The sequence below is a fragment of the Acinonyx jubatus genome, chromosome C1 (assembly GCF_027475565.1).
Source record: "Acinonyx jubatus isolate Ajub_Pintada_27869175 chromosome C1, VMU_Ajub_asm_v1.0, whole genome shotgun sequence".
Taxonomy (NCBI): Eukaryota; Metazoa; Chordata; class Mammalia; order Carnivora; family Felidae; genus Acinonyx; species Acinonyx jubatus.
Window position 1 is genome coordinate 20,908,446 of NC_069381.1, and position 533,521 is coordinate 21,441,966.

The 533,521-nt window shown below is 43.2% G+C and overlaps 11 protein-coding genes, 4 long non-coding RNA genes, 10 other non-coding genes and 2 pseudogenes across 65 annotated transcripts; 15 read left to right on the forward strand and 12 right to left on the reverse strand.

Annotated features, from left to right (window-relative positions):
• Positions 1-1,068: 1,068 nt before the first annotated feature.
• On the reverse strand, positions 1,069-28,224 carry DNAJC8 (DnaJ heat shock protein family (Hsp40) member C8). Its single transcript, XM_015075055.3, has 9 exons — positions 28,103-28,224; positions 25,738-25,839; positions 14,709-14,765; positions 10,984-11,050; positions 10,367-10,461; positions 8,716-8,787; positions 3,908-3,999; positions 2,967-3,042; positions 1,069-1,899 (listed from the first exon to the last, which is right to left on the reverse strand). The coding sequence occupies exons 1-9, from the start codon at positions 28,178-28,180 to the stop codon at positions 1,777-1,779; spliced, it is 762 nt and encodes a 253-aa protein (XP_014930541.1). The 5' UTR covers positions 28,181-28,224; the 3' UTR covers positions 1,069-1,776.
• A 2,033-nt stretch (positions 28,225-30,257) lies between these two features.
• On the forward strand, positions 30,258-32,767 carry ATP5IF1 (ATP synthase inhibitory factor subunit 1). The gene is made up of 3 exons (XM_015075054.3): positions 30,258-30,417; positions 30,507-30,592; positions 32,495-32,767. The coding sequence occupies exons 1-3, from the start codon at positions 30,331-30,333 to the stop codon at positions 32,646-32,648; spliced, it is 327 nt and encodes a 108-aa protein (XP_014930540.1). The 5' UTR covers positions 30,258-30,330; the 3' UTR covers positions 32,649-32,767.
• Positions 32,768-34,583: 1,816 nt separating this feature from the next.
• Positions 34,584-46,539, reverse strand: LOC106977561 (homeobox protein OTX2-like; annotated as a pseudogene).
• A 5,841-nt stretch (positions 46,540-52,380) lies between these two features.
• SESN2 (sestrin 2) lies at positions 52,381-68,781 on the forward strand. Its single transcript, XM_027059917.2, has 10 exons — positions 52,381-52,515; positions 58,748-58,813; positions 60,416-60,613; positions 61,191-61,373; positions 61,488-61,700; positions 62,245-62,395; positions 62,919-63,037; positions 63,401-63,591; positions 66,555-66,699; positions 67,277-68,781. Exons 1-10 carry the CDS (start codon positions 52,420-52,422, stop codon positions 67,361-67,363), a joined length of 1,449 nt encoding a protein of 482 aa, XP_026915718.1. The 5' UTR covers positions 52,381-52,419; the 3' UTR covers positions 67,364-68,781.
• Positions 68,782-82,469: 13,688 nt separating this feature from the next.
• LOC113599458 (uncharacterized) lies at positions 82,470-99,995 on the reverse strand. Of its 4 annotated transcripts, XR_008293475.1 has the most exons (8): positions 98,054-99,995; positions 97,082-97,171; positions 90,750-91,264; positions 90,006-90,109; positions 85,513-85,631; positions 84,554-84,760; positions 83,313-83,481; positions 82,470-82,986 (listed from the first exon to the last, which is right to left on the reverse strand). It is a non-coding gene; the product is annotated as an uncharacterized LOC113599458 (long non-coding RNA). The 4 variants fall into 4 exon arrangements; XR_008293472.1 differs by having other exon boundaries at positions 82,470-83,481; positions 98,054-99,994; XR_008293476.1 differs by lacking the exons at positions 82,470-82,986; positions 83,313-83,481; positions 84,554-84,760; positions 85,513-85,631 and having other exon boundaries at positions 88,596-90,109; positions 99,079-99,991.
• Positions 99,996-100,054: 59 nt separating this feature from the next.
• LOC106977531 (mediator of RNA polymerase II transcription subunit 18) lies at positions 100,055-231,478 on the forward strand. Of its 15 annotated transcripts, none has more exons than XM_027059893.2 (17): positions 100,057-100,234; positions 100,816-100,958; positions 158,140-158,193; positions 180,193-180,210; positions 202,651-202,674; positions 204,102-204,275; positions 204,703-204,783; positions 208,459-208,623; positions 209,155-209,550; positions 213,965-214,565; positions 215,894-216,081; positions 217,179-217,332; positions 221,614-221,669; positions 223,012-223,073; positions 225,127-225,264; positions 225,944-226,020; positions 229,219-231,478. In XM_027059893.2, exons 2-17 carry the CDS (start codon positions 100,886-100,888, stop codon positions 229,232-229,234), a joined length of 2,277 nt encoding a protein of 758 aa, XP_026915694.1. In that variant the 5' UTR covers positions 100,057-100,234; positions 100,816-100,885; the 3' UTR covers positions 229,235-231,478. The 15 variants fall into 15 exon arrangements, with proteins under 15 accessions (XP_053065928.1, XP_026915694.1, XP_026915695.1 ...); XM_027059894.2 differs by having other exon boundaries at positions 100,057-100,221; XM_027059896.2 differs by lacking the exon at positions 100,057-100,234 and adding an exon at positions 100,241-100,534.
• Positions 231,479-231,704: 226 nt separating this feature from the next.
• Positions 231,705-235,235, reverse strand: LOC128313165 (FAU ubiquitin-like and ribosomal protein S30; annotated as a pseudogene).
• Positions 235,236-238,339: 3,104 nt separating this feature from the next.
• LOC113599457 (uncharacterized) lies at positions 238,340-241,273 on the forward strand. Its single transcript, XR_003420320.2, has 2 exons — positions 238,340-240,057; positions 240,879-241,273. It is a non-coding gene; the product is annotated as an uncharacterized LOC113599457 (long non-coding RNA).
• On the forward strand, positions 239,710-239,914 carry LOC128314173 (small nucleolar RNA SNORA73 family). Its single transcript, XR_008295689.1, has one exon. It is a non-coding gene; the product is annotated as a small nucleolar RNA SNORA73 family (small nucleolar RNA).
• Positions 240,597-240,801, forward strand: LOC113599663 (small nucleolar RNA SNORA73 family). Its single transcript, XR_003420578.1, has one exon. It is a non-coding gene; the product is annotated as a small nucleolar RNA SNORA73 family (small nucleolar RNA).
• A 7,727-nt stretch (positions 241,274-249,000) lies between the features above and the next one.
• Positions 249,001-263,971, forward strand: RCC1 (regulator of chromosome condensation 1). 10 transcript variants are annotated; one of them, XM_027059907.2, is made up of 12 exons: positions 249,001-249,134; positions 256,890-257,019; positions 257,871-257,949; positions 258,524-258,613; positions 259,504-259,691; positions 259,870-260,049; positions 260,878-260,974; positions 261,089-261,211; positions 261,703-261,858; positions 262,113-262,232; positions 262,553-262,705; positions 263,649-263,971. In XM_027059907.2, exons 3-12 carry the CDS (start codon positions 257,877-257,879, stop codon positions 263,822-263,824), a joined length of 1,356 nt encoding a protein of 451 aa, XP_026915708.1. In that variant the 5' UTR covers positions 249,001-249,134; positions 256,890-257,019; positions 257,871-257,876; the 3' UTR covers positions 263,825-263,971. The 10 variants fall into 10 exon arrangements, with proteins under 10 accessions (XP_026915708.1, XP_026915713.1, XP_014922462.1 ...); XM_027059912.2 differs by lacking the exon at positions 258,524-258,613; XM_015066976.3 differs by lacking the exon at positions 256,890-257,019.
• Positions 263,972-268,321: 4,350 nt separating this feature from the next.
• On the forward strand, positions 268,322-268,406 carry TRNAG-UCC (transfer RNA glycine (anticodon UCC)). The gene has a single exon. It is a non-coding gene; the product is annotated as a tRNA-Gly (tRNA).
• An 812-nt stretch (positions 268,407-269,218) lies between these two features.
• On the forward strand, positions 269,219-296,017 carry TRNAU1AP (tRNA selenocysteine 1 associated protein 1). Of its 5 annotated transcripts, none has more exons than XM_015066983.3 (10): positions 269,219-269,490; positions 269,909-270,100; positions 277,302-277,401; positions 278,021-278,073; positions 281,124-281,255; positions 282,280-282,399; positions 286,950-287,112; positions 287,531-287,564; positions 292,298-292,366; positions 295,127-296,017. In XM_015066983.3, exons 2-10 carry the CDS (start codon positions 270,015-270,017, stop codon positions 295,261-295,263), a joined length of 894 nt encoding a protein of 297 aa, XP_014922469.1. In that variant the 5' UTR covers positions 269,219-269,490; positions 269,909-270,014; the 3' UTR covers positions 295,264-296,017. The 5 variants fall into 5 exon arrangements, with proteins under 5 accessions (XP_014922469.1, XP_014922467.2, XP_053065986.1 ...); XM_015066981.3 differs by having other exon boundaries at positions 269,220-269,490; positions 270,003-270,100; XM_053210011.1 differs by lacking the exons at positions 292,298-292,366; positions 295,127-296,017 and adding an exon at positions 294,962-295,029 and having other exon boundaries at positions 269,223-269,490; positions 270,003-270,100.
• LOC113599699 (small nucleolar RNA U13) lies at positions 276,040-276,139 on the reverse strand. The gene has a single exon (XR_003420612.1). It is a non-coding gene; the product is annotated as a small nucleolar RNA U13 (small nucleolar RNA).
• Positions 296,018-296,395: 378 nt separating the features above from the next.
• LOC106970368 (uncharacterized) lies at positions 296,396-299,314 on the reverse strand. The gene is made up of 5 exons (XR_001429496.3): positions 299,000-299,314; positions 297,887-297,985; positions 297,520-297,597; positions 297,125-297,175; positions 296,396-296,523 (listed from the first exon to the last, which is right to left on the reverse strand). It is a non-coding gene; the product is annotated as an uncharacterized LOC106970368 (long non-coding RNA).
• LOC113599696 (small nucleolar RNA SNORD99) lies at positions 296,595-296,668 on the reverse strand. The gene has a single exon (XR_003420609.1). It is a non-coding gene; the product is annotated as a small nucleolar RNA SNORD99 (small nucleolar RNA).
• Positions 297,360-297,492, reverse strand: LOC113599690 (small nucleolar RNA SNORA61). Its single transcript, XR_003420603.2, has one exon. It is a non-coding gene; the product is annotated as a small nucleolar RNA SNORA61 (small nucleolar RNA).
• Positions 297,723-297,853, reverse strand: LOC113599688 (small nucleolar RNA SNORA44). The gene has a single exon (XR_003420602.2). It is a non-coding gene; the product is annotated as a small nucleolar RNA SNORA44 (small nucleolar RNA).
• On the reverse strand, positions 298,341-298,475 carry LOC113599678 (small nucleolar RNA SNORA16B/SNORA16A family). The gene has a single exon (XR_003420592.1). It is a non-coding gene; the product is annotated as a small nucleolar RNA SNORA16B/SNORA16A family (small nucleolar RNA).
• A 6,730-nt stretch (positions 299,315-306,044) lies between the features above and the next one.
• RAB42 (RAB42, member RAS oncogene family) lies at positions 306,045-307,629 on the forward strand. Its single transcript, XM_027059891.2, has 2 exons — positions 306,045-306,335; positions 306,938-307,629. The coding sequence occupies exons 1-2, from the start codon at positions 306,091-306,093 to the stop codon at positions 307,359-307,361; spliced, it is 669 nt and encodes a 222-aa protein (XP_026915692.1). The 5' UTR covers positions 306,045-306,090; the 3' UTR covers positions 307,362-307,629.
• A 6,113-nt stretch (positions 307,630-313,742) lies between these two features.
• Positions 313,743-345,397, reverse strand: TAF12 (TATA-box binding protein associated factor 12). Of its 2 annotated transcripts, XM_015066984.3 has the most exons (7): positions 345,239-345,367; positions 331,080-331,164; positions 330,111-330,362; positions 327,216-327,293; positions 321,481-321,595; positions 315,550-315,638; positions 313,743-314,068 (listed from the first exon to the last, which is right to left on the reverse strand). In XM_015066984.3, the coding sequence occupies exons 2-7, from the start codon at positions 331,149-331,151 to the stop codon at positions 314,033-314,035; spliced, it is 642 nt and encodes a 213-aa protein (XP_014922470.1). In that variant the 5' UTR covers positions 331,152-331,164; positions 345,239-345,367; the 3' UTR covers positions 313,743-314,032. The 2 variants fall into 2 exon arrangements, with proteins under 2 accessions (XP_014922470.1, XP_014922471.1); XM_015066985.3 differs by lacking the exon at positions 331,080-331,164 and having other exon boundaries at positions 345,239-345,397.
• A 2,538-nt stretch (positions 345,398-347,935) lies between these two features.
• LOC113599732 (U6 spliceosomal RNA) lies at positions 347,936-348,042 on the forward strand. The gene has a single exon (XR_003420632.1). It is a non-coding gene; the product is annotated as a U6 spliceosomal RNA (small nuclear RNA).
• A 2,444-nt stretch (positions 348,043-350,486) lies between these two features.
• LOC113599693 (U11 spliceosomal RNA) lies at positions 350,487-350,620 on the forward strand. The gene has a single exon (XR_003420606.1). It is a non-coding gene; the product is annotated as a U11 spliceosomal RNA (small nuclear RNA).
• Positions 350,621-363,364: 12,744 nt separating this feature from the next.
• On the reverse strand, positions 363,365-366,105 carry LOC128313173 (uncharacterized). Its single transcript, XR_008293489.1, has 2 exons — positions 365,804-366,105; positions 363,365-363,699 (listed from the first exon to the last, which is right to left on the reverse strand). It is a non-coding gene; the product is annotated as an uncharacterized LOC128313173 (long non-coding RNA).
• Positions 365,976-402,266, forward strand: GMEB1 (glucocorticoid modulatory element binding protein 1). Of its 9 annotated transcripts, none has more exons than XM_027059889.2 (11): positions 366,334-366,561; positions 367,886-367,998; positions 373,174-373,327; positions 380,653-380,765; positions 381,478-381,602; positions 382,892-382,995; positions 387,998-388,155; positions 390,731-390,862; positions 392,151-392,288; positions 396,069-396,191; positions 399,249-402,266. In XM_027059889.2, exons 3-11 carry the CDS (start codon positions 373,200-373,202, stop codon positions 399,947-399,949), a joined length of 1,722 nt encoding a protein of 573 aa, XP_026915690.1. In that variant the 5' UTR covers positions 366,334-366,561; positions 367,886-367,998; positions 373,174-373,199; the 3' UTR covers positions 399,950-402,266. The 9 variants fall into 9 exon arrangements, with proteins under 9 accessions (XP_026915691.1, XP_053066069.1, XP_026915690.1 ...); XM_053210083.1 differs by having other exon boundaries at positions 367,886-367,993; positions 373,172-373,327; XM_053210073.1 differs by lacking the exon at positions 366,334-366,561 and adding an exon at positions 366,727-367,199 and having other exon boundaries at positions 367,886-367,993; positions 373,172-373,327.
• Positions 402,267-415,815: 13,549 nt separating this feature from the next.
• On the forward strand, positions 415,816-449,381 carry YTHDF2 (YTH N6-methyladenosine RNA binding protein F2). 2 transcript variants are annotated; one of them, XM_027059887.2, is made up of 5 exons: positions 415,816-416,171; positions 416,679-416,703; positions 417,323-417,393; positions 420,377-421,963; positions 448,533-449,381. In XM_027059887.2, the coding sequence occupies exons 1-5, from the start codon at positions 416,145-416,147 to the stop codon at positions 448,554-448,556; spliced, it is 1,734 nt and encodes a 577-aa protein (XP_026915688.1). In that variant the 5' UTR covers positions 415,816-416,144; the 3' UTR covers positions 448,557-449,381. The 2 variants fall into 2 exon arrangements, with proteins under 2 accessions (XP_026915688.1, XP_026915687.1); XM_027059886.2 differs by having other exon boundaries at positions 415,817-416,171; positions 417,323-417,402.
• A 36,555-nt stretch (positions 449,382-485,936) lies between these two features.
• On the forward strand, positions 485,937-517,761 carry OPRD1 (opioid receptor delta 1). Its single transcript, XM_027059885.2, has 3 exons — positions 485,937-486,351; positions 514,352-514,701; positions 517,061-517,761. The coding sequence occupies exons 1-3, from the start codon at positions 486,125-486,127 to the stop codon at positions 517,600-517,602; spliced, it is 1,119 nt and encodes a 372-aa protein (XP_026915686.1). The 5' UTR covers positions 485,937-486,124; the 3' UTR covers positions 517,603-517,761.
• Positions 517,762-533,521: the final 15,760 nt, after the last annotated feature.

Sequence of the window (533,521 nt, forward strand, 5' to 3'; positions counted from 1 at the left end):
ACATGTATCACTCTGCAGCATGATGGAACATTTCTCCCTCTCTGCCTTGGCCCACTTTCAGCCAGAGCCACATCCACCCACATCCTGTGCACAGATTCGTCCGTGGTTTGGACTGCTCAGCCGCACTTGGAAGGGCAGCGAGACACCCAGGCTTTTGTCCCCTCCCACAGGGAAGTAAATCTAACGTGCGGTATCTCTTTATACTACAAGACAGTGTGCCTTTGTGTTTATTGTACCTCTTTCCTTGTCTATAAAACATTGCTCAGGCGTACCTGGCTGTTTCAGTCGGAAGAGGATGAGGCTCTTGATCTCAGGGTTTAGAGTTCAAGTCCCGTGTGGTATGCATAAATTACTCAAAATAGGGGCGCCTGGGTGGCTCAGTCGGTTAAGCGTCCAACTTTGGCTCAGGTCATGATCTCACAGTTTGTGGGTTCAAGCCCTGCGTCGGGCTCTGTGCTGACAGCTCGGACCCTGCAGCCTGCTTCAGATTCTGTGTCTCCCTCTCTCTCTGCCCTTCCCTCATTCACACTCTGTCTCTCTCTCTTTCCAAAATAAATAAACATTAAAAAATTCAAAAGAAATTACTTAAATAAAACTTAAATTTTCAAAATAAAATTTAAAAATAAAACACTGTGTGAAATCTAGTTAAAAGTCACCCAGTTTCTCCTATCTTCACATTTTAGGTGCCCTCTATTTCCCACCTCACATCCCTCCCAAGGGCTGATCCTGTCTCTCATAACCTGCAGGACGTTTGAGTATACACTGTAAGCTGGGTGCTTTCACACGTTATTTCACTCAATCCTTAAAATATCAGTATCTTCATTTTACACACAATACTGGCAACACCCTCTGAGGACTGTGGTAGCTACCTTATATGTGCCACGGCAAAGCCTCGTAAAGGCTGACACGGCTATTCTATATTCCCATTCTGTACATGAACAAACTAAGGTTCAGCAATTAAGTGGTAGGGAGCAGGTGAGGAGCAGGTCTGCCGAACTCCAAAGCATTTCAGAGTTGGGCCAACGGACCCACCCCTGGAATAATACCTAAGGAAGAGTACATCGATGGTTAGGGTATAAAAATTTATTACATATACAGAATATTACCACTAACGAATGCAGACAGGCTAGGACAGAATGGTGGTGGTGGGTGGAAGATGGCTAGCTCTTTGGAAAGTGAACAGGTTTGGGTGGCTCGGAGCCTCATGCCACACGGAAAGATCAGTCAGAAGGGAGAGCACATGCCACACACTGTCGGGAGGTCAGGGCATCGAGCGACTGTTCTGTGTGCCCACCGCCTTCCCTGTCTGATCTGGGGCTTCGAAGGACGCCACGCCCAGAAGCAAGCAACTGAAGCAGAGGGGATTCCTAAGGTGGCCCAGGCTTGTCTCTGAAGTCACGGCAACACCATTTTAAGCAATATGTTTAATTGGATGATTTCCACAAACTATACACGAGGTTTCTAACCATCACAATTCAGTGAAGTACAAAACATTAAGTTACGGGCTGTGGGAAGAGAAGGCGGCACCCATGGTGGCCCCTTCCAATCCTGGTTGGTCTAGGGGTGGGGGTGGGGTAAGGTTTCATTTTAAACTGAGCCCCTCATTTCAATGTACAAAAGAATTACTCTGATCGATATTAAATTGTATTGAAAACAAAATGGACTAAAAAGCAACTACTACTCTATGTTGGGGTGGAAATGGGAAGAGAGAATGAGTCCTTCGAAGCAGGAGGGGAGACAGTCAGGGGAAGGTTCTGTGGCCGTGACCCTAGGTGGTCACTCACGCTGCTCCATTTTTACTTTCGGTGGTCTCAGGAAGGTCCGATTTTTCTTCTCTTTCTTCCCCTTTGTATTTGCTTGGAAGTTCCGCCAGCTGTCCACACGACCATCTCGACTTTCCTAAGCACAAAAGAGGTTTGGGGCAAGGAAACTAGCTGACGAAAAGGGCCTGAACCTGCTCTGCCATCCCTGCAGCCCAGCCCTATTCAGCCCTCTGGAATAATCCAAAAATAGAACAGAGCAGAGCCTTTCTTCACGCTTCCATGAGCCTACGGAAAGTGGCATCCCACCCCCAGAAGGCACGATCAGCTATAGGCAGGAAGAGGAGGGCAAAATGTGTAATACTCATCACAACATTTGCTGGAGATCGCAGGGCTAGATACTTAGCATGTGCTATTTCTAACCCTCACAAAAAGCTGCCCATAGTATGTAAAGTGCCACCACCATTTCACATCTGAACACACCAAGGCTCAGGGGTTAGATCACTTTCTCAAAGCCGTATGGACAGCCAGCAGCAGAGCTGCTCTTTCCACTGAACCTTCCTTCTGCCCCGCAAAACTTGGATGGAGGCTCAAAGCCAGCACAAGGCCTAGCCAGTGATGCCGGGAGGGCCTCCAGGGTCTCTCTCCTGCGTATCAAGAGCCCTATTCATTTCCTCTCTCTGCATATATGCAGGGAGACAGAAACAAAGTCATCAACTCTGGTTAGCCAATCCCTAGCCTAAGAGCTAAATGTTACAGAAGAAAAGACATCAGATGTTGCTCAATTGAGGAAATCGGCTGAGCACCTGAAGAATGTAACTAGGGTGTTAAAGAGGAATCAAGTTTAAAAGCCAGGACATCAGGGTCACAAGAACCTCAGTTTTTGCTAGCAGACCTCTAAGAACGGGGCTACTCCATGATTACCCCTAAACTAAACGTGCAAAGCATTTTTCTTGAGCCCACTTGGCAGCAGTGCCTTCCATAATCTCTAGCCGTTCAGGGATCCTCCTTGCTCCCGCCAAGGCTACAGAGCATACAGGCAGCTGAGCTAGGACTCATCCTCCAAAGCTCCTGCTCTTCCCCACGAATTCCCTTTCCCTGACTGTCTGCCCCAGTCAGTTCTGGCAATGCCCCAGGAACCAAGTTTCCACACGGGGAAGTTTTCTTACTCTGGAATGAGAATCCCTGGCCACCTTGGAAACTTACCTCAAAGTTTTTCTGCCACTCCCTTTCTCGTTTGGCTTTTTCTTGAGCTTCAATCTCTTCTTCCCTTTGTCGCTTCCTAGGAAGAAAACCAGACCAGAGTATTGATATGATACCTAGACACTCTATTAACCATAAAAGTCATCTCCCCACAGAAACAAGTATATCAAGCAAATCAATTCCAAGCATATCAAGTAAACCTAATTGCAGATTAGAACATGGGCAAGAGCTACAGGGCAAGATACAAACATCCCTGTTACACAGACGGACATATATGGTTACCAAGGCCCAGCCAACAATAATCGTAAGTTACGGGCTCAGTCCAAAAGTTCCAGGCTCAGTCCGTGACAAAGCTATCTCAAGAACCCAGGTGACCCTACTTCAGTAGAACGACCATTATAATAGCAGAGGTTCTTACAAGAGGATCTCTGGACAAAACCCAATCCCAAAACAAGAACATTTCACACAGCCTCAACTACCAAAATGGAGTTACTGCTAAACACTAATAAACACTACAAAATACATAAATTCACCTCAAGATTTCTGAAAAGCCAGGGAAATCATACTTTGGGACAATAAGTATTTTGTAAGTGATTACACTGTTCAATAAATACTACATACTCACCAAAGCTGCAGCCACCAGTCACACAAACGGTTCTGGCCTCTGCCTATTTAACCCCAAGAAATCAGGAAGAAAACACATAGCACTCTTGATTAACAACTCCCTGAGGATAGGCCTATTCAATTTCCCAAAAGTCAGAGAGAATTTCTTACCCTAAAGATTCAAAAGTTTGGCTGTTTCAGATAACTATTTTAGACAGTCTCTTAAACGATACACTACATCATTCCTTGATTCGATAAACTCTTCATGAGGAAAATCCCCACAGACCAATTTTGGTTAATCTAGGTATTTAGATGGATTAAACGAATATTCTGATGTATACCTTTCGTGCATCTCTTTGGCTTCTCTCTCTTTCCTTTTAATTTCCAGCTCAGCAAAGAGTTTCATGGTCTGTTTATATACTGCTTGTTTGAACTACAAGAAAATTAAGAAAAAAAGAAAATAAAAACATTTTACCAGCAACTTGAATCAAGCACTTTTAGATGGCGTCAAGATAAAAGCAGATGTGAACCAGCAAGGAAGAAAGATTTCAGAGAGAACTACTTAATGATGCTCTCTCCTGAGAGATAAATAACATAACCACCCATGAAAATTTTCCACTTTCACCATGCAGATGATACACAGGAAACTTGCTCTGCTAAAAAGCACGAAAAAGAAAAAAATTCGACTTGTTTATCATAACCATGTTGGAGGGCCCTTTTCCTCCAAAGAACTCTGAAAAAATAACTTTCTTTCTTTTCACAAATACTTCATCATTACTCTGTGCTAGGCACCCAGCCAGGTACTATTAGTTGCCATCAAGCAGACCAGTCTCAGGAGTCTACTAACTATGGCAGGGCCACTGACGCTATCAGCTGTGTGTCCTCCACCACCCCATTATCTGTTCTCCTTCCACGTAAAGCCCCTTATCTTTAGGTATCTGGTCACCCACTGTAAAAGCCCATCTTTCCTAGGCTTCCTTGAAGCTGGTGTGGCCATGGAGCTTAGCCTCCAGCCAACAGAACGTAAGGAGAAACGATGCAGCAATTTCCCGGAATGTTCTCACAGGGAGTACGCTTATCCCTCCTTGCCACCTTCCTCTATTCTATTTGGTACTTGGGTGAGGTGATGACACACCCAGGACTGTGAGGATGGGGGCAACATCCTTGTTAGCAGAGCCAGAGAGGAGAATGAGTCCTTGGATAACACATGGTCCAGGGCTGCCATACCAGGAGCCATCTTCCCAAAGACTATATTATACACGACAGAAAACAAATCACGGTCTTGTTCAAACCACCATCGTTTTGGGTCTCAGTTGTACACAGCTAAACTTACATTCTACTTAATATGCAGACAGAAAAAAATGACACAACGTGAGACAGAAAACAGAACTCGATCTTTAAAATGTTTTTTCTTCAAAATATAAAGTATTTTAAATATACAAAGAAAAATAGAAAGTAACCCATCATGCAGATTTCATAGAACCTATATCCTAAAATCAGAGACACTGGAGCAAAGAGTAATGTGCAGAGAAAAAGGGAGGTAAAGGAATCCCAAAATCTGTCACTTCTTTTTAATACTGTTATCTGCCAGGCACTGCTCAATAAAAGCAATACTGACAACCCCAGTCCCTGATAAGGACAAACCTCAAATGAGTGAAGGAGTCAGTCAATCAGAATGAATATTTCAGTATCTTAAAAAGTCCAAACTTTCTTGGATGGACAGTTACTGATTTTGAATATTTTATATTCTTTTGCTTTTTCCAAATTTTTTATCATTAGTATGTGTTCTTATATAATCAGGAAAAAAACAAGACAACTTAAAAAAGTTATTAGGGTTCCTTGGGGCAGCTGGGTGGCTCAGTCGGTTAAGCGTCTGACTCTTGATTTCAGCTCAGGTCATAATCTCATGGCTCATGAGGTAAGAGCCCCAAGTTGGGCCCTGTGCTGACAGTGCAGAGCCTGATTGGGATTCTCTCTCTCTCCCTCTCTCTCTGCCCGCACCCCCCCAAAAATAAACATTTAAAAAAAAAAACAAAAAAAACATCCTCAGGGTGCCTGGGTAGCTCAGTTGGTTAAGCATCCGACTCTTGGTTTCCTTGGTTTCTGCTCAGGCCATGATGTCGCAGTTTGTAAGGTCGAGCCCTGCACTGGGCTCTGTCCTGGCAGAACAGAGCCTGCTTGGGATTCTCTCTCTCCCCTTCTCTCTCTGCCTCTCCCCCCTGCTTGTGCTCTCTCTCTCTCAAAATAAATAAATAAAACTTAAAAATAAAACAAAAAAAAAACCCTTGCTTTAAAAAAAAATCCTTTAAATAAATAAAATTTATTTTAGAAAATGTCAGCATTCTTTATTTTTTTTAATGTTTATTTATTTTCAAGAGAGAGAGCGCAAGTGGGGAAGGAGCAGAGAGAGAGGGAGACACAGAATCCAAAGTAGGCTCTAGGCTCTGAGCTGTCAGCACAGAGCCCGATGTGGGGCCCAAACTCACGAAATGCGAGATCACGAAATGAGCTGAAGTTAGACGCTTGACCAACTTGCCACCCAGGTACCCCTTCTAATTTTTTTTTTTTAATGTTTTATTTACTTTCTGAGAGGGAGAACGTAAGCAGGGTAGGAGCAGAGAGAGGGGGTACAAAGGATCTGAAGCAGGCTTTGTGCTGACAGGCTGACAGCAGCGAGCCTGATGTGGGGCTTGAACTCACCAACAATGAGATCATGACATGAGCTGAAATTGGATGCTCAACCAACTGAGCTACCCGGGTGCCCCGAAAATTAGGGTTCTTAACAACTTAAAGGACCAAGGAGTATTTTTAAGAGAGTCTTCAGAAAAGACCAAAGAGGGGCACCTGGGTGGCTCAGTTGGTTAAGCACTGGACTCTGGATTTTGGCTCAGGTCATGATCTCACAGTTGTGAGAGAGCCCTGAGTTGAGCTCCACAGAGGGTGTGGAGACTGCTTAAGATTCTCTCCCCCCACCCCCACCCCGCATGCAGGTTTCCTCTCTCTAAAAAAAAAAAAGAAAAGGGGGGGGTGGGCACCTGGGTGGCTCAGTTGGTTAAGCGTCCGACTTCAGCTCAGGTCACGATCTCACGGTCCGTGAGTTCGAGCCCCACATCGGGCTCTGGGCTGATGGCTTGGAGCCTGGAGCCTGCTTCCGATTCTGTGTCTCCCTCTCTCTCTGCCCCTCCCCCATTCATGCTCTGTCTCTCTCTGTCTCAAAAATAAATAAACGTTAAAAAAATTTTTTTTTTAATAAAAATAAATTAAAAAAAAGAAAAAAAGAAGGAGGAAAGGAAAGGAAAAAGAAAAAAAGAAAAGACCAAAGAGGATAACTGTAGAGAAACGAAGAGAAAGGAAGATTGAGGAAATGAAGAGAAAAAACTAAAATACAGGGACAGAGTACACCCAAAACAGATGGCTAGTGCAAAAGGTGACCGACTTAACAGTTCTCAAGCAGAAGATGGGGCCAGTCACTGTCAGGAAAATCACTGAAGCAAGAATTGTAAGCAAGTTTCCGTAGCAAGACATCTTCTCTTGTATAAATCTTTTTTTTTTTTTAAGTTTATTTATTTATTTTGAGAGAGAGAGAGAATGAGGTAGGGGCAGAGAGAGAGTGAGAGAATCCCAAGCAGGCTCTACACTGTCAGTACAGAGCCCCATGTGGGACTCAAACTCACGAACCGTGAGATCATGACCTGAGCCAAAATCAAGAGTCAGATGCTTAACCTACTGAGCCACCCAGAAGCCCCTATAAATCTTTAAAAACAAGATAAGTACATGGTGACTTACTTACTGACCTAAATTGAAGCAAGATTAAGATGACTTTGAATTTTTCAGGCTAGGAAGGCAATCAGACACAAATATCTAAGTAGAATCTCTCGCTCAACTAATCTCCACTACTGAACTCAATGGATGAAGCAATGCTGTTTCTCTGCAAATTATTACCTGAAGCACAATGAGCACTCATAGCTGGTGGAAAGCCGTTTACTAGCTGTTTAGAGTCACGTGTGGTTGCTCCCAAAGTGGTTTATGACATTTGCAATTACTACCATACTTATGAGATTTAAATATCACAGAAAAATTTTTTAATGTTTTTTTATTATTTTAAGAGAGAGAGAGACAGAGGTGAGTAGGGGATGGGCCGAGAGAGAGGGAGACACAGAATCTGAAGCAGGCTCCAGACTCTGAGCTTTCAACACAGAGCCCAATGCGGAGCTTGAACTCACGGATCACGAGATCATGACCTGAGCAAAAGTCCAATGCTTAACCAACTGAACCACCCCGGCGCCCCTACCACAGAAACTGATGAATGTGGTTATACAAATAAATGCTTGTGGTATCTTTTTAAACTCAGTGAAATGCTTTAGAAAGATTCAATAAAAATAAGTCCCTAAAAATATTGCTGTTGAATTAGGTACAGGAGAGACATCTGGAAAAGACTGAAAAATGAATCCTCTGGGTGGGCTTGCAGTTTTGAAGGCCTTAGCCTGCTGCGGCCTCTCTTACCCAGCAAAGCAATAAAGCTATTATTCTTCTTTATCCCGTCCAAAAAACCCAAAGTCCCAAAAATCAAAAAACAATAAATCATATATAGCTAGGATTTTCCTCTTGGTTTGTTTCACAAATACCTAAGTTTTCAACGTACTTCAAAAAACATTAAAAGTAGAAACTATATGTGTGAGCCCCACATCGGGCTCTCTGCTGACAGCTCAGAGCCTGGAGCCTGCTTCAGATTCTGTGTCTCCCTCTCTGCTCCTCCCCTGCTCGTGCACGCACATATGCATGCACGTTCTCTCTCTCTCTCTCTCTCTCTCTCTCTCTCTCTCTCAAAAACAAATAAAACATTTAAAAAAAAAAGTAGAAACTACGGATAATGCTTGGTATGTATGTTTTATACAGTGAAGTCAACTGCAAACTCCAATCAGCAGACACACACTCAAAGAAAAAGCCATAGTCCTATGGTTTAAAAAAAAAAAAAAAAAAAAAAAGTGAAGCTTAAAGAAAGGTAAATGGACATACATTTAAATACTTTAAATTAAAACCAAATGTTTCTAGCATGTATGCACCATTTTTTAGGCTTCCTTCTCTTTAACCCACCAATCAATGAGCTCAATCACTTGAGATAAGGTGGTTTTTCACATATTTCACTCACCAGCTCAGGATCATCCTCCTCCACATTTGTAGGTTTTCCTTCCTTCTTTAATTGCTTTTTTCGCTCTTTCACCTAAAAAAAAATTTTTCATCAGTTGAGAATATCCATTAAGCTGCACATATATAACATGTGCACTTTTCAATGGATATAGATACAATAAAAGGTTTGCATGGAAAAAAAAAAAAAAGAGCCTCTTCCCCTCCCCTCCAAAACAGCAATGCAGTTAAAGGAGAACTAGGAATCAGGGGTCCTTCCTCTAACCTCATCTAAAATCCAATCCACCAGGAAGGATGCAAGAGGACCAGCAAGGAAGTTGTCCCCAACTCATCCGATCCTAGGCCAGATCCACAGAACCTTTGATACATTGAACAGATTACCCATTAATCTTTTGTGGTTTGTAGTTATGTGTTTATAGCAAAGAAACTACATTTGTCAAGTTTTATAAGAAGCTACAGAATTTGTGGCATTAAGTGTAACTGTTTCCAGGTATTTCAAAAACTGCATTATTGATAATTCTCACTGTGAAACCCCCTTAAACCAGTAATTTTCAGACCACATGAACTGTTTGTTTGTTTGTGTTTGTTTTATCACCCTGGCCACCATTGAGAGCTAAAAAAAAATAAACATACCCATTCACATAAGAATGTCATTTCTCTATTAAATAACCATTTACTACTGCTCCAGCAAAAAGCCAGTGTCTTCCAAGCTCAGAATGGCCCTACTGCCACCTTGTGGCCAGAAAGCCTGAGGATGGCTCCTTTATAGGCCAAAATAAGAGGAAAAGTAAACATACCACAATGATTTAAGGAGAACTTGTCAGGTCCTTTCCTGATTTCTACCAAAATTTTGCCTACAGGTACCACTTCCAACACATGACCAGCAAGATAGACTTATGGCCATCTGTCTCTTTTTTACCCATTTTCTTCATCTAAATTGGACTCATTATTACTATTACTGGTTATACAGTTCTATTTCAGATTCCAAAGCTCTTCAAAGCAAAGGTCACACCCATATTCACTCCCAATTGAAACAGCTCTTACAAATGGCCTCACAATTCTTGCCCCAGCAAGTAAAAAATAAAAACAAAAACCTTTCTTACCTCAAGCAAGCCATCTTAACCATTCCCACCACTCAGGAGATTTAGGTAATGCAAAAAAATAAAGCCAGCTATAACTCAATTTATTTTAGTTGATCCTTCCCAACCCTGTTATTAATACAGATATACACCTCCTCCTATTAAAAAAAAAAAAAAATTACTCATATCCCCTTGCCAGTCTTTCCTCAAGCCCATGTTCCAACCCCTTCACTGAGACAAGAATAAAAATCCAGGGTCAAGGATCACCATGGCTGCTCCACTCTTCCACTCTCAGAAGTGGGTAACGTGACAACACGTGACGAGAGGGAAAGAAAAGCCCTCTCTCCACAGCATGCAGCTGGTAAGGGAAAGAGGTGGGAGCAGCCTCCGAGCCACTCCACACCCTGAGCTCTAAGGCACAACACTATTCATGAGCACCACAGCAAAGTTACAGAGACCACATAAATGGTCACAAATTGCACCAGTAGGTATTGCCAGGTTAACATTTACCCTCCTGCAAGGTGCCCAAGGCTTGCTAATACTTCCTGTAAACACAGCAGCACTATAAATACTTACAGTGTGTTCCACGTATTCTTTTCCTGCCTGAATTACATCCAGGGCCCTCTTCTTTTGTTCCTGATCCAGTAGCAACTTGTAAGCTTTGTCCACAGCTAATGCAAAACATTGAAATTAACTGTTTCTGCAAACACCCTCTGAAAGTCTGAACTATACTCAGGCAGCGTAAATGGACTTGTGCCATCTAAAAGCATTCCCTATTTTGTTAAATTATTTATTGTTGTTAAGCTAATTTTAAAACATACAACTACAGCAATGACTTTCCTTGAGAGCCTTGGAAAAAATTAAATATACCCTCAAGACTATATACACCACAACTAGATTTAATTCAGTGACAAAATACTTCCAATTATTTTTGTTGTTGTTCAAAGAAGAAAAACGATCCTATGCAGTAACAGTCTTTGTTGGCACATAAAAGTTTTAACAAGGCAAAGTTAAGATCTATTTCTTAAACAGCAACATTCTGCTTTGCAATGACAACTGTTCTACTGAAAACCACAGCTTCTTCATCACCAGAAGACAAAACTGTAACATTCCTTCCTTGATCCAGGACAAGGAACAGTTAGTCTCTAGCACTGATAAAAGTTTTAGTCAGGAGCAGGTAAATTTACAAATACCTTCAAAAGCCTTTTGTGCTCTGTCAGCATCATCTTGGTTTTTGTCAGGATGCACCAATATGGATAACTACAACAAGGGGAAAGTTAGGTTTGTCAATACGAGGAACATTTAGTAACTCTTCACCTGCATCATGCTTCCTTCCAACCAAAAGCTCTAAGGTATTATAGCAAAAAAGACTGTCAGCCAGAAACATTTTTTACAAATTAGTAAGTATCATAAAATGTGCAGAAACACTGGTCCTTAGAATTCAAGCACCAAAAGGTAAAATGCTGGGAAACATTTAGGATTTTAATCACAAAGTCGAGAAGAAATATAAGCCAAGCATTACAAGGATGCTGTGAGGATGAAGAAGACAGACTGAAAAGTACCCCGTTCCTATTATGTTCCTTATACTGATAAGCACTCAGAAGGCTAAAGCACGTATGAGACATCATCTCTTTCCTAAAAGAACTTTTAAAGTTGTGGTTCTCTAAGGAGGGGGGCGGGGGATAGGTTAAATAGGTGATGGGGACTGAGGAGTGTACTTGTGATGAGCACCGGCTGATGTACGGAATTGCTGAATCACTATACTGTATGCCTGAAACTAATATTACATTGTATGTTAACTAGAACTAAAATAAAAACTTAAAAAAAAAAAAAAACATTAAGTAGTAGTTCTTAGTTCTGGCTATGCTCCAACCCTGTAAAGCTTTTTAAAATATAGGTCTACTTGCTACTCTCAGACCCTCTGAATCAGTCTCTGACATCTGTACTTTTTTTTGAGAGAGATAGCACACGTGTGCACAGGAGCAGGGGAGGGGCAGAAAGAAAGGGAGAGAGAGAATCCCAAGTAGGCTCCTCACTGTCAGTGCAGAGCCCAACATGGGGCTCAATCCCACAAACCATAAGATTATGACCTGAGCCCACATCAAGATTCAGACATTTAACCGACTGAGACACCCAGGCACCCCTGGAATCTGTACTTTTTTAAGCCTCTACTGGATTAACCTCTACTCGGTAACAGGTGACAGTAAGGAATTAGTGTCAATTTTGTTAGGTCTGACAAGTAGTTATGCACGAAAATGTCCTTTTTTTTTTTCTTGGGGGGATACATGATGAAATATTGGGGGTAAAGTACCATGATATCTATAATTTACTTTACAACTCAGCCAAAAACATAGTTAATGAAGCAAACTGTTGCCTACAGATGGTGAGTATATGAGTACTCAGTGCTCTATTCTTTCTTTTTAAAATATAATTAAAATTTTTTATAACAGGGGCACACCTGGGTGGCTCAGTCAGTTAAGCTCAGGTCATCTCACGATTTGAGCCCCACATTGGGCTCTGTGCTGACAGCTCAGAGCACGGAGCCTGCTTCAGATTCTGTGTCTCCCTCTCCCTCTGCCCTTCCCCTGCTCACGCTCTGTCTCTTTTAGTCTCTCAAAAAGAAACATATAATAAAAAAGTTAAAGTGAAAAGCAAATATCTCCATAGGTGATTCTTTCAGACAGCCAGGGTTAAGAACCACTGACCTACTGTCATTGACAGACCAAAACCAACTAATTGGAACAGTGGGACTTTTTGGAGATAATGACAGCAAGTGGGAATGAAATGCTAAATCCAGCATTACTGGAGTCAGAATCCTGGGCTCTAATTCCAACTTTAATCACCTACCAGCTGTGAGACCTTGAGCAATTCACTTAACCTATCTCTGTTCCAGTTTCCTCCTCTGTAAATACAATACTAGGTACCTCTAGCTCATTGGAATAATGCAAGAAACAGCATAGTGTCTAACACACATTGATAGCACAGAAAGAGGATATACTGCATGCCAAGGAAAAGACATACTTCTCTAAGTGCATTGTTCGATTACCTCATTTAAATCCTCATAACAATCTTGCTGGGTAGACACATTACGGGCATTTTATAAATGAGGTAACAGGCACAGAAAGGTTGAAAGGGACTTGCCCAACTTCAAACTGCTCATAAGAGGTACAGCTGAGATTGAAACTCAAGTCATATAGCTCTAAGGCCCATACTCTTAACTATTAGATCATATTAATAACTAAAGAACTCTCACTGAGTTCTTCATACAGCTTACATAAAAAACTTTTGACTGTGGATTTGAATGCTTCCTTATTAAATTGGGAAAGACTGCTAATGCATTACATTAGGAAACTTGACATTTTAAGGGGATAAAAGCTGAATATAAGTGCAGAGTAGAACTTAAGAAGAAGAAGTTATAAGATAGGGTGGAGCGCCTGGGTGCCTCTGTTGGTTAAGCATCTGACTTTGGCTCAGGTCATGATCTCACAGTTCACAAGTTCAAGCCCTGTGTCAGGCTCTCTGCTGACAGCTCAGAGCCTGAAGCCTACTTCGGATTCTGTGTCTCCCTCTCTCTCTGCCCCTCCCCAACTCATGCTCTATCTCTCTCTCAAAAATAAATAAAACATAAACAAAAAAAATGTTTTAATGTTATATAATGGGAAATGACTTAGTAGGCAAAGATAAAAAACATCTTGGCTTAATAGTAAATCAGAACATGATTATGAGTCAGCAATGTGGGGGCAGTTACTGTATTGAGGAAGCAGGCATAATATTGGATATTAACAAGTATGGAAGGCAGGAGATGAGAATTATATTCTGCACTGGTCAGACCCTATTACAATATGAAGTACAAAGAGATATATAAAAGTTGGGGAAATTTTAAAAAACAAACCAACAAAAAAGACATTAGGTATACAGAAAATCCAATTTGCAAAGACAGATGGCAGGGAGTGTGTTTATTCAACTCCTAGAAAGAAAGGCTGGGGGTTACTCAGCTATCAAAATTGGAAGGGTTTTTTAAAAAGGCTACTATAAACCTTTGTAGCTCAAGGTTATTAAACAACAGACTGGACAATAAAGCACTATTTACATGAAACCAGGTATCTCTTGGGTGTTTAAGTTTGCACAAGATAAAATTATTGAGGAAGGGGGTCTTAAAAATAAAAAAACTGTTACAAATCATTTAACATGTTTTCTCCAGGAAGGCAAGGAATTTAATAAGCATGACTCCATGTAAGTTCCACTATTCTACCTTGTACTTCTCCTGCTTACTTAAGGGCCTGGAAAGGTTTTATTTTGGATATAAAATTCATTCTATTCAGAGGTCAAATTCATCCTATTCTTCCTTCTCCCTCACTCCCAACTGTATGCCTAAATTATGCTCCTGTAATAACCTTCAAAAGCCTGCTGAATGCAGTGGTCATTCAGCTCCATAGCTTACCAATAACTACTGCTGCAGGTGGGCTGTGTGAGTAAGAGGTAAGCCATGGTCAATAAATTATTTAAGATTTTATGTCACTATGAGGTTTGTTTTTAAAGAGTTACATAATCTTGGGGCGTCTGGGTGGCTCAATGGGTTGAGCGTCCAACTTCAGCTCAGGTCATGATCCAGCGGTTTGTGAGTTCGAGCCCCACGTCAGGCTCTGTGCTGACAGCTCAGAGCCTGGAGCCTGCTTCCGATTCTGTGTCTCCCTCTCTCTCTGACTCTCCCCCACTTGTGCTCTGTCTCTGTCTCTCTCAAAAATAAATAAAATGTAAAAAAAAAAAAAAAAAAAAAAATGTTACATAATCTTAAGCTTAAAAAAAAAATTAAATTTTGGCCCAATAGTCATAACAGCAAATCCTAAGAGAATCATGTGCTACTCCTATATTTCCAAAAGGTTCAGACTCCATCTATTACAGGGAAATAATACTGTACCTGTCGAAACCTCTTTTTTATTTCTTCATCGGTCACTTCAGGATCTATCTGAAGAACCTGGAAGAATCAAAATCAAAACTGTAAAAGAGATTAGAAGAATTTATGAATTTAACAGGTGCCCAATAATTATAAATGTTAAAATCAACATCTAGAGCAGTACTCAGTATTCTAGAACAGTACCTGGCACACAGTTCTAAAAAATGCTCAAGGTACATAAATGCGGGGCACCTGTCTGGCTTAGTTGGTAAAGCTCGTGACTCCTGGTCTTGGGGTTTTAAGTTTGAGTCCCACACTGGGTATGTGTAAAGATTACTTAAAAAATAAAAAAAGAAACATGGGGTGCCTGGGTGACTCAGTTGGTTAAGCATCTGACTCTTGGTTTCGGCTCAGGTCATGATCTCACAGTTTCATGAGTTCGAGTCCCCAATGGGCTCTGTGCTGACAGTGTAAAGCCTGCTTGGGATTCTCTCTCAGCCTCTCTCTTGGCTCCTCCCCCACTTGCATTGTCTCTGTCTCTCTCAAAATAAATAAACTTTAAAAAAGGAAGGAAAGAAGGAAGGAAGGAAGGGAGGGAGGGAGGGAGGGAGGGAGGGAGGGAGGAAGGAAAATGAGGGGCACCTGACTGACTCAGTCGGGAGAGTGTGCAACTCTTGATCTTGGAGTTGTAAATTCAAACCTCAGGTTGGGTGTAGAGATTACTTTAAAAAAATAAAATAAAATATTTTAAAAAAGGAAAAAAAGAAACATAAATGAGAAAACCAGTAACAGAATAACAGTTATACCATTTTAGTTTCTCAATATGTATTTCTCAATACAAAATACATTTATGTTTAACTCCATCAGAAAGACAATTTATCTTATATCCAGAGACAGGTTTCTGGACGATGTTGCATTTCTCCTTCATTCATTAAAAAAAGCACCCCCCTACACACCCCTACTTATCTTTGCAAATGTGGAGAAAGTACAAATACGCAATAAGAAAAATACGAGGCTGGATCCCTGATTTTCAATCCAGAAAGGCCCACGGGGCTCCCCTTTATATCTGTAATTCACATGGGCCAATGGTTCTCAGCCCAGAATGAACATCAGAATTGCCTGTGAAGACCTGTGAGCGAAGACCTGTGAGCCATGGGCCTACTATAGAAAAGTCTGGTTCCAACTCAGTAGAACTGAGGTACAGCCAAATGGAAGGATCAGCTGTATTTTTAGAGCAATTTGTTTTTTAAAGAATAAATTTAATCATTCTCCACGCCTAGGTAAGCTGGTGTTGACAGTCTTCACCATGGATCCTGAGCCCATCGCCACAAATATATATATTCACTCAGACATTTATAGAGTAGCTACTACCTGCTGAACACACTGCTATGTACCAGAAATGCAAAGATAAATAAGCAGGGGAAACGTATTTTTTAATTACCATATAATAAGTGCTTTGGGGGGAAGATTTCACAGTGTAGTCCATGGATTCAACACAGCATTACTATTTATTTACTTGATATTCAAGGCCAGAGGGCGACAGGAGTTTGTTAGAAATCCAGAAGAGAAAGCCTCACTTAAATGCAACAGAATCAGAATCAAAACTTAACAAGATCCCCAAGTAATCTGAATCATATTAAAGTCTGAGAAACACTGGTAAGAAATGATGTAGGTTAGAAAAAAGTGTGCTCAACGTTAGCAGAACTAAGGACGGGGCAGGTAGGGGGGTGGTGGGGAGATGGACAGCAAAGAGAAAAAAAATGAAAATAAACCTTGAAAAGAAAAACATATACCAGAATTTAAAAATGCAAAGTAACCTACCAAGCTTAGTCAGATGCTTGCAGTGTTTTTTTAAAAAAACCTGGCAACAAGTAATGTCAAGATTTATTGCAAGCTTTCAAAACATTCCAACAGCCCACCTATAGTAATAAAGTTAGTGGTAGGCAACGGAGCTGAATGACCACTGCATTCGGCAGACTTTGGAAGGTTATGACAAGAACACGCCCACTCTCCAATGCTAGGCATACAATACGGGTGAAGGAACAGAAGAACTTTAAAGCAACACATTTTCAAGATTCATTGTGTCCCCTCTACCTTCCCAAGGGAGAAAGGAATTGGGAAAAAGTCACTCAAGAAAAGTATGCAGCTATATAAGATTTATAGATAAAGGAAGGTAACTGTACATACACAAATATTCAGAAGAGAATTTTACCTTACCTTGGTTCTGGGGAAAAGAAACGTATTGGAGCAAACCAAAGTCCAACCAACCCCAGAAGGTGTACAAAATGAATGAGAAAGAATGGAAAACCTCCCACCCTCACATATAAAAAAAGCCTCCAATAAAGCTATAGCCTAGAACTAATGCCAAATGTAATTCATAAACCTTGACTGATTCCCAAATTAAATAAAATAGCTATAATTAAGATTTGGGGGACAACTGGGGCCACTTGAGTGTGGACTACATTAGATGATGTTATTGAATTAATGTTGTTTTTCCTAGGTGCAATAATGGTGTTGTGGTTATACGGCTATATGTTCTTATTCTGAGGAGATGCCTGGTTAATTATTTAAGCATGAAGCATCACAATGTCTACAGCTTACTTTCAGATAATCGGGCAAAAATGAATGTATGTATATATACACACACACCAGCCTTGTTTTTCCAAGAATAACTTAATCACATGTGTACTGATCACTGGCAACAAAAATTCACTGAGTGCCTTCAAAGCTAATCAACTCCTTTTCTATCCTTAATAGATGGAGGTACCATATGTGGCCATGAAATACAATGAATACAGTGGGCCTATACCTGCGGCCCAAACCTCTTTAAAGCCAGTTTCACACTCAGTACAAACTTATGGAGCACCTATGATTCCTACTGTGCTCACTACTATTTTCACGGAATTGAAGGTCCATCAGGGGAGGAACAGACAAGAAACAATTCTTACAAACGTGACAAATGCCATATTACCAACATGGCTCTTAGGAAGCACACAGATCTGTTCAGATTCTTGGAAGGTTTTTCTGAACTCCTACTGTGTCTCAGGCTTTGGGGATACTGCAATCAAAAATCCAGTCTTAGACCTCAAAGAGTTCATTAACCATCACACATGAACAAAAATGCCTGACACTGATACAAGTTTCTGAACTCAAATTGTAACAGCCTCCTTTGGAATCTTTCACTTGAAAAAGGAATCCAGTCTTAAGTCATATGTGAACTCTATGAGCTGATAATTATGTACAAGTTCCAGAGTTCTACTAAGATAAACACCTTTCCTTCCAAAGTACTTAATAAGAAACACAAAAAAATAAAGTTGGTAGAGCTCCTTGCCGGGGCCTTGAAGTTAAATCAAAAGAAGGAACATGAAAAGGACAGGACTGAGCAGGGGCACAGGTTCCTCTACGCTTATGGAAGAAGTAGAGAAGGGCCTTCAACTGAAGAGTAATTGCAGAATGCGTAAGATCCTTGCATAATAGCTGAAGGTTAGACGCATGGCCAAATAGGGAGCTAAAGAGAGGGCAGGAAGAGAAAAGAAAAATGCGCCCTGGATAATGATTCCCATAATAAGGTCCCTCAGATTCCCAGTCTTACTCCTCCCTTTTCTACCTGCTACTCAGTGAGATGGTGTCTAGGCAGACCACTCACATTTCAGTTGACACCTGGGATGACAGCTATCACTGCATTACTCTCCTTACTAGAAAAAGACCAGGGGTCCCTGGGTGGCTCAGTCTCTTGATTTCAGCTCAAATCATAATCTGGCGGTTTGTTAGATTGAGCCCCGCGTCCAACTCTGCACTGAGTGCGAAGTCTGCTTGGGATTCTCTCTCTCCCTCTCCTGCTTACCTCTGTAGAAAACTGATTCATTTAGATGTCTCAATAGCTGCTACGTGAAAAACAAAAGTCACTCATTTCCTATATCACCAGGAACACCTAATTCTGACTCAAGGTTCAAAAAGCAACTTCATAAGGAGACAATGACAATAACACCCACCCTATATAGTGGCCACCACATCTGTAGAAAATAGAAAAGACAAAAGTTCTAACGGATGGTCATCGAGTCCTGCCCATTCAAACACAATCTCTCATCTTCCCAAGTGTCAACCTCACCGTATCTTTGTGTAAATATATTCACACATACATTCACACACACTGTCAACTCTTGAACACAGGTTTGAACTGCACGGGTCAACTTACATATGAATTTTTTTTCAATAAATATAGTATACTACTATAAATGTATTTTCTCTTATGACTTGTTAATATTTTCTAGCTTACTTTACTGTAAAAATACAGTATGTAATACATATACAAAACGTGTTAATTGATGGTTTGGTCTCAGTAAGGCTTCTAGTCAATAGTAGTTTATTAGTAGTTAAATTTGGGGGTGAGTCAAAGTCATACACAGATTTTTAACTGCATGAGGGTTTGTATGACTGACTAATCCCTGCATTGTTTAACGGTCAATTGTGAGTGTGTATATACGTATATACACACATATACATATGCATAATGTGTACATATACTCCAACATTTTTTTTTAGTTTATTTTGAGAGAGAGAGAGAGAGATAGAGAGAGAGAGGGAGAAAATCTCAAGCAGGTTCCACGCCCCTACACAGGGCTCGAACCCATGAACCACAAGATCATGCCCTGAGCTAAAGTCAGACGCTTACCCAACTGAGCCACCAGAGCCCCTCAAACATACTTTATATAGTCAGGACAGGAACTATAGGGCAGTGACTTCAGAACCACATTAACTAGTAGGGTGTTAAAATTCTAGCCTTCATAGTAGTCCCAACAATCTGTCATTTCTTTTCAATCAGATAACCACAGGAAACACAAATTACCCTAACAAATAAATGGGTAAGTTATATGATCACATGTCCCCTTTTCATGGTACTCTGCACAATTTAAAAGTATGGTTAAATAGAGGGGCGCCTGGGTGGGTTAGTCAGTTGAGCGTCTGACTTCAGCTGTCAGACCATGATCTCCAGGCTCATGGGTTTGAGCCCCATGTCTGGTTCTGTGCTGATAGCTTAGAGCCTAGAGCCTGCTTCAGATTCTGTGTCTCCCTCTCTCAAAGATAAGTAAACATTAAAAAAAAAAAAAAAAAAAGTATGGTTAAATACAAAGAACATATCATCAAATTCTTTATCCTTCTCAAAAAAATTATCTTCTCCATTCCCTCCCCCAAATTGTATCAAGAATACTCTTGGGGAAAAACAATCAGGGGCTCCTGGCTGGCTCAATCGGAAGAGCATGCGACTTTTGATCTTAGGGTCATGAGTTCAAGTCCCTTAACTCATGACCCCAAGACCAAGGGTCACATGCTCTTCCAACTGACCCAACCAGATGCCCCTCAAAAGTACTCTTAAAGTTTTCTGTCTTACCCTTCCCTTTCTGAGCAATACAATCCAAACACATTAAGTGGAGCCAGGCAAAGTAGACACCTATCCTGGGTAGGACATCAAGATAGCCCAGTGCAGGGTCAGAGCCCATCTGGGATGAAGATGGTGGTGACCACACAGGAAGCAGTGGCCAGTCACACCATGGTGGAACACAAATGGGGTGAGAAGAGCATCCACATAGAAAGGTACCCTGACATGGAGGTACAAAGTGGGTTGAGAAGGGCATCTCAGTGGGCAGGCAGCCAGGCATAGGGTGTTAAAACCTAAGCAGGGTAAGACTGTGAACATGGGAGGGTAGCCAAGTGCAGGGTATCAGAGCCCAAGAGGGCTAAGGAAAGCATCCACATGAAAGCAGAGTTGAGGGGCGCCTGGGTGGTTCAGTTGGTTAAGCGTCTGACTCCGGCTCAGGTCATGATCTCACAGTATGTGAGTTCAAGCCCCACGTCAGGCTTTCTGCTGTCAGTACAGAACCTGCTTTGGATCCTCTGTCTCCCTCTTTCTCTGCCCCTACCCTGCAAACATGCATACCCTCTCTCTCAAAAATAAATAAACATTTTAAAATTTCTTTTAAAAAAAGGAAATAGAATGTAACTGAGGTATTTGAGAGTGGGCAAGGTAAGAAAAGTGTCTACAAGGGAAGTGGCTTGGCACAGAGTATAGGAGCCCAAACAAAAATATCTCCACAAAGGGATGGCCTAGCATGGGAAACTTGTACTTGGTGAGGTGGGCGCCCATGTAGGAGGGCATCCAACATAGGAAGGCAGTCCAACAAGAGGTGTCAGAACCCAAGCAGAATGTAGACAGCACTTGGATGGAAGTATGACAAGCACAGAAGTTGGAGCCTGATCAGGGTGAAGAGAGCCTCCATGCAAGGGTGGGGGGAGGGGGGTGGGGGGGTAGATGGAATGGAATTAGAGCCCAAGTAAGTTGAGGAGGATGTTTTCAGAGGAAGGTAGCCTGACGTAAGGGTCAAAGCCAGAGCAGGGTAGAAACGTGCCTGTTTGATGGGGAGGATGCGGGAGTCCAAAAGGGATGAAGAGAGGTCCCAGGGAGCCAGAGGTGGGTGAGGAATGCACCCACATGGAAGGGTAACCTGGCATGGGAGTTTTAAGCTCAGGTACGGTGAGGAATGGCAGCTGGGAGATCACATGTAAACAGGACGATCAATTAAGTAAATATACACATATTTAAAATAGTGGGAGCCTGATTTCTCACTATGAGAGAAGGGAACTACAAACATGTAAAGAAAAAAAAAAAAAAACTAGAATAAACCCTGTGGTGTTGGATTGAAATTGGATGTAAATACATGTACGTACACATGCAAACACACATATGCATGCATACACATACACTCACTTCTTAGCCCCATCTACCAATAGGGTCTGGAGTAGTGACATTCCCAACAGCAATGAATACACCTAGCACCCAAATCTTTATCTCTAAATACCATTCTTCACTAAAAGGAATCGGAGCTCCTCACTGAAATGACTTTAGGCTGGGTCAGGAAAAGTACAAGAGTGTCTTGTAATCAAAGAATGATGAAAACATATCGAAAGATAGGGCCTTGCTTGAAAGATAACCTACTGGCCCAATTTGGGACAACTTGAGCAACAAAATAAATAATATCAAAATACAACACACTGGATAAAATAGGAAACCCTAAGTCTATACTGACTAATAAATGAATAAACTGAAACTTTGATAAGAGAATGTTTACACTGTCTCAAAGTGCCTCCCCATAAAATACTTACTAATTACAAAAGGGAAGAAAAGTAACTTATGAACACAGCAGGCACCTCTCCAAGTGATCAAGTTAACATCATTAGAAATGGGATAAACCTGGGATATTGGAAATATCATGTACTTTATAAGTTGCCAAGAGAAGAATACAGTATCACTTCTGTGATATTCCTGCATTCCAACATTGCATAAACTGAATCCAACTGAAGAAATATCAAACAACCTCAAATTGAGAGAGATGCTACAATATAACTGGCCTGGGTACGCCTGGGTGGCTCAGTCAATTAAGCATCCAACTTTGGCTCAGGTCATGATCTCACAGATCGTGGGTTCAAGCCCCAACAGCTCAGAGCCTGGAGCCTGCTTCAGATTCTGTGTCCCCCTCTTTCTCCGCCCAACCCCTGCTTGTGCTCTGTCTCTGTCTTTCAAAAAAGAATAAACATTTAAAAAAAATTTTTTTTAATAAATAACTGGCCCGTAATCTTCAGAAATGGTAAGGTCGTCAAAGTCAAGGAAAGGCTGAGAAACTATTCCAGACTAAAGACTAAACAGACACAACAACTAAATATAACAGGTGATTCTTGACTGGATCCTTTTGCTGTAGAGGACATTATTGAGACAACTGGCAAATTTGAATGGGGTCTGAGAACTACATGGTAACAGTGTACCAATGTTTCTTTCTTGATTTTGATGGTTATATTGTGCTTCAGTAGGAAAGTGTCATTTGTAGGAAAAACACTGAAGTATTCTAGAGCAAAGAACATCATACTAACAACTTGGTATCAAACAGTCCAAGAAAGTCTTCATAATGTACTTGTAACCTTTCTACAAATCTGAAATTGTTTTAAAATGAAACAGTTCTTGGGGTGCCTGGGTGGCTTAGTCCTTAAGCATCCAACTTCATCTGGCTCAGCTCATGATCTCGTGGTTCCTGAGTTTGAGTCCTACATCAGGGTCTCTGTTGTCAGTACAAAGTCCACTTTGGATCCTCTGCTTCTCTCTCTGCCCCTCCCTTCCTCTCTCCGCCCCACCCCCCTCAAAAATAAACATTAAAAAAAAAGATAAATAAAATGAAACAATTCTTTAAAAATTACTCTTCAGGAGCACCTAGGTGGCTCAGTCAGTTAAGCATCATCTGACTCTTGATTTCAGTCCACGTCATGAGCTCACGGTTCATGAAATTAAGCCCCAAGTCAGACTCTGCACTGACAGTGAGGAACTTGCTTGGGATTCTCTCTCTCCCTCTCTCTCTGCCCCTCCCCACACACTCTGCACACACGCACACCCTCTCTCTCAAATCAATAAACTTAAAAAAATTTTTTTGTTACTCTTCAAAAAAACAGAAGCAATGGATGAGCCTTGAAAGCATTATGCTAAATGAAATAACTCAGACACAAAAGTACAAATACTATACAATTCGACCTATATGAGGCACTCAGAATAGGCAAATTGATAGATAGAAAATAGAATAGAAATCACCAGAGACTGGGAGTAGGAGGAATGGGGAGTTATTGTTTAATGGGTTTGGAGTTTCTGTTTAGAACGATGAAAAAGTTCTAGAGATGACAATGATGGGTGCACAACACTGAATGTACTTACTGCCCCTGAAATGTACACCTAAACACTGTTAAATGGTTAATTAGATGTTATGTATATTTTACCACAAAAAAAAAAAAGTTTACAGGTGCTCAATAAGTGTTATTTTTATAAGATGTAACAATATTCATGTCAAAGTTATTTATAATTGTGAATAACTAGAAACTAGTTTAAATATCCTATAATAAAGAAAAATACAGGAATTATTAAATAATTTTTTTAATTTTCAGAGACAGAGAATATGAACAGGGGAAAGGGGCACCAGGGGGAGAGAGACAGAATCCTAAGCAGGCTCCACACTCAGTATGGGGCCCGACGCGGGGCTTGACGCACGATCCTGAGATTACGAACTGAGCTGAAATCAAGAGTTAGATGCTCAACTAACTGAGCCACCCAAACATCCCAGTAAAGGAATTCTTTAAATAAAAACTGTGGAGACTTTTAAAAATGTGTACACCAGGGTGCCTGTGTGGCTCAGTCAGTTAAGCATCCGACTTCGGCTCAGGTCACGATCTCAGTTAGTGACTTCGAGCCCTGAGTTGGGCTGTCTGCTGTCAGCACAGAGCCCACTTCAGATCCTGTCCCCTTCTCTCTGCCCATTCCACCCTCAAAAATAAATAAACTTTAAAAAAACAGTAGAAGTTTCTTTTTAAAAAATGTATACACAGGGGCACCTGAGTGGCTCAGTCGGTTAAGTGTCTGACTCCCGCTCAGGTTGTGATCTCATGATCCATGGGTTCGAGCCCCACGTCGGGCTCTGTACTGACAGCTCAGAGCCTAGAGCCTGCTTCGGATTCTATGTCTCCCTCTCTCTCTGCCCCACCCCTGCTGATGCTCTGTCTCTGTCTCTCTCAAGAAATAAACAAACATTAAAATTAAAAAAAAAAAAATGTATACACATATTTTGTATAACAATATAGCATTTATTTTATTTATTTATTTCAATCTAATTTAGTTAACATATAGTGTAATAATGATTTCAGGAGTACAATTTAGTGATTCATCACTTACACATAATACCCAGTACTCATCCCGAGTGCCCTCCTTAACGCCCATCACCCATTTAGCCCATCCTCCCCACCCCTCCAGCAACCCTGTTTGTTTTCCATATTTGGGTCTCTTATGGCCTGCCTGCCCCTCTGTTTTTATCTTTTTTTGCTTCCCATTGTTCAACTGTTTTGTTTCTTAAATTCCACATATGAGGGAAATCATATGACATTTGTCTTTCTCTGATGGACTTATTTCACTTAGCATAATATAATCTAGTTCTGTCCACGTTGTTGCACAGTACAGCATTTAAAATAGCATGAAGTAGGGGGTGCATGGGTGGCTCAGTCGGTTAAGCATCCGACTTTGGCTCAGGTTATGATCTCCAGTTCATGAGTTCGAGCCCCGTGTCAGGCTTTGTGCTGACAGCTCAGAGCCTTGGGCCTGCTTCGGATTCTGTGTCTCCCTCTCTCTCTGCCCCTCCCCACCACTTGCACACACTCTCTCTCTCTCAAAAATAAAATTAAAAATTTTTTAAAAATAAAATAGCATGAAGTACATTATCCTCCTTGTTTCAAAACAGAACTTTTAAAACAGTTCAAGTATAAACAATTAAGATGGAGCTATTTCTCTTAGGTGGGATTATACTTGATTATTCTTGCTTTTATTATATTTCAAATCTTTGTAAGAAATATGACTTACTTTCATATTTAGGAAAAGTTTAAAATTATAAAACAAAGGAGACCCAGAAAGTATATTTGCTTGTCTATAACCCTGTGGTCATTTTTTGGTTGCTGGATATTTGATATGTTTTTTTAAGTTTACTTATTTTTGGAAGAGAGAGAGAGACAGCAGGGGAAGGGCAGAGACAGGGAGACAGAGAATACCAAGCAGGCCAACATGGCAACATGGGGCTCAAACTCAGGAACCATGAGATCATAACCTGAGCCAAAACCAAGTGAGTCAGATGCTTAACCAAGTGAGCCACCCAGGCACCCTGGGTTTTCCATATTTTTTACTGCAGTACAAAGAAAAGCTGTAACAAGCAAACTAAATCAAAGATCCTAAGTTTATCAAGGGTAGCTAGCCCTTCACATCTGAAAATAAAGCCCTGTATATTAGGGTTGGTAAAAGATGGAGAATATTTGACAGGTCACAGACCATCTCATTTTTCCTAACATGCTGCCTTCGCATGCTTTGCTCACAATAAAACCAGCCAATCTCAGTTCCAACTATAAGACAAAGGTGTATGTTCTGATGTAAGTCTGCCTGCAGCTATGAAAAGCTCCCATCACAAGGCCATAGCAACATCAAACAGCTCACCTCAAATGGGTTCAAATTGAAGTAGGAGGAACCAGGACGGGTCAATCTTTCAATCTGATTTTTGGATGTTAGAACTGAATCTCTCTTCTCTATTTGTTTGACCTAAAATGAAGGAAGATAAAAACTTCATTACTAAAGTTCAATAATAAACTCTGAATTGTCATTTTAACAAGCTACTGACATGTTGAGCAAAATCTGTCTACATGTGAACATTTGAAGAATAATTACAACAGGTATCATTCACTGAATTCTAACAATGTAAAAACTTTACATATATTTATTCCTCTCAACCATCCTATACAGTAGATACTACTATTATTCCCATTTTACAGATAGGAAAACTGAGGCTTAGAGAGGTTAACTGATCTGTTCCTGGCTACCCAACTTGTAAACTAGAATTTTAATTCCAACAGTCTGACTCCAAGATAAGAATCACAAATAAACATAAATAAGTCACAGCCACCACCTTCAAAGAGCTTCCACTTTATGACAGAAGATGTACTAGTGTTGTTCATACTTAATTTACAATTTTTTATTTAAGAAAAATACAATTACACTGAAATATACTATACACTAAAAACAGCATTAAAGAAGTATCTGGGAGGGACAAGTAATTCTGCCTACCTATCACGCAAATAGAGTTAGAAAAATCCCGGACCCAAAACACCACCAAGGAGAACAGGCACTAGGTAGTGCCAGGAAAACATCCTTGGTACCACTGTCAGAATTGGAATGCTAGTTGAAATGAATCAGGTTATGTTTATATGTTATATACCATCATTATTCCTATGGCCAAAAGGAGTTTGGAAATAATTTCGGTAGCATAAAAAGCCATTCCTTCTCAGTATCTTTCCTCTTCACTTTCTTGAAAATAGCATGTCACTCCTCACCCCATCTTCTTTCCTAGACTTCTGTTTCCTCGTAGCACATATCACTACCTGACACTATATTTTACATGTTTGTTTATTGCTTATCTTTCTCTATAGAATGCAAGCTCTAAGACAGGATTTTTCTATTGTTCACTACCATACCTCCAGCACCTAAACAGTACATTTGTACGTGTCAGGTGCTCAAGAAACACTGGTTGAATGATGACTGAAGGGTCCTCCTTTATGTACTTTCCCTCGTTCAATTCAGAGAAGCCAGAATTGTTTTTAGTTTATTTTTATTTCTAACTAAGAGATGGTAAGTGAAAGAATTTCCAGTGTAACTGATGAGTAGTCATTAGAGGTCAATAAACTTTGGTACCAGCATATCAACATTTTCACGTGAATTAGGCATTTCAAAAGGACAGACTATAAAGGATATGCTAATTCCGTTTTCAAATTTAATACTGTGGAGAATCTACTATGTAACAAGCACTGTTACAAATACCAAAGATAAAAAATGAATGTGACACGGTGCTGAACTCTGAGCAGCTCACAGCCTAGACAGGAGCAACTCCATTCCTCAAATCCATGCCATTCAGGTTTAACTCTTAGAAAGATGCTTCTTTCTGCTTTATATGTTATGACACCTTTTCTTATACCTTAACTCCTTTAACGTTCATAAAAACTCTTGTTTTAATATTAACTCTGGCTTTACAGAGGTAAAAACCTAAGATCTGCAAAATCAATGTCTTGAAAGAATTAAAACACAGTCCAACTGCCTTGCAAAAATCCAATCCAAGGTCCTCTGACTCCAAATGGCATGCTTTTCATTTATTCATTCATTTATTCAACAAATATTTACCAAGCAATTACTATGACGTACGTGCTGGAAATGCGACAATAAGTGAGGCTCACACCAAACTGACCCCCCAATCCTAACATGATACCAAGCTGATATCTGCTGTAAGACCCAGAACAAATTATTTCGCTTCCCTAAACCTCAGGTTTGTCATCTGTAAAACAAAGATAATGCCTCCCTGGCATGATGCATAGTGCCTGGCGCCCACGAATGGCAGAAATAACCAGTAATACAACTCATTACAAAGGACTAAGGGTAGACAGTGCTTCCGTTCAGAATAAAAATGAGGCCCAGCAAAGTTAAGTCGCCCCCAAGAAGGCCGGACTCTGCCAGCCCCTGCCAGCCTCGGACTCCGCGGACTTGGGGCCCTCTGCACGCGCCCAGGCACTTCGTTGGCCACAATCATCGTCTACCCGCGGACGTCGGACCCTGGCCCCTTTTTCGATGCCCAAGGGATTCCCCCAGCAGCTACGAGGCAGAGATGCGCACACACACCCCGAGCCCCCCTGCCTGCCCGAAGGCCAGACAGGAGGAACCGCCCAACGGTCCAGGCCAAGAAGACCACTGCCTTTGCCCGCTGGGAAAGTAGGACCGAGTGGGGTCGCCCCGGTGCCACTACTCCTCACTCGGTGTTCACCTCACTGTAGAAGGTCATAAATGCTTCCTCAGTGCTCCCTCCGCCAGCCGAAGCCCCGCTCTCTCCTGGAGCCGCCATTTCCCCGGCCCAGCAACCACGTGACTCTCCCGCGCAGGCGCAGCCTCCTGTGATTCTTACAGGCCCGCCTCCCTAGCTCCGCCCCCTTCCTTGTGACTCTTAAAGGGCTGGCTCCCAAGACAGAAACCTCTAACCTAAATACTTTTTAATTGAGGTGAGATACACATAACATATAATCAAAATGAACAGTTCAGTGCCTCTTTACACTCACAGTGTTGTGCAACCACCAACCTCTATCTACTCCCGAAACACTTTCATCACCCCAGAAGGATACTTAGCACCTATCAAGCAGTTCCTCCCCATTCCCTTTTCTATTCAACCCCTTACATCAACCAGTGTGTGTTCTGACTCTATGGATTTACCTATCCTGGACATCTTATATAAATGCAATCATACAATGTGTGACCTTTTGTATCTGCCTTCTTCACTTAGCATAATGTTCCCAAGATTCATCCAAGGTATAGCATGAGTCATTATTTCATTACTTTTTATGGCTGAATGATATTCTGCTGTGTAAATATACCAATTTATTTTCACTCATCAAGGGATAAACATTTGGATTGTTTCCATCTTCTAGCTATACTGAAATGGTGCTTCTATGAATATGTGTGTACATGTATTTGAATACTAGTTTTCAGTTTCAACGGGGGAGGGTACACACCTAGAAATGAAATTGCTGAGTCTTATGGTAATTCTGTATTTAACTTTTTGAGCAACTGCCAAGCTATTTCCCCCAGTGGCTGAACCCACCAGCAATGTACAAGCATTACTCTTCCTCCACATCCTCACCAACACTTGTTATTTTCCTTTTTTTTTTAAATTACAGCCATCATAGTACCTAGACTATCCTTTGCACAAGTTCAGTAAGACCCTCCGTTGGATGCCCAGCCTAGGACATAATCAAGAGACAACAGTATCTGAGAACTAGAAACAGAATTTCTGAAACTAGAATGGCACTTAAATATCATCTAGAAACACAACAAATTATTACCACTACGTAGTGATCTTATAAGTGATTATTATTTCTATCCTTCTGCTTTTGTATTTTTCCAAGTTTTATGCTATCAACATTTGAAAATGTGCCCTGCAGGTTATTTCCTCTCATTTAAGTCATACAAACCAGGGTTGGTATTTCTCCAACCAAAAGATGATCAATAAAACTGTTCCACAACTTCATGGAAAGTAATGAAGGTATTTTTATAATTACGAACAAGATAATCTGGCCCAACCCTCTCCTCTAAAAGGAGGAAAAAACTGAACTCAGAGAGAGAAAATGACTTCGGAAAAGGCTATAACTACTACGGTCTTGTTCACACTTGTTAGATGGCTTTAGGAAGGTCAAGGCAAAGCCTTCCCTAGACTCCTACTTATGGTCTTTTCCACTTCATTACTTCACATTACCAAAAGTCCAGCTATCAAGCCTATTTGATTGCATATTAATGCATTTTACAAATATTAAATTCAGTGCCTACTTGATCCGGACCTGATAACTTTAAATGGTGAAAAGTGCAAAGACAGAGAGAGAAAGAACAAAACAGAGCTATAAAAAAATGACTAATGAGGTCAGGGAAGGTTTCTGAGAAGGTGACATTTAAGCTGCAACTTGAGTGAAATGTCAATACAAGAAAAGAACACTGGCACCTCTTAAGAGACTACATATATATATATACACACATATACATATACTTATAAAAATTTTTTCCCCACAACCCTAAGTCGGAGCATCCTGGACATAGCCCCCCAACGCCTACATTAGCCATCTTTTTGATGCCAGTAGCCCAGGAAAGGGAAGGCTTTCTTTGTATGTTTAATAACTTCAGGATTGAAATCGCGGTATGGGGTGGATGCCACAACTCAGTCTGATAGGTCCAAGAGCTCAAAATCCGACTTCTGACTGAGTTCCTCCTCCATTATTATTCTTGTCCTTTGGCCCCAAAGCCCTTGCCAGAGATTGGCTAAGAATAGGCCCGCCTCTCGCTCAGGATTCGCCGCGAACTGCAGGAACCCCTCCCCCTCCACCTCATTATTTGCTACTCCTAGGTAAGTCCCGCCTCTCCATGGAAAAGATTGGCTGCGTGGCTCCCAGCGTCGTTAGTGCCTGCTGAGAGTCTGCGCCGCCAGGGACTTGGAGAGGTGCGGTTCTGACAACAATGGCTGTCACGGCGTTTGCTGCGCGAGTGCGGCTAGGCGTGTTAGGCGTTAGGGCCATGCAGGCCCGAGGCTTCAGCTCCGAACGGGTACGCTGGCAGGAGTATCCGTTGTCCCATCCCTGAGCGCGGATCCCATCTCTTCGCACCTTTACCGATGTTCTCGTCTCTCTCCGCAGTCAGAGGACTCCCGCGCGGGTTCGATCCGGGAGGCCGGTGGGGCCTTCGGAAAGAGAGAACAAGCTGAAGAGGAACGATACTTCCGGTGAGGCCCACGGAACCCCGAATCCAGTCCGAGATCTCTCAGAGCCTTCGGATCCTACTTAGACTTCCAGTCCCCCTACCCTTCCCTCCCTGGTGTCCTAGGGGCGCCCATCCCCCAATGGAACTCGCAGGACCTGTACTTAGTTACCCCTCACACTTGAGGTCACGACTGTCGCCACTTATAGGACGCTCCCCTGCCAAATAGTCCAGAGGCCCTTTTGGGGGCCTAATGCCATTTCCATCCGCGTGTCTCCAGAATTCTCAAACCGTGGCTCAACTCTTCCTGAATCATTTACCATGCCCACCCAGGGAATTCTCCCCTGGTCGTGCGAAGTGGCTTCCAGATTCTTCCAAGAGTGTCTAGATCCCACTGCCCAATATTTGCAGACCTTCTGAGCCTGCTTTCCGTGGCCCTCACCCACTCCTTAACCCTTCTAAATTCATTTTTCTCCTCCACATGGATGAACTCCCTGACTCTTCAGACCCTCAGCCATTTCTAGACCCTCATGCGTCTCCATTTCGGCCAGAGTGAGTGGGTCACAGGAGCTGGTGGCAGCTGCTTTTGGTTGGAATCCTCCTCCCGCACTTCTTGGAGACTTTTGCCCTGCCTAGCCCAGCCCAGCCCAGCCCAGCCCAGCCCAGCCCAGCCCAGCGTCTGGGCTGGATAGATTTCTCCCCTGCATAAGAGTGGAGAACAGGCTGAACCTAGCAAGTCTTTCCCACCCCTTAGTTATCCTTTTCTGACTTCTACCCCCAGTGGGGAGCAGCTTGGAACTAATCTTCTGTTTGTCCTTTGGTCTATCTTTTCACTTCTGCCCTTTCTTACTCAATCTTAAGAATTATCACCATGGGCGCACTTGGGTGGCTCAGTTAAGCATCAGACTCTTGGTTTTTGGCTCAGGTCATGATCCCCCAGTTTGTGGGTTCAAGCCTGGCATCCGGCTGAGCACTGACAGTGTGGAGCCTGCTTGGGATCCTATCTCTCTCTCTCTCTCTCAAAATAAATAAACTTAGAAAAAAAATTATCACCGGGGCACCTGGGTGGCTCAGTCGGTTAAGCGTCCAACTTCGGCTCAGGTCATGATCTCACAGCTTGTAAGTTTAAGCCCGGCGTCGGGCTCTGTGCTGACAGCTCGGAGCTTGGAGCCTGCTTCAATTCTGTATCTCCCTCTCTCTCTCTCTCTCTCTGTCCTTACCCTGCTTGTGCTCTCTGTGTCTCATAAATGAATAAATGTTAAAAAAAAATTTATCACCATGCCAAACCAGAGAGCCAAGGCAGAGCCCTTAGGGACCATCTAATTGGGCCTCCACATTTTACGTGAAGGAAAACCGAGGCCCAAATGTAGCCAAAGCAACATTTGAATGTCCCTTCTTGAGACCTAAATTGAACTGCCAATACTTTTTTTTCTTTACCCTTCATTTTGGCCTTTTCAGTGAGCCATGCATTTCCCTATGCAAAGAAAGCCCCCTAGATAAATTGAGATAGGACATGGGTATTTGTCCTTTAACAATACCCCTTTGTCCATACATCCCTCCTTTTGCTCTTTTTTTCCACAAAAAAGGGATTCTGGTCTCTGGGTGGTTCCTGTCGTAAGGTGTTGGGGACTTAATGTCACACCACTCTGGAGTTTTCTAAAGAGAAATCTGAAAGGAATAACTCACAAACGATGGAATTTCAGGCACTGGCATCAGAATAATGGAATCATTTGGTCATCTCCTAAAGATGGATATATCCCGAGATGGAGTATTCTATCACTGGTGGGGTTTAGGATAGAAGAGGGTGACCAGCCAGACTCCCATGGGATTGGGACTGCTGTTCTTTGCCTTGGGTATTGTGGGTTATGCTTAGAGATCTCTGCGGGATGAAGGATTGGGATTAAACACAGCCACTGTGTCCTTGTAGAGCGCGCACTAGAGAACAACTAGCAGCCTTGAAGAAACACCATGAAGATGAGATCAGTCATCATATAAAGGAGATTGAGCATCTGCAGAAAGAAATTGAGCGGCACAAGAAGAAGATTAAACATCTCAAACGTGATGAGGAGGAAGATGATTAAATGCACACAGTTCCCATAGAATGGCTATGTATTGTTGCTCACTTCTATGTAAACATAGTCCTGGTTTTATTAAATATCTGTGTGCTGCCAACAGATTACAATAAATTATCATCAGTGAATTGTGTCGAATGCCTTCTTCCACTGTCTGGAAAGGGGTAAGAGGGACATACTACTGGACTGCTAAAATGAATCAGACAGGGTACCTGCAATAGGGAACTCAGAGCACAGTGTGATAAGTGCTATGCAATTTATGGGGCAGGGGGCTGTGACACAAGGAAATTCCCTCTTCCTTTCTGGTACTAGTCAGAGGTGTTCAAAGAAAGCCTCTTGAAAAACAAACCCTAATCCAAAACCTGAGGTTAAGAGCAGCCTGGAAAACAGGAATGATAGGATATCATTCAAGGCACCATCAGTCCATTTTGCATTTATAAAATGATTAGAAAGGGGTACCTCGCTGGCTCAGTCGGTAGAATGTGCTATTCTTGATCTCAGGGTCATATGTTCAACCCCCATGTTGGGTGTAGAGCTTACTAAAAATAAAAATTAGAAGGCACCTGAGTGGGTCGGTTGGTTAAGCATCTGACTTCAGCTCAGGTCATGATCTCATGTGAGTTCGAGTCCTGCATCAGGTGAGTTCAAGCCCCGCTTCAGGTGAGCCCCACTTCTCTCTCTTTCCCTTCCTCCCTCCCCCTCTCTGCCCCTCACTCACTTGCACTGTCTCTCAAAAAAAAATGAAAATTAGAGAACTCTTCATATGAGCTAGTTACCTCTTGTTCTAATTAGCCTTGTACAAATTGAAAGAACTGGAATTAGAAATTATGTTTTGCCTACGGTCGCTCAGTATTGTGGAGTTGAGGTTTCCAAGTTAGTTAATAGCAGAGAAGCAGAATTATTTCTTAGGTTATATTTTGCTTTGCTGAGTGGGCTCTTGATTCAGATTTGACTGTAAGGCTTGTTTAAATTATACAAACGAGTGGTGCGACTCCTCCAGGCCAGAAGAATAACATTTGGGGCCAACATCAACACCTTTCCAATTCGCCAGTTTAATAGATCATTTGCCCCAGAATTGTGATGAGCCTTTTGTTGCAAGACTCTATTACAAAAAAGGCTTTAAAGCCATTGAATGGTAGGTTTGGACTAGTCATTGACCCTGCCCTTGAAGAAAAGATGTCTGTTTCCAAAACGCATGTCCATTGCTACTGCTGGTGAAAAGTTTATGGACACTCCTGAGATGTGAATGCTGAGATTCAAGTGGCCAGCAATAAAATTACCTCAAAGAAGCAATGCAAAAAATGATCATAAGTCACATGCCTTTTTTTTTAACTTTACAACACTACAAAATTTGAAAAGTTAAAATTAGTTGAGGAAAAAGTAACATCTTCCATTTTGCACTTTATGACCCTCTTCCCCAGCCCAGGCTTACAAAATCCCCTAAGTTCATAGATGATAGTGCTTTTGTGACTTCTGATCAATAATTGCCTTATTGGGAGTGATGTTCCATCTACACTCACTTAGTGAGTGTACCATCTGCTCTTGACATTTATTTTTATTTATTTTTGAGAGGGGGAGACAGAGAATCCCAAGCAGGCTCTGCGCCATCGGCTCAGAGCCCGACATGGGGTTCGAACCCACAAACCGTGAGATCATCACCTGAGCTAAAATTAAGAGTCAGATGCTTAACCAAATGAGCCACCCAGGTGCCTCCACATTTATTTCTATTTTAAATTAAAGTCACTCTAATGATTGGATAAAACAAGCAAAAAGTTGAAACTTTGCAGTGAAGATGAAAAGCAAGCTCGAATTCTTATAAAGATAAAATGAATAATTTTTGGAGCAGCTTAATTTAAAAGTACCTGAACTGTATGAAAATGGTAACTCATGGTCTTTTTTGTTGCAACGTATCTTTCGTTAATTTTTCTATCATGCTATAATAAAAGTAAGATAAATATTGTTTAAAATACATTTAAAAATACATTTTGAATACATTTATTTTTTTGTGCTAGAACCATTTTAATGTAATTATATATATCTGCCAAATCCAGGAAGAAAAAGTTTATGCATATATAACTTTTCCAGTTAACATCTGCAAGCATAAATGACAATGATCACAGTCTATAAATTCATCAGGGTCAGAGCAATTGACAAATGTCTCCATACTGCTAGACTTAGCAACAGTAAATTACAGATGAATTAATGTCCTGTTTCTCTTCTCTCACTCTCCTTGTCCAGAGATATTTTGTTGTAAAGTTTCAGTGCAGCTCACCTCCAGCCAAAGGCAATCTTTTTAGGTAAGTACTCAGTTGCTCTGAATTTGCTTATAATTATAACCTACTTAATCACAGAGGAACATCTGTAGAGGTGGAGTTCAAGGTTGCATACAATAACAGGAGATCCCAGTTTTGAAGTTTAGCACAGATTAAAAACCACAGATGCACCATTTATATAAGACACACACTGACTGTCTCCTAAACTACATATTGACTCCTTATGAACATTATTTTTAAAAAAGTAGTGCATCTGGGACAATCAGTCGCACAATTCACACAGCCCTGAAAAGTTTTTCAGTGCCAACTACCAATTGGTCATGAAACGTGAGTGAGGTTGAGACACTTCATTCCTAAGATTCAACCACGGATTGGCTAAAACATTGGAACCCCTCTGCTTAAGAAGGCTATGTCCTTCCCTCCTTTCCCTCACAATTTAGTTTTGTTTATTTTTGGTGGTGTTTGGTTGCACATGGCTAGAATGCTTTTGGTCACTTTGCAAATCAGGAAAACAAATGACCTAAAACTATGACAGGATCTTAAGTAGACTGGTTTGTCCATTTCAGGTTGCTGGTTGCTGGTGGCCCCTCTAAGGCCCTTCATTTTTCCTTCTATGCCTCCCGGAACATTGATTAGAAGATGAGTCTGAGCATCATCCCATCTAACTCTTTTAACCAATGCCTGGCTAAACCTGGAATGTCCAGCCCAGTATATTTAAAAATCGCCCACAAAAAGGTTCTACGGATCTTCACAAAACCTGGTATTTCCACGGGGATGTCTGATCTTTATATTCCAAGCAGTCAGCATTGAAGTTAAGCTTCCAGGAGGCAGTTTGGTCCTTATGATCCAAACAATCAGTGGTTGAGTTAAAATCCAAGCTTGAAGCTCCATATTCCTGGGTGGAAAGAGAAGCCAGGGACTGATTGAGATGGCTGTTGACCGCATTGGTACCAGGGGCTGAGCGTGGCCCCTGGTCCAGGAAGCTGGTGATGTATATAGGGGTCAAATAAGATCCACAGTCCATGTCCCCAAAGTAGGAAGCTGAGCCAGCATATCCTTGACTATAACCCGAAGCCTGAGTATAGGTCATGGGACAGGACCTCTGCACGCAGGAAGAGGAAGTGGACAAGGGATCTGACAGTGGGGAGATGGAAGCTGGGCTCCAGATAGACACGGGAGCACTGCTGCTGGAAATGGCCGGGACTGAGGTGCTAGAGGGGGGAGCGAATTGGCCACTCGTTCCACTCTCTGAACTCACCTCCCGAGCTGGAGAGGTCTTCTTTTTGGCAGGTGTCACTTTGTTTTGACCTCCATTCTGTTGCTGCTGCTGCTGCTGCTGCTCCTGTTGGCGGCACTTAGCTCTTCGATTCGTAAGCCATACCCGCGTAGCTCACCGAGGGGCGCAGCAAGAACATGCCCAAAGTGATCAGACTCAGTCCGTTGACTGCGTAAGGCGGTTGCTTAAGATCAGACATCATGCCAAGGTTGTTTGGAGGCGCAAAATCGGCCCAAATCGGGGGGGACCCAGCCAGAAGGTCTCGCTTCGCTGGGGGTGGACAGATTCAGGGTCCTTAGTGTGTGGGTTTGGAGCGTTTGAACTATGGGCAAAGCAAACAAACAAACAGAGATGCTGGTTTACTGCTTCACAGGCACAGCTTTTCCACGTTCCACCACTAACTTAGAAAGCTTAAATATACTTGTTTAAATATATCTTTGTTGGGGCGCCTGGGTGGCTCAGTCGGTTAAGTGGCCAACTTCAGCTCCGGTCATGATCTCACCTCTGACGAGTTCGAGCCCCACGTCAGGCTCTGTGCTGACAGCTCAGAGCCTGGAGCCTGCTTCAGATTTTGTGTCTCCCTCTCTCTCTGCCCCTCCCCTGCTTGTACCCTGTCTCTCTCTCTCTCTCTCTCTCAAAAATAAATAAATGTTAAAAAAATTAAATATATCTTTGTTAAAATCCTCAGATAATTTATATGATATGAACCAGTAACCATAGACACGTAGCACAGGTCATAAGATTCCCCAGAAGTACCCCAGATGTTTCTTAGAATTTGGAAAATACTCCAGCAGGGGTTCTTAAAGTGCTCGCAGGCCAGCATCAGCATCACCTGGGAGCTTGTAAGAAATGCAAGTTCTCAGGCCCCTTCACAGACCTGCTACACTGAGGGTAGGACCTAGAAATCTGTTCAACAAGCTTCCCAAGTGATTGTAATGTCCACTGAAGTTTGAGGGCCACTGTACAAGTAGCTTCTCATGATATTTGCTGGCATTCTTGGGCTTAGGACATTTTTATAAAGGCAGATTACTAAGTATAACTACATATATCGAATACAGATCTTCATATGAATCCTGTTTCAGGATAAAAATAAAGATATGTTAAAATTATTCTTGTACAAAACATGTTGACATTTTTAGAGCATAGCATTCCCTGGAATAAAATCACTTTTGTTTACAAGTAACAGAAAACCAACACAGGCTGGCTTAAGGAAGAGAAAAAAAGTGATTTTTTTTTTTTTTAAAAGAACAGGGGCTATTGTCTCAGAATCACAACAAACCTTAAACAAACGAAACTCAGGAAAGGCAAGGACCAGAGAAACTCAGAACTGCAGGAGCAGATCTATCGAAGCAGCTTCCTCACCATCTGTGTCAGTGCCTTTTTTTCTTTCTGAGATTTCTATGGAATTTTGTACAATGAAGTTCTTTAACAATAGCACAACAGTTTATATTTATGAGAACTTCACAATTATTTGTTCATTAAATCTTGTGATATTTCTGGGAAATAGACCCACGCCATTAGTTTACTTTTATAAGCAAAGTAACCAAAGCAGGGAATCGTGAAGTTTCTCCAAGCCACACAGCCAGGTTTCTGCTGAGCAAGGACTTTCCTTCAGAGCACCTGCTCCCACGAACTTAAGCTGTAGTCCCAGTGTAGTGGTTCAACTGCCTATTAAGTTAGTTCCCCCCTCAATGTGGGACAGGTTGGGGGAGTGCCTGGATATCTGGGAATGGTTGGTTAAGGTGAAGGCTCCTGAAAGTAAATGTAGAAGTGCCAGTGGTTGGCGTTGGCATTGACATTAACATCTGGGCTGTATCATGAATCCCATCAGTATGTCAGTGCCTGCCTATATGACACAAACACACGTTTGCAATAGAGTCTAGTTTGACATTTTCACATCAGTAAGTCTAAAGTTGTAATTCCCAACCTGGACAGCACATTGAAATACCTGAGAGCTTTAAAATTAAGTCAAAGTCTCAGAACCAATTAAATCCAAATATCTGAGATGGGGGTGTGAGCTTGGATATTTTCAAAATTCCCCTGTGGCCCAATATGTGGCCACAGTTAAGAACCACTGGTATAAGGGATCCTGCAGATCTGGTGGTATGGTTGGGCAGATTGTTCACTGGATAAGGACACCTAACTGAAGGGACCAAGGAAGACTAAAATTCAGCCCACACCCTGCTCACCAAGCAGTGTCCTCTCGGTTAGGGGTGGCATCTATTCTAAAAGAGTCACCTTTTAACTAATTCCCACAAAGAGGACCCTGGGTCATTCCACTATTCTTGAATGTGCATTGCTGTATATTCTACATATGCCATTTTCAGATTTTAAAACGTGTATTCAGGAGTGTCTGGGTGGCTCAGTCAGTTGAGCATCCAACTTCAGCTCAGGTCATGATCTCATGGGTTGTGAGTTCAAGCCCTGTCTCATTGTCTGTGCTGACAGCTCGGAGCCTGGAGCCTGCTTCAGATTCTGTGTCTCCCTCTCCTCCCCTCCCGTGCTCACACACACTCTCTCTCTCTCTTCCTCTCAAAAATAAATAAAACATTTAAAAAAAAGTACCCCTTTGAAAAATGTATTCATTAAAAATTATATTTAGCATCTGCTACATGGTGGACACTTGGCATACATGGGGTACACAACTACAAAATAATCACAGCTCCTGTCCTTTTTTTTTTTTTTTTTTTTTTTTTTTGGATAAGCTGTATGCCCAACATAGCACTCAATTCACTGACCTGGAGATCAAGTGCCACATGTTGTGCTGACTGAGCCAGGCAGACACCCCACAGCTCCTGTCTTTATGGAACCCACAGCCTGTTGGGAAGAACAAGTGGTTAAACAATATGAGAAGTGTTCTAATGGGAGTGTGTGCAGAATGCTGGAGGAATGACACTGGTCAGGACACTTTGACAAGACTCCAGACAGCCTCCCATATGCCACTGGCCCAGGCACCATTGAATCTGCCAGATCATATGACCCAAGTGGCAGAGCAGCCTGCATGGCAGCCTGGCCTTCTCTCTTGCTCTTATCCCCACGCATAAGTAGCAGCTTTTCAGGTTTTTCAATAAATGGGTTGGAGTAACACACTCAAATGGGGAATGTTGCCTCCAAACTCCAGAGTTCCACTAGGTGTTACGCCTCTTTCCTCATTGTAGGAGGGGACAGATGAAACAACTTATCCTTCATCTTAGAAGGGATAGCACAACATGCCACACATCATTGGATCCCTAGAGATTTCACAAAGATAGAAGGCCCCAGAATTTTTGTCAGATTTATTTTCCACCCTCTGACACACAGATGTCTTACCAATAAGTCTAGAGTAGTTGCTACTTCTTGCTCACTAGGGCCCATTAGCACGATGTCATCAATGTCATGGACCAGGGTGATGTCCTGTGGAAGGGAAAGGTGATCGTAATGGCCTGAATGTCTGTGTCCCCCAAAATTCATATGTTGAAATCAGACCCCCCTAATGTGATGGTATTAGGAGGTGGGGCCTTTGGGACATGATTAGGTCATGAGGATGGAGCCCTCATGAATGGGATTAGTGCCCTTATAAAAGTGACCCCAGATGTGAGCTCAAGCCCCACATTGGGCTCTGCACTGGGCATGAAGCCTATTAAAAAAAAAAAAAAACAAACTTACCGGATCTTTCACTCTCTGCCATGTGAGGATACTATGAGAAGTCTGCCAGTCAGCAACCCAGAAGAGGGATCTCATCAGAACCTATTCATGCTGGCAATCTGATCTTGGACTTCTAGCCCCCAGAACTGTGAGAAATAAATTTGTTTTTTATAAGCCACCCATTTATGGTACTTTGTTACAGCAGCCTGAATGGGCTAAGACAGTGATCACTTGCCCTGTGAACCAAATTTTGACATAGAGCTGAAGAATGGATATATTCCTGAGGCAGAACAGTGAGGGTATATTTCTGGTCTCAGAATTCTCCAGAGAAACAGAATCGACAGCATGTATAGGCTATATAGAAGTGATTCAGAGATTATGATGGCTGAGAAGTCCCATCATCTGCCATCTGCAAACTGGAGACCCAGAAAAGCCAGTGGTATATTCTAGTCCAAGATCAAAGACCTGAGAATCAAGAAAACCAACAGAGTAAGTTTTAGTGCAAGGGCAGAAGACCTATGTCCCACCTCAAGTAGTCAGGACAATGAGAAAAAATTCTCCTTTCCTCTGCCTTTTTGTTTTATTTGGGACCTCAGTGAATTAGATGGTATCCATCCACATGGGGAAGGGCAATCTGCTTGACTCAGTCTACTGAGTAAAAGCTAATCTCCTCTGTAAAATACCCTTACAGACTCACCTAGAAATAACATTTAGCCAAATATCTGGGTGCCCTATGGTCCAGTCCAATTGACCCGCTAAATTAGCCACCACACCAGCTGAAAGCAAACTGTTTCTTGTGGTCCTTATCGACAGGTATGAAGAGAAAAGCATTTGCCAGCTCCATAGCTCCATACCAGATACCAGGGAATGTGTTCATTTGTAACCCCATGTTCATCCTTTTCTTACCCCACATTGTAGGGAAAGTGACCTTAGAAGCAATTAGAAGAAGAAGAAGAAGAAGAAGAAGAAGAAGAAGAAGCAGAAGCAGCAGCAATTAGCCAAGCTCACTACATTTCTTAGTTTGACAAGAATGTTCAAAAGTATCATACATACTGTCACTAGATCATTGCTTCTTACAAGTAGTTGATTAAGAATATCTGATGGTGAGAGCACCTGGCTGGAGCACACAGCTCTTGATCTCAGGGTTGTGGGTTCAAGCCCCATGTTGAGTGTAGAGAATACTTAAAATCTTGGGGTGCCTGGGTGGTTCAGTCAGTTAAGTGTCCAACTCTTGATTTGGGCTCAGGTCATGATCTCACAGTTTGAGTTCAATCCCCACGTTGGGCTCCATGCTGTCAGTGTAGAGCCTGCTTGGGATTCTCTCTGTCTCCTTCTCTCTCTGCCTCTCTCCTGTTTGCATGCATGCACACACACTCTCTCTCTCTCAAAATAAATAAATGAACTTAAAAAAAATAACATAAAATATTTTAAAAAGTACTGATACTGGCATTTTTAATATCTTTATTGCGAGATCATACCATAGACTATCAGTGCTATCTTTACTACCAGAAATAGAGCCATTAGTGTCTTTTAAGTCTAATAAGAGTAGAAGAGCCAATTCCAGAGCCCCCAGAATCAATTCTGAAACTCCTCCTTACATTTCTGTTCTTCTAGAACCACTCTCAGTACCAAAATCTGTATCAGTCAGGGTTCTCCAAAGGAACAGAACCAATAGGATCAATTATGGAGGCTGGCAAGCCCCAGTGTCTGCAGTCGCAAGCTGGAGACCCGAGATGGTATAGTTTCAGTCCAAGTCCAAAGGCAGGAAAAACTGCTATTCCAGCTCAAGGCACCTAGGCAGGAGAAAATGCCCTCTTATTTGTGGGAAGATCAACTATTTTGTTTTATTCAGGCCCTCAACAATACTACTCTACCTATTCAATGTTAATCTTATCCAGAAACACCTTCACAGACACATCCAGAATAATGTTTCACCAAATGTCCAGCCACCCGGACAAGTTGAAACCTAAAATTAACCATCACACCTCCCTTGCTAAGCTATAATTGCCTGTGCGGCCTGTAGTGCTCTGCTTGTTTGGTGACTTCTCCAAGCTGTCTTTGCAATAACTGCATTCCTTGTCATGGTGGTCCCTGACATCTCTATTCCGTTATCTCAGCAATCAGCCAGTGACCTAACAAAGATTTCTCTTTCTTTTACTTTTTAAATGTTTATTTATTTTTGAGAGGAGGAGAAGGAGCAGAGAGAGGTGGGGACAGAGGATCTGAAGCAGGCTCTGTGCTGACAGCAGAGAGCCTGATGTGGGGCTTAAACCCATGAACCATGAGATCATGACCTGAGCCAAAGTCAGACGCTTAACTAAGCCATCCAGGTGCCCCAAGATTTCTTTTTTTTTTTAATGTTTATTTATTTATTTTGGGGGGGGAGGGGCATCAAGAGGGGAAGAGAGAATCCCAAGTAGGCTCTATGCTGTCAATGCAGAGCCCAACATGGGGCTCAATCCCACAAACTGTGAGAACGCAACCTGAGCCGAAATCAAGAGTTGGACACTTAACCAACTGAGCCACGCAGGTGCCCCAAAGATTTCTTTAAACACTGAAATTTAAACAGCCTCTTTCTTTGGTAAGCAGTCCCCTGATTATTGTATATGGCTTGTTAGATTCCAGCATTCCAAAAAAGTTTATTCTGACCATCTCTGCCAGCTTAGTGGCTGTTTCAGTGGACAGAACAATTCCTCTTGCTCCCAACTCTACCATTTTTGATCATTGAGATGCTTTTTAAAAATGGATAATTCTGGGGTACCTTGGTGGCTCAGGTTGTGATTTCATGGTTTGTGAGTTCAAGCCCCCCATCACGCTCTGTGCTAACAGTGTGGAGGAGCCTGCCTGGGACTCTCTCTCTCTCCCCCTCTCTCTGTCCCTCCCCTGCTCATGCTCTCTCTCTCAAAATAAATAGATAAACTTTTTTAAAAAATGGAAAAATCCTAACTTCTACCCTAGACATCATGAATTAGAATATTGAGGAAAGGTCCAGTAATCTGCATATTTTATTTCAAAGTTTATTTATTTATTTTGAGAGACAGCAAGCACATGAACAGGGGAGGGGCAGAGAGAGAGAGGGAGAGAGAGAATCCCAAGCAGGCTCCGTGCTGTCAGGGCTCAAACTCATGAAACGTGAGGATCATGACCTGAGCCAAAACCAAGAGACGCTTAACCAACCGAGCCACCTGGGCGCCCCCAGTAATCTGCATTTTAACACAGCTATTGATCTGGGCTATGACTCAGATCTAACAAGAGTCTACTTTGCAAATTTCCAATTCTTGGAAAACACTCAGACCCAGCTTGAGTCAGACAATCCCATTTAGTCTAAAAGGCCAAGGCCAGGAGAGTATGATTATGGCCCACTGTTGTGTGTATGGGATAGTTGCCATAGGTGGAATTGCGAGCCAGGCAGATATCTCAAGAGTTGTCTGCTTCAGTCATTAACTAAAAGACCCTGATGAAATCTACTCTGAATGTTTCTTTGTCAACTTAATCACTATGCTCTTATGCCTAGTGTATCTTCCTCCAGAAGATTCTGGCATTGTCAACAGTTTTCTTTTCTTTTTTTAATGTTTATTTTTGAGAGAGAGACAGAGACAGAGAGTGAGTGGGGAGGGGCAGAGAGAGGGAGATACAGAATCCGAAGCAGGCTCCAGGCTCTGAGCTGTCAGCACAGAGCCCGATGCAGGGCTTGAACTCATGAACCACAAGATCATGACCTGAGCCAAAGTCAGACGCTTAACCGACTGAGCCACCCAGGCACTCCTCTTTTTTTCTTTTTTAGAGAGAGAGAGAGCACAAGCAAGGGAGAGGGGCAGAGGGAGAGAGAGAGAGAAAGGGTGAGAGAGAGAATCTCAAGCAGGCTCTATCCTCAGGGTGGAGCTCAACACAGGGCTCAATCCCACAGCTTGGGATCATGACCTGAGCCAAAATCAAGAGTTGGACGCTCAACTGACTGAGCCACCCATGTGCCCCACCATCATTTTTCTGATTTCGGAAATGTTCCTCTGGTTGATGCCTCCAAGTTTCTCATTCCATTCTCCACATCTGTCACCCAAAAAACAAAAGTTATTTAGTTCTTGGGAGACAGATGTAATGAATTGAAAATCACCTGCTCTGTGAAACAATAAGATTCTTCTAGGAGTATACAAATTATTTACTGAATGTTTACTATGTTCCAGGCACTGTGCTAGGTGCCAAAATACAACAGAAAACCAGACAAGGTCCGCCTTCATGGAGTTGCCATAATGTAAGAAAGGCAAAAGTTAAACAAGTTCATACCTTAAGTGGAAGAAAAGTAAAGCAGGGTAAAGGGATATAAAATGGCTGAAATTTAATTATTTTATATAGTGCGATCAGATAAGTTTGTCACCTTATGGAGTCACCTGTGACCTGATAAGAGATAGGACTAAAGAAGAATATAAAAACAGGGGCACCTAGCTGGCTTAGTTGGTAGAGCCTGCAACTCTTGATCTCACAATGATTTCAAGCCCCATACTGGGCATGGAGATTACTTAAAAAAATAAATAGGGGTGCCTGGGTGGCTCAGTTGGTTGAGCATCTGACTTTGGCTCAGGTCATGATCTTACAGTTCATGGGTTCAAGCCCCGCATCAGGCTCTCTCCTGTCAGCACGGAGCCTGCTCCTGATCATCTGTCTCCCTCTCTCTCTGCTCCTCCCCCACTCATTCTCTCCCTCTCTCTCTCTCTCAAAAATAAACATTTAAAAAATGTTTAAAAAAATAAATAATTTATGAAAAAAATAACTTAAGCTATGAAGATACAGAGCAAAGCTGAAGTCTAACAGCAAAGGCAAAGGCTTTGAGACAATAGTGGTTTAACATGGTCAAAGCAGGGACCCCTGGGTGGCTCAGTCGGTTGAACATCCAACTTTGGCTCAGGTCATGATCTCACAGTTCGTGGGTTCGAGCCCTGCATCAGGCTCTGTGCTGACCTCTTGCTCAGAGCCTGGAGCCTGCTTCAGATTCTGTGTCTTCTTCTCTCTCTGCCCCTCCCCCATTCACGCTTTGTCTCACTCTGTTTCTCAAAAACAAATAAGTGTGAAAAAAAAAAACCAAACAAACAAACCATGGTCAAAGCAAAGTAGCCAGTACAGCTGGAGCAGATTAAGTGAGGGGAGTGAGAAACTGGTGATATTGCACATCTGGTAGCAAAATTTCCACCTCTGAACATAGCATTTGTTGTTGTTGTTGTTGTTGTTGTTGTTGTTGTTGTTTCTTACATTCCATTTGGTTTTATAAAAATGGGCTCACTTTGGCCTGGTCTTATTAAAAAAACCAAACACCCAAAGTTAATGGGCACAGAACTAAATGAGGTAGTTACAAGAGCCTGGAGAGTAAGACGAGAAACCCTGGCTCTAATTCCCACTCTGCCACTACCTTACACTTTGACCTTGAGCAAGGGTGTGTTTGAGCAAGAGTGAACAAGAATAGAAACAAGTGAAGGTGAAAGGGAAGGCATAGGGCTTTGAATACCATGTTAAAGAATCTTGACCTTGTCCAGAGGTTTCAAAGGCAGGTTCCTACAGAGGCTAGACCTCTAATGTGAGTCAAGTGGTCTATGTGTTATTATTATGGAAACTGAGAACTGGAGGAGACATGCCCAGCTACTTAGACCTGCTGATAGCACCAGGAATGCAGGCCCAGTGTTAACACATCTTACATGTTTTCGAAGATAATTCACAAATTGGGAGATTTTACATAAAATCTCCTACTTTTAATTTTTATTCTGAAATTTTAAAATTATTTTTAAATCTCCTAATTTTTATTTTTTTAATGTTTATTTATTTTGAGAGAGAGAGTGAGCACACGAGTGGCGAAGGGGGAAAGAGACAGGGAAAAAGAATGCCAAGCAGAGTCCACAGTCAGTGCAGAGCCTGATGTAGGACTCGAACTCATGAACCATGAGATCATGACCTGAGCGGAAATCAAGAGTCAGATGCTTAACCAACAGAGCCACCCAGTCGCAGCTCCCCTCTCTAAGGGATTTTTTTTTAGTTACAAACATAATACATCTTGTCATTATTAAAAAAAATTTAAAGAACTGTATAAAGAATCTTATAATTTCTCTATCCTGCCTCCACTCCAGAGGTAACTGGATGCTAACAGTTTGTTTCAAACTGTTTATCTTTCCAGACAATTGTTGCCTCTGTGTAATCATATGATATCTATGAGCTTATTCTATATATATCATTTGTAACTTGTTTTTTGTTTTAACATTAAAACCTGCGCACCTTTTCATTTCACACAGAGCTGCCTCCTTCTGTTTCTTTGCAGCAAGATGTTCCATTGTGTGGGTGAATCTGTTTCTTACTTTAACCAATCCCCTTTGATGGGTATTTTGAGCGCTTCCACTTTGACACTTTTGCAACAACAGAACACCTAATAGGAGGAATACCAGCTTAGGGCAGAAAGCCTGAAAAACATTACAAAACACAAAATGGGATAGATATCATTTCGTGTTATTTCTTTTTTACCTTTGTACTTCCCTGTATTTTCTAAATTTTCTCCAATAATATATGTCATTTATAACTTGGACGGGAAACACATAAACCAAAATCAAATGTTCATTAAAAAGAAGAAAAGGAAAAGGAAAGAAACGGAAAGCCAACAGAGTAGTCCCCGCCCCCTTCCGCGAAGGCGGAGCCAGGCGGAGGGAGGGGCGGGCAGGCAGGGCCTGCACCAATCAGAGCTCGGTTGATAGGTAGAGTCTGGAGATTTGGAGCTACTCCCCGCCCCACAAACCGCCTCCGGGCTTGATTTCCTAAACCAGCCTGGAAACCCGCCTGGGCCTAACCAGTGCGCAGTTGCGCAGCTGGTATTGGCTGCCATATAACCGCGCCCATCTTCCTGCTCATTGGCTGCCGCGGTTTACGAAAGAGGAGCCTGTTGCTGAGTGAAAAGAAGTGCTGTAGCTTTTTCTAGGGTGAGACGTTAGGACTGTAACCGTCTTGGGTGCCTTTGGGTCAAAAAAGCAATGATACTAACCTGCTAAGTGCCAGTCTCCGTGCTCCAAAATTCTAAATGTTAATGGTTAAACCTCCTTTCTTGAACACCGTCTGTCAGTCACAGGGTCAGATATGTTAAAATAAGAACAGTAACAAAATAAATAATAATTACAGTTTGTTGAGCGCTTGGTCCGCATCAAGGCTTGTTAAGGAATTTGTATGCATTAGCTCACGTCCCCACAGTAGCCCCTGTGGAGGTAAACTTGATTGCCCCATTTTACACAGCAGGAAACTGAGTTTCAGAGAAGTGACGTGACTTGCCTAGGTTCACACAGCTGGAAAGGGTTAGAACTGGAAACTTGAACTCCGATATCCTGAGTCCACGTCCAACTTATTTTGGGGACGGAATGGGTACAGACTCTTTCAGTAGGAAGAGATGGGACGGGATGGTGGCAAGATGCTGGAAACATTACTCCAAGCACAGGCCTCGGGGTGACTGAAAATGGACAATGGGATGTGTAGAGCTTCTAGGAGTGGAGAGAGGGAGGGGAAAGAGAACAGAGAAAAGCCAGTTGTTTTCCTGGAAATGTGAGGCTCCCGGGGCAGCCTACAATGATGCAAGTGACCCTGCAGTGGGGGCCTGAACTAAGGTTGTAGTCTCTGCTCTGTGACCAACTTTCTGTGGGCCCGCAGGCTTCCTGTCTGTAAGATGAGAGTAAGCCAAAACAGGGGGAAGTACATTCAGGTAGGGAGTCTTTGGGAGTATGGTCCATGCTGGCATCGGAGAATCCTCAGCAACCACACAATCTTTAGCTGTTGCCTGGACTCTTTTCGGGACCTTCAGGCGGTGACATGGGACTGGACAATCCTGTAAACTCAAAATGGTTTAGAGGTGGCCCTCAATCCACCCTTTCTTCCCTCCGTCCTTTCTGAACTGTAGCAGAGTCTTGCCTGCAGGGGGCGCTGAGGGCTCGCTCAGCCGACAAAACCAAACTGAAATTCTTAATGAATTATCCAAAAGAACCCAGCTGGTCAGTTTTTGTATTTTATTTACTAAGAGGGGTGAGGCTTTTGAAACCTGGACGTTTCTGTCCGCAGTATACAATTGACGAAACTGAATTATACGCCTTGCCCAAATCCCATACGGCGGCTCTGAAGGTTTAGAGCTCATTTCAGTTCCTTTGTTTTACAGATAAAGAAACAAAACCTAAAAGCTAAAAAAAAAAAAAAATCACTTTGGGTCACATGGCTAAAAGCTAGCATCCAGGTGCCTGACTCCTGGGCAGTGGTCTTAGGAGATAGTTGGCTTTGTTTCTTAGAGTCTATGGTTGTCCTACCCCTAAAGCACAACTCCAGGGCACAACTTCAATTTTGCTGTAAGGCTTGGCAGCTCACGACCTGTGAGCCAGAAGGTTCTTCCTGGGCACCTAGCACCTAGCACTCATTAAGCACCTACTTAATGAGTAATTAAATGGACGAATGTGTGAATAAGCCTTGGAGGGTGGGTCTGCTTTTGGTTTTATCAAATCGGTTAGAGTTAGGTTTCTTCCCTAAAAGCTCCCCCAAGGCAGGAATTGTATTCTGAGCTGGGAGGGGGTGTGCATGAAAATAATAAAAAGAGCACAGAAAAGTACCTCTGGGGTGATAAATCACAGCCCCAGATAATGGTCAGGGTACAAGGTTATTATAGCAGAGTGATTCCAGAATTTGGGATTAGAAAATTAATTCAGAAAGAATGAATACAGAACAGAAGAGAATCCCATTAGGGTTAAAATCTGTGAGAGGGTCTGAAGCTAAAGAAACCTCAAAAACATTTCAAATCCAATCTAGATGTATCTTCAGGGCTGGAATGTGATTGAAGAATTAAAAAAGCTTTGGCCAATCAGTGGCCTCAACATAGATGATGCAAGAGTCGAGTGAGTATGGCAACAGGAGGTGGAGATCTTTACCGAACCGAAAATACAAGGTGTGGGGGTGGGGAGGAATAAGCCCAGCCTGTGTCACCAGGCCATGCCGTGCTGGGCAAGAAGCTTCACTGCTGGATTTTTCAGAGCCCAGGATAGTGCTTGGTACACACTAAATGGTTAATAAATATTTACTAAATAAACGAGAGAGGGAAGAAGTGGGAGCCCTGACCAGCAGGTTTGAGCTGAGTGGAGCTGGTTCAACAATTCATCTTTCACTGGTTTCTTTTGCTTGGACTTCAACTGCCCTAGCCATCTTCAAATGACAACTTGGCTTTTCACGGAGACTGTCCTATAAAGAGGGATGTGCTGGCCCACCAATTACAGGCCACTTGACAATTATATTCCTCACTCCCAATTAATATATTATAATTCTACTCTACGCATTACTTCCTTATGCCAGACTGCTTCTTACAATTCATGTCCTTCTCTCATCCATGGTGTATGTAGTTTCTGCTTTGGAGTCATTCCTGCCTGGGTTTGAAATCCTTACTCAACACATTACTAAGCTATCTTGGCCAACAAACCTCTTGACCCTCAGTTACCTCATCTGCCAAATGGGGGCATAATCCATACCTCACCAGGTTGTAGTCAGAGTTACATGAAATAATAGACATATCCTGGACTATTGTTTGAGCTCAGTAAATGGCAGTAGCTGTGTCTCTCCTCAGCTTTCCTTCCTCAGAGACTGAGTCACAAAAGCTCATCAAATTGAGAATATTTGTATCTTTTGCTTTTTCTTTTCACAAAATTACTAACTTTGCAAGTGAAGCCTTGCGAATAATTTAGTCGTTTCCTTGAAGATCCTAAGGGATTATTTTACAGAGGAGGGTAACTCATATTTATTGATTCAAAAATGTTTGCTGAGGACCTACTACATGTTGGTGGGGGATACAAAGGCAATTAGACACTGCCTCAAAGGAGCTCTTCGACAGCCTGGTGCAGTCAAAAGAAGATACTGTATGACCTTGACATGAAATTTTACCTTCTGAGCTCAAGTTTCCTCACTTTGCAGAAGTGATCAATCACATATTCCATTGTTAGCTGAAAGGAATGGGTAAGATAAGCAGAGATGATAACAAGGCTGCATCACATTTAAAGATCAGTGGTATAAAGAGGTAGAAACAATGTGTTGAGGAGTGGAGGAGTGGAAGAGATTATTTTCAGCTGAGCTGAAAAAGCAACCCTTTCTGTAGGAAGTGGCATTTTTGAAGGCTTCATTCAGGCCACAAACACGCATGAAAGCATTGCATGTTGGGTAGGATTTCAGTGGGCAGAGATTTGCAGACAGAACCACTGGAAGAAAGGTTTGAAGGCCAAACAAGAAACATGGATGTGGTAGGTGATAAGACTGGAAAGGTAGAATGAGGCAGATCTTGGCAGATACTGTCAGTCTAGAGGTTTGACCTTTATTCTTAGTTGATGACATACCAGTAACATTTTTTTATCTAAACACTGACACTAACTACAGAGTAGATTTTAAAAATGAAAGCTGAGGGGCACCTGGGTGGCTCAGTTGGTTGAGTGCAGGACTCTTGATTTGGGGCAGGTCATGATCTCATGGTTTGTGAGATCGAACTCTGCATTGGGCTCCGCAAGCTGAGCGTGAAGCCTGCTTGGGATTCTTTCTCTCCCTCTCTCTCTGCCTCTCTCTCTCTCTCTCTCTCTCTCTCTCTCAAAATAAATAAACAAACAAACATTAAAAAAATAAAAATGAAACTGAATCTGACATATGGGAATTTACAGGGGAATTCAATTCAAAGAAAGATTCAGTCACCAAGGGCATATTATTGGCAGGACAGGTGGCACAAGGCAGAGACAAAGATTTCAAGACATGGGCCCTGCCCTCAAAGAGTTTATAATCAAAAAGGTCAGATAAGACATGCATGTAGTGGTGCCTGGGTGGCTCAGTCCTTAAACCTCCATCTCTAGATTTCAGCTCAGATCATGATCTCAGGGTTCGTGAGTTGGAGTCCTTCATGGGGCTCTTCACTGACAGCGTGGAGCCTGCTTGGGATTCTCTCTCTTCCTCTATCTCTGCCTGACCCTCTCCTCTTTCTCTGTCTCAAAAATAAATAAACATTAATAAAAAGACACGTACACAGAAAATTACAATACAAGGTAGAGTGGGGTAAGTGTTATAATAGAGCCCCGGTCCAAGTGCCTCCTTGGTTGCTCAGCAGAGGGTGAAATTCATTTCCTTCTTCCAAGAGGCTGGAGGCAGGAGACCAAATTAGAGAGTCATCCTTGGAGTGGTAAGCCTACTCTCATAAGGTCTCAGAGGGGACCTTGGAGGTCATCTAGTCCACCCTCGCTCCTGCTCCTGCCAGGATTCTCTATCCAGAGTAAACAATGACTTCAAGATGGAAACAAAAAATGGAGTTCTAAAGAAAAACTGTCAAGGAAGAGGCTGTGGGAAGGAACAGGAGATGAATTCACCTTTGAGGTGCTGAAGTGCTGGTAGAAGCAACTTATTCCCAAATGGAGCATTGCAGTCCAGGAAATGGATGAGATCAGAAAGAGTGTGTCTGGAGAGAGGAGGGATAAAAACAGAAACCGGGGAACACCCACGTTCCAGGGGGTGGAAGGAAAAAGAGGAGTCAGAGAAGGAGTGGCCAGAGAGAGAGATGTGAGAAGAGACCCAGTAGAACACCTTACCTCAAAGTTTCTAGGAAGGGAGTGGCCGGAATGGAAGACAGGACTGGAGGCCCCGAGGAAGCAGAAGAGAGGAAACTGCAGCAATAGGGACTGAGGTTAGACATGAGGTTACCAAGGACCTTTCAATGAATGAAGGCTTTTCCAGGGACCCCACAAATACGATGCATTCCCGTGCCTGGTACATTTTACGGTGGAGCTCTCCCGGAGGCCAGGGGGACAGGGCTCTGTTCTAATCTCCAAAGATTTGGGGTTTGGCTCTGTAATTAGCACCACCTCTCCTAAACGTAACCAGTCCCTGCAGGAACTGAAAAACTAAGGAACATACTTGGGAGGGACTTCACACCCGACTCCGGCCCAGCCCGGTGAAGTCCCGTTTCATCACACAGCTCTAATGACTCTCTTGGCAGTCACTCTCGTCTGAAATTGCCAACGATCTGATTAAACCCTTTTGCGAAAGTTTGCAGCATTCATCCCGGGTTGACTACAGCTCCCAGAGTTCCCCGGCGCTTCCCGGTGCCGATTGGCCGAGCAGTAGGCTCCAAGGGGAGGTGTCGTCCCCGCCTCCCCGGGAAACAGGCATCTGATTGGCCGCGGCGCGGGCTTTTGTGTCCCCGCCCTCCCCCGAGGACCGCAGCGGGCTGAGCGGCGCTGCTGGTAGCAGAGCCCGGCGAGCGCTGGCAGTTCCGCGGCGGGGATGCTGAGGAGCGCTGTGCTGGCGAGCAGCCGTGGCCACTGCGGACTTCCGAGGTACTCCGGGCCGTAAAAACCCCTGGGCCGCTGCCAATCCCAGGTTCCTGAGGCCATTCACCGCTCCTGAAGCCGGCCGGGGCGAGAGTCCAGCGGAGCAGCGGCTGTTCCCTGATTCTGGGCTTTCGGAGCGTTCTGGAACCCCGAGAGACATCCCGGAGCTCTAGAACCTCCCCAGCGGCCCCCAGTCCCAGCTTCCTGCGTGCGTCTGTACAAAACCCCCTCGGGTGCACCGGTCGCCGGCGAGCCGTGGCCGGATCCTGGCACACAGCATGATCGTTGCAGACTCCGAGTGCGGCGCGCAGCTGAAGGGCTACCTGCCATTCTCCCCGGGCGGCGGCGGCGGCGGCGGCCCCGGGGCCGGAGAGGTAAGCAGCGCTCGAGCGACGCCACTCTTCCCTTGAGCCCCGAGCCGCGGCCGGGCTTCGGGCTGTCCCGGGCTGAGTCTGTGCTTGCCCCCTCCCCCCGCCCCGGCTCGGGGAGGGGGAGTGGAGACGCGTAACCTAGGAATGGGGTTGCATCAACTGGCAGTCTCGGCCCCCTCCGCTCCCTCCCCCCGGGTTGTGGAACCTTCCCTGGCTCCCTAGGACTCCTGGCCAATGAGAGGGGAGCCTTCTCGAGGTTATCTCGGGTTTGGGCTCTCGACGGGAGAATCTTCAAGTCCAGGCAAATCCCGGCAGCCGCGGCTCGACCGACCACTCCTCCTCCCCGCCCCCTTCCGCAGATTCCCTTCCTCTGGGCTGGGGCTGGCGGGCGGAGGACTCTTTCTAGGATACGTCCCAGTGCCAGTCTCCCAGTCGGGGATTGGGGCACCTGGGACTTGCCAACGGAGGTGGACCTCGTCCCCCGCCCACACCTGCACCCCCGATAGGAAGCGGGGGAGAGCGGGCGCTCCAGGGCCTTGGCCAGCTGCCGGGTACGCGGCGGCGGCGGCCAAAGCTGGGGGAGAAGGGGAGAAATCCTGGACGCGGCTCCCGAAGGCGGGCGGCGATTAGCCTGCGCCCTGCTGACTGGTCTCGGGTCCCAGAAGTTTGCTTGGCCGGGACTCTTTGCGGCGAAGCTAGGAATAGCCTGGGCCTAACCTGACACACCTCCTGCTCCCTCCCCACACCCATCACCACCACCCCCGACGACAATGGACATCTAATCATTTCTTAAACCCCTACTAGATTCTGGTCTCCAGGTTTTGCCTTTTCTCCGAGTCCTCAGGACTAAACTAGCAAAATATGAGCTACACTGTAGCCCCATTTTCCAGGATGAGGAAATTGAGGCCCAGGAAGGGCTACGGAGAGACTTCCCTTCACTCACCGCCACCAAGTAGCTCATTCTTTGGCCTGGGTGCCTCTAGGATTCCCTAGTGTGCTTGCCACTACATAGTTTTGCTTGTTTTTATTTCCAGGCCTGGAGTGTGGTGCAAGTGTATTGCTGGGGCTGGGAGTCTTGACAAGTGCCAGTCCTGTGTGACCCTGGAGAAATCGTTGCCCTTCTCTGAGCAGCATGGTTTCTAGGGGTCCCACCTCCAGCAGTGGATGGTTTGCGTCCTGGGTCTTCTGTGGGCTTGTTTATCCTTCCCCACCAGAGTTTAGGAGCCCCAATGTGGAGGAATGAAACGCACGCCTGTCACTTCTCTGCTGAGTGGCTTTGGCCAAGTTACTTTACCCTCGGTCCATTTCTTTCTTGGAGGGTGGGAGCTGGATTTCTTGTTATTATTGAGAGCATCTAGCCACTAGAGGGGTGCTGGGTTCCAGTCCCAGCGTTCCCATTGCTGGCTGTGTGACCATAGCCAAGTGATCACAACTCTGATCTGCCACTTCTTCCCATGGAAATTTGATAGTATCCCTGAGGATTGTTGGGAGAAATGACAGAATACAAGCAAAGGCTGAAGCACAGTGCCTGGAACTGAGTCAGATATGCTTGGTATTGTTAGAATGTGGTCATTTCCCTTTCCCCAGAGTGTGTCACAATGGGGTGCCTGAACCTGTCCCTCCTGCCTGAGGTGAGAGCTGGCCCATCCCTCTCTGAGTGCCTGGGAAGTGGCCTGGGGAGAAGAGAGTGCCTCGGGTGGTCTGGGCAGGCTCTGAGGGAGTGGCCTTTAGATGGAAGCCACTGTCAGCAGCAGGAGAAAGATGTTGATATCTGAACGCTTTCCACACACTTTTTTTCTCTCTCTCAAGAAAAGAAGACCTTGAGAAGATGTCTACTTTAAGCAGAATCCTTAGAAGACAGCAGGGCGGCTGGACTTACAGAGCCTGGTGCCCTGGGCCCAAGGGAAGACCCACATGTACAGTCCCCTCGACTCTCGTCTTTTCACCACATGCCCTTAACCTAAAGGGGTCAAGGTCTACAGACTCTAGGACTTCACTCTAGGACTGGTAGTGTGTTTTCAGAGCCCTCTTGGGCTCTAGAATCACTTCCTCAAACATCACTTCCTCTGGGAAGCTTTCCCTCCCCCCACCCCCCATAAGTCCCTTCTGCATGCCCTCCTTCAGGCCTGCTTCTCTGTTGTTGGAGCTTTAATGCTATCCATAATGTAACAGTCCTGTAATCGGGCGTTTTGTGTGTCAACTTTGCTGGACTAGAGACACTCTGAGGTCACATCCCTAGCACTGTTCTTAGCACCTGAGAAGCGCTTGTAACTCTTGGCCCCTTGTTGGCTCAGCTGACACTTGAGAGCTGTGCATGCTTTGAAGCCAGATCTGAGCCCGTCTGGAACAGGATTCCAAAAGAGCCTCAATGAGCTGTCTCTGAAGAAGGAATAATAAGACCTATTTCCCTCAGGGTAGTTGTGAGAAATCAGCCAGACCAGATGTATAAAGCACTTAGCCTAGTGCCCAGCCCATGGCGCCACTCACACCAGCCTCCTTCCAAGGCTGGAGGGAAGAAGCTGCTTGAGCTCTTGGTCTCCCTCCCATGTGTAAACCCAGACAAGGATCCGAGTTCTGCAGGCAGCTGCCCATGGGGTGTTGTTGGGGGGCGAATCTCTTCCCTTCCCAGCTGGTAGAGTGACTTCATAGGTATCTGTAGCTGAGTCCTGGGGGTTGCAGGCTCTGGATAGAAGACCAAGAATAAGGCTGGGCCTACTCCAAGAGGCTGATGTGGGTGATGGACAGAACCCTTAGAAGCCAAAGTGAACTGAGCACACATCCTAGGCTGGCCACTCGTCAGCCGGTGCTTAACCTTTGGAACCTTGATCTTTCTTTGTGGGCAACGTAGAGACCTCCACCCACAAAACTGATGAAGATTATATAGTACCTGTGTGCAAATGCCTGAGCTACTATAAAAATTAACATTCAGTGAGTGCTTAAATTAGGAGCCAGGCATTGAGCTGGACGGGGTGATCCTCTTCACAATTTGCATGCCTGTTCAGGGGCCACCCAGAGGGACTTCAGTGTCACTGGGGTAACAGGGAGCCGGATCTAGTGTGTGCCCTCAAAGTAAGAAACAACACAATATGACAGGTGCTGTGACTGGGAAAAGTGGATCCCTCGGAATGTGGGCAGGGAGGAGAAGCTTCTGGTGAACCCCGGGTGCAAACCCTGACTTGACCTCTCTGAGCCTTATTCCGTGTCTGTAAAATGCGAACCCTCAGAGTAGTAGTAGATCCTACCCTAAATGCATGTAAAATGCTTAGCTGATGGTAATCAATGTTGTTACTACCATCCTTATTGATTTCCTACCCCAGGAAATAGGGGAGGGCTGATTTGGAGGCATCATCTCTTGGCAGGAGGACCCTGCCCTGTCTGCTTCCCCTGAAGTTCTGGGTATCAAGGTCAGAGAAACTTTCAGGGTATTGGAGCTCTGGACTGGAATCTACTTGGTCTTGCCTTCAGGACTTTGTATTTTCTGTTCCCTTTGGCTGGAATGCTGATCCCCTAGATCTTTATGGGCCCTGCTGCCTTCTCATCAACTCATTTAGATATTTGATATTTAGATAGCAACTCAAAGGTTCCCTCTTCAGTAGCTCTCCCTGTCTCCTTAAACTAATATATTGCATACTCCCACCCCATCATACACTCCCTCATTGATCTTTTTCATTTACTTTGTATAATCTGCGATTTGAAAGCCTGTTCACTGTTTGTCATTCTCCTTTAGATCATGAATTCTGTGAAGGCTGAGACTGTCTTTTCACCCCTGTTCTCTTGTTGCCTGCATTGTAGTCATCAGAAATATTTGTCGAGTGAACAGATTAACTCTGATTCCACCTGGAAAGCATTTAGCACAGTGCCTTATACTTGAGAAAATGATCAATAAATGGTGTGAACCAATGGCCTTCCACCCCAGCTGTAAATTATGCTGGGCCCCACCCAATTAAATTAGAATCGGAGGTGGGACCTTGACATTGGCATCTTTTTAAACGGGATTTTATACTGCTTGGGTTGAGAAGCCCTTGCTTGAAATTACAATGAGATTAACGGTAGCTGACTTTTATTAAGTGTTTAGTGCCATAGAGGTACTTCCTGAGGTAAGGGGTAAGGGCTGTAGAGGTATTATCTCATTAAATCCTCATGACTACCCAGTGAAAGTGGGTACTATTATCTCCATTATTTGGTGAGGAAACTGAGGCTCACACTGCTAGCAGATAGATAATAGGTGGTGGAGTTGTCATATGATCCCAGGCAGTTTGGGTCAAGAGCCCCTATCGTTTAACTGTACTCTATAATTATCATCATGGTGTCACCATCATCATAATTAGGAATGAAAATATTGGTGGGTCCAGACCTATCACCTAAAGGTATCAGTTCCTTCCCTTGACAGCTCCTGGGGCAGATTTTAGAGAGAGAAAGGGTTCCTAAGGCTGTTCCTCCCCAGGGGAGGCGGGGGGAAGCCCTCCAGGTCCCCCCACCTATGGTTTTCTATCTGCCCTCTGGTCCCCTGAGGGGGAGGCCCAGATTGTGGAGTCAGCAGTCCTTATCTCCTAGACCTAGCTGTTAGGCTTTTTTCCTTTGGTGAGGGAGGAGGGAGATTAAAAGTGAGTACTTGGAGATTGTGGTAATTTTCTGTACTGGACTTGGACCAGCCTCGCCTGGTATCTCCCAGAAGTGTGGGCTGAAAGGGCCCCTAGACATTAGCCCAACTACCTTTTTTGTCCAAGATTAAGGCCCAGAGAGTCTAAGTCACCTTCTCAGAGTCACACAGCAAGTTAGTAACAGAACTGGTACTCAGACCTGGGACTTCCAGATCCCACTGTTCTTTCTGTGTGGGCTTTCAGAGCCCCAGAGTTCTGCTTCCCTCAAGAGGCTTTTGACCATCTGAGGAGGAAGTTTCAATTATAATCTTTACTCCCTGGACACCTGGGGATTGATATTAAGTCCGGTTTCCAATGAGGAGGGAGAGTTAGGGGGACGCCCTCTCTGTCCAGTGAGGGCATGACTCTGGTTTGGGTAAACTGTTTCCAAGGCCGGTACCGAGAAGAGCCTCCCTCCCAGTTATCAAAACAAATGAGTAAATAAAACATCCTCTCTGAACCCCACCTCTCAGACTAGGAGCAGATTTAGTGAGTATATGACTCCTATGGTTTCTAAAGAGTCTCCAGTACATGAGGTCAGAATAGCTGCTACCGTCAGCTTTCTATGCCCTGCCTGGATTCCCTCCATGCCTCTCTGCTTTCTCTGTTTTCTTCCTTCACAGATTAGTATGAATGACCTGGCCCTGCCTTCCGCAGAATGTGATCTGGTATCAGGGAGACCTGAATCAGACAATTAGAAGACAATGGTTTCAGAACCAAAAGAACTAGGAATGGTGGGGTCACAGATAAGGGTCATCAGAAGGTTCCCAGACCTGGAAGACTCTTAGTTGTGCAAAAGGAGTGACCAGTGGGAGAGCAGGGGACCTAAACCACTAATTTATCTGGAAGGCTAATGGGAGCTGGAGTCAGGGTTTTAAGCCAGCTGATGAGATTTGCACTTAGGAAAATTTCCTTTGGCTGCGGAAGGTTCGCCCTCCTGGAAACCACCATGTCGTGGACTCGTTCAATGTGCTCCTAGTTCCAGAGGTATAGTTCAGGGAAAATGTTTTCTTTATTCGTTCCCTTTGTTAATTTGGTAGAGGATGGGTAGGAGAGGGCAGGGCCACAGAGGCAGGGAGACCATCGGCGAGGCTGTGGGTGGTGATCCAGACAAGGGATGGTTGTAGTCTATGAAGTGGTGATGGTGGGAAGGATGAGAAGGGAGCATTTGAGAATAACTGAGTCTGCATCATAGGGAATCTAAGGTACTTGGTAATCCGGCTTCAGGATGCAAATGAGGGGGTTTCTTGTATGGAATCTCCAAGGCTGCTAAAAAGGTGGCCTCCTAGAGATGTGCACCATGGTAGCTATATATCTCCATTCCCCACGCACCTCCCACCCAATACTGGGGCTCCTGGGTCCCTGCCCAGTTCCTGAAGAAGTCACCCTGTAGGGCGAGCCCTCTTTTTTGCTTACCCTTTCTCCACCTGCCAACAGGTGTGCATCTCCCACCTGAGTCCTCTGTGTAGGGTGCACCAAAAGGGTGGTTTGAAAAGCTCAGTGTGGCTTCTTGGGTAGGAAGAAAAAGATGGAGAGTGAACTATGCTCCTAGTCCTCTCTTTTACCTCCAACAGCCATGATGTATTTCCTTCTAGGAGCAGAGGGGAAGTCGGACTCGGCGAGGTCCCCGAGGGCCCAGCGCCTTCATCCCAGTGGAGGAGGTAAGTTTGGAAGGGGTTAGGAATTCTTGATCCCTGGGAAGAATGGACATGGGACCTTGTGTGTGGGGGTGGGGAGTAGGGGGGTATCTTTGCCCGGCTCTTGAAATAGCAGCTTTGAAACTACCCTTTCAGGTTCCTGACTCATTTAACCCACAAAGAACTCTATGGAGCATGCATATCACAACCCCATGTTGCTAGGAAGAAACAGGCTCAAAGAGATAAAGTGATAATGACACTGCTAGGTAATAAACTTTTGATTCCCAGAAAAAGGACTTTTTGCCGTAAGAAGCTAGAACTGTCTATGCTAACTGCTCTTCCTTGACTATACATATATTACTTTTTTTTCAACTTCAAAAGTATTATTTTGTTCCTTATAGAAAGCCTTTTTATGTTTCAGAAAGCTTTGGTCTCCCGTAATCCCATCTCCCAAAGAGATAATCACTGTTACTTAACCATTTATCACTGTTTTCTGGGCCTTTTTTTTTTCCATATAGAACCAAGGTCATACTTTACATCCTTTGGTGTGGGGGCAAGGTTATTGTCACGTTCCTTATTTTTTTCACTTACTACAACAGAGACTTCTTTAATCCACAGAGTCAGATCGCTCATTAATTTTTTTTATTTTTAAAAACTGATTTATTTATATTGAGAAAGAGAGCAGGTGCGCGAGCAGGTGGGGAGCAGAGAGAGGATCCAAGCAGGTTCCATCCACACTGCCAGTGCAGGGCCAGACGAGGGTCTCAAATTCACAGACCCTGAGATTATGACCTGAGCCGAAACCAAGAGTTGGACACTTAACTGACTGACCCACCCAGGTGCTCCTCATTCATTCATTTATTTAACAGATGTCTATTGAATGACTAAATGTCAGACCCTGTTGTAGGTGCTGAGGGTACAGCAGAGGCCAAGACAGACAAAAATCCTTGCCATCTTGTAGCTGACATTCTGGTGTGGGGCTGCTGGTGGCAGTGGGGTTATCCTCAAAACACTTGCACAGCAAAATGTAAAAATAAGTTTCCTCCTATTTCTTTGGTCTTCGGTGAACAAAACAAATGTTTTCTTTTGTCGTCCTCTTTGCTTTCCTAAGCTGGCAAATATCTAACCACCCCCCCTTCCCTCTCCACCCTTTGTAAATGGAAAGCAAACAGCCACCTGCTGATTATTTATGTCTAGCCCAGAATTTTAAACTCAAGTATTGTTCTTGTGTTTTCTTTTTTCATCTGTAAATAACCAGTCCTCTTTCATTTTTTTAAGTTTTATTTACGTAAGTAATCTCTACACTCCACGTGGGGCTTGAACCCCAACCCCAAGAGCTGCACTCTCCCCCCGACTGAGCCAGCCAGGTGCCCCAATAACCAGTCCTGAGAAAAGAAATAGGTTTTGTTGCTAATCTGGATTTCAGTCCACGTTCTGTCATTTACTAGATCTGTAACCTTGAGAAAGGAAATCACTTAGTGAATTATCTCTTCCTCCCCTGTGTTCCTTTTTTTGGACATGGTGGTCATTTTTAGTTTTCTCAGTCCCAACGCAGTGAATGTGTTGGGTCTCTTCGGTGTTGAGGGCAGGAGGGGAACCCACCCTCAGGTCACCTTTGCTTGGCAGGTCCTTCGGGAGGGAGCAGAGAGCCTGGAGCAACATCTGAGGCTGGAGGCATTGATGTCCTTGGGGCGAGTGGACAACCTGGCGGTGGTGATGGGCCTGCACCCTGACTACCTTAGCAGCTTTTGGCGTCTACACTACCTCCTGCTGCACACAGATGGGCCCCTGGCCAGCTCGTGGCGCCACTACATTGCCATCATGGTGAGCCTGTCTGAGCCCAACTCTTGTACGGGTGGCCACGTGGGGGGACTTGGTCTTTCGATTTCTTTGATGGGTGCTTCCTGAACTCATTTCATGGGACAGGAGAGAGGCAGCCCTGAGCAGAGGAAAGCCCTAGTTTTATCTGATTATCCACAAAATTTTGGATTTTGAAGACAGGCATTTTTATTTATTTATTTATTTTTTTTTATTCATTTATTTTGAAAGAGAGAGAAAGCACGAGTGGGGCAGGGTCTGAGAGACAGAGGAGAGAGCGAGAATCCTAAGTAGGTTCCGCACCAACAGTGCGGGGCTCGAGCCCACAAGCCGTGAGATCGTGACCTGAGCCAAAGTTGGATGCTCAACCAACTAAGCCACCCAGGTGCCCCGAAGAGAGGCATTTTTAGTGCCTGCTTTACGAACTAGCAAACTGAGGCACAAAGGAGTCAGGTGACCTGCCTAAGGTAGGACAGCAAACTAGTGGAACTGTGGTTAGAACCTAAGTTTCCCGCCTCTCAGGCAACAGTGAGGCCTGTGATGTCTCCATCCACAAGCAAGGTTCTGTCCACCCCCTCCATAGGCTGCCGCCCGCCACCAGTGTTCCTACCTGGTGGGGTCCCACATGGCTGAGTTTCTGCAGACTGGTGGTGACCCTGAGTGGCTGCTCGGTCTCCATCATGCCCCCGAGAAGCTGCGCAAGCTCAGCGAGATCAACAAGTTGCTGGCACACCGGCCGTGGCTCATCACCAAGGAGCACATCCAGGTGCGGTGGGCAGAGAGGCAGGTCCCAGAGGGAGCACGGGGGCTGGGCCGGGACATGTCAGGCAGTCAGCCCGGGGTCAGGCACTGAGCAAGTCTGGCCTCCTTTCCTCTCCAGGCCTTGCTGAAGACAGGCGAGCACAGCTGGTCTCTGGCGGAGCTCATCCAGGCCCTGGTCCTGCTCACCCACTGCCACTCGCTGGCCTCCTTTGTGTTTGGCTGCGGCATCCTCCCTGAGGGGGACCCAGAGGGCAGCCCTGCCCCCCAGGCACCTTCACCCCCCAGTGAGCAGAGCAGCCCCCCCAGCAGGGACCCAATGAACAACTCTGGGGTAAGTCGTGCGGCTGGGTCTTGCTGGGAGAGGAAGCTGGCATGGTCCTTGGATGGAAGCCACCACTTCCCTATCTCACACCGAGAGGCCTCAGAAAATTTAGTTGACTTTGAAACTCCCATTTTCTCATCTGTGACACGGGGCTAAAGATCTCTACTTCATGGCAGTTGTGAGGATTAAATGAAACAACCGTGTGGGGTCTCTCAGCATGCAGCCTCACAGACTTAAAGCCTCCCGGGTGTTAGCACTTTACAAATACAAAGCTTGCTTCTTATTTAGAAGGGGGCCTTGTGTGTTTTAATATGAAATTACAGATACTTTAACCATCCCTTTCCTGTGAGGGCAGTTGATGCTCAGAGAAGACATGTCTGTCCTGTAGCTTCTTAAACTTCACTTTGGGAAGCACAGAGCATGCGAGCTGCCCAGCACCGCAGCCGCCGCAGGAGGCCTTCGCCATCACTCAGGAAGGCCTGGCTTGTGGGAAAGGGGTGTGGAGTTTCCTGGGGCCGGGGAGTAAATGGTCACCACTGGGTCCCTCCTCCAGGGCTTCGAGGCTGCCCGAGACGTGGAAGCGTTGATGGAGCGCATGAGGCAGCTGCAGGAGAGCCTGTTACGGGATGAGGGAGCATCCCAGGAGGAGATGGAGAGCCGCTTTGAGCTGGAGAAGTCAGAGAGCCTTCTGGTGGCTCCCTCAGGTAGAGGACCATAGGCCTCCAGGTCCCAGGAGCTGCCCCCTTCTGACACCATCTCTCCTGGGGAGTAGGCAACTCTGCATAGCACCTCTTGTGTTTGGAGGCCACATCTCAACCACTCCTTCTAAGAAGAGGTTCTGAGAGTGGACTTTAGGGTCAGACCTGGGTTTGAATCGTGACCTGTCAGCCCTTCTGGCAGTGTGACCACTGAGAAGTCACACTTCCTGTCTCAGGGCCTCAGTCTCCTCCCATGCGAAGGATTGGTTTGTAGGGTAAATGGGACAACAGAAGCAAAGCTCTTAGCACAGAGTGAGTGGCTCCACAAATAACTACTGTTGTCAGGATCGCTAGTATTCTTACTGGGGGCCTTATCCCCCAGGTCCCTGGGCCTGACTCACCTCCTGCCGTAGCGAGGGGCTTTCTCTGGCCCTCCACTCTGCATTCACCGGCCACCTACTGATGAATCAGTAGATGCCCCCGTACTCCGTGCCTGGGCCTCACTTTGACCTCTTTCTGACGTACTTAGCTGACATCCTGGAGCCCTCTCCACACCCAGACATGCTGTGCTTTGTGGAGGACCCCACTTTTGGATATGAGGACTTTACCCGGCGAGGGGCTCAGGCACCCCCCACCTTCCGTGCCCAGGTAGGCTCTCCAAACTATTCTTGGCATTGCTCTGGATTTACAAATAAGCAAGGGGTAGATGGTGTGAGTGCTTAGAGAGTCGGGCACCTGCTCCTTCAAGATTTGATGAGGGAAATGGGAGACCCTAGATCATGACAGGACATGTCTGCGCCCTAAGCTCAGGGGATCCTGATCCTAGGGAGAAGGTCATCACCAAGGTGCATCTTCCTTGGCTTCTTAGGCCCAGACCAAGCAGCAGGTTAGATTTGTGGGGTGGGAAGGAGACATTATAGAGAGTGAAGTTGTGCTCCAGCAAATGGGGCCCCTATGGCCAGCCTTGGGCCCCAAAGATTCTACTCACTGACCCCTTCCCATGTTTCTCAGGATTATACCTGGGAAGACCATGGCTATTCACTGATCCAACGGCTCTACCCTGAGGGTGGGCAGCTGTTGGATGAGAAGTTCCAGGCAGCTTATAGCCTCACCTACAACACCATTGCCATGCACAGTGGAGTAGACACCTCCATGCTCCGGAGGGCCATCTGGAATTACATCCACTGTGTCTTTGGTATCAGGTGAGCAATATATTCCCTCATCCAGGCCTATGTGCACTACAAATCCTCAATCTGAGCTCACAGCTGTTTTCTTTTCTCTTTGTTTCTTTTCCCTTCTTCCTGCCTATACTATTTTTTCAAAGCAAATTTATTTCATTGCTGATTATAAAAGATAGTATGCTCACTGTTTGAACCTTATAAACAAAACTCTTTAATCCCACCCCCTAGAGATAACTATGGAGATATAGAGACAGTGTGTGTATTTCCATTCCAAGTAGGAGTTCTTCTCTTAGCAATAAATAAGGACAACATAAATGCCCATCAGTATGGGACTCTAAATAACGTTATATCCACCCAGTGAAAAAGTATGCAGGTATTACAAATTATAATGGTCTCTTTATATTGCTATGGGAAATTATTCAAAATGTATTGAGAAAAGAGAAAGCTGGTTACCAACCAGAATCTTTTTGTGCCCCCTCTTTTTTTTTTTTTTACTAAAAATATGTGCATGCATGGGAAGTGTGTGGAAGGTTATACACTAAAATGTTAATTAATAATGGTTGTCTCTGCATAGTATGTGATTAATTACATTTCATCTTGTTACCTAAGTATTTTCTGATTAAGAAAAAAAATTTAAGTTTGTTTATTTTGGGGGAGAGAGAAAGAGAGAGAGAGCACCGGAGGGGCAGAGAGAGGGAGAGGGAGAGAATTCCAAGTAGGCTCTGCACTGTCAGTGTAGAGCCCAATGTGGGGCTCAGACTCACGAACCATGAGATCATGACCTGAGCCGAAATCCAGAGTCAGATGCCTAACTGACTGAGCCACTCATGCGCCCCTCTGATTAAAAGTAGATTTTTTTTTTAATTGATAGAATCATGCTTGATATTTTTTCACTCAGTAATTTATTGTTAACTGCCTTCCTTGTCAGTATGAATGGGTCTTTTATTTATACTTTTTCACCACTGCATGGTATTTTGTTATGGATGTAGCATAATTCAATCATTTCCCTATTGTTGGATGTGTAGATAGGTTACAGTTTTTCACTATTGCAAATACCACGTGCACTGACTAGCCTTATACCTAAGTCCTTGCGGGTGAGCCGTAGGTATGAAATTACCTGTCAAGGATATACACAGATCAATTTTTTTTTAATGTGTATTTATTTTTGAGAGAGTGAGCAGGGGAGGGGCAGAGAAAGAGGCAGACAAGAAAGAGCCTCATGGGGGCTCAAACCCATAAATCACAAGATCATGACTTGAGCTGAAGTCTGACGCTTAACTGACTGAGCCACCCAGGTGCCCCCCATTTTTTTTTTAATCTCACTCTGATAACATTGTGGGAAATTCAAAGAATTAAGGGAAAAAAACCAATTTCCCCAAATTCAACTACTCCACAACCCACATTCACATCCTGTGACATTCTTTCTCCATTGTTTTTCTTCTTTCTAATATAGTTGCTTTTGTGTAATTGGAATTATAATGGTTATTATATTTTTTCAAATATGTGTTTGATGTTTATAAGGAGAAACAACTGGATTTAGAGTAAATTTAGAAAACAGAGATAACAAAAAGGAGAAAATAAAGATCATCCACGATCCCACCTGCTCTTATTATTGTCAAGTATTTCTTTTCTGTCTTCCCACCCACAAATAACCAAAACATATCATTCTACAAACATAAGATTTTCTTCCTACTCACTTCACTGATTTTACTCAATCAAATGTGTGCATATTTTAGTGAACACATGATCTTGCTTTTCTCATTTAATGGTTTATTCCAAGCATCACATCAACAACCAAAAAAAAATCCCCAAATTTTTAAAAAGGCACGTGTTCCCTGTAGAAAATGCATGTTGCTAGTTTAAATCATATTTGATTGAGTGGATTGAGTTGTACTTAATTGGGCATCCTCTTGCCGGTCATTGACAGACTTCCAGTTCAGGGGAGGTAGAGGAGAGACAGACATCTTTTTTTTTTTCTTTTTAAAAAAAAAAATTTTTTTTTAACATTTATTTATTTTTGAGACAGAGAGTGAGCATGAACAGGGGAGGGTCAGAGAGAGAGGGAGACACAGAATCTGAAACAGGCTTCAGGCTCTGAGCTGTCAGCACAGAGCCCGATGCAGGGCTCGAACTCATGGACAGTGAGATCATGACCTGAGCCGAAGTCGGCCGCTTAACCGACTGAGCCACCCAGGTGCCCTGAGACAGACATCTTTGAGTGTGGCACAGACTAATTCCTGTCCAGCTCCCACATCCGGGCTCCCCCATTCTCCAACAGGGTCCTTGCTCCTATACCTTTGTCTACTGAGTCTGTCCTCCGGTTCTCAACCAGTCTTCCCCATCCACACCAGTCTGTGATGACTAACTGGCTCCCTGGACTAGGGAGTGACAAAGTGGCTTCTAGACAGGTCACCAACTTGCTCTTTGACTTTGAACACGTTGATCGGCTTCTCCAGGCTTAGTTTGCCCATCTGTAAAAAAGAATACCATTTCTTTTTCGCTTTGCCTCTTCCTTCTCCAGGGAAAATATTTGTACAGGCCTCCTGCCCCTTCTTCCATGGCCTTTACCATAGTGACCTTGGAGCCAGGCAGAGATGGGTTTGAATTCCATTCCCAGGACAAGTGACTTCACTTGCCTGAATCTCCATTTCAGCTGTAAAATGGAGCTGATGAATCTGGCGTATTATATGTAATAGTTCTGTAGACAGCATATGTAGTAGTTTTGAGGATTCCGTGAGCACATGTTCATGCAGCTCATGGCTAATTCTCTGCAATCTTTGGAGAGGTCCCCTGCCAGTCTAGCAGTGGCCTGTGATGTGGGACATCAGCTACTTTTCTAAGAGGAACCAAACTTCTACCCGCTTCCTACATTCTGCCTTTTCTTGGCCACACGCTGTTCCTCCTTCTGAAGGGTGGGGTTAGGGGACAAGAGTCAACTTCTGGGAGCAGAGGATGGGTGATGCTGTTGGGGTCTTTCCATCCAGATATGATGACTATGACTACGGGGAGGTGAACCAGCTCCTGGAACGGAACCTCAAGGTCTATATCAAGACGGTGGCCTGCTACCCAGAGAAGACCACCCGAAGAATGTACAACCTCTTCTGGAGGCACTTCCGCCACTCAGAGAAGGTACAGCCCACGGGGGAAGGGGGAGTCAGCACCCAGCGAGGTATCCCAGATGGAGTCTTCTGCCAGTTGGGACACCTGGGTTCAAGTCCTACTCTAGTGTGTGATTTTCACATTTACTCACCTATAAAATAGGAACGTGCTTCACGGGGTCCTCAGTGGCAGCCAGGAGGACCTAGGTTCAAATCCTAACATTGTCACTCAGCATTGTGACCTTGGGCAAGTCACTTTGCCCCTCTGAGCTTGTTCTCTTTACAGTGAGAGCAAATGTGCCCACATTTCAAGGTCGCTGGTGGTGGTGGGGGGGGGGGGGGATGAAACGAGAAAACGAATGCCCGGGGGTGGCGCTTGTTTTTAGCTTTGGAGGATAGAGAGATCAGTGGGGATAAGGATAAATGTGCTAGAAATTCTTCAGCAGTCATTGTCCCCAACTGCTCTGAGCCTTCGGAAGGGTCAGGGCGTCTTTATGGGAGAGATGGATGAGGTGAGTGGTGACTGGTCAGGGGAAGTGGCAGTTTGGGGGGGATGGGGATGGAGAGGAGTGACACCAGTTGCCAACAAGCCCTTGTCTGTGCCCCAGGTCCACGTGAACTTGCTGCTCCTGGAGGCCCGCATGCAGGCTGCCCTTCTCTACGCCCTCCGTGCCATCACCCGCTACATGACCTGACTGCGAGCAGGATCTGGGCCCGGAGCAGCTGACCCTGGGGGCATCCTCCTCCCTGCAAGGACTTCTCTTTCTGGAGACAGACCCCGATCCTTTTCTGTCCCAGCCCCCCCTCCCCTACTCTGGAGGTGGGCTTGAGTGTGACTTGTAGCCCCTGAGCCGTACCCTCCTTTTTTCTTACCAGAACGGACAGGATCATTGCATTGACCTCAGCAGAGATCTCTGCAGAGATCTCAGCTCTGCCCTCGGGAGCTGGAAGAGGAGGACTAGCAGATCGCAAGGGACCATGCCCCTCTTCCTGCCCCTAACCCCAGAGGCGGAGGGCACCGGAAGGAAATGAGCTGAGCTCAGACTCGTGTGCCAGCAGGCTGGGCCGCAGGCATCACAAGTACTGTGGCATTCCTGGACTGGGAGGTCCCTGCCTGCCCCTGAAGGAGAGGGGCGGACACCTGCAGGGACTGACACTCCAAGCAGTTGTGCCCTTTCTCCTCCTCCTCCTCCCTCACTCCCAGATTTCATTACCTCCCACCTGCCATTCACCCATCAATGTGAAAGTCAGTGTCACAGCTGGTCTGTGTGTTCGGCTCCCCAGAAGCCTGTTCTGTTGGGCAGCCTGAAGGCCCCCTGTTCCCTAGTTGCCCTGATCCTAGTTTAGCACCTTTGACTTCCTTCACCCTCTGACTCTTTTTTTTCCCATGCCTGATGGTGTGAGGCCCCAGAAGAGAGATCAAGCACGTCAAAAAAGTAGATTGTCTCTAGAGAGCTTGGGGTGTCTGTGGGTCCCTCTGACTTCTGAAGAGGAGGGAGTATTATAAATTCTCTGTATTTTTGGTTCTTTATGGGTGAGGTTCTTGGGGGCCTCACTTCTCTAGCCACAGTCAATGCCTGAGGAGAAGGACAAGGAGAAATCTGTTCTGCCCGGGACTGTACCTGCCCTACAGAGGCCAGCACCCCACTCTCCTATCTCCCACGGCTGTGCCACAGACATTTCCCAACAAGTGAGCCTTCCTAGGTGGCTTAGGAGGAATGGGCTCAGGGGGAGAGTCAGGAGACCCCAGGGTCTTGTTTGGGTCCTGCCCAAACTGGTCAGGTGACCAGGACTATGTTGCCAAACATCTTTGACCTCCGTTTTTACAGTCGCAGTTGCAGACTGAAGGCTGAGACTGTATGTGATGTCTGAGTCTCCTCTGGGCTTCTCAGGCCAACCTGCCAGCAGCGAACTGCAAATCTTGCAGAATCTCAAAGGCCTCTAGGGACGCCCCGCCCTGGCAGTCAGTCTCTCCTGGCCACCTTCCAAGGACACCTCCCCCCCCACCCCACCCCCCATCCCAGTTTCTGTCCCCTCCTCGATTTACGTGGATTGCTCGGAGGCAGAAGCAGCCAAGGACCGATCCCAGGCACTTTCTGTAGCAAATAAGCTGTGAATTATGACGTCCTTTGCCTTTCTTCTGGCACGATGTGCCTGCTCTCTGACCAGTTTGGTGACTGAAGAAAGGCAAGGGTCATGATGCTGCTGCTTCTGACCCTCCTCTCTGAAGAGGGACAGAAGAGGAGCCCATTCAGCGTGCCACATTTCACACCCGTGCAGGCATGGGGAAGCGGCTGGCACCCCCTTCAGGCCTCAGGCCCTCTGTGCAATGAAGCTGAGCAGGAGGGAAGAGGCCCCAGCATTGGGGTTCGGCTTCTAGAAGGGACGTCATGACTCTGTAAATGTCCCCTGGGTGGGTCGGGAGGGGTATCTAGCGTTCAAATGCAGAAATCTTTGGCTTTGCTACCAGTTCTGTATGCTGAGAAATAAAAGTTCACCGAGGTTTTGTTTTGTACTTCTTGTTAATGGGCTGTTTTGCTATTTCCAAGGGTCATGGTTCATCTCAGCATAAGCAGGGAGCTGTGATTGCATCATGGGACTGACCTGCTCATCCCTACGCTGCCCGGCACTTGTGCCCAGTGACTGCAGGGTTGGGGGTGGTTGGCATTAAAAGTCTGTTCTGTCCCTTGGGTGCCCAGCCCTGCCTCCCATCTGTGGCTGGCCTGGCATTGTGGAATAATAATGGCCATGTTATTTTTCTCACTAACCCTGGCCTGGACTTGGAGGCCATTTTTCTGAATCCGCGAGAAAATTTAGACCCAGAGGTAAAGTGTACCTACCACATAGGTAGTCAATAGTGGATCTAGGATTCCAGCCAGAGTCTGGTCGACCCTAAGGCCTCAGCATTTCACCTTGCTGCTTTTCCCACTCTGGGTCTCCCCACTGTAGCAAGAGGGAGGTTGTGTGAGCATCTCTGGGGACCCCTTGTCCCCTGCCCAACCGTATGTTTATCTGCTTCTCCTCACTTCAGCACCAAGGAGACAGAAACAGATGTTAGTTAGATGTGACCTCCACATTGTGCCCGGGCCGTTTAGTCGCTGTGTGATCTTGGTCGTGCTTCTTAGCTTCTCTGGGCACCAGGAACTCTAGTAAGCTTATCAGGGAGAGCACATCATGACTAAGAACTAACACCTCTTCTGTTGGCCTCCCACTTCCTCTAAACACTGCTGTCATAAAATGAAAACTGGGTGTCCTCCAAGAAGCCTCTCCTGATTAATTCCGTGTTTCATTTTCCCTTGACCCTCTTCATTTTTGTGGCATTCTATATACTTGTCCTTCCTTCTAAGCCATCTAGGAGGGTAGTGAGAGAACAAATCAGATGTGGAATACGAAACTTGGATTCTGGTCTTGACTTGGTCACTTCTCATCCCCAGGTTGGGGGAGAGTTGATTAATTTCATTGGGCCTCAAGTTTTCTCTGCCCTAAAAACAGGCAAAACGTTTTCAGTTCTTTCTCAGGTAGCATTATTGAATGACTTTTGTCAAATGTTTTCAAATTTACTATCTCAAGCTTCACAACCCTGTGAGCAAGGAGTGGTGTTCCCATTTTACAGATGTGGAAAAGGAACCTCAAGTCAGAGTCTATGAAACACCAACCCAACAGTTACACCCAGGTTCGAATTCCAACTTTCATATTTAATATCTATCTCAACCACAAGCAAATTCAATTCTCAATACCTTATGGGAACAGGAAGGTTGTGTGGATCAGATAATGCATGCAAAATACCTAGCACAGTTCAGGTGCCTGGCAACCAGCCCTAGTGAGCCATTCAGTATTTAGATATCTGCCCAATATCACCCAACTTAGGATTTGAACCGTTGTCACTTTGATTCCAGATCATTGCTCTGTCCCCAAACTTCCGAGGCCCTCAATCTGCATTTTGAGAAACCCCACTCAAGTTGGGACACCTGGGTGGTTCAGTTGGCTAAGTGTCCAACTCTTGGTTTCTGCTCAGGTCATGATTTCATGGTTCGTGGGCTCAAGCTCCACGTTGGGCTCTGCGCTGACAGCATGGAGCTTGCTTGGGATTCTTTCCTTCTCTCTCTGCCCCTACCCCCCATTCTCTCTCTCTCTCTCAAAATAAATAAATAAACATTAAAAAAAAATTTTTAATCCTACTCAAGTTAATTTGCATGTGCAATTGAAAACTCAAAATAAACATTAAAAAAATTTTTTTTTAAATCCTACTCAAGTTAATTTGCATGTGCAATTGAAAACGCTGGTCTCCAGATTGGATCCAATGAATCTGTTTTAGACTTCTACATCCTGCAATCCAGGACCTGGGCACATCTACCCGGGTTGCAGTTTGTCCACGGTTGCCAATGGCTTGACTCATTGTTTGCCTTTGGAAGACTGAGAGAGTAGGTAGAGACGGGATCTGGGTGAGTCTCCTCCAGCAGGTTGCAAACATTCACCAGAGCCCTGGGACAAGGGGAATGAAGTGGTTCTTGAACTTTTTGTGCCTTGGAACCTCTGAGAGGACCAGTGTTTGGAGGGAGAGCTGAGAAATTTGCATCTTGAGCAACTCTCCTGGTGTCCCGCTGCAGAGGGCCGGATTTCATCTAACATAATGTGCATCTAGTGGGTACATTCACTGGACACAGAACAGTGGACAAGACAGGACTGGTTCCTGCCCTTTGGGGATTTATTGTCTAGTGGGAGAGACCGATCAGGAAGTCAGTACAACTAATTACTTAAATTATAAGTATGATCAGGACCTTAAAGGAGAACCAGGAGGTGCTACAGGAGCATTTACAAACTGGCAGCTGGGCTTTTTCTTCCGAGGAAATATGTTGGACCTTTGCAGAAACTAAAACACACCCAAGAAGAGCAGTTTCTTACCCACTGTACCTTCTTGGGAGCTGGGAGCTCCACGGAAGAGTTAGAAAACTCATCTGCATTCCTCCGTAATGGATGCCGTCTTGGGCAACCCACACTGCGGCCCTCATTTCATCCCGCCCCCCAACCCCATTGGGAGTGTAGGTAGCTGTGGGACCTCAGCAGAGTCCCTCTCTGGGAACTGCCCTGGACTGAAGGGAGCCACCTCTGGCTGTCGGTTATGCCCCCTCCAGCCATTCTAGTCTGCCTTCAAAACTAGCGGATGGGAGAGGTGGATACAAGGCCTGGCCACATGCCTCCATCAGCAATGGCTCTGAAGGACGGCCCACTTCTAGGGGTCCCTTTATGAGGCCGATGCTGCAGGCGTGCACAGCCCTGTCTCGCTGCCCTCTGCCCTATGGTTTTGGTCCCCAGTAAACCTCCTGTATGCAAATGTCTACCTCAGAGTCTGCTTACAGATGGTGAAAATAAAGAGCGGAGAGGGGAGACAATTTGCTCAAGGTCTCACAAACCTGAACCTTCAGATCCTCATCATAGTTTGTCACCACGCTGTGTCAGTCCTACAACTTCCTGTCTTGACCTTTTCTTCCCGAGGTTGGAGGCAATAGCTGCAGTGTGAAAGGGCCAGACTCGATATTCACCCCCATGGCTGGAGACCTTGGGCCAGTCACTTCCTGACTGGGGAGAAGGTTAAGTACCCTGTCTGAGTGTGCCATCTTCTCCCAAGTCGGCCTGGGTGTGATGGCCCTGCTCCCAAGAAAAGCCATGGCCCTGTTGGTGCTAGAAACAGAGTTCCCTTCCCCTCAAGTCTGAATCACCTCTGACCTCCCTGCTGGTACCTGCTGGGGGTGGGGGGTGGGGTCTTGAGCTTCTGTCCCAGTTCTGGGTATCTAAACTCACTCTTCAAGGAGGAGCGCCTTTGTTCATGCCCACATTATCGAGCACTCACTTTGTTCCAGACACTGCTGGATGCTGGCAGTACCTTCGTGAACAAGACAGGTGCAGTCCTGGCCCCCATGAGCCTCTAAGTGCGGTGGAAAAGACAAACATCACACAAAGACTTGTGACGAGTCCTGAGGGAATTAAAAACACAGGGAGCTATGAGAGAGCACAGCAGCGAATCCCCCACACTTGTGGCAGTTCCCAGAGAAGTAGCCTGGACCCGGCGGATTAGAAAGGACTGACCAAGGAGAGGAGGGGAGACGGGAGTGTGGCACAAAGATTTCTGGCAGAGGAAGCAGTCTGGGGGAAGAACCTGGGAGAGTACAAAGAAGGCAGCCTCGTAGGGACAGAGGACGCAGGGAGGACATGAGGAAGGGCAAGGCTAAGAAGGAAGCCAGGGGCTGATCTGTCACAGCCTTACAGGGCACGTTAAAATTTTGGATTTTATCCTGTGGGCCATGGGAAGTCTTCAAAGGAGATTTCGTTGTGTACTACAAAATGGATGCTATGAACCGAATGTTTGTGTCCCCCCTCAGATTCGTGTGTTGAAACCCTAACCCTCAATGTGATGATATTTGGAGATGGGGACTAGGGAGGTAATTAGGTCATGAGCCTGGGGCCTTCGTGATGGGATTAGTGCCCTAGTAAGAGACAAGAGAGAGCTTGCTCCCCACCCCAGTCTATGAGGGTATATGACCTGGCCAAGGGCTCTCATCAGGAACCAAACTGGCTGGTACTTTGATCTTTGGCTTCCCAGACTCCGGAAGCATGAGAAATAAATTTGTGCTGTTCAAGCCACTCCGTCTAAGGTTGAGCAGTTGCGCTAAGACCATAGATAGTATTTATTAGAAGAAGGAATAGAGACGGTAGTAGGATGTATTTCGGACCTTCCATGTGCCAGGCACTCCTGGCATGAACATCTTTCATCCTCACGACAGCCCTGTACAGTAGAGCCCATTAGCTCCATTTTACAGATGGGCATAACTGAACCTAGACTCAAAATTCCCCTCATCCGGAAAGATTTTTCTGGCTCCCCATCTCTACCCTGACTATACATCCTCCTTCTTTGATCAATCTTACCAAGTCCGTCTGTTTCTCCAAGGCATTTTTTTTTTCCTGTCTAGTAGTATCATCTTTCGTGTGACCCCATTTGATTGCAAGCCCCATGGAGGCAGAAGTTTTGGTCTAGCGTGTTCACGGCTTTATCTCTGGAGCCCAGCGCGAGACCTTACAGGTAGTAGTGGCCGAATAAAGAAAATATTTGGAATAATAGGTCTCTATCCACCTGGAGACCTCATCTAGTGCAGGGTCTGGGGCTGCAGTGGTCCAGAAACAAACAGCCTCCCCCTGTTGGGGTCTGCTCTGGCTGCCTCTGCCTGGCTGGTTGTTACATCGCCAGCTCAGACACCCTGCGTCAGTCTGATGTTGGGGAAAGAGCTTGGACTTTGGAACCGGACAGATGAGGCGCACATCTGAGTGCACGTCCATCTGGAACAAAGCAGAGTGGTATATATAAACAGAACCAAGTGCCTATATGAGATTCGATAACTTTAATTTCCTCATCTATGAAATGGGAACATTACTGCAGAAAATTATTGGTATTGGGATCCAATGAGGAAATGTTGATAGAGTTGCCCCGTTTAGTCCCTTCAGCGGAAGACAGGGATTGGTTCCATGCCATTCGCTTAACTAACAGCTTCAGTTTCCTCATCTGTGAGAGGGGAGTTGCGAAATGCAAGATAATATAGAATTCCGGGCCTGGAATGCTCTTCTCCAGACTTGTCTGGGGCTAGCTCCTTCTAAACCTTCCGTTCTCACCTTTAATATCACCTCATCAGACTTCTGACCTGATTCCTGTTTCTAAACCTTGCCCCACCCCACCCCCATCTCTTTTCTCGTCAGCACCTTTCATAATATTCTTTGTCACCCGTCTCCCTGTTCACTGCTTTATCCCCACTGTCTACCAGAGTACCTGAGTAAGTGCTTGGTAAATACAGGTTAATTGCATTAAATATTTATTGGCCACTTGGTTGTCAGTCAAGGACTATTCAAGGCAACCCTAACCACAAACCCAGGAAATAGCAAGGGCAGGGATTTCACCCATTTGACAGCTGTGGAAGCTGAGGTCTAGCAATATTAATATTTCCCGGGAATTTCCCAAGTAAATTAGTGGAGTTCTAGACCCTCTGAGCAGTGCTCTTTCCACCCACCCCTCCACTGCTTTCCAGGAAAAGGAGCACTAGAGACCCAGGTTCTAGTTCAGGTTCTGTTTTAACTTGTGGCTGTAAGATTTAGGTAAACTACTTCCCTTCCTGAGCCTTAGCTTCCCCAACTCTAAATGGGAAGAATAATCCTTGCCCTGAACGGTGGTTAAGGTGAGAATCAGCTGAGATAATGGGTTGAAAGCATTTAATAAACCAAAAGCACTATATTAATAGTGCTTCCAAAATCATGGAAGATTTTGTTATATTAATATGCAGAATCAACATTGACTTCAAAGATGAATCACCGTGGGCTGGAGAAGGCAGGGTAGTTTCCTAGAAGCAGTGGCATTTCGGCTAGGCCTTAAAGAGAGGTAAGATTTTGGAGAAGCAAAGCCCAGAGCCAAAGCCACAGACCAACCAAAGCAGGAACCTCCAGCCTCTCTGACTTTTACCGTCTTCCTCCTCTGGTAGATATTCTCCCTGAATATGCTCTTCCCTACCCTGATTTGTTTTTCCTTTCAAATAAAACTTATGGAAGTATAATTTGCATACAACGAAATGCACATTTTTTAATAAAATTTTTTATTTTATTTTATTTTTAATTTTTTTGTAACATTTACTTACTTTTTGAGAGAGAGAAAGACAGAGGTGTGAGCGGGGGAGGGGCAGAGAGACGGAGACACAGAATCCAAAGCAGGCTCCAGGCTCTGAGCTGTCAGCACAGAGCCCCACGCCGGGCTCGAACCCCACGCCGGGCTCGAACTCACTGTGAGATCATGACCTGAGCTGAAGCCAGACGCCCAACCGACTGAGCCACCCAGGAGACCAAATAAAATTTTTTTAATGTTTATTCTTGAGAGAGAGAGAAAGGCAGAGCACAAGCAGTGGGAGGGGCAGAGTGAGAGGGAGACACAGAATCTAAAGCAGGCTCCAGTCTCTGAGCTGTCAGCACAGAGCCCAATGTGGGGCTCGAACTCACAAGCCGAGAGATCATGACCTGAGCCAGTCAGAGGCTTAACCAGCTGAGTCACCCAGGCACCCCTAAAATGCACATGTTTCAAATGCATACAGTTCTGTGAGTTTTGACAAAAGCACACACCTATGCAACCATCGCCCAAATCAGATTCCTGTGTGGCCCTTTGCAGCAAATCTCCAACTCCCTTTCTTGTGTCCCCCAGACAACTACTCTCCACTTTCTGTCACTACAGAGTAGCTTTCTTAATCACTCATGCCTTCATTAGCAATTCACAAAGTTCTGCATGCAAACATTAAAACAAAAACATAAGTGGAACAAAATGTATTACTTCACGAGGCTTAAGAGAGTATTTTCCTTTGGGGCATTTGCCAACAGTCGCTAGATAAATTGACGACAGCTAATTGGTGACAAGAATTAATAATAATCATAATTTGCCCATTTAGAGAAAAGAGTTTGTTGATAAAAACTCTACCTACAGGAACGCCTGGGTGGTTCAGTAGGTTAAGCATCGGACTTCAGCTAGGGTCATGATCTCATGGTTTGTGAGTTCGAGCCCCGCGGCGGGCTCTGTGCTGACAGCTCGGAGCCTGGAGCCTGCTTCCGATTCTGTGTGTGTGTCTCTCTCTCTGCCCCTCTCTCACTTATGCTCTCTCTCTCTCTAAAAATAAATAAGCATTAAAAACTTTTTTTAAATAAATAAACATTTTAAAAATCCAAACAAAACAAAGCAAAAAAATAAATTCTACCTACAAAATTACAAGAGAACATGGATAACCTGATGGCTTCTGGAGAGATGATGACTTATATATAAAGCAGGGATTTTACTTTAAATATTGCTAAAGAGAAAGCATTTTAAAAGAAAGCATTGGAGATAAATAGTCATTATCCATTTTATTCTACATGCTTCCTTTTTTTATTTTTTTAAAAAAAGGTTTTTTCAACGTTTTTTTATTTATTTTTGGGACAGAGAGAGACACAGAGCATGAACGGGGGAGGGGCAGAGAGAGAGGGAGACACAGAATCGGAAACAGGCTCCAGGCTCTGAGCCATCAGCCCAGAGCCTGACGCGGGGCTCGAACTCACAGACCGCGAGATTGTGACCTGGCTGAAGTCGGACGCTTAACCGACTGCACTGCCCAGGCGCCCCTCTACGTGCCTCCTTTAATTTGATGATACACAAGTTAAGAATGATTCTGAAATTCCAAACAGACGTCGACTTAAGGAAGAAGTGAGGAAAATTAGGGGCACCTGGGTGGTTCAGTTGGTTGAGTGTGACTTTGGCTCAGGCCACGAGCTCATGTTTTATGAGTTTGGTTTGCGAGTTCGAGCCCCACATTGGGCTCTCTGCTGTCAGTGCAGAGCCTGCTAAGGATCCTCTGTCCCGATCTCTCTCTGCTCCCCCCCCTTCTCTCTCTCTCTCCCTCTCTCTCAAAAATAATAAAACATTAAAAAAAAAAGAAATGAGGAAACATGATAAGGTTCTCTTTTGGGGTCTCTTGTTGAATAGGAACATAATCATTATATCAAACAAAGAAATAGTAGATAAGCAGAAGTGTTTCCTCTAAATTTAGGATAGTTAATGCTAAACGTTAATACCTGGGCCATGTTATTGGGCTAAATTATAGCAACTCCTTTTTTTTTTAACACTTTTTAAGACAAAAAAAATCAACAAATTATATGAAAAAGAAAATTACATTGTCTTCTCATTGTTCTGATTATATCAAACAAGTTTTAAGTCATCTCCCAAAACATAGCCTTGTATGTGTCCAGACTATCTTCAACGGATTTATCTTGGCATTCCTTTTAGTTTTGCATTCAAGTACAGATTAGTTTAGCCTGTTCTATAATTTCACACAAGTGGAATTACACAGTATGTGCTTTTTATGCACGATTTATTTGGCTCAGCATAATGTCTTTAAAGTCCATTCATGAGTTTTTTATAACAGTAAGTCGTTCCTTCATTTAAAAATTTTAATTTAATTTTAATTTTTTTAATGTTCATTTTTGAGAGAGAGACAGGGAATGAACGGGGGAGGGGCAGAGAGAGAGAGGGAGACACAGAATCTGAAGCAGGCTCCAGGCTGAGCCCGACGGGGATCTTGAACTCACTAACCGTGAGATCATGACCTGAGTCGAAGTCAGATGCTTAATCGACTGAGCCACCCAGGCACCTCATTTTAAAAATTGTATTTTAGAGAGAGAGTGAGTGTGTGTGTGTGTGTGTGTGTGTGTGTGTGTGCAAGTGTATGTGCATGGGGGAGGGGCAGGAGAGGAGGGAGAGAACCCCAAGCATGCTCCATACCCAGCCCTGAGTCTGACGTGGGGCTTTATCTCACCACCATGAGATCATGACCTGAACCGAAATCAAGAGTCTCACGCTAAACTGAGCCACCCAGGCGCCCCTAGGTCATTTCTTTTTAGAGCTGAGTGCTATTTCACTGTATGAACATGCCACATTCCTCTTCACCAGTTAGTGAATATTTGGCTGTGCCAATTATTTGAATTAAGCTGCTATGAATACTCAGTCGTAAGTCTTTTTGTGGCATATATTTGTTTCTCTTGGGTAAATCCCTAGAAGTGGAATTGTTGTGTTGTGTGGTAAACGTATGTTTAACGTCACAAAGAATGCCAAACTGTTTTCTAAAGTGGTTCTACCATTTTACACTCTCCGCCACAATGTTCAAGAGTACCAGCTGTTCCACATCCTCTTCAACACTAGGTATAGTCAATCTCTTTTTTATTTTAGCCATTTTGATAGGTTTATCATAGCAACAGGATTGTTACAGTGAGTCTTATTGAGGTGTAATTTGCATACAATAAAATTTGCCTTTGTTAAGTGTATGACTCATTGAGTTTTGACCATGTGTGCAGTCATGTAACCATCACCGTCATGATATAAAATATTTAAAAAATTTTTTTAAATGTTTATTTATTTTGAGAGAGAGCACATGCCCAAGCAGGGGAGGGGCAGACAGAGAGAGAGAGAGAGAGAGAGAGAGAATCCCAAGCAGGTTCAGTGCTGTCAGTGCAGAGCTCAATCTCACACACCATGAGATCATGACCTGAGCCAAAATCAAGAGTTAGACGCTTAACCAACTGAGCCCCCCAGGCTTCCCATTTAATTTTTTTTTTTAATGTTTGATGATATAACATATTTTGTATTCAAAATTTCAGACCCCTTTAACATCATTTCCTTCCCCTCAACCCCCTCCCCTAGCAATCACTGCTCTGCTTTGTCACTATAGTTTCGACTTTTCTAGAATTTTCTATAAATAGAAGTATTCATTGTGTAATCTTTTGTGGTTGGCTTCTTTCAGTTAGCATATTGCTTTTGATGTTCATCATGTTTTTGTGTGTATTCATGTTGTATGAGTAGTTCATTCCTTTTTATTGCCAAGTAGAATTCTACTGTACAGCTATATCCTAATTTGTTTGTTCCTTCACCAGTTGATGGACATAGGAGTTTTTTGCAATTTGGGCTACTATGAATAAAGCTGTGACAGGTTTTCATTTCTCTTGGGTGAAAACATGGGGGTGAAATTGTTAAGATATGTGTCAAGTGCATATTTAATTTTATAAGAAACTGCTGAATCATTTTCCAAAATAGCTGTTTCATTTTGTAGCAACACTAAGAGTGCCCATGGCCCAGCCTCCTTGTCAGCCTTTGGTATTGTCAGCGCTTTGTAACTTCAGCCATTCTCATGGGTATGTAATAGTAGCTCATAATTTTTATTTTTATTTTAAGTTTTAGTTATTTAAGTAATCTCAGCACCCAGTGTGGGACTCAAACTCGAGACCACAAGATCAAGAGTCCCATGTTCTTCCAACTGAGCCAGCTAGGCAGCCCAGTAGCTCCTAACTTTTAATTTGTATTTCTGTGATGACTAATGACATTGAGCATCTTTTCATGTACTTATTGATTATATGTAGATCTTGCATATCTGTCTAATGTCTTTTTAATAAAACTTTGCTGATTTTGTTTATTGAGCTGTTTTTTTTCTTATTATTAAGTAAATACACGTTCTTTATATATTCTAGATATTCTGGATTTATATTTTGTCAGGTATATGAACTGTAAATATTTTTTCCCATGTTGTGGCTTGCCTTTTCATTCTCTAGAAGAGGAGAAGATTGTAATTTTGATGAAGTGCAATATATCAATTATTTTTCCTTTATGGTTCAGACCTTTTGTGCTTCATCTAGGAATCTTTGCCTAACCCAAGGTGACACTGATATTCTCCTATGGTTTTTTTCATCCAGAAATTTTGTCTTTAACCTTTAGATCTATGATTCATTTCGTGTTCATTTTTTGTATGCTATGAGGTTACTGTAGAGGTTCATTTTCTCCCCTCAAATATCATTATTCCAGCACTATTTGCTAAAGCCTATCTTTTCTCCATTTAATTTTTTTTCTTTGTTCTTTTTTTTTTTTTTTTTTTTTACCTCTGTTGAAAATCAATTGAGGGATGCCGGGGTGGCTCAGTCAGTTAAGTGTCCCACTTCGGCTCAGGTCATGAGCTCGAGGTCCGTGAGGTGGAGCCCCGTATTGGACTCTGTGCTGACAGCTCAGAGCATGGATCCTGCTTTGGATTCTGCGTCTCTGTCTCTCTCTGATCCTCCCCTGCTTACGCTCTGTCTCTCTGTCTGTCAAAAATAAATAAACATTTAAAAAATCAATCGAGGGGCGCCTGGGTGGCTCACTCCACTAAGCGTCCGACTTTGGCTCAGGTCATGATCTCGTGGTTCGTGGGTTCAAGCCCCACGTCAGTTCTGTGTTGACAGCTCGAAGCCTGGAGCCTGCTTTGAATTCTGTGCCTCCCTCTCTCTGTGCCCCGCCCCTGCTCGTGCTCAGTCTGTCTCTATCTCTCAAGAATAAATAAACATTAAAAAATTTTAAAAAATCAATTGAATAAACATATGTGAGTCTATTTCTGATTTTTTTCAATTTGTTCCATTGATTTATATGTCTACCCTGGCCCTGGTATTTAAATTTTTTAATGTATCATTCACTGTTTTATTACATGTATTTCCTGTAAGTAAACTCTATTTCTTTGTGGAAACATACAAGAAAAAAAAAAAAAAGATGTTTTCTGTTCATTATAGAAAAATCAGAAAATACAGATAAGTAGGGGCTCCTGGGTGGCTCATTCGGTTGAGTGTCCAACTCTTGATTTCAGCTCAGGTCATGTTCTCACGGTTTGTGGGTTTGAGCCCCACGTCAGGTTCTGCGCTGGCAGTATGGAGCCTGCATTGGAATTCTTTCTCTCTCTCCCTCTCACTCTGACCCTCCCCTTCTCGCATGCTTTCTCTCTCTCCCAAAATAAATAAATAAAAAACATTTAAAAAAGAAAGAAAATACAGATAAGCAGAAATAGTAAAATGAAAGTTGCTAATAATCCATGCCTGGAGAGTATTACTGTTATTTTTTTTGTAGAATTTATCTTCTAGATCTTTCTCCTGTGCTTAAATATGCTAACAAAATGGCAGTATATTAAACAGTCTGTTTTACAATCTGTTTTCCCCTCCACAGTATACTCCATAGTGGTTCTTTCCCTGGAATGATTTGCCCCACAGGACATTTGGCAAATTCTGGAGACACTTTTTGGCTGTCACAAACGGGTGGGTGCTACCAGCATCCAGTGGGTAGAGGCCAGGGACGCTGCTAACCATCCTACAGTGCACAAAACAGTCTCTTACACAAAGAATTTTCCAGCCAAGCTGTTAATAGCCCTGAGGTTGAAAAATCCTGAATTAAATAATGCACATGACATGTTCAATACAACACTTGGCACATATCAACTGCTTGGTAAATGAACAACAAATAACTTGGGGCGAAAAATGTTCCCAGGAGCAGGGATAGAAGTTCAGTGGATCCGGATCCCCACTGTCCTTTTCCCAAATATCTAGCCATAAGGCTGTTGTGAGGTGAGTGGTTTTACCACCAGAAATTCACAAAGGGTGAACAATATGTTCGAGACAGGAGACCTGCAGCCTTGGACCTTGGACTCCTCTGTGTAGGGAGGATGGGCAAACTCACACATTCACCTCCCCCACCAGGCTGCGTCTCCCTAGGCTGGAGTCCCAGCTGTTGTCTGGGTTAGTGCAAACAAAGACCTTTGGGCTGTCCCAGATCCAGGATTTACAACCCATGGGCTCCTCCCAGTTTACAGAAGTGCTGGGAAAACACATTCTAGGTCAGCAGGAATTAAGTGCACCCCCACCCCCACCCCGAGGTGGGGGGGGGTGTCACGTGGTCTGATGGCACAGGCAGGATGAACTGGAAAGGGACAAACCACAGTCCAGGGGAAAGTGCAGCCAAGGGAATTTGATTCAGTTCAACAGAGTCAAACATTTAGCAACATTCATTGTACTTCTATGTGTGCTAGGTGCTGTCCTTCTCCTATGTGGGAGGTCATTTGGAATAGTGCCAGGCACTGTCCCTCTCCTATGTGGGAGGCCACTAGGAATAGTAGTTAGGAGCATAGTCTATTTAGAAAAGGATGTTTGATCTCCAGGTGTGCCAGCACTAAGTATTTGCCCTTTATAAGGCATCTCATGACTCCAATACACATAGTATATGCTCACTAAATTATTTATGTGTGTATGTCAGTCCTCACAAAAACACTGTGAGGCAAGGGCTATTATTATCCCATTTTATAAAAGAATAAACCAAGGACCAAAGAGGCTTTGCCCAGTGTCCCAGGACTAATTAAATGGCAGGGGAACATTTTTTTTTTTTAATTTTTTTTTTAACATTTATTTATTTTTGAGACAGAGAGAGAGCATGAACAGGGGAGGGTCAGAGAAAGAGGGAGACACAGAATCTGAAACAGGCTCCAGGCTCTGAGCTGTCAGCACAGAGCCCAAAGCGGGGCTCAAACCCACGGACCGCGAGATCATGACCTGAACTGAAGTCGGACACTTAACCGACTGAGCCACCCAGGCGCCCCGGCAGGGGAAATTTTTAACAGACTTTTGGGAAATAGAAAGATGAATAAGATGTGGCCCTTGTTTTCAACAAACTTAGAGTCTCAGAGGGGAGGTGAAGATGGTACAAGTCTCATTCCAAGTAAAGAGACAATGAAAGAGGTGCTAATAAAGAACATTTCGGGGGGGTAGGGCAGATCGAAGGTTGGTTCCAGGTGGGGGCAAACAAGAAGGCTTCATGGAGGAAATAAATGGTAGTTAAACTGATGGTCTTTGAAGATGGGTAGGCTTGGAAGTAGACAGTCAGACTGTTCCTTCAGAGTAGGGTCCTTAGATGGGTGACCACTGGGTTGGGCCATAGGATGTGTGCCTATGGGGGCAGGGACAGATGATCTGGTTGAGAAAGTTAATAAATTAAAGCAAGACTGGTGGAAATGGCAGGGGTAATGTTCCAAATAGCTGAAACCAGAAGGGCATAGGTAGCCACTGATCAGAATGGATACTGAGTTTTAAACAGCCCCCATGGCCATGCAGGTAGGGACAAACGGAATACCAGGCTGAATATCCTAGAAAGGATGTCACCATTTACTTACCCAGACTCCTTTATATCTTTTGGGAACAGAATGCTCCTGTTTTGCTCTGGAGACCCACTTACCCTGCTCTCATTCTATATAGTTCTGGTTGACCTGACCTCACCTTTGTACCTCCAGATGTGGGTACAGGATCAGGTCTGGTCTAGCCAATTAGAATGCAACGGTGACTGGTACAGGATGGACATGTAACTGAAGTTGGGTCAATGAAGATTCTCCCCACCACCTGTGTTGGAACTCTCGAGGGAAAAAGAAGCTCTGTTTCGCCAAGGAAACTAGGAGAAAGGAAAATCAAATTTATAGACTGAAGAGAGAGTGAGACAGAGAGACAGTGAGTTAGAGAGAGAGAGAGAGAGAGAGAGAGAGAGAGAGAGAGAGAGAGACTAATACTTTATGATTGATTGTTTTTAAATCTCTGGATCCAGATATGCCTGAAGTTTTCACCCATCCTCTTTAGTTACATGAAATTGGCTTTTTTGTCACTTGCAACCAGAAGATTTCTGACTGATACAATTATGCAGGGTCTCAAATGTCATTGTAAGGAGTTCTCCATAGGCTCTAGAGACATGAAAAGGAGGGAAACAGCCAGGGAGAAGGGAAAGGAAGAAGTTTTGACAATTACTGAAGCAAGCTCCCTAGGGGGTGAAGAAGATTAAAGCAAGAGTGTGGGAAGGCAGAGGGAGTGCCTCCTGGAGAGAGGGGAAGAGGGCTCCTGACTTTTTGAGTTAAAGAGACAGAAGATTCAAGAAACTGGTCTCTGCCATCATCCATCTCCTTCTCTCGGAACCAACACTTAAATTCTTCTATGAGTCTGATGTTAAGTGTGCCAAGACAGGGGCGTCTGGGTGCCTCAGTCAGTTAAACATCCGACTTCAGCTCAGGTCATGATCTCGCAGTCCATGAGGTCGAGCCCCATGTCGGGCTCTGTGCTGACACCTCAGAACCTGGAGCCTGCTTCAGATTCTGTGTCTCCCTTTCTCTGCCCTTCCCCTGCTCATGCTCTGTCTCTCTGTCTGTCTCTCTCTCTCTCTCAAAAATAAACATTAAAAAAAATTTAAGTGTGCCAAGACAAACTTAGAATGGCTTCTGTAAGTTACAAAATTTAAAGCACTCACAAATGTCATTCAGCCATTAAAATCACGTTACAAATGAATATGTATTGTTATAGAAGACATATCTAGTATGTCATCAAATAATAAAGTCAAGTTACAAAATTATATATATATATGTGGATATATATATATACATATATATATAGTATAATCTTTTTTTGTTTGTTTAAAAATATATTCATATGTTTGTAAGGAACAGGCCTGAAAAACATTACAGCAGAATATGGTTACCTACCCCAAACCTCCTTTGTTTCTCTTCTTTGTACATTGAACCTCAAGTTTGTTCAGGTGTCCATATCCAGAGCTTAGCTGAAGACTTAACTCTTAAGTCCAACATGGAAATGCTAGTAATTGCTCTCAGGGCAGCCAAAACAGAATTATTATTCTGGCCAATGAGACAGAAAGGAGAGTCTGCTGGAGGGCTTCCAGGAAAGGTTTCTTACTAGTTAAAAAAAAAAAAAAAAAAAAACTTATGGAGAAGAATGTGGAAACTGGAATCCTCATACAGTGCTAGTGGGAATATAAAATGGTGCGGCCACTTTGGAAAACAATATGGCAGTTCCTAGAAGAAGTAAAATACAGAGTCACCATATGGCCCAGCAATTCTATTCTCAGGTATACACCTAAGAGAAGTGAAAACATCTGTCTACACAAAAACTTATCCACAAACGTTTGTGTAATTGACGTAATTTCATAATGTGTAATAACTAAAAAGTGGGAGCAACCCAAACGTCCATCAACTGATGAATGGATAAAGAAAATCCATGTAATGGAAGATTGTTCATTGTTAGAAAGGGATGAAGAACTGATACATTTTACAACATGAATCAACCTTGAAGACATTATACTAAGTGAAATAAGTCAGTCACAGAAGACCACGTATTGTGTGATTCCATTTACACAAAACATCCAGAACAGACAAATCTATGGGGACAGAAAATAGATTCGTTGTTGCTTAGAGTTGAGGGTGGCAAATATGTTGGGGGAAATGGAGAACGAAGGCTAACGGTTACTAAATTTCTTCCTGAGGTGAAAAAATGTTCTAAATTGATTGTGGTGATGATTACACAAATCTGTGGGTGTCTTTCAAGTCGTTGAGTTGTATATTTTACATGGGTGAATTGTATGCTATGTGAAATATATCTCAATAAAGCTTTTTATTGAGCTATCTTAAAAAGAGAGAGAGCTACTTACAGGAATAGGTATCCTTTATTCCACTACAATCTAAGGGAGCTAGATGTTACATCTGCATGCGGTACTTGGAACTATGGCAACCATCTTTCAAGTATGGAAGAGAGGGGAATGCCAACAAACTGAGAGTGGAAAAACAGAGCTAGAAAGAAATTTGGTCCTTGATAAAATCTTTGAGGTACTGAAATACACAATTCTAGAGCCATTCTACCTCAGGACTTAATAATACCAGAAGTCCTCTTAATTTCTCTCTTTTTTTTTTTAAATATATTTCTCTTTTGGGGGGAGAGCACAAGTGGGAGAGGAGCAGAAAGAGGAGGACAGAGGATCTGAAGTGGACTCTGTGCTGACACGCTTGAGAACAGCGAGCCGGATGTGGGGATCGAACTCAGGAACCACAAGATCATGACCTGAGCCGAAGTTGGACGCTCAACCACCTGAGCCACCCAGGTGCCCTCTTCTTAATTTCGCTTAAATCTGAGAGCTTTTTGTTTTTTAAATAGCTTATTGAGATGAAATTCACATAACATAAAATCAACCACTCTAAATGCCATAGTTCAGGGGCATTTAGTACATTCACAATGTTGTGCAAACATTCCTCTAATTCCAAAATATTTCCTAGTCACTTCAGAGTAAAACCCCTTCCTCATTAAGTAGTTTCTCCCATCTCCTCTTGCCCTAGCCCCTTAGAACCATCATTCTGCATTCTGAGTGTTTCATATAAATGGAATCATACAATATATGGCCTTTTTAATGTTTATTTACTATTGAGAGACAGAGAGACACAGAGCGTGAGCAGGAGAGGGGTAGAGAGACGGGGAGACACAGAATCTGAAGTAGGCTCCAGGCTCTGAGCTGTCAGCACAGAGCCTGACGCGAAGCTCGAACTCACGAACTGTGAGATCATGACCTGAGCCGAAGTCAGTCGCCTAAGCAACTGAGCCAACCATGTGCCCCATTGTGTGTGGCTTCTTTCACTTAGCATAACGTGTTTTGAGGTTCATCTATGTTGTAGCATGTGTCAATACTTCATGCATTTTTATGACTGAATAAAATGTTATTGGGGCGCCTGGGTGGCTCAGTCGGTTGAGTGTCTGACTTCAGCTCAGGTCATGATCTCACACTCCGTGGGTTCGAGCCCCACGTCGGGCTCTGTGCTGTCAGCTCAGAGCCTGGAGCCTGCTTCAGATTCTGTGTCTCCCTCTCTCTCTGTCCCTCCCCTGCTCATGCTCTGTCTCTCTCTGTCTCGAAAATAAATTAATAAAAACATTTAAAAAATGTTATTATATGTATATGCCACAATTTGTTTGTTCAGTCATCCATTGATGAGCATTTGAACTGTTTCTACCTGTTAGCTATTGTGACTAGTGCTGCTATGGACAGGTGTGTACGTGTTTAAGTGCTTGTTTTCAATTATTTTGGGTATATAGCTAGCAGTGGAATTTCAGGGGCATAGGGTATTTCTATGTTTAACTTTTTGGGGAACTGCCAAATTGTTTTCCTCAGAGGGTAGTCCCACTGGCAACGTATGAGGGTTTCCAACTTCTCTACATCCTCACCAACACTTATTTTCCTTTTTTTTTTTTAATGCTCACTAATTTATTTTAAGAGAGAGAGAGCCTGAGCCTCAGTGGGAGAGGGATAGAGAGAGAGGGAGAGAGAGAGGGAGAGAGAGAGAGGGAGAGAGAGAGAATCCCAAGCAGGCTCCATGCTGTCAGTGTAGAACCCAATGTGGGGTTTGATCCCACGACACTTGAAGGGGTACCTCCTTGTGGTTGTTTTTTTATTTCACTTGCAGCTAAAGATATTGAAATTGATGCAAGTGTTAATGGTGGTAGAATTAATGGTTATGTCAAGTATTTTCTTCATTTTGATTACCTATATTTTCTAAATTTTCTGTAATCATACTAATATTTATGAAGTCCTTACAATGTACCAGGCACTAAACGTAGACATTTATATGCATAATATCATTTGTTTCTCATAACACATCTATAAGTCAAGTAAAAGCTGAGTCAGACAGGAAACATAATCTATCCTAGGACACGGAGCTAATAAAAAATGGTGGAGGCATAATTTGAACACAGGGCCCAGGATTTTTAAAAAAAAATTTTTTTTACATTTATTTATTTTTGATGGACAGAGAGAGACAGAGCACAAGTGGGGGAGGGGCAGAGAGAGAAGGAGACACAGAATCCAAAGCAGGCTCCAGGCTCTGAGCTGTCAGCACACAGCCCAACGTGGGGCTCGAACTCACAAACTGTGAGATCATGACCTCAGCCGAAGTCGGAAGCTTAACCGACTGAGCCACCCAGGCGCCCCAACTCAGTTTTCTTATCTTAAAACGGAGCTATAGAATATCTACATTATTGGGTTGAGGGGTTAATGCACGTAAAATGCTTTAAAATAGTGCCTGACAGGGAGCCTGGGCGGCTCAGTCAGTTGAGCGTCTGACTCTTGGTTTCAGCTCAAGTCATGATCTCATAGTTCGTGGGATCAAGCCCACATCAGGCTCTATGCTGAGCATGGAGACTGTTTGAAGTTCTCTCTCTCTCTCCATCTACCCCTCCCCCCTCTCGAAAACAAAAAAAAATAATAATAATAAAATAAAATAGTGCCTGACATATAGCAAATGCTAAGTTTAGTTGTTATTACATTGTTATTATTCCAGAATTAAATAAGAAGGCCCTTAAACAACAGCAGTGTCTGGTAAGTATTCACTAAATGTTAGCTCTTAGTGTTATTTTTAACAACTTTATTGAGATATAGCTTACATACATAAATAACGTTACATAACTTGGTATAGTCACAGAGTTGTGCGATCATCACCATGATCAATTTTAGAACATTTTCATTACCCCCGCAAGAAACCCTATACCTCTTAGCCATCACCCCCCAATCCTGACGTCCCCCAGTGCTAGGCAACCACTGATATATTTTCTGTCCCTCTAGATTTGTGTATTTTGTTCATTTTATATAAATGGAACCACACAATAAGAAGTCCTTTTGTGACTGGCTTCTTTCATGTAGCATAATGTAGCATTATTTATTTTTATTTTATTTATTTATTTATGTATGTATGTATGTATGTATGTATTTATTTTCTTGAGTTTATTTATTTATGTTGAGAGAGAGAGGCAGAGAGAAAATCCCAAGTAGGCTCTGTGTTATCAGTGCAGAGCCTGACGTAGGGTTCAAACTCACAAACCCGTGAGATCATGACCTGAGCTGAAACCAAGCATCCTCTAGCTTAACCCACCGAGCCACCAGGCGCCCCTCTTCTCCTTCCTTCTTATAAAGATTCCTGTGCTGGGGCACCTGACTGTCTCAGTCGGTTAAGCATCTGACTTTGGCTCAGGTCATGATCTCCTGGTTTGTGAGTTTCAGCCCAGCATCAGGCTTTGTGCTGACAGCTTAGAGCCTGGAGCCTGCTTTGGATTCTGTGTCTCTGTCTCTCTCTCTGCCCCTCCCCCACTCATTCGCGCTTAAAGATTCCTGTGCTTACATTTAGGGCACACCCAGATAATCTTAACATCCTTAATTTAATCACTTCTACGAAGTCGCTTTTGCCATATAAGGTAACATTGACCAGTTCCAGATTAGGATCTGAATATTTTGGGGAACCAATTTTCAGTCTACCAGACTCCTTGATTCTAATATTAGGAAATAAATCCAGTAACCAATGGAATAGCAATGAAAAAACCTGGCTTGGAGTATATCTGGTTGCTATCTTACCACTTCTGCCTGAGTGCCTCTTCAATATAAATCCTTTCAGTTCAGAAGGGAAAATTTTGGTTTGGAGTAGAGGAAGAGGAAGACCTTGGCACAGGATCCTAATAACAATTTATGGAGAATTTCCTATGTTTCAAGAAATTTACATCTTTTATTTCTAAAAGATAATTTTGAAAAAATGGACATTTTATAGAATAAGGAAATTGAAATCCACCAAGAGTAAACCACCTGTCCAAGCTCACAAGGACAATAAACAGCAGAGCTAGGATCTGAACTCAGGTCTGCCTAACGGGGACACCAAAAGCCCAGGGCCTGGCTATCAATTTCAAACTGCCTCTTGAGAAATAGGAGCTCCCCAGCCTCTAATACGTTTCCCTCTTCCTGACATTGACCCTGGTTGGTTATTAGGTCAGAATAACAACAAGGAGATGTTGTATACAACTCAGGCACCCCAGTTCAATCATCTGTGACGCCTCAGGGGCTAGAGTTCACAGTCTGTGCTTGGCACCCCCTGTCAGGGCTTTGACAGGCAATGTGTTTGTTAGACAGGATGTCCTTTCGAGGCTCAACCAAACAGCCCTAGCCTGTCTGAGCTGACCAGCAGAACAGGCCCCCAGGCTGAGTCACCACCCAGATGTTTCACAACCTGTTTGTGCATTGAAGCAGCAGGAACAAGGAAGGTCACTCTGGGTGGCTAGTGTCTTCTTTAGCTCCTGGACAGAAAGGTGGCTCCCAGTACCATGTATAAGGAGATCTTGGCTCACCCTATGCCTGACCAATATTCAGCCAGAGGTTTCTTCGATTTTTCTAGGCTCTCTCTTTGACCAGAGAGAACCAAGGGAAGTTTCAACAAGCCTCAGTTCCTCATCTGTAAAATGGGAAATGTATGCATTTTTTTTAAGATTTCATTTTTTATGTAATCTCTACACCCAATGTGGAGCTTAAACTCAAGAGTTGCACACTCCTCCAACTGAGCCAGCCAGGAGCCCCGAAAATGTATAAATATTTAAATTATTGTACATTCAACATGCACCATATAATTTAATATTTACAGCAAACCAGTGAAGTAGATGCTATTATTTCATTTCACAAATGCAGATGCTGAACATTAGAGATGTTCTATCACACAGCTAGCTAGTGAAAGGTCAAGAACTGACCAAAAAAAAAAAAAAAAAAAAAAAAAACTGACCACAAGTCTGTACAACTAAAGAGCTTGGGTTCAGAAGGAAATAGCAAGAGGAAAGTCTAGCCAGTTTTTGGGCTTCCCATTCTATGCTGAGTCATTTAGGCAAGTCCTTTCTGCTCCTTGGACCTTGATTTCCCCATGTGCTCTATCAGGTTGGGGGGAGGGAGCTGAACTGGGCCTGAAAGCTCACTTTTAAGTCTATGGGCCTAAGGTGAGAAGTTCTTTCCCTAAGTCACCCCTTTGGTATGGTCTCCATTGCCTGCCCAGCCCATTTTTGCCTCTTTTGGGGGAAGAATAGACAACAGTGATGAATTCTTCTAACCTGGAGATCTCTCAGAAAGTCTCAGCTCTTGCTTAGTTTTTTCATGACTTCCATTGAGCCATGTCCATATCCGTAGAACTGGGACGGCCACTATACCAGCAACCCAGTCACCGCACATACCACCCTGCGAGATGTGTCATGTACATTTCCTTTTATCTTCATAATGGCTGGAGGAGACGATGTCACTGCTTGAGGTCACCCAGCTTACAAAGGTGGAGTTGGCATCTCAGCCTAGGTGACGTGGGTCTGCTTCTTTGTCCTTTGCCACACTGCCCTTCTTCCTATCTCTTACTACTGATGGTGGGAGAATGGACTGAAACGAATTAAAAGCACTTGGTGAACTGGGGATTGCTATGCTTATGTGCACATTAAGGGCTACCATTAGTTCTCTTTTTCTCACTGTAGTAGGAGCTGGGATCTGAGGCCTCAACCATTCTTGCATCTGCAGATAGCACGAAGGTGGGATCTTCTATGGGTTTTTGGTGCATAGTTGCCAATGGAGATAATTCCATTCACTATAAACAAACAAATGGCAGCAATTAACAAGCAGGAAGGACAACGATATTGAGAATTAGCTCCCTGGTTGCTGGTCCTTATGAAGGACCCTGTGCTCACTTCCTCCTTTGGCAGAGCTTTTCTCTGCCATGATGATTGTTGCCATTGCCACATTCTCACTCTTGCACCCAAGGAAATGGGAAGAAAGAACCCTAAGAGCAAGCAGAAAAGCCAGTCAAACACAATTCTTTATCACTTCTTTCCACTAAAATGTAGGCTCTGTCAGGGGAGGGATTGAGGCTGTCCTGTTTGTTCTTTTTTTTTTTTTTTTTTTTTTGGGAGCAAAAAAAAAGGTGATTTTATTAAAGCACGGGGTCAGGACCCATGGGTAGAAAGCACTGCCTGTTCTGCTTATTCTTATATTCCAAGAGCCCAGAACAATGCTTGGCCTACAACAGGCACACAGTTAAGTGTTGACTGAACGATATGTCACAGTGTGCTTGCTATGTCCATACAGGGACATACCAACTTTCCTTAAAATTTTCTTTACATTAGTTCTCTTTTTAATGCTTATGCCCTGCCCCCTCAGCCAGGCTACTTAAAGGCAGTGTCTGAAAACACCTATTACATGCTAAGCACCAGTACCATAATATCTCTATGGGTATATATCATCTATATTCTATCTATCATCTATCTTCATAGCAATATTTTCAAGTAGGTAATCTTCTTGTTTTACAGGTTAAGAAAGACTCAGAGTGCTCCCCTGCTAGAACCTCCAAACAAGCTCTCAAGAAAGACTCAGAGAGAGGTGCCTGGCTAGCTCAGTTGGTACAGCATATGACTCTTGATCTCAGGGTTGTGAGCTCAAGTCTCATGTTGGGTGTGGAGCCTACTTAAGAAGGAAAGAAAGGGAAAGAAAAAGAAAGAAAGAAGGAAAGAAAGAGAAAGAAAGAAAGAAAGAAGGAAAGAAAGAAGGAAAGAAAGAAAGAAAGAAAGAAAGAAAAAGAAAGAAGCAAAGAAAGAAAGGAAAGAAAGAGAAAGAAAGAAAGAAAAAGAAAGAAAGAAAGAAGGAAAGAAAGAAAGGAAGGAAGGAAGGAAGAAAACAGATTCAGAGAAATCAAGTACCAGCTCAAGGCCACACACCAGTACATACCTGGGTCCAGATGTGACCTGCGTTTGCTTGTTTGTTAATCCATGTTTAACAGAGTACAAATCCCACAATGATATTGGGAATAGTTAAAATTTTAATTGATACTTGTCACCTGCCAAGTGTATCAGTCAATCCTTATAACAACCTTAGAGGAAATTACTAGTATTCTCTCCACTGGAGAGATGAGGGCATGAGGTTTGCAGAGGCAAAGTAACTTGCCCAAGTTTACATGGCTTAGACAGTGATAAACTTTAAATGAAAAAAAAAAAAATTTAGGGGCACCTGGGTGGCTCAGTTGCTTAAGCGTCCGACTTCTGCTCAGGTCATGATCTCGTGGTTCGTGAGTTTGAGCCCCATGTCAGGCTCTGTGCTGACAGCTGGGAGCCTGGAGCCCGCTTCTGATTCTGTGTCTCCCTCTCTCTCTGCCCCTCCCCCGCACATGCTCTGTCTCTCTCTGTCTTTCAAAAATAAATAAATAAACATTAAGAAAAAAATTTTAAGTAAATTCTACCTCCAACGTGGATCTTGAACGCACAACTCTAAGATCAAGAGTCATATGTTCTACCAACTGAGCTAGCCAGGCACCCTGACAGTGAGAGAATTTTAACCCAAACAGCCTGACTCCAGGGCCCATCTTAAACCCTAAGCAAGAGTGTGTTAACCCACACCTTTCTGCTTCTCCATGGAGTCTCCTTGGGCTCCTTTCTACCCTCTGGGCTGGACCCAGAGTCTCCTCCAGGAAATGTTTGAGTTGATAATGCAGATAATAGCATATGACTCTCTGACCCAAGGAAGGGGTTAATGATGATGAAATCTTAGGGGACCAAAAGCAAACTCTCTTCCTTCTAAAGACAGCACATGGCAGACTAACAATGCTTCCAGCTCTGAGACTGGAAGACCACCACCTGCTCCAGAAGGCTGGTATGAGGAGTAAATGAGGGATCCAGACTCACAAAAAGTGCTTCCAACAGAGCCTGGTATGGTACCCAGTAAGCATGCACTAGAAGGGAGCTGTCAAAGGGCCTCCAACTAGGGAATTCGAGACCCAGTGGGTTAATTATCCTCAGGCAGAAACCACACTGACTTCCCCAGACAGACCTGAGAGGGGAGAAACCCAAACAGACAGTTACAGTTCAGCTAAAATAGGGCTAATCTTTAATCTTTTATGGATACATGTAACACATTAACTATTATAGCCTATCCCCTCGAGGCACCTCAACACCTGGTCAACCAGAGGCGGGGGGTTAGGTTGGCTGGGCTAAGTGGAAAGGAGCAGGTAAATAGGCCAATTGCCCTTCTGCAACAGACTTTCTTAGGTCCTTGCCTTGAGATTAAGAGGATGAAATGGCTGATGCTGCCTGTCATACAAGGGGTGGGGTAGGGAGATGAACTCTTGAGTCAGCAGCCAGTGAATATTACCGGGCACAAAATAATCTGGGATGTTTTACCGGACTCTCAGCAAACCAAACTCCTTAAGAGCAAGAATTGTATCATTTATTATTTGTCATTGGGTGTTTGCTGTTGGTAGTTACTATTAATAATGATGCCGTTGTTTCCATAATATGAAAAAAAAATACAAAGGTAAAGAATTACTAAGGCTAGATGTCTCTGTGAATTTTGAAGTCATAAAGGTTCAACTACCATATTTTTTCAACTTGAAGATGTACTTTGTGTCCATGTTTATCAGGCTTTGTCTTATAATAGTACTTGTAGATGGAACTGTTTCTCAATTGCCTGAAATTGTTATTACATAAAAGCTGTGACTTAGAGTGAATAGTGTCTAAGAATCAAGGTGATAGAATAGATCAATCTCCCATTCAAGGCAAGAATTCCTCCTACCATAATCTCTGCCTCAATACTTCTACTGAAAGGGAGTTTACTTCTCATCCAGACAGTCATTTTCACTCCTAGACACCAGCACTGGGGTCCCTATATGTGTTCTTCATATAAAGCTGAAATCTGTCTCCCTATAATTTCCACCCAGCATTTCTAATCCTGTCCTTTGGAACTACACAAAAGAAGTCAAATTTTTCTTAGAATCAGAGAATCTTAGGATAGTAAGCAAAATCTCTGGAGGCAGACAGATCTGAGTTTTAATACTGACTCTACCAGTTATTAGCAAGCAACTTAACTTCTCCCTCATCTGTCAAGTGGGTTAAAGTGCTATGAGACTGAAATGAGATTAATATGTATAAAGTCTCTGATACCTGATGCTCAATAAATGTCAGATACTTCCTTCCTCTTCTCCACCCTCTCATTGCTGATTTCATCATAATTTCATATACTTGAAGACAGATGTTATATTCCACCCTTCTCAAGTCCTTTCCAAATTAAACATTCCCCAGTTCCTAAACCATTCCCCTAATAGTAACTCTGATTCATTACATACCTACAACATACAGTATGTGTCATGTCAAGGCCTAACAAGTTAAATAATTTGCCTGAGGCCACATAAGCAGTGTCTGGGATTCAAGCCTAGATCTGTCTGGCTCTAAAGCTACATCTTCAAATCTAGATCCTATAGTAGTGCTGTACAACTGCAATAAAATGCTAGCCACATATGTAATTCAAGGTAATCTAGTAGTTATATTTTAAAAAGTAATAAAAAAGGGAGAAATTAAACTTAATGATATATTGTATTAAATTCCAAATACCCCAAATATCATTTCAACACGTGATCAATTTAAAAAGTATTATGCAGGATTCCTGGGGGGGTTCAGTCGGTTAAGCATCTGACTCTTGGTTTCAGCTCAGGTTGTGATCCCACGGCTCATGAGTTCAAGCCCCACATCAGGCTCCACTCTGACAGCGTAGAGCCTGCTTGGGATTCTCTCTCTCCCTCTCTCTCTCTCTCTCTGTCTCTCCCCTGCTTGCTCTCTCTCTCAAAATAAATAAACAAACTTAAAAAAATTTAAAGTATGACACGACTTCACATTCTTTTTATCATAGTAAGTCTTCATAACCGCATGTATATCTTACAGCCATAGCAGATCTCAATTTGAACTAGCCAGATTTCAAGTGGTTAGTAACCACACGTGGTTTGTGGCTGCCACACTGGATAGCACATACTAGAGCAAAATTGCAGTGTCCCTGGCCTGGAATCTAAGGACTTAGGTTTCCCACCCCCAAATCCAGTGCTGGCTAAATATAGGAGACCAAGAAAATCATTTAATAATCCTTCTGCTAACCTCTGTTTTCTACTAATCATTCTGCCAACAAAAACAATATTTATCAAGTGCCTGCACTGTGCCAGGCATTATTCCAGGAGCTGGGGATACTGCAGTGAACAAAACAAAGGCCCTGCTTTCACGGAGCTTGCTTATGACTTTAATGGGGTGGGATGGATAAACAATTCAGTAAGTAAGCAGTATGTTGCCTAGTCAAACGTGCTATGAAGAAAAATAGAGCAGGAAATGAGGGAGGCACACTTCCTATAATTGCAAAAGACTTAAGATGAGAGTTATCTTTAACATGTTCAAGTAAGAGCAATGAGAAGAACGTGGCTAGAGCTGGGCTGGGGGGGGGGGGCAGGCACAGATGGGGATGGTGGGAATATGGTCAAAAAGGTAACATGTGATGGGGGCAGATCATGTAGGCATAAGGAGGACTTTGGATTTTGCTCTGAATGGAGGGATAACATGACTGATGAGGATGCTGGGGTTAATTAGGTTGAAAAGCAATGGGTATACCTTTTCCACAGGACTACACATATAGGAATCATCCAATAAATGTCAGGTCATTCCTGGGGAAATATTAGCTTGTAACACTAAGAGTGAGGGTCTAGCATTGCATATAATGGTGGTGTAGATCTATCTTAATTCCCATCAGGCCACTCTTGAGAGCTGATGAAGAAACTGTGTATAGGTACATGTGTCTGGAAATTCATACTGATGGTCTGCTGTCCCAATGAAGACTGCTTAAAAACTGGTCCTAACTAACTCTTTGAGCCCAGTCTGGTGACTGGCTGGGAAGCATTGATGTATAAACTTTTCTCCTCCTTTGCTGGCACTAACTGTAGTAACTGGGGAAATTCACTGTGGAGAAAGAGCCCAGGAATTCAGAAGGAAGCATGATAAAGAGACAAGCTTGGTGTCAGAAAGAACTGAACTTGTGAATGAGTTCTGCCATTTGCTGGCATTTGGCTTTGGGTAAGTCACCTTACCTCTCTAAACCTCTTTTTCCTCTTCTGTAACATCGAGATGGTAATATGTACATTTTAGCAGTATTTGGCATATCTACACACATATAGTGACAAGTTATTGGTGTAGAGCAACAGTTCAATAATTGGTAGTAATTGTGATGTTTTCAACAAAATTTTTGAACACCTAGTACACACAAAGCACATTATTATGAACTGAATGTTGTGTCTCCCCCCAAATTCGTACGTTGAACCCCTACCCTCCAATGTAACAGTACTAGGAGGTGGGGCCTTTGGGAGGTGATTAGGATTAGATGGGGTCATGATGGAAATGCCCCCATGAATAGAATTGGTGGTCTCATAAAAAGTCCTCTTATAAAAGTCCTGAGAAGTTTGCTTTACTCTGCTCTTCACCATGTGAGGATACAGGAAGTCAGCAACAGCAGCCCAGAAGTGGGATCTCACAGAACCCAACCCTGCTGGTACCCTAATGTCATACTTCTAGACTCCAGAACTGTGAAGAATAAATTTCTATTGTTTATAACTCACCCATTTGATGGCATTTTGGTATAGCAGCTCCAGCTAAGACACACATTATGTGAAGAAAATGATGATTCTTCCCTTCAGGATGTTCATAATCTGTACCAGGGAGATGAAACATGCACAAAATATATTCAATAAGACAGAATGTGCTTGCACAAATGAGATACAAGATATAAAACCAATAACAGTTACAACCATTTATTGATTGCTTACAATAAGCCAGCCACTGCGCTAAGTGTTTCATGAACATCTCATTTTATTTTTGCAAATTCCACCTTAAAAAGTACTATTTTTATCTCTGTTTCACAAGAAAGGAAGCTGAGGCCCAGAGAGGGGAAGTGAGTTGCCCAAGGTAGCACAGCTGGGTAGTGGCAGAGGACAGAAGTGAGGCCCATCCTAGGCTCCAGGCCTCACAGCCTCATCAGAAAAATCCACCCCTGTAACTCCTAGACTTTGTCCAAGTTTTACCATTTTGTTCACAGATTTCCTGTCCATCTTTTTCTTTTTTAATTTAACCCTACCTTGAAATGCCAGCTAAAATTTGGATAAATACTATGGTGCCTCAAAGGACCCATAATTCACTGGACTTTCCAAAGTTGGTGTCTGTATATGAAAAAAAGAGGGCCAGCAATTTTGCAACCTCCTCCAGTCATTAGAACGCTGAGAGCTTGTCATTCTGCCCAACATTGTGAATCACCAGGCAGATCAGGAGGCACATCCTAAGCCCTGGGGTATATGCAGCCTTAATAACCATCAGAGTCCTGTGCAAGGTCCAGTTTCTTAGCCATCTTGTCTTCCTGTTCTACACTCTTTCAGGGTGATCTCAATTATTCTCATGCCTTCAGCTACCATCTATGAGGCTCTGACTCTGAAATGACCACCTCCAGCCCAGCTCTCTCTCTTCTAACTCTGGCTGGGCACTAACACTTGTGTGTTTCATAAACACCTCATGCTCAATGTATCTACATATGAACTCACCTTTCCTGCCTCACCCACACTGCTTTGTGTTTCCTAGCTCAGAAAAAAAGCACTACCGTGGCCACCCAAGGTAGAAATCTAGACACCTGTGACTCCTTCTATCTTTAGCTCTGGTTAGTCATCAAATCATTCTGTATTTTTAAGATCTCTTTTTTCTTGCAATTATTTCTCAGCTGGAGTTGCGTCAAAGCTCCTCACTGGTCTTCTTTCTCCAAACTCTCCTTTCTCAAGCTTTTCTCCACATTGCAGCCAGGGTGATCTTCTTATTTTGTATTATTTATTTTGAGAGAGTGAGTGGAAGGAGCAGACAAAGGGAGAGAGAGAGAATTCCAAGCAGGCTCCTCAGTGCAGAGACTGATGCACGCTCGAACTCAAGAACTGTGAGATCATGACCTGAGCCAAATTCCGACACTTAACCAAATGAGCCACTCAGGGGTCCCCCGGGTGATCTTTTTAAAGCTCACAAATGTTCTTTAGACCGGCATGCAAATTCTTCTGGATTTGGGGCCTTACTCCTTCCCTGGACTCGTTTATTTTGGCCCCTAACCTCAGATTCTATATCCTAATTCTACTTAACTCTGTGTCCTTTTGTACATGCTGTTCCCCTCACCTGAAACTCCCTTTCCTCCCTTCTTTATCTAACACCTATTGATCCTTCAGGTTACTCTGGGCTTTGATGACCTTTTCCAGGAATCCTTCATTGATGCCCCCACGATGGATCAAGTGTCCTGCTTGCTTCCAAAGCAGCTGAGCTGTTGATACCTCATTTTTCTATTGAATCAAATCACATGGTACAGGCTCCTTAGTTTGACCCTCTGATTCCCACAACTTGCCTATAAACTCTTTTGAGGGTACAGATGGAGTCAACAGCTAACAGAAAGTCTGGAACAGTCTAGACTTTCAAGAAATGTTCAATTAAAAAAAATGAATGGGAGGTGGTGTAGGTAACAGCAGGGGAACTAGAGCTAGAAGTGCAAGTACAGTACAGTAATTAAGAGAGAGGGCTCTGAAGTCAACCATCTTACGTTTGTATCGCAGTCTCTCCACTCCTTTGTATGCTAACAACTCGTTGCCTGGGTTTCCCCATCAGTGAAATTACAGTAATGATTGTACGTGGCTCATAGGGCTGCTGTGACGGTCAAATATTAAATTTTGATATTCTGTTCAGTATTGTTTGCATTAAATTTGTAAAATATTGCATTAAAATATTATTTATCTTAGCCACTGTCTTTCTTTCTTTTTTGGCACCAACATTTTTATTTACCCACTTTCCTGCTCTCTTTCAACATCATAAACATTAATGAAACATTACAAACCAAATTAATCTTTTTGATCCAAGGTTTTGTTAGGAAACATTATGTTTCAAAGAGGTGGCAAATCTATGCCTACTTTTATGATTCTCTGGCCCCTCTCAACCTCTGGCTGTCACTTCTCTTGTCCTATTTCGGCTGTCCTTAACAGCCACTGAATTTCTGGTGTCCCTTTGATTCTTTCATTCCAGGAGAGTGCCTCATCCACTTCACTCTAGTCCTCACTTTGTCCGCACCTTATACACTCAACACAAATCAACGTTCAACAAACATTCGTTGAATTTACTTATCTCCCTATATTTTCAACTTGAAGTAAAATATATACAGTAAAGTGAACAAATATTAAGTGTTTTGCTAAGCTCCCCAATTGTTCAGAACATTATACTTCGCAGTAAAGGGTGTCTTTTCACCCTCTCTCCTCTGCTTTCTGCAGCTCCCTTTCCCAGGCTCTCTTTTGCCCGTCAAGAGATTTCCTAAGGCAAAACTTTCCAGGTCGTCGAACTTGAAAAAATATTTTCCTACAGGGTGGCCTATGACATCAACGACACCGGTAAATCCCAGAGGAACGTTCCAAAAGAAGCCGCCATCTCCCATACCGCAGCAAGGCATCTTGCGCATGCGCTTCTGCTTGCGAGCCAGAAAAGAGGAGCTTTTTAACCCTTCTCGGCACCCTTACGTCGGTGTGGAGATTTACGTGACGACCGCCTCTTGCCGGAAATGGAAAGACGAAGAAGAGGTGTTGCAACACCCAGAGGGCTTTAACTTTAGGGCTGGGGGCTAATTGTCGTTTAAAAGCTCCGACGTGCTGGGGTGAATATATTACCCATTTTGCGAGTAGAGACTACAGCGCGCTCGGAGGTGTGTTTCTAGTGTAAGTGGGCACGTGTCTTTGATGCTGACTTAAGGGACCTAAACCATCCTCTTAAAAACACTTTCCGCCTCGCTGGCTTTGAAAGGCGTTTTCAGGGAGGCGGAACGCCTAGATTTTAGTCTGATCCAAGCTCTGCCACCGACTTCCTGTGTCCTTGGGCCCCTCTCCAAAGACACAATATTTTCATCTGTAAATTAAAGAGTAGACAAAGTCTCTCAAGTCACTTTTCGGGTCTGAATGTTATCGCATGCCCGAGTCACAAAGTCTTGGAGGTGAAATACAGTTGGCCCCATTTTATAGGTAAGACATTGAGTTCCAGGGTGAAAGGATTGATGACTTCTTCAAGATTGCACAGAAAACTTTTAGAGATTTCAGACTTTGAGACTAGAAGATTATGCTGTAACTCCATGACCAAGTCTCCTGTGTATATTTCTGTATCATCAGTTCCTGAAACGGGCCTATACCAGCTACTCAAAAAGTTTGAATGGGTAAATGAATCTTTTGATGTCAAGGCCAATGACTGGAGCAGATCTGTTGTCTCTCCATCCTTCTGATGTATTAACAATGTAACTCTTCTTCAGGTGTTTCTTGTGCTTTACTTGACTGGGGCCTCCGAAATCAGTTCTGTTGTTTTCAACTTAATCGGAGACCATGGAGGCACCTCCAGTCACCATGATGCCTGTCACTGGAGGCACCATTAATATGATGGAGTACCTGCTGCAAGGTAAGTGAACAAGGCAACTTGGATGGCCTGTTTTCCTCTTTCTGTTCAGCATCTGTGGAGGTGAGAGGCTGTTAAAGGCAGCCTGCATAATTTCTGGCACCCAGTAGACAACAACTTTTTAAAGTTTAAATGTTGGGGCTCCCGGGTGGCTCAGTCGGTTAAGCGTCCGACTTCAGCTCAGGTCACGATCTCGCGGTCCGTGAGTTTGAGCCCCGCGTCGGGCTCTGGGCTGACGGCTCGGAGCCTGGAGGCTGCTTCCGATTCTGTGTCTCCCTCTCTCTCTGCCCCTCCCCCATTCATGCTTTGTCTCTCTCTGTCTCAAAAATAAATAAACGTAAAAAAAAAATTATTTAAAAAAAAATAAAGTTTAAATGTTAATTATGGTCACAAACACCTAACATTAAATTAAGTGTACAGTTCAGTAGTGTTAAGTGTATTCGCATTGTTGTATAGCTGATCTCTAGAATTGTTTTATCTTGCAGAACTTAAACTCCGTACCAATTAAACACTAATTGCTCCTTTCCCCTCCCCTCAGCCCTTGGTAACCACCTTTCTACTTTGTTTCTGATTTTGACTACTTTAGATACATCATATGAGTGGAATCATACAGTGTCTTTTTGACTGGCTTATTTCACTTGGCATTAATGTCCTTAAGGTTTATCCCTATTGTAGCGTGTGACAGGATTCCCCTTTTTAAGGCCGAATAACATTTTATTGTGTGTAAATACGTTTTCTTTACCCATGCATCTGTCATTTGGGTTGCTTTCACCTCTTGGTTATCGCGAATAATGCTACAGCAAACATGGGTGTGCAAATCTCTCTTCAAGATCCTGCTTTGAATTCTCAATATGTGCACAGAAGTGGGATTATTGGATCATATGGTGATTCCCTGATACTATTATTAGCTCCGTCTTATAGATCAGGAAATAGGTAAAGTAGTTTTCCCAGATGAGAAAACTCCAGAGAGGGTAGTGATTTTCAGGAGGTCATATAATGTTTAGTGGAAGAGTTTAGTCTTTAATTCAGATTATTCTTGTAATAACTTAGTATGAACAACATAAGGTTATTCTCATTCCTCAGGCTACCTCTCATTCAGTCCTTCCCAACTCAGTCAGTGCCACTGTCATTCACCAGTTACAAGAACGAAACATTTAGGAGTCAGTCTCTGGTTTTCACTTTACTCCCATAGCTAACCCATCTCTAAGTCTTACTCATTTTACTTCCAAAGTATATTTAAATTTTTTTAATGTTTATTTATTTGTTTTGAGAGAGAGAAAGAGAGCACAAGCAGGGGAGGGGCAGAGACAGAGGGAGAGAGAGTCCCAAGCAGACTCCGCACTGTCAGTTCAGAGCCCAATGCAGGGCTTCAACCCACAAACTGTGAGATCATGACCTGAGCCAAGATCAAGAGTCAGACATTTAACTGACTGAGCCACCCAGACGCCCCCCAAAATATATTGTAAATATGTATTTTCTGTACCTGTAGGACCACATCCTGGCTTATCATCGCTCTTCTGACCTACTTTCATAACCTTTTACTCACTACATTGCTTCCACTTTTGATTATCTGTCTCTTTCCAAGTAACAGATAGTCCATCTTTTTAAAAAATTGTCTTATTGGGGCACGTGGGTGGCTTATTCAGTTAAACATCTGATTCTTGATCTCAGCCTGGGTCTTTTTTTTTTTGGATTAAAAAAATGTTTATTTATTTTTGAGAGAGAGTGGGGGAGGGGCATAGAGCGAGGGAGAGAGAGAGAGAAGAGAGAGAGAGAATCTCAAGCAGACTCTGCACACTGCCACATTTTGCCATATTTGCCTTTTTTTTCTTTGCTATTTTTTTTCCTTTTTTATCCTTTTTTAAGATTTTATTTTTAATCTCTACACCCAACATGGGGCTCAAATTTAACACTGAGATCAAGAGTCGCATGCTTTACTGAATATGCCAGCTAGGCACCCCTTTTTTGCTATTCTTAAAGAAAATCTCTGACGTTATAACATTTTACCCCTAAACTCTTCAGTCTGCATCTCTAAAAAACAAGGATATTTTTCTTTAAAAAAAAATGTGTATTTATTTTTGAGAGAGGGAGTACACATGCAAGTGGGAGAGGAGCAGAGAGAGGGAGACAGGGTCCAAAGCAGATTCCACACTGACAGCGGAGAGCCAGATGCAGGGCTCAAACTCACAAACCGTGAGATCATAACCTGAGCCAAAGTCGGACGCTTAACCAACTGAGCCACCCCAGATGCCCCAAAGGATAATTTTCTTCATAGCCCTAATGCCATTATTATTATCTTAAGAAAATTAATAATATATTTCAATATCATCTAACATCTAGTCCATATTCAAAAGTTTCCCCCCAGTTGTCCCCAAAATGTGTTTTGGAACCAGGATGCAATCAAGTTTTATGCATTAGATTTGATAATTGTGTCTCTTAAGTCTCTTTTAATTTGGATCAGTCTCCCCTCATTCACACTTTTTTTCTTCATGACCGTGTCTTGTTGAAGAGTCCATACCAGTTTTCCTGGAATGATTCTTTTATAGTATAAATTGGTCAGGTCTTTCCCTGTTTTGTTGAAAATAAAGTGTGGAGCTCATAGCTGCCCTGGTGACCTTAGGGTAAAATACCACCCTCACCAGAGACTGTGTGTAAGGCCTACACACTGTGGCCCAGGCCACATCCCCCTTTCACTGCATCCCCCTTTCATCTTCCTTCTCACTCACTGCACTTCAGGCACACTGATACCTTTTCATTTTCTTGAATTCCCCAGCTCCTTTCCTGCCTCTCTGCCATAGAGCTTAATGATCTCTCTGCCTCAGTAGTTTTCTCCAGCTCTTCAAATAACCATCTCATTTTCATCCTCAGGTCTCAGCTCTGTTATAGCCCCTTAGGGAGACCTTCTCTGACTCCCACCCCTCAGGTCTTTTCTCCACCCCCACCAATTGCTCTCTATCCCACCCCCCTTTTATTTCCTTGTATTTCTCTTCACATACTTATTTATTTTTGGTTTCCCCCACTAAATTCTAATCTCCATGAGGACATAGACCTCTACTTCTTAGCATAGTGCCTGGAATTCAAGTATAGGTTGAGGGGGCACCTGGGTGGCTCAGTCATTTGAGGGTCTGACTTCTCCTCAGGTCATGATCTCCAGTTCATGAGTTCGAGCCCCACATCGGGCCCACTGCTGTCAGCTTGTGGCCTACTTCGGATCCTCTCTCCCTCCCTCTCTTCCTCTCCCCCACTCTCTCTCTCTCAAAAATAAATAAACATTATTAAAAAAAAAAAAAAGAAGAAGTATAGGTTGAATGAACTTAAACACTTAAAAAGCTCTAATGTTTGAGGAATGAACAAACACGTCTGATACTGTCCCGAATATAGGGTACAATGTATTGAATGTAGGACCTGTTCCCTGCTCCCATGATCTTCCATCCTGTATTTAATCTGTTATTGCTTTTCTTACAACACTGTCCATTGCCAAAAATTCATTCCTTTGAGTCCCATTATCAGTGTTTACCACGGTAACAGTATATACTCTTACTTTAACAGATTTATTCAATAAACATTTGAATATGTTCCTAGCAGTGGAGGAAGAAAGATGAATAAAGTATCAATGCACAGGGGAGTCTGGGTGGCTCAGTCAGTTACGTGTCCAATTTCGGCTCAGGTCAAGATCTCATGGTTCATGGGTTCGAGCCCTGCGACGGGCTCTGTGCTGACAGCTGGGAGCCTGGAGCCTGCTTCTGATTCTGTGTCTCCCTCTCTCCCTGCCCCTCCCCTGCTCATGCTCTGTTTCTTTCTGTCTCTCAAAAATAAAAAATGTAAAAAAAAAAAAAAATTTAAAAATTAAAAAAAACTATCAATACACAATTGATATATTGAAAGATGACAAAAGAATCGAAGTAATAATGCTAAAAGAAACTAAAGCAGGGAGGTGGAAAGTGATTGGAGGGAGACCTGCAGTCTTCATTTAGGGTGATTAGAAAAGATGTCTCTGATAAAGTGATACTTGAGCAAAGACTGAAAGAAAGTGATGGGATGAGGCATGCAAATACTGGTGAGAAAAAAGTTCTACATGTAGGGAATAAGGGAAGGGGCTCTGAAGAGCAATACTTTATCAAATACTTGGCATTTTCAGGGAGTAGCAGGAAGATCACTGTGGCTGGAGAGAGTGATGTAGGGGGATAGTGAAAGAAATAATGCTGGACTGGTAGAGACCACAATGTATAGGGCCTTGTAGATGATAGTAAAGACTTTGGGATTTATTTGAATGACACAGGAAGCCATTGGAGGGTTCTGAGCAGAAGAGTGTCATTATCTGCCTTCTATTCTAAAAAGAACATTTAGCTGTTGTGTGGAGAAGAAGCAAGCAAGGGTAGAAGTAGCTATTGGAAAAAACAGGCAAGATATGAAGGAAACTTGGACCAGATGGAAATGAATGAGGGAGTGAGAAGTGGTTGGATTCTGCATGTATTTTAAACATATGGATTGGATGTAGGTGTGGGGGAAAGTAAGGACTCCAGATGATTCTGTGGTTTGGAGCCTGGGCAACTGGAGGCAGAGAGTTTCCATTGATTATGATGGAGAAGACTGCAGAAGGAATAGGATTCTGGAGGAAATCCCACAGCTGGATACTGAACATATGAAGGTGAAGATGTCTGTTAGGTATCAAAGTGGAGAAGGTGAGTAGACAGTTGGATATATGAGTCTGTGGTTCATGAGATATAAATATGGGAGTCCTCAGGCCATAGATGATATTTAAAGCCATAGCATTAAATTAGGTCACCTAGGGAGGAAGAGATTGTTGATAAAGAGGACCAGGATTGAGTCCTAGGATCCTCTAGTAATTAGGAAAGATGAGAAAGACCCAGCAAAGTAGACTTAAAAGGAATGGTCAGTGAATTAGGTGAAGAACTAAGAGATGTGTCCCAGAGGCCAAGAGAAGATAGATTTTAAAGTGGGTATAATCTAATAATCTTACCAAAATGCTGCTAGGAGGATGAATAAGAGAACAAAGATTAGTGTATTTCTATGGAGCATTTGGTTGTCTTACTTCAATATAGTATGTAAAAAAGAAGTGTTATAATCTATAGATGGAAAACTTGTGTTTGCTGGAAATAGAAGATAATTTTTTTAAATAAATGGCAACAAAAGAGTGTTGTTATTATTCTAGATAGATGCTCTTGCTGTTAAAGACTCTGAGCCCAAAGCCTGCTGGAGATTAGCATTTAGAGAAGGCCTAAGGACTTTCTAGTACCAGATAAGACAATGCAAAACACTGAAAGGGAATTAACTTTATCATAATGTTGTCCAATACTTTGGCAGTATAATCCCTCAAAAATCTCATATATTGGACCAGTACTTTGCAGAACACTGCAGTAAACTGTTTTGGTTTTTCATTGAAGTTTTTTCAATCTTTTACTAATCCCAGTACCCTAAATTAAAGATGGGACTCAACAATGCTCTTTCCTTCTTCAGGAAGCGTTTTAGATCACAGTTTGGAAAGCCTCATCCACCGCCTTCGTGGTTTGTGCGACAACATGGAACCTGAGACTTTCCTTGACCATGAGATGGTATTCCTCCTTAAGGGCCAGCAGGCCAGTCCGTTTGTTCTAAGGGCCCGGCGTTCTATGGATAGGGGAGGGGCACCCTGGCATCTGCGCTACCTGGGACAGCCAGAAATGGGAGACAAGAACCGCCATGCCCTGGTGCGAAATTGTGTGGACATTGCAACATCTGAGAACCTCACTGACTTCTTAATGGAAATGGGCTTCCGCATGGACCATGAGTTTGTCGCCAAGGGTCACTTATTTCGTAAGGGTATCATGAAGATTATGGTGTACAAGATCTTCCGCATCCTGGTGCCAGGAAACACAGACAGCACTGAGGCCTTGTCACTTTCTTATCTCGTGGAACTAAGTGTTGTTGCACCAGCTGGGCAGGACATGGTCTCTGATGACATGAGGAACTTTGCTGAGCAGCTGAAACCTCTGGTTCACCTAGAGAAAATAGACCCCAAAAGGCTCATGTGACTAAGACAGTCTGTCTGCTACTGGGGCCTGCCCTCACCTGTTACAAAAAAGAAAATGTAGTAAATTCCCCTTTTCACTACTGCCAGCCAGGCATTCTTCCCTCAGAAAGGAGGACAGTGAGAACTTAGTTGGTTCTTTCAACAGTTTTCCTCATGTGGCAAACTTGTGACAGGCTTTCCAGATTAAAGGCTCAGGATAACCTGAAGAATCGATCCAATTCCTCTGTATAAAGATGGAAAACCAGAATAAATTAGCTTTTAGAAAGAAAAATCTTTTGAATTTCTTTTTGCTATTTGTGTATCAGATTTGTAAAGTAGAGGCTGTGAGCTTGTATTAGTTGGTAATAAAGCCTATGAAGAAAAACATCTGTGATTTTGATTCTTTGTTACCCTGCTGATTTGGGGTAGATTAACTACCAGTTGGAACAGCAATAACAAAAAAAAGGCAGTTTTTAGTTTTATTATTTTTTTATTTTTATTTTTTTAATGTTCTTTTTTAAGTTTATTTATTTTGAGAGAGAACAAGTGTGAGAGGAGGAAGGACAAGGAGAGGGAGAGAGAGAATCAGAAGAAGCTCCATATACCATCAGCGTGGAACCCAATGTGGGACTTGATCTTGTGAATTGTGAGATCATGACCTAAACTGAAATCAAGAGTCCGCCAGTTAACCAACTGAGCCTCTCAGGCGCCTGGCAGTTTTTAGTTTTAAGTTTGATAGAGGTGAGGGGTGCCTGGGGGTGCCAGTTGGCTAAGCGTCTGACTCTCGGTTCCAGCTCAGGTCATGATCTCACGGTTTTGTGAGTTCAGGCCTTGCATCAGGCTCTGTGCTGGTGGTGCAGAGCCTGCTTGGGGTTTTCTCTCTTCTCCCTCTCTCTCTGCCCCTCCCCTGCCCACACTATTTCTGTCTCTCTCTAAATAAATAAACAGGGGCACCTGGGTGGCTCAGTCAGTTAAGTGTCCCAACTTTGGCTCAGGTCATGATCTCACAGTTTATTAGTTTGAGCCCTGTGTGAGGCTTTGTGCTGACAGCTCAGAGCCTGGAGCCTGCTTTGAATTCTGTGTCTCCTTCTCTCTCTGCCCCTCCCCTGCTCATGTTCTGTCTCTCTCTGTCTCTCAAAATAAATAGGTAAACAAACAAATAAACTTAAAAAAAATGTTAAATTTTTTTGATAGAGGTGGTAGTTTTTACCTTTAACCAAAGTGGCACATTTATTGAAAAAATTTTAAATACAAACAAAAATAAGAAAATAACCTATAATCCTATTATTCAAAGAGATAACCTATTTCTATTCTGGTATATATCCTTCTAGTCTTTTATAAATTTATATATATGAGATATATTTTTTAATGTTTATTTTGAGAGAGAGGAAAAAAAAGCATGAGTGGGGGAGGGGCAGACAGGGAGGGAGAGAGAGAATCCCAAGCAAGGTCCAGGCTCAGCACGGAGCCTGAAATAGGGCTTGATCTCATAACCTGAACCAAAATCAAGAGTTGGATGCTTAACTGACTGAACCACCCTGGCACCCCAAGGTATATTTATTTTATAAAATTACTCTGGGGCACCTGGGTGGCTCAGTCAATTAAACGTCCGACTTCAGCTCAGGTCATGAACTCACAGTTCATGAGTTCAGTTCCCTCATCGGGCTTATTGCTGTCATCACAGAGCCCACTTCAGATCCTCTGTCTCCCTCTCTCTATGCCCTTCATGTGCACTCTCTATGTGCACTCTCTCAAAAATAAACATTAAAAAATACATATATACTGGTTTATACCCTCCTTTTTCTGTTTATCATTACCATCTTTCCTGGACATTAGACTATAGTGTCCTTCTGTAAAAAACAAAAAACTTCATTTAAACAGGGAAACCGAGGTAGAGATTAGTCAGCTTTCTCTGGGCTATACAGCTATTAATTAGTTGGTGTGTAAATATTGATATTTATAATTGCTATCTGTATCCCTTACGGATTTTCCATAACTTAATTGATTCCCATACTTTGGGATTTTTAGTTTGATCCCAATTTTTGGCTTTTATAAATAATCCTGTAATGCTAGTGTTTTTCATTGTTGACATCATCATTGACATCTCTGACTATTCTTAAGGATAAATCCTAGGGAACTGTTGAGTCAAAGAGTATGCACTATTTTAAGACTTCTGCCATGCATTGCCAAATGCCTTCCAGAAATGTCCCAGTTTTCACTCCCACCAGCGGTAGATGAGGTTCCCAAAAATGTTGCCAAAACTGGGTGTGACTGTGAAAACTTGTTTTCCCCATTTGATGATAAATGGTAACTAGTTTTAGTTTTCTTTTTAAAATAGTCATCAGTGAGATTAAAATTTTTTATGTTTACTGGACATTTTTTTCTTACATGACTTGCCTTTTCATTGATTGTTCATCTTATCTAGTCATTTATAAAGAGCTTTTATAAAAATTTTCCCCATTTATCATTTGTATTTAATTTTTTCTTTTTTTAAGTCACAGTTCTTAGTGGGATAAATGTGTTGCTCATTTTAATACTTGTAGAGTTTTTTTTTTAATACACTGGAGAGAGTTTGACTTGCTAAAAATTGTAGGTTATTCAAAATGTTCATTTTTTTCTGGAACCTTCACTTAGATCACACCACAGTTGAGATACATGGGACAAATCATAATTCTCTTTGGATCTCAGTTACTTGAAATATCATATGAATATTCTGTTAGGATGCTTTAGACTACAAGTAACAGAAAACCTATCCAAAGCTACCTTAAACAGTAAGGATGGCATTATCTCATGAAATGATAAGTTCTAAGATGGGGCAGCTTCCAAGTTGGGTAGCTAGTTATTTCTCTGGCTCTGGAATCCTGTTCTTGGCTTTCCCCTGAATGTTTTCAAGATAGTTTCCCCCACCCCCTCAGTTACAGATTGCAAAAGTGGGTAAATCCTGTTCCTTTCTTCACAGCATATTAGCATAATGATTCAGGCAAGTCCCTTTTCTTGTTTTGTACTCTTCCCCTTTATTCCTAAACTCTATTTTCCTTCCCTCTATCCTATAGGCACCCATTCTGATATTTTTGATGTATGTCTGTGATGCTTGTCTTGCAATATGTAGAGTTATGTGACCATATTCAATTCACACAAACGATACTGTGCTATAAACATTTTTTTATTTTTAAAAATTAATATTGCTTTTGTGATATGCTCTTGTTGCTATATATAAACCTACCTCATAACTTCCAGCTTGCATATTCTTTTTTTTTTTTTAAGTTTATTTATTTTGAGAGAGACAGGGAGAGAGAATGCATGTGCAGGACAGGGGCAGAAAGAGAGGGAGAGAGGATCTTTTTTCTTTTCTAATCCTTATTTATTTTTGAGAGAGAGACAGAGACAGAGACAGAGCATGAGCAGGGGAGGGGCAGAGAGAGAGGGAGGCAGAGAATCTGAAGCAGGCTCCAGGCTCTTAGCTGACAGCACAGAGCCTGACTGGCTCGAACTCACAGACAGTGAGATCATGACCTGAGCCGAAATTGGAGGCTTAACTGACTAAGCCACCCAGGTGCCCCAAGGGAAAGAGAATCTTAAGCAGGCTCTGCACTCCCAATGTGGGGCTCGATACAGGGCTCAGTCCCATGAACTGATATTATGACCTGAGCTGAAATCAAGAGTGAGACACTGAACCAACTGAGCCACCCAGGTGCCCCTGGCAGGTGCTTTAAATGTTTTAACTCACGTGTTTCTCACAATAACCCTCTGAGGTAGACCTTGTAACTCCCATTTTATAGATGAGAGTGAGATACAGGGAATTTACTCAAATTTTCTTCTTCCTTTGTTCAAAGTCGGAATTAATAAATGGTGGAACCTGAATTTCAACTCAGCGTAGCTCCAGAATCCAGGCACATAACTGTGCATGCACTGTATTTTACTCCTTCAGTCCCTTGAGGATGGGAATCTAGATTGTCATTCACTCTCTTATTACCATATAAAGTGCTAAAATAAGCAAATTTGTAAATTGATGTGGAATATTCCTCTGAACCATATACCTATGAGCATGCTCAAGTTTTCCAAATATTCCAGATATCTTTTCAGAATGGCTGTGCTATTTGACATTGCTATCACCAGTGCACAAGAACTCATATCCGCATCCTCTTTGTACTTTGTGCTAGTTTGAAGGATGTCAAGTGGCAGCTTTTGGTTGTCTTGATTTGCCTTTCTCTGGTCATAATCTGAGCTTTTTTTAAGCCTTTTTTTTAATACACCTTTTTGTATATGAAATTATACAGACTTCTTAGTTTGTGAAACTAAAGTATCTATACCCTTTGCATATTTTTGTATTCGGTTTCCTATCCTGTTAGTTGGTAGGAGTTAACGGGTATATTCTAGGCATTCCTTGTTTGTTTTAAACATTGCAGATCCTTCTCCTGGTCTGTCAGTCACCTTCCTGTTAAGCTTTTCTGTGATGTGATGTTGTTAATTCAGCAGATGTCCTAAATTTTGACCTTAGGATTTGGAATCTTCTTTAGGAAGCCTTTATTTACCCAGAGGTAACAGTTTTTCCTTTATTAGTTTTATAGTTTTCATTTCTTACATTTAGGTCTTTCATCTCGAGTCCACATTTAACATAGTTTCATGTAAAAGTCCAGAATTTTTTTTCTCCATACAGTGAGCAATCTTTCGAATGCGTTGTGGTACCACATTTATCACATACTAAGTTCCCATGTATGTGCATTCTTTCTAAACTCTGCATTCTATTCCGTTGGTCTGTTCCTTCCTTTCAGTACCAGCAACACGATGTTTTTATTACTGAGGCTTTGTGGTGGAGCCAGTTCTACCAGTAGGGCAGGTAACCTATTTTTATTTCCCTCTCAAAATCGACTTAGCTTCCATACTCATTGTAGAATAAGTTTCAGTTTCTCACCATTATTGCTAGAATTTTTATTGGAACTTCATTGAGTATATATGGATCAATCTGGGGGGAGAACTGACCTCTTTGCATGGAACACTCCACTTCTTTCAGATCCTGCTAAAATGTCAAAAAAAAAAAAAAAAAAAAAGCCTTCCCTGACCATCCTAAGCAGCACACTCATTCCCATCACTCTCTGTTTATCTTATTTAATTTTTTTCATAGCATCTATTACTAACCAACTTCAGATTATTTATTTACTGCTTCTCTTCTAGAATGTAAGATTCATGAGGAATGTCCCAATATCTGACCTTTGGTAGTCACTCTGAATGTTTGTTAAAAAATGAATAAAATCTTTATACTGCTGAGGTTATCCCAATTATGACATTTATTCAGGTTTTCTTATGTCCCCAAATAGAGGTGAAAAAAATTTTTTTGATATTTATTTATTTTAAAGAGAGAGTGAGCGAGCAGGAGAGGGGCAAAGAGAGAGGAGGAGAGAGAATCCCAAGTGCATGCCACATTGACAGCACAGAGCCTGATGCAGGGCTCGAATTCATGAACCATAAGATCATGACCTGAGCTGAAGTTGCACGCTCAACCAACTGAGCCACCCAGCTGCCCCAAGTTGGAAAAAAAAAATTAATAAACTTCTTAGGCATTGCTTTTAGGCTAATTTCTGTAGACCATAAGTCAGCAAACTGCACTTGTATAGGTCAGCCTGCTGTCTGGTTTTGTAAATAAAGTTTTATTGGAATATCCACATTTATTTAAATATTTCTATGACCGCTTTTGTACTACAATGCCAGAGTTTAGTGGCCACAACAGAGATCACATAAAGCAGAAATTATTTACTGTCTAGCCCTTTACAGAAAGTTTGTCGATCCTTGCTATAGACTATAGTTTAGTTGCTATTGTAGATTGTGTTATCTTTTTATTACATTTTAAGGTGAATATTCCTGTTATAGAAGACTATTGGGTTTTGTAAAATGATTTCTATTCTTACAAACTTGATCAATAACACTTTTATAGTTCTGATAATTTGCCTGATGATTATGTTGTGTTTTCCATATAGACTATCATATCATTGGCAAGAGTGGCAAGCAGAGAGAGTACATACCTCTTTCACGTTTTTCTTGTCTAAAGGAATTGGCCAGACTCTCCAATACTCTAGCTAACACTACTGGTAATAATGCACACCCACGACTTAGTCCTGATCTTGATGCTATTGCTTCAGGTATGATGGAAAATCATGTCATTATCAACAATAGCCAAACTATGGAAAGAGCCCAAATGTCCATCGACTGATGAATGGGTAAAGAAGATGTGGTATATATATGGAGTATTACTCAGCCATCAAAAAATGCCATCTTGCCATTTGCAATCATGCGGATGGAGCTAGAGTGCAATTATGTCAAGTGGAATAAGCAAGAGAAAGACAAATACCATATGATTTCACTCATAAGTGGAATTTAAGAAACAAAACAGATGAGCATATGGGAAGGAAAAAAATAAAAGAGTGAGAAGGAAGCAAACCATAAGAGAGTCTAATAATTGAGAACAAACTAAGGGTTAATGGAGGGGGGGTTGCTAAACGGGTGATGGGTATTACGGAGAGCACTTGTCATGATGAGCACTGGGTGTTACATGTAACTGATGAATCACTACATTCTCCCGAAACCAAGATTACACTGTATGTTGACTAACTAGAATTTAGTAAACATTTGGAAGAAAAAAATCATGTGATTTTTACCCTTTGGTCAATTCAGGTGGTGAATTATATTGACAGACTTTCTGCTATTGGGCCATCCTTGCACTCCTGGCATCACTCCATTGCATCATGATATTATCTTTTAAAAACCCTGTTGGGTTTGAGTACCTGTTATTTTGTTTAGGATATTTCAATTGTGGACTACCTTAATTGTCATCCAGAGATCTATGCAAAGTGACTACTCCCTATTTTTCCAACCTCTCTGCTAGAACTACAAGCTAAGCACTATGCTCAGTGCTGGGTTACAGCAATGGCTAAGATACAGTTCCTGTCTTTAATAGCTCCCATTATAATGGCAGAAACAGACATTTATACAGTTTGTATAGTCATAAAAGGTATGTGAACAAAGGTCTCCTTCCCCAAATGAATGGCCAAGCAGGTCTGCTTCCTTTTCCTTATACACCTCAACACACTTGTGTATGTATTATCTTTCTTTTCTTTTTTTTTTAAATAAGTTTATTTATTTATTTTGAGAGAGAGAGGGAGAGAGCACAAGTGGGAGAGGGGCAGAAAGAGAGAGAGAGAGAGAGAGAGAGAGAGAGAGAGAGAGAGAACCCCAAGCAGGCTCCACACTGTCAACACAGAGGTCAATGCAGGGCTTGAACCCACGAACCATGAGATCATGACCTGAGCTGAAATCGTCAGACACTCAACCGACTGAGCCATCCAGGTGCCCCTGTATTATCTTTCTTAACACCTTTTCCTCTGCCTTTCCCACTCATCTCTGTGTGACTTTTACATAATCAAAAAGGATCAAACAATGGAAAGCATGTAACAGTGGTTAAGAGCTCAGGCTTGAGAGACAAATAGGTTCCAATTCTAGCCGTGCCATTTACGAGCCATGTGACCTTGCACATACTGCAGCACCTCCCAGAGAATCCATTTCCTCATCTGTGAAACTGAGGATACCTTCATTGCATAGAGGATCCGATGAACTAACCTGTATAAAGGTTTTCGACACAGGTGACAGTTACCAGAATTTTCCCTTTCTGTCCTGCAATCATTCCCAGACCACAAGAAGGGCACAAAGTCTCTTTTTTTCCTGACTTCTGATATTTTATGGCAGCTAAGTGGCATCATTTGTTTCACTTTTCATTGTGTTCTCTGTATAGTTATCCTTTATAGACCTTGGCTTCTCATACTACCGTTTAATAGCCGTGTGTGTCTTAGACAAGTTATTTAAATTCTCAGAATGTCTGTATTCTTATCTGTAAGTAGGCATATAATAATACCTCTTCACAGAATTGTCATATGAATTAAATGACCAATATGTATAAAGACCTAGCAGAGTGCTGCTTGGCATTTAAGTGCTTAATACTTGATAGCTGTTTTCAGTTTCAGTCTTATTAATATGCTTTTTACAGGGAAGGATTGTGTTTTATAGTATAGCATAATGGTTAAGACTCTGGAGTCTTGAGTTCAAATGTGAACTCCACCACAAGTATGTTGCTCAAGCTGGGTAGACCTCTCTAGGCCTTAGTTTTCTTATCCGCAAAATGGGAATAATGAAAGAACCCAGTTTCTAGAGGCTATTGTAGGGATTAAATGAAATAATCCACTCACCAAGCATTTAGTGCAGTGCCTGGCATAAATATTATTTATTGACCAATTATTATGTGCCAGGTAATGTGCTACATGCTTTATTTAGCAATGTTCTATTTTATTTCTGTGAACTCCATAACCCCTGCCTCCCTTAGTACTACTCATATAATAACCTTCCAAATATTTATCGAATAAGTGAGTGAGTGGATTAGTGAATGCTGAGTTGTACGCCACAAGAATCTTGCTTCTGTGAGCTGGTCTGTCCCAGGTTAACACTCCTCATTCCTTTATGATGAGTTAGTGTGTAAGCCATGAGATTCAGCATCTGTAAAAAGCAGGAGGAGATTATGGAAAGGGGGAGGTTTGAGACCCTGGCTTTTTTTTTTTTTTTTTTTTTTTTTTACTCTAGAGAAATCATTCATGCTTTAATGCTTGAACTTATTTCTCAGAACTGGTAAAATGAATTTTAAAACATTGCTGTAGACAAAAGTAAAATTTACAACATTCAATGTCATGGAGAACATAGAGAAAGGAACACCTTTTTGAAGATATAAATCCGATGCAACTGTCCTTGAGGCATTTACCCTAAGGAAATAATTACGGGTGTGCACAAAGGTGTAGTTTAAGGCTGGTCATCTTGGTGATGTGTATGGCAGCAAACAGTGGAAATAATCTAGATGTCACATAAAAGGAGATGGGATAATTAAATGAAACTTTATTCATAAATGAGATATCTTGCAGCCCTTCAAAAAAATTTGTAGTAATGAGTTTAATGATATGGAAAAATATTCCAGATAGTTAACTTATTAACTTTGTCACTTTAGGCAAATTACTTGTCTGCCTCAGTCTCCTTATCAGTAAATGGGAATATTAATATTGCCTTCCTTATGGCTTAAATTAGTTATATGTAAGAATACTTGGATTGTACCTGTCCCATAGTAAACATTTATAGATATAAGCTGTAATTATTTCTATGTGAAGTAAAATTTAAAAACAATGTGTATGGTATGCTATTACTTACAAAACATATATATCGGGAAAATGGTATGAAATACTTCAAAATGTTAACAGTTATTGCTTGCTGTTAGAAATAATGCTGTACTTTTTAGTGTTTTGCCTTTTTTTAATGATAAATGTAAACCTAAAAATAATAATACTTTTCAAAGAAAACCGAACAGGAAAAGATCATTTCTTCAGTAGGGGAGTGAGAGTGACTGGCATTTTCCACCCTGTCTGTGCCCTTCTCGTTAGCTGGTGTGTCTGGTGTTTAAAAGATAGTCTCCCCTCTTCTCAAAGGAGAGATGGACCCACAGTCCAGAATGCCCTTAGACAGTGGCAAGTTCTTAGCATAGTGGGGCTGACAGTATAGAACCAACACTGAACTCTAGAGGGGAACAGGATATGAGTCATCACACTGTTATTTTGTCAAGTTGACTATAATTGTTTCCATGTTTTCCTTGGAGGTGTGACTGTGAAGTGATGAGACTAATTAAAAAAAAAAAAAAAAAAAAAAACCACAAGTATACCAGAAGATGAACATCTAAATAAGTGGCTCAGCTCCCTTCAAAGGTCTCATTTGGAGAAACTACACAGTTACTTACAAATTTTTGCTATTGTTCATATAATTTTTTTGGATTTTTTGTGGGGCGAAGGGGGAAGTCAAAGCAATTGACCTCAAAATTGGTTTGGGTGAAATGTTTTTCCAGCTCCTAATTTATTAAAATTGTGATACTGGGTTCTTTTCTTTCTTCCTTTCTTTCTTCCTTCCTTTCTTCCTTCCTTCCTTCCTTCCTTCCTTCCTTCCTTCCTTCCTTCCTTCCTTCCTTCCTTCCTTCCTTCCTTTCTATCTTAGAGAGAGAAAGCACAAGCAGGAGAGAGGGGCAGAGAGAGAGGGAGAGAGAATCTTAAGCAGATGCCATGCTCAGTGCAGAGCCCTACTCGGGGCTCCATCCTACAACCTTAGTATCATGACCTAGTCAAAATCAAGAGTTGGATGCTCAACTGACTGAGCCACCCAGATGCCCCAATACTAAGTGCTTTTTTAAGACGCAGTGAAATGGGTAATATTCAAGTGTTTCTAGTGGCATTATAAATTAATAAAAACCTACTGGAAAGCAATTTGGAAGTAAATATCAAGAACCATCAATCCTCATACCCTTTGATCCAACAGTCCCACTTCTGATAACCCAGGCTGAGAGAATAAGCAAAATCACAGAGTAAGCTATATATATTATAATAATTTAAAAAAAAGACTTGAGGGGCGCCTGAGTGGCACTGTCGATTAAGCATCAGACTTTGGCCCAAGTCATGATCTCAGAGCTCCTGGGTTCAAGCCCCATGTCGGCCTCTGTGCTGTCAGTGTGGAGCCCCCTTTGGATCCTCATCTCTCCCTTTCTCTCTGCCCCTCCCCTACTTGCTCACACACACACACTCTCTCTCTCTCTTTCAAAAAAAAAAAAAAAAACCAGGGGCACCTGAGCAGCTCAGTCTGTAAAGCGACTGACCTCGGCTCAGGTCATGATCTCACAGTTTGTGAGTTCAAGCCCCACATCGGGCTCTGTGCTGACAGCTCAGAGCCTGGAGCCTGCTTCAGATTCTGTTGCCCCCTCTCTCTGCCCCTCCCATGCTCATGCACTGTCTCTCTCTGTCTCTCAGTAATAAATAAAAGTTAAAAAATTTTTTAAAAAACCAAAAACTTGAAACAATCTAAATGTTTAGCAAAAGAGAAGCAATTAAGTAATTCTGGCATATCCATTTGATGAAATATTATGCAGCCTTTAAAATTATTATTATGAAGAGGGCACCTGGGTGGCTCAGTCAGTTGAGTGTCCCACTTTAGCTCAGGTCATGATCTCACAGTTCATGAGTTGAAGCCCCCCATTGGACTCTGTGCTGACAGCTTAGCAACTGGAGCCTGCTTCAGATTCTGTTGCCCCCTCTCTCTGCCCCTCCCATGCTCATGCACTGTCTCTCTCTCAAAAATAAAAAAACATTAAAAATTTTTTAAAATTATTCTTATGAGGATTCTGTAGCCATTTTATGCTTATTATAGAATATTAAATAATGTTTAAATAATATTTTTAAGTTAGACTTGCACATTACACATTATATATGTACATTATTACTATTACTATTTTTAAAACTGTGTATTAAGGAAAGATAAACAAAACACACCAAAATGATAATGGTTGTATTAAAGAACCCCTAGGCTTGTGGGTAGTTTTCTTTTTTGTTTTAATCTAAATGGACTTTATTGCTGTTATCTCTAAAATATTAATTTATTTTAAAAGGATATAATCTATGTGAGATCCATATAAGAAAATCAGTCCTACTTCATTTTCTTCTGTACCCTATTTATTCACTTCTAATTATTTCATTAAAATTTTTTTTAATCTTTATTTACTTTTGAGAGAGAGAGAGACAGAATGCGAGCAGGGGAGGGGCAGAGAGAGAGGGAGACACAGAATCTGAAGCAGGTTCCAGGCTCCACGTTGTCAACACAGAGCCCGATGTGGGGCTCGAACTCACAGACCGCAAGATCATGACCTGAGATGAAGTCAGATGTTTAACCAACTGAGCCACCCGGGTGCCCTCTGATTATTTCAAAACTTGAATTTATCTTTATAGAAGATGAAGATTTGCCACCAGTGAGGATGTGTCATAGACCCTGTAGATGTTTCTGAATTGGGCACCCCAATCACGGTTTGGAAAGTGGAAACATCTCTGGAATAAGTGTGCTGCCTCCGAGGTGATGACAACTTTGAAGTAAACAATATTCATTTGTCAGTATAAGGTGTGTCCTGTTTTTAAGAAATGACTCAAAATGCTGTGGTGGGCCCCAGACTGGCTATAGATTGGGGCCACTTCTGAAATTCAGTCTTTATTAGATGTGCCTGAAGAGGTAGGTGGTCTACAGGTAATAGTCATCATTACCATTTATGAAGCACTTACTATGTTCTAGGCACTGTGCTCAAAACAAAAACTGCCGTGTTTTAAACTCTTACAACAATCTTTTGAGATAGATATCATTGTCTTCATTTTACTGGTGAGAAAACAAGGCTCATGGAGAAACACGCCACAGTCACAGCCGTGAGAGGCAGAACTGGATTTTTTTTTTTTGTAATATTTATTTAGTTTTTTGAGACAGAGAGAGACAGAGCATGAATGGGGGAGGGTCAGAGAGAGAGGGAGACACAGAATCTGAAATAGGCTCCAGGCTCTGAGCTGTTGGCACAGAGCCCGACGCAGGGCTCAAACTCACAGACCGTGAGATCATGACCTGAGCCGAAGTCGGACGCTCAACCGACTGAGCCACCCAGGGGCCCCCAGAACTGGATTTTAACCTAGGCTGCCTTCAGACATAGCTTTTCAAGACTCAGTGCTGCACCGTAGTGCTCCCACCGTTTGCATAAGTTTTTTCGGCTGGCTTATAATGATGGGCAGGAAGGGAAAAGCTTGCATGGGGAAGACAGCTTGATGTCCACTGCCCAGGAGGTCCTCAAGTGGGCTCTTGTATCTGAGTTCTGTAGAGAGGAACTACAAATTAAAACTGTTTTCCTATTTCCTTTTTTTTTTTTTTTTTTTTTTTTTTTTGCTGTTTATTTATTTTTGAGAGAGAGAGAGAGAACACATTTGTGAACACTAGTGGAGAAGGGGCAGAGAGGAAGGGAGACAGAGGATTTCAAGTGGGCTCTGTGCTGACAGCAGCAAGCCAGATGCAGGACTCGAACTCACAGAGTGAGTCAGATGGTGACCTGGGCCGAAGTCAGATGCTTAACCAACTGAGCCACCCAGTAGCTCCTGTTTTCCTATTTCATTCCAAGTCTCCAGCAGTGCTACTCTGGGGCCCAGGTGACAGAATGTGGAAAGGTAGAGGAGAATGGTCTCTTCCACCATTTTTGAAGTATATTCCATTTTGTTACAGTGTGAATTTTGAGGAATTGCTCCATTATTTTGAGGTGGACACAAACTGGCAAGGTCATCAGGGTTAGTGAAGTCCCAACCCTGGCCAAGAATCCTAAGAGGCTTCTTGGACAGTGGACACTGGTGGCCAAAGTAGGAGCAGGTGGGTGTGATGGACACTCCTTGTCTATATCTAGATTTTTAGGAGATAACTCCAAGGACTCTATCATTTAGCCAGATAAGATAGCAGTTGGGAGCATGGGAATGATTTATTCCTTGAGGCCCAAGGAAGTGCAGGTGATAAGAACTTACAGTCAGTCCTACTCTAAACAAAAAGAGTTTGGGCGGCACTTGCCAACCCCTTAAGGACATGAATCACCTGAAATGCAAATACTGAAGGAATGCAAATAAATGGCACTTGAAGAAACAAAAAAATAAAATGAATAATCCAATAAAGAGAATATAAAAGTAACATTAGGTGGATAAAGTGTTTCAAAAATAGCATTGGCTGGGGCACCTGAGTGGCTCAGTTGGTTAAGCATCCGACTCTTGATTTCAGCTCAGGACATGATCTCACGGTTTGGTTCCTGAGATCAAGCTCCCCATAGGGCTCTGCACTGATGGCGTGAGGCTGCTTGGAATTCTCTCTCCCTCTCTGTCCCTTTCCTGCTCGTGCTCTCTTTCTCTCTCAAAATAAATAAATAGACTTAAAAAAAAAAAAAAAGCATTGGCTAAACCTGATGATTATCCAAATCTTCCCAACCCACCCTATTAGAATCTTTGGGATGCAGGGGCACCTGGGTAGCGCAGTAGGTTAAGCGTCCAACTCTTGATCTCAGCTCAGGTCTTGATCTCTGAGTCATGAGTTTAAGCCCTGTGTTGGGCTCCACACTGATCAGTTTCAGGTGTACAATATAGTGATCCAACACTTCCGTACATCATCCAGTACTCATCACAAGTGTACTCCTTAATCTCCATCACCTCTTTAACCTCTCCCTCCACCCCTCTGGTAACCATCAGTTTGTTTTCAATAATTAACTGTTTCTTGATTTGTCTCTGTCTCTTTTTCTCCCCCTTTGTTTGTTTTGTTTTTTAAATTCCATATATGAGTGAAATCATATGATATTTGTCTTTCTCTAACTTACCTTACTCTCTTTAAAGTTGTATGATATTCTATAGATGCACCGTTTCATCATATCTCTATTGACGGATATTTATTTTTCAGTTTTTTTTTTGAAATACCAATAGCAGATACCCTAGTAATACATTGTCAAACACATGTGCTAGTATTTCTGTAAGATAAAGACTGAGAAGTGGAATCACTCTATCATACTCATATGGTAGGTGTCTAATAGGAATTTCCAGAGTGAAAGAAGCATGTGAATGATTAATCAGGATCCAGATTTAGGTAGGCAATATTTAATTATGGAAAGAAAGCACACTAGACTGGAAGACAGAAGACCTAAAATCCTGATGGTGGCTCTACCATTTATCTTGAGAAATTTTGTTTGTTTTTTATTTATTCAAAAATATTTACTGGATTCTGCCTACTCTGTGCCAGGCCCAATGTTAGAGACAAGGAATACAAAGATGAATAAGACATAGAAATTTACAGGGGTGCCTGGGTGGCTCAGTCAGTTGGATGTCTGACTCTTGGTTTCGGCTTGGGGGTCACGATTTCATGATTTGTGGGTTCGAGCCCCATGTCGGGCTCTGCGCTTGACAGTGCAGGGTCTGCTTGGGATTTTGTCTCCCTCTCTCTTTGCCCCTGCTCATGCTCTCTCTCTCTCAAAATAAATAAATAAGCTTAAAAAAATTTTTTTTAATTTACAGTGACTGGTGTGGTGGGGAGATGGACATGTGAACAGATGCCACTTGCTCACATGTGGCCTTGGGAAGTTGCTTAATTTCCTGAACATCTGTTGTTGTTGTTGTTGTTGTTGTTGTTGTTGTTGTTGTTGTTGCTGTTTTTCTGTAAAATGGGTAATGGTCCCTATACCGTAAGGTTGTCATTCAATGAAATAGTGTAGGAGAAGGTGCACATCACAGTGCCTGGCACACAGTGTGCACTCAGCAAATGGAAGCTATTGTTACTGTTTTAGTAACAGGCTAAACTATAATAAGTAAGTTCTTATAGTTGCTATGAGAGAAGTTCTACCTCTTTCTCTGAACTCATTTCTACAGTACTGGATGAATTGTCGAGGCAAAAATATACCCTATACAAAGTGGCACTTGGTAAATATTAGTCTCTTTTCTTGCCTTTTTTTTTGTTCAGACGGAGGGTAAATAAGCAGATGGAACTGCAAACATCGTCTGTTTGAACACAGCCGTGATCTTTCCAATCCGTGTGTCACAGAACCAATTCTGGCCACTTCTTTAGCCATACAGGTTTCACCTCTGGTCACATCTGAGCATCTGGAACGAGGCTGCACACTTCCCTGCCCACAGACAGAATGTCCGCATAGCTCAGGGCTGGTGGCCACCTCCTGCAGAGGATTTCTTTTCTCCCAGTTTGCTAAGCAAACAGCTTGTACCCATACCGAATGGGATCACTTTTTTTGCTTGACACTGATTTTTGTGAAATAGATTTTTTTTTCTCACACTGATATAAAATAAGAATTAAAGGAAGTGTATCTGGATACCAAAAATTCTGAACTTTAGTTACTGATTAAATTTAAAGATAAGTCCTGAGGCAAATTTAAGCTGAATTAAATGATAGAAAAGAATCATTTATAAATATTTTGGGTAAGTTCTCTGTTTTAGGGATTAACTAGTGTCTAATTACTAGACACATTGTTTTTTGTTTGTTTATTTGTTGTTTCTTCCAGTTTCTCTACTTCCCTGGAAGTTTTAAAAAGCACTGACATTTATTTCCCCTTCCTGGATGTGTATTTGGCCTTGCAGATCATCCCACATCCCCCTGGGTTTTTATAAGCTGATTATCCTGGCAGAGATAGTGCAGTGCAGTGGTCTAGAGCCCAAATTTCAGAGTCAGGTGGACCTAGGTTTGAACTCGAGCTCTTTTATCTACATGCTCTGGGACCTTTCCTGGCACAAAGTAGGCACTCAGTACCTAGCTGTTGAATCATATTTAGTTGAGCTAAACATCTATTCAGGCATTAGCACAGGAGCTGTGTCACTAGATAGCTGTCATTCCAAAATTGACAGCCGACCCTGACACAGACATGCTTAAATGGTTTGTAAGCCATGATTTCAACTTCCTGCATTGCAGACATCTCAATTAATATTCCATTCCCCTCACCTGACCATTCGAAGGAAAGGACAAGCTAATAGAAATATCTAACTTAGCAGCTAAGAGGATGAGCTTTGGTCTAGATAGATCCAGGCTTACAATCCGGGCTCTAGCACTGCCTAGTGGGTCAGTTACTTAATCTCTGAGAACATCAGTTTTCTCATCTGTGAAGAGGGGATAATCATAACACCTATCTCATCAAGTTACGGTGAGGATAGTGCTTTCCATATAGTACCTCTTCTTTTCCTGGAATAGTCTCTCCTCATGTTGTACTCCTGCTTTTTCAGCTTGACTGTCACTTCTTCCAGAAAGCCTTACCTGCCGCCCATAGTAGGCTGGGTTCACTGTTACACTCTCCCTAAAGTACCTGCCAATTACTCTCTATAATTACTTCAACTACTCACTTCCTTTCTGGATTGTGAACTCCAATAGGATAGGGATGGTGTCTGTCTCATTAATTCCTGTGTGTCCAGTGCCTAACAGTCCCTTGGTACACAATATTTTGGATAGACGATATTTGGTTAAAAAAAATTTTTTTTTAATTTATTTATTTTTGAGAGAGAGAGGACAGAGTGAGAGGAGGGGAGGGGTAGAGAGGGAAGGAGAGGCACAATCGGAAGCAGGTTCCAGGCTCTGAGCTGTCAGCACAGAGGCCAGCACAGGGCTTGACCTCACAGACTGCAAGATCATGACCTGATCCAAAGTTGGACTCTTAACCAACTGAGTCACCCAGTCACCCTGTTTTGTTTTGTTTTGTTTTTAATGTTTATTTACTTTTGGGAGAAGAGAGAGGGTCTGAGCAGGGGAGGGACAGAGAGAGAGGGGGGCAGAGGATCCGAAGCGGGCTCCATGCTGACAGCAGCAAGCCCCAACATGGGGCTCAAACCCATGAACTGTAAGATCATGACCTGAGCCTAAGTTGAACACTCAACTGACTGAGCCACCCAGGTGCCCTGGGTGGACTAAATTTGTTAACTGAGTGAACTAATGAGATAATAATGCACATATACATAGAGCCTAACACTTAGCAAGCTCTCAATAAATAGGATATTATTAGCAACACAGTATTGGTGCTGTGTTTATTCACCTTGAGAAAACTAGTGTGGTAAGAGGAGCAACAAATTACAGATAGGTGTTGTGAATCTAGCTCTGTAACTTCTTTGTTATATGTCCTTGGCCAAATCTTTATTCTTCCCATTTCCCCACTATTAAAATGAACGTAAGATGTTCACCCTGGTGTCCAACTCAACTTGGTTCCTATAAAGTCTGCCCTTTGCCAGACAAGACAGGCTGTCCTGTCCCGGAGTTTCTAGATATAGATCCTATACTGCGCTAGCATTCCTCTCTTTCCTCTGCTGCTAATTATTGACCCCTGACCTTTCTCCATTCTGACTGCCTAGCCCCTTAGTTCGTTACACCAATTGGCTACCTCCCAGCGTCCAGCCTTGAACTACACTGGTCCTCACAGTAAAGTCCAAAATCCTTAGGGAGCCAACTAGAGCTTTATTTTCTTCCCACCTTCCCCTTGCTCACTGTGCTCTAGTCACTGAGCTTTCCTGAAGCTTCCTGGAGCCAGTAGCCTCCTTGATTCAAGACCTTTGGACATGGCAGTCCCTCTGCTTGGAGCATTGCCCCTCTGTCTTTATCAGGCTAACCTCTACTTAACTTTAATGTCTCAGCTTTAACATCACCTCTTCAGGGAGCATTACTTGGCTCCCTTGGAAGAAATTAAATTTCCCTGTTATATGCCATCTTCCTTGTAGGTGTTATACAATACATTGTTAAACCTTCACATTTTAAAAGAAGTTGAAAATCTGACCTTAAAGGTAGAATTTCAGTGTTCAAAGCTAGAAAGTAATTTAAAAATTATAAAATACTGAGGGCCAAACCAAAATATCTGTAGGTTAGTGAGCACCTGTGACCTGCCTGTTTGCAACCTGAGCTGTTCAACCTTTGCCTATACTTGGTATCTTTTCCCGTATTAATCATCATTCCATTGTCACTCCATTTAACTGTCCACTCTATGCCAGGCACTGTGATTGGTGCTTTATATAGATGATGTCATGTAATATCCAAAACCACCTGTGAGGTCGAGTAAAGTTCAAAGAGGTTAAAAGACTTGCCAAAGGTCACAAGCCCTAAGTGGGAGAGCCAGGTACTAAAGGTCTTTCCACTGCACTCTTGTGTGCCAAGGTACAATTTGTCAGTTATTGAATGGGAGAAGCTTCTGAAGCTCTGCCTAACAACAACTGTTAATATTTGTGCTCACTATGTGCCAGCCATTGTGCTAAGCAGTTTACATGGTCTAATTCAATCTTCACAACGTGTGTACAGAGGAGCTGTTGTTATCATCACCATTTAATAGATGAGAAAACTGAGGTATAGAAGAGGTATCTGATTTACCCAAGGTAAAGCCAGACAATCTGATGCCATAGTGTCTACTTTTAGGAATTACTATCACCAGTTTGGGGTTGTGGCGGAGTAGTGGGCTGCAGGGGAGAGGGAAAAATGTATGTACGTCTCCAATACAGAGCCCCACAGAGGACTCAGTTGAGAGAAGAATCCCCCTAGATTATTTCCATGAACCGTCTATTGAGAGTTTTGGCCTGCAGGTGGCAGTCTCTAAATTCTGCAATGTTCAATGCTACAGCAAGGAAGCTTTATACAGTCAGAGTTGCTCATTTGCATATTGCTCTCTGATTGGTCTGATTCATTTTTGCCAGTTAATTGGCCTTGGTTCTCAGCCCAGTGAGAACAGCCAGGTTCGTAGAGCCTTTCGCGTCTGTGAAAGAGCTCTCAGAATTTGAAACTATGGTGAAGTCATCAGGCCGTGATTTTAAAATGTGATAGCTGGAAACTTGTTTCATCGATTCTCCAACACTTTTTTAGCTTAAAAAAAAAACAAATTATGGGGGCGTCTGGGTGGCTCAGTAGGTTAAGTGTCTGACTCTTGATTTCGGCTTAGATCATGATCTCACAGTTTTGGAGTTGGAGTACCTGCCTCGGGCTTTGTGCTGACAGCATGGAGCCTGCTTGGGATTCTCTCTCCTTCTCTCTCTGCCCCTCCCCTACTTGTTCTCTCTCTCTCTCAAAATAAATAAAACTATAAAAATTAAACTTAAAAATTCTCAGTGTGCCTGGGTGGCTCAGTCAGTTAAGCATCAAACTCTTGCTTTTCCACTCCCCAAAAAGGGTAGAATATTTTGCACACTGCTCTGCTCCATGCTTTTTCTTTTTCTTTTTTTTTTTTTTTTAATAGAGAACTGGGGCGCCGTAGTGAGTTGAGTCCAACTTCCGCTCAGGTCATGATCTTGCATTCATGGGTTGGAGCCCCGCATCGGGCTCTGTGCTGACAGCTTAGAGCCTGGAGCCTGCTTTGGATTTTGTGTCCCCCTCTCTCTATGCCCCTCCCTTGCTTGCACTCTGTCTCTCTCTGTCTCTCAAAAAATAAAGTAAAACGTTAAAAAAAATTTTTTTTAATAGAGAACTATTTCAAGCATATAGAAAAATAGACATTTATATAACAAACACCCAAATCTCTGTCACAACTTTGTCAAATCTTAATGTTTTATCATTTGTTTCTTAAAATTGCTTTCAAGAAATAAAATATCAGATATGCTTTAAGTCCTGATATATTCCTCCTTTTACCCATTCTTTTCTCCTCTCCCCAAGAAGTAATCATTTGCCTGAATATTTTATTTCCACACATGATTTTATATTTTTGCTATGTATAGATAAATCCTTAAACAGTATATAGTATTGTTTGGGATGTTTTAAAACTTTATATACATGGTATCAGGCCATATGTAACCTCCTACAACTTAGTTTTTTTCCCTTAACATTTTGTTTTGTCCCTGTTGATCCCTCCAGTTTTCATTTATTCACTTTAACTGCTTTGTGCTATTCTATATCATATCACAGTTGATTTGCACATTCTCCAGTAAATGCATATGTAATTTATCTCCAATTTTTTTGTTTGAGATTTCAAACAGTACTACAATAAATATCCTTGCACTTATAGCCTGTATCCATGTTCATTGTTGAAAAATTGGAAACTTAATAAAAACAGAAAGACAAAAACATATTACTCGTAATAGTAATTGTTTATTGAGTACTTAACATATATCAGGTACAGTGCTGGCTACTTTATGTATGTTACTTTATTTAATTATCACATCAATTTACATAATAAGTACTATTGTATTTCCCATTGTACAGTGAGGGAACTGAACGTTAACCAGTTTCAATAACTTGGGCAGTAGCACACAGGAAGTGGCAGAACAGTTTTTTATTGCCAGAGCTTATGCTCTTAACATTATACACCAATAGTGCCCATGAGCCCCAAAACCAGAAATATTGATGGTTAGAAAGAGTGTTTACTGCTAACTGGTCTCTCAGAAGACAAGAGGCCTGGTGCAGACCACTTCCCATTTTAAAAATTGAGTATAATATACAGGCAGAAGAGTATCTATATCCCATGAATGAATTTTTACAAATTGAAGACACCCATGGACCGAGCACCCAGGTCCAGATCAAAAAGCGACATTATCAGCCTCCAGAAAACCCCCTCTCACCTTCTTCCAGACACTGCTCTTCCACCCTGAAGGGTGGCTGCTAGCCTGACTTTCAACAGAATATTTTTGCCTGTTTTTTATTGTATATTTGCGAAACCATACAGCATATACTCCTTCGGTCTAGCTTCTTTCACTTAATATCATTTGTGAGAAGCATCCATATGTTTGGGTGTCGTGTATTACAAGGCACAAAAGGCATGTGGGGCAACATATAGCATTTTGCAAAGAGTGATGAGTGCCACCAAATCTTTTGTCAAGGTTGTCACAGGCCATTACCTTGAAGGCAGGGTGATAAATTAGATCTAATGTAGAAAATGGACAAACCTGAGCATTGCAAGGGATGGTCTGGCACCCCCATTGCCTTATCTCACGTCCTCACAGAGCTACCTTAGCTTTTAGCTGAAGCTGCAGAAAACAGTTTAGTAAGGGCTTCACTTCTCCTTCCATCTTTCTGCATTCTGTCCTGGAGCTTTTCCTAAACCAAGATATAGGACTCTGGTGGGACCCTGTTCCAAATGCAAGAGGAGTTGATACTCCCTGGGGCAATCCCATGGGATTTACCATGGGGGATGGGAGCCAATGGACAAATGCTTCTCAGAGCAGTCCTTGGGTAGACAATGCTGAGAGGCATTGTAGACAATCCTCACATGGTTTTGGTAGGATTGCCAAGTGAGCAATGCTCCCTTGTGTTGGCTCCTTCTTCCCTGTTTTACTATAGGCTCTCACAGTAAGTCCCTGGGATCACTTTCCAAGTAAATTACCTGAAACTAATATTTGTCTCTAGTTATGCTTTTTGGGGGGAATCCTAATGCAAGGCATATGTAAAATACCTGGTACATGATAGATGCTCAAGGAAAAATAGGAGTTTTTATTATTACTGCTATTAACACTACTGTTACCACCATCATTACTTTTTTTTTTTTTCAACGTTTATTTATTTTTGGGACAGAGAGAGACAGAGCATGAACGGGGGAGGGGCAGAGAGAGAGGGAGACACAGAATCGGAAACAGGCTCCAGGCTCTGAGCCATCAGCCCAGAGCCCGACGCGGGGCTCAAACTCCCGGACCGCGAGATCGTGACCTGGCTGAAGTCGGACGCTTAACCGACTGCGCCACCCAGGCGCCCCTACCACCATCATTACTTACCTGGGATTTCATAATTGCTGTCCCTATCCATCCCCTTACCCATGAATGGTATTGAAACTCCACAATTACAACTTCTGTGGTAACTTTTTTTTCTTTTTTTTTTTTTTTTGCCCAAGAGTACCAGGAAGCCACTGAAGGATTTTCTTACTTTCTTTCTTTCAGTTTTTTTTTAAATGTTCATTTATTTATCTTGAGAGGAGGGAGGGGCAGAAAGAGAGAGAGAGAGAGGGAGAATCTCAAGCAGGCTCCATACTCAGCGAGGAGCCCAATGTGGAGCTCAGTCCCACAATTGCGAGATCATCACCTGAGCTGAAATCAAGAGCCCAACGCTCAGCGACGGAGCCACCCAGGTGCCCCAACATTTTTTTTTAAGTTTATTTATTTTGAGAGAGAGAGCATGTGCACACATGGAGGAAGGCAGAGAGAGAGGAAGAGAGAGAATCCCAAGCAGGCTCCATACTGTCTGTCAGTGCAGAGCCCCACGCAGGTCTTGAACTCAGCGAGATCATGACCTGAGCCAAAATCAAGAGTTGACTGCTTAATTGACTGAGCCACCCAGGTACCCCCCCAACAGTTTATCGACTATCCTATTTTTCAGGTTTAGTGAAGTATAATGATGAACAATAAACCTCACATATTTAAAGTGTGCAATTTGATAAGTTTTGATATACTTAAAACTCATTATACAGCCTTGAAAACATAACCATGATCAAGATAATTAATATACCAATCACCCCCAAAAGTTTCCTTATCCCCTTTATTATCTCTGGCTGCCATACATCTGCCTTCTTGGTTCCCCAGGTGACCACTGATCTTTTTTCATTAGAGTTTGGTTTTCCTAGGGTTTTATACAAATGGAGTCATACAGAATGTACTCCTTTATGTCTGGCTTCTTTTACTCAGCACAATAATTTTAAGATTCATCATGTTGTGTGAATCAATAGTTCATTCCTTCTTATTGTTAAAGAGTATCCACTGTATAAGTATGAAGGACATTTGAATTGTTTCCAATCTTAAGCTATTACAAATAAAGCTGCTATGAACATTCATGTTCAATCAAGTCTTTGTGTAGATGTATGCTTTCAGTTTGTCTTGGGTAAATACCTACAGTGTAATGGTTAGACCATATAGTAGGTGTATATTTAACTTCTTTAATTAAAAAAAATTTAATGTTTATTTTTGAGAGAGACAGAGTGCAAGCGGGGGAGGGACAGAGAAAAGAGGGAGACACAGAATCCAAAGCAGGCTGCAGGCTCTGAGACGTCAGCACAGTGCCCAACTTGGGGCTCAAACTCACAAACCACAAGATCATGACGTGAGCTGAAGTTGGACACTTAACTGACTGAGCCACCCAGGCGCCCAAGTGTATATTTAATTTTTAAAGAAACTCCAATACTGCTTTCCAAAGTGGTTGTATCATTTTACAATGCCACCAACAGTGAATGAGAATTCTTGTGGCTCTACATTCTTGTTAACACTTGATCACTTGATATTACAAGTCATGGTGTGTAGATTATCTCATTGTGGTTTTAATTTGCATATCCCAAACATCTTTCATGGTTTATTTGCCACAGGTTTATCTTCGTTTGTGAAACATCTGTTCAAATCATTTTTTTTTTAATTTTTTTTTTCCAACGTTTATTTTTTTTTGGGACAGAGAGAGACAGAGCATGAACGGGGGAGGGGCAGAGAGAGAGGGAGACACAGAATCGGAAACAGGCTCCAGGCTCTGAGCCATCAGCCCAGAGCCCGACGCGGGGCTCGAACTCACGGACCGCGAGATCGTGACCTGGCTGAAGTCGGACGCTTAACCGACTGCGCCACCCAGGCGCCCCTCAAATCATTTTTTAAGCTGGGTTGTTTGCCTTAATGAGTTGAAATTGTTTTAGGTATTAGTCCCTTGTTGCATGTAGGTTTTGCGGCTATTTCATCCCAGTGGGTGGCTTGCCTTTTCATTTTTATAAGTGTCCTAAAGAGCAACATTTTTAACTTTAAGGACTTGCGATTTATCAATTTTTTCTTTTATGACTGTTGTGTTTGCAGGTCATATAGATTTTTTCCCTCATTTTCCTCTAGCAGCTTTAGGTTATATACTTAGCTCTAATTTGGACTGTGACACAATGGGGTTGGCATTTAGCAAGATCATCTGGCGGCAGCAAGGATGGTGTTTGGAGGAAAAGAGCCCAGAGGCCTGAAACTAGTGAGACTAGCGAGAGAGGACCGTTGCTTGCTCTAGTTAATGGTGATAGAGGAAATGGAATGGTGAGGTCTATGGGATATAGATTGACTGGACTTAGTGGGCTGAAGAAGGTGCCAAGAATGATTCCCGGGTTGCTTCTTTATACACTAGATTGAGGATAACAACCTCCACCACCTCCTCCTCCTCCTCCTCCCCCTCCTCCTCCTCTACCTTCTTTTTAAGATTTTATTTTTAAGTGATCTCTCTACCTTAGAGGGCCTGGAACTTACAACCCTGAGATCAAGAGTAGCATACTCTACTGACTGAGCCCTCCAGACACCTTGAGGATAACTTACTTCTAAGTTTTTGTATTTTAAACTGGCCCTCAATAGTTTGTTTTGTTTGGGTTTTTTTAGTTTATTTATGTACTTTGAGAGAGAGCGAGCGAGCTTGGGAGGGGCAGATAGGAGAGAGACTATCCTAAGCAGGCTCCTGGCTGTCAGCACAGAGCCAGATGCAGGGCTCAAACTCATAAACCATGAGATCATGACCTGAGCCAAAATCCAGAGTCAGACGCTTAATACTGAGCCACCCAGGCGCCCCATAGTGTTTTCTTTTGCAGAAACTATAGTTGAAATTTGACCAGATAGGGGCTGGACACGGTTTTCTAAAACAGCACACGTACGTCAGCTCCTCCCTAGACACTGCCTGCAGCTGAACTTGTTTCTGTGCTCCTAAGTCCAAAGACCTTTGCCCGCGGGCACTAGTTAAGCAGTCCAAGTTTTCATACCAAGGTTGCCAGCAGCGGGTGGCGCATGCCCAGAGAGGCCGTGTGAGGCCTACAGACCCGGAGCATAAGGCGGAGACGTTCCCGCCATCTTGTCCAGCCCGCAAAGCAGCTGGCTCTGGCTGGAGACTACGAATCCCGTGAGCCTCCGCGGGGGCACTTCCTACCCCTCACTGTCCGGCCAGCCTCGGCTCCCCCCTCCCCGGGGCCGAAAGCTCTGGCTGCAGCCTGGCGGCGGGCGGGCCAGGTAGGATTTCCGGGGGAAGCTACTGTTGGAGGCTGAGGAGGCGGCGGCGGCCACCCGGGTGATTTCGGTGAGCAAGGGAAAGTGAGCGAGAAGTACACTGGGTCTGGTTGCGGGCGCCTCTTAGGCTCGCGCCGCGTTCTAAGCTCCGCAATGAGGTCGCGGTCTGGGCGGGGGTAACGGCCCGAACCGCGAACTTGTCGGTCCAGGGCAGGGCGGGGCGGGCTGGGCCGGGGCCGCCGCCTCCTCCTCCGCCCTCCCACAACGGTCCCGCCGTGGTTTCTCCGCCTGCAGTGTGTCCCGCGAAGGCTGGCCCTCCCCTCCTCCCGCGACTTGGCGGGGCCCTTTTGTCTGGGCTGCCCCTTTGTGCCAGTGCGAGGGGTCGCCTCCTCCGGGGAGCCCTCCGGGCCGGTCCTTGATGGGGGCCTGTCCCAGGGGATCCGGTTACGGTAACCGGATCAGGTCAAAGTCCATTTTAAAAACCCGTCGTGGGTCGGACCTCTGCATCCCGGCTGGGCAGAGCGGAGGCTAGGAGCCAGGCAGTGGCAGACGGAGTTTCTGTTGAAAACCCTTGAGGTTATTGTCTAACTCTGAAATGTAGCCCCGCGCGGCTTTGGGACACGAATCTCCAGGCATTTTTCTCGGTAGGGGGATGGGCCTGCGGAAAAGAAGTGAGCCCCCTCCCCGGGATACTGGGAAGGGACCTAATTTGCTGCCGTGTCTGTATAGGTTGCAGTTGTGATCGGGGAACCAAAGAACCAGTGCGGTTGAGCAGAATGGTAGTTCACATACGTCTTGAATCTCGGAGAAGAGAAAGTGATTTATAGGGCAGCGAGCAGGCTTTTCATTCATTGCATGCAGAAAAAAGTTACTGGACTTCATCCAGGCGCCCAGTTCGTCTCCCTTCGGACCCGCGATCCTTTTATTTCTTCTGCTTGAAACAAAGTTGGAAGAAACGTCCATTAATAGAAGGATTTGCGTTATAGCGAAACCAGAAACCTGGTAGCTTCAAGAAAGCAACAAAGAGACTACTAGTTCACCAAGTAATAGAAATGAAGCCAGTTTGAGGGAGGATAGTAGTAGATCCTTACTGAAACCAGTGAATTGTGTGGATTTAATCAAATTTTGTTAGTGGTAATTTCATCCACGTTCCTTTGGAAGACTGCATTGCGAGATTCAGCATAAGGTAAAGCTTTATAAACGCCGCGGCGGTGGCTCCTATTGAAAAATAATTAGTATTTCAGGTCTCTGAAATGAGGATAATCAGGACCCTTTTACATGAGTCAGGGAATGATATTAAAGTTATATAGGTTAAATTCCCTCCCTAGTCAAGTGTGCAAAATAAAGCCTATTGTACTTTATTATTTTGATCTCTCATAATGGAAGTGATTAACTCTGAGAATCCAGATTGTGTTAGTAATATTGTGCAGGATTGAGGTCTTTAATGCAATTGTTCCCTTCAGGTTTTAATCCAGTCATGAGTAGGGATAGATTGTTTTCCTGATTGTGTTTTGAAGAAGTGTCCATAGAATTGCTCTGGAAGTTTTAAAAATAATCCAAGGAACAGGGGCACCTGGGTGGATCATTCCCTTAAGTATCAGACTCTTGGTTTCAACTCAGGTCATGATCTCAGGGTTTGTGAATCTGAGCCCCATGTGGGGCTCTGTGCTGACAGTGTGGATGGAGTCTGCTTGGGATTTCTCTCTGTCTCTGCCCCTCCCCAGCTTGCTCGCTCGCTCGCTCGCTCTCTCAAAATAAATAAACATTAAAAAAAAAAAAAAAAAGGAACATCAGTTACTAATGACTGGCTGTTATCTGTTGAAATATGACATTGCTATTAGTGTTATTTTTTGAAAACAGCTCATCATATATATTATGTAATTTCTTACTGCAGTTCTCTGAGGTGGTGGTTCTCATTTTATTGGTGATAAATGTTCAATTCACAGCCTCTAAAATGTTAAGTGACTTGCCTAAAGTCACACAGTTAACCTAGATAGGAAATAGTAAACCATACTTCAGTCCAGTGCTCTTTCCATTACTTCACACCTGTTGCAATTACTCATTATACCACCATGAACAGCTTATGATTTATTGACATTTAAATATTGGAGAAAAATAATGGAAATATATATATATATATATTTTTTTTTTTTGGAAATATTTTTTTTTAATTTTTTTTTCAACGTTTATTTATTTTTGGGACAGAGAGAGACAGAGCATGAACGGGGGAGGGGCAGAGAGAGAGGGAGACACAGAATCGGAAACAGGCTCCAGGCTCTGAGCCATCAGCCCAGAGCCTGACGCGGGGCTCGAACCCACGGACCGCGAGATCGTGACCTGGCTGAAGTTGGACGCTTAACCGACTGCGCCACCCAGGCGCCCCGGAAATATTTTCTAAGCAGAGAAAAGTGACTTAAAATGAACTGGAGTTTTTATTTTTCTATTTAAAGAATTAAAAAAAATTTTTTTAACGTTTATTCATTTTTGAGAGCACAAGTAGGGGAGGGGCAGAGAGGGAGACACAGAATCCGAAGCAGACTCCAGGCTCTGAGCTGTCAGCACAGAGCCCAATGTGGGGCTCGAACCTGTGAACCGTGAGATCATGACCTGAGCCGAAGTCGGACGCTCAACTGACTGAGCCACCCAGGCGCCCCGGAACTGGAACTGGAGGTTTTAGAACATCAAATGATGTCATACTAAGCCATAAATCATCCTGAACGTTGGTCCCATCACCTTGTTTGGTGGTACGTTGTGATTGCCTTGTGCTTAGGCCCAGTGGAGGTGGAAGAGTGGTAAGTTACTGGGCTGTGGTTTTGTCTAATCATTACTAGCAAGTTTTGATTAATCTTTCCTTAAAGGTTTTTAAAGAAATATGTTGGAGAACATCTATACAGCACTTTTGGCTGCTGGAAATAACATTGAAGAAAGAACTGAACTTCAGATTCTTTTCTAGCCAAAGTCAAGACTCAAGAAAATGCTTTCTTTGGTGTTTGCTTTTAGTAAAAACTTTTAATTAGTTTCAAACCTGCGGTTAAATCTTGGCTTTATGTCAGTGCATGCCATGAATGTGACATCAGAAATAGAAACTTACTTCACCTCCTTTACTTAAATTCTTCTTAGGTAAAATGCATAACATGCCAATGGAATTGAGTCAATACAATTGGTCTAGCCTTTCTAACTAGTAGAAGCCTGTTTTAAATCTCTTTTATTATGCCATCATAATGAGAAGGAACTTTTTTCCTTGTGTGTTTTGCTGTTGGTCTACTTTATTTCCAAATCATTTCATCCATTCATCTAGTCAACATACACTTATTGGAGGCCTGTTGTGTTCTAGACACTGGATCGGATTCCTAGAAACCCAGGAATCAGATCCTGAGGACAAAGCAGTGAAAACCAAGTCTTTTCCTTTTTGGGGCTTATAGACTGATTAGAGGTAGAGTAGTTGGACAAGTCAGACAGTAAGTAAGTACTAAATAAAATCCTCTCTCATTAATGTGCAACCTTGAGCAGTAACGTCTTTGAAGGGTTTTCTCATCTTCAACATGGAGATAATCATTCCTGCTCCATCTACCTTGTGGAATGATTTCCAGAAGTCAGAGGGTATTTGGTTGCATTATACCCTTTAGAAAAGGAAAAGGAGCATTGGAAGAAGATTGTTTATAAAGAAAGAGACAAAGAGAATGGATGGATTCTCTGGTCTAAGACAGTCCGATGTCTCGTTCTGTGACTGTTAGTCACGTCTTCATGTAGCTCTCATCAAATAAGACTTTTTTTCTTTAGTTTATTATTTATTTAGAGAGAAAAATCGGGGGAGGGGCAGAGAGAGAGAGAGAATCCTGAGTAAGCTACAGGCTCTGTGCTGAGCCACACGAGGGGCTTGATCTCAAGATAGTTAGATCATGACCTGAGTCCAACACTTAACCCACTGAGCCACCCCTACACCCCTCCTATAAGACCTTTGTATTCTGTATTGTCACAGTTAACTGTCTTGACGGCAAGGACTATGTATGTCCTACTCTATTTCCTTACTGCTTAGCACATAGCTCCAAATATTTCTTTGGAATTTTATAAATATTTGTTGAATGAGTGAATTAATAACAAAAGTGGGCAGGGGCAGTCATGGAGAATACAAGAACACAAATGCAATGCCTAGTATGTTTCTTTTATTCAGATTTTTATTTTGCTCATTGCATGCTAGGATCTGGGTTATGTTCTGGAGATAGATGTAAAGGTATTGAGCCTCTTCCTTGAAAAGCTTGCAACATTGCAACACCTAATTGTGGTGTTGAGTACTAAGTTCAGGAGAGCTGTGTACAACTAGGAAAGGGACTGAATGATTCTGTTTTGTAAACTGTGAAGGAAGACATTACAGAGGAAGTGATTTTGGAGCTTGTTCTTGAGGGATGAATAAGAATTCACCCAGTAGACCCATTACTATTAAGGTTATTCCAGCTTGATTCCCCCAACCACTGCCACCCCTAACCAGCCAGAGGAAGCAGTTTGGGCTTCCAAACTGGTGGTGAACTGGAGGTGAAAAAGTATAAGGTGTGTGTCTGGAAAAGAGTGAGTACTCTGGTATAGCTAAGAGGGTTTTACAGTTGGGTTTTTTTTTTTCTTTAATTTTTTTTTTTTTATTGTTTATTTTTGAGAGAGAGACAGACAGACAGAGTGCAAGGGGGCAGGGGCAAAGAGAGATGGAGACAGAATCTGAAGCAGGCTCCAGGCTCTGAGCTGTCAGCACAGAGATTGATGTGGGGCTCAAACCCACGAACTGTGAGATCGTGACCTGAACCGAGGACAGACGCCTAACCAACTGAGCCACCCTGGAGCCCTGGGTTTTGCCATTGGTTTTTAACATGTTTTGGTTCAGATGCCCCCTCTAGGAAATTTAATAAGAACAATGGTTTGTCACCCCAGACAATTGCACATAAGCAAATGTATATAGTTTTAGAAGGTTGTGGAATACTTAGTGGGGTGGGGGTGGGGTCTCTGGACATCTGGGGTTGAGCAATTGAAGAGTATAGTGACTGGTGAAAGGAAAGGTTGATGGCCAAGTGCTGAGAAGGGTTCAAAACTTTTCACTAAAGAGTTTAGGCTTTATGATTAGGGAATTTTTAAACCATCAAAGGTTTAAAAATTTTTTTTTTAATGTTTTATTATTTTTGAGACAGAGAGACAGAACATGCATGAATGGGGGAGGGTCAGAGAGAGAGGGAAACACAGAATCCAAAACAGGCTCCAGGCTCTGAGCTGTCAGCACAGAGCCCAACGTGGGGCTCCAACTCACGGAGTGTGAGAACATGACCTGAGCCAAAGTCGGACGCTCAACCGACTGAGCCACCCAGGCACCCCAACCATCAAAGGTTTTTAAAGCAGGTAGTTGGCATAATCTGATCTGTTTTTGAAAGGTAATTGCTTGTTGTCTTTGGGTAGGTTAAAGGGTTTAGGAGAGATAGAGTAAAAGCTAAGAAGAGTTGGATTTCAGGGCCTTTTTTGTTTGATTTTATTTTAAAAGATGGAAGAGATTTGAAGTATTTTGAGGTAAAGGAGAAGGAGCCAGCAGAGTGGCAGTTACTGAAGATCTGCACAAGAGAAAAGGGAGATGATAAAGGAGCCCTGGAGAGGTGAGCCTTGAAAGGGAAACATGAAAAAAGGATGGAGGAAGATGTATTTGGAAGTGATGGAGATGGGAATTGAAATTGGAGTAGGTACCAGCCACGTAGGTACTTTCATATGTGTTATTTAATTTTACAAATTCTGTAGAGTGAGTGGGCATTCTCATTTGACAGTTGAAGAAATTATGGTTCAGCGAGATTAACTTCATTTCCCAAAGGCACCATATAAGTAACGGAAGAAGTCTGGGGTCCAGATATATTTTGACTGCAAAGCTTGGGATCATAATTTCTGCCTTATAAGGTTGGTTAATGTCTAATGTGACCTCTTTTTTGTCTCCCTTTCCAATGGAAGGGGTTAAATTATCTGCAGAACGATAAAAGACTAGAGTGGGCTAGATGACTTCAGAAAGTGTTAAAAGTTTTGCAATGGCAGTTGTGGAAAAGGCAAGGGGGCCAACCAAAGATGGGCAAAAGGGCTATTGAACAGTAATTAGGACCTAGCTGGAGGTCAGACACGAAATTTCTGCTAGTCCACATGTTCTGTCTCCTACATTCTCAGTAAAATAGCATCTCTTGAATACTGTTGATGTCGGCCTTTGAAAAAAACACACTATATTGTAATAGAAGGCTTTGGTGCCACCATCTCTGAGCAGATCACAAGCCTTATGCTACAGTTTTCTCATCTCTTAAAGAGTGGATTAGTTGGTCTCTTAAATTCTATGGTTTTTATGACTTACAACCAAAAACATTCCAGGGAATTTTAGGAGAGGAAGTGTGTTTAGTATCTGTTTGATTTTTAGGGAAGAGGTGGTTGAAACCATACATCTTTCAGATTCAAGCTTAGTTTTCCGTTTAACTTCTCTATTATGTTGAAAGCACCAGGTGTTGGTTTTGACAATCTGAAAGTTCTGACCTATTTACTCAATATAATGCAGTTTCCTACCTTTGGAGTCTGAAGACCTGGTTCTAGTTCCATCTATATCACGTTGTAGCTGTGAATATCCAAGTCAGCTAACCTTAAACTTTAGTTTCTTCGTCTATAAGATAGGGATAACCATTTCTTCATGGGGTTTTAGATGAGATAAGATTTGTGTCAGATCTTTATAGATTGTATAGTGTTTAATAAATATGAAAAAAGATACTATTTCTGGCAAAGGAGAAAGGTAGTACTGGGATGCCTGGGTGGCTCAGTCGGTTGGGCGACCGACTTCACTCAGGTCATGATCTCACAGATCGTCAGTTCGAGCCCCACGTCGGGCTCTGTGCTGACAGCTCAGAGCCTAGAGCCTGCTTCAGATTCTGAGTCTCCCTCTCTCTCTGTCCCTCCCTAGCTCACATTCTGTCTCCTTCAAAAATAAATAAACATTAAAAAAAAAAAAAAAAAAAGGTAGTACTGTGATCAGTGCGGTAGGAGAGAGGAAGCACTGGTTGCAAGTGCCTCCTTCTGTTCAGGTGTCCTGAGTGGCAAGGGAAGTCTGTCAGGATGTGAGCTGTCAGTGTATTGATTTAGAAGTTGATTTGTGGTATATGATGTTGCTGGGTGTTTCTGTCAGGTATACATTTCAAATCAAATCTAATCTTGAATCAAATCTGACAAAAAAAACTCCATTGTTAAAATTCTCTACATTTATTCTTTCAAATGTGAGCTTGTTAGGCACATTTCCAGGAGTATTTTTTAAATATATATATTTTTTAATGTTTATTTTTGAGAGAGAGAGAGCGTGCATGCATGCAAGAGTGTACTAAAGCAGGGGGAAGTGCAGAGGGAGAGGGAGACAGAATCCTCCTAAGCAGGCTCCAGGCTCCACACTGTGAGTGCAGAGCCCGATGTGGGGCTCGAACTCATGAACCATGAGATCATTATCTGAGCCGAAGTTGGGTGCTTAACCAGCTGAGCCACTCAGGTGCCCCTCCAGGATTATTTTTTAGATAGATTTTGACTATTTTATTTAAGACTAGATAACAATCTTATGATTGTCTGACAACTTAAATGCATAGTTTGGTTTGTTTGTTTCTCTCTGTGGCTGATTTTGTTGGAACTCTACATTTTAATCTCTTATAGAGAACTCCCCTTTCCCCACCTTTACCCTGCACATGCCATCTAAGTTTTTACCAGCGTACTTAATTCTGTCTACCCAGCTGCTTACTCTCTCCTTTGCATTTTGATAGGAAATACAGTGTCAAAAATTGGTGTTGAAGATTAATGATTCCTCCTTAACTTGAGTGATCCGAGAGCACTTTGAGCATATCTCTGCAGGGCACTTTTCTCTATTTAGTTTACCTCTTTATTCTCCCCTACTAAACAGTTACTGCTTATGGAAATAAACTGAGTTAAAGAATCGTATGTTGTGGGTTTCAACTTGTTTAACTATTACATAGGTATTGCATGTGTAACTTTTTTCTTTAAAATGAAATCACTAAAATAAAATTGCTAAAATAAAATAAAATTATTAAATGAACATTTATATAGTTCACCACCCAGTGAACCACCCAGGCACATCTTTATCCATTCATCAGTTGATGGACATTTGGGCTCTTTCCATAATTTGGCTATTGTTGATAGCGCTGCTGTAAACATTGGGGCGCATGTGCCCCTTTGAATCAGCGTTTTTATAGCCTTTGGGTAAATACCGAGAAGTGCAATTGCTAGGTCGTAGGGTAGTTCTATTTTATTTTTAAGTAATCTCTACACCCAGTGTGGGGTACTAACTCAAAACCCCGAGATCAAGAGTCGCATGTTCTCCTGACTGAGCCAGCCAGGTGCCCCAGAAAAATCAATTTTGATGTGTGGGATAAAGATGATATTCCAAGTTAATTTTTTTCACAGTTAACTATTATTCCTGGTAGCATTTGTTTTGTGACGACATTTGGAGTTTTGGAAGACACTAAAAGTGTTCTTTTTTTCTTCTTTTTTTTTTAATGTTTATTTATTCTGAGAGAGAGAGTGCAAGGGAGCGGGGCAGAGAGAGAGAGAGAGAGAGAGAGAGAGAGAGAGAGAGAGAATTCCAAGCAGCTCAGTATGGAGGCTGACGTGGGGCTGGCTTTCAGGACTGTGAGATCATGACCTGAGTGGAAATCAAGAGTCTGATCCTTAAGCGACTGAGCCACCCAGGCGCCCCGCAAAGTATTATTAATCTTCAGCTAGTAATGTCCACCTAGGTCATTAGAAATTTAAAATCTTTATTCCGGAGTGGCAGAATCAATCAGTAGAGCATATGACACTTGACCTTGGGGTTGTGACTTTAAGCCTCACATTGAGTGTAGAGATTACTTAAAAATAAAATCTTAAGGGAAAAAAAAGTGGAGCCCTGAAACGTTTCCCCCTCCCCCTCCAGTGAGTGACGAGTAGAAAGAGGGAGAATTTCTAAGGGAGACATAGCTCTTCTTCCCTTCTCTCATGGACAAATCCCTTTTATTTATGTTTTAAATGTTTGTTTATTTATTTTTGAGAGAGAGAGAGAGAGAGAGAGAGAGGAAAATAATCTAGGGCAGGCTCTGGCCGACAGCAGAGTGCCTCAGCAGAGAGCCCCCCATGCAGCCTGAACCCGCGAACCAGAACAGAAGATAAAACCTGAGCTGAAGTCAGCGACCTCACCAACTGAGCCACCAAGGTCCCCAATGGATAAATCCCTTTTTAAAATGCTGTCCTTCAGGGCACCTGGGTGGCTCAGTTGGTGAAGTGTCTGATTTCAGCAAGGTCATGATCTTTCAGCAAGGTCATGATCTTTCGGTTTGTGAGTTTGTGAGTTTGAGCCTGGGCTCTGTGCTGACAGCTCGGAGCCTGGACCCTGCTTTGGATTCTGTGCCTCCCTCTCTCCCTGCCCCTCCCCCGGCCACGCTCTGTCTGACGGTCTCTCTCTCTCAAAAATAAATAAACATTAAAAAAATAATAAAAATGCTGCCAGTCAATACCAAAGAATATAGAACCAAGTCACGGGGCGTGAAGAGTACTTTCCATTTTCTTTTACTTGCACACACCCTACTACTTTGCCTCCCGTCCCTTCCTCTAAATTTAAATTTGAGGGAGAGCATTAAGATTCAGAATATGGGTGTGCCTCTGCTTTATGTATTAAAAGATGACACAATGCCTCTTGCCTGTTGGTGATAGCAGTGAGACTGGGCATTTTTCTAATAGTCTTTTGCATACTCTAATGCTTACATAAAATTAGGTAAGAGATAAGAAGCTTCTGGAGCAACATCTTTATGTAATTGGGAGAGGGGCTTCACCCTTTCACTAAAGCCACGGGCCAGTAGGAGCCATTCTGTTAAATGAATGTATCTTCGCGGTCTGTGGCATGACATAAGTCTGCAACTGCAGTAATCATTGCACACTTTGTATTTTTAATTGTGGTAAAATCACCATTTTAACCTTTTTAAGTATTCAACTCAGTGGCATTAAGAACATTCACAGCATGGTGCAGCCATCACTGCTAGCCATTTCTAAAACTTTCCATCATCCCAGACCGAAACTCTACCCAATAAATAATAACTCCCATTGCCTCCCCTCTCAGCCCCTGGTAACCTCAATCCTATTTTGTGTCTGTATTAATTTGCCTATTTTAGGTGTCTCATGTAAGTGGAATCATTTAATATTTGTCTTTTTTGTGTCTGACTTCTTTGTATTTTTAAAACTATCTCCTCTTTGTGCTTACAGAAAGAAGAAAATATTTTGTAGCAATGAGAAGCCCTCCTGTAACCTCTTAACTCTCTGGAGGAAAGACATCATTCGGATGAAGTAGAAAAGCAAGCATTTAACTATTTTTAGGGCATTCTTGTTAAGGAATTAAAAATAAAGGTTTAGGGGATTTGGTAAATAAAATATTTTGGTATGTGCTAGTGAGTTTGTAGGGCAGAAAAGCAAGGAAGATATTAAAGAACAGTTTTTGAGCAACTTCTTCCTTTTAACTACAAGACATTTAAAAGGGTTAGCCTCCTAAACATCAATTAGGCCATATTAAATTCCTCCCATCCAAGTACTAATCAGGCAAGACCTTGTTTAGCTTCGAGATCAGGGTGGTATGGCTGTACACAGCCATATTAAATTCCTGTAAATAATGAGCCCAAATATTATTTCATGAGGAGATATTTATACTTGGTATCACTATGATCCAGACGTACTGAAACTGTTTTAAGTCCATTTAAGTCTTTCTGCAGATAAGTTTTACTAGATTTCTAACACCATACAGATATACGTAACCGAACTTCATCAATTAAAAAGAAACTTTGGGGTGCCTGGGTGGCGCAATCGGTTGAGCATCTGACTCCTGATTTCAGCTCAGGTCATGATCTCATGGTTCATGAGATCCAGCCCCATATCAGGGTCTGCACTGACAGTGTGGAGCCTTCTTGGGATTCTCTGTCTCCCTCTCTCTTTGTCCTTACCCTGCTTGCTCTCTCCCTCAAAATAAATAGATAAACTTAAAAAAAAATTTTTTTTAAGAAACTTTGTCTGAAGTTTGAATTTAGTCCCATTTATTTCAGAAGTAATAATATGATTATGCATATCTTAAAAGTAAGATCACCCTTGCTGAGATCTGTATTTTTCCTGAAAACAGTGTCATTTGTCATAATTCCCTAATGATATTTTCTGAGAGTACTTTTGATTATCAGTGAACCACACCTCTATTTTAAAGAGCTGATTCATGCCTCTTAGTGGTAACAGAAAAGACCGTGTTTAATTAGGAGGAGGAGGTTAGTTTTTCTTCAAGCTGGGGGGGGGGGGGGGTTAGTCCCATTTTTAAGTCTTTACCCTTAAGTAATATGTTAGATGTTGGTTGTTTGTACTTAAAAATAACCTTTTCCTAAGTGTAACTTTTCTTTTTAATTTTTAAATGTTTATTTATTTTTGAGAGAGAGAGAATGAGTGGGAGAGTGGCAGAGAGAGAAGGAAGCACAGAATCTGAAGGAAGCCTCTGAGCTGACCTGAGCCAAAGTCAGATGCTTAACTGACTGATCCACCCAGGCACCCCAGTGTAACTTTTTTGGAACAGACTTTTTATTTTATTTTTTTAAGATTTTGTTTCTGGGGTACCTGAGTGGCTCAGTTGGTTAAGCATCAGATTCTTGGTTTTGGCTCATGATCTCACCGTTCTGGGATTGAGCCCTGTGTTAGGCTCCACACTGACAGCACAGAGCCTGCTTGGGATTCTCTGTCTCTCCTCCTCTCTCTTCCCCTCTCCCCAGCTCACGCTCTTTCTTTCAAAATAAATAAACTTAAAAAAAAATTTTTACTTTTAAGTTATTTCTCCACCTAATGTGGGGCCCAAACTCATAACCCCAAGATCAGAGTCACACACTCGTCCGACTAAGTCAGCCAAGTGCCTCTGGACAGACTTTTAAAGACAGAAATGTTTTTTCTGTGTCAATCATTAATAGCTTTTATTCCTTGTTTCATTTTGAGTGTCCAGGATAGGCTCAAGTTGTAAATACAGATATAAATGAGTCTACCAAGAATACACAATTTTTCCTAACAAGGTATATACTTTTTGAGGTATTGTTTGGTATGCTGGTTGAGCCAATACTAGAAGTAAAAAGGCAGCAGAACAATATTTTCAAAATTGTATAAGAAAACATCTGTCAACTGAGAATTGTATACTCAGTAAAATAATATGTCAAAAGTAAATTTCAAAGAAACAATTTCAAACAAAGGAACTGAAAGAACGTGTTCCCATGGAACCTTCCCAGAGGAACTTATGAAGGAAATCTGCCTCTTGGACTCAAGGGTCTAAGATGCAAAGGGGAATGATGAGCAAAGAACACACGGACATTAAGGAAAATCTTAAGGACTGACTTGAAAAAGTAACATCTTATTTGTGGGTATAGCAATGGAAAGTACTCAAACAAATATAAATAGGGAGGGGGCTTGAAGTCAAAGCATCCCAAGAGTTCCTGTATAATTAGGAAGGAGAGTAAAGATATTAACTAACTTTAGACTTCAGATAAAATATTCATGTCAGTCTTGAAGAGGTAACAATGAAAGAATAGAAATAGAATACAAATAAACAGAAATGAGGAAAAGGAATAAGAAAAAAATGATACAGCAGAGGGCAAAAAAGGAGAAAAAACCTGAAAAGTTGAACAAGTGAAAAAAAGAAAGTAGGGTGGTAAAAAGGAACACAAATATCTCTTAATCACAAAGAAATAAATTAGATCGTTTTCCCCAAAAACTCTGTTTAAAAGACAAAGATGGTCCAAGCAGAGACGTAATAAAGGAGGCCTAAATAAATGGGAGAGACATAAAATATTCATGTTTGGAAAACTTTGTATTATAAAGAGGACAGTTCTCTCCAGTTTGAGTTTTAGATTAAATGTAATTCTAATCAAAATTCCAGTAAGTTTTTTTCATGGAATTTGACAAGCGGATTCTAAAATGTATATGGAGCAGGGGTGCCTCGGTGGCTGAGTTGGTTGGGCTCTTGGTTTCATGGGTTCGAGCTCCATGTCGGGCTCTCCACTGGCAGCACTGAGCCTGCTTGGGATTCTCTTTCTCCCCTCCTCTCTCTCTGCTCCTCCCCAACTTGTACTGTCTCTGTCTCTCAAAATAAATAAACTTTAAAATAAGTAAATAAATAAAATGTATATGGAACAGCCAGCACACTTCTGCAGATAAGATGGGGAAACTTGTCCTACTTGATTACAAGACTTATCGTCAAACTGATTATTACAGTGGTTTTGGCCCTGGGATCATAAAATAGGTAGAATAGTATAGAGTGCTGGGAGAGAGACCTATGAATATAGGGAAAGGGATATGTGACAAAGGTGCCATTACAGATCAGCGGATAAATTATTCAGTAATGGACTGAGCTCATTTGTTACTCATAAAAAAACAAAATGGTTGTCTATCTAATACCATACGCAAAAATCAATTCTAGTAGCATGGATGACCAAAATGTGAAAGGTAAAATTTTTAAATGTTAAAAAGAAGGTATAAGAAAATATCTGGCTTAGCTCAGGTTTTATATAGATTAACTTAGCAATAAGTTAAAAATAGAAATAAAATGGGATGAAGGGATAGGATGTGATGGACAGGGATATGGTATTTTAGACAGGGTAGTCCGAGAAAAGCCCCTCTGAGCGAGTCATATATGAGTTGTCACGTGAAATAAAGGAGTAAAGCATGCAGTTTGTGAGAAAGGAGCATTCCAGGCTGTTTGAACCGTACCTGCAAAGCCCTGGGATAAGAATGTGCTTGTTCAGTTACTCACAGGGTTAGTGTGGCAGGAACAGAGCAAGCAAGAGAGTGATAGGAAGTGAAGTCTATGCGTATGTAAATGGGTTAGGTTATGTAGGATCTCAAAGGCCATGGTAAGAAATTTGGAAATAACTTCAGATGCCGTAGGGAGACACGATCTCCTTTTTTTTTTTTTTTTTTTTTTTTTTTTTTTTTAGAGAGCAGAGGGAGAGAGAGAATTTTTTTTTTTTAATGTTTTTATTTATTTTTGAGACAGAGAGAGACAGCATGAGCAGGGGAGGAGCAGAGAGAGAGGGAGATACAGAATCCAAAGCAGGCTCCAGGCTCTGAGCTGTCAGCACAGAGTCCCAACGCGGGGCTCGAACTCACGGACTGTGAGATCATGACCTGAGCCAAAGTCAGACGCCCAACCGACTGAGCCACCCAGGTGCCCCAGGAGAGAGGGAATCTTAAACAGGCTCCACACTCAGCGTGGAGCCCAACGTGGGGCTTGATTGCACGACCCTGGGATCATGACCTGAGCCAAAATCAAGAGTCAGATGCTCACACGACTGATTCACCCACCCAGGCGCCCCCCCACCCCAACTTTATTTTTTTAAAGAATCACCCGGACCACTCTGAGGACAATACAATATAGGAGCCTGAGTGGAAGAAAAAAGGTTGATTAGGGAGTTGACACACCAGTCTAGGCAAGATGTGGCCATAGCTTGGTGTTGGGTGGTGAGAAGTGTTTAGATTATGGATGTATTTTGGAGGCGGAGGCATAAAATTTGGTGATGATTTAGGTGTGGGTGTAAGAGAAAGAGAAGAGTCAGTCATGACACTAAAGTTTTTGTCCTGAGCCACTGGAAAACTTAAGTTGCTTCTTTACTGAAATGATGATCCAAAATAGCAGCTAACACACTTGCCAACTCTATTTTGTTTTTTGGGTTTGGGGTGTTTTTTTTGTTTTTTTGTTTTTTTTTTTTTTGGTGAGTGTTCTACATCTGTTGCCTTACTATTGAATAGGGGACACTGGAGGAAGAGCCAAGTTGGGAGTGGGCAATCAAGAGGGTTTTTTTCTTGTTGTTTTTGTTTTTTTAATATACTGTGTTTGAGAAACTTCTTAGATTTCCAAATAAAGGTATTATATGGGCTGTGGATATGCCAGTTTGAAGTTCAGGAGAGAGATTCAGTCTGGAAATATGAATTTGGAAGTTATCAGTGTATATATTGTATTTTAAACTATAGAACTGGATGAGATGATTAGTCGGGGTTCATATTTGGGGTGTTACTCCTCCAGGAGCATTTAGAATTATAGGGGGCTGGTTTTGCATGTCATAATTGGGGAGGCTGTGGGCATTTAATGTAGGGGGCTGGGGTAAGGGATACTAAGTGAGGGTTGCTAAATGTCCTGCAGAGTGTAGAACAGTACTCACTAAGGAACTGACCCGGCCAAAATGCTGATGATGTTCCAGGGAGGGAGAGAGTGAAGACTGGGAAGAGACAAGATTCAAGGGCCAGATCTTAGGACTCTGCAACACATAGAGGAAGAGAGGAGGAGGTTCCTGCAGGGACTACCTCAGTTGAAGTAGGAGGGGAAACAAAGACTCTTAAGAATTCCATAGACTCCAGGGGCTGTAAGAGGCAGCGAGAATATTTTGGATTCTATTGTGTCTTCAGGCGATGAAGAGAGGGTTGGATGTGAGATATGTTTTGGAAATGACTTGTGATTTGGAGGATGAGATTTCTGGTTTGAGCAAGTAGGCAGTGAGCTAGGAAACTTGCACGAAGAGTAAGGAGTAAGGATGAATGAGGTAGATAATGAATTGTTTTGTGTATGTTGAATGGAGGTTTGTGGATATCTAAGTTGGAGATGTTCAGTGAGTTGGACATGTGAATTTGGAGCTAATAAAAAAAATTTTTTTTAACGTTTATTTATTTTTGAGAGAGAGAGAGAGAGAGAGAGTGCGAGCAGGGGAGGGGCCGAGAGAGAGGGAGACACAGAATCCGAAGCAGGCTCCAGGCTCTAAGCTGGCAGCACAGGGCCCGACTCAGGGCTCGAACCCATGAACGGTGAGATCATGACCTGAGCTGAAGTTGGCCCCTTAACTGACTGAGCCACCCAGGCGCCCCTGGAGCTCATTCATTTAAAAAACAGTTGTTATTGTATACTTGTTATTTTCCAGGCAACTTTCTAGATGTTAGAGTGAACAGTGTTAGAGTGAGCAGTGAACAAAAATAGGTAAAATATGTGTCCTGAAAGAACTCATAATTTAATGAGAGGAGATGATAAGCACAATAAAAGTACATTTATAGCATATGGTAGAAGATAAGTACTCTTGAAAAATACAAAGCTGAGAATAGATACACAGGAGGGGTAGGGTGATGCTGATGATCTCGATTTAAAGTAGGGTAATGAAGGCTTCACTAGGAAGGCAGCATTTTAGTAGAGATCTAAAAGAATTGCGGAATGAATATCTGGAGGACGAGCATTCCAGGGAGAGCAAGTGCAAAGGCCCTGAGCATGCCTGGCAGGTTCAAGAAACAGTAAGGAGGCTCACCGGCCTGAAGCTTAATGAGGGAGGGAGAGAGGAGTTGAACATGATGGGGTCATGTGAGCATGGTCATAGGGTCTTGTAAACTGTTGAAAGTGTTTTGGCTTTTACCTGAGCTTTTGAGAGAGATCTGGACTGAGCATATGTATAGGTGTGGGCATCATCTGCCTATGGGTGGTTATAGAAACCACGGGAATGTTTGTAGCACAAGCGTCCAGTTAGGTGGAGACACAAAGCAGTCTCTTCTACGAAGACTACTCAGGATTCTTTTAGCAAGATACCCTTCTGTTTGTGACTCTCTAAGGACAGAGGTGTTTTGTTAATTGAAACTTTCTGTTAGGTAACCCAGGATCATCACCCTGATCATCTAGTGATATCGTGTTTAACAGTTGAGATAGTATGAATCCTGTCTTCTCAATCTGTCAGCAAATCCTGTTGCATTTACTAAGCATTTTCAGATTTTTGATTCTTGGTTATTATTGCCATTCCACTTATGTATCAGACATTTATTCAGTGCCACATACATCTGAAACAAAGTGCTGACCTCAGGTCTGTTAGCATGAGGGTTTGAATGGAGCTTTGTTTACACAAATGAACACACTGCATTCAGGCTTCTAATGACTCTAGCCAGTATTAATCCCTTATTCTCTCTAATTCCTTTTATACTTGTTATTGGAAGATTAATACTCAACTAATTTGACTTCCTAGCTAGTCTTTTTTTAGTGGTTGCTCTGGGGATTATAATTCACATGTTACTTTAAAACAGTCTAGGGGTGCCTGGGTGGCTCAGTTGGTTGCGTGTCCGACTTCAGCTCAGGTCATGATCTCATGGTTCTTGGGTTCAAGGCCAGTGTCAGGCTCTGTGCCGACTGCTCAGAGCCTGGAGCCTGCTTCAGATTCTGTGTCTCCCTCTCTCTCTACTCCTCCCCCCGCTGGCTTGCCCACGCACTCTCTCAACACCTAGGCCTCTTCAGGTAGTTTTGTTGACTGCTTTTTTTCCCCTGTATACAGACCATACTTTCCTGTTTGGGTGACTCATAATTTTTTCTGAAAACTGAGCCATTTAAAATAATGTGGCAAGTTTGAAAATCAGATTCTCCCCTCCCTCCTGTGGGTTTCTTATTGCTGTTTATTTAGTGACTTTCCTGGACTAAGTATGTATAGAGCCTGTATGCTTTATTGGGTATGGCCTTTGCAGTCTCTGCTTAGTTCGTTTAGTAGTTAGCCAATGATTAGACAGAGATTTCCTTAAGTGTCTTGAACCAATAAATTACCCACCCTTTGCCAAAGGTGCTGTGTCTGTATGTTGGAGTATACCTTCAATACTCCCTGCAGGTAGTTTACAACCTTCCCTTAGCCATCACTTCCTGCTTGCATAGAATTTCAAGGTCAACCGCAGGTAAGAGATCAGGGCCTCCTCTCATGCCTTTCCTGGGTTTGTGCACAGCCTGTAAATGCATGTGCCCTTCTAGATACCCAGGAATATGTCAGAGCTTTCCAGAGTCCCTTATAGACATGTCATTCCTGAACATTTATGGGTTTTTTGTTCAGTGTTAGCCTCCAGCTGGTATCACTGCCTTAGGCTGTTGGGATGTTAAACCACTGTCACTGAAGGGTTTTGAAAAATGCCCTCAGGATAGGGCTGTTCACATGGAGCAAGCTCTGAGTGAGGTCAAATAAAGATAAGGAGCTTGGACTTTTCTTGGTGCTGTTAGTCCGATCACATACTAACAGCTCTCTGAGGATGGGGCTTTGAGGGAGCTCCACATTTGTTGTATCTTTTCCAGTAGCTGCTAGGCTGTGGTTTTCATAGCTACTGTAGTTATGGAGTTCTTCATTTTCAAGGCTAACACAAACCTGAAGAGAGGGAAATGAAAGTCAGTTGAAATGCCATCTTAATAATCACTGGAACCTTACCAAGGTTCAGCTAGTTTTGTTTTTTGTTTGTTTTGTTTTTTAAACCTTTCCTTAATGTTTATTTATTTTGAGGGAGGGAGAGAGAGAGAGAGAGAGAGAGAGCACTCAAGCAGGAAAGAGGCAGAGAGAGAGGGAGACAGATAATCCCAAGCAAACTCTGCACCCACAGTAGACGCAGGGCTTGATCTCATGAACTGTGAGATCATAACCTGAGCCGAAATCAAGAGTTGGTTAGTTGAATGCTTTACTGACTGAGCCACCTGGGCGTCCCTCTTTTTTGTTTTTTTTTTTTTTTTAATTGCAGTAAAATATACACTATGAAGTTTACCATTTAAGCATTTCTTGAGAGTATTGTCAGTGACATATTGTTCTACAACCATTACCACCCTCTATCTTCAGAAATTTTTCATCTTACCAAACTGAAACTCTATATCCATTAATGATAATTCCTCATTCTCCCCTCCTGCCAGCCCCCGGAAACACCATCTGACTTTCTGTCTCTGAATTTGACGGCTCTAGGTAAAGTGGGATCCTACAATGTCTTCCTTTTGGATTTGGCTTATTTCATTTAGCATAATGTCTCAAGATTCATCTATGTTGTGGGGAGGCTGGGTGGCTCAGTCCATTAAGCATTGGACTTCAGCTCAGATCATGATCTTACGGTTTGTGGGTTCAAAGCCTGTGTCAGGCTCTGTGCTGACTGCTCTGAGCCTGGAGCCTGCTTCCGATTCTGTGTCTCTTTCTCTCTCTGCCCCTCTCCCACTCACATTCTGTCTCTCTGTCTCTCAAAAATAAATAAACGTTTAAAAAAATTTTTAAAGACTCATCTGTGTTGTAATGCATGTCAGACTTCCATTCCTTATTAAGGCTGAATAATATATACCACATTTTATTTATTCATTCATCTGTTGATGAATATTTTGGTTGTTTCTACCTTTTGGCTGTTGTTAGTAATGCTACTGTGAACACGGGTGTATAAGTATCTGAGTCCCTGCTTTCAATTCTTCAGGGTGTATACTCAGTAGTAGAATTGCAGGATCATGTGATAATTTTTTTTTGAAAAATTTTTTAGGCACTGCCATACTGTTTTCACAATGGCCGCACCATTTTGTGTTACAGTACATAATTCTCCAAATCCTCTTGACACTTATTTTCTGTTTTTAATTTTGACGACGTAAAGTTTATCTACTTTTTCTTTTGTTGCTTGTGGTTCTGGTATCGTATCTAAGAAACTTAATTGCCTAACTAAAGGTCGTAAGCTTAGACCTATCTTTTCTCCTAAGAGTTTTATAGTTTTAGCTCTTACATTTAGGTCTTTAATTTATTTTGACTTAATTTTTGTGTTTTCTATTTCTCTAATTTCTGCTCTAATCCATATTGTTTACTTTTTTCCCAGTGTCTTATGGTAAAAGGTTAGGTTGTTGATTAGAGATCTTTCTTCTTAATTTTACTTTTTTAACATTTTTTAAATGTTTATTTATTTGAGAGAGAGAGAGAGAGAGAGAGAGAGAGAGAGAGAGAGAGAGAATCCCAAATACGCTCCTTGCCATCAACACATAGCCCAACACGGGGCACGAACCCATGAACTGCCAGATGATAACCTGAGCCAAAGTCGGACGCTTAATCGACTGAGCCACCCAGACAACCCTCTTTCTTCCCTTTTTATTGTAGGTGTTTACAGCTGTACATTTCTCTCTAAGCACTCCTTTAGCTGCACCTGGTAAGTTTTGGAATTTTGTATCTGCGTTTTTGTTCCTGTCATCTACTTGTTTATACATGTTGAGAATAGCTCCTCCAGAATACTGGTGGGCCTCTCTTCTATCTGGGGGATGCTTAGAAGAGGGAAGTTGGTGTGGTGAACTATATCTCCTGCTGCTGCAACTGGTCTCAACATTACAACTGGTAATTATTACCTCCCTCCACTCTCCATTTCAGATTCCCCTTGTCTTCTGCTACCATCTCACCAGTCTGGATGTCTTGCTTGGTAGTGTGACCCAGACCTTCATTCCTGAAGGATCTGAACAACTAGCTACCATGCGTTTCTTAGGCCAGAGTATCCAATTTGTCTGTTTACTGTGCATTCAGAATTGGGAAAGCGAGTACCAGTAGGCACCCAAGTGGATCATCTGGGTTTCAGATATATTGTCACTGTCCCTTTGTGGAACAGCAGCCCTACTTCTTTCTGATAATAAGGATCAGTTATCCCTGCCAAGGTGGTAATTCCTCTTCTTTGCCTACTATCCCTAGATATAAGAACTCCAAAATGCCCAGGTGGCACCCATAGCTAATAGTCTTGGGATTCTTTTGTCTCCTATGGAAGTGTTCTTTTTGATGATGAATATCTTTAGAGTTGCAGGGATAGGACGCACACATTCTCCAGGTGGGCCTTTGGGATTTGGTGACAAACAGGGTATCCTGTTTCTACCTACCATTTTCCCATATCCATGTATTTTTCCTGTTGAAGACATAGCATGTAAAGGTCTTTGACTTGGTGCATATGTTGCATCCTGGAGGGTGGCACTTTGATCTCATAACATATTACATTGAGTTGATCCTTCAGCTTTGCCTTCAGGCCATTTCAGTGGTCTTTAAGGTAGGAGCTTTTACATGATGCTATTGTATGATACGGCCAGTGGATCTCATGGTCCTGGGCCCTATCCTGCACTTAATGTAATGACATGATATTGTGTGGGATGATGCTTACTGATAGATTACAATTTTCCTGAACTCTCAGGTAGTGATGTTCCTTTGGGCAGGAAAGGCAAACCTCTACCCAGAATATGTCCTTATTCCTTTTGGAATAAATTGCTCACCTTTTCATGGTGGAAGGGGCCAAATATAGTCAGTCAACTTGCCATCATGTGGCCTATTGGTTTCCTTAAAAGGTGGTGCCATATTGGAGCTTAGTGTTTGCCTCTGTGGCTGGCCATTTGGACTTTTTGCGGCATCAGGAACTGGAGCATAACTGGGAGTTCATTCTGTTGTCCATGCATGGTATATATCTCTGCCACTATGTCCACTTTCTTTCATGTGCTCATTTTGTCAGCACTTGGGAGGCCATGACAAAAGATGGCTGACAAATTAGTTGAGTCATTGTCTGTTTGGTTGTTTAGTGCTTCTTCCATGGCAGATGTTCTCTGATGAATGTTAACATGTCGTACAAAGGTCTTAACATGTTGTATCCATTCCTATGCCATCCTGCATGCCTTTACCCTAAGACCTCCTTGCCCCAATATGCCAGTCTTTCCACTTTTATGCCCCTGACCAGCATGTTAGGACACTTTCCTGTGAACTATCACACCACTTCTTTGTCTACACAAAGTAGACAGTCAAGTGTACTGCTTAAAGCTCTGTCCATTGGGAGGGTTTTCCTTTACCACTGTCTTTCCGTGCCACCCCCGGAGTGGGGCTGTGCCTGTTCATTTTTGACTCGTATCCGCATACAGCTATCTATGAAAAATGTGAAGTTTTTTTTCTCTGTTAGCTGGCTATAGGGCCTCCTATATGTCCAGAAAGGTATATGCTGAGGGATATTCTTGTACAACAGTGGTGGGTGATATGATGATTTGGGCTCTCTGCTCAAGCTTGTGGGTCCTATTTGTGCTTGCTCTTGGTTGTATCACTTTCATCTTATGCTGTGTTGTTACTGGGTACACCCGACGTTACAGCTTGGTGTGTTTCATAAAACCTAGGTCATGATGGATGCTTCTAAGTAAACGGTCACTTGGTGTCCCATGGTCAGGTGCTCCATATCTACTAGTACATAGTATATCATGCCAGGAGTTGTGCAGAAGGCATATGATTTTCTCCTACAAGTGGCATGGGCTTGCTCCAGAACCCCAGTGGTCTGTGTAGTGATTCTCCCACTGGGGCTTGCTGTAATACCATAGGATCGGCCAGGTTGTTTGTATCACCACCCAGGCCTGCAGTCCTCTCCTGTTTTGAGCTATTCTCCAAATGCGCCTTTTTGTGTCACCTGGTTTAGAAGCCAGAGCAGTATTCTCAGGTGTTGTGCTTCCCTCTTACTGGCGGGCGATGCAAGATGCAATTATTTACTTGGATGACTTTACTTGAATGGCATGTCTTGTCAAGTCCTGACTACTAAAGATTTTACTGATGTAATGGGTTCCTGAACCTTTGAGATATTTATCTCTCACTTGTCTGGAATGCATGTTTCCTGACTGGGCCATCAGTGTGCTATCTACCTCTTGCTCATCTGGCCCAGTTAGCAAGATGTTATTAATATAGTGGTCACTGTGATATCCTGCAAGAAGTCCGGATGATCTATGTCTCTTAGGACTGTATTATGCAAGAGAGGGGAAAATTGACATAGTCCTTTAAGTGAGAATCCCAATCAGGCTCTGCACTGTCAGCACAGAGCCCTACGTGGGGCTTGATCTCATGAACCATGAGATCATGACCTGAGCTGAAACCAAGGGTTGGCTGTTTAACCAACTGAGCCACCCAGGTGCCCCACTGATTATTCTTTTAAAGTGTACTTATTGACGGGGCGCCTGGGTGGCGCAGTCGGTTAAGCGTCTGACTTCAGCCAGGTCACGATCTCGCGGTCCGTGAGTTCGAGCCCCGCATCAGGCTCTGGGCTGATGGCTCAGAGCCTGGAGCCTGTTTCCGATTCTGTGTCTCCCTCTCTCTCTGCCCCTCCCCCGTTCATGCTCTGTCTCTCTCTGTCCCAAAAATAAATAAACGTTGAAAAAAAAAAATTTTTTTTAAATAAATAAATAAAGTGTACTTATTGATTTTGAGAGAGAGACACACACAGAACCAGTCAGGGAGGGGCAGAGAAAGAGGGAGAGAGAGAGAATCCCAAGCAGGTTCCGTGCTGTTAGCCTGATGTGGGGCTCCATCTCATGAACTATGAGATCATGACCTGAGCTGAAATCAAGAGTCAGATGCTTAACTGATTGCGCTGCCCAGGCGCCCCAGGATTCTGATTTTTTAGTGGGGTAACTATCCTCAGCATCCTGACCTTCCATCCTTAATTTCTTTTGATGTTTCAAATAGAGAAGTGCTCTTATTGGCAGTTTGTCTATTTTGCTTCTAGTGACATCATGTTCCATTAACTATCTCCATAAATCTGAGTCAGGACCCTTTGACTGCCGCTCTGACTTTGCTCGTCTGTATGGTAATTGTGTCCCTCTGGCTTTTAACAGTTAAGTACCAGGGTCTGGGTTCCTTTGTTTTAAGCTCCTGCCATCACCATTGCTATCAGTGGGGTTAGTTTTGTTAACAACCTCTCCTGTGCAGGAGACCAGCTATTAAACTTCCTAATGACACTGGAGCCCATCTCACCAGCCCATTCTTTATGGCATCCTCCTGGCCATTCCAAGGAACATAATAATTTGATGGGTTTTCTGACCTACTTCAGCATGCCTTCTTCCTTGAACCTTTGATTCCTTCCTCCACTGTCTGCCGTTGTAGTTTTGGTGTTGGTACTTAGCATGGGCCATCACATTTCCAGTTTTAGCAACCTTCCTGGTGGTAAGTTCACATCATATCCTGAGGTTTTTGCCAGGGTTGTAAATCCCATATTTCCAGAGAGTAATAGATAACCTCTTCCTTGCCAGTCTTATGTTCTGATCCTCATGTTGAGGCATCCTCAGAATTCAGTCACTGTTTTACTCCCCTGGCCCCTGCCATACATGCTTTGCTAAGTCTTGCAACTACCTTTGGTTGTAATTCCTTTCTGATCTATCAGAAATAGCACTTGTGGGCTCGGTTATGTTGTGACTTACACTAGCCAGGAGGTGGCAGATCCTGAGGGGGGCATTGTTTTACTGAGCAAGATGTGGAGACCTCTGCATTATTTTCAAGTGAGAGGTGAAAGCTGGTTCTTGTGGGGAGGTTGGGCCACTTTTGTAGTCTCAGGAGGTTACGGTGTATTTGGACATTTGAGATTTTGGAAGGGACATTAATCCAGTTATCTCCCTCCCATGTATTAGGGTCTAATTTTTTCCCCAATCAGGGACCTGACCTTGGCATAACATACCTCTCTTGGCTGAGCATTAACCTTCAGAGCTGGTCTATTCTGATTAACTCCTGCCACGGGTCTTCAGCTTTTTCTGTCCTGCTGCCACAGAGTAGAGTTTACCAAGAAGGCTTGTGGCTTTCATATTTGACTTTCAACTGACTGTTAATTCACTCTTCGATTTTTGTTATTACTGAGTTTAGCAATAGCCATTCAATTCAGTTGTCATTATAGTTATTGTTTTCCCTTTGCTGTTCAAATGCCTGATACATTCAGTCAGCTAGAGCATTCCCTTCCACAGATAGACCACCACTGTTTACCACTGGTGAAAGTTTAAGAATTGGACCAGCACCTTTTACCAGGGATTATCTGTGTTAGACCTACCACCAGCAGGGGGGTCCTCACTGCCATCGAGGCTGTGAGCAATTCAGCTCCAAAACCCTTTCATACTCCCAGTTTTCTCAGGTCACTCCGACACCAGCTGTTGGTAGGTTGTGTTCTCTGAAAAGCAGACTCTGAATTGGGAGTTTAGTATTCATTCAGACTGCTTATTAGGGAATGCCCTTGGGATCAAAACCACAAAAGAGATAGGAAGTGAGATTGGGCAGATTGATCCTTGTCTTAATTAAGGGTAAAGGAGATTGGGTATCTATACTCAGTCAAATTTCTTTCAAAACATTGTTTTATTTTCATACTTGAACATCCTAAACTTAAAACTTACTGCATTTGAAATAACTCGTACTTTCTTTAGGCAAAATCAATTCTTTCTAAGATAATCATGGATACCCTTTCTCAGATGTTTATGTGAGTTTTATCGGGTGTCTGGGGCGGGGTGGGGGGGGTATGTGTTTTTACATAAGAACTATCCTTTTCCCTTACACTGTAGTAAATTCAAGATGGGGGCTGGAAAGGTAACTTACTTGAGTAAACTGAGAATAATATATTTTAAAATGAAAATTAGGGGCATCTGGGTGTCTCAGTTGGTTAAGCATCAACTTCAGCTCAGGTCATGATCTTGTGGTTCGTGAGTTTGAGCCCTGCATTGGTCTCCACGCTGATCATGCAGAGCCTACTTCGGATTCTCTCTCCCTGTCTCCACCCCTCCCCCACTTGTGCGCGCACTCACGCGCACCGTGTCTCTGTCTCTGTGTCTCTCAAAATGAATAAATAAACTTAAATTAGCCTTAAATGTTTTACGATATTTTTATACTATATATCTGTATCTCAGCTGCCTTAAAATAAACCCCCGTTGGTAATGTTCTCACTTAATACATTATACATTTCTATAATGTTCCAGTCTTAATGTTTATTTTATTTTGAGAGAGAGAGAGTGCATGTGCGTGCATGTGGGCACAGAAGAGGGGCAGAGAAAGAAAATTCCAAGCAGCCTCCGTGCTCTCAGTGCAGAGCCTGACGCCAGCGGGGCTCAATCCCACCAACTGTGAGATCATGACTGAGCCAAAATCAAGAATTGGACGCTTAACTGACTGAGCCACCAAGGCACTCCTATAATGTTCCACTTTTAAACTATAATCACTGTTACTGAATTGGGTGTTAAAAAAAAAAAAAAAAGACATAAAAGGTGGTGGATTTTATGTTTTAAAGTATATCATTTACCTTTTTCTCTCTTTAGGAACTATACCTCACCTCCCTAAACTGGTTAATAGTGGCATGGAAGATCCATTTGGTGAGTATCACTTAACATTCTTCTTAGTAAATGATATTTGTGTTTTATCCTCACCTCCATTAAACCTCTGTAAATTAATTTTTTTCATGTTCAGTATGCTGCTCTGTAGCTTAATGGCTCTCAGGCTTTTTGGTCTCAGGATCCGTTTATACTGTAAATATAATTGAAGGCCCAAGAGAGCTTTGTTGGCATGACTTATATTTATTGATATTTACTATGTTATATTTATTGATATTTGCTGTGTTACTGTGAAATATGTTACTGTTGATATTTACTATGTTGTACAAATTTTTAAAATATTGGTTCATTTATAACCGCTTTAATAAATTCATAAGCTTCATACATAACATTGTTAATGAAAAATAACTCCCAAAACAAGGGGGAAAAAAAAGCAACAAGGGAGGGATTGTTTTACTTTTTTTGCGAGTCTCTTTAAAGTCTGACTTAATAGGAGACAACTGGATTCACATAGCTGCTCCTGCAGTCTGTTCTGTATCACATACCATGTAGTCTCTGGAAAATTGACTATACAATTGAGAGATTATGAGAGTGAAAAGGCAAATAACATCTTTGTCTTATTTTTAAAAAATAATCCTAACCTTGCTATTTAGGGATCCCCAGTGTTTCCTACATTGTACTTTGAGATCTGCTGATCTAGAATGCTACTTACTTCAAATAAAACAAAGAACCATTTGGCAAGTTAAAATAAGAAGTTTAAAATTCTCGATCTTGAACACTTAGGAACTTATGAATTCCTCTGTTTGGTTGGAAGTTTAGTTCTGCTACTATTTCCAAACAAGTGTGCTTTGAAGTTCTTCATTAGTACTTGGCCAATGAAAGATACCATGGAAGTAATCATAATGGCAAGGATGTTCACTATTTCTAGTGAAGTTTGTATGTATGTGATATTTTATCTAACAGCATGGTTAAGGGAATGTAAATCTAGATACACAAAGGTTTAGTATTTACCTTTCTGACTATAAAGTAAGTTACTGTTTTCCTATTGATTCTAATTTCAAAGAGAGATATAGTCTAGGGTATCCATCCCTTCCTCCCCCCAAATCATATTACAGATTAGGAAGACTAGTTAGGAAGAACTTAAAATTTAAAATAGGAGTTTAAAATATGCCAAAAAAAAAAGGGACCAGAGACTGTTTTCCTTAGACTGTTAACCTTAGCATGCTGGAGTAAGATTTTGATTCAGGCATTTTGTGATTCTTTGCTAAATGTGAAGAAATCTGAATCTCCTCTTATGCCAATGTAACTTGAAGTATAAGAAAAATATTACCAACTTTATATTCTACTCGTGCCCAGTTACCCTAGATGACTGAGATCAGCGCTTGGGCTACTGGTACAAGTAATGAGTAGTTCAGGTTAATAGCTATTGTCTTGCTTTGAGAACTTTGCAAGATCCAAATTTCTTCTGCTTTTTAAAAAAATTTTTTTTAATGTTTATTTATTTTTGAGAGAGAGAGAGAGAGAGAGAGAGAGAGAGAGTGTGAGCGGGGGAGGGGCAGAGAGAGAGAGAAAGACACAGAATCCGAAAAGAGGCCCCAGGCTCTGAGCTGTCAGCACAGAGCTGGATGCGGGGCTCTAACTCCCAAGCAGTGAGATCTTGACCTGAGCCGAAGTCGGACGCTTAACCGACTGAGCCACCCAGGTGCCTCTTCTCTCCTTTTAATGTCGGTAACTGCTTTTTTAGGACCTTGGCCCCCTGAGGGGCTCTTACATCAAGTTCATCAACATAATCCTTAGTTTGAACACTAGAGGGCAGTCAGTACTTTAGTGATAAATTTGTAGTTTTATTATTAAGTTAATTCTGGTGGGGATTCCTTATGAACGGTTTAGTAAATCTAGTTGATTTTGGTTGCTTGGTGACAAATCGTATAGAACATGTACATGTGACAAACTAGAGTAACTTTTGACAACTCCAAGAATGTTTACTGGAAACAATTTTTCTCTATAACCCCCTTACCTCACCTAACTTAAGCATAACTTAAATTTAATTGCATCTAATTAATGTGCTTTTGATCACCAATATGAGAAAAAGGAAGGTGGTGTTCTGTGCTAGTGAGATTTTTCCTCTTCTACTTTAAATCTTGGAATCATAACCTGATTAGCATTTATATTCATAATGTGGATTCTAAAGAAAAATGGAATTTTCTTACTTGCTTACAAAACATACATATGGTAATGTTTGCTGGGTTATGATCTGCTCCGTGCCATTTGACAAAGAAAATAATTCTGAATGTAAAGTAAGTGTGTTTCGAAGATGGTAGAGTCCTTATAAGATAGGGTGAGAATTTTGTGATAATTAGGTTAGCTAACAGTTATACAAATGCACTGAAAAAGAATTATTTGTTGTATTCTGAAAACAAAAGTGAGGGATGTTGACCCATCAAGTTACAGTGAGCAGACCTAACGCCTCTGGGACCTTTCCTACATGGACAGATATTTACACATTTCATTATATAATATTTTAAAATCACCTTTGTTAATACTATCACTGGTCTCACTGTAAAAGTCTTAAATATTGAGAAGCTGTCACACTCACTCTGGATATGTCTTCCAAAATTACCATTCTCTTTTGAAAGCCTGACTTATATCACTGGCAACAATCACTGTCAGTTTTCTTTGTAGTGATAGGCTCACTTTCATTCAATTTTGAGAAAATACCTGTCAAATATCTAAGCTTGAATAATATAGTTTGTCATTCAACCCTTCAAGTAAAAATGGTATTTTATGGAAAAAGAAAAGAAAGAAAGAAAAACACCTGGCTAGTTCAGCTGGCAACTCAGTCACACAAGTGCTTTTCCTAAAGGTAACTGTTGTACGTAAGTATATGTTTTATGCGTACTTCCCATTTCCTCATACAGAATAATAGAAGGGTATGTACTGAAGGATTTAGTTTTTATTAGAACTAATAACTTTTAATGCTTTATCAAAGACATTCTTAAAATTGGCATTGTTCTTCAACTGCAGTAATGTAGTGGTGAAGACCATGAGTTCTATTAACAGTTTGGTGCCACTGCCTTGATTTGTGTTAAGGTATCATCAGTTTTGCTCACCATTGTTTTTGTACCATCAGGATAAGTGTCAACACCAGAAAAAGGCAAATAATCCTTTAGTATTACTAAGTCTATAGCTGTACCTCTTAGACTGCCGGAAGGATTTCAGGGATCCCCAGGCATCAATGGACCATCCTTTCTTCAGTTTCCTGAGGCTTAAGGAGTCTATTCTATGGAAGAAAAGCAACTTTGGGCAAAGTCAAGACTTGTCCTGGAGGTTGTACTGGGCAGGGCTCCAGTGTGGACCTAGTCTTGGACAGGTGGCAGAAAGACAGTCAGAGGGAGTGGGCAGCTCTGTGATTTCTTCTAAGTTGACCATGACCCACCTACAGCTTTCAGACTTGGTTAAAGAACATTTCTCTGGGATGAAATGAGTGTTCTGAACTCGTTAGGCAGCCAAGTATTTTGAGTAGAAATTCATCAGCATTTAGTCAAGATAAACTGAGATATTGTCAGGATAAATGTTGTTATATTGTATTAGTCAAGATAAACGTTCTTTTATTGAAAGAGGATAAATGGCAGCAGAGATCGTGGTGCTGACAACCTTCAGTCTGTCTCTTGAGTCATACTGTTTCAATCTGGGCAGATGTCTCTCTAGGTGTGGTACACAGCTGTCATCCTGGGTAACCCTGCTCACTTGGGGACTCTGCTTCTCTCCTGTGTTGGCTCCTTTGTTTAGTAAACCCCATGTCGTCTTCTTTCTTGATTGCCAGTTGCTTCTCAATGCTTGGCTTTCTAGAATAGTTTCCTGATTTTCACCTCTTTTTCCTTTAGTTCTGCCTCCTAGAAGACTTCTTCATCTTTACCTTCAATTAAAATTTTCTTCTCTACTATTATGTTTTGATTTTCTAGATCTTTTTTTTTTATTCGTGGAATGTTTGTTTCATAGTATTTTTGTTTGTTTGTTTGTTTCAACAAATTTTCTTTGCCTTGCATAGTTTCTTTTCCCCTAAAGTTGCTTTTGTCTCTTTGTTTTGATCTGTTTTATGTTAGAGTTTTCCTCTGATGTCTCATAATAATTAGCTGTCTGCTTCTGATTAAGAGTGGGAAGCTTTAAATTAGAAGCTTTAAACACATAGGCTGATTACCTTTGGGCCTTTCTGTAGGGTGAGCTTCTTGTCCCTCTTGTTGAGGAAAATCCCCACACCAGTAGGAGAAGAGTCTTCCTGTCACTGACTAGATTTCCAGATGGTAAGGGGTGATGGGGATTGGGCAGGGCAGAGGGGTTTGCTCCATTCAGCATTGTTGTGCACATGGTCACCTAATTCCCCTCAGGTTTTAGTACTGTCTTCCCATTGTCAACTGCCTTTTGTGTCCTCAGTTCAAAAACCAGTTGTTTAATCTCTTCCAAGAAGCACACCTCTTGAGGGGCACCTGGGTGGCTCAGTCGGTTGAGCATCCGACCTCAGCTCAGGTCATAATCTCAGTCTGTGAGTTCAAGCCCCGCGTCAGGCTCTGTACTGACAGCTCAGAGCCTGGAGCCTGCTTCGGATTCTGTGTCTCCCTCTCTCTCTCTCTGCCCCTCCCATGCTCATGCTCTGTCTCTCTTTCTCAAAAATAAATAAACATTAAAAAAAAATTTTTTTTTTAAAAAAGAAACAGACCTCTTGAATTCTGCCAGTGTTGGTATGGGAACAGACATTCAAAGTCATGGAATGGGGAAGGTGATAAAGGAATCAAACAGCTTTTACCCTGATTCTCTTTATTTTATTTCTTTCCCTTTCACCTCCAGTTTCAAAGGGACCTGGTAGAATTCAATGAAAGTATTATTATTGTATATTAATAATTTTTACTGGGGGGGGGGGAGTAATGGCTACACTGTACATTCAGTGCGAGAGGAAGGAAGGGTCCAAAAAAGATGTGTATACAGTTTATGCTATGTGATATCTCGTCCCCTACTGCTTTTAAAAACGGCTCGTTACCGTTTTTGCTTTCTTTCTTTCTCTCTTATCAACTGTTCATGGGTTACCAGCCACTCTCCCCATAGCATGCCAAAAGAAAAGGGACTGAAACTCTGTCATATGAAGCTCCTAAAGGTTTTTTTAGGTAGGAGAGGATCTGTATACTAAATTGCCTTCCCCAAATCTTCTGACTTTATTAAGTTTCTGTATACCCTTTCTTATATAGAAGTAAACACAATTTGTTGAAAATATTTCTTTTGGTATGTGCTTGATGAAATAATTATTTAATGAGATAGATTGTTAGTATGAATCCTAAGTTTGAAATTGGTTGCAAAGGCTTTATTCATATGCATGGTATTCTGGGAACAGTTTTGCAAGGTAATATCTGTTTTAGATTAAAATTTGTATCACATTGGGAATATGAGAAGCAGTGTGTTGAAGTAGAACAAAAGCTATATCTAAACAAATAAAATTAATTTATTTTCTCCTCTTCTGTATCTGAATTTATAAAATAACTATTATGTTATAAAGGGATTTTTCCTAGCTATTCAAGGACATTTGCTAAGGAGTCATGCTCACAGCTAATGCACTTAACTTCAAGGTCCATGGGAAAACAGGTTGCTTGGCTGGCTGGGTCAGTGGAGTATGTGACTCTTGATTTTGGAGTTGTGAGTTCAAACCCCACACTGGGTGTAGAGATTGCTAAAGTAAAAAATAAATAAAATCTTGGGGCACCTGGGTGGCTCGGTTGGTTAAGTGTCTGACTTCAGCTCAGGTCATGATCTTGTGGTTTGTGAGTTCGAGCCTGGTATCAGACTCTGCACTGACATCTCAGAGCCTGGAGCCTGCTTATGATTCTGGGTCTCCTTCTGTCTCTTTCTCTGTCCTTCCCCCCACTTGTGCTCTCTATCAAAAGTAAATAAATAAAAATAAATAAATAAAATCTTAAAAAAAAATAGGGCTTCTGGTTGGCTCAGTCAGTTAAGCCTCCGACTCAATCTCAGCTCGGTTCTTGATCTTGAGGTCGTGAGTTCAAGCCCTGTGTTGGGCTCCATGCTAGGGGTGAAGCCTACTTAAAAAAAAAAAAAAATCACCAAAGTTCATGGGAAAACATTTTTGTGATGCTGTCATGTTGTTACCACTTGAAGCTCTAAATGTGTTAATAACACATACCCTCCTCCCTCCTCCTTAAGAATGAAGACCAAAATATGAACTTAATTAGTTTTGAGATCCTTAGGGAGTAGGAGATAAATTCCTTTGGAATTAAACTATGCCAAAAATGATATTAGTTCTATTTTTTTTCTGTAGTTTTGAATAGAAAATTTAAAAAGCATTATTATAAATATATATTAAATATCTTCCTTTTCTGATAGGACTGTAAACTTAAGGAGAGCAAGATCTTTCTGTTGTTCCACTACCCAAGAGTAAGCACACAATACATATTTGTACGTATTTCTTATAGTGATTTTAAATTTTCTGCGTAAAGTAGAATAACCAGTTATCAGGGAAATAGCACAAAACACCAGCTTCTGTAAACTTTAATAGCACTGATATCATGTAATTATTTTTTTTCTGTCTGTACCACAAAAAGATGAGCCATAGTGGAAATGCAAGCCTGAAAAGTAGTCATGCTGACATTCTGGACTATTTCCCATATACTTTCTCTACTTTTCAACCCTACTGACTACTCCGTGGTCCCTTCATCATAACAGGTGTGATGAGTTGACTAAAGGTGAAGACTGGTTTCCATCTGAATTTACTTCTGCATACTGAGCCCTTATCAATGTGCAATGAACATAGCATAGGCCATGAGTATAAAAATTCAGGGATGCCAGGGTGGCTCAGTGGATTGAGCTTCTGACTCTTGATTTCAGCTTAGGTCATGATCCCAGGGTCATGGGATTTAGCCCTGCATTTTGCTCTGTGCTGAGAGTAGAGCCTACTTAAGATTCTTTCTCTTTCTGGGGCATCTGGGTGGCTCATTCAGTTGAGCGTCTGACTTTGGCTCAGGTCATGATCTCACGGTCCGTGAGTTCGAGCCCCCCCATCAGACTCTGTGCTGACAGCTCAGAGCCTGGAACCTGTTTCAGATTGTGTCTCCCTCTCTCTCTGCTCCTCCCCTGCTTGCACTCTCTCTCTCAAAAATAAACAAACATTTAAAAAAAATTTTTTTTTAATTCTCTCTCTTTCTCCTCCCCTGCCTCTCCCCTGTGCTAGCACACTCTCTCATATAAAAAATAATTAAAATTAAAATTAAAAGGAAATAATAGGAGAGAAGGATGGCTTTCACTTACCATTTTGTATCTTACTGTATGGTTTGCGTCTTTTAACTATGTACCGATATTACTTTTATTTATTTTTTTTAAGATTTGAGAATGAGAGAGTGTGTGAGTGGGGGAATGGCAGAGAGAGAGAGAGAGAGAGAGAGAGAGAGGAAGAGAATCCCAAGCAGGCTCCACACTAATAGTGTAGAACCTGATATAGAGCTCCAACTCACAAATCATGAGATCATGACCTGAGTCGAAATTGAGAGTCGAATGCTTGACCAAGTGAGCCGCCCACGTGCCCCTGTATTACTTTTATTTTTCAAAACATAAACAAAGATTTTATCTGCATTGTAGTTTTAAGGACATTTTTGTTTCTTCTTTATATTTCTCAGTGTTAAAGTGTATAAGACTAATTTTTTAAATATTTATTTATTTATTTATTTATTTATTTATTTAGAAGGAGCCTGCACATGCACACAAGCGGGGAAGGGATAGAAAGAGAGGGAGAGAGAGAATCCCAAGCGGACTGTGCACTGATAGTGCAGAGCTTGACTCTGGGCTCAATCTCACAAATCGTGAGATCATGATCTGAACCAAAATCGTAAGTCGGATGCTTAACTGACTGAGCCACCCAGGCACCCCTATAAAACTAATTTCTTAAAGGAGGTAAAAGATAGTAGAAAGGGTTTGTTAATGGGGATTAAATACTATAATGGTCATTTTACATGCACAGTTTAACTGTTGTGCCTAAAATAACCATGTTAACAATGTGGCCTTTTAAAATACGAGACATTTTATTCTTCTCATGAACTAGATCCAGCCTATCCTATCAAACTCCAGCACCATTGACTTGGTCCTCATCCATTCATTTGTTCAGTAAATATTGAGCAAAATCAGCAAGGCAGCATGTCCTAACAATTAAGCCCTTGGCTTTGGAATCAGACAAACTTGAGTTCAGATCCCAGTTCTGCCATTTCCTGGCTATGTCCTTTGGCAATACAGTTACCCTTTGATCTTTATCTGTAAAATAAGAATATGGATTTTGCCTTTTCCACAAAGTTGCTATAAGAATTAAATGAATTAGGAGCACCTGGGTGGCTCAGTCGGTTAAGTGTCTGACTTTGGCTCAGGTCATGATCTCACAGTTCCCTGGGTTCGAGCCCCACATCGGGCTCTGTGCTGACAGTACAGAGCCATCTTGGGCTTCTCTCTCCCTCTCAAGATAATTAAATATACTTAAAAAACTAAAATTATTAGGGGCGCCTGGGTGGCTCAGTCGGTTAAACGTCCAACTTCGGCTCAGGTCATGATCTCGCGGTCTGTGAGTTCGAGCCCCGCGTCGGGCTCTGTGCTGACAGCTCAGAGCCTGGAACCTGTTTCGGATTCTGTGTCTCCCTCTCTCTCTGACCCTCCCCCATTCATGCTCTGTCTCTCTCTGTCTCAAAAATAAATAAATGTTTAAAAAAAAAAACAACTAAAATTATTAAATGAAATAATGCTTGTAATGTTTGTAACATGATGCCAAACACATAGTAAATATATAATAGCTGTAATATCTAAGCCACTAAGGGTATAAACGTGAATAAGACATGATCCCTGGGTTTTTTTGTTTTTAAAGTAATCTCTACTCCCAATGTGGGGTTCAAACTTACGACCCAGTATCAAGAGTCACATGCTCTTCCAGCTGAGCCAACCAAGCACCCCTGGTCCCTGTTCTTATGGAGCTTTCAGTCTGGGTTAAGCAGTTACAAGGTGCTGCTTAGGATCTCCCCACCCCCCCCCCCGACTTATTTCTTTAACTTATGTCTGGTTAATTGAGATATAATTTACATACAATAAAATTTACCCTTTTTAGGTATATATTCCTGTGTTTTTGAAAAACATGTAGGTTGGTATAACCACTATCACAATCAGTATTTCTTTCGCCGCAGAACTTCCTTGTGCACCTTTTTAAAAGGTTTATTTATTTTTGAGAGAGTGTATGCGTGGGGGAGGGGCAGAGAGAGCAAGAGAGAAACCCAAGCAGCCTCTGTGCTGTCCACACAGACTCCAGTGCGGGGTTCGAACCCAGGAACCATGAGATCATGACCTGAGCCAGCAGTTGGCCGCTTAACTTCGCCAACCAGCTGCCCCTCCCTGCTTACCTTTTTAAATAATCTCAATCTCGTCCCTCCACTCTTAGCCCCTGGCATCCACTTAGATCTGAGTTCTGTCCCTTTTTCCATAATGTTATATAAACAGAATTGTATGACACATAGCCTTTTCTGTTTTTTTCCACTTAGCATAATGCTGTTGAGATTCACACATGCTATGAAGTATATCAGTAGTTCATTCCTTTCATACCTTTTCCGGAGTGTCATATATTTGGATTCATTGCCTTTTAAGATTTACTTTTTTCACTTAGTGGTATGCATTTAAGGTTCCTCCATGTCTTTTCATAGCCTGATAGCTCCTTTCTTTTTAGCGCTGAATACTATTCCATTGTTTGAACGTACCACAGTTTATCCATTCATCTCCTGAAGGGCCTCTTGGTTGCTTCCAAGTTATGGCAGTTATGAATAAAGCTGCTATAAACATGTGTGCAGTTCCTGTGTGGACATACATTTTCAGTCATTTAGGTAGATGCCAAGGAGTACAGTTTTTGGAACGTACGGTAAAAGTATGTTTAGTTTTATAAGAAACTGCCAGATTGTGTTCCAAAGTGGCTGTCCTAGTTTGCATTCCCACCAGCAGTGAATGAGCCTTCCTGTTGCCTCACGTCCTCACCATCCTTTCGTGTTGTCCATGTTTGGGATTTTGGTAATTCTAATAGTGGTTTCTCATTATGGCTTTAATATGCAGTTCCCTCATGACCAACTGAGTAACTTGTCATGTGTTTATGTGCCATCCATATCTTTGGTGAATTATCTATTAAGATTTCTCCCTCTTTTTAAAAATTGACTTATTAATGAGTTGGAAGAATTCTTTACATGGTTCACATGCAAGTTCTTTACGATATATGTGTGATACATGTGTTTTCTCCCAGCCTGTGGCTTGTCTGATTAGCAAGTTTTTAATTTGATGAAATCCAGTTTTTTTCTTTTATGGTTAATGCTCTTTGTCTTCTAAGAAATCTTTGCTTAACCCAGTGTCGCAGAGATTTCTCTGTTTTTTCTTCCAGATGGCTTACAGTTCTAGGTTTTCCATTTAGGCCAGTGACTCTTTTTGAATTAATTTTTGGATGTGGTGCAAAGCTGAAAATGTTCTCTGTTGTCTGCTAAATTACTTTAGCACTTTTGTTGAATACCTGATAACTTGAGCAATTTTCTAGAAAAATATAATTTACCAAAATGATTCAAGATATAAAAATCCCATATAGACTAATAGTCATGTAAGTAATGTTAAAATGTGTTTAAGCTCAGTGGGTTTAATGGTAATTTCATTCATAGTGTGAAGAAACAAATAATTATAATGCTGTATCAACCACAGGAGAACAGAAAAAAAGATAGAAAAATACACCCATCTATTATAAAGTTAACAAGATCTTGATAACTTGATACTTGATAACTAAAAGCTTACAAAGATAGTACAAAAATAAAAGTGGCATTTCTCTCATCTCAGTGTATATAGTTATAGAGATTTTATATAAAGTACTTGCAGATTAAATCCAACAAATGATTATTGCATTTTTTTTCTGATTACAAAAACCACACATATTTCTTCCAGAAAAACTAGAAAATACAAAGTGACATAAAGAAAAAACTTTAATGCCCAGTGAAAACTACTGATTTATTGATACCATTCTGATGTATCTGCTTCCATGATCTTTTCCAGAGCAATTACCTGTATCATTATACATTTTTAGCAAACTGACTTAGAACTGCTTTTTTCCCCATTTGGTATGTCACATCTCTCAGTATATTAAAGGAATATGGTCAAGAGGATTTCTTTTAGGATCTAAAGATATTGAGGAATCTATAAATAATAACATATTGGTACATCAGAAAACAGGAGGAAAATGATATGCTCATTTCTGGAGATGACAAAAATTTTTTATTTTTTTTTTTTTAATTTTTATTTTTTTAAAGGATTTTTTTTTTAAGTTTATTTATTTTGGTGAGGGAGAGAGAGTGAGTGGGAGTGGGAGTGGGAGTGGGAGAGGCAGAGAGAGAGGGAGAGAATCTCAAGCAGGCTCCGCATGGTCAGTGTCAAGCCCGACTTGGGGCTCCAACCCATGATCTGAGCCAAAATCAGGAATTGGACGCTTAACTGACTGAACCACCCAGGTGTTCTGATGACAAATTTTTTTTTATAAAATTCAACTATTCCAGCTAAAAACTTATATTAAGAATCTGATGGTTTATTTTTAAATGAAAAGCACCTACACATTCCTACTAAATTGATTTAAAAATTGGTAACATTAAGACATATTTTATAAAAGTTAGATACAATTTCTTTTGCCCACCTCTGCCGCTCAGTGACAACCCACAGCATGAATGTTGTATATATCCTTTTAGTTCTTTTTTTTTCTATTGCAGTATGTTTACATACAGCTTAAACATAATAAAGAATGACTCTCTGGGACACCTGGTTGGCTCAGTTGGTTAAGCTCTGACATCTGCTCACGTCATGCAGAGCTCCTTCAGAGCTTCTGTCTCCCTCTCTCTCTGCCCTACCCCTGCTTGTGCTCTCTCCCTCTCTCTTTCTCAAAAATAAATAAATATTTTTTTAAAAAATGGCTCTCTGAATACCACCCTTACCAGTGAGGTATTGAAGAAATGTCCACTAGAATAAGAACAAGACAGGAATGCCCACTGTTACCTTATTTAACATTATTTTGGGAGTTCTTAGTGTAGTAAGGCAAACACTAATCAGAAGTTCCAATAATGAAAAAGTTAATTATATATTTGTTGGCCAATATTATTTCCTCTTCATAAAAATACTCCCAAGAGAATCAACTGAAAAAGAGTTCAGTAAAATGGCTGACTAAATGCAAAATAATTGTTCAAAAATGAATCGTTTTAAATGTACATATAATAAATTATGCCAAAAGACTAAAGGAATTAAAAGCCCTTTACATGCACAACCCAAATTTTGAGGTACCTAGGAATGATTGTAACAAGAAGTCCATAAGCTCTATGATACAACTGGAAATTTGCTATAGAGGAGGGAATAGAGGCATTGTGTCGAGCAATGGGAAAATTAGTGTCATGTATTACTAAATTTACTGTATAGATTTAATGCAGTTCTAATAATTGAAGTTAATTTATTTTTAAATTTTTTTAATGTTTTTTTATTTTATTTTTGAGAGAGAGAGACAGAGCATGAACTGGGGAAGGACACAGAGAGAGGGAGACACAGAATCTGAAGTAGGCTCCAGGCCCTGAGCTGGTAGCACAGAGCCCGACCTAGGGCTCAAACCCACGAACCACGAGATCATGACCTGAGCTGAAGTTGGACGCTTAACCAACTGAGCCACCCAGGTGCCCCAATTGAAGTTAATTTATATTTGCTTTTGGTATTTGACAAAGTGTATAAAATATAAGTTAGAAAAAAAAGTTAAGTAATTAACTGCCCCTTTTTTGCTGATTTATGACGCTATTGCAGCAAGTTAAGGTTTGTAAGATCTCAAGTATATTTTTGGACTGTGCATTCTGTTCTGTTGAACCACCTGTCAGTTTTTACACCAGTTGTACATTGTTTGTTATTATTATCTTTTCTTAAGTAGGCTTCATGGCCCAGTGCAGAGCCCAGCACGGGGCTTGAACTCATGACCCTGAGATCAAGACCTGCGCTGAGATCAAAAGTTGGACACTTAACCTTAAGACTGAGCCACCCATGCACCTCCTTATTATTATTATAGTCTTATATTTTAAGGTCTAAAACAATACCCTTCATTATTCTACTTTTTCAAACTTTTCTTGGTTATTTACCTAGAGAAATAACTTTGATAAAGAACAGTGCACACAGCACAGTGTTTATGGCATATTCCCATTTAAAAGTGTATAATTTTTATTAAACAAAAAAGTCTTTAAAGTTTTTGAAACTTTTATGTTTTTCTATTAAGTGATAAGTAAATATCTTTAATTTAAAAAATGTTTCCTCACCTTTGTTTCAAATTCACATTATGGTCAATGGGATTTAAAAGTTGATAATGAGACTAGTATAAACATTTTCCATTAGGCAGGAAACCATTAATTTCAAAACAACATCAGTGATTATCTTCTTGTGCCTGTTCAGAGTTCTGTCATGTTAAAAATGACCTTTTGTGGAGCGCCTGGCTGGCTCAGTCATTAAAGCATGTGACTCTTAATCTTGGTCGTGAGTTTGAGCCTCACATTGGAGGCAGAGTTTACTTTAAAGAAATGACCTTTCGTGGTAGAGCTTTGCCTTGACTCAAAAGACACCGTTTTTACAAGATTGTTATTTGAAACATCAGTGGAGTCCAGAATACGTGTGCGCACGCACACACACACACACCCATAATGGAAGGTTTCATTAAAAGAAGGTGATAGCAGTATAATAATGGATTATTTGTGAAATGGTGCTGATGGTCTTCAGTTCCTAATTGAAGATTGTATTGGTTTTTCCTCATCAAATCAGTGTTTTTCTGTTGGTAGCCAGAATGACATTAGGTCAGACTGTAGTCTGTAGCTACAGCTTTCCTTTTTTTCCACTGCATAAAAAGATGAAATACTACAAAAAAAACAAAAAAACAAAACAATAATAATAACTGCATTTGTCTTGACTATTTAAATATTTTTAAATTTATTTGGTGATTCTTTATCTTCTGTTTTTCTTCTTTGATCTCCCCCAGATAATTTAAATGCTATAAAACAGGTGGGTCTGGCTGCTTTATTTTGTCCATTTTGCCCCAGAGGTCAGTCTTTCCCCTTTTCAGCTTAGAGCTCAATAATCAAAGGGCTTGAATAGCAAGAACCCTTAAGAATCATGTCTTAACTAATGAAAGAAAGAAGTGGCACTCAGGTGGAGCTTTGCCAGTACTAAAGGTGTGTGCTTGTTTAGTTCTGGTTTTAATCTCATAGTACATCCAAGGCCAATGGCTTAACGTTGGTTACAATGAAGTTCAGGTAGTTGTGCTTGATAATTTATTTTCATACTCACTGTATACTCACTCCAACCAAAAGGTGAAAAGGTGGATGAATGGATGATTGGCTGGCAGACTGATTCATTAATTCACTCAATAAATTTTGTTGGTACACTGCCCTAGTTGCCATGAAGGGAAAAAATAAGATACAGTTTCAGCTCTCAAAGAGGAGATTAAGAACTGTCAATGTGAGGCAGAGTGAATAAATGTTTTTATACATATGAAAAGAGTTGCATTATTGGAATTTCATGCCATGTTATTGAGCATGACTTGTACGTATGGAAATTATTAAAACCAAATTTGCTTGTATAGATATGTATTTCCTTTCTTATCTCTGCATTCTTTGAACAACTTAGTGGTGATTTCTTTAAGGAGAGTTTTTTTTATTGTATTTGTCTTGTATCAAGAGAATTTGGAGAACATGGGGAAATAGGAAAATCTAGGGGCTTCCTAATTACCTAATAACCTTAAAGATACAGACACACAGTATATGATGATGAAACATACTGTTTTATATGGCTAATAATGCCCCCGGTGTGGGTTAAAGGTGCTTCTCATGAAACACTGGAGCTGTGGTATTTTTGTTACAGGTTTAGTTTGAGGAGTGGTAGAAATGTCTCTGACCCAAATAGCCAACCTCTCTTGATTTTAGACCTTTCATTTATTTTCTAAGAATTTCCTTTATTTATTTTTTTTAACTTTAAAAAAAATTTTTTTTTAACGTTTATTTATTTTTGAGACAGAGAGAGACAGAGCATGAACAGGGGAGGGGCAGAGAGAGAGGGAGACACAGAATCTGAAACAGGCTCCAGGCTCTGAGCTGTCAGCACACAGCCCGACGCGGGGCTCGAACTCACGGACCGTGAGATCATGACCTGAGCCGAAGTTGGATGCTTAACCGACCGAGCCACCCAGGCGCCCCTAAGAATTTCCTTTAAAGATTGGTTTTATGATAGGAAGCATCATTCTTGGTGATGGACATACTGGAAATATCAAGGATGGCCTAAGAGAACAACTATTTTTTTAATTTTAACATTGTCATTTTGGACAATTTGTATAACTGCTCTGTGCCTGAATTTTACTTTTGTTACAGTAATACCTCCAACAGTGTTTCTAAGGTTAAAAATAAGTTGTGTGAATTCAATTTATGTTTAGGTGTACAGTATGTTAGTAGGAGTAGAGATTCACGTCCAGAGTACTTAGGTATGAGCCCCAATTTTGCCATTTGTCGGCTTTGAACTCACTGGACAAGTTTACCCCTGTGTGACTCATCTGTTAAGTAGGATAATAAATGGAATCCTTTTGATGTCCTTGTTGTGAGAATTAGATTAATTAACACATGTAGAACACTTAGAATAGTCCCTGGAGTTATAATATAGGCTCAGTTAGTGTTAGCTTATTCATAGAAAACGAGGGGAAAGAATGCATGGGAAATTGAACTTAGTTTATTCTTTCTAAGATTTAGCTCTTTTTCATCAGCTCTTTTGTTAAAGATGTTCATATGTAACAAAATAGATATTTAGTATTATTTTATCTCTTGTGTTCTGATTTTTCTGGTAGAAACGTTATTTAATGAAATGATTGGGAAACAAGAATGAAGGGGAGAAAAAACAATGAAACTGCTTTTTGGGAAACAAGAATTTCCAAAAATTGGGAAACAAGAATGAAGGGGAGAAAAGGAATCACCTTTAAGTGATTAAAAACTGGTGGTGCTATTTTAATCCTCGTAACCATTTCTCCTAGAAACTAGAAGAAAAGCAGAGCTGGGTTTTTTTTCAATCACTTTTTTTATAAATCTAAAACCAACTGTAATTCAAAGATTGTGTTGCTGTAAGCATAGATGGCAGTGAATTTGTAATAACATTTAATCTATAGCTTTCAAGATAATCTCAATTATGCCTGTCTTTTTCTTTCCTTTTTGTCATGAAATTGTTAAGTGACTTATTCTAAGTTCATTACCTACCAGCCTGGCACTTTCCCCAACTTAAATACTTCATAACCTGAAAAGGATACTTGCAGTCTAAACTAGTGAAAGATCCTGTTCTCCCTTTGCCTGTCTCCATTGTTTTCAAATATTTATTGAATGCCCACTATGTGCTGAGCAGTATGTTACTTGCTGAGGATATATGTAGGAGAGACAAGTAAGTAAATAGATAATTAGAACAAAAGTGATGTGTACCCCTGTATGTAGAGGTAGACTCAGGGTGACTTGGGAGCACAGAAGAGGTATACCTGATTCAGTCTTAAGTGTCAAAAGGTAGATGTTCAAAGGCGGCTTCAAGAAGGAAGTGACACATAAATGAATTTGAAGGAGCAGGACTTAGCCAGATGAGGGGATGTGGGGAGGGAGACGACTTTCCAGGTAGCTAGAACAGCAGATGCCTCAGTAGATAGACCCGGGAGAGCATGTCATAGTTTAGGAACTCCACGAGGTGCAGCAGGACTGAAGACTAGTCCCAGGACTGAAGACAAGTAAGTACGGGAGAGGAGGTAGAGAAGAGGCTCGTTAGAAAGGTAGGCTTAGATCAGGGCTTGAAAGATTTTTTTTGTGAGCCGTGAAGAACACTGTTAAATTTGTGCTGTTGTAAACATCACTGCGGCCCCACTGTTGAGGATAGATTAGAGAGGAATCAAACTGGAAGCAGGAAGCAGTAAACTATTACTGCCCCAGGCACACAGAGGAGGATGTCAAAACTGAAAGCTGTACTCCACAAACAGACTGTGTCAGACTGGGGAGATTTGTAAAATTGTTTAAAGATACAGAAGACTTTTTGCCCCAAGTGAATGAATCTCAGAAGAGTTCTTTCAGCCCTTTATCTTTTTTATTTTCCTTCACTACAACTCAGCACAACAAACTGGTTGTCAGCTCCTCCCTGGATTTTAGGACAGGTGGTATCCTGAAGGCCCTTGGTGCATAGGCCCGGCAACCAGATGAGTGTTAGTACAGTGTTTAACAGCTAACTGGATGCTGTGTAATTTTGGGCTTTTTCAGTAAAAGAAATTATTTTTAGGCTGAAAACACAGTAATCAAATTTGCATCTTGAAAGATTTTATTTGGTGATTACATTTTTACAGCCTCAGCAGTACTAATAAAGATTATCTTTTCCAAAAAGTTAGACTAGAATTAGGCTAGTTGCTTTAGTATAGACAGGTGAGCAAAATCACACAATTGTCCGTATTTTTTCTGACGTCACCAGATTGTTGTCCTAAAGTGTTAATGTGTTTCACTGTTCCTTTTTTTTTTTTTTTTTCCTAATGACAGACGGCGAGCAGGGGAGAGGGGCAGAGGGTAAGAGAGAGGATCTTAAGTGGACCCCATGTTCAGCACGGAGCCCAATGCAGGGCTCAATCCATGACCCTGGGATCATGACCTGAGCCAAAATCACCAGTCGGATGCTTAACCGACTGATCCACCCAGGTACCCCTTTTTATTTTGAAGATTATATTTTTAAGTAATCTCCACACCCAACACGGGGCTTGAACTCACAACCCCAAGACCAAAAGCTGCATGCTCTACTGACTGAGTCAGCCAGGTGCCCCATGTTACTTTTTTTTTTTAATTTTATTTTTTATTTTTTAAAATTTGTATCCAAATTAGTTAGCATATAGTGCAACAATGATTTCAGGAGTAGATTCCTTAGTGCCCTTACCCATTTAGCCCATCCCCCCTCCCACAACCCCTCCAGTAACCCTCATTTTGTTCTCCATATTTATGAGTCTCTTCTGTTTTGATCCCCTCTGTTTTTATATTCTTTTTCTTTCCCTTCCCTTATGTTCATCTGTTTTGTCTCTTAAAGTCCTCATATGAGTCAAGTCATGATTTTTGTCTTTCTCTGACTAATTTCACTTAGCATAACACCCTCCAGTTCCATCCATGTAGTCGCAAATGGCAAGATTTCATTCTTTTTGATTTCTGAGTATATATACACACACACACACAATAGAGTATTATGTTATATATATATATATATACACACACACACACACACAATAGAGTATTATATGTATAGAGTGTGTGTGTGTGTGTGTATATACACACACACACACACACACACACACACACACACACACACACACACATATATATACACACCACATTTTCTTTATCCATTCATCCATCGATGGACATTTGGGCTCTTTTCATACTTTGGCTATTGTTGATAGTGCTGCTATAAACACCTGTATCCCGTGGATAAATGCCTAGTACTGCAAATGCTGGTTCGTAGGGTAGTTCTATTTTTAGGTTTTTGAGGAACCTCCATACTGTTTTCCAGAGTGGCTGCACCAGCTTGCATTCCCACCATGTTACTTTTTTTAAAACAAGATTTAGAAGGACAGTTTTGTATAATCCAGAACATAATGTTTCTTTGAATTTGAATTTAGAAATTATATGCATAGCTTTTCTTTTTTTTTTTTTTTTTTGCCCCTGTGCTTCATCTCTCAGAATTTGTGATTGTGCAAGATTGAGGGTTTTGAGGGAAGAGAATGCTACAAGAGGTGGATACTTCATACATGGAAATCAAAGAATAAAGATCATTTGAGTTAATAGCTGGAGTAAGTTTTATAGAAACACCACTGATATAATCCTTGGTTCCTATTACAGGAATTACTGTTGACTCATGGGGTAACCAGGTGTTCATTACTCAGAATTTTTATTTAGTAGACGATGAACCCTTTATTCTCCTACACGTTTTAAAAAAGAATGTTTAAGGAGATTCCTTGTTAGACATTTTTGAATAACTTTTACAAACATTGTAGCTGTTGTCCAACATTGATTGTATTCTTACTGAATATGTGGCTCAGAATATTCCTTGGTAATGTTTAGATTTCTTTCTCACTTAAAGGGTTGAGGGCCAGATGAGTTAGAGTTATGAAAGAGAAGGAAGGAAGGAAGGAGAGAACTGGCAGTGGCTAATAGTCATCTCTGAGTCATCAGCAGTGAATGCCACTTTACTGGGGAACATTTAACTCGTTTCAAAACCCTGGGATGGGCAGCCCTTTGATTTCTGACTGGTTAGTTTCTACACATCATTGATACCTTGTGGTTTCTTAATAGAGGCCACTAGGGACTTAGTTTTTGTGAATATCATGTTTTATAAAGTACTTTTTTTCTTTAAAATTCCTCAGTCACTTTCACTGTAACTCATAAAATCTACCTTCAGCGCATGAAAAAGTACTGTTTGGAGAAATAGAAATAATAAATGGATGGCCAATAAGATAGAGGTTGTTAATTTTCTTTAAAAAAAATTTTTTTAGGGGCACCTGGGTGGCGCAGTCGGTTGAGCGTCCGACTTCAGCCAGGTCACGATCTCGCGGTCCGTGAGTTTGAGCCCCGCATCAGGCTCTGGGCTGATGGCTCAGAGCCTGGAGCCTGTTTCCGATTCTGTGTCTCCCTCTCTCTCTGCCCCTCCCCCGTTCATGCTCTGTCTCTCTCTGTCCCAAAAATAAATAAACGTTGAAAAAAAAAATTTTTTTTTTAATTTTTTTATTTTCTTTATTTCTGAGAGGCAGAGAAAGACAGAGCGTGTGTGGGGGAGGGGCAGAGAGAGAGAGGGAGACACAGAATCTGAAGCAGGCTCCCCAGCTCTGAGCTGTCAGCACAGAGCCCGATGAGGGGCCCAAACTCAGGAACCGTGAGATCATGACCTGAGCCGAAGTCAGTCGCTCAACCAGCTGAGCCACCCAGGTGCCCTGAGGTTGTTAATTTTCAATTGATAACAAATGGATATAATTCTTAGTAAATCTTTAAAATAAAGCCATTCTTGGGATGCCTGGATGGCTCAGTCAGTTAAGCATCCAACTCTTGATTTTGGCTCAGGTCATGATCTCACAGTTCATGGGATTGAGCCCTGCATTGGGCTCTGTGCCAACAGCAGGAAACCTGCTTGGCATTCTCTCTCTCTCTCTCTCTCTCTCTCTCTCTCTCTCTCTCTCTCTCTCTCTCCATGCCTCTCTCTCTGCCCCTCTCCTGCTTGTATGTGTGCTCTCTCTCAAAATAAATAAATATTTAAAAAATTTTTTAAATCATTCCCCTTCCTTAGACTTTGAATTAGTATTAATAGTCAAAGACTTTAAGTATTACTAGAAAAAGAAGTAGTAATTCAGTTACTAAAGGAAGAGTGTTACGGGCACCTGGGTGGCTCAGTCGGTTGAGTGTCTGACTTTGGCTCATGTCATGATCTCATGGTTTGTGGGTTCGAGCCCTGCATCAGGCTCTGTGCTGACAGCTCAGAGCTTGGAGCCTGCTTCAGATTGTATCTCCCTCTCTCTCTGCTCCTCCCCCACTCATGCCTTGTCTCTCTCGCTTTCTCAAAAATAAAATAAACATTAAAAAAAAAAGAGTGTTAATAGCTTAGTCGTTAGTGCTGTATAAAAAGAAACTTTTTTTTTTCTTAAACTTGTCAGGGTTCCCTCATAGTATAGTGCCTTTAGTAGGTTAGTGCCTTGGAAGGTAGACACCACACACTGAAAGGTACAGTTAGTGCTGTTTTGTTATTACTAAAAGACTTTAGTGGACTTGAAAAAGGCTTCAGGTGCATTATGTCCAATAGAACTTCCTGCAGTGATGGAAATGTTCTATATCTGCACCATCCATCGTGGTAGCCATGTGTGGCTATTGGGCATCTGAAATTTGGCCAGTACAAATGAAAAACTGAATTGCAAATTGTATATAATATAAACAGATTGAATATAAATTCAAATAATCATATGCAGCTAGTGACCATAGTATTGGACAGTCCATCTGTAGGTATTTGAGAACTGAATAGCATATTTGATAACTGTTAGTTCAGTGACCAATCATTAAAATATACTCCAGAGTAAGCAGTATTCATTTGTAATACCTTTGAAAGTGTCGCCTTTTATTTTGCTTCTCTTAGAACTGATGGAACTATAGTATAGGCATACCTCAGAGATACTGTGGGTTCAGTTCCAGACCACTGCAGTAAAGCAGATTTTGCAATAAAGCAAGCCAAATGAATGTTTGCCAGTGCATGTAAAAGTTATGTTTATACTATATTGCAGTTTACTAAGTGCACAGTAGCATTGTGTTTTAAAAAATCCATGTACCCACCTTATTTTAAAAATACTTAAAATACAAATACAAGTAAAACCTTGCATTGTAACAGAGTAACTTGTTCTCTGAGTGTTCCACGAGATGAACAAACATTTCTAATAAATTTTAACTTGATAAACAAGCAATGTCTTGCAATACGAGTAGTACGTGGTGCCAAATGTCCCATGATCACCATTTAGCCAATGGTTCTTCTCTCTTTCTCCCTCTCTGTGTGTCTCTCTCTTCCTCGCTGTGGGATTGTGGGTGATCGTCTCCCATGCTCGGATGTTCTGTCTCAGGCCGCAGTGTTTGGCAGAAATCAGTGATTTTTCAGAACTTTGGAAGGTGCCCACACTGCCACTAGTATACTTTTTTGTCACTTCAAAGCACCTATAGACAGACCTTTGCTTTTCCGTACAAGAGTAAGCTTAGGAATGTTTTGCTTCATTCCAGGTCAGGCTGCCTGCAGATATAGACCCTTTCCTCTGCTGCCTTATTGCCAGTTACATTAAATACAGTAGATGACAAGTTTATTAATACTGTACTGTAATCAACATCTGTTAGTGATAATGAAAGTGGTCCTACACCATAATCCTCCTCTCTCTTCTCTCTCTCACACCAGCCATGAAGGCTTTCAAAGGTAAGTGTAGGTTAACTTGTTTATTTTTCTTTATATTTTGTATTTTCTTTATTATTTTTATTATGTTACAATATTGTGATCATTTTTATATGAATATTTTTGGGTTGTGGAACAAATCATCCGAGTTTCCATTATTTCTTATGGAGAAATTCACTTTGATATACAGGTGCTTTGGATTATAAGCATGTTGCCAGAATGAACTATGCTCACAAACTAAGGTTTTACTGTACTTTATTTCTGGAGCACCTGGGTGGCTCAGTCAGAAGAGCATGTGATTCTTGATCTCAGTGTCATGAGGCCAAGCTCCACGCTGAATGTAGAGCTTACTTAAGAAAAATACTTGATTCCAAAAAAAACACTAACCATCATCTGAGCTTTCAGTGAGTTGTAATCTTTTTGCTGATAAGAGGGTCTGGCCTTGATGTTGATGGCTGCTGACTGATCAGGGTGGTGGGTGCTGAAGGCTGGGGCAAGGTCTTAATATAAGACAATGATGTTTGCCACATCGGTTGACTTTTTCTTTCAGCATCATAACATGTGATGCTGTTTGATAACATATTTTACCCACAGCAGAACTCCTTTCAAAATTAGAGTCAATCTGGGGCTCCTGAGTGGCCCAGTCAGTTTAAGTGTCCAACTTCGGCTCAGGTCATGATCTCACAGTTCATGAATTTGAGCCCTTCATTGGGCTCTCTTCTGTTAGGGCAGAGCCTGCTTTGGATCCTCTGTCTCCCTCTCCCTCTGTCTGTCTGCCTGTCCGTCTCTCTCTCTCAAAAATAAATAAGCCTTAAAAAATAATTCAAGTCGGGGCACCTGGGTGGTTCAGTCAGTTGAGCGTCCGACCTCGGCTCAGGTCATGATCTCACAGCTTGTGGGTTTGAGCCCCACATTGGGCTCTGTGCTGACAGCTCAGAGCCTGGAGCCTGCTTCGGATTCTGTGTCCCTCTCTCGCTCTGCCCCTCACCCGCTCATGCTCTGTCTCTCTCTCTCTCTCTTAAGAATAAATAAAACATTAAAATATAATAATAATAATAATTCAAGTCAATCCTCTCAAACCTTGCTGCTTTATCAACTAAGTTTATTTGATATTTTAAATGCCTTGTTGTCATTTCAACATTCTTCGCAGCATCCTCACCAGGAGGAGATTCCATCTCAAGAAACCACTCTCCTTGCTCATCTATAAGAAGCAACTCCTCATCTGTTCGAGTTGTATCATAGGATCACAGCCATTCACTCCCATCTTCAGGCTCCACTTCTCGTTCTAGTTCTCTTGCTGTCTCCACCCCATCTGCAGGTACTTCTTCCATTGAAGTCTTGAACACCCCCCCACACACACAGTCATCCATGTGGGAATCAACTTCTTCCAAACACCCATAAATGTTGATATTTTGACCTCTCCTCGTGAATCACAAGTGTTCTTAATGGCATGCAGTTTGGTGGATCCTTTACTTTCCTGAAGATTTTCAGTTTACTTTGCCCAGATCTATCAGAGGAATTGCAATCTATGACAGTTACAGCTGTGCAAAATTAATTCCTTAAATAATAAGACTTGAAGGTCATAATCACCCCTTGAGGGGTGCCTGGATGGCTCAGTCAATTAAGTGTCTGACTCTTGATTTCAATCTCACAGTTCATGAGTTTGAGCCCTGCATCAGGCTCTGTATCACCAGTGCAGATTCTCAAGAGACTCTTGGGATTCTCTCTCTCTGCCCCTCCCCTGCTCTCTCTTGCTCTCTCTCAAAATAATAAATAAACTTACAAAAAATTACTCCTTGATCCATGGAATGGCTATTGTGTTAGCAGGCGTGAAAACAAAATTAATCTCACTGTACATCTCCATCTGAGCTCTTGGGTGACCAGGTGCATTGTCACTGAGCAGTAGGAATCTTTCTTTCTGGGCAGTAGGTCTCAAGAGTGGCTTAAAAAATTTAGTAAACCATGTTATAAACCGATGTGCTGTCATCTGTTCCATTTGTAGAGTACAGGCAGAGTAGATTTAGCATAGTCCTTAAAGGCCCTAGGATTTTTGGTATGGTCAGTGAGCATTGGCTTCTACTTAAAGTCACCATCTCTATTAGCCTTTGACAAGAGAGTCAGCCTGTCCTTTGAAGTTTTGAAGCCAGCATTGATTTTTTCCTCTCTAACTATGAAATTCCTAGATGGAATCTTCTATTTTAAAGCTGTTTTCATCTACATTGAAAACCTGTTGTTTAGTTGTAGGTACCTTCATAAATTATCTTGGCTAGATCTTCTGGAGAACTTGTTGCAGCCTGCACATTGCCATGTGCTGTTTCACCTTGCATTTTTATGGAGATAGCGTCTTTCCTTAAACCTCACGAACTGAACTCTCTTAGCTTCAGACTTTTCTTCTGCAGTTTCCTCCCCTCTCTCAGCCTTCACACAATTGAAGAGAGTTAGAGCCTTGCTCTGGATTAGGTTTGGCTTAAGGGAGTGTTGGGGCTAGCTTGATCTTCTCTCTCGACTACTCAAACTTTCTCCATATCGGCAATAAGGCTATTTCACTTTCTTATCATTCATGTGTTCACTGGAGTAGCACTTTTAATTTCTTCCAAGAACCTTTCCTTTGCATTCACAGCTTGGCTAACTGGACCAAGAGGCCTATCTTCTGGCCATCTTGGCTTTCCACATGCCTTCATCACTAAACTTAATAATTTCTAGCTTTTGATTTAAAGCTGTGACTGTTCCTTTCACTTGAACGCTTAGAGGCCATTATAGAGTTATTAATGGACCTCATCTCCATATTGTTCTGTGTCAGGGACTAGCTAAGCTTGAGGAGAGGGAGAGAGATCGAGGAATAGCTAGTCAGTGGAGCAGTCAGAACACACACATCTATCGATTAAGTTCACAGTCTCATGTGGGCCTGGTTCATGGTTCCCCAAAACATTTACAATAGTAAAATCAAAGATCGCCGATCACAGATCACTATAACAAATATTATAATAGTGAAAAGTTTGAAATATTGCAAGAATTACTGAAATGTGACAAAGAGACACAAAGTGAGCAAATGCTATTGGAAAACTAGTGACAGTAGACTTGCTTGACACAGGGTTGTCTCAGACCTTCAATTTGTTAAAAATGCAGTATCTGTGAAGCACAATAATATGAAGTATGTCTAAGTGAGGAAGATGACAGAGAAAGTTAATTGAGGAATTTCTTTACTTCAAGTCTTTATATGTTATCTTCCCAATGAGGCCCTTCTCACACAATTTGTAATTTAGCACTCTCTCTCTCAGCCCACCCTGTTCCCTTTCCTGAATAATTTTTCTCTATGGTACTTATCAACATCTAACGTACTAGAAAGAAGGCATGAGGTTTTTCCGCACTGTATTCACTACCATGTCCCCAACACCTGGGACAATACCTGATACTTTAGAGGTGCTCAGGAAATAATTGTGGTATGAATATATAAGGCTTGTGGTTTCCCAATAATAATAATCCAATTCATTAAGTGGGTATTTTGCAATATATGGCAAGCACTGAGCTAGATTCATTATATAAAGTACACTATGGCCACTGCTCTTTTCCATAATAAAACACTTTTTGGAGGCATTATTTGAAAGAGAACATTGAATTGGTTAAGTCATTGGTTTGATTCTGCTATAGAATTTCAGAACCAAAAAGGAGCTTGGCAATAATTTGATTCAGCCATCTGATGTCACATAGTTGCCTGAAGTTCCATCAGTGTCATTGATAACCTCTTCTCACCTCCCTCTTTCCCATGTCCTCACAACCTGTGAATCTTTTGGCTCGGCTGTTGTTCCCACGCTTTCTCATCTCCATTCAGCTAACTCTCGTTTCCAGCTGGGCCTACCTTTCCCACTGCCTCTACTGCATTCTAAGTGACTCTGTAAATCCTTAACCCAGCCCTGGAAAAACCCTTCCATCTTTCTTACCTGAAACTTTCCTGTTTAATATCATTTCTTACAACTCTCTCCTCAGTTCTAGAAGCATGTCCTGATCCTGTGGGCATCCTTAAGAACTTATTGTCTTCAAAATGGGCAAAAGACATGAACAGACACTTTTCCAAAAAGACATCCAGATGGCTAACAGACACATGAAAAAATGCTCATCACTCATCATCAGGGAAGAACAAATTAAAACCACAATGAGATACAACCTCACACCAGTCAGAATGGCTAAAATGAACAACTCAGGCAAAAACAGATGTTGGCAAGGATGTGGAGAAAGAGGATCTCTTTTGCACTGCTGGTGGGAATGCAAGCTGGTGTAGCCACTCTGGAAGACAGTATGGAGGTTCCTCAAAAAGTTAAAAATAGAACTACCCTATGACCCAGGAATTGTACTACTAGGCATTTATCCAGGCGATAGAAGTGTGCTGTTTCAAAGGGACACATGCACCCCCGTGTTTCTAGATGCACTATCAACAATAGCCAAAGTATGGAAAGAGCCCAAATGTTCATTGACAGATGAATGGATAAAGAAGATGTGGTGTGTGTGTGTGTGCATGCGCGCACGTGTATGTACACACACAGACACACACACACACATATATATATATATACATACATATATACATACAATGGAGTATTACTTGGCCATCAAAAAGAATGAAATCTTGCCATTTGCAGCTACGTGGATGGAACTTAGGGGGTATTATGCTAAGTGAAATTAGCCAGTCAGAGAAAGACAAATATCATATGACTTCACTCATATGTGGAATTTAAGATACAAAACAGGTGAACATAAGGGAAGGGAAGCAAAAATAATACGAAACAAGGAGGAGGACAAAACATAAGAGACTCTTAAATAGAACAAACTGAGGGTTGCTGGAGGGGGTGTGGTTGGAGGGATGGGCTAAATGGGGAAGGGGTATTAAGGAAGACACTTGTTGGGATGAGCACTGGGTGTTGTACATAGGGTATGAATCACTGAAATCTACTACTGAAATCATTATTGCACTATATGCTAACTAACTTGGGTGTAAATTAAAAAATAAAATTAAAAAAAAAGAACTTATGGTCTTCAGAACACAAACTGGAAGAAAAAGCAAAAAGGCAGAATGTGTGTAACACCAGTTTTTTAGCCTGAGGTCTTTCATTCCATGGAGCTGAAAGCAGTCCGGCGGTGTAACTTCAGTTTCTTCCTCCCATTAACATAGGCCAGCATATTGCAGGCTTGTAAACATGCATTACTTCATGCCTGCCATACATATAGCCTCAGTGACAGAAAAGCATTATCAGAACATCCCCAGTTTTTCCTAAAGAACAGTGGTGTTTAAATTTAAACGTTGGGGGGGTCATTTATATAAAGAATCTAGGTGGGGCTAGAGGGTGCCAGATATTTTAAGCAACTTCAACCATCATGCTCTTTAAAAATTCTCTTAATCCTCACAACTCTGTGAGTAATTATCTCCATTTTGCAGGTGTGGAAACTGAGGCTCATGTAAGTTAAAAGTAACTTGTTCAGAGTTGCCTAATCAGTAAACGGGAAAGCTGAAATTTTATGTAGGGCCTCTGTTCCAGGCCTCCAGGGCCTCTGCTCTCTTCCATTGGCAAACCATGTTGCCTTCTGGAAGTTGGGGTAGCAGGGAACAAGAATTACAGTATTTGATGTAGCATAGGAAGCAGGTATGTTTGCTTTTGCATCTAACAAACCAGCCACAGAAAGAAACCAATGCCAAGGCACCTGAATGGTTCATTCAGTTGAGTGTCTGACTCTTGATTTCGGCTCAGGTCATGATCTCACAGTTCATAAGCTCCAGCTGCACGTCAGGCTCTGCTCTATGAGCATGGAAAGCCTGCTTGGGATTCTTTCTCTCTCCCTCCCTCTCTCTGCCTTTCCCACCCCCCCACTTGTGCACTCTCTTCTCTCTCTTTCTCAGAGTACATAAATAAACTTTAAATTTGCCAGATGGTAAACAGCAGCTATACCAGGATCCATAAATCTATCTGTTGTACTCTGGTATGGTCCTATCAACATAAACTAAATTCTCCAGTACTGTTTCTGGGCTGTGAGTGTGTGTGATGTGCCTGGTTTAAACTTATTCACAGTAATCGTTTTGTCTGGGCTGTTCCATCTGCTTGCTGTTTTTGTATACCAAACCTGATTGTGTTCAGACTTCCTCCTTGGCCTGCTTCTTCCAATATGCTCCCTGGATTCATGATACAGAAATGTCATCCTCTTCCGTTTCTGACTAACCTCTTTGTAATGACTTTTTTTTGCCATGTACCATTGTCTGGCTACTCCTGACTTGGCCTTTCCTTTCTGGACTTGTTTTCTTTTACTATAGCAACTGTGATAATTATTGCTTGCATTTATTGAGAGTTTTCTGTGTGCCAGGCACATTGCAGAGGGCTCTATTTATGTTCGTGTCATTTAATCCTCACAACTGCCTCGTACTGCTAAGTATGGTTATGCTCATTTTACAGAATGGAAAATCGAGACACAGAGAGGTAAAGGAACTTGCCTAGTGTTAACACCTAGTGATAGATCTGGAATTAAAATTTCAGTTGCCTCCAAAGCACATCCTCTTTTTTATATGTAAAATAAAATAATTTTTTTTTAATATGTATTTTTGAGAGAGAGAGACAGAGCATGAGCAGGGGAGGGGCAGAGAGAGAGAGACACACGCAGAATCCGAAGAAGCAAGAACTGTCACCACGGTACATGACGTGGGTCTGGGACTCACGGACTGTGAGATCATGACCTGAGCCGAAGTCAGACGCTCAACCGACTGAGCCACCCAGGCACTCCCAAAGCTCATCCTCTTAAACATACGCTGTGTTACATCCATGATGAAGAAGATGATGGTGATGATGATGGTTACTACAATATGTTGAGCACCTACTGGGTGCTGGGCAGCAGGTGCCACCTTTTGCCTCCCATTTTACAGTGTGGAAACTGCTGTTACACATGCTCTGCTTTTAGGCTAATAAGTAAGTGCCAGAGTTTGAAGGTATTGGCTATTCTTGCATTAGAGCATTCTTTCAGTATGTTTTTCCTTTTACTCTCTTTCCTATTTTAATGGTCAACGTAATAATGTTTTTCTGACTGCTACCAGTATTAACAATTAAAATGTTGCCTGAGGTTTTCTACACTTTTTTTCTTACCATTGCTTTGGCTTTATCATTTTCTTATTTGTTACCTTTGCTATTTTTTTTTTCCGTATCAAAAGCAGATAAAGGGGATAAAATAACAGGGGGAAAGGAGAAGGTACTAAGGAAAGGTAAAAGGAAATTCCAGATACTAGAAATTCTTCTGTGAGCTCGGTTTGGAATACTAAGATTTAAACTAAAAGCTTTGGGGTTTGTTGTTGTTTGTTTTGTTTTTCGCAGCCGTCATTTGTTGAAGGAATATTAGGGCTTTGGCACTTACAAACTTGGTGACATAAGTCACAGTATTTGACCTTACTAACCTTAGTTTCCTAATCTGATAATAGGTTAAATAATATGCTCTTCACAATGCATGGTTAGTTGTGGCAATGATTAAATCCAGTAACCAATGTCAACCTCCATAATGTAGTGCTCAGAAGTGTTAGTTTACCATTTTTACCTTCAGGTGTTAATGAAATAATCCAGAGTATGTGGCTAAACACTGCAGCTTGTGTTAGATATGGCTTTTTGCATTTACCAAATTAAGTGTTAGCATACACAGGTATGTCTGTGGATAAAAATTCATCAATCTGTATCCTTAATATTTAAGTACTTTGACTATATGTGGGTTAGTTATATCATTAAAAAAGAAAAATCAGGGGGCGCCTGGGTGGCGCAGTCGGTTAAGCGTCCGACTTCAGCCAGGTCACGGTCACGGGGTCCGTGAGTTCGATCCCCGTGTCAGGCTCTGGGCTGATGGCTCAGAGCCTGGAGCCTGTTTCCAATTCTGTGTCTCCCTCTCTCTCTGCCCCTCCCCCGTTCATGCTCTGTCTCTCCCTGTCCCAAAAATAAATAAACGTTGAAAAAAAAAAAAAACAAAAATCAGTACGCAAGCTGCACCTTCAGTTGGGACATGTGGTTAGCTGATATTTTCATGTATTATATGCAACACAACATGTGGGGTCATTACCTATCATTTTGTAATCCCCAAGGTCATTTAGTGGTTATTGAGCTTGAGCAGGAAGAGAAATACTGTCAAACATTTATTTCAAATTTATTATTTTAGTAAGCAAAATTTTCAGAACTATTTATTTTTAGGGAAGGTATATTCAGTCCTAAACTATTACTCCTAATGTTATTAATTCCCCCTGTGTATAGATCTCATCCTGCTTTGGATCTGCCACTTATAGGTAGGAAATACTACAGTTTTAGAGCAAGCCGTGAAATGTGAGAACAGTCGGTACTTTTGAGGCAAGCCTGTCTTGAAGACATATCTTTGAGTCTACCTCCTTTCCCATCAGTGTGTAATGCACAACCCTGACGTTTTGTGCATGATTACATCTTCAAGTTCTACTCTGGAGTAGGCTCCCAATCTTCTATAGCTGTGAATCTGGAGAGTTATAAAAAAGCTCAGCGGCAGGAGAAGTAGGTGTGGCCTTTCGGGGCGGGCCACACAGCAGCCCGAATGTAGTTGGCAGTCTCCTCCCCTTCCTGCACTTGAGCTCTTCACAGTGTGCGCTCTGGAATGACAGGCATTCCTGGGTGAAGAGAGCCAGCGTGAAGACATATTTGTAAGAACCACAAGTGCCCAGGCTGGGATACAGGGAACAGAAACTCCAGCAAATTAACTCACCTCATGCTTTTTCCCGACGTTTGGCAGTGACACTGAGAGAGGAGTGCATGTCTCTTCTTTATGTGGATTTGTCTTTTTAAGTTTTCTTTGGTCCAGGACAGTTTGTTGTCGTGAGACACATCAGACAATTTAATCATGGGGCAAGCTGACGTCTCCAGACCGGTAAATCCAGATGCAATTGGTGAGTAATAGAAGGCAAAGAAATTTTGACAGAGGCAAGGCAGATGAAGATGTGAAATTGAATATTTTATAGGGAGTTGACCAGGAGGATTTTGTTGTTTATAACTTTAGGATGTGTACAACTTTGTGAAGAATGAATGAAACGTTGTAAGTTGTTTTTCATTCAATTATATTAATTTGCCACTCATAGTTTTGTTTTACTTGAGCCCTTCGGAGTTTTTTTTTATATAATAGTGTAGGGAAACTATCTATTAATTTCTTGCCCTTGCAGAAGAGAAGTGCTACAGGAACTCATATTTAGAATTCAATGTTTTACTAGCGTGTTGCAGGACTTGGTATGTATATGGTATGGAGGTAGCACAGCTGATTTCTATAAATGGGACTTTTTTCAAGAATTGACATAATTTCTTAGACTCAGTTATATATACATCCTCCAGATAAGCCTCAGGCTTTTCCCATTGTGCTGGTGTTTCCATTTCTCGTAAGGCAGTTCTTTGATATAAACATTTCTCACGTCAGTGCTTTATATTTGAGGTGTTTTTGTCTCAGAGATAGCTAGAGAGCAAGCTGGTAATTACAAGTGTAGCTTAGAGTTTCAAGGCTTGTAAGTGAAGTGGAAGTCCATTGTCAGTGAAGACTCATTTTCCCAACCGTGTGGAGTTTTGTATAAGATGAAGATGGAAAGGTGGGAAAAATAGTTTTAAGTGGGCATTTGTTACAGGGTTGAAAATGTAAGCAAAGTGGGGGAAAGCCTATGAATCATTTCTTGATATTACACTCTTAAAAAAATGATTTATACCTTCTCTTTGATTGAGGAAGTAGCAGAAAACATGTTCAGTCCTAGGCTGCTCTTTTTTCAGAAATGAAAAATGTTGATGACTTTAAAGAAAATATTTAAAGTGTGGGAACACAGGTAACATTCCCAAATATCTCGTGATTTAATATTATTTAGTTTCTAAAAGTGTGTTTCCCCCCTGAGATCTTGCCAGATGAAGTTCCTACAAAGTATTTTTCATGTTTTACTGAAACTGAAGCACATGGATCACAAAGTGAATCACAGAGCAACAGATTTTTAGGACCAAAGTCAGGACTTGATTCACTTCACCTTGATCATGAGCAATTTTTAAAACTTTCTTTTATTTTTAGTGAAATTTTTCATAAATAGAAAAAAGCATAGACAAAAAATACACAAAAATATAAAGGATCCTTTGGGCCACTGCCTAGCTTAAGAAATGAAATTAAAAACAGAGATATCCCGCTCCACCCCTCTCTCTATGCCCATGCCCGCATTCCCTTGTGATGACATTTTGTTTCTTTGGTCCCAGAGGTAACCACTCTCCTGAAATTGATAAATTCACTTTTGGGTCACTAACTTCTCCTGTAGTTCTTCATTAATAAGGATAAGGATCTAAACAATGCTAGGCATTTATCTATGAGATGGAAATGAATGGTATTTGAAAACCAAGAAATAGGCAAAGAGATATAAATTACTGATAGGATATAACTTACTTAGGAAGAATGCCCATCTAACATCTATATACAAAAATATTTCATCTAAGTAGATAAAGTTTGATATTTTTGTTTGATAAAAAGTGAGCCTCAAATTCATCAATTTTTCTGTCTACCAATAGTCCTAAAAGCAGAACTAGAAATCACTCAGGTACCTAAGATTTTTATATTCTCTCTAGATTTTTTTTTTTTTTTTTTTTAAGAGAGTGAGCACAAGCAGGGCAGAGGGACAGAGGAAGAGAGAGAGAATCTCAAGCAGAGATCATGGGATCATGACCTGAGCTGAAATCAAGAGTCAAGTGTTCAACCAACTAAGCCACTCAGGTGCCCCTGTTCTCTCTAGATTTAATTTTTGGGTTTTATTTTCTATTTCCTAGATAATTCATAGGTGGCTGTAAGCTATTTTAATGGAGACTATAGTATATTTCTTATAATTCAGGATTTATTCTATTTGAGTAAATCAGGGCCAGGTCATGAAGGGTCAACATTGACACCTTTGAGAACTACGCCATTGCTTTATTTTATTTTATTTTATTTTATTTTATTTTATTTTATTTTTTAAGAATTCTTTTTTTTCAGATTTATTTTATTTATTTAAAAATTTTTAAGTTTATTTGTTTATTTTGCAAGAGAGAGAAAGAGCACAAGCAGGGGAGAGGCAGAGAGAAGGAGAGGCAGAATCTCAAGCAAGCTCCATGCCATCAGCACAGAGCCCAATGTGGGACTCAAACTCCCAAACTGTGAGCTGAGATCAAGAGTTGGATGCTTAACTGACTGCGCCCCTTTTATTTATTTATTTTTTTAATGTTTATTTTTTAGAGAAAGCACGAGGGGCAGGTGCAGAGAGAGAGAGAAAGAGACAGACAAAGGATCTAAAGTGGGCTCTGCGCTGACAGCAGAGAGACCGACGTGGGGCTGGAACTCATGAACTGCAAGATCATGATCTGAGCCAACATCAATCAACTGACCACCCAGACGCCCCAAGATTTCTTTTATTAAATTTATTTTTTTGCACTTTTTTAAAAAGTTTATTTATTTATTTTGAGAGAGACAGAGACAGTGCAAGTGAGGTAGGGGCAGAGAGAAGAGGAGACAGAGAATCCGAAGCAGGGTCCACACTGCCAGAGATCACAAAACTGCTAGATCATGACCTGAGCCAAAATCAAGAGTCAGACGCTTAACCAACTGAGCCACATAGGCACCCCAAGATTTTTTATTATTGTTTTTTTAATATTTATTTACTTTTGAGAGAGAGAGACAGAGCATGAGCGGGGTGGGGGGTTGGGGGGGTGTGGGGAGCAGTGAGAAAGAGGGAGACGCAGACTCTGTAGCAGGCTCCATGCTCTGAGCTGTCAGCACAGGGCCCGATGCAGGGCTCAAACTCACAAACTGTGAGATCATGACCTGAGCTGAAGTCAGACGCTTAACCAACTGAGCCACCTAGGTGCCCCTAGATTTATTTTATTTTTAGAGAGAGAGTGCACGCATGAGCAAGAGAGTGGGGCAGAGATACAGAGAGAGAGAGAGAATTTTATTTTTTATTTTTGAAAGAGCAAAAATCTTAGGCAGGCTCCATGCTCAGCACGGAGCCAGAGGCAGGGCTTGATCTCATGACCATGGGATCATGACCTGAGCCAAAATCAAGAGTTGAATGCTCAAGCCACCTGGACACCCCACTATATCTTAGCTTTAAAAGCTTTTACCAAACATAACTGTTTCTTCATGAAATTTAAGAGGCATTTCAGTGGATGAGTGTGTGGAAAGTCTTATCAGATTCTTTGGAAGGATAAATGTACAAAGTAAATTAAGATTTAAATCATTTGTTTACAGTTCTAGGCCTATAATATAGTAATTCGTTTTAAGCTTTAAAATTGATGGTATTGGGGCACCTGGCTGGCTCAGTTGGTAGAGTAGGCAACTCTTGATCTTGGGGTCATGAGTTCGAGCACCATGTTGGGGGTAGAGTTTACTTTAAAAAATTAATAAAACTGATGGTTCTAAGTTTAGCAAGCTAAGTGAAACAAAATTAATTACTGGGTGTATTGAATATATTTCTTATTATTTAAGGCACTGTAAATGTTTTAGTGGATGCTGATAGATATAAATCATGTCTATGCCCTTGAGAAGTTTACTTTCTAGCTGAGAATTTAAATATTAAAAGAAAAAATCCAAGATATTTATAAATTTAAGATAATATATATTCTTAGGGCATCTGGCTAGCTCAGTCAGTGGGACATGCAACTCTTGATCTTTGGGTTGTTGATTTGAGCCCCATGTTGGGTATAGAGATTACTTAAAAATAAAATCTTTAAATAAAAACAAAACAAAAAAACAGATAAGATGTATTTCTTTCTTAGTTGACCGTAGCTTATGTTGGATGTCCAGAGCTGTTAATTAAGAAGAGTCTGCTTTCAAATAAATAACCTTTGCATGGGGAATCATATGCACGTAGATAAGGTGTTATGCCAGTATCCATCTAGAGTTTTACCATAGGACCTCTCTAACAATTGGTGAGTTAATCAATTATTTAAATCCAGAGTAGGAGTTTATGCTGTAGTGTCCATTCAGGGGAATAAGCAATTATCCTCAGTAGTTCGTATAAAATTTTTTTTCCTCAAGTGAAATATGTCCATAGGAGAAGCCTGTATATTTACTCAGAGAAAATGTTCAAGTAGTAATACTTTGTAGTTCTTGATCAACGTAAAAGCTCTTTCTGTCTTCACTAAAATCCTTTACTGTGTATCAGATTAAAGCAGCCAGCTAATTATTAGCACATGTCCTTAAATTAGGCACAAGACCAAATAATTTTATTTTTTTTTCAATATATGAAGTTTATTGTCAAATTGGTTTCCATACAACACCCAGTGATCATCCCAAAAGGTGCCCTCCTCAATACCCATCACCCACCCTCCCCTCCCTCCCACACCCATCAACCCTCAGTTTGTTCTCAGTTTTTAAGAGTCTCTTATGCTTTGGCTCTCTTCCACTCTAACCTCTTTTTTTTTCTTCTTCTTCTTCTTTTTCCTTTTTTTTTTCCTTCCCCTCCCCCATGGGTTTCTGTTAAGTTTCTCAGGATCCACATAAGAGTGAAACCATATGGTATCTGTCTTTCTCTGTATGGCTTATTTCACTTAGCATAACACTCTCCAGTTCCATCCATGTTGCTACAAAGGGCCATATTTCATTCTTTCTCATTGCCACGTAGTACTCCATTGTGTATATAAACCACAATTTTTTAATCTATTCATCAGTTGATGGACATTTAGGCTCTTTCCATAATTTGGCTATTGTTGAGAGTGCTGCTATAAACATTGGGGTACAAGTGCCCCTATGCATCAGTACTCCTGCATCCCTTGGGTAAGGGACCAAATAATTTTAATAAACTGTACTCTACCATTTAGTCTGGAATTTTCTTTCTCTCTGCCTTTCTATTCTCTTATCTCTAGGTTTGTGTTTTTGTTTTTTCCTTTTTGACCCTTCATATATTTTTCATTCAAAAATTAGCCTCTTTTTTTTAACTTTTACATAGGAATATATTGCTTTAAAAGGTACCGTATTATAATATTTTCCTCTTTCCTACATTCGTTTTCCATCGCCTTTTGATTCATTTTGCTCTAAAATTCATAGTTACGGGTTCTCAAGCCCATGATGATGGAGTAATTTGGGGCAAGGTGATTTAGAAATATAGGGTAAAATCAGTAAGGAGAATGTTGGATGGATAAAATTTAATGTAGGTATATAACAATATTAACATAGGAATAAATAATAGATGGGTTAATTAAGAATAAACTACTTCGTAACCCTTTGAAGAAAAACTTGGCATTATTTGGTCATGAGAGTTATCAGAGACATTTTTTCATACTTACCGAGGTGTAACAATAAATGGTTTCCTCCGGGAAAGAAGGAACAGGCACACTTTCCACATGTAGTCAGGAATGAGGAGGAAGCAGTAGAATAGGAGTCTGACATGGACTCCTTATAATAGGGTTTTCTGTTATCGAATGTGGCCTGCCACATTATTGACCCTTCTCTCTGCTCCAGTGGATTTTCTCAACAGCCCCTTTTTCTCCCTGCAGGAAAACTTGGGAAAGTTTAAGCCTTTTTTCCATGAGAGAATCTATATTTTCTGGCACCTCACTATAAAACCTTCCTCTCAACTTGGAATTTTTATCAAAAAGTATACACATTTTGATTCAGCCATGGCCAGAAAACTATTTTACCAGAGTTGGAATCCCAGACCTAACTGTACCTGCAGGTGCAGAGAGAGACTTTCTCCCTATCTTCTCCAGTGCTTTGCCCAATTCTATTTCCTGAAGGTCAGAACCTTGCAGTATTTCCAAGGGAAGTTATGGGCCTGCTCTAGACAAAGCCTGCTTTGTTCAGTAGTGGCAGATTTTGCTTTCTGTAATTTTGTTGTAGTTTTCTAAAACAGTTCTTTAAATCCAATAATAATCCTCTTTTAGAAGGCAAAAATGAGTAAGTGCAGTAGTGTAAGTACCATAAATTAATGTTCTCCATTTACAAGGTTTTGATGCTGTTAAAATGCTTGTATAAACACAAGATCTGTTTCAAACTCAATGAGCATTAAAAAAAAAAAAAAAATCCCAGAACTATTAGATTATAAAAATAACTGATCACAATATATGTAAGGCAAGTCATGCAAGTCATGCTTAAACTTAAAAAAGGATAATTAACACTTTTTTTTTTTTTTTTTTTGAGAGATGGTGTAAGTGAATGAGGGGCAGAGAGAGAATCCCACAAGGGGCAGGGAGAAAGAGGGAGGGAGAGAGAAAACTGGGGCTCACTGGAAGCAGGGCTCATGCCCACCTGATGCAGGACTTGAACTCACAAACCGTGAGATCATGGCCTGAGCTAAAGTCAGATGCTTAACTGACTGAGCCACCCAGGCGCCCATAATTGACACTTCTTGATAATGGAGTGTGTATCTTGTTGCATAAAACTATAGATTTTTAAATTTTTGACAAAAAGCTGGTTATTATAAAGGATTTATGGGTAAAATGGGAAAACTTTATACACTTTAAACATTTTAAAACTTAATAAGGTATAAGAAATAGAGGTGGAACTAAGACCCAATAATTTTGTTACTTACTATAAACAAGCCTAATGAAGGGGAGAGGGTAGTGAAGGCTGTATTGAAAACTAAGTTTTCACTGACTCCAGTTGCCTGTGCCTTACTTTACCTTCCAACATGGGTAATTCAGAATTGGTTATAGGGGTGCCTGGGTGGCTCAGTAGGTTGAGCATCAGACTTGATTTTGGCTCAGGTCATGATTTCATGGTACATGAGTTCGAGCCCCTCATTGGGCTCTGCACTGATAGTGCAGAGCTTGCTTGGGATTCTCAGTCTCCCTCTCTCTGCCAGTCTCTCTCTCTCTCTCTCTCTCTCTCTCTCTCTCTCTCTCTCTCTCTCTCTCTCTCAAAAATAAATAAACTTTAAAAAATTTGGTTATAAGTCAGGGCACCTGAGTGGCTCAGTTGGTAGAGCATCTGACTCTTGATTTAGGCTCAGGTCACGATCCCAGGACCTATGTTGGGCTCCTAAACATGGAACCTGCCTGAGATTCTCTCTGTCTCTCTCAGAACACCTGGGTGGCTCAGTTGGTTAAGTGTCCAACTCTTGATTTCGGCTCCGGTCATGATCTTACAATTTGTGAGATTGAGCCCAACATCGGGCTCTGTGCTGTCAGCACAGAGCCTGCTTGGGATTCTTCCTCTCCCTCTCTCTCTCTGCCCCTCCTCTGCTTGCTCATTCTCTCTCTAAGTAAGTAAATAAACATCTTTTTTTAATTTAAAAAAAGATTCTCTCTCTGACCATTTCACCTGCTAGCGTTCTCGCTCTCTCTCTCTTAAAAAAAAAAAAAAATTGGTTATAAATCAGATTCAGATTTCTGATAACAAACATTATCTTTGATCTATGGCTTTTTGTTTAACCCTGTTTTATCCTTATCTTTAGCAAGTAATGTAGGTGTAATGTATAACTACAGCTAATAGTTAATGAATACTTTATCTGAAGATGAAAAGTGTTAAGTGATTTTTAATAATAATATACATTTGGGGGTACCTGGGTGGCTCAATCAGTTAAGCGTCCAACTCTTGAGTTCAGCCCAGGTAACGATCTCACACTTCGTGAGCTCGAGCCCTGTGTTGGGCTCCATGCTGACAGCGGGGAGCCTGCTTGGAATCCTCTCTCTCTCTCTCTCTCTCTCTCTCTCTCTCAAAATAAAAAATAAACTTAAAAAAAATATTACATGTTTATTAAAAAATCACCCCAGAAATTCATCTGGAACAACTAAACTGGAACTAAAAAACCTGAATTAATATTGATCAGGAAAAATCTGAGGGTTGAAGAAAGAAAGTAATAGAACTCTGCATAATACATAGTATAAGGAACAAGTCTAGGGGTGTCTGGGTGGCTCAGTCATTTGAGCCCAACTCTCAGTTTCTGCTCAGGTCATGATCTCATGGTTTATGAGACTGACCCCTTCATCGGACTCTGTGCAGACAGTGCAGACAACATGAAGCCTGCTTGGGATTCTCTCTCTTTCCCTCTCTCTCTGCCCCTCCCCCCTCAAAATAAATAAATAAACATTTAAAAAAAGGAAGAAGAAGCCTATGAAGTATGACGTGCTACGGCTTGAGTGAGGGAGCAGGTAGTTTAAATACCAGGGCATAGTGTCAGGGTACTCCTGAAACCAGAAATTCCAAACTAATTTGATTGGTTATCTTCCTCTCCCAATCTCCACTACCTCCAAAAAACACCAAGATCTCCAACTCTGACATACTTTCCTAGTGGGCTACATGACTCAAAGAAAAAGGTGTTTTCTTTAGGACACACAATCATAAAACTATAGCCAGCATCCTATACCCAGTGTTCTGGCAAACAAAGGGAAACTACCTTGTTTGGGCTCTCATGGAAAACAGAATGGAGCCATAAGGCCATTTTTAATTCCATAACTAGTTTAAACAGAAACAATGGAGTATACAAATGTGACTCCAAGTCTGTATTTCTTAAGTTAATTTATTTATTTTGAGGGAGAGAAAGAGAGAGAAAAAGTGCAAGTGGGGGAGGGCAGAGACAGGAAAGAGTGAGAATCCCAAGCAGGCTCCGCACAGTCGGATGCTTAGCTGACTAAACCACCCAGGCTTTTTTTTAATCATTACATTTTCATCATTAAAAAATTCTAAAGAGATGATTTCTAGATTCTTGAATATACTTTTTTTGTATGATTTTTTCATCTGTCAGTTTCTCTTTCTATTGCAGTTTTGTAAGCAATGCAATTGAATTTTCTTCCTGTCATAGTAAGAAACCTGAATCACTGAATCCAAGAATGCTACAGAGAGTAGTGGCTTCATTAGATCTGTCAGCTGCAGACATCATGGATTTATGCATACATTCTACACCTGAAAAATTTACATCTGATGAATTTAGGTCATCATTAAATTTGGTCTGTAACTCATTTTGCACAAGGTTTTTTACTCATGGCAAACAGGGGTGGGTGGTATGCTTGAAAGAATATGGGAGTAGGGGCGCCTGGGTGGCTCAGTCGGTTGAGCGTCTGGCTTCGGCTCAGGTCATGATCTCACGGTTTGTGAGTTCGAGCCCTGCGTCGGGCTCTGTGCTGACAGCTCAGAGCCTGGAGCCTGTTTCAGATTCTGTGTCTTCCTGTCTCTCTCTGCTCCTCCCCTGCTCGTGCTCTGTCTCTCTCTCTCTCTCTCTCTCTCTCAAAAATAAATAAACATTAAAAAAAATTGTTTTTAAAAAGAATATGGGAGTAGAAAGTATTGTTTGGGTAATCCAAATCCACTCACTTTAACATGTATTACTGCTCCAAATATCGAGGAAATATATCCTTGAGTAGTTTCAGACTGATTTTCATGTGGGAAATAATGCATTTTTATAGGAACATAGGTTTAGGGAGAATTGTTTTCTTTTGTGTACTTATGTATATGCTGGACTTGATTTTGACTCTAGCCATGATCTCACAGTTTGTGGGATGGAGCCTCACATCTGGCTCCACACTATCAGTGCAGAGCCTACTTGGGATCCTCTGTCTCCCTTTTTCTCTGCCCCTCTGCTCACTCATGCTCTCTCTCAAAATAAATTTAAAAACATTTAAAAAGCGCATTAAATATAAATGGACTAAACACTCTAAAGGACAACAATTGTCAAACTAGATAGAAAAACAAAATCAAGGCAAAAGTTTCATTAGATTGACACGGAATTTCATAATAATAAAAGGGTATTTTAATAGAAAGATATAACTCTAAATTTCTATATATCCAATAACATGGCTCAGGGTGCCTGGGTGGCTCAGTTGGTTACATTACTTTGGCTCAGGTCACAATCTTGCGGTTTGTGGGTTCGAGCCCTGCATCAGGGCTCTTTGCTGACAGCTTGGGGCCTGGAGCATGCTTCAGATTGTGTCTCCCTCTCTCTGCCCATCCCCCACTTGTGCTCTGTCTGTGTCAAAAATAAACGTTAAAAAAATTAAAATAAATAAAGTATAGGGGCTCCTGGGTGGCTCAGTCATTTGAGTATCCGACTTCAGCTCAGGTCATGATCTCACAGTTTTGTGAGTTCAAGCCCTGCATCGGGCTCTCTGCCCCTCCCCCGCTCTTGCTTTCAAAATAAATAAACATTTAAGAATATAAATAAATAAGAATTTTATAAAACAAGGGCACCTGGCTGGCTCAGTCAGAGGAACATGTGACTCTTAATCTCGGGGTTGTTACTTCTAGCCCCACATTGGGTATAGAGATTACTTAAAAATAAAATCATATTTTTAATTTATTTTTTTAAATTGTTTTTAAATGTTTATCTTAAAGAGACAGTGTGTGAACAGGAGAGGGGAAGAGAGAGAGGGAGACAGAATCCAAAGCAGGCTCAACGCTCCAAGCTGTCAACACAGAGCCTGACAGGGCTCGAACTCATGAACTGTAAGATAATGACCCGAGCCAAAGTTGGATGCTTAACTGACTGAGCCATCCAGGCGCCTCAGAAGTAAAATATTAACATATATGTATATGAAAAAAAAATTAATAGAACTAGAAAGTGAAAGAGACAAATCCATTTTCCTAAGTAGACATGTTAACATTCCTCTCTCAGTAATTTTTGGAACAAGCTGACAAATCAGAAAGGATATTAATGATTTAGATAACGTGATTAAACAACTTGACTTAATGGCATACATAAAACACTACGCTCAACTGCATAAGCTACCAGGTTTCCAAAGTGCACATGGAACACAATATAAATCTGGAAAAAAAAATAACTGCAAACTTTTTCATTGTTTATTTTTAATTTAAACTATATCTGAAACTAAGACGCAAAGGAAAGACCCTTACAGTTCTTCTGTAGGAATACTTATGCTTAAGTAGGAAACACTGAATGATGTTAGGATTTTCTACTTTGTTTTTCTTCAACAAAGAATAGGTTACATACAGAGCAGGTCTGCCTGTCTCTTTGAACATGCATACCATTTCCAGATAATAATCTGGGATTGGGTTTAACAAACCTGGCTGAACATAGGAATCACCTGTGAAGATTTTTTAAAAATAGATTTCTGGGTTCCACCACCTGGAGATTCTGTATTTTGAAAAGGTAACTGGGCTGATACCAAGTATTGAATGGATTTAGAAGTTACTGTAATGATGCTGTACTTGTCATATGGAGGGGAGGAGTGTGGAGAATATAAGAATATATGAAAATGTTATAAGAATGAATGAATTTGGGATAATAATTAGGTCAGGGCTGGGTGGTTCAGTGGCTGAACCCCCCCACTGCATAAGGCAAGAGGCATATATGCTTCTAAAAGTTTTATAAACATGAAAAGCAAGCACATTTGTATAAAATATCAAAGAAAAAGAGCTGTTCTCTCTCATTTTGTAATTTATTTTTTTCTTTGAAAAAAGAAAATTTAATGTTTATTTATTTTGAGAGCTAGTACAAGCAGGGGAGGGGCAGAGAGAGAGGGAGAGAGAATCCCAAGCAGGCCCAATGCAGGGCTCAAACTCATGAACCATGAGATCATGACCTGAGCTGAAATCAAGAGTCAGACACTTAACCAACTGATCCAACCAGGTGCCCCTTTCTCTGCTGTTCATATTCAGTGACCATATTCGGTAACTTTCTTTACACAAAGAAAGAGGAGGGCTATTCTTAGCAGTAGATGTGATGGCAGACATATTTGTTTTTATTATAGCTATTGGTATTTTCCACACACACTGTACTTTTGAATATAAACTGAACTTGTCTTGAGTTCATATGGCCAGCAGAGACGAATATGTTTGAAGATATCCTGATTTTACTGTTTTGAATATATAAGAGAAAGGGGACACATAAATCCATTGTATATAAGGAAGAATTCAAAGGGATGAACTAAGTTCTACCTCTGAAAATGGTTAGACACCTGGCAAGATAGACAGTAAGCCAGATTGGCTGTTTCATTCAAGGACTTGTCTGTGAATCCACTCTCACCTAAAATTCCTGAAGGTTTCTGGCTGCTTTTCCTTGTAAAAAATAGCACCTAGCACTCATGTCTTCTTTCATATTGTTAGTTGTTTTGTTTTTTGAGTTTTTATATTATCTTCCTTAGTGCTTTTAATCAAACAAGCATTTTCCTGTGTGTCATTTGGAGCTGAGTGAAGTTCATTCAGTAGGTGGGTCAGCAGGACATTTCAAGTTTCAGTCTCTCCTTGCCTCTAGCAAGTAAGGAGACTATGGACAGCTTATGGTACTTAGCTCCATTTCTGAAAGTGTTATCATTAACATATGTTAAATATTATATTGTATGGTATATCTGAAATGTCTTGAGGTCTCATTGACATCTCATGATTGGGAGAATACGGTCTTAAAGCATTGGCTCTTCAAAGCAACACCACGTGGGGTGCCTGGGTGTCTCAGTCAGTTAAGCATCCGGCTTTGGCTCGAGTCACGATCTCGCAGTTCGTGGGTTTGAATCCCACGTTGGGCTCTGTGCTGATAGTTCAGAGCCTGGAGCCTGCTTCGGATTCTGTATCTACCTCTTTCTCTGCACCTTTCCCACTCATGCTCTGTCTCTCGCCCTGTCACTCTCTCAAAAAAAAACATTAAAGAAGCAACACTAGAGGCGCCTGGGTGGCTCAGTTGATTAAGCGTCCCACTTTGGCTCAGGTCATGATGTCACCATTCGTGGGTTTGAGTCCCGCATCGGGCTCTGTGCTGACAGCTCAGAGCCTGAAGCCTGCTTCAGATTCTGTGTCTCCCTCTCTCTCTCTGCCCCTCCCCCGCTCACACTCTCAGAAATAAATAAGCACTTTTATAAAATAAAAAATAAGCAAGCAAGCAACACATGTATTTGCCCATGTGCCACCTCTGGGGCTCCATCCCAGGCACCACTGGGGGAATTTCTGTCACAGGAGATGTTCTGATGTCCGTGGCAAGTAAACTTATAAAAATATGGTCCAGCATTAGAACAATGAGATTCTCTTGCATATCATGGAAGTAATTAAAGTAGTAGAGACTCAGGATGTGTTCGAGTAAATCCTGTACCTGAAGAAAAGAGGCTCTGTCCTCTCCTCTCAATCTGTTGCACTTCAGTAACCAGGACCCTGTTTTGCCTGTCATCAATACACAGTCAAGTAATGCATCTAGCAGTCACTGCTGCACTCTAAACATGACAATTGTGTAAAGTCTGACTTTCATCAGCAGGCTTCCCTAAGACTCCCGTTTATCAACCAAAAAAGATTGAATTTTGCAAGTGTTTCTTAACAAAAAATTAGTGCTTGTTGATTATGTATTTTCTTTTATGAAAAAATATCTACAGTATTAAAGGAAATAATTTTTGAAGTGCATATGTTATGCCCGTTTATCCTCCCCAAGAAGAGCGTTATTTGCTTCAGATGTGAAATTGTGTACAATAAACATGTTAACTTATTACATGTGATAACATACTGTGTGGTCCTTGATGTATTTCTGTAAAGTAAAGGTTCCACTTTAATTTCAGGATGGTTATTCCACATGACTCTTTTTTTCTTCTCCTCTAGACTTCTCCAGAGAACCCTGGGACAGTAGGTGGAGTGCAAAGCTGTATTGTGTTGCCTTCCTGCTTTTTTTGTTGCTTTCCTGCTTTTATTTTTTTCTATTATTATTATTATTCTTGGCCCAGTCTTGGCTGCTCCTTTTTCTGCCACTAAAGCTAACTAACTAAAACCCTGCATGTGTGGTCATTATGAGAAACTCATGGCCATTCGTTTCAGTCCTGCACATACACCATGTCAGTTATGTTTCTTGTCATATCCTTAAGATCAGGATTGTCCCTAAAGCAATATTGTCATAGGCAAACTGGAATCTCACCTCTGATTTCCAAAAAGATTTCATTTAAAAAGAATTTTTTTAAGTTTATTTATTTATTTTGAGAGAGAGAGAGAAAGAGAGAGCACGAGCACGAGCAGGGCAGGGACAGAGAGAAAGGGAGAAGATTCCAAGCAGGCTCCAAACTGTCAGTGCGGAGCCTAGTGTCAGACTCGAGCTCACAAACTGTGAGATCGTGACCTGAGCTGAAACCAAGAGTTGGACACTTAACTGACTGAGCCACCCAGGAGCCCCAAGATATTTCTTTTTTTTTTTTTTCATGTTCATTTATTTTGAGAGGGGTGCAGAGAGAGAAAGGGAAAGAGAGAATCCCAAGCAGGCCCCATGCTTTCGGTGTGGAGCCCAACGCGGAGCTCAACCCCTCAAACTGTAAAATCATGACCTAAGCCGAAATCAGGAGTCGGATGCTTAACCAACTGAGCCACCCAAGTATCCCCAAAAAGATTTCATTTTCAAGCACTCTCTCTGTAATGCTCCAGGCCCCGTCCAGCGCTCCAAACGTAGGGTCTTGTGAAGGAAGAAAATAATCTGAAAAACAGATACAAGTAAGGTGTTAACACTTACTGTGTTACCCCCTCTGAACTGTTAATGTCCTGAGAGAGGAGGGCAGAGGGAGTGAAGTGTTTAGTAGAGAATGATGACTCCCTCACTAAAGATGGAACCCCCTGCTTCAGTGACATGGGAGGCAGTAGTGTTAGCTGGGGAGGGCCTCCCCAACGCCAAGAGGATGACAATGGCAACAGCAATAGGCCACACTGGGGCCAGATCTCATGCATATTGAAAAGACATCCACATTTGTGTGTTTGTGTGTGTGTGCGCACGCATGTGTGAGTACGCACGCCTTTAGAGGTTTTGAGCTGGTTATGATCATCTCATTGAATTTTTGTCCTAAAATGATGTCAGCTTGGTTTGGTTGTTTTTCCCTGTTAGTTATTTATCTGTTACGGATTTTGATGTTTGGTGTCCATGTGATGATGTCCAGGAATCTGTCTGCATGATTGTTTATCATTGCTCTGATCTTTTCCAACTACCACAGGAAGAGAGGGGAAGGGACCTTATAGAAATTATCCTGAAATAATAAATTGGCTGTTCCTTTCCCTGTGTGCCTTTCATCGTATCACAGAAGAAGCAAGCCAGCCCACCGCAGACCCAGGCATGGTCATGGACAGTGTGGAAGCAGGAGACATGACACCTCCCACCAAAAGGAAGAGCAAGTTCTCAGGCTTTGGCAAAATCTTCAAGCCCTGGAAATGGCGGAAAAAAAAAAGTAGTGATAAATTCAAAGAGACATCAGAAGGTGAGGTATTAAGATTTAAATTTATGTTCTGAGTTAAAGAGTTTCTTATTTTAGAAGTACCTAACTTTTTCATTCTCTTCCCAAGTTATTAGAACCCCCTATTTGAAGAAGGAATTCAAGCTTTTAGAAATAAAACCCAGCGGTCACTCACTAAGCCTTATGTACTGTAGCCTCATCCCCAGATTGCTATTTTAATGGGCTTAAAGTTTATCAAGTGATGAATAAGGATAGTTCCTTTTGGAAATGCTGCTTTCCCAATAACACAGGATATGAAATAAATTAAGTTTAAAGTTGAAGTTAGTTTTCCTGTTCTTTCTTTCCAGAAGATAGAAAATTGAACCACATTATTCTTGTGTCTGTCAAGTTAGAATGCTTAACGTTCACCTTTAACTGCCACATTGCTGAGTGTTTTCCAATTTAATGTTAGTTTTAGAGCGGAAAATATCTATGCGAAAACCGAGAGAAGAGCTGGTTAAAAGAGGGGTTCTTTTGGAAGACTCTGAGCAGGGTGAGTTTGTAAATAAACTACATATGTCTGTCTCTGTACACTTGTTGTTTGATCCTGACTAGGTATTTGAATTTTCTTTTGTTATTGATATTATTGGGAGGGAGAAGAGATTCTTTAAAACTGTTCATGCATCTGGAATTTTTTTTTTTTTAATTTCTATAAAAAGAGAAAAAACAACTCAGTGAAAGAATCTCCAGAAGCACTGGACAGTTCGCTAAAGAATACATACAAATGGGGGCACCTGGCTGCCTCAGTCGGTGGAGCATGCAACTCATGATGTCAGGGTCGAGTTCCACCCTCATGTTGAGCATAGAGATTACTTAAAAAAATTTTTTTAATAGTTTAGCCTAAACTACCTATCCGTGAAACCTGGAGGTATGCATACCTATGTGCCAGCATGTCCAGAACTTGGTATATACTCAACAAAAACATGTATACATGGGTATCAGGAGAACATATACATACAAATATGCTTGTAGCAGCAATATTTATTAACAGTAGAACAAAATTGGAAAGAATCCAAATGTCTACTGATAATAAAACATAAAAACAATCTGTGGAGGCGCCTGGGTGGCTCAGTCGGTTAAGTGTCTGACTCTTGATTTCAGCTCAGGTCATGATCTCATGATACCTGAGATTGAGCCCTGCGTTGGGCTTTGTGCTGACAGGGCAGAACCTGCTTGAGATTCTCTCTCTGTCTCCCTCTTTCTGCCCCTCCCCTGCTTGTGCTTCCTCTCTCTCTCTCAAAATGGATAAACATTTAAAAAAAGAATATCCAATAGAAGAAAAGATGGTTTCTTCAACAAATGGTGTTGGGAAAACTGGACAGCTACATGCATAAGAAAGAAACTGGACCACTTCCTTACACTATACATAAAAATAAATTCAAAATGGATCAAAGACCAGGGGGCGCCTGGGTGGCTCAGTCAGTTGAACATCCAGCTCTTGATTTCAGCTCAGGTCATAATACCAGCTTTGTGGGATCAAGCCCCGTGTCAGGCCTTGCAGTGAGTGTGGAGCTTACTTGGGATTCTCTCTCCCTCTGCCCCTCTTCCTGCTCATGTGCTCATCCTCTGTCTCTAAATTTAAAAAAATTAGAAAAAAAAAAAATTAAATAAAAAAATGGAATAAAGACCTAAATGTGAGACCTGTAACCATAAAATTCCTAGAAGGGAATATAGGCAGTAATCTCTTTGGCATCTCCTATAGAAACATTTTTCTAAATATGTCTCCTTTGGCAAGGGAAACAAAAGCAAAATTAAACTATCGGTACTCCACCAAAATAAAAAGCTTTTGCATGTTACAGGAAACTGTCAACAAAACAAAAAGATAACATGCCAAATGGGAGAAGATATTTGCAAATGATATATTCAGTAAAGGGTTAATATCCGATGAAATATGTAAAAAACTTCTACAACTCAACACCAAAAAAACAAATAACCCAGTTAAAAAATAGGCAGAAGACATGTATAGACATTTTTCCAAAGAAGAGATACAGATGGCCAACAGATACAAGAAGATACTCAGCATCACTAATCATCAGGGAAATGCAAATCAAAACCACAATGAAATAGATACCACGGCATACCTATCAGAATAGCTAGAATCAAAAACAAGAAATAACAGGTGTTGGCAACGATGTGGAGGAAAAGGAACTCTCATACACTGTTGGTGGGAATATAAACTGGTGCAGCCACTATGGAATACAGTATGGATGTTCCTCAAAAAAATAAAAATAGAATTACCATATGACCCAGTAATTCATTCATCTACTAGGTATTTACCCAAAGAAAACGAAAACACCATTTCAGAAAGATACATGCACCTCCATATCTATTGCAGCGTTATTTATAATAGCCAAGGTATAGAAACAAATGTCCACCCATTAATGAATGAATAAAGTATACACACACATACAATGGAGTATTAGCCATTAAAAACAAATGAAATCCTGCCATTTGCAGCAATGTGGATGGATCTAAGGATATAATGCTAAGTGAAATAAGTTAGAGAAAGACATACCATATGATTTCACTCATATGCGGAATTTAAGAAACAAATGAACAAAGGAAAAAGACACACAAAAAACTGACTCTTAAATATAGAGAATAAATTGGTGGTTGCCAGAGGGGAGGTAGGAGGTTGGGTCAGTGAAATAGGTGATGGGGCTTAAAGAATACACTTACCATGATGAGTAGAGTATAGTTGAGTCATTGTTGAGTCATTATATTGTACACATGAAACTAACACTGGATGTTATTTAACTTGAATTTAAAAATACATTAAAAAAATTTTTTTAAAGAACTTTCAGGGGCGCCTGGATGGCTGAGTGGGTTGAGCATCCATCCGACTTTGGCTCAGGTCATGATCTCACAGTTCTCACATAAGTTTGACCAACCCACGTTGGGCTCTTTGCTGTCAGCACAGAGCCCACCTCACATCCTCTGCCCCCTCTCTCTGCTCCTCCCTCACTCGCAGTGTGCCCTCTCTTTCTATCTCTCAAAAATAAGTTTATTTATTTAAAAAATAAAAGAGGGGTGCCTGGGTGGCTCAGTCGGTTAAGTATCTGACTTTGGCTCAGGTCATGATCTCATGATTCATGAATTCAAGTCCCGCTTGGGGTGAGCTCCTGCCCTGCTTCGGCTGAACCCACAAGTCACGCTTCGGCTGAGCCCTGCTTTTCTCTCTCTCTCTCTCTCTCTTTCTCTCTCTCTCTCTCTCTCTTTCTTTCTCCGTCTCTCCCCCTCTGCACCATGTCAGATTCTCTCTGTCTCTCTGCCCCTCACTCATTTGTGTTCTCTGAATGAATGAATGAATGAATAAATGAATGAATGAAATTTAAAGTAGACAATCCTAAATAAATAACTTGAGAGATAACTGACCACTTTTGCATATATTTTCCTAGCACATGCTGAGTAGAAACCAATTAATAATGTGTCTTAACCTTTCACTGTATGGTTTTCAAAAGTAGCAGTCTTTTTTGGCTTTGAAATGAGTCCTTGGTTTATAATCTAGAAATCCTATTTTTGTTAAGGCTGGGCCGTATTAACATAGTGGCAATTTACTGCATTTGCATAGTTGTCAATTTGCTACCTTGCCTGTTTTATTTTTTTATTTTTTAATGTTTATTTATTTTTGAGAGAGAGAGTGTGAACAGGGGAGGGGCCGAGAGAGAGGGAGACACAAGATATGAAGCAGGCTTCAGGCTCTAAGCTGTCAGCACAGAGCCCGACGTGGGGCTCAAACTCAAGAACGGTGAGATCATGACCTGAGCCAAAGTCAAATACTTAACCGACTGAGCCACCCAGGCACCCTGCTACCTTGCCTGTTTTAAAATAGTTGTCAGAATACTTTAGCTTGAGAAATATATTTTCATTTAGCACTCATTTGCTGTAGCCTCTTCACTACTTTCAGCCCAAGCTCTACCTCTTACTGACACTGCATAGATAATGGTTCTGTTTAGTCTAGTAGAAAGTGGTGGGTTGGGTGAAGGAGACTAGTCTCTGAGAACTTATTTCTATTACTACTATAAAAATCCAAATAATCTAGATCTGAATCATACACTCAAACAGGAAAGGGGAGAAAAGAGATAGGAAACGTTAGAAATCACCAGCTCTTCTCCCTGTCTGATCACACCAGTCCATCAGTCTTGCTCTTTTCTTTTTGACCTTGCAGGTGGTGAGGATCCAGGGAAATTGAGCCATGCCATGTTAAAGAATGGCCATACCACCCCCATAGGGAGTACCACATCTTCTAGTTCAGTCCAAGCAGATGAAGAGTCAGGAAGAATCACAAGTCTTAGGAAACCTGTCCCAGAAGAGTACCCAAAGAAGCGACTAGGTAAGAAACTCAATTTTTCAGTGTAAGAGCCATGGATCAATCATTCTTGTTTAATTCAGGGTTTTGCTAGAGCCAGGGGGGAAATAAAATCCAGAGGGAATTCTTTTCTCCTTTAGCAATTCCTCAGCTAGTTGCAACTGTAAGTGGAATTTTCCCTTTCTCATTCTTGCATTCACAAAATACCTAATTTGTAATTCTCAAGGACGGAAGAGAATGTTAAGTGTCAGATACCCGTAGGACTTTTTTGCGCTATACATTCCTCCTCTCCCACCTGTGGGATTCTGTGCCTCCTCCAGTTGCCCGGCCCTTGTGTGAAGAATCAGTCCCATATAGGCCTCTCTTACTTTGAGATTGTGATTGAGAGAAAGTGTCCTATACTTTAAGTATGTTGAGGTTGGGGAACTTTGCCTGTAAACGAATCTACACGTTAAATAATGGAGGAAGCTGACCACGAGTCTATAGATGTGTTAGCTTTTTTCAATCTTGTTATTCTTTTTTCTCTTTTAAATCATATCTGTCATTATTACACAGGCTCAACTGGAAGCCAGCCTAATTCCGAAGCAGAGTCCGTTCCTGAGAATGTACCCAAACAGCCTTTACTTCCCCCTAAAAGACCCTTGTCCTCTTCTCACGAAGCAAACGAAGGGCAAGCAAAGGATGCCACTTCCTCTGGCGGCGCAGCAAGGTCCATCTCCTCCACCTCCATTGCCGCCTCCACCTCAGCACCTGCCGCCGCCACTCCTGCCACCAACCCAGCAAAAACTGTTAGTTCCTCTGTCCCCCCCTCCCCAGCGCCCAGGACTCTGCCTGCCACTCCTGCCAGCACTAACACTACTGCCACCCCGAGCCTCACTCATACGGTCCCTGCCAAGCAGCCCCCTATCCCTCCCCCTAAACCAGCTCACAGAAATAGCAACCCTGTCATTGGTAAGTAAGTCTTGAGGTTTCCGTTGCTCGGGTTTGGTTTGGTTTGATTTTGGATGGTTGTTTTATTGGAAAACTGGTATAATATTGATTTGGTCTGTGAGAGAGTTCTCCATGTCATGTCCCTTTGGATGCCCTCGATATGGAGAAAAGTCTTGAAGATGAGGCAGATAACTAGGAATGAAAACAGACAGGGAGCAGATATCACTAAAACTAAGCTCCAGTTTGGTCAGGAGTGGTGGGGAGTATCTATTTTCCTAAAACAGTATTTCTGAAATACGGTTTATAGTTGGGGGACTGGATGTGAGGACCACAACAGGTTCTGACCTGCGTGAAGAAAAGGGTTGTTTTTGGTTTTTTTTTTTTTTAACCTACTTTAAACCACCAGCATCTGCCTTTAGCATGAGCCCAACAGATAAAAAGGTGATTGTATAGATGCCTGTGTAACTTATGATTCAGTGTCTGGCATGATACCTTCATGCAAACTGCAAAAGATATTATTCAAAGTGTCTTGATAAAATCATGTTTTTATCTTGGGAAGAGTCAAGAATGCTACTCTTAGTAAAATAAGTGGCAGAAGAAAGAAAACTTGGAAGATAACCAGCGCACTTACCAGTTTAGTAAATTTTTTTTTAAGTTTATTATTTATTTTGAGAGAGAAAGAGCTGGAGAGGGGCAGAGAGAGAGGGAGAAACAATCCCAAGCAGGCTCCGTGCTGTCAGTACAGAGCCCAAAACGGGGCTCAGTCTCATAAATTGTGAGATCAAGACCTGAGCCGAAATCGAGAGTACTGAGCCACCCAGGTGCCCCAATTTAGTACATTTTTTTATATTTACCTGAAGTCCTGTTTAGGTCTGCTTTTCTGTACATAATTGCAGACCTTCTTAGAGGAAATTATGAGAAGGGGAGGAGAGGAAAGAGGTAGTTTTTCAGGAAAAATAATACAAGGCTTAGTACTGCTTGAAGTTCTTGTTCGTGATTGAAGGGAGGAATAAAGTATGCTCGTTAAACAGTTAATACCGCCAACTTGTGTAGGTTGACAAGAACCCTGAAAAACAGGCTTAGAATTCATTGTGAGTATGACAGGTTGGAGTAGCTTGATTACAGAAAGGACGGTGGTTATTATTGTTATCACCAACCTAGATGGACAGTCTGTGTTGACTTATCTCTGAGGAACTTGAGCTGCTTTCATATACTTGGCTGTCAGAGCCTCCTTGTGAAGTAGGAAGCCGATTTTATCTATTATATGGTTAGGGCAATTATAACATGAAGAACTTGTGACTCACTCAGGGTTGCAGTTAATGAGAAATAGAAACCAAACATAGGCTTTTCAGCTCTTGAGCCCAGACTTCTGTCCTGTACACTGATATTCTCAAACTGCTGTCTAAACAAGCTCTCTTCTCGATCAACCTAGAGGACTTGTGAAACACAGATTGCTGGGCCCTGCTCTTAGAGTTTCTGAACCAGTAAGTCTAGGGTGGGCCTGAGAATTTGCGTTTCTAGTAAGTTCCCAGATGATGCTGATGCTACATATATGGGGACCACACATTGAGAACCATTGCTCTAAAGCAGTAATACTTCACTCTTTTCGGGGTAAGACAATTATAAAAAATAATAATATGTGTACTGTAACCTGGGCTGAACCTTAGAGGCCATGCTTGGCCTAAGGTGAATAGCCCAAAGCAATAGGTCTTGTGACTAGGGGATCAACATCAGTCCTGAGTGGTCCTCAGCAGAAGGAGAAAAATAGGAGAGTTTTTATAAGTTTTTATTAAGGCTAAATAGCTATGATTTAAAGGACTACCCTTTATTCTGAAATTATGACCTTCCTAATTCTTTGATGTTAAAAAGCCATTTCTTTCATGAAAGGATTCTGTTCACAAATGGTTTGCTTAGTATTAAGTCTTGGAAATATTAAAAATTGACAACCTGAGGTTGGTTGAGATTTTCATTTTAGTTTTATTGGTTCATGAGATCCAAACATTTGGAAACTACTGCTTTAGACATTGCTATGTCTACTGACAGGCATAACAGTGTTAGGACTAAGAACTAATTAGGACAGAGGGAGGACCATCATAAATAGCTGAACAGATGAAGGGAATTTGTAACCCCTCCAATGAGCATTCTGGCATCTTCCCCTCAAAATTACAACCAAGTGTCCTTGCAAGGATAAATATAAGACAGTTCACTTCCTTAATATTTTGAGGTATGTGTGAGTGTATATATATATATATATATATATATATATATATATTCCTTAAATCACCAAAGATAATTTACCTTATCAATTCAAACAGTAAAATAATCAAATTTGGTCCCATCAGGTGTAGATTTTGTTGCAAATGGAATTTATAACTGCTATTTTTAGAGAGGCAACAAAAGTCCAGTCTACCCAAAAATAATCTCTTTCATTGAAGCTAAAATTAATTTTTTTTAAATTTTAATATTTAAAAGTAATATTTTTTGTGTGTGTATGCAATGTTTTTCTAGAAAGTCTTTTAAAAATTTAAGGGATGCTTGGGTAGCTCAGTCAGTTAAGCGTCCAATTTTTGGTTTCCACTGAGGTCATGATCTCACGGTTCTTGTTTTTGAGCCCCATGTCATTCTCCACACTGACAGTGTGGAGCCTGCTTGGGACTCTAATCCCTCTCTCTCAAAAATAAATAAACATTTTTTTTTTAATTTACTTAAGATATATAACACTGTATGTTATTTATACTGGAATTAAATTTTTAAGTGCATTTGGGCATTTATAATATATAAAAAGCTAAAGGTTATTAAAATAATATAAAGCTAGGGGCGCCTGGGTGGCTCAGTCAGTTGGGCATCTGACTTCGGCTCAGGTCATGATCTCAGTTCATGGGTTCGAGCCCTGCGTCGGCTCTGTGCTGACAGCTCGGAGCCTGGAACCTGCTTCGGTTTCTGTGTCTCCCTCTCTCTGCCCTTTCCCCTCTCATGCTCTGTCTCTCTCTGTCTCTCAAAGATGAATAAACGTTAAGAAAAAAAAATTTTTTTTAAATAATATAAAGCTAATTTATTCACAATCAATTATGATTATCTCACATATTTAAATTATTTTCATAATTTAGCCTATGGGCAAGTAGGTATGCCTAATAAAATGTATATATAGTTAAAACCGAAAAAAAATTACTTATGATAAATGACATTAAAACATTATCAAATTAGCTAGCTTTTTACTTTAAATGCTACCAGTAGAGTGGGACTTAGGGCAAGTAAATTTTTATTTCAGGGGACCTTGAGGTGTTGCTCTCTTGGTAAGACATCTGGAACCATTTGAAAACAAGTGGTGTGACCAAAATTAGGGTTTTGAGTGAAGGATGAGGGGTTGGTGATCAAGAGACATACTATTTAATTACTTTGCAGGATTAGCTCCTGCGTGATATGATGATCCATTTCTTAAAGGCCATTTGGAGCCCTCCAAAGGGACTTTGCTGACTCAAAACCTCAGTCATTGTGGGCTTGGGGGAATCACATAGGGGTGCATACTGACCTGATACAAGGTAGGAGCCTCTAGTCTCATAAACGTGTATCGAGGATCCACTGTGTGCCAAGCACTATGCCCACCTCTGTGGATATGCTGATGGAAACAAGGAACCTATAGTAGAGCGGGGAGTGCAGATGAAGGTTTGGGTGTAAAGGATAAGAGGTATGGACAGTAATAAGAATCACAAAGACAGTGGGATCAAAGACAGAGGGATCTGGAGTCTAATGATAAGACCTGGGAACTAGCTGAGCCCCTGCCTGTGTGTTGTCTGATCTTGGCAGGTCACCTAATTTCTGTGGCTTCAGCTTTTCCTTCTGTAAAATGGTAAAGATAATCTCCTGTGTAAGGAGAATCTGAAGTTAAGGATAGCAGAGCACTTTGATTTTCTCAAAGACCTTTGTATTTGCTATAAAAAGTCAGGATGTCATTACTGCTAATTTTATAATGCAGAGCTGGGATATCTAGATGTTATTATTTATCAAGCTGTGGTAACAATGCCTGATAGTGTTTGGGGTTTTTGTTTTTTTTTTTTTTTTTTAGGGCTACCTTCATGTCTAAATTTTTTAATGGCATTCTGTTAGACAAAAAAACTCACCCACATTCTTTATCTCTTTATATTAACTTTATCTACCTCAAGTCATAAAAAGTTGTCATGTTAGAGCAAAGAAGTAAGAATTACTTTTCACCAGAGTATTAAGGTAGTGGTCTTCCTGCATGCCTGTACATTTATTAGGCTTCCTAGATACCTAAATACAAATTTCATTTCGGCACGCGATATCTAGGATGTGGCAAAGTCAAGAAATGGATTGGTTTGCCTAAAAGCTAAGAGTAAGCTCAGTTCTAATCTAGGCCTTAGGCTGGCCCCTCATTGTGAAGCCATCTTAAATTGAGGTGTTATTCTCTCTTTTCCAGCTGAACTGTCCCAGGCAATAAACAGCGGTACATTGTTATCAAAACCATCCCCACCTTTACCACCAAAGAGAGGCATTCCGTCAGCCTTGGTACCCACCTTGGAGTCTCCTGCCACCGCCACCGCCACAAAAGCACCATCTGATCAGAGAGAAAAGAGCACATGCTCTGTGGGCTCTGAACCACTGTTGATGATCCCACCTCTCTCTCCGTCCCCACCGCTGCCTACTCATACACCTCCTGAACCCCCACGGTCCCCTCCATTCCCTGCTAAGACTTTTCAAGTTGTGCCAGAAATTGAGTTACCACCGTCCTTAGACCTACCCCAGGAGGTTTCCCAGCAAGAAGATCAGAAAAAGGAAGTGCCTAAGAGAATGTTGGACCACAGCTTTGGAGAGCCCCATGTACCCTGTAGGCTGCCTCCACTCCCACTGCATATCCGAATCCAGCAGGCCCTGACCAGCCCGCTTCCCATGACTCCTCCCTTGGAAGGCTCTCACAGAGCTCACTCCTTGCTCTTTGAGTACAGTGACAACTTTTCTGAGGACAGCAGCACCCTAGGTCGGACCAGGTCACTTCCCATCACTATTGAAATGCTGAAAGTGTGAGTGCCTTTAAAGCTTGCCTTTTGTTTCCTCTTCTTTACTCTAGGTAGCCCTTCTCGGGGAAAATTGCTTATAAAAAGAAAATGTGAATAAATTTAAAGTAAGAATACTCAACAAATAAGACATGTTCTAAAGTTTGGACATCATTTACTCTGCTGATTTCTATAACATTGTTTCCACAGCAGTCACAAACATCTGTACTTGAAAATTAAAACCACTTTATTTTTTGTACATGATACAGGGAGGCAGTGTAACAGGGTACTTAAGGAGCATTGATGTTGGAGTAAAATAGCTCTGGGTTCAAATCCCACCTCCACCTCTTCCTGGCTTGTAGTAGTGTACGTTCCTTAACTTTTCTGCTCTTGAGCTGTCTACCCATAAACGGAGTAATCCCCACCCATAGGCTTGTGAGGATGAAATTCGACAAATCTGAAAGTCTGGGACCTGGCACCTGAACTCGGTGGAGCGGGACAGAGAGCAGTTTGGAGAAAAAGAAGGGAACTCTGAAAGATAGCTCAGTGTTCCAGCCTCATAGACTGGACCTGGCCATTGTATTCTTTCCCTCATCTGTCCCCAGACACCTTGCCTTTTTAAAATTCCAACGATGTGTGACTAAAGGTTAACACTTTTTGGCCATTTGGAGATTTGCCTTGCTAGCTAAAAGAATTGTCACAGAGCTGTTGCGGCATACTGCTAATTAGTTGCTTTGCCATAATCTTTGTACCTGCGGGTATAATTTTTTTACTTCCTGGAAAGAGACCGTTTAGGAGTTCAAGATAGACTAAGTCAGTTTTATGCCTGCACAATAGAAAGGGGAGAAGTTAGTTTTCATCTTTGCTTCTTTGGATTAGATTATCATTTTGTCCCACTCCATTGTTAAACCAAGGGAAATAAATGGGTTAAATGTCTTTATTGCATATCTTCCATGAGCCAGATACAGTGTTAGATGCTCTGTGGTCTTCTCACTTAATCAGCCCAAAACAGACTTGAATCTCACATGTAGATCATTAGGGCCCTGTGTGCCAAACACTAATACAGTCTAGAATTTATCTGTTTGTCACAACAAGCCTCGGAGGTAAGTATCATTCACATTTACAGAAAAGCTAAATAACTTACAAGCTATGAATAAGTTGTAGAGCTAGGATTTAAACCCAGAGCCTTTTAGATTAATAGCTGCTAAAAAGTTTCTTAGCAAGATGGTTAAAGTTAAGGGAAGGAATAAATTTTTTCATTTGTGGAGTTTTCCATAGTTATTCAGTACTTTGCCATGCAAATCAGTTACCTGTTATGTTTCTGAAAGGAAAACATAATTATATTCATTTGTTAGTCCAGACGATGAAGAGGAGGAGGAGCAGACCCCCCCATCTGCATTCACTGAAGATGTGGCATCTACCTCAGTTGTTCCCAAACTGCCACGGTGTCTGCAGGAAGAGGAGGAAGAGAAGGAGAGTGACTCTGATTCAGAAGGTCCCATTCAGTACCGAGATGAAGAGGATGAAGAGGAGAGCCATCATAGTAAGAAAGGGAAAAGCACAGGAGAGAATTATTTTACCGATAAAGCTGCTCTTAGCAAATATAAGACGAATGGAAATAGGCACTCTCCCATCAGGTCATCTGGTAACTGATACTGGAGGCCATTGTGAAGGAGCCTTGTCCCTGCTGTTCCCACTGTTCTAACAAGGCAGTGAGAGGGAGCCAAGTAGATTGAGTCATGCAGGTTTTTATTTGTTTGTGATTGAAAAATTATTTACCTTAATGGTATTAAAGAATTAGCAGAAGAAAGTTGGTATTTGAGCTGCATTGAAAAGACATAGTGATCCTCTGCTTTAGTCTCATGAACTTACTGTGTCCATGGGGCAAAGAAAAAAATCCATGTTCATGTACGCAAATCTGCAGATAATGGAATCCTGATTCCTAAAAATGAGAAGGCAGCTTTAAGAATAGGAATCTTGGGGGTGCCTGGGTGACTCCTCAGACATTCGACTTTGGCTCAGGTCATGATCTCACGGTTCATGGGTTTGAGCCCTGCATCAGGCTCTGTGCTGACAGCTCAAAGCCTGGAGCCTGCTTTGGATACTGTGTCTCCTTCTCTCTCTGCCCGTCCCCTACTTTTAATGCTTTAAATAAGCATTAAAAAAAACTTAAAAAGAATAGGAATCTTGGGGTGCCAGGCTGGCTCAGCCCGTGGAGCATATGACTGTTGATCTCAAGATCATGAGTTCAAGCCCCATTTTGGGTGTAGAGCTTACTTTAAAAAAAAAAAAAAAAAAAAAAAAAGAATGGGAATCTTAGGTGTGTTAATGCAAATGCCTTTGTGTTGTAATTCGGAGGGCTATCCCATGTTTAGATTCTTGTTCTTTTAGCAACCTTCTTTAGAAGGAACGTAGAGAAATGTAGAAGACAGAAGGTATCTTTAGCCCAACTGAATCCATCTGGCTAATTAGATTTTTAGAGGTCTTCAGCTTTACCCCCCACCTCTACATTAGCTGAGTTACCTGGAGGCCAAGTAGAAAGCTGAGAGTTGCGATACTGTTTGTTCAGACTCTTGTCTAGTTCCAGGTGAGGTTGGTTGAGCCTTAGTGTCTACTTTTTTTTCTTCCCCTTGTGCAAAGGTGCTCTGGCCAACAAAGTGAAGAGGAAGGACACACTGGCAATGAAGCTGAACCACAGACCCAGTGAACCAGAGCTGAACATGAATTCCTGGCCTCGGAAAAGCAAAGAGGAGTGGAATGAAATACGGCACCAGATTGGGAACACACTGATCCGGTAGTTCTTTGCTTAGAATACATGGATTTTATTTGATTTGGCCAGTAGGTGTGTTAGATACTTACTTTGTGGTGCATTCACTTACCTTTTTTTCTTTTTTGATTTTAGAAACAGCGTAATTTTTAAAAATAAACATTGTACACACTTGGATATCCTCTTGGAACTTGAAAATTAAGGAACCAAATGGCTCTTGGAGCTTTAAACCATGAGATAGACATAAATACGGCTTTTAAATTTTCTAGGGACGCCTGGGTGGCTCAGTCAGTTAAGTGTCTGACTTCGGCTCAGGTCGTGATCTCACGGTTTGTCAGTCTGAGCCCTGCATCGAGCTCTCTGCTCTCTGCATAGCCTACTTTGGATCCTCTGTCCCCTTCTCTCTCTGTCCCTCCCCCACTGCCTGTACTCACACTCTCCCTCCCCCTCTCTCTCTGTCTCTCTTTGTCTCTCTCAAAAATAAATAAACAGAAAAAAATAAAAGTTTCTAGAGAATCTGTCTCAGTCAGTAGAGTATGTGACTGTTGATCTGGGGCTCCTGAGTTCAAGCCCCATATTGAGCATGGAGCTTACTTAAAAAAAAATTTTTAAGTAACTCACGTGGTTCCCAGGCCAGCAAGACTCCTCTGTCATGTATCCAGTTACTCAGCTATGAGGTGTCAACCCAATTAAAGATCACACCCATATTTTTCATTGTATCTATTTCACATGTTCCACCTATCTGCCTTTGAAATTTCAAAGTGTTAGTATATTTTTCAAGTCAGGTGGAACCAAAAGCATAGAGAAACTGAATGCAGGCCAGCTTCCTGCACATGTAATGTACACAAAGTCCAGGTATATAGATAGCTGTTGGACCAACTCAGATGTTTCTCTTGGTAGAGTGAGGAAAAGGAAGTGGAACTCTTGGCATATTCTTAACAAAATAATTAACTTAGGGTGTTCATTAATTGAGATCTGTTCTTTCCTGCCTCAGACACCTGGCTTTGCTATTGGCCAGGATGGCAATCTTAATGCAGAACTGTGGCTCTCTGGGTGTCAGCAAGAGACTATCAACAATAGGAATTAGTTTAGAATGAGAATCTTTGACAACAGATTACTTTTTCCAGGGCGCCTGGGTGGCTCAGTTGGTTAAGCGTCCTACTTCAGCTTAGGTCATGATCTCGCAGTTTGTGAGTTCGAGCCCTTCATCAGGCTCTGTGCTGACAGTTCACAGCGTGGAGCCTGCTTCAGATTCTGTGTCTTCCTCGCTTTCTGCCTCTCTCTCTCTCTCTCTCTCTCTCTCTCTCTCTCTTTCTCTTTCTCTCTCTCTCAAAAATAAACATTAAAAAAATATTTAAATATTTACAGGTAAATCTGACAAAAGATTGTGTAAGACCTGTACATAGCAGGATATAATAAAATCCTGCTGAAGAAAGTAAAGAAGAATTAAATAAATGGAGAGAAATACCATATTCATGGGTCAGAAGTCTCAAGTACCGTAAGATATCAATACATGCAATTCCAATCAAACTAACCCCCAGAAGGCTTTTTTTTTAATTGGCAAACTGATTTAAAAATTCTTATGGAGGGGCGCCTGGTTGGTTCAGTCGGTTGAGCATCTGACTTCTACTCAGGTCATGATCTCACAGTTCATGAGTTTGAGCCCTGCATTGGTCTCTGTGCTAACAGCTCAGCCTGGAGCCTGCTAAGGGTTCTGTGTCTCCCTCTCTCTCTGCCCCTCCCCCACTTGCTCTCTGTCTCAAAAATAAACTTTAAAAAAAAAAAAAGGATATAGGGCACCTGGGTTGTTCACTTGGTGTCCAACTTCTGCTCAGGTCATGATCTTATGATTCGTGAGTTCAAGCCCTGTATCGGGCTCTGCACTGCCAGTGCAGCTTGGGGTGCTCTTGCTCTCTCTCTCTCTCTCTCCCTCTCCCTCTCCCTCTGCCCCTCTCCCACGCTCACTCATGCACTCTGTCTCAAATAAACTTTAAAAAAATTTTTTTAAGAAGATTATAAAGCTAAAGTAACCTAATCAGTGTGGTGTTGACATAAAGATAGATAAACTGCACGGAAAAGAGAGCCCAGAAATATACCCACCCGTATATGTACAGCCCATTTTTGACAGAGGTACAAAGATAATTTCATGAAGAAAGGATGGTTTTTTCAACAAATGGTGCATAAAAATTACTTCAGTCCTTGCCTTGCATCATATACAAAAAATTAACTCAAAATGAATCCTGCATTTAAATATGAGAGCTAAAGCTACAAAATTTCTAGAAGTTAAAGATTTCTCAGCCATGATCTCAAAAGCATGATTCTTAAGTGAAAAACATTGATGAACTGCACTTCATCTAAAGTAAACATTTTTGTTCTTTGAAAGACACTGAAGAGAAGGTAAAAAACAAGCCACAAACTGGCAGAAAATATTTGTGAATCATGCATCTGACAAAGGTCTTTTATCCAGGAAGAACTCACCAAACTTAATAAGAAAACAACAACCCAATTCTTAAAAGGTGGGGAGAAGATTTCAAAGAAGATACACAGATGGCAAATAAGCATATGGAAAGATGCTCAACATCCTTAGTCATTAGGGCAATGCAGATTAAAACCACAGTGAGAAACCACTCCAAGCCCACTAGGTTGGCTAAAATTGTACAATTTAAAAGACTAATAATACCAAGAGTTGCTAAGGATAAGGAGCAGCTGGATTCTCATACACCGGTGGTGGTAGGAGTGTAAAATAGTAGAACTATTTTAGGAAACAATTTGTAAATTTCTTTTAAAAAATCAAATGTATGATCCAGCTATTCCATTAGCTATTATTTCTAATAGCCACCCTAAAAAAAATAGAAACAACATAAATATCCATCACAGGGCAAATGGATGAACAAATTGTGGCATGATCATTCAGTGGAATACTGCACAGGAAAAAAAAAAAGCAACAGTTTATGATGCTACAACTCAGATAGAGCTCAGTAATTATGCTGCAAGAGGGTTGACCAAAAAAAAAAAAAAAAAAGTACATACTATATTGTTTTACATAAAATTTTTTAGGGGCGCCTGGGTGGCTCAGTCGGTTGAGCGTCCAGCTTCAGTTCAGGTCACGATCTCACGGTTTGTGAGTTCAAGCCCTGTGTCGGGCTCTGTGCTGACAGCTCAGAGCCTGGAGCCTGTTTCGGATTCTGTCTCCCTCTCTCTCTGCTCCTCCCCCACTCGTGCTCTGTCTCTGTCTCTGTTTCTCTCTCTCTCTCTCTCTCTCTCTCTCTCAAAAATAAATAAAACATTAAAAAAAATTTTTTTTTTATTTTTTTAATGTTTTATTTATTTTTGAGAGAGAGAGAGAGAACACGAGTGGTGGAGGGTCACAGAGAGAGGGAGACACAGAATCCGAAGCAGGCTCCAGGCTCTGAGCTGTCAGCACAGAGCCCGACGTGGGGCTCGAACTCACAACTGTGAGATCGTGACCTGAGCTTAAGTCAGACACTTAACCGACTGAGCCACCCAGGTGCTCCATATATAAAATTTTAGAAATTGAAAACTGTAGGTACATAAAGCAGGTTTATTTGCGGGGGGGGCAAGGAGATTGAAATTATAAAATGGAAATGAGGGGTCTCTGGGTGGCTTAGTTCATTCATCATCCCACTCTTGATTTTGGCTTAGGTCATGATCTAATGGTTCATGAGGTCAAGCCCCGTATCAGGTTCTGTGCTGACAGCTCAGGGCCTGGAGCCTGCTTCAGATTCAGATTTAAAAAAAGAGAGAGAAAGAGAGAGAGACAACTTTAAATTCCAGTAGTTGCAAAATCACTGGTTTAAAAATCAAAAGAAAGATATCAGAGTCGTGAGAAGGATTGTAAAAATATATATATATTAAAATCTCAGTCCTCATTCTGGTTTTCTGGGTTAGAATTTCTGTTACGTGTCTTGAGGGCCTGTGCTCCTTCCACAGGTCTGTTTGGGAGCTTCCAGTCCAGTGCAAACCTTCACTTCACAGATGAGTACACCCAGGATCTGACTGAGCTCTTTTGTGGTGACAGGGCTCGTTAATATCAGAGCTAGCATTGGAATCTTTTCCTCCTGTTTGCATGTACAGTTTCTTTTTATGTTATAATATTCATGTTAACACTTTCAACATGAAAATTGTTTCATAAACAATCAGATAAACAAATGAAATACCAAAACAGTTTGAAAATGTATTGCTTTCTTGCTAATGTAGGGGCTAATATAAACTGAGAGCAAAACAATTCTGAATAAGTGGAATTGGGAGGTTTAACATGGGCAATACCCTTATTTATCTCCTTTTTAGACGACTGAGTCAAAGACCGACAGCAGAAGAACTAGAACAGCGGAATATACTACAACGTGAGTCCGGCTATGGGCATAAAGTTGTACAGCTTTTCTTTGTAGATTTCTGACTTTAAGGCACATACTAGAGTAGAGAAGAGAAGCATTTTCTGCAAGGGCCAAGGAGAGGGTATTCGGCCCAGGGAGGACTATTCATATCTTTTCTCCGGAAGGAACAGAACTCCCCCAAGCTTCCTTTACAAGATATCAGTATAGTATTGCTTAGTGTGCTGGGAACCTCCAGAAAATTTTGTTCCGATATTCTTACAGTATCCTGAGACCTGCTTTGGCCATGTGGGGAGGATTTGACAGCATGTGGCAGATACTGCCCAACTTTCCTCCTTAGGGAAGTGAGGTTGTGGCTGTGTACCTTCCTATTCCTAGTGGACTTCTAGGGCTAGGGCCCAAAGCGAGGCCCAGATGCAGGAGCCTTCCTGTCTTTTTCATTTTTTAAGACTTTGGTACATCTAAAGTCACAAAATAAGACCATGTGTTTCATTTACTTTCTATGTGCATAATTACCTTCCTAAAATAACATTCAATCTGATATACATTTGATTTAGTTTTCCAGATTATAGGATGAATTTTGCCCTTAAAAACCACCACACTGAGAGGATTAGGCTTCATAGAGTTACTTGTGGGCATGCTCAGTCTGCCCAGTCCATCCCCCCTGTTCCCTCATCACTATGTGGATATATACAGCTTAGTCACTAAGTGAATTTTAAACTTAGAAACCTTTGTAGACATATCACATGAAACTTAGTGTGATCTCCATTCTTCATTCTTGGGGGTTGCTCTTGAGCAAGAATCTGCAGAGTTTTTCTAAAGGGCACATAGTAAATATAATCACTTAAAAATGTAAAGATCAGGGGTGCCTGGGTGGCTCAGTCAGTTAAGTGTCCAACTCTTGATTTCAGCCCAGGTCATGGTCTCACGGTTTGTGAGATCAAGCCCTATATTGGGCTCTGTGCTGACAGTGTGGAGCCTGCTTGAGATTCTCTCTCTCCTTCTCTCTGCCCCTCCCCCTCTCCCCCTCTGCCTGCGCACAGGTGCAGGCACTCTCTCAAAATAAATAAACGTAAAATAAATAGTTAAAAAATGTAAAGATCATTATTAGCTCATGGACAGTAAAAATACAGGCAGCTGGCTGGATTTGGTACCATAGTGCTGCTGACCCTCGCTCCTAAGTATTTGACTCTACCAGTTGACAAGACAATTATCTTGATTGGCCATCCCCAAAGTTCATATTTTATTCTGACTTGGAGCCTATAAGAAATATCTGCCATGTGATTACTGAATACTTTGATATGCAAATGGCCATTTTGAAGTAATATTCTTTGTTTTGGACTATTGACTGTAGCTAAAAATGAAGCTGATCGGCAGGCAGAAAAACGAGAGATTAAACGTCGTCTTACTAGAAAGGTATGTAGCCCAGCTGTTCGGTTTCAGTCTGTCTACTGACCACATATCTTGTATTTGAATGACCTATTTGGTTAGAAAGAAACGTTTGACTTGAATTGCCATAGGTTGCTATGAAAATGTAATACATGATGCAGATACTGAAAACAACACAACATTATCCAGAGCATTTTTGGGGCGTGCCTGGGTGGCTCAGACTGTTAAGTGTCTGACTTCAGCTCAAGTCATGATCTCACAGTTGATGACTTCGAGCCCTGCATCCGGTTCTCTGCTGTCAACACAGCCCACTTGAGATCCTCTGTCTTCCTCTCTATACCCTTGCCCTTCTCATGCTCTCTCTCTCTCTCTCTCTCTCTCTCTCTCTCTCTCTCTCTTTCTCTCTCTTTCTTTCTCTCTCTCTGAAAAATAAACATTTTAAAAAAAAAAATCACTTTTGGGGCACCTGGGTGGCTCAATCAGTTAAATATCTGACTTCGGCTCAGGTCATGATCTCACAGTTCGTGGGTTCGAACCCCATGTCGGGCTCTGTGCTGACAGATCAGAATCTGGAGCCTGCTTCAGATTCTGTGTCTCCCTGTCTCTCTCTGCCTCCCCCCCCACTCATTTTCTGTCCTCACTCTCTCTCTCAAAAATAAACATTAAAAAAAATTTTTTTTTGAAAAGCACTTTTATCCCATTTTTACTATTTAAAGAATGCCTGGCACAAGGTGCTCCATTAATGTTTGCATAAATTCTGACCTTTTATTTGGCAAACCTGGGATTTGATGTAGACTCTAAAACCTGTTGAAGTAATAGAGACGGTAACAGAAGGAGTATGTAGCATTCAATTTTGCAAGGCACACTGGTGTTTTCTAATCAGAAAGAACTGAACTGACCCTTAGTGATACCAGAAGTATCACTACCAGAAGTATATAAACCAGAAGTATAAAAACACCAACTGGGATTTGTTCTTGGTCCCAGATCGAATGGGGTAGAATCTTTTCTTTCCTAGACCTGTGTTGGCTTTTAAGCTTTTTCCTTTCCTTCCCACAATAATAGTTTGTAATTGGCTCCTGTAGATTCTGATTTGGCCTGAACTCTCTAGATATTTCTTAAAACTTACAAGAATCCCCAGAAGAGCAAAGGATCTAGACGGTTTCTTCCTGATTTCTCCCACTTTTCCCCTTCCCCAGGAACAGAGGAATTATCCTTGTTAGATTGAGGGGAGCTCAGTCTAGAGGCCAGAGCTGGACTCGATGCCTTCAGATTGAGCAGGTTACCTGACTATGCAACCTTAAATCCTGATTCGTTACCAGATCTCGACATTATTCATAATAAAAGGAAATTCACCCTTTATATTACCACTAGACCTTGCTTTCATATTAAAGGTATTCGCTTCCTAATGTATTATATGTTAGTGTCTAGCTCTGATCCTTTTGTTCCCCAAAATGTAGTCCACAGACCAGCAGCATTGGCATCACCTGGGAGCTTGTAGAGATGCGGAATCTCAGGCCGCACCTCAGACCTTAATCAAAATCTACATTGTAACCAGATCCCCAAATGCTTTGTATGCATATTAAAGTTTGAGAAACACCGGGTATACTGGTTATACTGGTTTATAGCTATGGTTCTCAATGTTAGCTGTGGCATTCAGGAGCTTTAAAAAAAAAAAAAACAAAACAAGGGGCCTCTGGGTGGCTCAGTCGGTTGAGCATCAGACTTCGGCTCAGGTCACGATCTCATGGCTGACGAGTTTGAGCCCCGTGTCGGGCTCTGTGCTGACAGCTCAGAGCCTGGAGCCTGCTTCGGATTGTGTCTTCCTCCTCTCTCTCTGCCCCTCCCTTGCTCATGCTTTGTCTGTCTCTGTCTCCAAAATAAATAAACATTAAAAAAATTGTTTTTTAAACCTCCCAATACCCAGAATCTTTGGGAATGGACCCAGGGATCAGTCGTGTTTAAAGGTCCCCAGGCAATTCCAGTGTGCAGTAAGGTTGAAGCGCTGGGTTAGAGGCGGTTTGAATGCATGATTGATGCCTCATCCCTGGCATAATGAATTAAGAGACTCCATTTCTTTCAGCTCAGTCAGAGGCCGACTGTGGCTGAACTACTTGCCAGGAAGATTCTGAGATTTAATGAATATGTGGAGGTAACAGATGCTCAAGATTATGACCGGCGAGCCGACAAACCTTGGACCAAACTGACCCCTGCTGACAAGGTGCCTGTTGGGGTGTGTGTGTGTGTGTGTGTGTGTGTGTGTGTGTGTGTGTCTCTATTTGAAGAATGTAATACACTAACTAGAAGGGGAAAACATAATATTTTTACTTTTTGATATGTTAAATTTCTAATCAAGATATAAAATGCCAAGATGTACGAACCAAAACTTTATACTAATGACTCCATCACCACCACCATCACCACAACCAAAAAAAAAAAAAAGAAAATCCTTGCTACATCACAGAGTCCACAAATCTGGAAGGAAATAAAACACATTTTAATGGTGGTTATTTCTGTTGGAGGGAGTTTGGGTGGTCTGTTTTAGTAATGACCTGCATTTCACTTGTATAACAGGAAAAGCATTTTTACATGCTGTAAAACTATAAAACTATAAAAAAAACTGTAAACTATAAAAGTTACATTATCTCTTTTTAGCTCTCTAGGTGTTCTGATGTAACTAGAGAGATTCGGTTTATTATGAGATAAATAGTGTTAAGAAAGGCGACATGTACCAGGCTCGGCGTGTGGACCTGGCTCCTTTGCTCGCTCCGGGTTGCCTGCTATGGGTTGCAGTGACTCATGAAGTTAATAAGCACAAGCGAGAATAAACGGCAAATGACACTGCTATATGTACTATGGCCGACAGAAGATGCTAAAACATTTTTGTTTCTACTCCACAGGCTGCCATAAGAAAAGAATTAAATGAATTTAAAAGCTCAGAGATGGAGGTTCATGAAGAGAGCAAACATTTTACACGGTAAGTGCCAAATACTGTGAGCTAAGTAGAGCTCTACCACAAAACAGACACAACAGAGTTGTCCAGATGGGAAGGACTCGTAATGCCATCATTAAAAGAAGGAGACAGCATGTTGACTGCAAGAAGACTACATTCAGAGACAGGGATGACAACTCAGAGGCAGTAGGAATTGCCTATACTGAGTGTGGTATTTTACGTATATTATTTAATCCTTGCGATAACCCCACAGGCTTTCTTAATATCCCCATTTTGTTGATGAAGAAACAGGACCAGCAGCACCTGACTGGCTCAGTCGGTTGAGTGTGACTCTTGATCTCAGGGTCATAAGTTCAAGCCCCACGTTGGGTGTGGAGCTTATCTAAAACAAGAAAAGAGAAGAGAAGAGAGAAGAAACAAAATGAAACAGTCCCAAAAAGGTTAAGTAAGTTGCAGAACCAGGAGTGGAAAAAGGAATAACTGGTGGAAGGCCCCTGGGTGCTCTCTTCCTGTGCCTCAGTGTCCCAGGTGTTGTATAAGGAAATTGTTGCTAAGTTAGACAGTATCTCACCCTCTCTGGTTTCGGTTATTTCTAGCACTGCTGATCTTACCAATTTAGTATATAAACTTCATTTTAGTTCCCTGTCTTCATGAAACAAGCCAAGAAGTATTTTGGTGTGGAATTACTATTGTGATTAAGGACCCACCTAAAGAATCAGCTGGCTACAAATGGAATCAATGAAAGTATGTAGGTGACTCTCAGAACATTTATAAAGAGAGGCTAGGAGCATCTGGCTTGTTCAGTCAGAAGAGCATGCGACTCTTGATCTTGGGGTCATGAGTTCAAGCCCCACGTTGGTTGTAGAAATTACTAAAAGTAAACTTAAAAAAAAAAAAAGGTGGGGTGCCTGGGTGACTCAGTTGGTTAAGCCTCTGACTCTTGGTTTTGGCTCAGGTCATGATCTCATGGTTCATGAGATTGAGCCCCATGTTGGGCTCTGCACTGACAGTGCAGAGCCTGCTTGGAATTCTCTGCCCCTCCCCTGCTTGCATGCTTTCTCTCTAAGTAAATAAACTTTTTTTTTTTTTAAAGAGGTTAAATGAAGGAAAATACAATGACAATTACAGTTTGCTATAAAAAGAAGCAAGCAAGCAAAGTTGGAAAATAAAATAATTGTTAAACGTTTTTCCATCACAATCCAGGCAAATGGTTCTTTTAATTACAGAATTTTTTTGTACCGAACTGAGATAGTAGAGAAGGCAAATTTTGTTTGAGAGAGACAGAGCACGAGTGAGTGAGTGGGGGGCAGAGGGAGAGAGAGAGAATCTTAAGCAGGCTCTACGCTCAGTGTGGGAGAGAAGGCACATTTTTTGAACAGCCAGTAACACTATTCAGGGCAATGTAATACGAACTCAGATAACAAGCCAAATTTGCCAGCAAGAAGACTGTGCTCTAATCTGGAAAAAGGCCTGTGCACTACTAAATATATAGTGCAATCAATATGATAAATGCCCCAGTCATTCTAAGTCCTAAATCGGCCAGATTTCATATTCCAACTCCACCATTTTCTGGCTATGTCAGTGTTAGCCATTCTCATTGTTGTTACAATAATAATAAAGTACTATAGCGAGCAACAATAAAAGAAAGAGTCATAGAGATGATGCCACTTAGGCTGGCTCTTAAAGCACGTGAAAGAATTTATTTGAACAAGAAGGAAGGAACCAGCATTACCAAGCAGCATTGTAAGCAGAGGGACCAGCATTAACAAGGCTATGGGAGGTGAGCAAGTGCACACTATCTCTGGGTTACGGAAAATGTCACGGAGCAGGGGACACATGGGAGCAGTGTGGTGAAGAGGAGACCCAACACAATGGGTTAGGGTCACACCCTGAAGAGCCTTGACTATTACGCTAGGACACTGGAACCACTGGAGTTCTGAGCGTTTCAGGTGGAGCTCTGGTGGATCGATGGAAGGTGACGTAGTAGGATAAAGAAACTAGCAGCAAGGAAACCAGGCAGGAAGTAACTAAACTAGGGACACCTGGCTGGCTCAGTCAGAAGAGCATGCGACTCTAGATTCGGGATCGTGCATTTGAGCCCCACGCTGGGTGTAGATATTACTAAAAAATAAAAATTAAAATTAAAAACTTTAAATAAATAAATGTATGTATGTATGTAACTAAAATAGTCACAGGGAGCACACTGGTAGCTAACCAGGGAAGTGATTGTGAGAATGCAAGAGAGATGGATTTGGACACCATTTCAAGCACAGAACCAGGTTGGGCAATCTCTTGATTCCAGGGATGAATTAAAGAAAGTAGTCAAGGGACTCTTAGATCTCAAACTTGTCATTTTTGATGTCTGCGAAGTCAATGAGGAGTTGAGGTGAACACTTCAGGACATTTATTCAGCAGATATTTATCACACACCTGCTACCTGGTAGATAACAGTACTAAGGAGGTGCTTAGAATATAACATAGAACAAGATAAAGTCCCTGTCCTCAAGGAGCTTTTCTTCTAAAAGCAGAAGGCAGACGGTAAACAAACTGGAAAGCACATTGTGTATGTTGAGCTTGACAAACCTGTGACACACTGAGGTGGAGATGCCTAGAAGACAGTTGGATCTTCAGGCTGAGAGCCCAGGGAGGGAAGCAGAGCCTCAAAATATAAAATTATGAGTGGCTCTTAAGGGGAAAATTGTTTGTGGAAAATGAACCAGAAAAGCGCTCTAGGGAAAATAGGGCTCCTTGCTGGCTCAGTCCTTGAGTGACTCTTGATCTCGAGGTCATGAGTTCAAGCCGCACATTGGGTGTGGAGATTACTTAAAAAGAGAGAGAGAGAGAGAGAGAGAGGAGGAGGAGAAGGAGAAGGAGAAGGAGAAGAAAAGTTAGGTAGAATTAGAGTAGCAGAGAGGCAGTTTTTAAAAATTAGAGCGTGGGGGCGCCTGGGTGGCTCAGTCGGTTGAGCGTCCGACTTCAGCTCAGGTCATGAACTCGCAGTCTGAGTTCATGCTGACAGCTCAGAGCCTGGAGCCTGTTTTGGATTCTGTGTCTCCCTCTCTCTCTGACCCTCCGCCGTTCATGCTCTGTCTCTCTCTGTCTCAAAAATAAATAAACGTTAAAAAAAAAATTAGAGCGTAACATTTCATGACTATTCATATAATCACAGCAAAACAAGCTACAATACCTGGTAACTCGGCCCTTTTTGCTCATCTCTTTTAGCTACCATCGTCCATGATGCTGAAGTCTGAGAGAGGAGCTAAACAGCCCCCCAAAACAAGGCTGCTTGGCTGCTCCGGTCTCCAGAGTGATGTGGAAGGAACTTCTGCACTTCGCAGCACAGCCAGGACTGAGTCCTCGGGGATGTAGCTCTGGGGCGAACAGCACTTCTCTGAATGTAGCATTTCACTGGAATGGGTGGTCATGTGCTGCTTTGGGCAAAACTGAACACTTCATCCGTGCTTTTGAACCTTTTAACATTGCATCATACTTGAGGGGTCTGCCTCAGCACCCACCCACGCTCTGGGCCCCTTGCCGGTTCCGAGTGTTAGTGGCCACCCACACCGTCGCCCCAAGATGACGCCTGTGCTGGGGCACAGTTCGCACCATTCGCCTTACCTGCCCTGTCCTGGTCGTGGGTGCCCCTTGTGTGGCCCCAGCCATCAAATCCAATTGGTGGTGGGAAAAACCTTCTGGAGGCCCCCAGCCTTCTGGCAGAGGGGCCCCCACCTCCCGGGGACACCTCCACACCACATCGGAACGTCAGTGGAAAGCAGCGTACTATACCTCTTGTCACACAGCAATAAAGTCCTCTTCGGGCAGCGCGGCCTGAGGGGAGCTCAGAATCTGACATGTTCTGTCATCCTGATTTTTATTTTTTAAATTAAAAAAAAAAAAAATGATCTTGAAGAAGTGCTGGAAACTTGTGTTTTTCCTGCCTATTAAACAATCTGAGCTGCAATTAGATTCCAAGTTAAGACAGTGAGAAAGCATCTATGTTTTCTGTATACAAAAACAAAACCAAAAAAGGCCTCTCTGTTAATGGCATTTTGGCACAAAACTAACTCATGGCTTAAATTTTATAAGCTGTTGTACATTTGTCGCACCAAATGATATTCTGAATCATTCTGACCAATAGATGTGTTCTCCTCCGGAAAACAGAGTTGTGGCAACTCTGTGGGAGTCAGCCGCCTGCTGTGGGCCCCCACGCTTCCAGCCGGAGTCACTGCAAGGTCCTAGGGAAGTGGGGTGCGGACCAGAAGAGGACTTTGGAGGCGGAAGTAGGAGGAGCACAGTCAGGACCCACTGTTCCTCCCTCCTGCTCAGTGCTGTTTGCCCTTCCCTGCTGTACTCACCCTCTCCCCTCCAGGTACCCGTCCCCCTGCTGAGCCTCTCTGGCTCCTTCCACCTCACATACCCCTCCTCTGCCAAGCAGGAGCCAGTGTCGTTGGTGCCTGGGCCTTGGCTCGGCCCCCACCCCTTTTTGTATTTGTAATGTATATTAATATGAAATGTTCCTAAAACAGAAAACTTATTTGCTTTCTTTTTTATTTGGAAAACCATACTGCCTCACCATTTCCCTCTAATTCCTATCCAGACTAAGCGGAAGAAAAAAATTTGTTCCTATTTAACTGATGAACGTGGCCTTTTTCTCTTAATGTTCAGAAAATTGTGGCTGTTTCGCCGATTTCTTCTGCAGTCCCTGTTGTAATTGTTCACTAGATTCTTACTCGTTTTCTCCTAATATGTCCATATAAGATTTGCTGAACAGTGAGAACCCATGAGGTCAAAACAAAAGAGCTGAGGTGACCTTAAAAAGGTAGTGTCTTCTCTCTGTATGGGGAATCGGGAAGCATTCCGATTACTCGGTTACTGCCCGATGCTTTGCGGCTATGGAGCTAGAGAGGGTCCACAGCTCCTTGAAGCTCATTACAATTTGGTATGACTGCAGGAAGAGGAGTGACACTTGTACACTGTTGTGAGAGGTCTGAATATAAGGCGGTCACACACATGACTTCTTCGAACCTCTCTGTTGCTTTGGAGACTGACTTATGCTAGCATTCTCTGTGGTTACGGTGACATTTCCAAACCCTTCTGCTGCTGCCTCGCTTTCCCTGAATGTGCCAAGTGTGAAACAGAATTGGATTTCCTGAGCTACTTGTCTGCTTTCTGTGTGCCACAAAGGACTGTGGTTCATCTTTCATCTCATTCACGTTCTTTTGAAACAAGATACTTTGGGGGTCAAGTCCTTTCAGGTGTTTATATATATATATATATATATAATGGATTTTGTGTTCCCTTTTTATGTAAGTAACAATTCGTAATCATAATGTAAAAAAGAAAAGTCTGATGTATTGTACTTTAAGATGCTTCCCTGATGTACAGAATCTCCTTGTAAAGTAAGTAATTGCGTTGTATATCAGTCTTCCTATCAATATTAATTATAAAGTATTTTAGAATTAAAAAAAGACAAAGTATACTATTCTGGTATGAAGTGCTTTATTTATTGATTGATTGATTGAGAGGGAGAGAGACAGAGTGTGAGTGGGGGAGGGGGACAGAGTGAAGGAAATAGAATAGGAAGCAGGCTCCAGGCTCTGAGCTGTCAGCACAAAGCCTGACGCGGGGCTCAAACTCACAAACTGTGAGATCACAACCTGAGCCAAAGTTGGACACTTAACCAACTGAGCCACCCAGGTGCCCCTGAAGTGTTTTTTTTTTTTTAAACGTTCTACCTTATTCCAAAAGATTTAAGCTAGCTTATAAATGGTACCTAAAATACTACTAGATGCCCTAAAAGAAGTATATGAGGGGGAGAAATAATACTAACATTATTAAGTGTAGCCAGAGGTAAGGTCAGTCATGTTGTGTCTGTGCACACATATGACAAAAAGTCAACTGTGACCACCACCACCACCCGCCCCCAGTGGTATGGCACACCGGGTCCTTTATCCTATTTATCCCACCCCTAATTTGGGAGGTAAGGGGAAAAAGAACCTGGGAGGTGAAGTTGCTTCCCAAAGGTCAAAGCAAATTATGTATTCACTGCATATATTCAGGGATGGGCAATTGCATCCCAGTCGATTGTCCCTCCAAGGACTTACTGTGTGTGGACCCCATGGAAATAGACTTGAGGCTGACAGCATAGCAGGACAGCTCCTACCTCATGTACTCCTCTGGCAAGCAGCCCAGTTTCAATCCCTGTAGCCTCACCAAATGACTCACTTTCCTCTTGTCACTTCAGAGACTGGCTTTGATTAGTACACCACCCTTTACCAAGAGTTCAAAGAAACCATGAGTCACAACTGCCCATGTCATTGGGTTCCACCAGCTCCCAGATTTTCCTTCTCTTGCCTTCCAAAGACCAAACCCCACTGAGCTCCGAAGAGGTCGCAAATTGCCATCGCTCTTGAGGTTAAGCATTGTCTACAGAAGGGTGTTTTGAAGATGCACGTTGCTCAGTGTTTGCTGAAACGATGAATGAATTTACGGTCCTTGTAGATTTAGATTAGTGTGCCCAGGAGAGGGGGGACCGCAGCTGGAAACAAAAGTTTGAAAACACACTTTCAGAAAGGGCAAACGCAGTGGATATTGAATAGGAGGAGATGGGATAGGAAGCGTACCGTTGAGAGATAAGAACGTTCCACAAAGGAAAGCCAAGCCCTGAAACCAAAACACAGCCTGAACCACCAATTTCAGCTCCAGGAGGCTCTAGGGTAGAGCAGGAACCACCAGCAATCTGGGCCACTTGTTCCATCGGTCTCTTGTGTGGATACCATTCATTTCTTCCCCCAAGAAAGCACAGAGGCCATTGGACAGGGACAAACACCCTCAGTTTTCCGCCATCTGGTACTGAAGAGGCACACACGCACCACCATTCATTCATTCATTCACTCATTCAGTCAGTCAGTGTTTATCTCCTTCCTATCCACCACCCCTGGAAAAAACAGTCTTCCCTTATCTCTTTTCTCTTAAACCTATCGCCCTACCTCCAGCTTTTCCTACACTCCCTCCACATAATCTATTCTAATGTTAAGCACCTCGCATTCCCTGTACAGTCCAAGCAGTTGAGCTAAATGAGTGACAGGTGCAGAAAAAAAGAAGTGATGTAGATGTAAACTGAATAGGCTTCTCGACATTGGCTTGTAACCTCTGGTCCGTATACCTGGTTTTCCATTTCTACAGCCATAGTCACTCAACTCATTAAAATCTAAACTAAATCCAAACTAAAATGGCTTTGCCTGAGGCCACCAGCAACTTCTCAGTTAACTGCCACATCCAAACTCTGTTTTCAGCTCTTAATGTATTTGACTAGTCTGCAGCTTTTGAGGCTTTGGCCATGTCCTAAGTCCTCCAAACTTCTTCCTTGGCTTCTCAGACACTGCTGTCTCTCAGTTCTCTGACCATGCTTTCTCTGCCCTGCTGGCTCCTTCCCAGCATGCCATTCAAATGGGTTTTCATGTCTTCTCATTCCCTGTTCTCCCAAGGTGACATCAGCCACCACTCTTATTCTGACAACTTCAAAATCTTCGTCTGCAACTCAGATTTTGTGCTGGACTCCAACCCTACATCCAGTTGCCCTTTGGACATCTATACACCCAAATGTCCCCAAGGTAACTTCTGTGTACCTCCAACATGGACCTTACTGTCTACCTTCACAGCCTGCTTTCTCAATCATCAGAGTTAGCGACCACCACATGTTTACTCTCCTAAGCCTGATACTTTGTTATTATCTGCAAGTTCCCCTCTTTGCAGGTCCAGTGGGACAGTAAGTTCTGTGCATTCTCTGCCTCTGAAATGTCTCTTGATTCCTGTATCTCCTCTTGCCTTGTCTACCATCCAAGTTCAAACCAACAGAATTTAATGGGGCTTTATGACCTCTGATCTCTCTAATCTATCCTCCAATATTGCCACTAGAGTTACCTTTCTATTTTTTTTTTTTTTTTCTGGACTAAGTGGCTTTATTGGGGAAAGCCAGGATTACAACAGACTTAGGAGTCGGCATTGGGCCCTTCTTCTTTCCAAAGGTGGGCACAACATTGACAAAACGCCGGTTGGCCAGTTGTACTGCATCCACCGCTTGGCTCGACCTGTCTTCTTCTTCTTCTCCTGTTTGGCCACCTTAGGAGTCTGCCCTCTTACTTTCCAAGCATGGGCCAGGGAACCACGGACTTTCCATCCAAGCATGCGGCTACTTCCAGAGTGGTCAGAGCCTCCGCTCCACACTGACCCAGGGTAGCCTCATCCTCTAGGGGTGTGCCTGCCAGGAGCCACGACTTGATCTTCTGGAGTGATGCCCTCCAGAGAGGCTACATGAGGCTTGATCTGGGCGACCGTCTCCTGGCCGGTCACCTTGAGGGTGTGTAGCTCCTGGGCGCGGACAAAAAGCTGCACGTCGGTGACTGAACTACGGCCACTGCAGCTGCAACCACGAAGATGGAGTCTAGAAAGAGGAAGGAGGAAGGGCGCGCATGTCATCACCACCTGCTGTGTGCTCTGTCACTGCTTAGAGTTAACCTTTCTAAAATGCAAAGCTGGTCACGGCAATCCTTTACTTCAAAACTTATTGATCTCTAGCTGCCTGCAAGATAAAATTTAAACTCTTTGGCCTGGACTGCAACATATTTTATAATTCAGCCTTTGCCTACTTGCTGGTCTCGTGAAAAGTGCAGGCACCTTCTCCCTTCAGTGGACCTCATCAAGCTGACTTCTTTCCCTTCCCAGGAGACCGTAGTCCTGCTAGTTCCTCAGCTTGCAATGCTGTCATCATCCATACTCCACTCCTTTACTCCACCCCTTCATGTTTGAGGTCAAATTTTAACTCCTAGGAAAGTTCCTTTAGCCTTGAGCAGATTGTTCAGTTGCTCTGTCCTCTGTGTTCTCAGAATACAGCATTCATCAAGTGATAGTATAATTTGCTGGCATGTCTATTTCTCCTACTGGAGGCTCTCGCAGACAGAAGTGTTTCATGTTGAGTCAGTACCTGGCTGGCTCAGTTGGTAGAGCCTGCAACTCTTGATCTCAGGGGTTTTAAGTTTGAGCTGCACTTGGGTGTAAGGATTACTTAAAAATAAAATCTTGGGGCACCTGGGTGCCTCAGTCACTGGAGCATCGACTCTTGGTTTCAGCTCAGGTCATGATCCCAGGATTGTGGGATTGAGCCCCATGTCACACTCCCCGCTGACAAGTGCAGAGCCTGCTTGGGATTCTCTCTCTCTGCTCCTCTCCTGTGTGCTCGCTCTCTCTCTCTCTCTCTCTCTCTCTCTCTCTCTCTCAAAATAAATACTTTAAAAAATAAAATAAAATGTTTTAAAAAAAGTTTCATATCAGAGTCATCATTGTCTAGCACAATGCCTAGCAGATAAATCATATCCACTAAATAAATGTTGAACGAGGGATTGAAAAAGGAGCTGAATACTGGTAATATGGCCGGGGAAGGAGCAGGAGCAGAATTATTTGTCTTCTTTCTTTAAAAAAAATTTTTTTTTCAACGTTTATTTATTTTTGAGACAGAGAGAGACAGAGCATGAATGGGGGAGGGGCAGAGAGAGAGGGAGACACAGAATCGGAAGCAGGCTCCAGGCTCTGAGCCCGACGTGTCTTCCTTCTTTTAAAGTACTGGTTCTCTTTGGGGCACCTAGGTGGCTTGGTCTATTAAACATCCGACTTCAGCTCAGGTCATGATCTCATGGTTCATGGGTTCAAACCCTGCATAGGGTTCTTTGCTGATAACTCAGAGCCTGGAGCCTGCTTCTGATTCTGTGTCTCCCTCTCTCTCTGCCCCTCCCCCACTCATGCTCTGTCTCTGTCTTCAAAAAAATGAATAAACGTTAAAAAAAAATGTAAACTGGTTCTCAAACATTTTGGTTTTGGAAATTTTTAAAAATTATTCAGAACCCCCAAGAACTTTTGTATCTGTGTGTGACTTCTATTGATACTTACTGTACTACAATTAAAACTGGGAAAAATTTTAAATATATAATTTATATAATTAATTATAATATAATGAAATATAATACATTTCAAAATAATAACCCATTACATGTTAACATCAATAATGGATTTTTATGAAAAATAACTTTTCCAGAAATAATCAGGGAGAAGAGTGGCACTGTTCTACATTTTTTTACAAATCTTTTTAATGTCTGATTTAATAGAAGACAGCTCAATTCTCATATCTCCTCGTGTATTCAATCTGTTGCTATATATTGTTTTGGCTGAAGTAAATGAAGAAAATCCAATCCCACACAGATATATAGTTGGTAAAGATGTCAGCCATTCTTTCAAGTAAAATGGTATTTCAGGAAAAAGATGTGGCTATTTCAAAACAATCATAGAAGTGCTTTTCCTGGAGACAAATGCTCTACTTTTGCAGACCACAAAAGTACTTTATGTGTACTTCTCACTTTATCACACAAAATATTAAAAAGAGGGCCACTTGGGTGGCTCAGTTGGTTAAATGTCTGACTTCGGCTCAGGTCATGATTTCACAGTTCATGGGTTTGAACACCACGTCGGGCTCTGTGCTGACAGCTCAGAGCCTGGAGCCTGCTCTGGATTCTGTGTGTGTGTCTCTCTCACTGCCCCTCCCCCCACTCATGTTCTGTCTCAAAAACAAACAAACATTTAAAAAAATTTTGGGGCGCCTGGGTGGCTCAGTCAGTTAAGCGGCCGACTTCGGCTCAGGTCATGATCTCGCGGTCTGTGAGTTTGAGCCCCGCGTCAGGCTCTGGGCTGACAGCTCAGAGCCTGGAGCCTGTTTCAGATTCTGTATCTCCCTCTCTCTGACCCTCCCCTGTTCATGCTCTGTCTCTCCCTGTCTCAAAAATAAATAAAACGTTAAAAAAAATTTTTTTTAGTATTAAAAAGATGCATAGTCAAAGGTTGAGAATTAATGAAATTAATGACTTTTATTTCTTCATCAACAGCATTCTTAGAGGAAGCTATTTTTAATTTGCTATAGATACGATTTATTATTGTGGTAGAAAAACACAGAACATAGAATGTGCCTTTGTGGGGGTGGGGTGGGGTGATGGGGGTGACAGGGGTGGCGCTGTCTGGCTCAGGCAGTAGAGCTCACGATTCTTGATCTTGGGGTTGTGAGTTCAAGCCCCATGTTGGGGATAGAGATTAGTAAAAAAATAAATAAGTAAACTTAAAAAAAAACATAAAGTGGGCCTTTTTTAAACCACTTTTAAGTATACAGTTCAGTAGTCACTATATGCACACTGATGTATAACAGATTTGCAGTACTTTTTCATCTTGCCAAATTGAAATTCTGTACCTGTTAAATAACACCTCCCCCTTTCCACATACCCCAAGTCCCTGGCAACCACCTCTCTATTTTCTAAGAATCAGAAACTGACTTTTAAAAAAAAATTTTTTTAATGTTTATTTATGTGTGTGTGTGTGTGTGAGAGACAGAGTGTGAGCGGGGGAGGGGCAGAGAAAGAGGGAGACACAGAATCTGAAGCAGGCTCCAGACTCTGAGCTGTCAGCACGAGCCCGATGGAGGCTCGAACTCACGAACCGTGAGATCATGACCTGAGCCGAAGTCAGGCACTCAACCGACTGAGTCACCAGGTGCCCCTAAACTGACTTTTTTTTAAACTGTAAATTTGTGATGATAAAGAATACAATACCGCTACAGTTTGGTGACAGGGCCTGAAAACATAGTAACGGACCAGCAGTTTTATCCATTTCACTTTATGGTACAGAGTCAACACAGTGAAAAAGGCAAAGAAAGCCTAAGTATTACTATGAGATAGTTTTGACCTCATGCCCCCCCCCCCCCCCCCCCCCCCCCCCCCCCCCCCCCCGCTCCAGAAGAGTCTCAGGGACCCCTGGGTGTGACAACTTTGCTTTGAGAACCATCTCCCTGGGCATGTTTCACATCTTAAAATCTAGGTAATAATACCAATGTCCTAGAATTGCTGTGATAGTAAGTAATGCACGTAAGGTATTCAGAACAAAATCTTAAAGGAAGAACACTATAAATGTTTCCACTCATTGTAGCCCGGCTGTGATGGCTCCATGTTAATTCACCTAATATCTATTTGCTTAATATCACATTCAAAATTCTATCACAGGGGTGCCTGGGTGGCTCCGTGGGTTCAGAGACTGACCCTTGATTTCAGCTCAGGTCTTGATCCCAGCGTCATGGGGTGGAGCCCCCAGTCGGCTCCTACTGTGTGGAACCTACTTAGGATTTTGTCTCCCTCTCCCTCTGCTACGCAACCCCACTCTTGCACTCTCTCTCTTGAAAAAAAAAAATTCTATCACATTTGCAATATTTCATATGTAATATGTATCTTCAGGATTCTTTACTTGCCTACTTCTTTATATTAGGTGAGCGTGTGTTAAAATATACTTAATGTAAAATTTACCTTTTTAATGATTTTTAGGTGTACAGTTCAGCAGTATTAAATACATCCATTGTTGTGTATAGGAGGCTTTTAACTTTAGCCAATTCCTGTAGAAGCATTTGTCTTATTTACCTGCGCATTTATCAAATGTTTATTTCAGATGCGACAGGGGAGATTCAATCACTTTTGAGATTCTGCATTTCTCTACACGGCTTTTTCAATTTCGCATACAATTACGGCAAAGTGGGGTGTTTTTATTGGCGAGTTTCTTTAACTGTACATTCTCCAGACTACGTTAGTTGACTGCAGACAATTAAATTTACTACTCAGCACATACTTACCGGGCTACATACTTCTAAACTCAGTTTCTGTAATTTACATTCCCCAGCAAGCTCCCCGAGCGCGAAGGGCCTATTATCGCGAGAAACCGCCGAGCCAGGTGGGGGGCGAGGGGAGGCTTCAGTTGTAATGGATTCCCAGCACCCTTAGCGAATTTCCGATTCCCTCACTGCGCATGGTATGGCGCAGGCGCAATAGAGATACCTTGACTTACGCGCGCTTCAGAAGGTATAAATAAGGATGCCTTGGGGGTTGTTCGGCCCTTTGGAGAAAGCAAGCGGCACTGTGTTTGAGTTGGTGAGTGTTTTTACCCCCTCGATTCGTTAGCTCTACGTCTAGTCTCTCAGGCCAGCCAACCAGCTTTTCCTGTGGACATCGTACTATTTAGAAGGATTCTTCTCAGCGGTGTCTGTGCTAACTACACTTATTTGTGCAGCGGGGCTGGGCCGGATGTAGGCCGCGGAGGCCTTGCGAGCCGCGCGCCGGTCTTACCCATAGCGGAGGAGCGCGAGCGCCGAAACCTCCAGGGCTGTTACCTCCCGCGTCGGGACGCTAAATGCGCGGCCAGCCCTCTTGCTATTGACCACCGCCGGTTTATTAGCTTGCCTCCTAGGAGGCGGTGGAGTTGCAAGGAAGACATTTTATTTCTGACCCCCATCGGAGTTCCAGAATTGATTTCGAAACGGGCGGATCTTAATCCTGCTGCTAGTTGATTTGTGATGTAGGGTGGTTTCACGACTGTAGATCGGTTTATACATAACGAGGCATAACTGTGGTCTCGGCTCTGCATTTTTCTGGCAGTAGTAGTGCTAATCGCCTGTTGAGATTTATAGATAGGTTTGGGGTATCTGGTTGGCAGTTCATTTAGATTACAGGCATGAGACTGCTGATAACTCGAATTTCGTTGCCAGTTTGGAATTCAGGTTTCACCTGGGGAATTGGGGAAGTCGTCAGCTGGTTGAAACTTGTTTCTAGCTCAGTAGTCTGCAAGTTAAGTAAATTACAGTGACCAACGTGGATACTCTCGGGAGGTCACTCTCCCCGGGCTCTGTCCAGGTGGCGTAGGGGAGCATAGGGCTCTGCCCTGTGACGTACAGTCCCTTTCCACGACGTTGGAGATGAAGCCGGGCCTTGAGTCTGCGCCTGCATATTCCTACAGCTTCTCAGAGTCCTGTGGACGATGACTGAGGAGACAAACCATGCAGGAAACAGCTCTTAGAGCACCCCCTATCTGGAGCTAGATTGATTGGAAATGAAAGAAAATTCTGCTCTTAATCAGCTGCTGTTCTACTGGATTAAGCTCTTACCTACCTTGTTTTGCAGCAGTTGCTCAGGATTCCATATAATTTGATTTGGGGTAAGTAAACCAAAGGATTTGGGGTAAGAATTGTTTCTGACTTGCCAGTGTTTGCCTGTCGACATTTAATCATTCCAGCCGGGTTCCTTTTCATGAATGTGCTCTTGCCATTTAATACATCCAGATAGTAACTTTGACGTTTTTGCTGGCATGTCAGCAGTTTCATAGATTGATGTTCATGTCTGGGAAGATAGCCTTTTATAGCCAGTAAAAATTATTTTCATATCTTTAGTTGTGTGATGGGGTAGAAACTTCTGCTTTGCTAATGGAAAAACTGCGTTTGGGTGGCTTAAACCAAAGTCTGTCCATGGGAGCCAAGGATTTATTCTCTGGTATGGACCCTTTCCATGACAATGGAGATGAAGGGGGGCATATGCACCTGAATATTCCTAGGTCAGTGGGTAAGATAAACCTTGGAAAAGGTAGTAGTAATGACTGGTTTTTAAACAGGCTTACCTCAAATTCACTTGTGTAATAAGGGATGGAGGAAAACGAAATCTCTTAAATACTTTGAGGGTGGTGCTGTTTAATTGGTCATTCCAACGTGGATACTCTCGGGAGGTCACTCTCCCCGGGCTCTGTCCAGGTGGCGTAGGGGAGCATAGGGCTCTGCCCCGTGACGTACAGTCCCTTTCCACGACGTTGGAGATGAAGCCGGGCCTTGAGTCTGCGCCTGCATATTCCTACAGCTTCTCAGAGTCCTGTGGACGATGACTGAGGAGACAAACCATGCAGGAAACATCTAATGAAAACTAAAAGGAAAGTTTTTAGTGAGGTCTTCAATAGGAGTCTGATCCTCTTTTTTGTTTGCTTTCATTTAGGATTGAAGAGGAGCCTCACCTTACATTGGCAGTCGACACTTTATGCTTTGGGGTACTTTATTTACTTGGCAGGGACAGTTGGTGAAGTGGATGATAAATGTTTTTGTAAGCTAAGCCTGGAGGTTTAGAAGCTTGAGCACATTTGACCCCTTTTTAAAACTGCCCTTAAGAGAAACTCAAGGGGGAACAGTAGGTTTTTAAGCTTAATTTAAGAGAGAGCAAGTATGTGGGAGGGGCAGAGGGGGAGAGAATCCCAAACAGGCTCTACCCTATCAGCATGGAGCCTCAACTGAGATCATGACCTGAGCAGAAATCGAGTCTGACTGAGCCACCCGGCACCCTGATCCATGTGTTTCTGATGTACTTATGGATTACAATAAAGATGACTGCATATTTGTGTGGCTCCTTTTTATGTGGAAACATGACTTGACAAGGCCCTGAGCTTGTCTTGTATATGCTGGCACTTGTTTACTTGGGAAAATGTGTTGGTTCCTACCAGTTCCCTAGCGTGCAGGGAAGAGCTTCCTGGTTGCATTCAAAGGTGGGTAATGCTTAGGACACCTAAGGAATTAGGTGAGAGACCAACCTACACTTGGCCACTAGACGGGAGATCTGAGTTACTGATAGACCAAGCCTAATCTTCAGTTTGCCCACAGTGTAGTACAGGCAAGTTAACCTTAGCAAATACCTGATTGGACATAAACGGCAAAATCCCACCACTGTTAGCTAGTTAGCCTCTACTGCCATTGTTCCAAGTAGCGTACTTCAGCCTGAGAGAATTGTCATCCTGCTTATGATGTGAGGCTGAGTCACAATGGAAATCTTGTCAAGCACAGGCACTGACTGCCAGCGTTGGAAACTAGTCCAGGCCCTGAAGGATGGGAACCATCTAGAAGGTAGAGTCTAGTTCCTGGGTGCGACTAAATGAACATACAGTGGGGAGGGGGACTGTAACAGCCTCCTGCCCATTTAGAAGCCATCAAGGTGATTGAGGAGATTAGAGATGATTGAGTCCTAGCCCAAATTTTTGGAATGTCGAGGCAGACTGCTTCACTCCTTTGAGCCCCAGATGATAGAATTGGAGGTGGTAGTTAAACCATGATTGTGGAGAATCTGGGAGAGCTTGCTGGGCTTACTAAATTTTTTAATGCTTATTTTTGAGAGTGCAGGAGAGGGGCAGAGGGAGATAATGCAAAGCAGGCTCCAGGCTCTGAGCTGTCAGCACAGAGCTTTGACTCGGGCTCAAACAGATCATAACCTGAGCTGAAGTCGGACACTGAGCCACCCAGATGCCTCTTGATGGGTTTATTTATAAGGAGTACCAACTTAAAAGGTCATCTTGAACAAGGGTTCTTGCAATGCTTACCTCTGCCAGGCACTGTTCTAAGCATTTTGGCATGTATTCATCACAATTCTGAGGTATTAGTCTAACAGGGTGATTGCTTAAGCCCACAAGTAGGAAGCAGCCTCTGCAACTATCCCCCTCTTGCACACTTGCTGGGAGGGAGCCTGCATAGCCAAAAGTCTCCTCTTTGGTATCATTGTCACATCTGCAGTCTGTGCAGGAGGTGCTCGGTAAAATGAAAAGTGTTCTTTTTCTCCTACAGCTAACGTGGGGATTTACAGTTTTTAGTACAAATTCTCAGCATAGGGCCGGGTAACCTGCTGGGCAGGAAATACGTGCATTTTTTTCTCTTTGTGTCCAAAGTGTAGCTGAAGCAAAGCTGTTGGCAAGTTTTCTAGGCCCCACCCTTTCTGCCAAACTTCTTGTAACCTGCCTGCCTGCGGGCTTTTTCTGCAAGTAGGCATTCCTAGCAAACTTGGGAGTCCCGAGACAGTCTGGGTTTGAATCCTAATACCACCAATTGCTGCTCACGCGACCTTGGGCAAACAATTTAACCTCTCTGCCTCAATTTTCTCATCCATAGATGATAAAAGTACCTACCTCTTGGGGTTTTAGTGAGATTTAAATGAGTTAATATTTGTAAAAAGCTTACAGTCTCATAAAAGTACAATGAGCTTGTTAAGTATTACAGCAAACAACTTGGGATATCGTATCCAATAAATCTTGTTGAATGAATAAAGTCTACCATCACTTACTATTCAACCAGGTTTACCTCAGAACCAACCCTATCTTTCCAGGAGAGATTAAGGGATTAGAAACTTGCTCGAGATCATCTAAGTAGTAAGGAGCAGAACCAGGATTCGAACCTAACTCCTAAACCATATGATAAGCTATTATGTTACTAGCTTTAAACAAGACAGTGTAGTGATGTGCATACGTAATTTAATACTCCACATGCCTCTATAAAGAAGGTACTCTGTGCCCATTTAGCAGATAAGGACAACTGAAGTTGGAGGATATGTGGAATTTGCCCACGTTATACAGCCAGTAAGTGTCAGAGCATGCATTTGAGCAAGGCAACTGACTGCAGAACCTATTCTCAACCTATATTATATCATGCCTCAAAAAATACTATTTTCACCTGGTTTAAACCACTTTTTGGTATTAAGCTAATGTAACCGCTACACCCTAAAACCTCAGTTTCAGTTGTAATTAATTATATACCATGTGCCTGGTTTTACTCAACACTGGAAAATAAAGTGGAAATGAGTAGTTTTTTGGGGAGTGAAAGTCCTTCCTCAACCATGCCTCTCCCTTACCCCCATTTCTTCTATCTTTGTGTATGTCTTTCCCTCTAATGGATGGGACCCACATCTTAATGATAGTACCTGACATTTGAGTAGGATTTGCCATGCACTAGGCATTTTTTCATCCTTACAAGAGCCCTATGCAATGCAGGGAATCTTATTAAATCCATGTTATAGAAAAAGAAGACGATCAAGATCAAGGTTATATCATTTGCCCAAGGCCACACAGAGTGAAACTTGAAGGTCTTTGTCTCTAGAACCTGAGCTCTTAAGTTTATTTTGAGAGAGGATGAGCACACATGAAGGAGGGGTGGGGGGGGGGGGCAAGAGAGCCCCAAGTAGGCTTCCAGCTCAGTGCTCAATTCTACAACTGCGAGATCATGACATGAGTGACTATCAAGAGTCTTATGCCCAACTGACTGAGCCACCCAGACACCCCTAGAACCTGAACTCTTAACCGCTGTCTTCACTTCCCCTTCTCATAAGCATTAGCACCTTGAGCATTCCATCATGATAATTAGCATTCTGATGTGATTATTTTTCAAACTGATGTCCGTCTAACCCAACAGTTGGATCCTCAAGAACAGAACCGTATTTGTAAGTTCAGTTCCTATACTATGCCTGGCAATAGCAAACACTAGTTGATAATTTTGTTGTTTTTCTATGTTCTGTTCCATTGACTTCTGCTTTTATCTTTATTGTTTTCTTTTGATTATGTGTAGTTTGCTTTTCCTTGTTTCTTAAGGTAGAAGCTGATGTCACTCATTTGAGAGATTTCTTTTTTTTCATACAGGCATTTAGTGCTGTTAGTTTCCCCCAAATACTGCTTTAACAATATCCCACAACTTCTGGTGTGTTGCGTTTTCATTTTAATTGAGTTCAAAATACTTTCAAATTCCCTTTTGATTTCTTTGATCTATAGGCTATTTAAAAGTATATTCATTTTTAAATATTTGGGGGTTTTCCAAAGATCTTTCTGTTACTAGTTTCTACTTTAATGTCAGTGTCGTCTAAGAATATACTTTGTATGACTTGAATCCTTTTAAATTTACCAAGACTTGTTCTATGACCTAGACCATGGTCTATCTTGATAAATGTTTCATGTGCACTTGAATATGTATTTTACTTTGTTTGAAGAAAGCAAGGTGGAATGTGAAGAAAGGTGAAGCATTCGATAAATATCAATCAGTTCAAGTTGGTTACAAGAGTTGTTCAAGTCTCCTGTATCCTCACTGGTTTTCTACTTTTTCTATCAATTATTGAGAGTGAGTTATCAAAATCTTCACCTATATTTGTGGAGTTGTCTATTTCTTCCATAAGTTCTATCAGCTATTGGTTCACATATTGAAGCTCTGTTATTAGTTGCATATATGTTCAGGATTATGTATTTTGAATAATTGACTCCTTTATCATTTATGAAATTACTTTATTTCAATAATATTCTTTGCTCTGAAATCTACTTTGTTATTAATTTAACTGCTCCGGCTTTCTTTTGACTAGTGTGACAGAGGATGTCTTTTCTATCCTTTTACCTTTAAACTATTTGTGTATTTATATTTTTAACATATTTCTTGGGGTGCCTGGGTAGCTGAGATGGTTAAGTGTCTGACTCTTGATTTCAGCTGGGTTAGGATCTCATGGTTCGTGAGTTCCAGCCTGCACTGGGCTCTGTGCTGACAGTGCGGAGCCTGCTTGGAATTCTCTCTCTTGCCCTCTCTCTGCCCCTCCCCCACTGTCTCTCTCAAAACAAATAAACATTTAAAAAACAAACTATTTCTTGTAGGCAGTGCATAATTGGGTCTTGCCTTTTTTAATATATTAGGATAATCTCTGCCTTTTAATTGTAGTGCTTAGACCATATTTTTGTATGATTAACGTTTAGGTTTGAGTCTTATCATCTTAAATATGTTTTCGATTTATCTCATCTATTCTTTGTTCCTTTTTTCTTCTTAATCTACCTTTTTTTAAAAAAAGAATCAACTAAGGATTCTTTTTTGTTTGTTTCTTTTGGCGGGGGGTTGGGGCAGAGAGAAAGGGAAACTGCATTGTCAGCACAAAGCCTGATGTGGTGCTATAACCCACAAAGCATGGGCTCATGACCTGAGCAGAAGTCAGTCAACCAACTGAGCTCCCCAGGTGCAGCTCTTATTCTCCCTTTGAAAAAATGAGTAACTTTTTCTGATTCCATCTTACCTTTTTTGTTGGCTTCTGGCCATAACTTTGTTTTATTATTTTTGTGGTTGCTCTAGAGTTTACAGTACACATCTTCAGATTATCAGATTCTACATTCAGTTGATATTGTATCAATTCATTCACTTATGATAGTATATCATATATCATATCATTTATTCACTTATGACAGTAAAAGGACTTTATGTTGTCACCCCACAGTCTTTGTTATTGTTGTCATGTATATCGCTTTTATATATGTTTTTATATATGTTATAAAACCCACAATACATTTTTTTTGTCTAAACAGGAAACTATCTTTTTTAAAGTTTTTTTTTAATGTTTATATTTATTTTTGAAGGAGAAAGAGACGGAGAGGGGACAGAAGAGTGAACGGGGGAAGGGCAGAGAGGGAGGGAGACACAGACTCCGAAGCAGGCTCCAGGCTCTGAGCTGTCCGCACAGAGCACAACCTGGGACTCATCCCACGAGCTGAGGGATCGTGACCTGAGCTGAAGTCGGATGCTTAACCGACTGAGCCACCCAGGCGCCCCTAAAAATTTTTTTAAAAAATGAAGGTGAAATAAGGTATTTTCCAGTGCTCTTCATTCCTTTGTGTAGATGCAGATTCTCATTTGGTATCACTTTCCTTCTGCCCAAAGGTCTTTTTTTTTTTCTTTTAAGTTTATTTACTTATTTTGAGACGTTTAACCAACTAAACCACCCAGTCATCCCCAAAGTTCTTATTTTAACATTTCTTTTACAATGGTTCTACTGGTGATGAATTCTTTCAGCTTTCATATGTCTGAAAATACCTTATTTTCACCTTCATTTTTGAAAGATGTTTGCGCTGGATATACCTTATGAGATACAATTTTGCTGGAGTACTTTTTTAATTTTTATTAAAAAAAAACTTTATCTTTTTTTTTTTTAAGTTTATTTATTTATTTATTTTGAGAGAGATGGGGGAGAGAGAGAGCCGAGGGGAGCAGAGAGAGAGAGAATCCTAAGCAGGGCTCACCTGGGGGGGGGTGCTTAATGGGGGAAGGGGGGGTCTTGATGGAGGGGGGTGGGGGCCTCAAGGGAGTCTTGAACCCACGGATTGTGAGATCACGACCTAAACCCATACCAAGAGTTGGACGCTTAACAGACGGAGCCATCCAGGCTGGAGTGCTTTAGAGATGTTGCTCCATTGTCCCCTTGTTTGCATTGTATCTTTGTCTTTGTTCCTCTGCACATAACATGTTGCATTATATCCTTGCCTCATTTCTCTGTATATAACATGTCTTTTTTCTGACTGCTTTTACGATTTTCTGTCATTGGTTTTAAGCATTTGATTTTGATGTATCTTGTTTCTTGTGCTTGGAGCTACTCGAGCTTCTTGGATTTTGTGTTGGTTACAGTTCTCCAGAGAAACAGAACCAACTGGATGTATGTGTGTGTAAATGGATAGATAGAGATTTATTTTAAAGAACTGGCACACGTAGTTGTGGGGACTGCCAAGTCTGAGATCTGTAGGGCACTTTGGCAGGCTAGAAATTCCAGCAAGAGTTGGTGTTGTAGTCTTGAGCCTACATGCAGTCTTGGCAGAATTCCTTCTCATAAGGCCTTCAACTGATTGGATGAAGCACATCCACATTATAGGAGGTAATCTGCTTTCCTTAAAGTCTACTGATTTAAAGGTTATCATCTCTTAAAAATACCATCACAACAACATCTAGACTGGCATTTAACGAAACAGCTGGGCATCATAGCCTAGCCAAGTTGACATATACAACTAACTATCATGGGGCGTTTGGGTGGCTGAGTCAGTTAAGCCTCCAACTCTTGATTTTGGCTCAGGTCATGATCTCACTTGGGATTCTCTTTCTCTGTCTCTCTCTGCCCCTCCCTTGTGTGCTCACTCTCTCAAAATAAATAAACATTAAAAAAAAATAACTATTACAGATCTGTAGGTTCATAGTTTACACATTTTTAAGCTGTCATTTCTTCATATATTTTCTGTCCCCAGATCCTCCTTGCTTTCCTGTATATTTGGCCACTTAAAGTTATTCCATACCTCACTAATGCTATTTTCAATTTTTTTAAATTCTTTTTTGTCTGTGTCTCATTTTGGATAATTTCTATTGCTGTGCCCTAACGTGTACTAATCGTTGTTTCCACAATATCTAATCTATTGTTAATCACATCCAGTGTATTTACAATCTTAGATATTGTCAAGAAATTCACTTTGGGTCTTTTTATATCTTCCATATCTCTACTTAACTTTTATGCATATGGAATACAGTTATAATAACTTTCAGTGTCCTTCACTTCTATCATTTGAGCCAGTTCTGGGCCAGGTTCAATTGATTGTTCTTATTATGGTTTGTGTGCAATAAGTGAAATAAATGATAAAATGTAAAAAATAATTAAAATTAATATTTCGGCTCAGAATAGGAAAAGATAAGTGGGGTCAAGGAAGTCTTCACAGAGATGGGGCCTGAATTGAGCCTTAAGTTATATCAAGAGCTCAGCAAGGCAGGAAGAAAGACACTTGGTAGGGGAAACAGCCCCAATAAAGGTGAGAAGGTAGAATGAACATGGGCACCTTCAGAGTACAGTGCAGAGGCTAAGGAGAGAGTGGGAAGTCAACAGCTTGGGGCAATTGTTGCCTGGTGCTCCGAGTACAGCACTGAAGAAATACCCGAGTCTTTAAAGATTTGTATGCAGGGCAAGTTCTCAGAGCCATGATTTAGGGTGACTAATGGGGATCTAGGTGGAACAAAATGGAGGGGAAGGGATGTGAGGCAGGAGCAGAGGCCAGGAGGGTGGTGCTTTAGACTAGAGGGGCAGCAACCGAAACATGAAGAGGAGAGAAGAGGGAAGAATCAGAAAATAAGTTAAGGATTGAATCTTTACTTCTCAGAGAACCTTACTCTTGGCTGTAAGGATGAAGTGGGGGGCGGGGGGGAGAGGTCTAGATGCGTACATAACATGTTTTATTTTAGGTGTGGGGTCTTCTGGGAAGAGATAGCTGAAACTTAGGGTGGAGGTCAGAACCAGACCAAATGGACTGCCCTCTCAGTTAAAAGATGATGGCTCCAGGCTGAACAAGAGCTCTGGTCCCCTTTACCACTTGTGTGCTGACCCCAGAGAACTTGCCTCACCTTTGAATCTCATTTTTCTCATTTTCCAACTACCGTGAGGTTTTGTAAGGAACAAATGAGCTCATGGACATGGGTGGATGTGTTTCTGTAATTAACAAAGTAAACAGTTTTACAAAATGGGTGATAATAATCATTTTTATAATTACATTAAGCCATGGGAATGAGTAAGATCTTGGAAGAAGAAAGCAGAGAGAGATCAAACATCCAGGGTTAAAACTTGGAGAAATCGCACAGTATATCATCTAAAAGAGGAGTCCATGATGGAGGCAGAGGTAAATTTGGAGAGGTAAGAGACCCTGAATATGGGGAGTCCTTTGGGATGGGTTCTGCATAGTAGGAGAAATTCAGTTGGTAAATACTCACCAAAAGTATCCATCTAGAGTTCAGGTATGATTGAATGACTTTCAGAGTCAGAATCAACACGAAATGGAGAAAATACCCTTCTGCAGAGGTCCCTGTCCTGACCTCAGAAACCCTCCAGACACAATCAAATGGCCTGAGAAGTCACCTTAGGGAACATCTGGAATCTTGAACTGTTTGTATCCACTGAAGAAGGAGTGTATTAAGAGAGCATAGTCAGCTTGGTGCCTATTTTCCATCTCCAGCTCCCAACCCCAATTCATAGCCCCACATTCTTTCTTCGCTGGTCTCCCTCACTTCTCTTGCTCCCCCCACTCTCGGTTTCTCCTTCTGCCAAGTCCATTCTCCATTTTGCTCTAAAACAAATTCTGCTCGTGTCACTCCCATGCTCAAATCCCTTCCCTAGTTCTTCACTGCCTCAGGATAAAAGCTGTACTCCTTGGATACACTAGGCGCTGCATCATGATCTGACCCTTGCTCTCTAGTGTTCTCTGCTCACTCCCATAGGCACCCTCTGCCCCAGTCACATCTTGGCAGTTTCCCACAACCACTCTACTCTCTCATCGCTCCCTGTCTTCGCAAGGGATGCGTCCTAGATGCTCTGCCCTCTTAGCCTTACCTTGGAAAGCCTTTCTTAAGCCCCAGGCTGAGCCAGATGCCCCTGTCCATACCCACGTCATGGCCCTGTGTAGTTGTTGATGGTCTGATTTCTTCTCATCTTTCTCTGACGGAGACCCTTTTGAAAGCAGTATCAGTATCTTCTCCGTGCAGTCTCTGCCCCACAAGATCTTCCCAAACTTGAAACCCCGGTTTCAAGTAGTTTCTGGTTGTCAGTCCACCGGTCCGGATTTGGAGTCTCCAAAATACACACCCATTGTACCGGGGCCAGGGCGGAGAGAGCCTGGTCGGGAGCGCTCTAGCCCGAGCGCGCCACTTGCACTTCCCGGAGCGGCCGCCAGGGGCCGCCGGGCTCTTTGTTTTTCTTTCTGGCCCGGGGTCGGGGCCGGAGGCCTGCAGAGCGCATGCTCTGGGGCAGTTCGCGGCCGGGCAGGCGGGCGGAGGAGTTGCTTGTGGCGGACCTGCAGCGAGGTAGGTCGCACCCGTCACGGGCGGAGGGTCGGGGCGGAGGGTCCGGGCGGAAGGTTGCACCCCGGACGGCCACAGCAGGAGCCCTGGCAGGCCGGGGCCGTCGCCCGCGCGCTCGTGTCGGCGGCGCCGGCCCCACGTGAAGCCGGGCGGCAGGAAGGCGCGGGAGCAGGCGCGCGGGTCCCCGGCCCCGCGGGGCGCCCTGGAGCCGGCCCGGCCCCGCCTGGCTCGAGCGAGGGCCGCGCGGCCCCTCTGCCGCCGCGCCTCTCTCGTCCGCCCGCGGCGCCCGCGCGGGCGGGAGATTCAAACGGCCCGAGCGCGGCAGGCCGGGTGCGCGCGGCCGCCGTGACCCCGCAGGGCGCAGACCCGCGCGCTCGCGGCCCGGGACCGGCAGCCCCGGCTGCGCTTCCGGAGAGGGGAAAGTGGTTTTGTCCAGCATTCGTCCCGAGGATGCGATTGGCAGAGCAGCGGGGCGCGGGGGGGGATCCTGCCCGGAGAGTGTGTGCCTTAGGAGCGCGAGGTATAGGCTGGCGAGGGTCTTCTGCAGGGCAAGAAGTCAGCGTCACCAGGCACCCAGAGGAAGACTGTTGAGCCTTGGAGAGGTGTGCTGTGAACCCCGCATCAACTCAGCTGTCAACTGATTTTTACTGTCTACTTCGTGCCGCGCTGGCAGGGCTGAGGAACAATGGTGAGAAGGGCCCCGTGTGGCCCCTGGTCTCCTTGGGGAGACCCCTGTGGGGGCCTCGGTTAAGGTCCAGTGTGTCACCCACGTATGTCCGTGGACCCAGCGGCGCTGCTGCTGGCAAGTCATTCATTCATCAGATGGTAATTGAGGTGCTCCAACCAAGTGTAACTTGAGTGTCCTGGCAGAAGTCGAACGTATGGAGAGGTATGGAAACTCTTGAGGGGGTCACCCAACCCTGCCCAGGAGGGTCCGGATGGCTTTCCGGGTGAGATGACTCTTGGATGGGGTTTTCAAGGACAGTGGAGTTATTCAGCCCACAGAGGTGGGGGGGTTAGTGCCATCCAGCCAGGGGCATGGAGAGGCACGAAGGTAAAGGTGAGTGTTGGGGTCAGAAATACCATAGATGTTTCAGTGTGGGGTACAAAGAAAGGAGTAACAAGATAATATGGCAAGGACCGGGTATCGAGAGGTCTGGCATGCAAGACCAAGAAACACTGGGTGAGGGTGGAGGAGGCAGGGAGGGGGTCACCCAAGAAGGGCATCAGAATGGGTCTGGAAAGATGGAATTAGGAGTTCACCATGCTTTTGTCACAAAGACATCCCAAGAGCAGGAATACTGTTCAGCTTTGTAGCTTATTGGTTAGGTACCCTTGGGCCCCCCCCCTCCGTCTCCTTGGGCATTAGTTTCCTTATCTGTAAAATGAAGGTAAGAGGTGTATGGTGAGAATTACTTATATCCTGTATTTTTCATAAAGCAGTGATTCTAACATCCGGTGGAAGCTGAGGTCCCTTTTCCCCAGGATACCTCTGCATGCAAGGGGGCTCCTCTGGTGAACTCCTGGAGTGAAGTGTATCAGCTCTGTGGCTGGCACATAGGAGCTCAGCAAGTATTTGTTGACAGATGAGACTCTCTCCTCCCTTTCTTCCTGGGGAACTTTCTTACAAAGAGATTCTTAAGCTTCTGAGTCTGGCAGGCAAGTGAGGAAGTAGGGGTGGTGGCAGGGACAGCTGCTGTGGTCAGAGAGGGCTCTATCTTTCTTTGCAGAAACCAGGCTGTGGAGGGGTCATAGAAGGTCACAGCAGAACACCAGGCCCCTGGTAGACTGTCTAGTCTGGTATACCTTCGTTCACCACCTGAGGAAACTGAAGCCCAGGGAGAAAGGGGAAGAGGAGGAAGGGGGATGCTCTGGTGTTGATGGGAAGTGGTCAAGAGACCTGGGATCTCACCCCACCTGTGTGGCCTGGGGCACAACTTTTTTCTCTGTAAAACCAGGGTGATCACACTTACCTCAGGGGGCAGGTGTGAGCATTCCAGGCATCATAGATGCCTATTAGTGGAAGTTGACTCTATATCTGACCTTACTCTTTTGTGACTGTGTCTCACTCTTCTCCCCGACTGTAAGCTGCTGAGGATGGAAGCTGTGTTTGTTAGGGGGGTTTAGGGTAGGGACAAAAGATTGCTGCTTATTCCTAGTCGAGACACTTACTGTGTGATTAAGAAAACACACCCAGAGCAGTTAGAGAGGGTGTCCATACAAAGAACTGATTTGTGTAGTAGAGGATGTGAAGGACTCCACCTTGAAAAAAGTTTATTGTTTGTTTGTTTACTTATTTTTTTTAATTTTTTAACATTTATTTATTTTTGAGATAGAGCATGAATGGGGGAGGAGCAGAGAGAGAAGGAGACATAGAATCTGAAGCAGACTCAAGGCTCCAAGCTGTCAGCACAGAGCCCGACGTGGGGCTCGAACTCACGAGCCGTAAGATCGTGACCTGAGCTGAAGTCGGACACTCAACCGACTAAGCCACCCAGGCACCCCTGTTTACTTATTTCTTTAAGCTCTAGGCCCAATATGGGGCTTGAACTCGTGACCCCGAGATCAAGAATTGCATGCTCCTCACACTGAGCCAGCCAGGTGCCCCCAGGGCTCCACCTTTTAGAAGGTGCTCTCTCATCCCCTGCCCTGCTTCCAGGATTGCTCACGACAGCATTCTGCTATACCTAGAGACCTCCATCTGAGAGGCAGAAATTTTTAGGCTCAGAGAGAACCCAGGTCTGTCCTTCCCCGCATTTTTCAGTGGGTCCAGCACCCACCTGGCCCACCCTGTGAGACCCAAGCTGCTTCAGTGTCTCCTCTCTTATCTCACTGTCCTCTCCCTCTTAGGTAGCTTCAGCCCTCACTCATTGTGTTTGGCCAAGCTCATGGGGGGCTCCTGGGGAGGCCTGCCTGGGCTGCCTCCAACCTTGCCTGGATCATGGTCTGCCTTTGGCTGATGTGTTTCTTTGTTTGTTTTTGTGGGTTTTTTTAATCAGTCATATATACCTGAGGTCTATTCCTGACTCTCTTTTACTGACTGTATGAATTTAGGCAAGTAAATTTATTTCTCTGAGCCTCAGGTGCAGCAACTGAATTAGAAGTGATAGTCCTTCCTCATCTTGTGAGGAGTAAAAGATTGTTGGCATACAGACGATAGGAGCGGCCAGTGCCCCAGAGTGGCTCACGTTTTAAGGAGTAGGTTGGTATGATGGACAGACATGTAAATTAGAGTAATTACGATCCAGATCCAAAAGTCTGTCCCGTTTCTCTGGGAGAGAATGATTCCTTTGGGATGAGGGGAGAGATCTGGAAGATTTACCAGTGGAGGTGACTTTGGGACTGACTAGACATTCTTCTAGTAGGATAAGGGGTGGGAAGGTATAGAGATGCAAATGGACAGAGAGAACAATAAGCAGTCTAAGATTGTGTGGGAAGAGTAAGGAGATTGTGACAGAAAAGGGATAGGCCAAAAGTTATGTCAGTACCAGAGTCTGGAGCCTTCCGTACCAGGCTAGAAAATGTGGGCTTTATCTTCCAGGCAGAAGGAGCCAGTGGGGAGTCTGAGCAAAGAAGCACCTTGTTTCAGGTTTGAGGTTTAGAAAGATCATGAATGACTTCTGGAATGGGATGGGGTAGGTATCAGGAAGACCAGAGCCAAGTTGCTGTCTTTTCTTGGGGAGAAGGTATGAGAGATAGTTCCCAGGCAGGCTGAGAGACTGGGGAACATTGGGGAGGAAGTTGGAAAGGACACCAGCTTTGGAGTCTGACCAACTTGGTTGAGACGTTCACTTCCTCTTCCAGTCTTGGGTGAGATACTTTACCTTTCTGAGCCTCAGCTTCCTCGTCTGTAAAATAGGATCAATGTTCATAGCTTGCAGTGAGATGCCCCACAATTTTAGCCAAAACACAGGTGTCTAAGGAGATGTTCACTGGGTTCCAACCCACAGTAACACATGTTTTTTGTTAGTGCCCCCATGATACCAACCACCTCATTTATTTTTCTGTCTGCACTTCAGGCCTTGCCTACAGGTCAACCCAGCGTCAGTGCCAGTATGCTGACATAATTCTCTTCCGTGTGCTTTCACTTCACTTCTTGTTGTGAGTACTCTTCCATCCTGTTACACGGTCTCCGTCTGTGGCACAGCTAACCTCTACAAGTCATTTTGATGAACTGATGGGAGATTCGCCTTTAGCAGGATAGAGCCCTGGACACACTCAGCTGGCTGCCGGCTTGGCCAGGGATCCAAGTTGCCTACCTGAAACAAGGGATACCTGTTCTATCCCACACCCCTTCACCCACCCAGCTCTGCATACTTCACATCTCTCGTTGGCTCCCAACGACTTCAAGCTTCAGGAAAACACCTGGAGAAATGGTCTTCTCAGTCTCTTCTCTCCTGTTTGTCCCCCAGTGTTCTCTATCTCACTAATAGAAGTCTACCATCCTCCTAGTCATTTTCTTTTAAGATTTTATTTTTAAGTAATCTCTACCCAGTGTGGAGCTCCAACTCATAAACCCTGGGATCAGGAGTCACACACTGCACTGACTGAGCCAGCCAGGCGCCCCATACCGGCCTCCTAGTCATTTAACCCAATGCCTAGGAGTCCTTGTGTTTGGCCAAGCTCATAGGGAGATTCTGGGGAGGCCTGCCTGGGATCCTCTGGATTTTTTTTAGGATGAAGAAGGTCATTCTGGATCTCTCCCTCTCCCTCACTCTGCACATCTAATCCACACATCGAATTTGTCTAAGTTGATCAGTTTTGTCTCCTTTTTCTCTATTACCTCAGACAGACCAAATCAAGTCACCATCGTCTCTCCTTTGGATGCCTGCAGTAGCCTCCTCTTCCAGTCCATTCCATTTTCTTTCCAGTAGCCAGAACAGCCATTTAAGAATGTAAATCTGATGAAGACTTTCTTAAAATTTTTCTGTGTTCCCTACAAGGTGTTGCATGATCCAGCTCCTGCTCTCCTCATGTTGTCTGACCAGTTGCTCTCCAGCTGAAGCTGCACTGGTCTCCCCACGTTCCCAAACACGCCATTTAGCAGACCACTTTCGTCATGGTCTTGCCCTACTGTCTTTCTCTCATATTTCAGGTCTTAGCTTAAATGTCATCCCCTCCGACCACTCTATTCCCCTACCCCAAGGCATTTTATTTTTTTAGTGTGGTAACACAAACATAAAATTTACCATTTTAACCATTTTTAAGCATATAGCTCAGTGTTAAGTACACTCACATTGTTGTGTCCCCCCAAGTGATCTCTTACTGTATCTCCTTATCCTTCACTCAGCATCATCTGTAATGTGTCTTCCATACTACAGTGTAAGCTTCATGGGAATAGGGAGAGGGGTAGTCCCCTTTTCCTTGCTACACCTGACCCAAAACCAAACAGTGGTGATAGGCACTTAATGAATATTTGTGGAACAAATGAATAAACGCTGCCATGTATTGAGTACTTACTGTGTGCTTAGCACTGAAAACAGATATTTCATTCAGTTTTGAGGGCAGCCCTGAGAAGTCATTGCATTCCCCTTGACAGATGAGGGTACAACTCAGAGAGGTCAAGGCTGCTGGCTAACCATGGCCACAAAAGCTGGGGTGAACAAGCCACAGCCCTGGCAGGTGAATCCAATTCCCTCTAATCCCCGAGAATGTGCATTTTTAGCATGGTAAGAGGGGTCTTAAAGAGGTGGGTTGGAGAGGAGGAGTCCCACCCCAAGAGGGGGAATCACACCCCAAGGGAATAAAAGTTGGGTGACGCTCAGAACTGCCACCTCATCAGAGTCAGAACTGGGCCAGTCACAACCTGTAGAAGCAGCTCAGCCTGCCGAGGCTCAGCCTACACTGGCTTGGAGAATTCTAAACCTTTGGCTACTTCCTCATCTTCAGTCCTTTGTTCTGCCCCAGGATAGTTAGCAGGAAAGTGCCTGGAAATTCAAGAGGCCATTGGCCTGTGTTCATTACTCTGCAATAGGGAGCTGGAGGGGCTGAGGCTCTAGGACCTACTGGAAGAAAGACATTGGGGTGGGGGGGAAGGGAGGTGCAGGGTGCTGGTTAGGGCCACAGCTGAGCCTGAGAAGGACTCTGGAGTTCTCATTCCATTTTTAGTGTTGGGTAGAGTCTCATCCCTTATCTACAAAATGGAGGAGAGGTGGGTTAGATTAGCTTAGAGCTATTCTCAGGCATTACCTGGGACAGGCCCTGAATGTTGTAATACTGATACTAATTTATTACATTTACAATATTAGCTCATTTAATCCTATGTAACAAAGATGTAGGTACTATTATTATCCCTGTTTTACTGAGGAAGAAACTGATTCATGAAGCGATTAAGTAATTTTGCCTAAGGTCAAGCACAAGCTATATTATTTCTACATCAGGATAGCTCTAAAGTGCCCTGGCCCCTGCCAGAGGGTTTACAATTCTGGTTTCAGGAGCTCCAGGCTTAGACAATTTGACTTCTTTTCACAAGCTTAAAGACCAGGGCTCAATGAAGATTTATTTCCGGGGCTGGGTGTGTGGAGGAAGGAGGCTTTGGACACCGTTTAGGCTGGATTGGAATTGAGAGAGCTGGGGAAAATGTCTCTGTTCTCAGCAGCCTTGAGGAAGACAGGGAGAACATTGCAGGACAGCAGCAGCTAAAGGCAGGAGGGGTTTGGGGCTGAGGCTCGTAGCTGCCCTGGATGGAACCTTAGCTGCCCTGGATGGAACCTTTCTCGTAACTTATAAGTGGTTTCCTTTCCCCTTTCTCTAATACCTGGTGAGCATGTACACAGTGTTTATTTATTATTGGACTGTTTAGGAAGGCCACGTTCCTTGCAGGAATGGGACTTTTGGATCAAAGGGCACAAATGGTCTGGTTTGGTTTTATTTAATGAGAATCGTGCTTTTTTGTGGATGGGAGGGTCTGATAACAGTAGTGCTTCGCCAGAGTTACTAGTGGTATCTCAAGGTTGAGGGAGAGCTATGACAGATACTTTGTTTGATGTTCTTAAAGGTTTTAATTTTTTGTAATAAAAAAATAAAAAAAAATACATGTAATGTTGTTAGATATCTTAGATAATATAGGAAGGTACAAAAAGAAAAAAATTATGTGTCTATAATCCCATTTTCCAGAGGCTACCATTGTTAATCATGAACGTACTTCTTTCCACACAGTTTTCTACACATATTTTTACACATGTATACATTTTTTAATGGGATGATGAAGTGCTTTTTCAGTCTACTTATATTATTTGGCAATGGTGAGCATCTTCCGATTCAGTAAATAACTCTCTGAAAGCATCACTTTTAATGGCTTCATACCATTCTATTATAAATATACCACGTACTTTCCAGCTCCTACTATTGAGTACATGGGTTGCTCCATTTTCCTTTTTAATGTTATGACAAATACAGTAGAGAATATTTATGGAACTTAATCTTGGAATGTATCCATTATTCTGTTACCATTCTTCTCAGATAAATTCTGAGAAATGGAATGGCTGGAATCCCTCTTACCTTTTTTAGGGTTACCTAGTGAGAGCAGGTAAATGATTGCCATGAATGAAATGGAGTATTTGCCTGGGTTTTTCAGGAAAGGATGCCACCCAAGCGTATAGCTAAGAGAAGGTCACCTCCAGAGGATGCTCTCCCCAAAAGCAAGAAGGTGAAGGGTAAGTTGGCTTTGGCCTCTATCTCTGAATGGGTAGCCTCTTGGAGCCCCCATATTCTGGGACTGGGCTCCTTCCTCCCTGACCTCTGGAGCTGAGGGACCTGGAAGCCCAAGAACTCCACCCAGGTGGAGTCTCTTGTAGCTTACTGAATCCCACCCTCTGAGACTCCTAAAGCAGCAGAGACTTGTCTACAAGCACTCAGGTAGTACTGGGAGGGGGTGGGGGGGTGGTGTGAGACCCTAGCACTTTGCTCCCGGCAGTAATGCACCAGGGCTAGGACCACTGACTTCCAGAAGTAGGTTCAAGTCCAGGCTCTGCCACTTTGCAGTCGTGTAGCTTTGGTTAAGTCACTTAACATCGCTGAGCTTGAATTACCTGATTCATACAACAGCTCAGCACCAATCTCGCTGGGCTGTTAAGAGGAAAATGAGATAATGTCCTGGTCGCATTTGAGGAAGGTAGTTGTGGTTTCCTTTCCTGGGACCCTGGAGAGAGACAGTGAGGAGAGCAATCCAACCCCAATCTGGGAGGGGATAGTGTGGACCCACACTTAGACAGTGTCTGTCTTTTGCAGACCCTCGTAACCAGGCAGTGAGGGCCGCTGCCTCCCGTCGTGTTCCAGGTGCCCACGGGCCGAGCCCTCCTGACCAGAAAACCCGACCAGGTGGCTCCCTGCCCAGGGCACCCTCTGCGCAGCCATAGCGGCCCTGGCAGCTGTGGTCACACCCCCGGAGGGAGGGTCTGGACGCCATAGATTGTCCGGGGCCGTGGGCGACCGTCATTGGGCAGCAGATGGCCCATTGCTGCCCGCTGGTTGGCTTGTACCTTTTTGCAAATGTCTGTCTTATGTCTTACTCCCGCCCCTTCCTCTTCTGCTGCCTGTTTGTTCCCAGATAGGCGCGGAAGGGTTGGGTGTGAATATGTGTGGGAGTTAGTCGCAGCCAGATCATGGAGGCTAGGAACGATGCTCTGACCCATGTAGGTTCCCTTGGTTTCAGTGCAGACTTTACTATTTATTAGATTTGTGACACTGGGAAGGTATTTAACCTTTCTGAGTCTCTGTTTCCTTTCCTATAAAAAAGGATCCTAATATGGAAGGTCTGTAGCATAATTTAGGGGACTACAAAGCAATGTCACATTAGTAGAGTAAGCAGTCAGGAAAGGGTAGACATTATGTGAATCCTCGTTGGCACAGTGACTCCTAACTGAGAACTTGGAGCTATTTGGGAAGACTATCTGTATCCTCCTTCTTCTCTTGCCCACCAAGATTCATTTCACAATATTGAGTGTCTTGTTAACATTTCCTCCCTCATATTAATAATGTGCTCAGTTTTTAGTTTTCACAAAAACCCTGTGACATAGTTATTTTTGCTATTCACATATCAGAGATGAGGAAATTTAGGCTTATTAGAAAAGTCATATTACTGGTCTGTGGCAGAGCAGGGACTTGAACCCAGGTTTTTGTGATCCCAGAGCCCATGCAGTGGAGAAAGAATGACTCCTCCTTTCCTCTGTCATCTTGCACACTCAAGAGCTGTCTTCTTCACCCCTCAGTCTCACATAGGTCCCACAGCACAGAACCAGGCATGGTGCTGACACTGGGCCAGGGCGATGTGGGCCAGCTGGGGCTGGGCGAGAATGTGATGGAAAGGAAGAAGCCAGCCCTGGTGCCCATTCCGGAGGACATTGTGCAGGCTGAGGCTGGGGGCATGCATACCGTGTGTCTAAGCAAAAGCGGCCAGGTAGGTTGGGGTGGGTGGCACAGGGTTGGACAGGGCCTGGGCTTGGGGGTTCGGAGAAGGAACCTTGAGCCACAAAAGTTACTCTGTGGCAATGGTGCTGGCTAGCTGAGCAGGGAGTGGCCTAAACGAGAATGGACTGAGGCCAGACCTTGCACTAATGAAGGCTTCTTGGCCACAGGTCTACTCCTTCGGCTGCAATGATGAGGGTGCCCTGGGAAGGGACACATCAGTAGAGGGCTCAGAGATGGTTCCCGGGAAAGTGGAGCTACAAGAGAAAGTGGTACAGGTGTCGGCAGGAGACAGTCACACAGCAGCCCTCACTGAGGATGGCCGAGTTTTCCTCTGGGGCTCCTTCAGGGTAAGACTGGGTCTAGAGAACTGCATGGGGGTTGGCTGGCTGAATTAACTGGTGAGGCCCCAGTGATAATCCATCTCTACCTCCCTCGTGTATGTAATGGTGGGGAAATCAAGGCCCAGAGGCAGAGCTTGGGCCCAGACCCATGTCTTTTCATCCAGGCCTGTCCACATTTACCTTGAATCTACACTATGAAATGTGTATCTTGGGAAAGGGTGGATCAAGGATGCCTTTAAGCTGAGGCTAATCCAGGAAGCTTACTCTCCTTACCCTTCTCCTTCAACCTCTCTCCTCCCCAGCCATCTCCTACATCTGTCAGGGGTTTTGGGGTGCGTGGGAAAGATTGTCACATCTCAGAATTTTGAAGGCAAGGGAGTGCAGTTTACACAAAGTCAGCGTTAAAGTTGTTTTGGTACTTTGGTGTTTATTTTGAAGTGTTAAAAATAAAGGAATCTGCTAAGGTGTTTCTTCATCAGGACTGTTTTTAAAAATTTTTATGGAGAATTTCAAACACATAAAAGTGATCAGAAAAATAACATTGAACACCCATCTACTCGCCTCTGTAGTCATCAATTTGTGGCCAAACTTGTTTCCTCTCTACTCCCATCCACCCTACCACCCCAATCCTTTGTTATTTTAATGCAAATCCCAAGCCACATACTATTTCATTCATTAAGTATTTCATTATTTGTCCCGGCTCCTGCCCACCTCTTCATCCCCATCTGGCACCAGTGTCCTTCACCAGACAGCTCTGTGGTTGCCTGCAAGCCTGGACCTGACTGGTATGGGGCAGGCACGACTGGCTGGTAAGTGCTCTGCCCTACCTTCCAGGACAATAATGGTGTGATTGGACTCTTGGAGCCCATGAAGAAGAGCATGGTACCTGTGCAAGTGCAGCTGACAATGCCTGTAGTGAAGGTGGCCTCAGGTGAGTCTGGGGGTACTCGCTCTAGGCAGGAGTTGGAGAACCTTGTTCCGTGGCTGGCCTAGCCCTGGGCCCTACAGACAAGCCCTGCATCCTCTGCCTTCCTCTCCCCCTCAGGAAATGACCACTTGGTGATGCTGACAGCTGATGGTGACCTCTACACTTTGGGCTGCGGGGAGCAGGGCCAGCTGGGCCGTGTGCCTGAATTATTTGCCAACCGTGGTGGCCGGCAGGGCCTTGGTAGGTGGCTTAGGTCCCTCTGGCGGGGCAGCTTGGCAAGCCACCCCCTGGTGAAGGTCAGAGGCAAGAGCGATTCCCTAACGGTCTTTAGGCTTGCATCAGATAGACCTTAACCTGGTAGTTAAGAACTCTGACTCTAGAGCCGTACTACCCTGGATTTGAATTGTGGTTCTGCTGCCTATTGGCTGTGGGACTCTGGACACAGTTTCCTCATCTCTAAACCTACTTCATTGGGTTGTGGTGAAGTTAAATGAGCTAACATAGAAGAATGTTTGGCACGTGGTAAGTTCCATGTAAATGTTAACCTCTTAAGGCTCTGGGAGACTGAGTGAGGCACTTGTACTCTCATGGCCTCAGTTTCCTCTTCTGCTTAATAGGGAGAAGAATGCCTGCTTAGTCTCCCTCCAAGGGCTATAGTAATGGGGAAAAAGCACAGGGCAGACAGAGAAGCTGTGTGTGTCTGCCACTGACCCTTGCCTCTCTGCCTACAGAACGACTCTTGGTCCCCAAGTGTGTGATGCTGAAATCCAGAGGAAGCCGGGGTCACGTGAGATTCCAGGATGCCTTCTGTGGTGCCTACTTCACTTTTGCCATCTCCTGCGAGGGTCATGTATATGGATTTGGCCTCTCCAACTATCATCAGCTTGGTGAGTCCCAAGCCTAGCATCTAGCATACCCCAGAGTGACTTGGGTTCAAATCCTGGCTTCACTTATTGATTGCTTGCTCTTGATGGGGTCAGCTAACCCCTCAGAGCCATATTTTTGTCACTGTAAAGTGAAAATATCCATATCTTCGTGTTTGTTGCGGGGGGAGGCGACCTCACTGCGTGAGGGAATGAAGGAGGACAGCTCCTTGGACAGCTTCACCCTTGACAGCTCTATCCTGGCCTTTTCTTCCCAGGAACCCCAGGCACAGAATCTTGCTTTGTACCCCAAAACTTGACATCCTTCAAGAACTCTACCAAGTCCTGGGTGGGCTTCTCTGGTGGCCAGCATCATACAGTCTGCATGGATTCAGAAGGTGGGACCTCTGGGCTGAGGGTGGAGTGTTCCTTGGGCATAAGCCCAGTAAGATATGGAACCTGGGCCTGCTCCATGGGTTGGATCAGATGTGGGTCCATGAGGGCCACCCCCATCCCTCAGAGTCCTGGCACCCCTCCAGGTATGAATGAGTTCAGTGGGGTCCTGTGGGGGCTCTATCAGGACTCCCCAGAACTGGAATATACTGCAGACATTTTTACCACCCTGGGAGTGGGGACCAGCTCCCACAGATACGGGAACTCAACTGGCCTACCTGGAACAAGCCCTCTGGTACTCTTTATCTCTCCCCTCTTCCCACAGGAAAAGCATACAGCCTGGGTCGCGCTGAGTATGGGCGGCTGGGCCTTGGGGAGGGTGCTGAGGAGAAGAGCATACCCACCCTCATCTCCAGGCTCCCTGCTGTTTCCTCAGTAGCTTGTGGGGCCTCCGTAGGGTATGCCGTGACCAAGGATGGTGAGTGGGGCTGCCCACATTCGGTGTGGTTGGGGCTTGGGGGGGTCATGATTCTTACCAAACTGTTCATCAGCCTCTGATGTCCATCATTGAATAGAGCTGAGATACACAGAGCACTGTTTGTGATGACGTTGCTTTTCTCCTGATTGTCTGAAGTTCTGACTTTGATGGACATAAAATGAGTAAACAAATTATTTTAATAAGGGTGATTTGTTTTGTAGCATAGAAAAATAGTGGAAGGGGATATGTCACTGAGGCCCAGATAGGCAGTAGGACTTGAATCCAGGTCTCCAGACTCCTAACTCAGGCTTCTCTTTACATTTTCCACCAAGGTGACCTCTTTATTTACAACCAGAGAGTTGTACTTAGAATTTTACTAGGAGAAAGAAGGCTTAGTCATTGGGGTCATAGCAGGCACAGCAGAGGAGAGTGTGAACCAGGTGGTCACCAAAGCCTGAGGGGGACAGCAATGGGCACCTTGAGAAGGCTGCAGCTGATAGAAGCGCTTGACCTGGGATTATCTGGGAAGAGTTCCTGAGGAAGTGGAGCTTGTACTACACCTTAAAGGTTCAGTCCTTTATGATAAGCAATGGAGGGCATGGAAGGCATCTGAAGTGCAGGAGCATCTAGAGCAGTCCCACAGGTCCTTGGAATGGAGGGTGGTATAGGGGTTGGGAAGTGGCCAGTCATGTAGGACCTTGAATGCCATTCCTAGGAGCAGGGAGAAGTCTTTGGCAATGTGGTCTCTGGTTGACAAAGCTGTTTTTTAAATCCGAGATCTCCTTGGCTTCTCTCAGCTTCCCTGAACTACTAGAGGCTGGGACATTGCTAGGCTGCTACAGGCCAAAGCCAAAATTCACCCTCATGTTCCAGGCTTCTCACACTACAGAAAGGTGGGGCTAGGAATCCTGGAGACAGCTGCCCCCATTTCTCTCCCTTGTAGGTCGTGTTTTTGCCTGGGGCATGGGCACCAACTACCAGCTGGGCACGGGGCAGGAAGAGGATGCCTGGAGCCCTGTGGAGATGACAGGCAAACAGCTGGAGAACCGTGTGGTCTTATCTGTGTCCAGTGGTGGCCAGCACACAGTCTTACTAGTCAAGGACAAGGAACAGAGCTGATGAAGCCTCTGCGGGCCTGGCTCCCGCCACCCACCCCCCCTCCTGGAACTGGGAAGCTATGACTATAGATTCCAGCAGGCCTCCCCCAGCCCTGAGTACTCTGTCATCTGCCTTTTTCCTATCAGCAGAACAGAATCCTTTCCCTCTTTTCTGTCCTCCTTTCCTGAGTCATCCTACAGTCTACAGGATGAAGGGGGAGGGGGGAAATGAAAGAGGGGAGGGGGTTTTGGCAGCTGGAACATTGCTCGCCCCAGAGTTATGTGGTTAGACCTTTCCCCCTCGTCCCTACCTCCCATGGTCCTGGCTGACCCTGGTTTTGCCTGCCAAAAACCAAAAATTCCTCCCCTGGGGATTTGGTGCCCACATTCTGAGAGGTTGGGGGCTCATCAAGCCCTACTGTAGCCATGTGCCACCCTCTGTCCTTCACAATCCACAGGCAGACAAATGGTATGGTGGTCAGACCCAGCTGTCATGGACTTATGCCTGGGGAAAACTGGAGACTGGGCAGGGCTGCCCAGCCATGGGCAACTCCAAGCCAAATATTTGGCCCTCAACAGATGTCCACGGGGAAGAAAAAACAATGATCCTTCACTTGGTCAAGAAAAAAGCCAATCAGCCTTTCTCCCAGAAGCACAAAACATTCTGCCCTTCAGGCATTGCCTGAGAATTCTGCCCATCCAACATGCCTTACCTGCAGCCAAGGGCCTGAAATCTGGAAAGGAAGCTACATCTGCAGGGCAGGACATGGGGGGAGTGGGGAAGGAGGGTTTTATAAACAAATTTAAAGCAATACTGAGAGTGAAGGGAGGGAGGGGAAAGGGGGCAGAGGCTTGTGCCCAGAAAGGGAAGCAGCAGCTTGTACAGTGGCTGAGGAAATAGAAAACAGTTTTGATTTTTTTTTTTTTTAATGTAAAGTATTTTGGAGGGGAGAGTGAACTCTTTTAACACTTTGAATAAATTTAGAGTTTTATAAAACAGGCCACTTGTTTTCTACATACTCCCTGCTTTTTTTAAGGGAGCACCTGTGTTGGGAAGAGCAGAATAAACCCACACCTAAGCACCTGGTCAAGGCTAGGACTTAAGTGACATCATGATGTCCTAGAATAGGCTAGTCAGCTGTTGGTGTGGCTGTTTCATACAAATCAAAAAAGAAAAAGAGGTGATTGATTTTTGCTTAGGTATTTATGTTTCAGGAATCACTGGATTTTTTAAAAATTATGCTGCATAATGTAAGAGACATGGAATGGATCTTTTAATATCCTAATCCCAAACCAAGATTTGAGTACAGTGCATACCTATAGATACTTATGCTAAAGCTTGCTGTTGTATCATTTTTAACAGCTGACATTGATTAAACATGATTAACTGCACAATAACTCTTAAGACAAGTTGTATGTATTAATGTAGATTTTCCCAGGTATTTAAGCAACCAAATCATACAGCCGACCTAATATGGTAGTCACTAGCTACACGTGGCTATTTACATTTAAATCAAAAGTTGTAAAAATGTAAAATTCCTTGGTTGCACTAGCCACATTTCAAGTCCTCAGTAGTCCTATATGGCTAGTATTGGGCTATGCAAACAGAACATTTTTATAATGAACAATGCTGATATAGAAGGTCTGTTATATGTATAACAGGAAATTTTTATTATTGCCAGAAGGATTCTTTTTGGATGTTAGTAACTTGGAAAATGAATATGATGTAAAATAAAATGTATTCTGTGATTTTTTTTCCCCCTTGAAGTTTTAGGGCTTTTTTTTTTTTTTTCTTAATGTTTAGAGAGAGCACGTGTGCACACATGAGTGGAGCCGGGGCAGAAAGAATCCCAAGCAGGCTCTGCATTATCAGCACAGAGCCTGAGGCAGGGCTCAATCCCACAAACCACGAGATGGTGACCTGAGCCCAAATCAAGAATCGGACACTTAACCAACTGAGCCACCCAGGCACCCCTGAAGTTTTAGTTGTTGGGTTTTTTTTAATACATTTTTTTTAATGTTTACTTATTTTTGAGAGAGAGACAGAGTGCAAGTGGAGGAGGGGCAGAGAGAGAGGGGGACACAGAGTCTGAAGCAGGCTCCAGACTCTGAGCTGTCAGCACAAAGCCTGAAATGCGGGGCTCAAACCCACAGACAGTGAGATCATAACCTGAGCTGAAGTTGGACACTTAACCAACTGAGCCACCCAGGTACCCTGAAGTTTTAGTTTTGATACAGGCACTATACTGCTTAGAAACTGACCTCTTAGAAGGGAAATCACACTTTTGATTATAATATTTTCTTTGTAAAGAAGCACTTGTATGTCTGCTACTCTTCCCTACAAAAGTCCATTTGGACTAGATTTACTGGAGTTTTCCTTCTTGACAGCATGTTGAAAATGCCCTCTTCTTAATAGCAGCTGTTCTGTATTGGGGCTTAAAATGGGCCAGGCATTGTGCTAAACTCTACATGCCATAATAGCTCTTCTGATCCTTACATCAGTCCTGCAAAGTCAGCGTTGTCTTTTGGGAAACAGTCCATAGAGTTGACGTTTTAAGGTCAAGAAGCTACCTACCAGGGGTCTTTGGGTGGCTCAGTCAGTTAAGTGTCTGACTTTGGCTCAGAGCTCATAAATCAACCCCTGCATCCAGCTCTGTGGTGACAGCTCAGAGGTTGGAGCCTACTTCAGGTTCTATGTCTCTCCCCGACCCTCCATCCCCCTCTCAAAAAATGAATAAACAAACAAAAAAAGCTACTTACCAAGGGCACAAACTAGGCTGGAATCAGAATCAGCCTCAGGGGGGCCTGTGTGGCTCAGTTGGTTGAACCGCCAACTTCGCTCAGGTCATGATCTCACCATGAGTTAGAGCCCCGCGCCAGGCTCTGTGCTGACAGCTCAGAGCCTGGAGCCTGCATTGGATTCTGTTTGTCCCTCTCTGCCCTCCCCTGCTCACACCTGTCTCTCTCTCTCTCAAAAATAAACATTAAAAAAAAAAAAATTAGCCGCTACCTGAACCTAGAACTTCAATTCCTTTTCCTTGTATTGCAAGCAAGCATTATGAAGCTTTCTGCAGGTGCTTCACATATGTTAGAATAGTGCCAGGCACAAAGTAAATATTAGTTTTTGCTGTTTTGGCAATTGTACTTTTTTTATTGTTCCCTGTATTTAATAATTGCCTTGTTTTTCACATGCATAGTTTTCTGGTGTAAGTATTAATTTAGTGCCAAGTGTAAATTACCCTTTGTTCAAACACATCTACTCTGTTTTATCTTTTCCCGCATCCTTCTCCAACCTGGATTGATTACCCCAAAACAAAGGTAATCATAGCACCCTATGTGGCTTAGCTACAAATAAGATTTACAGAATTGTAGATGTTCAATATTGTTTTGACAGAAATTTTATTTTGTTTTATTTTTTTTGGCCAAATGTAGGGCTTGAACTCACCACCCCCAGATCAAGAGTTGCATGCTCTATTGACTGAGCCAGCCAGGTACCCGTGCTCTGACAGAAATTATGAGAAGTTGGACGTGTATATGTGTGAATGAAGAGCAGTTGCTAAAATATCTGAAACTACAAATGAAGAGAACATATGTCATTTAGAAATGTGCAGAAAGATTCTAGGAAGAAGATTTGGAAAAATTTGCCCCAAGGGAATGGAATTTCGGGGTAGGGATAGATAGGGTGAGGGACTGTGTTGTTCATTGTTTATTTCATAAAGTCAGCAAATATTTTCTCAGTGCCTATCATATCCCGGACATTGTTGTAGGAATTTGATTAGAAACAAAACAGGCAAGAATCCCTGTCTCATGAAACTTATACTCTAAATTAAAAATAAATATTTAAGGGGCACCTGGGTGGCTCAGTCGGTAAAGCGTCGGACTCTTGGTTTCTGCTCAGGTATGATCTCACTGTTGGTGGGTTCCAGCCCCGCATCAGGCTCTGTGCTGACAGTGCAGAGCCTGCGTGGGATTCTCTCTCTCTCCCTACCCAACCCCCCCCCCCCACCCCAATCGCATAGTCTCAAAAAGAAAGAGAAAGAAAGAAAACAATATATAAACATTTAAAAATCTCCAACCTGAAAATAAATAAATCTTCCACGTGTAGTAAGCAAAGAGCACAGCAGAGGCCCTGGCAAATAGTACTAAATAAACAGCTATCGGTTATAATTTGAATGCCTCCAAATGCCATGGAGAATTTCCTGGATGCCAGGCATTGGGCCAAGTACTTTCCCAACTTCTCATTTTCTCCTCACATCACCCTATGTGGTAAGGACTATTACCCACATTAGTCTCAGGTTAAATAACTTGCCAAAATAATTAGTGAGGGGGGCTGAGATTGATGTTTCATTTGTTGGAATTGATAGTCAAAGCACCTAGCCGGTACCCTGCTATTACAGTAAGTAGGATAAAGCTGGAAATGTGGCAGCTGGTGGTTGGATCTCAAGTTTTCAGATCGATGAGCGCTTGGCTTTGACACGCAACGCCCAGGTTGCCTATAAACTGGTATAGGAATTGGGGCGCCTGGGTGGCTCAGTCGGTTAAGCGTCTGACTTCCGCTCAGATCATGATCTCGCGGTCTGTGGGTTCGAGCCCCGCGTCAGGCTCTGTGCTGACAGCTCAGAGCCTGGAGCCTGTTTCAGATTCTATGTCTCCCTCTTCCTCTGACCCTCCCCTGTTCATGCTCTCTCTCTCTCTCTCTGTCTCAAAAATAAATAAATGTTAAAAAAAATAAAAAAAATAAACTGGTATAGGAATATAAACTGGTAAAGGAGGGCGTTAGTGTCACATCAGCCCAGAGGGAGCCCCAAAAAGAGATCCGCAAAGTGAGCTTCATTGTTAGAGATAGTCACTTACAGAAGCTCCCTGAGCAATAGCCGCCAATGTGAGGCTTTGACCTGGGACGTTTCCGGACTAGGAGAGTTTTATCGGGATTATCTAGTCACTGAAATCCTGTTTACTGAGGGCATTCTATGGGCAGGTCATCATTCTGGGACAAGTGAGAGCTGGCGGTTTGGGTTAGTTAGGGTAGTGGATATGGGACTCAGGAAAGTAAAATGACACGACTTGGGGATTATTTGTTTGCGATGACTCTGTTACTCCAATTTACACGCCCTATAACCCCTGCCCCCCTTTCCACCGCAGGATCCCATCCAGCTTCAACAAAAATCTCACGTCTTGCAAATTGGGAAATGGTGAAGGGGTGGCTGGGGCCGACCTGTGGTTTGTCCAAGGCCACGTAGTAGAACTGAGTCGTCCTGGCTCCCAAAGGGCACTTTTCCGTTTTCTAAAAAGTGTGCTTATATTTGCAGTGTTTTTTTTTTTTTCACAATAAGCAAAATTTTATAGTACGTTTGTATTTGAACACAGAGAGAAACCCGAGAAACCCCATTACTGGAGCAACCGCGTGCCTGCAGTGACGTCTGCTCCGCCCCATCCCGCCGACTCCGGCGTAGCTCCGCCCCCAGGGATCCAGGAACTCTGCGCCCAGCCGAATCGTCGGAAAAACCCGGAGTGGCAAATCCGGGAGCGGCCCTGGGCGCTGGAGTTTCAGAGCTTGCGCAGAAGGCGTCCGAGGCGCATGCTCCTTGGCGGTCCCGGACCCCGCGGTCTGGCTACCGCGCTGGCCTCCTTGGCCCACGGAATTCCGGGCCGGCTGCGGACATGGCGGCCAGCCTGTGGATGGGCGATGTGAGTGAGGGCGGCTGCGCGGGTCCGAGGAGGACGACTCTTAGTGTCACGGGGGAGGAAGAGTCTGAGGCGGAAGGGTCTTGGAATCCCAAAAGGGTGGAAGTGAATGGGGAGGGGAGTTCTTTGGGTGACACAGGAGGGTCCCAGCATTTAGAAGAAGGGACCGAGTCTGAGGGTGGGGGTTTCTGGCCTTTCACCTGGGTTCATGGAAGGGAAAGGGAGGTTCTTTAGGGGGATAGCATGGCAGAATCCCAAGGTTGAAGGGCGCTGTGGCTCTAGGACTGGAGGGATTACTAGATCCAGAAGGGAGGCCCCCTAAAGGGAGCAAGTTTGAGGGAAAGGAGGCAAGGGATTGAAAGGTGGGGATCAGGCCACTCTGTAGATGAAAATCTCCCCTCCCTCACCCCGCCCCCACCAGCATCGCGTAGCCAAACCCGCGTGGGCTCTGGAACCCGGACTGAGGAGCCTGCTTGCTGGCTGGCCTGAATCGCTCTGCTCTTGTATTTACGCAGCTGGAGCCCTACATGGATGAGAATTTCATCTCCAGAGCCTTTGCCACCATGGGGGAGACCGTAATGAGCGTCAAAATTATCCGAAACCGCCTCACTGGGTACATTTTCTCCTTCGATCTTCTCAATTCTCCGTTAATAGACCGTGCTGCCAGTGTCATTCTGAGAGTGTAAACATCACAAAGTCAGGGCTTCTCACCCCTAATAATAGTTAATATAACGTTAGAAACGCTAACATTTTGGGGGCTTATTGAGAGGAAGTGTAGCATATTGCTTGAGGACTGGACTCTGGAACCAGACTGAAAGTTATGTCTACTATTGTGACCTTCCGCAAATTACTTAACCTCTCCATCTCCTGACACAACTATGAAAGTGGAGGTGATAACAGCGTCGCCCTCAAAGAGTTATGGTGAGGATTAAATGAGTTAATTCACGTTCATCATTTAGAACAGTGTCTGGCATATGGTATATGCTCAATAAATATAAACAGATTACAGTATGCTTAGTTGTAAGCACTTTTTTTGTTTGTTTATTTTTGAGAGAGAAAGAGAGCGGGGGAAGGGCTGAGAGAGAGGGAGATAGAGAATCTGAAGCTGGTTCTGCTCTGTTAGCTCAAAGCCCAATGCGGGGCTGAAACCCATGAACTATGAGGTCATCCCCTGAGCCAAAGTCCAACACCCAACCTACTGGGCCACCCAGGTGCCACAGTAATAAACGCTTTAAAATCACTTTTTAAATAGATTTTATTTTTAAGTAATCTCTACACCCAACATGAGGCTTGCATTCACAACCCTGACATAAAGAGTCACATGCTCCACCGACTGAGCCAGCCAGGTGCCCCTAAAGTCAGACAAATACATCTGAGCTAAGTACTATTATTAGAGAAGCTTCATAACTGTCTTAAAGTTTACAGAGCTATTAAATGACAAGCCAGGACTCAGGTCTGTTCTTAAAGCCATGAGTGCTCTTAACTCTCGTGTGTCATTCACTTAAACAGTTATTTATAGAAATAATACTATGTGCTGTTGTTCTGGGTTCCCTGGATAGGAGGCTGAAACAAACCATAGTCCTTCCTCTCATGCAGTTTACTACATTCTAATAGGGAGATGAAACAGTAAATATGGAAACAACAAAATGCAGAGAATATTTTGAGATAGTGGTGCTATATTGCCTCCAGATTCTTCCTTCTCTTGGGAGGAGGGGGTCTTAGTTTTCCTTAGGGTTCTAGTTAGAAAAGGGAGGGATCTTTTATCAATTGTCAGTATTTACTGAGCAGCTACTCTGCCACATACTCTACTAAAGTAGCTTGCTAAAACATCACATGGCTGGGGGTACCTGGGTGGCTCAGTCGGTTGGGCATCCGACTTCGGCCCAGGTCATGATCTTACGGTTCGTGAGTTCGAGCCCCGCATCGGGCTCTGTGCTGACAGCTCAGAGCCTGGAGCCTGCTTCCGATTCTGTGTCTCCCTCTCTCTCTGTCCCTCCCCTGCTCAAGCTCTGCCTCTCTCTCAAAAATAAATAAACATTAAAAAAATTAAAAAAATAAAACATCACATGGTTGAAAAATACAGATGAGAGGTATGAACTGCAGTCAGTTTTGGCTATTTGGTTGACAGGTACTTTGTGTATTCAGAGTCTCAATACCTGTTACTGAAACCCAGGTTTGGTTGCCTATAGTTGGAAAGGCCAATACTCTAGAGATGAGTTGTTTTTTCTTCTCGCCCTCCCACCCCCAAGAGAGGAGTTTTAATTTGAAAGAATAGGAGCTTTATTCAGGAGGTCAGCCACCGGAGGAGAAGGCAGACTCTTGTCCAAAAGCCTACTCCAGGGGTGCCTGGGTGGCTCAGTTGGTTAAGCATCTGACTTCAGCCTAGGCCTTGATCTCACCGTTCCTGAGTTCGAGCCCCTCATCGGGCTCTGCTGACAGCTCAGAGCCTGGAGCCTGTTTTCAGATTCTCTGTCTCCCTCTCTTTCTCTGCCCTTCCCCCACTCATTCTGTCTCTCTCTCAAAGATAGCTAAACATTCAAATTTTTTTAAATAAATAAAAATAAATAAACAAAACAACACACACACGCCCACTCCAAGGTTTCTCCTGGCCCAGAGATTTTAAAAGTAATTTAGGGCAATTAATTAAGGAAGTGCAGTGGTCTATGACAATTGCTTTTTGTTTTGTTTTGTTTTGTTTTTTAATTTTTAAGTTTATTTTACTTATTTTGAGAGAGAGAGAGAGTATGGGAGGGGCAGAGAGAGAGAATCCCCACTCTGACAGTGCGGAGCCCGATGTGGGGCTTGAACTCAAACTGTGAGTTCATGACCTGAGCTGAAATCAGGAGTCAGTTGCTTAACCTCTTGAATCAGCCAGGCACCCCTCTACGACAGTTCTTGATTACACACAGGCTCAGTGGTGCCAGCGACAGATGTTGTCACAGGGCTCAGAGGTATTGCCAAAGGGCCTGGTTCCTTGGTGGTGGTGGTGGAGTTTGGTTCCTTGGTGCCCAGGGTGGTACAGGAGAGAACAGCTCTGTTCTTTCTAGGAAAGGATGCATGATCTGTAAATGTACAAAGAAAGGTTTAGTTAGTCAATCACATGGGATAAGGGTGCTTGTTAGAACTTAAATACTACTAGGTTGGCCAGAGGGGCTGAGACGCTTCATACCTAGGATTTTCTGACTGATACATCATGCTAGCCTAAATATTTTTCTTTTTCACTCTTGTAGACAGAAGGCCCCAGATAATCAGCTATTGGTATGAAAACAAACATTCTGTAGTACTTTCTACTTTACTGAAATGAGATTTGGAACTATATCTTCCTATCTGTTACTAAACTCTAGCTGTTTCTTATGCTGACACTTACAGACACATTGCATTTTTATTCAGCCTCACTTGATAAAAGACTTTGAAGAGGCTTATAAGAATACTGTAAAATGAGTAAATGCAAATTTAAAAAAGAAGACCAGAGGTGCCTGGGTGGCTCAGTCAGTTGAGTGACTAACTCTTGATTTCTCCTCAGGTCATGATCTCACGGTTGTGAGATCAAGCCCTAGGTGGGGCTCAGTGTGAAGCACAGAGCCTGTTTGGGATTCTCTGTCTCCCCCTCTCTCTGTGCCCCTCCCCTGCTCATTCTCTCTCTCTCTCTCTCTCTCTCTCTCTCAAAAATGAATAAACATTAAAAGAATCATTAAGAATGCAGTTGAGTGGGGGGTGTCTGGGTGGCTCAGTCAGTTAAGTGTCTGACTCTTGATTTCAGCTCAGGTCATGATCTCATGGTTCGTGGGATTGAGCCCTGAGTCTGGCAGTTTCTTATATACATCTGCCTTATGACTGAGCAAGTCTAGTCTAGGTATTTACCCAAGAGAAATGAAAACATCTATCCACCAAAAATAGGAATTGAAAAGAGTGTTCATAACAGCTTCAGGACAATGGCTGAAAACTGCAAGCAGTCCAGATATCCACAGATAGGTAAACAGATACATATTGGTGTTTTCATACAATAGAATCCCACTCAGCAATAAAAAAGAACAAACTACTTATATAGTAACAGCGTGAATGAATCTCCATCATTAGGCTGAATGAAGGGGTGCCTGGCTGGTTCAGTTGGTGGAGCATGTGATTCCTGATCTTGGGGGTCATGAATTTGAGCCCCACCTTGGGTGTGGAGTTTACCTGAAGAAAAAAAAAGGCATTATGCTAAATGAAAAAAACCTTACTGTATGGTTCCATTTATTTAAACTTGTAGAATATACAAAATTGATGTATGGTAAAAATAACTCAGTGTCTAGAAGATTTGTGCAGTTCTCTGTGTGTATATGTCACTGCTTGTAAAACAAAAAAAAACCCTGTAAACAATAATTGAATAATATGCATGTTGAAGTAATTGAGGGAAGCATACCAATATCTAAAACCTAATTTTGGAATGTATCAGAAAATAAGGATGATAAGTGGGTAGAGGGATGGATAGATGGATAATTGTGTAACAAAATAAGTATAATAAAGGGTTAATTATAGGTGGTGGATATGTAGGTGTTTGCTATACAATTCTTCTTTTTTTTAAGTTTTTTCTTTTTCTTTTAGTAATCTCTTCATCCAGTGTGGGGCTCAAACTCATGACCCGAGACCAAGAGTTGCATGCTCTTCTGACTGAGCCAGCCAGGTGCCCCCAATTCTTTTCATTTTTATGTTTGGAATTTTTTACAATAAAATGTTGGGGAAAGAATGTAGTCAGAATTCAACTCAAACCTGTGGCACATCCCAGCTGTGTGGGTTAAGGCCTACTGTAGAATCCTGCTAGGTCTCCGTGTCCCCTTCTAAATGGGAGTAATGGTTTCATTCACCTCGCAGAGTTAGTGTGACGATTCAGTCAGTGAGAGATGGTGCATGTGAAATGGCCAACACAGAACCTGGCCCATAGTGAGTGCTTTGTAGTCTTCAGCTCTTTTTTTTTTTTTCAAGTCCATGATTGAATTTTTTTTTTTTTTTTTAATTTTTTAGAGAGAGCACGAGAGCAGGGGAGAGGGGCAAAGAGAGAGAGAGAGAGATAGAGAATCTTAAGCAGGCTCCACATTCAGTGGGGAGTCCGAGGCTGGGCTTGATCCTGCTGGGAATGGCCAGCAAACCCTGCCCTGATGGATGAAAGATTACTCCACTCTTTGCTAAGAAAGAGAGGAGAAGGCACGGGGTCAGGGTTCACAGACTAAGACCCTGTTTGCCTCACTTATACTCTCATTTATGTTCAAAGGGCGTATAACATTTCAGGCAAGCAAAAACAAAGGGTGCCTGACTAAAAGGTGAATAATCACAAGAGACTAATCAAATCAGAGAAATATGGCAAGTGGCTCTGTGTCCTATTATTTTGCTAAACTTTGTATGCAATGTATAGATAAGGGAGTTCCCCAAGGACTCCAGAAACACCTGGAAGGTCTGGCCTCCCGGCTAGGGCATAATGCATTCAGGCCTCTGGCATTCCAAGGAACCCACGCCCCTTCCAAGCTTAACTGCAGCCCACCAGAAATCTGTGTTACATTTTAGCTAGCCCACATTGTGTATAATCTCATCATCCTCAGTAATAACCCCAACCCTGGGATCCTGACTAGGGGAAATCAAGAGTTAGTTGCTTTACTGACCGAGCCACCCAGGTGCCCCAGTAGTGGGTAGCTCTTACTAATGGTGGTCTTCACATCTGTGAGCCTCAAGATTCTCGCACATAGAAGACACAGATTTGGCCCTTCATTCTTCTTAGCATAGATGGAGCTCATAGATCCTGTTCCGTGATCCTTGGGCACAAGCACTGCTATTACCCATACCTTCTTGGCTTTGTGTCCATATGTTTATTGGAACTAAGGATCTTGAGTAATATTTCCAGAAAAGTTAGGATTATTTCACCGGTGATACCTGTAAGGATGATGTTAAGGAAAATTAACTGTTTTCAATATAAATCTCATAGTAGAAGGGATGTCAGAGGATATAGCCATATTCTCCTACTTCCGTCACTTTAAAAAATAGAATATGGGGGATCTCCTAGACATCTCGCAATTAGGGTCCATGGGTTTACTTTGTCAGGCCAGCCAGATTGTAAGTTTCTTGAGGATAGGAATCTTGTTCTTCAGCTCTGTATCAGCCTGACCTGTGGTAGGTGATCAAGAAAAAAAACCACTTTAAATTATGAAAATTTTCAAATAAAACTACAAAAAATGGTACAGTGAACACTAATACAGTCACCACTGAATTTTGTTAACATGTTGCCATATTTTCCTTATCTCTCTAACTGGATAGATGTAGATACATGTTTCTTTTTGCTAAATCATATGAAAGTAAGTCACAGATGTTGTGACAGTTTACCACAACATATTTAAGCATACATTGCCAAAAACTGGACATAATCACAATGCTTCTATCATACTAACAGCATTAACAGTGATTCCCTGATACCCATCAAACGATATCCAAATAATTCCCATATAGTGGCCAGTCTACATTTAAATTTTTATATTTGCCCCAAGAATAGCTTTTTATAGCTTTAAAAAAAAAATTTTTTTTCCCCCAAGTCAGGTGAGTAGTGTGCTAAGGTTGTAACAGGGTTTGAGGAAGGTACTTATCACAAAAGTATGAACACTCAGTCATCACACTTAATGAACTAAAGGATCATCTCCTGTCTCATTTATTTATTTATTTATTTATTTATTTATTTATTTATTTATTATTATTATTTTTTTAACATTTATTTATTTTTGAGACAGAGAGAGAGCATGAACAGGGGAGGGACAGAGAGAGAGGGAGACACAGAATCTGAAACAGGCTGCAGGCTCTGAGCGGTCAGCACAGAGCCCGACGTGGGGCTCGAACTCACGGACCGTGAGATCATGACCTGAGCCGAAGTCGGACGCTTAACTGACCAAGCCACCCAGGCGCCCCTATTTATTTATTTTTTAATGTTATTTATATTTGAGAGAGAGACAGAGAGTGCGCAAGCCTGGGAGGGGCAGAGAAAGGGAGACACAGAATCTGAAACAGGCTCCAGGCTCTGAGGTGTCAGCACAGACTGTGTCTCCCTTTCTCTCTCCCTCCCCCACTTGTGCTCGTGCGCTCTCTCTCTCTCCCCCCAAAATAAGTAAACATTAAAAAAAAAGAAGAAAAAATGCTCACCTCTTATCTTTTTTTGTAGCACTGACTTTTTAAAGAGGTAAGACCAATTGTCTTACATAAGGTTCTACATTCTGGAATCTAGTTTAACTTTCTGGACTTATTTGCTTCCTTTTGGTGGTGTTTTACTTGTTCTGTCCCTAATATTTCCTGTAAACTGGACATTAGATCTAAGGGTTTGATTGGGTTGTATTAAATATATATATATTTTTTGTTTATTTTTGAGAGAGAAAGAGAGTGAGTGCAAGTGGGGGATGGGCAGAGGAGGACAGAGGATCCAAAGCAGGCTCTGCACTGACAGCAGCGAGCCCGATGTGGGACTCAAACTCATGAACCATGAGATCATGACTGGAGCCAAAGTCAGGCATTCAACTGAGCCACCCAGGTGCCCCATATTATATTAAATATTCTTGACAAAAATACTTCATAGGTGATATAGTACATAAGTAAATGTTTACTAGATAGATGAGTGTGGGACTGGCCCAGATTGGCAATCCTTACATTCAGGTTTGTAAATTAGTTTTGAACTAGAATATAAGAGGGAACAAAAAACAGTATAGGCTCTGGTTAGAAAAACATTTTTCCTTCCCCTCAGGCCAGGGCTTAGTCTCATCTGAGAATCCCACCTTTAACCATTCTCTTTCTCTTGTTTGCTTTCTTTCCAGAATCCCAGCTGGCTACTGTTTTGTAGAATTCGCAGATTTGGCCACAGCCGAGAAGTGTTTGCATAAAATTAATGGGAAACCCCTTCCCGGAGCCACACCTGTAAGGACACTTAGATAATGATGATGTTGCTATTTTTATTGTCATCGATAACTATCATTTATTGAATCCCTACTGTATACTTACATTATTTAATTTAATCCTATAAGAACCCTGAACAGTAGGCATTGTTATCTTTGACAGACCAGGAAACTGAAGCTCAGGGAAGTGAAATAACTTGCCCCAAGGCAACACAGGTAGTAAGTACAGAGCCAGGATGCAAACTGAAGATTGGTTGCCTCTAAAATCCATGCCCTTTGCGCTGTGCACCTCTGCCTCTCTTAACAGAAGACTTGAAACCCTAGTCCTCTGCCTGACTGAGAAACTAGAACAGGCTGGCGGTAGTGAGGACACATTTCAAGAGAGTTACATTCTGCTCTTCCCACAGTTACTTAGCTTACAGCTGCACCAAACTGGCACACCTGGGCTCATAGAACCATGGAGCTGGCAGTGCCCTTAGCGATCATCCGTGCAACCCCCCCATTTTATACAGGAGAAAAAGCTGAGGCTTAGAGAGGGGGAGATGTTTTGGCCAAGGTAATTTATTTCAGTTTTTTTCAAATATTGTTTGGCTCTTGAAATGCCCTTCTCTGTTTTAGTTTGTTTGTTTTTAAATTTCTAGGCAAAACGTTTTAAACTGAACTATGCCACTTATGGGAAACAACCAGATAACAGGTAAGCATAAGGTAACCCCAAGGTAGCCTCAAGCCCCAGGAAATGTCTAGATAGAGACAAGATGCATCACTGTGTTGGGCTCTACCAAAGAGACAGTTGAGGAGCCAAGTTTGGTCCACTTTGCCTTCCTCCCGAAGGATGACTCCTTCCCCTTCCCCACTGGGGCTTCTTGTCAAGACCCATGTATTCTATTTGGGCCCACCTCTAGCCTTCCTCCCTGTTACCCATAGTAAGAATTGACCTGTTGTAGCAACATAAATCCGTTCAGCTTCAACTTTTCAGGGTGCTGTTCAAAAGCTTTAAAACAATGTATCAAGAGTTTAAAAAAGATACGCACCCACTGACCCTGTAATTCTACTTTTCAGAATTTATTCATGGATGTATGCAAAGATTAGCCTCAAAAGTGTTCATTGAAATATTACATATAATGGGAAAAATTGGAGAAACCCCGGATAATCTAATAATTGAGAAGTGGTTTACGTGACAATATGTTTATTAATTGGAATACTGTGTATCCATTAATAAGTCATTGTAGCAAAATAGGACATGTCAAGACATTGGTGATATGTTAAAAGTGAAAAAATGCTAGAAACAAAATGAGTTATACCCAAGTTTTGTAAATTCCAAAAGAGAAGCCCAAGGGAAAAAAAAAAGACAAAAATATAACAGTGTTCATAGTGATTACCTTTGAGTGGTTGGGTTGTTGGTAATTTTATTTTTCTTTTGTCCTTTTGTGTATTCTAATTTTATTTTTTTATTTCTTAATATTTATTTTTGAGAGAGAGAGAGAGAGAGAGAGAGACAGAGTGCGAGAGGGGGAGGGGCAGAGAGCAAGGGAGACGGGCAGAGAGCAAGGGAGACACCGAATCTGAAGCAGGCTCCAGGCCCCAAGCTGTCAGCACAGAGCCTGACTCAGGGCTTGAACTCACGAACTGATATCATGACCTGAGCTGAGGTTAGATGCCCAACCTACTGAGCCACCCAGCTGCCCGTTGTATATTCTGATTTTAAAGAAGGAATATATATCATGCTTGAACTAAGAAAATAATAATGAGTTTACATGTTTGATTTTTTCTTTTTTTAAGATTTTATTTTTAAGTAATCTGAACTTAAACTCATAGCCCAGAGATCAAGAGTCATACGCTCCACTGACTGATCCAGGCAGGTGCCCCTGATTTTTTCTTTTAATAGTTTTTCTCGAACGGGGGACCTAGGGTGGCTCACTCGGCGGAGCGTCCAGCTCTTGATTTTGACTCAGGTTATGATCCCTAGGTCGTGGGATTGAGCCCCAACATCGGGCTCCATGCTGAGTGTGGAGCCTACTTGGGATTGTCTCTCTCTCCCTCTCTCCCTCTTTCTCCTTCCCCCCTCTCCCGTTTGTGCTCTATCTCTCTAGAATAGAATAGAGTAGAGTAGTTTATAGCAGCACTATCAATAATAGCCAAAGTATGGAAAGAGCCCAAATGTCCATCGATGGACGAATGGGTAAAGAAAATGTGGTATGTATACACACACACACACACACACACACACACACACACACACACACAATAGAGTATTACTCGGCAATCAAAAAGAATGCAGTCTTGCTATTTGCAACTATGTGGATGGAACTGGAGGGTATTATGCTAAGTGAAATTAGTCAGAGAAAGACAAAAATCATATGGCTTCACTCATATGAGGGCTTTAAGAGACAAAACAGATGAACATAAGGGAAGGAAAACAAAAATAATATAAAAACCGGGAGGGGGACAAAACAGAAGAGACTCATAAATATGGGGAACAAACTGAGGGTTGATGGAGGGGTTGTGGGAGGGGGGATGGGCTAAATGGCTAAGGGGCACTAAGGAATCTACTCCTGAAATCATTGTTGCACTATATGCTAACTAATTTGGATGTAAATTTAAAAAAAGAAAAAAAAGAATGACTATTAAAAGAAAAGAATAAAATAAAGGCATCTGTATGGCTCAGCTGGTTAAGGACCCAACTCTTGGTTTTGGCTCAGGTCATGATCTGTTTGTGAGATCAAGCCCCATGCTGGACTCTAGGCTTAGAACTTGCTTGGGATTCTCTTTCTCTCTCTCTCTGCCCCTCCCCTACACTTGCACACCACCCCCCCTCAAAATAAATAAACTTAAAATATATATATTTAAAATAAGAGGTTGACAAGATGTGGCCTGACTTGTGTCACCTGCAAGCTAAAAATGGTTTTTATACTTCTAAAGGATCGTGAAAACAGAAAAAGCAACAGAGACCATAGGTGCCCCGCCAAGCTTAAAACTTTTATTGTCTGGCACTTTACAGGAAAAATTTGCTGACACACATTCTAAAAGTTAGGGGATTTCATCCTAGCTGGGATTTCAGGCTTTAGGACATAAGGTCCAGTTCTCATTCTCTATCTTTCACTATTTCAACTAAAAATATGCAGTGAGGAGCACCTAGAGCACACAGTTTTTGATCTTGGGGTCATGAATTCGAACCCCATGTTGGGCATAGAAATTACTTAAAAAGGGGAGCCTGAGTGGCTCGGTCGGTTAAGCGTCTGACTTCGGCTCAGGTCATGATCTCACAGTTCGTGAGTTCAAGCCCCACGTCGGGCTCTGGGCTGACAGCTCGGAGCCTGGAGCCTGCTTTGGATTCTGTGTCTCCCTCTGTCTGCCCCTCCGCTGCTTGCACTCTGTCTCTTGTATTGTCTCAAAAATAAATAAAAACATTAAAAAAAATTTTTTTTTGCAAAGAAATTACTTTACAAAAATGCAGTGAATACAGAATGTGTAGATTTCTCCTTTGAGATCCTCTCACCGGGTCTCCCCATCTGCACTCAAAGCCAAACAGGCTTTGTTCAGTGAGTAAGGGACTTGGGACAGGGGGCTGCTTCCATAACTCTTCTGCCAGGGCTGCCAAATGCAACAAATTCGGACCTGGTTAAGGGCCCCATCAGATGTGCTGTTCCCTCAGAAGGCCCAGGAGGTTTACCTAGAATGGGCCAAAAGAGCTTGTTAGAACAAAGGTTTTGGTGATTGTCTCTGAATCTTGTTCTCTCCTCTCAGCCCTGAGTACTCCCTGTTTGTGGGGGACCTGACCCCAGACGTGGATGACGGCATGCTGTATGAATTCTTCGTCAAAGTCTACCCCTCCTGTCGGGGAGGCAAGGTGGTTTTGGACCAGACAGGCGTGTCTAAGTAAGACCTCATTGGTTACTGATGCCTACCCCGTTCCAGCATTTGTGTTTTGGATGGAGATGTTAGAGCAAGGCCATGGAGTACGGTGGTTAAGAGCATACGCTCTGGAGCTGGACGTTCTGGTGTGAACCCTCACTCCAATACTGGCTGGGGATAATGTGGTAAACAAGTCACCGAAGCTCTGACCCTGTTTCCTGATCTGTGAAACAGATGCTGATTGATAGTATCTGTTCATAGGGCTGATGTCAGAGTTACATGATGTGATATAAATAAAGCAATAGGATAGGCGTTGTAGGTGTTTGCCATTTTATTATTAGTGTTACTTCAAAAGTGGAAAAACCTCAAGAAAGGCTTATTCTTGATCAGAGTAATAGTTATAAGCATGAGGTTGAGTTACAAGCTTGGGACCTTGATCTGAATCCTGATTCTCCAGTGATGTCAGGCAAGTTATGAACCCCTCTGACCTCAGTTCCCTCCTCAGTAAAATGCAGATACCACCATTATCTAATCGTTGGGCCGTTTGATGAGTCGCTCAGCACGGTGCTGGGAAATAAAAAGTGCTCATGAAATGTTCACTATCATTCGTTGATCCCCCAAGTAGAATATGAGTCCAGCAGAGCAAGAACCTTGTCTGCTTAGGACTGCTGAGCCCCAGTGCCTAACACCATACCTGGCCAACAGGGCAGACGGAGGAAGTATTTGCTCAGTGAACTTCTACGGCTGTTACTACTACCATACTGATGATAATAGTATTTCCAGTAGATTGGGTGGGAGGCCTCTGTTTGGGAAGGAGCCCCATCAGTGAAGGCGTGGAGGGGAACGGTGAACTAAAGTAGGGATTCCCCCAGATCTCAGGATCCTCCAGCACTGGAATCTTGAATTATTCTACCTACAGCATGCCTCCACTGATGGGGATCTCACCCCTTCCTACAGAGTTTGAGGGACTCTCTCTCTTTTCTGTTTTTAAACTTTACCTTCATCACATTTGTGATCTAAATAGTGTGTCTGCTTTTGTTTCCTACAGGGGCTATGGTTTCGTGAAATTCACAGATGAACTGGAACAGAAGCGAGCTCTGACTGAGTGCCAGGGAGCAGTTGGCTTAGGGTCTAAACCAGTTCGGCTGAGTGTGGCAATCCCCAAAGCGTGAGTCGTCGTGCACTGGCGGGAAGGTAGAGAGCCTCTGGACTGATGCCAGCCTGGACGCTCCTCATCTGATAATGGGAGCTTCCGCATGCTGGACGTGAGACTGCAGGGAGGCATAGTTTAGGTCACAGATAATGAGTGCCTATTACTTGCTAGGCTGTGTTCTGGGCATTGGAGATGAAGGAACATAACCCTGCCCCTCCAGAGAGCTCTGACTGGTGAAGGCACATACATTCAGACATGGCTGGTAGCAGTGCTGGGAAAGCAGTTGGGCTCTGCATTCTCCCATGTGCTTGCTCTTTGCCCTGTAGTGTCACCATTAGAGATTTATCCACAGAACTGATGAGAATTGAGCAGAAGGAAAGATATTATACCCAGTTTTAACTATGGGAATAGCTAAGAGGGAATGATCCTAAACACTACAGAATATTATGTACATCACTATCATACCTGTCATGCCAGTCAGAGAGCCCTTCTTCCCTTACAACTCCAAGCAGGTTTTTCACTCAGAAGACAACTGCTCTCTGCATAGAATCTTCTATCCTTTGGCCAAAGCAGTGGTTCTCAACTGGGGACAATTTCATCCCACAGCGGGACATTGGCAACACCTGGAGACAATTTTGGTTGTCACAACTTGTCGGGGAGGACATCTAATGAGTGGAGGCCCGGGATGCTACTAAATGTCACACAATGCACAGGCCGGCCCCACCCGAAAGACTTGTCTGCCTTGCCCCCAAGTCAATAATGTGAAGGCTGAGGAAGTCTATGCCATGAGTGGCAGAATGGCTACATTCTTGGGGCAGAACTTCCAAATGGCTAGGTTTTTCTTTTTTTTTTTTTTTTCCATTGGGTTCTAGTCCTAGGCTGCCAGTTTTCTTTCTTTCTTTCTTTCTTTCTTTCTTTCTTTCTTTCTTTCTTTCTTTCTTTCTTTCTTTCATTCTTTCATTTTCTTTCTTTCTTTCTTTCTTTCTTTCATTTTCTTTCTTTCTTTCTTTTTTCTTTCTTTCTTTCTTTCTTTCTGTTTTTTTAATGTTTATTTACTTTTGAGAGAGACAGAGACAGAGTGTGAGGCAGGGAGGAGCAGAAAGGGAGACAGACTCTAAGCAGGCTCCAGGCTCTGAGCTATCAGCATAGAGCCTGACGCAGGGTTTGAACTCATGAACAGGCGATCATGACGTGAACCGAAGTCAGACGCCTAACCGACTGAGCCACCCAGGTGCCCTTCTCTCTCTCTTTCTTTTCTTTTTTTTTTTTTAATGTTTTATTTATTTTTGAGAAAGCCCAAGTGGGGGAGGGGCAGAGAGTAAGAGACAGGATCTGAAGGGGCTCTGTGCTGACAGCCGTGACTCCATGTGAGGCTTGAACTCATGAACCGTGAGATCATGACCTGAGCCAAAGTTGGGCACTAACCGACCGAGCCACCAGGGTGCCCCTAAATGGCAAGGTTTTTCAAAGCAGCAAAAGATTTGGAGGTTCTTTGTAGCTTAACTGTATTTAATACATGGAAGATCAGTTTGAGTAATTTCCCCTCAAAATGTTATTCTATACTATATAAAACATTACAGAAAATATTTAAAAGAAATTTTCTCGTTGTCCTAAAATGACTAATTATGATTTCTGACTTCCAAAGTTTACTTATTTATTTTGAGAGAGAAAGAGAGCTCTTGCAAGGGAGGAGCAGAGAGAGAGAGAAAGAGAGAATTCCAAGCAGGCTCTGAGCCACCATTGTAGAGCCGGATGAAGGGCTCAAGCCCAAGAACCATGGCCCATGAGTTGGATGCTTAATGAACTGAGCCACCCAGGCACCCAGTGTTTATTCATTTTTTAAAAATATTTATTTATTTATTTATTTTGAGAGAGAGAGAGAGAGAGTGTGTGTGTGTATGTGCATGCCCACGAGGCAGTGGGGGGAGGGGCAGAGGGAGAGAGAGAGAATCTTAAGCTGGCTCCATGCCCAGCTTGGAGCCTGACACGGGACTTTATCTCACAACCATCAGATCATGACCTGAGCTGAGATCAAAAGTCAGATGCTTAACCAACTGAGCCATGCAGGCACCCCTCTTTATTCATTTTTAATTACAGTAACAGGGCTCATTCTTTTTCCCCCAGTTTCCCTCATATACACATTCCCTTTCCAATATAGCTGTACAATCCTCACCATAATATTTTTTTTATTTAAAAAAAAAAAATTTTTTTAAATGTTTATTTATTTTTGAGACAGAGAGAGACAGAGCATGAATGGGGGAGGGGCAGAGAGAGAGGGAGACACAGAATCGTTAGCAGGCTCCAGGCTCCGAGCCATCAGCCCAGAGCCTGACGTGGGGCTCGAACTCACGAACCGTGAGATCGTGACCTGAGCTGAAGTCGGACGCTCAACCGACTGAGCCACCCAGGCGCCCCCTCACCATAATATTTTTAATAGCTTCAGGGTATCTTGACCATATATTCTGCCTCAAGGTTCCTCAGATGTTGACGTTGTTGGTTGTTTCTGACGTGTTACCATTTATTCAGTCAACAGTAACCGAGTTCCTACAACTCTGCGGGCCCCGACCTAGACTTTGGAGTTGTAGCTGTAAACAAGAAAAACAAAGTGCCTTCTGCAAGGAGGTTATGTTCTGTTCCATTTCCTGGCTGGTCATTGTCAGAATTTGGGGCCTGCCTCTAGGGAGGCGCCATCAAGCACTGGGAATTGAGGGTGGTAAGGGTTCTCTTTGAGAATTCATCTGTAAGAGCTGAGTGTGGAGAAACAGAGCAGCAGTGTACAGACCCAGGCCAGGGAGATGACCTTCAATTATGTGAATATATCAGGAGGGTGGCAGACTCCTTGAAAACGTGTCAGGGTAGTCACGGAGGGGAGCATTAGCAGTTTCCAGCCTCACGCCGGGCACGGAGAGGAAGTCTCTGCCACTAGACTTCATCCGGCCACCCCATCAGGAGGTGATGCTAAGATGGTCGGACATGGAGTTGTCTAACTGCTCTAGCCGAGTCCTGCTCACCAAGCAGATGTTGCACTCGAAAACAACTCGCGCTCATTCAGACTTTGAGAACTTGTGGTTCCTGTGACAGGATTGCTGTGGTAGTTCACCTCCTGCTTATGACTTGGTTTCCTCTCTGGCTTCACTGTGGAGATGGAATTCACTAAGCATGAGGACGTGAGTGCATTCCACACCACGCGGCAGTTAACAATTCTCCTTACAAGCCAGCCAGCGGGTGGTGTGGGCCTCTGCCTCCTGCGTATTTGGTGTGCACTTATGAGTCTGGCTCTCAGGAGTGTGATGACTCTGGAAGCACATTGCCACGTTGTTCTTTTGATTCCTCCCACCTCGGACTGGTCATACCCCAGGCCTGTCTCATAAGCCTACTCACACATGATTGTGTATATTTTTGAGAGCAGTGGATCCTTTTCAAGCTTGACATTCTGTCTTTGGTTAGCAGTGGCTAGGGTAGCCATGCGAGCAGGAGAAGAAAGCTGCCCACTGAGCCTGGGCCTCAGCCCTGATTTGTGAGTGCAGGATATAGGAGCCTGGCAAGATGTCTTACATCTGTCAGCGCAGGTACTGTACGTAACAGTGTGGTGTTCAGAGCATGAGCCTTGGAGCTGAATTTGGCTCCAGTCCTAGGTGTGGCCTTGGGTAAATCACTTAATCTTTTAGAGGCTCAGTATTCTCATCTGTATAATGGGAAAAATACATAATAGCTCTGCCAAAGGGTTGTGTGAGACTTAAGATAGGAGACTGTATATGAAAAACAACGGGCCCAGATCCTGAGTACCTACTCCGTAATAGTAGCTGTGACTACAGTGGTGCCGCTAAGCCTACTGGACCTTCTGGAACACTTGTTTTGTGTGTGTGTGGAGAAGAGGTGATTAGACATTTTGTAGTTGACAAGCTTCTTGGATCATCCTAAATCCAGATTTTCCAGGCCTTGTTCACCTAAGCCTTTGTGGGTGGCAAAAAACCAGCCCCCCAAGATCTTGGTAAGAGGACAAGTCAGTACTGACAAGATTTGATAAGAGAGACAAACCTAACCATTAAAACTCTTGACTGTAGGGGCACCTGGGTGGCTCAGTCGGTTAAGGTTTGATTCTTGGTTTGAGCTCAGTTTTTGATGTCACAGTTTCATGAGTTCGAGTCCCCCTGTCAGGCTCTGTGCTGGCAGTGTGGAGCCTGCTTGGGATTCTCTCTTTTCCCTCTCTTTCTGTCCCTGCCCGACTCGTGCTCGCTTGCTCTCTCTCAAAATAAATAAATAAACTTAAAAAAAAAATTAAAAGCAAAAACAAAACTCCTGACTGTAAAGCCTGGGCTCTGAAGCCAGATTGCCTGGGTGTGGATCTCCTATTAGCTATGTGGCTTTGGACAAATGATGTGGCCTGTATGTACCTCAATTTCCTCATCTAAAATAAGAATAATGTATTGTTCTTACATAAGGTTGCCGTGGGTTTTGAATGAGTTGATATGTGGAAAGCACTTAGAACAGCCCCTGGCCACATAGTAAGAGTTATGGAAACGTTTGTCTACATTTGTTTCTTTTTGCTTCTTTCTTCATTTAAGGAGCCGCGTGAAACCAGTGGAATATAGTCAGATGTATAGTTACAGCTACAACCAGTATTACCAGCAGTACCAGAACTACTATGCCCAGTGGGGCTATGACCAGAACACAGGCAGCTACAGCTACAGCTACCCCCAGTATGGCTACACACAGAGCACCATGCAGGTAACTATGGTTCGGCAGACCTGGTCCTCTTGGGTATGTCGTCCTCCAGGGGTCGGTAAGGGTGGCAGCTTGGACTTTAGAAAATATGGGAAAGAGGCAGCAACCGAGTTCCTCTTGTTAAAAATAAGGCCTCCCAGGGGCGCCTGGGTGGCTCAGTCGGTTGAGCGTCCGACTTCGGCTCAGGTCATGATCTCACGGTTTGTGAGTTCGAGCCCCACGTTGGGCTCTGTGCTGACAGCTCGGAGCCTGGAGCCTGCTTCAGATTCTGTGTCTCCTCTCTCTGCCCCTCCCCACTTGTGCTCTGTCTCTCTCTGTCTTGAAAATAAATAAATAAATGTTAAAGGGAAAAAAAAAAGGCCTCCTGGCCTTGGGCCAGGAGTTCACGCTGCTTCTCATCCCCTCTCTGGTCTCTTGGCAGACATACGAAGAAGTCGGGGACGACGCATTGGAAGGTAAGAAAGGAGTTTGTTCACCCCTTCCTCTGTCCTCTGTCAGCTGTTGCCGGGTGACCGCCCTGTGGCTGGCACTGTGCCTGTAGCTAGATGCTGAGGAGTGCGATGTGGAGTGTGCTCTTGAGGAGAATGACTTTTAGTGAGAGAACTAGTGCTTGCTAATTAGAGTAAGAACTGAGTGTGTCCCCCAGCGGTGTCTGTGCAGGTCCCAGAGAGCCCGGAGGGAGCAGCTCAACAGGAGAGAGAGCTGGTCACTCCCTAGATGTGGGCCATTCAGTCCCCAGATGCAGTGCTCCAGCAAAACTATTGCCTTGTATTTGTTTGATAATTTGTAAAATTCATTTTTTATTTCACGTTTTAATTTTTCTATATATTTCACATTACATTTTTTCCTCATTTTTTTTTAAGTTTATTTATTTATTTACATAATCTCTACCCCCAACATGGGGCTCGAACTCACAACCCTGTTATCAGGAGTTGCACACTCCAGTGACTGAGCCCCAAGGCACCCCTCTCATTTTCAAGTAATAGTTACTTACCATTGAAAATTTGGAAACTATAGTAACATATTGATGAAGAAACTGAAAATCACCCCCATTTGCGACGTAGTAATAGCCATTATTATTTTTTAATTAAAAGCATTTATTGGGGCACCTGGGTGTCTCAGTCACTTAAGCATGACTTCGGCTCGGGTCATGATCTCGTGGCTCCCGGGTTCAAGCCCTGCATCGCACTCTGTGCTGACGGCTCAGAGCTTGGAGCCTGCTTCGGATTCTGTGTCTCCCTCTCTCACTGCCCCTCCCCTGTTCACACTCTTTCTCTCAAAAATTAATAAACATTAAAAAAAAAAAGCATTTATTGTAATTTTTACTGAATTTAACAAGAAAAAGGAAAGTAAAACTGAAGGAATTGCTAACCTGCAAAACTTTTCAAGGGAAATATTAGTAATTAAAGGATTCTCTAAGGCTTGAAAAAATTATGAAAAAAAGTTTTTCAACATGTTTCCGAACAGATGTTAAGGTTTTTTTTTTTTTTTAAGTTTATTTATTTATTTTGAGAGAGACAGAGACAGGCACAGTTCGAGTGGGGGAGGAGCAGAGAGAGAAGGAGAGAGAGAGAATACGAAGCCACGAGAGAACACCGACTGAGCCACCCAGGCACCCCTAAACAGATGTTGAGTTTTAAAGAAGTAAAACTCTTCTGGGTGGCTCAGTTGGTTAAGCGTCCAACTTCTGCTCAGGTCATGATCTTGCGGTTCCCAGGTTTGAGCTCATACTCTGTTTCTCTCTGTCTCTCAAAAATAAATGAATGTTAAAAAAAAAAGTATACAGTCCAATATATTTTTTTAAAGTTGTATTCGTTTACTTAAAGCACAAGTGGGGGTTGGGGTGGGCAGTAGTCACAAAGTTGTGCTATCGTTACCACTAATTCCAAAAGAAACTCTGCGGCCATTAGCAGTCACTCTCCATGTGCCAGCCCCCTCCAGTCCCTGCCAGCCACTCATCTACTTTCTGTCTGTTTGGATTTACCTATTCTGGGTTTTGTTGTTGTTGTTTTAATTTTTTTTAATTTAAATAAATTTAATTTTTTTAATTTACATCCAAGTCAGCATATAGTGCAACAGTGATATCAGGAGTAGAGTCCTTAGTGCCCCTTATCCATTTAGCCCATCCCCCCTCCCACAACCCCTCCAGTAACCCTCTGTTCTCCATATTTAGGGTTCCTTATATTTTGTTCCCCTCCCTGTTTTTAATTTTTTTTTCATGTTTTTATTTTATTTTGAGAGAGAGACACAGTGTGAGTGGGGAAGGGGCAGAGAGAGAAGGAGACAGAATCCGAAGCAGGCTTCAGGCTGTGAGCTGTCAGCACAGAGCCTAATGCGGGGCTTGAACTCACGGACTGTGAGATCATGACCTGAGCCGAAGCCGAACGCCCAACCGACTGAGCCACCCAGGTGCCCCCCCACTCCCGTTTTTATATTATTTTTGCTTCCGTTCCCTTGTGTTCATCTGTTCTGTGTCTTAAAGTCCTCATATGAGTGAAGTCATGTGATCTATGTCTTTCTCTAATTTTGCTTAGCATAGTACTGTCTGTCTAGTTCCATCCACGTAGTTCTGAATGGCAAGATTTCATTCTTTTTGATTGCCGAGTGATACTCCATTGTATATACATACCACATCTTTATCCGTTCATCCATCGATGGACATTAGGGCTCTTTCCATACTTTGGCTATTGTTGATAGTGCTGCTATAAACATCGGGGTGCATGTGTCCCTTCAAAACAGCATACCTGTATCCCTTGGATAAATACCTAGTAGTACAATTCCTGAGTTGTAGGGTAGTTCTATTTTTAATTTTTTGAGGAACCTCCATACTGTTTTCCAGAGTGGCTACACCAGTTTGCATTCCCACCAGCAGTGCAAAAGAGATCCTCTCTCTCCGCATCCTCGCCAACATCTGTTGTTGCCTGAGTTGTTCATGTTAGCCATTCTGACAGGTGTAAGGTGGTATCTCATTGTGGTTTTGATTTGTATTTCCCTGATGAGGAGTGACGTTTAGCATTTTTTCATGTGTCGGTTGGCCATCTGGATGTCTTCTTTGGAGAAGTGTCTATTCATGTCTTTTGCCTATTTCTTCACTGGATTATTTGTTTTTTGGGTGTTGAGTTTGGTAAGTTCTTTATAGATTTTGGTTACTCACCCTTTATCTGATATGTTGTTTGCAAATATCTTCTCCCATTCTGTCAGTTGCCTTTTAGTTTTGCTGGTTGTTTCCTTTGCTGTGCAGAAGCTTTTTATTTTGAGGAGGTCCCGGTAGTTCATTTTTGCTTTTGTTTCCCTGGCCTCTGGAGATGTGTTGAGTAAGAAGTTACTTCAGCTAAGATCAGAGAGGTTTTTGCCTGCTTTCTCCTTGATTCTGATGGATTCCTGTCTTACATTTAGGTCTTTCATCCATTTTGAGTTTATTTTTGTGTATGGGGTGAGAAAGTAGTCCAGATTCATTTTTCTGCATGTGGCTGTCCAGTTTTCCCAGCTTCCTACTTGCTGAAGAGGCTGTCTTTATTCCATTGGATATTCTTTCCTGCTTTGTCAAAGATTAGTTGGCCATACGTTTGTGGGTCCATTTCTGGGTTCTCTATTCTGTTCCACTGATCTGAGTGTCTGTTCTTGTGCCAGTACCATACTGTCTTGATGATTACAGCTTTGTAATACAGCTTGAACTCCGAAATTTTTTATTTTTTTATTTTATTTTATTTTTTATTTTTATTTATTTTTTTTATGTAACAGACTGTAGGTTTTTATTTTTTTTATTTTTTTTCAATATATGAAATTTATTGTCAAATTGGTTTCCATACAACACCCAGTGCTCATCCCAAAAGGTGCCCTCCTCAATACCCATCACCCACCCTCCCCTCCCTCCCACCCCCCATCAACCCTCAGTTTGTTTTCAGTTTTTAAGAGTCTCTTATGCTTTGGCTCTCTCCCACTCTAACCTCTTTTTTTTTTCCTTCCCCTCCCCCATGGGTTTCTGTTAAGTTTCTCAGGATCCACGTAAGAGTGAAAACATGGTATCTGCCTTTCTCTGTATGGCTTATTTCACTTAGCATAACACTCTCCAGTTCCATCCATGTTGCTACAAAGGGCCATATTTCATTCTTTCTCATTGCCACGTAGTACTCCATTGTGTATATAAACCACAATTTCTTTATCCATCCATCAGTTGATGGACATTTAGGCTCTTTCCATAATCTGGCTATTATTGAGAGTGCTGCTATAAACATTGGGGTACAAGTGCCCCTGTGCATCAGCACTCCTGTATCCCTTGGGTAAATTCCTAGCAATGCTATTGCTGGGTCATAGGGTAGGTCTATTTTTAATTTTTTGAGGAACTTCCACACTGTTTTCCAGAGTGGCTGCACCAATTTGCATTCCCACCAGCAGTGCAAGAGGGTTCCCGTTTCTCCACATCCTCTTTAACAAATGGTGCTGGGAGAACTGGACAGCAACATGCAGAAGATTGAAACTAGACCACTTTCTCACACCATTCACAGAAGTCCGAATTTTTTTAAATGTTGATTCATTTTTGAGAGAGAGAGAGAGCGTGAACAGGGGAGGGGCAGAGGGAGAGGGAGATATAGAATCTGAAGCAGGCTCCAGGCTCTGAGCCGTCAGCACAGAGCCCGATGCGGGGCTCAAACCCACAAACTGAGAGATCATGACCTGAGCTGAAGTCAGATGCTTAACAGACTAAGCCACCCAGGTGCCCCCCCCCCCTTTTTTTAATTGGGCTTCATGCCCAGTGTGGGGCTTGAACTCACAACCCTGAGATTAAGAGAGACGTGCTGTACCCACTGTGCCAGCACCCCAGGGCATTTTAAATAAATGGAATTGTGTATAATGTGTGGGCCTTTGTGAATGGCTGCTTTCACTTAGCATAGTGTTTTCAAGGTTTGTCCATGTTGTAGCATGTGCCATTATTTCATTTTTTATAGCCAAATAATATTCCATTGTGTAGATACCCATTCGTTTTGTTGATAGACATTTGGGTTCTTTCCACTTTTAGTATTATGAATATACTACTAAAAAACACTCATGTATAAGTTTTTGTATGGACAGGGAATTTCATTACCTAGGGATGAAATTGCTGGATCATATGGCAAACTCTATATTTAACCATTGGAGGAACTGCCAACTTTTCTGAAAAGGCTGCAGCATTTTCTGTTCTCACCAACAGCTTATGAGGCTTCCAGTTTCTCCACATCCTCACCAGTGATTGTTACTCTTTTTCATTACAGCCACACTGGTGAGTTTCAAGTGATACCTCTTTGTGGTTTTGGTTTGCACTTTCCTAATGGCTAATGCTTTGTGCATCTTTGTATGCTTATTGACTGTGTGTGTGTAGATCTTTGGAGAAATATCTAGTCAAGTCCTTTGTCCATTTTTAAGTTGGGTTGTCTTTGTATGTAGCCTTGCCAGAGTTTTTCATATTCTGTTCTGGATTCCAGTTCCTTGTCAGACTTAAGATTTGCAAATTATCCCATTCCATGACTGTCTCTACTTTCTTGATAATGTCCTTGGAAGCACAAAAGTTAATTTCCATGAAGTTCAATTTATTATTTTTTTTTTTGTTTGTGCCTAAATGCTGTTATCTAAAAGGCATTGTTTGTTTACACCTGTTTTCTTCTTAGAGTTTATAGTTTCAGCTCTTATATTTAGGTCTTTGATCCGTGTTTAGTTAATTCTTGTTTAAGTAAGTTCTTAATTCTTAAGAGTCTAGCTTTATTCTTTTGTCTGGTTATCCAGTTGTCCCAGCACCATTTGTTGAAAAACTATTCTTTACCATTCAGTGGTCTGCTACCCTTTTAGAAGACGAATTCACTATAAATGTACAGGTTGCATTTGGACTCTCAAATCTTATTCCATTGATCTATATGCTTATCTTTCAGCCACTGCCACAGTTGGTTGTTTGTTTTTATTTTTTTACTACTGTTACTTTGTAGTAAGTTTTGAAGTGGCAAAGTCCTTGAACTTTCTTTTTCAAGATTGTTTTGGCTATTCTAGATCCTTTGCATTTTTTTTTAATTAAAAAATTTTTTAATGTTTATTTTTGAGAGAAAGAGCATGAGTGGGGGAGGGACAGAGAGGGGGAGACACAGAATCCAAAGCCGGCTCCAGGCTCCAGCTGTCAGCACAGATTCTGACCATGGGGCTTGAACTCATGAACTGTGAGATCATGACTTGAGTCGAAGTCGGACGCTTAACCGACTGAGCCACCCAAGTGTGCCTCCTTTGCATTTCCATCTAAATTTTATGAGCCTCTCAATGTCTGCAAAACAAGGCAGCTGATTTTTATAGGGATTACACTGAACAATTTGGGGAGTATTGCTGTCTAAAAACAATATTGTGTCCCGGTCCAAGTACATGGGATGTCTATTTACTTAGGTCTTCTTTAATGTCTCTAATTGTAAAATAAGTGTTGTAATGAATGTGTGTTTGTGTATGTGCATTTTATTGTACTTGTGTGTGTGTGTGTGTGTGTGTGCGCGCGCCTTTTAAACCAACACAAGATGGCAAGGAAAAGTATAAAATGTTACCAGTCATAGTGATTAAGGAATTTTTTGTAACTTCTTTTATTACAGAAAAGTATGTAAAACAAGCATATAGTTTAATATGTAATTATAAAGCAATTGCTTGTGAAACCTTTATTCAGGGCAATAAAACATTGCCAGCCTCCAGAAACTATCCTTCCCCTAATCACAACCCTGCTAGGGGAAACTACTGTATTGATTTTCTCTTTATAATCACCTAGATATGCATCCTTAAATAATATGGTTTAGTTTTGCCTGTTTTTAACTTCATGTAATGCAGCTGTACTATAGATACGTCTTCCTTTTTTCATTCAACACTATTTTTTTTGACAATTTAAACCTTTTTTAAAGTTTATTTTGAGAGAGAGAGTGTGAGTGGGGGAGGGGTAGAGAAAGAGGGAGAACCCCCAGACAGGCTCCCCACTGCCAGCAGAGAGTGCAACGCAGGGCCCAAATCCACAAACCATGAGATCATGCCCTGAGCCAAAATCAGGAGTTGGACACTCAACCAACTGAGCCATCCAGCCACCCCATAAACTCTTTATTTTTTAATGTTTATTATTTTGAGAGAAAAAGCATGAGCCTGGGGAGGGGCACAGAGAGAGGAGGAAAGAGAGAATCCTAAGCAGGCTCCACACTGTCAGCACAGAGCCCGACGCGGAGCTTAAACCCATGAACTGTGAGATCATGACATGAACTGATATCAAGAGTCAGATGCTTGGGGTGCTTGGGTGCTCAGTCAGTTGAGTATGACTTCAGCTCAGGTCATGATCTCACAGTTCTCGAGTGCTGACAGCTGAGTCTGGAGCCTGCTTCAGATTCGGTCTCCCCTTTCTCTCTGCCCCTCCCCCGCTCACGCTTTCTCATAAATTTTTTTTTTTTAATTAAAAAAAAAAGATGCTTTAACTGACTGAGCCACCGAGACACCCCTCGCCTTTTTTTTAATGAAATTCCAGTATGGTTAGCAGTGTTATTAGTTTCAGGTGTACAGTGTAGTGATTTCAACAATTCTGTACAATCCTCAGTGCTCATTGTTGTAAATGTACTAACAGAGTCACCGTTTGTGAGATCCAGTCAAGTTGTATGCAGCTGAGGTTCATTTTCACGGCTGTGTAATGTTCCCTTTTAACAACAGTGCTTTGGATTTAGTAATTTTGATCAGATTTCCAGAACCCAAAATTGAAATAAAGACCACTCCAGGAAAGCCAGCTCACAGGAAGGCCAGAGATAGGAGGAGGAATAACAGCCGCCATTATCTGAGTACTGACTACATGTTCCATTCTCTAAGTAGGTTCTATTTGCATCCTCAGAGGAAGCCTGCAAGACAGTGGTATCCACCCCTGTGAGGCATGAGGGACTCTGACCGAGGGTAGGGAACTTCCTGAGGAAGGAGGAAGTCCTGGCAGTTGGGAACAGAATCCAAGTCTCCCAGAGCTTCTCTTGGCGCTCGGAACCCACCCTTGCTTTTCTTGCAGACCCCATGCCGCAGTTGGATGTGACGGAGGCCAACAAGGAGTTCATGGAGCAGAGTGAGGAGCTGTATGATGCACTGATGGACTGTCACTGGCAGCCCCTGGACACAGTCTCTTCAGAGATCCCTGCCATGATGTAGTCAGGACAAAGGACAAACAAACGGACTGTGTGATGGAGATAAGAGACTCCTTTTTAACAAAAGTATTGGAAGAACTTTTACCTTTTTGGAAACGTTTTGTAAGATTTTAGTAACCAACTATTCGGATTATGACTGTTCTTGCACCACCACTCCCTTCGACAGCCTTTTGAGTTTGAAAACCAAGGTGCCGTTAAACAAGGTTTTCCAATTTGTCTTTGAACAATTGTTCCAGGTAGGGTTATGTACACTCTTGGAGAGAAGAATTTGGAGTCATTAATGAAGTGGAGCGTATGATTTATTCAACCCAGGAGCCTTTTTCCAGTGACACTATATCCTTACCCCCTGTGAAGTCAGAATGCATGAATTACCTGCTGTTATGCCAAATGATGGGCAACGTTGATCTTCCATTTCAAGTACCCTTTGTCCCCATCCCCCACGCTTAAGTTTGGTGGCTAGGGCAGACTGAAGTTCCTTAGACATTCCAGCTGGGAAAGCAGCTGTGTGGCCTATGTGGTAGGAAGTCATGGAGCCAGCTACATCTAGACCAAAAGGCTCAAGAGTTAGGGCATGCTCCAAGGGCAGGTCTGACTTTGAGGTAAGCCATGGTTGAACATTACTGACATCTGTGTGCCTAGCCGGTTTCTTTCTTTTTTTTAACTTTCTATATATTTTTAATAATTTACATCCACCTGGCTTGTTTCTTGACCTTAATTTCATTTAGTAGATGTGAGTCCTCTTACACAGATCTCCAGCACCCATGTGGAAGTCTGGTTTTACACTAAAAATCTCCCATTTTATTCCTACTTTTCTGTTAGTGCCTCAGTTGGTTTTGGTTTGAAAGTCTAACTCTTGGTTTTGACACATGGGATCGAGCCCTGAGCCCTGCACTGGGCTCCATGGAGCCTAAGATTCTCTCCCTCTAATAAACATTTTTTTAAGGAACACCAGTCTTAGGCTCAGCCTGAATTTTCAGGCTTACTGAAGGAGACATTTATATAAATAAATGGGAAGTTACAGAACTCATCATATTATCCTTTAATTAAAAAAAGGATAAAAAATAAAAATAAAGAGTTTAACACTGTAATGGGGAATAACCAGCAGCTTGAGGGACATCAAGAATATCGACACAAGCATACTTTAAGTCTTTTATTGGTCACTTACATACCACATGCCAGCATTAGCAGAAATACAGAGGTCATGGTTTTCCACCGGAAATAACCTGTTGTCTTTTAGCTTGCCTCTTCCCATAAGGTCTGTCTCCTGAAAAGGACGTGTATGTCAGTGTGTTAATATTCCCCCAATTAATTAATGCCACCCAGACATTTTTCCCAAACTGGTCTCAGTCCCATATCCGCATTTATCATCCATAGATGTCCACTCAGATTAGGTTTCATCCTGGACCAGTCAGCCTAACAAAACATACCCTGAACTAGATGAACTACTTGTTTCTGCCCAACCCATCTCCCACACTTCCAGGAAAGGGGCCAGTACGATCCCACGGTTTGAGGTTTCCCCAAACCTCAGAGCAGGAGCTCAAACCACGACTGCACATTCAAAGCAATCAGCCTTTGCTGCTGAAGGTGCAGGGCTTTGGCATCTGGTACTTTCTACTCACAGCACTTTGTGCTCTTCCTGGCCTTCCAACAGGATAGGCAAATCTAACAGACCAAATCACACCAAACATTTTTCTCTTCTGGCCATGAACAGCTAATAGGTGTAAGGGATGTAGTATTAAAAAGCTAAGACTTTCTTTCATACAGGCCTAGGCTGCCTCATGATTCACTACACTACTTAGGGTTTACAACACTCCACTGCTTGGCGCTGCAAGGAAGCTACAGTGAAGTTTAGGTAGCCAACTTACCCAACTATAGATCCATAATCACAGATAAGGACAGCTTTACTGGTAACAGATCTTTAAAAAAAAACAAAAAACAGGACACTCTCAACCAAGAGGCAAGAAGGACATTCATGTTGATCAAATTCAGAAGTATTAAGTCAGCCATCACTACAACTGCCCAGACCTTCACCTATATCCTCCCTTTAAGCCTAAGATTATCCCATTTTACAGGGGAGGAGGAGATCAAAGAGAATTCAAATCTTGTTTGAAACTAACCTCCAAGCCATATACCAGACGATAAACACTGGGAGGCTAGTTTCAGTGTTCTTTTTCCTCCTTTTACGACCACCAAGACCAGTGTTCAGATCTGATGGGAAAGGGAACCGGAGGGTCAGGATGTCTTCAACATCTAACTTTACCTTATCTAAAGCACAGCAACAACCTGGTAACTTCAGATTCTTCAGTAGCAGATACTGCCAGGACACTTGGGGGGCAACCTGCAGAAAAAAGGGTGAAAGCTCTTAACAAAAAAGTTGATCGAAACACCCATCTACCATTTACGTGGTAGTTTATGGAAAACACCCGGACTCACTTAGAAGGCTTCCAGCCCAGGTCCCAAGCCGTTTATAGGAAAGGCGAGTGGCAGCTGCAGGTATTATGCTGACCTGTGCTGTCAAAGTCTCTCCAGGTTGCTCTCGCATGCAGTTGGAGATCCCATGGCCACAACCGGCCACAGCCCTTGGAAACATGCTGTACTGACCCTCCAGGCAGTTCCCAGAAACCTACCGGGTCCTGAGATGGTTGTGTTCCATCACAGTCATGACCACAGAATCCTCACCAGAAAGCTCAACTTCAGAGTCCTCCTGGAATCTTCATCTGGCACAACTAAGACGAGAACACAGTTGTCCTGAATGACATTGTTCCCTTCTGGTCTTGAGAATCAAAATGTTTGACTGGCTTTTGACCCTGGTACTTATGCCTTAAGCTTTTCAGGGCAGTGACCCAAAGCACTGTTAAGATCTGTGCCACTTGCCACTGGATTTTCCCAGCACATGTCCAACCCATTCCCACTGCCTGCCCCTCCATACTTGTTCTTCATCTCAGCAATCTACTTCTCAGAAGTTTTATTCTAGCAACTCTATGCAAGACCCATCAACAGAGCATTTCTGTTGGCCTCTGGAAACCTGTCTATTGTAATAAAGGATTCCACCTATACCGGAGAAATGGCAGGTACGATGGGAATTGTCTTTTCCTGATATGTTGCAGATCAGTTACAGCAAACAGAACGGCGACCGTCAAGGAAAACTGTCACTCTGGGCTCCTTTTTGACCACAGCAGCTATGTGGAAGCAGCTGCAGCTTCGATAAGGGCCACAGGGCAATTTAGGTCTCAGGACCGCCACAAATGCTGTCCAACCCTCAGACTCCCCTAAATCCTGTGCACTATTGCATAACTGAAATTCACCTACCGAGACATGCTGGAGACCAAATAAGAGAACAGATATCCTACTACCAGGTCCCAACTTCCTCTTCATTTTTGTTACGTACCAGTGTTTTGTCTCATTTAATCTTTACAGGACCATTTTATCATCCGTTTTACGGACAGGTTTAAATTAAGCTATTTACTGAAAGTCGCCAGTGTAGAAAAGCCACAGAACTGGAATTTAAAATAGGCTCTAAAGGACTCGAACTCCAAAAATCCCTTTTTATCCACCTGCATGAATTCCTTAACATGTCCTGCAGCCAGATAACAGGTAAAGTCACTTCCCCAAGGTCGCCCAATAAGTAGCTGTAATGGGCCGTTTCCGATCCCGCTGACACCACCACGCGGCGTCTCCCTAGTTAGGCCACTACAGGCCCAAGACTGCCCTGCACCCCGCTGCCTGGCCGCGTTACTCACCTGTCACAGCGCGGGCCGAGGCGGGAGCAGGCGCGGCCCTCTCGGGGTCCGGCCCCTCTCATCGCGCATGCGGCCGACCAGGCCTTCTGGACCTCTGTCCCAGCAGGCCGGGAGGCCCGGCAACTGAGAGCCGCGCTCAACATCCCTCAGCCTCAGGAGGCAGCCCGGGCGAGTGAGGGGCCGGTGGCGGCCAAGCTGCGGTAGGGTAAGTGGAAGAATGCGCGTGACTTGCAGCAGGTCTGAGACAACGGCGCACGACAATAGACCCGCACGGCGGCTGGCAAAAGGGACGTCGGAGCGTTGGGAGAGGGCTTTTATAGGCCTCGCCCTTGGCAGCCGCGCCCGACCACTGCGGCAACGCGCCCGCGCAGACCTCTGGGAGTTGTAGTCCGTCTGCCCTCAGGCGCGGGGAGGCGCGTCAGGCTCTGAGTTCTAAGCGCGTGCGAAGTCGCTGCCTTCTTGACGGGAAGAGAGCAGCCTTCCGCCCGTGTTCCGCACTCGCTGAACATCTGGGACTCGGCACTGGGCTCACAAATGAAGCCGACTCGCTATCCCCGCTGGAGCTCAGACATCCAAAGTCGGGAAATGACGCGGTGAGCTGCGTCAGGGCTCGGCTCCGACCGCGGCGGGCCGACCGAGGAGCAGCCACCGGATGGGTGTGGAGAGGCGCTCTGCGAGCTCTTCTGGGGGCGTGGCCCTTTGGGAGGGTTTATCAGCAAGGAAGACACGACCGATTTACTCAGAAGATGAATGCGTTATTTGTTCATTTTCAGCTAATAGATAAGTAAGTTTGCCGAGCACTTACTCAGATTATGCTCGATTATCTCAACTAGTTTCCCCAACAACCCTGTGTGTAGGTTTGTACTTATGCCCTTTTTACAGATCAGAAAACTGAGGGATGCATCACCCAGGTAACTGAGGGAAGGGCCTGAATCCACGAGTCCACGGCAGAGACCACGCTCAGAATCGCTGTGCCATGTACATGTTTTGTCCATGGAATGAATAAACGTCAATGTAAAACCAAGAAGTTGTCAAGAATTAAATACGTATTCTGTGCTTACTCTATTCGTTAATTTTTATCCTTAATATACTCATTAAAAAGGAGGTACTACTATTGTTCTCATTTAATAGAGAAAACAACAGACTGTAAGGAGGCAAGAAACTTCCTGGTGACTTCCAAATGAGTTTCTCCAGCCTTACTTTTCTGAGCTCCAGACCTTATATCCTGCAGCGTCCCCGAACTTCTACACTTGGCTATCTAATAAATAGGCCTCTCAGAACATAGCCTTTCCTCCTCCACACCTGCTCTTCCCAATCTCAGCAAATCCTTGGAGTGATCCTGGACTCCTCTTTCTCTATCATCCCACTTACAATCCATCAGCAAATCCTACATTCTCCACCTTTGAGATGTGACAGGAATCTGACCATTTCTTACCACCTCCACTGATGCTATCATTGCCGGCTGACAATCACAGTAGCCTCCTAATTAGTCTCCCTGATTCTACCATTCTCCCCTATAGTCTGGTCTCAACAACCAGCCAATGGTGTGTAAAGAACACAAGGTTTTCATTTTGATGAAGTCTAGCATGTCCATTTGCATGTCCATTTGCTTTCTTTTATGCTTTGTGCTTTCTGTGTCCTATTTTAAAAATCTTTGCCTAACTTAAAAGTGTTAAAGATTTTCCCCTCTGTTTTCATCTGGAAGTTTAAGAGTCTTAGCTCTTACAGTTAGATCTAGGATTCATTTTTCAGTTTTTTGCGTATGGTGTAAGAGTCAAAGTTTGCTTATTTACTGCATATGGCTCTCCAGTTGTTCCATCTTCATTTGTTGAAAAAGATTATCCATCTAATTGGTTTGCCACCTTTGTAAAAATCAGTTAACCGTATGTGTAGGTCTGTTTCTGTACTCAATACTACACTGTCCGGATTACTGTAGCTTTTTAATAAGTTTTGAAATAGGGTACTATAAGTCATGCAACTTTGTTCTTTTTCAAAATTGTTTCAGCTGTTCAGTCTTTGCATTTCCATGTAAATTTTAGTATCAGCTAATTTTGTATTTTTTCTAATGTTTAGTTTTCAGAGAGCGTGCTTGCATACATGGGAGAGGGGCAGAGAGAGAGGGAGACAGAAGATCTGAAGTGACCTCTGTACTGACAGCAGAGAGCGCAATGCAGGGCTTGAACAGATCATGACTGGAGCCCCTAATTTGTATTTTTTAAAAACCCTACTGGCTGGAGGGTGCCTGGATGGCTCAGGCCGTTGAGCGTTGGACCCTTGATTTTGGCTCAGGTCATGATCCCAGGATCATGAGATCAAGCCCCAAATCAGGCTCTGTGCTGAGTGTGGAGCCTAAGATATTCTCTCTCTCTCTCTCTCTCTCTCTCTCTCTCTCTCTCCCTTTCTCCCTCCCTCCCTCTGCCCTCTCCTCCTCTTGCATGCTCTCTAAAATATAAAAATAAAAAATAAAAGCCTACTGGGATTTGGTTGGAATTGCATTGAATCTGTAGACTTAATTTGGGGAGAACTGACAACAATCTTTTTTTTTTAATATTTATTTATTTTTGGGAAAGTGCAAGCAAGGGAGGGGCAGAAGAGGGGGACAGAAGATCCAAAGTGGACTCTGTGCTGACAGGCTGACAGCAGCGAGCCCCATGTGGGGCTTGACTCAAGAACAATGACCTGAAGTCGGACGCTCAACTGACTGAGCCATTCAGGTGCCCCTGACAACAATCTTGAGTCCTCTCATCCATGAGTATGGTATACCTCTCCATTTATTTAAGTCATCTTTAATTTTTCTCAACAGTGTTTTTTAATTTTCAGTGTACAGATCTTATGTATCTTTTGTCAGATTTATCCCTAAGTCTTTCATATTTCTGATGCCATTGTAGATGGCATTTTTGTCAATTTCAAATTCTAAATGGTCATTGCTAGTATATATAGAATTAATTTTTGTATATTAACATATCCTTGCTAAACTCCTGTATTAGTTTTGGCACCTCTTTTGTAAGTTCCTTGAGATTTTTCACAAGTCTGTGAATAAAAAGACAGGTTTACTTCTTCCTTTTCCAACCTGGATGCCTTTTCTTTCTTTTTCTTGCCTTTTAATATTGGCTAGGACCTCCAGTACAATATTGAATTAATAAGTTACATTTCATCAAAATTAAAACTCTCAGCAGGGGGGCCACCTGAGTGGCTCAGTTGGTTGAGTGTCTGACTTTGGCTCAGGTCATGATCTCATGGTTCATGGGTTTGAGCCCCACGTCAGCATGCTGACAGCGTGGAGCCTGCTTCAGATTCTCCGTCTTGTTCTCTCTCTGCTTTTTAAAAGTAGACATTTAAAAATTTCAAAAAAGTAACTCTCAGGCGGGGGGACAGTTAGGAGAGAATTAAAAACGGACATGGGGAAACTTTTTGGCATGATACATGGTTGTGGTAATGGTTTCATGGATGTACATGTGCATCAAAACTCATCACATTGTACACTATAATATGTACAGTTTACTGTGTGCAAATTATACCTCAATAAAGATGTAAAAATAAAAACCATAACCAAGAAAAAATTTACGTCCTATTATTCATCTGCTCAAAAATCTCCACTGATTTTGCAACACATTTGGAATAAAAGCTGAAGTCCCATAATGGCCTCTGAAGCCACATGATTTGGCTCCTCTCTGCCCTCATCACCCACCACTTGCTCCCTCATTCATTCTGCTCCCTTTTCTCAGCCTCTCTGCTCTGCGTGTAGCATCATTGCCTGATCTCACCTCAGGGCCTTTGCTCTTGCTGTTCTTGCCTGGAACTATCCTCTCTGGATATCAGAGACAACCACACTACTCATTCCTTCACTTTATGTAACCTCCTCAGGACACCCTATTTTGATATAGCTACCCTGCCACCCTTTAAGCTATTGTTCTGCTTGATTGTTATTTATGGCACTTATTGCCTCTTGACATCACATTATACATGGGTTTATTTTCTGTCTTCCCCATTACAATGTGAGCTGCCAATAACAGGAATTGTGTCTTTTTATCTTCACTGCTATATAAGTGCCTGGTATATAAGAGACAGCACTTATTGAAACAATTAGTAAGTAAATGAATTAATTAATTAATGAAACTTGGCCAAGGCCACATAGCTAGTAAGTGGCAGTTGGAACTAAAACCTAGATCTATCTAATATAAATGTGCATAACTTACCTGCTATGTTACACAGTTCCTCCATGACTACTTCATGAGGTGGGCACCATGATTTGCCTTACTTAGCAGAAGGGGAAGCAGGGGGTGGGGAATCACTTTCCTCACCCCTAATCACATAGTCTATGGCAAGGTCAGCTGACATCTGGACTCTGGTGCTAGGTGCAGAGGTCAGGCACATGACCCCATCCCACAGCAGGAGTGTCCAGGAGAGGAAGTTCAAAGAGTCCAATGCTGACAGTGCACTGCCCATGTGTGCTAACCACAAAGCCTTCTGGCAATGTTGGGTTCAAACTGCATTTCAAGCTGTTTCATGCCTCTTTGCCTTTGCCCAGATGCCCCTGCCTGGAGTGCCCTTCCTCTTTGACCTCCCCAGCTCCTACTTGTCCTTGGGGACTCAGCTTCAGCATCACCTCCTGCATGAGGTCTTCTCTGACCCTGTAGCTCCCTGAGCCCAGCCCTATTGTGGGATTTGACTGACTGAATTAATGAATAAATAGCACTTACCTGCTTTTATTCATTCATTAAGCCATAAATATTTACTGAGTTCCTGTTTTGTGCCAAGCACTGAGGATACAATCATAGATCACTGCCTTCAAGTAACCTAGGAGGGAGACAGCACAGTGGACAAAAGGGCATGTGACCTCATTGGCCAGGTGGTGAGAGGCTTCTTGAGGACAGGGATCTAATCTAAGGTATGAAGTAGGAGTTAGCCCTTTGAAGAGAGAGAGTGTGTTCCTGGCAGAGGGTTGAGAAGAGGAAAGATGTTCAGTATGGCTGGAGCTCAGAGTACCAGTGGTGGGTAAAGAAGGGGCTTAAGGGCTGGGGTGCCTGGGTGGCTCAGTTGGTTAATTGTCGGACTCTTGGTTTCAGCTCAGGTGATGATCTTATGGTTCCTGGTCCAGGTTCGTGGTCCAGGTTCCACACGGTCAGCACAGAGCCTACTTGGGATTCTCCCTCTCTCTCTCTGCCCCTCTCCCACCCTCTCAAGCACATGTGCAAGCATGTATGTGGTGGGGGGCACTCTCTGTGTGTCAAAATAAACTTTAAAAAAGGAGGAAGAGAGAGAAGAGGAGAGAAGAGGAGTGGGAGGAGAGGGAGGAGGGGGAGGAGGAGGAGGCTGGTGCATCCATAGAGATCTGACACAAAAATAATTTTCCTTCTGAACAGAGGTGGGGAGAATATCTCGATGGAGGAATCAGTGGGGCAGGTGGGAGTGATGCAGACTCTTAATTTGGAGAAACCTGGTAGGAAGGATTTCTCTTCCTCTCTCCTACTTCTAGAGGTAGGGAAAGAACAGAGACATGGGCCCCTTCAGGCTCTACCATGCAGGTGACCAATGACTGAGATTACGCGGAGACCCTCAAAGTGGCTTCTTACTGATTTGTTAGGAGTTAGCCAGAAGAGGGGCACCTGGCTGGCTCAGTTGGTAGAGCATGTGACTCTTGATCTCAGGGTTGTGAGTTCAAGTCTCATACTGGATGTAGAGATTACTTACATACATACATACATACACACATACACTTTAAAAAAAAAGAGTTAGTTAGAAGAAAATTGGGCCTTCCTAGATCCTGCCAGAAACAGAAATACCAAACAAGGCTTTGCCCTTGGGTAAACTTGGCAGCTAGAATGTATTCCTTGCTGAGTGATCTTGGATTATTTAATCTCTCTGAGCCTCAGTTTCCTCATCTGTGGAAATGAGCAGAACAACACCTAAAACTCACAAGGTGAGAAGGAAATATGACATGATTGTTTGCAACAGTGAGGATCTCCCCTCACCACCAATGTGCCACAACAAATTAAACTGGTAAAATCCACCCACATTGGACAGTGGGATTAAACCAATAGACAAGCTGTGTGAGACCAGCCAGCACCTCAGCCTTGATACCTTGGGTTTCCAGAAGGCCTGACTGGGGAGAATAGAGTAGATCTTGGAAGCAGCTGTCCCCGCCTTACCCTTGCCACTAACCCAAGTGAGACCTGACCACTGTGCCCTGGAAACTCTTGGTACTTGATTTGCAGTCCCCTTTCGTGGCATCGAGGGGATAACGAAGATGGAGACAAACTGAGATGTGAGTCTCAGCTGTGCTCTGTGACCTGAGACAAGCCTCAGTCTCCTCAGCTCTAAAATGGGCACACAGTGGCCCTCTCAAAATTGTTGCCCACAGAATGTGAAGAACTGACCATCTGGCCTCATAAATGTTAATTGTCAAGGCCCCAGACCAACTGCACTCCCTCTGGAATCACATTTGTCTGTCCTGCCTCTTCTACTAGCCCTGTCCAAGTCTCTCTCTGGGCCCTGAGGCCCAGCCCAGGTAGGTGCTAAGGATGCAATGGGGTTATTAAACATTGAACCTGACCATGGAACAGGAGGCCCTAGGCCAGGGCCAATGGGGCTCCTGGAAAGGAGCACCTGGGCAGGGAAGGGGCATCTATAAACCATCAACTTTCTAGAGTGGCATCTCCAGGTCCAGCAGCAGGGGCCCAACCGGGGAACTGCCTGGAGAGCGGGGCTGGAGAGAGAAGCCAGCACAGCAGCAGCGGCGGTTGAATGAGGTGGACACTGGCTGTGTTCGTTTTGGGCCAGTGCCTGTCTCGTTCTCGTTCCTCGCTCTTCCTCCAACCCACATTGCCTTCTTTCATCTCTCATCCTAAGAAGTAGGGGTTATTATCCCCATTTTGGAAGACGAAACTGGGGTTCAGAGAGGCGAGCACGTGCCCAGGTGTCCCGGCCGCCGGGCCTCCGGGGTGGGTCACTAGCACAACTCGCCCCCGGCCCGCGGTCCCGTGTCTCGGCGCCGGGGCCCAGAGGGCGGCGCCAGCCTGCGGGCCGCGGGGCGGGGCGGGGCGAGGCGAGGCCGGACCGCTGGCCTCCGGCGGGGCGGCGAGAAGGGGGCCATGGAGGCACCGGACTGCCACTACCAGTTCCGGATCGCGCTGCTGGGGGACGCGGCCGTGGGCAAGACGTCGCTGCTGCGGCGCTACGTGGCGGGAGCGCCCGGGGCCCCGGAACCCAAACCCGAGCCCGAGCCCGAGTGGGCGCCCACAGTGGGCGTCGAGTTCTACAGCCGCAAGCTGCAGCTGCCGGCCGGGCCGCGCGTCAAGCTGCAGCTTTGGGACACCGCGGGCCACGAACGCTACAGGTGCGGGGAGGGCGGGGTGAGAGATTCGGGGTGGTCAGTGTCCCCGGCCTCCACGGCTACCCCCCAGCGGGGTCGGCCTCAGTGGCCCAGGTACAGGTCTGGGGAATGCCCTGGTCTCTAGCCCTTCACTCGGAGTCCTTACACAAATGCAGCCAGTGGCCTGAGACCCTGATGCTGGGAGGGCAGAAGGGCCCTGCTCTGGAAAGCTAGAGGGATGGGTGACCTGGCTGCTGAGAGAGCCCACGGAGCAGAGCGGGAAGTGTCAGGGAGCCGTGAAAGGACGAGAGATTTGGGTGGGCCTGGAAGGATGCATAGGAATTTGCCAGAAAACGGGAAGCAAAAAGCTGCAATCGGGAAAACATCAGGCTTCCTCCAGGAATGGAGGAATGGTCCAGAGGGTATGACTGGAACTTGCTCCCTAGCTGAGGGGCGCAGGCACTCTCTTGGGAGACACGGATGCCAGGAGCAGAGAAGTACTGAGCAGTGTGAAATGAGCTATGGGGCCTGTGGGGCAGTCAGTGCTCGTGAGGGAAGCCCTGTCTTTGGGGGGTGGGGGGGTCTTGAAGGCATAAACCTCGCCCAGCTCACTCCCCCTCCTTCAGGTGCATCACCAGGTCCTTTTACCGGAATGTGGTAGGTGTCCTACTGGTCTTTGATGTGACAAACAGGAAGTCCTTTGAACATATCTGCGACTGGCACCAGGAGGCCATGGCCTCTCAGGGCCCAAACAAGGTGATCTTCTTACTGGTTGGCCACAAGAGTGATCTGCAGAGCACCCGTGTTGTCTCAGCCCAGGAGGCAGAGGAGCTGGCTGCCTCCCTGGGCATGGCCTTCATGGAGACCTCGGCCAAAAAGAACTGCAATGTGGACCTGGCCTTCAACACCCTTGCTGACGCCATCCAGCAGGCTCTGGAGCAGGGGGACATCAAGCTGGAGGAGGACTGGGGGGGTGTCCGGCTCATCCACAAGGACCAAGTCCCCAGGTCCCCCCACAGGAAGCAGCCCCCAGGCCCATGTCAGTGCTGACTCTGGGAGGGAAAGGGTTAAACCTCTGTCAACCTCAGAAGTGCTGCTGGAATGGGGAGTGGCAGGATCTTTCTGGAGATCAGATGGCAGGATGTATCCAAAGGGTTAACATAAACAGTATCTTAGCAGTCACTCTTGGGGTCTCAGGGACTTTCTTCCAGAAAGATTTTCTTCCAGCAAGCTCTGAGAAGTCACGTGTACAGCGGCTTCCTGTCCTTCAGCCTGTTTCCTCAGTTGTCAGTGGGGCTCATTAAAGACCCACATCACGGCAGGGGGTGGGGGTGTGGGGGGGTGGGAGTGTGTGGGCATGAATGAGACAATGAATGTGGGGACATGCTCAGCCCAGAGCCAGCCATCCGGTAAGAACTGAATAACAACTGTCCTCATCACTCTTTCCAATCTTGGACAGTTCTGGCAGTGTTTCTGAGCTCAGATGCTGAGACGCACCGCGTCTGGAAGCTGCTGCACAGGCAAGGACTGGGCAGGAAATTTCAGGGCAAGCCTACCTCGGAGCCTCCTTAGGTCCTCAGGCTTGGATGAGTCTTAAATGCGTGCCCTGAAACTCAGGGTTGCTGCTCAGAGCCCCTACTCCAAGGCCAGGTGCCTGATCTGGATCTGGAAGGCAGGGATGAACACGAGGGGCCAGCTCCTAGGTTAGGCACACAGTGGACACTCTGATTAGCCACCAAGTTGTTCCTTTGGGGCTGAAGAACCCACAGCCTCCTACCCCCACCCATTTGTCCCTGGGAGGGCAGCGATGGTGTTGATGGTGGGTTCACAGCACCCTCTGGAAACTGCCCACATCCAATGTTAATCTATTGAATCCACTGGGGCTGGGAGGAGTGTTTAAAAGCCTGGCTTTCTTTGCCCCAACTCAGAAGGTCAAACCCAGCTTTGTCAGTCTTCATGGGGCAAATTGAGGCCATTGTTCTTACAACATCACAGCTCTTCTCCCTCTGCTTAGTTGCACCTCCCCCCCCCCCCCCCCCCCCGCAGATATTGCTCTCCAGAATACCCTAATCCATATCTGCTCACTAATCCTCATCTCAGAAATTGCCTCCTGGAGAACAGGAACTGCTAGGCAGAAAATGTCTTGGGGCAATCTGGGAAGGCTTCCTGGAGATGGTGTTTATGTTGGTAAGAATCTCAGCAGGTGTAGGGCACATGGGTGGCTCAATAAAGCATCCAACTCTTGATTTCGGCTCAGGTCATGATCTCAGGGTTCATGAGTTTGAGCCCAGCATGGCATCAGGCTCTGTGCTTGCAGCCGGGAGCCTCCTTAGGATTCTCTCTTCCTCTCCCCCACTCTCACGTTTTCTCTGTCTCTCTCCCTCTCTCAAAATAAAAAAAAAAAAAAAAGAAGAAGAAGAATCTGCAGGTATAGGAGAGGTGTCATTGTGCCAGTGGGCACAGGAAGGGCATGGACAGTTGCCACAGCAAAAGAGCAAAACCATTTAATTCACTTTGTGACCTGGGGACTTACTCAGTCTCGGATTCCTCTTCAGTATCATGTGACTGATAATCCCTTCTTCCAAGGGCTCTTGGGAGGTTTCTAGTCTAGGTGGGTTTCTTAGCTTCTTCCCCATAGGGGATGGGCCAGGGTGGGTCTCGCTGTGCACTGCCTCCTCTTTTACTACTATTTTTAAAGTTTATTTTGAGAGTCAGATGATATCAAGAGTCAGATGCTTAACCAACTTGAGCTACTCAGGCACCCCAAGGATCACCTCTTACCCATAGTATCATCCTAGCTGCCAAAAGTAGGGTAAGCTTTGCAGTCAAGTTTGACTCTCAGCTCCACTGTGTAACTGTGGGACCCTGGGGAACTCACTTCGTCTCTGCAAGCCACAGTGGACTCCTCTGGAAAAAGAGGATAGTAATACCTAACTCACAAGGTTTTAGAAAGGATTAGATGAGGGGCTCCTGGGTGGCTCAGTTGGTTAAAGCGTGTGACTTCGGTTCAGGTCATGATTTTGCAGTTTGTGGGTTTGAGCCCCACATCAAGCTCTATGCTGACAGCTCAGAGCCTGGAGCCTGCTTCGGATTCTGTGTCTCCCTCTCTCTCTGCCCCTTCCCCACTCATGCTCTGTCTCTGTCTCTGTCTCTGTCTCTCTCTCTCTCTCAAAAATAAAGATTAAAAAGAAATTTTCTTTCTTAAGATTAGATGAGAAATTTAAGGCAGTGCTGCCCACACAGTAGGAATTCACAAAATGGATGTCCCCTTCTTCCCCTGAGGGTTTTGCTCCTAATCACTGTAAGGGAACAGAGACTACCAAAGTAAACACTGGGGAAATAACAAGGATTCCAGACTCTACCAAAGATCTTAAAAGATCTTGACCGCACCCCCACCCTGCTCCCTGCCTCCAGACCCGGAGATGTGAACTGGGCTCTGCTTTCTTATTAAGGGTGAGATTCCAGAATCGTCCCTTCGGGGCTATCCCTAGGCTAGTCTGAACACACAAAACTCCCTCTCCAAAGCAGCACCCTGGCTAAACCCTCTCTGGCCATAGCAGCTTCCGCATGGTCAAGCTCCCAGGCCTGGATCCATGCTTTTTGCCCTTTAGAAGGCACAGAGCCAAAGTCTGCTACCTGTAGGCCCTTTCTGAAGATCCAGCCTGCCCTGGGAGCCACTGAAACCTAGTGGGTAAAGAGGGAAGACCCATCCTGCCCTCCACACATGAAGCTGGAACTGAAGATATTGGGGGTGGGAGTCTAATCTCTCTACCTCTGAGCCTCAGTCTTTATGGTAAAATGAGAACAATTCCTAAGTCACAGGTTTGTTAGAGGATTAAATATGATGACATGTGTTAAGTGCCCAATGAGTGTTAACTTCCTTCTGTTAACAAGCTCCCTTTGGGTCTTTCATGTGCCCATCCCTTGTCTGGAATGTCCTTTCTCCATCTATGTCAAAACTCTGTTCATCCTTCAAGGTTTGGCCCAACCTAATGTATCAGCTCCTTCTCTGAGCCTTTAGGGCACTTGAGTGGCTCCCTTCTTTGAGATTTCAGGCTCTGCTGTCTCTTATCATTTTGCCCCACTAGACTCTAGCATTTCAAGGCCACAGTTTCCATGAGAAGGAAAGACAATGGGCCAAGAGCACAGGTCTGAGTCCTAGCCTGCCCAGTGACCTCAGACAGGTCATAATGACCTCTCCAGACCTTAATGTTCTTACCAGTAAAATAAAGGGCAGCACTGGGTGATGCTGGGGCCTTTTTTAACTATAGGTAATTGTGAGGCTTCAGTCCAGCTCTGGCCTCCTCCTCCCTGCTTCCCCTCATTCAGGCACATGGGACTTTCCAGGATGACTTTCTGGTACCAGATGCTTCCTTTTGTGTTCTCAAAACTCACTCCTGTTGTTGCAGCCACACCCTACCTCTATCTTTTGGTTAATACTTTCCTAGGAAAACCTCACATGCCATATCCCTTTACTTTTAGTTCAAATTAACTGCAGCAACTTCCTGGCTGTACCCCTCCCACCCGCCTCCAACTCCATTCTCCACACTGGCAGCCAGAGCAAGGCTTTTAACATGGAAACACAATCACATGAGTCCTCCCCCTAAACCTCCACTGGCTCCCCATCACCTGGACAGTAGTTTTCAAACTTTTTGCTTATATGCTTATTTTTAGCATCAGAATCCTCTTATCTTTTAGTCCTAAAAATGTCCCCCAATTAGGAAAAGGTATTGCTCAGGCTGAAGAGGGGTGGGAAGCCCAAGGCCAGCCTTCTGGGCCACCAACACTATACCCTCCCATTCCTGCAAGACAGACAGATACACAGATACACACACACACACACACACACAGCAGCCTCTGAAGACTTTGACACTATTGCCTGCAAGCTGTCCACCTCTCAAGTTTACTTGCTGCTCATCTCTGGACATCGTCTCCCAGTGTTACACCTTGTGCTTGAGCCACATGATGCACTGACCTCTTTACACCTCTGGGCCTTTGCATATGCTGTTCTTAGTCACCCCCATCTTGTCTCCATAAGACTTAGGGAGACAGGGCAGAGGCAGGCTCCGGAAGTCAGATGGACTTGGCTGAAGCCTCGGCACCAACACAAGCTGTGTGATTTTGAGTAAGTTAAACTTTTAACTCTCAGTTTCCTCCTGGGAACATGGGATTAGATAAGATACTACAATTACACTGTGTGACACAGGCCAAGCACATTCTTCCTTCTTCAGACTTGCTGGGAAAACACAATGCACTTATCTATGGAAGGCACTTAGCATAGCATGAGGCACCTGTAAGCACCCTACAAGGATCCTCTACAAGGATGCTGGAGTCCATCAGCCCTGTTGTCCCTGAGCTCCTCAGCACTGGGCTAGGCTCTGGGAATCTGGATATGGTTCTCAGTCAATGAGGAAGAGGGCCTCGAACCCAGGGTGCGGGTGAGCTGCACTAAGGATGGCCACACCAAGTCAGAAGATGCCTCATAGATCACTTGGTGGTGCCCTGTCCTGTACTCCTACACACAGTCGTCAAAGCCTGTGAGTGCGCCGTGTCACCATCTTTCAGAATCCCCCCTGCTCTCCGCTTCACTACCACCACCTCCATCCAGGCAACAGCCTTCTAATGAATCTCTCTGCTTCCACACCTGCCCTCTCCCTTCCCCCCTCCTGGCTATTTGTACTCCACTGCCTGGCCAGGGTGATGTTTTAAAACTGCAAACCTGACAATAAATTATATTTAAGAAAAAGAGAAAAAATAAATAAAATCTTGGCATTCTGTTAAAACAAAAACAACTGCAAACCTGATGAAAATCCCCTAGTGGCCCCTGTTACCTTTTGGGTAAAGTGCACTCTTGCTGGGGCCTGAGGCACTGCATGACCTGGCCTGACTCACCTCACTACACTGCCTCGGGGCTGGCTTCCATGCAGTTCTCTCTCCCTCAAAGAGATCTCCACGCCTTCACCTGAGTCACTCAACTCAGTTGGTCAGACCGCTGCCCCCAGTCCTGTGAACCTCTCCTTTGCAGCCCTAGGCACAGAGGCAGTTTTATACCCACTCTATGGCAGGACCGCTCCATGTTTTTATTCACCAACACAGGCCCAGGTCCAGCTTATAAATACTTGCTGAATGAATAAGCCCCTCCACATACAGATAGGACAAGGCTCAAGATGGATGAAGCCACTTACCTGTCACACAGCTGATCAAGAATTGAGATCTTTTGACTCTACCCCAGCTCTTTCCATTAAACTGCCCAATTCTTTTGTCCCTTTCTGTCCTTAATGAAGGTTTCAAAACTAATTCTGGGTTCCTTCTTGGTTGTCAAGGTCAGTGACTTGCTCCTACTATCGGAACTCAGCGAGAGGCCTTTTGCTGTCTGATATCGCCAACAGAACATCCTTTGAGAATGTCACCCAGTGGTATCAGGAGGTTCTGGAAAAAGTGAAACTCTTCAACATCCTCTTCCTGGTGGCAGGCCGCAGAAGTGACCTGGTGCCCAAGCAACAGGTGACGTTGGAGGAAGAGAATCTGGCTGCTTCTTTGGGTGCTCGCCATGTTGAGACCTTGGCCAAGGGCAACAGGAACATCAGCACAGCCTTTGGGCTGCTCACTTAAGAGAGGGGTTATGGGGCCAAATTCCAAGTGGGAGGGAATGAAAAGCAGGGTCCCATCTCAGACCAAGATTCAAGGCAGAGGAGAAAAGCAGGACAAGATGGGTATACCCATGCTGGTGATCTCTGGATGGAACACCCACGCCCCCTGAGGCCCAAGGAACCCTCACAATCCACAAGGGCTACACTGGGCTCAGGACAGGGTGATGCTAGGTACCACTGAAGGTCATGACTCTGAGTTCTTAAGGTGCCTGGTTTCCTCTGCATGATGTTGAAAATACAGGGATCAGGGACATCAACAACTAAGAACAGACAGGCACCTGCACAGATGGGCCTTTCCCCAAGCTACTGCCATCCTTTCTTGGGGCCAAGGATGAACATCAGGAGTTCTAGAAGAGCAGGTCAAAAAAGACTTTGCCAAAACTCTTGAGATTGGGGCTCATGAGAGTCACCCTGTCCCGTTCTTATGGCAGAGAAACTGGACTCAAACTCCTACTGACGGTATGGCCTTCCTTGGAGTAAAATAATAGAAAAATTTCTGGGTTTTTTTTCTCCTCACAGAATGAATAGTGGTGCTGCCACCTGCTGACAGAGAGCTACATCCAGCCTTGCTTGTCCTCTGAACTCTCTCTGGCCTTTCAAAGGCTATAAGCCATGTATACCCTGTGTTCTTCGATTAATAACTTCTTTATTCTGGAAAAGCAAATGAAAGTCATATTCATATAAACACTGACATTACAAAGTACAGGGAAAAGGGGAAGGGAAAAGGAAACAAAAACCTCTACAAATCCTGCTAATACTGTCTCACCAAACAAGACCGTAATGCTTTGTTCCATATTCAATCACTTATATAATAAACCACAAATAAAATCTTCTCTGGAAGATACATTGTTCCTCTCTGAGACGGCAGGGAAAAGGGACTGGAAGTTGGGATAGGAGGCTTTATTCTTTTGGCAGATCCTCTCAGTCATTATAGATATTGCTGTACTGTTAATAAAAAATATATGCTTCTCTGTAAAGCATTAAAAAAAAAAATCCAAGGATGAGATGGCTGAGGTCTCAGCTCAAGTATCTCCAAATACATTGTTGTCCATTCCCTGACCTTTCCATGTGTTATTTCTTGGTTGTTTTCCGGATCAATGCCATTCTCTGAAAGGAGAGTGAAATAACCAATAACACAGGTTAGAGTCAGGAACTGTCCTAGTCACCCATGTGTGGCATGGTCTATACCACAAGCTGGAGCCCTTGGGAACCTACATGCACAGCGCAGCTCAGCAGGCTCCTTTGAGCCTAAGAGCAGTCTTCAGGACCCCAAGAGATGTTTGGACAGGCCAGTAGGTCCATTCTGTTGACCAAAAGACCCAAACTACTGTAGGTTAGCAGGATGGCAAGAAAGTTAAAAACAGAAGGTGACAGCTCTTGCCTTTTGGGGACTTAGGGGATAGGTCATCAAAGCATATGTTTTCTAGACTCCTAATCTCTGAGGATTCTAGAGTCCAATCTCTCTGAGGATGAAGAAAATAGGGAAGGGGACTGTTTCAAGACTGTTGCCACACATAAAGGGAGCTGATATTTCACTCTTGATGACCTATAGTGAAGGAAACTGACACTAACAATTTCCACCACAACCCATCAGGGAAACATTCAGGTCACAGGTTTCAAATTTTACTATTTCCAGCCACTGGCCAAATTGCTGATTGGCTTTGCTTACTCTTTGACCAAGAGATTGTCCTAATATTATGATACTTGCTGAGAGAGGGGGACGGGAAGGGAGATAGGGCTGAAAAGTGGATAATTTGGGAACAGAGCCAAAATGACCATCCCTTGTCTGAAGGACTGCCTTCTGAGGAATACTGTGATCTTTTGATTCAGGCTATCAGTGGCTTCCGTGTAGGGCTTCCTCTGTGAACTTTGTAAACACACACACTCCGGAGATCCCAGGAAGCAAGGGACAGTCAGCTACAACCACCCAACTATGCCCATTAAGCTTGGAAAGAACTCACTTTTGAAATCAGAGCACCAGCTAAATTAAGATGTTGTCAAGAGGAAGCCATCACTGCTATCAGATTGACCAATGACAGAGACAACTTGTTCACAGCAGAAGTGGAGTTAGTTCTCATACTGACCCCTCAGTTCTGCAGTCAGAGGGGCAGAGAACAAAGGTGAAGCTGGGACAGAGGCCAGAATGCCTAGTACGGCAGTCTGGGCACGACCCTCCTTCACAAGTATGGCTTATCTCTCCTTTCTTTACACTGCCCTCTACCCAGAGGGCCACATATGATGTTCTGACAGCAACAGTGCAGGAGGATTTCATTAGGGAGACATGGAGGGGCGAGTTCTGTCCCTATTAGAAGAATCTACAATCAACAGCTTTAAGTGGCGCCCATCAGGACTGAGAGAAAAAACTGAGGCCACATGTGGGAACAGCAAAGTACCACAGATGTATCTCACTGTTCTCCCATGGAGCCCTGTGCTTCTTGCCCTCTCTGATCTCTGCTCCAGGGAGTGGAGCTTACTGTGTGAGGGAAGTGACAACTGCAGTGATAGTAGCTGTGTGTGCTGTCTTGCTCCCTTGGAGACACAGCTCAAGGATCAGCTGTGACTCCCCTGGGTTTCTGACAGCTCCTCACCTGTTTGTGAGCCTCTGTGGTGCAAGCCTTTTTGTAGGGTCGGATTTCTTCAGAGCCAAATCCAGGGATCCACATGTTCCACTGGCGTTCTGCAAGGAAGAGGCCAGCACAAAGATAAGGGGACAGGGAAGGCAGCATCAAAGTGCAGGGGGACCCTTGGACAAGGGTCAGGGAGCACTAATCTGAGCAATCAGCTATATTAATTAGCAGTAACCCTGCAGAGGGATTCTATGGAATACAAATGGGGGAATCACATGTGGTGCCTCCAAGGTTTGAAATGACACCATTTGACCTACATGCAAAGACAAAAGAGGGAAATGAGTCCAGGCTGTGAGTTATGAGCCCTAAGGTTTCCATGCAGCTCAAGAGAACAGAAAAGTCATTTGTTTCTTCAGTTGTCTTTTTTTTTTTTTAAAGTAGGCTCCACACTTAACATGGGGCTTAAACTCACGATCCTGAGATCAAGAGTCACATGCTCTCCCCATTGAGCCAGCCAGGCACCTTCAGTTGTCTTATTCCTATGTTCAAAGTCACTCCTCTCAAACCCAAAGGAAGAGAAGGAGGAGAAAGGCATTTTGAGCATTCTGGAGTTAAGAGCCAAGTCCCAGTTCTGCTGCTTCACTGTAGAGCTGTATGACGCTGGGTCTCAGTTTCTTCGTCTTTTACATGGTAGTAACAACAGTAATAACCATGTCATAGGGTGGTTGAAAGCATTCAATGACATAATGCAATCCCAGAGCCTGGGAAAAATGCACAGAGATATGGATATAGACATAGGTATGTCCATAGCACAGCCCTGTGTTCTGGTGCCACTGGATATGGTCATCCCTGTAAGAGTGTCCCTAAAGGTTCCAAGAGGGCAAAGAGATTTTGTTTATTAGAGTATGTCAGTAATTGGCATAGCTACACGGACGCCCAAACCCATGAATAAAAGTGCGGGGCACTTTAAGTATACCCAATATAAAAAAATTATACCTACACAAGATTATTTAGGGAATAAGCCTATTTAAAAGGAGTAAGATACTTTATCATATGCCCTAAAGCACTGAAAACATTTGTTTTGCAAATCTGTTTTGCCCCAGGCAGCCACTTACTTAAATCAAATTGAGTATTAGTGATTTTATAATTATACTTTGTGTCTACTGTACAGTAACTATTGGGTGAATAAATGATTTATGTTTGGTTCTAGAATAATTTTATATACAGCTCTCTTCCAATATTTATTTGAAAATAAAAATATCTGAAGCCTTCTGCAAATAATATTTGTTATCAGTCCTTGAAAGTGGAACTAATGGGGCGCCTGGGTGGCTCAGTCAGTTAAGCGTCCGACTTCGGCTCAGGTCATGATCTCACAGTCCGTGAGTTCGAGCCCCGCATCGGGCTCTGTGCTGACAGCTCAGAGCCTGGAGCCCGTTTCAGATTCTGTGTCTCCCTCTCTCTCTGCCCCTCCCCTGTTCATGCTGTCTCTCTCTGTCTCAAAAATAAATAAACGTTAAAAAAAAAAAAAAAAAGAAAGTGTAACTAAGATTATTCCCGGGGTGCCTGGGTGGCTCAGTTGGTTAAGTGTCCGACTTCAGCTTAGATCATGATCTCGAAGTTCCCGAGTTCAAGCCCCACATTGGGCTCTGTGCTGACAGCTTGGAGCCTGGAGCCAACTTCTGGGTCTCCCTCTCTCTCAGTCCCTCTTCCACTCACGTTATGTCTCTCTCTCAAAAATAATAAACTTAAAAAAAAAATGAGCCTTTAAAAAAGATTATTCTCTGGGAATTAAACTTTACAATCAATAAAAGTGGGTCAGGATATGGATATGTAAAGTGTCTTTAAAGAAAGAGAACAGCCAGGCTGGCTGGCTCGCCTGAGCTCCACACTGTAGAGATTACTTAAAAAAAAAAAATCTAAAAAAAAAAAAAGATAGTAGCTACCAGGCAAGAATACACACATGTTAAGTATGTGTAGCAATATATGTAAATATGTATATATTTAGGGGCGCCTGGGTGACTCAGTTGGGTGTCTGACTTCGATTCAGGTGATGATCACAGCTTGTGAGTTTGAACCCCACATCGGCTCTCCAGTCTCAGTGCAGAGTCTGCTTTGGATCCTCTGTTTCTCTCTGTCCCTCCCCGGCTTGCTCTCTCTCTCTCAGAAATAAATGAAAATTTAAAAAATTTTAAATATGCGTATATTTATATTTTGTATTACATTAATGTAACAGCAACAACAATCATTTAGTGACTAAAAGGTATAGTAAAATGTGTGGTATAAAGCAGCACTGTAGGGGCACCTGGGTGGCTCAGTTGGTTAGGTGTCTAACTTTGGGTCAGGTCATGATCTCACAGTTCATGAGTTCGAGCCCTGAGTCAGGCTCTGCACTAACAGCTCGGAGCCTGGAGCCTGCTTTGGATTCTGTGTCTCCCTCTCTCTCTGCACCTCCCCTGCTTGCATTCTGTCTCTCTCTCTCTAAAATAAATTAAAAAACATTTAAAAATATAAAAATAAAGCAGCACTGTACAAAGCATTCCATGCACATTATCTCATTGAACTCCCACATTACTTTTTTTTTTTTTTAAGTTTATTTATTTTGAGAAAGAGAGCATGAGCAGGGAGAGAGGCAAAAGGAGAGGGAGGGAGTGAGAGAGAGATAATCCCAAGCAGGCTCCAAGTTGTCAGCACAGAGCCCCATGCAGGGCTCAAACCCACGAACCGTGAGATCATAACCTTAGCCGAAATCAAGAGATGGACATTTAACCAACTAAGCCACCCAGGTGCTCCTAAACTTCCACATTTCTAAAGACTCTGTCTGTCAGAAAGGGAGGTTATTTAACTACGCAAGTACAGAAAATCAGGTGAGAAGCAAACCTGGCAGCACCCATTCCAGTCGGTCAGAAGAGAGGAGATGTCCAGATTTTACATCCCCATCTGCAAGTCTAACTTTGTTGGGGGTGGTGTGCAGCAGACCTGGGTGGTCAGGTGCCATTCAATACCAGGTTCCTCAATTCCCCTTGCTCCGATCCCATGCCCCCCAAGCGATCTGATTATGCATCGGTCTCCATCTAGGCCTGCTACAGAAGCTGTTCTGGCAATGCAGACTTGTGAGTATTCCTATCTTTGTGACAATTACTTCTCACCCATAATGAATAAACTAACATTCCAATGTTATTTCTAATAATTAAAATACAAAATATTTTGGGGTGCTTTGGTGGCTCAGTCAGTTAAGCATCTGACTCTTGATTTCGGCTCAGGTCAAGATCTCATAGTTTGTGAGACTGAGTGAGCCCAGTATCAGCTCTGCACTGACAGCATGGAGGCTGCTTGGGATTCTCTCTCTTCCTCTCTCTCTCTCTGCTCCCTCTGCTCTCTGCCCCCTCCCCCACTTATACATGCTCTCTCAAATAAATAAATAAATAAACTTAAAAAAATTTAAAAATAGGAATGCTAAACTGTCAAATATAATCTGTTGTGTGGGGAGGGTTGTGGCAAAATATACATAAAAATTACCATTTTAACCATTTTTATTTTATTTTATTTTTTTTAATGTTTATTCATTTTAGAGACAGAGAACAACAGAGCATGAATGGGGGAAGGTCAGAGAGAGAGGGAGACACAGAATCTGAAACAGGCTTCAGGCTCTGAGCTGTCAGCACAGAGCCCGATGCGGGCTCAAACTCACGGACCGCGAGATCATGACCTGAGCCGAAGTTGGTCGCCCAACCGACTGAGCCACCCAGGCGCCCCATAACCATTTTTAGGCATACAGTTCTGCGGCATTAAGCTCATTCACCTTGTTGTACAACCATTATCACTACTCATTTCCAAAACGTTTTCATCATGTCAAACTAATGCTCTGTACACATTAAAGCAGTGCCCATCTCCCCCCTCCCACGGCCCCTCATCATCACCATTCTACTTTCTATCCATTTGCATTATGGTGGTTTTAAAACATGTCTGCAAATTCCTTTACATGCCTCCTGTTAAGGAGTGGAGATTGCCTCAAAGAACAGAATTCAGTGGAGTGACACTGAGGGACTTCAGACACTGGGTCAGTGAAAGCCGTGCACTTTCTGCCAGGTGGTTATAGGATACTCATCCTGGGAGCCTATAGCCACCATGTAAGAAGTCCAGCCAGGGGCGCTTGGATGGCTCAGTCAATTAAGCGTCCGATTTCAGCTCAGGTCATGATCTCACGGTTTAGGAGTTCAAGCCCCACATCAGGTCCTGTGCTGACAGCTCAGAGCCTAGATTCTGCTGTGGATTCTGTGTCTCCCTCTCTCTCTGCCCCTCCCTCACTTGCACTCTGTCTCTCTCTCTCTCTCTCTCTTTCTCAAGAATAAATAAACATTAAAAAACAATTAAAAAAAAAAAAAAAGAAGTCTAGCCATTCCGGGACTGCACGGGATGAGATCATGTAGGGAGACTGCAGACAAAGGAAGACCTGTGGAGTCCCAGCTTTTTGAGAGCATCTAGCCCAGGTATCAGACTTGGACATGATGAAACCCTGTTATGGGTTGAATTGTGTCCCTCAAAAAGAGAAAGACATGTTTAAGTCCTAACCCCCAGCACCTCAGAATATATTGGTAATAGGGTCACTGCAGATGTAACTAATTAAGATAAGGTCATACAGGAGTAGGGTGGGCCCTTAATCCAGTATAACTAGCATCCTGAAGAGCAGAAGAGGCAGACCAAGAGACACACACAGGAGAGAAGGTCACTCAGAGGCATAGACGGAGTGATGCAGCTATATGCAGGCAAGGATTCCTAGCCACCACCAGAAGCTAGGAAAAGGCATGGAAAGATTCTTCCACAGTAACACTGGAGAGATCATGGCCCTGCTGATACCTTGATTTTAGATTTCTGGCCGCCAGAACTGTGAGAGAATAAATTTTGTTTTTTTAAGCTACCTAATTTATGGCATTTTGTTACGACAGCCCTGGGAGACTAATACATCTTCCTTCAAAACAGTCTCAGCCCTGGCCACCACCTGACTTTAATTACGTGAGAAACCCCTTAGCAAAACTGCCTGGCTAAGCCCAGTCACCCCCTGACTTATGAACAAAATAAACCATCGTTATTGTTTTAAGCCACTGTCTTGGACCAGTTTGTTACCCAATAACACATAACTGGAATATCTGTCCTCTATTACTAATACCAGCAACGTTAACCAGAAGTGTGTTATTTACTCCACCAAGACTACCAGTGTCTCCCTAAGCTATACCTTCCTGACACTGGGAAGGAAGCCTTTTTCAGTAATCAGTCATGGGCTGATCTATACCGAACCCCTCAATCTGCCTCATTCAGTTGGCTTGACTATCTCTGTACTCACAAGACTGTTCACTTTCTTCTGAACTGCATTGTAACCAATGCAGAGTGGGGCTTGTTTATTTCCCAAGTAATTATGGTTATCAATGTTATCTCAGAAAAACCCAAGCTTGAATTTAGTGTAGAAAAACAGAACACAAAATTATATGTATATTATGATTACAATTTGGGGGAGGGGGGCAATTCATAAATAGGCTAAAAACTGGAAGAGAAACACCATTATTTAAATGGTGGAGACATAACTGCTACATTTATAAAACTCTACTTTGTGCCAGGTCCTGTGCCAGTCACTTGACAAACATAACCCGTAATTCTCATGATCACTCTACAGGGATGATATTATGATCTCCACTTTACAAATGAGGAAACAGGCTCTAAGAGAAAGTTGGTAGGAAGGACAAGGTGATACAGACAGAAAGTGGCAAACCCAATGCCTTGGCTCATTCTCCTTACCATGGATGGGTTTCCCTTCTCTATGTAAATCTGCTATGGAATGAATACATACATCCCAGAGCCTAATAGCCTAATTCTGACATGAAGGTTCCTCTGACTAGATCTTTCTGGTGGTCCTAAAGGAGCAACAGTGTGAATGCCTCAGGGAGAAACAAGACCACATACCTAGATGCAGCTGGACATCTTTCACCTCCAGGGTGCTGGACTTGCGATGCCGAGCAAGCTGGCAGGCTGCTGTCACCACACTCTCGATGAAATCATCAGCAATCTGCAGCAGCATCTGGGGAAGACAAAAGTGGGGGAGAGTAACCATGACACTGGCAGAGTAGGCTCCTGTTGCTGGGACAACTGTGTCTGCTTGAATCACATATTTAGTCAGGCTTTCTATTAGAAGCCATGGAATCAGCATTTGGGCTAAGGTGAGGAGGAAGAGGAGTGAGAACAACACTAAAAACACATCAACTCATTAACCAGGTTGAGCACAACTCACACCTTTCTGAGGATGTTACTTTCTGTATTTCCTACCTGGCAGGAATCAATCAGGCCAATCCCTCACTCTCATATTTTCTTCTGAATTAGGTGGGAAAACAAAAGTGAATCTTTATACTTCCTCACTCACAGTCTCCTAAAGCATTTTTATTTCCATTATCTCACCTAGTCCTTATATTAATCCTGTGAAAAAAATGGGGCATGGATTCTATACTCCTTCTATACAGAAGGATGCTGACTCATGGCCATGCAACTGCTAAGCACCAGAAGCAGGATTCAACTTCCAGGTTCCATGTCCAAATCCTGGGTTCTTTCCACTTCATTATCATTTATCCTGGACTATGTGAAGAGTAAAATCAGAATTTGAAGCTAAAAATTGGAGTTTTCATCAGTCAATACCTTGGCCTCCTCTGCTGACCAAAAATAAAATGAATTACAATCATAGACAGGTATACCTTATTCTGTTAGACTATTATTGCATTGTTATCTTTTCTATGAAACCAAATGGATACCATCCACAGAGATGCACAGAGAGTGAGGGAAGGGCAGAGAGAGAGGGAGAGAGAGAATCCCAAGCAGGCTCCACACTGTCAGCACAGGGCCCAACATGGGGCTTGAACTCACAATCCATGAGACCATGACCTGAGCTGAAGAAAAGAGATGACTAACTGAGCCACCTAAGCACCCCTTTCTCTCTCTTTTTTTTAAAGTAAGCTTTACGCCCAACATGGGGCTTTGAACTCACCACCCTGAGACCAAGAGTCACATACTCTACTAAATGAGCCAGCCAGGCACCTCCTAACAGAGAGATTTCTGATTAAACATGGCAAATCAAATCCAAAAATGACCTCCTCTCCTTCCCTAAATCCAGTAAAATAACAATAAAGGGAAAAAAGACATATAAATCCACAAAGACAACAGGAGAGAAAAATTTAATAGACACGAGATTCCAATAAACTTTTATTTGTTTATTTTTTGAGAGAGAGAGAGTGCATGAGCGAGGGAGGGCAGAGAGGGAGGGGAACAAAGGATCTGAAGCAGGCTCTGTGCTAACAGCAGACAGCCCAATGTGGGGCTTGAATTTACAAACCACAAGATCATGACCTGAGACAAAGTCAGATGCTTAATCAACTGAGCCACTCGGGCACCCCTCCAACAAACTTTTAAAGTAAACTTTTGCCAAGGAGATAACAGAGGAAAAGTGGGATCTGACCTGCAGATGGAATGTACAACATAAGTGCCCATAAAGGGGACACCAATGAGAATTAAACTGATTTGCCCCTTGCAGCCCCCAAAAGATCCAGCTTCTGGAAGTGCTATTTACATAAAAGATTGGGCTGAGGCACGGAACTAAAATCTGAGAAAGTATTACAAGTCTATATACAGACTAGTCCCCATTCCCTCCACACTCCAAAAGCAGCCAAGTGACTCCTCCCCACACATACCAGAACTCAGCAGGTTTATTCCCTAGAACACTGAATAGGCATGGCTCTGGATTAGAATACATCAGACACAGTGATGGCAGGGGAGAGATACAGCCTCTTTCTCTTGCCTTGCTTTCAGGATGTCAGAAGCTAGAGATAAACCCTCCAGATAGGAGCCTGGAGGATTCTTTTCTGGAGATACCAAATGACTCCAGAGAATAGACTTACAGATGCTGAGATGTAGAGATCCTCCAATAAGAAGGCTGACTTGTGGACAAATTATTCTGGAGTGAAGCCAGTGGTTTGCTAAAGCCAGCTGAGAGGAGCTTATAAAAGTCAATTAATTACATGCATTTCTTCACAATCTTGCATTCAGCAACATGTTGATAGCTTAAAATAGGGTATATTGGGAATATTTACACCACAGAAATTAGGAAACGCTAAAAATTAGGGCCTTTTCCTCCACCAAATTTGTTGCTAAACATTAACAGTACGTTACTAGATGAAGCCAATCAGTAAATTCTGCTTCACATCAGCTTTTTAGTGGCTCAGTCTTTAAGAACAGATCGTCAAGAACACCAAACATGTGAAGGAAATCTCCAATACTAAAAAGAAAATAAGCAAACCAAGGAGAAAAAAAGGGCCCAGGGGACACTAAGACAATGCAGGGAAAAGAAGAAAATGTCAAAAAATGGAATTCCTTGGAAAGAAAGGTAAGAGAAGATATTACAACCATAAAATAAGAACAGAGTGGCTTGGGGAAAAAAAGGACCAATTAGAAGTGCCTGGCTGGCTCAGCTGGTGGAAGAGTATGACTCTTGATGTCAGGATTCTGCAAGCCCCACCTTGGGTGTAGAGATTACTTACAAAATAAAATCTTTCCTTTTTTTTTTTTTTTTTTTTTAATTTTATTTTTGAGAGGGAGAGAGAGCACGCACAAGTTGGGGAGGGACGGAGAGAAAGGGAGACACAGAATCCAAAGCAGGCTCCGGGCTCCAAGATGTCAGCACAGAGCCCGACTTGGGGCTTGAACTCATGAACCGCGAGACCATGACCTGAACTGAAGTTGGATGCTTAACCAACTGAGCCACTCAGGTGCCCCCAAATAAAATCTTTAAGAAACAAACAAACAAAAAAAGGACTAGTCAACAAGAAAACCTCATGAGAATTCTAATTTTTATAGCAAAAAACCATACAACTTACAAAGTTTAGAAGATAAACTAAGAAAAATCTCCCTAGCAAGTGGAACTTAGAATTATAAAGAAATGAAAAATAGGAAATCAAAGACAAAAAACCCTAAGAGGACCAATGCAGAAGATTCAATATCCAACCAATTGTCATTACAGAATGAAAGAGCAAAAACAGAGAAGAAATTATCAAAAAACTAATATAAGAAAATGGAAGTCTCACACACTGCTGGTATGAATGTTAAAGGGTGTATGTAGCACTTTGGAAAAACAATTACCACATGACTCTGCAACTTCACTCCTAAGTATATTATCAAGAAAAATGAAAACATATTTCCACATAAAACTTATGCACGAGTTTAAAAAAAAGGAAAAAAAACAAAATTTGCACATGAATGTTCATGCAACATTCATAATAACCAAAAAGTGGATACAACCCATCAACTGATGAATGGATAAACAATGGTATGTCCATACAACAGAATAGTATTCTGCCCTAAAAAGAAAAGAGGTACTCATATCTGCTACAGAACTTTAATGAACTTTAAAAACATTACACTAAGTGAAATAAGCCAGTCACAGACACCACATATTATATGACTCCATTTATCTGAAATGTCCAGAAACAGGCAAATCTATAAAGACAGAAAGTAGATTAGTAGTTAGTTGCTTAAGGGCTGTGGGGGTTGGAAAAAAATGGGAGTGACTGCTAATAGGTAGGGGTTTCTTTTAGGGGTGATGAAAATGTTCTAAAAATGACAGTGTTGAGAGTTGTAGAATTCTGTGAAGAGACTAACAACCACTGAACTGTAGATTTCAAATGAGTGAATTTTATGGTATATGAATTATATCTCAATAAAGCTGCTACCCCCTCAACCACTCCCCCATCCTCCCCACACACAAAGAGAGCAAGTATTTTTCCCTCTGGTTAAAAAAAATAAAAATGGATGGGGCGCCTGGGTGGCTCAGTCGGTTGAGCGTCCGACCTCAGCTTGGGTCATGATCTCACAGTCTGTGAGTTCGAGCCCCGCGTCAGGCTCTGTGCTGACAGCTCAGAGCCTGGGGCCTGTTTCATATTCTGTGTCTCCCTCTCTCTCTGACCCTCCCCCATTCATGCTCTGTCTCTCTCTGTCTCAAAAATAAACGTTAAAAATTAAAAAATAAAGTAAAATAAAATAAAAATAAAAAAATAAAAATGGAATTATACTTTTTTTTTTATAATTTGTATTTCCTTTCCTTGTCATTACATACTCTTCAGCAAAGGCAAAACAAATAACAAAAAACTCCAAACCCCAAAATATACAAAATCATCCCAGAATTGAGGCACTCAAGTCCCTAAAATAAAAGAAGGTTCCAGGAACCCAGCACAACAAATGAAAAAAGATAGCACTAAAGCTCATATGAAAATTCAGAATAGAAAAAAAGTAACACTCTAGGGGCACCTGGCTGGCTCAGTTGGTAGAGCATGCAACTCTTGATCTCAGGGTTGAGTACAAGCCTCAGGTTGGGTATAGAGATTACTTAAAAAAGAAAATATTAAAAAAAAAAAAAAAGGGGAGGGGAAGAAAAAAGACTCTAAAAAACCAAAATTGGGATCAGAATGGCATAAGACCTTTCTGTTTTTCTTTTTTTTTCTCAAGTAGGCTCCATGCCGAACATGGGGCTTGAACTCACGACCCTGAGATCAAGAGTTGCATGAAGCACCCTGCATAAGATTTCTTAATAGATTTTCAAAGACAATGGAGCAATGCCTTTACAACTGAAAGGAAAAAAATGATTTCCATAATCAAATTCTAAACTCTTTCAAACCAAAAATTAAGTGTGAAGTTAGAATGTAGATATTTTCAGACATTTACTTCTCATCTATCCTTCTTAGACAGTAATAAAAATGTGCTCTAACAAAAAGAGGGAATAAAGTAAGAAGAGGATGTAGGATCTAGGAAACAAGAGATCCAAAGAGAAAAAAAAAAAAAAAGAGCAAAAGGAAGACCCAGGAGAGGTTTGTTCAAGTGACCTAAAATTAATCAGACCAGAAGACGATGGAGGATTCTGGGAGTGAAATCTCCAAGTCAGGAAAGCGGGCGGGGGAGAGACTAAAATCTGCAGATTATTTTTCCATTTGAAAAACAATGTTGATAAAGTGTACACCAGAGGTGATAGCAGAAGTCGAATAAAAAAGGCACAAAAAAAAACTAAATAAAAATGAGTCAATTATCAACTTTGTAAGTAGTACAAAACAGGACTTGGTTCAGTGGTGAACAATATTTACTTGGTCAGAATAATGTAAATACTGATTTCTGAGTTATCTAAAAGTTGTGACAAAACTATATTGGAAAAATGAGGGAAAGGGAAGCATGTATGGATGTGAGAGGTTTAACAAAATTCTGTCAACAGACAGAAATCAAAGAATATCTGTTTCAGTATATTACTTAAAAATATGGAGGAATATTATAGAAACAACTGAAACTGTTGAAAGTGATTGCCTGTGAACAACAAACGAAGCCTTTTTCACCAAGCAAAAGCAGCAGCAGCTGCTAGGTAGAAAGTGCTAGGCATTCTCCTAAGTGATTTGTACAAGTTATTCCAGGGAACCCTCACAATAACCCTGTGGGTAAATAATACCATACCCTGCCAACACAAGAGGAAACTGAGTCAAAAAGCGTACGTGACTTGTCCACAGCTACAGAACTGGTAAGTGGCAGAGCCAACATTCAATTTCAGATTTGTCTGCCTCTAAAGAGCCAATATTCTGTATTAGCTCTCAGGAACACAGATTCTGGGGTTCCCAACCCCACCTTACCTCCTCCACATCTTCATCCAATTGCTCATTAGGATCCACTTCTCTGACTAAGTCTTGTAATTTCTTCTTGGTCAATACCTAAAGTTAATTGGGAGAAGATTTTTTCAGTAAGTATTAAGGGAGAAAAACCCCTTATTACCCTGTAATGAAGAAAGGCTGTCACTGTGTTGGGTTTAGTTTCTACTTTCCAAAAGTCAGCAGTCTGGCCTACAAGACTTGTATTCTACAAAACTGTACTCTCAAGACAGAAGTAGCCCAGGGAAAGGCCACAAGAGCAGTGTGGCCGAGAGGCCAACATCTGTCAGTTTATTTCTGCTTCATCTCTTTCTCACTATGCCTTACCTTCCCTCTACATTAAATAATTCGCAATTTTCTGACCATCACAACTTGTATGTGCCTCTGTTGCTTTTGGACGTGCTCTTCTACCCTTCTTCCTATCTGCTCAGTCTATGGTGCCTTCTTTCTGCTTTTCCTAGCCCACCCAGGTAAAAGGAACCACTTCCTCCTTTGGCCTCTACTAGACTCTGTGCACCCTTCTATCATTGTATGTAGTTGTAAACTTGCCTGTTTCTTTCTTTCTTTCTTTTTAATGTTTATTTATTTTTGACAGAGACAGAGTGTGAGCAGGGAAGGGGCAGAGAGAGAGAGGGAGACACAGAATCCAAAGCAGGCCCAGGTTCTGAGCTGTCAGCACAGAGCCCAACACGGGGCTCAAACTCATGGACCCCAAGATCATGACCTGAGCCAAAGTCGGCTGCTCAACCGACTGAGCCACCCAGGCACCCCATAAACTTGCCTGTTTCAGACTCAGTAGGCTGAAAGCTCCCTGAGGGCAGGGACCATGTGTTCATCTCCATATAATATTTGTATAAGTGCATACAACTGTGATCCCTTTTTCAGAGAGGAAATGTCATGTTACATATATATACCATTAAACAATAATCAAAAGACATACATTAAAATGCTAACCATAAACTGAGAATAAACTGAGGGTTGATGGGGAGTGGGAGGGAGGGGAAAGTGGTGATGGGCATCTAGGAGGGCACCTGTTGGGATGAGCACTGGGTGTTGTATGGAAACCAATATGACAATAAACTTCATATTAAAAAAAAATGTTAACCATAGTTATTTTGGGGTGATGGTAAAATTATGGGCTATTTATTCTTGTATTTCTAAAGTTTCTGTGATAAGCATGTATAATCTTGGAAATAAAGAAAAAAGAAACAAATTTTTAAAATACATATTTGTTCATGATTTCTCAGATCTATCCATTCTCCATTCTAACATTACCACTACATCAAGCCTTTACTGCACATCTTGATTTACTACAGAAGTCTTAGACCTGGTCTTCCTCTCAGTCTGCCCCCTTTCCTACCTTTCTTATCCACTTACTACCAAGTTAATCCTCCTATGATATACTACTTTTATTATGTTACTTACTCTTCTATTAAATATTTGCAAAGATTGTCTAATGACTAAAAGTTCCAAAGGAAACTGACTAGTATATGCTCAGTTTATTCTGCCATAATCCAGCCTAAACTGTCTTACCTCCTGCTCTTCTCCAACAGACTACACATTCAACACAAGCTGGCTTCCCAACTATCTGCCCAACCTTCCCCATTCACCTTTACTGGTCCCTCCCCCTATTTTCTTGAAATGTCTGTCCCTCCTATTCCAGCCTACAAGGTTCAAGTTAAGAGATAATACTTATTTCTTATCTCTTGTGGGTCTGCAGAGCAGAATCAGAATCATGGCCAGAAAGTAGGGGGCAGATTTTAGAAGTACTGAAGAAAATTAATGGCAGCAGCTGAATGAACTAGAAGGAGAAAAGACTGGAGGCAATGGTACTTAATTACAGGAATAATGAATAATGAATGCATTAGTTATTTTATTTAGCTATTTTATTTACCAATTATAAAGCATATATATATTTATACATAAAAATAGAAAAACCTATCATAGGCAACATGTTGTGTTAGTGTGTGTATATGGATGTATGTAAATATACATCACACACATAAACACTATAAACACTGATAAACATTGTACATGATAATTTCATAAAGAACTTCAGAAGTCCAAAGGACAGGGGCGTCTGGGTGGCTCAGATGGTTAAGTGTCTGACTCTTGGTTTTGGCTCAGGTCATGATCTCACGGTTCGTGAGTTCAAGCCTAAGCCTGTTTGGGATTCTTGCTCTCTCTCTCTGCCCCTCCTCTGCTCTCTCACTCTCTCTCAAAATAAGCTAAAGATAAATAAATAAATAAATAAATAAATAAATAAATAAATAAATAGTAAAACTCTTTAAATTTCTTTTAAATTTAAATTTTATTTTTCAGAGACAGAGTGTGAGCAAGGGAGGCGCAGACAGAGAGGGAGACAGAGGACCCAAAGTGGGCTCTGTGCTGACAGCAGCTATCCCGACGCAGGGCTCTGATGAATGGCAAGATCACGACCTGAGCCAAATTTGGATGCTCAACCCACTGAGATACCCAGGCGCCCCCCAACAAACCTATTTAAAAAAAATAGGGCGACTGGGTGGCTCAGTGGGTTAAGCGTCCGACTTCGGCTCAGGTCATGATCTCACAGCTTGTGAGTTTGAGTCCCATGTCGGGCTCTGTGCTGACAGTTCAGAGCCTGGAGCCTGCTTCACATTCTGTGTCTCCCTCTCTCTCTCTCTGCCCCTTCCCTGCTCACACACACTCTCTCTCTCTCTCAACAATAAACAACAACAACAAAATTAGAAAATAAAAAAAATAAAGGAGTCCAAAGGAGGGAAAAGACCTTTTCCAGCTAAAAGGAAGAAGCAGCATCTGAGATAGACATCTCCCAAAGCATTATTGGTTCAAATAACAGATAAGAGGTACCTATAAAGAACCAAAAATAAGAAACGATACCTGATTATTTTCAGGGCTGAGACGCCCTCCAGTCCCAGGAGTGCCTGGTATCTTTACCACTGTAGTGCTATTGGCCATGGAGCCTTGTGGAGGAGTGCTGGCTGGTTCCGGTTTTATGGATGAGAAATTGGAAAGGTTGATTAGGGCTGAGGGGCCAAACTGGTTCATAATCTGCCGAGCTTTGGACTTCAGCTCATAGAGCTTATCAAGATCCTGTTTCTTTTTGGAGCTGTGAGGACCAAGGCCAATCAACTGTAGAAGGAAAACAAGAGAATTAACTCCAGAAACAACTTTAATAAAGGGTAAGTTTTGAAAGTAAACTTATATAAAGTCTCTTGGACTTGAAGGGTCTTTAGGATTTCTGGGATAGTGACCGTGTGATACCTGCACATTAAAAATGGACGGAATGAGGAATGTTCATTGCTCTCACCTCATATTTAGAAACTATCTTTTCTCTAAAATCTAAATGAAATAGTCCACAAAATTAAATAAGAAATGAAATGAGAAATCTTATGCAAAAATAAACTAGAATGAGTAAGACATTTTTGAAGACTTCGTAAAAATAGAATACTTGGTTAAGTACTAAATGTGTTATTTTTCAACAGCAAATAATGTTAAATTCAAATAAATCATGGCACAATCACATACTTAAAACCAGTCACAAAACTTCAGAAAACAGATTAGTTCATTTTGGCACTTCAAAACATGCTTAAATCTATGTCAGGGCTATGTCTAATCAACACGATTTTTAGCAACTGTTAAAAGTAAGCTGTTCTTTGTCATCAAGAGCAAATTTTCTCTGAGTGTTAGCAATCTTTAAGTACATGCAGAGTCCCTAGCCTGGAGTAGCCAAGACTCCTAAATTTTAAAGCCATGAGGTAGACTCTGTGGACAGCAGCTTTGGTGTCATCAAGATCAGAAGCACATTTACCAAATTCTGTCAACAGCGACCTCAACGAGCTTACTTACAGCTATCTGAGTGTCTAGATCTTTAATTACATCAGCAACAGCTGTGAGCCCGGTGAACTGAGAGGCAGCCATTTTCAAAAGCTACCTGTAAATGAACAACTGGCATCAAGCACCACTCTTGCCACAGAACCATTTCAGTTGCGTGGCTGGCACATCTTCACGGGCCAGAATCCAAGCAAACTGGATGTGGAGAAACGCATCCATATTCCTGTCTCCTTATTCTTACTCATTACCAAGAGAAATATCTCCATCTCTTTCATACGCAGCTTTTAAAATTAATGAAGATTATAGTAATATAAATTCTCTTCTAATGAAACGGATGTTCTAGCGTTAGGGATAAACTAGCAGCATATGGAAACTTCATTGGCCAAGTCGTGAAACTTGAACTTGCAGGAATCATGGCAGTGGTTATCAGAATGTGGTGAAGCTTAGCAACCTAAATGAGCATCTATACGTGTGAACTCTTGCCCCAGTTGCTGAGTTCCTCCCCAACAAACCGTCTAACTTTCTAACATGAGAAATCACCTTTCCTGGTTTACCCTTAAGAAGAGCAACTAACTATGCACTGGTTAAATGACCAAGAGAAACTTGGCCAAGAGTCAGCTGAGGGGGACAGCAGAGCATCAAGATCACTGGTTTGTTTTTTAACCGTATGCAGTCCATGCCTCCTTCTCCCTTACCCACAAATGGTACCAACAGAAGAATCAGGAGGGGGAAAGACTGAGAATGTGGTTAATAGTTGTTCTATAATGTTATAAAAACAAACTATTTACCCACAGCAAGTTTTATGAAAGAGACTTATTAAAGATTATCAGTATGTTCACCACACTGAACATATTATACCCTTCAAATAACATTCCCATAACCTTCAAGGGACTTCCCAAAGAGTACTGGGTATTGCTCAAAATAAGTAGAAGACTTTTTTTGTAACAGAGATTTCTGCATAATGGGAATTTCTATAATAAGACCTGTAGACAAGAACACAATCTACACAGCACCAAATATGAATAATCATATGTCAAGTTTGGAATTAACATTAAGGAATAGCTCCAATGACTATTAATGAAATAAGTTGTTTTAATGAAATAAGGGGAATCCATACAATATAAGAAACATCAAAGTTTCTCCCTAAGAAACTAGACTGCAATTTACTGTATTGTTTTGTTGAGAAGCAAACATTACTTCTGCATTTTCAATAATTCTGTTAAGTGAGCTATTTCTTCCATTAAAACAAAACAAAACAAAACAAAGCAGATGATAACCACTCATTACCAGACTGACATTGCCCATAATTTCCTAGACTATTCCTTTATTTGGTTGGATTTAAAACACCATATTTGGATGGGTGATGATTACATGGATTTACACAATGTCAAAGTCATCACACTGAATATTTAAGATCTGTGCATTTTATTGTATATACAAATTATACCACTATTAAGGACAGGAAACCAAATCACCCAACCCCCACCCAAATAAATAAAGGATTGCACTCTTAGGCATTTATCCCAGAAAAATAAAAACTTGTGTTCCCACACAAACCTATATTCTCATGTTCATAGCATATATCAATAAGGAAAAGATAGATTATTGAATACATGGTGGTATATGAGTACATCTGGAAAACATCTGGTTTCGTGTTTAAAATTTAAATATTTGACCCATCTGGAATGAGGGGGGGTATATATATATTCCTCCCTTCATACACTCTTTTATTGCAGACGGATCAAATATTTAAATCTTAAATATAAAATGAATTATCTTAAATGTTAAATATAAAATACTAGAATATAGGAGATTTAAAAAATATTCAGAAATATAACCCTCTCACTTTATTAAAAAAAACTAACCCAAAATGGATCGTATACTTTAATAATATCAAATGTACAACTATAATACTTTTAGAAAAAACAGGAGAAAATCTTTGGGCTCTAGCTAGACAAGAGTTCTTAGACTTGACACTAAATGCAATCAATAAAAGGAAATATTGATAAATTGGCCTTCATCAAATTAAAAATGTTTCCTATGTGAAAGCCTACGTAGAAAGGATGAAAAGACGAGCTACAGACGAGGAGAAAGTATTTACAAACTACATATCCAACAAAAGACTAGTATCTATAAAGTATAAAGAATTCTCAAAACTCAACACGTCTTTTTTTTTTTTAACTAATTCAATTACAAAATGCACAGAAGACCTGACCAGATATTTCACCAAAGTCATACAGATGGCAAATGAAGCACAAGAAAAGGTATTCAACATCATTAGTCATTAAAGAAAGGCAAATTAAAACTGCAGTAAGATGAAACTACACACCTAGAAGTATGCCTAAAATAAAAAATAGTGATAGCACCAAATACTGACAAGGATGCAGAGAAAATGGATCACTAGCACATTGCAAGTGGGAATGTAAACAGGACAGCCACTCTAAAACAGTTTGCAGTTTCTTAAAAAATCTAAGGATGTACCGTCACAGAGAAGCCTAAAGAGACATGAAGACAAATGGAAAAACTAAGATCTGAATAAATGATGGACTTCAGTTAATAATACTGTATTAATATTGGCTCATTAGTTTTAACAAATGCACCATACTAATGTAAGATATTGCTATGGAGGAACTGGGTGTATGGAAACCCTATTACCTTCCCAATTTTTCTGTAAATCTTAACTGTTCTAAATTTTTTCTTAACGTTTATTCATTTTTGAGAGACAGAGCACAAGCGGGGGAGGAGCACAGAGAAAAAAGGAGACACAGGATCCGAAGCAGGTTCCAGGCTCTGAGCTGTCAGCACAGAGCCTGACGCGGGCTCGAACTCATGAACCACGAGATTATGACCTGAGCCAAAGTCGGATGCTTACCCCACTGAGCCACCCAGGTGCCCCTAAAACTGTTCTAAGAAATAGTTTATTAAAAAACTAGGGGTGCCTGGGTGGCTCAGTCGGGTGAGCATCTGACTCTATATCTCAGCTCAGGTCATGATCTCATGGTTCATGAGATGAAGCCCTGAGATGGGGTCTGTGTTGACGTTGCAAAGCCTGCTTGGGATTCTTTCAATCCCTCTCTCTGTACCCCTCTCCTGCTCTCGTGCATGCACATGTGTATGTGTGAGTATGTGTGTGTCTTTCTCTCTCTCTCTCTCAAAATAAATAATCATTTAAAAAAATAAAGTAAAAAAAAAATTAGAAAAAAAAAGGGGGGAGGGGGTGCCTGGCTGGCTCAGCAGGTAGAGCATGCGACTCTTAATCTCAGGGTCGGAGTTCAAGTCCTACATTGGGTGTCGAGCCTACTCTAAAAAGAAAAAAGGGGAAAAAAGAACAAACCATTAATACACAAAACAACAGGGATGAATCTCAAAAAATATTTAAGCAAAAAAAAATCCAGTCTCAAAAGAAATACTCTATGATTCCATTTATTTAATTTTTAAATTTGTATTTCGTTAAAAAAATTTTTTTATGTTTTTATTTTTGAAGGAGAGAGAAACAGAGCATGAGAGGGGGAGGAGCAGACAGAGAGGGAGACACAGAATCTGAAGCAGGCTCCAGGCTCCGAGCTGTCAGCACAGAGCCCAACACAGGGCTAGCTAGCACTCACGAACTGTGAGATCATGACCTGAGCCGAAGTCGGACGCTCAATCGACTGAGCCACCCAGGCACCCCGTATTTGTATTTCATTTTTAAAGTTTATTCATTTTGAGGGGGGCTGCAGAGAGAATGGGAGGAGAGAGAATCTCTCAACTTGGGGCTCAATTCCATGAACCATGAGATTATGATCTGAGCCAAAATCAAGAGAGTCCAACGTTTAACTGATTGCACCACCCAGGCACCCCTGATTCCGTTTATATGAAATTCTAATCTCTAATGATCTAAAAACTAAACTCTAGCAATAGATGGGGCAGAGACTGAACAGGGGTATGGGGGACGTTTGTGAGGTAGATATAAATGCTCTATATCTTGAGGGGGATGATGCTTACACAGCTGCATACATTTCTGAAAACCCATCAAACTACTTACAATGTGCATTTTATTGTACACAAATTATACCTCAATAAAGTTGGCTCAGAAAAAAAAAAACTCTTAATATGCAACTATTACACGACCCAACAATTGAAGTCCTAGGCATTTATCCTAGAGAAATGAGAACTTATGTTCACACCAAAACCTTTACATGAATATTCATAGTAGCCTTATTTGTAATAGTCAAAAACTGCAATCAGCTCAGGTGTCTCTCAAGAAGTGAATGGTTAAACAAACTGGTATATCCAGATCATGGAAAATTACTTATCAATAAAAAGAAAAAAACTTGATACACACGACTTACATGAACCTCCAGAGAATTATGTTGAGCAAAAGACAATACAAAAATGTATTTATATAACATCTTTGAAATGACAAAATTTTATTTTTTTTATTTTTTTTTTCAACATTTATTTATTTTTGGGACAGGGAGAGACAGAGCATGAACGGGGGAGGGGCAGAGAGAGAGGGAGACACAGAATTGGAAACAGGCTCCGAGCCATCACCCCAGAGCCTGGCGCGGGGCTCGAACTCACGGAGCGCAAGATCGTGACCTGGCTGAAGTCGGACGCTTAACCGACTGCGCCACCCAGGCGCCCCTGAAATGACAAAATTTTAGGAACAGGAAAGAGATTCGTGAGGTTGTTAGGCACTGAGTAGCAGGGAAGCAGATGTGGTTACAAAAGGGCAATATGAGGGACCTTTGTGATGGAATCATTCAGTGTCTGGACTGTGATGACAGATAAAAGAACCTTTAGGGGCTCCTGGGTGACTCAGTCAGTGAGGTGACCAATGATCAACCAATGACCAACTCTTGATTTTTGTCTCAGGTCATGATCTCGTGGTTCGTGGGTTCAAGCCCCACAATGGGCTGGCTCTTTGCTAACAGTGTGGAGCCTGCTTGGGATTTTCTGTCTCTCTGCCCCTCCCCTGCTTACTCTCTCTCTCAAAATAAATAAATAAACACTAAAAAAAAAAAAAAAAAGAATCTATGAAAGTGACTAAATTGTATAGGACTTAATCCACATACATCCACAAATGAATACAAGTCAACAAATACAAGTAAAACTGGGTAAATCTGAATGAGACTGGTGGATTATATCAGGGTCAATATCCTGATTGTCATATTGCACAACAGTTTTGCAAAATGTTACCACTGGAGAAAACTAGGCAAAGTATACAAGAGATCTCTGTATGTTATTTTTTTTTAATTAAAAAAATTATTTATTTATTTTGAGAGAGAGAGAGAGTGGGGAAGGGACAGAGAGAGGGGGAGAAAGAAAATCCCAGCACAGAGCTCAACGCAAGGCTGAAACTCACAAACCAAGAGATCATGACCTGAGCCAAAGTCTGACACTTAGCCCACTTAGCCACCCAGGTGTTCCACTCTGTATTATTTCTTATAACTGCAAATAAATCTACAATTATCTCAATTTTTAAAATTGGGGAAAAAAAATTCTCAGCAGTAAATGAAAAGCCCTTCTAAAGATGGCCCAAAGGGGGCGCCTGAGTGGCTCAGTCAGTTAAGTGTCTGACATCAGCGCAGGTCATGAGCTCCAGGATCACAAGTTCCATCCCCACATTGGGCTCTCTGCTGTCAGCATGGAGCCTGCTTCTGATCCTCTGTCACCCTCTCTCTCTGCCCCTCCCCTGCTTGCACCCACTCTCTCTTTGAAAAATAAATAAACATTTTAAAATACATAAATAAAATAAAGATGACCCAAAGCTCAGGAGCCATAAAATACTTGACATGTTCAATTACATAAAAATAAAATGTAATTTTATTTGTCTGACAAATAAATAAAATTTTTAAAAAAACAAAAATAAAATGTCTGCATGGCAACAAACATAATAAAGGACAAAAAGACAAACTAGCAAAAATATATGCAATATATATATCAAAGACAAAGAACTAATTTCTTTTACATATAAAAAATGTTTAGACATCAATAGGCACCCAACCACCCAAAAGAAAAATTGCAAAAAACAAAACAAAACAAAAAAAAAAACACAGTACAAGAAATTCAAATAGTTCTTAAAGTAATGAAATTACCTTTATTCTCATTCATAATAAAAACACAGATTAAAACCATTTATTCCTCCTCTTGGCAATGATGAAAAAGTTTTACATGTACTCTGAAAATTTTATGGATAGTCATTTCGTCTGTTGTTGGAGTGGGGGGGAATATAAATTTGTTAGAGATCTCTATACAGGGCTACTTAGCAGTATCTACCAAAATTAAAAAACATATATTGTTTTGACCCCACAGTTCCATGTTTAGCAATTCATATTACAGTTGAACTTCTATGTAAAAATAATACTGTACATACAAGGAATATCAGCCTAAATGTCCATCAAAAGTGATACAGTTAAATAAATCAGGGTATAACCACAATGAAATACACTGAAAAAGAATAAGACTCATGAAAATATTAAGCTAAATGAAAGAATCCAGAGGTACCTGGCTGGCCCAACTGGAAGAGCTGTAACCCTTTTTTGTTTTGTTTTGTTTTGTTTTTGTTTTTGGTTTTTTGGAAGGCAGGAGGTTTGTTTTACACCAGAGGGGCTCAGGGGAGATCACTCTCCGAGGTCTGAGCTGGAAGAGCTGTAACTCTTAATCTCAGGGTCATGGGTTCAAGCCCCATGTTGGGTGTAGAAATTACTTAAATAAAACTTCTTAAAAATTAAACAAAATAAATAAAAGAAAGAATCCTGTCACAGAAGACATGTTGTATCATTCCATTTATATGAAATGTCCAGAACAGACACACCTATCAAGACAAAAAAGTGGATTAGTGGTTGCCAGGGCTGAAGCATAAGGGAGAAGAATAGGGATTGACTGCTAATGGTAAAGGGTTTGTTTTAGGAGGGGACAAAATAATCTGAAATTAGATTATGGTGATGGTTGGTTGCATAACCCTGAATGTATAAAAAAGCCATTGAAATGTACATCTGATAATGGTGAATTGTATGATAATGTCAATGACATCTCAATAAAGCTGTTTTTAAAAAATGAAAAAACTCATGAAAGGACCTCTAAAATACACTGTTCATTGAAAATCCAAGGTACAGAATAGTGACAATAATTTGTTATCATTTCTTAAAAGACATATAACTGTAAATGCATAAATTATTCCTGGAAAGATAAATAAGAAACTGATAACAGCAGTTATCTTGGTAGGGAAGGGAACGGTAGTATCTGGGTGGCCTATGGGACCAAGGTGGGAGAAGATTTACTTTTCATCATATAGCCTAAATTCTGTACCATGTGTATATGCTACCTATGAAAAAAAGAATTAAAGTAGTATTTGGTTTGTTTCCTCTGAAAAAATAGGTATTCTGACAACTTTTTAAAATATAACAAAAAATACAGCAGTAGCAACAAAAACGAATTTAACCTATATCTCATACCTTATAAAAAAGCAAACTCAAAACTGATCATACATTTAAAATTAAAAATGTAAAACTACAAAACTTTTAGAAGAAAATATATACGGGAAAAAAAAATCTTCATAACTTTGGGTTAGGACAGAGTTCTTACATGTAACACCAAAAGCATAATCCACAAAAGAAAGAAATTGAGGAGTGCCTGGTGGCTCAGTCGTTTAAGCGTATGACTTCGGCTCAGGTTGTGATCTCATGATTTGTGAGTTCCAGCCCCGCACTGGACTCTGCACTAATAGTGCAGAGCCTGCTTGGGATTCTCTCTCTCCCTCTTTCTCTGCCTCTCCCTACTCTCTCTCTCTCTCTCAAAATAAATAAACTTTGTGAAAAAAAAAAAGAAAGAAATTGATAAAGTGAACTTCACCAAAATGTAAACTCCTGCTCCATAAAAGAAAATAAACACGTCATACATGAAGAGAAAATATTAAAAATCACATATCTGACAAATAACTTGTATACAGGTTATATAAAGAACTCTCAAAATTCAACAAGTAACAATGCAATTAAAAAATGGACAAAAGATCTGAACAGACCCTATGCCTAAGAAGATATGCAGATGACAAACACATGAAAAGATATTCAATATCATTAGTCATCTGGAGAATGCAATGAGGGAAATGAATAACCATTAAATACTTTAGAATAATTTAAAAATTTTAAAAATAGACAAGTGCCGGAGAGGATGTTGAGCAACTGAAATCATCATACATTTCTGTGTGAATGTAAAATGGTGCAATCTCTTTAGAAAACAGTTTGCAGTTTCTTATAAAGTGAAGTATATATTTATCATATGACCCAGAAATCCCACTCCTAAGGTATTTACTAAAGAAATGCAAACTTCTATTCACACAAAAATTGGTGTGTGAATGTTTACAGCAACATTATTAATAACTGTCCAAAACTGGAAAAATAGATTGTCCTTCAACTGGTGAATGGATAAACTATAAATATATATCTATATAATGGAGTACTACTCAGCAATAGTAAGGAAGAACTACGGACACATGCAACAACATGGATAATCAAATGCATATGCTAAGTGAAAGTGGCAAGACAAAAGGCTACTTACTATATGATTCCATTTATATGACACTCTGGAAAAGGCAAAGCTATATGGATGGAGAGAACAGATTAGTGGTTGCCAGTGGCTTGGAGTGGGTTAGGGTTTGACTACAAAGGAGCAGCACGAAGAAAATTCTGGGGATGGTGGAACTTTTAGGGAGCAGTGTTATGGTGCTTACATGAAAGTGTGCATTGTCACAACTCATAGAACTGCACTCCCAAAAGGGTGGGTTTTTTGGTATGTAAATTTAAAAACAAAACATCATAACCATTCTGAAGTGGTCAATGACTCCATTTCCAAATCACCTGTTTACTGACAACTTTCATCAAGTCCAATTGTGGATGATACTGACCAAGCACAATGCCATGAAGTGACTGTAAATAACCTAAATTCTGTTATGTAATATACCATGGTTACCTTTGGGCTACTCAAATTTCTAACTCTCACTTACTTGGAATGCTAAGAAATAGGGAAGTACTACTGTGTAAAAACAGAGACATTAATTGTGGGACAGTTTGAGAGAACAACTGTAACAGTAAACCCTTACTAGCACCTACTATGTGGAAATCACATGCTACGGGATTTTTACGAAATTATGTCCAGAGAGTCCATGCCCCAGTAATCTACAGTAAAACTTACTTCATAATTTTATCAAAACAAGATTGTGTGGCTGGGAGTTCAATTAAATACCAAGTCTATCCTCCCTCCTCCTCACCAGTTACATTTAAACTATGGGTGACAGGCTGAGGATAACAGCCCTAGCTGCTTTTCCTTTTAACAGCTTGTACCTCAAACAGAAATCCAGTTGCAACCCTATCATTGTACTATGAGGTTCTGATTTTTCGAGGGTTAGGAGATGGGGGGAGGGGGTCACACCTTGTAGTAATTATAAGACCATGGCCTTTTCTAGACATCTGTTTCATTAGCAATTTTTTTTTTAAGTAGGCTTCATGCCCAGCAGAGAGTCCAACACGGAGCTTGAACTCATGACCCTGAGATCAAGACCTGAGCTGCGATCAAGTCAGACACTAAAAGACTGCACCACCCAGGCACCCCAACAGATATTTTTTTATATTTTATTTTGGGGGGCACCTGGCTGGCTCAGTTAGAAGAGCATGAAACTCGATGTTGGGGTTGTGAGTTCGAGCCCCACCTGGAGTGTAGAGATTACTTAAATAAAACTTAAAAAAAAAAAAAAAAGTTTTCACAAAGGGTGCCTGGGTGGCTCAGTCGGTACAGCATCCGACTTTTGATTTCAGCTCAGGTCATGATCTCACGGTTTGTGGGTTCCAGCCCCACGCTGGAATCTGAACTGACACTGCGGAGCCTACTTGGAATTCGCTCTTTCTCTCCCTGTTCCTCCCCTGTTCTCTCTCTCTCTCCTTCTCTGAAAATAAACTTTATTTTTTTTTAAATTTTGTTTAATGTTTATTTATTTTTGAGACAGAGCATGAATGGGGGAGGGGCAGAGAGAGAGGGAGACACAGAATCTGAAGCAGGCTCCAGGCTCTGAGCACAGAGCCTGACACGGGGCTGGAACTCACAGACCGTGAGATCATGACTGAGCCGAAGTCGGAAGCTCAACCGACTGAGCCATCCAGGCGCCCCAGAAAATAAACTTTAAAAAAAAGTTTTAAAAAATAGTTTAAGTAATCTCTACACCCAACATTGGGGCTCAAACTTACAACCCTGAGATCAAGAGTCGCATGTTCTTTGGACTGAACCAGTCCAAAATATATATACATATATGTATATATATATTTTTTTAAGTGAAGAGAATAGGGGAATAGAAGAACAGATTGTCTTTAAAACCCTTTCACTTCTGAAATGTTTAGGAATTATTTAAACCAAATAGTGGAGTAAAGGGGACTACCAGGCTGATGGCATAAAAGCCCTATCACTGTGGTACAGGACTTAAATGACTGGGTTTCCTATCTGTTTCTTTTCTCACTGGCTTCTAGATGTATCTAAATGAGCTCAAATTTCCCAGCCTTAAAAAAAAAATCCATTAATTGCATTCTGTAAAACTTGAGAGGAACATTTCTTTCCATTAGTTTTTTTGACTAGTTTGATTCTGTTTAGGTGGTCTTGGCTTAACAGAAAGGCAATACAGTACAGTGGTCAAGGGACAGACTCTGGTGGCAATGTCTGGGTTCAAATACCAACTCTGCCACTTATTAATCAGCTTTACGTCCTTGAGCAAGTTATTCCAATCTCTTTATACCTCAGTTTCCTCATGTGAAAAATGCATTCACATTTTATATATCTCATGGGACTGTTGTGACAGTACATTGAATTTATGTATAGAAAGCACTTAGAAGAGTGCCTGGCACATGAAAAGTACAAATAAACATGTTTGCTAATATTATAATATATATGCTCCTCTCTCTTCTAAATCTTAGTTATAAAAATCAGTGCATTAAAGCTAAAGGTTTTCAACCATTGTAGTATGTGTTGGTGGCATCCTATAACCATTTTTATGACTTCAGATATTAAAAAAAAAAAAAGTGGGGTGCCTGGGTGATCAGTCAGTTAAGCATCAGACTGTTGATTCTGGCTAGGGTCATGGTCTCAAGGTTTGGGAGTTCCTGCCCCACATTGGGATCTGTGCTGACACTGCAGAGCCTGCTTGGGATGGGATTTTCTCTCAAAATAAATAAATAAGCTTTGAAAAAAAAAACTTAAAAAACAATACAAAAAAAAAAAGTGACTGCAAAAAAATGGTCGTGGTAAATGGTCAAAAGGAGGCTGATGAGGGGTACTATGGCACAGGGAAGGCCCAAGTCAGGAGGGTTGGGTATCATACTACTTCTGCCACAGAGTTATAGGAGCTCCCTTTGACCAAATTTTCTACATCTATAATTAAGAGTGGGATCCGAATTCTTAAGTCCTTACACCTCTAACAATTAATGTAAGATTTTAGATTAAGTCCATATGTACAGATTTCAGTTTGTCTTCTGCCACTGGCACACCTATTTCACAATACAGACTGATAAACACTGGTTGTGTATAGTCTCCAAAGTATTTTGGGGCTTTCCATGAAGACCTTAGATCAAAAGTAACACGTTCCATGTTCAGATCTTCTCTAACACAATGATTTTCTGATCAGGTACTTTGAAACACTATTATGATAATTCAATGCTAGAGCTACATATGAGTGAAATAAGTACCTTTTGCAAATGTAGATGAGAATGTTAACTCAAGAATAAATTGTCATTAATTAAACCAAGTATTTTGAAATGGTGTCATGGGAATGCTTTACTTCATAATTTGGGGTAAGTTTTGATCACTTGTATATAGTAGAGGCACTTGAAAATAGTATAAGCTAACCCTTTGGGGAAAAAAAACAGTAGTTTCAACTAAGTTAGCCCAATTTCCCTAATCATCTAGTTCATGTTGCAATTAATTGTAAAGTTAATCCAATTTAAGTCCTTGTTCTTCAAATTGGTCTTTTGTGGCCTCCTAAATTTAAAATTAAATATATCTTTCTCCATTGTAAGGAAAAGTTCTAATCAGGTCCCATTTTTAGATCTTGAATATCTATGCTTATTTAAAAACAAAGAAATTTAGCTCTCAAATACTACACTATATAAATACCCTAGCGAGTTATAGTACTTGGTATTAATAGAAATCTTAAGGAGGAGGAGGTGCTTTCATTCAATATGTTTTGTTTAACTGTTACTTCTATTTTGTTGATGGGCAAACTGAGATATGGAAAGGAATTCACTTAGAAAAGTAGACAAAATTAGTCAAACACATACAAGGTTTGACTGGGGATGGGCCACTTATTTCCATGTGTTTTCAGGCAAGGTACTTAACCTCTCTGAACCAATTTCCTTATCTGCACAATGGGACTGACAATATCTAACTTGTGGAGTTGTGAGAATTAAATAATATAACACTTGAAAGTGCTTACGGGGGCGCCTGGGTGGCTCAGTCGGTTGAGCGGCCGACTTCGGCTCAGGTCATGATCTCCCAGTCCGTGAGTTCGAGCCCCGTGTCGGGCTCTGTGCTGACAGCTCAGAGCCTGGAGCCTGATTCAGATTCTGTGTCTCCCTCTCTCTGACCCTCCCCCGTTCATGCTCTGTCTCTCTCTCTCTCTGTCTCAAAAATAAATAAACGTTAAAAAAATTTAATATAAAAAAAAGAAAGTGCTTACGATAGTGCCTGATTAATCTGTGTAGGTTTCAGTAAAAGATATTATTGAAGGGAAGTAACTGGTCCAGGTATCCCTGACATTCTTATCTAAAAGCAGCCATCTCCAATAAATCCTGATACTAAAATATAGGATATAACTTATTTATCTGCAACTTTCTAAATGGCTTACTATATTGGGGTTGTGGGAGGGGGAGGAGAAGCATTCCTTTAAAGGTTCCCTAACTGGTGACATTCACTGTATTGATGTCAATACAGCCACAAGACTTGAAATAAAGTACTAAATTTGTAAAAATTTCCTTCTTGAGTTTGACGTTAAAGCAAAGATTCTAGAATCGTGTTTTCAAGGATATTATTAGCCAAGATCTCCTATTTGCTAGGCACAGCAGGGTACTATATCAAAATTATGATCGAATCAATCATTGCTTCATGTGATCCTAAGCCTTCTTTGGACCTCAGCCTCTTTACCTATAAAACAGGAGTTTTACAAAGATTATCTTTCTGGGCCATCCTGTCCCCCTATCTCTAACATTCTTTTATTTGAGATGCAGAGATCTGTGCTCAATCAGGGTTCGGTGGAATGGTATTTAAAGCACTTATCAAGTATATAACTGAGTTCAAACGGCTTCAACTTCACATCAGAGCTTTGTAAGAATGAAGCAGAAAACGAAGATGCTTGCATGTGGGCTTTCCTAGATAAAAGTATCTGACACAAGAAAAGCCTGCCAAAAGCCAAGCAGGCAGCGCGAAGGAAGGGTCGTCTTCCCCTGAATACATCCTTTACCACTCTGGATTCAGAGAATATGAGGAAAAAAATGGATCACTACATCTTTTCCAAACTCCCCCTTTCCTTTGGAGGCTGATCTCCCTGCAGCCATGGCCCCTTATACTCTCCGCTTTGGAGAGCTCGGGTTCTCACAGCCCTGTTCCTTCAGGTACTTCGGAGTCTCCAAGCCCTGATCCCGTCCCCACAGAAGCCCGTCTTCACTGCCCGCTGCCGTTCCTTCCAAACCCAAGTGGTCTCTGAGCGCTCCTGCCCCTCAGGAACCTAAGTCTTCGCTAATCTGTTTCTGAATCCTTAGGAGCCAGGGTCTTGACTGTCCCGCTTCTGTCTCTTAGGAGCCCAAGTCCTCATAGCTCCGCTTTTACCTTTCAGGAGCCCGTGTCTTCACGCCCCTTTCCATTCAGACCCTCTCCTCTTAAGAGTACGGGTCCTCATAATCCTGTTCCCCTCACATCGCTTTCCCTCAGGTGCCGGAGAACTCACATTCGTCCCGGTTCCCTAAGTCCCGTCTATAGCCCCGGTCCCCACAGCCGCGTCTTCTCCGAGCCCGGAGCCCCTTAGTCCCGTCCCAACAGCCTGATTCCTCGCACAACCCGGTATCCTCCACAACATAGTTCTTCAAACACTGACCCACTGTGGGTCTGGGTCCTGACTCCCTCCTCCCGCTCTTCTTCCTCAACTGCCAGGGCCCAAGACTCACAGGCAGCAGCGTCTATCTCCCCATGATATGCGGAGACTGCCCCAGTGAAGCGTTCGTCTCAGCAGCCGGTCCGACTGCTCGGCCCTCCCCGAGTACTTCCGGCACCGCTCCCCGCCTCCAACCCGGAAACGCGCGGCTCTTCCGGCCGGCGGGCGCGCGCCTCGCTTACGCATGCGCAGACTGCTCTCTGACACGTGGTCGCGGTCCTAGGCTGTTTCTCCGCTCCGGCGGTTGGGGTTTCTCTTGCTTGTGGTTGGGTGGCAGCGTGGGCGAACTCGTTGCCTTCTACCCCGGCGTTGCGATCCCTGCCCTTGCTGTTTCTTTCAGTCTCCGCGTATCGTATACGCTAGCACGGCCGATAATTGACGCCCTTCGATGTCTTACAGGTCGCCATTTTTAGTTGATTTAGTTGCCTTTATGGTCGTATCTAGACAGAGATACCACTTGGGACCGAAGCACCCCGTGGATAATCCCGTTGAACTCTAACAAGGGAATTGGCAGCACAAGAGCGTGAAGACGAGAGACGGGTTGTACCTATGGATTGGCAAATAGTATTAATTGAGCGCTTACTGTCCTCAAGGAACTTTGCTAAGCCTCTTAACTCCGATACATCATTTAATCTTTTAAAAAATTATTTATTTTGAAATGGGGGAGGGGCAGAGAGGGAGAGAGAGAATCCCAAGCAGACTCCACATGAAGCCTGACGCTGGGCTTGATCCCACCTTCCCCAAATCAGGACTTGAACCAATATCAAGACTCAGATGCTCAATCGACTGAGCCACCCAGGTGCCCCTATATCACGTAATCATTTAAAGAAAACCCCTGAGAGGGGCGCCCTAGTGGCCTAGTGAGTTAAGTGTGGGACTCTTGATCTCTGGTTTTGATCTCGGTTTGGTGAGTTACAGACCCCACGTGGGGCTCCTCGCTACTGATAACATGGAGCCTGCTTGGGATTGTCTCTCCCTCTCTCCGCCCCTTTCTTGCTCTCTCTCCCTCTCTCTCTCAAAATAAAATTAAAAAAAAAAAAAACAACTTTAAAATAAAATCCCTGAGAGATTAAGTAAGGTTCTAATAAGTGCAGTCTCAACTTGAACTCTCACTTAAAGCCTAATCCTGTCCTGTGTGTAACCATTAAACTGATGGTTTTAGTTTTTACATCACTTTGGGATAACATTTTTTACCTTATGCCAGGTGCTAGGCATGTAAGACCCAGTCCCAACCAATGTGATGTTCACACTAAAATGAAGAACCTGCAGACACAAACGAATATACAAAGGGCCATGACAGCCCAAAGTGAGCCGTAGTAACTGCCTGCAGAAATCAGGAAGAGGTTTCCCCCCACCTATATTTTAAGTTTATTTTTTATTAATCTCTACATCCAGCACGGGGCTCAAACTCAACCCCTAGATCGAGAGTCACAGGCTCTTTGAGCCAGCCAGGTGCCCTCCTTATCTTTACATCTTCTCATCCTTGGCGCACCAAACTCCCAATCACCTGCATTGCCACCAGATGCAAATTCTTAGATTCAAGGCCCCTTCACCATTAGGCTTCAAATGGCCTTCCTTAGCCTAATTTCCCTGCTACAGCTCTCTTCATTCTCCTAAGGATCTGACACACTTTTTTCCCTCCCACTCCATCTTTTTAAGACCAGTTTAAATGTACATTCACTCATTCAGCAAACAGTGCTCGTTGTGTGCCAAGCTTTTTGCTAGGTCCTGGGTATATATGCTAGTAGATACGACAGATAATAAATATCCTTGTTCTGAGAGTTTACAATCTGGAGTGGGAAACAGACCATCAGAAAGTACACAAAAGTGTAAGAGAGAATACCAGATTTAACTAGCTGGGTGATCTAAAGCCCTGAGCTAAGGAAGCTTATTCAAGGACCAAGATGACCAAGGTGGCTGGAATTTAATAAGTGATAGAGTGGCGGGTAGAGTTGGGAGAGGCAAGCAGGGCTCAGCTTAGGCAGGACTTTGTAGGCTATGGTGAGGACATGAGGTTTTATTTATTGTGCAATGGGAAGCCATTAGAGTGTTGAAAGGGGGAGTGAAATAGTGATTTAATTTTTTAAATGTTTGTTTATTTTGGGGGCGCCTGGGTGGCTCAGTCGCTTGAGCATCCAACTTCGGCTCAGGTCATGATGTCACGGTCCGTGGGTTCGAGGCTGGCATCGGGCTCTGTGCTGACAGCTCAGAGCCTGGAGCCTGCTTTGGATTCTGTGTCTCCCTCTCTCTCTGTACCTCCTCCGCTCACACTTTGTCTCTCTCAAATAAATAAACATTAAAAAATTTAAAAATTAAAAAATGAATGTTTGTTTTTGAGAGGTGGGGGTTAGGGGCCGAGAGAGGGATACAGAAAATCCGAAGCGGGCCCTCGCTGTCAGTGCAAAGCCAGGTTTAGGGCTCTAACCCACAAACTGTGAGATAATGACCTGAGCTGAAGTTGGACGCTCAACTGACTGAGCCACCCAGGTGCCCCAAATAATGATTTGTTTTTAAGAGAGGACTAGCAGATTGATTATAGGAGAAGCCCCCAACAAACACAACTGACAGTGCCCGTATCTAGGCTTCGACCAGTTTACACTACAGGTCTGCTTCCTATTATTGTGTAGGAACTTTTTATGTGACTTCCTTCTCTTGCAGCTTCTAAATTGTAGAGGTCAGGTACCTCTATATATTATTAAAATATACTAAGGTGCTCACTTCAGCAGCACATATACTAAAATTGGAACGACACAGAGAAGATTAGCATGTCCTCTGCACAAGGATGATACGCAAATTTGTGAAGCATTGCATATTTTTCACTGAATTTGATCACTGAATTCTGCTTCTGAAACCAATATTGCACTGCATATTAACTTACTAAAATTTAAATTAAAAATAAAATATTTTAAGGAGAGTAAAATGCCTGACAGTCTACATTTTTGTTTTAAAATGTAGGGGAGCCTGGGTGGCTCAGTCAGTTAAGTATTGGACTCTTGATTTCGGCTCAGGTCATGACCCCAGGGTCGTGAGCCCCTACTGGAGATTCTGATTCTCTTTCTGTCTCTCTCTCTCTCTCTCTCTCTTTCCCTCCCCCCACCCCACTCGAGCATTCACACACTCTCTCTAAAAAAAAGTTAAAATTAAAAAAAAAAAATCTGTGTAGGGGCGCCTGGGTGGCTCAGTCAGTTGAGTATCCAACTTTGGCTCAGGTCGTGATCTCACATCTTGTGAGTTCGAGCCCCACATCAGGCTCTGTGCTGACGGCTCGGAGCCTGGAGCCTGCTTCGGATTCTGTGTCCCTCTCTCACTCTGCCCCTTTCTCACTCATGCTCTGTCTGTCTCTCAAGAATAAATAAAACACTAAAAAAAAAAAATCTATGTGTATGTACATAGGAAACAGTCTGGCAAGAGAAACACTAAACTGTTCATAGTAGTTTGGGGAAAACATTCTCACATTTCAGTACTGTTTCAGCATTTTTACAATTAGCACATACTGTTTTTATATTAAAACTGATGTGTGATTGATTCCATTTTTATGCCATTCTGGAAAAGGCAAAACTACAGGACCAGGGAAGAGCACTACTTACCAGGATTGGGATTACGGGAAGGTGACTACAAAAGGAGACAAAGGAGCTTTTGGGGGTGATAGAAATGTTTGATATTTGGTTGACCTTGGTACCAGATACACGTCTATATGAGTTTGTTAAACTATATGATAAAAAAGGTATATTTATATATAAATTACATGTCAACAAACCTGACTTTAGAAAATGAAATATAGGGAGAAAATATAGAAAGCAAGGACAATTTTTTTTTTAATGTTTATTTTTGAGACAGAGAGAGACAGAGCATGAACGGGGGAGGGTCAGAGAGAGAGGGAGACAGAATCTGAAATAGGCTCCAGGATCTGAGCTGTTAGCACAGAGCCCGATGCGGGGCTCGAACTCACGAGCCTTGAGATCACGACCCGAGTCAAAGTTGGGTGCTCAACCGCCTGAGCCACCCAGGTGCCCCAAGGACAATTTTTTAAATAATTTATTTATTTTGAGAGAGAGACAGAGACAGAACACGAGGTGGTGGTGGGGCACAGAGAGAAGGAGAGAGAATCCCAAGTAGGTTCCACGTTGTCAGCACAGAGCTGAGATTCTATCCCATGAACCATGAGACCATAACCTGAGCTGGAACCAAGAGTCAGATGTTTGACTGAGCCACCTAGGTGCCCTCAAAAGCAAGAACAATTTTAAAAATAATTTCAATTATACAAGTAATAAAATAGTTCATTATGCTTTTTAAAAGAATTGGAATATTACAGGTAAATCTAAAGTCTTGTGTGTCATGAGTCTCATCCTTCCCTCCTTCCAAGAGGTAATCACTGATGTATGTTCTTGCAAATCTTTTTTAGAAAGTTAATAAAGTATGTGGCGTCAGAAAATATATAGCACTGGGTTTTTATGTGCACACGTGTATGCTCTTTGTTACACTGATCATTTAATGTGGTACCCTATTCAACACCTTCACTCATTTTTTTTATGTCTGTTGATAAAGATCTACTTCAATCAATCCAAATGTAGTATTGATTTTTTCCCCCTTCACGTTAATGGTCGTCATGCTGTACCTTATTCTGCAACTCTTGTCACTCAATGCTTTTGGTGTCTAATTCACTCCTGGCAGCGCAGCAGATGGCGTTCCACTTTATGAACACACAACGCTCTGCTAATCCGTTAGCAGAAGAGGAGGTTCTTCCCAATTTTTCTCTTAATGGGAAGCTCTGCCTCCAGTGCTCGCCTGGTGGGGCCCCATCCGGATCGATGGCTAGGGGTGGCACAAGTTTGTGCGTTTTCAATTTTAATAGGGTGGGATTCGTGTCTTCCGCAGACAGGTACCCAGAGCCGCCCAGAAGCGGATCTCCCGCGCAGCATACAACAGGTGCCACCCATGCCTACTGCAGCTGGCGACAGCTTCTCCCGCCCTCCCCTACAAACGCTCTTCCCTGCCACTCCCTCTGCGCCTGCCGGCCCCTTCCCAGCAAGCACCGCTCATATTTGCATATCAATTTACCTCCTTGCCTTTACTACTATATAAAAACCAAAAGGACAAATCATAAGTCTTTTTGTGAAGATTGCCCTCCGGGCCAGAATGTCTTGCAGTTCCTCCCCTTACCCAGAGAAACAAGAAATAGGAAATTACTTCAGCTTTGTTTTCACCTTTAGCAAAAGAGGGATTCGCCAACGCTGCCACCCTGCCTTAGTTCCTATTAAGGCAAAAAGGGCTTCTGTCGTGAGTGGCACACGTAGGGCAGCTCCATTGCTCTTCGTGCGGAATCGACATCAAGAGATTTCGGAAGCATAATTTTTTGGTACCCGGGCAGCTGGTGATCGTTGGTCCCGGCGCCCCTGTTTGAAGTAGTGCGTTAAAAAAGAATTCCAAACGTGGCCTTACTTGTATGGCAATGTCGTAATTACGAGCGCTGTTTACTGTCCCTTTTTTGGGGGTTAGATGCAAGTATGTGAAATGGTAACTGGAAAAAAATCTCTACGCACGTCTTTTCCTAGGAAGTCAGTCAGTTACTGAAAAACGTCAAGGAGTTGTGATCGCCAGGGCGTATTCACAGCAGAGTTGGTTGTGGAAAAGTTGCTCAGGTGATTGCTGACGTAGGAAGACCGGCTGTTTTCCGTATCACAGGTTAAGGAATTGAGGTTTAAACCAAACAAGTTACAAGTTTACTTAAGAGTACTCTGAATTACTCAGTGAGAATATCGGGCTTCCACCTAGGTACCTGTCTACAGGGGTGATTGAATCATCACACATAACTGATTTTGTAAAATAATGTTCTCCCTTAACCAGGACTATATGATATGTATGCATATATCTATGCCTTTCTAAAGCTGAGTTAGGGCTGCTGGGTGGCTCAGTCGGTTAAGCGTCCGGACTTCGGCTCAGGTCATGATCTTGCAGTACGTTTAGGCCCCGTGTCAGGTTCTGTGCTGACAAATCAGAGCGTGGAGCCTGCTTTGATTCTGTGTCTCCCTCTCTCTCTGCCCCTCCCCTGTTCACACTCTCTCTGTCTCTGTCTCTCAGAAATAAATAAACATTAAAAAAAATGCAGTATATGATACATCTAATACAAAAGGCATGTTAGTCAACTGTTTTATAGTAAAGCTTCTAGTCAACAGAAGGCAATTTGGGGGGAGTCAAAAGTTATACTGGGTGAGGAGTTATACTATTTTTTTTTTTTTTTTACAGTGGGTAAATGGTGGGAGGGTGGCACCCTTAAGCTCTGCAATGTTCAAGGTCAACTGTAGTAGTGATAGATCCAGTGCCTGACTTGACAAGGCTTAGTGAGGGGAGAGAATAGCAAACTGAGTACTAGTGTGCTGAATTTGGCTGGGAGGAGGAGATCTGGGAAAGCTTTCCTGAAGCAAAGACTTTGTAACTGAAACTTGAAGAAGCAATAGAAGACCCCCACACAAAGTTGTGGGGGGGGAAGGGCTGTTTAGGCAGAGGCAAAGTCTTGAGGGTGGAGCCAATGTGCCGCAGACAGACCAAGAGCTGAAAGACCAGAAAGGCCAGTATGAAACCAGCCGGGTGGCAGGCTGAAGAGGCCACTGACTTCTGGTCTCACAGGCCTTGGATGTTCCTTTGCAGTACTTTTTTTTTTTTATAAAGCATAAGGGATGAAGAGTTATCTCCACCATGTATCAGCACACTTTTTCTGTAAAGAGGCCAGATGGTGTATATTTTAGGGTTTGTGGTCATATGGTATCTACTAGCCACTCAACTCTGCTGTTGCAAAACAGTAAGAGACAATATACAAACAAGGGAGTGTAGCTGTGTTCCAATAAAGTTTTACCTACAGACACTGAAATTGGAATTTCATATAATTTTCACATGTCATGAAATAGTATTATTTTGATTTATTTTTAAAATCCTGCGAGCCATTTAAAAATGTGAAAACCAGGGGTGCCTGGGTGGCTCAGTCGGTTGATCATCCGACCTCGGCTCAGGTCATGATCTCATGGTTCATGAGTTTGAGCCCCGCATCGGGCTCTGTGCTGACAGTTCAGAGCCTGGAACCTGCTTTGGATTCTCTCTCTCTACCCCTCCCCTGCTTGTGCTCTGTCTCTCAAAAATAAATAAACGTTAAAAAAAAATGATTAAAAAAAATGTGAAAACTAGGGGTGCCTGGGTGGCTCAATTGGTTAAGCGTCTGACTTCTGCTCAGGTCATGATCTCAATGGTTGGTGAGTTTGAGCCCTGAATCGGGCTCGCTGCTGTCAGCACAGAGTCTGCTTCGGCTCCTCTGTCCCCTCTTTCTATGTTCCTCACCTGTATACGTTCTCTCAAAAATAAATAAATATTTAAAAAATAAATAGTGTGAAAACCATTCTTTGTTTCTTTAATGTTTATTTTTGAGAGAGAGAGAGGCAGAGTGTGAGTAGGGGAGGGGCAGAGAGAGAGGGAGAAACAGAATCCAAAGCAGGTTCCAGGCTCCAAGCTGTCAGCACAGAGCCAGACCTAGGGCTCAAACTCACAAACTGACCCGGGAGATCATAACCTGAGCCGAAGCTGGACGGCTTAACCAACTGAGCCACCCAGGCATCTCATGTGAAAACCATTCTTTGAGCTGTAGTTCACTGGCCCCTGGCCTACATATTCAAGAGCAGTAAGAACTCAAACCAACTAAAGGATAGCCACAAACTGAATACCATTTACTCATTAAAATGTTGCATAGAGGGGCACCTGTCTAGCTTGTCAACAGAGCATGTGACCATTGATCTTGGGGTCACAAGTTCAAGCCCCATGTTGGGTGTGGAGCTTACTTAAAAATAATGAATAATAATAAAAATAAAATGTTGCATAGGAATATTTATGATAATGGTTCACCTCTATGGTGTCCTTATCGCGTGCCAGTCCCTATATTAAGCACTTAGCATGCATTAGCTCCTATTACTCATCATAGAAGCCAATGATGTAGGTAGTATTATTTTGCTCACTTTACAGATTAGAAAACAGAAACTCCAAGAGTCCCAGATCACATAGCGAGAAAATAGCAGAGTCAAAAGGTGAGCCCAGGTCTTCTGACAGGAATCAGGTCTCTGACTGCCCAGAATGCCCCAGGAGAAAGTCAACTATAGTGGAATCTCTTAGGAAAGACTTATTGGGAAAGTGAAGCTTTTTCATTTTGCTCATCCATATTTCCCTCTTTTCTTTTCTTTTTTTTTTTAGTTTAATTTATTTAAATAATCTCTACACCCAATGTGGGGCTCAAACTCATAACCCCAATATCAAGAGTAACACACTCTTCTGACTGGGCCAGCCAGGCACCCCCATTTTTTTCCTATTTTCTATGAAAATATGGGACATATGAAAAAGTTAGATAATGGAGACACATAGTCACTGGAATACAAATGATGACAAAATCAGTCCCAGAAGACCACATTTTATATGATTCCTTTTATGTAAAATGTCCAGACAAGGCAAATCTATAGAGACAAAAAGCAGAAGAAAGCAGGTTAGTGGCTGCCTGGAGCTGGAGGTGGGAGCACCTTTATTTATTTACATTTGCAATATGAAATAGAAGCTGGGTGCGAACACACACACTCACACCAGCCTGGGGAGGGGGAGCTGGGACAAGGTCACTTGGCAGCTGGGCTGGACCCCAAACCCTTGGGCATAGGAAGGGGACCCCAGCCAGACCCCTGTCATTCCCCCACCTTGGGTCTGTGGGAGGTACAGGGGGGTCTCAGTGAGTGCATCAGGGCCCCAAGAGAATGTCACCAGAGAGACCTCCTGGGACAGGGACTGCCAGTTCCCACAGAGCCAGCAGGACCAGGTAGAGGGTCCTCTAGCTCCCAGCCTAGGTCAAAGTGCAGGGTCCAGGGCAAGAGTCTGGACAAAGGCATGGCCCCCACTTGGGCCCTCCCCAAAAGTGGACCTGAGCTCAGTGTGGGTGTAGGCATTTACACCGGTGGCTGGGCCATGGTGGGTGGGGAGCGTGGGCATGCCCTACAAATGGGCATGAGAGATCTTTTGGGGGTGAAGGAAATGTCCTAAAAATACATTATGGTCACAGTCGTACACTTCTATACATTTATTAAAAATCATTGAGTTGTACATTTAAAATGGGTAAGTTTTGTGGTATGTAAATTATACTTGAATAAGGATGTTAAAAAAAAAAATTCAAGGGCTAAAAGGAGAATATACACAGCTAGGAGCCTGAGCTGTAATCAGTTTATGGAATAAGTTCTCTAATTTAGAAACTTGACCTTAGTGGATTTCCTGCATGCTGAGTTTCTGTGTGTTAGCTGATTATGTCACTACCCCCCTCATTTAAGACCCTTCCGTGGCGCCTAACTAGTTTGGTTTAACATCCTGTAAGTCTCTGTGACTCACCATCCTCTTCGTTCTCAGGGCTCCAGCCACACTGGTCTTCTCTGTGTATCTCTGAGGCCACTACTCTCTCCTCGCCTCAGGGCCTCCAGAAAGTTATTCCTTCTAGCTGGAAATGTTCTTTCTCAACAGGTTCTCCCCCTTTCCCATCATGGCTGCTGCTTCTTCATTCTTTACATCTCATCTCTAATGTTACTTCCTCAGGGAGGCCTTCCTTGACCTCCCCACCCCTCACTAGGTTAGCTCCCTCACACTCTGTTACACTCTTTCATGGCACCATCTACGTCGCAGCAGAACATCATCATAGTTGTTATTAATGCATTTACACTTGATGTAAAGTTAGTTGCTCAATATTTATATTCCCCAGCCAGAATGTCACCTGGGTGAGGGCATGGAACCTGTGTCTTATATATCACTTGCATCCTTGGGTGTCTGATGTGGTACCTGGCACTTAGTAGGCATTCAATACATTTGTAGAGCTCTTCATATGTCATGAAGTACTTATGTACATACATTTGCTATTTTTTTTTTATTTAAAAAATTTTTTTTAACGTTTATTCATTTTTGACACAGAGAGAGACAGAGCATGAATGGGGGAAGGTCAGAGAGAGAGGGAGACACAGAATCGGAAACAGGCTCCAGGCCCTGAGCTGTCAGCACAGAGCCCGACGCGGGGCTCGAACTCACGGACCGCGAGATCATGACCTGACCCGGAGTCGGACGCCCAACCGACTGAGCCACCCAGGCGCCCCATTGCTGCTATTTATTAAGCACCTGCTATGTCCAAGCATATGGGTGTAGCAAGACAGTGTGCTCCTGTCCATTCTCAGAAGTAGGACAACAGTCTTCCCATTTATAGGTAGTCTAAGTTTACACAACTTGTAAGGAAGTTGCCTTCTGTAACTAAAATGGAACTCCTACTCAGGTCATAGACTCCCAACAGGATGGGTTTACTCCGGGGGGGGGGGGGCAGGGGAGGTGGTTCAGGGAAATTGATTTCGAGGGGCCATGAAGCTTTGGCATTTTAAGGGTGGAGGGGAAGAGAGTGTCAATTTGTCAGAAGATAAGAGGAAGTTTCTAACCTTCAGGTAGGCAGATAGAAGTATGGCTCCTCTCTCAAAACTGACCAAATCTGGGGGCGCCTGGCTGGCTCAGTTGGTAGAGCATGCCACTCTTGATCTCAGGGTCATGAGTTTAAGTCTCATGTTGGGCACAGAGCTTACTTAAAAAAACAAAACCAAAAACAGCCAAAAAGGTCCCTGAGCTCCCCTAGGTTGGGATAAGTGACCACTGAAAAGAAACGATGGTCACATAAAAATTGTGTTTCTATACACTACTAATCCAAAAAGGAAATTAAGAAAACAATTCAATTTATAATAACATCAAAAAATAAAATACTTAGGAATAACATTAACCAAGGAGGTAAAACTAAACCAAGGATGAGTGTAACTTGTACACTGAAAACTACAAAACACTGCTGAGAGAAATTAAAGAAGACATAAATAAATGGAAACACATCCCATGTTCATGGGCTGGAAGACTTAATATTATTGTTGAGATGTCAATACTAGCCAAACCGATCTGTGGATTCAATACAATCCCTATAAAAATCCTAACACATTTTTTGCAGAAATAGAAAACCCATCCTAAAATTCAGATGGAATCTCGAGACCCCTAATAGTCAAAATGTTTTTGTATTTTGTATCTTTTGTATCTTTTTTATCTTTTACAAAATACTGTTTGTAAAAGAACAAAGTTGGAAGAATACACTTCCTGATTTCAAAACTTCCTACAAAGCTATAGTAAGTAAAACAGTGTGGTATTGATATAAAGACAGACATATAGTCCAGTGGAAAAGAATAGAGAATCCTTGTATCAAATCCTGGTATTAAACAATTAAAAACATTTTTTTAATGTTTATTTTAGTTTTGAGAGAGAGAGAGACAGAGCATGAGCAGGGGAGGGGCAGAGAGAGAGACACACAGAATCGGAAGCAGGCTCCAGGCTCTGAGCTGTCAGCACAGAGCCCAATGTGGGGCTCAAACTCACAGACCATGAGATCATGACCTGGCTGATGTCAGATGCTTAACCAACTGAGCCACCCAGGTGCCCCTGAAAGCAGAGTTTCGAAGATAATTTTGTGCACCCATATTCATAGCAGCATTATTCACAATAGCCAAAAAGTAGAAACAATCCAAATGCCCATCAGAGGATAAATGGAAGAGCAAAATGAATAAATATCCATGTCATGGAACATTACTTGGCCATTAAAAAGAATGAAGTACTGATACATGTTAGAACGTGGATGAACCTTGAGGACATTCTGCTAAGGGAAATAAGGCAGACTCACAAGGACAAATACTATTTGTTGATACCTAGAATGGTCAGATTCATAAAATAGGAGAGTGGTTACTAGGCACTGAAGGGGGGTGGTATGGGAAGTTACTGTGTAGTGGGCATTGAGTTCCAGCTGAGGATGATGACAAAGTTCTGGAGATGGACAGTGGTGATGGTTGCACAACCATGTCAATGTGATTAGTGCCATTCAAGTGCACACTGAAAGTGGTTAAAATGCTACATTTTTCTGTTATATCTATTTTGCCACAATTTATTTTTTAATGTAAATTTAAATTTTATTATTATTATCTTAAATATTTTATTTTTCAGTAATCTCCACACCCAATGTCGGGCTTGAACTTACAACCCCGAGACCAAGAATCATGTGCTTTACCAACTGAGCTAGCCAGGCGCTCCTATCATAATGTTAAAAATTAAAAATTAAAAAATTAAGATTATAAAATTTTAAAGAAAAGAGAAGATGGTGAAGAGCAAGGTTTTGGGTGTGCCTAAGGTATCTCCAGCACTGGGACTGGAAGCTGATCATCAGCTCAGGGAGGTTGCCCTAAGTCGGCAAAACTGTGTGTATGCCAAGTGCCTGGTATACAGCACATGCTCATAAGTGTAGCTACTAATGGTCCCCATCACAAATGAGAAGACTGAGGCCCAGAGAGGTCCTGTAGCCAATGGAGGCAGCTGACAGGACTCTGAGTTCTGTAAGGCAGGGAGGTGGTGCCAGTTGGAATATTAATAGTAATACTAGCTGGTATTTCTTGAGTACTTACTACATTCCAGACGTTATTCTTAGTCTTTTTGTGAGTATGGATTCTTCATTTACTCTTCACAACTCCTCTGTGAGGTCCCATTACTATCTCCCTTTTTCAGATGAAGAATCTGACGCTGAGACAGAGACCGATCCAAGTTCACAGAGCCAGCATACCTTGAATCTTGTCCACTCTGACTCCAAAAACAGAAACCCAGCCTTTTGGTTTGGTACTGGTGGTGGACAGTGGCTGAAGGGGTTTCTGGGGTGGGGGAGTAGGTGACTCATTTGACCAAATCTAGTTTCAACCCAGATTTTTTTTTCTGGTTTCTTTTTCTTTCTTTTTTGCACCCACTGGCAGGACTTCCTCCTTTTCTCTCTTTGCCTCTTTTTCTGATTCACTCCCCATCTGTTAGTGGGTTCTGGCTTCTGCAAATGTGATGCAGAAGATAGGGTAAGCTGTGGGGGAGGGGAGGTAGATACAAAAGGGTAGGCAGTCCTTAATAAACAAATATTTAAAAAATTTTTTTAATGTTCATTTATTTTTGAGAGAGAGGAGAGAGAAACAGGCAGACAGACACAGATGCATGCTCCAGGATCTGAGCTGTCAGCACAGATGTGGGGCTCGAACTCACAAACCTCCAGATCATGACCTGAGCCAAAGTTGGATGCTTAACCGACTGAGTCACCCAGGGGCCCCAACAAATATGTTTTGAGAGCTATCTGGTATCAGGCAATGTTCTAGAGGCTGAATAAAACAGACTTTGTCTCCGCTTTCAAGGAGATTCCATTACAGGATTTATATGCATGTGAGTGACAGGTTAGGGCTAGAGAGGGGGATAGGGTAGAAAAGGAAGTGAGAGAGGGGAAGGAGAGTGGATACAGACAAGGAAGATGTGCCTGGTGTCAGTAAGGGCTATAAAGGGGATGTGAGAGAGAGTGACCGGGGAGCAGACACAACTGGAGACAGTGAGGACAGGGCAGGCCTGGCTCAGCTGAGATGAGACCTGGAGCACAGAAAGGAGCCAGCTGAAGATGTGGGAGAAGAGCATTATAGGATTCTGTGGGGAAACAGCATGGGCAAAGGTTATGAAACCCATGTGTCAGAGGCACTTGAGGAAGGCCAATGAAGCTGGAGCAGGGTGACAGAGAGAAAAGGAGTCAAGCAGAGATCCCAGAGCCAGTTCATGAATGGTCTTGCAGACCATGATGAGGAGTTCAAGGTTAATTCTAAGGGGAAGAGAGGCCATTGGAGTAGTAAACAGTGAAGGCTGGGAGGCAGCATGGCAGGAAGTGGGGAGACCAGTCAGGAGGTTCTGGCTGTAAGGCAGCAGAGGCAGGTGATGATGGTGGTGTGGACCAGGTGGGGTTCAGAGAGGAGGCGGTATCAGAGGGATCTCTGGGAGGCGACTGAGTGATGGAAGTATCATTCTCTGAGGTGGAGGAGGTAAGAGGTGGGGGAAGGGAGGATCTAAGGTGAGACAGGGTAGAAATGAGTCAGGGTGGACATGCTGACTTTGCAGTCAGGCAGCTGGAGGCACTGTTCCAGGCTGGAAGCGGATGCCTGGGAGGTGAGACCAGACACTGCTATCTGGGACCCACAGGCCACACCTCTTTACAGATGGACAATGCAGAGCCCAGAAGAGGTCTGACATTTGGTTTTGTTTTCATTTTTTTTGAAATTGGTTATTGACACTTACATATCCAGAGACATCAAATAAAACTTAGGATTGCTACCTCCTCTTCCAAATTGGGCAAGCCACACTGGGCCCACATTCTGGTTCCACGGCAGACTGGTAGAGGAGCTGCCGCCCCTCCAGATGAGGCACAAACTCTCCAGCTGGTCCAACCCCAGCAGGCCTGCTCAACGTCTGGTCCTAGTGGCACTGATTTCAACCTCTGGTATGGGTAGGAGGTGACACCAGAGAAGGGGAAAAAGTTGTCCTGGCACAAAGCCTGGACTTTGGATGGATTCATTGGAAGTGGCAGCTTTCCTGTGTCTCAGCCTCGCAATGCCACCTAATTTCACTGAGCCTGTCTTGCCTCTTCTGAAACATGGGGCTAACATTCGCTAGCTAGAATTTCACCTCTGGGAAAGCTCCTAGCACATTGGCAGACACAGAGAAGGGTCTCAAGCAGTGTTTGCTCCTTTCAATCTGATGAGCAACTAGTCTCAGGAAATCAGAATGGCTGGGTCATAGCATAGGCTGAGGTAAAAAGTCCAGATTCTGGAGATGCTGAGTGGCTCAGTCCATTAAGCATCTGACTTTTGATTTCAGCTCAGATATGATCTTGCAGTTGGTGGGTTCCAGACCCATGCTGGGCTCTGTGCTGACAGCGTGGAGTCTGCTTAGGATTCTCTCTCTCTCTCTCTCTCTCTCTCTGTCCTCCCCCAGCTCTCTCTCGAAAATAAATAAATAAACATTAATGAAAAACAAAAGTCCAGATTCTGGCTCTACCACTTACCAACTATGCAACCTTAGTTGTCCTATTTGTAAGATGGGGACACTACTCTTATCTACCTTCTGGGAATTAAATAAGTTAATACAAAGTGTTTAAAATGGCATGGCACTCAGCAAGGATTAGATTGGTTCTTACACGTGGATGGCCATTAGAGTCTTCTAGGGACATTTAAAAAAATATTTGGGGCACCTGGGTGGCTCAGTAGGTTGAGCGTCTGTCTGACTTTGGCTCAGGTCATGACTTCACGGTTCATGGGTTCAAGCCGCACGTTGGGCTCTGTGATGACGGCTCGGAGCCTGGAGCCTGCTTGGGATTCTGTGCCTCCCTCTCCCTCTCTGCCCCCCCCCCCCCCCCAGCTCGTGCTCTCTCTTTCTCTCAAAAATAATAAACTCAAAAAACATTTTTTAAATAAAAAATATTCATATCTGGCCTCTATCCTCGGAGATCTCATCTGAATTCATGTGGGGTGGGGCCCTGGTATGGGTATTTTATAAAATCTCCTCAAGTGATTCTACGTGCAGCCAAGAATAGGAGCTCTACAGTAGAGAGATAATTAAGAGCATGGGCTCTGCAGCACAATTGCCTATGTTCAAATCCAACCAAGCCATTAAACAGATGTATAAATGTGGGCAAGTTCTTAACCTCTCATGTTAAACTGGGTTAATAAAAGGACCTGGGAGGTTGTATAGACCTTAAGTGCTTACAGCAGTGTGTGGCAGCTAGCAAGCCCTTGGCAGGCCTGGACATCAGCACTCCTCAGTTGCCCTGCTATTTCCAAAATGACTGCAAACACCGCAGGCCTACGTCCAGCTCACACTCATGGTCTCCCCACCCGGGCCTGGATACCTTGAACATCCCTCTCCTAACCCTGTTAGCTGCCCCTCCCCCTGCCAAATTATTTTTATTTTTGTCCCTTCTATTGTTCAGCCTTTTTTATTCCCCCCCAAATTAACAGAATTATCCCCCAAACAAAATTGCTGAAAAATCAGAGAGACCCCCTCCCCAAGGATGCTAGAGGGGAGGGCAGAGCTGAGTGGCCATTCAAGTGTCTCATATTAAAGAATAAGAAGAAGGAGAAGAAAAACCGCCATCAATGCTTAGGAAACAATGTTTAGTAGGGGACAAAAGCACAACACGGAACTGTACATTGAAGATAATTCATCCAGGTAAGGAAAAAAAATACATAGAAGAAGATTGAAAGGAAATATGCTAGATGCTAAAGAAACACTTTTTTCTCTGCTTCTCCATCCTCTTATGCACGTTACAATTTTGTATAGTGAATGTGTACTTCATAGGAAAAACAACTAAGTGAAAAAATAAAAAAGGAAAGCCTTCACATGACTTTCCTCTTAAAAAAAAATTATTTATTTATTTTGAGAGAGAGAGAGACAGCATGAGTGTGGGTGGGGCAGAGAGAGGGAGAGACAGAATCCCAAGCAGGCTCCACACTGTCAGCACAGAGCCCAACGCAGCACTTGAACTCACGAACCATGGCTGAAACCAAGAGTTGGACACTTAACCAACTAAGCCACCCAGGCACCCTTTCTTTCCTCTTAATCTTCTAATTGCCTTATGTCTTAGTTCCTCCTATCAAAACTTTTTAATTTTCTTAAATTTTACTTATTTTTAAAAGATTTTAAATTTAAATCTTTTTAAAAGTAATCTCTTCATCCAATGTGGGGCTTGAACTCACAATTCCAAGATCAAGAGTCACACACTCTTACCAACTGAGCCAGCTAGGCACCCCCTCTATCGAAAAATTTTAAAGAATGGTCTCCACTGGCTGGTTCTTTCATTTCTCCCATTGACTACTTGATCCACTACAATCTGGCCTCCTCCTTAACTCTGGAGGTGACTCCACCCTGGAAGGATCAGCAATGAACTCTTAATTGCCAAATCCAGGGGCTTTTCCTTTTTCTTTGCCAGAGCTTTGTGCAGTATCAGACATGATTGGTGCTGTCCCCTTTCTGTAAGCTCCCTGCCTGCCATCTGGGCTTCCTTTCTCCCCTTTGTCCACGGACCTAATTTTCTGACCACTTCTGGTTGGTCCCTGCAGATTACTCTCAGCTTAATGTTCCCTAGGTTTGGACATCTAGCCCCCTACCTCTCTGCACACTCTTCTTGGGTGGCCTCATCCACTCTTGGCCTGTATGATCCCATTTACATGACAGCTCCTATATCCCAGCCCTCGCCTCTTGCCTCGGGTAAGTCAATCCAAATTCCTTCTGAACACCTTCATTTGGATGTCCCTCAAACAACTCACACTGAACAAGTCCAAACCAACTCATCATTTCTACTTTCCCTCAACCCCAACCAACTCTTCCTGCTTTGTTCCTTCCCTGGAAGTCATCATTGTCTCATTCTTTCCCTCATTCTCCCCATGTCTAGTTGGTCACTAATACCTGTTGGTTCCAATTTGAAACTGTGTCTGGAACCCATCAGCTCCCTGCTGATATGTTTTCCTCTGCCCTGCAGGAGGCCCCCTCTTTCCTGCCTGGATCATAGTAGTCTCCCTGACATAGCTTCCATTTCCTGATCTTTCTCCTCCCCAGTCCGTACCTTATAATTTTTCTGATTATTCATTCCTTCAGTCAGTCAACAAACATTTGCTATGCACAAACTCTGCTCCAAATACTATGAGGGGTAAATCATACAGATTGACCCAAAATAGGTAAATAATCTAGGGGATTTCTCTCTTTCTTCTTTAAATATTTTATATATTTTGTTATTTATTTTTTGGAGAGAGAGAGCGCCAGCAGAGGGAGGAGTGGAGGGAGACGGTGAGAGAGAATCCCAAGCAGTCTCCATGCCCAGCTTGAGCCCTACATGGGGCTTGATCCCACAACCGCAAGATCATGACCTGAGCTGAAATCAAGAGTTGGACACAACTTGGGGCGCCTGGGTGGCTCGGTCAGTTAAGCATTCGACTTCGACTCAGGTCATGATCTCGCGGTCCGTGAGTTCGAGCCCCGCGTCGGGCTCTGTGCTGACAGCTCAGAGCCTGGAGCCTGCTTCGGATTCTGTGTCTCCTTCTCTCTGACCCTCCCCCGTTCATGCTCTGTCTCTCTCTGTCTCAAAAATAAATAAACGTTAAAAAAAAAATTAAAAAAAAAAAAAAAAGAGTTGGACACAACTGACTAAGCCACCAAAGTGCCTCAAAGTGCCTAAAATCACAAGCCACCAAAGTGCCTAAAACCACAAAAGATTTTATTTTTTTAAAGTAATCTCCATACCCAACATGGGGCTCAAACTTACAACCCCAAGATCAAGAGTCACGTGCTCTGCTGAATGAGCCAGCCAGGCACCCCTCTAGGGGATTTCAAATTATGGGACTGCTACAAAAGTAAGCAGGGGGATTGAGAGAAAGTAGGGCATGGGGAGGGGAGTTCTCTCAGAGGTGGTCTTTGCCCTGGAATAGTCCCCCCAGATCAACATGACAGTTGTCCTGATGGAACTGGGGGCAGCGATGATAGAGAAGAATGTGGCTGGGACACAACTTCAGGTTGGGAGCCAGGAAAGGCCTGTGAGGAATGAAGGATGAGAATGAGCTCTGGAGACCTGAAAGAGGCACTTTCCAGGTAGAGGGAAGAGCTAGTGATAAGGCTGAGAGAGTTCCCAGCACACAAAGGAGCCCAGGATGTCTGGTCTGGGGCACAGTGAGGGGTGGAAGGAGGAGGGCAGGAAGATCATGCCTGGGGGCCCTGGTTCGGGGACTGGGTTTTATGCTAAGTGGAATGGGAGGCTATTAAAGAGTTTTTGGCAAGGAAGTCACATTTGACTGTCTCTTCAAAAGATTACTCCCTCTAGGTGCATAGGGTGGAGTGCATCTGGAGTTGAGGTGGACAGTGTGGCTGAGACTGCAGTGGCCTGGTCAAGCCCTGTGGGCTGGGTTGGGTGTTAGCAGTGCAGTCGGAGAGAACATAAGCCTTCTTTGGGTCCCGAATACCTGCAGGCTGGCTTCGTACTCCTTATGACAACCATCTGGTTCTAGCCTCCCTCTTCAGCCCAGCTCCCATCATTTCTTGTCTTTGCACCTGCTGTACTTTTTGGAATGCTCTTCCTCACTTTCCCTTTGATGGACTAGTCATTCCTGAGGCCAGGCTCAAATACCCCCTCCTCTCTAAAGCTGTTCAGGAATTTTCCAGGGAGAGCTCTTTGAACTTTTTCAGTGCCTAGTTTGTATCTCTAGGATAACATCTAACACACTGTACTGTCTTGTATGTTTACAATTCTGTCTCTGAAGAAGGTGAACAAGAGCTTCTGGAAGGTAAGGACAGTTCAGTGAGTGTTCAGTGGGTGTTCAATGCATGATCAAAAGATATAGATGGTCCCACTATGGAATAGTTCACATAGGTCCAGACTCCAGTCATGACCAGCCCCCATTATATTCAAAATCATCTGATAATGTTTAAGTCCTTGATCATAAGAACAGGTACCAATGTGGGCACTAAGTCTCCTTATTTTCATACTGGAAACAGCCCTGAGAGGTTGGCACAGTGGGAAAATCATCTTTATTTTACAGAAGAGTAAACCAAGGCTTAGGAGAGGTGAGACTTGGGGCGCCTGAGTGGCTTAGTGGGTTGAGCATCTGACTCTTGATTTGGCTCAGGTCATGATCTCACCATTGGTGAGGCTGAGCCCTGAGTGGGGCTCTGCACTGACAGATTCTCTCTCTCCCTCTCTGCCCCTCCCCCACTCAGGCTCTCTGTCTTTCTCTCTCTCTCAAAATAAATAAATAAACATTTTTTTTAAAAAAGAGGTGAGACTTGGTCAACATCCCTGAGCCCCCAAATTCAGTTCTATCGTTGACCCCTGGGCATTCTTACCTGTCCTTGAATCAAGAACTTGTAAGACTTCCTGTCACCTCTTCCTGGTGGTGGAGGGGACATGACAGGAGGAGGCAAGACGGGGAATCAATTCTCCTACCCCCTTAAAAAAAAGTGCCCATACCACCACCTCATTTGTTCCTAATAAGAGGAACCACCTCAGCGGTTACAACCATGGACTCTGGAGAAGGAAGGGCCTGAACTGAGACCCTGCCTATGCCATTTAAGGTTATGTGACCTTGAGGAATTAACTAATTCTCTTACCCCCCTGTTTTGTTTTACCTGTAAAACGGGAGTGAAAAGAAGCTACTTAGTAGGGTCGCTGGGAATATTATAGGAGACAAAAGCATCTTCCCCAACGCTTGGACATATAGAAAGGTTTTAATACTTGCTAATTACTGTTACTGGCTCCTAGAAATTTCCTAAGCACTTTTCAAGTATCACCTCTTAACACTCACGACAACCTTATACCTTACGCGAAATGCAGGTTTGGAGCTGTTAATAATACCCCTAAAGAAGTTAAGACTTGAATCCATAACCTCACTACCAGGCAAGGCTTGGCAAATGCGTGGGTCAGAGAATGCAAGCAGCTTGCTCAACGACTCGTGACCAGTTACTGACTCTATACTCAACCAGATCTTTGATTCCGAATTGATAGTGGGGCATTACTTCTGAAGGTCTGTAATAAAACTGGATTTGGGGAGGTGAAATGGGCAGTCCTCCAGAGGAGTCGAGAGACCTGCCTTTGCCCCTGATTGCGGATGAGATGAACCTTTAATTTAGACCTCCTTTTCCTCACCTTGAAGTTGGGGAAGAAGAGTTATTAGGGTCCCCAGAGCTCTTCCCAATACTGACTCTCCAGAGCAAAAGACCCCTTCTCAGGTAAAGGTTCATTCAAATTCCTCCGGCTGAGATTCATCCTCCGCGGGGCCCGCAATAAGGACGCGTCCCCTTTAAGGCGCCAGCTCGCCGGCGGCGGCGGCCGGAAGTGTTGAAGCTCGGCCTGGCGGCGGCGGTGGCAGTAGCGGCCGTGGCGGCCTCTGCGCATGCTCCGTCGCCCGCCCGCCCTGGCCGCTCGCCGCCCGCCCGCCCGACGGAGACGGTGAGGAGGGGGAGGGGTGGGCGCGCGGGCGCGGGCGCGGGGTGGGGTGGGGGCGGGGGGGCGGGCGCGGGGGCCGCGCGGCGGCCGGCGAGGGCGGGCGGGCGCGCAGGGGGCGGGGGGCTGCTGCCTCCGCGGGCGCCTCCCCACGCCCTGTGCGTGCCGCCGCCGCCGCCGGGGAGCGAGCGGACGTCGCGGCGCCGCGGGGGGGTGGGGGGACGCTGCCGCTGGGTCCGCCCGAGCAGCCGGGCCGCCCCCAGCGCGGCCGGCCGCGCCGCCCGGGCTCGGCCCCTGGCCGAGGGCGGCGGGCGCCGGCGAGCGGGGCGCTGGGGGGGCCCAGCGCCCCCGGACCGAGGGCCCCGGAAGTCCTAAGCTGAGGGGCCCTGAGGGGCCGGAGCGACTCCGGACTGAGAGGCCCGGACGCCCAGGACCCCGACGAGGGGTCCGGGGATCCCGGGGTATCCCTAGAGGCGGGGCCCGGGGAGCAGCTGGCCCTTGGATACAGAGCTTGGGAGGGGCCTGGGTCGCGCTTGGCCGGGGGTGGAGTGGGGGAGGTGGGGGGGAAGTAGGGGGTGGGTACGAAAGGTGAAGGAAGCCTGCACACCCGCCCGGGAGGAGACCCTTGGAAGCTTGGCGGGGGAGAAAGAGCGGAGAGTGGGTTCTGCAGAGGGAAGGAGGCCCGAGTTTCACCCGAGGGGCGCATTAGAGGCCTCGGCCTTTCAGTCCAGGGGAAAAGAGGCAGGTGCTGTTCCGAAGGCGTGGTGACAGTATGGGTAGTGTGAGCAGGGGACGAGGAAGAAGAGCTCCAGGGGAAAGTGAACAGGCCCCTGCCTTCCCGGAGATGAGGGGGCGGTAGGAAGACGCCTCAGCCTCCTCAAGTAGGAAGGGGAAGGGTCCAAACCTGTGAGGGAATGAGAGACTGAGGATCTTCTGAAGTATATAGGTAGAGAACGGAACAGTCTGGTATGTCAGGGGGTGGGAAAACCCGTGTTTTGGAGGACCGGAGAGAAGATAATTGAGGGGAAGAAATGACATTTCTACTTTGAGAAATGACGGGGGAATTGGCCAGCTGTCTCCTAATTGAGGGGCAGGAACGGTGAGAGCAGAATCTTACCTGAGAGTCCTGGAGAGTGATCCACCAGACCAGACTAAGGCGTGTCAAGCCTTGACCTAGTAGGGATGGGGGGCGGGGCGGTGCAGGGCTTGACCGTCCAAGGAACAGGAGGAGGTCTGAATTCTCTTAAGATGAGAGAAATCTCAAAAGTACTTCCTAACAGACACAGAAAGGGCCTTGTTTGGTGTCTATTTAGGAGAACCAAGAACTGGGTTTCCTCAACCTAGGGATTGGGGAAAGGGAGGATCAGATCGTTCTAGACTCTCAGAGGGATTCTTCTCCCTTGCCTCTGGTAATGCTACCAAAGTGCTTTTGGAGGACCTTTTCATTAAATGTTTGGACTGTCTTCCCTAATTCGTAAGCCTTTCATCAATTATGGATATTTAATATATACTTAGTATATACTGACTTGATGACTTTTTTCATTAGCCATGAGTCAACCATTCATATTTACCTCAACAAACATATTAAGTAGCTAATTTGTACTCAACTTCATTGGGTTAGCTTGGGCCCTAAATTGCTCTTGTCCTAGGCAGAAGTCCCCTAGAGTCTAGTGTGATGACGCTTCAAAGAACCCTTTATCCCATCGCTTCCCCAAACACCTATATAGTAGTCTTCAAAATGTGACCTGTCCCAAACTTCATTTGCTTTGGCTCTGTCCCTCACAGTGGTCCTGTGTAGCCTTCTTCTCGGCTTTATTACATTTGATAGCACCCTGGATCACCTACTGAATGCATGAGAAGGAATAAAGAAGGAAAAAATCAAGGAGTTTTGGCCTCAAGTAATAAAGTTTTAATTTTATTGATGATATTGATGATTATATAATTCATTATAACTTGGGAATTTCTTAATAGACTACACAATCTACAAAAATTATAATACAGTATGGAATAAATACATTCTGGGGTTAGAAAGTTTCAGGGTATCTATTTCTTTTACCTTTTCCACTATCAACTCCGATGTCCCTGCAATCATGTGACACTCATGATTTTGCCACGTTTTAAACGTTAGTTTTCAGGGGTGCCTGGGTGGCTTAGTCGATGGAGCGTGGAGCTCTTGGTCTCGGGGTCATGAGGTTGAGCCCTGTGTTGGGTATAGAGATTACTTAAAAAAAAAAAAAAAAAAAAAAACCTTTGTTTTCAGAACACAAAAAATGAATTTAATCTCGAGTAGGTCAGATGTCATTTGTTTAGTTTTCCAATAGTTATGTCAATGGTCATGTGCTTACTCTTGATCAAGGTGTCTTTTTTGTCTTTGAAAAGAACTACAAAATAATTTTTTTCACGTGGATGTGACATCTTTCCTTTATATGTGTTCCCCTAGAATTACAGTGTTGTGTGATTACACAGTGAATACTCTAAGGCCCCTTCCATGAAATACCCAAAGGAGCAGCTCAGTCATCTTGCCTCAGGAGTTTTTGTTGCTATAAACAAGAGCCACTTTTCAGATCATACTCACCTCAAAGAGATGACCTTTCAGTTAGCCAGTGTAGTCTGTAGAGTCTGGTTTCAGGTTACTTGTTAAGAATGTAGTATTTAGGGTAATGAGATATATTCAACCTAAACTTGCTTCTCTAAAGAATGTAAGAGTTGCCATGTTGGATCAGACCTGTGTCTCTTACTGACACTGAGAGACATATTGTGGGTGATTGTAATTACCTTCTTGGATAAACTCAGAAGGTTAGAGAACATTCCTCTTGGGTTCTAAGGAGTAGGAGGGCTAAGGAGTAAAATATGAGTTCCTATTGAGGAAAGTATTAATCAAGTAGTTAACCACTTATTCAGAGTATTGTAGAGAGGACTCAACCTTAGGGTAGAAGGTTAAAACTAGAAGCATCCTTCTAATTCTCCTCCTGTAACCCATTTATTTACCTAAGTTACTTAAAAAATTTTAAACCACTGTTTTAATTTTTTTTTTAATATTTATTTATTTTTGAGAGACAGAGAGAGGCAGAGCATGAGCAGGGGAGGGGGAGAGAGAGAGAGGGAGACACAGAATCCGAAACAGGCTCCAGTCTCTGAGCTGTTTGTTAGCACAGAGCCCAACGCGGGGCTTGAACCCACGAACTGCGAGACTATGACCTGAGCTGAAGTTGGACGGTCAACTGACTGAGCCACCCAGGCACCCCTAAAACACTGTTTTAGAATAATAATTTCACAAGTATGTTACATGCTAAAGTATTATATCTTTTAAATTCATTAAGTATGTAATAACAGAATAGTGCTTGACAATAAATGTCCAACAAATGTTAGCTGTGATTATTGTAATTCAAGCTTTATTTATTTATTTATTTATTTACTTACTTATTTAGAGGGAGAAGCAGAGGGAGACAGAGAATCTTAAGGAGGCTCTGTGCTGTTGCAGATCAAGCTCCAAGCTTGATCCCAAGACCCCGGGATCATGACCTGAGTCAAAATCAAGAGTCGGATGTTCAACTGACTGAGCTACCCAGGCACTCCCAAGCTACATTTTACTGGTTCAAAATTTGAAGATACCTATTGGTTCGATTATTGTAGGATTTGATAGCATTTGTTATGCCTCATTGTATCCCTTTTTGTCTTTTTCTAGACTCTAAGGTCCTAATTGTTTTGATTCTACTGTTGGCAGCCAGCTGAACCAGTCCATTGATTTTGTTTTAAAACAGTTTTTTTAATGTTTATTTATTTTTGAGACAGAGAGAGACAGAGTATGAGCAGGGGAGAGGCAGAGAGAGAGGGAGATACAGAATCTGAAACAGGCTCCAGGCTCTGAGCTGTCGGCACAGGGCCCGACGCGGGGCTCGAACCCATGAACTGCAAGATCATGACCTGAGCCGAAGTGGGGCGCCTAACCAACTGAGCCACCCAGGCGCCCCTCATTGATTCTGTTTTTTATCCCTAGTTTTAAACCTTTAAATTATAGAAGTTCAGATAGTGTACTGTAATATCTTACAATTAATTTTTTTCTCTAGTATGCATCTCTTTCCCTTGTTTAGTTCCTGAAGAGCAGGTACTCTCCCTTTTCATATCCAAAGTAGACAGTTTTGTAAATAGTAGTTTGATATTTGAAAACTGGTTATTGTACTCCTGTGTCATGGGTACTGAGCTAAGGGTAGGGGAGCCGTTGAAAAAGAAAGGCAATCCTTGCTCTCCCAGGATATAGTCTGGTGGGGAGAGGCTAACAAAGTGGGATGATGGTTATGACAGAGGTGCTGTAGGTACTAAGAACACAATCTCACATCTAGTCAAGGAAGTCACAGGCCTCCCTAAGGAAGTTATTTATTTATTTAAAGTAAACTCAATGTGGGCTTGAACTCATGATTCTGACATCCGGAGTCTCTTGTTCTAGCAACTGAGCTAGCCGGGTGCCCCAGGAAGTAATGTTTTAAATAAGTTATAAAAGTTTAGCAGTGACTAGCCAAAAAGGAAGGAAAAGAGAATTCTAGGTAGAGGAAACAAGCGTGAAGCCTCAGGTGAGGAAATATGGCATGTTTGAGAAATTGAAAAAAAAAAAGTGGGGGGGGGGGGCATCTGCTCAGTCAGTTGAGTGTTCAACTTCGGCCCAGGTCATGATCTTGCAGTTCATGGGTTCGAGCCCCGCGTCGGGCTCTGTGCTAGCAAACAGCTCAGAGCCTGGAGCCTGCTTTGGATTCTGTGTCTTCCTCTCTCCCACTTGCACTCTGTCTCTCTCTCTCAAAAACAAATAAACATTAAAAAAAAAAAATTCAATGACAGGAGACCACAATGTGATAGGAAGAACTATGAGAAATGAGGTTAGCAGCGTAGATGGGACAGATTTGGAGGATTCTATAAGCACTGTTAAGATGCTTGCACTTTAATAGCAAAGGGAATCCTCTGAAGGATTCTGAAATGGGGAAATGGCTTGTGGCCTTTAGTAAGATCACTTTGTCTCCTCTGTAGATCATGGCGTGGAGAGCAAGATCAGAGATAAGGATACTGATGCGAAGCAGCTGGAAAAAATCAAGTGGTAGTGTGTGGCTCAGAATATGGTGGCAGCACAGATGGAGAATGGGGGATGGTTAAAAGAGAAATATAGATGATAGAATGGATAGGATTTGGTAGTTGATTAGATTTTATAAAGAGAAGAATGAAAAGTAACTCCTTAGTTTCTGGCTTGAGAAAATGGGTGGAGGATAGTGCCATTTACTGAGGAGGGAAACAAGAGCAGGTTTGTGAGAGAATGTGAGTTCAGTTTAAGGTGCTTACAAGATAAATTATAAGAGGCTTTTGGGTACAGGTGGTAGAGAATTCAGGAAAGAGGTTTGAATGTGAGAATCACAAAAGGCAGAAGCGTAAGTCTGCTACGAGCAATTTTAACTAGATTATATACAAACAAAAATTGATTGAACCAACATGTCAGTGCCATGATGATCAGGGCTGTGGAGACCAGCTTTTTAGAGAAGCAGCACCTGCCCTCATAGAGAGTATAGTGCAGTTATGGAGCTAGAGGTCTGTTCAATTAACGACAATACAGAGCACAGTGTGATAACCACTAGAGGAAAGCTACATGTGAAGTGTTGGGGGACTGTAGAAAAGAAAATGGCTTGGCAGGGCCTCTGTGGAGGAGTGGGCTTTGAACTGGACCTTGAAGGGAGACTGAGATGAGGGAGAAGAGAGTTTGGGCTTAAGGAATAACAAAGGTCTAAAAACCTGAAGGTACATATTGTCTGTTCAGAGCACGGGCAGAGGCTGGGTTGGCTGGCACTTCAGATTCTCAGGGAATTACTGTTGCAGATAAAACGGGAAAAATATTTTGGGACCAAATGAGGGAGACTTTGCTTGCTGTGCTTACGTATGCATATTATAGGCAAATATGAGCCACGATGTGGATTCAGTTGTCTGATTGTCAGTCACATATTCAAATGTGTGTCCACCGTGTCCCTACACGTGAAAGTAAACACAGTGCTCTTACCTGTACTCTTTTTAGTGACTCCCTTCTTTGCAACTGTGAGGACTAACTACTGCAGAATATTCTGGGGCCCTCTGAGTTTTCGTTAAAATTGGGATGATGCCGGGACACCTGGGTGGCTCGGTCGGTTAAGCGGCTGTCCCTTGATTTTTGGCTCAGGTCATGGTCTGCACAGGTCATGATCTCACAGTTTGTGAGATTGAGCTCCACATCGTGCTGACATTGAGGAGCCTGTTTAAGATTCTTTCTCTCTTACTCTCTGCCCCTCCCCTACTTTCTCTATCTCAAAAATAAATAAACTTAAAAAAAATGGGGATGATGCTTTGAGTTATGTTAGAGTCGAGGAGCACATGGTGTTGGACACTGGTTTCCCCAAGTCTGCAAGGGAGATGTCAGGCAAGATCATCTCCATTCAGTCTGAGGCAAAGAGGTAGTAAGAAACTTCTAGAGGTCATACAGTTGGATTCAGTATTTATTAAACAACCATACAATGCAAATCATTTTTCTTCCTGTACAGTTTCAGTTAGCAGATACTTATGAAGTGCTCACAAAGTACAGAGTGCTTGGTGAAGCATAATGGCTGGTTGCAAAGAAAAGAGGTGATTCTTACTTTCTAGGAGTTTACTGATGGGGTTGGAACTAGTGGTGTGCTATAAATCAGTTCTCCAGAAAAAAAAAAACACAACCCTGATTTGTAGTGCTTGCCAATTTCTGTGGTGTATGTACTCCCAGCATCACTGATTTCAAGCTACCAACTTGCTGTCACTAAACTCAGATTTGGGAAGAGATGTGCACAATTGGTTCTCAGGAGCAGGCTCCAGCACAGCACTGGGTGAATCACATATACTAAGAAAACCTAAATCAGTAAGTGAGTACGAAAGCATGTCTGGAAAGATCAGAGCCTGTCAGCCCCTTCTCACAGTTCCCATCCTTTTCAGAGGACCGTGATCTTAGAATGGGTAGTCTTAATTATCCTGATGTTCCTTTCCTAGGGTTGCTATCTTTTCAAAACCAGACAGTCACTGATGCTTCTTGTTTCTGACAACAGCCCAGCTATCTGACTTCATGTGAAAGATGGCTAATGCAGAAGTAAGTGTTCCAGTGGGGGATGTGGTTGTGGTTCCCACTGAAGGAAATGAAGGGGAGAACCCTGAAGACACTAAAACCCAAGTGATCTTGCAGTTACAGCCTGTGCAGCAAGGGTAAGTAACCAAAGATTTGGGCAGTCTGAAAAATTTGGGAGGTTTAAAGAGTGGGGAAATTTTAACTTTATGGTTGCTTAGCACAATGGAACATTTAGCACCAATCTTTCAGAACGTATTTATAATGTATCGTGTGCTCTATTTGTTATTTTAATACTTATTACAACAGTAAACTGTGTCTTTGTCTCTCTCCCTCTTCTCTACTGTAAGCTCTTTGAGGGTAAGTTACATAGCTCCCTCTTCTTATTTATCCACACAGTTTAGCATAGGGACTTGATACATGTTTACCGAAAGACAGTGTAGTTAGAGTCAGAGGAGATTAGGCAAGGCAACTACAAAACTTTTCCTACCAGAAGGGATCTGGACCCTAAAGGATGGACAAATTAATCAAGCTTAGTTAATCAAATAATTACAAAGTGTTACAAAGTGTTGGAAGTATATTACAAAGTGTTGGAAGAAATATAGCACATGGTTCCCACCATCATGGAGCTTGCAGTCTAGTTGTACAAACCAAAAATACATATATGTAAATAAAGAGGTCACTTACATGGCAAAATCTAAGAAGTGCTGAGTGTCATGGTTAGAAAGTAGCTTGAATTCAGAGGATCACTATGAATTTGAAAGAAGAGATAAGATTTTTAAATGGTCTTGAAGGTTAAATAAGAATTAGATCTACAGAGAGAAGGGAGAGAGAGTTATTTTATCTTGAGGAATGTATAAAACATTCTTCATAGGATTAGAAATGTTCTTGGGGTGCCTAGCCAGCTCAGTCAGTGGCGTGTGCCACTCTTGATCTCAGGGTCTTGAGTTCAAGCCCAATGTTGGGTGTAGAGATTACTTACAAAAAGAAAAAGAAATGTTCTTGGGCAAACACATAATCCAATCCCAATCTACTAAGTAATGTACCTTGTCTTAAACACTTCTGGAGAAAGATAGTTAACCTCTCTCTTGGTAACATAAAAAACTTTTTAGTGTAAGAAATTTCATCAGGTGCCTGGGTGACTCAGTCAGTTAAGCGTCTGGCTTAGGCTCAGGTCATAGTCTTGAGGTTCATGAGTTCTAGTCCTGCATTGGGCTTTCTGCTGTCAGCAAACAGCCTGCTTTGGATCCTCTGTTTCCCTCTCTCTCTGCCCCTCCCCCACTAGCATGCACTCTCTCTCTTTCCCTCTATCTCTCTCTTTCAAAAATAAACATTCATATATATATGTGTATATATATATATATATATATATATATATATATATATCCATAGTTTGCTAACTTTTCTGAATATTGAAGGAAATATTCTAAGATATGTAAGGGAAAGTTGATATAAATAATTACTGACAGGGGCACCTGGCTGGCTTAGTAAGTGGAGCATGTGACTCTTTATGTCAGGGTTGTGAGTCCAAGCCCCACTTTGGGAGTAGAGCTTACTTAAAAAAATAAAATCTTTAAATAATAATAATAAGTATTGACATATAATGGATAAAGTGATTAAAAATTTTAATCAATTAAGTGGCACCAAAAGATCATGCATACTTATTCAAAATCACTTGTTTGGGATTTCATTTGTTACATACACACACATACTTGTAGTTGTTACCCTTTGAGGAAGGGTAACATGAGGAAGATTCTTTTGTGCATGGCAACTTTATTTTCTCCTGGAATCATTGTTTCTTCTACCTTTTCTAAAGTGCTCCAGTTGTCGCTTTCCTATCCCTTCTGGAGACAGAAAACGCTTCTCAACTACTTAGAGACTTAATTATTTTGAAGATTAGTTCCACTTATTTTGTGTGTGCATATGTCTTTTTTAATTTTCCAAATGGCATTGTCTTTTCGGGAAAATTCTCGTTGCCTGATTAGACATCTTTGTACTACATATGGACTCCCCAACCTACTGGTTTTTTTTGTTTTGTTTTAATTTTTTAAAAATGTTTATTTTTTTTTTGAGACAGACAGAGACAGAATGCGAGTGGGTTGGGGCAGGGAGAGAGGGAGGCACAGAATCTGAAGCAGGCTCCAGGCTCCGAGCTGTCAACACAGAGCCTGACGCGGGGCTCGAACTCAGAAGCTGCGAGATCATGAACTGAGCTGAAGTTGGTCAGATGCTCAACCAACTGAGCCACCCAGGCGCCCCTCCCCAACCTACTGTTTACACTGAATTTACCATATAAGCTAGTGATACATTTTCAGGTTCTGCATTTTGAGATGCCTGCCAATCAATGTTTAATTGATTTCTCTAGTTATATTTTTTAAAATTAATTTATTTTTAAGTAATCTCTGAGCCCAATGTGGGGCTTGAACTCACAACCCCAAGATTGAGAGTCCTAGGTTCTACTGATTGAGTCAGCCAGGGGCCCTGTATTTTTTAATTATTTGGATATTTTGTTGCATTTTAGCAGAGAACAGAAATATTGATACTAGTGATAAGCAGTGCAGGTGTGAAATAGAGGTTTCCACTTATGGAATGAATAAGTCACATCATAAAAGGGACCGCATTAAGGAATATAGTCAGTGATAATTGTAATAGGGATGTATACAGACAGATGGTAGCTACATTTGTGGCAGGCAGCATAATGTATAAATATGTCGAATCCATTTTGTTGTACACAGTGAAACTAATGTAATACTATATGTCAACTATACTCCCCATGCAAAAAAAAGGTATAGGCCTCATCAATTTAATACTGTTGAGACAAAGATAGAAATCATGAGGTCTTTAGCCTCAGTCACACGTAACCTGATTGGCTACAGATTCAAGCATGAGGGAAAGAAACGATCAAAGAACATGTATGAATTGCTGGGAATAAATTGGAAAAGATATTCAAAAGGCAAAAAATAGAGATTTTCTATAAATGTTTTTTATTGTTTATTTTTGAGAGAGAGAGGCAGAGCGCAAGCTGGGGAAGGGGAGAGAGAGAGGGAGACACAGAATCTCAGACAGGCTCTGAGCTCTGAGCTGTCAGCACAGAGCCCAATGCAGGGCTCGAACTTTCGAACTGCAAGATTATGACCTGAGCCAAAGTTGGTTACCTAGTTGACTGAGCCACCCAGGCACCCCTCTATAAATATTTTTAGATTTCAATATATAGAACTCCTCTTGTATGTCTTTTTTAACTTTTACATATATGATATTTTATACTTTATCAAGTATGCATTATATACATGTTTCCAGGAATACATTATCAAGCAAAAGTAGCGTGTCTGGTAATGTTCTCTTGATATAAATACATAGAATCTGACATACTGAATAAGATGACACTTTTTTTTTATGACACTTTCATAATAACACTAGATTGGCTTTAAAATATGTCCACATTTAACTCTATTATTATTTTTTTAATATAGATACTAAAGTATCTAGAAGGCTTTTAATCCTAGGAGATTTTCAGCATAGAAGATTTGTTCAGCATGTGCTTTCTCTAAAAAAAATAAAATGGCTATTAACTTTTTCAAATATAATTTCTTATACTCAAAAAGTTGTGGGAGCAGGGGGTACCTGGCTGGCACAGTTGATAGAGCACGTAGTTCTTGGTCTCAGGGTTGTGAGTTCAAGCCCCACATTGGGCATAGAGCTTAGTTTAAAAAAAAAAGTTATCAAGGGGAGTGAAGGTACTATGATTCCTTCATTGTTCTTGGCTGTCCAATTCATTTTGGATTCATAATAGTTTTTTTTTTAATTTAATTTAATTTTTTAATTTACATCCAAGTTAGCATATAGTGCAACAATGATTTCAGGAGTAGAGTCCTTAGTGCCCCTTACCCATTTAGCCCATCCCTCCTCCCACAACCCCTCCAGTAACCCTCAGTTTGTTCTCCATATTTAAGAGTCTTATGTTTTGTCCCACTCCCTGTTTTTATATTATTTTTGCTTCCCTTCCCTTATGTTCATCTGTTTTGTATGGATTCATAATAGTTTTTAACATCACCAGGGATTGGTGATTTTAGTGTACTACGTAAATGTACTGAGCATCCTGACTAGCTTTTTTTTTCTCCTGTAGAGGACATTCAATCCAAATGTATTGGAATAGTTCAGTTTGAAGAGTATTGGCCCTACTTTCCCTTTCATGCTCAGATCCCTCTCTCCCTCTCTAGCAGAAAGTTTAAAGCCTATATTATAAGCTCTTTCAAATCAGTAAGGTATCACTTAGTTTATGTAATAATCTTAATCTAACGTTCAGTTAATCAGAATTTCTTCCCTTAACATTCTGGATAAAAAGAACTTAACTATAGGGGCACCTGCATGGCTCAATTGGTTAAGCATCTGACTTTGGCACAGGTCATGATTTCACAGTTTGTGGATTCGAGTTCCGCATTGTGCTCTGTGCTTACAGCTCAGAGCCTGGAGGCTGCTTTGGATTCTGTGTCTCCCTCTCTCTCTCTCTGCCCCTCCCCCGCCTGTGCTCTGTCTCTGTCTCTCAAAAATAAATAAACATTTAAAAAATTAAAAAAAAAGAACTTAACTATATGTGGGTTTTCAGAGAATTAGAATACAATGATGCAGACTTAATTTTAAAGCTCTAGTAAACATAATTTTACCTTCCTTTGGTGATTCACAAGGCATGTCACTATCTTACAGTCCCTTAACATTTCAACATATTTTATGATTTTTTACTATAGTTGTAGTAGATATAGAGAATTAAGCTAAATCCATTACTATTCTGAGTTGCTTTAGGAAATTTTTTCTTTTTCTTTTTTTTTTAAAGTTTATTTTGAGAGAGAGAGCGTGTATGCACGTGAGCAAGATGGGGAGGAACAGAGAGAGAGAGAGAATCCCAAGCAGGCTCCATGCTGTCAGCACAAAGCCTGATGTGGGGCTCAATCTCACACACTGTGAGATCGTGACCTGAGCCAAAATCAAGAGTTAGACATTTAACCAACTGAGCCACTCAGGTGCTCTAGAAATTTTTTCTCGATAAAACCTTGTTTACTCATAAAAATATAGACTGTGCCCCTACTTCCCACTACAAGTGCAATTCACTGGTTGTTGAAATTATGTATAAATAAGAATTTCTCTTTTTTTTTTTTAAGTTTATTTATTTCGAGGGAGAGAGAGAGAGCATGACAGGGAAGAGGCAGAGAGAGGGAGAGAGTGACAATCCCAAGCAGGCTCCATGCCATCAGTGCAGAGCCTGATGTGGGTGTCCAAATCATGAACCATGAAATCATGACCTGAGCCGAAATCAAGAGTCAGCCACTTAACTGACTGAGCTACTCAGGCGCCCCAAGAATTTCACCCTAAGGAAAAAAAAAAGGATTTTTGCACATATTGGTCAATTTAGAGTGAGTTTACTGAACTTATTTGAAACAGTGATTATTCATGTTTATCATAATCCTCATTCACCAACCAACCACTTATTGGGTGCTTTGTTGTGTTCCAGTTAGTATTTGACACAGTAGACATACAAATTGAATAAGTAAATAAGACATAATCTCTGCTCTCAGGGACCTCTTAGACCATGCCCAAGGGAAGGCGGACAGGTAAACAAACATATAATATGAAGTGTTATATGTGTTGTAACAAAGGCATAAAGTACAGTTGGGTCAAAAGAAGGAAGTAGGTGATTATACTGGAGGGACTGATATGGAAGGAAAAGCATCATAGAGGCTACTGACTACAAAGCAAATAGACGGGCACCTTGCAGGCTCAGTGAGTAGAACATGCAATTCTTGATCTTAGGGTTGTAAGTTCAAGCCCCATGTTGGGTGTAGAGATTACTTAAAAATAAAATCTTGGGGCACCTAGGTGGCTCAGTCATTTGAGCTTCTGACTCTTGATTTTGGCTCAAGTCATGATCTCACAGCTCACGGGTCGAGCCCTGTGTCGGCCCTGTGGTGACAGCATGTAGCCTACTTGGGATTTTCTCTACCCCTTTCCCCACTCATGTGTGCTCTCCTTATCTCTCACAATAAATAAAATTTAAAATAATAAATAAATAAATAAAATCTTTTTTAAAACCCCACAAATACACAAATAGATGGGGAAGCATGTTCTGGGGAAAGCGGGAAATAAGAACAAAGATAGAAGGTATAAAAGAACATGACAGTTCTGAAAACCACAAATAATTTGGTATGAGTGGGGCTTGGATTATAAGGTGAGGTTTAGGGAGAGCTGAAACCAGGGGCCAGATCTTAGAGCAACTTAAATATCCTATTAAGGATTTGGGGCTTTATTATAACAGCAAGTAGAGGGTTCTTGAAGGGTTTTCCGAAGGGATTTCTGTGATCACTCTGGTAGGAATATAGAAGATCAGGTGGATGCAAGGAGACTAGTTCAGACTAGAGATGATGCAGCCTAAATTAAGGCAGTAGCAGTGGAAAAAGAGACAGGGAGGCTGGCTGGTGTTAAGGAGATACATCTGGTAGGATTTGGTGGCTGAGTATGTGGGAGGTGAGGAGGAGGAGGGAGAAATCTGATGAAATTCCCAGGCTTCTGTCTTAGGCTATAGAATGCTAGGAGATGCCATTAAGAAAGATAGAGAATAGAAGAGTGGTTTGGGAGAGGGAAGAGAACTTGGTTATTTTAGACATAATGAATTCCACAAAGTCCTGCGGTACATCCAAATGTATTTATTCATTTAGCAGTTAATTGTATCCTGGTGTGAAATTTAGAGGAGAGGTCTGTGCTAAAGGTGTCACCACGGGGGTGGGTGATCACTGATACAAGGGATATTATTCAGGCAGTGCTTTCAAACAAGATGCAATAGTTAATGCATTAAGTTTATTATAAAAATTAAACAGAGGTCATCAGCGTATTTTATTAGGTTATTTGAGCACATTTCTTAGAAGGTAGAGACATTTAGAGACTTTCCCTGAGGTGATATCTCTAATGCTAGTTACTTTGGGCATAGTTTTTAACTAGGCTCTGCTCATGTCAATAGTTTGGTTATGAGTCTTTGAAAAATGCAGAAGTGCTAAAAAAGACTGAAGTGTCTAGATTGCAACAAAGGACATCAACTTGTGTGGTCAATGGGTTCTTCCTGTCTTGAACTGTCCAACAGTATTACTTTTGAATCTTGCTAGGATAATTCTATAATATGACTTAGTCTTATAGTTGAAGCAACATTTTATGTCAGAAGTGTTTAAATTTAGGAAGGGAAAAGTCTGGTGTAAGGACAGTAGCAAGAGGAACTTGGCTTTGAGGTGAGGAAAGTTGTTGATTCTTGTGCATTGTAGTGGCTGCTAAGCTGTCCTCGGCAGCTTGGAATGTTAATACAGTGGGGAACTAGTCAAAGCACTAACATAGTGTTGTAAAGTGTATTTATTTTATTCCTTTTGAGATAGATTATAAGAAATTTCTTAACTCCATGCTGTGAATATTAATTTTTTCATGATTTATGTAGTTTGTTTATCGATGGACACTTTTACAACAGGATTTATGAACCTGGGTCCGAGAACAACACGGCAGTCGTGGCAGTAGAAACTCACACGATTCACAAAATTGAAGAAGGGATTGGTAAGTCTTTCGTTATTTTCTCACCTTTGACCCTAGCTTCCTTGGTTGAAATTTGTTGCCTTTTATGCCTTATGTCCCCCCTCCCATACCCAGTATGCCCCACCAATGCCGCAGCCATCGATTTGATGGCGCATCTAGAGACACCACTAAGATGCTAGAGCTGTCAGTTGATTGTTTACATCAATTTGCTAGGATGCTGAAAAGATTTTTTTATCTACAAAAATTCCACAAAGAAATTGGAGCCTCAAGGTTGATCCTGTCATTAGAGAAGTTGCTGATGAGGACTTATCAGGTGTTGATTGGAAGGCAATCAGTGGAAAGAAACTGAAACAACAAACAAACAAACAAATTTTGAAATTAGGCAAACCAGATTTTAAATCCTGTTTTCTCACTTCTTAGCTGTGTGTCCTTGGGAAAGTCACTTCACCTTTCCAAGTCCCACATGCCTACATAGGAAACAATCACTGCCTCACAGGATTGTTGTAAGAACTAAATAAGATTAAGCATGTAGAGGCACATAGGACAGTGTCTGACACATAGTGTGAGCTTGGTAAGAAAGCTGGTGTGCCAAACTTCTTGCAGAAGGTTCCTAAACAATACCAGCCAATGTGAACTGTTAGCTCCTTAGAGGAACCAGGAAACTAGAGATTTTGAATTAAGCTTTTGGGGGAAAAGTGTTCAATAAATAATTGATATTTTTTTCCGTTTTCAGATGCAAGCACTATAGAAGCAAATGAGGATATGGAAATTGCTTACCCCATAACTTGTGGGGAGAGCAAAGCCATTCTCCTCTGGAAGAAGTTTGTATGTCCAGGAATAAATGTGAAATGTGTCAAGGTAATTGTCTTTTCTCCTTGCTGGGGCCTGTTTTGGGGCCCCTTGTTTTCAAAGAGTATAGTTTCAGTACCTCTTCTCTCTCGTCTACCATATCAGTGTTTTCAGTTTTGTGGCTGTAGTCCCGTGCTGTCACGGTAGAAAAAATTAAGGACTTTGGAGGGAAATTGACCTGGATTCAAGTTCCACGCAGAATACAAGATCTATAAGAGCTGAGAACTTGTTTGTCTTGTTTATCAGTGTATCCCCAGCACCTAGAATGATGTTTGGTATATTTATCAATAAATATTTGTTGAATGAATGAATGAATGAAGTCCCATATCTATGACTGACTAGCTAGGTGACCTTGAATAAGTTATTTAATATTTCAGAGGCTCGTATGTTTTTTTTTTTGTTTTTAATTTTTTTTTTTAACGCTTATTTATTTTTGAGACAGAGACAGAGCATGAATGGGGGAGGGTCAGAGAGAGGGAGACACAGAATCCGAAACAGGCTCCAGGCTCTGAGCTGTCAGCACAGAGCCCGACGCGGGGCTCGAACTCACAGACCGTGAGATCATGACCTGAGCCGAAGTCGGCCGCCTAACCGACTGAGCCACCCAGGTGCCCCATAGAGGCTCGTATGTTAAAATACGAATAATCATATGCACAACACACACACATACTATAAGGTTGCTAGCACATGAAATGAGATAATATGTGTAAAATGCCTTACACAAGTGTGCATTATGGTAGAGGTTATTGAAATTTATCACTGATAAAAATAAATTTTCAGGAGAGCACAATGTGGAAATAATTGCTTATTCTGTCTCCAGTGGTAGTCACGACGGTACCCGTAGATAGTAGTCACCACCTTTGGTATCATCCTAGAATCATGAAGGATTGCAGAATTTTGAAGCTCTGCAGTGATAATGGTTTCTATGCTAGTCTTTCCACCATATCTTGAATCTTGTCATTAGGGCTAGGTAGGTTATTTCAGTTTATTTAAACAGCCTTTGCAACATTGAACCCAAGTACCTGATTTAGGGCATAAATGGATTTCAGATGTTAATCAGTATATTAATCTCTGATCATCCTCGTGTCTTCTGTAGCTTTGTACCAAGACAGGGCACTATGCCCAGGGAAGGGTCATCTTCTCTGGCACAACAGGGCAGAAGGCTGGAAGATACAAGGCTATGACTTAAGATGCCATCTGGGCACTTTTCGTATGTAACAAGTAGAGTTACCTTTCTTTCCCTCTTGGCCTGCGTCAGTTGACCTTGATTTATTTTGGATTTTTTCCTTTTCCTTTAGTTCAATGATCAGTTGATCAGCCCCAAGCATTTTGTTCATCTGGCTGGCAAGTCTACCCTAAAGGACTGGAAGAGAGCCATTCGTCTGGGTGGAATCATGCTCAGGTGAGCTTTTAACAAGCACATACCAGGGTGCCTGGCAGGCTTAGTCAGAAGAGTGTGCACCTCTTGATCTCAGAGCTTCACGTTGAGTACAGAGATTACTTTTTGTTTGTTTGTTTTTTCAATTTACTAGATTACTTTAAAAAATTAAAAAATTAAAAAAAATAAGCACATACCTTTCAACTGACTTTGGGGCACTTAATTATGGTAGAATATAGATAATTCCATATTTTCTCTTCAGTTTGAAATTTTTATTCCCTCTGAAGAATTGGCTTGAACAACTCATGTATTGACTTTCATCAGTTCTTCATTTTTTTTAAGTTTATTTATGTATTTTGAAACAGAGAGAGTACAAGCAGGGGAGGGGCAGAGAGCAAAAGAGAGAGAGAGAGAATCCTAAGCAGGTTCTGCACTGTCAGCACAAAGCCTGATATGGGGCTTGAACCCATGAACCATGAGATAATGACCTGAACTGAAACCAACAGTTGGATGCTCAATCGACTAAGCCACCCAGGCACCCCAGCTTGTTCTTAAAATCCCTGTAAGAAAAGGAAGATTGAATTAAATTAATTCTTCCCAGCATTTAAGGCAAATTTTTTCTAATGTCAGGATGTTAGGATCCTTTCTGGACAGAGAAGTTTGGGAGTAGATGACAGTGCTACTTGAGATCACCAAGGGCAGGCAGAGCTAAGCCTGGTGCTGAGGAAGCATGATGACCATGGAAAAGTATAGGCTGACAAGTTCTGGGATAATATGGTAAAATGGAGGGTGCTGTTGATAAGTAACAGTCATGCTTAGTGAATGCAATCTTTGCCATCATTGAACCACAGAAATAAACTTGAGACTGTGTAATGCCCTTGAGATGCCGGGGTGGCCCAGTCAGTTAAGCGTCCGATTCTTGATCTCTGCTCAGGTCTTGATCTTAGTGTGTGAGTTCACTCCCCATGTTGGGCTCCATGCTGGGCATGAAGCCTTATTTTTAAAAAATGGGGCACCTGTGCGGCTGAGTCACTTGAGTGTCTGACTCTTGATTTGAGCTCAGATCAGGATCTCATGGTTGGTGAGCTCAAGCCCCACATTGGGCTCTGTGCTGACAGCACAGAGCCTGCTTGAGATTTCTGAAATCTCTCTCTATCTCTCTCTACCTCTCCCCCATTCAGGCTCTTTTTCTCTCTCAAAATAAATAAATAAACATGAAAATAAAATTAGGAGCACCTGGGTGGCTCAGTCAGTTAAGCATCGGACTCTTGATCTTGGCTCAGGTCATGATCTCACAGTTTATGAGTTTGAGCCCCTTGTTGGGCTCTGTGCTGACAGCATGGAGCCTGCTTGGGATTCTCTCCTTTACTCTCTGCCCCTCCCCCATGTGCGTGCTCTCTCTGTCTCTCCTCCCTCTCTCTCAAAATAAATAAGTAAACATTTAAAAAAAGTAAAAAACAAAAAAAGGATGTGTAATACCATCACCCCTATCTCTTTATACAGCAAATTTATTATTGTAATCCCCCCGCCCCCCGTGAAGATTAACATTATTTGGTAATTCTTGAGCACTCACTTACTGATAGAAAATTTTAAATTGTGGTCAAGAATGGAAAGTGCCCCACAGAACATGTATCAACAGCTTTGAGAACATCTTACTCTTTATCTTTAATTTTTTTTTTTAATTAATGTTTGTTTATTTTTGAGAGAGAGAGCTTGAGTGGAGGAGGGGCAGATAGTGTGACAGACAGAGGATCCAAAGCAAAGTGGGGTGGGCTCTATGCTGACAAGCAGAGAGCCCAATGCGGAGCTTGAACTCATGAACCATGAGATCATGACCTGAGGTGAAGTTGGTCACTCAACTGACTGAACCATCCAGGTGCCCCTGTCTTTAATTCTTTTTAAGGAATCTGTCCTAAGAAAAATCTATAGTGCTTGTAGAGATTCAGGCATAAAAATGTTCATTGCAGGGGCCCATGGGTGACTCAGTTGGTTGAGCATCCGACTTCAGCTCAGGTCATATCTCACACTTTGTGGGTTCGAGCCCTGCATCGGGCTCTGTGCTGACAGCTCAGAGCCTGGAGCCTGCTTTGGATTCTGTGTCTCCTTCTGTCTGCCCCTCTCCTGCTCATGCTCTGTCTTTCTCTGTCACTAAAAATAAATAAAGGTCAAAAATATTAAAAAAAAAATGTCATTGCAACATTATTTATTATGTTGAAAATTATAGTCTGCTTTAATATATATTCAAGGTATATTTAAAGTAAACTTGTGGCTCATCTAAATATATATGAGTATATACTATGAGATATTATGATGTCATTAAAAAATGAGGTAATTAAAAAAAATTTTTTTTAATGTTCATTTCTGAGAACATGAGTGGGGGAGGGGCAGAGAGAGAGAGAGAGAGGGAGACGCAGAATCTGAAGCAGGTTCCAGGCTCTGATTTGTCAGCACAGAGCCCGATGCAGGGCTCGAAACCATGAACTGCGAGATCATGACTTGAGCCGAAGTCAGTCGCTTAATCAACTGAGCCACCCAGGCACCCTGAGGTCATTTTTAAAAAGATTTTACTTTATTTATTTGTTTATTTTTAAGTTTATTATTTATTTTGAGAGAGTGAGTGGGGGAGGGGCAGAGGGAAAGGGAGAAAGAGAATCCCAAGCAGGCTTTGCACTGTCAGCGTAGAGCCCAATGTGGGACTTGAACTCACGAAGCATGAAATCATGGCCTGAGCTGAAGTCAGGCACTTAACCAACTGAGCCATCCAGGTGCCCCAAAATTGTATTTATTTTTTAATTTAATTTAATTAAAAAAATTTTTTTAACCTTTATTTTTGAGAGAGAGACAGAGTTCAAGCAGGGGAGGGGCAGAGAGAGAGGGAGACACAGAATCCAAAGCAGGCTCCAGGTTCTGAGCTGTCAGCACACAGCCTGATGTGCGGCTTGAACTCATGAACTGTGAGATCATGACCTGAGCCAAAGTTGGACACTTAACCAACTGAGCCACCCGGGTGCCCCTAATTTTTTTTTTTTTTTTTTTTTTTTTGAGAGCAAGTGAGCAAGTGGGGGTGGGGGAAGGGGCAGAGGTAGAGAGAATCCCAAGTAGGCTCTGCGCTCAGTGCAGAACCCAGTGCGGGGCTCCATCCCCATGAGCCAAAATCAAGAGTCCGCCACTCAACCAACTGAGCCACCCAGGCACCTCTTAATTTTTTTTTTTTAATATTTATTTATTTTTGAGAGAGAGAGAGAGCATTAGTGGGGGAGGAGCAGAGAGAGAGAGGGAGACACAGACTCCAAAGCAGGCTCCAGGCTCCAGGCTCCAGGCTCCAGGCTCCAAGCTGTCAACACAGAGCCTGACGTGGGGCTTGAACCCACAAACTGTGAGATCATGACCTGAGCCAAAGTCAGATGTTTAACCGACTGAGCCACCCAGGCGCCCCCCAGGCACCTCTTAATTAAGATTTTACTTTTAAATAATCTCCGCACCCAACCTGGGGCTCCAACTCACAACCCCCAATATCAAGAGTTGCATGCTCCACTGACCCAGGTGCCCCTGGGTCATTAAAATATTTCTGAAGAGTTTTTACATGGAAAACTGCTTATGATGTAATGAAAGAAAGAAAACAAAACATAACATTGGGGGCACCTGGCTGGCTCAGTCAGTGGAACCTGTGACTCTTGATCTCAGGGTTGTGAGTTCAAGCCCCATACTGGGTATAGAGATTACTTAAAAAAGTGTGTGTGTGTGTGTGTGTGTGTGTGTGTGTGTGTGTCTACACACACACGCAATTGATTAAACAATGTGATGACACATATGTGTGTTTAATCACAATTAATGTGATTTTAGTTGTGTTAAAAAACACACGTATGGGGACGCTCAGTCGGTCAAACGTCTGACTCTTGATTTCGGCTCAGGTCATGATCTCAGTTCATGGGATCAAGCCCCAGGTGGGGCTCCCCGCTGACAGCATGGAGACTGCTTGAGGTTCTCTCTCTCCCTCTCTACCCTTTCCCTGCTCACATGCATGCTTACTCTCTCTCTCAATAAAAACAAAAACAAAAAAACCTAGACACCTATGTATGTAAACTTTAGTAGAAGAAAATATGCCAAAATGTTAGTTATCTCTGTGTTGTTGGATTCTTTAAATGGCAGCTGTTTTCTTTATAGTTTTCTGTATTTTCCACAGAAAAATGTTAATTTTTTTCTTCAAATATTATTTTAATAGAGACACATTAAAAAAAATTTCATTACAGATGATTTGTATGCAGAAATCAGTGGTTGAAGGAAATTGGGAAGGAATACTTTTAACTTTTATTTTTGTTGTTCTTGGCCGGTTCTTTTTTGCCCAAAAAAACAAGCACATGCCAACTTTCCCCAAATGTAAAAAGGAATTAGAATGCTTGAAAGATCTTTAGTGAAAGCCAAGTCATGTTATAACATAGAGTATACTATAATTAAAATACCCCATGGGTTTGTTCATAGCCTATAATAACAATCTCTTGTGAATCCAGTTATAAGGGCGATTTATAGTAGGGTTTAGTATAATCAACTTTGCTCTGTGTTTATAGGAGAGTTGCTACCTTTTTTTTTAAGGAAAGAAATTGCTGAAGTTTTATGTCTCCAAAAGTGGCAACAGATCTTGCTGGTCTAGGAATACTAATACATCAAAATCTCATCACAAAATTCTTATTCCCCTGTAGCATTTCTCAGTTGTGCTGGGATATGAACTAGTCTTTTCCCTTTTGGGTTTGGTTTCAATGAGATTCTATGGGGAAACTCAGCTGTTGTCAGGAGTGTGGACCTAAAGCTTGGTGATAACGGGAAATGAGAGAATACTCATAATGAGCAGACTAGGAATGTGGGTGGGACCAATGAAAATTATAATCCCAATTAGAAGTTTTGCAACCTAATGACTTAATGCTAATCTATAGAGTAGACTCAGCAACTTTGTCTCTCTTTGTCCCAGAGGCCTAGTTCCATCTAGATGAAGTGCAGGCTGAACTGATACTTCTTGTCTCCCTTTGCACAGGAAAATGATGGACTCCGGACAGATTGATTTTTACCAACATGACAAGGTTTGCTCCAATACCTGCAGAAGCACCAAATTTGATCTTCTTATCAGCAGTGCAAGAGCTCCGGTGCCAGGACAGCAGACAAGTGTGGTGCAGACACCCACTTCGGCCGATGGTAGGGGGTAGGAAACCACCTGAAAACCCACTGTGTTTTTTAGTAACACTTTCCCCTTATTTCTCTTTTGTGTTTCCTAATTTCAATTCTCATGAGCATTGTTGTCCCTGTAAAGTATGCTAATCTTGGGTACACTTCCATGCTTTAGAAATAGATCTGTTTTCTCCTAGATGATTCCTGTTGGCCAGACCTCCTTCCGTGTTTCTTTCCTATAATGCATGGTGAACATTTGAAAGATGGTTCAGTGGTTATTATGCTTATTCAATGGTTTCACTTTGGTGCCACTTGGCGGATCTTTGAAATTAGATTGTTTTGAAAATCCTTTGCTCTACTAGTGGTCAAGGCAGGAAGGTGGATTAAAATAGTGAATGGTTTTCAACTGTTGAGCTGAGATGTATCAAAGATAATGTATGGTTGGCTGGACTGGACTCTAAAGACTCTGATATAAGGATCAAAGAGCTCTGCCTGGAAGGGATCCAGATAATCATGTTGAGGCTTCCTCACAAATGAGGCAGGATGGGCATACACTTAACTTTGGTATCACTGACCTTGGGATTAGAGCTCTCTATCTCCAGAGAAGATGGACTCATGTGAGATAATTATTAGGGATTCAGTTAGTCCCAGGGCACCTGGCTGGCTCAGTTGGAAGAGTGCGCAACTCTTAATCTCAGGGTCATGAGTTCGAGCCCCACGCTGGGTGTAGAGATTACTTAAACAAACAAACAAATTTAGGGGAAAAAAAAGGATTCAGTTAGTCCATCTGAAGACTTAGCACAGCTAAGATTCTTGGACTGTCTCAGCTGCTTCCAGAAGACTTACATATGTGTTTCACAGAGTCACAGGGACACTAATGGATATAAGGGAAGTACATTTTTAAAAAATGACCTCTCAAGGTTTCTTGTGGTCAGCTCTAATATTCTGTGAGTAACCACTGGGTGAGTAGAAGCCAAATCTCTTGGAACTTAAGTTCCCTTTAGGAAAGTATAAAATGTCTAGCTGTTTGAATTTTTGGTCATGTGATTCTTCCACTTGGAAAGTAAAAATGATGAAATTATTTACTTCCTTTTTATTTGGCAAAAATTCCTTTAGTTTTGATTGTCCATATCAATATTACTTTTTTGCTTCATTATTGATATCCTCTAGCATGGGGAGTCCATACTTGTCCGTATATCTACCTGGATCAGTTTGATTTTTCTCAATTGTCTTTGTTTAAAATCCTAATATAGGAGGGGTGCCTGGCTGGCTCAGTTGGTAGAGCATGCAACTCCTGATCTTGGGGTTGTGAGTTTGAGCCCCATGTTGGGTGGAGAGATTGCTTAAAAAAATAAAAAATAAAAAAATAAGGGGCGCCTGGGTGGCTCAGTTGGTTAAGTGTCCGGCTTTGGCTCAGGTCATGATCTCGCGGTTTGTGAGTTCGAGCCCCACGCTGGGCTCTGTGTGACAGCTCAGAGCCTGGAGCCTGCTTCAGATTCTGTGTCTCCCCTTCTCTTTGCCCCTCCCCTGCTCCCCTCCCCTGCTCATGCTGTCTTTCTCTGTCTCTCAAAAATAAGTAAATGTTAAAAAAATAAATAAATAAATAATAGGGGCACCTGGGTGGCTCAGTCGGTTAACTCAGCCTCTGACTTAGGCTCAGGTCATGATTTCACAGTTCATGAGTTCAAGCCCCACGTTGGGTTCTCTGCTGTCAGCACAGAGCCTGCTTCGAATTCTTTGTCTCTCTCTCTGTCTCTCTCCCCCTCCCCCACTCTCTCTCGAAGATAAACATTAAAAAATAAAATGTTATTATACAATATTAATAGCAAAATTTATTTTTATCTGTGAATCTGGTATTCATGGATCTCTTCTCTGATTTGTTTTGGTCTCATTTCTCTTGCTTTCTCTTATATAGCCTGATAAATAAATGACAGCAACTTTTGATATTCTAGATGGTTAGTATCAAACATGCTTGTAGTAGGGCTCTTGGCTAAGCACCATACTTTTCTCTTAAATCATTTTAGATTCTTCTTATCCTCACTAAGTCTGGGGGAGCCAGCCTGGCAATCGTGCTCTCTTTCAGTCTTTCAAAAATATACCTGCTCAGGGAGCAAATTGCTCTTTTGTGATTTTGTAAGTTATCTTTCACTTTCTATTCAGAGTAAGAAGAAAGCATTCTCTTTTGCAAGGCAGGTTTTCTTTAGAAAATTCAGCATTTGGGGCGCCTGGATGGCTCAGTTGTTTTAAGTGTCTGACTTTGGCTCAGGTCATGGTCTCACGGGTTCATGAGTTTGAGCCCCGCATCAGACTCTCTGCTCTTAGCGCAGAGCCTGCTTCAGATACTCTGTCTTTCTCTCTCTCAGCCCCTCCCCTGCTTGCACATGTGCACGCATTCTCTCCCTCTCTCTCAAAAATAAATAAACATTAAAGAAAAATATCCAATATTCATCCTTGCTTACAATTCTAGTTTTTAATATATGGACCTACAGGCAAAAGGCCAGAATGTTAAAATAACAGGGTTTTTTTTAGCTATATGAGATAAAGGATAGCTATGACTTTTTCATGAAATTCACTGACTTTACCTCTAATGGACTGCTTTTAGGTAGCATCACACAGATTGCCATCTCGGAAGAGAGCATGGAAGAGGCAGGGCTGGAATGGAACTCAGCTCTCACTGCTGCTGTCACCATGGCTACAGAGGAGGGTGTGAAGAAAGACTCAGAGGAAATTTCAGGTACTTTACTACGAGGCTGAGATATCTTGCAGGGTTTTGTAAAAGCCCCTTCTCACCATTATGATTATGGACACAGAAGGCCTCTTAATTACTTTTGCTGGTTTTTCTCATGCATATTAATACTAATTATAGCTGCAAACATTGTATTTTAATGCATGCAACAACAGCCCTGCACAGTCACATTTTACATAGGAAGAAATTGAGATTCAGAAGGGTTCAGCAGCTTGCCTAAGACCTGTCACACCAGCAGTAGTGTCAGAGCTGAATTCAGCTGTTTGACTCTGTAGTCCAATGATTTTCATCCTGTCAGCCTCCAACTTTGGAACATTTCTTAGATAAACCAAGTAGCAAGATGTTAGAAGAAAAAATTAGGTAGCAGGTGGTATAGAGGATGATGATTAATGATGACTCACTTACAGGGGACCAGGAGATGTTTCACATCATCCTCCATTCGTTAATTCACTTAAACAGTATTTATTGCTGCCTGTTTTCAGTTGACACTGTTGCCAACATAGATGAAAAGGCATAGCCTCTGCCCTCAGGGAGCTTATAATCCCCCCTATTCAGCTGTCTCATTTTATTTTTGCAAGTATAGTACTAGAGGGAGTATAGTTGACCTTTGAGCAACGTGGCAGTTAGGGGCACCAACCCCCTGTGCAGTTGAAAATCTGTGCGTAAATTTTGACCCCTCCCCCGAAAACTTTACAAGCCTTACTGAAAACATAGTCAATTAGCATATGTTATATGTATTATATACAATAGTCTTACAATAAAGTAAGATAGAGAAAAGAAAATGTTATTAAGAAAATCATAAGAAAAATAAATTTACATCACTTGTACTGTATTGTTAAAAATAATCCGTATATGAGTGAACGCTCACAGTTCAAACCGACTTGTACAAGGCTTAACTGTATATCTTTAATTTAATATCTTTATTGTTTAACTTTTAAGATATTAAAGACTATTTAATTTTAAATTATTTAAGTAAATAATATTTAATATGTGTTTAATGTAATATCTTTATTAGAGGAAGATACCTGCCCCCTATAGCCAGAGCCATGACAAATTGAGACAATTATCTCAAGTCCCTATGTTGCCAAAGAGGCCACATAACTGGGTGCCAACTCAAGGAGGCAGCCGGTACCCTAAAAGCTTCTTCCCTTTTCCGAGAAATGGCCCAACAAGAAATTATTTCAAATTGAAGTAATTTCGAGTTTAACTTGAAGACATGTGCCTAGGTGTATGTAGCATCCCTTGTTTACCCTCTGTCTTATCCCTCTTGTGTCAGAGGACACTTTGATGTTCTGGAAAGGAATAGCTGATGTAGGACTGATGGAAGAGGTTGTCTGCAATATACAGAAGGAAATAGAGGAGCTACTCAGGGGAGTTCAGCAGCGGCTCATTCAGGCTCCCTTCCAGGTAACAGGTAAGTACACCAATTCTAGCAGTAGTGATCATTTTATTGAATGTTAACAAGTGTAGACAGATCTTGTTAGCCTCATGAAAACACTGGCATATAGGCATTATGATCCTAATTTTACAGATTAGGAAACTAAGGCTCATAAAGGTTGTTTGTCCATAGTTCATAATGAGGTTTTGAACTCAAGTCTGGTCATGCTTTTTCCATAGGTAATTTTTGCCTTTATAAATGGTGCCAGAAAGCATGCTATTACATATATATACATATACATATATATATATATATATATATATATATATATATATATATACACACACACACATATATGTATATATATGGAGAGAGAGAGAGAGAGAGAGGGAGAGTGTGAGTCAGTCTAAAAATTGGGAAAAATCTATCTGGTTTTAGACAAGTCTCCTCTTCTATTAGTTTAAGGTTTCCAGAACTATTGTGTTCACTTAATAGCTGTTTCTGAATACCCATAGGGTTCTTGCTGCTGTGCATAATGTAAAAGGATGTTCTAATCATCTGATACAAAAGGGTCATGATGATGGGGCACCTGGCTGGCTCAGTCAGTGGAGCATGTGACTCTTAATCTCGGGGTCTTGGGTTTGAGCCCTACATTGGGGGTAGAGTTTACTTAAAAGAGAGGGGGGTCATAATGATATCTCTTAACCTTGTGTGTCAGTGAGATCTTAAAGTTGTTAGTTGTGTCTTATTATTATCTTATTGTGTCTTTATAATTCATACATTATATAAATACACTTAAACTTTACAGTAAAACTTTATGTGCTTGGAGTGTAAAAAAAAAAAGGCAAGTAATATAGAAAGCAGGGATGACTCTTTTAGATAGGGTGGTCAAGGAAGGTCTCATGTGACGAGCTGGGAGAAGGAACATTCTAGGCAGAAGGAACAAAGACTTCGAAGTTGCAATAGGCCTGATACGTTTAAAGCATTATAGAAGCTCTGATTCCACCACAGTGGAATAAGATACAAAAGTGATAGGTGATGAGGCTGGAGAGGAATAGGGAGCAAAGTTTAGATAAGCTTTGTTAGAACTTTGGTTTTATTTTAAGGTGATGCTAAGCCATCATACTGATTTTGAGCAGGAGAGTGATGTAATAAGATTTATATTCTTAAATTTTTATTAGTATTTTTTAATGTTTATTTAATTATTTTGAGAGAGAGGGAGAGAGAATGGGAGCAGGGGAGGGACAGAGAGAGGAAGAGAGAGAGACCCAAGTAGGCTCCACAATGTCAGCACAGAGCTCTACCCAGGACTGGATTCCACAAACTGTGAGATAACGTAAGTTGAGATCAAAAGCTGGACACTTAACCGACTGAGCCACCCAGGCGCCCCTATTTTTTATTTTTTAAGTAGGCTTCATGCCCAGCACAGAGCCCAACATGAGGCTTGACTCACAACCTTGAGATCAAGACCTGAAGTAAGATCAAGAGTCACACACTTGGGGCACCTTGGTGGCTCAGTCGGTTAAGCATCCGAGTTTGGCTCAGGTCATGATCTCACGCTTTGTGGGTTGAAGCCCCGTGTTGCGCTCTGCGCTGACAGCTCGGAGCCTGGAGCCTGCTTTGGATTCTGTGTCTCCCTCGCTTTGTGCCCCTCCCCTGCTCACACTCTGCCTTTCTCTGTCTCTCTCTCTCTCAAAAATAAATAAACGTTAAAAAAAAAAAGAAAAAGTCACACACTTAACTGACTGAGCCACCCAGGTGCACCAGATTTATTTATTTATTTACATACATAAATTTACAAATATACAATTTACAAATATAAATTTTTTTAATGTTTATTTTTGAGAGAGAGAGAGAGTGTGTGTGCAAGCAGGGGAGGGGCAAAAAGAGGGAGACACAGAATCTGAAGCAGGCTCCAGGCTTTGAGCTGTCAGCCCAGAGCTTGATGCAGAGCTTGAACCTACAAACTGTGAGGTCATGACCTGAGCTGAAGACAGATGCTTAACTGCCTGAGCCACCCGGGTGCCCCTCTTTATAATTTTTTATATATTTATATATTTTAGATTTTTAAAAGATCACTTTGGTTGCTATATGGAGAACAGACTGTATGGAGCAAGAAATCATTTGGGAGACTTCTGAAGGAATTGATCCAGACAAGAGATTATGGTGGCATGGATTAGGGTGAATAGTGGTAGATCTGGCAAGAAGTAATCATATTGGGGATATATTTTGAATGTGGAACTGACAGGTCTTGCTGATGGATTGGATATAGGGTAAAAGAGAAAGAAAGAAATCCAGGAGGACTCATACATTTTTGGCCTGAGCCATGAATGATGATACCATTTCCTGAGATGAAGATCAGTGGAAGAGGACATCAGGTTTTTGTTTTTGTTTTTAAATGTTTATTTTGAGAGAGAGAGAGTGAGAGCAAGCGAGTGTGGGGGAGGGACAGAGAGAGAAGGGGACAGAGTCTGTGGCAGGCTCCAGGCTCTGAGCTGTCAGCACAGAGCCTGATACGGGGCTTGAACTCACGAACTGTGAGATTATGACCTGAGTTGAAGTCAGATGCTTAACCAACTGAGTCACTCAGGCACCCCTGCTTTTTTTTTTTTTTTTTTTTTTTTTTTTTCAGTTAGGCTCCATGCCCATTGTGGGGTTTGAGCTCGTGACCCTAAGATCGGGAGTTACATTCTTTTCCAACTGAGCCAGCCGGGTGCCCCTCAAAATTAGTTTGTTTGTTTTTAAAACTTTTTAAGTTTATTTATTTTGAGAGAGACAGAAAGACGGGCAGTGAGAGAGGGAGAGAAAGAATCCCAAGCAGGCTCTGCACTGTCAGTGTGGTACCCAACGCAGGGCTTGATCCCACGAACTGTGAGATGATGTCCTGAACTGAAATCAAGAGTCGGACACTTAACCAACTGAGCCACCCAGGTGCCCCTCAAAATTAGTTTTGAGTTGAGACATCTGGCTGGCTCAGTCAGAGCATGTGACTTGTGATCTCAGGGTCATGAGTTCAAGCCCCATGTTAAGCATAGAACTTACTTAAAAAAAAAAGAAAGAAAAAAATGAATTTTGACTTGCTAAATGCTTATGAGGCCTTCAAATGGAGATGTCACTGAGCTAGATGGAATTATGAATCTGGTATGCAGGAAAGAAGTCAGGGCTGGAGACCTGCATGTGGGAGTTCTCAGCATGCATGTGTTATTTAAAAGCATGGAACTGGATGAGATGACTGTGGAAAAGAGTTGTAGGTGGAGAAGTGATCTGAGTTAAGGAAGTAATGACCACAACTAATGACAACTCTTTCAAGAAGTTTTGTATAAAAAGGAACAGAGATAATACTATGAATAACCTTGCATACTAGTTCCCATTCCACACTTAAAATATGGTATTTCTAATCTTCGTATCTGTCTTGCCAAGTAAGTATTATTAATCCCCTTTGTTTCCGATGAGAAAACTAAGGACTGAAATGACTTATCCAGGTTCATACAGATAGGAAGAAATTGTAAACCCAAGATTCAAACTTAGTTCTATCTAGCACAGTCACCGTGTTTTCTAAACCAAAAGTCATAACTTACAGCCAGATACAGGATTTTTTTCTTATTTTTGTATTTATTTATATGGAAATATGTATAAATTTGTAACAATTAAATCAAAGTTAATTATACATGTGATAAATCTTGGCTAATTTTTTTTAGAAATGCAATTAGAATAGTCCCATCATTTCTGGGTTGTTTCATATTTATAAGCAGAACAACAGAAAGCTGGGGGAACACTTGTGTTTTAACTTGACAGGCATGTCTTTGTTTTACATAGATGCTGCTGTTCTCAACAATGTAGCACATACATTTGGCCTGATGGACACAGTAAAGAAGGTTTTGGACAACAGGAGGAACCAAGTAGAGCAGGGAGAAGAGCAGTTTCTCTACACTCTGACAGGTGTGTATAACTTCTGTCTCTTCTTAGATGATATTATACTAATATCCTTGAATCTTGCCATTTGTTTTTGGACTGCTGTTGGGACTGGCTTCTTTTCTTTCTTCCTCCTTCTGTATCTTTTGGAGGATTAAGATGTCTGCTCAATTGCTCCATTAATCCAATAACATTAGTGGCAGAAGAAACAAATTGGCCTTTGTCTTTGTTACATTATTGATACTGCATCTTTTGATAAATATAAATTTAGCACCTTCTCCATTATTTGCAGTAATCAGAACTTATGAACACATAAATAACTTAACTCTTTTTATCAAGTAATTAATTTGTGCTAGTGCCAGACTAGGTTTTAGAAATATCATGTTGACTGAGACAGCCCCACTCTCCACATGGTCTTTAAGTAATTCAAGGAATTATCAGTAGTAACTGAGGCATATAGTGGGTATGGTAGAAGAAGAAAGGGAGCTGTCACTTATACCTGGAGAGAATTAAGAAAAGGTTTTGGGGAGGTAAGGCAGGTGAAAAATATAAAACAAGTCAGAGGTATGGATTATCACCCTTTGAATGATGTAAGATATATTACAGTCATGAAGCCAAAAGGCAAAAGATTATTCAGCAAGAGAACAATTTATGTTGTCTTAAATTTATTTTTATATTATAAAATATACATTAAATATTTTAAAGTTCATTTATTTTGAGAGAGGGAGAGAGAGAACGAGCGTGTGCGTGCGCATGCGTAGGGAAGGGGCAGCGAAGGAGGGGTGGAGAGAGAGAATCCCAAGCAGGCTCCACAGGCTTAGTGTGGAGCTAGATGTGGGGCTTGAACCCATGAACCATGAGATCATCACCTAATCCGAAATCAAGATTTGGACGCTTAATGGACTGAGCCACCCAGGTGCCTCTTTTTTATGCTCTTTTAAACCACTTCCCAGGATTGGGGCGCCTGTGTGGCTTGGTTAAGCGACTGACTTTGACTCAGGTCATGATCTCATGGTTCATGGGTTCCAGCTCTGTGCTGGCAGCCTGGAGCCTGGAACCTGCTTTGGATTCTGTGTCTCCCTTTCTCTCTGCCCCTCCCCCACCTCTCAAAAATGAATAAACATAAAAAAAATTTTTTTAGGGGCACCTGGGTGGCTCAGTCGGTTAAGCTTCCGACTTCGGCTCAGGTCATGATCTCACGGTTCTTGGGTTCGAGCCCCATGTCGGGCTCTGTGCTGACAGTTCAGAGCCTGGAGCCTGCTTCATATTCTGTGTCTCCCTGTCTGTCTGCCCCTCCCCCTGCTCACACTCTGTCTCTCTCTCTCTCAAAAATAAATAAACATTAAAAAAATTAAAAAAAAATTTTTTTTAACTACTTCCCAGGACTAAGCTTCAGGTTAAATGGTATTAACTCTCTCTCTCTCTCAAAAATAAATAAACATTAAAAAAAAAGTTAAAAAAAAATCGGGCACCTGGGTGGGTCAGTCAGCTAAGTGTCCAACTTGGGCTCAGGTCATGATCTCATGGTCTGTGAGTTTGAGCCCCGTGTCGGGCTCTGTGCTGACAGCTCAGAGCCTGGAGCCTGCTTCGGAGTCTGTATTTCCCTCTCTCTCTGCCCCTCCCCCACTCGTGCCCTGTCTCTCTCTCTCTCAAAAATAAACATTAAAAAAATTTTTTTAAATGGTATTAAAATTTTTTTTATGCATTTTTGTGACCTGTTGCCAAATTTCCAAGATTATACCAACTTATGTCACCATTTTGAGCACACAAACATTGGATGCTGTTACTTAAAATATTCTCTGATTTAACTTTTTAAAAAATTATAGATGTAGTTGTTATCTTCTTGAGGTTCACATTTCTTTGCTTACTACTGACAATGGAAAAAATGCAGTATTTTGTAACTTATAAGGCAGTATTTAAAATTTTTTGAATGTTCTTGATTCCTACTTACTCCTTTTATTCCAAGCAAGGAATTAACTTGCTCTTGGTGTTCCAAAGGGAACAAAGTGCCCTACAGTTGTAACTGATTATTTGTTGAATGCTTCTCAGGTACTAAGCAATAGAGGAAGTTCTGGTATAGAACCAGACTCACCAGTGGTCACCAGGTTGGATTGTACATTGGGAGAGGGATAATGATAGACATATTGTGGTGGGAAATCACACCCACCACTTCTGTGGTTGGTCATCAGAAGACTTTTGCCTTGGCCCAAGTTCTGAGACCTTAAGTCACTTTACCCCTATGGATCCCTGTTAAAATTAATGTGTTAAAGGGGTGCCTGGTTGGCTCAGTTGATTAAGTGTCCAACTTAAGCTCAGGTCATGATTTCATGGCTCATGAGTTCAAGCCCTGTATTGGACTCACTGCTGTCAGCACAGAGCCCATTTCTGATCCTCTGTCCCTGTCTCTCTCTGTGCCCCATCGCCCGCTTTCTCTCTCTCTCTCTCTCTCTCTCTCTCTCTCAAATAAACATTAAAAAAATAAACTCTAAGACCTCTTTTAGTTCTGTAATTCCTAGAGACTTCTGTAACTTTCTGTATACTTCTCTGGGTGCTAATGGTAGACTAAGACCATTGGTAGACTAAGATTACCAGAAAGATGATCCTGTCTTGAAAAACAGTTTAGGAATCATTTGTTTTGTTTTGTTTTGTTTTGTTTTGTTTTTTGGGTGGGGGGGAGCAGCCATTGTAGCTCCTCTGTAGGCCCATGTTAGTTCCAAAGGGATTGTGCAGATACTCCTTATTTTCACCTGTAGACCCAAGGTGGGTATCTATAAGCTGTAAAATCAACTGGAGGCTTGTTTTGCATTTTGGTGACAGGTGACAAAATGCCACAGGTGCTTCTAGGGTTGAGCTATAGTAGGATCACAGCCCGAGAAAGATTCTGAATCGTTGCCCTGCCTATAATCAAGCAATGAAATGCAATGGCTGCAAGGATTTTTTAAATCATCCAGTTTGGTTTCTTCTTTTGAGAACAATGAAGCTACACAGTGGCAAAACCAGAACAAGACCTCAGGTTTCCTGACTCCGTTTACTCTCTCCAAGACTATACTTCTCTCCATACAAAGTCTGTCTTTTTTTCCACAGAGTTGGAACGCCAGTTGGAAGAGCAGAAGAAGCAAGCTCAGGATCACAGGCTGAAATCCCAGACCGTTCAAAATGTGGTACTGATGCCTGTGAGCACTCCTAAGCCTCCAAAAAGGCCCCGGCTCCAGCGGCCAGCTTCGACCACAGTCCTGAGCCCTTCTCCTCCGGTCCAGCAGCCTCAGTTCACAGTCATCTCACCCATCACCATCACCCCAGTGGGCCAGTCATTTTCCATGGGCAATATTCCAGTGGCCACCCTCAGCCAGGGCTCCAGTCCTGTGACTGTTCACACACTGCCTTCTGGCCCTCAGCTCTTCCGCTATGCCACAGTGGTCTCCTCTGCCAAGAGCAGCTCACCAGACACAGTGACCATCCATCCTTCATCTAGCTTAGCACTGCTAAGCTCCACTGCCATGCAGGATGGGAGTACCCTGGGCAACATGACCACCATGGTGAGCCCCGTGGAGCTGGTGGCCATGGAGTCCGGCTTGACCTCGGCAATCCAGGCTGTTGAAAGCACCTCGGAAGATGGGCAGACCATCATTGAGATTGACCCAGCCCCAGACCCAGAGGCTGAGGATACTGAGGGCAAAGCAGTTATTTTGGAGACAGAGCTGAGGACTGAGGAGAAAGTTGTGGCTGAGATGGAAGACCACCAGCATCAAGTCCACAATGTGGAGATTGTGGTCTTAGAGGATTAACTGGGGATCTCAGGGCCAGGAGATATGCTTTGGTTTGGAATTTTAATTATTTGTTTATTTTTATCATTGTCCCACTCATTTCCACATAGGATCCTTTTTTTAAAACAAAATCTCATTGTTCTAACTGAAAATGTTGGGTCCCTCCCTCCCCCTCATTGAAAAACGGACAAAAACAAGCTGTCCTTCCGGAAGTTGAGAGTAGGTCACTCAATGTCTAAATCCTTTTACGCAAAGAAAGTTAGTTCTTTTAGGGGAGGCATCAAGACAACCAGAAACCCTGTCCGGAAAGCCCTTTCCAGGCTAGTCTGTCTGTGTACACGTGCGGTTTTATTTTTGTAAAGATGCATTGGCCAAACTCTGGGACGCAGATCTGACACTGGAAGGCAACCCACCTGCACGTGGATGCAGAGGATACTTTATTTTGTATCCTGGAAAGGGCCCTCAGAGGCTAGTGCAAAACTCTGAAACAACAGCAAGTTGAACTGTGCTGGGAGGGGAAGGTGGCATACCAGCAGCAGCTTGAAAAGGGAAGTGCTTTGGTCAGGATGGGGCAAGGAAATTATCTTACTTCCAGAAGTGCAACTGATGCCTTTTGATATCTCTAAGGGGTTACTACCATGGGTGCCATTTTGAGGAGAGGCCAGTAATAAGTGGAAGGGTACATCTCCGTGGAGCAAGTGGCATCAGGGGCCTGGGGCCTGTGACTTTGCAGAAATAGAAATCTGGGTTTCAAGCTCACTTTCCCCTCCTTCCCCAATTTTGTCAAAGCACTTAACCCCCCTAAACTAGGATCAATCCATTCATTTGCAAACTATGTGATGTGGTGTAAATTTCTCTGGTTCCTGGACTGTGGCTGTCATGGAGGTGGGGCTCCAAGGCCATAGTTTTTATTGCATGACTCCGGGTGCAGGGTAGTTCCTCATCCAGACCAGCTGCCCTTTTTGGTGGGGCCCTTTTTTGGCTTTGGAACCAAAAGCAGCCACTCATTTGGTGCTTCCTCTTGTTCTCCCTTCCATCCCTCAACTGTTAATGGCATCTGTCTCCTGGATCCCACGCTCTTCAGCTTTTTGGCTGATTTGGAGAACAGTGACAGGTGTCTGCCTGCCTTCATCCTCCTTTAGATTCATTTATACCACAGATGTTTCTGTGAGATATTGAGCTCTTAAAAAAAAAAACAAAAAACAAAAAAAAAAAAACACCTTAGGCTTGGCAGAGAAGACTCAACAGCCCCAGCCTATCCTGAGGCAACAAGTAGATGTCTCCTCCTGAGCGAGCTGGACTCCCTGGGAAAGAAGCATTGTCTGCAACATTATATTATAGGAAATGTACCAGGAATGTCAATAATAATATCTTTGGGGGGTGTTGTTATTATTATTTTTTTTTTATGTTGTTTGTATGTTTAGAGCTGGGCCATTTTCTGTGCTGTGATTCCTGCTCTTTGACCATTTTCAGTGTTTGGGGCAAGAGTGGACCCTGGTTTTTATTTCTTTGATTGCATTGTTTACTGCACTAGATAAAATATAGGGAAACTGCAGACAATTTAAAGGAAAAAGAGGTCAAAAAGAAAGCACACACCTTAGGAGTGGGAGGTTTTTTTGTTTTTGTTTTTGTTTTTTTAATTAAAAGCAAAACTTTGGCTTATAGTTTCCTTTTTTTTTTTTTTTTTTTAAGAGGGCACCCACTTGAAGCCATGTTTCTTCCAACAGATGTTGGAAACCTTGTTGTCAAGCAAGTGAAGACTGCATTCTGCCGTCTTTCAGGTGGCTTTAATAGCTAAAGAAGCCCTCTAACTTGGGAGGGCAATCTTAAAAGCCTTAAGGGTGAGATTTCTTAACCCCATATAATTGTGGCTTTCAGCTTTAAAATTGTCTGGGGTTTTACTTTTCTCTTCAAAATGTTCAATAGATGTAGCAATCAGCTTAGAACAAACCTTTGGCCCTTTAGTGAGGGAAGTGGCTTTTATTATTGCTTCTTTAGGTTTTCTGATGGTACATAAACAAAACCAAAATTTCAGTTTAAGCCTAAAACTGCTACTTGACCCTAGGAAGGCACATGTCACCCCTATCGTTTTTTAGGGACACTTTTCTCTTTCCCAGAGATGCAAGGTCTGATTCAGGACAGAGGGGGAGCCCTGGAGAACACCCACACACTAGCTCAGGTTCCTTTCTTTCTTCTGTCAGCTGTTGTTGGTAGTGTTTTAAAGCAGTGTGAGCATCATGCTTCCAAAGTCAAGAGATCTTTTCCTCCTAAAGACAGAGCCTGTTTACTTGCACTATCTGAATATTCCGGCTGGTGGAAATACACAAGCTTTGTTGTTTTCCTGGTCTTCCAATAGCCTGTCATTATTGCTAGCTGCTGTGGCACCTGTTGTGTGGGGGTTTCCTCAGAGCCCTGGTCTAAATGATCTCAGACAGCGTGAGAAATATGCAAGCCATTGGTATGTGCACAAGCAGTTGCAATGAATCATTCCTCAGGCTGACTTGGCAGTAGCCATCTATATTTCTGTTCATTCATTAAATAAACATTTATAAGTACCATCTACGTGCCAGGCTTTGTGCTAGGCACTGGCAGTACAGAGATGAAGACAGAGTTCCTGCACTCAAGGACTTCATACTTCGGAGGTTGTCTGGAGTTAAGAACTATATTTCAATTTAATTGGTTTCTTTTGTAATCCTATGTATTTTATTCCATGCACTGAAAAACATTGTTCTGCAAATTAGCCCATAGGTTTCGACAGACTACGAGAGGCACAACAAAGTTAAGCCTTTTCTAGTGAGCTACTGAAACATCATCATATTGGGGTAAGTGCAGCGATAGAGCTACTGGCTGGGAGCTGAGAAGAAAGGATCAGGGACCTGACCCAGCTTAGGGATAGGGGTCAGCAAATATGGGAGTACTTCCTGGAGAAGGTGTATACCTAAACTAATTTAGCAGAGACCATTTTTGGCTAGGTGTTTTTTTTCTTTTTTTGTACTCTATTTCAAGTAGTTGGTCTTATTTATACAAGAGGGGGAAAAATCCTTAGTCTTCTGCTGCCTCTGCCTCCAGAGCTAGGCAGAATCAGCAGCATGGGCTGTCTCCTGAGAGCATCCCACTGGGAAAAGCCAAGTCATGCGTCAGCTTCTCAGAATTTCCATCAGAGGAATCCAGTGCCGGACTGGAGGTTAGCTGGTAGAAGGTGAATGTCCCAAACCTTCCTGCCATGTGGTTTCCACAAAGGCCTTGGAGTCAACTGTACAACGGTCATACCTTAGTTATGTCCCTCCCTCATTCTTCTCCTTTCAATTGCTAGGCTCCTTCCCTATTCCCACCCCCAAAACAAAACAACTCCCAGTTATTCTGAAGTAAAAAAAATGGACAATATACTTGAATAATCAAGATTCAAAGCCACTTCACATGAAGTTTCTTGCACGCTTCTGTCCACATTAGGGAAGGAAGACTAATGTTAATACAATTATCTTGGAAATTGATACTCAGTTCAGGTGGTCTGCCACTGTGGTGGTGGCATTTTATCCCATTTCATGAAAGGCCTATGGTAAGTCTGTGTGGTGGGAAATACTAGTATTGGTAACATCTGATTATAAAGATAGTATAATCAAGCATGAGGTGCAGAATTACCAGTTCACTGAATTATAACTGGTCCAGGTTTTAGCACTATTAAGGAGGTGGAAAGGATAAAGAAAAGGCTGAATTCTGAAAATAGGCATGAGGTTGTGATTCACTTTGGGCAATACTCCTGAGGAAATAGTCCTCTGTGAGAAGAAATTCGGATGCTAGGCTAGCCTGCATTTTCAGACAATTTCCCTAGTATAGTTGATTACGGATTCCCTCACCCCTAGGATACCTCTTGGGGAAATTCTTACCTAGTTTGTAATGTATTACAATAACAACGAAGGTGGTTACCCGAGATAATCAATTCTGCTAGATTTGGACTCTTTGCCCCTGGCATTTCTCTTCAGCAGCCCTAATTGAGACCTTTCTAGGATTCCCTCCCAATCCCGGAACAATTTTCTTAGTCCTGATGTATACAATTTAACTTCCTCTAGAAGGTTCTATTTTCCTCTAACTTCCATTCCCATACTACTACTTCCCTGGCCCTTGCTTTTGGGAGCCAAAGGTGATTTAGTTCCTAAATTCTGCCATGTCAGTAATTCAACTTGAGACCATCGTTTTTGTCAAGGTACCTCCAAGAGCCAAACCTCAGTATACACCAATCATAGTCTGGGTCTTCTCTACTTAAAACAGCTTCCCTGACTCAATCAGCCACCTGAATTGAAGCACCTTTGGGATGTTCTTATGCAGTGGCTATAGGTAAGTTCTCCAGAACACATAGATTCTAAAACCTGTGTTTATTTTTTTTTAAGGTTTTATTTCTTAGTAATCTCTATACCCAACGTGGGTCTTGAACCCACAACCTCAACATCAGGAGTCACATGCTCCACCCACTCAGCCAGCCAGGTGCCCCTAAAACCTATCTTTTATACCCAATTGATTCTGTATCTATGGCTCATGGTCCAGGCTAAGACATGCCTGTTTCCTGGATAGATTATTACAGCCAAGTATGATTCCTACTGCCTCTTCACAACTACTTGAAATTTCTGTTATGTTTTACGAGCCTCTCAGCCTAAAAGTAGACTACAGCCTGCTTTGAAATTGCCTCTGGGTTCTCCTCTTGCATCTGTGGTTTCCAATTCTGTATTCTTTACTGATAGTTATGGCTTATAATATGGTATATATGGATTTATTTTTCTAGTTTTGAGAACAAAAATGAACAATAGTATTGAATCACATCTAAGGATAAACATGAAGCTGGGTAATGACCCAGAGGAAAGACAAATTCCTTAACGGGCTTTGTAGGAGCTTCTAAAGAAAGCATACAGAGAGGGTTACTTGCATTTTGAAGTATAAGTTTGTTTTTTAAAAATTTTCTCTGCTGTTTTCTTTAAAGAAATCTATGTATTATAGAGCAGACTGGAAGCCCAGAGCCCTGATTCAGCCTGAGACTTTGTTTGGTCCACATTTTTGTTTTAACTTTTTGTGAAATATAAATGCATATAGGAAAGTGCACAAATGACTGTACAATTTGAAACGGTTAAACTACACACACCCATGAAATCAGCTACTAAATCAAGAAGGAAAAAAAAAAAGAAGTTACCAGCATCTTACCCAGCCAGGATAACCAACATCTAGCTCTCAACACCATAGCTCAGTTTTACCTGTTTTTGAATTGTTTTGTGACTGGTGTTTTCTCACTCAGCATGATGTTGTAAGATTCACCCTTGATGTTGTGTGAAGTTGTAATTGGTTCCTTCTCACTGCTCTGTAGAAACTAACTGTGCCATAGCTGATCCATTCTAATGATGGGTGCTTGGGTAGTTTCCAGTTTGGGGGTATTATAGATAATGCCTCTGAACATTCTTGTACATGAGTTTTGATGAACATATATATGCATTTATGCCTACATAGTCTTTCAAACATTAGGCCAGTTCACATGTAAAATTCAAAATTCAAGATACACCTCTTTAAAAAACAAAAACAAAAAATATAATAATAAAAAAAAAAACCCAGAAGAACTGACAACACTGGGTCCATATTTCCTCACAGCAACACTTGACTGGAACTGATTCCTGTCTCTGGTGGGGCATGGTTTCTTCACCATGTGACCCTGTTCCTATTATGGACCTAGACTTTCTTATTTGGTAGCCTGTTTTTTTGATTCAGTAATCTCTTAGGACACTCTTCCCCCAGATAATTGCAAAGCTTATTTCCTCACTTCCTTTAAGTCTCTGGTCACATGTTACCTTATCAGAGAGGACTTCCTTGACCACCCACCCTATTAAAAAATGGCAACTTCCCCTGCACTATGCTTTCTAGTTTTCTTTACCCTATTTTATTTTCCTCCATTTTACTTATCTGACATACTTTTTTTTTTTTCCCCTCCCCAAACTAGAATGGAAGCTCCGTGAGAGCAGGGGATCTTTCCGGTCTCTTACTCACTGCTGTTTCTACAGTCCCTGGAACAGTGCCTGGCATGTGGTAGAAGCTGAATAGATATTTGATGCATGAATACTAAATAGCCAATACTCATTGAAGGGGAACTATGTACCAAGCATTGTTCTAAGCACTTTACATTTGTTAACCCATTTGGTCCTCACAACAATCCTATGTGGTAGATAACATTATTTACTTCATTTTACAATGAAGAAACATATTTACATTCTACTCTAAACAATAGATACATTGGAAGCATTGTAACTCATGAAATTTATTAAACAGAGTCTTTAAATGTCCTACAGAACTTAATACCTAAAAGGAGCCCTTCAATGAATCATTTTATAATAATGGTGTTTTATTTGAAGACATGTTTAGTTACTACCGAAGTTAAAATTTTCAGTTGTAGGACTGAGTCTTGATCAGGCTGCAGCTTGGCTAGGATTGCAGAGATCTGGGGCAGTGGTAGCTGATAAGATTTTGTGATCTGTGCTAGGCAGCAAGTCCCCTGTGCCGTCTCTCCAGAGTTCCAGGGAGGAAGTACTGGTGGGAGGGAAAGTTCACTTAATGAAGGATTTTAGAACCCAGATCATCTGTCAGTCACAGGAAGTACTGACTTATCACATTTACATTTCTATGTATCTGTGTAATCTCTATGCCCAATATGGGGCTCAAACTCATGACCTGAAGATGTAGTTGCACACTCTATTGACTGAGCCAACCAGGTGCCTCTGACTTATCACTTTGTTAATGGCCCTGTTTGAGATGTTGCCGGTGTCAGGGTCCCTGCTTAGAACTCCTTTCTTTCTTTGTTAAGGTCCTCCTCTGTGGAGCCCAACCCCTTGTGCCAGTTGTTACATAGGATCCCTACTCCATAGAACATCGATAGCACTGTAAAGCCTTTGCTAACTGAGCAAAAAGCAAATATTCCCTTGGTCCAGGAACAAAATGGAACTTTTATGCCATAGAAATGCTAGGTTCACACTGCTTTTGACTGAGACAGTCCGGTTAGCCTTTCTGAGCAAACTGGACTCATATTCTTGCCTTGTTTAAATTCTCTGTAGTTCTCGCCCAAGGACCAAGGAAGGATTTATCTGTGAAACATTGTCACAAATAGTTCAGACACTGTCATTGGTTTAATTATTTTTTCTTGGCACAAACTTAAAATTGAACCAGCCCTCCCTGGCTTCATTTCCCCTTGGCATTATCTCCAGAAATCTCATTTGCCCTCCATTTTTCTCTCTGATTATCAGATTGAGACTGTAGCTGTTCCCTGGTACACTGCTACTCAGACTTTTAGGTCTTATGTATCAATAAAAGAGGGGAAAAATGGGGCGCCTGGATGGCTCAGTTGGCTAAGCGACTAACTCTTGATTTCTGCTCAGGTCATGATCTCACGGTCATAAGATCAAGCTCTGCATTGGGCTCTTTGCTGAGAGCGGAGCCTGCTTTGGATTCTCTCTCTCTCTCTCTCTCTCAAAATAAACTTAAAAAGAGAGAGAGAAAAAAGTCTTAGGAACCAACCTGGAGTTCATGACATTACATTTTACCAAATAAAGATTTTTTTTTTTAATTTTTTTAATGTTTTATTTTTGACAGAGAGAGAGAGACAGAGCATGAGCAGGGGAGGGTCAGAGAGAGAGGGAGACACAGAATCCGAAGCAGGCTCCAGGCTCTGAGCCGTCAGCACAGAGCCCGATGCGGGGCTCGAACTCACAGATTGCGAGATCATGACCTGAGCCGAAGTCGGACACTCAACTGACTGAGCCACTCAGGCGCCCCTAAAAAATTTTTTTTAAGTTTATTTATTTATTTTGAGAGAGAGAGAGAGAGAGAGAGTGAGCAGGGGAGGGGAAGAGGGAGGAGAATGAGAATCCCAAGCAGGCTCTGCACCCTCAGCACAGAGTCTGATGTGGGGCTTAAACTCACAAACCCTGAGATCGTGACCTGAGCCTATATCAAAAGTCAGATGTTTAACCAACCAAGCCACCCAGGAGCCCCTTTAAAAAATCCTTATTTTAGGGATTTAATAAAATAAAAAAACTTAAAAAAATATATCCTTTCTGTTTCCACATTTTATTTTTTATTAAAAAAATTTTTTTAATGTTTATTTTTCAAAGAGAGAGACACACATACAGAGTATGAGCAGGGGAGGGGCAGAAAGAGAGGGAGACACAGAATCTGAAGCAGGCTCCAGACCCCATGCTGTCCGCACAGGGCCCATTGCAGGGCTCGAAATCGCAAATAGTGAGATCGTGACCTGAGCTGAAGTCTGACACTTAACTGGATGAGCCACCCAGGTGCCCCTTATTTTATTTTTTAATACATGCTTTTTTTTTAATTTTAAAAAATATTTTTATTTGTTTTTTGAGGGGAGGGAGGACCAGAGAGAGGGAGGCAGAGGATCCAAAGCAGGTTCTGCACCGATAGCAGAGAGCCCCATGCAGGGATCAGACTCATGAACCATGAGATCATGACCTAAACTGATGTCAGATGCTTAACCCATTGAGCCACCCAAGCGCTCCTTGTCTCCACATTTTATTTTTTATTTTTTTTTAATGTTGTTATTTTTATTTTTGAGACAGAGCATGAGCAGGGGAGGGGCAGGGAGAGAGAGGGAGACACAGAATCTGAAGCAGGCTCCAGGCTCTGAGCTGTCAGCACAGAGCACGATGTGGGGCTCGAACCCACAGAATGTGAGATCGTGACCTGTGAGATCACGAGCTAAAGTCGGACGCTTAACTGACTGAGCCACCCAGGTGCCCCCCTCCCCCCGCCGAACATTTCAAAAGGTATACTGACTCAGCATAATTCAACTTAGAATTACAGAAAGAAAGAAAGAAAGAAAGAAAGAAAGAAAGAAAGAAAGAAAGAAAGAAAGAAAGAAAGAAAGAAAGAAAGAAAGAAAGAAAGAAAAAGAAAGAAAGAAAGAAAAAGAGAAGAAGGAAGGAAGGAAGGGAGGGAGGGAGGGAGGAAGGGAAAGAAAGAAAGAAAGAAAGAAAGAAAGAAAGAAAGAAAGAAAGAAAGAAAGAAAGAAAGAAAGAAAGAAAAAGAAAGGTTAATGGCCAACTCTTATTGGCATAATTTGAAAAGAAAGGGCATTTTTACATCAAAAAGAGAAATAATCTCAGAATAAGGAACAGTCCTCTGCATTGAATACATTTAGCTTTATGAAAAACTCATCACATGATCATTACTTTTCTTCCTGGAGGACTGGTGAAAATTTCCTCTAGACTCTGAATTGAATTTTCAAGGCGTTTTTACTGCTGGCTCTTTCTTGGTGCTTGTTCTTTTCTGTCCTTGATGTCTCTAACAGCTTCCTTTGGATATACACAGCTGTGAATAGTGTCCGAAGGCCACCTGGCCCAGCTGCAGGTCTTTTCTTCCTTTAGCCACGTTCTCACATTGCTCTTTCCATGCTTCCAGCCAGCCAGTCATAACACACACCTGCACATAACAAAGCCAATCATCCACTTACCTTGGGATTTCCAAAGTGCCTTTCTTTTAACATTCAATTGAGCTAGTTAAGTCTGTACATTTAACTTATTTTTAAAGTTTATTTATTAGTATTTTTTTTTAGTAATCTCTACACCCAATGTGGGGCTCAAACTCACAACCCAGAGATCAAGAGTCATATGCTCTTCTGACTGAGCCAGCCAGGCACCCCTGCACATTTCACTTTTTAACATATGTTGGTCCCACCAGACTTTTATTGATAAAATGGGGATTGACATTACTAGGGAGAATTTTGAAAATAACAAATTAATTCAACAAATATTTACTTAGCTTTGGAATATAAAGATCAATAATAACAATACTCCTTGTCCTATAAGAAGTCATAGGTTTATTGAAGAAACAATATGTAAGCTAGGAGTTGGTTCTCTTAACCTGGGGTCCATGGGATAGATGGCTTGGGGATGGGACTGCTTAATGAGATTGTTGGCAAAAATTTGGGTGCATGTACTTTTTCCTAAGGAGAAAATTCATTATTCCCATTAGAGTCTCAACTGAATCCAAGACTTCCAAAAGAAAAATAAATTTTGAAGTACGCAGTTTTAATACACTAAAATGTTACAGTAAGGAAATATGACTAATTTTTTTTAATTTTTTTTAACGTTTATTTATTTTTGAGACAGAGAGACAGAGCATGAACAGGGGAGGGGCAAAGAGAGAGGGAGACACAGAATCCGAAACAGGCTCCAGGCTCTGAGCTGTCAGCACAGAGCCCGACGCGGGGCTCGAACTCACGGACCATGAGATCGTGACCTGAGCCGAAGTCGGCCGCTTAACCAACTGAGTCACCCAGGCGCCCCGAAATATGACTAATATTATGGGTGAACAAAGAATAGAGCACGCTTCTCCTTGGGGGAAGAAATAAGGCATCATTTGATGAGGGTCTTGAAAGACAGAAGCTGGGTAGGGGAGATGACAAGGGTATTTGAGGCAGAAAAAACTGCATGTGCAGAATTGTGGGTTCCAGGGAAAAAAAAAAGTCTATTTGAGAAAAAGTTCAGTGTGGCTGGGGCATAAGTACACAGTGAGAAATACACAGAGCCAGAGAGCAGCAAGCTTTGTACACGTTGAGTAGACTATAGAAAACCAGCAGAAATCTTCAAAAATAAGCTCTTACACTGTCAGTTGTGTGTAAACATTTCTCTATTCCTGCCTTACTAAGGGGGTGACTTGGGCAGTGAGGTCTACTGCTCCTGAAGGCTAGAAAGTTTTGAGAACTAGAGCTCTAGGACCCAGCCCCAGCCCATGGCAAAATTCTGGAGTATGTACAATCTGTCCTCTTTTTCACTTTTTTTTCTGTCTTATCCCCACTCCTCATTTCAAATATGAGGAAGGATTGCTTAGGTTTCTACCTTCTAGACATCTAAAGTGGTGGAACCAGAAGGGACCTTAGAATTTATTTTGATCCAACTTCCTTATTTTATAGCCTTGGAAGTAGATTCCAAGTGAGGGAATGATTTACTCTCCTCGTCTCCCCTTCTGTCTCTGTGGTAGGGTACTGGGCCATTTGCTATTCTCTCTCTCTCTTCTGAGGAAATTGCATGGATTCCTTTGACTTCCACTAACATCTCTACACCAAAGATTCCAAGATTTGTATTCCCAGCTATGTTTCTCTATGTCCTCTGCCCTTTGTTTACAGAACATCTCTATCTGATGTTTTATGTTCTCCTGAAAACTATGTCCAAAGATAAACTTATGATCTTTCTCCACTCCCACAAATGTCCCCACATTAAAAAATGCCACCTCTGGGTGCCTGGGTGGCTTAGTCGGTTAAGCATCTGACTCTTGATTTCAGCTTGGGTCATGATCTCATGGTTCGTAGGATCAAACCCCGAGTTGGGCTCTGCACTGACTGCACATGGAGCCTGCTTGAGATTCTCACCCTCTCTCTCTGCCCCTCCCCTGCTCACACACACACTCTCTCTGTCAAAATAAATAAATAGGCTTAAAAAATGCCACCTCATCCATCCAACTACTCAAATAAAATCAGGTATCATCTTTGATAACTCCTTCACCTTTAGTGCCCTTCCCCCAGTCTAATCCATCACCAAGACCTCTCATTTTACCTCCTAAAATGTTCATTTAGTCCATTTCTGTCTTCATTGCCACTATGTTAGACCATTATCTTTTGCCCAGACTTACTACAATCTTCTTCTAACTCCTAATTTACTCTCTTCTCCCTAGGTTTATTTTCCACACTGCAACCAGAAGGAACTTCTTAAAACACAAAACTCACACTGATCATTATTTGCAGCTAATGACTAAAGTCCCTGTTTTTCTCCTTTCTCCAGTCTCATCTGGTGCCTCCCTCGCTCTCGTTATGTGCCAGGCATGCTGGCCTTCTTTCAGTTCCTCACCAGTGCTAAGCTCCTTCCCCACATAGGGCCTTTGCACATACTGTTCCCAACTTCCCTTCCCTCCTTGTGTGGTCAATTTCTGGTCACCCTTCAGGTTTTAGCTGAAGCTTATGAGCTCAGGGAAAAGTTCCTTAGCTCCTTGACTAGGCTAGATCCATCTGTGCCTTCTCATTGCACTTTGCACAACTGTAACTGAATAACTATTTGCTCCCTGTCATCTCCCCTGACGTATAAGCTCCAGAGGTAAGTGAACTCTTAAGACTCTCTCTCCAGCACATTGTCTGGACCTCAATAAATACTTGCTAGAAGAGGGATTGAGGGGCGCCTGGGTGGCTCAGTCAGTTAAGCATCCAACTCTTTAAAAAAAATTTTTTTTTACATTTATTTATTTTTGATAGAGAGAGACAGAGCACAAGTGAGGGAGGGGCAGAGAGAGAAGGAGACACAGAATCCGAAGCAGGCTCCAGGCTCTGAGCCGTCAGCACAGAGTCTGACACGGGGCTCACACTCATAAACTGCGAGATCATGACCTAAGCCGAAGTCGGACCGACTTAACCAACTGAGTCGGACCGGCTTAACCGACTGAAACACCCAGGTGCCCCAAGCATCCAACTCTTGATTTCAGCTCATTGTTTGTTAGATTGAGTCCTGCGCTGGGCTCTGTGCAGGGCAGGGAGCCTGCTTAAGATTCTCTCTCTCCCTCTCCCCCTGCCCCTCCACCCAATGGCAGAACTGGAATTAGAACCTAAATCCATTTCCAGTACAGTATTCTTTTCTCAAACCATGAAGGGTCTGTCCCTGTAAGATGATACCCCACTCTCCAGACTTCCTCTTCCTTTCCCAGTGATTAAATTATCCCTCTTCTGTTCAGGGGCCAGTTATAGCCAATTTGGTGAACTAATCCAGGTTTAGAGTTTACCTTTCTTTCAAGGATATTTGCATTTTAACTGGGAAATCCTGGAGGACAGAAAATAACCCCAAAGGAACTACAGAAGTCCCCTTTTATCCACAGGGGATATGTTCCAAGACCTCCCTATGGGTGTCTGAAACTGCAGATAGTATTGAACCCTATATATACTGTTTTTTTTTCTATATATACATACCTATGATAAAGTTTAATTTACAAATTAGGCACAAGAGATTAACGATAATAATAAAACAATTGTAACAATATACTGTAATAAAAGTTATGTGGATGTGGTCTCTTAAGAATATCTTATTGTAGCTGGAGGTGCCTAGGTGGCTCAGTCAGTTAAGTGTCTGACTCTGGATTTTGCCTCAGGTCATGATCTCATGGTTTGCGAGATCAAGCCCTGTGGCAGGCTCTGTGCTGAGAGTGCAAACCCTGCTTGGGATTCTCTTTTCCTCTCTCTCCACCCCTCCCCCACTCAAAACGAGTAACTAAACACTTAAAAAACAAAAACCAAAAAATATCTTATTGTAGCTTTTTGCATTCGTGCTTGTGGCAGTGGCAGCAAGGGTGCCCTTGACATGTATAACAATGCTGGCAAGTTCATGGACCTGTATGTGCAGCAGAAATGCTCTGCCAGCAACCACATCATCAGTGCCAAGGACCACAGGTCCATCCAGATGAACATAGCCAAGACTGACAAGGTGACAGGTAAGTTCAATGGTGTGTTTATTTTTTTTAAGTTTATTTATTTAGTTTGAGAGAGAGAGCGTGCACGAGTGCAAGCAGGGGTGGGGAAGAGAGTGGGGGGGGGGGAGAGAATCCCAAGCAGACTCTGCATTGTCAGCACAGAGACTGAAGTGGGGCTCGATCCCCCGTACTGTGAAATCATGACCTGAGCTGAGGTCGAGTTGGATGCTTAACTGAGCCACACAGGCATCCCCTCAATGGTCCGTTTGAAACCTTTGCTATCTGTGGGGCCATTTGCAGGATGGGTGAGTCAGATGACTCCATCCTCTGACTGGCCAAGATCCACAGCATCATTTCAAAGAATTTCTGACTGGAGAGGATGAAGGACGTGGGATATTTGTCATAAATAAGTAGCACCTCCCTCCCCCCCCCACCATTCTTATTACAATATACTCACGCTTCTTGTGATGATGTGAGATGATAAAATGCCTTCATGATGAGATGATGTGAGGTAAAAGATGTAGGCATTGTGACCTAGCATTAGCCTATTATTGATCTTCTGACACATGTCAAAAGAATCATCTGGTCTGGACCACAGTGGACCGTGGGTAACTGAAACCGTGGAAAGTGAAACCTCAGATAAGGGAGAACTACTGTAAGAAAAATTTCAGGCACCACAAAAGTCATTGGAAGGAGGGAATTTTCACTATTATCCCTTAATCGGATTATAGGAAAGGAATCTTCAATGTACCAGATTTGCTTCTGTGTGTGTGTGTGTGTGTGTGTGTGTGTGTGTGTTTTAAACACACACAACAAACCTGTTAGGTAGATGTTATTATCCCCTTTATCAAATGAGGGAATCTCTGAAAGTTCTAGTAATTTACCTAATATTGCAAATCTGGTGATGAAGCCTCCCCTTCCCAGGACGTGACTTTTGGTCAATCCTCTATTGATCATATCGTGCTGCTTTCAAGTATAGGCAACTGCTTACAATTTATACAAAAGTCTGGGCTATGAGGTTAACTGGCTGACTATCTTAAAAAAGAAAAAAAAAAGGATTACTAGGTTTCTCTTATTTCCTTGGTGGGATCTATGCTCTGAGACTTGACATTTTATGGTTTCTGTCAGAAGTCCATCACATATTGATGCCTGGCCTTATTCATTCCAACCATAAATGTGATGATGTGCAGAAAAAATGCTTTGAGCACTTTGAGCAAAATTATAATGCAAAATCCAAGGTGCTGTGTTATCATTTATTTTACTACTGAGTCCACCAAAGCCTCCTATTTCCAGAGAGTGGATGGTATCAAGTTGACACGGAATAGTGCATTATTTATCTGTTTACTACTATTTGCAATAACAAAAGCTATTAGGAGATGGGTGCCCTAGGATCAAATATCCCTACATGAATTAGGTTTGCTGCTGATTAAAAATGTCTTTGCCCATATTTTGGATCTCCTCTGGATTATGATTCCTGAAAACAGGATTTCTTTTGAGGGTGGAAGTACACTATTGTGTTTCTCTTAGTGTCAGATACACATGATTATTTAATAGCTTTGTGACCTTGGGCACATTACTTAACCTCTCTGTTTCTCCAGTTGTAAAACAGACTGACAACTATTTTGAAGCTGCTGCTAGCTTTTAAATGTTTTAAAGAACCTATCAACAATACCTAACCTACAGCAGGTATTCAGTTAGAATTAATCTCCCTCCTTTCCCAGAGTAAGGACATTCTCTCTTGGAAGTCCATAGTTTTATAGATTCTCTGGACTTGTTGAACATACATGGAAAATTTTGTGTAGATGAGTGAGGTCTGCTTTTCCTGAAAATAAAGCCACTCTTTAACAGAGTATCCTGGCGGGCCAATGACTTCCCTAAAAAAGAGCTAGATGATCTAGCAATGTAGATGATCTCTGCAATGCCAAATATCCTTTGCAGGGGACCAGATTTTTTTTGTGGATGTTTTAGTCTTTGGGCACTCTTTTTGAAGTCCAACAGAGGAGGATAATCAGGTCCCTGGTGGTAGTGGTGGCGGCGTGTCTTTCTCTGGGCAGGGCCCCCATTAAGTTTCCCTGGGGGCTGTGACCCCTCGCAGGGTTCCCTCCCACATGGGGGTGGGGTGCTATTTGCAGCTGGGAGGCTGGTTTATTTTGAGGTCTCTGGCGCTCCGGGGGTCGCTTTTTGAGAAAACAGGCTTTTGTGGGTTTTCTCAAGCTAAAAACTACTCTATCCAGGTGTTAGTCAAAACCTCGCGGCACGACCCTGGCCGCCCCCACCTTCCTACAAGGCCCCAATCCTGAGGCGGTGGGGGCGGGGAGGCCGCACTCGCCGCTTCCGCTCCTCCAGACCACCAGGGGGCGCTGCACCCCCGCCTCTTCCTTCCCGGGGTGCTTCGCGCCGGGCCCCTTCCGCGTGGGTGAGTGAATGTGAGAGTCAGCGTCGCGCCGCGCGCGCCGTTCGCCTCCGCCGCTCGGCGCTCTTATTTCGGCTGCGAGGGGCGGGCGCGCGCGTAAAGGCATAGAGACGGGCGTTGAGTTCTCGGGCTAGAGCGTCGCCGAGTCGGAGCCGGAGCCCGAGCCGCGCGCTGTGTCTCCGCTGCGTCCGCCGAGGCCCCCGAGTGTCAGGGACAAAAGCCGCCGCCGCGCCGCCTGCTCCCGCCGCCAGGGCTCATCCGCCGCCGCCGCCGCCCTGACGAGAGTCCACAGCTGTCGCCACCCGTGAGGATCCGAGAGCCATGTCGGCCAGCAGCCTCTTGGAGCAGGTACAGGCCCGGCCCGCATGCCTCGGCCATTGTGTGAGGCGAGAGGTAGTCCGACTAGGCCCGGGCCCGCCGCCCCCGGTCGGGCCGAGCAGAGGCGGCGCCTCCCGCGGGCCGGGTTTCGGGCCTCTCAGGCCGGCCGCACCCAGCGCCTCGCCCTCAGCCCGTACTCCCCGCTTCTCCCGCTTCTCCCTGGGCCTCGGAGCCCACCGGCCGCGCCGCCTTCCCTCTTCTCAGCAGGCCTCTTTTCTTCCTTGTTTCCTTCCCCTTCCTTGAAGCCCTAGTCTGCTCGCGTTGTTTCTGGCGCGTCCCCCGCTTTCTCTCAGCGGGCCCCGCCGGCCTGCGCTTTTCCCCGCCTCCCATTTTCAGCCTCCCCCTCACCACCATTCTTGACGCCTCCCCTCAGGCCTGCTCCTTTATTCCCTTCTCGGGCCCGGCTTTAATTTGTCTTTTCTTTTCCATTTCTTCCTCGGACGACTTGCTGCTCGGCGACGTTTCCTTCGCCCGCAGAGACCAAAAGGTCAAGGAAACAAAGGTGAGCCCAGCTCTGCCGGTAGCCCTGGGCTGGGGGGTGGGGGTGGGGGGGGTGGGGGGTGGGGGTAGGGGGTGGGGGGGGACGCTGGGCAGTGGGGGCGGGGTCTCCGGGAGGCGCCCCAGGGAGAGGACCTTTCGGCAGCCGCTTAGTTCGCAGGTGCCTCACACTTAAGTATTTGACCCTTTCGGTGTGTTCTTGCAGCTGGCGAACAGCTTCTCAGTGAACAAGGAGTAATTCATTAAGGGTGGGGGTGGATTCGGTTTTGAAATGTCCCAGGTCCTTAGTTTCCTGTAGGTCTTAGAAGGCCTTTGTTTTTCATCCTCGTGGATCACACTCTGGAAGTACTCACATGTGGTGGGGGAGGGGAAGCGGGAGGGAATTGAAATCTAGAGGAGCCAATAAAATGACCTTTTTAGATCAACTTGCTCTGGGTGGAGGGAGACATTTTCATTGATTATTGCTGCTCAGCAGTCACTCTCGTCTTTATCCGTTTGAAATTCACACTTACTTGCTCTGTTTAGTAAGGTTTTTCTCTGGTTAGAATATATTTGACTAATTTGGGAGGTAGGTGGTACGACTAAGACATTTCTGTAATTTATTTGAATTTTTTTCCCTTTAGTACAAAATGGATCTGTACATCAAAAGGATGGATTAAATGATGATGATTTTGAACCTTACTTGAGTCCACAGGCAAGGCCCGTGAGTAGTTAACCATTTACATGCCTGATCAAAGGGTGTAGTAAACCATATTCTTTCTCTGCCCTATCAGTAAATATGATTTTCAGGGGTTGGCTTTCTTAATACCACTCAATGTGTTGTAAGAAGAGTTATTACAAATGTTGCAGACAGTGTTAAGATTCTCATTTCTGTTGCCAGCAAACATTCTGAGATGAGACTGACTGATAACACTTCACGGTATACTGACAGCACTGTTAGTCGTTCTCCTTACCAAAAATGTAACAGTCGAAAACTGAAGAATACTTTCCAGTTTAAATATTCTGACTTTTTACCCCCAAAACCTGTTTCTTTTAGGAAAACTGGATTCATATGTGATGGGAAAAACTAATGTAAAATCACCTGAACTTTATTCAGTGCTGCAGAACTGGTCTCTTCCCTTTCATCTGGTCACTAGTTAGTGGGTTCTTAGATTATCCTAACTTTTAGACTTAGGTATTCGTTTTTCAAGTTGAAATGTATCTGTAGAGATCAACTTTGTACACCGCTGGTTTCTCGCTTATGGGAGCTGTAGGATTTCTAAAATGGAGTTAAAGGAAGATAAAACACTTCGGCACACACAAATGAAGATCGAGAATGATTAAGGTTTTTGACATGTTATCTGTCTTCTGATGTTTTAGATGTAATCTGTTTTTATGTCTTCTAGCTCCATGTAAGTTCATACATTGACAAGACTTGTGCATATAGAAACTGCTTTGATTTGTCAGTTCTTTTAAATTAGTATTTTGGGTTGTAGCTAATGTCTATAAATCCACAGATTAATAAGCCAAAAGGAAAACTGACAGTAACCCATCTAAAATACCCTAAAAGATGAAAAAGCTTATGGGGCATTTAACAGATGCTGTACGATAGATACAAGTCTTGAGTAACTTGAAATATTGGTGCATGCCCGTATTTGGGCCTAATTCTTACATAAAACTTTTAGATCTCTTATGTAAAATTTTCTGCATTGAGAGTGTAGAAACCACTTACGCAAGGGATTGGGAAAAGTTTTCAGAAATCAACCAGTTAATCAGGAAAAATGGGAAAGGAAGTAGAGGAATGAACTATTAATAAATTCCTGCTATTGAAGTAGTTTTCCTTACATAATCATTATAACAGGGAGAGTGGGAGCATTTGGAAACATAATTCTAGGTAGTTCTTGTGAAATAATGTGTAGTTCAGATTTTTGAGCTCAGGGACATGTAGGAACCTGCCAGTTCAGGTGTAGGCATTCAGCTATATAATGGCATAACCTGTGATATTAAGTGCATGCTTTTTATTTCTCAAGTAAGCTAAAGCTTAAATGTCTTAAAACAATTTTGGGGGGGAGGGGAATAGAAATCATAGTTAAATAGATGGATAGCCTGAGAATCTTTGTCCTTTGTAGTTAATCGTCAAGAGTAATTCATCTGCTTTTTAACCATTATTCATCGCCTTAATGTTGGAATAATCCTTCAGGCTTAATCCATTGGTTATAGACTGAATTTCTTACTCATAATGGATTTGAGTCTGTTATATTTTAATACTGTCTTCGAGAAAAATAGACTTCTCTTAAACTTGAGGGTATGTGTGAAAAGGCTTAGCTTCCTTTCCTTTTTTTTTTTTAAGGAAAATTTTGGCAGAGAAAAGCACCATTTTATCAGGCCGCATTAGTCGAAACATTTAATTTTAAAGAGATACGTTTGGCTAGGAGAAGTACTTTTGGCTTTGGGAATAGAAACTTAAGGCCTAACATAGTTATGGTCATCCAAGTCTCTTGAGAGTAAAATTCTCTATTCAGTAGTTAATGGATTCTTATGTACCAGAGCTATTATTTTAATTCTAGTGTAGTTAACATATACAGTGTTATATTAGTATCAGGTATATAATACAGTGGTTCGACAATATTATAAATTTCTCTGTGCTCATCAAGGTAAGTGTACTCTTGTACTAGAGTTATTTTCAAGTTAGGGTAAAGTACTCTGTTTTGAATTGAGCTGTATCTATATTTACAGAGACCAATTTTTTGTATCTCCAGCTTCTCACAGGACTAGTCTGTGAATTCTAGCATTTATAGAAAAGTTAAGATACTGTTCATAAACTAAAGTAAGATCAAGAATGATGTTTTTACAGTGTAATCTGTCTTCCAGTGTGGAGACTAGTTGAATATAAGTTTATATTTCTGGGAAATTCTTTAGGATAATTCTTTTTTTTAAAGAGTCGAACTTTACCATGTTTTTGGAATTCTGTTTTTAATGGAAAAGTTAGGTGTGCATTTGAGCTTACAGCCAATAATTTTATAGGTGAAGTACAACAGGTAGCAAGGTTTTTTCTAGTTTTAAACTCTGGAATTCATTGTACGTTTCCTTTCCAGGTTATAATTAAATAGTGGCATTTGTTGATGTTCCCAAATGGTTTGCCAAGAGGCTGGCAATGTAAACTAGGTGTAATGAACCTTGGATTATGGTTGAGGAATGGCAACACAGATTTTTGGATAGAACCTGTAATTTCCAGTTCTTTTTGTGTTGTTTTATCTATTGTATGGTTTTGATAGAAAACTCTTAGGAACACTCCTGATGTGTCAAAATTCCCACTCCTGAAATCCAGAGATAACGGTTTTTAGTAGAAGCATCATCTCAACAGTTCTGTAGAACTGTTATTAATACTGTCATTAATACTGTTGATGAGATGCTGGGTTTTCCCTTCACTGAATGATAGTGCTTAAGTTAAGGTCCACATCACTGTATGTCACTTTAACTTGAAGTGTTTAAACATTTCACTTGTTAAACCAAAATCTCTTACAGTGTAAAAATTCCAGCAAGTTTGTGGAAAGAGACCACCTGAGGTGGTCATTTGCTTTTTTAGTTGAATTTGAGTTGTATGAATAATTGGGAGAGGAAATGTCTTGATTGTTGTTTTATTAATTTTTGTGTTTAGTTGTGATTTGCCTGTTTGTTTTGTTTTTTTCCTTCCACAGAATAATGCATATACTGCCATGTCAGATTCCTACTTACCCAGTTACTACAGTCCCTCCATTGGCTTCTCCTATTCATTGGGTGAAGCTGCTTGGTCTACTGGGGGTGATACAGCCATGCCCTATCTAACTTCTTATGGACAGCTGAGCAACGGAGAGCCTCACTTCCTACCAGATGCAATGTTTGGACAACCAGGAGCCCTAGGTAGCACTCCATTTCTTGGTCAACATGGTTTTAATTTCTTTCCCAGTGGGATTGACTTCTCAGCTTGGGGAAATAACAGTTCTCAGGGACAGTCTACTCAAAGCTCTGGATATAGTAGCAATTATGCTTATGCACCTAGCTCCTTAGGTGGAGCCATGATTGATGGACAGTCAGCTTTTGCCAGTGAGACCCTCAATAAGGCTCCTGGCATGAATACTATAGACCAAGGGATGGCAGCGCTGAAGTTGGGTAGCACAGAAGTTGCAAGCAATGTTCCAAAAGTTGTAGGCTCTGCAGTTGGTAGTGGGTCCATTACTGGTAACATCGTGGCTTCCAATAGTTTGCCTCCAGCTACTATTGCTCCTCCAAAACCAGCGTCTTGGGCTGATATTGCTAGCAAGCCTGCGAAACAGCAGCCTAAGTTGAAGACCAAGAATGGCATTGCAGGGTCAAGTCTTCCACCACCCCCCATAAAGCATAACATGGATATTGGAACTTGGGATAACAAGGGTCCTGTGGCAAAAGCCCCCTCACAGGCTTTGGTTCAGAATTTAGGTCAACAGCCAACCCAGGGGTCTCCCCAGCCTGTAGGTCAGCAGGCTAACAATAGCCCACCAGTGGCTCAGGCATCAGTTGGGCAACAGACACAGCCATTGCCCCCACCTCCACCTCAGCCTGCCCAGCTCTCAGTCCAGCAACAAGCAACTCAGCCAACCCGCTGGGTAGCACCTCGGAACCGTGGCAGTGGGTTCGGTCATAATGGGGTGGATGGTAATGGAGTAGGACCGTCTCAGGCCGGATCTGGATCTACTCCTTCAGAACCTCATCCAGTGTTGGAGAAGCTGCGGTCTATTAATAACTATAACCCCAAGGATTTTGACTGGAATCTGAAACATGGCCGGGTTTTCATCATTAAGAGCTACTCTGAGGACGATATCCACCGTTCCATTAAGTATAATATCTGGTGCAGCACAGAGCACGGTAACAAGAGACTGGATGCTGCTTATCGCTCCATGAACGGGAAAGGCCCCGTTTACTTACTTTTCAGTGTCAACGGCAGTGGACACTTCTGTGGCGTTGCAGAAATGAAATCTGCTGTGGACTACAACACATGTGCAGGTGTGTGGTCCCAGGACAAATGGAAGGGTCGTTTTGACGTCAGGTGGATTTTTGTGAAGGACGTTCCCAATAGCCAACTGCGACACATTCGCCTAGAGAACAACGAGAATAAACCAGTGACCAACTCCAGGGACACTCAGGAAGTGCCTCTGGAAAAGGCTAAGCAGGTGTTGAAAATCATAGCCAGCTACAAGCACACCACTTCGATTTTTGATGACTTCTCACACTATGAGAAACGCCAAGAGGAAGAAGAAAGTGTTAAAAAGGTAACCGGTTTACCATTATTAAGACTTTTAGAGAAGGAAAAATGTACGAGAGGGAACAGGAGAGTTATTATACTGAATGGTTAATAAAAGCTCTGTAAGTAACAAGCGTATCACTTAACAATTCAAGCCTTTGTGGAAGTATAATTGGTGTTACTGTTTGACTTAGTGTATAGAAATGTGGGCTTAAATTAACAGAAAGCAGAAACTGTAGAGAAACTGAATTTAAATGATGCAAAAGAGGTGAATAAGGCCAAAAGAAATGCAGAGAGCATAATTGAAGTGATAGAACCATGGAAATGAAAGTAGGAAAAGATTGAGGCTGTAATATGGCAGAGAAAAGGTAAAAGTTATGTTGTAATTAACTTTTGGCCTAACTTGGGTACAGTGGTTAAATCAGAGTTAGTGTGTCACCAGCCCTGACATCACTTTCTGCTTGCCTTTGACAATTGGCAGTATTAGTGTATTTTTCAGAACTTTCTTCCTTATTCCTATCCTTAGTGTTCTACTTAATTGTTTTTTCCCAAACCTTTTTCCCATTGGAAAAGTAATATTTATTATATAAAACTTTGAAAACATGATTAGAAAAAGCTGGTCTTCTGCTCTTAAAATTCTCCTGTATTCCTGAGGAGTAATCTTCTCTTGTTTCTCTGTAACAAGTGAGTCTTGGGCAGAATCATGGAGAATAGGTCCAAACTAAAATGTTGGCATTTACTGGAAAGTGTTGGTAATGCTTGGTCTGTGTGTTTTGAGTGAATGTAAACTTTAAGATGGTAGAGAATGATAAAGTACTGGTTGGGGCAGAGCATACGTTGTCTAGGATTTAGACATATTTAAATGTTGGAAGTAGGTGAAAAGATTATTGTGGGTAAAGAGAAGTTTCTTTTTAAAGATTATTAATGATTGGGAGAATTCTAAGTGGTCAGGTTCAAATGTAAAATAAAACCTAATAAACTTATGTAAATATATTTTTTTATGTTTGTGATGAATTCCTAGGGATTTTATATATTTGATCTAGGATCTGAGATACTTGTTACATGTCTGTAAAAACTTTTGAGCACTGGGAGGATGGCTCTTTGGTTAGATTCTCCTTCTCCATAACACCTAAGAATCAGGGGCATGGTTGTTCAACTGAAGTAGGATGGTTGCCATTCTAGTGTGTGCAGTTGAATAAAAAATGGAGATATGCTTGTCAGTGATGCTAAAAGTATTGGGGATACAGAGCCACACTACTGAAAAGTTGCCTGTCAGAAAAAAAACCAGTCCTTTTTTTGTCCTTTAAATTCTCTTCCCTTCCCCAAACTTTAACAGTGTAACTTAAAACCTGCCCTCATCTTGTAGAAAGATAGTTTACTGATTAGTTTTGCTAGACAGGTGAAAGGCTCAAAAGATGTTTTAACTGACTTCTGAATCTAGAGGAACAAGGAAGGGGAGGCCTTTTAAGCATCATGTATTGACACAGCAGATTATTGTATGTGAGGGCCATTCAGGTGCTTAGTTTAACCACTCAAAACATGCATAATATCAATCCCGTATTATAAATCTGCTTGCATATATCTGCATGTTCTGTTTACATCTTGTGATTAAAAATAGGAAGGCAGGGGCACCTATGTGGCTCAGTCGGTTAAGTGTCCAACTTCAGGTCAGGATATCTCACAGTTTGTGAGAGAGCCCCACATCAGGCTCTCCACTGTCAGCAGAGAGCCCGCTTCAGATCCTCTGTCCCCCTTGCGCTCTGCCCCCCCCACTCATGTGTATGCTCTCTCTCAAAAAAAAATTTTTTTAAAAAGTAGGAAAGCAAAGATTTCAATGTTTTCAGGAATGTACAGCATAGATAATAAGATCAACCTGTAGGTGTTAGAACTAGTGGAGAAGCTTGGGTTTAAAAATGAAGTAGCAGGGGTGCCTGTGTGACCCCAGTCAGTTGAGCATCTGACTCAAGTCATGATCTTGAGGTTTGTGGGGGTGGTATTGAGCCCCAGGTCAGGCTCTGCACTGATTGTGTGGAGCCTGCTTGGCATTCTCTGTCTCCCTCTCTTTGCCCCTCTCCTTGCTTGCACATGCTTTTTCTTTCTGAAACATTAAAAAAAATAAAAATGAAGTAGCAAATTTAAGGGCTGTTAATTTATGTAACCTTTCAATCAGGTTTGTATTTGTATTAAAGTCACTTGAGTGGTTCAGTGAATAATAATTGAACTTCATAAGGAGGTGTAAGATTCACAAATTGGAATTGACCAGTGTTGGGATGTTTTCACAGTGAGTAACAATAATCAAGGTTTAGCGTCTTTGTTTAGCCGATTAATGGATCAGTCTTAAAGCTATTCCATAAAGACTTTTGATGAATGAGTATACTAATTGTTCTCAGGTTAGTGAACAAACCACCAAAAGTAAAAACAAACAAAAAAAAGCTTCGATTATACTTGCGTGAGATTACTTTTTAGTTTACCTTTTGTGAGAAGAGATTGCTGGGGTTTCAGGAAGGTCCTTATGATTGCTTCTAAACCCAGTTACCATTTCAGTCAGTATTGCCTTCTCTTGCCCGCTGTTATCCTTAACATCCTTACATAACTGACTCTAAAGCCAGTCTTTATTAGGCTTCCAATACAAAACAAGTTTAATGAGAGTGAAACGGATAGCTCATTGAGGCAGTAGACTCCTTTAGTTAGGGTGTTTGTGCACCTTTGTGTTATTTACAAGATTGCAAAAAATCGTGCCAGATGGGCATGGTAACTCAATAAGTAGAGAAATACTTAAGCTTCATCCTGAAGATGATGTCACAGCTATTCTAAAGTTCCATGATTGGGCATGTATCTTGGCAGAACACACTGAAGCAGAACTATAGCCATTTTTGCCTAGTATTACTGACTTGTTCTGTTCCATGATCTACTTCAGTAGTATCATAGAAACTTCAAGCACTGGATCTATGGCTTGAAACTTGAGCAGCTTTTAGTGACCTTTTCCATGTGTTGTTTATTTTGTATACTTCAGATACTATTTCGTAACCTGCTTTCTGCATTTATTTAGAACTTTTCCTTAATTGTTTAATATTCTTCTGTGACATCACTTTTGATGGCTTCATAATATTCTATCATAGGTGTATTGTAATTTTCCAATCCTTAATTGTTAGATTTGTCAGCGTCTTTATATTTTTTTCCAGCTGAAATAACACTGCAGTGAACATCCATGATATAAATACTGATTTACACCTGTCCTTTAGTGTTATTGTTGGGTCAAAGGGTGTATGCTCTTTGAAGGTCTTGGCTGTGCTGTATATTGCCGTATGGGGCTTTTTCTTTTTGAAAATTTTGAAAGAATCACTGTCAAAAGAAGACAACAGTGAGTTAACTTCTTTATTTCAACTTTAGAATAGTCTGCATAAAGGGAGAGTTACTCCTTGCATAAGTGATAATGTTTTTTTATAAGCTTCATAATAGTTTAATATTTGTCTTGTATGTCTAGTCTTTCAACTGTAGGTAAAAGTAGGAAGAGTAGAGGGGAACAAGGACTGCATAATTTCTTAAAGCCTAGCCCCTGGGGTGCCTAGGTGGCTCAGTCTGTTAAGCGTCTGACTCTTGACTTCAGCTCAGGTCATAATCTTACAGTTCTTGAGTTCAAGCCCAGTATCAAGCTCTGTGCTGATAGCACGGAGCCTGCTTGGGATTCTCTGTCTTCGTTTTGTCTCAAAAATAAATAAATTAAAAAAAAAAAAAGTTTTAAAGCCTGGCCTCGTGTTAGATTTAATCAGGCACTTGGGTAAATGATTTTTCTGAATAATTGGAAAGCTAATGGGAGAGAAATAGATCTAGAGAAGATATGATTATAGTGACAATGGCTCAAGGTATGTATTTTTAAAAATTTCATTGTTATTAAATAAAAATAGGATTTCTTAAATACCTCTAGAGTTATTCCTATTTTCAAGCAGAAGACCTAAAAATAGTGACTTGGAATGTGTTTGGATATATTTAAGATTCATTATGCTGCTTAAGAATTGAGATGAAGCTATTTGCCTTTTCTTTGAACAATTTTTTACTCTGTGCTAGATATTACTGAGAAAGCAGGAGTGTGTTGTCAGGGAGCCTTATACTCATGACAGGTAACTGTACAAAACAGTGTTTTTCTCAAGATATGCGCAGAATGCCAATTTGGAAGCTTGACGATTGTCTAACCCAGCCTGGGGTATATAGATGGATTGGTCCCAGAAGAATCCTGGAAGAGGTGACTTTTGAGCTGAGCCTTCAAAGATGTATAGAAGGTTGCCAGAGATGTTTGGGGAAGAATGAACACAGATTCAGGACAGCTCATGTCTGTGACACTGTATAGATAATAACTTGGAACAAGAAGTCCTGTACAGTCCAAGAGCTAGTTTAATTGGTATTTGTGGAGTGGGTTTCCCTACAATGGAAGTTTGTTGGAGATGAGGAAAAGGAAGTTGAATGAAATGTTTATGCAGTTAGTTTGATATAGAAGGAACTTACTGAGTCAGGTGCAAAGTTGGCTTAAATTCTAGAGTTTAAAAGAAAGAATAAGACCTAATTTCAATCAGAAACTCATTGATGTTACTTTTTTCTTAAGTTTTTATTTTAATTCCAGTTCATGTACAGTGTTGTATTAGTTTCAGGTGTACAGCATAGTGATGCAACAATTCCATATACCAGCCCATGCTCTCCTTGATGTTAGCTTTGCATGGAAGGCAATGGGGAGCTTGTAGAAGTAAAGGTGAACGAATATATGGTAATAGATGCCATTACTAAATACTAGCAGCTTACTTTTTCCAGTGATGTGTTTCATACACATTATCGTATTTCTCATCAGATGCCTTAGTGTGCTTAGAAGAGATGATTTGGAAGGGGAATATGATAAGTGTAATCAAATACTTTTAAGACCAGTAGGTTTAGGGGTGCCTGGCTCAGTTGGTAGAGCATGTGACTCCTCGTCTCAGGGTCATGAGTTCAAGCCTTATGTTGCTTACTTAAACAAACATACAAACAGACAAACAAAATCCCACAACAACTTTGTAGGTTTATTCTCCAAGCCAGAAAACAACACCAGAACCAATGGATAGAGGTTATAGGAAGAGTTTTGTAAATAAAAGGGAGAACTTTCTAAAAATGGAGTTCTTAGTCACAAGAGGGTTTCAAGAAGAGACCGAAAGAACTTTAATTAGATACATTGTAAGGAAAGTTTATATGTGGAATAGTCTAACCAGATAAACCCAGGGTAAGGTTAGCCAGCCCAAGATAACGTGTGAAATTCACGGAGAGGAATTGATGCTCCTAAACAGGTCTTTTTAGGAAGGTTATTTCTGTTCTATAATTTTTGACCTAAATAACTTATTACTTATAAAAAGAATAAAGGTCTTAAGGCTAGAAGGACATGAATGACAGAAAAGATTGGCAGATTTCCAGTAAATCTTAGCACAGATAAGGTATGTGGGTGGTTGTCTTTTAATATAGTTACTGTATTAGTATTAATGAAAGTTATCTAAAACAATACTAAAGGTTTATTTTTTATAAACTTTTTTTAATGTTTATTTTTTTTATTAAAAAATTTTTTTTATGTTTAATTTTGAGAGAGAGAGAGCGCGCGCGCGCACGAGCACGAGCAGGGGAGGGGCAGGGAGAGAGGGGGAGACAGAATCTGAAGCAGGCTCCAGGCTCTGAGCTGTTAGCACAGAGCCCAGCGCAGGGCGAGAACTCATGAACCACGAGATCATGACCTGAGCTGAGGTTTGACACTTAACTTACTGACCTATCCAGGCGCCCCTAATGTTTGTTTTTTAGAGAGAGTGAGGGAGGGGCAGAGAGAAAGAGGGAGGCAGCATCAGAAGCATGCTTTGCACTGTCAGCAGAGAGCCTGATGAGGGGCTTAAACCCATGAACCACGGTGAGATGACTTGAGCCTAACGCAGACACTTAATCGATTGAACCGCCCAGGCACTCCAGGACTTTTTTTTTTTTTTTTAAGTTTTTGGGTTTTTTTTAGAGTGTTCATATGTGTGTGTGAGGGGGAGGGGCAGTCAGAGAGGGAGAGGGAATCTTAAAGAGGCTCCACACCCAGAATGGAAACATGGGGCTCGATCTCACCACCATGAACCGAAATCGAGAGTGGGACACTTAACCGACAGAGCCACCCAGGTGCCCCTAAAACATACTAAAGCCCTTTTTTTTTTTTTGAATTTTAAGTTTATTTTTACTTTTTTTGAGAGAGAGTGTGTATGTGCTGGGGAGGAGCAGAGAGAAAGGGAGTGAGAGAATCCTAATCAGGCCTCACACACAGTGCAGAGCCCCAAGTGGGGCTCGAACCCACAACTGTGAAATCATGACCTAAGCTGAAATCAAGAATCGGGACGCTTAGCCTACTGAGTCACCCAGGCGCCCACATACTGAAGACTTACTAAAAAAATATAGAAGTGATTATTTAAGAGACATGTTTCTTTCTTTTTTTTTTTTTTTAATATTATTTTTTGAAGGGTGCAAGCAGGGGAGGGGCAGAGAGAGGGAGACAGAAGTGGGCTCTGTGCTGACAGGCCGACAGCAGCGAGCCTGATGTGGGGCTCAAACCCGCGAACCATGAGATCATGACCCGAGCTGAAGTTGGTCGTTCAACCAACTGAGCCACCCAGATGGCCCTGTTTCCTTTTTCTTAAAAGTAGTTTTCCTGTGGTGTTGGTGCAAGTAATGCTTGTCTTTATAAGGAAGTTTTTTTTTTTTCTTTGTGGCCATCTTTTTCCTCCCTAATTCTTTGATTTGGGCATTTAATCCCTTGGGAAATATTTGAAGCAAGCAACCTTGGCTCCATATTCTTTTCTTTTTATTTAAAAAAAATTTTAAGTTATTTTTTTTTTAGTAATCTCTGCACCCCACGTGGGACTCAGACTCATGACCCCGAGATCAAGAGTCATGTGCTCCACCTACTGAGCCAGCCAGACGCCCTGCTCCATTTTTAACTTTATTTTATTATTATTTATTTAAATGTTTATTTTTGTGAGAGAGAGCACGCGCGCGTGCACAAGTGGGGGAGGGACAAAGGGAAAGGGAGGCACTGAATCAGAAACAGGCTCCATGCTCTGAGCTATCTGTCAGCACAGAGCCTGCCATGGGACTTGAACTCCCGAACCCAAGAGGTCATGTGTGACCTGAGCTGAAGTCATATGCTTAACCGACTGAGCCACCCAGGCGCCCCTCCATTTTTAACTTTAGAAAAAAACTTAAAATATGTAAGTAAAACTTGTGACATAAAAGAAAGAAAATATCACTTTAGCCAAATACGTTTTCGTATTAAATAAATATGAATAAATACCCATGGTGTATTGGTCTTTTCCATTTAGTATTTCCCTGCTCCACCACTGGCTTAAATCGCCTCTTCAGATGCCAGGCACCCTGTTTTAATGGGGTAGCAAACCTGAACTTTTTTGTAAAATTCTAAGGCCATTTATGTCTACTTCTGTTTTGCAGATAAGTTTATCTGTCTTTGCCGAAAGTGTTGAAGAAATTCTGTTTGTGTTACTCATCACCTTCCTTACTTTGTGGATAGATAAAATGCCTTTCTACAGCTTTCTTAAAGGAGCACTAGAAGAGAATAGATGACACTGAATTTGGATCTCTTTGAGCAAATATTTGTGTTAATTGATAAACAAAACACCATCTTTGCTTTAGGACCAGACAGTGTTGTTAGGAGGACAACAGAATGGATAAAATATGGGATATCAGCTATAGTAGAGGAATGAAAAAATAGCTTTCTGAAGAGAGTGATAAATGAGGGAAATTAAGGAAGGCTTCATAGAGAAAATAACTTTTTATTTTAGATAGAGCATGATAGAGTATGAGTTGGGGGAGTGGGGCAGAGGGGGAGAGAATCTCAAGCAGCTCCATGCCCAGTGCAGAACTCAACGTGGAGCTTTATCTCACAAATGTGAGATCATGACTTGAGCCGAAATCAAGAGTTTGATGCTTAACTGAGCCACCCAGGTGTTTGGAAATAGCATTTGAACCATGTCAAATAGAATGAGTAATAAGCACTCAGATGATAGCACAGTTCTTGGCACATAGTGCACATGAAAGTTTAGTATATTGCCATTTTAGATGAGGAAGAGGCTCAAAGAGGTTATTTATGTAAGGTCTCATAGCTTAATAAATGGTGGAATTGATATTTCAGTTAGGTCAGTGATGTGCTGGGGCTGGCTAATTGTAAGTTAAATTTAGCTTTCAAGAATTTTAGTAAGCTGGCTGTTAAACATTAGTTTTTTAAAAGTCATTATTGGGGTGCCTGGGTGGCTCAGTCAGCTAAGCGTCTGACTCCGGCTCAGGTCGTGATCTCACGCTGTGCGAGTTCGAGCCCCACATCGGGCTCTGTGCTATCAGTGTGGAGCCCGCTTCACATCTTCTGTTCCTCCCTCTCTCTGCCTCTCCCCCACTCATGTGCTGTCTCTCTCAAAAATAAATAAACATTTAAAAAAAAAAGTCATTATTAAATGACATAAAATTTTAAATACATTATATTAAAAGATTAAATGCCTTTGTATTAAAAAAATTTTTTTAATGTTTATTTTTGAGAGAGAGTGTGAGTGGGTTGGGGCAGAGAGAGAGGGAGGCACAGAATCTGAAGCAGATTCCAGGCTCTGAGCTGTCAGCACAGAGCCCAACGTGGGGCTCGAACTCACGAGTCGTGAGATCATAACCTGAGCTGAAGTCGGACGCTCAACCAACTGAGCCACCCAGGCGCCCCTTAATGTTTATTTTTGAAAGAGAGAGAGAGTGAGCGAGCACAAGCAGGGAAGGGGCAGAGAGAGAGAGGGAGACACAGAATCCGAAGCAGGCTCCAAGCTCTGAGCCGTCAGCATAGAGCCCGACGCGGGGCTCGAACTCACGAGCCGTGAGATCATGACCTGAGCCGGAGTCAGATGCTTAACCGACTGAGCCACCCAGGCGCCCTTAAATGCCTTTGTATTTACATTAAATGCATTATAAACTGGTTTATAATAAAAATTAAACAACATAAACTTAGAATGCCACTGTTACTATTCAAACTAATACTCAAATCTATCATTCTTGAGGTTATTTACATCTGTTGTGTCAATATATGATACTGTGCAATTGCACGTCTCAACCCCACATTCAGGGGTGTCAACATTGGTAGCTTGAAATATGCCATGTTACTTACACCATGGAAATTGGGAAATGCTATATATACATATCAGGGCTTGTTTGTTTTAAGTTGTCTAGCCTTACAGTGATAGAGAAAATACGAATGCAGATTAAATTAAGCATGTCATGTCTGTAGCTCTGACATATTTCGAATAACACAAAGAATTTGAGGAAATACTCTTCCAGAATTTGAAAATTATTATCCAGTTTGGCAGAGAAGTTACTCAAATCATTGATGAACTTGTGAAGTTCTGACATATTTTTGTTTCATTTTTTTCTTTTTAATGTTCATTTTTGAGAGAGCATGAGTGAGGGAGGGGCAGAAAGAGAAGGAGACACAGAAATTGAAGCAGGCTCCAGGCTCTGAGCTGTCAGCACAGAGCCTGATGTGGGGCTCGAACTCACGAACCGTGAGATCATGACCTGAGCTGAAGTTGGACGCTTAACTGACTGAGCTGCCCAGACACCCCTGTTTTTGTTTCATTTTTGTCTTAATAAATGATAAGTGAAAATGTTGGAACTACACTTGAATAGACACAGAAGCCTCTGTCCTCCAAAGACCATGACCATTATGTGGTATATGGAGTTTGCCAGGTAGAGAGGTAGGAAGAAAGACATTCTAGGAAGAGGAGACATCGTGTTTATAAACATGATCTCATGAATGCTTAGGTTATGTTCTCAGAGTAATGAGAAGTCTAATGTGGAAAAGAATGATAAGTGATAAAGCTGGAGAGGTTGGTTGAGCCCAATAGTATATTGGAAGGGCTTTGGATTTTTATTTTATAGTTAGTTGGATTGTAAGGGATGATAGTTAATGTGGAGTTAGTTTGGATGATCAGAAGGGTGAACTACTTATTGAGCACTGCCTTTGTTAGCCACTTTCATAGTCTTCTAATGCTCATGCCAACCCTGGGAGGCAATATCCTATATGTACAAATAGAGAAATGGAAACTTAGTTTAGCACCTTATGTAAATTCATCTATTATATGATAGGTGTAGGTGACTCAAAGACCAAATCAGAGGCTTTTATAATAGTTTGGAAGAAAAAGACCTAATAAGGATGGAAAGGTGGATTTGAAGCATGTTGACCTGTTTGCTGAGTAGTTACTGCAAAAAAAAAAGAAAAAATAGAGACTATAGGATGAACACCAGGTTAAGGTTAGGGTTTGGAGATGTGTTGGTTGTTGGAAATAGTGTTTGGGGTACATGTGGGGGGCAGTAAGGTAATGGTAGGGTCTGGAGCTCAGGAGAGAAAACTGTTGATGGAAATTTGTATTTATAGACCTCAGTATAGCTAAAGGCATGAAAGAGTTTAAGATTATTTAAGAATATTGGTAATAAAAACAATGGCTGAAATTGAACACTATACAATATCAAGCATACATCTGTCCTGATTAATTTACATATTTGTAAGTTTTCATTTAATTATTATGAGGTAGGTACAACTATCTGATTCTGCAGATAAAGACACTGAAGCACAAAAAAGAATAACTTTGGAGACACCTGGGTGGCTCAATCGGTTAACCGTCCGACTTCAGCCCAGGTCATGGTCTCATGGTTTGTGGGTTTGAGCCCTGCACCGGGCTCTGTGCTGACAGCTCAGAGCCTGGAGCCTGCTTCAGATTCTTTTGTCTCTTTGCCCCTCCCCTGCTTGTGCACATGCTCTCTCTCTCAAAAATAAACATTAAAAAGAAAAATAATATTAAGAATAACTTTGTGAAGTCAGGTAAGCTGAGAAAGCAGAGCTGTTGTACTTGTTTCTGCAGTCTGGTTCTAGAGCCAACACACAGTAAGAGAAGAGGGCCAGAGAAAGAACCCCCATAACCCAGTTTGCAGGATGGGTTAAATAGAGCAGTGGAGTATAATCAACTTATTCAGAGAGTGCAGAGAGGTAACTGATGATTGGGAATGCCAGTGGCTCTCTTGAATAACAGTAACATGAGAGCTCTTTGTTGTTAGGTGTTTCAAGGTTTTGGTGTCTATATATCATTCAACAGACTTTGTATTTGTTTTTTTCTGTATTGTTTCCTTTCCACCCACAAAGTGTTCCAAGCCTTAAAGAGATTTAGTGAAGTTTGAGCTGCTGGAAGTAAGACCTTTTTTTTTTTTTTTTTTTTTTTTTTAGTTTATTTATTTATTTTGAGAGAGTATGTGCACAAGTCGCGGAGGAGCACAGGGAGAGAATCCCAAGCAGGCTCTGCACTGCCAGCAAAGAGCCTGACGTGGGGCTGGAACTTGCAGACTGTGAGATCATGACCTGAGCCAAAGTTGGACGCTTAACTGACTGAGCCACCGGGTGCCCCAAGGCCGGTTTTTATATAGTTAGTATGGGCTCTTATGATAAATTAGACCATATAAAAATGTCTGAAATTCAATTAGGTATTAAAAATGATAGTATTCTGGTTTTTGTTTGTTTTTGTTTTTGTTTTTTGATATGGCTAAAGATTGATCCAGAGGGGACTGTTGTTTTTCCAAACATCACCATTTTGGGATAAGGTTAGTTAGCAACTCTAGAATCATTTACTATCTACTTTGAATAGTGTAAACCAAGAATTACTCAGATGCAAGCCTTTGTGCTTACCTGCCAGGAGTAAAGATTAGTCCCATAACAATTTTTAACCTTTTTAGCTGTGAATTTTTCTTTTCCTCCCAACAAAACCTTACTCAAAACCCCATGAATTGCTAACTTTTGGTGCTCCCCCACCCCTCGCCCCCGGTGATCTCCAAAACATCTCCCCTATGAAGCATAATTTGGAACCTATTGGCTGATATGAATTCTTTTAAATGAAGGGATGGTACATGGAAGTTGGGGTGGATCTGTTTTGAAATTGAAGAAATGTAAATTTCTGCAGCTTCAGCATCATTTAGGTGTGTTGGTTTGTTTAGTCTTGGGGGAGGGAGATATGAGGAAGACTACATCTCCTAAGAAGTGAGTAGGCTGCAGCATTGGTTTTGACTGCCCTAGTATGACTACCCTGTTACCTGCAGACTGTTCAGGAGTTTCATGCAGAAGAGGAGGAAAAAGCTCTATTCCCTGAATTAGGGCAAACAAAAGTGATCTTTTTCTTCACCATTGAATCCTGCAAGTCTGCACATAAGCAAGGAGAAAAGCCTTGAGTGTATCAACTCAGATCATCTCGCCTGCCTTTCTCCACAGAAGCAAGTAATTCAGTTTAAATTTGCTTGCTGCTGCCACCTGTGGACCAGCATCTTCTCTCTATAACATAACTAGTTCAGTAAATAGTGCCCTAATGTTTTTCATCTGTTGTTGAATAAATAGTTCCTAATTGAACTGATTTAACTCCAGTTAGCCATAGGGAGAAGAAAAGAAGCACTGTAGGACAATGTATATTAAAAAGGTAATTTTACAATATGAGACCAAATGTAGAAGAGAAGAATAACAAGACTAGTTAGGGCTAGAGTCAAGACATATTAATGGAACACTGGATTTGAGTTGGGTGTGAAGAATGGATAGGAAAGATAGTGGAAAAACGAAGAAAGAAAATGTCTAAACCCCAAGTTTCAGCTGTTATATAAGGTAGGTGGTGAAAGGGAAGAGGCAGGCAGTTAATCTTTCCAACTCCTTTGCACTGCTATTATAAGGTTTGATGGTTCTTATGAGATATTTACTTTTGTACTGTATATGTCAAAGTTAAAAATTTGACCATATCACTTATGTAATACACATTAGATTTACTAATAAGTTTTTTGACTTTATGTGAACTTTTTTGGTAAACAGTATGGGTAGCATATAGAACTTTTAAAATGTTTGTATGTGAAAAATTTGCAGTGTGCAAGTTTTATATTAATAATCGCAAATTTTGCCTTTACATTTATCTCTTGTAAAATAGAACCAAGTTATAAAACGTATAGAAAATGGAAAAAGTCACCTGTGATTTCTTTACTCTGATGAAACCACTTATTGTTTTGACATTTTTCCTTGTCTTTATTTTATTCAAGTGGTTTATACAATAATAATCATATTCTGTATAGTATTTTGTCTTGCCTTTTCCTCTTAATACTTTAGTAGGTATATACCCATATTTAGCCGTATTTTAGACATCTGTGTATTAGGCACTTTTCATATCTTGTCTCTGATCCCTTCTAATAATCTTTATAAGATTATCTTCATTTTACAGTTAGGGAACTTGTAATTTGGAAGGTATAACTTCCTGGGCACCTGGCTGGCTTATTCAGTAGATCAGGTCTTGACCTAGTAGGGGTTGTCGGTCCAACCCCCACGTTGGGTAGAGATTACTTAAAAAGAAGTGTCTTAAAAAAAAAAGGGAAGGTGTAAGTTCCTCAGGATCACCAGCTAAGTTGTAGATGAGCTAGAATTTATTTTGCCCCAGCGCTTTTATTGTTCTTCTGCTTTGCTGCATCTTTACATTTATCATTTTTTATGTTTATTTTTAGATATTAAATTTTTTTAAAATTTTTTTTATTTTTGAGAGAGAGAGTGCAAGTGGCGGGGGAGGGTCAGACAGAGAGGGAGACACAGAATTCGAAGCAGGTTCCAAGCAGTCAGTGCAGAGCCCAGCGCTGGGCTCAAATCCACAAACTGCAAGATCACGACCTGAAGTCTGAGGCTTCACTGACTGAGCTACCCAGGTCCCTCTGTTTATTTTTGAGAGAATGAGAGAGCGCATGCTTGTGCATGGGTGTGCACAGGGGGAGGGGCAGATAGAGGGATTCAGAGTATCCAAAGCAGGTTCTGCACTGACAGCAGAGAGCGCAATGTGGGGTTTGAACACAGGAACCAAACCGTAAGATCGTGACTTGAACCAAAGCCAGACACTTAACAGACTGAGCCACTCAGGCACTCCTTCATTTGTCTTTTTTTTTTTTTTTTTTTTAATATGGGGTTCCAACTCACAACCCTGAGATCAAGAGTTGCATGCTCTACCAACTGAGCCAGCCAGGTGCCCCCACATTTATCATTTAAAACAGCTAACAAGGATGTTCTGTTACCTACTGATGCCATTCACCTCTCTGTGGGTATATGAGGCGAGCATAATTAATTGAAACTTAAACCTTTGTTTAAGCACTCAGGCTGTACTTCCCTGACCACTAGCATCAAAATGGAGCTAATTAGATCTACTCTAACCTTGTTTAAGTTGCTGCTAATGACAGGCATCGGGAATAAGGAGGAACACAAGTAGCTCTGGCTATAATGTACACTGAAAAGGTTATAAAGTTGAATTGGAAGGTTTTGTTCTACCCCACTCTTTATTTTGTACATGAACTTGCAAGATTATCTCTATGTTTATTTTTGAGAGAGAAAGCATGAGTAGGAGGGGCTGAGTGAGACAGAATCTGAAGCATGCTCTGAGCTGTCAGTGCACAAAGCCCACGAACTGTGAGATCATGACCTTGAGCCAAAGTTGGACAAATGACTGAGCCACTGAGGTGTTTAGTGGGAGAGGCAGAACAAGCACCTAGACAAGTTCTTGGGTAATTCAAGTCATTTATGATAAATGTTACTTTACTTGGAATCCATAAGCCTGTAGAAGGATGAGGAGGGGAGCAGGGTGGACCTATGTGAGTGCTTCAGAGAATACACACAAAGATGGTAATAATTACTTACAGTCAAATTTGAGTCATCTGGAAAGTATTTGTAAAAATACTGATAACTGGGCTCTGCACCCAGACTTACTAAAGTAGAAATTTAATTTAGTAAGCTTCCTGGGCATTTTTTATGGGATTAAAAGTTGATGGAAGAGAAGTTTCTCAATTTACATAAATTACCATCTGTGAATACTGAAACTGCAGATTCCTGTTCTCTCTTACCTACTCAGTAAGCATCTTTGGAGCCAAGGCCTTGGAATCTGCATTTTACCAGTTCTGTAGGTGACTCTCATATTTTTAAAGTTTGAGAACTTGTAGATTATGTATATCATTAGTCAGTGGTTTGTGTGCCTCTTACCTCAAGTTCCTCATGCATTTTTTTCTACCAAGTTTGGTTTCTAAAGTTTCTTTGTATTGTAGTCCTGTCTTCCCCCTCAAAAGTCTCTGTCTCAAGACTTTATCTTTAAAAGCAATGTTAGAATTCACCTGTGTCTGATAAGCCTGGCTGTGCCTTTCAGTACTGGGGTTGAGGTCTGTCTTAAGGCTGAAAGGATGATATTTTGAGCAGTTTGCCCATTTTTTTTTAATTGAATTTTTTTTTTTTTTTTTTTTTTGAGAGCCTGTGAGAGCTGGGGAGAGGTTCAGAGGGAGAGAGAGAATCTTAAGCAGGCTCCATGCTCAGCACAGAGCCCAATATAGGGCTTGATCCCATGACTCTGGGATCATGACCTGAGCTGAAATAAGAGTTACTCAACTGACTGAGCCACTCAGGCACCCCAATTTGCTTTCCTTTTTTTTTTTTTTTTAATTTTATTAATTTTGAGAGAGAGCCTGTGTGTGTGAGTGTAGAGGAAGAGAGAGAATCCGAAGCAGGCTCTGTGCTGTCAGTGCTTAACCAACTGAGCCACCCAGTCACCCCTGCCCATTTCTAATTTTTTTTTTTTAAGTTTTATTTATTTTAGAGAGAGAGAGATTCAGCAGGGGAAGGGCAGAGAGAGAGGGAGACACAATCCAAAGCAGGCTCCAGGCTCTGAGCTGTCAGCACAGAGCCCGACAACGGGGCTTGAACTTGTGAACCACGAGATCATGCCCTGAGCTAAAGTCGGATGCTCAACCAACTGAGCCACCCAGGTGCCCCTATCCCTGCCCTTTTTAAATCAGCTATCAATATTATGAGTCTCTAGTGAGTTGCCTATATTTTTTTGTTCATTAAAAGGTGGCAGTCTCTTTGGCTTAATATCCTACATCTGTAACTTGATGCTATAATCCACTTTTTAGAGGCGTTACGGCTCTAAGGGGCATTAACTTTTTTTTAATGAAACTTTTTTTTTAAAGTTTATTTTGGGAGTGAGCGCAAGTGGTAGGACAGCGAGAGAGGGAGAGAATCCCAAGCAGGCTTTGCACTCGATCTCACAAACTGCAAGATCATGACCTGAGTTGAAACTAAGAGTAGTTGGATGCTCAACTGACTGAGCCACCTAGGCGCCCTGAAACTTTTTTTTTTTTTTTTAATGTTTGTTTATATATTTATTTTGAGAGCCAAGAGAGCAGGGGAGCCCAACTCAGGGCCAGACTCACTAACCGTGTGATCATGACTCTGGCCAAAATCAAGAGTTAGACACTCAACCGACTGAGCTACCTAGGTGCCCTGGCACATTAATTTTTTAGAGAGTTGTTAGATAAGATTTAACTACAAGATTTTGTGGCCACCAGCCATCTTGAAGTTGCCCAAAGTAAGATGTTTCAAGGCTGATTTTTAAAGGTGATCAGTTTTTTTCTTCAGATGGGGGAAGGGATTCTATAAAGTATGTTACATATCGTGGGCCTTAAATTATTTAGGTGTGTATACTAGGTTGATACTATTTATAGAGAGCATGAACCCTAGATTCTGTGGTCTTGTTAATGTATCAAATGTATAGTAGCAGAAAGGCTAAGGACTCTAGAAGAAGATCTGATACCGTATCTACCACTATGATTAGAGCAAGTAAACTCTGAGTCTTAGTATTTTTTAAAAATCAGAAAAATACCACAATACTATTGTGTTGTTAGGATTAAATTATATATGAATTGTTTGCATATAGGTCTTCTATGAATGATTGTGATTTGTGGTATTAGGCATATACACATATATGTATATATGCACATACTTTTGTTTATTTTCGATCATTCATTAAATTCTTCAACAACTTTTGGCATGGTACTTAATAGTGCTACTGAGTTTCTATTTTAGGGTCCAACCCTTAAAATACATGAAGAAGGCATGAGAGTAAAAGGGAGGTCAGTTAAGAGTTTGGCAAATTCCAGGTGAGAGATGACCATAGCTTGGACTAGAGAGGTATTAATGGAGGTGTTGAGGATGGTTACAGGAAATTTTTGGAGGTGGAGCTGGGGAATATCCTCAGAATGCTGGAAGCATATTCTAATGACTACTTCATTCTGAATTTATCTGTCGAATGCAAAATATACTTGTACTGGGAATAGAGGGGATTTGACAAGCTATTAAAAACTTATTTGTTTAATTCTGAAGTGTTTTGAGAAATTGGTTTTGTGAAATTAGTTTCGGTTCAAATATAGTTTTTACTGGAAAGCCAGGGAGTGATTCAGAGAGTATCAAGCCTGTCAAACGATTTCATTTGATTTGGAGCTAGTGTTTGCTAATTTTACTTTCAGTTAAGGTAAAAAATGTTAATGTATCATTTCTTTTACCCTTTGTTCTGTTATTAGTCAGCTTTATTATTCAGGTACTGAATATAGTGGATTATCTAGGCTTTTTACTTCCAACCCTTTTGGTAAAATGTGGATAGGAGTTCAGCTTCTAATTAGCAGTCTGGAAAAAATTTGATAGTAGGAAATGTTATTAGTTAATACATTAACTTCATCTTGTTGCTCATTTCCCAGAAATTCATTCCAAATAAGTATACATTTCTGTACCTGTAAAAACTTAACAGGGGTTGAGAAGGTAGAAGGTAAATATTTTTGGTAGAAGATTAAGATTTATCTGTCTTATCTTTAAAAATACATATGTTTTTTTAAAGACTTTATTTTTAAGTGATGTCTACACCCAATGTGGGGCTCAGACTTACAACCCTGAGATCAAGAGTCTCATGCTCTACCAACTGAACCATCCAGCAGTGCCCAGTAGAAAATATTCTTAATAAAATACTATAGCTCAGCTTTAAATTGGAAAATTGATGGAAAATATTTTTATTCCCTCCACCTATAGATGGTGGAATATTGTATATAACTGTCATTAGGCTCGTTTAACTCATTCACAGCACCACAGACTACAAAGGTTGATTTCATAAGCCACATAAAGCCGTGAAAGTGATTTTTTTTAACTTTTTGTTTTCTTATCAAATTTTTAAAATTTAGGTCTAATTGACACACAGTGTTACATTAGTGCAACATAGTGATTTGACTAGACAAGTCTATATGTTACACTCTGCTCACCACAAATGTGGCTACCAACTGTCACCATACAAGACTATTATAGTCCCATTTGACTGTATTCCTTTTGCCATACATTTTATCCTCTTACTCATTCCATAACTGGAAGACTATCAGTCTCCTTCACTTATTTGCCTACTCCTCCCACCTCCCCTCTGGCAACCATCAGTTTGTTGTCTGTATTTATGGGTCTGTTTCTGCTTTTTGTCTTATTATTCATTTGTTTTGTTTTTTTAGATTTTACATACAAGTGAATAAATCATATGGTATATGTCTCTGTAAAAGTGATTTTAGTATAGAGGCACCTAGGTGGCCCAGTCATTAAGCATCTGACTTTGGCTCAGGTCACGATCTCGCAGTTTAGTGAGTTCGAGCCTCTCATCGGGCTCTGTGCTGACAGCTCAGAGCCTGGAGCCTGCTTTGAATTCTGTATCTCTCTCTGTCCCTCCCCCACATGTACTCTCTCTCTCTCTCTCTCTCTCAAAAATAAACAAACATTAAAAATTTTTTTAAAAAGTCATTTTAGTACAGTCACATTTTTTTTCATGTTAGCCTATCTCAGCATTTTTTAATTTTCAGCCAGAGACACTGAAATTTCTGTTCTATCAAGGCCCCTGGGGACATAGGAAAATTAGTTGAGGGCTTATAAGTAAATTTAATTTGGGGGTGAATATCAGATTTTAAAGTTAATAAAATCATAGCCAACAAATAAATATATGCCTCAGTTGTGTTTCATGGCTTCTTAAAAGTGTAGGGAGTGGGTGGTAGAAACATGAGAGAAGGGTATTAAGCTAAATGGAGGAAAAATGAGATCTATATGTATTCTAGGAAGAGTTTTCAAACGTGCAGATTTTAAGTAACATTGCCACCTTGTGGCTTTTAGGATATTTTTAGGAAATTTTGTGTTTTACAATAGTAGATGTAAAATGGGGAGGGGCTCAGGAGGGATGCGTGGTTACCTCTATTTAAGTGGCAGGCCAGATACTGAGGGCTAGAAACTTCTTCCCTTGGTTTACACTTTCTTACTATATTTAAATTTATTTCTTAAGACTGTTTCTTTAGTCTCTTCATTGTTCTTGTTGAGATGGTGGATTGATTCAGAGATTAGAATGAATGTCCTAATGGAGATTTTGGGGATGGGTGTGAATTCAGTAAGATCTTGCTCTACGATTTTCCTCTATTCTTTGTTTATTAGCAGCATAATATCCTAAAGCCCTAGGAATGCATGTATCTGCCCTTCTAGCATTTGGGCTGTTTTCTGGTTTAACTGGGACTTTATAATTAATTTTGTGTTTGTGCTTGAGGATCTTAGGTTTACCTCTCTGTGGACAGCAAATCCATGGCAAGAGCTTAACCTCGATTGACCGCTTCAGCCTGTTCTTAACACGGATATCCTTGTAACTGTCTAGCCTGTGGCTCTAGGAGCAGTAGGTTAAAAAAAGGGGTAGGCAGGTTCCACATGACAGTACCATGGGTGAAAAACAACTTGACATACCACTTTCCCTGCTACAGTGAGTCAGTAGTATCTTTATGTTAAAAGCTTGAGTGTTCCAACAAGACAAATGTATGTTTTGCTCATGGCAATTCTGGCTGGGAGTTGGACCCTTTTGCTTTTATGTGCTCTTCTCTCTTCCTTTTATTATATATCCACCATCACTTCCCTAGTTCCCCCATCCTTTGCTTTTTATTTTTACTAGGGTAGGATTGGTTGATTAGAAATGTCAATAAATACAGCTGACTTACAAGTGAAGCCCTTTTACCATAAATTGTCAAAGCATTTAGTGGAATTGTTCTCAGTGGTAATAGGAAATAGTCATAAAAGTGAAAGCTGCTGTAAGAGAAGTCTTCTGTTTTTAATGTTTACTTATTTTTGAGAGAGGCAGAGCACAAGTGGAGGAGGGGCAGAGAGAGAGGGAGACACACACTCTGAAGCAAGCTCCAGGCTCTGAGCTGTCAGCACAGAGCCCGATGTGGGGCTTGAACTCACGAGCTGTGGAGATCATGACCTGAGCTGAAGTTGGAAGCTTAACAAACTGAGCCACCCAGGTGCCCCGGAGAGTAAAAGAGAAGTCTTCTATAGAAACCTAAAGGGTTTTATTTTATTTATTTTTATTTTTTAAAGTTTATTTTATTTGTTTATTTTGAGAGAGAGTGCAGGGAAGTGGGGGGGGAGAGAGAGAATATCCCAAGCAGGCTCCCAAGACAGTGCACTGTCACTGCAGAGCCCGACGTGGGGCTGGAACTCAGAAACCACGAGATCATGACCTGAGCTGAAATCAAGAGTCAGACACTTAATCAACTGAGCTGCCCAGGTGCCCTGAAGCCTAAAAGGTTTTAATGTCCAAAAGTGTATAGAAATATGATGGTCTTTGTGTTAGAACCTTCTCTGTCTTCTTTTCTCATTCTAAAAGACTTGTAAAAAGCTGCTAGGTGTAAACTTTTTGGTTTTTTATACTCTTTTTAAAAAATTATTATTATTATTTTTAAGTGATTTCTACACCCAGTGTGGGGCTTGAATTCACAACCCTGAGATCAAGAGTTGCATGCTCTATTGACTGAGCCAGCCAGGCACCCCTATTTTAATTTTTGCTAAAATACCCTGTGTTTAATGACTTTAAGTGTAGGTCTCAGGAAAAACTCATTTCAAAGTTTTATGAATTATTAAACATAACTTTTAGGGTAGTCACTCTTTGCAGAAGAATAAATGAAAACTGTCATTTTCTTCCCATTTTTATTAACTTTATTTTGAAATAATTTCAAACTTCGAGAAATTTCAAGAATAGTACACAAATGCCTGTATACTCTTCACCCAGATTTGCCAGTGTATTATTTTGCCCCATTTACTTTATCGTTCTCTTTGGAGATACATGTGTAGTTTTCTGACCATTTGAGAGTAAATCGCAGCTAGATCCATTTCTTCTGAATATTTTGCTGTTTAATTCCTAAAAACAACATGCACTTAAAACCACAGCACAGTTATCAACATCAGGAAGTTTAACATTGACACACAATACCGTTATCTACAGATCTTACTTATATTTTACCAGTAAATCTTAATGTCCTTGATAGCCATTTTTTAGTGCTCCAGATTCCAGTCCAGAATCTTCTAGTTTTCATGTCTTTTTGGTCTTTTTTTATTATTATTATTAAAAAAAATTTTTTTTTAACGTTTATTTTTGAGACAGAGAGCATGAATGGGGGAGGGTCAGAGAGAGAGACACAGAATCTGAAGCAGGCTCCAGGCTCTGAGTTGTCAGCACGGAGCCTGACGCGGGGCTTGAACCCAAGAAACCGTGAGATCGTGACCTGAGGTGAGATTATGACCTGAGCTGAAGTCGGACGCCTAACTGACTGAGCCACCCAGGTGCCCCTATGGTGTTTATTTTTGCAGGATGTCCTTCAGTTTGTCTAAGGTTTCCTCATTATGGACATTCTGATTGTGCTTCTGGCAGGAATTACAGAAGTGATTTCGTGTCCTCAGTGCCTCACATTAGAAGACAGTTTATTCCATTACTGGGAATGTTAATTTTGATCACTTATTTAAAATGTCATCAAGTTCTCGAGGATAAAGCTATTTTTCTTTTAATTGGGAAAATAGTTTGAGATTGTAAACATCGTATTCCTCATCAAATTTTCACCCTTTAGTTTTAGCATCCATTGCTGATTGTTGCCTAATTCAGATATTACTATGATAGTTTACTTATTATATTAAGGTTATGTAATGCTCTAATTGTCACAGATTTGGGCAGTGGGAAGCCCTTCACGCAAGATTCCACTGCTTCTGTTTCCAATCTATAATTTTTTAATAAAATATTTAATTTTGATTTATTATTATTTTTTTTATTTTTAAGTAATCTCTACACCCAGCATGGGGCTCAAACTCAACAACCCCAAGATCAAAAGTTGCAAAGTTACATACTCTGTGGACTGAGCCAGCAAGGCACCCTAATGAAAATATTTTTAAAATCTAGTATTTAAAATCCTGTGAATTGCTTTTTTATTGGTGCTAAATTTATTTTACTTTTCAAGGTAGTGTGATGTGAATGCTTAAATATCTTTATAATCTCTGAGAAGATGGATGTTATCTTTATTATTTGTAAATATATAAGCTTAATTTTCGTGTATACATCAAAGCTGTATTTGGAAGTAGAATACCAGTTAATTCAGCTTGCTGAATTGTATCAGTGTGATGCTTTCTTGATGTTGATCAGGAGATTAAGACCACTAATGTCATGTATTTGTATGTAATTTGTGTAATTTAAAATAAACCTGGCATACAGGGTTACGTTAGGACAGAAGTTTGTACTTGCCTTCTTGGTATCATTGTGTAGTTAAGATTCAGGAATAGTTTTATATTGTATTTGGGGCAAAACTGAGCGTAGATATTTGTGGGACTTAGCACTTTATGAAGAAGAAAAGACTTAGTTTTAAAAATCTGATGATGCAGTAAGTGCAATTGCAAAATGCTGGTTTGAGTTTCTTCTGACTAAATACTGTAAATGCTGTTACTAAGCATGCTCATAAACTTACATATAACTGTATTAGGAAAAAACAAATTTAGTGATGTCTAGGTTTTTTTTTTTGATGATTACATGATATGTATACACACATAAATATATATATCTTTTTTTGTTGTTGTTTAAGTCCAAGTTAGTTAACATATAGTGTAATAATGATTTCAGGAATAGAATTTAGTGATTCATCACTTACTTATAACACCCAGTGCTCATCCCAGCAAGTGTCCTCCTTATGTCCCTTACCCATTTAGCCCATACCCCCACCCAGTACCCCTTCAGCAACCTTCAGTATGTTCTCTGTATTTGAGTCTCTTACGCTTTGTCTCCCCCTGTTTTTATATTATTTTTGCTTCCTTTCCTTTATATTTATCCATTCTGTATCTTAAATTCCACATGAGTGAAATCATACGATATTTGTCTTTTTCTGACTGACTTATTTCGCTTAGCATGATACACCCTAGCTCCATCCATGTTGTTGCAAATGTCAAGATTTCATTCCTTTTGATCACCAAGTAATGTTTCATTGTGTATATGTACCATATCTTTATCCATTCATTCATTCATTACTGGACATTTGGGTTCTTTCCATAGTTTGGTTATTGTCAGTCGTGCTGCTATAAATATTGGGGTGCATGTGCCCCTTCCAAACAGCACTTCTGTATCCTTTGGATAAATACCTAGCAGTGTAATTGCTGGCTCATAGGGTAGTTCTGTTTTTAATTTTTTGAGGAACCTTCCTACTGTTTTCCAAAGTGGTTGCACCAGTTTGCATTCTTAGCAAATTCTAGTTTTTCTAATTTAGCAGTGCAGTTTGGGGTACATACGTTTATTTGTATTCCTAGGGGTTACATTATATTAAAATAAGAGATAGTAGGCAGAATTTTTTTCCTGGTTTTATTGAGATGTAATTGACATAACATTGTATTAGTTTAAAGGTATACAGTGTAATGGTTAGATATAAATGATTGCCACAATAAGTTAACATCTGTCACTTGGCATAGTTAATGATTTGTTTTCTTGTGATGAGCACCAGAATTTTATTTAAAAGTCATCTGTAGGGAAGGTGCTTGGGTGGCTCTGTCAGTTAAGCATTGGACTTTGGCTCAGGTTATGATCTCATGGTTCCTGGGTTTGAGCCCCGCCTTGGGCTCTGTGCTGAGTCAGTTCAGAGCTGGAGCCTGTTTCAGATCCTGTGTCTCCTTCTCTCTCTGCCACCCTCCCCCCCCCCCCCGCCATGCTCTGTTTTTCTCTGTCTCTCAAAAATGAATAAATATTAAAAATAAATAAATGTCAGCTGTAGCCTGTTACCTATTGCTAAATTCATAAGTAGTTTGTGAGTGAGGTTAGTTGAAGACCTATTATTTGCTTTGTAGGATCTCTTGATTGAGTTGGGACTAATTTTACATAAAACAATAATGCAATTTAATTTTTTAATTGTGGGTGCAGATTTTATAAGGATAGTGCAAACTGTGGTAGTTAAGTATCAAGGAAGGAAGGGGGTCGTGGGTTCAAGCCCTGGTTTGTGGGTTCAAGCCCCACGTCGGGCTCTGTGCTGACAGCTTGGAACCTGGAGCCTGCTTCAGGTTCTGTGTCTCCCTCTGCCCCTCCCCTGATCGTGTGCAGTATCTCTGTCTCTCTCTCTCTCTAAAATAAACATTAAAAAACAAAAGAAAAATCCAGATTTTCTGAAGCCCAAGGGTAGATTTTGGTCCATAATAGAAGACAGGTTAGGTAAATCGTATCCATCCAAATTATGAAGGATAAAACCAGGTAGATGAGCTTAAAATTAATGAGAAGTGAAGTGCTGTTTAAAGTTTGACTTAGGGGGCGCCTGGGTGGCTCAGTCAGTTGAGAGTCCAACTTCCGGCTCAGTTCATGATCTCACAGTCCGTGACTTTGAGCCCTGCGTCAGGCTCTGTGCTGACAGCTCGGAGCCTGGAGCCTGCTTCGGATTCTGTATCTCCCTCTCTCTCTGCCCCTCCCCTGCTTATGCTCTGTCTCTCTCTCTCTCTCTCTCTCTCTGTGTCAAAAATAAATAAACAATAAAGCTTGACTTTGGTCAACTGCAGAGATTTTTTTTTTAATTGCAATTTCCTATTATAACCAGTATGTTTATTACCAAAACTTTGGAAGATTATACAGGAAGGGCAAAAAAATAAGGGGAATCAAAACTTTTGAGGTCTTTTTTGTGTTGGACTGAATTTCTTATTCTTGAATTGGGTTTAATTTCAAGAGATAGGAGTGTATGGGTGAGTTATTTTATTAAATTTGAAATGTTACAATGACTTAAATAATATCCCAGGAGCACCTGGGTGGTTCAGTCAGTTAAACCTCTGACTTTGACTCAGTTCATAATCTCACAGTTTGTGAGTTTGAGCCCCGCATGAGGCTCTGCACTGACAGTGACAGCCTGGTTGGTATTCTCTCTCTGCCCCTGCCCTACCCTGCGCACTCTGTCTCTCTAAATAAATAAATAAAACTTATATAATCTCCATCTATCCATCCATCCCACATCTTGGTATGTTGGTGAGTTTATCCCTGAATTCTAGATATGTGAAATGGAACATCAGAAATAGGTAACTTGGTACCTGGGTGGCTCAGTGGGTTAAGTGTCCAACTCATAATCTCTGCTCAGGTCTTGATCTCAGCATTGTGAGTTCAAGTCCTGCATTGGGCTCTATGCTGGGAGTCTATTTAAAGAAAAAGATAACTGCTCTTAATACTGTTTTTGTATCTATGGATTAATTTAGTGGTGGGGGTAGTCTGTTCATCACAAAGCTTCACTTTGTTGATTTTTATATAAATATTTGTAATAACTTGGTGTAGAGAAAGAGCCTATATAGTCCTATATAGCCCTAGGTTTGAATCTTGGTTCTTATTAGGTAATCCTGGTCAAGTAAATTTTTTGAACTTTAGTTTTCTTGTCACAGGAATAATAGTCTTTACAGGGTGGTTATGAAGATCATTATTACGTACAGTGTCTGGAACATGGAATCCCATAAGTGGTAGTTGCTGTTCTTAGTAGGAATCGTATTTATCATGGGGTAAATGGGAGAAGATGATTGATTCTACTCCAACAGATTGATGAATCAAGTAATAAGTTCAGGCCTTGTGCTTCTTAATGTTTTTGCTTTTAAAAGGCACATGGATTGAATCATAGTTTAAAAAATTCTAATACATGAGGTAGTGTGTGAAATGGGAGGCTGTTTAGGATAAATTTATGAAAGGCACATAAAGAATGATTTTTACTAAGAAATAAGCATGTAGATTTTTTTCAGGGAAAACTTAAGTATTGCAGTCAATTTTCAAAATTCTGTCTCTAAGTGGATTTTAAACTGTCCCTAGGGGTTAAGAGGATAATTTTCTTTCTTGTTATGGACTAAGAGCTTTCTGTATGTCAGTCCATTAATTCTTCCACAGTCTTGTGAGGTATGTATCCTCATTTCATAAAAGAAGGAAATTGAAACCTGTGAATATGCCTAGAGCCTTGTTAGGTGTTCTTTGTTTTTTTTTTTTGTTTGTTTGTTTGTTTTTTTTTTTTAGTATTCCTTATATGCTGCTTTCCTTCTTTAGGCTTTTGATTATGTTTGAATTACTTCCAAGGGTTCATATTTTGGGGGACTGACAAGTATTAGCCTAAACCAACTATAGTTGGAAAATAAATCTGTTCAGTCATGTAAGAAATTTTAAAGTGAAAAACATTTTTTTTATTAATTGGTGTGATTGAGTGTTACTACTTTGGTTTAAAATACAGGAAGTAAAAGTTTTTATTTGTAAGGAGTATTCTATCTAGCACAAATAACTAAATTTCTATTGAGTTGTTTATAAAGTTCTAATTTTTAAGCATGTTCAGATAAGTTTTAACTAATGATTTCAATTTTTTTTTAACCTCTGTAGGAACGTCAAGGTCGTGGCAAATAAAAGGCAGTTCTCCACAGACTGCAGCAACGGTTGCATCTGCATATCCTAAGAGGAAAAAGATGACCTTCAAGAGAATTAGGACTTTTTTCTTAATCTCATTGACTTCAGAGACGATTGCAGACTTGCAGTTTAAGTATTGGAATTTCACAAAAGACATAGGACTTAACTGGAAAATGAAAAAAAAAAGAAAAAGAAAAAACTAAACAAAAAATCCCTCTAGGTAGTTTAGGTGAAAAATGTCCCTTTTATTTTGGCTTTGGTTGTGATTTCAGAGCATAATGCTTTGTTTTTTTGTCTTTTTACTATGTTTTTCGGATTTTAAAGTCCGTAAGTGCATACAGTTTTCTCTAATTTTTAAACCCTTTCCTCTCCCCATTTTGACATTTGCACTTGGAGAACACTTGAGTTTCGAAGATTTTGGGCCTCCACCCCAGAAAGTGGGAATTTGGTTTTTCCCCTTCCAAACTGGAAGAACATTTTTATGAAGAATTTTTGTCTTGGAGAATTTAACAGTGTTACCCAAGGTTGTGTCTTTAAGGGTGGTTCATTTTCTCTGACCCTTTGTTACTCAAAGTAAACTACTAGGAGTCCTAAGAAATTTTCTGTTCTTGTACATTATACTGATTAAGTCAGGATTAATTTGATTTCAAAGCTAAGAACAGTGGTAAAAATTTGTTTACAGAAATGCATTTTGGAAGAGAAAAATATTGTAAAATGTGTAGTGAATGTTTCTTCAGTTTCTTGTTCAGCCAATGAGGAAAGGGCATTGCCTTTCTTTTTACCATTAATCACTTCTCAATAAACGTGAGATCCTGTTGAGCATCACTTCTAGTACCATTTATTAGTATGATTTGAGTCTACTATCTTTAATGAAAGATTTGGAATGTAAGGACTTTTAAGAGGTGAGATGGCAACTATGTTTAGAAAGTTTGCTGAAATGAAACAGTTCAGGTTTGCTTTTGTATCCGGGACCTCTGTAAAGAAAAAGGTGGGCCAGAATTCATAATGCTTCCCAAAGAAGGTAGAGCCACTGGGAAATCATTCAGCAAATATTTGTGAGTGCTTATTAGGTGCCAGGCACTTGTCTAACCCTGTAGAAATCTGGCCAGATAGCTTATAATTTTATTTGCAAAGTAGGTAGAGTCCAGTATCAAGGATGTAAGTGTTTAATTTGAAATGTGGCTTATCTAAAGAGTAATTCATGTGGATGCAGGTCCAAGCATAAATCCCAGTAAGGCTTGGGTCTTTGTGAACCATAAAAACATAATGGTATTTGGTTCATCTTTGTTTATTTCCCAAGGTTTGGGGCTTCTCTGCCTTAAAGAGTTTAAGCCCTTTGGGGTGCCTGGCTGGCTCAGTTGGTAGAACATGGGACTCTTGATCTCCAGGTCGTGAGTTTGAGCTCTACGTTGGGTGTAGAAATTACTTTAAAAAATGAAATAAATAAGTAAAAGATTTTTAGTTCTTAAGATGTCCCAGTTGTGCTAAATGTGTGTTAAATGTGTGAAAACTCATGTAATAAGAAAAGGTACTGAAAATGGGTTTTAATGATGTTGGACAATGTTTTGTCCTCAAATGACTTATTCATTTGGCTATTCTGCACAGCCAGGCTACTAAATATAGGATGTGATAAAAGTAATAATGCTAATTAGCGACTAGCATTATAGTTGTCACTTCGAGTTGAGAACTTTTCTCTGCTTGAGGCACAGTACAGTATACGTAGGTATTCCTGTTTGCCAAACTTTTTCTAAAATACATTTCACCCAAAATTGGGGAGTCCTTTGCTCAGTTTGAAGATGCCCAATTTCTGAATTTAGAAATTTAACATTCATTGTTTACAGTTTTAGTTCAAACTTCTGTGACATGAAGAGCACTACCATGGGCTTAATTGCCCAGTATTTCACCTTCAAAAGGGAAAATATCCTGAGAAAAGCAAATTCAAAAGCAATTTTACTTTCATTTTTCTACCTTGTGTTCAAGTTGGATATGAGATCATTCAGGATGTTGTTTTTGCAGTTTGAAATGTAAGTTTAAGCCAGTGCTTCCCAGTTTTTCTTTTCACATCATAGGAAATACTGGAATGATTTTGGGGGCAAACTGAAAGGAATTTGGAGCCTCTCTAAAGGCTGCTCACCTAGCTCTCCCTGAGGGTTGAAAAGGTCCAGATGTTGGATTTGTGTATTTAAAAAACCACACACACACACACAGAGGCTTTCTTTTGTAGTATAAAAAACGAGATTATGTTCACTCTAAGTTTGGTCCAAAAGTTGGTTTGATGAAGAACCCCCAGTGCAGCTAAAATGAATTCTCTTACTTGCCAATGACCACTTTGCCAGTGGAAATTGTTGACTGTTGATAATTTGCCCTCAGTGCTTTATTTTGTTCTGTCATTTGTGAATGTAAGATTTTGGATAGCCATGTTGTTTCTCCTTTGTTGAGGGGGAACTGAACAGTTTTTTTTTTTATGTTTATTTATTTTTGAGAGGGAAAGAGAGAGGTACACAGTATGTGAGCGGGGGAAGGGCAGAGAGACACAGAATCTGAAGTGGGCTCCAAGCTCTGAGCTGTCAGCACAGAGCCCAAAAATGGGGCTCAGACTTACGTACTGCGAGATCATGACCTGAGCCGGAGTTGGACACTTAACCGACTGAGCCACCCAGGTGCCCCAGGAACTGAACAATCTTACCACACATACCAGTGTTGATTCAAAGCATTCTGACTTTTAAGATGAACAAAATGCATAAATCTTAAATTCATTCAATTTAATCTTAGTCACATTTGATTGGCTGCTTTCCCCTAACATAATTCCATTAAAAAAAAAAACAAAACACTTACTTTGGAATAATTTTAGACTTTTGTGAAAATAGTACCAAGAGTTCTCATACACCCTTCACTCGACTTTCCCCAAACTGTCAATGTTTTACATAACCATAGTACAATTATCAAAAAACTAAATACTGATAGAGTACTATTAACCTATGGATTGTGCCAGTTGTCCAAGGAATGTCCCTTTTTCTCTGGCTCAGCATCCAGTCCATGATTCCATATTACATTAGTTGTCTTTAGGTCTCTAGCCTGTGAGTTCTTCAATCTTACCTTTTATGATTGACACTGGAGAGAACTGGCCAAGTATTTTATAGAATGCCCCTTGCATTGGATTTGTTTGATATTTTCTCACTATTAGATTGAGGGTTTTTTGGGCAAGAATACCAAGAGTTCTGTGCCCTTCTCACTGCATTGTATTAACAAACATGATGTCCATATGTCTTACTACTGTTGACTTTGATCACTTGGTGTTTAAGGTAGTGTCTGCCGTACTGTTCCACTGTAGTTACTGATTTCCCCTTTGTAATTAATAAGTAACTTGAGTATACTCAAAATCAGTCTTGGGTTCACTGATTTTGACATCTGGATTGTTACTGCCTGTATTACTGTGGCATTTGCCACATGTTTATTCACTATGTGTATTTTACATTTATACCAACTAGAATCCTATAAGGAGGAGCTGTCTTCCCCATTTTTTAAAAATTGTATCAGTGTGGACTCAGGGATATTTAATTCCATGGGTCAGTGCTGTCATTTATTCTGTTGCACAAATTGTCCCAGCTTTGGCAATTGGGAGCTCCTTTATTATTTTTTAAATATTTGTTTTGAAGACAGCATGCATGCAAGCAGGGGAGGGGCAGAGAGAGGGAGAAAGCATCCCAAGCGGGCTCTGCACTGTCAGTGCAGAGTGTGATGCTGGGCTCAATCTCATAAATGATGAGATCATGACCTGAGCCCAAATCAAGAGTGGGACGCTTAACCGACTGAGCCATCCAGGCGCCCCTTTTCTGTCCTTTTCATAGCAATGTATAAATCTTCTGGAGTTACGGAGAGAACTTTCACTTGGCATCATGGTTCACCCAGAGTGAGGCCCAGTAAATGTGGGTTGGTTTGTGCCCTTCCATAATTTTTACTTTTGGCCTTGTAAATAGAGACCCCAAATGTTGGAAGAACTATTTTCCACCCCACCTAACTTACTTTTCAGAGATTTTTCTACCTGCATGAAAATAAATGAGTACTAAAATTTTCTGTATTTCATGAGTTAATATGGCACTTGGATACTGCCAATTCTTTTGACTGTTGTTTGAAAAATGTTATATAGACAGTTCCTGACTTAGGATGTTTTGACTTAAGATTTTCAACTTTACACTGGTGCGCAAGTGATAGGCATTCAGTAGAAATCATACTTTGAATTTTGATATTTTCCCAGGCTAGCATTATGCCAGAAGAAAGATACTTTCTCCTGGTGCTGGGCAGCACAGCTGGTGTGACTGCCAGTCCCATCACATGATCAGGAGGGTAAACAACTGATACATTTAAACCATTTAGTGCCCACACAACCGTTTTGTTTTTCACTTTCTGTAAAGTATTCAATAAATTATATGAGGTATCCAACACTTTAAGATAGCCTTTATGTTAGATGATTTTGCTCAACTATAGGCTAATGGAAGTGTTCTCAGCACATTTAAGGTATGCTAGGCAAAACTGTCATAGGTTAAGTGTATTAAATGTACTTTTAACTTCAGGATATTTTCAACTTGATGGATTTATCAGGAGGATCTAACCCCATCAGAAGTTGAGGAAGATGTATATTTGAAATGTTTGTGTCATGAATGTAGGACCCTTCTGATAAAGAGTAATAGTGTCCCTAGGATTCTGATTTTTTTTTTTTTTGCCTTGGAAAGTAATGCCACTTAAAACTGTGTCATTCATCTTTAGTGGTTTCTAGGCAGCTGGTGACACTCCTTCTGAGAAGCCTGCCTTTAGAACCGTTATGTTACAGTAGCTGCTGGGCTTGCGTGTGGAACGCTGACGTCATTGTGGGGTAAGATACCATAGCGAGATTAACTGAATTGGAGAAGGTCTCACAAACCTGCAGGGCCCTGCCTTCGCGTTTCCGGGACTGGCTCTGCAGCCCCTCTGCGGGGGGAGCTTAGGGCGGACCTTCCGCCCCGCCCCGCCCAGCTACCGGGTTAGGACCCTGGACGGCGCGTGCGCCGCTCCCTCACCCGCGGTCGGGCGAGCCTGCGTCCTGCTAACCTGATTCTCCATATTAGTGCGACCTGGCTTGCAGTAGGCCGCCGCAGCCTAAGGGGCTGTTCTGCATACCTTCGTTTTTGTATGCCTTTCCCCTGCCCTGACGGAATGGCTATTTTACCTCCAGAAACTGGGTTCAGGATGGGGTCTCTCCCCCTGTGCCAAACCCCTTACCTTCACAGGTAAGCCAGGTAGCCTGAGGGACCGGCAAATGGGATTTCGCACTAACTTGCTAACGGGGCAGAGATGTCATTAGTGTCATGCATGGTTTATTGCTTTCTAATACCTTTTCAAATAATGCTCATGGGGCGCCTGGCTGTCTCGGCCGGTTAAGCGTCGTGGGACTTAGGCTCAGGTCCTGAGCTAGCGGTTAGTGGGTTGGAGCCCTGCCGCGGGCTCTGTGCTGACAGCTCCGAGCCTGGATCCTGCTTCGGATTCTGTGTCTCCCTCTCTCTCTCTGCCCCTCCCCTGCTCGCGCCCGCTCTCATTCTCTCTCTCTCTCAAAGAATAAACATAAAAAAATTTTAAGTTTAAAATAATGCTCAAATATGTGGCTGGCTAGCGGAAGCTTGGAAAGCTGTTACCCTGAACCCACCTGCTGGCCACAGGAGCAGTTCGTGTGCTCAAAAAAGAAAAAGTTACTTAAAAATTGCCCTTTAAGGGGAAGCTCCTTGAAGAAACTCGCAGTTTTGCTGTTTGTCCAGTTTGCCGTGTGAGTGTACTCCTGGTTTATCCGTCTATTTGGCCTGTATTTTGTGAGCCCCTGTGGGTGCTATTTGGGCACCGGAGAGAGGGAAGTAGGAGGTTCCTGTCCTCTCAGACTTCAGTTTAAGGATTCCTCTGTAATACCGTTTGATGCTGGGGGAGATACAGGATGCTGCGAGAAGAGAAGAGGGGCATCTATCCAGAAGATAGCCTTTTCTGTGTTGGATTTTCCTTCCTCGCCTTTTTTCACTCAGCGGAAACCGCATGCGCCCCTTGCCTCTTCATCCTCCTGCACAGCTTCAGCTCAGTCCTAGGCACTCTGCTCCATGATGAAGGCGCTGTGTGATGTTTGGCAAGTCAGGGAATTGCTCTGCACACGTTTCCTCACTGGAAAAAGGAAATGACCTCTGAAGCTCGTTGATGTATGATTTTTGAGACATTTAAATTCATTTTAACTAGGAGTGCTTTTCTGATGAAAGAAATGAAATAACCAGTTCAGACAGTTACATATATAGAATAAAAAGGTGTATATCTTGCTATAGCAGTTTTCTATATATCTTTCTAAACTTAAATTTTTTTTTTGCTTTATGACACATACAAAATCAGTGTATACATATAGCATGTGTGTATTCCTAAATATATGTAACCCACATAAGTTATTTTACAAAAATAGAACAACACCAAACCATCTGCAGGGTCCTCCTCCCTCACCACTCCCAGTCACAATTCCATGAATTTTTTATTTTGGTTTGCTAAAGAAGGACACATGTCTTCTATGACGATCTAATATGGATGGTCTTCTAGCATCCTGGGGTGAGCAGCACTCCAAGGGCCTAGGTCTCTGTCATCAAAAGCAACTTGGCAGAAGCCTGTCCTTCTAACCTTGTTCCTCTGAAGCATTGGAATCCAAATTTTTCCGAATTTCTTATTCCCCAAAGCCTTTCAACTTGAAGAGTGGGGCATTCCCACTTTTTACAAAAAAATTTTTTTTAACGTTTATTTATTATTGAGAGACAGAGACAGAGCATGAGCAGGGGAGGGGCAGAGGGAGAGGGAGACACAGAATCTGAAGCGGGCTCCAGGCTCTACAGAGCCCGATGCGGGACTCGAACTCACGGACCGTGAGATCATGACCTGAGCCGAAGTCGGACGCCCAACTGACTGAGCCACCCAGGCGCCCCTCCCATTTTTATTTTTAATGTTTATTTTTGAGAAAGAGAGAAAGTACATGCAAGGGAGGGGCAGAGAGGAGGGAGACAGGATCCGAAGCAGGCTCTGTGCTGACAGCAGACAACCTAATGTGGAGCTCGAACTCACAAACCGTGAGATCATGACCTGAGCGGAAGTCGGACGCTTAACTGACTGAGCCACCCAGGCACCTCTCACTTCATTGATTTTAACTGACAAACTACAATCTGTGTCACATACAACTCTTCACTACCTGTACCTGTGCCATTTAGAGTAGTTGGAGAAAAACATGCAAGCAGTGTCCTATTTTAATTTCTTGATTATCAGTTTCAGAAGGGGAATCACTGACATTTTCTCCTGTATTCACTTTCCTACTCACGAGACAACCATTTCATACCTTCTCCCTTTTCTCAAACCTTCAGCACCTCAGATCCCACTTTTACTCTCAGTTACTGTTTTTACTTCCTACTTGACTGAGGAAGCTGAAGCAATCAAAATGAAACACCACAGACTCCCTCCACTACATCTACTCACTTACATCACTGTAGATCAATGTTTCTTGAAGCCTGGTCTCCAGGCCAGCAGCATCAGCACCATCAGGGAACTTGTCAGAGGGCAAATTATTGGACCCTAGACCTACAGAATCAGAAGTTCAGGGAGTGGGGTCCAGCAAGCTGTGCTTTAATAAGTGCTCCAGGTGATTCTAATGAACCTTCTAGTTTGAGAAGCAATGCCCTTGGGCTATGCATGTTTCTGCCTAGAAAATCCCTCTGGCTGTGCACTAGACCCCAGTTTCTCACCAACTCAACATGGTTCCACCACATCTCCCTTCTTCCACATCCCAATTTTACTTGTTTCTATCGGATCATTCCTACCAGCATGCAAACATGCTGTTGTTTCCCCCCTTTCTTCCTGCCAGTTACCACCCATTTCTGTATTTGCAGCAAACCCCCAAAGAGGAAGCTGTTACTCTCTGGCTCTATTTCTCCTTCCATTCTTTCTAACCCACTCGAGTCAGGCTTTCATCCTCTTCATCCCAGTGGAACTGGTCTTGTCAAGGTCATGAGGGACCTCACATTGTTAATTTTCAGTCATCTTATTCGACCTTTAAACAGCATGTGGCATTGTTGCTGTTTCCTCCTTAGTAAACTTTCTTCCTTTGGATTCTAGCACAGCATACCTCCTCTGATTTTCATCTGGTTTCACTGGTTGTCCCTACTTAGTCTCCTTGGCTGGTTCCTCCTCTGCTTTTTTGTCCTGTTGATACCAGAGTGACCCAGGGCTCAGTCCTTGACCCTGTACACTCACTGGATTTCATCCAGTCCTGTGACTTTAAACACCATCCATGTGCCAATACCTCCCAAGTAGAACTAGTTTATATTTTATTTAAATAAAAAAAAATTAGGTTTATTTATTTATTTTGAGAGAGACAGAGACAGTGCAAGTTGCAGAGGGGCAGAGAGAGGGGAAGAGAGAGAATCCCAAGCAGCCTCCATGCTGTCAGCGCAGAGCCTGATGTGGGGCTTGAATCCACAAAACTGTGAGATCATGACCTGAGCTGAAACCAAGAGTCATATGCTTAACCAGGTGCCCTAGAACCAGTTTCAATGTGTCTCCTGAACTCTGGTATGTTCGGCTGCTAGCCCAGCCACTCCACTGGATGACTTACCAACAGTTCAAACCTAACACTCCGAAACTCAAACCCCTTCCTTCCTCATCTGCCTTATCTGATTTAATGTTTGTTTATTTTATTTTTGAGAGAGAGCGAGTGAGCATGCATGAGTCGGGGGGGAGGGGGGCGGCAGAGAGAGAGAGAGCAGAAGAGAGAGAATCCCAAGCATGATCCGCACTGTCAGTGCAGAGCCAGACTCAGGGCTCCATCTCATGAATTGTGAGATCATGACCTGAGCCGAGATCAAAAAGTCAGACACTTAACCGACTGAACCACCCCAGTGCCCCTACCCCATCTCGTTTGGTAACAAATTCATCTCTCCCATTTCTCCTGGGAGTAATGTTTGACTCCCTTTCTCACATATTGCATCATATTTGTCAGCAGATCTTATTGGCTGACCACTTGTTGCCACATCCTATGGGCCAAGTCACTCTCCTCTCTCACTTTGATGACTGCCACAATCTCGTAGTGGGTTTCCACTTCTACTTTTGCTTCCTACAGTCTGTCCTCCACACGGCAGCACGGAGCTCCTGTGAACATGCACGTCATATCATGCCACTTCTCAGCCTACACCCTCTCATGGCTCCCGTCTCACTCAGAATAAAGGCCAAAGCCTTCCATGGCTCACAAGGCCTTATGGCATCTGACCCTGCATTCCCACATTTCATCCCACTCTTCTCCATGCTTATTTGTGTACTGCTCTCAAGTGTTCCACTCACCTTGGCCTCCCCGAGACCATCAAACATGCCAGGTTCCTGTCAGAGGGTCTTTGCTCAGCTGTGTCTGCCACCTGGAATACCTTTCTTCATATATCTGCGAGGCCCACTCACTCCTTCATGTCCTTCCGGTTTTTCAGCAGGGTTGTCTTTATCAGCGAGGTCTCTTCTGACTACCCTGTTTACATTCACTGTCCCCATCTCACACCCTGTGTCGCCATAGCCAGCAGTGGACCTGAAATTGCACCCACCCCGGATCTGTCTCTTTCTACTCTGAGGCAGGGAGACCAGGAAGCTAATAAAAAGTTGTCAAGCAAGTTTAAAAGTTTTAAAAGTTGAATCCGAAATTTCTGGTTAACAATTAAAAAACAAAACAAAACAAAACGATTTCTAACCTTAAATTCCAACTCCTGCTTTCCTAGAGTGATAGAGCACTGCTGGGAAATCTTGGAAACTAGGCCTGGATCTGTCACTAAGCAGCTCTGTGACCTGTGGCAAGCCAGTCATTAGGCTTGGTGAGCTTGGGAAGGGCAGGAGCTGGGCCCAGTGACCTATGAGGTTCACTCACCTCCAATCCTGTCAACTCTACTTCCAGAATCCACCCAGCGCTGTCAGTGATTCTCATCCCCCTGCCATCACCCTCTCTCCGTGCTGTTGTTCTCCTCTCCCGTTTGGGCTACTGCCTCAGCTCCTTACTGATCTCCCCAGTTCACTTCCGTCCTTTATTCCACCTTTCACATAGCTGCCCAAGCAAAGTGTTTTTACAAATATAAATGCCCATTTCTCTCTTGAACCCTCCACTGGCTTCCTGTTGCACTTGGAATCTCCCCCGTGCTGCGCCCTCTGGCCTACAAGGCCCCTCACCATCTGGTTCTGTGCTTCCTCTCTCCCATCTGGTTCCAGCCATAGTTCCAGCCCCTCCAGTATGCCAAGCTCAGTCCTGCCTTGGCAATCCTTTGTTTTGCGTGCATGTTCTTCCTCTTTGTGTTCCCCTGGTGGATTCCCTCTTATATTTTAGGACTCGGTTTCAGTGTCATTTCCTAAGTGCAAACTTCCTTTCCTGACCACCTTATCTAAAGCCAGATCTCCCTTGTTATTTTAAAATTCAGCTCACTACTTACTTTCTGTTTGCATCATAACATTGATCACAATGTAACATTATTTTCAGTCATGCAACACACAGTGGGATACCATGCCACTGTAAAAAAGATAGGAATCTATGTGTTGATATAGAATGATGTCTTAAGATAAACTGTTAAGTGGAAAAAAAACCCCAAAGTGCAGTACAGAGTGTATAGCATACCACCATTTGTATAATAAGGGTGGGGGGAAAATACATTTACTTGTATATACATATGTTATCTCTGGATTGGTACAGAAGAAATTGGTAACATTGCTTGCCTCTATGGAGGGGACTAGGTGGCTAGGGGAGGGGTGGGGGGCTTTTCACTGTGCATCTTTTTGTATTTTGAATCACATAAAGTACCACCTATTAAAAATCAGTAAATATTTAAAAGTTGTGTACTTTCTCTGTTTCCTATCTCCTTAAAGAGAATATAAATGTTATGAGAGTGTATACCATGACTTTCCTTGTTCACTTTTATATCCTCAGCACTTAAAACCATGTCTGGCACCTACTAGTACTCAGTAAGTATTTACAGAAATAATGGAAGAAAGAATGAAGGTCTCTTCCAGCTCTAACACTGTGGTTCTAATCTTAGGGCTTCAAGAATGTAAGACATGGAAGGGTGCCTGGGTGGCTCAGTCGGTTAAGGGTCCGACTTCGGCTCAGGTCATTGTCTCACAGTCCGTGAGTTTGAGCCCCACGTTGGGCTCTGTGCAGAGCCTGCTTCGGATCCTCTGTATCCCCCCTCTCTCTGCCCCTCCCCCCTTACTCTCTCAAATAAATAAACATTAAAAAAAAAAAAAAAGAAAAAAAGAATATGAGACATGGATCCCAGGGCCTAGCCATTCAGAGGCACCAAGAGAGATACCAGAATGTTCTGTGGTGTGGTGTACTGTTTTTCTTTGTTGTGATCAATAAGCTAAAAAAAAAAAAAAGAGTGTGTGGAGGAGTGTGTGGAGTGTGGAATGTGGAGTGTGTGGAGTGGAGTGTGGAGAACCTGCCTGGCACAGATACACTTCCCAAGTGAGAGCTCAGGTAGCCACAGGAGGGCCATGTCCTGTTTCGGTCATGCTCTAGTCATGGCCTCTGGGGATGGCAGCCTCAGGGAGAGGCAAAGCAGCCCCTTTCCTGCCACCTCAAAACATTCAGGATCACAGATTGTAGTAGCACGCTCCAGTTAGGAGACTTCTGCACTAGATTCCGAACTCCCTGAGCTCAGGAACTGACTTTGTCTTGCTCACTAGTACACTCAGAGCCTGGCATAGAATGAACAAAAGAGTGAATGGAAGAATAAAAGCTGAAGGAGAGGGCACCAAGAACAAGGAGAGAAAGCCTGGAATCAGGAGCTATCATACCCCATCTAGCCAGGAGGTGGCGCTGGAGGAGTGTTTTCTGAGTCGTTGGCTGAGCCTGAGCCTTTCAGTCTGGAACACAGCCCTATTTTGACCAAGGAAGAGGGTAGCTGATTTTTGACAAATTTAAGTGCTCTGCTAGGCAGCAGGGATTGTGAAGAGGCACAGCTGGAACAGGGAAATAGAAGCCCCACACAGAGATCAACACTGCATAGGAAGACAAGTGCTTTTCTGACCCTTAGGACCCCTGAGAAAAACCTTTTAAATTTGTTTGAGGCCTTTGGGGGAAGTTCACAGAGGAAGTGACATCCAAACTGGGCCTTCAAAATGAGGATTTACGCAGTTGGAGGACATTCTAGGTAGAGGGAATAGACTCCCGGGAAATTGGGAGAATGGCGAATTGACAAGGATTGCTGGGTTTTCCCCATTTGTTGGGAGATAAAAGGGTAAAGAAAAAGTTCTGCTCTGAGAGTTTACTTTTTTCTTTTAAGTCAACTCTATGCCCACCATGGAGCTCAAAATCATGACCCCGAGATCAAGAGTCACACACTCTACCAATTGAGCCAGTCAGGTACCCCAAGAGTTTACATTTTTGATTAAATAACAAAAGACTTATAGATTGATTAATGCATACAGTAAGGGCTCAAGAAATAGTCAATGGATTGAGATTTACGTATCAGGTAAATAGTAGAAGCTGGATAAACGTGTTGTTGAGGGAATGAATCATGGAACTTCAGGTGGTTTCTTTGCTAAATCACATGTCCTTACTGATGTTTTAAGAGCAGGTTTTCCAAGAATCTTTCCTTCTGTGTCCAAAGCTCTTCACAGGCAGCTTTTCTTTCCACCAAAGACAAGAAATCCTGACCCCAAGGGGGAGTCCAGGTTCCAATAACCTGGCATCCAGAGCCTTATAGAGGATTTTCAAGTCCTGTCCCTAGAACACAGTCTCCTTCCTTAGGACTAGATAGCAGTAATCATTAGTTATATTTTATAGCTGATGTTATCCATCGCTTCCATATTGCTAAATCCACTGGAAACACTTCAGTCTGCATCTTTCTCCAAACCTTCTTCCCACCTGTGTGACCCTTGTGCTCTCCAGTTTACCACCTGTGTCTCTCTTCTTGGTTTCATCTGCCAGCTTCTCCAGTTCCTGTCTGTAGCCATTAAAGGTTGAGTTCTGGGCCCTAGCTTCCTCTGCTTTATTCTCTTCCTGGGCTAATTCTTCCTGAGGTTTCAATTACTATTCAGATGTCAACAGTCCTCAGAGCTCTCTCCGGAGCTCTCTCTCTGAGCACCAGCCCACACATCTAACAGCCAGCCCACTTGACTTTTTCACTTGGGTGTTTCTTAGGCATCTGAATCTCAACATGTATAAAAACTCCTCATCTTCCCCACCTGCTCCCCCTCCAGGGTCCCTATCATGGTGCATGGTCGCATCACACAGCTGTCACTGCAGCCAGAAGCCTGTGTGAGTCATCCTTGACTCAAATCCTGATCGTCCCACCCCCTCGATAACTCCTGAGTCCTTCTACTGCTCTCCATCCCCACCACTGCCATTATCTCGAGCTGCCCCCTCTGGGGGCCATTCTCTTCTCAGTAGCCAAGGTGACTTTTTAGAAATTCAAATAAGATCATGTCTCAAAATTCTTCAAATACTCTCCCATTTCCCTTATATAAAATCCAAGCCCTTTAACCATGACCTTCAAGACCTTGTATGATCTGGACCACCTCTCAGCCTCCATCTCCTGCTGCTCCGTTCTCAGCTCCAGTCAGTTTGAATTTCATTCATTCATTCATTCATTCATTCATCCATCCACCCACCCATCCATTCATTAATTCATTCCGGTAACCAGGAATTTATAGTGCCTAATTTATGCCAATAGTGTGTGAACCATTGTGAACAAGGAGAAAGACTTCATTCTCATGAAGTATCTGGTGTTTCCTCTTCCTGCTTCAGGCTCTTCTCACATGTGGCTCCCTCTGCCTGAACTCTCTTCTCCAACATACACACTTTACTGCCTTAGCCTCTAGCTCCAGTTCATCATTCAGACCAAAATTAAATGTCATTTCCTCTCTGAAGCTTTCCTTAACTCAGGCTTAGTTAGGAACGCCTATTGTGGATTGCCACAGTCCTGAACTTGCCCTTCATTACTCATGTCTGTTTCCCCTTCGGGACCAGAGGCCCCAAGAGACTGAAAACCAGGCCTTCCGTGTTCACCAGTACCTGGAACTATGCTGAGCTCTTATCATGAACTCAGTACATAAGGCTTGAATGAAAGCACATGTCCTTTTCATTTGGATCTGCTTTTTTCTTTTCTTTTCTTTCCTTTTCTTTTCTTTTTAAGTTTATTTATTTATTTTTGAGAGAGGGAGAGGGAGAGAGATGGGCAGGGGATGGGCAGAGAGAGAGGGAGAGAGAGGATCCCAAGCAGGCGCTGCACTGACAGTGCAGAGCCTGACACGGGGCTCGAACTCATGAACTATGAGATCATGACTTGAGCCATGAAATCAAGAGTCGGACACTTAACAAACTGAGCTACCCAGGCGCCCCTTCATTTGGATCTGCTTTTTAAAAATATTTGAGGATAGGGCACCTGGGTGGCTCAGTCAGTTAAGCATCCAACTTTGGCTCAGGTTATGATCTCACGGTTCTTGAGTTTGAGCCCCGCGTTGGGCTCTCTGCTGTCAGCACAGAACCTGCTTCAGATCCTCTGCCTTCCTTTCTCTCTGCCCTTCCTCCACTCTCTCTCAAAAATAAATAAACATTGAAAACTTTTTTTTCCATATTTGAGTATATCTTAAATGTTGCCATAGACACAGTCACCCTAGTCAGCCTTGCACAGTCAAGTCAGCCAGTCAGTTCCGAATGCTGTGCTTTAAAGGAGACTATTGATCCTGACATCTCCCTGAGTCAAGAAAACAAATACCCAGCCCACACAGAGATGTGCTGCTAAGGCCCTTTCATTCAGTTAGCTTGTCCCACAGAAAGGAGGCTCATGAATGTCAAAGAGCACAGGCCTACCCTGAGAGGGATTCTGGTCTTCAGCCATGGCTACTTGCTTATATGAACAGGTCATTCAACCTTTCTGACCCTCAGCCTTCCTACCTGTGAAGATGGGCATAATAATATGCACATTGCTGGGCTGATGGGAGGGGTTCACAAGCTGTCACAAAGGACAGGCAGACCATTCATGTTAGCTTTTTTCCCAACCACAAGGCAGTGTGGGATAGTGGTTAGCAGTCTGGGTACTGGGTCAGAGACAGCAGGGTCTGAGCTTGGCTCTGTCACTTCTTAGGAAGTTGGCCATGGGGGAAGTATTATAACATCTTAGTCTCAGTTTCCTCATGTAGAAAATGGGGACAAAGTCATACCTGCATCTGGGGGTATGGTGGGCACTTATATGAAGTTAATGTGTATGAAGGACTCAGCCCAGAGCCTGGCACATGGTAAGTACCCAATACATGTGCACAGCATCATGACAGAGATGGTAAGGGGGACAGAGAAATGGTGTCCACAGTTCTGATCTTCACTGGTGAAATCATCTGGGGACTGTTTATCATCTAATTTGCAGGGGCTTCTGAAGGGACTGCCATCTGACACAGACCCCAGGTCTAGTAGAAGAGAGAAAACATGTCTATAAGTGAGGAAGATTTCATGTGCAAGGTGATAAATTTTATTTAAAAAAAAAGCCAGGAGACTAAAACACTTATTGAATGAAAAAAGCTAGAAGTAAGAGCATATATTACATGATTCCGTTAAAGAAAAAATTTTTTTAATTTTTATTTATTTTTGAGAGAGAGAGCGTGAGCAGGGGAGGGGCAGAGAGAGAGAGAGAGAGAGAGAGGGAGAGAGACACAGAATCTGAAACAGGCTCCAGGCTCTGAGCTGCCAGCACAGATCCTGATGCAGGGCTCGAACTCAGGAACAGTGAGATCCTGACCTGAGCCAAAGTTGAACACTCAACTGACTGAGCCACACAGGTGCTCCTACATGATTCCATTTTTATGAAGTTCTAGAACTGGCAAAACAATCTATGGTGATAGAGGTCAGAGGTTCATATTAGGGTACTGGCTGGGAGAAAGCATGAAGGAACCTTCTGGAAATGTTCCGTGTCTTCATCTGAGTAGTGGAATCCTGGGCATATGCAAAATATGTAAATATTTAACCAAAGGTCCAGTTAAGATTTGTGCACTTTACTGTATGTAAATGATATTTGGAAGAAAATTGTGTCAGAGGAGTTTAGAAAAGGGAGTGATTTCTTCTAGCGTAAGTGGACAGTGAAGGCTGCATGGCCTGGAGAGGAACTGCAGGGGGGAAATAGCCACTTTCTCTCTCTTGGTGGCTCAGTAACAGGGGATCTAAACAAAGCACTTAAACTTACCTTAATGGAGTCAGGAATCATCAGTAAGTGGTTTTGGAGATTATTTGCTATCTGTTTACAATGCAAAAAAAAAAAAAGTTTAGGATTATATAATTGCAAAAGTCATATTCAGGGAGGTAATTATCAAGTGTAACATGAGTGTTCTATTTTGGGCTTCATCGCTAGCTCTTCTGGCCCTTCATTCCCTTTGGCTAATGTGATTGCTAGTTGTTTTGCTGGTTCTCTTCTGTCAGAGGCAGCGGGATGATGGGAGGCCATGGATGGGGAACAGAGAGTGGAATGATAAATCACATTTCTGCTGGGCTTCACTCTTCACAAAGCACCTGTGCACACAGCATCTCACTCGATAGCAATCTAGGAGGGAGGCAGGGGTATCAGTCATGGTTATTGATTGCAAGCAACAGAAACCAATTCTGAATAGCTTAAGCAGAGAAGGAGTTTATTAGAAGGTTATCAAATAGCTCACAGAAACAAAAGAAAAACTGGAGAATGAGGGTCAGAGAACAGGCAGGAATCAGGGAGGGCTTACTCAAACCTGTGTATTTTAGGGTGTTTGTTTCAGCAGCCTAGCTAATACAGTTACATTTGGAAACGATCAAGACAGGTTTTCCAAGGGTGCCTGGCTGGCTTAGCTAGAAGAGCATGCAACTCTCGATCTCAGTGTTGTGAGTTTGAGTCCTGTGTTGCGTGCAGAGACTATTAAACAAAACAAAACAAACCAAACGCACGAAATAAACCTTGGGGCACCCGGGTGGCTTTGTCGGTTGAGTGTCAGACTTTGGCTCAGGTCATGATCTTGTGGTTCGCGAGTTCAAGCTCTGCATCAGGATCACTGCTGTCAGGGCAGAGTGTGCTTTGGATCCTCTGTCCCCCTTTCTCTCTGCCCCCCCCCCTTCTCTCTCTCTCAAAAATAAAGAAAATATTTAACAACAACAACAAATAAAAAACCTTAAAAAAAAGACCTCCATTAGAAAAGAAAAGGCAGATTTTCCAGGAGGCAGTGGCACGGACAGGGATGATGAAAGGTAATTTGACCAGCAGAGAAAGGAGATTCCAGGTGGGAATCACTGCACGCCCAAGGTAGGGAGGTAGGAGAGGATGGTGAGGAGGAGCTTGGGGTACACAACTCATGCAAGGGAACAGGGAGAGGAAAAGCTGGGAGGGCAGGTTGAGGTATTGTGGAGAGCTTTGCATGCCTGGGTGATGAGTTTGTACTTAGACTGGTGGGCGAAAGGACCCACTGGAGGTTTTTGAGCAAGGGAATGAGATTTTCTATTCGTAATTTAGGAAGAATAACCTGGTACCCAGCAGAGGACCGTGTGGAGCAGGAAGCTGGGACCAAAGCCAGCTAACAGTAAGCACCAGTGTCAACTGCTCCTGAGAGACTGAGGAGGAGGACCAAGAAAGGGCTCTGGGCCTGGGTCACTGGGAAGGAGGAAGAAAGCAGTTTCAGGAGTGTGCTGGGGCCAGCCTGGTTTGCAGAGAGCCAAGGACTCAGTGGGTGCCGAGGATGTGGAGTTTCAGGAGGATGAGAACAAAGGGCTCCAGTTCAAGCTCTCTACCTCCTGACCTGGCCTGTTACTGCCCTTGGCCGCTTCTGGGCTTCCCATTCCCTTCCTCAGTTACCCCCTGCCTAAGAGCTGAGCCTTCTCTCTGGAACTCTCTCCTCCCGTCTGTTTCCTCAGTCGGACATAGAATCTTAGCGTCGGAGGAGACCTTAGATGGGAAAGCAGAGGCTTGCGGGAAAGGAAGGGACTTGCCAAGGACACAGCCAGGAGGAGGCAGAGCCAATAGCAAAAGTCCGTCTCATCTGCCCCACCCAGGGCCCTTCTCTCCAACCTGGCGTAGACATGTCTCTTCTGAGAAGCACTTTCACTGGTTTATTTTGTAGCCCCGTGGTTTGCATGCATTCCGTTGTAGCGCATATTTCACAGGTGATTTAGAATTCCTCGTTTGGTGTCTTCCAATGAGAGCAATAGCTCATTGTCCTTGGCATCTCTTCCAGAACCTAGTCCAGGGCTCTGCATGAGGCTGTGTCATGTAGGTCAGGAGTCCAGGGTTATCCACCTGGCTCTGCTTCTCAACCTGGGGAGGGTGCTGAGTGCAGTCCCAGCCCCAGGGGCAAGGCTGGCACGAAAGCACGAAGACGAGGAACGACCCAGACAGAAGGTGTTGAGCCAGCCTTCTGCTGCTTGGAAGTCCCCCTAGGGATCCCTCCACCTCTGAGGAGAGTTTGAGCACTGCCCCTGGGCTATACAAGCCTGGGTTGAACATGAGTTTCTCTGGAGCAGGCTTATGGTCCAGGACACGTGTTAGGTTAATTCTTCAGTTGTGATTCCCAGACATGTGAGTAGTGTAAAGTCAAACTCCAAACCTGAGCTTGGATTGTAAATTCCCCAGGAAATACCCACCCTCACACTCCCACTCAGGCTTCGCCATGTAAATTTTTTTGTTTCCCTGTGCCAGCGGAGAGTTTCCTTCATCTTTTTCACTGACGGCACTGTCCTTTGAGGGTCCTGGTTCACATGAGGGTTTCAGTTCTATCACTTACCGCTAGAACCCGGACTCACCTGCCCCTTTGCCGTCTCCTGACTCATCTCCCCACCCTGAAAATCTTCCCCTGCCTTTCTTTTCTTTTCTTTTCTTTTCTCTTCTTTTCTTTTTCCTTTTCTTTCCTTCCTTCCTTCCTTCCTTCCTTCCTTCCTTCCTTCCTTCCTTCCTTCCTTCCTTCCTTTTTCTTTTTCTTTCTTTCCTTTCTTTCTATAATCTCTGCCCAATGTGGAGCTTGAACTCATGACCCTGATATCAAGAGTCATATACTCTACCGACTAAACCATCCAACCCCCCTCCGTCCCCAGCCTCTCATGCTATTCTTTACCCTCATACTAGATGAATCTTAGTAAAGTGTAGCTCTGATAATGCTCAGGAACTTTCAATGGCTCCCCATGGATTAAAAAAGTAACATTTCATGCCTCGACAACAGAGCTTCAATACAACTTTGCAGTCTCCTCATTGGCCACTCTTAGCAGCAAGGCTACCAGGTAGGTAGGCAGTAACTCAGGGGGTACCTGCGAGAAGTGCATGCCACCTGCTGGGCACCTGGGGCCACTTGCTGGGCAAAATGATATCCCCCCCGCCCATCATTCACATTCTTCTCAGACTTCATTTGCCCATTTTATTCATAACATAGCAGGGAAGAGGAAAAATGCTATTTTAAAAAGCTGCCTGGAATGGTAAATTTTATGTTATGTATATTTAACTACGAAAAAAAAGTGCTGCCTGACAGCATTTTCTATACTAAGCCAGACTTCAGCTTGGTGAAAGACTGCCTTTTTGGGGACAACATACCAACTTGGCCTTTCAGTTACGCAGAGCAAGTTTTGGAATGAATGTGCAGGGAAAAGTGAAGCTGAGACCAAAAGAAATAACTGAGCACGGTGCACCATGAGATAAAGGGCAGGAAGGTTGTTAGGTTGTTGCTTCTGTTTGGTTATAAATGCTGTCCTTTTTTTCTTCCTTGGAGGACCCAGGAAATGAGTTTGGACACTGAGAAGAAAGGGCAGGGACAGAGGACTTTGATCTGAGCTGAGAAGTCCCCACTAACGTGCAGGCAGTGGGGGTGGGGAGGGAGGCGGAGGGACCTTAAGATGTCTTTTTTCTTTTAATTATGATTCAGTAGGCTCTATGCCCAACGTGGGGCTTGAACTCATGACCCCAACATCAAACAATGTGTGCTTTACCACCTGAGCCAGCCAGGTGCCTCTCTCCAAATGCCATTTGCAACCAAATTTTACCTGAACCGTAATTTGAGGAGGAGGCTGGTCCTGTGGAGGCAGGTGAGGAGGAATCTTACGTAACTTGGGCTCTGGAAAAAAAGGAAATGCTGCCAGGGTCAGGCAGAAGGGAAGTAGAAGGTAGGCCTGGCTTTCTCTGAGGCCTGTGGCTCCCTCTGACATCAAGGTCTGTGGGCCACAAAGTGCTGGGGGCTTCAGGAGGGTGCTGGAGATCTCTAGATCCCAGGCCTGACTATGGAACTGGGAGGAAAAGTAATGGAAACAAAATCCCACCTCATGACTTGTCTGGCCTTGAGGGCTAGTGGGAGGCAGGTGTGCCTGGCCGTCAAATGGCCGGGAATTAGCTGTCCCGGGAGAAGAGCAGGACAGGTTCCTCTCATTGTCACTGTGGAAAGGGAGGAGAGAGAGAGAGAGACAGGCAGTTTGCAAGTCTCTCTGGGAGCTCTCTTCACTTTCATAGAAAGAAGCCTGACTGAGTGGGATGGGTCATGTTTCCAAATGCAATGGAGGAAGGAGACCCAGCTTCTCCCTGTGTCCCCTCCTGGTGTGGAGAGACCTGATGTCTCGGCCACTTGGGCAGGGTTGGCAGCAGGAGGACATTTATTAACTTGTAGAAAAATAAGGATAGATTTGGATATTTTCTGCTTATTGTAAAAGGTTTAGGGTGTTGCACATATATAACAAAATCCTGTCATTCCATCATCCAGAGATAGACCCTGTTAGCATTTGGTGTCAAGTTTTCCACACTTTGTTTTCTTTTATGCATGTTTTCTTATGCATTCATGACCCAGAAGACGGCTGGGCTCTTAAGATTGAGATAAGATGGGGGGGCACCTGGGTGGCTCAGTCTGTTAAGCGTTTGACTTTGGGTCAGGTCATGATCTCGCGGTTTGTGGGTTTGAGCCCCACGTCAGGCTCTGAGCAGCCTGGAGCCTGCTTGGGATTCTGTGTCTCCCTCTCTCTCTCTGCCCCTCCCCCTACTCGTTCTCCGTCTGTCTCTGTCTCTCAAAAATAAATATTCAAAAAAAATTTATTAAAAAAAATTTAAATATTCAAAAAATTTTTAAAGACTAAGGTTAAAAAAAAGAGGAATGAGATAAAATGGGCTTGAACTCTTTATTCTGTACCCAGTGGAAATTTCACTCTCTCTTCAAAACAGCTTTTTGAGCATAATTGGGTGTGTCACCTGTGGCTCCTATTTATTAACTGCCAAATTTTTTTCTTTTTTCTCTCTCTCTTTTTTTTTAGAATTCTAAAACTCTTTTTTTTCCAGTTGTGTACCTTCTTTTTAAAAATTTTCATTTATTTTTTTATTTGCATCTAAGTTACCATATGGTGCAACAATGATTTCAGGAGTAGATTCCTTAATGCCCCTTACCCATTTAGCCCATCCCCCCCTCCCACAACCCCTCCAGGAACCCTCTGTTTGTTCTCCATATATTTTTATTTATTTTTTTAACATTTGTTTATTTTTGAGACAGAGAGAGACAGAGCATGAGTAGGGGAGGGTCAGAGAGAGAGGGAAACACAGAATCCGAAACAGGCTCCAGGCTCTGAGCTGTCAGCCCAGAGCCCGATGTGGGGCTCGAACTCACAGATCGCGAGATCATAACCTGAGCTGAAGTCGGACGCCCAACTGACTGAGCCATCCAGGCGCCCCTGTTTGTTCTCCATATTTAAGAATCTCTTATGTTTTGTCCTCCTCCCTGTTTTTATATTATTTTTGCTTCCCATCCCTTATGTTCATCTGTTTTGTATCTTAAAGTCCTCATATGAGTGAAGTCATATGACATTTGTCTTTCTGTGACCGACTAATTTCATTTAGCATAATACCCTCTAGTTCCATCCACGTAGTTGTGAATGGCAAGATTTCATTCTTTTTGATTGCCGACTAATACTCCATTGTGTATATATACATCTTCTTTATCTATTCATCTGTCGATGGACATTTGGGCTCTTTCCATACTTTGGCTATTGTTCATAGTGCTGCTACAAACTTTGGGGTGCATGTGTCCCTTCGAAACAGCACACCTGTCTCCCTTGGATAAATACCTAGTAGTGCAATTGCTGGGTCTAGGGTAGTTCTATTTTTAATTTTTTGAGGAACCTCCATACTGTTTTCCAGAGTGGTTGCACCAGCTTGCATTCCCACCAACAATGCAAAAGAGATCCTCTTTCTCTGCATCCTCGCCAACATCTGTTGTTGCCTGAGCTGTTAATGTTAGCCATTCTGACAGGTATAAGGTGGTATCTCATTGTGGTTTTGATTTATGTTTCCCTGATGATGAGTGATGTTGAGCATTTTTTCATGTGTTGGTTGGCCATCTGGATGTCTTCTTTGGAGAAATGTCTATTCATGTCTTTTGCCCATTTCTTCATTGGATTATTTGTTTTTTGGGTGTTGAGCTTGATAAGTTCTTTATAGATTTTGAATGCTAGTCCTTTATCTGATATGTTGTTTGCAAATATCTTCTCCCATTCTGTCGGTTGTCTTTTAGTTTTGCTGATTGTTTCCTTCACTGTGCAGAAGCTTGGTATTTTGAGAAGGTCCCAATAATTCATTTTTGCTTTTGTTTCCCTTGCCTCTGGAGACGTGTTGAGTAAGAAGTTGCAGTGGCCAAGGTCAAAGAGGTTTTTGCGTGCTTTCTCCTCGAGGATTCTGATGGATTCCTCTCTTACATTTAGGTCTTTCATCCATTTTGAGTTTATTTTTGTGTATGGTGTAAGAAAGTGGGTCCAGGTTCATTCTTCTGCATGTCGCTGTCCAGTTTTCCCAGCACCACTTGCTGAAGAGACTGTCTTTATTCCATTGGATATTCTTTCCCGCTTTGTCAAAGATTAGTTGGCTATATGTTTGTGGGCCTATTTCCAGGTTCTCTATTCTGTTCCATTGATCTGAGCATCTGTTCTTGCGCCAGTACCATAATGTCTTGATGATTACAGCTTTGTAAAACAGCTTGAAGTCCGTGAATTTTTTCCATTTTATTTATTTTAGACAGAGAAAGAGAGAGAGAGCATGAGTGGGGGGGGGGAGGGCAGAGGGAAAGAGAGAGAGAGAGAGAGAGAGAGAGAGAATCTTAAGGAGGCACCATGCTCAGCATAGAGCCTGACTTGGGGCTCCATCCCATGACCCTGGGATCATGACCTGAGCCGAAATCAAGAGGGGGATGCTCAACCAACTGAGCCACTGCAGCACCCCTAACCACTTAATTCTTTGTCTCTGCATCCTTTTGGCTGTCCTGGTGTCTAACTTCTAGGACAACAAGGTCTGGTAGTAGCTGAGACCAGGAATTTTAGCACCTTTCTTCCATTTCCAGAAAAATTCCCATTCACAAGAAGCCACATAAGTATTTCAAACCTTCTTAAGGTCAGAGGGACAAAGAGTGAGGTTACCCTGCAGAAATACACACCATTTAAAATTGAGGTTGACTTGGGGCACCTGGCTGGCTTGCTGGGTAGAGCGGGAGACTTTTGATCTTGGGGTTGTGAGTTTGAGACCCATGTTGGGTGTAGAGATTACTTTAATAAATAAAACTTTAAATAAAGAGAAATAACTAAAACTGAGGTTGACCTGCTGTTGGGAAAAGCCCTTGGGCCCTCTGACAGGGCCTGCCCTGCTGCCCTCCTTCCCTTCCTCTCCTCCTTGCAGGTCCTGCCCGAGAGCATACTGTTTCTAGTGCACCTTTTAAGCTGATCTGACCGAGAGCTAATGCTCTTGGGTGCATAGCTCTTCTCCCTTCAAGTGGTTTATCAAAGTGTTATCCTAAAGAGAGACAATTCTTTCTCTAAGGAGCCTGCTGCCATCTGCTAAGGCGATAATTCCTTCCATCCTGCTAGACATGTCTTTTTTTTTTTTTTTAAACAAAAATGAGCTCATTCTAAACATTCTCTATGACAACAGAGCTGATCTTCTTTTCTCCGTTTTACAGAAGAGGAGCTGAAATGAAGCCTAGGCCTTTGCCTAAGATCTGCCCAGATCTTTCCCTGTCTAGGTCTCCCAGCCAGTCAGATCTGTTCCCTGGGTTCTACACACTTGCAAACAGCTCGAAATGGCATGCTTCATGTTTCTCATTTATTGTTTACTCCTCCCACTAGAATGTAAACTCAGTGAGGTCACAGACTGGATCTGTTTTGCTCACTGCTCCGTTTTTGGAATTAATCACTTAGTAAACTGTATTCTTCAGGGTTCTCCAAAGACACAGAGGCATGAAGAGGTGTGTATAAATATATATAGAGAGAAAGACTTGTTTTAAGGAATTAGCTCATGAGATTATGGAGGTTGGCAAGTCCAGGGTCTGTAGGGTGGGCTGGCAGGCTAGACACACAGAAGACCTGATGTTGCAGTTCAAGTCTGAAGGTTGTCACCCTGGAGAATTCCCTCTTGCTCGGGGGAGGTCAAGTCTTTTGTTCTATTCGAATCTTTAACTGATTGGATGAGGCCCACCTCCCTTATGGAGGGCAATCTGCTTTACCCAAAGTCCAACAATTGAAATATTAACTCATCCAAAATGCCCTCACAGAAACACCCTGAATAATGTTTGGCCAAATAACTTTGCAGTGTGGCCCAGTCAAGCTGACACATAAAATTAACCATCACAAAGGCACATGTTAACTATTTTGTTGAATGAGTGGCTGAATAAATAAATAGATGAATGAATGAGCTTTAGGAGGGTGAGAGTCCTGCCTGGGTCACACAGCTGGCAAAAAGTAGGTGCAAGTCTTCTTTTTTTGCTTTTTTATATTTGTTTGTTTGTTTGGAGAGAGAGAGGGAGAGAGGGAGAGAATGCACAAAAGCGAGGGAAGGGACAGAGAGAAGGAGAGACAGAATCCCACGCAGGCTCCATACCATCAGCACAGAGCCTGATGTGAGATTTCAACCCAGAGACTGTGAGATCATGACCTAAGCTGAGATCAAGAGTCGGACACTTAACAACTGCACCACCCAGGTGCCCCTAAGTAGGTGCAGGTCTTCTGAACTTGAGGCAGGCAGCTGTTCTCACTACCCCACCACATGGCTTTTCTGAACAGTGACCAGAACCGGACTTGTATGGTTCCTACTTTCTCCTGCAAGCTCTTGACATTCCACAAAGGTTTATGCTCACATCTCACGTCATTACAAAACACTCCTGTTTAGAATTATTACAAAGTAGGCCTTTTGATACAAATTTTCACCTGTGTTACCTGAAGCAACTAAAAAATTATTTTACTAAAGGGAGAGCCTTTCCTAAAATCTCCTGCCACATGAATCAGCAATGAGCTAGGCACTGTGGTGCAAAGATCTGGCCGTAACTCACTTACCTGCCCAGTACATTGTTGCCCACTTCCCTTTGTGCTCTTTACCTTCCAGCCAAACTAAGCTACTTCCTGCTCCCTGTGCAGACCCTGCAATTAATTTCCCTCTTCCTGTTTCATCTGGTACTGTTACCACACCTGGAATGCACCTCCCCCTATATTTCATCCATTTATTTATTTATTCAATAAATATTTCGTAAGCACCTAAGGGGGCAGGTACTATCTTTGCACTGGGCATACAGTGATGAGCGAGAGAGATAAGGTGCCAGCCCTTCCAGAACTCACATTCTAGTACTGGGAAAACAGACACAATTCAAGCTGTAAATGAACAAGATGATTCCAGGTGGTGATTAGCACTGGGAAGAAAGCCAGGAAGTAATAACAGGTTGCAACAAGCTGAAAGATAGTGCTAGGGTGGGGGAGAGATGAACTCAAAGCTGGTGTTTGAGGAGACCCCCCAGCCACCTGGGGACTGGGGGAAGAACGTTTTAGGTAGAGGGGACAGCAAGTGCCAAGGTGTAGGGCAGAGCAGGCTTGATTTGTTAGAAGAACAGAGGAAAAAACTCCAAACAAACTGTACCGCATACTTGTCAGGCATGTGCTAGGTTTTGTGCACATGAAGATGCATAGGGCACGGTCCTTTGTCCTAAAGAGTTCATTATTTTGGCGGGGAGGCAGAAATTATAGCTGACACCTTTTGCGGTATGTACCTGAACCATGAATCAATGACCCTCCCCTCTACTTTCCCCAGGGACTCTTTTACCTTCCAGGGCTGCTGACCCCTGGCAGCCATGTTCGTGGTGCGTGAGCCCATCCTGCGGCCATGGCTGATTGGACCAGGGGGATCACTTGGCTTCAACAGGACCAAGAGAGGTTTCCCTCTCTCAGGACCGCTGAATGGGTCCTGGCACTAGAACATTCATTAACTCTGTAGAACTGCCCCCTGGCAGCTGTTGTGAGGCTGACCAACCGTGCCGAATTTTACACGACTGAGAGGTTTCTATGGTAAAACTAGGAGAGTCGCAGGCAAGCCTGGAAAGTTGGTCACCCTGTCTGCTCTGTACCAGGCTGAGTGTTAGACCTGAGAATTTAGGAGCTGGGGGAGGTGGTCAGAACTGTCACTGTGGCTGCAGCCGCAGAGGAGGGCCATGTGCAGACAGAGAATGGAGAAGCACAGAGTGCTGGATCACAGGGTCTTCCCAGAAGTAATCTACATCCCACACACCCCTGTTGCCTTAAAATGAATCTCCTTTGGGGCGTCTGGGTGGCTCAGTTGGTTAAGCCCCGACTTCGGCTTAGGTCGTGATCTCACGGTGTGTGGGTTCCAACCCCCGTAGGACTCTGTGCTGACAGTGCAGAACCTGCTTGGGATTCCTTCTCTCTCCTCTCTCTGACCCTCCCCTGCTCACGTGCACGCTCCCTGTCTCTCTCAAAAGAAATAAACGTTAAAAGAATAAAGATTTACAAAAATGAATCTCTGTTGGATTAAGTTACCTGCAGTGGGTTTCTGATGGTCTCTGTCAACTCCCAGCAACTTCCTCTGACCCTCTCTCGTAGCACTTATACCCCTCCCCTCTATCTCACATGTCACCTTCTAGGCTGTAAAAATTTAAGTATGATTCATCTTTGTACTTCTCCCCAAACATAGTATCTACCCTGTCTTTTGTATAGAAAGTGCTCCGTTCAATTATTATGTGCAAGCAAGGGGTTCTACACAGCCAGGGGAATGCGGATATTCTTATTGGGTAATGATAATCTCTTGCATTTGTGTGGTGCTGCAGTTTACAGAGCATTTTCAAGTTCATTATCTGATGGGCATCCAACTCTTCAAAATTTGGATATTAGTAATAATGATAGCAGCTTCTATTTATTTTAAGTACATTCTATGTGCTAGGTGACCAAAAAAATACCTTGAGGCTCAGAGAGAGTAAGTGATTTGCCCAGGATCCCCAAATTTATATGTCACATATCTGACCACAGAGCCTTGTTTTCAGGCTGCAAACCCATGTTCTGTCTGCCCAGCCAGGATATCAGGGGCAGAGTGCAGACTGTTCATCCCTCTCCCAGACCCTCTGGGGTCTGATTCATGCCCTCTGGGCTGGTCCTGCTGACCTCCTTGGGCACCGCAGGCTTCAGGTCACTCAGTTTACCAGTCTGGCCGAGTCAGGCAAATTTGGCTCTTAGGAGCCTCTGTGGTTGCCATGGCACCTTCCCCAGGCTCCTCTCAGTGTAAACCTGGGGGCGAGCTGTTTTGAAGCAAATGGGGAAAACAGAGAAATTTTCTCACTAATGTGGGCAACTGGCAGTCTGCCTCTCCTCAAAATTTCTTTCAGTGCCTCACAGGTGGGTCTTGGGCCCATCGAGTCCAATTGCTCCATTTCACAGGTGAGGAAACCAAGGCGAGTGTGCTTAGAGTTCCACAGAGAGATTTTGTACCTGGACCAGGAAGCTCTATGGACTGAGACCTGGGTTCCAATCCAGCCCCTGTATGACATTGAGTAAGCTCTTTACAAAAAAAAAAAAAAAAAAAAAAAAAAAAGTTTATTTATTTTTGAGAGAAAGAGAGAGAATGGGTGGGGGAGGGGCAGAGAGAGAGGGAGACAGAATCTGAAGCAGGCTCCTGGCTCTGAGCTGTAAGCACAGAGCCTGATGTGGGGCTCGAACTTGCAAACTTTGAGATCATGACCTGAGCCGAAGTCGGATACCTAACTGAGCCACCCAGGCGCTCCCACGACGTTAAGCTTTTGAACTGCTCTGATCCCTGGATTCCTCATCTGTAAACTAGGGATCATGGCCATCTTCTCTTGAAAGAGTTAGATGAATGATTAAGTCAAACCATGTACATAAAATTACAAAGTGCCTGCCATGTGAATGATGCAGTTGCCCAAGGTCACCTTGCCCAGTGTAGGAGAAGGGGCATTGTTACCAGATTCAGGAGACATGGGTTCTGATCTTGACTCTGACTTGCTGTGTGTAAATCCCTTTACTGCTTTGGACCTCAGCATCTTTATCTATAAACCAAAGGAGGGTTGGACTAAACGATGCCCAAGCTTTTTTTCCAGTTCTACAATTCTGTGCATCTGGTGACAGAATGCTAATCCCAGGGACCCTAAGCTGTCATTGCTTTACCACACCACCCTGTCTTGCTACCAGAATGGCCCTGGGGCCCAGCCAGAAGGCCAGCTCCCTGAGCCTGAGGGCCATTTTAGGAGAGAGAGATGCCTCTGAGGGTAGGAACTTACCATGAGGGCTGGGGCTGTGGGCACTCGTCTGGCTGCCCGGCACCCCTTTCTGGTTCAGGGTGTTGCCTAGGCTTTGTGGGGAGAGGCTGGGGAGGATGGGGATACTTTGGAAGAAAGAGACTGGGACTTCCCAGTAGTGAGTACCCATCTGACAAGGTCAGGTGAAAGCAGTTATTAATACCCTCAGCATCAGAACGTGCAGATGAGAGATGGGCAGCTTCCGTGCTCCAGAGGGTAATTATTGAGGATAAAGGGGGAGGAGGGAAGGCAGGGGGTGATTCCAGTGGAGGGAGTGGGAACTCCAAATGGAGGTAGGAGGGGGTTTGGGATAGGGAGAGAAGCTGAAGGGAAGGAGCAGAGAAGAAAAAGTAGAGAAAGGCAAGGTGAGAACTGATTTTTTGTCTAAGGAAAATGACAGCTTGATAGAAAAAATGGGAGACAGAGCATGTTCATTCTGCCATCATGTGCTTCCCTCAGGCAGCTCCCCCCCACTCCCCCCAGGAGGCAGGCAGCCGAGGCACTGTGCATGTTCTCCAAGTAGAAGTCTCCAGAAGGCCCTTCTCCCCACCGCGTCACACTCCATTGCCTGGGTTGCTGGAGCCCCATGCCTCAGAGGCCCATTGCCTCCCCTCTGTAACACCGAGGCCTCTATTCATGCATCTCTAGTTGGCACGGGCCTGGGGAATTCAGCCCGTCTCATACTCCCCTCCCAGCCAGGGTCCCTTCCCTGCTGCTCACTCAAGTCCCTTCTACGCCTCGCCTCAGCACCCCCCATTCTAAAGAAACAAATCCTGCAATTTGACGCTTGCAAATTAAGTCCAGGCAGGACCCAGCACACTATTCAGTACGTGTACCCGACAATGGCCATATCCCAGGGAGGGATCCATCTCAGTGTGGGATTACTTTGCCTCACATTGAGAAAGGAAGGTTGATATAAACATGGTTATTGTAATACTACTACTAGCCAAGATAGGAAATTATCAAATGTTTCCAGTGTGTCAGGCATGGTAACCAGCTCCATATTTGCATTCCCCCATTTATCTCCTTTATAATCCTATAAAATATGTGTTATGATCATTTCCTCTTTTTTTTTTAAATTTATTTTGAGAGGGAGAGAATGACTGGGGGAGGAACATAGAGAGAGGGAGAGAGAGAAAATCCCAAGCAGGTTCTGTCCACGCTGTCAGTGCAGAGCCCAAAGGAGGGCTCAAACCCATGAACTGTGAGATCATGATGTGAGCCGAAACCAAAAGTTCGATGCTTAACCCACAGAGCCACCCGGACACCCCTATCATTTCCTCTTAATAGAGGAGAAAATGGAGGCTTGGTAAAGTTGGTAACTTTACCCAAAGTCACATAACTAGCATGTGGCAGACCCAGTGTTCAAACCCAGAGTTCATACTCTTTTTTTTTTTTTTTTCAAGTAGGCTCCCCACTCAGCATGGAGCCCGACACAGGGCTTGAACTCATGACCCTGAGATCAAGACCTGAGCTGAGATCAAGAGTTGGACACGCAACAGACTGAGCCACCCCAACTGACTGAGCCACCCCAAAATCCATACTATTTTTTTAATGTTTATTTATTTTTGAGAGACAGACAGACACAGCATGAGTGTGGGAGGAGCAGAGAGAGAGGGAGACACAGAATCTGAAGCAGGCTCCAGGCTCTGAGTTGTCAGCACAGAGCCCGACGCAGGGCTCAAACTCACTGTGAGATCTCATGACCTGAGTTGAAGCTGGACGCCTAACTGACTGAGCCACCCAGGTGCCCCTACACAAGATTTCTTGATGCAGGCAGTCCAGAGCTGGTGTACTTAGAGCTCAACGACATCACAGAAAACCCAGGCTTGTCCTGTCTTCCCACTGCCAACCTTGCCATATTGGCTTTTCATTGTCATGTTTATTGCTTCATGATTGCAGGATGGCTGCTATAGCTCCAGGCATCATATCAGCATCCCAAGGGTTTGGACAAACAGTTTTCTTCAGACTTTGGTTTTTATCCTAGATACGGAAAGCCCATCAGCAGATTTGTTTTTACATCTCATTGGTTACATATCCACCCCTAGGATGCAGGATGATATAGGAAAGTATGTATATGGTGGCTCCTGCTTCACAAACCATCCCCAAATATAGTGGCTTGAAACCACAACCATTTATTACCCATCAGCTGTCTGCCAATAGCTAGCTAAGTAGTTCTGTGATCGGGGTCAGACCTGGCCGATCTTGGTTGGTCTTCCTTGTGTGCCTGTGGTCAGCTGTTGGGTGGGTTAGGGTTTGCCTGGTCTAGGATGGCCTTATGTACTCATATGCCTAGTGTTGGCTGGTTGTCAAATGGGGTGATGGATGGTGAGTCTCTCATCCAGCAAGCCGGCCCAAGCTTGTTTTCATGGTGGGGGTAGAGTTCCAAGAGGTTGGCTGGAAGACATACAAGGCCTCTGGACTTCAGATCCCAGACTCTGAACTGGTGTGCTGTCATTTCCATCCCATCTTTTGGGCAGAGCAAGTCACAAAGCTGGCCCAAGTACAGCGGTAGGAAATAGACTTCACTGCTTGATGGGAAGAATTGTAAAGTCACATTGCAAAGGGCCTAGACATGGAGAGGAATGAAGAATCACGACCATTTTGCAATCTACTACAGATTACTGTGATGTATTTGGACCGGTTCACCCCCTGAGGCAGGGAAGGAGCTCTCTTCCCCCAAATCAAGGGAACACACACCTACCCCTGGTCAGAGTTCAGCTGCACAGAATAAGGGGAAGACATGGTTGTTGGGCAGGTGGCTGATAGTGTCTAGACAGGGGGTTAATCCCAGGTGCGAGGAGGGGATGGGACATTTTGCAGCTTGGATATCTCCCTATCACCTTCTTTCTTCTGAAGACAGTGATTTTCGTCTGTCTTTGTGTCCATGCATGGTCAGGGCCTCATGATGGTTCCTCTAACAGGTATATACTTTTCCTCCTTGACATTCAGTGCTACAAAAACAATTTTAAAAATAAATAAATAGGGGTGTCGGGTGGCTCAGTCAGTTAAGTGTCCGACTCTTGGTTTTGGCTCAGGTCATGATTCATGTTTTGTAGGTTCGAGCCCCCCATCGGGCTCCACACTGACAGTGCAGAGCCTGCTTGAGATTCTCTCTCTCCCTCTCACTCTGCTCCTCCCCTGCTCCTGCTCTATCGCTCTCTCTCTCAAAATAAATAAATAATCTTTAAACAAACAAACAAAACAAACTCCGCCCCTGTTCCCATCTAGCAGGGTTGTGGGAAAATCTTGTGTCAGACATTAGAGGGCGTGGCAGGGGTATGGATTAGGCATTCTCCTTCGTTGAGGTTTGCATGATCCAGGAAACATGAGGCCTTTGGCATTCTGTCCATCAAGGTCACCTCTAAGGTGCTTTTGTCTATGACCTAGGGGTCCACTTGAGAGCAGGAGCCTTTATCTCTCCTCCCCTGACCCTGAACTTGTTGCAGACATTTTGCAGGCTCTTACTTACTACCCATCAAAGCCCTCACTCAAGAAACCTACAACCTCCTCCATCCTCTCCTCAGGGAGTCACCCTCCCTCATCTACTCCACTCCCACTTCCTCTGGACAGACCTACACCTCCCTGGCAACATCTGGGTGGGATGGTCTTCTAGAAAACCAGGACCTGACTATGCTTCCAGGAGGGAGATGTGCCTCAAGGGAACAGACAGTGTGTGCCATAAACTAATCTGGGGGGGGCAGGGACAGGACGACATCTCAGCTGAGACGTGAAGGGGGTGTAGGAGTGGGTTAGGTGACAAGAGGCTGGGAGCCTGCAGTAGAGTGCTCCAGGTGGAGGAACCATCACCATGGCAGTAGCTCACACACATTCAACACTGCCTGCATGCTGGGTGCTGTAAAGCAGGTGCTTCTGTTGTCCCCATTTTATGAAGCTTATGGAAGAAGTCAAATGACTCACCCGAGGTCATACAACTTGTAAGTGGCTGAGCTGGGATTTCAACCAGTCTGACTCCAAACCAACTGCTGTCCCCTTAACTATTTGGATGAAACTGGAGGTGGGAGAAGCAGGTTGTTTGGAAAACCACAAGCAGCTTATTTTGGCCGGAGCACAGCCTGTGAAGGGGAAGGTGGGATAAGGGGCTAGCGAGGTAGGGAGAGTGAAGGGACGGACGGAGCACCTGCAGCCATAGTTCTGCTCAAATGCAGCAAAGCCTGGGTACAGTGAGGCTGCTTCAGGGGCGATTTCAGTAGCTTCGGTGAGACGTGGTGGTACGTCCAACTGGGAAGATGCTAGTAAGAATTAAGCACAGTGGCAGCATGATTGCATGGGTTATCTAGGAAGAATGGTCAGGACTTGGTGATTGCTTAGAAGTGGGGGTTGGTGAGGGGGAAGAGAGAGAGGAGACAAGAATGATTCACAGGTTTCTGGCTTGGGCAGCCAGATGGATGGTGCCAACCCTATTTCCTTCACTAATCTGCTGTGTATCTTTGGGCATCTCACCCAGGCTCTCTAGATGTCTGTCTTCCTAGCTAGAAACTGAAGATAATGAAACCTGACCTCCCCATGCGAATGGATGGTGTTAAGATAAGATGAAGTAATCAATCTGGAAGTGCTTTGGAAAGTCAAAAGTGCTTTGCAAATGCAAGTGGTTATTATTTTATGGTAATGGTTAAGGTCATCGCCCTCCTGGGGCTTGCAGATAAAGCCAGACTGAAAGGCAGCCCAGGGGAGCTGCCCGCTCACTCACAGTATTTTCCATCAGGCAGATCTGTCTCTTTGGCAGGTGGGAGCCACATTCCCACACACTAAATTGTTAATAGCTTCCCCAGGGAGTTCCTTTCTGCTCTGACTCCTTCAATGATTTCTGCTTCTCTACTGCTGACGCCTGCCTGCTGATGCCTACATTCGCAGAGGATTTCCCATCCATTTTTGTTTTTGTTTTTGTTTTCCCTTGAAATCAAGAATGGGGAGGAGCCCCATGCAGAGCCAAACCCCTTGGTAACCTAGGGGTGGAGGGCTGTGTCTAATCTGCTCCAAGAGCAGAGTCAGACTCAAGAATCTCCTGAGCTCCAAGTGACTCATCATCCTCCATAGTGGGGAAATTCTGCTGAGCAGAGACAGAAGTGATGGGTTCTTATATTTTGGTGGGGGGACTTTCTAGTTTTCGCTCTGAGAGGCAGTGTTGAGTGGTAGTCAGGAGATTGGCTTTCGGAGTCACACAGACCTGGCTTGGCATCCCAGATCCGGCTTGGGCAGCTAACCTAGTCTCTGTAAAATGGAATAGTAATAGTAGTAACCTCACACCTATAGGGCTGTTAAGATTAAATGAGATAATCCACAAAGCACTTGCCCAGTGCCTGGCACGTAGCAAGCTCTCTATAAGTGGTAGACAATAGGATTATCTATGAGTTGTGACCACAGAAATGAGACTGCCTTTTAAAGATAAATAGACTAGAATGCTCACATTCAAGTAAGAGTTGATCTCTTCAAAGTACCCACTTGGGGAGGCCATGGGGGAAACCCCTTTAGATGTCTTTCAAGTTTCCATGTGTTCTTCTGGTGTCCTCAATGGGGGCAATTCATACTCACTTGGCATATGTCTTAGTCAGTTTGGGCCGCTACAACAAAGTCCCATGGACAGAATGGTTTATAAACAACAGGAATTTATTTCTTACAGTTCTGGAGGCTGGCAGTCAGAGATCAGGGCATCAGCATGGTTGGGTTCTGGTTAGAAATTTCTCCTGGGTTGCAGACTGCTGACTTGTATTCTCACACAAGACAGCAGAGACAGCAAGCAAACTCTTAAAAGTCACAGTCCATAACAGCATGTATGTTTCCCTACAAATTATTTTGTTCATGTACTTGGCCGGTTACATATCTTTCCTGGCTTCTTGATTGTGAGCTCCTTTAAGACAGCAATGGTCTTATGCTCACGTAGCCTTTCTTGGTTGGCAGAGCATCTGCTGTTTCACCAAATCCTCATCCCAATTCTGCACCTCTTTGCTTTATCGATGAGAAAACTAAGGCTCAGAGAAGTTAAGGGGATTATTTTTCTGTCTTTTGCCTCCACCATAGCCGTGGCACCATAGCATTTCTGTACCCAGGAGGAACTCAAAAAACATTGTGGAATGCAGTTTTTAAAAATTCCCTTCAGCCCAGTATAGGGAAGGAGTCAGAAGAGGGCAGCAATAAACCCTGGTTGGGATCAGACTTGGGAGGGCCCCAAACACAGTGCTAAGGAGTTAGATAGACTTGCTTGGTGCTAGCCAGCCAATGAGAGGAGGGATGGAACTGGAAACTAGTATTTCAGTTCCAAATAAGATGTAGTTGCAGAATTTATGCAACGCGTTTTAGTTGCTTAAAAGGATTCCTAAGTCCTATGTTATGCTATATCTTTCTTCCTCATCAAAATGGGAGTTCGCCAAAGTTGGAATTGAATTTCCTATTTTAATTACTCATTGAGCACCAGGGACTGTACTGAGGCAGGGGTACAGAAGTTCACAAGACCTGTTGTAAAGGTGATGCACAAAAATCCAATGATTACACAAATAAATATGTGGGAACTTCTGTAAAGAAGAGGCACATGATGCCATGGGAACAAATAACAAGGGCACCTGCTCTAGTTGGGGGTAACAGTCAGTGAAGGTTTCATGGAAGAAGTAATATTTAAGGCGGCTCAGTTAGTTAAGTGTCCAACTTCAGCTCAGGTCATGATCTCACAGTCTGTGAGTCTGAGCCCCTCATCAGGCTCTGTGCTGACAGCTCAGAGCCTGGAGCCTGCTTTGGATTCTGTGTCTCCCTCTCTCTCTCTCTGCTCCTCCCCCACTTACACCCTATCTCTCTCTCTGTCTCTCAAAAATAAACATTATTAGAGTTCTGTCCCAGTCCCTATTTCTCCAACAAGCCAAATTTTTTCCTACCTCAGGACCTTTACACACTCTATTTCTTCTACTTGCAAGGCTCAGCCAATTCTCCAGGCTAAATGCTATTCAGCCTTCAAGTTTCAGCTTAAATATTACATTTTTTTTAAAGTAGCCCTCCTCCTTCTATCCCAGTTTCTCTCCCTTGCCACCAGAGTACCAGGCCCTTTGGGACAAGGGAGAGTTTTGGCAGCCCTTGTGACCACAGAGCAAAAATTGCCTATCTAGGGGTGCTTGCCTGGCTCACTTGGTAGGGTATGTGACTCTTGATCTTGGGGTCATAAGTTTAAGCCCCACGTTGGGTGTAGAGTTTACTTAAAAAAAAACAAAGTAACCTTAAAAGTTTTGCTTAGTTGATGAGCCCTTAGATGGTTGAGTGGGAAAACCTTGGATAGGAGTCTGCTGTAGCTGGTAGAGGGGGTTGGACAGCAGCTGGGAGAGGCAAAGAAAATGAAGAGGAGGGTGAACTTGGGAATTTCGGCTTTGCTCTTTCTGGGAAAAGGTAAGAGCCTTGCACATAAATGGATGACTCAGGTTGGAGAGTGGTATGAGTGAGGGGTCCTTGCCCAGCCACTTACAAAGCCAAGAGCATCTCCCTAGAGCCTAGAGCTTAGGAACCTCAACATTAGCCCATTCCATTCCCCCTTCAGACTCTTATTCATCCAACCAGCATTTCCTGAGCAGCCACTGTGACCCCAGCCCTCTACTGGGTGTGGGAATTGATCAGGCCTGGTCTTCCCAAGGAGGAAACAAGCTCAGATAGAAATAATTGCCCTATGGGATAATTTAGTACCGAGCCTAGACTTCTCATCTGTAAAATGGGCACCCTAGTAATAGAATCTACTCCAAAGTGTTCATGCATAGATAAAGTGCTTATCACAGTGCCTGGAACACAGTAATGGTTGGTAGAGAGAATGTTCTGGGAAGGACAGGAGCCCCAATAAGGAGGATGGCTCTGGGTCTGGGCTGGTCAGGTTAGGGCAAGGGTATAGGAAGTGCTCCCCCTTCCCTGTGCTCCTACAGCAGCCAGAGTGATCCTTAAGGTAGTCTTTGAGACCCTGCCTACTGCATCATCCCATTCTCCACACACTTGCTCTGTGCCTTCTCTTCTTCGTGGCCTCCTTTTAGTTCCTCTGACCACAGGGCCTTTGTACCTGTGGTCCCTTTGTCTGGAATTCCCTTTACTTGTTTCTTCCCTAAGTTAGTTTCTTCCCAAACTTCACATCTCGCTTGAGTTGTCATTTCCTCGGGGAAACTGTGCTTACCTGTGGGTTTTGCTGGTCCTGCCACAGGAATGTCTTGCTTTGCTTCACTTTGTCTTCAGTAGTATAATCTTAGGATTGATTCGCCAATGAGCTGTAAACCCTAGGGGGTAGGCTTCACATCTGTTTTTGTGCTCTAATGGATAGATCCCCAATAGCACCCGGTTCTTATATTCGGAACCCCAACATAACTGTTGAACAAATGAATGGGATGCAAGAATATCATGGCTAATAATGTTTATGAAACACTCTGTGCCTGGCACTCATTACTCCAGTCCTCTCAATCTCCACAACAACCCTCTGAGAGAGGTGGTCCGATGATCCTCTTTTTACAGACGAGGAAAATGAGGTTGAGAGAGCTTAAGTGACTAGCTCAAGGTCACTTTTCGCTAGTGTACGGAGGTGGGATTCACATCCAGGTCCTTCTGACTCCAAAGCGGCAAAGGGTGAGGAGGTGACCCCGTCCAGGGTAGGGGTGCACCCGAACCCGCGGAGCATCCCTAGGGAGGAGTGGGAAGCTTCCCCGGCCCAGCTCTAAACCGGTGGTGCAGCGCCCGCCCCCGGTCGCGGGCGCAGTCTGGCGGCCGCCTCCGGGCCACGTGGTGCGCGCGGCGGGCGCGTCCAAGGAGCCCGCAGCGGCTCCCGCTCAGAGCGCTCCGGGCGAGGAGAGCGGGCGGGCGCCGGGGGCAGGCGGGCGGGAAGCCAGGCGCACGGAGGGGGCGCGGGGCCAGCCCGGCGGCCCGGGCGCTGCAGCCCGCGGCGTCGGGGCCCCGGCCTTGGCCCTCGGCGCGTCCCTCGCACCGGGGTTCTGCGCCCAGGGCGCACGGCGGGGAGGGACGCGGCACCGGCCGCCATGGAGCCGTCCCCCTCTGCGGACGCCGAGCTGCAGCCCCCGCTCCTAGCCAACTCTTCAGACGCCTTCCCCAGCGCCTTCCCCAGCGCCGGCGCCAATGCGTCGGGGCCGCCGGGCGCCCGGAGCGCCTCGTCCCTCGCCCTGGCTATCGCCATCACCACGCTCTACTCGGCCGTGTGTGCCGTGGGGCTGCTGGGCAACGTTCTTGTCATGTTTGGCATCGTCCGGTGAGTCCACTGCGGGCTGGCACCCCGGGGTGACGGTGGGGACCGGGGACCGGCCCCCTGACCTCGGACCCGGGGCTCCCCGGCCCCCCCCCCCCGCACTTCCTGCAGGGGGAGCCCGGGGGCCAGTTAGGAGACCGCTTCCATTGAGAGACGGACACCGAGAGTGAGAGAGTGTGTGTGTGTGTGTGTGTCTAAACATTTGATCATTTGTTCGCGCCCCCGCCCCCCTTGCTTCTGCATTAGGCTATGTGGGATAGTTTGGCGACAGTTAGTGGTCTGTCAGTATATGAGTGGGTGATTCTGTGTTTGTGACGGTACAAATGTATTGAATGTTTGGACCTCTAAAAACGTCCTGGGGGCGGGCTTCTGGGGAGACAGCTGTCTGTGCTGGTCGGGGGACAGGGGAGTGCTTGTGTATCTGCACCATTCAGTGGGGGCACTTACCAAATCCCATTGATGCCCGTCTCTTGGGGTTCCTGTGTTGGTGTGTGCTTGTCCCACACTGTCAGTTGGTGCTTCTCTCTATATGAGCCCGTGACTGTGTTGTTTCTTGTCAAATCTTTGAAACCCACGGGGGAGGAGAGCATCCGGAGTGGCTTCGGATCTTTGTGTTTGTTCCCCTGTGTGTGCATTTGCTGATGGAGGGCCTGTGGTTCCTGGGTGCAGGGGGCAGCAGCTGTGGGCCAGCCAGGTAGTAATCTGCTTCCCTTCTCAGTGGCCATCTGGGCTCCAGGTCTGGATGCGATTCGGCGAGGCTTCAGCTCCTCACAAATGCCCTGTTTCATTCTCTCCTCTTCTCTAACAGGCTTTTCTTTCTGCTAGAGGCAACGGTGTTTTATTTGGGTGGGAGTCGAGCTGAGCTTTTGCCTCCGGAAGAGAAGTTCTCTTCTTGGTGTCTATGTAGCGTGCTGGGACTTTCTCAGAGAATCTAAAACATCATCGGCTTGCCTGGAAGCAGCAGCCTCCTGACCCAGTTCTGCTATTTCAGACGTGGGCAAAAAAGGATAGAAAGGAACCTCCTATCCTTATAACAACAAAGATGCCCTTGTATTTACTGTTAGGTGGAAATGGGTCATCCATGCTGGTTGACCAAGGGCACAGCCCTAAACCTCTCTGGGCTGTGGTGCCACCAAGCAGGGCAGAGGGCAGATTGTGGACTCAGAGGTTGGGAACGTGAACTGTGGTCTCAGTTCAGTCACTGATGCCCATCACAGAGGGCACCCCAGTCCCCTTGTCCCACACCATCTGCCCCATCTGTCTCATTTTCCCTGTCTGAAGAATGGAGACCCGATCTCTGGAGTCTGAATTGCAGAGTATGGGGTCTCTGCAGGGGAGGGCCACGTGCGTTGGAGCATCGGATGGGTGTGTGGGTGTTGAGGGAGCTTTGGCATCAATTATCTCTGGAGGAATCTTCGCTCCCCCAGGAAGAGTGGAGGGCACAAGAATCTCCTGTGCTTTCAATGACTCATTACCAGCTACCCTGGGAAAATTCCCCCAAGCACAGCAGGATTGATCTTTGCTGTGCATTTTTGTTCATCATTCTCCTCACCTTGTCTTTGGAGGTAGTACAGGCTTTAGAGTGGGGCCAACCTGAGTATTAATCCCAGCTCTGCCACGAAATGGCTCTGTGACTTGGGGAAATTACTTAACCGCTTTGAGCCTCAGTTTCTTCATTTTTGAATGGGGTAATAATAGAACCTTCTTCAACAGAGTTTTTGGGAAGTGTCAGTGAGCAAACATATAAAATGCAGCTGGCCTGGTGCCTGGATCCGATAAATGGAAGCTGTCTGTGTGATGAAGAGGAGGAATTTTCCAGATGCCTCGGAATCTAGTGCCTTTTAAAGAAGGAGGTACTTGTCCTAAGTGGGCCTGAGGGCAGCTAAAATTCTGAGTTCCAGGTGCCTGGCACGTATGCTCTCTGGGGAACTCTAGGTGCTGGAGTCTGGGAAGAGCCCTGTCAATGTGCTCAGTGCCATTCCCGGCCTCTTCTCCGGGGGCTCTGGATGTTGGGCCGATGAGCACATCTCCCCCACTACTTGTGAGCCGGGGGAAGGCCTCTCACTTCTGAGGGTCCCCTCAGCGTATGCTCTGGGCTCAGCTTGCTAGGGCTGCTCCAACCAACCTTCCCCAAATCCCATCATCGAATGCCTCTTGCAAGCCATATAGCTGGCCCCCATAGGTCCCCATGTTGCTAAGACATTTCCTGGGCCAATCATCTATGTGATAGCTATCTCTGGGTCTGAATGATTTAATCCTCACCTATAAGCCTGTGGGATAAGCATCAGATCCTCAATATGATGCCTCCATTTTACAGATGTGGAATCTGTGGTTCAGAGAGACACAGGATGACTTAAGGTCCTACAGCTAGCTCCAGACCTGGAGCGAAAACCCTGGTCTTGTGACTCCAAGTCTAGAACTTTTTCCAGAACTGTCTGGGGTAGAGGACAGTCAAAGAATTTCACGGAAGAAGGGGGCAGAATTCTGTTCCTCCTCTTGTCCTAGAATCATCAGAGAACAATGGAGACAAAAAGATTGTGATCCTACACATTCTTTGGCCTGTGTAGTTTAGGGTGCTGTCCTTGGAGGGAGGGGTGATGATGGGGCTGGCACTTAATTCTTCCCTCACTGATGGAGAGACTAACGGTAGGGCAGCTGCCTGGGGCTCTGCTTCTGCTGGCAAAGTCCTGAGAGCAGTGGAGAGAAGGGAGCCCACGCTGAAGAGAGGCCCCTGATCTGTCTGGTTTCCTGCCACCCCATGCAGGGCTTGGCACAACCAAAAAGTGAGTTAGCTGATTGGTTGAATGAATGAATGGTTGAAGGAATGGATTCTGCGTGCCAGTCCTGAGCTCCAGCAGTTGAGGGCAGGGGTAGGTTTCCAAAGGGAAACCCTTAGGGTGGGAGAGCGGGTTGGTACAGTGGCAGAGGTGGGGCTCTGAAGCCAGACATATCTAAGTTGGAATCCTGAGTTCAAAGCCATTTACCTGCTGTGTGTTTGGGCTACTGACTTTACCTTTCTGGAGCTCATTTCTTCCCTTGTAAAGTGGGAATAAGAACAATGTGTCCGGGGCTGTGGTGAGGATTAACATGTTGTAGCTGAGCCATTTACTGCTTTTGAGAAAGGAATCGTCTGTATGCAAAGGAATGAAAAGAATTAACTCATTCAAGAAAATTCTATGGTACACTGTGCTAGATGCTGAGATACAATGGTGAGGAAAGTACACCATCCCTGCCCTCACGGTGGGAGAAATGACAATCATCCGCTAGTCATCTAACAGACTTGTAATTGTAGCAGGCGATGAGACAGTGCGGGGGGGTGCGGGGGGGGGGCTTTGGGAGCCCCTGATGTGTGTCTCTGAGGAGCTGAAGGATGAGGAGGGGGTAATAAGAAACAGAGGGGGGTTCCTGGGTGGCTCAGTCGGCTGAGCGTCCAACTTTGGCTCAGGTCATGGTCTCACACTTTGTGAGTTGGAGCCCCAAGATGGGCTCTCTTCTGTCAGCCTGTCAGCACAGAGCCTGCTTCGGATCCTCTGTCCCCCTTTCTCTCTGCCCCTCCCCCAGTCATGCACTCCACTCGCGCGCTCTCTCTCTCTCTCTCTCTCTCAAAAAATAAAATATTAAAAAAAAAAGAAACAAAGAGAGGAGCCCCTGATGAGAAGCTTGACATGGATGAGGGGCTAAGAAAAAAGACTCTTGGAATCCCACATCACGCAGCACCCTCCAGTCCTGCCTCCCCCACACTCTGGCCCTTTCCCTACATCACGCATCTGTTTGAGAAACCCACTCATCCTTCCAGAGGCATGAGAGGGGTGTCTGGGAATTGTGCTCTTAACAAATGGCCTGTGGCTTCCGAGGCTTCTGTGAATATGAGCAGGATTTGGGGGGACATCTAGTCCCCAGGCAGAGCATCGCCCCTTAGTCCTGCAGTGTGAGTTCAGCCAGTATGGTGGCCCTGTGGGTCCTCAGAGCAGTCTCCCAACAGCCCCTCTTTCTGGGTGGTCAGTGTCCTGAGCAGGGCTGGAATCCAGGAGTTCCCACTGGTGGCTCACTGGGTAGGCCAGAGTGTGAAGGGCTTAGCAGGTCCCCATCTCTGACAGGTGACCCTGTCTATCCTCCCTCTGCATGACCCAGGACTTCCTGGTTCATCGGCCCCAGAATCCAGGCAGGAGAATGGAGTTGATGCTTTTCCACATGGCCTCCTGTCTGTTCCACAGCCTGCCCTGATTCCCTGCCTGCACCTCTCCCAGATCCTGGTTTCAGGGGGTTTGGACCCTGCTGTGTGTCTTAGACCATCCCTACCTCTCCCACCCTGCCCGCTGCATGTAACTAGCCCAGCCTGCCTCTTCGTGACTGTTTTAGGCCATGTGCTTTTCTGCCACTTGGTCTCGCCCTCGGCCCCTGTCTCTTTTGACGACTCCTGTATCAAGTGCGGGCTTTGCCACCTACTAAGATCTTTAATGAATTGGATTGCCACACTGCACCTCAATTTCTTCATTTGCAAAATGTGGATCATAGTATCTGACTCATAAACACCTTTTTCCTAAAGATGACACGCTGATATTGGTGAAGCATCATGTTTTCCCTCCCATCCTAACTGCAGTGCAGAGCAGGGAAAGGAGGGTGGGCCAGACAGCATGGACTGGGGCAGGGTTGTGACAGGTGAATGGGTTCTGGGTGTCCCCTCTTTCTACTACTGAGGTGCCAGGGGTTGCTGGGATAGGTGTTAAAGTGTCAACTTTGCAGGATTGGGAGCTCTGAGTCCCCATCTTGTTTTTGGAGGCCCTTAACTTCTTGTCTCCCTCCCCTCTCTTGCCTGGGTTGGGGTCTGTGGACCCAGGGTCCCTAGGCCAGGAGAGATCCCACTGAGGTGACATGGTGCAGTGGTAGAGGTCACATCTGGGGATCAGGTATTGCCAGGTCTCCATCCCAGCCCGACCATGTCCTAGTGGTGTGGCTTTGGGCAAACAGCTTACCCTCTCTGAGCCTCATTTCTGCATTTGTGAAACTGGGGTGATCAGGATAGGTTTGGGGATAATTAGATGAGCTCATGCATGTAAAGGCCACAGCACAGCACCTGGCACATAGTAGGCCCTCAGTGTGTGTCAGGTGCTATGATTAACCAGCACCCCTGCAGCTGCTCCAGGCGGACAGAGCATGACTGTGGGACCTGATTATTTACATTTTCCATATTGGGCTCTTTCCTGCTTCCTGAATCGTCTGCCCATTTACTCATACAGCAAGCATCAGCTGATGCTGACCCCTTCCGGGTCTATCCAGCCTTAGGTCCCATGGCCCAGACCCTCAGCTTAAGCTTCAGCCTGGCCTCTGGCTTCTAACACAGCCATGTTCCCCAGCATCCCCCACCCCCCGCCCCTTAGTTACAGCTCCAGGGACAATCGAATCTTCTGGGAGCTGTGGGGAGTCCAGGGCAAGCCCCTGACCTGGCCAGAGGAGGTACTGCGGGTGCTGAGTGGTGCTGAGTCGCGAAGCAGCAATGGCAGTTGGCTACTTGGAGAGGTGGGGGTGGAGCATCCAGGCAGAGGGAACAGCAAGAGCAAAGAGAGGTTTGCAGGATGACGGAGAGCTGCTGAGGGCAGGGAATGTCACAGTGGTTGAGCTGAGTATCAGGGGCTCAGGGGGCTGTGAAAGCAGAGAGGCTTCAGGGACAAAAGCAACATATGCCCTGCAAGTAGATGTCCTCAGCATGGCTAGGCCCTGGAGCCAGTGATGCATCCACCCGGGCTGGTCTCTGCCTTCCACAATTCCCAGTGTTAGAGGAATGTTCAAAGAGCAACATGGCCCAGCCCCAGGTAATTGGAGGGAGTTGCTCTGGTGGGGAGGATGAGGTGCGTCTGAGGAGAGGCCTGGAGACAGGGCGGCATGATTGTGTTAGGGGCCAGAGGCTGCAGGTCTAGAAAGTGGGAGCTGAGGCTGGATGGGTTCTCAGGTTCCACGGGAAGGGGACCATAGTGGGAAATGTGGGAGCTTTGAGTCACAGGTCATGGTGAAGAGGACTTCAGAGTGATCTGTGCGGAATGGTGTTCAAGAGGATGATGCACTGGGTGTGGATGGGCACGGGGCAGGATGGAGGCGGAGGGCCTCAGTGCAGGGAAACCCGAGAGGCTGGCTCAGGGTGACAGGAGAGAGCTGTGGGACCTTGAATGGGTCATCAAACCCTGGCCTCAGTTGTCCCCTTTCTAAAATGGAATGCTGTCAGACTGTCAAGAAGGCCGGAGGCTGGGCCAGGTGAGCCCTGGTGAGACCTCGGGGAAGGCAAGCGGCTGCCCTGGCCCGTGTTCCACTGCTTCTCCTGGCCTTGCCCCCAGCCTGACACTTTTCCAGCTCTTGGGTTCGTTCCCTGGGGAGCATGTAACTCACAGATCCACTGGGGTGGGCCCAGAGTCACCAAGGGCACCAAGAAGCCTCTCCTGAGCCCTGCTATGTGCCAGAGGTTTCTGCAGCCCTGCAATGGGGGCTGTAGATTCTTATTTACACATGAGGACCAGGAGACTCAGAGGGAGCAGGTGGCTGTCACAGCCCGAAAGGTGCAAACCCAGGCCTTTCTGACTCCAAACGCACTCCATGTCCACTCTGCCACCACTGTCCATGAGACACATGGAGCGAGAGCTGGCAACGTCTAGTTAGAGCAAGGGAAGAACTGGCAGATTGCTGTCTGCAAATCTCCGAGGCCTCTGTGTGGGCTGACAGCAGTCGACAGCCCTGACATCAGAGCAAGACTGACCTGGGATCATGGCCCAGCTGTGCCGTTTCCTAAGTGAGTGAGCGTAGGCAATACATGCACAACCTCTCTGAGCCTCAGTTTTCTCATCTGTGAAATGGGAGTAGCATTAGACCTTCATAGGGTGGTTTTGAGAAGTTTATGAGGCGTGATGTGAAGGACTTCAGTACAGAACTAGGCGTTTGGCAAGTTTTCAGTGAACATTTTCTATCGTGTCTATTTCAAAGGCTTGCTTCTCATTCATTCGACCAACATTTATTAAGCCCCAGAGGAACTAGAATTATTGGGTAGATCTTACAGGGAAGTTTTATTAGCTCAATATTAAAAATTTTCTTTTGCTGTAGAGGTAACACAGTAGTTATTGCAGAAAATATGGAGAAGTTTAAGTAGAGACAGTCATTACCCCTAATCTCACTAAAGGAGAAAAGCTTTGTTATTTTGGTGTATTTCCTTCCCATCTCTCCCTCTCTCTCCCCCTCTCTCTCTCTCTTTCTCTCTCTCTCTCTCTCTCTGCTTCTGTGTCTGTGTGTTTTAATAACATCAGGATCACAGTATTGGAATAGTGATCATGTTATATACAGTAGTTTGTAAGCTGTCTTTTCACTTGACATTATTTCATAAGCATGTTGTCAAGTTATCAACACTATTTGAAAACATACTTTTTTGATGGCTGCATTGTATAAATGTGTTCTATTTGGGGGGGACTTCTGTTATTTCCAATATTATGTCAATCTAAACAATGCATCTGTGAACATTCTTGAACACTTACATTTGTGCACACCTCTTATTATTTTTACAAGGAATTTTCTAACAGTCAAAGCTCTCCAAGAAGGTGCGGGCTGCTGTGTAATGTAGGGAGCTTCCCATCTCTGAAGGTATGCAAGAGGACACTGGAAAACCACCGGGTGGAGGCATGGCACTGGGGATTTGGGTGGAGAAAAGATAAACGTAATTTTAGGCTCCTCTTCCCAAATCTGAAATTCAGAGATGCTGTGATCCCAGATTTCCCTTCTCCCCTTCCTGGCAGATGATGCCTGGAAGCTGTGCAAGGGCAAGGCATGATTTCATTAACCTCCGAGTCCTGGGACCTTTAAATCCAATTGGCTACCCAGAACATCATAACATGCACAGGAAGAGGGATAATCGTGGGCTTGAGCAGAAAGCCTGGCTTAAATGAGCAATTTACCATCATGCAGGCTGCAGCAGCCCTGTTACCAGCTGGGGGATATGGGGTGGGATGGGGTGTCTGGGTTGGGTTCTATTGATTTATAGCTCCCAGTGCAGCTGCAGAAATCAACAGCTTTGTCTCTGGCCAGGGCGGGTGTGTACAGAAAGAGTCTTGTCTTCTGTAGCTTTCTGAGTCTTGATAAATTGAAAGAACTCAAACTTCAAAGTCCTGTGAGGTCAAAAAGCCCCATCTAATAAACACAACACAGGGAGAGGTGGAGACGGCACCCCCTTCTCCCCTGCAGAGGTAACCTTTTCACCAAGGCTTAGAGCTTTGAATCATGGATGATGATTCTCTTTACTTATTTTGTGCCAGGCAGTCTGCTTAGAGATGTATATACAGTATCCCAATTTAATCTCCCAGACCCATATGAGGTGAGTTTGTTGCCCACATTTATAGATGAGGAAACTTGAGGCACAGAGAAATTCTACAACCTGCTCAAAGGCCCAGAGTCAGATTGAAATTGGGTCATTCTGATCTCAGAGCCCATACTCTTAACCATTACCCTATCTTCTGCCACCTGTATGTCAAGTTCAGCCCCTCCGATTTAAAAATGAGGGAACCAGGGTGCCGAGGTGGCTCAGTCAGTTAAGCAACTGACTCTTGATTTTGGCTCAGGTCATGATCTCATGGTTGGTGAGATCAAGCCCCACATTGGGCTCTGCGCTGATAGTGCAAAGATTCCTTGGGATTCTCTTTCCCCCTTTCTCTGTCCCTCCCCGTTTCATGTCTCTCTCTCTCTCTCTCTCTCTCTCTCTCTCTCTCTCTCTCTCTCCTCTCTCTCTCTCTCAAAATAAACATTTGAAAAATACTTAAAAAAATAAAAACAAAAATGAAGGAACAGAGGCTTGAGAGGTTCAGTGTCTCTTGAGTTAGTGGTCAAGGCAGGACTGGAACTTGCCTTTCCTAACCCCTTATCCCTTATTGCATCTCTTTCCACACCTGGGATTAACTGGGCTAAGGGCGAGCCAAAGGGTATCTAGAAATAGCTGTACCCAGGAGCAAGGGCAGTGGGTTCCTGCTCAGGGCAGCCTGGCCTGGGGGCCACTGACAACATCTCACGGGCCCAGAGAAGTCCAAGATTCCTGGGGCAGAGCTAGCACCTGGCAAGGTGGCCACATCTGTCAGGGGCAGACAGACTGAGGTTCAAACCTAGGTCTGCTTCTTGCTGGCCATCCACCCTTGGGCTCACCTCACTGAGCCTGTTTTCTCATCTGTAAAATGGGGATGATAGACCATCACGTGCATCGTGGGGTTGTGGCAGGCATACATTCAGCAGCCCCTCCTCCTACTGGGCATGGTTCTAGGGGCTGGGCATGTAACAGCGATCAAGACACAGTCCCTGCCTTCATGAAGCTGACGTTCTAGTGGGGGAAAAGATAGACAATACATAAGTTGGTGTAAGGCCAAGGCTATAGGCAATGAAGCCAACTAAGACAGCACTGGGGAGGGAGAATGGCGGGGCTGCAGTTGTGTCTAGTGAGGTTGGGGAGGAGGAGACAACTAAGCAGAGGCCTGTCCCTGGGTGGAAATGTTTTGGGCAGAGGGAACAGTGAAGGTTAAGGGAGATGATGTATGGCCCTAGCTCAGGGCCTGGCCCGGAACAGGAAGTTGTTGGTAATAATGATGTCTTCTGGCTGGTTTCCCAGCTCTTGGGAACCTGGGACAGGGATTAAGCTGAGGGAGAAAACCTGCTTCGTCTGGCCCAGATGCCCCTGCAGTACAGATGGAGATGATCTGTTTCCCTTGGTTACAAAAACTCATCCTCCTGGAGTGCTGGGAAAGCCCCACATCTAGTGATTTTCCATTCCTCCTTGGGAGAGGCAGGGCAGGAAGTGGAGGCCAGCCCATGGCCACCGGGCTATGCTGCTGGGAGGGGCAAGTAGTCCTAAGACACTCTCCTCACCTGCTCAGTCCTGTCATCCCAGATAAGAGAGGGTTCAATGGCAAAGCGTGGCATATTGACTCCACAGGGCTTCACACCAGAAATAGCACTGCTGACCTTTCTTGAATGCTGACAAGGTGGCCACCTCTGTGCTGAGTGCCTCCTGTATATTATCTCATTTAATCCTCCCGACTTTATGAGGTTGGCACCATGTTTCTCTCCATTTGACAGAGGAGGGCACTGAGGCTCAGAGATGATAATTCACTTGCCCAGGGCCACAGTTAATAAATGGCAGTCAGCCTTTGAACTGTGGCCCCCGTGACTCCCAGAGCCTGCGTGTGCAAAGAGACCGTGAAGCAATGGCTGAGAAGAAGGTCAAATTCATGACACCCTCTGATTCCAACTGTGGAAAATGACTTTTGTATATTGCTGGCGTTTAGGAGAGGCCACGGAGCAGGGTAGACTGAGTTGTAGAGTCATTAAAATGATAAATTGTTGATAAATAAAATACAGGTGAAATTCCGTGTGTCAGGTAGAGGGATATGTCCTAAGTAATGTACAGCATGGTCTGAGGCCTAGAGGTGGAAAACCTAGGCTTTTTGGAATATCTGACTTTGGATCCTGGTTCTGTGCACTCTGAACTCCTAGATAAGCACCTCTCCTCTGTGGGTCAGTTTCTTTCCATGAACAAAGTGGGAATATATGTGTGGGTCAAAGGAGAGAATGGATGTGAAGTCCTCTGCACAGGGCCTGCCTTGCCCCTTGTCCTCAAAGCATATCCCTTGGGGGCCGGGGACAGGTTAGGCAAACTGAACCATCCCTGTATCACCCACAGAGTGGTCACTAAGAATGACAACCTGGTGTGCAATATTTTTACATGGAATTGTGGGACATGTACTTAGCAATGGAAGGACTCAGAATCAGAATAATTCAAGGATCCATCACATACAACTATGGCAAAAATGAGCATGTGCTTTGGTAATGATATAAGGCTGCATACAGGGGACCTTGTGAAATCTCAGCCTCTACAACGCTTGCATGGTGGCTGGTGTCATTTCCCTTTTCTCGTGAGGAGAGTGTGTGGCTCCCAGCATCAACCTTAGCCTAGAGTTTGGGCTTTCAGGTCTGTATCAGACATAGTCCTGCCAGAAAAAAGAACCAGTAGCATCTATCTCAAGCAATTGGCTTATGCAGTGTGGGGTCTGGCAAGGCAAGTCTGAAATTTGTAGGATAGGGTGGCCGGCTGGAAGCTCTCTGGCAACAGCTGATGCTGCAGTCAACAGGCAGAATTTCTTCTTCCCCTGGGAAAGCTCCGTTTTGCTCTTAAGGTTGACCTCGTTACCAAGGATAATTTCCTTATAGTCAGCTGATTGCAGATATTAACCACATCTACAAAATACCTTCACAGCAGCACCTAAATTCGTTTTGATTAAATAATTGGGTACTATAGTCCAGCCAAGTTGACACATAAAACTAATCATCATAGAATCAGACAGACCCTGGCTTAAGTCCTGGTACTACAACCTAAAGGCAGTGTGACCTTGGGCAAATTTCTCTGCCTTTCTGAGCCTCAGTCCACTAGTCTGCCAAATGCAGCGATAGTGCTCACCACAGTCATTTGTTGTGAGGGTGAAATGCAATGATGTAAATCAAGTGCCTTTGTCCGTGCCGGTCGCATAGAATGAGGGGAGACACACATGGTCATGACACAGTGTTTTCTAGTTGTAATGTGGTGTTTGCTTTCCATTTTACACTGGTGGCTCCTGGAGGGTGGGAACTGTGCCCCGTTCATCTTCTATCCTATTTCCTCGTTCAATCCCTGGTCCTAAGGAGACATCTCTGTTTCCTAAATATCTAGTTGACACTTTGTTAATGAGCTTCTCTCTATGGAGTAGTTGGGATCTATAATAAAAATCCTCCAACTACAAGACAAGAGGGAAGATGTGTGGGAACCTCAGACCTCTTTTCTCTCTAGATTAACACTTTGCCTCTCAGCTTAGTAAATCTCTCCTCCAGGGAGCCTTCTCTGCTGCCCCCAGGCCAACAGACCCCCCTCCTCTGTGTTCCCACCAGTGTCCTGTGTCCCCCGTCCGCACATATTTTTCCAAACACTTGACTGCTCATCGCTCCCTCTTCAGATGAGCAGGTGTGGGGCAGGGGGAGTAGCCTTTGTTCAGAGCTGAAGCCCCAACCTAGGGTCTGACCCTCAGGCAGCATGTCCGTAGGTGTTTGTAGGAGGGATGTGTCCTATTTCCAGAGACCCATGGGCTGACATGCCACACTTGAGGAACTCTGCTTTCTTGGGGCCTCTGTTGTGTCTGGCTGCCCCATTCCTTGGTCCAGCCATCGTTAAGCCAGAAGCAGAGCTGGGCTGATGGAGAGGAGCTTCTCTTCCCTGGCTTACATGAGCATGAACTGCACAAGGTGTCTGCTCTGTTTATTGCTGAGCTTGACCTGACCTCCCTGCCCCCCAACTCATGTTCAACTCAGGGCCCTTTATTTCCATGTTCCAGCCTTTAATCATCTCCTGTGACATGCCTTGTTATAATTAACCACTTTCCTTCCTTAGGCTTTGCCAAAACTGAGACAGCTAATTAATTTCTGGCGACTTGCCACTCCTGTTAAATGGTGGGCAGGGACACAGCTTGCAGCCCTTGCTGCCCAGCCTGGCTTGTTTTGTCAGCGGGAAGAGCAACCGTCCTTTGTCTACAAACACAGGGAGCCCCAACTGGACCCAGGCTGGCTGGCAGATGCTTTATTTAAGCTATTTATTCCCCACAGTGGGCCGAGCCTTTGTGATCACTGCTGTGGCTGTGCCTCGGTTTTCTCATTTGTAAAGCAGAGGGATTGACCTTGACAAACTGGGAGAAGAAGATGGGGTAGAGGTTAAGCTAGTGGGTTCTGGAATCAGTGGGAGCCAAGGCCGAATCCCGCCACTCCTAGCTGTGGGACTTCTGGTGGGTTTCTTCACCCCCCGAGCCTCAACATTCCTCACCTGTGGAATGGGGATAATGCTCACCTCCTGTGCAGATTCAGTGGGATAGGAACACACTTGTGGCACTTACTTAGCAGCACAACCAGCACATAGTAAGTGCTCAGTAAATACTCTCACCAGCCACCTTTCCTTTCAGTGCTAACATTCTATATTCCCGATGGGAGGGAAAAAAAAGTCCCTTTGTTGGGAGAACTGGGGAGTGGAGCCATTTTAACAGACATTGATTGCTTCTGTGTTTGAGGCCACGGCTGGCAAGACGATTAACCCCTCTGTATTCATTTCTTAGGGGTGCCGTAACAAATGACCATAAACTGGGTGGCTTAAAACAATAGAAATGTATCCTTCACAGTTCAGGAGGCCAGAAGTGTGAAATCAGGCATGGCATGCTCCCTCCAAAGGCTCTCGGGAAGGATTCCCCCTTACCTAGCTTCGGGTGGTTGCTGGCAATCTTTGGCATCGCTTAGGCTTGTGCTGCATCTCTGCAGTGGTTGCATCTGTTTTCACATGGCTATGTTCCTTCCGTGTATGTCTCTGTGCTTCCTCTTATAGGGACACCAGTCACATTGGATTTAGGGCCCATGCTGATCTAGTATGACTTCATTTTAATGACATTTGCAAAGACCCTATTTCCAGATAATGTCACATCTGAAGTTCCAGGTGGACATGAATTTGGGGGGGACCTATTCAACCCAGTACACTCCCCGAGTCTCATTCTCCTCCTGTGTGTAAGGATGATAATGGAGCAATTGCATAGGGTTGTTGGAGCAATTGAACAAGGTAATCTATGTAAATGTCACGATAGAATTCTATAGACTATGTCAAGCCCGTGTAAGCACTGAGTCAGAGTAGCTGCTGTGATAGAGATGGTGAAAATGATAATGGGGAGGGGGATGGTTCCATCCACGGACCTCCCTGACATTGGCTAATCACTGGACACAGGGACCTAGAATGTGGGCATCTGGTAAGAGCCCAGGCCTTCATCAGGAATGCTGAAGCCTTGGACGGGAGCGCCCCTTTCCCTTTGGCCTCAGCCACCTGACCCCTTCATCTGAGAGTTAGCTGCTAGGAGGACAGCTTGGTAGAGAAGAAAGAACTTGGCCTCTCGGGAGTCAGGAGAATTGACACTCTGCGTAACCTCGTGTAACTGTCTTTGCCTCTCCTGGCCTCAGTTTCCCAATTTGTAAAGTGGGAGAGGAGGTTAGAACTCAGTGTTATAGATCAGAGCCTCTTCCAGTGCTGAAGTTCCAGCACAGGGCTCTGTGTCTCACCAAAATGGTGACAGATTACCAAAGGCCAGCACAGGAGCCAGGAGGGAGCCCAGGACCCCCAGGGCAGGTCAGCAGGTATCATTCTGGGCCCTTTTCCCCTGTCTGGACAAGAGAAGCCACTATGATATGAGTGTGCCAAGCAGTGTGCTAGGGACATCATAAGCATGAACTCATTTGGTACTCACCACACCCTCCTGAGGAAGGATCATTATTCCCAGTTCACAGAGGAGCAGACTGAGGCTCGGGACAAGTTAGAACTTGCCCAAGGTTGTACAGTTAGTTAGAGACAGGGCTGAGGCTTAAATCTAGGTGTACCTGGTGCCAAAGGCCATGCTTCTCTCTGGGCTGCACCTCCCTTAGTTTTCTAGGGCTGCCCTAACAAATTAACATGGACTTAAAACAACAGAAATGTATTCTGTCACAGTCCTAGAGGCCAAGAGTCCACAAGGTGTCTGCAGGGCGGTGCTTCCTCTGAAGGCGCTTGGGAAGAGTCCTTGCTTGCCTCCTCCTCCTCCAGATTCTGGTGGCTCCAGGCCTGCCTTGTGGCTGCATCACCCCAGCCTCTGCTTCTGTCTGCACCTTTACAAGGACACCTGTCACTGGCGTTATAGCCCACCCAGAGAATCCAGGATGGTCTCATCTCCAGATCCTTAATGATGTCTGCAAAGACTCCTTTTCCAAGTAAATTCAGTACATTCACAGGCCCTAAGGGTTGGGACATGGAAGTGTCTTTCTCGGGGCCACCATTCCACCCACCACAGTTATTAAAGGCTTGGTGGTGACAGTATGTCTGCTGAGCCCCTGGCCCACAGTGCGGATGTGCAGGGGGCAGGGAATTTCTGGAGCAGTTCAGAAGGAGAAGGAGATGAACAGAGTTGTGAGCTGAGGAGACCCACCTGGGGGCCTGTGTGACAGGGGGTGCAGCCTAAGCTGATGCCCCACCAGCAGTGATGGGTGAGGTAGGAAACACTGGAAACCTCATCTGGGTATGGGCAGAATGCAGCCAGTCACGAGGCAGAAACCTGGACACCTGTCCGCAGAGGCCAGCCCTGCTTGCTGGGGCATATGCCCACGTTAATGGATTTGAGGTTTTAGATCCCACAGAAAATGGATTTGGCCTCACTTACTTGCTTAGAAAGATGGGAGGAGGCCAGGCCTGAGCACCATCTGTGTGCTGGCCATGTGGCTTACCTGCATCATCTCTGGCCCTCCGTTAATCCAAGAGGAGGGTATCCTATTTACTCAGATAGGAGTAACCTGAGGGCGTACCTGAGGGCTCCTCAGGTATGGCCCTGTGATGCTGAGAAGGCAGCTAACCAACCGGCCATAACAGCTCACTTGGACTGAGCACTTACTTGTATTAGCTCTGATCTCACCACAGCTGGATGAGGTGCGTACTGGTTTTTCTTTTTAATTTTTTTAATGTTTATTTATTTTTGAGAGAGACAGGAGAGAGCACGAGCAGGGGAGGGGCAGAGAAAGGGAGAGAATCTCTGAGAGGGGGCAGAATCTGAAGCAGGCCCCAGGGGGGCCCAACATGGGGCTCAAACTCACGAACTGTAAGATCATGACCTGAGCCGAAGTCAGATGCTTAACCGACGGAGCCACAATTGAGATGTGTACTGTTAATACCTCCTATTTTCCAACAGTCAGAAGGGAGAAGGGTTAGTTTTAGATTCTGTGATTCCATGAGCAGAATGGGGAAAAATAGTACTGGGTGAAAAAGAGGCAGCCCTTAGTTCCAACAAAGAGAGAGAGAACTTGCTTACCCTGTGAGTCGTCCCAACAGTGGGCTGGACTGTGCCTGCAGGTGGTGAGTTCCCCCTCTCTGGGCACACTCAAGCAGAAACTGCAAGGCCATTTGTCTGGAGTGCCTTAGAAGGAATGCCCGTGTCACTGTAAAGGTTCCTTCCAGCTCTGAGATTCTAGGAATCTTTTTCCCAAGGAGACCAACAGATATCTGAGTGCACAAAGGTGTTTATCACAACATTATTTATAATAACAAAAAAGTGGAAACAACGTCCATATCTTTCAATAGGGAATTTATTAAATTATTTCATGCAGGAGCTTCAGTGTCCATAAGTGAGACTAGACCCAGCCTGCAGTCTGTTTTTCTGTGGTCCTTGAGCTAAAAACAGTTTTTATGCTTTGAAAGGGTTGTAAAAAAACAAAACAAGAATATGCAACAGAGATCTTATGTGGCCTGAAAGCCTAAAATATTTACCCTCTGGCCCTTTACAGAAAAAGTCTGTTGACCTCTGGGTTAGAATAACAGTCCGTCATCAAAAATTATATTAATTTGTATCTATGGATATAGAGAGATGGTCACAGCATACTTTTGAGAGAAAGAAACAGGTTATGTAACAGTATTGGAGCAAGATCCCATTTATATAAAACAGGGTATGAGTGTTTGCAAGTTATCTGTAACAATGGTCTGTAATGTTAATAGTGGTTTTAAATTTTCTTTATTAAATGATTTCTGTATTATTTGAACATTTTATAGTGAGCAGCTATTATTTTTGAGATCTCAAAAAGCATTTGGAACAAAATTGATTCTAAATACTCCAGCAAACCATGCTGTTTGGAACCAAATGTGTTTCGATCTAGGCTGAAGCCATTTTGTTCGATTTGCCCCTCAGGTGCCACAAGGTTGGATTGGACTGAGGGTGGTGCTCCTACCTTGTTGCTGTTAATTGTTTTTCTTTTCAGGTCTCTTGCCCCCACTTTGATCCCCATGGGCTGTGGTGTCTTAAGTGGAGAAAATACCCCTCCGTTTAGTTAGAAACAAATTAGCTGCTTTGGATAAATGATCTGACATTTCCCTTCGCCACGGCAGATCTGAGTCACTTCAGATTCAGGGCAAACAGGGTCAGGCTCAAGTGTCCCTCAGGGAACCTGGGTTGGTCTGGGTTGAGAATAGAAGTGAGGAGGAGGTGGGGAGGACGAATTGGCTCAGTGTGAGCTCTTCAGTCTGTGGCTGGTTCCTTTCAAGGATTAGGCACCTGGACTCCTCCGTCCCACTGGGCCTCCTCCAGTAAACCCTGTGTCTCCTCTGACCTGGCCCTGTGCTGAGACCTGGGATACAGCATGGAAGGGACACAGTTCCTGCCTGAAGGATGCCCCAGTCTAGTCTGGAAGACACACAATGACATTTATTTCATTGACAAATGGGTTTTGAGCACATTATTATTTGTACTAGGAACTGCTGTAGGTTCTAGATACATAGTGGTGAGCAAGAGAAACACCATGCCTTTAGAGAGCTTATATTTTAATTGTCAACAAGAGTTGAGGGGGGCACAGAGTATTTTGGGTCCCTGGGAGAGAAGCTGAAACCAAAGTTAAAATGAAGGTGCCGGGTTTTCAGGGAAAAGCACTCCATTTGAATCTCTACTCAGTCTCTTTCTGACTCTGCAACCTTGCTCCTTTACTGCCCTCTGTTAATTGAGAATAATAAATACTTTCTACCCTGTGGGGGTGTTGGGAGGACTAAATGATGGAAAATGTTTTCCCCATGCCTGGCACATCTTCTGTGTCCAATAAATGTTTATTATCTAGTAAAAAAAAAAAAAAAAAAAAAAGAGGGGGGGGCACCTGGGTGGCTCAGTTGGTTAAGTGCCCAACTTTGGCTCAGGTCATAAACTCAAGGTTCGTGAGTTTGAGCCCTGCGTCGGGCTCAGTGCTGACAGCTTGGAGCCTGGAGCTTGCTTCACATTCTGGGTCTCTCTCTCTGTCCCTCCCCTGCTCTCAATCTGTCTGTCTGTCTCTCAAAAATAAAGATTAAAAAAAAAGAAAAAGAAACAAAACTCAGGTGTACAAGTATGGAAAATCATGCCTGGGAAAGACCCGGCACATTGTGCTTGTCTGTAAATGCTGGTTGCCACCCCCTTGTGACCAGAGGTGTACGTTTAGTTCTGAATTGATCTCTCTTCCTCATGTGTCGCCATTGTGCCTGTGACATTGTTCTGAGGTTTGTGGGTCTGTCTCTCCCAACCCCACCTGGACTGTGAGCAGATTGTCTCCACACTCCCAGACCATAGCAGGGTGCAGGAATGTGTGAAAAACAGAAGGACGCTGTGGAGCTAGCCCACGTCCAGACGTTTACTCCACTTGGTCTTGGCCTCCAGGCTGGGCCCCTCTCCCTGGCTACTGTTTGATGAGCTAGTGCAGGTGGCAGGGAGGCTGGGGGACAGTGAACAGCAAAGTGCAGAGACCAGATCTAAGGCTGCATCCCATTGCTGGCACTTTTGAGCTGCGTGACTTTGGGCGAGCCGTCCATCTTAGCTCATCTGTGGAGTGAGGACGGAATTAGCACTCAGGGCTGCAGTGAGAAGGAAATGAAGTCATGCAGTCACTGGTTTGGCATGGTGCCTGGCCCATGAAGGAAAAGACACACAGAGAATATTGCTTAAAGAACACAAACAACCGACCCAAAGCTGTCAGACCCGTCCCATGCAGGCCTTGCATGAAGGAGGGAGCGTTTTAACCTTCTGAGCACCAGGCACTAAGATAGCAGCCGCTCTAACCAAGTGCGTGGCTTTCCCCGGGGGTGAAGATTCTTACTAGGGGTTTGTCAGCTGAGAAGTGCAGCTCTCCAGAGGCACAGGAGCATGTATGGACAATGTGCTTCAGGCACAGAGCACACCTGGTCTCCATCACATTGAGGTGGTGATGATCTTCCCTGCCAATGGGGCTTGTCCGACAGATGATGGAATGGGTTTAAGGCTATGGAATGAATGTGGCCGGTCACTCCGTGCTTCGTAGAAAGGGGGCTTCACCGAGGACTGAGAAACTAGATCATTATCCTTCTTTGTAGAGAGCAAACTCCCCTAGCAGCTGTGTAATTCAAGATGACCTAATGGAGGGTTTTGACTTAGAAGAAAAGCAAAGGATTTCCCAGGGCATCTTACAGTCAGTAGAGGTTTGCCAGGCTTACTTTCCTCACCCCCAGAGGTGGACCCAGTGGGAACCTTATGAGAAAAAAGCAGAATAGTATCAGGGGAAAAAGAACCCCAAGGGCTGTCAGTTCTTGTCTACAAGCCAGCCAGTAAGCTAGATACTTTCACATGTGTTGCTCCTAAAAAGCCAGTTACGCTGAAATTGCCAACAAGGACACAGGTTCAGAGAGGTGAAGTAATAAGTATGTTGAGGAACCAAGTTCTAAAGGATTCCCACACCACACTCTTAAACTTAGAAAACAGACACAATAACAGCACTTTATGATTCACTTTTTTTTTAATTATGGTCAAATACAAGTAACATAAAATTCACCATTTTAACGAATTGTAAGTACGTTAAGTACATTCACATTGTTGTGCAGCCATTTCCACCATCCGTCTCCAGAACTTTTTCATCTTCCCAAACTGAAACTCCCTACCCATTAAATAAGACCCCCACTCCCCCCACCTGCCGCCCAGCTCCTGATCACCACTTTCTGCCTCTATGAATCTGACTACTCTAAGTGCCTCATTATGAGTGGAGTCACAGAGGTTTTTGCCCTTTTGTCACTGGCTTATTTCACTCGGTACAGTGTCCTCAAGGTTCATGCATGTTGTAGCATGTGTCAGAATTTTCTTCCTTAAAAAGGAATGTTCTGTTGTATGTATAGACCACATCTTGTTTATCCATTCATTTGTCAATAGATACTTGGGTTGTTTCCACCTTTTGGCTATTATGAATGTGCTACTTTGAATGTATATAGATACCTCTTGGAGACCCTGTTTTAATGCTTTGGGTATGTACCCAGAAGTGGAATTGCTGGACCATATGGCAATCCTGTTTTCAGGTTTTTTAAGGAATTGTTATTGCTGTTTTCCCACAGTGGCTACACCATTTTATATTCCCACGAACAGTGTACCAATTTCTCCACATCCTTGTCAACACTTGACATTTTTTTTAATGTTTATTTTTGAGGAGGGGCAGAGAGAGAGGGCCAGAGGATCTGAAGCAGTCTCTGTGCTGACAGCAGAGAGCCCGCCTCAGGGCTCAAACTCACAAACTGTGAGATCCTGACCTGAGCCAAAGTCGGACTCTTAACTGACTGACCCACCCAGACATCCCTCTGTTTTTGTTTTTGTTTGTTTGTTTTTTTTAATAGTAGTCATCCTAATAGGTATCAAGTGGTATCTTATTGTGGTTTTGATTTGCATTTTCCTGGTGATTAATGATGTTGGGCATCTTTTCATGTGCTTATTGGTCATTTTGATATCTTTAGAGAAATGTCTATTTTTGCCCAAGTTTTTAATCCAGTTGTTTTTTTGCAAGTTTTTGCATTTCTTGCAAGTTTTTTGCCCAATTTTTAAACCAATTGTTTGCTTTTTTTTTTTTAAGTATTGACTTGTAGAAGTTCTTTATATATGTTGCATATTAAGCCCTTATCAGGTATGTGATTTACAAATATTTTCTCTCAGTCTGTGTGGGACCTTTTCATTCTGTTGATAGCATCCTTTGATGCACCAAGTTGTTTAATTTGAATGCAGTCCAGTTTACCTGTTTTTCTTTTATTGCCTGTGATTTTGGTGTCATATCCAAGAAATCATTGCCAAATCCAGCATCATGTAGCTTTTCCTCCTATATTTTCTTCTAAGAGCTTTATAGTTTTAGCTCTTACATTTAAGTCTTTCATCCATTTTTTTAGTTAGTTAATTAATTAATTAATTAATTAATTTAGAGAGGGAGAGAGAGAATGCATGCATGAGCAGGGAAGTGGCAGAGAGAGAGAGAGAGAGAGAGAGAGAGAGAGAGAGAAAGGGAGAAAGGGAGAATACCAAGCAGGCTCTGCACTATCAGAGCAGAGCCTGATGCAGGGCCCAAATTCATGAACCATGCAATCATGACCTGAGCTGAAATCAACAGTTGGATGCTTAACCAACTGTTCCACCCAGGTGCCCAGTCTTTCATCCATTGAGTTAATTTTTTTATATGGCATAAGGTAAGGATCTAATGTCATATCTACAGCTTTTTGAAATAGGAAAAAAATTAGAGACCAACAGTAGGGTTTTGAGGGGTGGGGCAGTAAATGATTTATCTTTCTAGAAAGTTCAGTCTCTCACCCAGTCTTGCTCTTCCCTTCATCTAGCCTCCACACAGTAGTCGAAGTGATCTTTTAAGAAACACGCACAAATCAAACCACATCACTCTCTTGCTTAAAATCTCCAATGGCTTCCTGTTGCACTCAGGATAAAATCCAAACTTCCTGCTGTGCATGACTTGACCCCTGCTGACTTCCTGCTACATCTTCTGTTGCTTCCTCTTGGGCTTACTGCCATTTAGTCACACTTAATTTCTGATCTTTCCTGCAGCTCATTGAGCTTTTTGCTGCCACAGGGCCTTTACACATGCTGTTCTTTCTGCCTAAAACAACCTACCTCCTTATCTTCACATGGCTGACTCCTTATTCTTTCCAACCTGGTAGAAATGTCACCTTGTCTTAATCAGCTCAAACTGCCATAACAAAATACCATAGACTGGTTGGCCTAAACAACAGAAATTTATTTTCTCACAGTTCAGGAAGCTGAAAATGGAAGATGAAGGTGCCAGCATGGTCAGTTTCTGATGAGAGCTCTTTTTCTGGCTTCTAGGTGGCCACTTTCTTTCTGTGTCCTCATTTGGCAAGAAGAGAGGGCAGGGGAAGGAGAGGGAGAGAGGAGCAGGCTCTCAAGTGTCTCTTATAATTCAGTTCATAGCACACATTCTCAGAGAAGCCACTGTTGACCTTCCAATCGAAGCCAGATTCCTTCCACAAACCCCCCTCACACTCCCTCTGGGTAGTGTCCATGACCATACCCTGTTCTTATTCTTCATGGTAGAGCCATAATAGTGAGTAACTGTACATTAATCAGTGCAGCAATTTGTTTAATGTCTGTCTCCTCCCTGAGACCATAAATTTCAAGAAACTAGACTGTCATCCTCACTCCTGTATTCCTTATTCAGTGCCTGGAACATACAAGATGCTTGATTATTAATCAATAATCTACCTGTTGGAAGAGTGAACAAACCTCAACCTGTAGTGAATTCACATTCCTTGACTTTTTCACTAACTCTGGGCAGGGGAGGGGGGCAGGAAGGAAGGTAACATGCACTAAAGGGCAGTATAGAAAAGTCATTACCACATGTTGGCACTAGACTGCATGAATTAAATACCAGCTCTACTCCTTACTGGTCATGTGACTGTGGGCAAGTCACTTCATCTCTTGTGCCTCAGTTTATGTTCCTGAAGAGATGTCAACACATATTTGAATGATGCAGAGCAATTAGAAGGGTAGTGCCAGGCTGAGCAGGGGTGAGGTATAGGGCTGAAAACAGGCTCAGGGGATGGATTATCTATAGAGGGAGCATTGAGACCCTTAGGCCCCCCACTCTTGTACCCTGCACAGTCAGGTGACTAATGCTCCACTCTGCAGGAGGTTAAGGGTTTTTGCCTCAAGTTAATCTGGAGGAACTCTGAACTTGGGCCCAGCAGACACAGAAAGGATCAGAGTGAGGTACCAAACGGAAAGTGGGGGGATCCACAGACTTCCTCTCCAGCTCTGCTACCATAATCCTGACAGCCAGAAGTATGCTCCCCAGGCAGGAGGTTAGAAGACTTTTTCTCAAGGTCCCAGAGAAGAGACATGCTGACACTGATATTTAGATGTTTCCCAATATAAAAGCTTGGTTTCTGCTTAGTCCCCCTACAGTGAGGCGCAGCAGTTGACAGGAGCCCCACACTGATGCACACATGCACACATGTGCGCATGTGCGTGCGCGCGCACACACACACACACAGCTGCCAATTAGTTATTTAGTGCTTTACTCAAAGATCAACCTTAGTCACATATCACTAGATGTTTGAAGGAAGTCTCCAGGATAAAAGAGGGAGGCCAAAGTAGACAAATAAATAGAAATGTTTGAAGCAAATAGTGCAGTGAGCAGAAGAAAATACAAAACAGAAATTATTAGTATCCTCAGAGAGATAAGAGAAGATATTGTATCCATGAAATAGGATGCTATAAATGCTATATAAAAAAGAAATAATAAAAGAAAGAGAAATGACACTGGGAAAATAAAACATGAGAGCCAAAATAAAATAAAAAAGTCAATAGAAAGGTTGAGAGGTAATGAAAAGTAAATTTCCCAGAGGATGTACCAAAAAGACAAAGAGATGGAAAACAGGAAAGATAAGAAAATTAAAGGATCAATCAAGAGGCCCAATATCTGACTGACAATTTTCTAGGAATTCCAGGGAAAGCAGAAGGGAGTTAATTATCAAAGATATGAAGTGAGGATATTTCATATTGAAGGACATGAATCTTCAGAATGAGAGGGACCAATACAAATGAAAAACAACCACCCTAAGGCATCTCATTACAAAATATCAGAATACCAGGGATAAAGAGAAGACCCTAAATGTTTTGAAGGTGGAGAGAACAGATTATATACACATCACCAAGAATCAGAATGGTTTCAGATACCTCAGTGGCAACACTTGAAGCTAGAAGATGAGGGAGCCATGCCTTCAAAATTCTGGTGGAAAACTATTTCCAACTTACTGTTCCATATACAGTCAAATCAGAAGTGAGGATAGAATAAAGACATTCTCAGACATGTGTAAATGGGTATAAAAAGGGTATAAAATTTTACTTCCTATGTGTCCTTTCTTAGGAAGTGACTAGAAGAGGTGTTTCACTAAAGTGAGGGCATTATCCAACATAGAAAAGACTTGCAAACCAGGAATCAGGCTCTTCAGCACAGGAGGACAGCTATGCAGCTGGCCTAGAAAGCAACTAGTCCCAAATTAAAAGGGAGGAGGAAGATTCCAGGAGGTGAGTCACTAGCAAAACAAAAGGAACTGATAGATTATGTGACTGTGTAGAAAAAGCATTTTACAAGTCTGCTGGAATGTTTGAGGAGATTTCACAATATGTACGTAGAACTAAGCAAATGAGGAAAAAATAGGCAATTGTCAACTCCAGGAAAACCAAAAATATGTACAGAGAAATAAACTTAATTATAGTATACCATTTGGTTCAGCAATGGGCAATATCTATAAAGTAGTGAGAATGTAAACCCCAAAAAAGAGATATTATACCCCAGATTTTAATTTAACTAAAAATTTAGAAGTTGTGATAAAACTATATTGAATGGATGGAGACAGGAAATGGAGCTGGGTAGTGTAAGAGAATTAATACTCATCTAGTGTATTAGGGGTTGTGGAGGACATTACTAGTATTCACTAATATCTGGTTTTCCTTGCTTCTGGGCACATAGAAGACTGTACTTCTCAACTCCTTGTCATTGGGTGGAGCCACGTGACTAGTTCTGGTCAGTCACCTGCAGCTGTTTCTTTTCCTCTGTGTTAATCAAGGAGGACTTGGGTTAAGATGGCAGAGCCACAAGTCTGAAACGAACTGGCATTGCCTTATGGAATATAGCTGTCCTGGAGACACTGCATGGACTCTGAAAGGATAAGAAATAAACTTATTATTGTGTGAAGCCACTGAAATATTTGTTACTGCTGTGTAGCCTGGCTTAACTGATACAAACTTCAACACATACTGTCTAAAACTGATAAATTAAGAAATAGCCAACTATGCATATTACTTAGAATTATGGAGATAATCACTAGAAGAATAATTAAACATATTAAAAATGTTGCCTTTGGGGAGCAGGAAAGAGGAGTTAGGAACCTGTTTTCATTTATAGTACTATATGACTTTTTTACACAAAGTAATTTGTAATTGCATTACATTGGCAAAGAAAATTTTATAAAAATCTGTGTGTGTGTGTGTGTGTGTGTGTGTGTGTTGGAAGGATTCCCACCAAACCATTACAGTGGCTTTCCTTAGCAGGAAGGACATGCTAGACTGTGCATCTGAGGAACTACAGATCTGGTGGGACATGGAAGGCACTATGGGGAAGGAGTCTACCCCATTGGAATGCAGTCTGAGGGGTCTGATTTTCATCCAGATGGCAATGGAGAGTCGTGGAAGAGTAATAAGCCGTAGAGTATTCTGAGCAAATCTACTTTTGTAGTGAGCACCCTGACTTACCTGGACGATGAATTGTGGGGGAGGGAGGAGGCTGCATGGTCTCCGTGAGAGCCTGGACTAAGACCTTCACGCAAACAAATGTCTATCAAGGGCCTGCTGTTTGCCAGGTGCTATTGGTATGCCCAGCCATGCAGCAGGGAACAAAATGGACCAAGTCCCCTGCCTTTCAGGGAGATTACATGGGTGAGAGAGGCAAACGGAGAGAAAAGAAGTATAAGTCAGGTGGTGGCTCGTGCTATAAAGAAAAATGAAGCAGTTTAAGGAGACGGAGAGATGGAGGGGAGAGGGGTATTTAGACAGGGCGGCCAGGCATGGCCTCTCTGTGGAGGTGACATTCGAATAGAGTCCTGAATTAAGGGAAGGAGCAAGTCATGCAAAATGTGGGGTTCCAGGCTGAAGGAAGAGCAGTCCAGAGGACCTGAGGTGGGAATGGGCTTGTTGTGCCCCAAGGAACTGCAGAGAGGCCAATGGGGTGGGGGCGGGGCACATCTGGCAAGGGGAAAGTTCTGGGAGCCGAGGCCCTGAGAGGTGGTAGGAACCAGTTCATGGAATACGGAGAGAACCCCAGGGAGCTCCTGGGGGGGTTGAGAGCGGGAGAACGGCATGATTTGTCCCAGGAGGCCAGTAGGGCCAGGCTTGGCAGTCGGTTAGTTGAGGAGGATGTGGGGGCACTGGTTAGGACGGGAGCCTCTGGGGCTCTGCCCAGCAGTCAGTGCGGTGCCACTCAGCCCTGCCTGGACCAGCTACAGCAGCTTCATCACCCACTTCCCAGCATCCCAGCCCCCTCTGGGAATTGAAGGATCCTCACAAATCAAAATAGCAGGCAAAGAACAGCCGCTAATTGTTCTGCGTAAAAGAAGCGAAATTAGACGAGTCAGCTGTGGGGTTGAGACCGCCTCCCACACAGCTGTGATCCCGCACCCCGCTGAAGACAGGCTTCCCGAGACTTGCAATTCTGCTGTCTCTGAGCAAAACTTTCTGCTTCTCCAGCCCTGGGGCAAATGACAGCTATTCGGGGAGGGAGTGAGACAGATGCTGGCCCTGGAGGACAATGAGAGAGTCCATTTTTTTTTTTTTTTTTAACTGAAAAAAATCAGTCCCTTCATGAAGGAAGAGATTTCGCTGATACGAATTAATTCAGTCATTTAAAACACATTGGGGGGCACTCAGTGTGCATTCATTGCACGTTCTCACAGTTGCCACAACAGTGTCCTGGGTACTGACACTGGTACCCAGTGGTAGCAGGGGGTTTCTAGAGGGGTGGAGGCAGGCAGTGTGGTTCCACCTTTGGGGCAGAGTGGAAAGAGAGCACTGGTCTGGGAGTCAGGAGGTCTAAGTTCTCGCCTTGGCTCTGCCACTGTGGCTGTGTGATCTTGGGTGAGCCATGACCCCTCTCTGGGCTTCAGTTTCCCTGTCTTTTCTCAAGATGGGCTTTAGGCCACGTGGTGTTTCTCAAACTTTAGAGCCCATAAGAATCACTTGCGGGTGGTGCTTGTTAAAAGATTTCTGGGACACCTGGCTGGCTCACATGGTAGAGCATGTGATGTGACTCTTGATATCGGGGTTGTGAGTTCAAGCCCCACGTTGGGCCTAGAGCTTACTTAAAAAAAAACAAAAACAAAAGAACAGATGAAGATTGCTAGGCCTGGGTGCCATAGATCCAGATTTTAGTAGGTCTGAGGTGGGGTCCAAGTCTGTACTTGTAGGAATTCTGAAGGGAGTCCTTGGACCATACTTGCATAAAATCACTTTCCCTCAATCTCTCAAGGGCTCTTCCTGCTCTGAAATTTGAGGAGTCATTCGTGCAACCCTTCTCTGGGTTTCTCAGATCACTCTAGGGGCATGAAAGAAGTCCTATTCCCTGCCTCGGTGTACCTGTGTGTTTCTGCGCCGATCACATTGCACTGGGACAGTATTTCAGTGTATGCAGCCCCCGCTCCCCCCCTCCCCAGGATGTCCTGTGCCCAGCACAGGCCCTGGTACAGAGAGGGCCATGACGGAAATGTAGGCCAAACAAGCGGGCAGCTGTGGTGCAGGCAGCTGCATGGCAGCATAGATCATGGAGGGATGTTTCAGGTGCAGGAAGGCTTAGTTGCAGACATCTGGCTTGGACACCGGGGCTCATGCCTTGGGTTGGATGTATGGGTGAGTCCAGCTGCATGGGGATAAGAAGGTCTGGAAGGAACCACAGGAAGGACTGGGAGCCCTGGTCCACCATACAGGGCATCCCAGGAGGTCCAAGGCCCCAGCCAGTCTGCTAGGCAGAGTCCCTTCCTCAGAGCTGGGCAGTCATATTTCCAAAAGGTCAGTGGAAGAAGCCAGAGGGTCAGGTCACTCTGGTATAGTCCCCAGCTTCATTGTTCACATATGAAGAATAATAACTGTCATATAGTGAGCGCTTGCATGCTTTGGGCTCAGGGATATGTGCTGTATGATCTATGAACTCTATGAGGTTGGTAAAAGCATCACCCCCTTTTTACAATTTACAGACTCTGAGGCTTAGAGAGTTCAAATTACCAGCCCAGAGTCCCTCTGTTACTAACTAGTAGAAGCAGGGTTAGAACCTAGACCTGTTTTCCTCTGGAGCCCAGTTTTGTTTTTAACCATGTTGCTTAGTACCCCTCAGATGACAAAGGATTTTTTCCTAAAATACTTTCTGCCAAAGTCACCCACAGCCAGAGAAATCCTTTTGCATCTGTTATAGTGAGAAGGAGTGATGCTGAGTCAGAGTGTTTAGGGTTCTAGTCCCACCTCTGCCACTGACCTTCTGTGTGTGACTTTGGGCAAATCATTTCCTCTGAGTCTCATGTGCAGCTGAAATCTGTGAAATGGGGACGATTACACACGCACTTCCTTTTAAGGTACACTAAGATGAAGACAGCCACCAACATCTATATCTTCAACCTGGCCCTGGCAGATGCACTGGCCACCAGCACACTGCCCTTCCAGAGTGCCAAGTACCTGATGGAGACGTGGCCCTTTGGAGAACTGCTCTGCAAGGCTGTGCTCTCCATTGACTACTACAACATGTTCACCAGCATCTTCACACTCACCATGATGAGTGTCGACCGCTATATTGCTGTCTGCCACCCTGTCAAGGCCCTGGACTTCCGCACACCTGCCAAGGCCAAGCTGATCAACATCTGCATCTGGGTCCTGGCCTCAGGTGTTGGTGTACCCATCATGGTCATGGCCGTGACCCGCCCCCGGGGTGAGTGAGTGAGGAAGCTTTGGTACAGCCACTGACCACAGAAGGCAGCATGGGGGCCCCTGTGGGTATGCAGGCCACTTACTAGAGTGGATGTAGTTGGCTCCATACCAGCAGAGGTGTGGATTGCTGATCAAAGTGTGGGTGGCTGGCTAGTGAGAGGGTGCGTAGTCAACCAATTGGACATGAATGGTTGACTATTGTGACAACGGATGACTGGTCAGTGGTCAGATGGGTTGCTGGCCAACGGAAATTTATGAATGGGATGGTGGAGGGTTGATCTATGGGGATGTAGCAGCTGGCCAGGAGTGTGTGGATGACTGGCTTAAAGGGAGATGGGTGGCCAATTGGGTGAGGGTGTCACTGACCAGGGAGCAGCGGAGGCCATAAGATCTACAGTCTCCTCCCAAATGCCCTTCCACCGCAGTTTGAAAACCACTGGCCCAGGTGACCAAAGCAAGCCCTAGAGAATGGCCGTTAGAGAATAACAGGTACATTCCCTCAGAGTAAAAATGGTAACTAGTTTAGTAACTACTTCTATCAGTCAGGGTGGCAGCTGTAACAAGCAATCCCCAAAGCTCAGTGCTTAACAGTATAGTTTATTTCTCACTCATATCACCGTCTAACGTGAATCAGAGGAGGAGGAGCTCTTATTCCACAGTTCTTCAGGAACCCAGGCTCCTAAAGAAGGTTTTGGAATCCTCCACTGCTGGCATTTGGCCAGCAGATGAATATGGAGAAGGAGTGATAGAGTATGGCCAACATTTAGACGTTATGGCCCATCTCCTCCTAGTGATAGCTGGTTCTGTGGCTCCTGCTTGACATAAGGAAGTGGGACAGAAAGTAGTTTTAACCATGTTAAAGACCTTGGTCACTAACCTATCTGAGCCACACTGTATCATGGGGGTGTTGAGAGGATTAGATGAGGCTCTATGTGTAAAATATTCAGGACAAGGCAGGGATACATCCAGAATCAGAGAGGTCAGGTGGCTTACTTAGGGTCACGTGGCTAGGCATTTGATGGAATTTGGCCTAGCACCCAAGGCTCCTGCCCTTGTATCTGTTACTCCTATTGCCCCCTGAGTTGGAGGTCTGCAGAGGGTCGTGCTGTGGGTGGAAGGGGAATAGGTTTGGTGGGAGGCCTTTTGACCACCTTAACCATCACATACAGCTTCCCTGTAATTGGTCTTGACTCAGCAGCTGGGCCCCATTGCTCACTGCCAGCCTTCAGTTTATGGGCCATTAACTGTAGCCCTGCTAGGGGTCAGACCAGATGGGCCGCCTCTCTCCGCACTCCATCCCCTGCACATCCTCCCCGCTCAGCACTTGGTTCTGTATGCAGCTTGCTGTGTGACCTTGGACAAGTGCTGTTCCTCTCTGAGCCTTATTCTGCCATCTGCACAATGAAGTCCTTGGACTCAGTCATCCCTGGGGGTCCTGCCATCCTGGTGTCCAGTGGATACCCTCTGTGGATCCCCAGCACCCTTTCTACAACTCTCAGGATCCAAGTCCACAGCATGGCTCCTCAAATCCCAGAGTTCCAAAAGATCTTGGGAGCTCCCCAGGAGAGTCTCAGGCCTGTTTCTGAATCCCAAAACATCCACTAAGGTGCTCATCCAGCCCACACCCACACTCCAGGAACAGGGAGCTCATTCCACCCTGGGTACACCTGGGGACAAATCTAGCAGTCAGCTCTTCTTGCCATTAAGCTGAGATCTGCCTCCCTGACCTAGCCCTGACTTCTGGACTCCTATATGTATCTGTCCCTCTGCCCTGTGACTACACCAAGAGCTTGAACCACCTTGTACTGTTTCACATGCCGTAGCCTATTGAATCCTTGCAACAACCCTGTGAGGTTTAAGTACTGTTATCAGTCCTACTTTGTGGAAGCTCTCCTAGAGGCTGAATAATTTGCCCAGGTTCACACCACAGGTTTAGTAAGGCCTGAGTTCTCTTAATTCATGCTCTCTAGGTCAATCTTAGCAGTATTGTCCCCATTGCAGCTAGTCTGGAAATGGGTAGGGTGTTTTGAGTTCTCACAACAACTGGCATTTGGGGGCTTTGGGCTAAACTATATGATTACTGCTGGCCATGGATGTAGAGGCTTTGGAAGGGACTGGAAGAAAATATAGAAAGGAGACCTCCTAGATTAGGGCCAATCCCGCTGGGGTCTTTAAGGATGAGTAGGAGTTGATCAAGTACAGAAGAGTAAGAGGACATTTCAGACAGAAGAATTACCTTGAGCAAAGGCCAGGAGGAGGCGTGGGACCTGCCCAAACCAAGAAGGGTAGCAAGCAGGCAGGGTATGCTCAGGCCCACACAACCCTCACCTCCTGTCTGTCTCTCCTTGTTTCCCCGGCAGACGGGGCAGTGGTATGCACCCTCCAGTTCCCCAGCCCCAGCTGGTACTGGGATACGGTGACCAAGATCTGCGTGTTCCTCTTCGCCTTCGTCGTGCCCATCCTCATCATCACCGTGTGCTACGGCCTGATGCTGCTGCGCCTGCGCAGCGTGCGCCTACTCTCCGGCTCCAAGGAGAAGGACCGAAGCTTGCGGCGCATCACGCGCATGGTGCTCGTGGTGGTGGGCGCCTTCGTGGTGTGCTGGGCGCCCATCCACATCTTCGTCATCGTCTGGACGCTGGTGGACATCGACCGCCGCGACCCGCTCGTGGTGGCCGCGCTGCACCTGTGCATCGCTCTCGGCTACGCCAACAGCAGCCTCAACCCCGTGCTCTACGCCTTCCTCGACGAGAACTTCAAGCGCTGCTTCCGCCAGCTCTGCCGCATGCCCTGCGGCCGCCGGGAGCGGAGCAGCTTTAGCCGCGCCCGCGAAACCACGGCCCGCGAACGGGTCACCGCCTGCACCCCGTCCGACGGTCCCGGCGGGGGGGCTGCCGCGTGACCGCGCCGGCCCGCCCCGCCGCCGTCCTCCTACTCCCCGGGGTGACCTGGCCGACTCCCCGGGCTCGCAGGGGGCGGGGCCGCGACGCGGAGTGGGGCGAACAGGGCCCCTGTTTTGGAGAAGGGGGCCCGTGCTGGGGCGGAGGCAGGGGCCGAGAGACTGGAGCCCCTGCGAGGGAGGGGGTGCGGGGCGGGGCACGGGGCACGGGGCAAGGCGGTGGCGCGGTGCCTCCGGGCTGGGTGGGGGCGCGGTCGGCTTGGTGTTGGGTGAGAAGAGCTGGCGACCCTGGTGGAGCAGGGCCTGTGGCTCTGGGACTCGGCGGCTCAAACGGGGCCTCTGCGGTGAGCCAGCTTCCGGTTCTGGCCAGAGCAGGCTTGCTGGCCTGGGACCTGAAGAACTGGGCCCGGGACCCAGGGAGCAGTGCTAGAGTTGGAGGCTTGACAAAGGGGCTGCAAGAGTGGGTCTCTGTGTGGTGGGGCCGGGCCTCTTCTGGGGGCGAGGGGGACGGACAGGACAGTGAGGCGGCCTGCGGCTCAAGATTGGGTCATGAGGATAGGATAGGGCCTGTGTGCAGGGGGTGGGCGCCTCAACCTTGGGGTAGAGTCCCAAGCCCTGAGTTCTAGCAAGAGGCGGGGCTTGCCGAGCCCTAGGTCCAACTGGACTTTATAAATAAAGAGAAAATAAAACAGAGAGGGAGAGAGAATATACCTTTTCTGTCCTTGACAGCCATTTTCTTGGAATGGCTTCAGCAGCGACGTAGTGTCCCCAGCACTTTGTGCCAGTGGGCCCTGGGACATGACAGTGGAGCAGGGCTAGCGGCTTCAGGCAGGGCCTCAGCTGGGGTAGGGTCTCCAGCCCTGAGCTCTGTGGGGCTAAGAAGGAGGTCCTGCAGCTCCAACACCAGAACTACAAGTCAGCCTCTGAGCCAAGGGCGGTGGGCGGGCAGAGGTGAGGCTGGGGAACTTCCGCTGTGACATTAGGTCCTCAAACCGGAGGACAGACGCTTGTCGGGGGGGGGGGGGGTGTCCCAGGGGCCTGACTTCTCTGCCCAGGTACCGGAGGACGGAGGACTGCGCTAGTTAGAGCTCCGTGGACCCTGGGACTGGATAGGGGCATCTGAAGCACCAATGTGGATTTTTCTCCTCCCAGTCTTGGGTGTCTGGTAAGGACCTCCAGGAGAAATCCTCTCCCTTCTCCCAACCCCTGGCTGCGCCCAGTGTGTCCAGTGTTTCCAATGCTGTGTGCTCCCCAGCCACCACTTATCCCCGCCCCGCTCATCCCAGCTGCCCCCTTCAAGCTGCGGAGGGCGAGTCCACCCCGAGCAAGGCATAGAGGTTTTTCTCTTCATGTGTTTGGCATTTTATTCAGGCATTCCCAGATCTTTGCTTTCCTGAATATGGGGGTCTGTCCTTGTTCCCTGAGCCTCCCCCGTGCTTCCATCGCCTCTCCCCGCCCCCTCCCCCCACAGGCGCACACACCCCTGACTCCCTATTGAAGCAGTGAGCTGACATCCTTGTAGAAACAAATTAACTTTCTTCCCTTTTTGGGACAGATGGAGAGAAATTGACGTCTTTGTCTCAAACCACAAAAAAAAAAAAAGAAAAAAAAAAGAAAAAAAAAAGAAAAGAAACAAGATACCTCTTTTCTCTTTCTCTTTGACAGTCATTTCCTAGGAACAAAAGCCTTTCCCTTGTCTGGCTGACTGTCACTCCAGCAGGGGCTGAACTGACATTCAGGAGGTTGCGGGCTTAGGCACCAGGTTGAGCTTTGCACATTAGGGATAGGGATGCCCTTAGTTGACAAAGCACAGCCCCCCTTCTCAGGGTGAGGCCCCAGAAGCTCCAGACCTGGGAATTTTCTTCCTCCAGCAAATGGCTCCAGTAGCACCCGGGAAGATGTAGGACAGTGCCCAGTGACCATAGAGACTTCTGTGTCTGAATGGGGGTTGGGGGTGTATCAGCAAGGTGGGGCGCTCCTCATCACATGGGACTCCTCTTACTAATGCCTTTGAGAGATGTCACAGAGAGGGGACAATTTAGGAACTGGGGAACACTTCTGAAGAAGGTGACATTGGAGTCAGGGCTGTTGATTCTCTCTGCAAGGACTGTGTCCCCTTCCGCTCGCTCTCAAGGCTGCTCTGGGTCTGCTCACTGCCATTTCCTATGGCTGTAACAGATCTGGCTGCTCTTTACTACTTCTCATACATAAATTTGTCCAAATTTGTCCTGGGGTCAGCAGAGGCTGCGTCCAGGCCAGGTGCATCTAGGGTAAAGCAAACATACTGAAATCGACATCACGCCAGGGGCTGTGCACACTGGGCACTGGGACTTGGAAATAAGTCAGATACAGCCCTGCCCTCAGAAAGTTCAAGCCCATGCTGGAAGACAAGGCATGAACAGATCATTGCATCTCAGTGTGATGCATGCAGTGACTGCAAGCCCCAGGGAGAGTGTTGTAGGGAAGTGCCTTTCCTAGCTTTATACTAAAACACATTCATAACAATTCTAGAAGAGAAAAGAGTCAGTCAAAGGATCTTAAAGGAAGAGTAGGAGTTGGCTACCAAGAAGAGGGAACAGCATGTGCAAAAGCATGGAAATGTTCCGGTGCTTGGTGAACCTGAGAAAAGCTGTGTGCATTTGAAGCGTGGGGCTTAACCGAGCCCTTCCGAGTGCCAGGCTCTGAGCCAAGCACTTTATGAACATTATCCCATCCGATCCTCGTGAGAGCCCAGTTTACACAAGAGGCTCAGAGAGGTCAATCCACTCACCCCTCCGTCACAGAGCCTGTTAGTGGTGGCAGAACTCAGGTCAGTAGGACTCTAGGGTCCAAGGTTCTGGTGAAGCCCAGGCATCATTGAAATAGAAGAGCCTTAATTGCTGGAACCCTGGGATGAGGATTTTCGAAGACTTCAAACCAAATGGAAAAATCTGAAGGAAAAGGGCAATTTTCCATGAACTTTTGTTCCTCCTGAAGCTCTCCAAATCTTCACATTTCAAAATGTACAGTGCATGATGCATTTTAAAGCTCCAAATTGACAGTGTAATTCTAGATCATCACAGGGCTCTCAAAAGTGAAGTAGGTCTGATTTCCCCCAAGGTTTCCATTCCTCTCTCTTCAGGAGGTAGAAGCAAGTTGTTGCTTCTGGCTTCAAAATGCCCTACAATTTCGTATCTTTTCTTGTAACAGAAGTAGTGGTGAAAGCTGGAGTCAGATTTTGGCTTTCCCTCTCTGTGCCTCAGTTTCCTGCTCTGCAGAATGGACTTCCTTTACAAGGTTGTTGTGAGGATTTAATGAGTTAATGTATAGATGGGGTCCAGAGCACAGGTAAGCTCTTAGCACATGGTAAGTAGCTCTTATTACCTAGAAGTGGAGCTGCAGCACAAGGTCAGAGCTGGAGACCTAGAGGGAAAAGTTGATGAGCTTTCAGGGACAGCAATGAAGAGAAAAGAGACGGGGGACCCACCCTGGGGATCCCCCTGCTTTCTAGGCTCAGGAACCACAGTGGAGAGTGAGAAGCTGCCTGAGAAGCAGGAGGAGGATGGGGAGAATGTGTTGCCATGGAAACTGGAGGAGGAGGGCGTTCCCGGGGGGGGGGAGGGAATGATGGATAATGTCAGGTGTCATAGAAGAGAGATTGGAGGTGGGGAGGGCAGGAGGGTGATGGGAATAAACGACAGCCTTCAAGTTGAGTTTCCTACGTGGCTTGGGAAGGCCTAAATCTGGATTCAAAGCTCTGAAGCTAACTGGCTGTGTGACCTAGGCAAGGGATTTGCCCTCTCTGAGTTTATGTTTTCTCTTAGCTCTAAGACGAGGGAATGGATGAGTCTCTAGTATGACGTTCAGTCTCTAATAAGAGTCCTGGTTTTGCTGGATTCTTGGCTGCTTGCCAGCAGTATGATCTTAGGCAGGTAACTTCACTTCCACGAGCCCCATCTGAAGACTAGGGATGTGGTGAGGGAGGTGCCTGCCAAAGTGCCTGGCACATAGTAGGCCCCCAATACAGAATTATTCTGTGACAATAGTGGGGAGCCAGAGGCAGCTGTCTAAGGAGGTTTGCTTAGCTTGGAATTTGAAATGCTCCTCAAGGTGGAGGAAGCCCCCAGGGCCCCGAGAGGACTTGGAGGAGCACGGTCCAGACTGAGCCCCCCCAGGCCTCTGCCCAAAGGCCAGCCTCTCTGTTTTCAGCAGTGGATCCTTAGCCTGGCCTCTGGCCACCTTCTCTGCCTGGACCTACTGCAGATCCAGGCTGGGAACCAGCTCAGAGGCTCCAAACCCCTAGGGAGTGACCCCACTCCCACCCCCACCTCCAGAACATGGTCCCAGCACTCACACACAGCGCTACACACAACTTTCTCTTGTCACCTATTTATTCATTATTATTTTTTAATTCCTGGGCACTGAGCACATAGTGCTGGCGGCTCCGGAGAGTGTGGGGAGAGAGGGCCTGGGCCCAACCCCAACTCCGAGCTTACAGATGTTGGGGGACCGGAGGAGACTGGGGACTAGCACAGCCCGCTGTGGGGTTCTGGCAGCAGGCAGCTTGGGAGTTGAAAATGGGGCCCAGAGGGGCTGGTGAGAGCCTTCGTTTATCCTGACATGGTAGAGCGCTGGGCTGGGTGCTGTGCGGGTTCTGGCCCCATCAGCAGTGCCGGCCATGAGCCCCCCCACCTGGTGCAGAGTGCTCTCCCACCCACCTCAGTGAGAGGCCAGTAGAGCAAGAATAGTGTGCGATACACAGCCCCCGTCTCTGTTCCAAGCACTTTACATGGGTAATTTATTTCATCTTCACAGCATGACTATGAGGTAGGCACTATTACAATGATTACCCCTACGTTACAGATGAGGAAACTGAGGCTCAGCGAGGGGAGTGGCCTGCCCAAGGCCACATGGCTTGCCCATGGCTGCGCCAGCTAGGATCCCATCTTAGATCGGTCAAGTTCACTTCCTCTGCTTTCCCCCGCCTTCCTCCCACGAGGAAACTGATTACGCAGAGGGCACTGGATGGGTGTCCAGCTCATAGTCACAGACTGAGCCTTCCCGGTGCTGGGTTCTGTGTCTCATCACCTGGGCAGGTGATGAGGTAGTCATAGTTTCCCAGTTTCCCAAGAAACTGCCTTGACCTTGGCAGGTCCCTCTGTCCATCCATTCCCTCTCTGCCTTGGAAGGCTTGCTTGTTCTATGATTTTTCAGCTGCCTGCTATGACTTTGCTGTATGACCTTGGGCAAGTCACTTCACCCTTGGAGCCCCTTTCCTCAGTCGTGGATGACAACACAAGAAGTTGTGAAGATTTACAAAAAGGCCTGTCTGTTTCAGTCACACGAATGTTGCCTGTAACTGGCACACAGTATTCTCCTGAGTGGATGAAAGAAGCATCTGATGCAGAGTAAATGCTCAACAGTGGAGCTTTTATGTGATCTAACATTTTAGGTTATACCTGCTCTGACCCACATCTCTTAATGCTGTAGGTGGGTCAGGAGCAAAGGACTTTCTCTTTTAACCGTCTCCTCGAGTTTCAGGAGATGGGACAGCATGCATTGGAGAGGCAGTTTTCAAGAGGACGTCTTCTCCCCAAGTGCTTTATATGTAGCTGTCCCCTTTTGTCTTCACCAAGACTGCCCTCTCCAGCACCTAAGAGGGAGGCACAGTCTGGGAGGAATGAAAGATCCCTAGGTGGCACCGGCCTGGGCCTTCTGGCCAGAATGCTTGAGTCATGGGGATGGAGCCCCTTGGCAGGTGTCCATGCAGGTGACATCCACCTGATGGGGCTCATCTTCCAGGATCTCCTCTTGGAATAAGTCCCAAGCCAGGAGACAGAGAACGTGGGTTTGACTCTGTCCTCCACTTCCTGCTATGTATATTTGGGCAGGCCTCTGTCCCTCTCTGGGCCTCATACAATGGAGGGACAGAGGTAGGAGTTGATGGGTTCTGAGGGCTCTGACATGCTGGGAGAGAACAGAGACCTTTCCCTTCTGTTCCTTGATCCCAGAAACAGACATCTGCTGGTAAAAACCACTGGGCGTTTGTCCAAAGCAGAGGAAAGGATGCCTGGGGGTCTGGTGTTTGTAGTTGGAGCTGCCCTGCTTTGGGGATGAGGGAGGCAGGCATGTCAAAATGAAGCTTGACTCATACACCTGGCTTTTTGCCTATCCCAGGTCCTATCATGGTACCAAGGACCAACCTTCTGTTTTCCCAATAAAGAAAAGCACTATTCTCGGTGTCCACATCTCTGGCTGTTTCTTTGCTGACCTTCTGTGGTCCCCTCATGGGGGGGGGTGCGGCTAGTCTGGGGGGGGTGGTGTGTGTGTGTGTGTGTGTGTGACACAGACCTGGTTGCTCACAATGAGAGAATAGTCCTATGCTCAGGACTATCTCGGAGGGAGCTGCAATACTGTTCCTAAGAACCCCATCTGGGGGCCTGGCTGGCTGTTGGTAGAGCATGCAACTCTTGTTCTCAGGCTGTAAGTTCAAGCCTCGTGTTGGGTATAGAGGTTGCTTAAAAATAAAATCTAAAAAACAAAACAAAACAAAACAAAACCATCTGATGGGAGAGAGACATACACAAGGTAGCTGTAGCTACTTCCTAGAGCATGCCCCAAACCAAAGCAGGCTTCCAGGAGCCCCCTCTCCCCCAACCCTCCAGATTGGCTCCTCCTTCTTCTCTGTGGCCCACCCCCTAATCTAAGTCCCTTGGCCTCCAGAGTCCTGCCCACCTCACGTGCCTCTTGGGGTTCCCACTAGCCCCCCTCCTTTTCTCTCCACCCTACTCTCACCTCCGTTCCATTCTCTTGTCCTGTTGGCCCTCCTTTTGGCCATAGAAGCCCCAAACCTCCTCTGGGTGCATTCAGGGCAGCCCTGGGCATGGGGTTTGATGTCCCAGGAGACCTCTACCTCCTCAATGTTCCCCGCCTCAAATGGTTGCTGATCGTTAATAAGTAATTCTCTGGAAGGGAAATTCCTGCTCCAGGATCCATCTCCCCACCAGGTGTGATCAGGTCCTCAAGAGGGCGCCAGAGCCCGGACTCCCCCCTTCCCCTGCTGAGGCAACCTCCCTTCAGAGACCCATAGCCTCAGCGGGGGCTGCCCACCCTGGGGCTTGCTGTGTCAAGGTGATGAGCACCAATGCAGGTGGGTGGCCTTGACCCAGACTGGGATCTCACCCCCGCACAGCTGCAGGCCGTTTGGGCAGGGGCACGGGCAGGGCTGCAGACTGCCCAGCATGGGGAAGGGGCTCACAGACAGGGACTCAGGTGCGGAAGACTTCACAGAGGTCTGGCACCTCGGCCCAGAGCTCCCACTGAGGCCAGAAAGAACTGCTCTGAAGGGTGTGTGAGAGAGAGAGAGAGAGAGAGAGAGAGAGAGGGAGATTGCACAGCATGTGTGAGAGCACCTTAGTGTTTGTGCATGGTGGAGATTTTTAAAAAAACTGTTTATTTTTGAGAGAGACAGAGTGCAAGCAGGGGAGGGACAGAGAGGGAGACACAGAATCCGAAGCAGGCTCCAGGCTCCGAGCTGTCAGCACAGAGCCCAATGCAGGGCTCGAACTCATGAACCTCTAGCTCATGACCTGAGCCGAAATCAGACACTTAACCAACTGAGCCACCCAGGTGCCCCAGTACATGGTGTGGAGGTTTTTATTCACCTTTGTGTATGGCCTGAGGAGAAGCACATCTGCATGACCACCCTGAGCATCACTTTCTCTTTTGTAAAATAGCATAATTATTATAGCTAACGTACCAGGACTCTCCGGAAGACCCAGTGACCCAACAGCTGTACGTGGTAAGCGGGGCACAGAATTATTGATGGGGGGGCACAGTCTGCCTTTAACCTTCAATAGCTCCCAGTTGCCTGAAAAACCCAGATGACCTCTCATGCCCCTTCCCAATGGGGGATTCTAGGAATCTAACTTCAGTCTTGCCTGCCTGCAACCTCAAACTCCCTCAGAGGGAGATGAGGACGCACTTTGGGAAGAGAACGGCCGAGGCCCAGCCCAAGAGCAGGCAGTTCTGAGAAAGTGCAGCAGGCAGGGCAGACTACTGTCATGTGCCAGCTTCGTCACCCTTCCAGGTCCGCTCCGCTTCCCTCTGCTTCCAGGAAGCCTTCTCTGATTGCTCTGTACCGATCCTTTGCCCTGGTTAGATCCCGCCACAGCTGCTATCAGGGCCCCCTCTGCAAGCCGCTGGCCTGCATTGCCAGACATATGCGAACCCTGCCACCCCCTAAGGGGAAAGGAAAGACCCATGAAAAGGTACACAGGTGGGTTTTCTCCCCCCAGTGTTTATGGTTATTACAGGATGCTCGTTAGAAAAACTGAGAAACCTGATAAGAAAAAGAAGAGGTAAAGAACATCACCCATGGTTCCCCATCCTATTAATTAGCATATGAGTGTTCTTCCTTCCCCAGGGGAAACCCCAGCGGCTCCCAGGTGATCCCAGAGCCCTCTGCAAGGGCGTGTGCGGTGTGCGCCACTGTGTGCCTGGCTGCAGGATTCGCTAGATGTTCCGGGGGCCCAGGACTGAAAAGTTAAGAGGTGTTTCACGGAGTGGAGCAGGGGGGCGGGGGGTCCATACACACAACACAGTCACATGCAAATAGACCCACAGACCTGGAGGCCACACACACACACACCTGATTGTGCACAAACATCCTCCTCATGCACACACTTCTTCTCACCGCTGGCTACATTCTCTTCTCTCACACAGACTCACTCCTGGCACTTGTATACATATTGCTCACACACACGTGCACACGTGCGTTCATACCACAGGCATGCACACACACTTCTTTGTACACACACCTCCCACTGGGGCACACACTCCTTTATACATCTATGTTCACGCACGTGAAGACAGCCAAACAGCTGGTCTTCGAAGAAATTGAGGAAAGGAGGCAGGACAAGCTCATGTCACAGAAGCTGCTGCCACCTACTGGCCATGCCTGGAATCAGCAACCTTATTTTACCCCTTTCTTTGCTTTCTTTCCTTTTCCTTTCTCAATTTTTTAACGTTTATTTATTTTTGAGGAAAAGAGACACAGAGCGTGAGCGAGGGGGAGGGGCAGAGAGAGAGACACACACACGGAATCCGAAACAGGCTCCAGGCTCTGAGCTGTCAGCACAGAGCCTGACGTGGGGCTCAAACCCACGAACCATGAGATCATGAATGACCTGAGCTGAAGTCAGACGCTTAACGACTGAGCCACCCACGCGCCCCAATGTAAGTTTTTTTTAAATGTTTTATTTATTTTTGAGCGAGAAAGTGTGAGAGTGGGGGAGAGGCAGAGAGAGACAGGGGACAGAGGATTTGAAGCAGGCTCTGCACTGACAGCAGTGAGCCCGATGAGGGGCTTGAACTCACGAACTGTGAGATCATGACCTGAGCCCACATCACATGCTCAACCGACTGAGCCACCCAGGCGCCCCTAATGTAGGATATTTTTAACAAATGAGGAGATGGGGGTTCAGACAGGGCAAATGCCCAAAGTCACACAACAGCTCCCTCTGACAGTCAAGGTGTTGCTCTGAAGAGAAAGAAAAGGAAGATGCAGCAAAGCTGAAAATCTTTACTAAGCTGTGGAGACCCAGCTCAGATCCCACCCGCAGAGAAGTGCCCAGAGGTGGATGAGGCACTGGCGGGATAGTTTCTCCTCCCAGCAATGTTCCCCTGCCCTGAATTATGGCTTCAAATTCATTCATTCAACTAATATTTATGTACAGTGTAGCAGGCTCTGTGCTCAGACTGAGGATGAGCAGTGAACAAGCAGAGGGAAGTCTAGTCTCTGCCCTCATTCCAGCACAGCAGCTCCAAAAGGGCTCCTTGCTTTTTGCCCCACCCCCATGGGTTCCCTGGGACCCCTCTGAACTTCTCTTTGCTGGCTGTGCTGAGTGGATGGGGATCCAGAGTGACAGCAGGGAGATGTGGGTCAGAAGGGATGGTTCACCCCAAATGTCCAGGATTGAGGTTGAGCAAAGAGAGCCTCAAACCTGCAGTCAGGCAGACCTAGGTCTGAATCGAGCCTTAGCCATGAACTTGTTTTGTGACCTCAGTGAAATCTCTTACTTAAAAAAAATTTTTTTAATTTATTTTGAGAGAGAGAGAGAGAGAGAGTGAGCAAGCTGTGCATGTGAGCAGGGGAGGAGCAGAGGCAGAGGGAGAGAGAGACTCCCAAACAGGCTCTGCATATCAGTGCAGAGCCCAACCACAGGGCTTGATCCCATGAACCGTGAGATCACAACCTGAGCTGAAATCAAGAGTCAGATGATCAACCAACTGACCCAGATGCCCCTCAAAACTCTTACTCTTGCTGGGCTTCAGTTAAAGCAAAGGACATTGAACTTCAACATTTGTTCCAACTCGTGGTTCCTTAGAGGGGCTGGGGGAGGTTGGGGGGAAGCCCAGAAAACGGCACCCCCACACCCATTACACACCCACTGCTTCACTCCGAATAGCTCCGCTTCCCTCTGTTTCCCACGTTGGGCTTCTGTGGCTAAATGAGTTAGACAATCACTTGGGTTAGTTGATCTCTAAGTTATTCTCAGGTCTAAAAGTTTTAAGACTCAGTCCATGCCTTACTTGGTCACCAGACTATGAGCTGGAGGAGGGCTGGCACTGGGTCTGAGTCCTCTCTCTGTCTCTCAACCCCAATTCTGTAGGTGTGGCTACAAGAGGAGGGGCTCGGGATGTGTCCATGCAGACTGCCCACATGTGGGTGACATTAGACTGATAGCCCTGCAGGGACTCAGCCAACAGCTCTGTACTGACCACAGACCTCCATGCCACACACGGTGCTGGCCCTACCAGAGGAGGCAAGGGCGGGCAGAGAAGGCTTCCCGGGGCTTATGCGGTTGGACCTCCATGCCTAGAAAGCAAAGGAGGGTTCAACCGGATGGAACAGAGGATCCCTGAGCAGTCCTGGCTGGAGAAATCCGACTGTTGGGATGTGGCCACACAGAACGTGGGGTGAGAGTGGACTCACTTCCAGGTAAAAGCTCTGGAAAATCTAGGGGAAAGCCTGCCTGGAGGGGCTGGGAGGTGGGAGACATGAATCTGGATCCTGCTCTGGCTTCAGAATCCCCAAATCTCCCATGGGGGACCTCATGCTTGGCTCACTGTGAGGCTTATGTATCAGTCAAGACTTCATACTAGCATCGGCCCTAAAGGAACCCTGGTCTTGTGTTCACAAAGTCATATGTTTCTGTAAAATTTGCAAAAGTAAAATATATTAATTTGAATTGGCTAAGGTCTTTCCACTCTGACTTCCCTTCCCTCCAATTTGTGTTCTATAGTCTTGAGTGCCTACAGGTATTTTGTATTCTTTTCTTTAAAAATGTTTATTTATTTATTTTGAGAGAGAGAGAGAGAAAGAGAGAGAAGGAGAGAGAGGGAGAGAGAGAGAGAGAGAGAGAGATCGATCAAGGGCACGTGCATGAGGGGGAGGGGCAGAAGGAGAAGGAGAAAGAATTCCAAGCAGGCTCTATGCTCAGTCCTCAGACCCCAACCATGGGATGACAGCGAGATCATAACCTGAGCTGATATCATCAATCAAGAGTCAGAAGCTTAACCCTTAACCGGCTGAGCCACCCAGGTGCCCCAGGCATTTCTAGCTTTTTCTTTTTCTCTTTAAATAGGTTTCGTGCTCAACCTGGGGCTTGAATTCACAACACTGAGATCAAGAGTTGCTTGCTCTAATGGGGGCACCTGGGTGGCTCAATTGGTTAAGCATCCGACTTCGGCTCAGGTCATGATTTCGCGGTTCGTGAGTTCGAGCCCCACATCCGGCTCTGTGCTGGCAGCTCAGGACCTGGAGCCTGCTTCAGATCCTGTGACTTCCTTTCTCTCTGCCCCTCCCCCGCTCACACTTTGTCTCTCACAAAATAAATTAAAAACGTTATAAAAAATTAAAAAAAAAAAGGAGCTGCTTGACCTACTGAGTCAGCCAGGCATCCCGTCATTCTTTTTTAATGGGGGTCCCCCAGATAAGCTTTAGGTCCCACAATCCTGGATCCACCGGGTCCCCAGTTTTCCCAGCTGCAAAGACAGAGCAAAGGCTGTGAAAGATCTTCCCAGGAGTAAAGATGATCTCTTTGAGTCCTCTTGAAGGAACTGAGAACTGAGGAGCAAGGAAAAGAGGCATGCCTGGGGTCTCACAATCCAGGACGCAGTCCCACCTGCGTGCCCTCCCTTTCACTACCCTTGCTGACACCTTGCACCCAAAGCAGCCACCCTCTTAGAAACCTGGTGAGCTCAGCTCTGCGCCTCTGCCCCAAGTGGCTCTGTGACCACGAGGTGGCAGCAGACACCATGTTTCCTTCTCCCTGGCGAGGGTTCCTCCAGTTTCCTGCCCCACAGAATCTCAGCCGTTCACAAACACCTCCATCAGCTCTTTCCTACATCTCAGGAAACGGGGAGTCCTGGCCTCGCCACTTATTGGCTGTGTGATGGAGAACAGAACAGTTTGCCTCTCAGCCCCCTTTTACTCATCTGTATACTAGGGGTACCTCATGGGAACAGGTTAGCGAAGTACCTGGCAGATACATAATAGGCTAATCAATCATTACCAACCATTGCTGTTTCAACAGGGGCTTCTGGAGAGGCTGCCTTCCCTGGGAAGGAGTGCTCCCGGTGGGAATGACTCCCTCCCCACACTGGAGCAAACCCAGAGGAACTCCTTGGCAGCGGGGCCTTCCAGACCCCTTAAATGTTCATTCGTGGGCACCCTCTGTGCCCATGTCTGGATTGTTCCCTGGACCAGGGCATCTGACTTATCTTTTTCTCCATCCTTCTTTTGGAGGGAGCTCCGCAGCCTTGTGCCCACCTCGATGTCATCCTGGGGATCTGCCCCAGGCTGCAAATGGATTGTTCTGGGGAGGGGGGTCCTTGAACTGATGCCTGCCCATTCTCCCTCTCCTCTCTGCCCTCCTCAAAGGACTGCCACACCCCAGCCAGACAGGACCAAAGACCTCCTGGCTGTCCCCACATCTGCTTCCCTCCGGCCCCTCACCTGCTCCAGTCTAAACCTGGCATTCACTCTGTGCCAAATATACCAAACCAGTTTTTGTTCCCAACATACAACTTCACTGTTCTACTTCCAGGCCTTTATGTAGGCTGGAACACCCTCTTCTATTTCTTTATGTACTGGGACACCCTCTTCTATTTCCATATACTAAATTCATCCTTAAAAATCTAGCTAGTAGGTCACCTCCTCCAGGCAGCCTTCCCTAGTCCCTCCATTGGGACCCTTTCCCCTCTCTGGGCTCTGGGTATACAGTTTCCTTAAGGCCTTTCTCATAGGAGGCCATGAGTCACAACAGGACCGCCCATTATGTTTGGAGAACAACTGTTTATAAATGTATTTCCCTCCTAGCATCTTGGAGTGCGGGAAGGCAGGCAGGGTTAGCGCCATTACCTCATTTGACTGACAGGGAGACAGGCTAACAGAGAAATATGACTGGCCAGGTCTCAGGGCCTCCCTTAAATGGTGGAGTCAGGACTGAAACCAGCAACAGATCCCAGCCACACCCCCTGCCTCAGGCCTGAGCTTGCCCACTCCACCATTCCTTGTGGCTTGGTCTTGTGACTCTCTTCCCTTCCTAGACAGAGCAGGGTATTGGCCAGTTTTTAATAACGTGCTCAATAAAGTCTTTTTGAAGTAACAGATGCTTCTACATTGGCCCTGGCCCCTCTCCCTAGCCCCCAGCTTGTCCCCTGTTTTTTTTTTTTTTTATCACTCAGCTCAAGACCCAATCACCCAATCCAAGTTGGTGGCAGTGCTCAGGCTCTGGCAGGATAAGGAGTTGGCTGGAGGCCCAGGAAACTCAGAGGAGGAGGGGGGACACAAACAGGTTCTTTCCCTTGCCTCACAAGCTTATCAGCGCCCCACAGGCTCCAGGCAAACTGGGTGCTAGCTTAGGAGGAGATCTGCCCTCTGTTACCTTGACGGCCTCCATTGCTCTTAAACTGCGCGACCTTGGGTTGTCATTTCCACTCTCTCAAGTCTCAGACCCTCTTTAGAACACTTTTGGCTGTAAGGACTCAGACAGATCAAATGAGAAAATGCATGTAAAATAACAGAGATCACTAAATGTGAGTTATCTCCTCTGGAGGTCTCCCCAAATTGCTCTCTACAGTCTGGGAAGGGAGGTGGAGGCTTTATAGGCAGAGGTACTGGGGCAGGAGGGCCTGAAGTCCAGGCAGTGACAGCACCCCAACCCTCCTCCCCCTCCCAGTGATCAACAAGCCCAACGTTCACCCACACAAGTTCATAAATCATCTCAACAAGAAACGCACAGAGGCTGCCTAGGTAGAGAGACCCCCACCCGGCAGTGGCTCTCTAGGTCCCCAGGGCCTGGGAGCGGAGTAAGGGGGGCACACATGTTTATAAGACACAGGGAGGGAAACACAAACAGAGTCACACCCTATATGCAAACTCACAACAGGGACACACCGTGACACAGATGCACCCCTCCACACACACCTAAGTGCACAGACAGCCACACACAAGATCAAGATCACAAACACAGCCCCACATGTACTCCCCACGCACAAACTCGTTAACACAGAGCCCTCCCCGGCCACCCCAACACACACATTCACCGCACACACACTTATCAGGCCGGGGCAGGCGCGGGCGCTGCTGAGTCACCCACGCACAGCTCGGCCCCAGAAGCCGGAGCCGCGAGCCCGCCCCAATCGGGGAGGGGCGGGGGGGCGGGGCCTGCGGCAGATCCTCGGAATAGCTCCTGCGGCCCTGCGGGGATCCTCCTCGCCCCGCCCCCTCGACTGAGGCGGAGCGTCAGAATGCGGGGAGGGAGAGAGGAAACCCCTTTTGCAGTGGCTGAACTTAGGCGTTCACAGCCTGCTCTCTCCTGGGTCGTCTGAATACATGTGGGATCAATTAAAAAACAATACTGGATGCGTTATTGGGTATTTGCATATGTACTTTCACATTCTCTTTTTTAATTTTCGCAACAGCTCTATACAAAGTTTGGGCTATTATTTATCCCATTTTATCCCCGAGGGAAAGTGACTTGCCCAAAGGCACAAAAGTGGTGAATCGCTGAGCCCAGACTCAAATGCTTCCAAAGCCCAAGCTCTTAACCACTGGGCATCACTACTATCTAGTGGGCGGGTGAAAATGTGGGCAAGTGAAAGGTTTGTCAACACGCTTGGGAGCCTGCATGTGCATGTCAGCTTTCCCCATGCAGTCTACAGGGCCAGGGACTGAAAAGGTCTCAGTGTCCAGATTTCTGGTTAAAGTAACTAAAGCTTCTCTGGTGCTTTGGAGTCTACCCACCGATTTCAGAAAGCATCCCCTAGATCTAGGGGCTCAGACCCCCTGCTAGACTGTGAGCTTCTTGAAGGCAGGGACCAGGGCCCTGATGCCTAAAACAAGACCGGACTCGGAAGCTGCAGTGAATTTGGCCAGGGCAATACATTAATTTATGACCTTGATATAATATTAACATTATAATCATAATAAATGCTAACACCTTTTGGATGCTTATGAGACTGGCAATACTTTACATGGATCATTTCATTTAATTCTCACAACAACCCTTGAGGAAAATACTTTTATTTTACAGAGGAGGAAACTGGCATGGAGAGGGTTAGTAGCTTGCCCAAAGTAAGGGCAGCGCTGTGGATTGAGACAAGGCAGTTTGCTTCCAGCTCTCATCTAATACGAGGACTACTTAACTTCCAGGAAGCCCCTTGGCCTCAGTGGGCCTCAGTTTTGCCCATTTGCCCGAAAATGAGGTAGCGAGGGGACAGGGGACGTGTACCAGTGACCATGTAAGCCCCTCCCAGTGCTGATGGGATGGACCATAAGGAGGGCGAAAGTCTTTGACAAGAGTGGAAAGATGAAAGGAACAGGAAACCCCATATATATATATATGGCACCTATTCTGTGCCAAACGTGTGCTTG

Coding starts and splice junctions, on each gene's coding strand:
- YTHDF2 (XM_027059886.2), top strand. CDS start 416,145: ATGTCGGCCAGCAGCCTCTTGGAGCAG. Junction 416,172..416,678: donor CCAGCAGCCTCTTGGAGCAG/GTACAGGCCCGG, acceptor CTTCGCCCGCAG/AGACCAAAAGGTCAAGGAAA. Junction 417,403..420,376: donor TGAGTCCACAGGCAAGGCCC/GTGAGTAGTTAA, acceptor TTCCTTCCACAG/AATAATGCATATACTGCCAT.
- DNAJC8 (XM_015075055.3), bottom strand. CDS start 28,180: ATGGCGGCTCCAGGAGAGAGCGGGGCTTCGGCTGGCGGAGGGAGCACT. Junction 14,766..25,737: donor TCAATTTGAACCCATTTGAG/GTGAGCTGTTTG, acceptor TGATTCTTCCAG/GTTCTTCAGATAGATCCTGA. Junction 8,788..10,366: donor AAGAATACGTGGAACACACT/GTAAGTATTTAT, acceptor ATTTTTTTTTAG/GTGAAAGAGCGAAAAAAGCA.
- LOC106977531 (XM_027059893.2), top strand. CDS start 100,886: ATGGAGGCACCTCCAGTCACCATGATGCCTGTCACTGGAGGCACCATT. Junction 204,276..204,702: donor ATTCAAAGAGACATCAGAAG/GTGAGGTATTAA, acceptor ATTTAATGTTAG/TTTTAGAGCGGAAAATATCT. Junction 223,074..225,126: donor AACGTCGTCTTACTAGAAAG/GTATGTAGCCCA, acceptor CATTTCTTTCAG/CTCAGTCAGAGGCCGACTGT.
- RAB42 (XM_027059891.2), top strand. CDS start 306,091: ATGGAGGCACCGGACTGCCACTACCAGTTCCGGATCGCGCTGCTGGGG. Junction 306,336..306,937: donor GCGGGCCACGAACGCTACAG/GTGCGGGGAGGG, acceptor CCCCTCCTTCAG/GTGCATCACCAGGTCCTTTT.
- OPRD1 (XM_027059885.2), top strand. CDS start 486,125: ATGGAGCCGTCCCCCTCTGCGGACGCCGAGCTGCAGCCCCCGCTCCTA. Junction 486,352..514,351: donor GTCATGTTTGGCATCGTCCG/GTGAGTCCACTG, acceptor CTTCCTTTTAAG/GTACACTAAGATGAAGACAG. Junction 514,702..517,060: donor GGCCGTGACCCGCCCCCGGG/GTGAGTGAGTGA, acceptor TTTCCCCGGCAG/ACGGGGCAGTGGTATGCACC.
- GMEB1 (XM_027059890.2), top strand. CDS start 373,200: ATGGCTAATGCAGAAGTAAGTGTTCCAGTGGGGGATGTGGTTGTGGTT. Junction 380,766..381,477: donor CAAAATTGAAGAAGGGATTG/GTAAGTCTTTCG, acceptor TTCCGTTTTCAG/ATGCAAGCACTATAGAAGCA. Junction 381,603..382,891: donor TAAATGTGAAATGTGTCAAG/GTAATTGTCTTT, acceptor CTTTTCCTTTAG/TTCAATGATCAGTTGATCAG.
- TRNAU1AP (XM_015066981.3), top strand. CDS start 269,464: ATGGCGGCCAGCCTGTGGATGGGCGAT. Junction 281,256..282,279: donor GACCAGACAGGCGTGTCTAA/GTAAGACCTCAT, acceptor TGTTTCCTACAG/GGGCTATGGTTTCGTGAAAT. Junction 292,367..295,126: donor TTTTCATTACAGCCACACTG/GTGAGTTTCAAG, acceptor CTTTTCTTGCAG/ACCCCATGCCGCAGTTGGAT.
- ATP5IF1 (XM_015075054.3), top strand. CDS start 30,331: ATGGCTGTCACGGCGTTTGCTGCGCGAGTGCGGCTAGGCGTGTTAGGC. Junction 30,418..30,506: donor GAGGCTTCAGCTCCGAACGG/GTACGCTGGCAG, acceptor CTCTCTCCGCAG/TCAGAGGACTCCCGCGCGGG. Junction 30,593..32,494: donor GAAGAGGAACGATACTTCCG/GTGAGGCCCACG, acceptor GTGTCCTTGTAG/AGCGCGCACTAGAGAACAAC.
- RCC1 (XM_027059906.2), top strand. Junction 259,692..259,869: donor GTCTAAGCAAAAGCGGCCAG/GTAGGTTGGGGT, acceptor TCTTGGCCACAG/GTCTACTCCTTCGGCTGCAA. Junction 262,706..263,648: donor GTATGCCGTGACCAAGGATG/GTGAGTGGGGCT, acceptor TCTCCCTTGTAG/GTCGTGTTTTTGCCTGGGGC.
- TAF12 (XM_015066984.3), bottom strand. CDS start 331,151: ATGGCTGCCTCTCAGTTCACCGGGCTCACAGCTGTTGCTGATGTAATT. Junction 330,363..331,079: donor ATCTAGACACTCAGATAGCT/GTAAGTAAGCTC, acceptor TTCCTTCTACAG/TTGATTGGCCTTGGTCCTCA. Junction 327,294..330,110: donor TCAGCCCTGAAAATAATCAG/GTATCGTTTCTT, acceptor AATTAACTTTAG/GTATTGACCAAGAAGAAATT.
- SESN2 (XM_027059917.2), top strand. CDS start 52,420: ATGATCGTTGCAGACTCCGAGTGCGGCGCGCAGCTGAAGGGCTACCTG. Junction 61,374..61,487: donor TCACCAAGGAGCACATCCAG/GTGCGGTGGGCA, acceptor TTTCCTCTCCAG/GCCTTGCTGAAGACAGGCGA. Junction 63,592..66,554: donor CACTGTGTCTTTGGTATCAG/GTGAGCAATATA, acceptor CTTTCCATCCAG/ATATGATGACTATGACTACG.